At 44.3% G+C, this 576,716-nt stretch overlaps 1 non-coding gene across 1 annotated transcript; it reads left to right on the top strand.

The window, feature by feature from the left end:
• The first annotated feature begins 174,014 nt into the window (after window positions 1–174,014).
• Window positions 174,015–174,089, top strand: Trnas-cga (transfer RNA serine (anticodon CGA)). Its single transcript has one exon. It is a non-coding gene; the product is annotated as a tRNA-Ser (tRNA).
• Window positions 174,090–576,716: the final 402,627 nt, after the last annotated feature.

Below are 576,716 nucleotides of genomic sequence, written 5' to 3'. Positions count from 1 at the left end.
AACTTTATTGACACATTCCTGGGGTCAGATACATCACATGATCACACTGACAGAACCACAGGCACATAGACACAGCCAACAGAGCATGCACAATGTCGGCACTAGTACAGTGTATATCCACCTTTCGCAGCAATGCAGGCTGCTATTCTCCCATGGAGACGATCGTAGAGATGCTGGATGTAGTCCTGTGGAACGGCTTGCCATGCCATTTCCACCTGGCGCCTCAGTTGGACCAGCGTTCGTGCTGGACGTGCAGACCGCGTGAGACGACGCTTCATCCAGTCCCAAACATGCTCAATGGGGGACAGATCCGGAGATCTTGCTGGCCAGGGTAGTTGACTTACACCTTCCAGAGCACGTTGGGTGGCACGGGATACATGCGGACGTGCATTGTCCTGTTGGAACAGCAAGTTCCCTTGCTGGTCTAGGAATGGTAGAACGATGGGTTCGATGACGGTTTGGATGTACCGTGCACTATTCAGTGTCCCCTCGACGATCACCAGTGGTGTACGGCCAGTGTAGGAGATCGCTCCCCACACCATGATGCCGGGTGTTGGCCCTGTGTGCCTCGGTCGTATGCAGTCCTGATTGTGGCGCTCACCTGCACGGCGCCAAACACGCATACGACCATCATTGGCACCAAGGCAGAAGCGACTCTCATCGCTGAAGACGACACGTCTCCATTCGTCCCTCCATTCACGCCTGTCGCGACACCACTGGAGGCGGGCTGCACGATGTTGGGGCGTGAGCGGAAGACGGCCTAACGGTGTGCGGGACCGTAGCCCAGCTTCATGGAGACGGTTGCGAATGGTCCTCGCTGATACCCCAGGAGCAACAGTGTCCCTAATTTGCTGGGAAGTGGCGGTGCGGTCCCCTACGGCACTGCGTAGGATCCTACGGTCTTGGCGTGCATCCGTGCGTCGCTGCGGTCCGGTCCCAGGTCGACGGGCACGTGCACCTTCCGCCGACCACTGGCGACAACATCGATGTACTGTGGAGACCTCACGTCCCACGTGTTGAGCAATTCGGCGGTACGTCCACCCGGCCTCCCGCATGCCCACTATACGCCCTCGTTCAAAGTCCGTCAACTGCACATACGGTTCACGTCCACGCTGTCGCGGCATGCTACCCGTGTTAAAGACTGCGATGGAGCTCCGTATGCCACGGCAAACAGGCTGACACTGGCGGCGGTGGTGCACAAATGCTGCGCAGCTAGCGCCATTCGACGGCCAACACCGCGGTTCCTGGTGTGTCCGCTGTGCCGTGCGTGTGATCACTGCTTGTACAGCCCTCTCGCAGTGTCCGGAGCAAGTATGGTGGGTCTGACACACCGGTGTCAATGTGTTCTTTTTTCCATTTCCAGGAGTATATATATATATATATATATATATATATATATATATATATATATATATATACAGGGTGTTATATATATATATATATATATATATACAGGGTGTTACAAAAAGTTACAGCCAAACTTTAAGGAAACATTCCTCACACTCAAGTAAAGAAAAGATGTTAGCACTATGTAAGCACTATTGATCTGTACCAAAGTGTACAAAGGCCTAATCTGTGGATGACCTACAGTGTTATCTGTATTGACCACATGTAGAAAAGTATATGTAATTGTATTTATGTAGTTTTTGCCAATTCAAAGGTGTACTATGCACAGAAAATTTTGTGTGATATCTGACGTATTGGTTTCCGCATTATGTACCACAAGAAAACTACAAATGGAAGTTATTTCTAAATTTTGTGACGAACTATGTGTACTGGCATAAGCTGTGGCCAGCACACTGTTTGGCAAAGCCGTAGCGCGAAGATCGATAGTAGGCACTGGATCAAGCATGCCTATCACGAGAGGGGCCAGAGACACATGGAAAAGCAACGCGCCACCAACACCCTCTCGACGGCATGTATTTAGGCCACCGCCGCTGACCGGAGGGCCTCAGTAATTCACTGTCTCTGACTCACTAAGTCAAACTTGAGTTTGGCGTCTGTCAGTCCACTCACAGAGCGGGTATAGTTATGGCAGAGTACAACAGTTCATAGAGGGGCCAGCAGTGAGACTAATGTTTGTAATAGCAAGATTATCAATATTGTCTGCAAGAGGACTATTACTGAGGAGTTTGTACCACAGCTCATGAACTCTGTTCAAGTTATGTAGCAGCTATATGTTCATGTAAGTAAAGAACCATATTAATCCATGTGCGCATTTCTGTTGTAAAAAGAGGATACCGACCACCCATAACAACAACCTCTCACTTGCTTCCTATGATGCAAGACTCTATAGGGGCGAAGAGGATAATTCAGTGACAATCGAAGATAGTCAGCTTGGCCGAAGATTTTGCTCAATTCTCCTGTGTTTTGCTTCCAGGGGTGCTCGTGTTCAACTGTTTTTCTCTGCTAAATTGTTGTGTTCTTGAATGTATTCCAGGAGGCGTGCCACAGAACTAATCAAATTTCGCTTTTCAGAGACTTTGCTTGCTTTTTGCAATAACGTACTTGTGTAAATTATGAATTCCCCGCCCCCTCCACCCCCTGCCCCCGCGTCTCAGCCGCAGACGGCCAATGTGATGGATCTAACACAAGCCTTTCTGCTTCAGAACCAGCAAATTATTACCCTCCTGATGACGGTACAACAACTACTGGGTGCACAAGCTGCGTCAGCTGCCCAACCAACCAACCAGCTCAAAAAGTGCCGCCGACCAATATACCAATGTTCCGGCAATTTAAGGATACAGACGCAGAATGGCTCCAGTATCTGACTCAGTTCCGAGCACATTGTCAAGTTCATCGTGTTCAAGGTATTGTCAAGTTACAATGCTTCCTTTTAGTTGCGGGGTCCCTACAAAAACTATTCTCAACCGCGTCTCCCGACGAACTCAGCTATGACCAAGTAATCATTGCATTAACTCAATATTATGACCAGCAATTTCAAGTAGCTGCAGCTAGATATTAGTTCTTTCGCTTGCAGAAAAAGCCGGAACAGAAGTACTGCCAATAGTACACAAAATGAATGGACATGAGTAGGAGGGGCAAATTTAACCCTAGTGATTCGGGTGCCACAGTGGCCGGTAAGTTTGACCAGGCCCGATTTGTCAGGTCGTGTCACCCCTTGTTCACGACCGCCCCAAGCAGCCACAATAACGAGCGCATACTCAGTAGCATGGACACCCACGTAGACAGGTAAAGAGACCTGTGAACTTAGTGAAGTCTTGCCTTAGATGTTTTGCTCGCCATGAAAAACAGGGCTGCCCATCACGTAACGCAGTTTGTTACACGTGTGGAAAAAAAGCTCATGTCCAAGCACTTTGTTTACAACGGCACAAAAATGCCGATTTTGCTTGCTCCCAGAAATAACAGGATTGAGCACATGCAGTGAATGCTGTTTTTTCAAATCCTACAACAGGTTCTGACAAAAGTAAGATTAAGGTTGTGCCTCCTTCACGCCCTAGTGCTGTGCAAGGATGTTATAACAAACTATTTGTCTCATTACGAATTTCTGGCAGTCATGTGAACTTTCAGTTAGATGCAGGAGCTTCAGTAACTTTGATTAATCGTGCCACGTGATAACATTTAGGCTCACCCCGCCTTTCTAAATCTAGCTAGCACCTCACTGCTTACAACAGACAGGAAATTCCAGTGCTGTTACAGTGTAGTTTGCCTGCTACTTAAAAATCTCACACTAGGACAGTGGATTTCACTGTGTTGAAATCAAGAGACAGTGAGAACATTTTCGGTTTAGATGCCTTCGATTTGTTTGGACTTAGCATCCAAGACAGTGTACTTTCAGTATCGGCTTTTGCGCCAAAAGACAGTGTCGCTAGCTTGCTCAAAGAATTTTTTGAACGATTTTCAGAAGGAATGCGAAAAGCTAATAACTTTGTAGCCCATGTTACATTGAAAGACAATGTACAGCCTAAGTTTTTCCAGGTCCGCCCCCTTTCGATTGCTTTAAGAGACAAAGTAGCCAGTGAATTGAAAGAACTGCAAGATAATGGTGTACTTGCTCCCATTCAAGCTAGTCAATTGGCCCGCGCTATTGTTTTGTTGCTAAGCCTTCCGGCCGCATTCGCGTTTGTGTTGACTTCAGGTCTACAGTCAACTAACAGGCACTTACCTGTTACCTCACCCTGAGAAATTCGAGGACAGGCTTGGTGCAGGACATTACTTTCCTTAGGTAGATTTGCTTGAAGCCCACTTGAAAATTCCATTGCATTCAGATTCACAGAAAGCCTTTGTTGTAAATATGCACTGAGCACTGTTAAAGTATTTGCACTTGACATTCGGCAGTGTTTCCGCACCCGCCATTTTTCAACGTTTCTTGGAACAGCAGACTGCAAACGTGCCATTTTGTTCAAACTACCTCGACAATATTGTCGCCTCAGGTCGTACACCAGACGAACACATTGCCAATTTGCGTACTCTTTTCAAGTGTTGTCAGAAGCAGGACTCAAGTGTCTCTTCGAAAGGTATGGCTCTTTTCAAACTGAACTACGGTACTTAGATCATGTGATATATAGTCAGGGTGTGCACTCCCTCCAATCTCATTTTCTTGCAATCTGTGACCTGCCTCTGAACAGCAGTGAGTACTAGGTAAGATGATATACTACATTCGGTTCATACCGAATGCCGCACAGATCGCGGCCGCATTGCATCGCAAACATGTACCTTTTGAGTGGACTAAGGAGTGTCGAAATGCATTTCAGAAACTCAAAAATGCTTTGCTCAGTGACGGATGTTTATTGCATTTTGACCCTACCAAGCTGGTAGTTTTGCAAGTCGATGCTTCTTCCTACGGAATCAGTGCTATGCTTTCGCACAGAATTGGTGCACAAGACAGACCCATTGCTTTTGCCTCAAAGTTGTTAGCTCAAACTCAGTACAGTTATTCTCAAATAGAAAAAGTCTCGCGCTATTGTGTATGGTGTGACCAAATTCTATCATTACTTGTATGGCCGCAAGTTCTTTTCAGTAACAGATCACAAGCCTGTGCAGTCCATGTTTCATCTGTCCAAACCGGTTCCTACACGCACTGCTCAAAAATTGCAACGTTAGGCTTCGTTGCTTTCGCAGTATCAGTATGAAATTGTGTACAGACCTACGCAAAGCATGGCAATGGAGACACCCTATCTCGCCTTCCGATTGGCCCAGATTCTCATTTTGATCCATCTGCTGCATCTCGTTGCCAAATCGATGCACAAGACTATGAATTGCTGGGTTCTTTTCCCTTGCACCACAGAAAAATTGCAGAGGCCACAGAAGCAGACCCAGATATCAAGATTTTGTTGCATTACATTCACACGTCTTGGCCTCATTCCTTGAACAGTATCCAGAATTGAGTTGTGCTCCGATATTTTGCATGTCGGCATAACCCAAATGTTCAAATGTGTGGGAAATCTTATGGGACTTAACTGCTAAGGTCATCAGTCCCTAAGCTTACACACTACTTAACCTAAATCATCCTAAAGACAAACACACACACCCATGCCCGAGGGAGGACTCGAACCTCCGCCGGGACCAGCCGCACAGTCCCTGACTGCAGCGCCCTAGACCGCTCGGCTAATCTCACGTAGCACGTAGGCATAACTTTTCAGTTCAACGGGTTGTGATTCTATTTCCGAATGACAGTGGACAATCGCGTGTGCTTATTCCCAAAGTGTTGCAAATGGATTTGTTGCGACTGCTCCACCAAGAACATTGGGGAATTGTTTGGACTGAACAGTTAGCGCGACAGCAGTGTACTTGGCAAGGAATGGACGCCCATATTAAATAGATGACGTCACAGTGTCGCGAATGAGTGGAAAACCATTTTCAGCTTGGCGTAAGACTCAGTAACCATGGCAAAGAGTGAACGTAGATTTTGCAGGATGATTTTGGAACACTCGGCTCATAATGGTAGACTCTTTTAGCAAGTTCCCATTTGCGGTGCCTATTTCTTCTACTACATCATGTAGCACCATTCAATCATTGTCCTCCATATTGTGCATAGAACGTTTGTCAGAAGTACTTGTGTCAGACAATGGACCATAGTTCATTTTGCGTGATTTTGAACAGTTTTGTGAACAAAATGCCACTTGTCATCTAACAAGGGCTCCGTTTCACCCACAGTCCAACGGAGAAGCAGAACACTTCTTATGCACCTTTAAACAACAGATATCCATGCTTCACACCACCTACACGGGGCAACAAGCGCAACTCATTCTCACCGCCTATCGCTCCCAACCATGAGACGGATCATCACAACTTCTGCATGGCCACTGCCATTGGATGCTGCTACACTTGCTACACCCACTGCGGCATCTAACGCCACCTCTGGTCCGCAGTATCGCTTTGCAGCACGTGATCTTGTTCTTTTCTGTGTTTATGGCAACTGTGGGCACTGGGGGAAAGAGACGTGATCCTGGTACGCATTGGTTCTTTGATGTACTTGGTTGCAGTTCCTGATGATTTGCGGCACTGCCACCAAGACCAAATTCGGCGCTGCCACCAAAACCAAATTCGTACATGTCGATTCTACTGCTTTTCTTTTCCCAGGTTCACGGCTTCACAGGTATGTGCACCCTTCACAGCTCCCATCTGGGCACTCCAAGGGGAGCAGATGGATGACGCGCACTCGTCCCTGCTGACCCAGCTTACCGACCCGCTGTTGCCTCAGGACATGCCCTCAGGCCTGGACACGTGCCCTGGCAGCAGTTTCTCTGGAAGAGATGAGAACCATGCAGATAAGATTTTTTTAGTATGAACCCTGGCATAGATTTGCAGCAGGAATAACCCAGATCTGGCATCTGAGCTAATATTGACTCTATGCCCAGCGGTCTCAGAGTCACTGTTGCTGCCAGACGCGGCATTTCTGCGTGTTAAAGTTTGAATTGTGTATACTTCCCAATCATGCACATATGTGGGTATTTTCTGATATATCGTATACGTGCAATAAGTAAAATTTTGTTATTTGCTGTTCTTCGTGGTGTAAATTAGCTACTCTATGACGCATTCATCCATTCATTCATTCATACCAGAAGGAAGGAGATCCTACAGGAATGTCGGAAGAGTCAAAGTATGCCACATAAAAGAAGAATAGTTGTTAGAAACAACATTATCAATTATTTTTGAAGTGTTGGTTCAGTCTGAATTTAAGGTATACAATTAGTGGGAAAGCAGGCACTTTGATAGTGCCACTGACTTAAATGGGAGACCTGTTTATCCCCTACTGCTGAAATAACAAATACACAACTTATGAAATGTGGGATCCACACACCCTCAGTCTAATTTTTTAGCAGCCATCCCTCTATCACTATCTGTCCCAGCGACACACCAGTAATTTATGTTGAGGTCTGTGGATTTCTGAGAGTATATGATGAGTCAGCACTGAGTCTGCCAACTGTTTTGTGGTATAGAATTTTTGGTGAGCACTGAGAGATGGCAAAGAAGACAAATACAATGGACAGTTGACACCAGCTTAGTTCAGGAAGAGCGTTGCAGGTGACAGCAAAAAATGCGACTCGTAATTATCCTCAAAATAGCGGATTTCTGGGCCCTGCATAAATATTTGAACAAACCCTGAACATTTGTGAAAAATGTGCCCAGCATACAAATATCTAATACATCTGATGACACGAAAGCAAATTGAGACAAATGTAATCGAGACATGTTACCTGTGACTGATCCCAACAAAACACAAAACTGTTTTCGACATAGTTATTACTGGTGACAACACTTGGTGTTTTTTCGGTGATCCTGAAACAAACTATCAGAGTAGCTGGCAAAATATATGAAAGATCCAGAACTTTGTTTCTGAAAATCAGGGCAGATGATGATGATTATTATTTCTTGGATCAGCATGAGTTGTTGACAAAGAATTTATGGCTAGAGGCAGGACAGTAATGTAAATAATGAATTTTAAATGTTGACTGCTCTAATCTGTATTTGCAAAGATCTCAGAATCTCTCGTAAATCTTTTCTTGCTGCAGAGAGACCACCTTCACTGATTTGGCAGCACTTGAAGTCTCGATTTGTAAATAAGAGTGCTGCACTGTACAGAGAGACTGACCGTGCTCTCTGCCCTTGTTTCATGTTCCGGCCACTGCCCACCTTGCTAACTGGCAATGCTGATGTAAGCACTACACTGGGCCTCTGCCATTGCTTTTGACTATCTCTACAAACATGTGTATATCCAGAAAACCATCACTGTCACCTCTTAACATATTACTTGTGACGTTCGCTTTGTGCCACCCATAATGGACACTACAGCAACTAAGTACCCTCACCGGACCTAAACGAACATAAAATTCACTGATTAAAAGTTTCACACGCACGCCTACAGATAAAAGCATCAGACTGATACTACTGGCTATAGTGCCAGGTTCTACACTGTTACTTGCCACAATGACGCTACTGGCTAGAGTGTCAAGAGCTACACGCCACTGCACATCTCCTTCTTGTGTGCTCATCACTATAATACCAGTCCCTCACACAAAAACAAACCTCAACATACACGCAATTCCAAATATTTCTCGCAAACAAACTATTTTCTCTTCCCACAGATAAAAATATTTTTAGGCTTCAATATTGAACTGAAGTGACCCACAAAGTTTTGATTAACCAGTTCAAGACAGTCCTAAATGTAGACTTCTGAGGTCATGGAAGCACAAAAACCTCCAGCTGAGATAAATATAACATCAAATGATTCAAGACTTAGACACCTTTGATTTTGGATGGGTACTGCTTTAATCCACTAACCTATAAACTATACTACATAAAACAAAAGTTATCACATGGATAATTTGTAGGAGTTACCAATAATTCATGTTCACAACTTTCTATTGAATTCGTATTGAATCTCAGTTTCTTATTTAATGATTGATGGTAGCTTGTTAAAGATTTTGATAATAGTAACTTGCACAGAATCCAATTCAAACCATGACCTTGAGGAAAAGTTTAAATGAACCATGATTTTTGTGCTTTTGATTCTGCAAAATCACAGCTCTTCTGAAACTTGTTAATATTAGCAACACCATGGAGTAAAAATACATTTAACTGCTTCTTGCACAAGATACTGCTTAACAAGTTGAAGCGTTACAGGCTGGAGGTGTTGTTCTGACAGCTCTTCAATGTTATATTGAAAACTGAGGGCAGGTAATATCAGTAATGGAGAAATCTCCCAAGAACAAGAATTGGAACATGGAGTACCCCAGAGATCCGTCATGTGACCTCTCCTGTTTCTTATTTATTTCAGTGATACTAGTTGTAGCAACCACTTATTACAGTTTGCTGATGCCATCACTCGTTTTGCCAAAGGAAAACTGCTGGAGAAGCTCTACTACAAGAGATCGGCTCTTTGAAAACATCGATATTGGTTCATCATAAATAAAATCAAAACCATTGAAGAAGAAACATCAAATACGCAGCCTCAGCAACGTTGGACGCCAGTATAATATAGAGGCTGTCAAACTGGTAGGCTTCATGACACAAAAAACTATCAACGAATGAGCACAGTGCATGTGTGCGCCAAGCTGTCCCATGTAACATACTTTCTGATGTGACTAAAGGGTATATAAGGTGACTAAAGGACTATTTCATAGCCATGTTAATTATGGCTTGCTGCTGTGGGGACACCATGAAATTTGCAAGAACGTGTTAATACTGCAATAAAAGGAAGTTGGGATCGTCATATCGAGATAAAGACTGAATCACTGCAAGCCTGTATTCCCGGGTTAGGAATAATGGCCATTTTCAGTCAATACGTGTTTTTATCCCTCATCAATGTAAACGTAGACCAAGGGGCTTTCAGCATAAGGCACGAAATACATAATTATGACAGCCGCAACATGAGGAACATTGAAATACTGAACTGTCGACTGACGGGAACATAAGACATTTCTTCAACAGTTGCTCTAAAAATGTTCAACATACTGCCTCAAGGTGTGCAATGTCTGCCGCCAGGATATTTCTAAATGAAAATTGCGGACGACGTGAAACAGCATCCATTATACTCTACCGGACGATTTTTCAGTAGTGACTGGACAAAATAATATTGTTTTCATCTATTGTATATAACCTTGTTATGCACAATTTTTTTTATAATTATACGAAAAACTGCGTTTTGACACAGTCTATCTAATCATGAGTGATAAATGCATATCTACTTAGCTAATAAATAATAAATTATATGACTTGAATACCAAAATAAATATTTAATATTTTGAGATTAAGTTCAAGGAGTGGGCTCGTGACAAGAAATACAATAAACAAGTTAAGCAACAGACTTGACATCAGAATCGTCAGAAAATTTAATAAGTACCGGTACTGAAATAAATTATGCTACCTTACAATCATTCATTAGTTAAACCACAGAAAAAGATACAATTACATTTGTGATCATTAATTTAGTTTCAGTTTGAGAGCATGTTAGCTGGTTAAATAGCATTTTAATTGTACCAGTAGTGAAATTCATCAAATACAAGACTACCTGTCCAGCACAGTGTCATGTGCAAACATAGGTATGGTGTATTTGCATTGTAAATTGTTTTCCTTGTTCGTAACTATTCACGCTGATAGGTACTGAACTCATCAACGTCAAGTTTCGGTGATGCATTAGGGAATTCAATTTTATGTGACTTCACATTACATATTAGTTCGTCCACCATGCCCCAATTCTAAAGTTCCTAACAAGGATTGTAGCGTCAACATTGTCACCCTGTCCTTTATGAACAGGAAATCTTACAAATATTTGATCTGTTTTGCACTTACCAAGATCAGTAATGTATAGGAAATATTACAGTATCATATAGCAAATTCATAGCAGCGGGTACAGGAACCACTCATGTGTTAAACTGTAACGTGCTATGTTATATACAAAACATGCCAATAGAACAGAAACTGAATGCCAGAGTCCAAACATATCACAAAGATTACATTGATGACCAGACCACGTAACATGCCGAGTTGTCGGTAAAATCAATTTTGTGGCCCCCCAGTTGCAAGCGACGTCAATTCGCGCGATCGCAAGAGGCCACGGAGCGTACATCAAAAGGGTACGCCTGAGCTCACTCGCTTGCCCAGCGCAGAGCTGCCTTTCTAGATATGTTAACTCGTAATTGAATATTTATGTACAAATGAGAATTACACCTAGTACTGCCATCTGCTATTCTGAGTCTTACCGATTACCAGTACAACAACAAAACACGCAACTTGGCAGTATGCTGTAATTTACGATCTATGCTTGATATAAATGGTATAATGGCCTGTTTATATCAGTTAGTCTCTTCTGCTTAACAGTCCGCATTTCATACAAGATGTAGTGCTTCATGCTACCAATAATCAGGAACTTTTTATGTGGCCCCAGGACCGTTGATTGCCACCTCAGGGCTGTTAATGGTTTCGCTTAAAGCAAACCCATCACCGGCCTTCCTCTGAGTATCATTCACTGTGGTCAGTCCAAAGACCTATTCTGGCGCTCCAAATATTCTGTGAGAAAGTACCTGTCTGCTCACACTTTTCAGTTCTATTTCTCTTGAAGCACAAAAATGCTACATTAAATAAAAAAGGGTGGGTGATACTCCAGTTCTATAGACTTAATTATTCCAGACACTACACCGTTACACTGTGTGCAAGTCCGCTAGGTTTCCATCCAGTTCGTAAGTATTACACCACAATGTCTAATCATGGTCGTATAGTCGATCATCTTATAGGCTTATACTGTCATCATCTTCTTTAACTGGTTCATTCGGTTCAGCTGTGGAAATCTTCTGTCTTACTAGCTGGTTCAGACACAAGGCTATGACTGCTACAACTGAATGTATCGTACATCTTATTTTCAACTCTTGGGTCACTGTTCTAAAGGGTGAAGGAAGACGAAGGCTTAATATCTCGTCAGCGACACGGTCTCATTAAGTACAAATGAGAACTGCGTCTTCTATTGCAATTTGCTACTATGGAGTATTATCAATTACTGTTATTACGACAGGAAGACCACAGGCGTACTAATAATTTGTTATGGTTGTACTAGGTGTAAAACCATGAAAAACAAGGCAAGATGATTATCGGCAGCATGAGCGACTACATCTTGCATGAAATGGGGACTGTTAAGAGACCTAGTACTATAAACAAGCCGTTACAGCACAGATCTTAAATTACAGTATGTTACACAGTGTTTAGTTGTAGTACTAGTAATCAGTAATGCTCAAAAATAAAGGAATCCAGTAGAAGATGCAATTCTTGACCGTACATAAATACCGAATTCCAAGTTACCAGGTCTAGAAGCACAGTTCGTCTGTTGCACTGAGTGAGCGAGTGAGTGAGAGCCGACATACCCTCATGACGCGAGCACCGCGGCCTGTGGGCCTCGGTGTGATCTGTCCGTAGATCACAGGTGTGTGGGAAAATTGAAACGATCAGTTGCCGATCGCTCATAATTACCAAGCAATCTCTGCTTCATTTCACTGGGTGCACAGGGAGTAATAACTTTATGTTAGAATGCAAGCCTATAGTCATTGAGGGAATATAGATGCACTATAAAGTGAGACTAACAGTGGATAATGTTAAGAATGAAGACAAATATAAACACATAAATAGGTACTCTTAGGTTTTGAAGTAAAGTCTTTATTATAAAATTACCTTTTTACTAGAATCTATTAGGAAACTGATTAATTTATTTATTTCAAATCCTGTAGTTCATTTGATGGTATGACTCAATTGGATGTAGAATGAGTTAAACAAAAATACATTTCGCAGAAATATTTCAAATATTATTACAAGGTACCATGCATGAAATACATAAGAAATATAAAATAAGAAACCATTCTGTTGGGAATAACAGCGATTTTTCTATGGTGATCCCTTGAAAAGCAGTAGTTTGTTAATTTTCATCTTTGGTCTTAACCACAGAATAAATAGTTTTGATAATCTAGGTTTCTGGCAATATTTTGTATGTGTGGGTGTGAATTTCATTCATTGCTAAGTCAACAATATATTCTTGAATAAATGACTGCCTGCTGGGGCGGCCGAGCGGTTCTAGGCGCTTCAGTCTGGAACCGCGCGACCGCTGCGGTCGCAGGTTCGAATCCTGCCTAGGGCATGGATGTGTGAAATGTCCTTGTGTTAGTTAGGTTTAAGTAGTTCTAAGTTCTAGGCGACTGATGACCTCCGAAGTTAAGTCCCATAGTGCCCAGAGCCATTTCAACCATTTGAATAAATGACTGATTGGAGTCAATATCCAATAAGTTAATGAAATATTCGCATCTAATGAAGTACCATCTGCTCAGAAACTGATAAATCAAGATCACTGATATCAGTGTGGCATAAATTGTTGTTGCTTTTACTTGTTAGTTCCTGAATTTCATGTGTAACCAATGTGGTGATATCGTATTTTTGCTCAGGAAATAAATGAACATTTATTTGATGAATTAGCTGAACGTATTTGTGATGGCTTTGAGTGGGCAATTCTGAAAAGTTGACTGGTGCGGCTAACTACAACAACTGAAAATTTGCGACTGAAATGTACCGTACCTTTAACATGCGGTACTATGGGAAAGAATTGGTGGCACTGATGAAATACCGCAAGATGTACAGAAAGCATTATCAAAAAATTTTTTATAACTGAAAATTGATCTGTATATCAAAACATCGTTGAGCAATGAATACTAAAGAAGTATTGTAAAATTTACAATCAGTATTCGATAACAGTTAATCTAATTATATCTGGCTGATAAGTGGACTTCCAGAAGATTTCTAATCCCTGATTATGCTAATTGAGAATTCTGGTCTCAGTAATTCAAGAATAAATGAAACGTCAATTTGCTTTGGTAAATGAGACTGCAGATTCTGTGCTGGCATCTAGTAAGTGGAGCAGTAAACATCAGAAATCAACATCAATAGTGATGCACAAAATCAGAGAGCTTTCGCTAGTAATACGTGCCGTGTAAACAGTGCCAAGAGTCAGCTCGCCAGCAGTGTCTGACAGTGGGTCATAATCTCAAGATTGTCACGCTCTGCTAGTTTAGATCTCTGGTGTAGATGGAAACCTCCCTCTTGAGAGTTGCTCGCTGTAGCTCTCAGACAAGAAGAAATATATCGGTATTGTCGGGAGAGCTGAGAGTACTCAGAGAGTGCTGAGCAGCTATATTACCTCACAGATTTGTACCATCTCTCATGTTTGTACACTACCACATCTTGCTAATACGCTTGGCATACAGTAATTCCATAATACACTGGCAGAAAACATTAGTACATCCTTTTATAGTTTTCCAATTCACTCAAGATTTATTGTTGCAATAGTGCAGATGGAGTATGTAAAATGATTACATTTATAGATCATAGCACAAACGGTTCTGGGGTACCAGGTATGGACCCATGCTGGAACACCCACATTAGTTTGCAGTGTAGCCTCCACGGACATCGATGCAGGCGCTGACTCTGGTATCGAGTTGATCGTAAAGATGGAGAATACTGTCCTAGGATACTTTACACAGTGCCTGATCGACCTGTTTACGTAGTTCTGTTGTTGGCTGACGAGTTCCACAAGTCGCTTCACATCCCATCATATCTCATATGCGCTCGATTGGGGACAAGTTCGGAGATAATGCTGGACAGAGAAGTTCATGCACAGCTTGAAGAGGGCACATTAAGTCTCATGGGCAGTGTGTGTGGGCAAGCATTATCCTGTTCGATTAACACGTCATTTTCCTGTTGCAAGAATTGCAAAAAATGGTTCAAATGGCTCTGAGCACTATGGGACTCAACTGCTGAGGTCATTAGTCCCCTAGAACTTAGAACTAGTTAAACCTAACTAACCTAAAGACATCACAAACATCCATGCCCGAGGAAGGATTCGAACCCGCGACCGTAGCGGTCTTGCGGCTCCAGACTGCAGCGCCTTTAACCGCACGGCCACTTCGGCCGGCCAAGAATTGCAAAAGGCCATAAGGCCTGGGGCGCGGCTAGTGTGTTTTGGACGAATGCACTCTACGAGACAGTCCTCACCAGGCTTACATCGTATGCACAGACGACCATCATTTGTGTGCCGGCAGAATCTGCTTTCATCGTTGATCACAGTACACCATTCCATCGTCTACGTAATCCTTTGACAGCATCAGTCGAGCCGTGCACGTCGATACTAAGGCGTGACTGGGATATGGGCTACAAGTGTGAGTGCCCATAGTCTGTTAATAATAAGTTCACAACAGTTCGTGTTGATACGTCTGGACCAACAAGCCCTATTATCTATGCCGTAGTAATTGTACGATCTTCCACTGTTGCCATCACAATACGATGATGCTGGTGGTCGTCTATGATGTGTGGATGTCCAGAATCTCATCTATCTGTGTGGCAATGTTCATGTGACCACTGATGCAGCACGTCCTACTTGTGAGGCAGTTCTTCTAAAGGACTATACCACCACTTGGAAGTTCACAAATTGAACCCTATCCAACTCGCTCAGTTGGCTGTAGGAAGCACAAGTGCGTCACTGTGGCATGATTGCCTGCTTGCTTCAGACATTTGCACCACCTGGTGCCTTCTGGCCGTGAGCATTCCCTATTAAAAGGTAGACACAGATGGTGCTCTGGTAGCGATGCCACTACGCTACCCTTTAGCGGATGATGCTGAAACCATCATCAGAACATCTCCTATCCCCTGGTGGCACATGCCGTCATCGCATCGAAATCGGCATTGCCTGTTGAGGTGTACTAATTTTTTTCTGGCAGTATATATTTTGCCACACTCATGCTCCCCTTATACAAAAGTACCCACTAGTCTGCGTCCTTTGAGCCATAATTTGTGGCCGTGGCATATTTCTGAGAATTTCCCCGTTTTTGCTTCTGCATGAACAGCACAATTACCTTCTACGTGAACAGTACAATTTCGAAAGTTCTAGACTTAAACAACACAATGTAGCAAAGAACATATAAGAAAAATCGTAAACATATTACACAGAATTAATAAATTACAAGAAGAAACCCGTCACTGAAGATACTCAACCCAACAGTCATACAAAAATGTGAGTGCGTCTCATTAACGCTGCAACAAATCACTTTATAAACATGTACTGTCACTGTCAGGGCAGTTGAAACTACTCTCGTATAAATGTACACAGTCAAGTAAATGTCAGTGACGTGTCGGCAAGAAAAGTGATGAACAAAGGACGTTCAAAAAGTTTGGCACAGTCGTATCTATTTTTTTTTTTTTTTTTGCAGGAGGAGGATGAAATTTTTTGTCAACATATTTGGAACATTTAGCTGTAAGTTGGTATATAAAAGTAATTTCTTTTATTTACAAGTGAGTCATAATGGACCGTAAAGTGGATGTCAGGTTGCGACAACGGTAGGTGATGGAGTTCCTCCTCAAGACCGGCGATGACTGTGCCACTTCGATTCATAGGAAGTTGCTCCCTGTTTGTAGGGAGGGCACAGTGGATCGCAGCAGTATCCAGCGGTGGCTCAATGTATAGCTAAATATTCCAAGTATGTTCACAAAAAATTTCATTCTCGTCCTTCAAAAAATAATAAAGTTAGAGGCGACTGTGCAAAACTTTTTGAACGCCCTTTGTATAAAGTTTCCAGGAAGTGGACGATGGAGGAACTTGTGCATTTAATTAGTTTGTACAAGTTACGGCCAACATTTTGGAATGTACAGTTACTAGATTACAGTAACTGAGGTAAGAAGCAAAGTTTGTTGGCTAAAATGGCTACAGTTTTTAACACCTCCAGAGTAGAAATTTACCATACATTCAGAATTTCACGAATCAGAAATAGTGGTTTTATAACACACATTAATTAACATACAGTATGAAATAAAATTATAATTGAAAGCAATTGTTTTACAATTCGGAAAACTTCCATTTGTTTTTATTGTGGTCTCGAGTCCAAAGACTTATTTGATTCAGCTCTCCGTGCTGCTCTATCCTTTGCAAGCCTGTTCAACTCCGAATAACTACTGCAAACAACATCCTTCTGAATCTAATTACTGTACACATGTTTCTCTTCCATGAATTGCTACACTCCACACAAATACCTCCAGAACAGACTTCCTACACTCCACACAAATATCTTCAGAAATGATTTGCTAACAGTTAAATCTATGTTCGATGTTAACAAATTTATATTCTTCAGAAATGCTTTTCTTTCCATTGCCAGTATAGATTTTATAGTTTCTCTTTTTCGTCCAGCATCAGTTATTTTACTGAAAAATAACAAAAATCATCTACAACTTTAAGTGTCTCGTTTCCCTCAGAATCGCCCGTTTTAATTTGACTACATTCCATTATCCTTGTTTTGCTTTTGTCAATTTTCATCGTATATCATCCTTTCAAGACACTCACCATTCCATGCAAATGTTCCTCCAAGTGCTTGGCTTTCTCTGACAGAATCACAATGTCAATGGCAAAACCTCGAAGTTTTTGCTTCTACTCCCTGGACTTTAATTCCTACTCCAAATATTTACTTTAGTTTTCTTTAATACTTGTTCAGCGTACAGACTAGCATTGGGGATAGGCTGCAACCCCGTCTCACTCCCTTCTCAACCACTGCTTCCCTTTCATACCAATCGACTCTTATAACTGCATTGTCTGTACAAGTTGTAGATAGCCTCTGACCTCCTGTATTTTACCCTTACTACCTTCAGAATTTCAGAGAGTATTCCAGCCAACACTGTCAAAAGCTTTCTCAAGTCGACGGATACTATAAATGTAAGTTTGCCTTTGCTTCACCTGGCCTTGCGTATTCCTACATTTCTCAGAGTCTAAACTGATCTTACAGCAGTTTTTCCATTCCTCTGTAAGGAATTTGTGTAAATACTTTTGCAAACATAATTTATTAAACTGATATTTCAGTAACATCCACACCTGTCAGCACCTGCTTGCTTTGGAATTGGAGTATTACATTCTTCTTGAAGTCTGAGGTAGTTCACCTGTTTCATACGTCTTTCACACCAGATGCAATAATTTTGTCATGGCTGGTTCTCTCAAGGCTATCAGTAGTTCTGATGGAATATCATCTTCTCCAGGGGTCTTGTTTCAACTTAGGTCTTTTAGTGCTCTGTCAAATTCTTGTTGCAGTATCATATCTCCCATCTCATCTTCGTTTACATCCTCTTCCCTTTCTACAATACCGGCTTGAAGTTCATCTCCCTTGCATAAACGCTTCCACCTTTCAACTTCACCCTTCTTTGCTTAGAATTGGTTTTGCATCTGAGCTCTTGATATTCAAATAGCTGCTTCTCTTTTCTCTGAAGGCCTCCTTAATTTTTCAGTATGCAATATTTGTCTTACCCCCAGTGACATATGCTTCTAAATCCTTACATTTGTCCTCCAGTCATTGCAGCTTAGTCATTTTTCACTTCCTGTCAAGGCTCGTTTTTTAGGCGTTGTGTTATCTTCCACCTGGTTCATTTTGCAGCATTTTTAAATTTTTTTCTTTCGTCAGTTAAATTCAATATCTCCTGCAATATCCAAGGATTTCTACTAGGCCTTGTCGTCTTATTTATATGATCCTCTACTGCCTTCACTATTTCATCCCTCAAAGGTACCAATTCATAGTCTACTTTATATCTTTCCCCAGTTCTAGTCAATCGTTGTGTAGTGCTCCCTCTGAAACTCTCAGCAACCTATTGTCCTTTCAACTTATCCAGGTCCTATCTTCTTATGTGAAATGTATTCATAATTGCAAATACGACAAGGAAATGATGACAATGAAAATCTGTGATGGACCAGAAATTTTTTATTTATTTTATTTATTTACACGTCAAAATCCGTAGGACCAAACTGAGGACGTAATGGAACGGTTCAGTACATGAAATTACAACATAAAGGTAATAACAGATAATAATAAATGTTTATGAACCCGAAAAAAGTCACTCCATAAGTTTAAGTAATCGCAATCAACAACAGAACAAGAATCAGCATAATTTTTCAAGGAATTCCTCGACAAAATAGAAGGAGTGACCCATGAGTAAAGTCTTCAGTTTCGATGTGAAAGTGCGTGGATTACTGCTAAGATTTTTGAATTCGAGTGGTAGCTTTTTGAAAATGGATGCAGCAGTATACTGCACACTTTTTTACACAAGAGTTAAGGAAGTCCGATTCAAATGCAGGTTTGAATTCTGCCGAGTATTAACCGAGTGAAAGCTGTTTCTTCTTGGGAATAAGCTAATATTGTTAACAAGAAATAACAGTAAGGAATATATATACTGAGACGTAAATGTCAAAATACCCAGACTCATGAACAGGGGTCGACAAGTGGTTCGTGAACTTACACCACTTATTGCCTGTACCGCCCGTTTCTAAGTCAAAAATATCCTTTTAGAATGGGAAGAGTTACCCCAAAATATAACACCATACGACATAAGCGAATGAAAATAAGCAAAGTAGACTAATTTTCGTGTCGAACGATCGCTCACTTCTGATACCATTCCAATAGTAAAAATGGCAGTATTAAGTTTTTGAAGAAGACCCTGAACGTGGGCTTTCCATGACAGCTTGATATCAATCTTAACACCTAGGAATTTGAACTGTTCAGTTTCACTAACCATATACCCGTTCTGTGAAATTAAAACGTCAGGTTTTGTTGAGTTATGTGTTAGAAACTGTAAAAACTGAGTCTTACTGTGATTTAGGGTTAGTTTATTTTCTACAAGCCATGAGCTTAGGTCATGTACTGCACTATGTGAAACTGAGCCAGTGTTGCACCCAACATCCTTTACTACCAAGCTAGTGTCATCAGCAAACAGAAATATTTTGGAGTTACCCATAATACTAGAGGGCATATCATTTATATAAATAAGGAACAGGAGTGGCCCCAACACTGACCCCTGGGGCACCCCCACTTGACAGTACCCCACTCATATCCCAGACCACAGCCATTATCAACATTGTTAATATTGACCTTTTGCTGCCTGTTGCTAAAGTAAAATGTAAACCATTTGTGAGCTACTCCTCATATTCCATAACGGTCCAAGTTCTGTAGCAATATTTTGTGATCTACACAAACAAATGCCTTAGTTAAATAAAAAAAATATGCCAAGAGTTCGAAACCTTTTGTTTAGCCCACCCAGTACCTCACAGAGAAAAGAGAATATAGTATTTTCAGTTGTTAAACGACTTCTAAAGCCGAACTGTACATTTGATAGCAAATCGTGTGATATGAAATGATCAATTATCCTTACATAGACAGCCTTTTTAATAACTTTTGCAGACACTGATGGCGTAGAAATATGTCTAAAATTATCTACATTATCCCTTTCCCCCTTTTTATAAAGCGACTTTACTACTGAGTACTTTAATCGCTCAGGAAACTGACCATTGTTAAAGGAAAAATTACAAATATGGCTAAATGCGGATTCTCGCTTTATGCAGCCAGTCGCCTCGTTTTGGCTAGCCATACATGACTCACAGCCACACTCGAACTACCATATGTAGTCATTCTTGCGTTACAGTCTGTACCTGTACACACATTATGTAATTACCATACAGGGTAGTACATTTTAATTGAAAGTCGCTGCCTGGTCTTGGCGGGTAAATATGGTATTGCAGTGCCTGTGTTATTAAGAAGAATGATGCAATGTTTCTTCGGACACACATGCAATTCAAGAACATATGGGAATTACATAATGTGTGTGCAAGCACAGGTTGTGATGCAAGAACGATGACATATGGAAGTTTGGGTCTGGCTGTGAGTTGTGCACAGACAGCCAACATATTTAAGGTGGCCCCTGGAATAAAGTGGAAAATCCGGCATCGAGTCCTGCCCTGGCACAAATTTTCACTGTCATCATTCCCCTATACAGCTGATGGTCATTTGTAGTCGCAACTGGGGACACATTTCGTATATTTTATAATGTCTTTGCTCACTGCAGTGCCTGTGTTCTTCTTATCAACACAAGCACTGCAATATCATGCCCATCTCCTTAATTTCTTAAGTTTTTGCAATTTCCTCTCTTTTAATCTACAGTTCATAACCGATAAACTGTGGTTAGAGTCCTCATATCCCCCTGAATATGTCTTACAATTTAGAATCTGGTTCCAGAGTTTTTATCTTACCATTACATTATCAGTCTGAAACCCTCTGGTGTCTCCTTGTCTCTTCCATGTATAGAACCTTCCTTCATGATTCTTAAACTAAGTATTAGCGATGATTGCTATACGATCTCTTCAAAATTCTATCAAACGACTTTCTCTTTCATTCCTTTCCACCAGTCCATACTCACCTACTATTTGTCCTTCTCTTCCTTTCCCTACTATCGAATTCCAGTCCCCCATCACAACTAAATTTCGTCTCCCTTAAGTAACTGTGTAATTTCTTTTATATCTTCATACATTTCTTCAATCATGTCATCATCTGCAGAGAGAGTTGGCATATAAATATGTGCTACTACTGTGAGTGTGGGCATCATTTCCACCTTGGCTACGATAATGCGTTCACTGTGCTATTCATAGCAGCTTGCCTGTATTTGCATTTTCTTATTCATTCTTAAACCTACTCTTGCAGTATATCACTATTCAATTTTATATTTATAGCCCTGTGTTCACCTGACCAGAAGTCTCGTACCTACTGCCACTGAACTTAATTTTATTACCACTATATCTAACTTCAGCCTATCCATTTCCCTTTTTAAGTTTTCTAACCTTCCTGACCGACTAAGAGCTATAATATTCCATGCTCCGATCCGTAGAATGCCATTTTTGTTTCTACTGAGTAACCCTGCCTGGAAATCCGAATAGGCGATATTTTATCTCTGGAATACTTATCCAAGAAGATGTCATCATCATTTCATCATACAGTAGAGCTGTACACCATCGGGAAAAATTACAGCTGTAGTTTCCCCTTCCTTTCAGCTATTCGCAGTATAAGCACAGCCAGACTTTTTTGGATATCCCCCTAAGGGGAGTTTTTGCGTGGTACACACGGAGCCTCGAGCTATTGCAGCCTATTCTTCCTTTCTGGGCTTCATTTCCTTCACTGTGCCCCTCCCTCCGCATCCTGGCTCCTTCCCTGCTGCCACATCCTTCCTTCCCTAGCAGTTTTTATTTATGTAGTCCTGGCTGTTAGCCTGGTGCCCTCTATTCCTTGCGATTTTGTTCCTGTTGCGTGTTCTTTCATTCTTTTTGAGGTTTTTGGTCCCCCCTTGGGGTTTGATCTCCACTTTTAAATTTTCTGTCTTTAGTGTGGGCTATTTGGGGAAGAACTCCCTCCCCAGCGTCTACAGCATGGATTCCTCTCCCCCCTTCCTTTCCCACCACAGCCCTCCTTCGCCCTACTAGATCACCAGCATGTGTAGCCATTCAATGTGGTGGTGCTGTTATGTATCCATTTGGCTGAGTCTTCTGACAACACAGGGATCACACTACTGATACCTGAGCTGTTCCCCCCTGATAAATGACAATGAGTAGTTGCTTGTCACCCTGGAGAACCAAAACTCCCAAGAACAGCTGCCATTCCAGACGACCATTGCTGTGGTTGGGTGGCACCTATGGGGAGAGCTCCTGGTCGGAGTGGGTGGTATCAAGGCGGCTGCTTGGTGTGTGAAGCATATCAAGCTGCAAAAATATGACCATTCTCAAATGGCCATCTATTCGAGCAGAGCAGATTGTTGAATGCTGTTTCGTACGACCCTGCAGCCTTCTCTTCCCTGCCCCAAATACACTGTTATTTGTGGAGAATATGGAGAACAAGCTTGGAAAAGGGGAGTCACCGAGTAAGATGTGGTCAGGCTCAAAGCTTCTTCTGCTGCCCAACCAGCAGCCCTTTGTGCTTGTATTTGCCTTGGAAACAACTCGTGTCAGCTACCCCTCACCAATACCTGAAGATGGTCCAGGGAGTGGTTTTTCATAGGGACCTCATCTTGCAAACTGATGAGAAACTCCAGTCTAATGTGGAGTGATACCGCATTCATTTTGTTTGATGTGTGCAGAATGGTCATAAAGACAACCACACCAGTACTGGTGGCTTTATTCTGGCTTTCGATGGAGACACCCTCCCAGAGAAGGTCAAGGCCATGTGTTGCAACTGTGAAGTGAAGCCATATATCCCACTACCCATGAGGTGTTTTCAGTGCTTGCATTTTGGGCATATGTTTTCCCACTGTATGGCGGACCCTCTGTGTGGTGACTGTGGCCACCCACTCTATGAGGGAAGCCCCCGTGTTCCAGCACCTAAGCGTATAAACTGACATAGCTACTACTTTCCACGCTCGACAGATTGTCCAGTTTACATGAAAGGAATCAACAAAACTGCAACGACTCCACACAGTGTCGATTTCTTATACTTCTGCCTCTGTTACGTCCTTTCCCCCTTCTATCTCTTCCTTACTCCATTTCTGTCCCCGTCTCATCTCCCCTTCCCATGTGGTTCCCACGTCCTCCCCTCTGGGTGCCACTCTCCCGCCCTGGCTGAAGAAGTGACCCCCCCTTCTTCGGCACCTGCTGGTGATGGGCCCCCCTCTCCAGGACTCCCGCCCCCAGCGTCTCTCAGGCCGGAGGCCTGCTACCAGAACTCACCCTCAGGTTGCACTGTCTGTGCACCCGAGGTCACCCACTCTCTTTAGATTCCAGATCTTGGGGAAGCCTGCTCTCTCTCTATGCCCTGGTCCCTCAGCCTCCAAAAGAGAAGACGAAGAAACGTAAGTTCCAGGACAAGGGCCCCCACGCACTCCCTGGTGCCCCCAGAGGTGTCATCTCCCCCTTCGCAAACTGAGTCTGACATATTATTTATGTATGTCACCCCCTCCTCATAGGTGATGACAACTGACCCTATGACATGACGTGCCCTTGGCTTCTTTGTGTCTAACCTAAACTCTCGCCACACGATAATCCAGCGGAATTGCAACGAATATTGCCGTCACGTATCGGAAATACAACAACTTATTTTCTCAAATTCTGCATTCTGACTTGTTTGTCAAGAAACGCACTTCTGTGATGACCGCTCTCCAATGTTTCGTGGTTATCTGGCGTTAGTTTGGAACTGGGCTGCCCCTGGGATAGCTTCTGGAGGGGTCTGCACTTTGGTTTGCACCAGTCTAATTAATGACTCAATCTTCCTTCGTACCAATCTGGAAGCAATAGTGGTACGAGTGAGAATGACCCCAGGAATCATAATTTGCAGTGTCTACCTCCCTCTAGGTAGACCACTTCCTTATGTTGAACTGCCTACCTTAATACAGCAACTCCCGCCCCTGTATCTCCTCCTCCCTCCCCTGTATCTCCTCCTCAGGGACTTCACATCACTCCATATGGGGGAGTGCCACTTCAACGAGTAGAGGTCTTCTAATTGACAACCTTATTACAGACTTTGATTTGTGTCCTCTCAATGACGGTTCGCCTACCCACTTCAGTGCTGCTCATGGCACCTTTTCTGTTATCGATCTCACAGTCTTCTCCCCTGCTCTCTTGGCTCCCTACAATGGTCATACCATGATGATATTTTTGATAGTGACCACTTTCCGGTGATTCTGTTGATCTCCTGCCACCAGCAGCAGGCCTCCGTGCAGGGCATTCCGAAGAACCAATTGGCCTTTATATACATCTACTGTGCACTTAGACACCTCTCTCTCAGATTGCATTGATGCGGTCATGCAAGACACCTCAGACACTCTTCTCCATACCACTGGCAGTGCTATCCCCCTATCCACACATCACCCTGGCTGTTGATCAGTTCTGTGGTGGACCAAGGACGTGGCAGTCGATATCCAGGACCACTGATGGGTGCTGCAACAATTTAAACGAGACCATTCATGGACGAACCTTCTTGCTTTTAAGCATCTCTGTGCTAAAGCTCGCTACCTTATTAAGCAAAGTACAAAGGAATGCTGGGAGGGCTATGTTTCCTCCCTGGAAATGTACGCCTCATCATCGCTGGTTTTGTCTAACCTCCGTAGCCCTCTGGGCTGCTAGTGACAATCAGTTGTCCTGGGTCTTATCCTACAGTGTGCTCTCTGCACTGATCAGTCGGTACCTCGCAACATACTTTGCGACAACATCGACATCCTCTTATTATCCTGTGGCCTTTCTCAGGAAGAAATGCTAACCTGAACAGACCCCCCCCCCCCACACACACACTGTTTCAGCCCCACAAAGCTGAACCCTATTATGACCGCTTCATTGAATGAGAATTCTTGCAGGCTCTTACCTCTTCACATGACGCGGCCCCAAGCCCCAGATTCCGTCCACGACCACAAGACAATACTTGTACATCGCCCTGAAGCAACATCTACTCATGATCTTCAACCACATGTGGCTCACAGGTGCCTTCCCCTCATAATGGCGAGACGGCCTTAAGCCTGGGAAAAACCCAATATCTCTCGACAACTACCACCCTGTTAGCCTGACCAGCACACTTTCCAAACTGCTTGAGAGGATGGTTAGCTTTTGATTATGTTGAGTACTCGAATCTCAGGACCTTATGTCCTCGTATCAGTGTGGCTTCTGAGAAGGACAATTTACAACTGACTATTTATTCAGATTGGAAACATCAATCTGCCAGGCATTTACTAAACTTTGGCACATTGTTGTGGCCTTCTTTGACCTACATAAGGTATTTGACGCCGCTTGGTGCCATCACATTTTAGTTGCCGTCCATGACTGGAGATTTTGTGGCGCCCTTCCAATTTTTATCCCCCAATTTTCATCTGACTGTCTCTTCTGCAATTTTTATCCCCGAATTTTTATCTGACTGTCTCTTCTGGGTTCGAGTTGACTCTTCATTCAGCATCCCTCGGATTCAGGAGGATGGTATCCCACAGAGTTCTGTGTTAAGTGTCACATACTTCCTCATTGCCATCAATGTGCTTGTAACCTTTGTCAGGCCTCTGGTTACCCCAGCAATTTTTGTACCTGGTTCAGTACCCACTCGGTAGCATCTACTGAATGCCAGCTCTAAGGTATCATTTGATGGGCCTCTGCATGGGCCATTTCCATGGCTTTCAGTTTCCTCCCTCCAAAACGTGGGTTATGCATTCTTGCCATCAACCCACAGTACACCCCGGTCCAGAACTTTATTTAGGCGACCAGCGCCTATATGTTGTAGTACTGACCCATTTCTTGGGCCTTATTTTTGATAAAAAGCTGAAGTGGGTCCACTATACTTGTCACCTTAAGACTACATGCATGCGTAAGCTTAATGATCTCTGCCTCCTGACCCACACATCTTGGGATGCAGACTGTGATACTCTTCTACATCTCTACCACGCCATGGTTTTGTCCAGACTAGATTAAGGTTTTCATGTTTATGGCTTAGCAGCACCTTCCACTCTGAAACTAATTGTTTCTGTTCATCATTAGCAGGTGCACCTGGCTATTGGTGCATTTTGCACTAGTTCCGTCGACATTCTCCTCGTAGAAACAGGGATTTGCCCTCAATAGATATGATGGAGCCAGCTCCTAGCTTCTTATTCATTCACCATCCGACGATTCTTTGTCCATCTCGTGTACCCCATCCTCTTTGCAAATAAGGGATGTCTTTCACCTGATACCCGCCTTGCGTGGTACTGCTGGTTGGAATGTGTCTCGCTTGCCTCTGTCGGGATCACCATCTCCACTCAATGGAAATTGTCCCATATGTTTCTTCCAACCCCCGCCCCCCCCCTTCAACAAACGAGGTGACACAGTGGTTAGCACATTGGAATCGCATTCGGCAGGACGACGGTTCAATCCTGCGTCCAGCCATCCTGATTTAGGTTTTCTGCGATTTTCCTAAATCGCCTCAGGCAAATACTGGGATGGTTCCTTTGAAAGGGCATGGCCGACTTCCTTCCCCATCCTTCCCTATCCGATGTGGCCAATGACCTCACAGTTTGGTCTCTTCCCCCCTAATCAACCCAAACCCAACCCCCACCCCCTCCCTAGGATTGTGCCTTGACCAATGATTAGGACCGACGTATTCCAGGTCCTAAGCTCTCTCTCAACCCAGTGATATTCTGGCGTCTTGTACATTTCACCCTAAAGAATTCCAGGGTGCTACCATCTTCTACCCTGATGGTTGTAAAACGATAGATAAAGTTGAATATACTTTTGTGTCTCCTACTGGCGTTGACCACCATTTACTACCAGTATCATGGAGTGTGTTCACAGCAACGCTGCTAGCCATTAATAACATCCTCCATTTTGTTTCTCAGGTCTCCCTCCAAAGTGTTTTAATATGTACCGATTTGATGAATAGCTTGCAGACTATAGACCAATGCTACTCTCGTCACTTTTTGGCCTCTGCTATCCATGAATTTCTCTCTGCCCTTGGCCGTGCCATCTGGTCCGTTGCCTTCCTCTTGGTTCCTAGTTACTTGGGTATCCCAGGGAATGATTAGCGGACACACATCATGTCCTCTTTGCACAATGGTGGAATGACATCTGGTGCACTACTGCTCTCAGTAAAAATCGCCGCACAATCAAAGAGACTACCGCAGTTTGGTGCTCTTCCTTCGACTCCTCTTGGGAGGAGTCCTCTGTATTATGCCATCCATGCATCAGTCATACTAGGCTCACCCATTGTTTTCTCTTTCATATCGAGCCATCCAAACATTGTTGCTGTGGAGTGAGAGTGACAGCATCCCATATATTCGTGGAGTATCCTCTACTTTTAGCCCTTCGTACTAAGTACAGACATTGTCTTTAAACTCAGCAGACGATTCACATATGGCTGATCTGGTCCTCAGTTTCCTAAGTGAAAGTGGTTTTAATTTCAGTTATAAGGTTTTGCTTTATTCCTGGAGCAGGGGCAGGGATTGTGGTTGGGGCCTCTTTTCATGTTTTCTACGCCTGGGATCCATGACCAGTCCCCCGTGCAAAGACCGCTCTTTTATCACGCTTTTTTTCCAGTTATAAGATTTGCCCTACCCTTTTATGTCTTGTATTGAGTGTGTTTTAACTTCATCGCTTTATATTTTGACCCTTCCGACTGGATCCGCCCACTTTTAGCGGACCCTCTATCTTACACAAATAACTTTTGAATTGCAGGGCTGATGATCTCGCTGTTTAGACCCATAATATCCCTCAATCAATCAATCAATCAATCATTCGCAGCCCGATCAGACTGTCATCCAGATTTGTTGCCTCTCCAGTTAAAGAAAAGACGGCTATCCCTTTTCAGGAACAACATGTTTGTCTGGCACCTCAACAGATACTACTCCGCCTTGGTTGCGCTTACGGCACAGCTATCTGTACCTCTGAGGGACGCAAGCCACCCCACTGAGGGTAAGGTCCATCTATGGTTCTCGGGATTGCCATTTAACTGCAACTAATACAACTGTAGTTACAAGTTTATATGACATAGTATTTACTGATTATGTTATTGAATTTGGCGTTGAAGAACAGACTTTCAAAAATTTACGAGTGGATCCTTAAGTCAATTAAAGTAAAATTGTTTAAATAAATTTTTGTCCAGAGATACTTCATTTATCAGGTGTCAGCCCTATTTGGCTTCTGAATGAGTTCGCGTATCAAGATGAAATCTGGTGTAATGTTATTTCATCGTAATTTGACTTTACCTAATGTTAAAGAGAATAAAAGTACCTGATGCTAGAAATCTTATTGTCACAAGCAGTCTCTCTTTACCACTAACAGATTTATGCATAATAGCAACTAGCTTGTCAATTTTTGGGTCAGTTAAAGAAGTAGTATTTCCACCTCTATTGCTGTTATTCTCTTAAAATTTAGATGTTGTTGTGGATCTTCTACCACAACCACTACAATGAGAGACTTGCATGCTCCACAATCATTCAGTCATCTAATGCACACTCTTATCCAACACGAACATAGTCGCTTAGAATTTTTTATTTATAGCTAAAAGTGTTAACAGTGCAGCTGTAGCCCTATGCTGTTCCATCGTAACTTCTTCCTTCACGCCGGAACTGCGACAGAAAAATCTCGCGGATAGTACTCTCTCAGCTTTCACAGACACTCCCGCCTGCTGTATATAAGCGTTTTTGACATTTGCTCTCGCAAGACTCTCATACGCACACAGAAAGTACTTGCAATTAGCTACCCGACAGTAACTTTCACCAAAAATTTACTCCTAGTGTAAACAATTCCGTGAGTACTATGAGAAAGTACCAAAGTGACTCTTACATGTACCACAGCCCTAGAAAAAAAAATTGGTCATTTACCAAATGAGTGTAGAACTAAGAAGAAACTATATAAATCGTCAAATTCTATGAAAAATCCACAGTGAAAAGTGAAAACAAAAATCCATTAATGACACTAACTGTATCTTCGTGTCACGGTGACGCTTGGTAAGCAGATTCGGGATATAGACGACATAGGATGAATGAGAGACCCTCATTCAACAATTTCGAATTGATCGCAATTACAACAGTTACAGCAGCAGATAACAGGAATCGCAAACATAAATAGGCAAGACTAAGCAGATAACTATTAATGACATTGCATATGTTCCAAAGTCCTTAGATAAAAGTTGCTGTCCGTCAAATGAGAAGCAGTGGGTTTTGCGTATTGTTTGATGAAGTACAGTGCGGTATTATGCAACAAAAATGATGAAAGATGATGTGACGATTTTAAAGACATACCATTTAATTGACGCAAATTCACCAAGGTCAATTGTGAAGGTCCCTGATGTTAAGCTCACTGAAAATTCAAAACACGAATGTGGGAAGAACATCGTGAGCAGAAATCCGGCTGAGAATAATGGTATGGGCCCAGGTACATAGAGCAGTAGGTATGGCATGAGCTCTGTCGGCGGCCTCAGCTAACATACTTAAAAAAGCAGAAACACAATATTCTGATGTTACTAAAATGCAGTTTATCTCCAATTAGCACAAGGCCGCTCTAAGCAGACAATAAATGACAATGTTGATAGGAAAACTGGTCAATCAAATGCAAAACCAGTGTTGTCAGAAATTAGAATCATCATCATAGACAAGAAAAACAAACCCCATACATTTTACTGATGATTTTGCTTGTTTTCCTATTAACCATGAACCACATTAATATAAAAAAGCAATGAGTGGCAATGATTGTGAAAAATGGAAGAAAGTGTTAAATGATGTATATGAGTCATAACTTAAAAACAACATTTGCATTTTGACCAGCTTGCCACATTTGTTTACCAATGAGTTCTCAGTCAAAGAAACGTCAAATGGTGAAATTGAACATTATAAGGCTCATTTTGTTACAATAGGTCATTCCAAAGTGCTACCAGCAACCCCGCCAGCACAATGACTGTGCATAGGAAGTACAAATGAAAGCGGTAAAATGGTCGAGTAGCTCCTTCTAAGCAACAGATTTGTATAGTCAATACTAAGCAACACTTGAGATGGTGTAGAGATGCCAATGGACAGTGAATGACTGGAAACGAGTGATCTGGAGTGATGAATATTGCTGTATCCTGTGGCAGTCCCTGTGCTCACGACTAAAGAAAGTTACCTGCCAGCATGTGTAGTGCCACCAGTGAAGTACAGAAGAGGTGGTGTTACGGTATGGGCCCGTTCATCACACTGAACACAGAATGCGACCAAATTTTGCAACATTGTGTAGTGTGTACAGCAGAGGGACAATTCGGAGACAACGATTGTTTGAATCGACATGGCATTGTCGTAAAGCAGCATCTGTAGGGTAATGGTTTTGGACAATAATAGTCTGAAAATGGAGTGGCTAGCACAGCGTCCCTATCTGAAACCGACGGAACACTTCTGGGATGTTTGCTCTTCATCTCAGCATCTGACACCACCACCTTCTCTAATTATTGATCATGAGGAAGAATGGACTGCCATTCCTCACAAATATTCAGGCCCTCACTGAAACTGTTCCCAGGAGAGTTCAGGTCATCATAAAGGCAAAGCATGGACACACTCCGTATTAATGTCCATTGACGGGTGTCCAGATAATTTGGATCAGACAGTGTACACTTGGACAAATATGCTATCGTGCAGGCAACATTAGCACTCCATATATCTGAATTGAATCAACCAAGACCAACTGTGCTGCTGTGTACAGTCCTTATGACCATATTGTATTGTTTGTACGTGTTTACAGTGGTATGGAGGATCGTGGTGGAGACAGGTGTCTTCTAATGAATTTTAAAACCTCAGTTTGATGTGCATGCACCATCAACTCTTCGTAGTGGGAACTAATGCATATTTTTTTACAAATTATATCTACAATATGCTATGACAAAACTCCAGTAGTTTTAGTATTTTGCTCTTTATGCAACAATTTCTGAAGTTATCTGAGATAAGAATGACAGATCTCCTGTAATGTTAGTGATAGTGTCTAAAAAATTAAAAAATAAATAAATAAGTAAATTCTAAAGTGAAATTATTTTGTATACTACAAATTTCCGCTAAAGGTGATACCATTAACAACCACTTCAACTGTGTAGTTTCTTGAGGCAGCAGCATTCGATGCTCGACAAGTGTAATTTCCAGTATGTTGCATCGCAAGGCTGCTGAAACTGAGGGTGCTCGAATACTCGTCAAAACTCTTCTCAGACACTTCTTGTTCGTAATTTATTGCTACTCCATTTTTTAGCCATTGTATAGCAATCGGGAAGTCCCCTTTGCTCACGACACACATCAGATTCATCCGCATGCCTTGCTGGAGGTCTGGCTTCACTATTATTGGATCTATTTCTGGTGCCTCTGGAAGAAATATGAAAAGGAGGAGTTAATTGTGTAGCTAATATTCACAGCAATTCTTCCGCAGTTGCCACTTCAATTATGTTTATCGTGTGGACAACAACGGATTTATATTTCTATTGCAACTGCATGTTTACTACTCGTATTGCTTTTAACTAAATACTGTTCACCTAATCATATTAGGCTTCATCAATAGTTTTTGTATCTTCTATTCTTTTGTGTGCTTACTGGTTCTTGTGTGATGTGTGAGCACAAGACCGACATGACATAAATTTTAAATTAACTGCATGTCACAATTTTGAGTTTCGTGTGAAATAACCTTGTTTGCTTGTGTGTGGTACTTGACCTTGTTGAAAAAGAATAGAAGATTTAAAAACTACTGTTGGTGATAGCATGAAAAGGGGAAAGATTTTTTTAAAACAAATAATAAATGTTTAGTTGCAAAAGACAGTTAATATCTATTCTTATCTACATAATAAACACATAATATGATTAATAGTGTTTTTTCATTTGAAACAACAGTAACTACTACATTAAATACATATTGCAGTCCTGGTAGGGATGCTTAATGAAGAACATGCTTGACTGTACAATTAGAAATAGTGTAGTGAAGGTGTTCTGTTTGGAAGTATTCCCAAACACAATTTTATTCCCAAGCACAATATATTAACTAGAAATGTTCGCAAAGGTGTCAGTGGGATGCATGTTCACAGTATTATCCGTTATCTACAACTAAACATCTGTATCACACTGTCTTTAGTTGCTTATGTAACCCATTGCTCAAATAAGAGAACGCAATTATGATGTCGATTGTGCAGTTCAAGTAATGTGGTACTTCCATAAATTTACTAAAAATATATTTACTCGCCTAGCATTTTACTGGCCATTTATACGTATGAGGGTTGCCCAGAAAGTAATGGTCAACATTTTTCTTTCAACAATTATTTATTGCACACCAAGAAAACACCATAAAAGAATGATGTTTTATCTAGATACCCTATTTTTCCGCATAATCTCCTTTCCAGTCCTATGGCATACCTCGAGTGAGACACAAGGGCATGTATGCCTTCTTGGCACAAGTCCTTGTTCTGGTCATGAAACCATTTCTTCAGTGTGCGAGGATGACACTATTCCAGTGAATGTAGATATATTTTTTTCTCATGCTCAATTTGGTTTCATCATCTGTTACAATCTGCGATAAAGAGGCCTCCCCCTAAGCTCTGAAGTGTTGCATCACCTCAGAACAAATGTATTAGTTTTTTTAAACTGTTCCTCTGTAAAGCTGTATGGGACCCACCACGCACGCACTCCTCAAGAGCATGGATAACTGCGTCTACAGTTCCTTTGCAATGCCAACAGTCACCCTGCTTGCTGCAGTCATGAGGAGCCACTGAACCGCGTTCTGATAACCTCACCTTATGTCCTCAGCAACCAACTGTACTTCTATTGAGTAGAGATGCTTGATAGGCTTCACACAAACATTTGCGAATATTCCCCACAGTTCCTTTCTCCGAAATAAGAAATTCAATAACAACACAATGCTTGTAGGGTACAACACTTAGAGATGCAATTTTGAAACCTTACTACAGCTACGCTACTTATTGGAGGAAACGGAAATTTTGCATGGGCACATGGGAAAATTGAAACAATTCATATCTATGGGTCCCACATACTTAAGAATTTATTGGCCGACCATCTGATAAATTGGCGTGTGTAAGCTTGTTGGCCGCCCGACCAATCAATTTGTTGTTGTTGTGCTGTTCATTGCATATGAGCGCCTAAAAGCCGATCTGTGCACCACTTCAGCCTCAGAAATTGTGCCGCATGTAGCAGCAATATCGTGCCGGTCACCTGACAAAGGATCCATGTCTTGTCACTGCACTTACGATTACAGGAGGCAGCAAAAACATTGATGACAGTTTCCGGAGAAGTTTAAGGACTGGGGATGTTTGTGGGAAATGTCGTGCAAGTGGTAAAGCAGTGAAAATGCAAGGAATGAAGGACTTGTTTCATTCTTAACGGATCCGTAATGGATTCACTTGTCACACAAGAAACTGTACAAGAAATGTGGGTTGGTCAGGTCTGCAGAAGATTTTAAGGGTGTTGCAGGGTATGTTGTGCTGAAGAGTAATTGTTAAGAAAGAAATTTGATATGTTCGCTATTTGTTAGTTAATTAACACTGAAGTCAGCGAATCAGACTTGTGTGCACAAATTCATGTGGCCCAAAAATACAGTTAGTGTCAGTTGTTCTCATAGCATAGATGACAGTGCACAAGACTGCTCAGCCTTTGGCTCAGGTTCTGTCCTTACTACAGACCCATGTCCATTTTATGTATCCCTCTCTCGTTTGGTTTGAGGAAAGCAAATGAAGACCATGCTTGGCAACACTGTCTTTTTTGGGCAGCACGAATGTGCATGTGCAAAGGCTTGATCGGCTAATTTCAATGCTAATTAACTCAAAAACCGTCCAATGTATCGAATTTTTACTGAAAAATTATTTCTCAACACAACCTACCGAGCAACACCCTTACAGGCTTTTCAGACAGTTCCCGACCATCATGTATATTTTTATGAATAAAAGTCCATCCACTGTATGTATGTCAGTTTTCTATCTGTTACTTTTCGGAAATGAAATTATAAAAACCACAATAGAGAGAGAAGATTTTAGATTACTTTTTCCTACTAATAGAAAAAAAGAGCGAAATAGCGATATATGAACAGTCGATGGACTTTCTTTCATAAAATATACTTGCTTTGTTGTTGGAATTGTTTAAAAAGTCCAGCCTGTCAGCATGTCTTCTGCTATGATGAGCAAAATACAGGACTTTTTTTACAGTTCTGACAGTTGCTACATGTTTTTCTTAAGTACCTTTTGATGTATTTATTATATGATGTATGTCACCATTATTTGCATTCTTTCTTCTTCTAATCTGAAATGAGTTGCTTAAATTGTATAATGAATTATTCTCCTGAAAAATTAGACTGTTCTACAAGATGTGGCAAGTGCTATCGAGCCTGAGTTTTTTTGACAACTGACCCAGTTCTTAACAGCCAAATACCAAAGGTGAGTTCTGTTCTAATTATGAATATTTGGCAGGGGATTTGCAGTTCGGCACTTGCCCTACGATCAAGGGAAGCCTCCCGAGAACCTTAGTTGGCACTGGGCTAATGGAACTAATTGTAATGTGCCACTCAAGGCTTTGTTGGAGAAATTGATTACTTTGTATTTTGGATTAGTTCCTTTTATCTTTGCACGATACTTGAACAGAATCCCTAGTTGTCTTCATCAAATGTTGAGTGCAGATCAGTTGTCGGTTGTGTGGAAACTCACCATATATTTCATTTATATGTGGGCAGTCTGTCTCGGACAAAAATGTGAAGGTCTAGTGCACGTTTGAACAGTTATTTATGTGTGAAACTCGGTAATGTCGAAGAATTTCTCCACATGTGCACTGAAGTTAACTCGTGTGCATTTTTACTCTAGCTTAGAAATATCAACAGTGGGATATTTGAAGACAGTGCTACAGCTGTCAACCACCTTTAAAAATGTGGTGGAGCTCTATGTCAAAACTCGTTTGCACAACTATCTTACACTCTGGTTAGGGAGAAGTTCATATTCTGTACCAGCTAGTGTTCACTGTAATATGATCTTCTTCCTCACTGTAATACATTTTTCCTATTATTTGTTTTGTGAATATCACTGAACTAAAACAGCATATTCCATCATGCTACCGTAACACACGTTACATAGCATTTCAGAAGTGCATTAGGTACAGTAGAAAGCGCTTGCCTGTATATTATTACCAAAAAGCTTAATCAGACTGGTTGTCAACATGCACAAAGTTGGGCAGACAGGCCGAAGAGTACACCAATCGTTGTCTACGAATTGATCTACCATCAAGAAATATCACAGTATATCGACATACCCCTCGTAGGAGGGTGAATGGCACAGTGTTTTTTGAGATTAAAAATTCTAGCAGATAGGGGTAAAATATCGGTGAATAGAAAATGACGCATTTATCTGAATATAACTAACAGAGAATATTAAGAAAAAGTTATGTAATTTATCCCAAAACTGTAGGCTTCTTCCTGCTTATCTCCAACGTCCTTGTCGTAGAAGTTACGTTCCAATAGGTAAATCATAGTCCTTTTCCATTATTGGAACTCCTGTTATTATTCTACAGCTAAATCTGTTTCTTAGGTTGGTTTTCATTCTGTTTATTGCCAGAAACAGAAGCTGACGAGGGACTTACACAAACATGCATCATCATGGCTGATAACTTGGGGGGTATGGGTGTACCATCTGACTGGTTTGACTTAGGGAGAGCATTCCAGAATCCAAACCCTAATAAGTACCAGGTGGCTATAATTAAATGTTCCCTATTTAACACGTTACGTTACGGGAACTAATTACTGTACGAGTACCAAACTTGGTAGCATTAATGTCAAGGTCCTGGGGAACAGAAATAATGCAGTATCAATTCAATTAAAATACTTTTAGTGTGCTGCTACGGTACATCATAGTATTACGTACCATTACCATTACTACTACAGAAGGGGCTCAATATGGTGTCCATCAGTGCCCAGAAGAGTCTGAAAGTGCAGCTTGCATTCTGTACAGCGGAACGAAGCATGTCTGTAGGTATGCTGGCCACCTCTCTTGATTTTCTGCACTTCAGATCAGCATATGTGTGAATGTTTCCGTGGTAAACCCTATCCTTCAGGTAGCCCCATAATCAGAAATCACAGGGAGTGAGATCTGGTGACCGGTCTGGCCAAATTGTGCTGGCATTAGCACACCATGCGGCATACAGGTCACAAGAAGAGTGATTGAGGGCAACGACAGACTAGCTTGAAACGCGACGCCAACGCCCTCTCGGCCACCAGTATTTAGGATGGCTGCTGCGGACCTGAGGGTCAGTCAGTTCGAGCCTGTTACACCTAGTGAGTTTCACCGTGTCACCTAGTCAGAGCCACAGACTTAGCCTCTAGCAGAGAGACAGGCAGCATATAGCAACCTTATAGTGAAGATGGCGGACTTCTACTTCACTGGCAGTGAGGCTAAAGTGGATTATATAGGAGACCTTGTACCACAGCACATGCAAGCTTAAGTTAAGTAGCTCTTTGTTTATGTTAATAAAGAACCCAGTTAGTAATTCCATGCAGTTTGCATTATAGAACGAGGATACCTTCCATCAACCAACATCCTCTCCGTGCTTCCTATGGTACAGCTCTACAGAGACAACAAGCCGACATAAAAGCTGCTAACGAGGATTCCACCCAAACATTTGGAGACAATTGGCTGATAATTCAATTGTTTCCAAATGTGTTTTGGAGAAACAGGTGAACTTCACGAGCCATGTGTGATGGCGCCCCATTTTGCATGAAAACTGTTCGAGTTCAATGCGTCTTTCTCCTGTAGGGCGGGTATGACATGCTGGCAAAGCATATCGCAGTATCGCTGGCCAGTCACACTGCACGTCTTTGGTCCCTTGAGCGCCAACATGTTAAAAAAAGAATGGGCCAATGCTGAATGTAGCTGTGAAGCTACACCATACAGAGGCAGTTCATGTGCAGTGACAGAAGGTGAAGATCAATACACTCGGCAATTCTGTTTGTTCATCTCATCCATCACAGAAAAATGAACTTCGTCTATCCATCGGATGGTCCAGGACCAGCCCTTTTCAAGTTCAATCCTTGTAAGAATGTGCGGAGCGAAGTCAACATGTCATTGTGCATCCAGTGTTGCAAGCTGCTGTATGATATTGATCTTGTGTGGATACCATTTGAGAATGGTTTGAAGCACTTTCCGCACAGCGGATCATGGGACGTTCAACTGTCATGACACAGCACGCACACTGCCTGACGATCGGGAATTATGCACAACATTGTCTGCCATAGCAACGCCGATTTCATCAACCACCTGTGGTGCAACCTGTCGTCAGCTTCTTCCTGGATCGATGCCCAGTTCTCCAGTGCATTCGAACTTCTTGATCATGCTCTACACAGCAGGGGGAGAAAGAGGACCCTTCCCTAATCCTTTCAGCTGGCGACATTCTCGAAGTGCAGCTGCAGCATTAATGTTGTTTTGATCATAGAGCGTCACCAATAATGATCTGCTCCTTTTGTCCAAGCTCATGTTGGCACATCAACAAGTGAACTGCGACTTGTCAGGTGTGTGAGGCTATGAATCACAATGACTGATCACGGCACATGGTGGCCATAGTTAGAACTTGATGGTGGCGCTGTGATGCACTGAAATCATGCACCTGATACTCTGGTACTCTTGTACGATAATATTATATATATATATATATATATATATATATATATATATATATATATATATATATATATATATATATATATATATATATATATAGGGTCAGTCAAAAAGTAATGCCTCCTATTTTTTTTTCTACGTTTAATTGTCAGGAAATTTAAATGCAATTACATAGGTTGAAAACCACAACATTGAGGATCATTTTGTCATTTTTCAATGTAATCTCCGCCCATCTCTACAGTTTTGGTCCATCTTTGAACAAGGGCATGTATCCCAGCACGGTAAAAATCACAGCTCTGCTTCCTAAGCCATTGACGCACGGATGTTTTGACGGCCTCCTCATCTTCAAAATGAATCCCACGATGAGCTTCTTTTAGTGGCCCGAACAGATGGAAGTCTGATGGTGCCAGGTCAGGGCTGTATGGGGGATGAGGCAAAACTTCCCATCCAATTTTGACAATCTCGTCAGAGGTGTGACGACTGGTGTGTGGTCTTGCATTGTCATGCAAAAGAAGAACATCTGCCATTGATTTTGTTGGGCGAACTCGCTGAAGACGTGCTTTAAGTTTTTTGAGGGTTGTGACGTATTGAACAGAATTTATTGTGCATCCCTGCTCCAAAAAATCAACCAGAATCACACCCTCTGTATCCCAGAAAACTGTTGCCATAACTTTCCCTGCCGATCACACAGTTTTGAATTTTTTCTTCCTCGGCGAGCTTGTGTGACGCCACTCCATTGACTGCCTCTTTGATTCGGGTTCAAAAAAATGCACCCATGTTTCGTCCCCGGTCACAATTTTTTTCAGAAACTCATCTCCCTCCAAACGGAAGCGCTGCAAGTGTTGGGAGGCTATTGTTTTCCTTGCCTCTTTATTCTGATCGGTTAACATTCTTGGAACCCACCGTGCACAAACTTTTGAGTACCCCAATTGTTTAATAATCGTGATCACACTGCCTTTACTAAGAGAAATAATGCGACACACTTCATCTGCAGTCACCCGACGGTCACCACGAATGATGTCATCAACTTGCTGAATGTTGTGTGGAGTCACTGCACTCACCGGCCTGCCGCTCCGCTTTTCGTCAGTCAACGGTGTTTGCCCTTCAGCTTCCTTACAACGACGAACCCATCGTCTAACAGTGCTGACATCCACTGTCACAACACCATACACCTTCTTCAGTCTTTCATGAATGCGTATGGGCGTTTCACCTTCTGCATTCAAGAATTCAATCACACAACGCTGTCTCAAACGAACATCGATGTCGGCCATCTTACAAACTTCTGCTGTGCTGCCACCTGTTGACACAGAAAGTTACTACTGCAGTGGATTGCAGAAGAAGGTTTGAGGAATGGCGCCAAATTCAAATTTTTCACTTAACTTAATTTCTTTAAGTAGAAAAAAAATGGGAGGCATTACTTTTTGACCGACCCTCGTATATATATATATATATATATATATATATATATATATATATATATATATATATATATATATATATATATATATATTGTGTCACTCTCCAGCAGTGTGTCATTTGCCACAAGACCTATAAAATGTATTCAGGGCATGATATTGCACAAGAATCTAGAGCGAGAGAGAGAGAGAGAGAGAGAGAGAGAGAGAGAGCGAGAGGGAGAGATTGGTTGGTTGACTGGATTAAAAGAGGGGGGAAAGGGACCAAACTACGAGGTCATCAAACCCTTGTTATGAATAAAACAATGCCACAAGTGTGAGAATGAAATAAACGAGACTGTCAACTCAGAACGGAATGAAAGGAAAATCACAACAACGATGAAGAGCAACAAACATGTAAATGGACAAAAGGGGACAAGAAAACCACAGAAACGCAAGAAACGGGATGAAGAGATTAAAACAACAAAGCAGATTACCATGAGAATAAAAAAAAGGAGAGGCCAGCCACTCTGCAACACATTAAAACCTCCACCCTAGAAGCACTAGGGTGGAGGACACAGAGGGACAAAGGACATATGCTAAAACTTAGATCAAATTATAAAGCCCACCCTCACGAATAAAACCTAAAACTAAATCAGCCGATGAGGTGTTGTCAGATAAAATTAGCGGCAATGAGTCCGGTAACTCAAGATTTCGTCGCTGGGCAGTCAAAGTGGGACAGTGCACCAGCATATGGGCCACTGTCAGCCAGGTGCCACACTGACACTCAGGCGGGTCTTCACGGTGCAGGAGGTAACTGCGGGTCGCCCAAGCATGGCCAATACAGAGCCGGCAGAGGGCAAATGATTCCCTGCGAGAGGCCCGCATGGAAGTCTTCGACTCATTTGTAGTCTCCTTAATGACATGCCGTTTGTTGTGTGCTGATATGCCATTCTGTCCCCCAAAGCCGAAAAACCCTATGGCGTAAGTCAGAACGCAGGTCAGGTTCAGAGATGCCCATCTCCAGAAGCGGTTTCCGCGTAGCCTGTTTGGTCAGCCTGTCAGTAAGTTCGTTGCCTGGGATGCCGATGTGTCCTGGGGTTCAGAAAAACATCACTGCAAGACGGGACTGGTCTAGGGCATAGATGGACTCCTCGATGGACGGTAGCAAAGGATGGCGAGGGTAGCACTGGTCGATAGCTTGTAGGCTGTTCAAGGAGTCAGTACACAGAAGAAACGATTCCCCAGGTCATGAAAGGATATACTGAAGTGCACGAGAGATGGCCACCAGCTCTGCAGTGAATACGCTGCATCCATCAGGCAAGGGATGCTGTTCAAAATGGCCTCTGTGGACGTAGGCGAAGCCAACATCACCATCAGCCATAGAGCCATCTGTGTAAACCACTTCAGAGCCCCCAAACACGTCAAGAATCGAGAGGAAGTGACAGCAGAGAGCGACAGGACTAACTGAGTCCTTAAGGTCATGTGAAAGGTCCAGACGAATCTGCGGCCTAGGTGTACACCATGGAGATGTATGCAGACAGAACTCGATTGGAGGTGGTAAAGGGAAGGACTCCAATTCAGACAAAGGGGATTGTATGCAAACCGCAATCGTTAGCCCTGACCTGGGCCGCCGATGCGGGAGATGAGTTACCGCGGATGGAAAAAGGAGACAGTAATTTGGATGCTCAGGAGAACTACAAATGTGTGAAACGTAACTGGAGAGCAGTTGTGCACATCGGCTCTACAATGGAGGGACCCCGGCCTCCACCAGATCACTGGTCACCAGACTCGTTCTAAAGGCTCCCGTCGCTGGGCGAGCGTCACCGTGGTGCACTGGTTCAAGTACACGCAACGCTGAGGGCGCCGCCGAACCATAAACCAGAATCCCATAGTCAAGGCGGGACTGAACAAGGGCCTTGTAGAGCTGCCGCGGAGTAGAGCGATCTGCACCCCAGTTGCTGTTGCTCAGGCACTGGAGGGCATTGAGGTACTGCCAGCGCTTCCGATTAAGCTGACGAAGGTGAGGTAGCCAAGTGAATCTGGCTTCGAAAACCAGTCCTAAGAATCGATATGTCTCCACAACAGTGAGTGGATCGTCATGAAGGTAAAATTCTGGTTCTGGATGAATGGTACAACGTCGACAGAAGTGCATGGCACACGACTTAGTGGCCGAAAACTGGAAGCCGTGGGCTAGAGCCCATGACTTCCCCTTGTGGATGGCTCCCTGTAGGCGCCGCTCAGCAACACCAGTACTCGTGGAGCAGTGCGAAATGCAGAAGTAGTCTGCATACAGAAAGGGTGAGACAGACGGCCCTACAGCTGCTGCTAGACCGTTAATGTACACTAACATATATTCAATACAGAGCCCTGTATGACCCCATTCTCCTGGATATTGGGGGAACTATGGGAGGAATGAACTTGGATACGGAAAGTATGGAGCGACGGAAATTCTGGATAAAAATCGGGAGCGGGCCTCCTAGACCCCACCCGTATAATGTGGCAAGGATATGATGTCGCCAGGTGGTGTCATATGCCTTGTGTGGATCAAAAAAGACGGCAAGAAGGTGTTGGCGTCTGGAAAAAGGCTGTTCGGATGGCAGAATTGAAGGAAAATGATTATCATTGGTAGAACACCCATGGTGGAAGCCGCTCTGACATGGAGTCAGTAGGCCACGTGACTCCAGGACCCAACCCAACAGCTGACACACCATACATTCCAGCAGCTTACAAAGAACGGTGGTGAGGCACATGGGCCGATAGCTATCCATAGCTATCCACATCAAGCGCATTTTTACCAGGTTTGAGCACCGGAACGATGGTGCTCTCCCGCCATTGCGATGGAAAGACGCTATCGCACCAGATAAGGTTAAAGATGACGAGGAGAAAGCACTTGTAGTCAGACTAGAGATGTTTAATCATCTGACTGTGGATCCGATCTGGCCCAGGAGCTGTGTTGGGGCAATGTGCAAGTGCGCTGAGGAGCTCCAACTCCGTAAATGGGGCGTAATAGGGTTCACTGTGGCATGTAGTGAATGAGAGAACTTTGCTTTCCATCCACCGTTTGTGGGTGTGGAAGGCTGGGGGGTAGTTCTCCAACACAGAGGCTCGAGCATAGTGCTCAGGAAAGTGCTCAGCAATCGAGTTTGCATCGGTACTTAGCACGCCATTGATGGTAACGCCAGGGACACCTGTTGGGGACTGGTACCCAAACAGACGTCTGATCTTTGTCCAGACTTGGGAAGGTGACGTATGGCACCCAATGTTCGACATGTACCTCCCCCAACACTCCTGTTTGCGTCGTTTTATAAGGTGGCGTACACGGGCATGGCTATCATATGCTCTAGGGAAGGGTGCCACTTACGTCGCTGTAGACCAAGCTGACGCTCTGTAATTTCCTCAGAGACTTCCAGCGACCACCAAGGAACTGTCTTTCGCTGGGGGCACCCTAAAGAGCGAGGGATCGCGTTTTCTGCCGCAGAAACGATTGTGGTAGTCACCTGCGCAACCATCACATCGATGTTACCATGTGGGGCAGAGTCAACAATGACATCAGAGGTGAAAGTTTCCCATTCCACTTTGTTTAAAGCCCATCAATTATTGCAGCTAATACATTCAGGGGTACTGCACCATCTGAAGGAAGATATACATTGCAGAGAGTAATTTCCTGTGTAGTCCATATTCTGACAGCCACAGCTTCAAGAGGAATTTGAAGTGGGGTACAGTTTCACTACAAACTGAGTTTAGGACATAAACGCAAACTCCACCTAACACTCGATTATAGTTGCTATGGTTCCTGTAATATCCCTTGTAGCCACCAAGGGTAGGGGTCCGCATGGCCAGGAATAAGGTTTCCTGGAAGGCAATGCAAAAAGCAGGTGTATAGCTTAACATTTGCCATAGCTCAGCCACGCAGAGGAAAAAACCGCCGCAATTCCACTGGAGGATGACATCATCGTGAGACTGGGAAGACATGGAACATTCAATGAGGCAGTTTACGCCTCAGGTTCACCTGCTGGCTCCGACTTTTTGCCTGAGCAGTATACACCCATTGTGTCTGAGGAGGGTCTGGCGAGATCTAGGTCTTCAGCGGACGCCAGAATCTCCACCCTATCCTCAGACGCAGAGCTTTTAGGTAGAGGTGGTGTGGGTGCCATCGGAGGTTTCTTATTCTTGGGGGTCTTATTTTTAGATATCTCGGGCTGTTCCTTGGGTTTTCCTGGCTGGGAGAACTTCACTGAATCAGTCTCTAGGACTGAGGATGAGCGTGAAGCCCTATGATGAGCTACTTTTGGGTTCTTCAGCCACTGGCAGGTGTCATCTTTCCCACTAACAGAAACCTGGGAAGGGTGTGACCCAAGGGACCCCTTCCTAGCGAGAGGGGTCGAAGAAGACTTACGCTTCTCTGGCTCAGATGTGGGGTCTGAAATCCCTGATGGTTGGGGGGTGTTGCTCACGAAGTAGGTGGTGTGGGAGCAACAGGGATGGAAGTGCCCCCTACCATCAATGGGGCAGGTGTAGTCTCCCAGTTCTGAGAGGCGATAGGAATTCGAGGAACTGATGGGGCGACAACTGTTCTCGTAGCGGCGGCGTATGAGGAGGTCATAGCCACAGGATACAAGCGCTCAGATTTCCTCTTCGCCTCAGTGTAGGTCAGACGGTCCAGGTTCTTATATTCCATGATTTTCCCCTCTTTCTGTAAAATGCTGCAGTCTGGCGAGCAAGGTGAATGATGCTCTCTGCAGTTGACAAGGATGGTAGGTGGGGCACATGGAGTATTGGGATGTGATGGACGTCCACAATCTCGACAGGTGGGGCTGGAAGTACAATGGGAAGACATATGGCCAAACTTCCAGCACTTAAAGCACTGTATTAGGGGAGGGATATAAGGCTTGACATCACAGCTGTAGACCATCACCTTGAACTTCTCGAGCAATGTGTCACCCTCGAAGGCCAAGAAGAAGGCACCGGTGGCAACCTGGTTATCCCTCAGACCCCGATGGAAGCGCTGGACGAAATGAGCACTTCACCGCTCTAAATTGGCGCTCGGTTCGTTGTCAAAGTGCAAAAGAAGGTCCCTGTGGAATATAACACCCTGGACCATATTTAAGCTCTTATGGGGCGTGGTGGTAACAGAAACATCCCCCAACTTGCCACAGGCGAGTAATGCCCGTGACTGGGCAGAGGATGCTGTTTTTATCAAAACTGACGCAGAGCGCATTTTGGACAAGCCCTCCACCTCCCCAAACTCGTCCTCCAAATGCTCCACAGAAAACTGAGGCTTCATGGACATGAATGATTGTGCATCAACTCTCGTACATGTGAGGTACCGGGCCGGATAAGCTTCACTGCCTTCCTTAACCTGGCATTCCTCCCATGGTGTGGCCAGGGAGGGGAACGATTTGGGGTCATATTTCTTAGCATTGTAGTTAGACTTTGCCTACTTAGAGACTGCTGGCGGTGGACCACCAGCAAGAGATGACGTACTACGCTTCATGGCATGTCATCCACCCTGATGCCACCCACTCCGACCAGGGAGCCTCGCCACGGGCGCTACCCAGCCACAGCAAAGGCCACCTAGTTGGATGGCCATTGCCAGGAGTCCTGATGCCCAGGGGTGACGGGCATCCACTCCTTGTCATAGATGGGGAGCGATCCCTGTGTTGTCAGGGGGCTACAACCAACAGGGTACATGGCGGCCCCACCACAATGGACTGGCTACCGTGCTGGATATGAGGTGCAAAGAAGTCCATGGTCATCGTCGGCACAGAAAGTTACACTGCATAGTGCATGGTGGAAAACGCATCAAGGAAGGTGTCCTCACCCAAGAGATGGAGAATGAGCGGGACCGCAATACGAGGACGAGAAAGTGAGCTAAAGATCTCAATGCACGATGGACACAATGCACCATGTAAGGCGCCCTCCCCCAATTAGTTCGCTCTTCGGGAAAATTTAGAAAAATGGAGGTCAAACTCGGCAGTGTTCCATCACATAAAGGCCGACACGTGTGAGACTTCTTTTAGTCGCTTCTTACGACAGGCAGGAATACCTCTGGCCTATAGTTAACGCCGCCTCGCAGGGGGTAGAGAGAGAGAGAGAGAGAGATAAAGTAATTTGCGTCGTTTCACTTTTACAGAGTCCTGAAACTCAATCACCGAGGCACTTCAAGCTGCACTGCAAATAAGTAGGACATTCCCCGCTATGAATTCCATATCTATAGGAAGAGATATAAATGGCACCTGCATTTCATCAAAAATAGCTCTGGACTATCTTGCCTAAGGTAAGTGGACAAGGAAGGACCTAACATAGCTTATTCTCTGCTCAGTGCGAAACTTATTATATTCTATTTTGTAAGGCATCACATGATGTACTGTCTCACTAGTAGCACCAGTAAGTGAAACCAGTCCTACAAAAGCATCTTTTGTTCTGCCGCAATGTACATGTTTTGTCGTCTGCGGATCGAGATATGCGGCATATATTAGTTTCGATAAATCTTTATACATTAAAATTCAGTCTGCAGATATTTATGCCCACAAAATTCGAAAAGTTATCGGATGACTGCTTTGAATTTTTGACACAAGGTTGTATGTGAATCGGCACTTGTTTTTATACTATGTATTTTTAAACATATGTCATATACACAAAAAATGTAATATATAGTATATACAGGGGAAACATTCTTACCAAAACTCTCAAGAAGTTCTTGACAGATTTACTTTAAATTTCTACTCGATAGAAAATGCTACGCGCCGTACCATGTTCTGTGTCACATGTTCACATCAGCCAGGCTGTGTCTGTACATTGTGAAAGGCAGCATGAATACGCTACTCCTGAGTCTCCACATCTGGAAAGGTCTCTGCATACACGAAACTTTTGAGATGGCCCCATAACCAGAAATAGCACGGGTTGAGATCTGGTGAATTAGCAGGCCATGCAGCTGGACCCTCTTGCCTGATCTAACAGCGAGGGAAGACACGACTGACATGGGTCCGTACATTAACAGCGAAGTGGGCTGAAGCACCATCATGTAGCAGCCACATAACCTTTTGAATTATCAATGCGATTTCTTCCAGGAGGGGAGGCAAAGTTACCTCCAAGAAGCACCAATAGTTCTGGCTTCTTAAGCGACATTGAACTAAGACTGGTCCCAAATATGGTCACCAATTATCCCAGCCCACACATTCCAGCTGATTGATGCTGGTGATTCACTGTCACCAAACCAGGGGGGTTCTGCATACTGACCCACAGATGTCTTATGAAAGTTGAAGGTACCACCCTGCATAAAGGTGGCCTCATCTGTGAATAGGATGGATGACATAAATCCGGGAATCACGGGTTTCTGGTGAAGAAACCAGTGACAAAGCTGCTCCCGGTGTGGAAAGTCTGTCACCAGTAAGCCCTGCACACATTGTAAGTTATAAGGGTAGTAACAACTGCCATGGAGAATGTTCCACATGGTCCTATGGGTTACCCTGTCCTGGCAGGCCAACTGCCTGGTACTGACACAGCGGACGCCTTCCACAGTGTTAATCACATTTCCTTGAAGTCTGGTGTCCGAACATTTTGGGTACATCCTTATGGTTTCCTGCTTTCTGAAATGACACTGTCTCACACAAACGGAGAAACATTTAATGCTGTGGTTGTTGTCGCTAGGGACAGGTATCCTGTCACAACCTTGCTGCCTGCCACCCATTGCCATCTGCCTTTCTGTAAGTAAACACCACGTTGGCAAGCTCTCGATTCGAATACGGAACCATTGGGTACAATGCTGTATCACATACACTACATGGTGAGTCGGCAAGCTAAGTGAATCGGGCCCAACATAACCAATTACTATGGCAGGACAGGGTGCTAGGGCATAATTTAGAGGAACCATACCACCCTCTTGGAGGAAAACATGCATACTGTTACTGTGGTTGCATCGTACAGCGTATATTACACCACAGTGTCTGTAACAAAGTATGACTGAATAAATGGTCTCGAGCATGGAAACCATGCATTTCCAGACATAAGTTAATTAGACTTTTTTTGGTCTGTATCCGTTCATCAATCATTCCCTAGAGCTTGTACACGGTGGAAAAGAATCACTCTGTGTGTGTGTGTGTGTGTGTATGTTTGTGTGTAGGGAGACATTGTTAACAAATACGTGACTGAGGTACTTCAAATTTTTACATGTTACTCTAATAAAAGTTTGGACGAATGTAGGATGTACACTATGTGATCAAAAGTATCCGGACACCTGGCTGAAAATGACTTACGCGTATGTGGCACCCTCCATCAGTAATGTTGGAATTCACTATGGTTCTGGTCCGCCCTTAGCCTTGGTGACAGCTTCCCCTCTCGCAGGCATGCAGTCAATCAGGTGCTGGAAGGTTTCTTGGGGAATGGCAGCCTATTCTTCACGGAGTGCTGCAATAAGGAGAGGTATCGATGTCGGTCGGTAAGGCCTGGCACGAAGTCGGCGCTCCAAAACATCCCAAAGGTGTTCTATAGGATTCTGGTCAGGACTCCGTGCAGGCCAGTCCATTAAAAGTATGTTATTGTAGTGTAATCACTCCGCCACAGCCTGTGTATTATGAACATGTGCTCGATCGTGTTGAAAGATGCAATCACCATCCTCGAATTGCTCTTCAACAGTGGGAAGCAAGAAGCTGCTTAAAACATCAATGAAAGCCTGTGCTGTGATAGTGCCACGCAAAACAACTAGGGGTGCAAGCCCCTTCATGAAAAACACGACCACACCATAACACCACCGCCTCCAAATTTTACTATTGGCACTACACACACTGGCAGATGACGATAACTGGGCATTCGCCATATCCATACCCTGCCATGGGATCGCCACATTGTGTACCGTGATTCGTCACTCCACACAACGTTTCTCCCCCTTGTCGAATTGTCTAATGCTTACACTCCTTACACCAAGTGAGGCGTCGTTTGGCATTTACCGGCGTGATGTGTGGCTAATGAGCAGCCGCTTGACCATGAAATCCAAGTTTTCTCACCTCCTACCTAAGTGTCATAGTACTTGCAGTGGATTCTGATGGAGTTTGAATTCCTGTGTGATGGTCTGGATAGAGGTCTGCTTATTACACATTACGACCCTCTTCAACTGTCGGCGGTCTCTGTCAGTCAACAGACGAGGTACGCCTGTACGCATTTGTGTTGTACGTGTCCCTGTATGTTTTCACTTCACTATCACATAGGAAACAGTGGACCTAGGAATGTTTAGGAGAGTGGAAATCTCGCGTACAGAAATATGACACAAGTGAAACCCATTGCCCTGACCACATTCAAAGTCCATGAGTTCCGCTGAGCGCCCCATTCTGCTCTCTCACGATGTGTAATGGCTACTGAGGTCGCTAATATGGAGTACCTGGGAGTAGGTGGCAGCATATTGCACCTAATATGAAAAACGTATGTTTCTGGGGGTGTCCGGATACTTTTGATCACATAGTGTACATTTTTAAGTATACTCAATATATAAATAGATATATGTATGTGATGTGTAGTAGTGAAAAGTTAGCAATAATATCTGGAAGATGTTGACCGATTTACTTCAGATTCTAAATGATATTATATTAAACATTCAGATGAATGTAGAATAAAATGAACATATATTCTGTCAAAACTGACGTATATTCTTTCCCACTAAACAGAGCATTCATTTTAACTGAAGACACTGAAATATCTCAAAAACTACACATCACAAAAAAATATTACAATTCCAATTTTTTTGTCTGAGAGGAGGATATCAAATAATATCAAATTTAACCCTCCCTCCGATGCGTCGACGGTGGGGGCCAACTTTGAAATCTTCAATGGGAGCCCTCGCTTTTTATTGTATATTATAATTCTACAACAAATCTTAATACATTTTGTTGGAAACATTTTCTTCGTTCGACACAGATGGTGCTGTAATCATAGGAATAGAAATGGGTAAACAATCGTAATTTGTGGCATGCTACTCAATGGTATTTGAATATTCAATGGCACATGTGGTCCACCTCATGCTGCCAGGGTAGGACAGGCCAGTATTTCATAAATTCTAATTGGGAACCCCATTCGCAATATTGTATTCTTCCAATGTATCGAACAGGGGAATGCTTGACACACCATTGTGGCTGTAGCTTGAGGCGATCGGTACTGTACTTTTCCAATTAGAGTAAGTGTTGGAATGTAGTACCACTATAACTTCAATACACTTAGTGATCCGCTTTTCAAATGACCGAACACATGACAGAAGCATATCTGCAGGAATGTCAGCACACGTGTTTCTGATGCGGTCGACCATGTCTTCATGGCCTATAGGCACTTGCTGGTATACCTTATCTTCTAAATATCCCCACGGAAAGAAATTCGTGATGTCAAATCCGGTGACCTAGTCGGCTAATTAATAGAGCCACCTCTTCTGATCCACCGACAAGTGTAAACACAGTCTAATGTCTCCTGTACTTCAATTGCCTAATGCACTGGGCTGAAACCACATATGTTGTCGAATTTCCAGGGCAACATCCTGCAGTAGGACCCGTAGTTCCTGTTCCAAAAAGTGTGATATTTGCGTCCATTCAACGCACCTTCGATAAAATACGGACCAATGAGTTTGTTCACCATGATGCCACACTACACGTTAACTGACCGAGGACACTGATGGTCAAATTGCTGTAACCAGTGGGGATTGTCTACACTCCAGTAATGCATGTTATGCCAGTTAACACTACCGTGGTTTGTGAATGTAGACTCATCGGAAAATAGTACCTCAGCAAAGAACTTGAGGGTCATTTCCATTTGTTGACGTGCTCATTCACAAAACACCACGCTGCTATTGAAATCGGTGCCATGAAGTTCTTGATGGAGTGACACATTGTATGGGTGATACTTATGACGATGCAGTATTGTGACGGAATAGCGGTGTAATTGCCAGACACTTATCCGTGGGTTGTGGTGCACTGCCAGTAGTACAGCTATTTCATTAGCTTCTTCAGTAACATGTTTGCTTTTTTTTGTTTTTACCAGTCTGTGCGCTGCCATCAGACATAAAGGTGTTCACAACCTTGTGAAGGAACGAATAAGAGCGAGCTTTCTGGTAGATGCTCGGTGTACACAGCAACGGCAGCCTCAGCATTTATCATACATTCTCCATAAGTCAGGATCATTACAGTTTTGCCTCTGTGGTGGCAAATTTCATTATCTATTTGCATATATGTTCTCGAAATGATAGGTGTGCAGGCAATAAACACTGTGCAAGTACTGTAATGTCTAGATCCGCCATATGTTCAATGTCTGGATGCTAGGTGAGCTCCAGTTGTAATGTACTACTGGTTATGATATGTCATAGTTCGCTACACACCCACGGTGGCACATCGAGTAGCTCCGGTTAGATATGCCGGAGGAATAGAATGTTGGAGCTGGGGTTTCCAATTGGAAGTTATGAAGTACTGGCTAGTCATACCCTCGTAGCATATAGGTGGGGTTCCACATGTCATTGAGTATCATGTCATAAATTACGATTGCGTACCCATTCATATTCCTCCAATTACAGCATCATCTGTGACGAAACGAAGAAAATCCTTCGGACAAAAGGTATGTAGATTTTGCCGTAGAATCGTAATCTGCAATAAAATATGGGGGTTCTCATTAAGGATTTCAAAGTTGCCCCCCACTACCCATACAGGGGGTGGAGTGGTGCGCTGAGTGTGCTATCGTTGGATGTCGTCCTCTGAAAAAAAAAATGGAATTATTAGTTTTTTGATCCGATGTGTAGTTTGAGATATTTCAAAGTCCCCAGTTAAAATTAACACCCTGCATATATATTCCATTATAATTTCTATACACAACACTGTAATGTTTTGTTTTATTCCTCCCAGACAGTTTTCACAGAGAACAGGAAAATTGTATTTCTGGTTTATCGGCTTATGATTAGAATACTACTGAGTAATCTGAATTCACAGTAACAATAAAGAGGGCACAATGTGAGAGGGGGAGAGGAGATTGATAAAGCGGTGGAAGCAAATGGGCAGAGTGAGGGAAGGAGGAGTTTTCACAGAGAACAGGAAAACTGTATTTCTGGTTTATCGGCTTATGATTAGAATAATACTGAGTAATCTGGATTCACAGTAACAATAAAGAGGGCTCAATGTGAGAGGGGGGAGAGGAGATTGATAAAGTGGTGGAAGGAAATGGACAGAGTGCAGGAAGAAGGAGACGGACGGAGTGGGCAGTGGGAGTTGGAGAGAGAGGAGGGAGAAGAACAATGACAGAGATGGGGAGGACATGATGGGCTGAAAGAGGTGGAAGGAGGAGGAGATAGTGAAACAGAGGGGAGGAGGAGATTCGATAGAGACAGGGGGCGGGGGTAGAAGGAGATTAGAACGTATACCCAATTCCCATACATACTAGAAATGTGTCCTTTTTCTTTTCTTCCTTTCCATTTAGCCGGCCAGGGTGGCCTAGCGGTTCTAGGCGCTACAGTCTGGAACCGCGCGACCGCTACGGTCGCATGTTCGAATTGTGCCTCGGGCATGGGTGTGCGTGATGTCCTTAGGATAGGTAGGTTTACGTAGTTCTAAGTTCTAGGGGACTGGTGACCTTAGAAGTTAAGTCTCATAGTGCTCAGAGCCATTTGACCCATTTTTTCCATTTACTCAAACTGACACTCAGCAATGGCAGCGCATGGCTGGGTACAGGCAGCAGCTATCAGCTGACATACATTTATTGAGTGTCAAGTTAAATGTTTATCTTTTCACGGAATATATTTATTAAATTTCGCGCATTTTTTTCAGTGCTTCTATTTTTTGTAAGGGTAAATTGACTCAGTCTGTAGCGCAATAGTTGCTCACTAAACAGCCAGCTACATAGCTCATTAATGCATCAGCATCCATTCATGACACATCAGGAGGGTAGCAAGTTGCATATCTAGGATTCAGTCTGCTTTTATAGTTTACTTCTTCATTTAGTCTTGCTAGGATGGTTAGGATGTGTGCATACTGTGTGCAGACGCAGGAGGAGGTGGCCACAGTTCGCGAACAGCTGAATGCATTTTTGGCTACGGTCAGTCACCTTCAGGCTGTTGCCTCAGAGTGTCGTGGTGGCTGAGAAACTGGCGCATCGCATGGCACACCTCTGGTGTCGCTTGTGTTGCCCACAGGCTCTGCTTCCGAGGCACCTCCTAGTGTACCCGACATGGTGGATCCACCCTCACAGAAGGGTGAGTGGCGAGTGATAATGCGTTCGCATCGCTCAAGTAAGAGGGTCAATGTGGATACTGGCTGCCTGGCCTCGCCCATTCACCCTGTGAATGGACAGTGGCCGCTCTTTCAGCAGGGTCTGAGTAGGCACACGAGGCGAAGAGTTTACTGGTTATTGGGAGCTCCAGTGCTAGGCGTATTATAGAGTTCCTTAGGCTGATAACATTCAGGGTTGGAAAGAAAGCCAATGTGCACTCGGTATGTCTGCTGGGGGCCTCATACGAGATGTGGAGGCAGCCTTCCCTGTGACTGTTGAGCATGCAGGATGTAGTCATCTGCAAGTTGTGGTTCACGTCGGCACCACCGACGCCTGTCGTATGGGTTCTCAGGCTATCCTCAGTTCATACAGCAGCTGGCAGAGGAGATGAAGACTGCTGGTCTGACGCATGGGGTGTAAGCAGAGCTCGCAATTTGCAGCACTGTTCCCAGAGTTGATTGGGATCCTTTGGTTTGGAGCCCAGTGGAGTGTCTCAACCAAAAGCTCCGTCGACTCTGTTACGGTCCTGGCTGCTGGTTTCTAGACTTGCGTTATCGTGTGGGGATCTGTAGGACTTCCCTTGGTAGGTCATGGCTGCACTACACGAAGGAAGCAGCTATTCGGGTAGCAGAGTACTTGTGGAGTGCACATGACGGTTTTCTTTGCTAGACGGTAGTTTGAGGTTCGGCGACGAACCCTTGCCTGTCAGTAAGCAGCACGAGAAGTCAGACCACGTTCAGAGGTAAGACACTTCGACTGTCATAATTTTATCAGTCAACGGTCGAAGTATTTGTAACAAAGTTTCCGAATTTATTACCCTCCAAGAAAGTTCTCGCACTCAAATCATTAGTCGGACTGAGAGCTGACGGAAATCCGAAGTGTAAATCTCTGCGATATTTAGTGAGTCATGGAATGTATATCGGAAAGACAGATTAGAGGATACAGGAGGAGGAGTGTTCACTACAGTTGACAAAAATATTGTCTCTATTGAGATAGAAGTTGAATCTGACAGTGAAGTTATCTGGTCACGTATGACAAGTGCAGATGAAACAAAGTTAACCACCCACACAATTCCGCTGTGACCGTTCCAGAGTCATTCAAAGAAAGTCTGCAGTCAGTAGCGCGTAAATACCAAGATTACAGTACTAGTTGGAGGCGATTTTAATCTACCAAGCACAGATTGGAATGACTATGGGTTCAATGGGGAGGGGAGGGGGCGCAACAGACCGCCAGTAGTGCGAAATACTTTTGAACACCTGTTCTGAAAACTGTCTTAAACTGCTAGCTCGGCAGCCCACAAGCAATGGAAATATGTTAGACCTTGTAGCTACGAATAGGCCAGACCTTATCGACAGTGTCAGTATAGAAACGGGGATTAGCGATCATGATGTCATTATAACAACTATGGTTACAACAGTTAATAAAATAGTCAAGAAGGCTAGGAGAGTGTATGTGCTCGATAGAGGACATAAGCAGTCGTTAGCAACTCACTTGGACAGTGGACTGACATCACTTAGTTCCAGTAAGATGGACACTAAGGAATTAGAGCAAAATTTATACAGATTGTAAATCATGGTCTGGGCAGGCATGTGCCTAGTCAGTGGATAAGGGATGGAAAAGACCCACCATGGTTAAATAACAAAATTCATAAGATGCTGAGGAAACAGAGGCTGTTGCACTCATGGTTCAAAAGAGAACGCACAAGTAACGACAAGCAAAGGTTAATAGAGCTTCGTGTATCTATGAAATGATCTATGCGTGATGCGTACAACGACTACCACCGTCATACCTTAGCAAAAGATCTGGCAGAGAACCCGAGAAAATTCTGGTCACATGTAAAATCACAAAGCAGGTCTAAGGCTTCCATTCAGTCCCTTGTTGACCCGTCTGGTGTGGCAGTTGAAGACAGCAAAACAAAAACCGAAGTTTTGAATTTCATGTTCAAGAAATCGTTTGCATGGGAGAATCGTACAAACATACTGACATTTGACCATAAGACAGACTCCCGAATGGATGACATTCTAATAAGCATCCCTGGCGTAAAGAAACACCTGAAAGATTTGAAAGCAAATAAATCACCAGGTTTGGATGGAGTGCCATTTCGGTTTTACAAAGAGTACTCCATGGCACTGGGCCCTTACCTAGCTTGTTTTTATCGTGAATCTCTTGCCCAGCACAAAGTTCCAAGCGACTGGAAAAAAGCACAGCTGACTCCTATACATAAGAAGGTAAGAGAACATACCCACAAAATTACAGACCAATATTCCTAACTTCAGTTTGCTGCAGAATCCTTGAACATATTCTCAGTTCGAATATAATGAACCTCCTCTAGACTGAGAAGCTTATGTCCACGAATCAGCATGGTTTTAGGAAACATCGCTCGTGCGAAACTCAGCTTGCCCTTTTCTCACATGATATACTGCGAACTATGGATGAAAGGCCACAGGCTGGCATCTGACATGCTGCCGCATTGCAGACTGTTAACGAAGGGACGAGCATAAGGTGTAAGTTCACAGACATTTGAGTGGCTCGAAGACTTCTTAAGGAATAGCACCCAGTATGTCGTCCTCGATGGCGAATGTTCATCAGAGACAAGGGTATCATCAGGAGTGCCCCAAGAGAAGTGTGACAGGACAGCTGTTGTTCTCTATATACACAAATGATTTGGTGGATAGGATTGACAGCAATCTGTGGTTGTTTGCTGATGATGCTGTGGTGCTCGGTAAGGTTTTCAAGTTGAGTGACTGTAGGAAGATACAAGATAACTGAGGCAAAATTTCTGCACCAAACTCTAAATGTGGAAAAATGTAAGTTCATGGACATGCGTAGGAAGAGCAAACCTGTAATGTTACGATACAGTGTTCATAGTGCTCTGCCTGACACAGTGATGTCGTTTAAATATCTGGGTATAACGTTTGCAAAGGGATATGAAATGGAAAGAACATGTGCGAACTGTGGTAGGGGATGCGAATGGTTGACTTTGGTCTATTGGGAGAATTTTAGGAAAGTGTGGTTCACATATAAAGGAGGCTGCATATAGGGCATATTCTTGAGTACTGCTCGAGTGTTTGGGATCCGTACCATGTCGGATTGCGGGAGGACACCGAGGCAGTTCTGAGGCAGGCAGCTAGATTTGTTACCAGTAGGTTCAAACAACACATAAGTGTCCCTGGATGGATTCCTTTTGAGAAACACTATTGAGAAAAATTAGAGAACTGGAATTTGAAGCTGACTGCCAAATGATTGTACTGCGGCCACCACACACTGCATATAAGGACCGTGAAGATAAGGCACGAGAAATTCGGGTTCATATAGAAGCATATAGACAGTCGTTTTTTACCTCCCTCTATTTGTGAGTGGAACAGGGGAGGAAATGACTGGTAGTGGTACATGGTACCCTCCACCCCACACCGTACGGTGGCTTATTAAAGTAGATGTCGTAATGTAGAGGGATAAATCATGCTCTATAGCAAAACTTGCAAGCTGAATTTCACTGGTCTTGTCTTTTACCCTTCATTTGCTACTAGGTGATGTGATATTAGTTCCTTTCTTTAAAGTCAGTACCGCAATTAGACTGTTGTTTATTTACAGTGTTACATTTACACTTACACAATCATGAATTCGGCTTAAAAGTGCCATTGTCAAGTGTTTTAAGTGCTATAAATTGCCTAAGAGGGCAGAGCAGGCAATTTACAACACTTAAAACACTTGATAATGACACTTTGAAGTCGAAATCATTATTGTGTAAGTGTAAATGTAACACTGTAAACAAACAAAAGTCTAGTGGCGGTACTGAGTTTAAAGAAATATATTATGACTGTGACCCCGCATTATGAAACAATTATGATATTATTTAAGTTGAGATTACCCTTGCTGGACACGTAGTTGCATTTCACTGTTCTTTCCATTAGCACAGTTTTCAATATCACTTTCACAAAGGTCATCTTTAGATCACAAGCACAAGCACAGCAGTACACATTATAAGGACCTTTCTTTCTGTTTCTGACCCAGCTACGATGCAGTGTTCTTCTTTTCCTATTCGAGATAATGTTTTGTAACATATTCTACCTTTTTGAGTGTTGTCACCACAGATCCTGAACCCGAATACGAACTCATATCTAGAAAACTCATACACAACTAGAGCATTCAAATATTTTGCACAAGCGCATGGTGTCATCAGCAGCAGTTGCCTTTGATGCACCGAGCGAGTTGGCGCAGTGGTTAGCACATTGGACTCGCGTTCGGGAGGACGACGGTTCAAACTCGCGTCCGGACATCCTTATTTAGGTTTCCGTGATTTCCCTAGATCGCTTCAGGCAAATGCTGGGCTGATTTCTTTGAAAGGGCACAGCTGGTTTCCTTCCACATCCGTCCCTCACCCGATGAGACCAATTACCTCGCTGTTTGGCCCCTTAATGCGACAGAAGAAGCAAAACTCACCAGGCAATGTATTAGATCATAGTAGTGGCGCAATGTTGTACAGCTCCAAGTCTTCAGATAGGGATGGCATAATCCGTATCACTTCAGGCGGGGGGGAGGGGGTGGGGCTACCTTCATAGTCTCTGAGAACGAAGTTTTTCTCGACGGCACTTATATGTAAAACATTCTCGGTATTCTTGCCGCGTCAGTTCTGGATAAAATCTCGAGCTTTCGACGATTACCTCCATCGTCATCGTCAGGAGCCGTCTTCACTGCTGCTGTGGTAGCCTAATTTATAGTCCGTGGACGGCTTCTGATTGGTCGGCTTATAATTGGTCGGCGATTACGTACTGCTGTCGCACACGGTGTCACTGTGTGCCCTGGTAGCTTCACCGCTTCCGTTGGAACTTCAACCTTGGAAGGAACGTCTCTGCTGCTTCTCTGCATCAAGCGCTCGTTTCCATGCACAGCTCAGACGTTATCCGCTATCGCGGTTGAAGTTGTTTTGGCTCATTCGTATTTCAACATCCTCATGGAACACATGAACAGCATACATTCGAACATCCAGTTCACTGTCGAGATGGAGAAGGAAGGGATATTGTCTTTCTTAGACGTTTTAGTACGACAGGCGGACGGACGTCTTGGCCACCCTGTATACCGTAAGCTGAAGCATACCGATTTGTACCTGAATGCACAGAGTTTCCATCATCCTGCTCAGAAGGGAGCCGTTTTGAACACGTTGGTATATAGAGCAAAAACTGTTTCTGACGAGGACCACTTAAGGTCCGAGATTAACCGTCTGAAGTACGTGTTCGGAAAGAATGGCTATGGTGCACGCGATATAAAGGCAGCGTTCTCCAAAAAAAGGAAACGTGAAAATGCTGCACACTCACAGGATGAAACACCGATTGCGGTTCTTCCTTTTTGTGGCGCGATATCCAGCAAAATAGGAAGAGTCCTGCGTAGACGAGATATAAGACCGATCTTTCGTCCTCCTAAGAAAATTAAGGAGATGATACGCCCTGTTAAGAGCAATCGCGGCCTCAGGGTCCCTGGAGTTTATAATATACCCTGTGAGTGTGGAAGTAATTTTATAGGTCAGACGATTCGTACCGTTTCCGACCGCTGTGCAGAACAGCAACGCCATATTAACAATAGAGAACTAGAGAAATCTGCAATTGCGGAGCACCGCCTCACGAACAAACATAAAATTTTGTTCGATGAAACAAAAATTCTATCCCATGCCTCCACGTACTGGGATTCTGTTATTAAGGAGGCTGTTGAAATAAGAATGAGCCAAAACAACTTTAACCGCGATAGCGGACACTGTCTGAGCTGTGCATGGAAACGAGCACTTGATGCAGAGAAGCAGCACAGGCATTCGGTCCTAGGTTTACGTTCCAACAGAAGCGCTGGCGCCACCAGCGCACACAGTGACACCGTGTGCGACAGCACTACCTAATCGCCGACCAATCAGAAGCCGTCCACGGGCTATAAATAGGGCTACCACAGCAGCAGTGAAGACAGTCAGCTCCTGACGATGACGATGGAGGTAATCGTCGAAAGCTCGAGATTTTATCCACAGCCGGCCGGTTTGGCCGTGCGGTTAAAGGCGCTTCAGTCTGGAACCGCGTGACCACTACGGTCGCAGGTTCGAATCCTGCCTCAGGCATGGATGTGTGTGATGTCCTTAGGTTAGTTAGGTTTAATTAGTTCTAAGTTCTAGGCGACTAATGACCTCAGAAGTTAAGTCGCATAGTGCTCAGAGCCATTTGAACCATTTTATCCACAACTGATGCAGCAAGAATACCGAGAATGTTTTACGTATTCATAGTCTCTGATGTTATTGATTTAGCATACGTTAAAATTCAGGAGTAAGTAAGAAACACGTATTTTCTTGTTTTGTCAAAAAATTCCTGCTCCGAGATACAGGCCTCCAAAGATGACACTGCAAACACCATTTTGAAGATACAAATTTCGGAAAATTTTTTAAATTTCTGTATCTTTGTAACAGTTCTAGATATTTTGTCAGTTTTTTTTGTTTGTAAGATAATTGCTTTATGATTACAAAGGTATCCTCCATTTGGACATATCTGTCAAAGTTCTTTTACTGTCGCCTTTGAACTCTTTTTAAAATTTACAGAAAAAAATTTTTTTTTCAAAAATGCCAATCCAGAAAAGTTAAATTTTTTTTCTGTTGCTTAGTACCATGTAGTACTATATTCTCTGTAAAGGAGAGCTTCCACTTTTAAGTTGGACCGGTTTTATTTTAAAATATCATTCTTTTAACTTTCAAGGGTAATGTATGTTTTCACTGAATTTGTTTCTTACTGATTTCTTTGTTACAATGTTTATTTCTATTGTCTTTGTTGCAGTTATTTGTTATCACTTTCTTTGTTGCAGTTATTTCTTTTCACTTTCATTGTTGCAGATATTTCTTACACTTTGTTGTAGTTTCTTGTCAGATTCTTTGTCGTGGTTGTTCATTACAGGTTTCTGTATTGTAGTTGTTCAGTGCTAATTTGTTTACTGAAGAGGCTTCTAAGAAATCTGAGACAATCCAGTTGAATATTGTGCATCCTACAGTAAAAAGTAGGTTTTGAACAACGTTCTATCAGTATCAAAGTACATGGTAGACAAATCAAGAAATGTGAGATCTGTAAAAGGAGTCTTTGGAAGACGAGATCTCTATTATGGTCATCCTGTAGAAGCAGCTTAAGTTCAAATAGTGCAGTCATTTATCTAGGAGATAAATGGGACTGTTCTCAGATGAATGCCAACAAAAAAGACATTGTAACTGTAACAGTTGGAGGTCAAAAAGTTGAGAAAGTGAAGAGTACATGACTCGCAGGTTAGAGAAACTTTTGCAATTTATAAGAGCAACTATACAACTTCACATATTGGAAGATTAAAATTTTATGTACTACGACCTAAGTGGGTAGTTCCACACCCACCTAAAGATGTCTGTTTATGTATGTACTGCCCGAATTTTGAACTTTGTGTGGTAATTTTGAAGAACTTACTGAAACACGTGACATATGACACCTTGGTTGGGCGTGTGAAGTCAATAGTAGGCTGTGACGTAAAGCGAGAGGCTTGTTTGTTTCAAGAATGTGGTGACTGCCCTGGAAAGGGAGGACTGTCTTTACAAACACTTGGCATGGAAGATGTAGCATATAACTCTGCAGAAATTACATATGCAACATGGGAGGAAAATAAACTAGTTAAGAAAACTGTTGCCTTTGACAGTTTCATTGATGAACTTGGTAAATGGCCAGTGAAAGCAGTAACACACCAGCATCCGAAGAAATTGCAACAATAACACACTGTAGAAGTGAAAGGGTGTGTACAGGCTGAAGAATTATGTTTGGTGTTTCACTGTGATTTTGCTGAGAACTGGTCTGAAATTCTCCCACAAGAAGTACAAGGGTATCATTTCAGTTTTTACAGGAGAGAAATATTTTCAAAACGAGACCACAAGTTTTACAGTTATAAGTGATGACACAGGACATGAGTGAGCACATGCTTTGCTAGCAATGCGCAAAATTCTTCAACTGCAAACGGGCAGAGAAGACCATCATTATTTCTGATGGTGCTCCTAGTCATTTTAAAAATCGTTACCGGCTGTTTGGATTGGGTAAGTCACTTGTGTCAACTGACTGGGCTTACAGTGCAACTGGTCATAGGAAGGGTTTTGTGATGGTGCAGGAGGCCTGCTTAAGCACCATGCTACAAAATATAATATTTCCAGACCAAATACAGCTGAGATTCAGAATGCTTAGGATTTTACGTGTGTCGTGAAATCTTACACATCCACAGCCCTCATTATTTTGTCCAAAGAGGAAATCGAAGAGCCGGCCGATGTGGCCGAGCTGTTCTAGGCGCTACGTCGCAGGTTCGAATCCTGCCTCGGGCATGGATGTGTGTGACGTCCTTAGGTTAGTATAGGTTTAAGTAGTTCTAAGTTCTTGGGGACTGATGACCTCAGCAGTTAAGTCCCATAGTGCTCAGAGCCATTTGAACCATTTTTGAAATCGAAGAATTCCGTGAGCAGAAAAAAGTAGAATGGTCCAAACAAACTACTCCTGTGAAAGGAATTCAGAAGACACATTTTTGGACTCAAAGTGATTGGCGAACTCATATTTCATACACTTTAAAGAGCTAGAAAGAAGAAATTTCGTTCGTCCAGCCAACACCTCAGAAACAGCAGGATAATATTCAGATTTACAACCTGAGAAGAGAGATGTTTGTGGCGTGTGTGTATGACTGTGAATGGTGGATTGCAGAGATAATAGACACCAGTTGTGAGTTACACGAAATTGTAGTCAACTTTATGCTACCACATGGACCAGCTGCCGGATATACGTTTCCAGCTGAAGGACAACTACAATGCCATGAGTGCTCACTTCCTGTTCACAATGTTTTGAAGACTGTAAATGCTCCAGTTCCTATTGGTTCAACAGGAAGGCATTAGTGTAAATCAAACAAAAATGCTGAAGCAGTGGAACATATTTTTATTTCATTGACTGGCTAATTTAAGTACAAAACAGAGTGCACAGAAGTTGTATAAATTGAAACCTTTAAGTCTTTGGACCTTTCGCATACATTTTAGAACCATTTAAAATGCTTGAAAAATGAGTCTCTTGCTCGTTTTTCAAAACTAATACTATGTTAATTAAGGCTAGGTTTTAATTTTTATGAACCTGTTATGTGATAATTTGGTAATAAAACATGTTTTATGTACAGCAAAAATTTCAGTTGTTTATATAATCTGTTCAACCTAAAAGTGGAATCTCTCGTTTACAGAAAATTTAGAACTATATGGTACTAACCAACAGGAAAAAATCAAAATTTTTTGGATTGGCATTTTTGAAAAGAAAGATTCCATAAATTATAAAAAATATTCAGAACACTACAGTAAAAGAACTTTGACAGATAAGTCCAAATGGAGGATTTCTTTGTAATCATAACTGTTCCAGAGATAGAGCATTTAAAATTTTTTTCCAAAATTTGCATCTTCAGAATGGTATGCGCAGTGTCATCTTTGAAGGGCTGTATCTCCGAGCCGAATTTTTTTTCGGAGAACAAGAACGTGCTCCTTACTTAGTCCTTCATTTTAACATATGTTAAATTCAATAACATCTGTGACTATGAAGGTAAAACTTTCGCCTAGCCTGCCTGAATTGATATGGTCTATGCCAGACAGAAATCTGCTAGTCCAGTAGCTATATAGCTGCTGTTCAGGAAAAAAAGGTTCTATTTTACAACAAAAAAGATAAAAATAAAATGGATTCTATCACTGGCAACCAGGAAATGAAAGCAAACGGCAGCGTTTTGTTTCTTACCCATAACTTCGACGTTAAGCTTGCTCCTGGCGGTGTGTCCGTCGGGATTTGTTGCTATACACACGTAACCGCCTTCATCTACAAATTTTTCTATGTCTTTCACAATCAGCGTTCCGTTTGGAAACACCTGATGTCGATGATGTTCAGGAAGCAGCTTCCCTGCAATGAAGGAAACTTTTAAACATGCATCATATTCGTATTTATATCACAATCCTATTTTATTCTCAACTTGGGAAACAAACTGGAAATCATGGGAATGGTTCACGTTGAAGATAGCCATTTTATGTCCACTAAAGATAGAGCTGAGTTTCTGGGGGTCTCCTCAGCGATCCATTCACTTTAACTTTTTGAATTTTAAAAGACGAAAAAGATGCATTTCACTTATATTACAAGTGGTACAAGAATCATACATCAGTGACATTATCAGCCAAAGCTAGTAATGATATTGGATTTCATCTACATCTAGGGCATTTGTAAATGGTACATTGGTTTTACTTTAAGGTGTCATAGCAGCTAGTCTCACAGACTTTTCGGTACGTAGGTAGAGTATCGATCAGTACAATATTTTTGAAATCGTTCCACACGTGAAATGTTAGGAGCCCGGAAATAAATAATAGTCTTATACGGCCAGATTCTAAAATCAGTTCGAGAAGGCTCTTTTTTTTTATTATGCAGTGATGTCGCTTGTTCACTTACGTATTTGGTGTGGAAGAAGTTAAGGCGACGTGCGCAATTCTATTAGAGTTTGAGATGCGAAATGAATCCTAGTAAGATTACGCAGTAATTTTATATCCAGCGAATAAAACGATCAAGTTGTTTGAGGGTGATTGTTTGAGGGTGACGTTGAAAATGGCAGAGGTAATGAAAGTAAAGAGTAAAGTGGAAATGAAATCATATGTGATATAAATGTAGCATTCGCGTGCAGGCCTGCTTATGTAAATAGTGACCATTGGACAACGGAACAGAAAGAAGATCTCTGGAAGAAAAATGAGTGGTTGATAGATAAAAAAATCATGAAACTGGGGTGCAAGAATTGTAAGAATGTTGGGATGCTGGGGCCAGTAAGAAGTCGACAGGGAATGAATATGCCGCAGCATGCAATAATTTCTGTATCACGCATTGGAGAAAGTACAGCGGACCAGATGACATCTCTTCGAAACGAAATCTTTAATGAGAAACGAAGTTCAGCTCATTAGTCTCCTGCGAATATATTATTTAGAGCAAGTTGTGGCGATAACGGATCAGTGAGTATCACAAAATGTAGTGTATCATCCAAAACTAAATGTCTCGAACCTCGACTGAGCTAGAACGTACCGTGTTCAATTAATGTGCTGCCAATCCTCCGATCCGTCACCCGGAAATTTACCGCGCCCGGAAATTTTGAGTTAACTGGAACCAGCAAACTACTTTTCTCAGTTTGGCAGTACATTCACACAAGCAAGTTATTACCCAAAAACTATAACATTACAAAAATTACACACCGAGAAGATAAATCTAACAATGTTCAATCACTTATATTCTTCACCGGCCACGAACACTATAAGTTCAAATTTATACTGGCGCGACAATCGCCTCCACTCTCTTTCTTCCCACTCCTGACTCTTTGTTGATGCATTCTCTCCCCATCTATCGAAATGATTCTACATCGCTCATACACCTCGCTTCACACAACACGTCCGATTTACAGTTTTAAACAAAATGCGTATCACTACGTTTACATGCGACACATCTTTCGAAAGACGAAAACCGAATTTCAGAAACCGTTTTTCACTGTCGTTTTTACATGTTATGAGGTCTGAAGCGCGTTTGCTAGCCCATTTCAATACGTAATCTGGAAAACAGCTAATCCAGTTTCTGATTCTGTCAACAGAATCGTTATTTCTCTTCTCTTAAATATTACAGATAGACAGCTTTATGCTCAGTCTAATATTTCTGTTTGTGCTTCACTACACAATAAATCCATATTAACCGAATATTCTGAAAATGAGATGTAACCTGAGAACTCAACCACGTTTCAAAACTGGTTGCATTTACATGGGAGCGAAAATCGATTGCGGAACTGGAAAAAAGGCAACCAGAAGCGGATTTCCAGAATCGATTTTGAGTGTTTACATGACCACCCAGAAGAGATTTGGGAAATCGGTTTACGAAATCCGATTTTCGGGAACCCCACGTAAACGGGGTGAATTTCACATTCTTCTGTCCATAGAAAATGAATTCAAATAACATGATAACACAACACCAGAATATTTTAGAATAATGGTAATCACGTTCAAAACTACATTACATAAACAGAAACATAATTATACCAGGAATTAACTTAGCAAAACTCATTTTGAAACAACCTTTTCAATGTGTGATGAAGATACAGCAGGAAAGAAGTAAAAGAAAATAATGTGAAAAGGAAAACAGACTATCTATCAGCCTGTAGTGTTATCTTCACAAAGTGAAAAATCATTGGAATCTGTGAGTGTTAAAGCACTGAAGGATGACAAGCCAATAACAACTAATGTTTTTAGAAACGCCAACAAAGTTGACAAAAGGAACCAAAAGTAGGTGATTTTGAGTCGGAAATTGATGTTCAGGAATCAAAAGGCGTGGACATGAGTCGTATTCTTCGTTCCAGGTTTGCATGTATCAACCCATTGCTGCTGAAATGAAAGAAAGCGTCATCTAAAATATAGCTGAATCTCAAAGCAAAATTTCCTTAATACTTGATGAAAGCCAATTGCCTTCATTTATTTGTATACGTACAATGCTACCTGATACGATGTAACTTAGTAATATATTTCTAGATTTGACTGAAATAGAATGCACGACAGCTGAAGTACATTCAGTGCTGTAATGAATAATTTAAAGTTTTCAGGTTTTCGCCAAGAGTTTTTGGATGAAAATCTCATTTCTTTCTTGGCGTACATATTGTTCCACAAAATTTCGGGAGAACTGCAGGATGTCTGTAACTTCCTGCCACAGTATTTCGGCGCAGAGTCTTCTGGCCGTCTTCAGGTGATACTGGCGCAAACGCACTGAGCTCTGGTATTTAAGGCCTCGCTAGCACACGCGTGGTGGATTCCCTTGCCGGCCATTGTGGCCGAGCGGTTCTAGGCGCTTCAGTCCGGAACCGCGCTGCTGCTACGGTCGCAGGTTCAAATCCTGCCTCGGGGATGGATGTGTGTGATGTTCTTAGGTTAGTTACGTTTAAGTAGTTCTAAGTCTAGGGGACTGATGACCTCAGATCTTAAGTCCCATATTGCTCAGAGCCATTTGAATCGTTTTTAATTCACTTGGCGTTGCGCGTGTGCTACTTTGAGCCCTTTCGATTCCGCTGCGCTGCGTACCCTCCATGGTGAAAACTCGCCGCATTGATATCAATTCGATTGCCTTCCTGCAATTCCATGAAGAGGTGCTTGATCATGTTGAAAGATGCAATTGCCATCCCCGAATTGCTCTTGAACATTGCAAAGCAAGAAGTTCCTTAAAGCGTCACAGCCTATGCTGTGATAGAGCCATGCAAAACAACAAGGGGTGCAAGCCCCTCCATGCAAAACACGACCACACCGTAACACCACCACCTCCGAATTTTACTGTTGGTATTACGCACGCTGGCAGATGACGTTCACCGGGCATTCGCGTTTCCCACACCCTTCCATCAGATCGCCTCATTGTGTACCGTGATTCGTCACTGCAAACAACGTTTTTCCACTGTTAAATCGTCCAATGTTTACGCTCCTTACACCAAGCAAGGTGTCGTTTGGCATTTACCAGCATGATGTGTGGCTTATGGGCAGCTGCTCGACCATGAAATCCAAGTTTTTTCACCTCCCGCCTAACTGTTATAGTACATGCAGTGGATGTTGATGTAGTTTGGAATTCCTGTGTAGTGGTCTGGATAGATGTCTGATTATTACACATTACAACCCTCTCCAACTGTGGGCGGTCTCTGTCAGTCAACAGACGAGGTTGGCCTGTATGCTTTTGTACTGTGCACGTCCCTTTGAGAGGTTGCAGGGCACTTTCACTTCTGATTAGGTGTAACGTCGCTTCATGTTCTTAGGGAAGATGATCTTTATTACGATTTGACTTCATACAATATGATGAAATGGTGGGCAGTAGTCAATGGTCTTACTAAAGTGCTGTAGGGAAGGAATAATGGTAAGCTTTACTTGCGTTCAAAGGAATACGGTGCCGATTTAAATGACTGTTGTAAAAGCGCACGGCGACTGTGGGCTGAGGGAAGCGCGTTTTCTCTGCGGGACCTGGGTGGAAAAATTTCCGGATGGCCGAGTTCCATGGTCTCATTGTGCAGACACGTTGGTTCGCGCTGGTCGGTCGGCATCCGCGTCCACTGCAATGGCCAGTGCATTGCAGACCGGCAGTAAAGCAGAGGATGGATCCTTGTTAGGCAGGAAGCCGGCGAGACACCTGTGAGCGTTCTGCGAAGGTCACTGGCGCCCAGACGTCCAGACTCTGTTACAAAACATATTTGTGAAAGCACGATGCTTTTAGCGGGTTTATGCCCGTTCGTTGGAAACGTCGAAATGGACGCAACAGGGAGAAAACAAGCCTTTTATGGAGGGATGTGGTTCCATCCTGGTCATGTTGTTAACGACAGACACACCGTAAACGCGTGGGAAAGAGGCCGTCAAACTGAATCTTTTTTCCTTTTCTCCCAATTAACCTTAAAGTCTCTGATTGGTCAAATCGGTGTATACAGAGCAAGGGGCACTTTCTGAGCTTTGAATGCTGCACTCCAGCTCGTGATTGGCTTGTGCTAAAGTGGGAGAAGTCTAAGATGTAACTGAGCTTTTGCTACCGAGTTGAGGAGGAAATCAGACAGAAAGAGAAGATCACTCTTGTACTGGCGCTTCGCTAGTAAAGAACTGCAGGTCTCTACCTAAACGGTGAGACTTGTGTTTAGTGAACCACTTAGAGCCTGTGCCAGTCACCTTCTGAACCGTCAGAGGTACTGCTTTTAGCATCACGCACACAACAAGTGATGTGTGGGTGTACTTATTTGTCTTGAGTCGGCCGTCTAAACATTTGACATATTCCGTCACGCATGGTCATGGCACGGAGTCAGATTGGTTTGGCAGACCAGCAAATGGGTCCACCTGTTCATTGGAATCCACCAGGGCGTCAGAGGCTCATAGGGAAGTACCTGCATTCCGAATTAACTGAACGCGAAACCTCGCACTTGCATTTTTCGGGCGCATGCCATTAATAACAAGACTGCAGCCATCCATGACTTTAGTCGCCAAACGCATTATGATGTGTCGCCCTGACCAGCAGGAGGGTAAAGTATTTACTGCTACGGTGTAGGGGTCCAATTTATGTTTCTCAGCACCCTGTTCTTTCGAACCATATTTTATTTTTATTTTTTTGGAGTAGTGGAGTACAGAAAATTGATGGCTCAAAAATGTGTGTGGAACCTTATGGGACTTAACTGCTAAGGTCATCAGTCCCTAAGCTTACACACTACTTAACTTAAATTATCCTAAGGACAAACACACACACCCATGCCCGAGAGAGGACTCGAACCTCCGCCGGGACCAGCCTCACCGTCCAGGACTGCAGTGCCTAAGACCTCTCGGCTAATCCTGCGCGGCTACTTGATGGTGGTGTAGTTTTTGTGCCATAACCCGGATTCACATGTATGAAGTCAGGTAAAGCAATTAGTGTTCTGTTTAGTGTCGTGTGTCGATCCCCAGCTGATCACTTTGTCCAACATAAACCCCATGTTTGTGAAAGCAATTGTCAAATAAAAAATATTTGTGTGACGTTTGCTGTCTTGTGATGTTAAGGATGAATAAATCTATTGTCATTTAGATCACAACTTCTCCCTGTGTCTGATTAACAGTACCTTGCCATTTTTATTAAAGTCCAGATTCTAAAAGAGAGTAGCAAGCTTGCACCTTTACGTTCCTACTTCACCATCACACCGGAAACAGTGGACCTAGGCATGTTTAAGTGAGTGGAAATCTCGTGTGTAGACATATCACACAAGTGACACCCGAGCACCTGGCCACGTTGAAAGTCCGTGAGTTCCGCGGAGCGCCCTATTCTGCTCTCTCACTACTGACTACTGAGGTCGCTGATATGGAGTAACTGGCAGAAGGTGGCAGCACAATGCACCTAATATGAAAAACGTATGTTTTCGGGGGTGACCGGATACTTTTGACCACATAGTGTAGCTGCAGTGAGGAACTTCTTCACGTGCAGTCCTGGAAAAGCACGTGCAGTCCTGCCTGCACTAGGCAGCTCGTTAGGGTGGAAACTACAGGCACACTGTGTGTGTTCTGTTAAAGAAGGACCTGATCTGGAAACCCCATTTTATTCAGGTGTTATCATTGGGGAATTGTGACAGGTGGATGGAATATGGGGAAATTATGCTGCCACGACGTAATGATTGGCTGGATTTGTTCAAGAACATTATCTGAAGAGATGAGGCTGTGTTTCACGTTGGGAGAGTCGTCAGTCGACACAACTGCCATTATTTGGCAGAAACAAATCCAGGAATGTCAACTGACAAAAATCACAATGTTGACCAAAAGTAACATTCTTGTGCAATATGACCGCGGATTATCTCACTGGTCCTTTCATACTACGAGACATCGTGAACAGCTAGCAGTGTTGCCATATGCTGAATAAATATTTGTGGCCACTGATTGCACAGTGGGACAATGATGCGGATATTCTTTTTCAGCAAGACAGAGCACGACATATGCTTGGCTGCGTTATTCGTGGCTGGCTAGACGAACATTTTCAAGGACATTGGCTGGGACGGCGAAGACCCCATGAATGGCCTCTGAGAGTCCCTATCTCACCCCTTGTGACTTCTTCTGGTGGGGCTGAGCCAAAGAAGAGGTGTACCAAACAAACCCACGCACTCTGGACGGGCTATGGAGGATCACAGTTGTCTTCGCAAATATACCTGTGACTTTCCTGCAGAAACCAACTGATGACATTCCTATACGTTTACATCGTTTGATGAACAACACATGAGCATATGTGAAATTATAGTGTAGTACACATATTCTCACGACCCTGAGAACCGACTAAAACTTGTTCCATGTGCAAATATTCAATAATAGAAAAGTTATGGACATTTAAAACTAGGGCGCGACTTCTCACCCATCCTGTATTTGCGTCATTTACAATCTAATCAAAACATTGACAGTTACAAAACAGTTCATTAACGAGGTAATATGGACGACGCATCATTCTGTATGCATTTGAAAATGGCGATAAATGATGAAATAGTCTGTCGTTCATAAACATTAATTATCACATGAAGCTGTTCAGGTGCATTTTTCTAATAATCATTTATTCTAATTCCACTCGCAGGAATTAAAGCTTTCTTCTTAGATTCCTACCTAACCACATACTCGGGAATCTCCTTCGGAAATAAACAGCCAAGTATGCATTTCTTCCTTCGCTCTCTAATCACACGGGAATGTTGAATAACGTCGAATATTGCAGAACACACCTGTATTATCTTCATAAGCGAGTCTCAGATGTGTTAAGAACGCTAAGATGAATAAATATTAAGTATCGAACCTACATCCTTGATCTCTGTATACTAAGACATTAAAGGCATCATACATACGTTAGGTCTTAGTCATTGTCAAATGCATCGGCTGTCATAGCATATCTTGAAGTCTTATATCGTTGACGCGTTACATTTAATGAAAAAGGGGAAGTATTAGTGGCACATTAACAATGCGCCATTGCCTTAAAACGGCATACTGAAAGTTATGTTACAAAACAGCTAACCGAACGAAAATGAGTATGGCTCTTGCCACATCTATTGTCGATATTGCTTGTGGCTTTAAGATATCGTCAAGTTTCCAGAAAGTCTCGTGAGACGAGTGTTAGCTTTCGTAGTGCACAATCTTGGCGGGAATGTCATGTGAAATGGACTGTCTTGGTGGAAAAGTGTAAGTAGGCTGTTTAGGTTTTTATGTTGGTAACGTCACCTAGCGCTCTGTATGAAATTCACTGGCTGTGCTGTGTGCTGTCTGTGGCTGGGTGGCATTGTTAGAATATTCGCCATTGTAGCGTTGGGCAGTTGGCTGTTAACAGCGCGTAGCGTTGCGCAGTTGGAGGTGAGCCGCCAGCAGTGGTGGCTGTGGGGAGAAAAATGGCGGAGTTTTGAGAGCGGATGATCTGGACATGTGTCCATCAGAAACAGTAAATTTGTAAGAATGGATGTCATGAACTGCTATATATACAGTATTATGAGTTTTGAACACTATTAAGGTAAATACATTGTTTGTTCTCTTTCAAAATCTTTCATTTGCTAACTATGCCTATCAGTAGTTAGTGCCTTCAGTAGTTTGAATCCTTTTTTTAGCTGGCAGTAGTGGCGCTCGCTGTATTGCAGTAGTTCGAGTAACGAAGATTTTTGTGAGGTAAGTGATTTGTAAAATGTATAGGTTAATGTTAGTCAAGGCCATTCTCTTGTAGGGATTATTGAAAGTCAGATTACGTTGCGCTAAAAATATTGTGTGTCAGGTTAAGCACAGTCATTCAATAATTTTTCTAAGGGGACGTTTCACATGTCGACCCTTAGCCGAGGATACCTCACTGGAATCTTCTGATTTTTTCTTGTAGTTTGTGTAATTAGTGTAGCTTTTGTTTATTGCAAGCGCGTAATTGTACAGAGCATCTCCTTTGTAGTTGCAGTCTTTCATTGTTGTACAGTAAAACAGTTGTGACATGCATGTAGATTTGCACCAAGTATTTCGCAGCTGCGCTTGCAATTAACGTGATATTATTTACAGTGCTATGTTAATGTGTTTTCTTATTTTTGCTCTTCAAATTGTGCTTTTCTCGTAATCGTGTGAAATACGTGATAATTATGGCGTGTGAAAAACGTAACACTAGGCTCCAAAGTAAACCGAGAAATGACAGTAAAGACGAAAGCAGAGTGTTAGCGCCACCGTGTGATGAATTAACTAATGTTCAAAGTAGTAATTTGGTAATTGTGCATAGGGAAATGGAGCGGGCTGCAAATAATGGTGTAGACAGTGAAAGAATTAGTGAACAGGGAAGTATTATCGATCGATCGGTCGGCAACAGCTCGCCTCAGGAATCCGAAATGACAGGACACCATCTTGCAAATACTGTAGATTCAGGTTTTGCGTCATCACCGTTGCCTCAACTAAGTCAAGACACATATTCTACTTTTCAAAATACGAATATTGCCGGTTCAAATGCACTGCCGAATAGCACCGAGGAACGTGTTTCAGACACCAGTGCACTGTTATTCCAGTTAATGCAACAAATGGGACAAAGGCTACAAAAGTTAGACACAACGCTTGAACAAAATCAGAAACAAATGGGACAAAATCTTCAAAAGTTAGACACAATGGAACAAAATCTTCAAAAGTTATACACAATGGAACAACACCAGAGACAAACACAGCAACGGTTAGACGCAATGGAACAAAATCTTCAGAAGTTAGACACCACGCATGAAGAAACACGTGAAGATTTAACTACTGAGTTACATAAAATCGAATCGAAATGTCAAAAAGTCTGTAATGACGTAAAAACACAAATTTGTGAGCATTTCCAACCTATTTTTTCGCGTCATAAAAATGCATTACAAACTCACGAAGCAGCCATAAAGGAACTGCAAACTATTGTTCATCAAAATCACGACACCTTGCAAGCTAAAATTGACTCAGTTGCATCTACCGATTCGGTTACGCAACTTGCAAAAACTCAGGAAAACTTAAAGCACACAGTAGATACGATTTCAACACAAATGGACACTCTGAAACTTGATTCAGAAAAACACACTAAGGAAATAAGTACACTATCGGAGAAAGTAGCCGAACTTTCGGATCAGTTCACTAAGTTATCTACAAAGGTAGATGATGATCTGAATGACACAAGACCTGTAGCCATCACTGACACAGAAGAGTATGAACAAATTAAGAAATTCAAACAAAATCAGAATCAAATTAATACGCAACTCAAAAGAGAAATCCGGGAAGTACAAGATCAGTTGGCACAAGTAATACAAAAATTACATATTTCAGACGACACTCGCGCTCCAACACGGGAAGAGGGACTTAGATATCCGGAAAAGCCGCAAAATAATAACACAGGGCATTTCGGAAATTATGAAAGAAATTGGCAAGGTGCACCGAAGTTTGAGATGGAACCGCCAACACGACGTAACAATGACCGATATGCGACTCGCCGACACGATGATTTTGACTATAAGCTGTTCATTACTACACGTAAATTCAAAACATTAAGAATTCTGGCAACGACATTCATCCACAAGCGTGGCTCCATCAATTCTCTCATTGTATTCCTCCCAACTGGTCACTGGAGCACAGGTTAGAATTTATGTGTGGCTGCTTAGAGAATGAACCAGCTGTAATAATGCGATCGGTCATTCACGATTGTCACAGTGAAGGAGAATTTTATCATGCCTTCCTCTCAGCATATTGGTCTCAAGCTACATAAGACCGAGTAAAACATAGCATCATAATGATGAAACATTTCGAATTTCCAGTCTTGTGAAATATTTTGAAGACATGTTGCACAAGAATCAGTACCTGTCAAACCCTTACAGCCCCTCAGAACTCATCCGCATTTGCTTAATCAAATTGCCTGAACATTTACGACATATTATTTTGGCAGGAAGTTGCAAAGACGACATTGAAGCATTTTAGGGACACTTACAAGAGTTGGAAATTGACACTGTCAACCGCGGGACACGAAAACAGGAACACAAAAATTACAGGTCACATCCCTTACAATTGTGCGATAAAAGAAATAATAACTGGACACGACAAAGCTATTCTTACAACGCACATCGTGAACAAAACAGACAACACCCATATGACAACCACTGGCAGGGTAATAGTTACAGAGAAAGATCGCATTTCCGTAGTAATGAATATGCCAGAGACAATCATAGAAACAGACAATATGGCAACCAGAACTATTATTATCACGGGAGACAGAATAACTTCAGAAGCAACGGTCCACCGTGCAGTGATAATTGGCTCTGAGCACTATGGGACTTAACATCTATGGTCATCATTCCCCTAGAACTTAGAACTACTTAAACCTAACTAACCTAAGGACAGCACGCAACACCCAGTCATCACGAGGCAGAGAAAATCCCTGACCCCGCCGGGAATCGAACCCGGGAACCCGGGCGTGGGAAGCGAGAACGCTACCGCACGACCACGAGCTGCGGACACAGTGATAATTCAGGGAGAAATTCTCCACCACTTAACCGACAAGAAAGAAACTACAGGAACTACCGACACGACGACAGACGATATAATCATAACGGCAGACCTGAATTTCATCAGAACTGGCGGGATTCAAACAGGGCAGGGCCCTCTTGCCAAGGTGAATTTGTAGAAGTTAGGTCTCCTAATCCCAATAACAACGCACGCCAACAAAGAGATAGCAGACAATGTCTCGCACCGCAGGCAGCCACGTGTGCCAGCTGGCTCAGAGAAAAATAACATAGACGCTAACCTTGAGAAAAATCTGAGCATTCTTTACCGATGTACCATATACCACATGATAATTCCGTTGAAGCTGGAGCTGTGCATAGTAGGAAGAGTAAAGGCTTGCACCACATTTCACATGTAAAACCGTTTATTGAAAGATAATCTGCTTTTCAACTTAGTCTTTGCCATAAAATTTTTCACTTCACGCTACTAGTACACGTTGTCACACTTAGAAACTGTTATTGTGCGACAATGTTTTGAAGTTAACTATCCAGTCTAGAATCTAGGGAATATATTTAGACAGTAATTACCACTGCATTGTGATAGTGAACAGAGGACACAGTGTTACTGTGTGTGTACATTGTTGCTTGTTAGTTACACGATTATGTAACGACTATAAGGCTTACATACTTAGAACATATACTGCTAATGAGATTTTAATGCAACATTTTGGTTTACTTCAAAAGACATTCCTTATTTAAAGTAGTTTCTGTGAGATTAAAGATGACTTAGTATTTGGTTTATTTGACAGCTACACGATTATATTACGACGCTACTAATGTGTGACACAATTTACATTGTTGCTTTTGTGCTGTATCTGCTTTATATGTGCACAGTTTTTCTGAATTCTTTTGGAAAGTAAAACATGTTTTAGTAGTAACTTTTATGGTATAGCTACAATGAGACAGCCTTTTTCGTAGCACAACAATACGTTACAGTGTAGTACTTTCTTGATCACGATACTGTACGTAATAACTACGATATCTATACGCATAGCATTTCGCTTTTGTTTATTACGAGGTAAGTACATTGACTTCCACAGAACTTTGCTTGCAGACGACGATAATTACGACACTTGGCACATTTTTTACCCTTAAGTAATGACAGAGATTGTCTTGCAACAAGACGCACAGTTTAGCGCTACAGTACACGTATTTGAGTGATTGATTTTGTACTTAAAACATTTATGTTTAAAGATTTTTGAATTACAATGATACAAAGGTTTTCCATGTTACATTTCATTCCATTGCTGTAATCTGTAACACCTGAGGGTATAATTACTGTAGTGGACTGACAAGGCAGCCAGTCCACAGTGACTGGTAACCGAAAGGCACGCGTACACACACGCCGACTGGCATTAAGTCTGAAATAGGATACGTGATGAAAGCTATAAAGAAAAGAACGGAGCTTCTCGTATACTTAACTTTAATTCATTGTGGTACATTTCTCTTGATAATACAAGTGAGACTCTCTCCAGATATGGTTAATGCGCCTTGCTAGGTCGTAGTGCTAGTACGTCTCTCGAGACCTGCCGTGTGGTGGCGCTCGGTCTGCGATCCTGACAGTGGCGACACGCGGGTCCGACATGTACTAATGGACCGCGGCCGATTTAAGCTACCACCTAGCAAGTGTGGTGTCTGGCGGTGACACCACAATTACGTTAATCCTCAGGGGGATACACGCTTACTTTGTGACCATGTGTTTGGCAAGCACAAGGAGCCCTAGCTAATATGGTATTTGCTCATACAACTTTACACATCGGTACCATATTTCTCTAACACATAAATTACACAGCTATCCGATCATTTAACTGAGAGAGACAAACACGTTTTTTTTTACTATGTGAGTGACAGATGTTTACGCAATTACACAGTTGGATAAGTTCACTCTTATGAAATTGTATTTTGTCTGTACTTTGTGAACCGTTCATATTTTTTCGGAACCATCGTGATACTTTGAGAGCTTTGAATGATGTATTTGGTATGGGATCATGATTTTTAAAGTACTTTTGAGGTAGATGACACTATTGAAATGAGCAGAGAATTTTTTTTTTAGGTTTTGAAATTACTGAAAGACGATTTTGAGATGTGATTGATATGTTATGATATTATTACGACGACAGTGTGTATTATGCTGTTGAGGTATGTTTATTATGATACGTATTTATTATGATGAAATATCGAAAAAGTGTCAACGAATATGTATATGGGTAATAAGGTAAGGAATAATGAGTAGTGGTTAGTGACTACGATTTGAGAAAAAGGATGTTGGAAACCAAGAATCTTACTTTAAGAGTTATGAAACGTGTGTACATGCGTGAATGTATATCAACACTGCTGTTCCTGAGATTTCGTTTCTACACATTTCTACCGTAATTTTTTGACCTGTGAAATTTTATTGGTATCAAACTGTCACTGTAGCGGAGACCGCTGTCGTAAATGTTTCGTTAAGGAAGGTAAGTGACCTTGTCGTAATGCGTAATGGGCGCCCAGCTGAGCGATAGTCGCCTGAAAAAAGAGAGCCATTAGCTGGGGAAAAAAGGCCATTATCCTCGCTATTGACATTTCTTTGTAGAAAGCACTGCAAATACGGCATGCTCAGACTTGGAAACATATGATTATTCTGTGGAGCATGTACTTTGTGCTACTTACTGAAATGCTTATGAACTGATGGGAAATATTCTTACATCTGCACACCTGATTATGACAAGTGTCTTTCTACGAGAGCTGAGAGAATTTCTACTAACTTATGAAATGCGACATGACTATTGAATGATATTTTTATGCTTTGCTTTAGAAAGTTGCTTATTTGATTTGATATCTGGTTTCCAGCTGTGTTGCAGCATTGGTTTTATAAAATAAAATTAAATGCATTTGCTAATGTGAACACTTTCTGTCAACAGATCTGTTAAATAATAATTTTACGACCCACATTCTTCGAAAAAGGAGCACTTGGAGAGGAAAGAACAATAGGAAGGGACTAAAACAGTAACTACATACATAACTTTATTTTCAAGTACTTGGTAATTTCTTTTGTAGAATAAGTTGTGGTGCACCACTTTAATTACATAGACATTAAGATGTGAATAGACATTTCCCTTGAAACTTCCTGGCAGATTAGAACTGTGTGCACCAACTGAGACTTGAACTCAGGACCTTTGCCTTTCGCGGGCAAGCGCTCTACCATCTTTTTTTTAATTTTATTTTTTTTATTTTTTTTAAAGGAACAGGGATACAGGGATGTTGTGTTTTATTTATTTATTTTCCATAAGGACCACTCTGTTAAAAGGAACATGTAGATCATTTCATGGTATAGTATGTGCATTACATATGGAGCGGTGAGAGAAGCGTGAGGTTCACTATCAGCTGTCAAATGTGCACACCGACTGCACCCGGCACATCCCAACTACGTGGGGGGTCGAGGAAGACTGCCTGAAGATAGTTGGCTAAGGTTTTCCGATAGTGTGACCATCTATGAACCTCATTGTGGGCTTGCTGCAAGAAATACCAAAAGTCGAGTCGCGACTTGGCAGCATCCCCATAGAGGTGCGCGATCGTCCAACCTTTGACCCAGATGATCGACTGTGATTTAGTCGCCGGAAAGTAGTCACTCTCCGGATGTAAGAAGGAAGCAGCTGTAATATGTTGCGGGGTCACACGGAGGTAGCAAGCCACCATCTGTCTTCCTAGGAGCCATACGTCCTCCACCGCGATACAAGTTAAACGGTGATGGTCGTCATCCACTTGGCGACATTTCGGGCATAGTGGAGTGTCCACTAGTCTAATTGCATGGAGTCGTTGGTTGGTGTTGAACTTGCCACACGTGACAGAGAACCACAGTGCCCGAACGAAGGTAGGAAGGAATTTTTGGTGCACATGTCTCCAAATCTTCGGCCAATGCAACTTGGGGTGTTTGAGTTCAATGACATTACGACTTACCCGTCGTAGCAGCCAAACGTAAAAATCCTTCGCGCATGGCGGTCTCGTGCGCGGAAGCTCGTCTCTGATATAACTAAGTTCCACGATAAATGTTGATACATGCGCAAAATGTGGCGTAATGTTGCCCACCGCCGCCGGAGGTGTGAGGGACGCTGGAACTAGGAGATCCAGTAGGCGGGATGTAAGGGAATCACGCCCGCTACGCCATTGCTTGTACATCGTGGCTAGAAGGAGCGCCGTCGCTCGGCAGTGAACATTCGTAAGTCCGAGTCCCTCCTTGTCCGTAGGGAGCGTGAGCGTTGCGTATCGCACCTTGAGGGGCGACCCAATCATCACAAAATAGCCTAGTGCTGATTGAAGTCGACGTCCGAGCGTGAGTGGTAGGGGCAGGATCTGCGAAATATGCACCATTCGAGAAACCACATAAGTGTTCAGATATTCGACTCGCTGCAAAGGATCAAGGCGCCGTAGGAGATGTTGTCTGACCATGGTACGTGTTGTCTGTAAAATACGTCGGTAGTTAACTGCCGCAGTATGTTTTACAGATGAGGTAAAGTCTATGCCAAGATAGCGGAATCGTTGCACATAAGGAAACGGACTGATTTCTTCCGGTGTAAGGCCCCTTCCAACCGGCATTGCTGGCGATTTGTTCATGTTCACTACACTACCCGCCGTCACACTGTGGTCCAACAACAGTTCAAGGACCGTCTTCACCTCTTCCTCAGAACGAACGAGCACCAGGAGGTCGTCCGCATAGGCACGACATTTGAAGGTGTAGCCCCGCAGTTCCATCCCAGAAAGAGAATTTGTTAGCCTCCCAATTAATGGTTCCAACGCTATCGCGAACAGCAGCATCGAAAGAGGGCAGCCCTGGCGAATGGATCGTCGAATTTGAATGGGCCCTGCTATACGCCCATTAACCTGTACCAAGGATTGTGCGCCCCCATAAATCCTTCTACTGAGACCAGTAAAACGGTCTGGAAATCCCATTTGTTCCAGTACAGCGTACAGATAGTTGTGGCGCACCTTATCAAAAGCACTGTCAAAATCAACCGCCACCATCGCCGCTTTAAGCCGGCACTCCTCCGCCAGCGCTATCACATCACGGCATTCGCCAGTAGCTGTTTGCACATTCACCGATCCACCCGGTGTCGTCTGTTCTGGAGAGAGAACGCTACGAAGTAATATACAACATCGGGACGCTAGCAACCGTGCAAAGATCTTATAGTCGGCATTAAGCAGGGTGATGGGGCGATAATGTGTGACCGTAATTCCTGGCTTCGGTTTGTGTACTGGCACCAAGAGGCCTTCCATAAAAGCCGGTGGAATAGGCGCATCGGAATTTAACATCTCGTTGTACATTTCCGTCCATTGCGGTGCCATTTCGTTGCGAAATTCTCGATAAAATTCAGCAGGAAGTCCATCGATGCCTGGGAACCTATTCAACGCACCCTTTGCGATCGCATCATGTACTTCCTCACAGCTAATGGCTTCCAGTAAGGTTCCCGCGGCGTCCACCGTCAGTGTACGGGAGACGTACGTGGCTATACGCTCGAGGTAATCGACAGGGGCTGCTTCTTCCCGATAGATGTGTTGGTAATGGTCGACGAATGCAGAGACAATGTCCGCTTGACGCGTCACTCTTCGGTCTTCGCGGGTAATTAATTCCCGTACCAAAACGCGTCGTCGGTGCTTTCGTTCATTCACGACGTGTTGCATGGAAGGAATCTCGTGCATTATCGTATCGTGACATCTGGCGCGCACCATGGTTCCCTGAAGATGTTTCCGAGCTAAAGCCACTAGTTTAGCTTTTATCCTTTTGCGTTCGATCCAAACGTCCTGTCCCGGCGGACCATCGTCCACGTCGCGCAGCGCTGCAAAATAAAAGTCGGTCGTACGGGGGCGCCATTCTGCTATCTCCCTGCTATATGAGATCAACGTACGGCGAAGCGCCGGTTTAGTACAAGTCAGCCACCAATCAAGCTTCGTCGCATAACTTCCAACCCTTCGCTCGCACATCGTCCATGTCTCAAGGATCCGTTGACGGCATTCAGGATCATGTAGATGTTGAATGTTTAATTTCCACGGGGCCTTACTGTTCCACACCTCTCTACGGGGAAGAAGCACCGTACAAATGTAAGCGCTGTGATCGGAAAATGCCAATGGCCAGCGTTCCGCGTCCTGGACATCAGTTGCATGAGCCCGTGAGATATAAATGCGATCTAACCTGCTCGCCGAATGACTTGTCACATAGGTGTATCCCGGTGCATCTCCATGTCGTAATTCCCACGTGTCACTAAGTACAAGGTCGTTGACAACGATTCGCAACTCTTGGCTGATGTTTGCTTGCGGCCATTGGTCTTTCTGGCTGAGAATACAGTTGAAATCTCCACCAATTATTACACATTCATAACGTCCATGGAAAAGTGGGGCAATGTCTTCTGCATAAAATCGCGCCCTTTCCCGCCGCCGATTGTTTCCCGACGGTGCATAAAGAGTGATGATGCGTGTCCCAAACGTCGTGAAAGCCATTCCCCTGGCCGACGGAAGGTAACACACGTTTTCCACTGGGAAGCCATCTCGCACGTAAACTGCCACCCCACTCCCATTGTGATCTCCATGTTTTGGTAGCCTGCGATGTATGGGAGTGCAGCTATGTGGACTTCCTGCAGCAAAGCAATATCCACATCAGATGCCCAAATCGTTTCCTTCAGTAGGTGTATTTTGGGCGGTGAACGCACGTCATTTATATTTAATGTCGCAATACGGTTCGCATGGCGTTGAATCCCACTCTGTCGAGGCGCAACAACATCTCCCTGCATCGGCGCTGGGGGCTGAGTTAGAAGACGTTCTCTCGCCCCTCTCCCTTCACCGTCAGCAATTATTAGGCCGTCTTCGTGAGTGCCGGCTGCCTCTGTATGACGTCCGGCGCCTCCTCAATATCGTCATACCACATCTTTGCAGGCAGTGATATATTCGTGTCCATAGCCACAGCATCTGCGTCTGGAGAGCCAACTGGTTGTGAGTCCTCTTCAGCATCACCACGTCCCGGTACCTTCAATATGACAGACCGCTGCGGGTCTGATCGAACAGTTTCCATTGCCTCATCCTGTTTCGTAGAGGCCGTTGTGTCGTCTTGGTCCACAGGCACATCGTCGTCGGGGCAAGGGGAGTCATCCCTAGGAGATGTCGTGCGACGACGCCGTTTCCTCCTTTTCGGGGAACGTTGTTTGCGTGATCTTCCGTCCGCGTCCTCAGATTGTAGGGAATCACGGCTGCCCTACAGAAAAGCATCCGTAGGAACTGGAAGTGTTTCGAGTCCCATCGTTGTACTTGGCGGGAGTTCGGTCGAAACTGATGTTGTCACAGAGTGCGTTCCAGACGGAACAGCATCCGTAGTGGCTGGAACTTCTTCGTGTACTATCGGTGTGCTTGGTGGGAGTTCGGTCTCATCTGATGTTGTCGCCGTAGATTGTATGCTCGATGAAGCAGCAGCCTCTGTCATCCCGACGTCTGCTACAAGGTTGCGGAGAGTGCCATCTTGATCTTCCACCGGGGCTGTGTCCTTTCGGTCATCAGCGGACGCAGTGAGAGCTTTGGCATAGGTGATCGGCAGTACTGTCATCGCCGGCGACGGCTCCCGGACATCTGAAGGCAGTTGCGTAATCTACATCTACATCTACATTTATACTCCGCAAGCCACCCAACGGTGTGTGGCGGAGGGCACTTTACGTGCCACTGTCATTACCTCCCTTTCCTGTTCCAGTCGCGTATGGTTCGCGGGAAGAACGACTGTCTGAAAGCCTCCGTGCGCGCTCTAATCTCTCTAATTTTACATTCGTGATCTCCTCGGGAGGTATAAGTAGGTGGAAGCAATATATTCGATACCTCATCCAGAAACGCACCCTCTCGAAACCTGGCGAGCAAGCTACACCGCGATGCAGAGCGCCTCTCTTGCAGAGTCTGCCACTTGAGTTTATTAAACATCTCCGTAACGCTATCACGGTTACCAAATAACCCTGTGATGAAACGCGCCGCTCTTCTTTGGATCTTCTCTATCTCCTCCGTCAACCCGATCTGGTACGGATCCCACACTGATGAGCAATACTTAAGTATAGGTCGAACGAGTGTTTTGTAAGCCACCTCCTTTGTTGATGGACTACATTTTATAAGCACTCTCCCAATGAATCTAAACCTGGTACCCGCCTTACCAACAATTAATTTTATATGATCATTCCACTTCAAATCGTTCCGCACGCATACTCCCAGATATTTTACAGAAGTAACTGCTACCAGTGTTTGTTCCGCTATCATATAATCATACAGTAAAGGATCCTTCTTTCTATGTATTCGCAATACATTACATTTGTCTATGTTAAGGGACAGTTGCCACTCCCTGCACCAAGTGCCTATCTGCTGCAGATCTTCCTGCGTTTCGCTACAATTTTCTAATGCTGCAACTTCTCTGTATACTACAGCATCATGCGCGAAAAGCCGCATGGAACTTCCGACACTATCTACTAGGTCATTTATATATATTGTGAAAAGCAATGGTCCCATAACACTCCCCTGTGGCACGCCAGAGGTTTCTTTAACGTCTGTAGACGTCTCTCCATTGATAACAACATGTTGTGTTCTGTTTGCTAAAAACTCTTCAATCCAGCCACACAGCTGGTCTGATATTCCGTAGGCTCTTACTTTGTTTATCAGGCGACAGTGCGGAACTGTATCGAACGCCTTCCGGAAGTCAAGAAAAATAGCATCTACCTGGGAGCCTGTATCTAATATTTTCTGGGTCTCATTAACAAATAACGCGAGTTGGGTCTCACACGATCGCTGTTTCCGGAATCCATGTTGATTCCTACATAGTAGATTCTGGGTTTCCAAAAACGACCTGATACTCGAACAAAAAACATGTTCTAAAATTCTACAACAGATCGACGTCAGAGATATAGGTCTATAGTTTTGCGCATCTGCTCGACGACCCTTCTTGAAGACTGGGACTACCTGTGCTCTTTTCCAATCATTTGGAACCCTCCGTTCCTCTAGAGACTTGCGGTACACGGCTGTTAGAAGGGGGGCAAGTTCTTTCGCGTACTCTGTGTAGAATCGAATTGGTATCCCGTCAGGTCCAGTGGACTTTCCTCTGTTGAGTGATTCCAGTTGCTTTTCTATTCCTTGGACACTTATTTCGATGTCAGCCATTTTTTCGTTTGTGCGAGGATTTAGAGAAGGAACTGCAGTGCGGTCTTCCTCTGTGAAACAGATTTGGAAAAAGGTGTTTAGTATTTCAGCTTTACGCATGTCATCCTCTGTTTCAATGCCATCATCATCCCGGAGTGTCTGGATATGCTGTTTCGAGCCACTTACTGATTTAACGTAAGACCAGAACTTCCTAGGATTTTCTGTCAAGTCGGTACATAGAATTTAACTTTCGAATTCACTGAACGCTTCTCGCATAGCCCTCCTTACGCTAACTTTGACATCGCTTAGCTTCTGTTTGTCTGAGAGGTTTTGGCTGCGTTTAAACTTGGAGTGAAGCTCTCTTTGCTTTCACAGTAGTTTCCTAACTTCGTTGTTGTACTGTGGGGCGGCGAGTAAGAAGGGGAATAATTATGATTGCTGCATAAATGTTTGTTTGTTGAATCAGCTTCTGGCTGTTAGAATATTGTTAAAGCTGTCTTTCGCCGTTCTCAACACTGGCTCTCTATTTACGTGGTAGCCCCCAGAAAGCGATGTAATAAAACGTGAAGCTTGTAAAGAGAGTTCCTAGTGCCCACTTCATCTGAGAAGAATATTATAGCTGCCGCTTATAACTCTGAAGAATTAGGAGATTGTCCGGGATTTCCAATCAAACACGATTTTTCAAAATAGTTGAGTATATTCTCCAATTCACAAATAAAAAACACAAGTATCCCTACAACCTAACTAACAGAGCAGTTCAGAGTCTAATGCGCTGATGCAACTATAAATGTCCGAAATAAATGTTGAAATGAATGCTCGCCATAATTTGATGAAAATATTTCATCAAACGCCACGCTAAATAATTGGTAGAATGTCTGTCCCGCGAAGGCACGTGAAAATACGACAAATACGCAAACTGAGGCTAGATAGTGAAAATCACTTGAAATGATTTCATGGTTACGCGCATCTCGTGATACCGACGCGGCGCGACTGCCGACACAGATGGCATGTCATTCAGCGTCTGGAGAGAACTGGGGCCTTGCTTCCTCGCGCAGCGCTCTTATATATAAATCCGCGGTGCGGACGGCTAAGGGAACACCTGATCAGATCGGCTGTCCCGACTAGCCGCTGTGCTAGTAACGCACCACTTCAAGTTACATAACAAATTATAGCTTCTCTTGCTGATGGCCGAAGAAGCTCTTAATTTAACTGTGCATTCAGCACGCAGGTGAGTATTGATAATAAAATTTTGACGTGGCTAAGTTAAGTATTGTGGGCGAGAGAATTAATTTAATTGCACTGCACGCAGCAGATGAGCTCTGAACTGTCCCTTTTGAGATCCGCTATTGCTAGAATTTTATAGGTATTCAAAAGAAACTTCACACATCTTCATAGTCATAGCGGACCTCCAACCTATTTAAATCTAAACATCCTAGCCTTAATTACTAACCTACTTAATCTATCTTGCTTCCTTCAGTATTGAGACGAAAACCAGAAAATCGTGAATCTCCACTAAAATCTTAATTTGTGAAATCCAAAGTACTGTTTTTATTAAATCATTATGAAAGATGAATCTAAATATAAATTTTGAAGTCTCTAGCTCTTTTCTGTTGCGCCAATTATTTTTGCAGAAAAACGACCAAATCTCGGAAATGGCTTAAGTTATCGAACTGATATTTAACACACATTAATTTAGTATTATTTCTGACATTCTAGAAAAGTTTTAGGTCATTTGCTTGATTTTTAAGGTATTGCGCAACATTTATGACGTCAGAGCTAGTTACAGCAGACTGGCTGGCACACAATTGAAACTGATGTGAATTTACTACAGCGTGAGTAGGCTGCTTCCCTACATCACCCTCTACTTAAATTTTTTGTTTATGAATGTTAATGAATGGAAAAAAAATTTAATTACAAAAAGGGAAGCAAGAGTACAATTTAACTCCCTATGAAAAACCAAGATTGAAATGTAAACATGTAGAAACATTAAAAGAAAACTGATTACCTACATTAATTATTTAAATTGTGGGCATGTTCACTGCCTTTTAAACAATGTCATTACTCAAAATTTTAAGCAAAGTCAATGAAATATTTTGGCATACATATTGCCTTAGACAAACAAACACAACACATACAAATTGAAAAATTATGAAAATCGTAGATCCATTAAATACATTAAATACATTTTTACATACACAAATCCAAAGAAGATAACATGATACATAAACAGATGATTATCTCTTAGCAGTCTTTTCTAAACCTGAAAGAAAAGTTCACACATAATTTTTACACACGTGGTTGTAGCCGCTTTGGCTGGCGTCCTACACTTCCATTCACAAGGGTAGAGGAGGGGAAGTTGCTATGGTGTGCGTCCTTCTCGATCACTCTAAATTACATGGGGAAAGGGGAGGGGTCACTATGAGTTGTGTCCAAGTCACTCCACGCTTTCACGCAGCTACCAGGCTGCTATTATCTGGTTTGTCCTGTAGAACAAACAAAAAGGGTGCCTCAGACTCTGTTCACTTAATATCTAAGGGTGGGTCACAATGAAATGGGGATATATACATTTAATCCTTCAATATGTTGCTGGAACAAAGTTAACAGAACTTTTTCAGTATTACTTTCGCGGTTACTTCATTGTCATAAAATCGTTAAACAAATGGCTCAAAACGCCTTTAGTCACGTACTAGAGAAAATTTATGCTCCTAAGGCATACAATCATAAATCATATTTAATCTGAATTTATTATTTCTGGGCCGGAACACTGAACCAATGCTCGGTACATTTCTGACAAATCTGTATTTTAAGCACTTAACTGACTCATCTTTGATTACCTTATTCTTAGAGATGATATGAGTATGATTAGTGGTTGTTTTCTCAGCTTCCTTGTACATGTGAGTAACTTTTGGTAATAGTACAGTTGTGAGTGTTCAAAACACACTACGTTTAGTTGTCTACAAAATCCACTTATTGGTCCTCTGCTGTTGTCAGTTCCACATCTGCATTTAGGTACTTACTCACTTTGACGTGTATTTATGCTGAGCTAAAATTATGTTTTACGTCTGCCATTATGTTACTTATTTACTTTGCTAGTGTATATACTTATTTAACACTCACTCTATTAATTTTTAAAGCATAGGATAGCACATTTATTTCATATTCATAGTGTATTGCAGCTGATTAGTTTGCTCACGTGGCAATCCATTTCCACTCGATCGGACGCTGAAACGACAGGTAGTCTCTCTCGACCTACCACTAAAATGCATCAAGTAATTATGGACGTGCGTAATGCTAATTTCCTGAAACCTATAGGACACCATGAGCTGCTCTGTCTCATCTAACATAAGGGTACCTATGGTCGCATTCACGCCTCCAACTCATAACCTCAATACGTGTAGGTGTATCCTGTCACACACTACACCAAAATAATGGCCAGCTCCAACCTTATAAATACTTCAGGGACGTGTTCTTCACGTCTCAACCACAAACACTGCTCAAATCTACTTCACTGCCATTCCTTGCTACACCAGGGGAGTTCATCCTTACAACTTATCTGCATATTTTTCATAACACTACGCAATCTCTTTCACTATTTCTTAATTAGCTCTAATGCATACACTACGTTTCACTACCACTTCAGATCCTGCTTGTACATGAATTTGTACATCTCTTAAAATTATTATTGTGGGACCATTTCCAATAAAACAACACTCTGTACTAACAATATTACCAGGTTATTATACATAATTGTTACTCAAATACACTTTTTTTTAATTACGTCATACTTCTCTATTGTTTGTCACTATTAGGTTTGTCACATCCGGTATTTTTCCTCACTAATCGGTAGATAGAATGGTTACATAATTCATGGCTTGATAGCCATAACAGAAAATTTTGTTTTAAAGAAGAGGTCGAAATTTTTGTAGATAGGAAAGATGAAGAATGAGTGAGACCTGAAATGGAAAGAAGATCTCACACAGCTGGGACTGCACAGCTGCCACACTGTGTAGAGGTTACAGAACAACCTCCTCCCTACAGCATTCATTGGCTGCCTATGAACACGCCACGTCGATCTGAAAATACCTTATGATGCCTTTTTAGAACCTGTCTCAGTTCTTCCTTTTGATCGTCTGAAATCTTATCGATTTCCTGCAATTTAGCTTCTATTTTGTCTAAAATAATTGCTTCTTCTTCTTCTTCTGTGTTTAGCTTACTTGCACTAAGATTAACACCTTCGTCCCAATACATCCTATTTTTCAGAATTCGTATAGGCAGCTCCCAAGTTTCTTCATCAGTTACTACATGTTTATCACTAAAAGGGACTGTAATTACTCCGGTTATTGGCAAGACCATTTTTAACTGGCTTCTTTCAAAGTCAACAACACTCTGATATTTTGACAATAAATCTATGCCAATTAAAACCTCAATACTGAGATTGTTTACAATTAAACATGGATGATCAATTAAATTACCATTAATGTTAAAGGGCAGCAAAACTTCTTGCTTTACTGTTTTTGACACCTTGCCAGTAGCACCAATTATTCTTAGTCCTGATACCCTCATTACTGTAAGCTTGTCTTTACCACGTAATGCATCAAAGAAGGACTGAGATATTGCACTAACCTCACTTCCACTGTCTAAGAGACAACGTACATTGATACCCAACATATTCACTATTATTATAGGGTGGCTTATTCTAGGTTGTACAGGTGGTTCCTCAAATTCATCTAGTAGTTCCTTTTGGATTTGTCTCCAACTAAAGTGATCAACATCTGTCTTCATTACATTTAGGTTACAGTGTGTAGGGGTTTCCTGAATTACATTTTCAGCTGCCTTTTCCAGTCGGTCCATTAATTTCAAATCGAAACACCGCACGACTTCATTACATTTAGTTTGCTGAACATGACCCAAATTACTGTATTCTGAGCGATTCTGCGCCTCCAGACCGGGCATAACATTAGTTACAGCTAAACCACTTTCACCATTATCGTCGGGTTCCTTCTCAAGTGACAACTGGTCACAGCTACTGGGTTAATCGACCCTCAACAGCCTACCCTCTACATTCTCATTTACCTCCTGTCCTAAATCTATTAGTATATTATCAACATCCTGCACAGGCACTTTAGATAAGAGCACATCATCTTCATCGTAAATATAAGCATGAATTTCTTCTGCTTCTTCACCTGACAATTCAGTATTTTGTAGCTCCTCCCTATCGTTACACTGCTGCGCCTTCTCTTTCTCTTCCCACTTAGAAAGCGTCTCTAACACGGTATCTAGCAAATACTGTGAGTGATCTAATATTTCTGTTGTATCCTTAGGTGCTACCGACTCTTCATCTACATGTTCAGTTTGAGTATTCTGATCTGTCTTACCAATTCCCTTAACTACTGGCTTAGGAAACGTAACCGCCTGGTGAGCGCCAGTGTCCTCATAGACGGGAACTAGTTTTCCTGCCTCGGCCTACTGCTGTTTCCTTTATTTTCATTATAGTTGACTGGCACAGCATTACTTTCCGTACTATTGTTTACATGCATATTTCTGGTTGGAACAAAATTATTATCCCTTGGACGCCATTGTTGGTTCTGATAATTATTTCCCCAATTCCTACCTCCCTTAGGATGGCGAACACCTACTGTTCTGATGTTTACATTGCCATTTTGCTCGTTCCTAAAATTACTATTATTGTTATTGGCATTTCTGTTATTACGTGCTTGCTCCTCATTGGCAGCAACACGTTCTACACGTTCCAGATATTCAATGAAACGATCCAGATTGTCTCTAGGGGCGGATATAATTCTAGTTTGCCAGTACCATAGCAGTTTGGCTTCAAGACCTAGTATAATCATTTCCGGCTTTAGCTTTTCCGCCAAATGTGACAAACGTGAGATCCATGACCTAGCAAACTCTTTAATTGATTCCTTGCCTGCATTGAAGCGTTTTCCACTCCAAAATTCTCTCAATACTTCATTTTGCTTATTGCTAGACCAATACTCATTAATGAAAGCTGTTTTAAACTCCGCTAATGTTTTACATTTCAACATAACATCAGCTGACCAACGCATGGCGTCACCTGCTAAATGGCTTTTAATAAATGAGATTTTCTCTCGTTCAGACCAAGTTGGTGGAATCACATCTTCAAAATCGTTCCAGAATTCTAGCGGGTGGATATTTTTATCTGGATCGAACCGCAAGAACTGCCGACACCCGATAAAAGCGGCGTTTGCAGCTACAACTTGTTGTACACTACCATTACCAGAAGTTACTGAAGCTACTTTACTTTCAATGTTAGCAATGTTAGTACTAATATTTTCTACTTTCATTTCCACATTATCTACTCTTTGTACAATATGAGTAGTATCAGTTTTGATTGCATCTATGTCAGCTTGACATATGTTTACCTTTATATTAACATCTTTAAGTCTATCTGAGCACAGTTCAGATTCCGTCTCGATCTTTTCTGTCAACTTGTGCTCCAGCTTCGCATCTTCCATTTGGAAGTCTTTGCGAACCTCAGCAACTTCGGATTTAACTGTTTTATACATTTCAGAAAATTGTTGAGCAACCTTTTTCTTAATATCATCATGATTGTAATCAATTTTACAATTCAAACTATCTAGATCCTCTTTCAACTTATTGCAACCAGCCTTGAAGGTATCATCCATTACCTCCAATCGTTTATTAAAATTAGTTTGACTGGTCACAATCCTGTTATTTACCTCAATTATATCAGATTTTAATTCAGCTGTCATTCTAGCATTACTGGCTGACATTTCTGCATTACTGCTTTTGACCTGTTCACTTATTTCAGACTTTAATTCAGCATTATTGGATTCTAATTTAAGGTCCATTGCCTCAAACCGTTTATTAAAATTAGTTTGACTGGCCACAATCCTGTTATTTACCTCAATTATATCAGATTTTAAATCAGCAGTCATTTGAGCATTACTGGCAGCTATTGCTTGTAATATAACATTTAGATCCACAGCCCCAGCATCTTTGGGTTGCTTACTAGCTGGCTTTTTATCACACTCAGGTGACGAAAAACTAGCTCCAATACCAGAATCATTAAAACCAAATGAAACTTCAGATTGATCAGTTATATCTAACTTCTCCTTCTTAAACTCTACCATCTCTGATGACTGTTTCATTATTAATTCATCAGAGAAACTATCATCCAAAAAATTTACAATTTCTGCTTTCTGCTTTACTACAGGGGTCTCTATTATTGAATCATTGCCCCTTCCCACACTACTGTCAGGAGACAATATTTCATATTTCACCTTAACATTACTACTTCCATGCATATTTACACTTGAACCGTTGTCTGAATTTACAGATCCCTCAACAGACATAGGTTCTAATTTATGTTTAAACTCGGTTTCTTTTGGCGGTTCCATCGCCGACAGTCTTTTAGTGCAGGTTAGTAAAATTTTTAACAACTTTTCACTTAACTTAGTTCCTTCTGCACGACGTTTTCGGCGCGGCGTACCAGGATTACTGAGGCGACGTGGCACGTTGAACTGCAGACGGCACTCCGACGGCTGGTGTGTGTTTGCGCGGCCCGTAGCTGCAGGCTCGGCTCCGGCTGCTGCGACTGACGACGGCGGTACGGCAAAACTGGCTTCTCGCGATGCCGGCAGCACCGCTAGACTCAGTGCCAGCTCCGTCAATCCAGAAGCGTTGTTAATCCAATTGCGTCGTCCACATGCACACGTAACACTTCCACTGTTCTATTACTCAGTTGCGTGTCGCATTTCACTCGCGAATCCGAATAGTTAAAATCACTTTCACTTCAGTATTTCCCGGCCGATGCACCATATGTGGGGCGGCGAGTAAGAAGGGGAATAATTATGATTGCTGCATAAATGTTTGTTTGTTGAATCAGCTTCTGGCTGTTAGAATATTGTTAAAGCTGTCTTTCGCCATTCTCAACACTGGCTCTCTATTTACGTGGTAGCCCCCAGAAAGCGATGTAATAAAACGTGAAGCTTGTAAAGAGAGTTCCTAGTGCCCACTTCACCTGAGAAGAATATTATAGCTGCCGCTTATAACTCTGAAGAATTAGGAGATTGTCCGGGATTTCCAATCAAACACGATTTTTCAAAATAGTTGAGTATATTCTCCAATTCACAAATAAAAAACACAAGTATCCCTACAACCTAACTAACAGAGCAGTTCAGAGTCTAATGCGCTGATGCAACTATAAATGTCCGAAATAAATGTTGAAATGAATGCTCGCCATAATTTGATGAAAATATTTCATCAAACGCCACGCTAAATAATTGGTAGAATGTCTGTCCCGCGAAGGCACGTGAAAATACGACAAATACGCAAACTGAGGCTAGATAATGAAAATCACTTGAAATGATTTCATGGTTACGCGCATCTCGAGTAACTGAATACGGCATCCGAGGCTGTTAGTAGCAGTGATACCGACGCGGCGCGACTGCCGACACAGATGGCGTGTCATTCAGCGTCTGGAGAGAACTGGGGCCTTGCTTCCTCGCGCAGCGCTCTTATATATAAATCCGCAGTGCGGACGGCTAAGGGAATGCCTGATCAAATCGGCTGTCCCGACTAGCCGCTGTGCTAGTAACGCACCACTTCAAGTTACATAACAAATTATAGCTTCTCTTGCTGATGGCCGAAGAAGCTCTTAATTTAACTGTGCATTCAGCACGCAGGTGAGTATTGATAATAAAATTTTGACGTGGCTAAGTTAAGTATTGTGGGCGAGAGAATTAATTTAATTGCACTGCACGCAGCAGATGAGCTCTGAACTGTCCCTTTTGAGATCCGCTATTGCTAGAATTTTATAGGTATTCAAAAGAAACTTCACACATCTTCATAGTCATAGCGGACCTCCAACCTATTTAAATCTAAACATCCTAGCCTTAATTACTAACCTACTTAATCTATCTTGCTTCCTTCAGTATTGAGACGAAAACCAGAAAATCGTGAATCTCCACTAAAATCTTAATTTGTGAAATCCAAAGTACTGTTTTTATTAAATCATTATGAAAGATGAATCTAAATATAAATTTTGAAGTCTCTAGCTCTTTTCTGTTGCGCCAATTATTTTTGCAGAAAAACGACCAAATCTCGGAAATGGCTTAAGTTATCGAACTGATATTTAACACACATTAATTTAGTATTATTTCTGACAGTCTAGAAAAGTTTTAGGTCATTTGCTTGATTTTTAAGGTATTGCGCAACATTTATGACGTCAGAGCTAGTTACAGCAGACTGGCTGGCACACAATTGAAACTGATGTGAATTTACTACAGCGTGAGTAGGCTGCTTCCCTACAATACCATGGTGGGTTTTTCCCGTCCCTCACAGTTTTACTTGGCACGTGCCTGTCTAAAACGCATTTTACGATTGCCTCGAACTTTTTCCATAAACACTCAACATTGTCAGTGTCGGAACAGAAATTTTCGTTTTGATCTGTTAGGTAGTCTGAAATCTGCCTTCTATTACTCTTGCTAAACAGATAAACCTTCCTCCCTTCTTTTATATTCCTATTAACTTCCATATTCAGGGATGCTGCAACGGCCTTATGGTCACTGATTCCCTGTTCTGCACTTACAGAGTTGAAAAGTTCGGGTCTGTTTGTTATCAGTAGGTCCAAGATGTTATCTCCACGAGTCGGTTCTCTGTTTAATTGCTCGAGGTAATTTTCGGATAGTGCACTCAGTATAATGTCACTCGATGTTCTGTCCCTACCACCCGTCCTAAACATCTGAGTGTCCCAGTCTATATCTGGTAAATTGAAATCTCCACCTAAGACTATAACATGCTGAGGAAATTTATGTGAAATGTATTCCAAATTTTCTCTCAGTTGTTCTGCCACTAACGCTGCTGAGTCGGGAGGTCGGTAAAAGGAGCCAATTATTAACCTAGCTCGGTTGTTGAGTATAACCTCCACCTATAATAATTCACAGGAACTATCCACTTCTACTTCACTACAGGATAAACTACTACTAACAGCGACGAACACTCCACCACCGGTTGCATGCAATCTATACTTCCTAAACACCGTCTGTACCTTTGTAAAAACTTCGGCAGAATTTATCTCTGGCTTAAGCCGGCTTTCTGTACCTATAACGATTGCATACAGTTCGACCTGAGGTGTCCCTCCTGGCCACAGCCAGAACATGTACGTGGTTGACCATCGTAAATCACCACCGCCCGACAACCTCCAATTGTCAGATAGGACGGTACATGCTTCTGAAGATCAATAGTGGTCTGTCGCACTCCGTTAAGAACGGCGTACGTGGCGAATTGTGTCCAGCGTTCTGCTGTGTGACCATGTACCGCGCCGTATGGCTTAAAAGCCTCGATAACTTCGTCAGCCGGGAGCTCAAATGGCAGCTCAAAAACACGTATTGTCCGTACACCCAGACCAGCATGTTCTACAGTTACCGTGCCGACATTCCCGTCACTATGGCAAAATCGGAGACCAGCTTTTGTCGCCTGTAGAATTCTCTCACACGCCGCGTCATTTACCATCTTAACATACACCGTGGGACTAACGATGGACAGGTGAATTCCGACAATATCGTTTGGCGCTATCTTGACGTCCTCTCGAATGAATCGTTCCACTGCTAAGGCCTTTGGTCGTTCGTAGTCTTTGCAGAAATAGAATCGTAATGTAGTTTTCCTGTACTTGTTCGCCATGATCGTTGTTACTAGCCCGCGCGCAGACTAAGTCCACAAGTAAACAAACACTCGCACACGCCGCACAGGCGGAAGTATCGGACCTCCGCTTCGCACGGCCGCTAGCGCCGAACTGCAAGTGCTCTACCATCTGAGCTACCGAAGCACGACTGACGCCCGGTCTCACAGCTTTACTTCTGCCAGTATCTCGTCTCCTACCTTCCAAACTTTACAGAAGCTCTACTCCGAACCTGGCAGAACTAGCACTCCTGAAAGAAAGGATATAGCGGAGACATGGCTTAGCCACAGCCTGGGGGATGTTTCCAGAATGAGATTCTTACTCTGCAGCGGAGTGTGCGCTGATATGAAACTTCTGTAAAGTTTGGAAGGTAGGAGAAGAGATACTGGCAGAAGTAAAGCTGTGAGAGCGGGCGTGAGTCGTGCTTCGGTAGCTCAGATGGTAGAGCACTTGCATGCGAAAGGCAAAGGTCCTGAGTTCAAGTCTCGGTCGGTGCACACAGTTTTAATCTGCCAGGAAGTTTCATATCAGCGCACACTCCGCTGCAGAGTGAAAATCTCATTCTGGAGACATTTCCCTTATCTGCATTGTTGTCTTTAGTGTACTATTTTTTCTGCTTGAGCTTTGTCATGTTTAAATATAAGTTATTGCATTTGCTGCTGCTGTTTGCCAGGCATAGTGCTACTGAATTTCACTTTGTATTACTCTGTTAAACCAGTTTTACTAATGATTTATTTTTCTTGTTTGCTCCACAGTGCCTTATATTAGTTGTAATGTTGCATTTGCTTTGCTAATTTAGATATACTGCTGCTTGCTTTGCCAATTTGCATTTTTTTGTCATTCCTGTTTGTGTTAATTGTTTTGTACTGCTGCATTGCCTCGTCCCTTAGTTTATGCATCTGAGCTCAGCAGATTTAAGTTAGCTTAAGAGGGTGTAGGCTATATAAGAGAATGAGTTGTGATGAATTGGAAGAAATGCATTGACAAGGTATAAAAAAAAGTGAAATAAGAGGAAACATATATGGAATGAAGTTTTGGGTTGGACTGCAGTACCAAATGTCACACTGAAAACAAACCCTGACCTCTCCTTTTTTGTCATTCCACTATGTGTCTGTGTACTTTGTGTATTTGTGTTCTTCCTGTCTTTATATGTTTATCTAATAAGATTTTTGTTGTACAATTTTTCTAATACTAAACTACATTTAGTATGATGAGGAATACTGTTATCCCCAAATATAATTTGCATTAATAATATGTTACCTACTTTGTAAAGATGTTTAGACATTATTAATTCTGTTGTGTTTCAATGCTCATGTGTGAAATTAATGTTTCGAAACTATTCTCATTATTTTATTTATTTACTTATGTCATAATTCCTGTAACACTGATGTATATGTTATTTCGATTCTTTTGTAAAGCCCGTATTACTACAAATGTTATCAGCATTATTAAGTTCTTTAATGATGTATTTTGTATCTTTGTTAATGTATTCACATGTTATAAAATTGTAATTGACACCAGTTTATCAAATTAGGTACCTTGTAAACATTAATTTCACTGCACACATTTCTGTTGGTCATAGTATATGCACAATATGTGATAAAAGAGGACTGTTAGTGTTTGCACGTGTGTTAATGATTCAGCAAGGGACTGGATAACAGCATTGCTGGTTCTAAGGATATTTCAAAAAAAATTTTTGTGAGTGCACAAGTGGTGGTTCATGGACTTCTCCACAACACTCTTCGATGGTGATTTTGCACCTGCACAGTCGCAACAGATGGCTGCTGGCCGTCTCTACAAGGACTACAGTGGGTCCGCACCTTTGATGACCCACCAATACCATTATTTCTACAAGGTTAAAAATGGTTAAATGGCTCGGAGCACTATGGGACTCAACATCTGAGGTCATCAGTCCTCTAGAACTTAGAACTACTTAAATTAACTAACCTAAGGACATTACACACATCCATGCCCAAGGCAGGATTCGAACCTGCGACCGTAGCAGTCGCGCGGTTCCGGACTCAAGCGCCTAGAACCGCTCGCCCACCGCGGCTGGTATTTCTACAAGGACTGCAGTGAGTCTGCACCTCTGGTGGCCCACCAATACCGTCATCTCTACAGTGGGTCTTCTCTGTGATGGCCTACCTACCAATATTCTTCAAAACTTCGACTGACTCTGCTGTGTGTTTGCTCTGTTGTGGCCCATTACCTGTCTGCATGTCGAGAGTCAGCACTGTCTTTCCTTTGGAAGGACAACACTAGTTCTTCAAGACTGCATGGAAATCCACTTCTTCCGTGTGCATTTTCTTTTACTGCTCAGACTTTGTGTATAAAATTGTAATTAATACTGTGATGAGTGATCAGGACTGTTTGTATGGACTGTGAGAAAATCTATGTTTTTGACCAACAGTGTATCAGTAAGTGTGTGCATTTGATTTCTTCGTTATTGTAATTATGAAAAATTTTTTCAAATCTGTATTGGCCACTGCTCAAAACAACTTGTAAATTTTTTTGTGGGGAGCATGGGGGCTATGTAAGTAGGCTGTTTAAGTTTTTATGTTGGTAACGTCACCTAGCGCTCTGTATGAAAATCACTGGCTGTGCTGTATGCAGTCTGTGGCTGGGTGGCATTGTTGGAATATTCGCCATTGTAGCGTTGGGCAGTTGGCTGTTAACAGCGCGTAGCGTTGCGCAGTTGGAGGTGAGCCGCCAGCAGTGGTGGCTGTGGGGAGAGAAATGGCGGAGTTTTGAGAGCGGATGATCTGGACGCGTGTCCATCAGAAACAGTACATTTGTAAGAATGGATGTCATGAACTGCTATATATATTATGACTTTTGAACACTATTAAGGTAAATACATTGTTTGTTCTCTATCAAAATCTTTCATTTGCTAATTATGCCTGTCAGTAGTTAGTGCCTTCAGTAGTTTGAATTGGGGGACTGATGACCTTAGCTGTTTAGTCCCCCTTAAACATCCCAACAACCAACCAACCAGTAGTTTGAATCTTTTATTTAGCTCGCAGTATTGGCGCTCCCTGTATTGCAGTAGTTCGAGTAACGAAGATTTTTGTGAGGTAAGTTATTTGTGAAAGGTATAGGTTAATGTTAGTCAGGGCCATTCTTTTGTAGGGATTATTGAAAGTCAGACTGCGTTGCGCTAAAAATATTGTGTGTCAGTTTAAGCACAGTCATTCAATAATTTTTCTAAGTGGACGTTTCAAAAGCTATTGTAAATATAGCTAATGTGTTTTGGTAATACTTCTGAATGCCGAAGGAACTTTTTGATAGTCAGTCAGTATTTGAAAATGTTAGTGAATATAGTTGCTTAAATCTTCAGAAACTTTATTTCATCAAATAATCATTGGAAGCTACCTCAGTAACACAATACTGTCACCATATAATGTAGGGTGAGTCAAAAAGGACTTTTTAACTTTGGAATGATTTAGAAATTTATTGAAATAACCTTCAGAATCTGTAGACGTGCCATTTTGTACGAAACAACCTCAAGTTTCACATAAATGTGTCAAGTATCATTTTGGTTCAGTGTGAGTACTACATGTGATGCAGCAAACATACTACCGTTAATCCGTATCTTCCCACACTCGGTGCAGCAAATCGGGCATAAGATATGCAGCAGCAGCTTAGATTCGACTTTTCATGTCGACTAAAGTGTTTGGTGGTGGAGGAACATACACATGGTCTTTAATGGAACCCCAGAGAAAGATATTAGTTGTGTCAAGTCTGGGGAGAGGAGAGGTAGCCATCAACACGCGGACGACCTGGTGATTTATCACGTCGCAGTGAACAACCCATCTCAACAAAGTTGTTGTGCCAAGTGTAAATTGTAGGCCCGGTTAGAGGTTCTTTCCCTTACTCCGTGCAAAATTAACGTCGAACAGTTGTTGAAAAGTTCGTTTCAAGAAACCAAAACACACAATGAGCACGATCTGCTCCAGTGAAAGTAACCATTTGAACTGTGCAACTAAGTTGGTCCACCTGGTGGCGGAATGGGGCACTGATGCACTACATGAGTAAAACTTGAGGTTGTTTGCTACAAAATGACGCACCACCCCATTCTAAGTTGTTGTTGTTGTTGTTGTTGTGGTCTTCAGTCCAGAGACTGGTTTGATGCAGCTCTACATGCTACCCTGTCCCGTGCAAGCTTCTTCATCTCCAACTAACTACTGCACCCTACATCCTTCTGAATCTGCTTAGCATATTCATCTCTTGGTCTCCCTCTAGGATTTTTACTCTCCATCTCTCACTATCTCTTCTCTATCTCAGCGATCCTGTGAAGCCTCAGAATATGTCCTACCAACCGATCCCTTCTTCTAGTCAAGTTGTGCCACAAATTCCTTTTCTCCCCAGTTCTGTTCAGTACTTCCTCATTAGTTACGTGATCTACCCATCTAATTTTCAACAATCTTCTGTAGCACCACATTTCGAAAGCTTCTATTCTCTTCTTGTCTAAACTATTTATCGTCCATGTTTCACATCCATACATGGCTACACTCCATACAAATACTTTTAGAAAAGACTTCCTGACACTTAAACCTATTGTATTGTATTGTATTGTATGTTAACTGGGGACCTAGAAACGACGGATAGGCTCCGTCCCCGCCACAGCCGCAATGGTCCACAACCCCACGACGACTACCATAGTCAGCTTCACCCCTCCGACGCCCCACACCGAACACAAGGTTATTGTGCGGTTCGGCACCCGGTGGACCCCCCAGGGAACGTCTCACACCAGACGAGTGTAGCCCCTACGTTTGCGTGGTAGAGTAATGGTGGTGTACGCATACGTGGAGAATTTGTTTGCGCAGCAATCGTTGGCATAGTGTAACTTAGGCGGAATAAGGGGAACCAGCCCGCATTCGCCGAGGCCGGTTCACCGGACCTCGACACAAATACGCCGGGCGGATTCGTGCCGGGGACCAGGTGCTCCTTCCCGCCCGGAAAGCCGTGCGTTAGAGCACACGACCAACTGGGCGGGCACACCTAAACGACGACGTTAATAAATTTCTCTCCTTCAGAAACGCCTTTCATGCTATCGCCAGTCTCTATTTTATATCCTCTCTACTTCGACCATCATCTGTTATTTTGCTTCCCAATTAGCAAACCTCATCTACTATTTTAATTGTCTCATTTCCTAATCTAATTCCCTCAGCATCACCTAATTTAATTAGACCACATTTCATTATCTTCGTTTTGCTTTTGTTGATGTTCATTTTATGTCCTCCTTTGAAAACACTGGCCATGCCGTTCAGCTGCTGTTCCAGGTGCTTTGCTGTCTGTGACAGAATTACAATGCCATCGGCAAACCTGAAAATTTTTATTTCTTCTCCATGGATTTTAATTCCTACTACAAATTTTTCTTTAGTTTCATTTACTGCTTTGTAATTTATCTCAATGAGCCCACCCGGTTGGCCGTGCAGTCTAATGCACGGCTTTCCGGGCGGGAAGGAGGACCTGGTTCCCGGCACGAATCCGCCCGGCGGATTTGTGTCTAGGTCCGGTGAACAGGCCAGTCTACAAATGGTTTTTAGGCGGTTTTCCACCTGCCTCGGCGAATGTGGGCTGGTTCCCCTTATTCCGCCTCAGCTACACTATGTCGGCGATTGCTACACAAACAAGTTCTCCACATAGGCGTACACCTCTATTACTCTACCACGCAAACATAGGGGTTACACTTGTCTGGTGTGAGACGTTCCCTGGGAGGTGCACCGGGGGCCGAACCGCACAATAATCCTAGGTTCGGTGTGGGGCGGTGGAGGGGTGAAGTGGACTGCGGTAGTCGTCGTGGGGTTGTGGACCACTGCGGCTGCGGCGGGGACGGAGCCTCTCCGTCGTTTCTAGGTTCCCGGTTCACATACAATACAATACAATATCTCAATGAATTTCTATATCATTCCAAAGTTGCGAGGTCCTTTTCGACTAAGCTGGTATTTCTTCTCATCAGAGACCAGCAGCGTATCCCACAGAAGACAATGAGGCCACCGATGAAATACCAAAATAAATAATATTTTACAACTCTACACGTGGACGGGGAATTCGATGCAACTTACTTTACACAGCGATCGAAGTCTCGTTCGAAGACAGGTCATCGGTCATAAGTATCGACAATCCCATTACAGACTTTACGTTATCAATCGAACAGTCGTCGGCCGTCGGACTAAGTACCCAAAATAGTGAGTGTAGAAGTGTGAGTGCTCGTAAGCTGACCTGCCTTCTGCCAGCGGACCTCGCTGACGGGGTAGCCGGTAACGCGGCAGTGGAAGGCGGCGTCGGTGCGGGCGACGACGCGCCGGTCGGCCATGGGCCGCACGCGCGGCGGGCCCCGCACGTGCAGCGGCGCGGCGTGTCGCGCGACGCCGCCGGCGGAGCTGGCCACGCACTCGTAGACGCCCGCGTCCTCCGGCGCCGCCGCCGCCAGCCGCACGCGGGCCCGCACCGCCGCGCTGCCCGCCTCCACGCTCACCTGCACTCGGGCCCGACGCCCACACGCCGATGTTAGGTAGCCGAAATGTTATGTGTCATCGACGATTTGTTCTGTGTACAGGGAAAGCAGAAGAAACATCTTCCGAGTCTCGACGTGGACGAACCATGTAGCTAATTTTTGGTATTCGATGAACGTGATGCGAACTCTATATTTTCATTTTCATATCTATGCACTCCATATTTTTCAAACAACGTCTTCGACAGACGGTATGTTACGCCACAGAAGTTCTCAGTACGAGCAATGCGATCTTTAGCTGTCAGCAGTCAGTACTGGCTGGTGCTCACTTTCGTTGGTGGGGCCCAGGTAAAAAGTTATCAAACTTTATGACGGAATTGTTCTGAAGTGTTCATTATATAACTTTTATTTGTATCATACTGTTGAAACATATTCTATTGCCGGCCCAAGTGGACGAGCGGTTCTAGGCGCTGCAGGCGTCAACCGCGCGACCGCTACGGTCGCAGGTTCGAATCCTGCCTCGGACATGGATGTGTGTGATGTCCTCAGGTTAGTTAGGTTTCAGTAGTTCTAAGTTCTAGGGGACTGATGACCTCCGCAGTTAAGTCCCATAGTGCTCAGAGGCATTTGAACCATTTGAACAATATTCTAAAGACAGTAAATATCGTAAATATGCAGTTATACACTACTGGCCACTAAAATTGCTGCACCAAGAAGAAATGTAGATGATAAACGGGTATTCATTGGACAATTATATTATACTAGAACTGACATGTGATTACATTTTCACGCAGTTTGGGTGCATAGATCCTGAGAAATCAGTACCCAGAACAACCACCTCTGGCCGTAATAACGGCCTTGATACGCCTGGGCGTTGAGTCAAAAAGAGCATGGATGGCGTGTACAGGTTCGTCTGGTGAATGGTGGCCGAGCAACTGGCTCGTCACAATACGCCAGTCACTACTCTTGATGCCGCGCGGGATTAGCCGTGCGGTCTGAGGCGGTGCTACAAAATGGCTCTGAGCACTATGGGACTCAACTGCTGAGGTCATTAGTCCCCTAGAACTTAGAACTAGTTAAACCTAACTAACCTAAGGACAGCACAAACATCCATGCCCGAGGCAGGATTCGAACCTGCGACCGTAGCGGTCTTGCGGTTCCAGACTGCAGCGCCTTTAACCGCACGGCCACTTCGGCCGGCTGGCGGTGCTACATGCGGTCGTGCATTATCCTGCTGAAATGGAGGGATTCGCAGGGATCGAATGAAGGGTAGACCCACGGGTCGTAACACATCTGAAATGTAACGTCCACTGTTCAAAGTGCCGTCAGTGCGAACAAGAGGTGACCGAGGCGTGTAACCAATGGCACCCCATATCATCAGGCCGGGTGATACGCCAATATGGCGATGACGAATACACGCTTCCAATGTGCGGTCTTCGCGATGTCGCCAAACACGGATGCAACCAAAAATCTCGTTTTGCCATTCGTGCACCCAGGTTCGTCTTTGAGTACACCATTGCAGGCGCTCCTGTCTGTGATGCAGCGTCAAGGGTAACCGCAGCCATGGTCTCCGAGCTGATAGTCCATGCTGCTGCAAACGTCGTCGAACTGTTCGTGCAGATGGTTTTTGTCTTGGAAACCTCCCAATCTGTTGACTCAGGGATCGAGACGTGGCTGCACGATTCGTTACAGCCATGCGGATAAGATGCCTGTCATCTCGACTGCTAGTGATACGAGGCCGTTGGGATCCAGCACGGCTTTCCGTATTACCCTCTTTAACCCACCGATTCCCTATTCTGCTAACAGTCATTGGATCTCGACCAACGCGAGCAGCAATGTTGCGATACGATAATCCGCAATCGCGACAGTCTACAATCCGACCTTTATCAAAGTCGGAAACGTGATGGTACGCATTTCTCCTCCTTACGCGAGACATCACAACAACCTTTCACCAGGCAACGCCGGTCAACTGTTGTTTGTGTATGAGAAATCGGTTGGAAACTTTCCTCATGTCCGTACGTTGTAGGTGTCCCCGAGAAAGGCTAATCATTTGCATATCACAGCATCTTCTTCCTGTCGGTTAAATTTCGAGTTTGTAGCACGTCATCTTCGTGGTGTAGCAATTTTAATGGCCAGTAGCGTAAATATAATCCACGATATACTGTAGCTAATAATAAAATATATACAGATGTCACTAAACCATTTTTTATCTTTTTTTGGTGTGTGTGTGTGTATGTGTGTCTATCTCTCTCTCTCTCTCTCTCTCTCTCTGTGTGTGTGTGTGTGTGTGTGTGTCGCCAGCTCTGCATCTGCTGATGTTCACACCTATTCTAGTTGTGTTTCTTTAGTCTGATTGTGGGGTAAAAAGAAAAATGGTGTAACTGTGGCAGGAAACATGTAACTTCTTCCCCATTGGAAATGCTCCAGACAGCAAATATGTGGACCCTCCTAGCTTTTGCCTTACGGCCGAGGGCAAGTTCTCCGGGAAAACTCTTGGCTGGGAGTGGTTTCACGCGTATTTTACCAAAGTAGCATGTTAACTAATGAGGTCTGTACCCTGGCAGATTACTTACACCGTGGTTATAAACACCTATTCTTCTGACGGGCGAACATATCTGTTATGCTGTTGCTGAAGCTTTGAATTTCACTGATTTCCTTATTATGAATGGAACAAACAGCCAGTGAGTTCGCCCTTTCCTGACCCATATTGTTCCTGAGGAACATTTTAATTCTTTTCAAAGTGCTGAAACTGCACTCTGCTTCTGCTGTTGTAATACGTGTAGTTAGCGCGATCTGTAATGTCTTGTGCACTTCACTAAACGATCCTTTAAAGAAATGTTCCACGAGACAGATGAACAGCTCACGAACCGATGTAATGGCTGTAGTCATATGATTGCGATAAATCACTGACACTTCACTTTTCATTTTATCGTTGCAGATAATGAGACTATGCCTTTATGAATAAGTACTGACTACAGCGGCTGGAAAATGTTTTCTGAAAGAAGCAAACTTCTTTGAATCAATAATTTCTAAGCCTGAATACGTCAGAGTTTTGCAGTTTTCTTTTAGTTGGTTGGTCACAAAGTCACACAGTACTTCTGCATCTGCTGCCAGATTAGGTTCAGTGCTATATTTGGAACGTTTTCTTGTAGAAGGAAAACTTTCATCTCCATAAACTGGAAACCTTTCAATGTTCTCTCTTATTTCAGAAACAGCTGACTCAAAAATGACATAATGCATTGGATATAGGAATGGCATTTGTACTCCTCATCTGAACTTTGTTATACAACAAATCAACATCTTTCATAATCTCGTAGAAAAAATTTAGAAGGAACAAAAATCTGTATCGTGAAATAAATTTCCTAAAGCAAACGCTCCTCTTATTGTAATAACATCCCGAGAATTTTCTTCCTCAATCTTATCAAAACATTCCAATAGGTGTAATTTGGTTTTTTTAACAGTAGTTACTACATGAGCGTGTAAGTTTCATCTATTTGCGAAGAAAAAGCATTCTGAATAACGAAATTCATTTGGTGTGCGTAACAGTGATACTTGGCGTATGCAAAAGTACTCTGTATCAGAGTCTGTACACTACCAATACCGCCGATCATTACTGCGGTGCCGTCGTATGCCTGAGCAATGTGATTATCCCGAATATTGAAAGGTGCCAGATTTCTTTTTAGGATCTCACTAAGTCCACATATTTTCCTGTCACTAACATTTTCAAAGGAAAGGACTCTTTTAACAGTTGCCTTCCCCTTAATATACGGCAGTATAATGACAAACTGACTTTCTGCGCTTAATATATATTGTCTGATCTGCCTACAGAGAAATAAAAGTGATAGCATTGATGTCCTAAAGCAGTTCTTCAATATAAACTAGATACATACAGTCTAAAACTTCATTGTGTATCGTGTCTGACCTATATTCACACATGGAAGTACTAGAACTGCTCAAGTGGTCGTATAACGGTGCTGCGAAGCCTTTCTAGAAGAGATAACAAATCTACAACGTTGCCACATTTTGCTGACTCCCGTTTCTCATTGTGAGCCCATAGTGCTAACTATGAGTTCCACAAAACATTAAGCACTCTGCTACTCTGTTTAATATGTGTTTATTCTTCGTAACTAATTCAAAATGATTCAAATGGCTCTAAGCACCATGGGACATAACATCTGAGGTCATCAGTCCCCTAGACTTAGAACTACTTAAACCTAACTAACCTAAGGACATCACACACATCCATGGCCGAGGCAGGATTCGAACCTGCAACCGTAGCAGCAGCGCGGTTCCGGACTGAAGCGCCTAGAACCGCTCGGCCACAGCGGCCGGCGTAACTAATTCATTATGTTTCTGAATTCACGTTTTATTCGCCAAATCAATCTGAGCAGCAACGTTAATTGTGCCGAACACTTTGTATTTACGGGTATTAACCAGTGTGGCTTCCAACCTTCCTTCTCCACTGAAGACCAACTCCTTAACCTCGTCCACATTCTCTCCCTTCAGCTTAACTCCTGTTGCTCCGCCATTTTTGTTTCCCTCTACCTCCAAAATGCCTATGACCGTGTATGGCATCTCTTTAAACTCCAAACCTACGCCCTGCCTATCAGTTTTGTCCATCTGGTTGTTTCCTTCGTCTCGCGCCGTCCTTCCTATGTCACCCTCCACAACGCCAACTCCCGTATCTTTTATCCCACTGCTGGCGTCCCCCAGGGCTCTGTCCTCTCCCCTCCCCTCTCCTCTATCTCCTGTATATCGCTGATATGCCCAAGCCACCCCCACCTGTCCACCTTCTCCAATATGCTGATGACACCGTCTTCGTGGCTCTCTATCTTACCCTTCAACGGTCCCAAGGCATCCTCCAAACCTACCTTGACCAGTTCACCACTTTGTGTAACCAGTGGTTCCTTCGTATCAACCTCTCCAAAACCCAGGTAATCATCATAGGCCGCAACACCCGCTACTTCCGTCTCCACGATTTCTACCTCACCATTTATGGTTGTCTCATCCAGCTCATCACCACCCTGAGATATCTTGGCCTCACACTCGATCGTCAGCTCACCTGGACCCCTCATCTCTTGACCATCCAGTAGAAAGCCCATTCCTGCCTCTGCCCCCTGAAACTCCTGTCTGGCTGGGCATGGGGATCCTTCTACCATGCTCCACACCTGCAAATCCCTTATCCATCCTATCCTCTGTTATTGCAGCGTTACCTGGATCTCCGCCCCCCCCCCCCCCTCCCGGTTTTACAAGGCCCTCCAACTCCTCGAACGCCATGCGCTCTGCCTTGCCTTCCATATCTGCCTTCCTTCCCCCAAACGACTCCTGTATTACCTCATCTCCTTCCCCCACCTCACCCTCTTCCTCCAACATCTCCGCATCCTTTACACCATCTGCAGGCTTGATCCCCCCACCCCCTAGTTTCCTCGTTCCTCTCCACCCCCAGCCCATTCCTGCGTCTCTATCGCTGTATCACTCCCTCTCTCCACCTCCACACCATCCATCGCCTTCATCAGGAAAATTTCCAGCACCTTTCTCTTCCGGATGTTGAACTTTGCTGTGACATCTACCCTTCCTTGCAACTGTAACCTTGTCTTGTACCCCACCCCTTCCCAGGGCCCCCTTTACCCTCTCCCCTCTCCCCTCCTTCTCCCAGAGCAGGTTTTCCTCGTGCCCTCCCAGAGTCCCTGAATCCTCTCCTCAGCTACTTTCCTCTCCTGTCCCTTCCCTCCCCAGCCCTCCTTTGGCACGCCCCCCACTTCATCCCCCTTTCTCTCTGCCCCTTCTCGCCTCCTATCCTCTTCTCCCCTGTCCGCTTCCCCCTCCCCCCGTCAAATCCTCCCTGGTTTTTATTCATTATCAAGTGTGCTGCGTTTGTGTTGTGTTCAATGCCGTTATACAGTGTCAACTAGTGATGTGGTTTCAATTGTGTGATCGACTTGTATGTAGTCCGTGATTGTTCATGTGCTTTTATACTGTGTCCGCCTTTTATGTTGTTTTTACATTGAGTGTTTTTTATGTGCACATCAAAATTGGCAGCTGTGTTCTTTTAACTTTATGTCGACTTTTAACTGTCCCCCAGTGCATGTCCCCATATTACTGTGTATTTTAACTTCCATCATCTCCATTTCCAGTAATTTTTATGTCCCCCTTTTTCATTCCCCTTTTTATGTCAGAATCCCCCTGTCTGTATTTTATAAAGTCACTTGGCTGAAGAGTGGTGGATTTCAATTTGTTTCTTTATTGTTAATTCATTCCCCTGCCCCACATGGGCAGGGGAATGAAATTACAATAAAGGAAAAAAATGAAGTTCTTTCACTTCCATCGTGCTTGTGTACTCAGCAGACCGAGGAGTTGCACTTGAGCAGCGGAGGTGCACGCATCACTGGTGAAGCTTGCTACCTGTGCTTGGCCAGAAGAAGAGCTGGTAAGATGTACTTGGACTTTCGACGCAAGGACAAAGTGACAAAAGAGTGGAAGACCATCAGAAATCAGGCCACCAGGAGGTTGCTCAATCATCTACAGAGAGAGCTGAAGGTAGCGCTCAATGAGCACAGAAACTATCAATGGCAAAACCACTTCACAGCTCTCAAAGTAGACGATCACACTCTATGGCAAGCAACCAAGCAATTCACAGAAAGGCATGCTAGAATCCTGCCACTGCACGGCGAGCAGGGTCTGGCCTACAGTCATGCTGAAAAGGCCAACGCCCTCGCCGAGAAGCAGTTTCAAGCGGCAGAACCCCAGGGTGAAGAACATGAAGAGGTAGTCCATTGTTAACTGTCTGTCTTCCTCAATGCTGAGGAGGACCCAGAGGACGAACCCCCACTTTTCGCCTCCTAAGACATGGCAAAAGTAATTAGGTCCCTCCCCATAAAAAGGGTTCCAGGACGCAACAGTGTCACCAATCAGTTAGTTAAAAGCCTCCAACACTCGTCGATCACACACCTCCCGAACGTCTTCAACGAGATTACTCGCTCTCGTGAGTTCCCAGCTTGCTGGAAACACCCAGAAGTGGCCGCGATACACAAACCAGGGAAAGACCCTCTATTCCAGCAGCACTACAGGCCAATTAGCTTCTTGCCAATTCCCAGCAAGATCTATGAGCGCCTCCTGCTAATACGCATAGAGGAACATATTATCAGAGAGCAAGTTATGCTAGATTTCCAATTCGGATTCCGGCAGAACCATTCTGCCCCACAACAGATCATGACAGTGGTTGAAGCAGCCACAGAGGGATTCAACCACAGAGGCTACTGCGGGATAGTGTTACTACACATAGCCAAAGCCATCGACTCAGTACGGCATAGAGGGCTACTCCACAAGTTGTACACACAAGGGTTGCCCAGGAGCATAGTTAAGCAGATTAAAAGCTATCTCACTGATAGAACTTTCTCTGTTAAAGCAGAGGACCGATGACCATAGCAGTCTGGTCCCTTTAATCCCTCAAACCATGCATGTTAAAGCAGAAACCGCCACCTCTACCAAAAGGCGTATTCGTACTTGGGTGCCACAGTGATTGGTCCTTTGGCCCGTTTTGTACAGTCTGTACACTGCAGACACACCAACGGCCCCCTGATGCACACCGCACCGTATGCAGATGACACTGCCTACTACACACGTAATGCGAACAAGGACCTGGTCATTCGTAGGCTACAAAGGGTTTTAGATGATGCACAAACTTGGGCCCATCACTGGCAAATCACCATTAACGTTGAAAAGACACACGCTATGCTGATCACCCAGAGGCTTGACAGGCATGGACCTCCTCAATGCCCCCACCCTTCCACTTTCACCTAAACGGAACCCAACTCCACTGGAGCAGAACTGCCAAGTATCTTGGCGTAACCTTGGACTCTCGTCTTAAGTGGAAATCCCACATGGACGAGGTCCACAAGAAGGTCTGTGCCAGAATGTCCATCCTACACCCAGTCCTCAACACAACCAGCTATCTTCCCTACTCTGTAGGAGTGAATGTTTATCAGGCCCTTATACAGCCAGAAATGGGGTATGCGTGCCCTGTCTGGGGATACGCGGCGAAGCAGCACCTGGACAAGCTCCAGAGGCTGCAGAACCGCATCCTCAGGAGAGCACTGCGTCTACCCTGTGATTCCCCACCGACGATCTGCACGCCGCAACTGAAATCCGAGTCCTAAAAGAGCGTTTCCAAGATCTGCAAGGGTTTCTATGAAAGTTCTTCCAGATCACGAAACGTCCTCATCCACTCCACAGGTCGGTATGACATATCCCACGACAAGTGCAAACGCCCAATGACGATCTTCGACGACTAAGTCGAAGAGGAAATCCCTATATCCAATCACTAATCCTCCTCCCTGCCTCATAATGCCAATCATCTCGCCAACCTCAGGCAAGTACCAGACACACACAGAACATTCATCACATTACGCAGACACCCAAAAGTCACAGAAATAATCACACATACAAGTAAACACTTGGAGCAAAAGGCGAAAGGCTACAAACTCCCCTACACACTTCCCCAAAGAGGGGAAAGTATCAGATGAGAGTGAGTGTGCTCGGGCTGTGGCGTGACGCTAAGCAAATTGTCGTGCGTCGTTATTACAACACAGCAAAACTGTCGTGTCCTCGCGTCACAGAATGGGCAGAAACGGGCAGGAGAAGAAGGTAGACACGGAGAAGAAGCCTTCGACACCGCAACCCACCAGGAATGCGGAACAGAAGCGCGACGAACGTCATACGCCTGCCCCCCTCCCCCCCCCCCCCCTCTGTACATTCAGTGCCATAGAGGGTCATGGGCAGAGATGTATGATACTATAGCCAACTGCTGCAGGGAAGAAGTGGGCGTAGAGTACCTGGACTCAGACGCCATCGTCCAGCTGCAGTCAGTGAGTGTGGCAGACTAAGGAGCGCTGTGGCCGCCCACATTGTTGATCCACCTACTGTGGAGAAGACGACCGTGTCGAAACAGCCCGAGAAGCACTCCAAGACTGCCTTGGATCTGTGATGAAAAGACGGTCCAACAGGGGCTGTCATGTGCGGGATTCCGGGGTGCAACTACTTAGCTGCACAACCAGACAAATACGAAAAGACCGCCACTGTGCGTCGTCGTAGTGGAAACTGCGACGGATGGCAGCCAAATCTTCGGGATGAGGAAGCTCTTAGACTTTCCTGTGACCGTCCAAGCTTTCCCCCTAGGCATGGAACCTAAGCCACAGTGCTTCAGGTACCAAGCTGTCGCTGCGGCGGGCCACATGTAGCAAACTAATGTGGCTGCCCGGCTTTCGCCAGCGACGGCTGCGCTGGAGACAAGGCGCAAACCGAGAAGACACGACAACGGCGCCGCAAGCGCCGCCGAACGAAGACGCAACCGCAAGGCGAGAAGAAAGCTCCCACTTCCAACAGGTGGCCGGAATACCGCGCCAGTGAGAGTGGCTCGGGGAGCCGGCCGTCGGCGGTTGCACAGCAGGCGCCGGAAGTGCAGGAGATGCGCGACATGCTGGCCGGCGCGGCGGAGGAGGCGATTGCTGCCTTCACAGCCACCATGGACGTAGATACGGCAGCATTTAAGGCCACCCTGTCTGCAGAGACGGAGGAGGCATGCAGCCAACTGTGGCAATTGCGCACGCAGCTGGCGCACGACATCTGTGCGGACGCCACAGGTGAAGACACCTGCAGCCGCTCCCCTTACGGGGCAGCCGGCGGAAAACCACAGCGTGAAGGACACGCCGAAGAAGAATACGGGTGCCGCCGCAGGAACGCCGAAGACTATCGGTTCCGAGTAGCTCTGCTCCGACGAGTGGGCTACCGGAGCGATCAGGACGCTCAAGGGCTTGGGCTATGTCGTCCGCAATACAGGGAAGACACAACCGCGGTCCACACTGAGCCTGTCAGCGCAGCCAACGAGCGAGGAGTGGTGCCGCTACGCGACCCCACATCTGCCAGCACTTGGCTTCGACGCTCGCCCACCAGACACCGATGGGCGACCTGGGCCTTCCGTCGCGCCACGTCACGACTGACGCAGCGCGGCAGGAGGATCTCACAGCGTAAACCGTAGCACACCGTGCTGCAGCACCGTCACGGACTGATCTCTTATGACGAACATATGGCTTGACACGGTATCCGCTTGCACGATACCCGCTTCTAACTTAACCAATCCTTGCATGACCTATCGCAGTCAGCAAGGCATCTGAAACCGCTCTTACTATCTGACCTAACTATCGCAGAGGCTTTGTTCCCTTGGCGGTTGCCTTGGCACTTTTTTCCCTCTACCCTTCAAACCGCTACCCTTCGTTCGACTTTCGACCCAGTCTATCTCCATGAGCGCGTATAAATGGTTAACATTAACCAGTAACCACATCCTGCGACACCGCACTTTAGTGAAAACTAGCCCTTATGCAGAGATGGCAGTAGACCTTTTGAGTTGGCCTTCATGTCGGTGTGGGCGTGGAGGGGCTGCACCTCTTAAAAAAGAAGTCTGTACTCAGTGATCGCACCTGAAGATGGCGGCCAGACGGTCTGCAGAAAATCGTGTATTGAAGACACTTTCATATCCAGCAGCACACCAGTGAAGAGCATAAACAACATGGTTTATGTTGTGGATTGGCAAGAGGGCCAACCCACTAATGTAAGAGGAAGCCGAAAGGCAAGCGTTTTAGCTCACGCAGGCTGGCGTGATGTCTGGAACAGGACAAGCAAGTTAGACTAGAAAAAAATGATGTAGCTGGTGGAATACTTAACTTTAATCCATTAATGTTGAACGTAGCTCTTGTCTGTACATTCTTTACAATATCAATAGCAACTAATAATGGCGCCTTGCTAGGTTGCAGCAAATGACGTAGCTGAAGGCTATGCTAACTATCGTCTCGGCAAATGAGAGCGTATTTTGTCAGTGAACCATCGCTAGCAAAGTCGGTTGTATAACTGGGGCGAGTGCTAGGAAGTCTCTCTATACCTGCCGTGTGGCGGCGCTCGGTCTGCAATCACTGATAGTGGCGACACGCGGGTCCGACGTATACTAACGGACCGCGGCCGATTTAAAGGCCACCACCTAGCAAGAGTGGTGTCTGGCGGTGACATCACATTCCTCCCTCGCAAATCGGCGTACGGTTGTGTTATAAGGCTTCCGTCCGCCGTGTGGAGGACCCCATGTTGACGTATGTGACGAGGTGGGGAGCCTAACAACAGGCGAGGCTGTGCCACCCGCACCCTGCCATTCGGTCCGAGGGGAGCTAGGAAACGCTTGAAAACCTGCTCCAGGGTGCACGCCAACATGCGGTGTATGCGCCCACAGAGAGACAGGAGGGGCCGAAGGGTCGACCTCCATCAGGCCGGGGCACCCGACGGGCGAAGACGACATATGGTCCGGATCGGGCAAGAGTTCCATGGCGGAGGACAAATGGTCACGGGAAGCGAAAGGCAGCGCGTGACCCAGGGAGGCGCCCGGCGGCTGCAGCGAAGCGTCCACTGCTGGCGTCGCCGGCGGGAGAACAGGCGGCGGCGGCGGCGCGTCGCCATGGGGCAAAATGGAAGGCAGCGGCTGTAACACCTGGGGCTGAGGCGAGCCAGTAGATGGGTCCCCAGGACGCTGACCGGACGGCACCGTCGCTGAATGCAGACGGCGAGCGGCAGATCCCATGCGACGACAGAGGCGCAGCTGGTTGAGATGCCGGCGCACCTCACCAGAGGTCCCCAAAACCAGATACATAGCGCGTCCGAGGCAGCGAAGAATGCGCCCTTCGAGCCAACGCCGTGAACCTCGATAGTGACGATAGTAAACAATGTCGCCTGGAGCAAAACCAGGTGTCTGCCGCTGCACAGGAACCCGATGCGGCGGATGTAGCAAAGACATCAAGGTTCGATGAGGACGACTGTGGAGCAACTCAGCCGGCGAGCGACCATCTCGGGGCTGAGAGCGATACGAGGACAAAAAGAGCAATAACGCGTCCTCCCGAGAATGCGACTCGTTTAACTTCAACATCTGTGACTTGAAAGTCCTGACCAATCGTTCTGCGGCACCATTTGACTGAGGCGAAAACGGCGCGGATGTCAGATGTTGAATACCATTGGCCTTGCAGAATGACTGAAATTCTGCGGACATGAATTGTGGGCCATTGTCGGAAACAATAGTCTGTGGCAGACCTACAATGCAAAAGATAGCAGATAACGCTTGGATGGTGGGAGATGACGTCGTGGAAGACATCCGGACAACAAAAGGAAAATTACTGAATGAATCTACCACAACCAATCATCGAGCATTCCAGAACTGACCAGCAAAATCGGTGTGTAAGCGTTGCCAAGGGGAAGTGGCTGTTGGCTATGCAAAGAATTTCCACGGCGGTGCGGATTCTTGTTCGGCACACGCCATGCAAGAAGAGCACATATTCGTAATCGCGGCATCGATTCCATCACGCAATGCGTGGGGAACATTGCGCGCTCTGAAAAATTTTGGTTGCGCGTTTACTTTCAGTTCCAAATGTGCTTTATAGTTCTTAGCGCAACCAAGGCCTGGTGCAAAAATGTCTGCAAATTCTTCACATAGACGAGAAACACTGTCTGAAGGCACAGTCTGGTTCACTGATAGGACCTGATTTACTATAGACAAGTTAAACAACTGAAATAAATCTAAACCAAACAAGTTCACTGCAGAAGAAGAACGAAGGACGTACAATGACACAAGTTTTGTTTGTCCTTTGTATGTTGCAAGAAGGCTGCACTGTCCTAACACAGGGAGCCCGTGACCTGAATATGTAGTTAGCTTATCATTCACGGCATGCAACGGAGGTGTGCCCAGCTGTTTGTACGTGTCTTCATTGATCAGTGAAACTGCAGCTCCGGTATCGAGTTGGAATGGTATCACTTTGCCGTTAATGTCCAAGTCTACAAAAAGTTTATTGTCCTGAAGTGCAATTATTTACACAGAGTGTAAACGCATATACGGAAAATTGGTGTTTTTCTTAGTAATGTTTTATTCAGTATACACCCACGGCATATCTATTGCACTTTGATGCATATTTTGTATCACACATTTTTGTATTTTGATTGACGTTTGGGTAAAAAATTATTGTTATGAACTATAGGCTTTAGTCACGTAAACTAAACCTCCTGAAGTTACTTAAACTGGGCTCCTTACTTTTTTACATGTAAAGTCTTCCCTTATTAGTGCACACTCTTATTCTCTTGAAATTCTCTTGCTGATTCCAGAAGGGTAATAGACAGGGTTGATCAAAGGAAGTGGAATCTGTTTGAAATGACTGAAACTATTGATGTAGTACAAAACCGGTGAGTTGGAAGAAGGCCAATGAACTCTTATGAGAATGTCCAACGTGAAGTACAGCAACTGGCAGAGAGAAATAACATTGAACACCCTTTCAAAGACGAAACATGTAGGGAAGCAGCCTACTCACGCCTCATAAAATTCTCATCAGTCTTTCCATTGTGTGTCAGCCTAGCTCTGACATCATAAATGTTGCGCAATACTTTAAAAATCAAGTAAATAACCTGAAACGTTTCTCGCTTCATCGGCCATCAGCAAAGGAAGCGATGATTTATTCAATAACTTAAAGTGGTGCATTACTAGCCCAGCGGCTAGTCGGGAGAGCAATTTTGATCAGGCGTTCCCTTAGCCGTCTGCACCGCGGCTTTATATATAAGAACGCTGAGCGAGGAAAGAAGGCCCCAGTTCTCTCCATATGCTGATTAGCGCACCACCTGTGCCGGGAGTCGCGTCGCATTGGTATCATTGCTATAAACAGCCTCGGATGCCATAATAAGTTACTCAGGATACACGTTACCATGAAACCGTTTTCGAGTGAAGTGTTAATTCTGGGATGACTCTAATGATCTATCTTGAGTTTGCGTATTTTGTTTTTACGTGCCGCCGCGGGACAGACATTCTACCATTATTTAGTGTGGCGTTTGATGAATATTATCATCAAATTATGGCGAGCATTCACTTAAACAGTTAATTTGAACAGTTATAATTGCATCAGTGCATTAGACTCTGAACTGCTCTGGTAGTTGGATTGTTTGGATTCATTTTTGGCTGGCCAAAGTGGCCGAGCCGCTCTAGGCGCTACAGTCTGGAAACGCGCGACCGCTACGGTCGCAGGTTCGAATCCTGCCTCGGGCATGGATGTGTGTGATGTCTTTAGGTTAGTTAGGTTTAAGTAGTTCTAAGTTCTAGGGGACTGATGATCTCAGAAGTTAAGTCCCATAGTGCTCAGAGCCATTTGAACCATTTTTGATTCTTTTTTGGTCTGTTACTTTCAGAATATAGTGAACATTATAGACAGAATCGTTTTTGATTACGAATCCCAGACAATCTCCTAATTCCTCAGAGCTATAAGCTGTAGCTATAAGTGTATTTCTCAGATGAAGTTGGCACTAGGAATTCTAATTACAGGCTTCACGTTATGCTAATCACTTTCTGGTTGCCAATATTGTAGTTAGAGAGCCAGTGTTGAGAACAGCAAATAACAGCATTAAATAAATAATAGGAACACTTAAATAAATAATAATTAATTCCACCCGCTGCCCCACATATGGTTAATCGGCCGGGAAATGCATCTTTTCTACATTACATTCTACATTTAAATATTGACAACATAAATTCCACCAGTCGCCCCACAAATGGTGCATCGGCTGGGAAATGCATCTTTTCTACATTACATTCTACATTTAAACAATTAACATTAATCCACCCGCCACCCCACATATGGCGCATCGGCCAGGAAAGAAACTGAGTAAATGTGAAAGTGATTTTTAAATATTCGGGAGTGAAATACGACACGCAACTGAGTAATAGAATAGTGATAGTGTTATGTGTGTATGAGGACGACGCAATTGGATTAACAACGCATCTGGATTGACGGAGCTGGCACTGAGTCTAGCGGCGCTGCTGGCATCGCGAGAAGCCAGTTTCGCCTCACCGCAGTCATCCGCCGGAGCAACCGGAGCCACGCCTGCAGTTGTGGACCATGCAGACACACTGCAGCCGTCGGAGTGCCGTCTGCAGTTCAACGCGCCACGTCGCATCAGTAATCCTAGTACGCCACGCCGGCAACGCCATATGTCATGCAGAAGGAACTAAGTTAAGTGAAAAGCTATTAAAAATTTTTACTAACCTGCACTAAAAGACTGTTGGCAATGGAACTGCCAGAAGAAACCTAGGTTAATCTTAAATCAGAACCTATGTCTGTTAAGGGGACTGTAAATCCAGACAACGATTCAAGTATAAATATGCATGAAAATAGTAATGTTAAAGTGAAATCTGAAGTATTGTCTCCTGACTGTAGTGTGAAAAGGGGCAATGATTCAATAATAGAGAGCCCTGTAGTAAAGCAGAAATCAGGAATTGTTAAGTTATTGGATGATAGTTTATCTGATGAGTTAAAAACGAAACAGTCATCAGAGGTGGTAGAGTTTAAAAAGGAGAAGTTAGATATGACTGATCAATCAGAAGTTTCATTTAGTTTTGATGATTCTGGTGTTGGAGCTAGTTTTTCGTCACCTGAGTGTGATAAAAAACCAGCTAGTGAGCGACCCAAAGATACTGGGGCTATTGATTTAAATGTTATATTACAAGCAATAGCTGCCAATAATGCAAAATTGTCAGCCAGTAATGCTGAGTTAAAGTATGAGATTGTGGCCAGCCAAACTAATTTTAATAAACGGTTTGAGGCAATGGACAATAAATTAGAATCCAATAAAGCTGAATTAAAATATGAGATTGTGGCCAGCCAAACTAATTGTAATAAACGATTCGAGGTAATGGACGATACCTTCAAGGCTGGTTGCAATAAGTTGAAAGAGGATCTGGACAGTTTAAATTATAAAATTGATTACAACCATGAGGATATTAAGAAGAAGGTTGCTCAACAATTTTCTGAAATGTATAAAACAGTAAAATCCGAAGTTGCTGAGGTTTGCAGAGACTTCGAAATGGAAGATGCGAAGCTGGAGCACAAGTTAACAGAAAAGATCGAGGCGGAATCTGAACTGTGCTCAGATAGGTTTAAAGATGTTGATATAAAAGTAAAGATATGTCAAGCAGAAGTAGATGCAATCAAAACTGATACTACTCATATTGTGCAAAGAGTAGATAATGTTGACATGAAAGTAGAAAATATTAGTACTAACATTGCTAACATTGAGAGTAAAGTAGCTTCAGTAACTTCTGGTAATGGTAGTATACAACAAGTTGTAGCTGCAAACGCCGCTTTTATCGGGTGTTGGCAGTTCTTGCGGTTCGATCCAGATAAAAATATCCACCCGCTAGATTTCTGGAACGATTTTGAAGATGTGATTCCACCAACTTAGTCTGAACGAGAGAAAATCTCATTTATTAGAAGCCATTTAGCAGGTGACGCCATGCGTTGGTCAGTTGATGTTATGTTGAAGTGTAAAACATTAGCGGAATTTAAAACAGCTTTCATTAATGAGTATTGGTCTAGTAATAAGCAAAATGAAGTGTTGAGAGAATTTTGGAGTGGAAAACGCTTCAATGTAGGCAAGGAATCTATTAAAGAGTTTGCTAGGTCATGGATCTCACGTTTATCACATTTGGCCGAAAAGCTAAAACCTGAAATGATAATACTAGGTCTTGAAGCCAAACTGTCATGGTATTGGCAAACTAGAATTATATCTGCCCCTAGAGACAATCTGGATCGTTTCATTGAATATTTGGAACGTGTAGAGCGTGTGGCTGCCAATGTGGAGCAAGCACGTAATAACAGAAATGCTAATAACACTAGTAGTAATTTTAAGAACGAGCAGAATGGCAACGTAAACATCAGAACAGTAGGTGTTCGCCATCCTAAGAGAGGTAGGAATTGGAGAAATAATTATCAGAACCAACAATAGCATCCAAATGATAGTAATTTTGTTCCGAACAAAATTATGCAGGTAAACAACAGTGCGGGAAGCAATGTTGTGCCAGTTAACTATAATGTAAATAAAGGAAACAGTAGTAGGCCGAGGCAGGAAAACTAGTTCCCGTCTATGAGGACACTGGCGCTCACCAGGCAGTTACTTTTCCTAAGCCAGTAATTACAGTAATTGGTAAGACAGATCAGAATACTCAAACTGAACATGTGGATGAGGAGTCGGTAGCATCTAAGGCTACAGCAGAAATATTAGATCACTCACAGTATTTGATAGATACCGTGTTAGAGACGCTTTCTAAGTGGGAAGAGAAAGAGAAGGCGCAGCAGTGTAACGGTAGGGAGGAGCTACAAAATACTGAATTGTCAGGTGAAGAAACAGAAGAAATTCATGCTTATATTTACGATGAGGATGATGGGCTCTTATCTAAAGTGCCTGTGCAGGATGTTGATACTGTACTAATAGATTTAGGACAGGAGGTAAGTGAGAATTTAGATGATAGCCTGTTGGGGGTCAATGAATCCAGTAGCTGTGACCAGTTGTCATTTGAGAAGGAACCCGATGATAATAGTGAAAGTGGTTTAGCTGTAACTAGTGTTATGCCCGGTCTGGAGGCGCTGAATCGCTCAGACTACAGTAATTTGGGTCATGTTCAGCAAACTAAATGTAATGAAGTCGTGCGGTGTTTCGATCTAAAATTAATAGACCGACGGGAAAAGGCAGCTGAAAATGTAATTCAGGAAACCCCTACACACTTTGACCTAAATGTAATGAAGACAGATGTCGATCACTTTAGTTGGAGACAAATCAAAAAGGAACTATTGGATGAGTTTGAGGAACCACCTGTACAAACTAGAATAAGCCACCCTATAATAATAGTGAATATGTTGGGTATCAATGTACGTTGTCTTAGACAGTGGAAGTGAGGTGAGTGCGATATCTCAGTCCTTCTTTGATGCATTACCTAGTAAAGACAAGCTTACAGTAATGAGGGTATCAGGACTAAGAATAATTGGTGCTACTGGCAAGGTGTCAAAAACGGTAAAACAAGAAGTTTTGCTGCCCTTTAACATTAATGGTAATTTAATTGATCATCCATGCTTAATTGTAAACAATCTCGGTGTTGAGGTTTTAATTGGCATAGATTTGTTGTCGAAATATCAGAGTGTTGTTGACTTTGAAAGAAGCCAGTTAAAATTGGTCTTGCCAATAACCGGAATAATTACAGTACCTTTCAGTGATACACATGTAGTAACTAATTATGAAACTCGGGAGCTGCCTATACGAGTTCTGAAAAATAGGAGATACTGGGACGAAGGTGTTAATCTTAGTAAAGTAAGCTAAACACAGAGAAAGAAAGGAAGAAGCGTCATGACGCAAAAGCTGTACCCACCAGTTTTGAAATAGGTCAGTTAGTCCTTGTCAGAACCAAGGAAAAATCGAAGAAAATAAATGCAGAAACAAAGAAATTCATGTTCGTATACCAAGGACCTTTTAGGATAATAGGAAAACCACATGCCAATGCATATAGGCTAGAGTACTCTAAGAGTAAAAAGCTATTAGGTCTCAGGAACGTGATCGACCTAAAGAAGTTCATAGGTAGTGAATGAATTCTGTAGGGAGGAGGTTGTTCTGTAACCTCTACACAGTGTGGCAGCTGTGCAGTCCCAGCTGTGTGAGATCTTCTTTCCTTTTCCGGTCTCACACTTTCTTCATCTTTCCTATCCACAAAAATTTCGACCCCTTCTTTCCCATATGAAAATTTTCTGAAACCAATGAATTCTGTAGGGAGGAGTTTGTTCTGTAACCTCTACACAGTGTGTGCAGTCCCAGCTGTGTGAGATCTTCTTTCCATTTCAGGTCTCACTCATTCTTCATCTTTCCTATCTACAAAAAAAAAAAAAAAAAAAAAAAATTCGACCCCTTCTTACCAGTATGAAAATTTTCTGAAACCAATGAATTCTGTAGGAAGGAGGTTGTTTTGTAACCTCTACACAGTGTGGCAGCTGTGCAGTCCCACCTGTGTGAGATCTTCTTTCACATCTCAGATTTCACTCTCACTTCATCTTTTCTATCCGCCTGAAATTTCGAATCCTTCTCTGCAATACAAAAATTTTCCGTCATGGTTATCAAGCCATGAGTTCTGTAACCATTCTATCCACCGATTAGTGAAAGAAAATACCTAATGTAACAAACCTAATAGTGACAAACAATAGAGAAGTATGACGTAATTAAGATACATAAGGTATTTGAGTAACAAGTATGTATAGAACCCTGGTAATATTATAAGTACAAAGTTGTTGTTTTATTGGAAATGGTCCATAATAATATTTTAAAAAGATATACAAATTCGTGTACAAGCAGGATCTGAAGTGGCAGTGAAACCTATTGTATGCTGTAGAGTTAACTAATTAATAGTAAAAGAGATTGCTTAGTGTTATGAAAAAAATGCAGATAAGTTGTAAGAATAAACTCACCTTGTGTAGCAAGGAATGGCAGTGTAATAGAATTGAACAGTGTTTGTGGTTGAGACGTGAAGGACACGTCCCTGAAGTATTTATAAGGTTTGAGCTGGCCATTATTTTGGGGTAGTGTGTGACAGGACACACCTACATGTATTGAGGTTATGAGTTGGAGGCGTGAATGCGACCATAGGTACCATTATGTTAGATGAGACAGAGCAGCTCATGGTGTCCTATAGATTTAAGGAATTTAGCATTACGCTTGGCCATAATTACTTAATGCACTTTAGTTGTAGGTCGAGAGAGACTACCTGTGGTTTCAGCTTCCGATCGAGTGGAAATGGATTGCCACGTGAGCAAACTGATCAGCTGCAATACACTATAGATATGAAATAAATGTGCTATCCTATGCGTTAAATGTTAATAGAGTGAGTGTTAAATAAGTACATACACTAGCAACATATTTGAGTAACATAATGGTAGACGTGAAACATTATTTATAGCTCAGCGTAAATACACATCGATGAAGTAAGTACATAATTGCAGATGTGGAACTGACACAGCAGCAGAAGACCAATAAGTGGATTTAGTAGTCAACTAAACGTAGTGTGTTTTGAACATTCAGAACCGTACTATTACCACAAGTTACTCACATGTACAAAGAAGCTGAGAAGACAACTACTAATCAAATATACTCATACTACCTCTAAGAATAAGGTAATCGAAGATGAGTCAGGTAAGTAAATAAAATACAGATTTGTCAGGAATGTACCGAGCATTGGTTCAGTGTTCCGACCCAGAAATAATAAATTGAAATTAAATAGGATTTATGATTGTATGCCTTGAGCATAAATTTTCTCTAGTACGTGACTAACGGCGTTTTGAGCCATTTGTTTACCGATTTTATGACAGTTAAGTAACCGCGAGAGTAAAATTGAAAAAGTTCTGTTAACTTAGTTCCAGTAACATGTTGAAAGATAAAATGTATATATCCCCATTTCATTGTGACCCATCCTTAGATATTAAGTGAACAGAGTCTGAGGCACCCTTTTTGTTTGTTCTACAGGAAAAACCAGATAATGGCAGCCTGGTAGCTGCGTGAAAGTGTGGAGTGACTAGGACACAACTCACAGTGACCCCTCCTCTTTCCCTATGTAATTTAGACTGAACGTGAAGGACGCACACCATAGCAACTTCCCCTCCTCTACCATTGTGAATGGAAGTGTAGAACGCCAGCCAAAGCGGCTACAACCACATGTGTAAAAATGAAATTGTCATGATTTGTGAAATTTTCTTTCAGGTTTAGAAAAGACTGCTAAGATATAATCATCTTTTTATGTATCATGAATAACTGTGTTATTTTCTTTGAATTTGTGCATGTAAAAATGTATTTAATGGATTTAAGATTTTCATAGTTTTACATATTTTTATGTGTTTGTCTGTCTAAGGCAATATGTATGCCAAAGTGTTTCATTGATTTTGCTTAAATTTTGAGGGATAATGTTGCTTAAGTGGCAGTGAACATGCCAGCAATTTAAATAATTGAAGTAGGTAATCAGTTTTCTTTTAATATTTCTATAGGTTTACATTTCAATTTTAATTTTCATAGGGAGTTAAGCTGTAGTCTTGCTTCCCTGTTTGTAATTAATTTTTTTTCTTTTCTCCATTTATATTAAAAAAAATTAAGTAGATGGTGATGTAGGGAAGCAGCCTACTCACGTGTTATAAAATTATCATCAGTCTTTCCATTGTGTGCCAGCCTAGCTCTGACGTCATAAATGTTGCGCAATACTTTAAAAATCAAGTAAATAACCTGAAACGTTTCTAGCATGTCAGGAGTAATACTAAATCAATATGTGTTGAATATCAGTTCAATAACTTTAACCATTTTCGAAATTTGGACATTTTTCTGTAAAAATTATTGGCGCAACAGAAAAGAGCTAGAGACTTAAAAATTTATATTCAGATTCCTTTTTCATAATAATTTAGTAGAAACAGTATTCTGGATCTCACAAATTAAAATTTTTGTTGAAATTCATGGTTTTCTTGTTTTTGTCTTAGAAATTAAGGAAGCAAGATAGATTACATAGGCGAATAAATAAGGCTAGGATGTTTAAATTTAAGTAGAAGGGAGATCCGCTATAATCATAAAGATGTGAGAAGTTTCATTTGAATAACTATAAAACTTTAGCGATAGCGTATCTCCAAAGGGCAAGTTCACAGCTCGTCTACTGCATGTAGTGTAATTAAATTAATTCTCTCGCCCAACATATTTAACTTAGCTACGTCAGACTTTTATTATGATTACTTACCTATGTGCTGAATGCACATTTAAATTAAGAGCTTCATCGGCCATCAGCAAAGGAAGCGATGATTTATTCAATGACTTAAAGTGGTGCATTACTAGCCCAGCGGCTAGTCGGGAGAGCAATTTTGATCAGGCGTTCCCTTAGCCGTCCGCACCGCGGCTTTATATATAAGAACCCTGCGCGAGGAAAGAAGGCCCCAGTTCTCTCCAGACGCTGATTAGCGCACCATCTTTGCCGGGAGTCGCGTCGCATTGGTATCATGGCTATAAACAGCCTCGGATGCCATAATAAGTTACTCCGGATACGCGTAACCATGAAATCGTTTTCGAGTGAAGTGCTAATTCTGGGATGACTCTAATGATCTATCTTCAGTTTACGTATGTCGTATTTTCACGTGATGCCGTGGGACAGACATTCTACCATTATTTAGTGTGGCGTTTGATGAACATTATCATCAAATTATGGCGAGCATTCACTTAAACAGTTAATTTGAACAGTTATAATTGCATCAGTGCATTAGACTCTGAACTGCTCTGGTAGTTGTGAAAATTTTAGACAGAATCGTTTTTGATTATGAATCCCAGACAATCTCCTAATTCCGCAGAGCTATAAGATGTACCTATAAGTGTATTACTCAGATGAATTGGGCACTAGGAATTCTAATTACAGGCTTCACGTTTTGCTAATCACTTTCTGGTTGCCAATATTGTAGTTAGAGAGCCAGTGTTGAGAACGGCAAACAACAGCATTAAATAAATAACAGGAACACTTAAATAAATAATAATAAATTCCACCCGTCATCCCACATATGGTTAATCGGCCAGGAAATGCATCTTTTCTACATTGCATTCTACATTTAAATATTAACAACATAAATTCCACCAGCCACCCCACAAATGGTGCATCGGCCGGGAAATGCATCTTTTCTACGCTACATTCTACATTTAAACAATTAACATTATCCCACCCGCCGCCCCACAAACTGCTGCTTAAATAGGGAGCGGGGAGGGAGGGATAATTCTTAAACGACACAGAACCAAACTGCCAGAAAAAATGCCACAGTGGTCTTAGGTCTAGGGTTCAGAAAAGAAAACAAACACGAGTTCTATAAAATTCTGGAAGCTGTTATACTATACCCACTTTGAAACTAAATTGTCTTTTCTCTAATTTAATACCTTCTTCTAATTTTGTTTATTGATATTTTGATTATTTGTCAAGGGATCCGATTTTGGCATATATTTGTATCGAACTCACTAAGTGAAATTTTTTAAAAGTATTTTTTCATAATAACTTTGCGTTCATTTCCCATAACTAAAATGTACATGGTATATTACATTATAAAGTAAATATGTCTTGATTTTAAAACACAACTTTAACTATTTTCTATTTTGTAAACAAAAAACGAAATTGGAGTCAGCTTTTAGGCACTTTCCTCTCGAAATATCATTGCTGCTCGTACACTCTCAGAAATTTAGGCTGTAGTCTTAGGTTGCTGCCTAGCCACACCCATGGAAATCGGGACTTAGCCGGAAAAAACCGTAAAATATTGGTAGGAAGTATGAATACAAATATCATTGCTGGTCTGAGAATCTGTGACAAACGCGAAGATTTCACCTGAGACATGGTAATACGATGGTTCTAAGTACACGTCCAAACGCAACGTTCGATACGAAGGAATAAAGTTATTGTTCACGTTAGGATCTCCTGATAACTTTTTCCGTCGACGTGTCGTTAGTTGATATTTGATTATAAGAAGTCCTACCAAGGGTGACATGTTTGAGATAAATCTTCAATGCACCAAAAAAACTATAGGAAGAAAACGAATATAAGCCTGCACGGGGGCGAAACATAGCGCTTTCCGATTGGCCTTCCAGTTGTGACGTTCCGTTGGTCACGTGGTTAGAGCTGGTACAACGTGGTGGGATAGCGCACAATGGTGTGTCGTTTCCGTTCTCGCTGGCGCGTTTGGGGTGCTGCGAAAGAGGGGTACACGTACGGTGGCCAGTGCATCGATTCACGTGATTGATGACAAGGGGCGAGGTGGAGAGGGGGAAACCGCTCCGTCACATCACTGTAACTGTGGGCCAGGAGTGAGGAGGGAGTACAGGGCCATGAACCCTCGGCTTTGGATGAAGGGGATTTGGAAAGAAAAACTGGCTCGTCACTGCAGAATGATACGCTTTGCGTGTGATATAAAACTCGAAAAAAGTATATCACAAAACTTTTGTTGGGGCCGAGCCTATCTGGCCCTTTAGAACGAGCCGGCCCTGTCAGTGGCATTGTCGTCGACAGTCACAGACACACAATACTATACTGGTAACACCGTATATAATATCACTGGTAGTAGTAGGGAACTGGTGGCGCAAGTGCAATTTGGTATCAAATTGACATGGATTAATTATATTGATCAATTAGTCACCCCCGCCCCCAACCACCCCCGCCCCCGACCAAGCCCATCCCCGCCTCCGGATGACGTCACGTGTTTTCTCAGCTGCACGGGTGCCCCAGCCCCCTCCTCCCCCTCCCCCCTCCCCCCCAAACCAACCCTATTGACAGATATTTTGAATTTTGTCAGCAATTTCACATTTGGTGGAAATTTCGAATTTTGGTGGGAATTTCGTATTTTCGTAGGAGTTTCTTTGTTCCAGGGCTGTGCTGATATTTTATTTATTTATCACAATTTTGTCTCGTTAAAATTACACCCGTTCGTTAACAAATGCATATCTTAGTAAGTACGAACTTGATCGGAAATCCACGAACTGTGACGAAACTGGTAAGAGATACGGACTGTGCGCCAAAGTCGGCAGTCGGCGTTAAGAGCTCTTCCTTGTCTTGTTCGATGGTAGCCATGCCCTGGGTTACGAGTAGTTTGTGACATGAGTGTTTCATTATTGATCTAATAGGAATAAAAGTGATATGACGGCATTCTGAATGTTAATTTCGAGTAAATAGATACCCCAAAGTTGATCGACAGCAATTCCAGATATTTAGCTTCCACCGACAGAGACATCCAATGCGCCAATGATGAATCTGCACGGGACGGCATTTACGAGAGCTGCACCGCGCACAGATAGGAGGAAATCCGACGACACGACCCACCAAGGCGGATCAAGGAAGGTCCGACTTACACTTGCAAATTCCGGGTGGAAATGCTGACCAGTTACACTGTACGTCACATATACCACCCTCTACGGACTCGCGGCTAAGCTGAGTAATAACAGTATTAGTTTAGAAGTGAGGGGATCTTACACACTCTTGAGTTCCTATTGGTCCTAAACAAAATTAAGGGTGGAGTCTGAAGCTATATAAAACCTAACCCCCACCACAATCATCATCAGTCTTTGACAGTGCATAGTGTGAGTCGTACACCATGAAACGCTCAGCCAGCAGTGATGCCAATGGCAGTGGTGGTGGGAAACGGCCAAACGTGGGTCAGTTGCCATGTCAATGTTTATAAAAAAAATTATGAGTTCAAATTGTGATAGTTATGAAATTTCGTTGCAAAGTATTCAAAATTTTTCGAGATTGTGATACATTTTCGTAACAAATGGTTATATAAGTTCTTTTTTCTTACTATTACAGGATTCATTTCAGAAATGTTGTTGGAATTAGAGCGCCAGCTGGAGGCTGAAAGTCTCCAGCTGGCGGAAGAGGTTGTGCCAGCGTCGCGTAAGTTCATCTCAAAATTCTGTGTATGATAGTTATATGTTCAGAAAGCGTCTCTTAAAGTGTTCAAATAGTAACAAGTGCTTATAACATTTATACTCTTGCTCTAGCATTAGAGCAGCAGCAACTGGAAACTGAAAGTCCCCATAAAGAGGAAGAGCTTGTGCTAGTACCATGTAAGTACATCTCCAAATTCTGTGTGGTAGTTAACATGTTCAGAAAACAGCTCTTGATGTATTCAGAGCATGACGAGTGTTTATAAAACTTTTAATCTCGCTGTTGCAGTATTAGAGCAGCAGCTCATGGACACTGAGCTGCTGCTGCTGGAGTCTGAAATGCACTAAAAATGTAAGTACAGTTGTAATATATTGCGATTAGAATTTTTTTTATCATATACATGTGTGAGGTATACTCGTATATAAATTCATTGCTGTAGATGTTTCTACTACTCAAGAGGAAAATGGGATTCCTGTAGGGGTATGCGCCGAGAATGATGATCTGAAGTCATCAGTTCCATCTGGTATGAATTTTAGTTATTTATTTAATTTTTCTCGTAGTTATAATTAATATTTCGCTGTAGTCAAATTCAGTACAAACAAATAATCAGTACCTTGTTGTAGGCGACTTCCGTAAGATGGATCGATGGCTTCACAACAACAGCAATTCCGGCGAGGGTGAGATGCTTGAGTGGGAACGTGAGAGGGTGGCTGCTGAAAGACAGTGCAGTCCCTCCCTTCTGGAGGTCGCAATCATCACCTACTACTACTCACGCTCCGACTTCTCGCCTTCGTCGGCAGCGCAAGGTATGTGTACCTCTGCGCACACCCCTTCCCCCTGAAGGCGCCTCATCCCCAGCACCATCAGCCACCAGCTGGACGCAGTCGTCACCTAGCTGTAGTATTAATGATAATGAACCTGTGGCTAGCGGTAGTGCTCTATCCCGTCCTGATAGTGAAGGACAGCAGATTAGCGGCGTCATGACCCCTCTAGAATACTCGGCGGTTGCTAGGGCATTTGAGGGGCATATCTCATTCAATATAATAGATAATCCAGCTGGGGGTATCGTGACCCAGTCAGGTTTGTAGAAGCATGCCCCCCAGTGTTAGAGACGAAGCTCCTGAAAGCACTAGACGGTCCGAGATATATTGCCATTAAATATAATGCACTGTTCTGGTGCGAGTTGGCCCACCCGCCCAAACAGCATGGTGCTGCTGAGGAGAAAACCTTACATTAGATGTGGGATGATAATGGCGTTACATCTCGGATTACATCAATCGCCGAGTGGTATCGTGAAACCACCTTGTGAGCTATACTGGCCAGTTTTTCCGAGATGGAAGTAAGAGGGTTAGCTAAAGCACTCAGCCAGATACTATCCCTCGACATCCATATTCATGTCTGTGATCCGTTAAATGGAGGGTCCAGTTATATCAAACTCCGTGAGGATATTAAGAAGAAGCAGGCTTGCATTAACGTTCAAAATGAAAATGATAACACTTGAAACTTCCTGGCAGATTAAAACTGTGTGCCCGACCGAGACTCTAACTCCGCTGCAGAGTGAAAATCTCATTCTGGATGATAACACTTGTTTTGCATGGTCAATCCTGGCTTGTGAAAGAACAATTAAACAAAGTACAGAGTGCACATCTCTATATGGAATACGTCTTAACATTCGTAGATGTTACAACTTTGATGGTATCGAGTTCCCCGTAAAGATACCAAAATTTGAGGCACAAAATCCCAAAACATCGGTTCATGTTTATGGTCTGAGGAAGAAGCAGAAAAGTAAGCCAGATGAGCGAGACAAGCACACTACAGTTGGATCACTCCATTTTTCGAAATATGCAGGTGACTGTGACTTCATGTAAAAATACTGCTCTTCTCTAAAGGTGATAATCAGCATTACATGTGGATCAAAGACATGTCCTGCCTCCTTTACAGTGAATTGTCGAAACATGAACATAAAAAACACATTTCCTTCAGGTGTCTAGATAACTTTTCAGAAGAAAAGTATTTAAGAAGGCATCTGGAGGACTATGAATCCAAGGAACCGGTACGTGTTGTTATGCCTACAGAAAAAAAGTTCGGCCGGCCGAAGTGGCCGTGCGGTTAAAGGCGCTGCAGTCTGGAACCGCAAGACCGCTACGGTCGCAGGTTCGAATCCTGCCTCGGGCATGGATGTTTGTGATGTCCTTAGGTTAGTTAGGTTTAACTAGTTCTAAGTTCTAGGGGACTAATAACCTCAGCAGTTGAGTCCCATAGTGCTCAGAGCCATTTTGAACCAAAAAAAGTTCATTAAATTCAAGAATGCTCACCACAAGGAATGATGTCCGTTTGTTGTATACGCAGACTACGAATGTCTCCTTACCTCTATTTACCGTTGTGAAGGGAATCCCTTAGCCTCACATACCGCCTTCACGCATAAACATGTAGCGTATGCGGCAGCGTACCAAATTGCATGTTCGTATGATTCAAGTTTAACCGCTATGAATCTTATGTCGGGGATAATCCTGAGCTTTGGTAGCTCACTGTCCTTGAAATACTCCCATGGTGTGTTGATAGGCTTTACAGCACCAATATCACCATGACTGAATCGGAGGAGGAAAAAAAAATACAATGATGCTGTTAGCCGTCATATTTGTTGGCTGTCGTTAGATAGAGAAGCTGAAACTCCACGTAGAAATCATTGTCATCTTATGGGCAAGCACCGCGGCGCAGCTCACAACACGAATCAGTTACTGCGACACACACCGACTTTCTTCCATAACTTAAGTGGGCATGATGCTCACTTTGTAGTTGAACAATTGATTAATTTCGGTTGGGAGGAAACTCAGGTCAGTGTCCTGCCTGAGAGTGTTGAGAAGTATATTTCATTCTCCAAACGAATGACGCCGAAAATTACGCTCCGCTTCCTTTGACACTCCACGTTTCATGCAGGTGCCACTCCAGAAACTTGTTGACACTCTACCTTGGGAGGATATGCATATCACCCAATCTGTTTATCCCGACAAGGAAAAGTTTCAGCCTGTGACTTGAAAAGGAGTTTTTCCTTATGAGTATGTGGATAGTAAGGTGAAACTCGACGAAACCAGGCTACCCGACATTTCGCATTTACCAGTACTCTCACAGGCGATGTCATAACTAGTGCACATTATGAGCATACTGTGAATGTCTGGCGGGAATTCAACATTCCAAATTTGGGTGAATATGCAGGACTATACATGGATACCGCCGTGCGCTTGCTTGCGGATGTTTTTAAAAAGTTCCGGACTATATGTATGGCCACGTACTCTCTGGACCCCGCCGTATATTAGACGGCACCTGTGTTGTCCTGGGACGCAATGCTCCAGAAATCGAGGTGCAATCGAACTTTGACTGATGTCGATATGCTTCTTTTCTTTGAGTGTGGGATCCATGGAGGACTTTGCCAGTGTGTCCATAGACACGCCAAGGCAAATAATCCACGTGTGGCTGCGGGGTTTAATGCATCTCTCGATTCAAGTTATGTTCTATATTTGGATGTGAATAAATTATTCAGGCAAAAATATGGAAGGCGGAATAAAATCGGTAAAATTCCATGAAAACCTGGTATAACCACGAACAACTGATGTGAGATAAGTAAAAATTGGGTTAAATATCACGAAATATGAAAAATTGCGAAAACCTAGTAAAATTACGGATATCGACTGAGAATATATAAAAGTAGAGACAAATGCCATGGAAAGAGTACTGAGCAAAATCAACAAAATTGGAGGAGGAGAGCAGACTGATGCAACATATACACGCCTTAATAGATGGGAGAGAAGGCATTCTGGAGACATAACGTCAAGGCAAAATGCCAACATTATCCCACACATGAGCAATACAGCCAAACATCGAACCATGACTTCTATGTGCAAGAGAAAGGTTACCAGGTGTGCCGGCCGCGGTGGTCTCGCGGTTCTAGGCGCGCAGTCCGGAACCGTGCGTCTGCTACGGTCGCAGGTTCGAATCCTGCCTCGGGCATGGATGTGTGTGATGTACTTAGGTTAGTTAGGTTTAAGTAGTTCTAAGTTCTAGGGGACTGATAACCACAGCAGTTGAGTCCCATAGTGCTCAGAGCCATTTTTGTTACCAGGTGTAGTGGAATAGAGTATGGTCTACCCCACTATCCATTATACCAAATTTATTCAAGATGGTGGATCCAAGATGGCGGTGATAGATATGGCAATGTCGTAATGACATCATGGTGGGAAGTTCAATTTTTGGAGGGAAGATAGGTCAATTGGGCTTTGTCAACTAACCTAACCCCCTCCCATCCCCCTCTATTCACCTTCCCCAGAAAATGGCGGGAAGTTCAAAATCCATCCGTACAATGCAACACAACATGGCTACCTCCAATAACCTAAGTCATCCAACCGCCATTTCTTCCTGGGAATGGGCAGGAAAAGGACTCAGCCTGTGCTAGACAGGATGCACATAAGTCCTTATTTTGCAGGCAGTCTTTATTCACACAATTTGAGGCAGCACCGCCATCCAGTGTGTTCACCATCAGGTCTGGAGTCCAACTGACTTAGTACACAGTACTGCCACCAGAGTGCACCATAGTCCCTCCTGTGACATAATCCAAGATGACTGTTTGTGGGAAAAATGGCGGAAAAAGAACTCAGCCTGTTCTGTCCTGCTGGAGAGAGGAAGGACTGTACTTTATTTATTTTGGAACAGTTTATATAGGGACGGATTGCACGTAGTGTATTTGTTACACTGATAGAAAACACTCAATATGGTGTGCTTGTGGTCTCAGTAAATAGTCTACAGACCTGCAAACTACTCATAAATCACCGAAATAATGAAGTACACTGATGTACCGAACGCAAACAACTTGTAAATTACCGAGATAATGCATAGCACACTCTACAGACTTGCAAACTGCCCGTGGATAACCGAAATAATGCAATTCGCTGATGTGCAGACACGAAAACAACTAGTAAACTGTCAAAATAATGCATGTAAAACGCTGTGCTGACACCCTCGCTAACTATAAACTGTCGAAATAATGCATTGCACAGCCTACAGACCTGCAAACTACTCGTAATCACCGAAATAATACAGTGCACTGATGTACAACATGAAAACAACTGCCAGCCACTGTGACCGAGCGGTTCTAGGCGCTTCAGTCCGGAACCGCGTGACTGCTATGGTCGCAGGTTCGAATCCTGCCTCGGGCATGGATGTGTGTGATGTCCTTAGGTTAATTAGGTTTACGTAGTTCTAGGTCCTAGGGTACTGATGTCATCAGATGTTAAGTCCCATAGTGCTCAGAGCCATTTGAACCATTTTGAACGAAAACAAGTCGTAAACAGTCGAAATGATGTATTCCACAGCCTGCACACGTGCTCACAGTGTAATGCGACATACACGAAAACAACTCGTAAATTGTCAAAGAATAATACATGTGTAAGGCTATGCAAACACGCTCAGAAAGCTTAAACAACCGAAAATAATGCAGTGCATAAACACTCTTTGTACGTAAAATTGCTATAGAACTACGGTCAACCATGACATATCAGCTAACTGCGCCCCAAACATAACTCCAAGGCTCACACGGCAGGCAGTGCACTCACTCTGGTCCCATAAGCGAAACGCCTCTGGCCCGTGTGCGAGTGTTTACCATTGCTATAGAAATCTGTTTCAATGCTTCCCAGGATAGCAAAGGGTGCATTGTTATTAGCGATCCTAATGGGACATGTGAGCTACGTCTAGCTGAACATGTGTGCTTATCTGCCCAGCATGGCTGATACATCACCACAAAATGTTTGTGCAACGACCATGTCCTTTTTACGAAAAGAGACCAGAATAACACCGATTGCATTCCTCCAAATGATCCTAATGAGACATCACATGTTCCCTTCCTGGAAATCGCGATGTCTTGCTGATAACATACATCTCAGAAATGTTAAACTTTCCCACCACTAAAAGCCTTCAACATGTCTGTGCACACTCATGAAAACACCATTAATCATAAAAGCATTCTTGTTGTTTGGAAAGAGACCACTGTCTAAGCACAGATGGGGGCAAATCAGAACAATTACACAAACAGAATTCGAAGCACTATCCTACAGAAGAGAAAATTGGTGGGAATTTAGATATCGTACAGCTACTGGTCTGGGAACGTTCTAATGCCACAATGGCGGATGAGTCACGGCATACCCGCAGAGATGGATGGTCTGCTTCAACTTGTCTTTGAACACTTGCTTTCTCAGAGCATTCCATAGATACCTTGCCTCCCTCTTGTTCGAATTAGATTGTAGACTCTCTTATGCCCCATCATGAATAACGTACTGTGAATGAATGGAGCATTCTGATTGGATCTATCTGAATTTACCATCCAAATTGCTGATGCTGCCAGTGTGGAAACACTGTCCACCTATTTTTTTCTTTCTGCAGACGATACTTTCAGCGGCTAAACTATTACGTACAGATCACCAAATTGCATTGACAATTAAACCCATCAAAGTGGCCTACACATCGTCAAACATGGAAAGACTCTTGCTCAATTACACTGTTCTGCCACTGAGGACGGAAGTTGAATATTAGAGTTGAAACCGATCTCCAATCCGACAATATATCACAGCATACCGTGTAGATGTAGTAAACATACAATTCGTATCTTGTGCCATACAAAATCGCCCCTTTTGCATCCTGCATATAGCTATCGACAGCCAGACACCGAACATATACCGCGAAGACCGACATCATAAGCACATGCACCATAGTTATACTCCTCACTGCACTAGATTTTTCGCACGAGGTCAGGCGATCATCGGCCCCATAACGTATGACCAGGGCGCACTCGGAGGACCGAAGTCACTCTCAGAACTGTTGTACAAAGGCTGGGTCAGACCCCTTGGGCACGAAGACGTCAACGTTTCTGGAATTACAAGAATACATATATTTTCACATGGTTTACCTGAATATTATACCATTTATGCGATAATTCTCGATATCAAGCACATAGTGATATCGCTTGCACAGCAGAACACTTGCACAACATAATTCCGAACATATAGACTCAAAATTATTTCTATAGAAACCCGAAACTTTAGCGAGATGGAGCGTACTGTGAACCACTGAGTAACTAGAAACTGATCCCATCTGTGAAGAGCTTTATGTAAAAACCTGAAAAATAGAGGAATCTGATATTTCCTTTTTAGAATACCGATGTTGGTGATGTAACAGATTCCAAATCATCCCTATAATTTACAAAGTCAACTAAGTTGTTTCTCATGTCTAGAGAACCAACGAACAAGCCTTCCACCTGTATTTCACCTGTTAGATGCACACACTACTGTCGATGTTCCCTCAACTAAACAAAGGCGCAAAATGTGCAGAAGCAGTCAACTGGACAATTTACATGGGAGGGAATAAAGGTCTAGGGCAAACACACATCCATATTGAATCTTCTCAAATTTCCTCGTGAACACGAAAGATGTGCAACACATACTAAGTATTAGTTCGTTATTCGTCCGTCTAGAGGACGACATATTTAAGTCAGCTACATTCCTACATCCCAACAGGCCTCTCCATTCAGATAGATCCTACCATTAGCCGGAAACATGAATCATTCCCGTCACAGGTCACCGGACTTGCACGCTAAGCTCGCATAGACAGAATCGTCCTAGGAAAACCGGCAATATATATATTTTATCCCTGCTCTTACAATTAAATATTACGATCGCGGGACCAATTGTATGACGTTCGACAATGACCGAAGTATCGGAAATACACCCTGCTGATGGCTGTGGCTCTGGATATAGAAATATCTGTACCGTTCTTATGACTTTACATACTCTTCCCTTTGCTGTCACAGTATTCCATGCGTTTATCTGTTTTCTTGTAAGAGGTATTCTCCGTTATTAACGATCTTTTTATATAGGACTGATGTGGGCATATTATAGTTTCTGAACTGCGACTGGATGAGAACAGTGGAAGCTATACATCTCTGGAGAGCTATATTGTGCATGTATCACACAGAGCCACTGTCTTAAGGAAGTAGATTTTTCGTTTTACTGTTTGTTACCATGGTTTATCGTAGAGAAACCTGCAAGAAGGATGTATGTCATGTGCTGGAAATATATGTATTAGCAGCGCTGCATCCCACACGACTGATAGGTCGCAAACTCAAGTGATCTAACATTATAGCCTATTTTAAGAGCACGACCGTCTGGCCTTACAAGTGTATGTGTTTGTGCTCTCTTTTACCAACACCCTCCCGGTATTGATTTCAGACACTAGATGAATACTTTAAAATTGATGGCGTAGTTGATTTACGTAAAATGCTTCGAACTCTATCCTTCTGGAGCTCCATCATACATAAAAATCACCCATTTCTTGTTCTTCTCAACCGTCTGCTATTACATCACAACACTTTCAAATCTGTTACAATAAATCGATAAGGAGTGCTAACCTCCTCGACATGGACGCATCTGGAGAAATCTTGTGCACTTGGACAGGTGAGAACTCGGCAAGGTCCATTCATTCACGAGACGTGGACTGTAGCGGTCTACTACTCGTCAGCTGCTGATTAAATCGGTAATGGTGCTGCAGGGCAAGCTGGTCAAAGACAGTGCGGGGGGGGGGGGGGGGTCGGGTCTTTCAGTCTCTAATTTTATCCTAAGACTGTGAGAATGCTCAGTGACTGTCATCTGCATATAGATAGATCGTAAAGTATGCACTATGCTCGAGGTGCTAGAAATATGTAGAGTGCTGTTTGGTACACTTTTATAATGTACGTGTTCGAGAATTAACAATGAATGCACATACTGCACAGTCACCTCTCTATATTCGTAATGATTCCCGCAAAATAGAGAAGGGGCGTTTTAGCTATGATACTGAAATTGGGAAACATGCTGTCGCATCATTGGTCAGTATTGAAATTACTGTAAAATGGCTAAAATTGTTCACACTATCAACTGTGATACTTATTATTACAGTACATCGATGGTGGCCTTTCCAACCCATCAATCCGCTGGTACACTTTTGGTTACCACATAATGATTGACTGACATCGCTTGTTTGAGTTGGGGAAAGAGTTTTGGTGGAGGGGCAACGCATGTGGGGATGGCTAGCACGGAAACAGTGATCGCATACACGACTGAAATATGAGGAATCAGGCGAAACACAACGCAGAGCCATCAGCAATTCTGTCACGTGACAGATGACTTTAAATGTTGAGGTAATCAATCACCTTCGGACTGTAGTTTGGAAACTCTCCACAACGCAGCCAAACACTTATACTTTCCTTATGTTGTAACTATGTTTTTATTTAAAATCATGCATTGTTTGTGGTGTGTTATGGGAGGAGCAGTAACAACATGATTTACACTATGCTATGTCTAGTTTTCTGCAAGAGGCAATGGATCAGAATGTGTTATTGTCAATTTAGAACATGGCACAAACCTCGAAGTCGTGGCAGAAAAACAAAATGTAAAACAGTGTACAAAGCGTGTCACAGCAAAAATCACTGTTTCAAACAATGACACATGGTCACAGGGAGTGTCTCGTGCGACTTACAGTATAGTCTGTGGGATACGGTCATCCTCCTACAGTACAGGTGATGAGACTTTAAACTGGTCTGTGCAGTGGATCATTACCTGTATATCTAATAGGATCGTCACATGTGCTCGATGCCGGCATGCATGTGGTATTTGTTTGCGATATATGGGAGGAGAGAAATGCGGTAAAAATCTTATCGAGTTCTCTATCTGATGAAGGTAGTGGAGCTTTTATTGTTCGTAATTTTTCTGTGTTGGATGGTATAGAATAACGATGATAGAATGATGGGGTGATAGACGTGAATAGCCCCAGAGCGACGTGGATCTGTAGTACCTGTTTGTAGTTTGAAGAATCACCACAATGCAGTAGCAAGGTCCACATCCTTCCTCCAGTTCCTCTACTGTCTTTTATACAGCCTCATGTTGCAGGAGCAGACTTTTTTTTGGCGCTGACCTTAGACATCACGCACAGTTGGCTTAGCTACAACAACATGTTCCTGTTTCCATCGAATGGTCAGAACACAGTCCTGTCACAGAAACTCAGCTTAGCCTGTTTCTACATGGGTTGCAGAAGGTGGTAGCTATAGTTTTCTTCGACTTCTACTCAGTCCGACTTACATTGGAATGATCACATGTGCAAAGCTGCTGCGATGGTATCACAGACTGTGAGGGGCAGTTCAAGATGCATAGGGACTATCTAAAACCACATTGGAATTTTACTGTAGGAGGTACTGTAGGAGTAAGGTGACTCGTTTCGAGATATGAGAGGCCAGAAATATGATTCAATAATGGCTGTAATCATTAAAGGACTTCTCCATCAGATACAACGCATGTATGTGGTTGAATGGAAAGACTTGATTCCAAATCATAGATATAATTTCTACCGAGAGCATAGCACTAGATATCTGAAAAACTATTGTACATTTCTTATGACCTCAATCAGCACACTATCTTCTACTGTTTTTTATCCTTGTCAATCAACCATGGCCTATAGCTCAGTGGATATATCACAGAACCTCTGACATGGCATGGAGACAGAATGGGTTGCAAATACTGGAGAAATATCTAGCAGCAGCATGAAGGAGTTGTAAATACTGGTTTCATTCCAATCTCCTTAGTTAAATCACTTTCAAAATTCGGTAGTTTTATTACTGCACCTGTAGAACCAAGACCGCTTCTGACAGTAACATACAGTAGTTGCTGCGATCGTGATTTTTTAACATCTGGCGGTTTGTAAGACGGTTACACTTCTCTTTCTAAGACACAGTGGTAGCAATCGCAAGAAAAATTTATCACACATGTCCACCCATAGCTGATTTTCTCTCAGTATTATTTCGTATTTCAGGCAATCAGTTATTGGCCAAGTATTATACTTACAAGGGAACCTCCCCATCGCACCCCCCTCAGATTTAGTTATAAGTTGCACAGTGGATAGACCTTGAAAAACTGAACACAGATCAATCGAGAAAACAGGAAGAAGTTGTGTGGAACTACGAAAAAATAAGCAAAATATACAAACTGAGTAGTCCATGCGCAAGATAGGCAATATCAAGGACAATGTGAGCTCAGGAGCGCCGTGGTCTCGTGGTTAGCGTGAGGAGCTGCGGAATGAGAGGTCCTTGGTTCAATTCTAACCTAGAGTGAGAGGTTTACTTTCTTTATTTTCACAAAGTTATGATCTGTCCGTTCGTACATTGACGTCTCTGTTCACTGTAATAAGTTTAGTGTCTGTGTTTTGCGACCGCACCGCAAAACCGTGCGATTAGTAGACGAAAGGACGTGCCTCTCCAATGGAAACCGAAAACATCTGATCGCAAGGTCATAGGTCAACCGATTTCTAAACAGGAAAACACGTCTGATATATTCTATACGACACTGGTGACGGCATGTGCGTCACATGGCAGGAATACGTTGTCGACCCACCTAACTTGTACACTTGGTGAATGGGTAAAAAGATTCTTGTACCTTGCCCGATTTAGGTTTTCTTGTGGATGTGATAATCACTCCCAAAAAAAGTGATCACATCGGACGGACGGACGAACAGATAATAATTGTCTGAAAATAAAAAATTGAACTTTTCACTCAAGGGAAGACTTGAACCAAGGAACTCTTGTTCTGCAGCTGCTCAAGCTAACCACGGGACCACGGTGCTCCGGAGCTCGCAGTATCCTTGAGTTGCCTATCTTGCCCTTGGACTGCTCAGTTTGTATATTTTGCTTTTTTTTTTCGTAGTTCCACACAACTTCTTCCTGTTTTCTCGATTGATCTGTGTTCAGTTTTTCAACGCCTATCCACTGTGCCAACTTATAACTAAATCTGACAGGGGTGCGATGGGGAGGTTCCCGTGTTAGATATATGGGATGCATGATAGATTTGCCTTGAGCATCTGGCTTGTAAAGTATGTGTGTTCTGAGATGTGTAAAGGAAGTGACTATGTCCAGTCGTAAGGAAGGTATAGATTTCACGTGGAATACTGTGATAGCAAAGGGAGGAGTATGTCAAGTCATATGAATGAATGGTACAGATATTTCATTTCCAGAGCCACAGCCATCAGCAGGGTATATTTCCGATACTTCGCTCATTGTCGAATGTCATACAATTGAGACCGCAATCATGATATTCAATTGTAAGTAGAGGGATAAAATATATATGTTGCCGGTTTTCTTAGGACAATTCTGTCTATGCATGCTTGGCGTGCAACGACGGTGACCTGTGGTAGAAATGATTCACGTCTCCAGCTAATGGTGGGAACTGCCTGAATGGAGAGGCCTGTTGGGATGTAGGAATGTAGCTGACTTAAACATGTCGTCCTCTAGACGGACGAATAACGAACTAATATTTATTATGTGTTGGACATCTTTCGTGTTCATGAGGAAATTTGAGAAGATTCAATATGGATGTGTGTTTGCCGTGGACCTTTATTCCCTCCCATGTAAATTGTCCAGTTGACTGCTTCTGCACATTTTGCGCCTTTTTTAGTTGAGGGAACATCGATTGTGGTGTGTGCATCTAACAGGTGAAATACAGGTGGAAGAGTCGTTTGCTGGTTCTCTAGACATGAGAAACACCTTAGTTGACATTGTAAATTATAGGGATGATTTGGAATCTGTTACATCACCAACATCAGTAATCGCGAATGGAAATATCAGATTGCTCTATTTTGTCGAGTTTTCACATAAAGGTCTTTACAGATGGAATAAGTTTCTAGTTACTCAGTGGTTCACAGTACGCTCCACCTCGCTAAAGTTTCTGGTTTCTAGAGAAATAATTTTGAGTCTGTATGTTCGGAATTATGTTGTGCAAGTGGTACTGCTGTGCTAGCGATATTGCTATGTGCTTGATATCGCGAAGTCTCACGTAAATGGTAAAGTATACAGGCAAACCATGTGAAAATGCATGTGTTCTTGTAATCCCAGTGTCTGGAGATAGGTGTAGAAAACCAAGAAGGTCAGGACTTGAAATGGTGATGTCTTTGTGCCCAGGGGAACCGACCCAGCCTGAGAGTGACTGTGGTCGATAGAGTGTGCTCTGGTCACACTTTGCAGGGGCGGATGACCGCCTGATGTCGTGGGAAAAATCTAGTGCAGCAAGGAGTATACCTATGGTGCATGTGCTTATGCTGTCTGTCTTCGCGGTATATGTATGAGTGTCTGTTGGTCGATAGCTGCATGCATGATGCAAAAGGGATGATTTTGTATGGCACAGGATACGAATTGTATGTGTAATACATCGACATGGTACGCGGTGATATATTGTCGGATTGGAGATCGGTTTCACGCTCTAATATTCAAGCTTCTGTTCTCACTGTCAGAGCAATGTAATTGAGTAAGAGTCTTTCCATATTTGACGATCTATAGGCACTTTGCAGGGTTTACTTGTCAATGCAATATGGTGATCTGTACATAATAGTTTTGCCGCTGAAAGTCCTGTCTGCAGAAAGAAAAAAATAGGTGGACAGTGCTTCCACACTGGCAACATCAACAATTTGGATGGTAAATCAGAAAGATCTAATCAGAATACTCCATTATTAATTCACAGGACATCCTTCATGCTGGGGCATAGGAGTGTCTACAAACTGTTTCAAACAAGATTGAGGGAAGGTATCTATGGAAAGCTCTGAGAAAGCAAGTTTTCAAAGACAAGTTGAAACAGACCATCCGTCTCTGGTGGGGATGCTGTCACTCATCCCTCATTGTGGCATTAGAAAGTCTCCAGAGCAGTAGCTGTAGGATATCTAAAATTCCCACCAATTTTCTCTTCTGTAGGACAGTGCTTCGAATTCTGTTTGTGTAATTGTTCTGATTTGCCCCCACCTGTGCTTAGACAGTGCTCTCTTTCCAAACAACAAGAATGCTTTTATGAGTAACGATGTTTGCACGAGTGTGCACAGACATGATGAAGGCTTTTCATTGTGAGAAAATTGGAACATGTGATATCTCATTAGGACCATTGGGAAGGATGAAATCGTTGTTATTCTCGGCAATTATTGTAAGCAGGTCCTGGTCGCTGGTTAAAGGCGCTACAGTCTGGAACCGCACGACCGCTACGGTCGCAGGTTCGAATCCTGCCTCGGGCATGGATGTGTGTGATGTCCTTAGGTTAGTTAGGTTTAAGTAGTTCTAAGTTCTAGGGGACTTATGACCACAGCAGTTGAGTCCCATAGTTCTCAGAGCCATATGAACCATTTTGAACCTGGTCGCTGCACAAACATTTCGCGGCGATGTGTCAGCCACCCTGGGGAGGTATGCACGTGTGCATGGCTAGATGCAGCTCACAAGTCTTGTTAGAAATGATAGGAAGAAGGCACCCTGTGATATTCTGGGAAGTACTGGAACATATTTCTATAGCATGACCTGTGATGTCAGTATCCACAGGTAGAGAGGTATTGTGCCAACAACAGTAAACACACATGTGTGGGCCAGAGGCGTCACGCACGTGGTACTGCCGTGAGCACACCGCCCGGTGTGCACGCCTTGGAGAACTTTAGGGGGGGCAGTTCGCTGATGCATCGTGGTTGATGATAATACTAAAGCTATTTCACTTGAAAAGAGTGTTTGTGCACTGCATTATTTTCGGCTGTTTAAGCGCTGTGAATGTATTTGCATAGCCTTACACATGTATTATTTTTTGACAATTTATGAGTTGTTTTCGTGTCTGTTGGATTATTTTGTGAGGAGGTGTACAGTCTGTGTAATGCATTATTTCGCCACTTTACGAGTTGTTTTCATGTGTGTGCATCAGTGTACTGATTTATTTCGATGATTTACAAGTAGTTTACGGATCTGTGGGCTGTGCAATGCATTATTTCGACAGTTTATAGTTAGCGAGCGTGTTAGCAGACAGTTTTACATGCATTATTTTGACAGTTTAGTAGTTGTTTTCATGTCTGCACATCAGTGAACTGCATTATTTCTGTGATATACGAGTAGTTTGCAGGTCTGTAGGCTGGGCAATCCGTTATTTCGACAGTTTACAATTAACAAGCGTGTCCACAGAGCGGTTTAGATGCATAATTTGGGTGAACTACGAGTAGTTTGCAGGTCTGTAGGGTGTGCTATGCAGTATTTCAGTAATTTACGAGTTATTTGCGTGTCTGTACATCAGTGTACTTCATTATTTCGGTGATTTACGAGTAGTTTGCAAGTCTGTTGACTATTTACTGAGATCCCAAGCATGCCAGGTTGAGTGTTTTCTATCAGTGTAACAAATAAATTACATAAAATTCGTCCCTGAATAAATATTCCCAAAATAAATAAAGTACAGTCCTTCCTCTCTCCAGCAGTCCAGAACAGGCTCAGTCTTTTTCCCGCCATTTTTCCCACAAACAGCCATCTTGGATTACATCAAGGGAGGGATGACGGCGCCCTCTGGTAGCAGTACTGTGTAGTGGGTTAGTTGAACACCAGACCTCATGATGAACACATTGCATGGCAGTACTGCCTCAAATTGTTTAAATAATAACTGCCTTAAAGTAAAGACTTACGTACATCCTCTCGAGCACAGGCTGATTCCTTCTCCCACCAATTCCTAGGAAGAGGTAGCGGTCAGATGACGTAGTTAGTGGAGGTAGCCCAAGTGACCTATTTTCCCGTCATTTTCTTATGTTACTCGAGGTGGCCATGGTGTGTTGCATTGTCCTGATGGAATTTGAACCTCTCGCCATTTTCTGGTGGTGGTGAGAGGAGGGGGAGGGGAGTGGGTTATGTTAGTGGAGGTAGCCCAACTGACCTGTCTTCCCGCCAAAATTTGAACTTCACGCCTTGATGTCATTATGACGTTGACGTATCTATCGCCGTCATCTTGGATCCGCCATCTTGAATAAATTTGGCAACAGTGGAGAGTGGGTTAGAACATGCCCTGTTGCACTACTAACAGGGGCTGTGGTAAACTGCAGTAACACTGTTACATTTCCTCTGTCTACTGATCATAGTGTTTGTTTCCTCCTAAGATGTCACTGTTTCTTTGTATGCATTTTAGGCTGTTGTGAACGTATCATAATTTCAGGCATGAAATTCGTAAAGAGCAGGTGGCATACATTACTGGAGACCAGTGTAGTGTTTGTGCTACAAAGAATCGATGTTTTGTTGGTCGTGCTGTGTAGTAGTTTTATCACTTTCACTCTGTCACCACAGTTTATCGTGGAGAAACATGCATGGAGAATGTATGTCATGCGCTGAAGATATGTGTCTTACATAGGAATATTAACAAAATTGCATTCCGCACGACTAATCGGTCGGAAGCTGCATCGCTCTAGTGCTGTCGCATTTTTTACATACAGAACCATGTGGCTTTAGTAAAAAATGGTTCAAATGGCTATGAGCACTATGGGACTTAACATCTGTTGTCATCAGTCCCCTAGAACTTAGAACTACTTAAACCTAAGGACATCACACACATCCATGCCCGAGGCAGGATTCGAACCTGCGACCGTAGTAGTCACGCGGTTCCAGACTGAAGCGCTTAAAACCGCACGGCTTTAGTAATTCGTGTATTTATGTTCTCTCTTAGCAATGCCTTATTGGTACTGACCCCAAATACTAGAACAATACTCTAGAATGGATAGTGCAGATGATTTACTTAAAATACTTCAAACTCTGTCTGTCAGGCGTTCCATCATGCATGAAAACCACACGTTTCTTCTTCCTCTTAACCGCCTGTTACATCATCACAACAGTTTCATATCTACTATACACCGATAAGGGGTGCTAACCTCCTCGACATGCATGCATCTGGAGAATCTTGTGCACTTGGATGGGTGCCGTGAGTAAGATTGGTGCCGAACAGCAGTTATGGACTCGGCTTGCTCTGCTCCTTTACGGGACGTGGAATGTAGTGGTCTACTTCCGATCAGCTGCAGATTAAATCGACAACAGTGTTGCAGGGAGGGTTGGTTAAAGAAAATTCGAGGAGATCTTCCAGTTTCTAACTCTATCCTAAGAATGATCCTAATGATGTGTGACTTCCATCCATATAGGGAAAACAGCCATTCGTAACTATAAATTACGCCCTATGATCGAAGTGCTAGAAACATGTAGATTGCTGATTGGTATACTTTTGCATATACGTTCGAGAATTAACAATGAGGGAATGTATTGTACAGTAATCTATCGACATTCGCAATGGTACTCGCAAAGTAGTGAAGGGGCACTTTAGGGAAGATACAGAAATTGGGAAGCATGTCATTGGTTGGCGTTGAAATTACAGAATAAACTTTAAAAATTGCAAAAATTAGTCGCATTATCAACTGTGGTGCTTATTACTGTACATCGGCGATGTCTTTTTCCATAGCATCCGTCCACTGGTATGCTGTTGAATACCAAGTAAGATTGACTGCCGTCACTTGTTTGAGATGGAGAAAGAGTCTTGGGGTACCAACACCTTCTGGGGAAGGCCAGCGCCGAAACAGTGATCCAGTACGTGACTGCAATATGAGGAATCATTCGAAACAGAACGACAAGCCAACTGATACCCCGTCACTCTGAAAGATGAGTTTAAATGTAGAGATCATCAATTCCTTCAGCCAGCTGTGCAGAAACGCCCCACAATCCCGCAAAACTTTTCCACTTTCCTTTTGTTGTGAGTGCCTTTTGTTTCAACCATCTAGTGCGTGTGTTGCAGGAGCAGTAGAAACATAATATACACCATACGATGTCCAGTTTTCTATGAGAGCCAGTGGATCGAAACATGTTAATGTCAGTGTAGAACCTGACAGAGTCCTGGAAGTGCTGGTTGAAAAAACAAAATTTTTGGCTGTGTAAAATCTGTAGTAATACACTGCTTGGACATTTCACAGCAGAAAAAACAGTCTATCAGAAAGCAAAAAAAGGGGCCCTCTCTTGCGCTGATAGTCCTTGGAATATGGCCCTCCTGCAGTACAGGCAATGAAACTTACACTGGTCTGAGCAAGCCACCTGCTCAAGTGGAGCAATACCTTCATATTTAATCGGATCACCACATATTCTCTATGCCAGCACACAGACGCTATTTCTTTTCGATATATCTGAAGAGAGAGCTGCGGTAAAATCTTATCGAGTTCTCTGTCGGATGAAGTTAATGGAAATTTTATAGTTAGTAGTTTTTCTCTGTTGGATAGTACAAAATAACGATGATAGAGAGAATGCTTGGGTGACAGATATGGATGCACCCTGAGGGATGAAGATCCCCTTCGGACTGCAGTATCTGTAAGTAGTTTGGAGAAACACAGCAATGCAGAAGCAACATTCTTGTCCTTCATTTAGTTCCTGTACTGTCTTTTATACTACCTCATGTTGCAGGAGAAAGCTTCGTTTTGGCACTGGCCTTACACATCGTATACCATTGGCGGAGCTTTGACAAAGTGTCCCCATTTCCACCGAGTGGCCAAAAACGACGGTCTTGCCGCATTAACTCAGCTCATCCTGTTTCTCCATGGGGTGCAGAAGGTGGCTCTGCAACTTGTGTTCAGTTTCGACTTAAACTGGGATGATCAGATAGAGGAAGCTACAGGTGGGGTAGAGACTGAGGAACAGTTACAAGATGTCTAAAGCCACGTTGGAGTTTTGCTGTACCAGACGGGTTCGAAAAAGATGACTCGTTTCGATATATGAGAGTGGCATGAATATGATTCGCCAGTGGCTATAATCACTAAAAGACGTCTCTACAGGATCCAACACAAGCATGTGGTTGACTGCATAGGCTTGATTTCAAATAGCAGACAGCATTTCTACCAGAAATCGTAACGCTATCATCAACTCTTGTGTGTGCTTATAGAGCCAAGACCGCTGTTTACGCATGGTGACGGTCACATAGTCGTGATCATGTTTTTAATAGCGCGGTCCTTACGTGAAATGTATGTTGCCAGCAGTAGAGTCCTTCTGTGGTCAGCTTCAAATGTCAGTTCACAATAGCGTTCTTGGAAAAGAACATCGTCTTCTCTCTAGGGATGCCGATTTGAAAACTACCTGGTGAATGTAATCCAACTACTAAAAAAGGAAAATTACTCGGCTGGCAAAGCTACTCTAGTGATCAATTTAATTAATTAGCCTATCAATTTGGTATCAGTGACATGCCACCTGGAGGGTGTAGGTGATGGTTAGGGCACCACGGATGCGATTCTTGACTTGGCGCTTTTTTCGTCACGGCTATATCTTTTAACGATATTCGAATCACTCACCTACTTAGGGATAGACGACCATCATAATAAAGTCAGATGTATTACCAGATTTATAAAGTGATACATAGTATAAAACTTATATTTACAACTTCTCTGTGTTGTCACCTTAAGACAGAGTCTGAAAGTGAGGAGTCATCCTGTGGAACTGTTTAGAACTGCTGTATACATCCAATATGCAGTTGCATTTTTCACAGTGCACCATGTCTGGCAGCAGCGGCAGTTACGAGGAGTCGGTAACTGGGCGTAACAGATGGCTCAGCCTGCGTCGGGTACAAAGAATGTGCCGATCTGTCTGTGTTTGTGCATAGCAGCGAGGGCTCACTTAGTGACTAGTGTGCTGGGTGAGCGCGACAGGGGCGGATGTTTGTTTGTTGCTTGGCAGAAGATTCAAAATGATGAATGTTTGCACTGGACATACTGATAACGTCCAAATTCCTACCACTACTAAGGCGCTCAGTCCGGAACCTCGCGACTGCTACGGTCGCAGGTTCGAATCCTGCCTAGGGCATGGATGTGTGTGATGTCCTTAGGTTGGTTAGGTTTAAGTAGTTCTAAGTTCTAGGGGACTGATGACCACAGATGTTAAGTCCCATAGTGCTCAGAGCCTACCACTACAGCAGGGCTTCACAACATACGTGCTCGCGGAGCAAGCTGTGAGCAGCAAGGCGCGAGCACGGAGCAGCGCGAGCACGCTACCCCCACTACCGGACCAGAGCCGAGAGTGGGGAGAGTCATGTGAGGCACACAACAGCTGCCGCCAGTCAATGTAAATCCGCGGCCACCTGCAGGGATATCACTCACGAATTATTACTGCGACAAATGAAACAAATAAAGGAGAATGTACACGTGCCACATAATTTTATTAGCTTAGTGTATGCCTCTACCATCTGTAGACACTGAAACTAAAGAATTCCACGAAAATCCTATATTTTCAACACTACTTAAAATATCACCTCCGGTTGTAGTGTTCTTCATGGCTACTACATCGAGGAGCTCCTCCCTCACCTGAAGATCTCTATTAACACCTCTAATAAATATGGCAAGCTGTGCTGTTCCAGTGATATCAACACTTTCTTCCAGAGCTAGAGAATACGCCATAAAATCTTTACAGATATTTGCAAGCTGGCTCTGGACGTCGTCTGCCATGTCCTGTATGCGACGCATAATGGTCATGTTAGATAATGGCACAATCCGAAACTGTTCAACTTGAGATGGACACAAATGTTCCGCTGTAACTACCAAACATTCCTTTATTAAATCGCCATCAGTTAAGGGGCGCAGGGATTTTGCTAAAAGCAAAGCAATTTTGTAACCCACTCTGAGAGCTGCCTCAGTTGATTTTTCTTGGTCGTCCAGATCTTCTTTGGTTAGCTTCCTTTTAAGTTTAATAACTTCCTGTGCACGATCTGGTCAATCACATTTTCCACGTCCGTAGTCTTTCGCATGGTACGACATATAATGTCGCTGCAAATTAAATTTCGTAAAAGAATTCAGCGTTTTGTGACATACTAAACATTTTGCAACACCATCTTTTTCTGTAAACAGATACAATTCCCCCAAATGGGGGTTGAACTGCGAAAGCATGGTTGGGGTTACACAACGGCGACTTCACATGATTCTTAACCAGCAAAGTGACTGTTAAGAGCTGATCGTAGTACTTTAAACGTTACACAGTCGGCGCGAATTCAATAGGCACGCTGCGGCCCTATTCAAACGTGCGCGCGCATTACCCCTCCCTCCCCTCCCTCCCCTCCCTCCCCTCCCTCCCTACTCCTCGACCTTGCAGCTGCTCGCGAGCACGTGCCTGAGCAGACGCGAGTACTCGCGCTCAAAACCGGCCGGTTGTTAAGCCCTGCACTACAGTCTTCCCCAGATCGGGAGTGGTGCATTCTGTCATACATGCATGTCCACGACAGTGGCTGGAGCCATGGTTATAGTTTCCTCCGGTCACTGAAATTCGATGCTGGTGGTGTACTAAGGGATGGGCGCGCTGTGTGTTGACGTTTGGGAGGTGAGCATGTGAGAAGTGCGAGTGTTTCAGCGATCTCCGACATCAACCCACAGAAACTACTGTTATGGACTGGGTCATGGTTTAAGTGTGTTGTGTTTAGTGCTTCTCAATGCTTCGCATTGGACTCTGTCTTGCAGTGGAATTTGCTGTTTTTTCTATCCTATCATGCATTAGGCCTTCCTCCTCCTGAATGTAGTGGAGAGGACCAATTAAGGAATTCTACAGTGTTTTAAAAAAGATAATACACTTAGCAGACCTGTAATGGTCAGGAATTCTATAACTGTGACAGTATAAATTCACGTCGATAGTTGAAATTCCATCATTCCTGTGACATATCTTCTGAAGCACCATTTGTGACATCATCAAGATATCATATTCCACACCAGATTTAATAACTCCTGAAGCAGTTCATGAAATGCAACACAAAAAAGTGCGGCAGGAAGGCTGGGGCAGCTTAGAGCCCATGGTGGAACGAAATATACCATGCTAGTTCCTATGTCAACTGCAAAGCCAACTACAGCTTTTTCTCTCTGTGTGTACAACAAACTTATTTTTAAGTGTAACTGGAGTCAGCCTGCTACCAGTATTGTGACATCGTCAATCTGTGTGTGTGTAACGTAGTCACCGTGTCAGCCTTTTAGCCCCTACATCACGATCATGTGACTGGGAAATAATTATGTATTAAATGGTTCAAATGGCTCTGAGCAGTATGGGACTTAACTTTGAGGTCATCAGTCCCCTAGAACTTAGAACTACTTAAACCTAACTAACCTAAGGACATCACACACATCCATGCCCGAGGCAGGATTCGAACCTGCAGCAGTATATGTGCATTGATTCCCCGTTAAGCATTTGCCTTGGAAGGAGTTATCGCATGCGCCGGTATTCTGCAGTGGGTAAATGCTGCTTCATTTGCAGTTTGGTCTGACCACGACCGATGGAAAGTGCAGGTCCAGCAGTGGCAGGCTACAACAAGAGAGAGAGAGAGAGAGAGAGAGAGAGAGAGAGAGAGCACATGTTTCGACAGGAGTTTTCAGGTATCAATATCAAAGGGTGGCCGCCACCTGAGCCTTTTCTCGGGTATTAGAGTGATGTCTGTCCTGTCTGTCGCGGGGTCCGAGTGTCACTCTTGGGCACCGGCGCATGGGATGGCCGCTGATGCAAGCGTCACTTTGCGCGGAGCGACCTACGTGTATGGCGACGCAAGCTGGCGCTGGGTGCGGGATGGCGGGCGGTGCGTGCTTCGCAATCGAAAGTTTTTTAAGATTGTAATTACGTCTGATGGGTGTTTCGTGGTGGTATTCCTTGTGCAATCAGGATATTTGATTACTTCTTTTTGATGTATTTTACGAGACCTACATCTTCCAGGACAGCGTAGAATGATGAGCAAGATATAGCCAACCCGTGCAAATTGAGTTTTTTATAAATAAACAAGATACCATTGCCATGTAATTGAATTTCCTGTCACGAGATCCTTTCTCTCCAGCACAGAGCAACCCATCTCCATGTAGGGAGATGGGGTTGGGAGGTGGAGGATGTACCAGAGGAGGAAGATTTAATTAATTGATCCATTTAATTAATTAGTCAATCAAACTGACGTCAAAAGTGTGCTTGTATCAGCGAGGAGAGTTCTCAGAGGGTTGGGGAGTGAGGAGGGGAAGGGGGGCGGAGGAGGAGGAGGAGGAGGAGGAGGGGGATATGGGGGGTAACAATAAGTTAAGGAGCTGTTTTAATCAGAAGTGGGTCATAATCCTCTTAGCATAACAATAGCTTACGGAGCTGTCAATCAAAAGAGAACGTTTACACCTGAATGTATGCTTGCCCCTGAATGTAGGCAACCTGAACTAACAATTTTCCTGATGCCGTCCTTGTCCTCTCACTCACGATTACCTGAACTTGCCTCAATTTTGCTTGAAGAATGTTATAAGACGTCTATGAAAACCGACAGGACATATAATCTGTAACAAGACTACTGGATGGTGTTTCGAATACCAAGCGTTTCTCCTGTATTTTGTTAGGCACCGTAGTCAGCTGTGTTCTTAGTGAACCCTATCCCATTCCCCAGTGTCTTCCAGCAGCAAGAAAAAATTTGATTTTCTGTATTGATCAAATTTAAACATTTAAAATGCTTTCATAATCACCCCATTAAGTAGTATAATCTTACATTACATGTTAGGCAGAGTAAGACAAGTGCTACAGTTAGAAAACATGTTTATATCTGGAGGTGCCATAACTCATGCAACACAAAATACCCAGACATTATTAGTCCAGTATTTGACAATGATAGCATTTAGGCATTTCCAACAAGCTTTACACATAATTTGAAAACTTTTCAAAACTTTTTCTCACTGATCCCCTCCCCCAAAAAATAATGAAACGAACAAAATTTTCGCTTACTACATTTTCGTTGCCCATAAATAATTTATTACTTCTTTATTACAAATTCTATTCGCAACAAAGTTTGCAAATATATCCAATATATCACCGAATGTACCTGCAAATTTATACTCTCTATCACACATAGTTCAAGAGATACGTGTGAAAAAGGAGATATTCTAAAAACGCAGGCCAATTACCCATGCTATACCCGTACACCTTTGGTTGTGACATTTTTATTTGTCTGTGGGTGAATAATCTGAAAATAAGACAACCAACATATTACTGGCCTTTGCACCTTGAACGATAACTTTTCACACGCTTAACGCCAAATATTTAACAAACGAAGTCATTTGTACAGCACTCAGACGTTTGGTGCTGCTTTATACATGGAAGTTCAGTTCTTTAAAGAAATGGAGCTGTTGGGTCACCAATTACCTGTACTGTAAAATACAGTAGTTTTGTTTCAACTGTTGCCCTATACAGCTCTGAGACATGGAGTGTAAATAAGACAGGGTGCAGCACTTTTAGGCACTGTGGTGGAGGAGAATCGTAAATATTTCATGGACTCGGAGAATGACCAATAAAAAAGTCTTCAACAACACGGAGAGAAAGATCATCATGGAGGACTATCGAGAAGTGGAGGCACTGATAAGTTGCACGTACGAGTACAGAAGCCCGTCCTTTATATGGCCATCAGTCAGTAAATCATTGGCTGAAATCAAGGAAAAGCTCCTGGGTGACTGCCAAAACTTTTAGCAGGAACACCACAGCAAGCAAGGATATCACAGAGGCGGGAGAAATGCCAGCATTTGAAGAAATGATTGGATTCGAGGTTAGAGCTCCCACACGGTCATTCAGAGAGATGGACGACACGGTAATCTCTCGACGGACTACGCTGTAATACCGCGAGATGCGAGACCGACCTACAGAAATGGGACCTGCCTGAGGAGTTGACTTCTTGTAAGTGTTCATCTCCAACCACACGCACCACGAAAGACCTGCAGCACTGAACGCACACGCGGTGGTCATTTTCTGATCAACGAATGTATTGAAAGGGTACAGTACCGCCCGACATTGAAAATAGGTACAACATACTTCATTATTTTTGTCAGAACAACACTTTTTTTTTGTAAAATAACTCAATTTCAATTAATACAGCGAAGCCGGATACCAGTGTGGGAAAGAATGACAATTTATTTATTTAATTGATCACATGTGCACTCCCACAAAATAAATCCCTACATCCAGTTTGGTGAGATCTGTGAAATGAATGAATGTATGGTCGTCTGCCAACCGCAGATAGTGAATGTGGATATATGATCATCTTTGAGTCGATCCTTTGGCCACCTTTGGTGGGTCCAAAGAGATGAAATTTACCTGAGCTTTGAGCGCCTGAAGTGTGGCTGACCAATAAGGTAGCAAGGTGCTTCTCCCACTTCGACAGAGGTGCGAGAGAACCTGAATACGGCCATGCTTCAGCACTCTGCCGCTGGATCTTGTGCTGTTAAGACCTGTTTTAGTTGTGCTCCGTAATGACGAAAGAGTGGAGACATGGTATGCATGTGGAATATTTAAGAGTAGTTTGAATTAATAATTTCTCTATCTCAGGAACTTTTGTGGGGAGAATTAAATGTCAGGCAGGTAATACTAATGGGACTGTAGTAATCTTCAGAAGTGACCAACGGTCACAATGAAACCACGTGTAGCAATAAGTTGAAATACTTCCGTGTGCTTAAGTTAAGCTGAATTACTAGCGTGTGTACAATAAGTTGAAATATTTAAGAAATAGCGTGTGTACCATAAGCTGAAATATTTAAGAAATGGCGTGTGCAGGACTTGAAATTAGAGACGAGTACTTCCACGTGGTGAGTACTGTGTGAGTCTCAATCTGTGTATGAGACAAAGGATAAAGAGAAGTACTCGTTCATGGTATCAGTTGAGGACTCGCGTGTGTGATGAATATGTTCTTAATGTTATTCCGTGTGACGCTAGATTTAAACTCTGAGAGAGAATCAAGGTGAGTCAGCCGTCTATCCAGCAACGCCCCTTGGCTTGCATTGCACTGGAAGACGTGCATATATCTCCAGAGTTCATAGTAGGAAAGTAGAATTACAAAGTGGGGCAGTGTCGTGTGAAACTGGGATCAATATTAATTGAAGTGGGAAAGCCGAAAGTGATAATGTTGTAACCATTCTCTGTGTAGTATTTCATATTGTTGTGTGGTGTATCTCATGTAATTTGGGTATGTGTGGTTTGCATGGGAGAGTAGCAAGGTAGTTTCAAAAGATTAGTGGGTTATGCTTGTTCCTTCGGTACCGCTCGGTCTGGAGGAAAGTTTCGTGATGATGATTGTGAGAGTCGAAGTGTGAGGTATAATAAAAGATCCACCATCCTATCCAGAAAGTGCACTGTAGCGTTAAATAATTACGAGACCATAATATAGAGATTCACTCATGTAAAGCCATGCCCACTGGGCGGAATTTCTCATGTGATATTGTTGTAGATTATAGAATTTGTGTGTTTAGGTTAGAGAATTTATCGGAATAAATAAGATAGTGAAAAGAAAAAGGTTGGTGGACTTTTCCTTCGAATTGTATGTTGTCATAATGTCCCGAATTTATAATGTGTGCGCCATTCATATTCAGTGCGGTGGCCACGTGTTGACAAAAGCCGTTAAATAAAAGACAAAAAGTAAATGTGGTATTGGCAGTGCGTATTGTACAGTCAGAGTTCTGTAAATTACTGATAGTCAGATGTGTGTTTCCGTTGCGTATTACTCATACAGGAGGATAATTAGGAACTAAATAGTAAGATACGAGAGTTCATGTTACTCGATAAATTAAGAATGAATCCACTCGCTTGGCAGACCACTCATCTTGCAGGCCTGACTGCTTGATGCCACAGTATGAGCAAGGCATGTTGGTGCCTCTCATAATTTCGACCCTGCCAGGATTGTTTTCTGCCAGGATATTTTGCCAGGATATTTTGCTGTTAGGATATTTTTGTCAGGATATTTTTTGCTTCCAGGATATTTTGCCAGGATATTTTGCTGTTAGGGTTTGCTGTTAAGATTTTTTTATTTTTTTATGGAATATATTGTGATAGCACTAAGAAGCAATATTTTTTGTTTTGTTTGCAATTTCTTTCTGTATTGGTGAGGATCTTTTATTTTTTTTATGTAATTAATTGCTATATCGTACAAGGCTGGAAGATCGTGGTGTAATTTTTTTTGCGTAATGTCCGTAGTAACTAGGTCGCAGTCTAAAAGTGTAGTCACCATGGAGAATAGCGATTCTGGGGTGAACGTAGCAGTGCAGCAGGAAGTAGCTGTTGACAATGAGTTAATGAGCGAGAACGACAAACACCCAGAAGGGGCTGAATTGTTCAGTGGACCGCTGCTAGGTGATCCTTTGAGCGGCGGGCTCTGTTCACAGTCGGGGGCTTTTCCCGACGACGCGGGCGAGCTGGGACTAGGTCAGGTATGCAGTGAAAGAGCAGCTACCCTTAGCGAGGCTACGGTTTCTCAGGCGAACGAGGTGAGTGCGTCGAAAGTAGCAAATGACAATGTGATACTACAGTTTTTACAGAGGATGGATAGAGATAATAAGGAGAGAGATAGGGAGACTAAGGAGAGAGATAGGTAGAATAAGGAAAGATTTGAAGCAACTAACGAAAGATTAGAGGCGATGGATAGAGGTAATAAGGAGAGAGATAGGGAGACTAAGGAAAGATTGGAAGCAAATAAGGAAAGATTGGAGGCAATGGATAAGGGAAATAAAGAGGCAATGAGGAAGCTACACACAGTTATCGATGAGCGTCTGTCCGCAGTTAATAATCGGTTAGATGAGGGGGAGAAGAATCTGGGTGCAATGAAGCAAGTATGTGATGCCGTGAAAGAAAAAGCCAATAATTTGGAGGTACGAATAAGTGCAATAGAGAGCAATATTACAGAACGTAGGGACGTGTTGCCGGATGAGCGAATCAAAGAGATAGTGGAGGACTTACTTGCAGATAAACAAGGGGCATTAGACACCGTGGAAGCTCGAGTCACCCGGCAGGAAGTGGCGCTAAATAAACACAGGGATGAAGTTGCGGTCAGAATGAATACGATTAGCGCAGATGTAGAAAAGATCAGTATGAGAGGCGAAACAGGCTCTGACAGTACGCAGCGAGAGGTTTATGCCGACCAGGAGGAGATACAATCACTATTACAGTTTAAAGAGGCACAATTAGAAACAAATAGGAAACATAGGGAAGAACTTGCACAGTTGCAATTAGCGTGCAGAAGTGAAGGTGATACACCACCAGGTAGACTGCAGAGGGAGAGTGAGATAAATTCAAAAAACGAAAATAGGCAGAAAGAGGAAGACGAACTCAGAGAGTTGGAAGAACGGTTGTGTCGGATAAAACAGGTGGCAAACCCAACTGGGTATAGTCCAAGGTCGGAAAACATAAATGCGGAAGAAGAATGTAGGAGGCACTTCGTGTCGGTACAAACGTACACTTGTTTTGCGGATCCTGATAATTACCAACATCCATGCCTGTGGCTGTCTCAATTTCAAGATTCATTACCTTCATCGTGGGGACTGCTCTTCAAAACGAAGTTTGTGTATAACCATTTGAGGGACGAGGCTAGAGCGAAAATGCAGGAAGACCTTAAAGACTGTAGTAGCTATTTAAATGAATTCTGGTCGAAAAGTAAGCAGGACCAGCTTAAGCAAAGCATATTGATGATGCCAAATTGTAACGAATGTGGTATAGGGGATTCAGTGTCGTGCTATCAGGAAATGTTCAGACGAAACAGGTATTTGGATGTGACATACGAACCTGGGGAGTGCATTAGGATCTGTATAACGAAGTTTCCAGTGAAATTGTGCAGAGATATAGCGATAGCAGGCAGAGGCCTAGACGATTCTGCGTCATTTCAGCACTTCTTACAGGAACTGGGTAATGAAAGCAATATTGTGAACGGAAACGCGACTCATAGGTCAGTTAGTGTCGAGGATAGGAACGGCAGAAACTATGAGAATGGCAGGAGAGCATGGAATCCTGGCATTTCATTCTTGTCATAATGGATTGAAGGATAGGAGAAACTAATCCAACATATCAGCCCTTAGCATCTTGCCTTAAAACACATGCAGCTGGAACTGAAAATTGTCTATGTAGCAGACATACTCTACTAATATGTAGGAATGTAAATACCATACTTCTGATCAGAGAATAAAACACCAGTAATGGCATCTGTTAGGCTCGTCTCTCAGAGCAAAATTTGCAAATTTTTATTTCGAACACTAAACTAAAAGGACTGGTTCCTCAAAACAAACCAGTTGCTAAAAATGTTATGTAATAATGCCAATAAGTCCAGTTTAATTAGTGTGAATTGACTATTGCAGGTACTTAACACGTAATGTAAAAAGTAAACATTGTGATTTGTATGAAATAGGGTACGTTTATACTGCTGTTACAGGTAACATCAGTAATGTGATCGAAGTTTTTAAATTAGATGCCATCTGATGTATTTTCGTGGTGACAGTTATAATGAAGTGCTGTGTATGGTTGTTCGGAATCTGGTGTTAGGGAAAGAGGCCACTAGCACCTAAGTTTCTAACACTTGGGCTGCCCATTTCTCTCAGCTTGTATAATCTCTGCACACATTTAATTTTCATATAAACTTAGATTCCTAACTAGCAAATTCTTTACTGTGTATAGTGGACCATTCAGAGTGAGGCGGATTGTCCATGAATATGCTGTACTGATTGAGACGATCAAGGGAAAACAATCTCGTGGACTTCATCACATTTCTAACATCAAATTATGGAAAAGTTAAGGATAGATCTACAGTAGGCAATTTATGGTAGATAGTGTAATTATTTGTGGTGTGTAACGTTGTGCAGGGGTAAATCGAACATAAGAATTTTCAGGCGGGATGTCAGGAAGTATGACGGAATAGACTGGTCGAATGAGTCATGAACAGGAGTCGACAGAGTGGTGTATGTACGTATTTTTTGTCATATGAATAAGGATCAAGCAGAAACGATGTGATGATTAATGAGTGGATAAAGATGGTAGATAGAGAAGCGACGTGATAAATAGTAGTGGATAAACGTGATATATAAGTAGAGAAGCGACGTGGAGCAGTGTGATTAATAAAGAGAGATTCGACGTGATGAAACTGTGGTAAATAAAGGTGAGTAGAATTGAATAATGTGGAGATGTCTTAGATGTATGTTATAGAGAGGCCTGTGTATGCTGCAATAGAGATTGATGCCAATGACGAAGGAAGACCAGGACATGATGGAGTAATGGACGGACGGAGAGCCGAAATACGAATGAAGAGATGAGGACAACTGCACAACGTGAAAGGACATAAAGGGAGTATGAGATCCAGATGGTGAACGTTGTGGAATACTGCCGTAAGATGTAATATAAGTGTAGATCTAATTCCTAGCATAACATTTGCGATTTGGCAAAAATAATTTTTGTTGTTGTTGTTGAAGCCTGGTACCAGGATAACTAATCAAAACGGTACCAATAATGTGTACAGTTATTCTGCAGGTTGAATAATTTGTGTATTTTTTGTTCTTAGATGAAATGTCGCAATTCTAATTTGACATATAGCAGGATGAATAATCAGTAAAGTGGATGCAGAGGTAAGCCGATGGAGAGAGGTGCTAGAGTGAAAGGACGAATTCGGAGACTGGAATGCTATCTCCGAAACAGCTTCATGTGTTATGTGGTTGAGTATAAGGGAAGAAAGGTATGGTATGTTGTCGTGAGTGTGGTGGTGTTAAGGTTAGCTGACTTCTAGACCTATTCTGTTAGTGTATTAATGGATTGAATGAGAAGGAAAATGTGGTGAGTGAGAGTCGTAGAGTAGTGTGATCAATGCTACCGATCGGTAACTAAAACATTATTGTGTATTGTTTGATTTGGATGAACCCCGATGGCAGGTCAGGATCTGACATCATGTGGATGGTTCATACATGTCCTAGAAATGTTGTTATATATAATAAAAAGGTAAAATACACTCCTGGAAATTGAAATAAGAACACCGTGAATTCATTGTCCCAGGAAGGGGAAACTTTATTGACACATTCCTGGGGTCAGATACATCACATGATCACACTGACAGAACCACAGGTACATAGACACAGGCAACAGAGCATGCACAATGTCGACACTAGTACAGTGTATATCCACCTTTCGCAGCAATGCAGGCTGCTATTCTCCCATGGAGACGATCGTAGAGATGCTGGATGTAGTCCTGTGGAACGGCTTGCCATGCCATTTCCACCTGGCGCCTCAGTTGGACCAGCGTTCGTGCTGGACGTGCAGACCGCGTGAGACGACGCTTCATCCAGCCCCAAACATGCTCAATGGGGGACAGATCCGGAAATCTTGCTGGCCAGGGTAGTTGACTTACACCTTCTAGAGCACGTTGGGTGGCACGGGATACATGCGGACGTGCATTGTCCTGTTGGAACAGCAAGTTCCCTTGCCGGTCTAGGAATGGTAGAACGATGGGTTCGATGACGGTTTGGATGTACCGTGCACTATTCAGTGTCCCCTCGACGATCACCAGTGGTGTACGGCCAGTGTAGGAGATCGCTCCCCACACCATGATGCCGGGTGTTGGCCCTGTGTGCCTCGGTCGTATGCAGTCCTGATTGTGGCGCTCACCTGCACGGCGCCAAACACGCATACAACCATCATTGGCACCAAGGTAGAAGCGACTCTCATCGCTGAAGACGACACGTCTCCAATCGTCCCTCCATTCACGCCTGTCGCGACACCACTGGAGGTGGGCTGCACGATGTTGGGGCGTGAGCGGAAGACGGCATAACGGTGTGCGGGACTGTAGCCCAGCTTCATGGAGACGGTTGCGAATGGTCCTCGCCGATACCCCAGGAGCAAAAGTGTCCCTAATTTGCTGGGAAGTGGCGGTGCGGTCCCCTACGGCACTGCGTAGGATCCTACAGTCTTGGCGTGCATCTGTGCGTCGCTGCGGTCCGGTCCCAGGTCGACGGGCACGTGCACCTTCCGCCGACCACTGGCGACAACATCGATGTACTGTGGAGACCTCACGCCCCACGTGTTGAGCAATTCGGCGGTACGTCCACCCGGCCTCCCGCATGCCCACTGTACGCCCTCGCTCAAAGTCCGTCAGCTGCACATACGGTTCACGTCCACGCTGTCGCGGCATGCTACCAGTGTTAAAGACTGCGATGGAGCTCCGTATGCCACGGCAAACTGGCTGACACTGACGGCGGCGGTGCACAAATGCTGCGCAGCTAGCGCCATTCGACGGCCAACACCGCGGTTCCTGGTGTGTCCGCTGTGCCGTGCGTGTGGTCATTGCTTGTACAGCCCTCTCGCAGTGTCCGGAGCAAGTATGGTGGGTCTGACACACCGGTGTCATTGTGTTCTTTTTTCCATTTCCAGGAGTGTATATAGAAAGATACTAATTTCAGTCTGTCACAAGCACAAAGGTGCATTGTATGTTGTAGATTTAGAGTCATCAGTTTCTAAAATGTTTATTGTGTTAGGATGTTAAAGTAGTTTACTATTTAATAACATGTAGTAGGTAATTGTGAGCTGTGTAGATTATTCCTTATTTTTTTGTTACAACACTTTCAAGGGGTATTAATTTCAGTCTCTCACAAACACAAAGGTTCATTGTATATTGTAGCTTTAGAATCAACAGTTTCTAATATTTTCATTGTGATAGGATATAGGGTAGCCTACTATTTGATATTGTAATTATGAGCAGTATAGATTGCTTATTATTCCTTGTGTTTTTTTTACACTTTCATGTTTTGTATGAGGGACGACAGGTTCAATCAATAGCCCAAGTCTGGGCTGTATGTAGAAAAGGGATAAATGTTGATGTTGTATGTGTAGAAAACTAATGCGTATGATTTTATGTTTTTAGAACTAACATTCTTTTGTTACCAAGGTATCTAATAGATCATACATGTAATCAATGAGTATTTAAATACTGTAAGACTATCCTTTTGTCTGTAATGCTGCGAGATGCACGGAAGGGTCTGACTGATTGGGTGTCGTAACGCCCATACCGCTAGCGGGCCGAGCTGACGTCGCCATGGCGACGGGCGACAGAGTCGCGGCACTCCCCACTCCACTGCCGGTCGGGGTACACTCCACGCGCCCGCTACAGCAGGTCAACGACCCGGGGCGACACGCACGTACCACTGGCCATTCATAAGTTCTGCCACCCTTACGACTGGGGAAAGTATCCCGCGGAGGCAACAGCAGGTGGCTTCTTCTGCTCAATGGCGCGCCCAGCGGTGCCACGGCAGAATGGACGACGCGCAGCAGAGCCCGGCGGGAATTTGTTACCAGCAACTATTAACTAGTACTGGACTGTGGAGCTGTGAAACAAGATGACTGCTCGTTACATCTCCATAAGGTGGAAAGTGAAGGACTGGTGTTTCCACATTGTGAGTGGTGGAAAAGATTTTGTCCTTAGCAGACAGGACGATTGTTTGTTTTGTCTTGACCACTGAACGGTGGGATCCATAAACTTTTGGCAGTGACTTGTTGAGTGTGCTTTGTGAATTGCATGTGGGACGCTTGGTATTCTTGAAGAGGACAGTTGTCGTTTGGTGACTAATTATTGTATGAACACGCAAGAAACTAGAGTGGGACATTGACATTTGCATCTGTAGTAGGAGACATTTCTTGAATTGGTGCGGGAATAAGTGCTGTTTGTTGGATCTTACGACTTTTAATTACACCATGAACTGAAAGGACAGAACCGTGGGTAATAGTAGTTGTAGGGCCATTTCTGGACGACCAGATTCGTGTGGATGGTACGCTGAGAGTGTCTATGACATTTGTGTTTAATGTGAGATACAGTTTACTGTTCAGTGCGTGTTCAAAATGCCGATTTGAGTGACTTAAAGACTTTCGTCCGGGTAACCATGGGAGAGCTTTGACACCGAGACAGTGTTTCTAGGGAACCTATCAGCAATTTTTTTGACCCCAAGAAAATCACAGAATGAAATGATTCCGTGTGACTTGCAAGATAGGGAATAATGTGTTTGTAATTGTGTAAATGTTTTTTTATATGTTTCATTCCTGAAGGGACAGCAAATGTAGTTGTATTTCATTAACATTTGTGTTTAGAATAGTTAGTGTTTGTTTTTTTGTTTGTTCTGGGTTATCAAGTTCACCTAGCATGTCTATTAGAAATGCTTTAATTATTAGCCAGTGGCGTAATACTAACGTAGTGGCTCTTGTAGCATTGATCAGTAAGGTTGTCACAGGGGACAAGAGTTTGCATTGCACAACAAATATCGGAATTAACTGATGCATTTTGATGTCGTGGACAGTAATGATCTTGTTGGTGTGTTGAATGAAGCCACTTATTTGCATTATCACAGTGGCGATATTTCACATTAAAGTGTAACGAAGGCTAGTCGAAATGCAAGTTCTTGTCGTCTAAATGTGTGACAACAAAGAAATGAGCAGTAGAGTAAGATGCGAGAGCTACTGGTGGATTCAAGCACTTATTGCTAACTATTTATTGCGTGTATTGATATGGAGCCTGAATTCTATGTGCAACTAGTGTACGAAATTGGATTGTTGTAAACTTGTGTGTGTACATTACTCCGGATTGTGAAGAGAACAATAATGGAACAACTGTGTCAATAATTTGGTAAAGTAACAACATTTGGTCGTCAATTTGAGGTCACCAGGGGCTAAGGTCTCCTCCTGGTTATTTTGATGACTTGCTACGTTTGTTCTAATACAGTTATCTTAAAAAAATATTCGGAACTACCCTCGCATTGCAAGGATAGTACCATGCCATTTTTTTCTGCATGGGTAGCCGGTGGTGAAAGGGTACAGTACCGCCCGACATTGAAAATAGGTACAACATACTTCATTATTTTTGTCAGAACAACACATTTTTTTGTAAAATAACTCAATTTCAATTAATACAGCGAAGCCGGATACCAGTGTGGGAAAGAATGACAATTTATTTATTTAATTGATCACATGTGCACTCCCACAAAATAAATCCCTACATCCAGTTTGGTGAGATCTGTGAAATGAATGAATGTATGGTCGTCTGCCAACCGCAGATAGTGAATGTGGATATATGATCATCTTTGAGTCGATCCTTTGGCCACCTTTGGTGGGTCCAAAGAGATGAAATTTACCTGAGCTTTGAGCACCTGAAGTGTGGCTGACCAATAAAGTAGCAAGGTGCTTCTCCCACTTCGACAGAGGTGCGAGAGAACCTGAATACGGCCATGCTTCAGCACTCTGCCGCTGGATCTTGTGCTGTTAAGACCTGTTTTAGTTGTGCTCCGTAATGACGAAAGAGTGGAGACATGGTATGCATGTGGAATATTTAAGAGTAGTTTGAATTAATAATTTCTCTATCTCAGGAACTTTTGTGGGGAGAATTAAATGTCAGGCAGGTAATACTAATGGGACTGTAGTAATCTTCAGAAGTGACCAACGGTCACAATGAAACCACGTGTAGCAATAAGTTGAAATACTTCCGTGTGCTTAAGTTAAGCTGAATTACTAGCGTGTGTACAATAAGTTGAAATATTTAAGAAATAGCGTGTGTACCATAAGCTGAAATATTTAAGAAATGGCGTGTGCAGGACTTGAAATTAGAGACGAGTACTTCCACGTGGTGAGTACTGTGTGAGTCTCAATCTGTGTATGAGACAAAGGATAAAGAGAAGTACTCGTCCATGGTATCAGTTGAGGACTCGCATGTGTGATGAATATGTTCTTAATGTTATTCCGTGTGACGCTAGATTTAAACTCTGAGAGAGAATCAAGGTGAGTCGGCCGTCTATCCAGCAACGCCACTTGGCTTGCATTGCACAGGAAGACGTGCATATATCTCCAGAGTTCATAGTAGGAAAGTAGAATTACAAAGTGGGGCAGTGTCGTGTGAAGCTGGGATCAATATTAATTGAAGTGGGAAAGCTGAAAGTGATAATGTTGTAACCATTCTCTGTGTAGTATTTCATATTGTTGTGTGGTGTATGTCATGTAATTTGGGTATGTGTGGTTTGCATGGGAGAGTAGCAAGGTAGTTTCAAAAGATTAGTGGGTTATGCTTGTTCCTTCGGTACCGCTCGGTCTGGAGGAAAGTTTCGTGATGATGATTGTGAGAGTCGAAGTGTGAGGTATAATAAAAGATCCACCATCCTATCCAGAAAGTGCACTGTAGCGTTAAATAATTACGAGACCATAATATAGAGATTCACTCATGTAAAGCCATGCCCACTGGGCGGAATTTCTCATGTGATACTGTTGTAGGTTATAGAATTTGTGTGTTTAGGTTAGAGAATTTATCGGAATAAATAAGATAGTGAAAAGAAAAAGGTTAGTGGACTTTTCCTTCGAATTGTATGTTGTCATAATGTCCCGAATTTATAATGTGTGCGCCATTCATATTCAGTGCGGTGGCCACGTGTTGACAAAAGCCGTTAAATAAAAGACAAAAAGTAAATGTGGTATTGGCAGTGCGTAGTGTACAGTCAGAGTTCTGTAAATTACTGATAGTCAGATGCGTGTTTCTGTTGCGTATTATTCATACAGGAGGATAAATTAGTAACTAAATAGTAAGATACGAGAGTTCATGTTACTCGATAAATTAAGAATGAATCCACTCGCTTGGCAGACCACTCATCTTGCAGGCCTGACTGCTTGATGCCACAGTATGATTAAGGCATGTGGGTGCCTCTCAGTATAAATTGATGTCGACGATCGATTTCCTTTTGTTGGTTATATAGTTACACAATTTATATTTATTACACGACAAATAAACAGATAAATAAGTAGTAGAAGGATAAACGCCTGGGAACAACACACAAGGGAGATCAAGACTCCAGAACATTAGTCACACGAAAGAAGATTGGGTAACTGACAACGAACTCGGAAATAAAGATACCTGCAAAAGGTAGGGAGAAGTGGAGAACGAGGATTTCTCCTAGCCAATCCACGGACTGAGAACAAAAGAAGAGGGAGAGGAGAAGACGGAGGCCGCTGTGCACGCGGCGCTGACAGCGGTAGTGGGGGTGGCGCGAACGGCAGTTCCACAACTGAAGCCAAATGCAAATCTCACATAACTCGTAAGCTAGGGTAGTTAATCTGTAAATAGTCGTGTTGACAGGTTACGATAGTCTGACGAATAGTTCATCATTGGAGTACCGAAAAAGAATTAGTCGCACCTACAGTGGATAAGGAAAAGAAAAAGAAGTTCGGCTACCCATTGCAACAAGGAAGTGCCATAAAAAAGTTTAAAAAGTTATCATTGCTTACTACAATAGTAACAACGTGAAGCAAAGAACTTGTGCCTCATCGAAATTATGTCAGTCGCATGACAAGTTGTTCACCAATAATTGCCCGAATACAAATTTTCCCTTCTACTTCTTCCACGCCTTTGTTGAAGTAGTGAAACCTTGGAAAGTTCGAAGGTTATGCTGTAAGCAAGGTCCGATTTCTTATAAAACATAAATGAAAACAGGTATTTAAAAGAACTGTTTTTTGTAATTTCTTACATGTTATCTATTTTGCTACTTAGTGTCCGTATTAGTTTAAACATTTGACATAACATTCTACAAGCTTTTAATATCCCTAAGTCATCGACGTCTGTCGCCTGGGATAATAACCAGTTCTTAACTGTTTTTTTTTTTTCACCTTCTCGTCTGTTGCTGACAAGTAAGCAAGTGAACAGCTGAAATCGCTCGGCGCAAAGTCCGGACTGTACGGTGGGTGGACACTGTGTTCCCATTCGAAAGATCTGAACAGATTTTTGGTGTGAATGGCACAACGGGGTCTGGAATTGTCACGGGGCAACAATACTCCAGACTTCCGGAGGTCATGTTGCTTGTTCTGTATTGCACGTGGAAGTTTAACGGCTGCATTTATTGTTGTCCCTTGCTGCATAAACTCGAGTAACGGGATTTCATATCTATCCCAAAACACGAGTGCCATAACCTGGTGTTTTGTGATCGTCTGCTTAGCCTTGACTTTGACTGGTGATGTCGTGTGACGCCATGCCATTGACTGACGTTTAGACTGAGGAACCCACATCTCGTCTCCTGTAACAATGTTATCTACAAATTGATCACTTTCCTTAAAATATTCGTCCAAAAATTCTAGGGAATAAGCAGTTATTTCCATGTGGTGTTTCTCTGTGGGCAGCCTGAGAACGCAACGAGCCCACAATTGGCGAAACTGCAAAATTTCAGATACAGTTTTTCGAAAGTTCTGCTATCCACAATCAGATATTTCAGTGCTAAATTTGAAATTGTAAATCGCCTGTCTTTACGAATCTTTTCGTCCACGGCTTTGACCAAACGTTTTGAGACCCCTGATGGTCGGCCTGATCGCGGCTCGTCACGGACATTGTTCTGCCCATCCTCTAAAGATCTCACTCTCTTCCGCACTTTGCTGTCACTCATCGCACTGGGGCCATAGGCGTCACTTATCTGTCGATGAATTTCTGCTGCTGCAACGTTCATTGCTGTCAAAAACTGAACCACTGACAGCATTTGACAGTGTCCAGGTTGATCAATTGTTTTAAACTTTTTGAATTAATACTGCGACAATACCAATGCAAATGGCTTTGCTTCAAAATCAAAGCATGCCGGGAACTGGTACGCATGAACATTACAATGTTGGCGTCACATTCGACTAGCTACGCCGATTCAGATCTTACTTTCCGAATAACCCTCGAACATGTGGCTATATTTTCCTTCTCCTCCGTAATTCCTTTAAGTCTGCGATTTAAATAGCTAACAGTTCGTTCAACGCTCTCGAGTGCAGTTATAAATGAGATTTATTGTTTCCTCTTAAATTTAATGACATTACACATAATCAAAGGTGCCTAGATACGAACAACTTTCGATGTACTTACGGTGGACGTACATTTGTGCTGGCTTGCTGTATCCCAATATCCCAAAGAGGACGCTCGAAGTGCGCAGATCTGCAGGTGGCAGTCAGTCTGGACCGGCCTGGCCATTAAGAAAGAGCGCATTTCTGCGCGGACGCCGGGACACTTTGTGCGAGCTCCGTCTGTCTGTGAAGCCCTCCAACTGTTCAAATGTGGACTACCCTCGTTCGTCCATCTACGACGGGGCTCGAAACAGCAACTTGCGCGTGTCGCCCCATGCAAAACCATAGCACAAGAGCGGCGCACTGTCAGAAGAGAGTATATTTTCTGAGTGCCGTGCCGATACAGTTCTGTTGTGTCACGGGTAACAGTCGTATCAGAGTGTGTGAATGAAATGGCGACGCATCTCGTAACGTCATACATTTATTGAAGGATAATCCGCCTGCTTAGCTGAGTGATGACGTGCTTGCCTACCATGCAGAGGGGCTGGGTTCGACTCCCGGCCGAGTTGGAGATTTTCTCCGTCTGTGAGTTCTATGTTGTCTCGTCATCACCACCTCATCATCACCGAAGCGCAAGTCGCCCAGTGTGGCGCCACCTGAAATAAAACTTACCACTGGCGGCCGAACTTCCCCGGATGGGGTCTCCTGGCCAAGAGTGCCATACGATCATTTCATTTCATTTTTTTGCTGAAGGATACATGTCAGTACGATTCTCGTGAGCACAACTTATAAACTGCACTCAAATTCACCATGAAATTCTGTTGGAATATTGACAAACTGCAACGTGGCGTCCAGCCACAGGGTAATGTTGCCATTAACCTGAGGCCGCACATACGTGGCTGATGCTGGCTGCAAAGGAAGGCCATTGACATCGATCACAGACGGCAACGTCCAGGCAGTCGAAGAACTGATTCGCAGCACTGGCAGATTTTCCAACGACGAGGACGTTCACGCTGCGGCTCCATTGCGAAGTAGCGGATTTATATCGCCGTGGAATCGAACGATTAATCCCGACTAGGGCTGTTGATGTTTTTAAAAATATCGGGAACCTGATATACTGACATTTAAAAAACATCAATATCGGCTCTGGATTATAAAAAAGAGAATCGATACATCGACGGCAAAAATATCGACGTACAGGCCTATAAAAATATCGGCTGCACATTATAAATATACCGTCGGTTTCAGAGCTGTATGTTTAAGTACTGATTTATTTTCAGATATTCTGTACACCAACAAGCCAGCACGCTGCCTATGCCCCTCACAGCGAGAATTGAAAGGAAAACGGTGCACGTTTATGCTTGGCGATAACCACTTCGCTAACTATGGTAACTGCACGTAAGTGGCACAATGAAAGTTGTACGATAGGTCCTCGCTTGGTAACAGCACACTGTTTCAGGATCCTGTCGCAATTGCAACTACGTTGCCAAGCGAGATGAAGGTGTGTGAAACTGGGTATTATTTGGAAAATGAAGCAAAATTCAGCATGGTACCAAGGGAGATGTAGGTACTCAAAACTCGCCACTGACGACGCATCTCTGAAAGAAAAGTGGTTAACAATTCAGGTGAAAACAAATCGCTCCTTCTCTTGCAAGTTCAGCGGAATCATCTAATACAGTGTTTTTAATAACGAATGCCAGGTACAGAAACTCACATAATTCCTTCCACGCCTGATTGATATAAGAACCCCGTGTAGCACTGTGCGCTGCCCCAGTTGCCACCACCCTGCTCCGCGCAGCCTCTACTATCCTGTGCTACCTCCTCTTGTGTGCGCGCCCCAGCGCCAGATACACTCTTCAGCCAGGGCCGCAAGCAAACACTCCGCCGCCATGGCCAGCAAATTCGCTGCATGGCAGCGTGTTGTCTCGTCCCAAGACGAAGGAGGCTTCGTCGCCAGCACAACGTACGCACAGCCTGGTAATCTGGTAATGACATGTATGAATGCACTCCAGCCGTAGCCCGCCTGTCAATGGTCCATTTGTCTCTGAGTAACTAGTACTAAAATCCCTGGTAACGACACTGACAGGCATTCATCAATACTAGTATCGCCTGTGCTCGAAATCCGACCAGTTGCACCAATGGACCTGATCTCTGATGGCAAAGTCATGTATCTTAAAAGAGTTTGAAATTTAAGGCGCAGAAATGATCCCTGGAAAATGCTGCATTGTAGCTACCTGTACGTGTATTCTTGAAACAATTCTTTGACGTCTCTTTAATTGTTCGATCATTTAATGGGAGTCTTTGATACACTGCGTCGAAAAATTAATTTTGTGTTTACGGCGGCAAATTAACTTTATCCATAGGGCAACACATAGTGAATGCCCTTGTATCGCATGAAGACGTTAAATGATCTGCATTACAAACAGTGCACTGTAAACTCCTCAAACCGCAACTAAAGTTCTCAAAATTACTTGTAATTATGCACATTTAAATGTATCTTTCAGAACGCCAATAGAATTATACCTATTACTTTCTCTATTAAAAATTGTGTCTCTCTAGCTCTTCGTCTGTGAGTCCGACCCGTCAATGTGTTTCTTCGAGGCACAGCCTAAAACAAATATTACTTCCTTCTAATGCGAGACGTTGCAGCTAATCAAAATAAAGATACTGAAAATTAGGAACACTGAAAATTTTGTGGTGACGGCAGCAAATGAACACAGAGTTAGTTCCGTTTACTCTTAGACCAAAGTAAGTGAAAAAAGGACGTTAATAAACAACTTTTGTTGTTCCCGACTGCTTCGTTACTATGTTCGTTTTCCACTGTGTACAACATCAACAACGTAGCGGTTGCGGCACTGTAGTTGTCCCGTGTGCATGTGTTACTGCTAGTGAACTATCTGTAACATTTAAACATGAAGTCCCTAGAATTGAACTCCACTAAACGTTGTGAATTTCATGTGTCGGCCAGCTTGTGTAGCCGAGCGGTTCTAGGCGCTTCAGTCCGCTGCTCGTGGTCGTGCGGTAGCGTTCTCGCTTCCCGCGCCCGGGTTCCCGGGTTCGATTCTCGGCGGGGTCAGGGATTTTCTCTGCCTCGTGATGACTGGGTGTTGTATGATGTCCTTAGGTTAGTTAGGTTTAAGTAGTTCTAGGGAACTGATGACCATAGATGTTAAGTCCCATAGTGCTCAGAGCCATTTGAACCATTTTTTAGGCGCTTCAGCCTGGAACCACGCGACCGCTACGGTTGCAGGTTCGAATCCTGCCTCGGGCATGGATGTGTGTGATGTCCTTAGATTAGTTAGGTTTAAGTAGTTCTAAGTTCTAGGGAACTGATGACCTCAGATGTTAAAGTCCCATAGTGCTCAGAACCATCTGAACCATTTTTTGAACTTTCATGTGTCGTTCCTGCCGTAGCACCTGATCGTTACGCGTGGTAGAAGTTGATAACAATGTCAGAGACAAACGAGAACTTTTCACATGTCTGTATCTACTTCCTTTTACCTCTACTAATGGCTATCTACACGGATTATTTTTTATTTTGTGAAGATCAACGCAAAGTTGGCCTCCCTATATAATTAATTTTAAAAATCGGTACTTTAATTTTACATGCTCAAAACCAATCGCAAAATAATTTAGACAAGATAACTGTATGCTGCGAAAAGTGGCAGGTGACTCTAAATAAGCAAAAGTGTGAGATCACCCACGTGAGTACTAAAAGGAATCCATCAAATAACGGTTACATGATAAGTTCAAATGGCTCTGAGCACTATGCGACCCAACTTCTGAGGTCATCAGTCGCCTAGAACTCAGAACTTCTTAAACCTAACTAACCTAAGGACATCACACACATCCATGCCCATGGCAGGATTCGAACCTGCGAGCGTAGCGGTCGCTCGGTTCCAGACTGTAGCGCCCAGAACATGATAAGTCACACAAATCTAAAGGCTGTAAGTTCAGCTACATACCCAACTATAATGATCATTAAATAAAACGGACACAGTATCATTGTGAATGTCCACGTTGTTATTAATTTATCGACGCAAAAATTGTGTCTTTCACTCTGACCCGTCAGCGTTCTCCTTCTAGGCATACCCCAAAACAAATACAGATCCCGGATTATAAGGGAAGTTGGAAGTTTTAGTTGTTGAAAATGAAGAAATTAAAAATTAGGACTTACTTCAAATTTTCTCGAAATGGCAGAAAGTGACCACTCGGTTATTCTTACAAAAAAGTAGGCCTGCCGGTGTGGCCGAGCGGTTCTACGCGCTACTGTCTGGAACCGCGCGACCGCTACGGTCGCAGGTTCGAATCCTGCCTTGGGCATGGATGTGTGTGATGTCCTTAGGTCAGTTAGGTTTAAGTAGTTCTAAGTTCTAGGAGACTGACGACCTCAAATGTTAAGTCCCCTTTTAAAAGAAAAGTAAGGGAAATAACGACGCCAATATACAACGTATTTTACAGACTTCGTTACTACGATAGGTTGATTTTTACTACTGAAAACAACATCGACCAAGCAGCTGTCGCATTGTAGCTGCCCGGTATGCATGTTTTACTGCAAATGAACCACAGAAACATGAAAGCCTTTAGAATCTGATTTCACGAAATGTTGTTACTTTCGTGTCTCATTTCTATCGTAGCACTTCATGGGTCCGCAGGATAGAGGTTCGTAGCTCTTCCATTTTCGATGTTCAGATATTGGAGATTTTAATGCGTGATAAGACAATGAAACGTTATTGATATGAATGTGAAGCCATCTGCTTCCTTTTCGCACTCTTAACGGCTACACACACATTATTTATTCCTTGTGCACATCTATGGCAAAGAACCTTTCGATTCATACAAACATCAAAATTTTTTGCATCACTCCGGTTCCCATAACTACTGAAGATGGACGTTGACTGTGGAGAGTGCATCACAGACACAGTCCCTTTGACTGTTCAGAGATGTCATTAAACCCGCGCAAAGGTGTAAACAACCATGCATGAGCAGCGCCTATTAGACGGAGAGAGTCCGACACCCGATCAGTTCCAGTCATTCCACCAGGAAGGTGGTACACGGTTCGTGTTGTCTGTAGTTTAGTAGTTCAACCATGCCTCGACGGTCAATACCGCGGTTCGATCGCGTCCGCATTGTTACTTTGTGTCAGGAAGGGCTCTCAACAGGGGAAGTGTCCAGGCGTCTCGGAGTGAACCAAAGCGCTGTTTTTCGGACATGGAGGCGATACAGAGAGACAGGAACTGTCGATGACATGCATCGCTTAGGCTACCAAAGGCCTATTACTGCAGTGGATGACCGCTACCTACGGATTATTTCTCGGAGGAACCCTGACAGCAACGCCACCAGGTTGAATAACGCTTTTCGTGCAACCACAGGACGTCGTGTTACGAATCAAACCGTGCGCAATAGGCCGTATGATGCGCAACTTCACTCCCGACGTCCATGGCGAAGTCCAACTTTGCAACCACGACACCATGCAGTGCGGTACGGATGGACCCAACAACATGCCGAATGTACCGCTCAGGATTGGCATCACGTTCTCTTCACCGATGAGTGTCGCATATGCCTTCAACCAGACAATCGTCGGAGACGTGTTTTGAGGCAACCCCGTCAGGCTGAATGCCTTAGACACACTTTCCAGCAAGTGCAGCAAGGTTGAGGTTCCCTGATGTTTTTGGGTGGCATCATGTGGGGCCGACGTACGTCGCTGGTGGTCATGGAAGGCGCCGTAACGGCTGTACGATACATGAATGCCATCCTCCGACCGATAGTGCAGCCTTATGGGCAGCATACTGGCGAGGCATTCGTCTTCATGGACGACAATTCGCGCCCCCATCGTGCACATCTTGTGAATGACTTCCTTCAGGATAACGACATCGCTCGACTAGAGTTTGTTCTAGCATGGCACTAAAGCCATCACAAAGTTTAGTTCTTTTCCTGCACTCAGCGATCACCAAGCCTGATGAATAATTCCATCGCGTTAGACAGACGTGTGGAAGACAACAATGCAAAAGTTTATCCAAAAATTTAACACGTTTAGGAAATCTTCAAAAAAGAAAAGCTGCCAGTCTATTAATCGAAATTAAAAAATATTTTACGCTCCATTATTTGGCTGGTGCTTTGAGATAAAACAAGGTTTGGTACATGGACATAACAGTGAAAAAATATGGCTTCAGTATGTGTGACTTTGATTAATGCGTGAACCCCATTCAGATATCCCGCCATACTCGCCACGCTTCAACTGCTGTGCAGTCAATTTTTCGTTACATCCGAATTCTTATAAGAAGTGCCGGATAAGTTCTGCTATATGGCTCAAATGGCTCTAAACACTATGGCACTTAACATCTGAGGTCATCAGTGTCCCCCAGAACTACGGAAACCTAACTAGCCTAGGGACATCACACACATCCATGCCCGAGGCAGGATTCGAACCTACGACCATAGCAGCCGCGTGGTTCCCGACTGAAGCGCCTAGAACCACTCGGCCACCGAGGCCTGCAAGCTCTGCTATACCCTGAGCATGTTTGTTACTACTTATATTACAGAATCCTTCTATAATTAACGTAGGACAGTAGAAAACTGTGCTTTATCTGCCACATCTGAAGTTTCGTCAACCATGACGGCTACAAAAGGCACATCCAGAATTTCCCGCTTTGTAGCTGATAAAACAGTATAAGATAATTTTCAATTAGATTAGGAATTCTTTCAATCACAGTAGAGGTTTCTATGTGCTACGCCAAAAGATGATTATACTGTGAAACGTATTCAACAAGTCCACATAATTCCCCTGTTTAACAAAACTTGGAGTTTCATCATGTCACCGAAAGGCCGATCCTGCTTTTTCCAGAAAACACACTGTATTAACAAGCCTTTTAAGCATGTTCCTTTTCCGCCTTACTTTTTATTGCGTAGGTATATTCTGTTTTTAAGCTGGCCGTCAAAAACATTTCTATTCTATTTTCCCCAAAAGCAGCTATAGCTACAGACGATCGCAGATGGTTAACAGACTGTACATGCTCGTTTACCGACTTCAGTAAATTTCCCATATGCGTGAATCAGGTTTTGGTAAAACTAGTATTTCTGCCATTTCCAAACATCAGACAATACCAGCAAATGACCGCATTTAGGCCACCGTCACTGGCTAACCAATCAAATTTGGTAAAATATCACTCTGAAAATGTGCAGTTGCATCATTGGTCTTTTGAACGAAGTTCCGAAGTACTGGTGTTAGCTTTCAAATTTTAATGAGCTTATACTTTTCTGAGAAAGAATCTGCAGAAAAAGGCGTGCAAGCATGCAAACGTGCGCACATTGTGTTGTACAGGTGCCGGATGTCAGTTTATGGGATGGAGTTCCGTGCCTATTGACTTGATCGGGCATACAGGGACGGTAACGCTGTTTCTGGATGACGCTACAGTTGATGTACAATATCTGCTTGATAGGAGACAGATCTGGTGATTGGGCAGGCCAAGGCAGCAAGTCGACACTCTGTAGAGCATGTTGGGTTACAACAGCGGTATGTGGGCGAGTGTTATCCTAGAATGCTGTTTATGAATGGCAGCACAACAGGTCGAAACACCAGACTGACGTACAAATTTGTAGTCAGGGTGTATGGGATAGCTCCTGCTGTCATACGAAATAGCACCCCAAACCATGACTAGAGTGTAGGTACAGCGTGTCTAGCACAGAGACAAGTTGGTTGTAGGTCTTCTACGGGCCACCTACTAAGTAACACAAGTCTATCACACGCACCACGGCAGAACCAACTTTCATCAGAAAACATAACAGATCTTCGCCCTGTCTTCCAAAGAACTCTCGCTTGACACCACTGCAGGACTGAAGTCGCAATTTGCGGTGGTTTGATGTCAGCTGAATGCACGCTACAGGCTTCTGGCTCGGAGCTGTCCTTGTGGTAACCCATATGTAGCAGTTCGTTGTGTCACTGTGGTGCCAGCTACTGTTCAGACTGCTGCTGCAAGATGGATTACGATGCGCCAGAGCCATAAGCCGAACACGATGGTCTTCCCTCTCAGTTGAGCCACGTGGCTGCCAAGAGAGCGGTCTTGTTGCAACCTTACATCCTCGTGACCACCCCTGCCAGCAATCACGTACAGTGGCTACATTCCTGCCAAATCTTTGTGCAGTGTCGCAGAAGGAACATCTAGTTGCTCGTAGCCCTATTACACGACCTCGTTCAAGCTCGGTGAGGTGTTGATAATGGCGTCTTTGTCGCCTTAAAGGCATTCTTGTCTAACATCACCTCACCACGTCCAATCTCAGCGGTAAATAACGCTCATGACCGTTGTAGCGTGTATTTAAAGCAAATCTGATTTGCATCCTCATAATGGCACAACTAGCGCCACTGTTATGCGACTGGCGTGAATGTTGAAAAACTATCTTTCAGATGTAGAACCATGCCTACCAACTTTCGTTTATGTCGCAAAATACCTTCTTGGGATTGTATTACTAGTTAACACCGGTCGCCCTAGCACTTTGACACAATTTCACAGAGCCGGAAAACCACAGACTGAGCAAATCAATACTGTATCATTATTACCACAGTCGGTTGTTCTGTATTATATCATTACCCGAAGATAGGTTAGGTCAGAAAAACGGGCACACGGCGCATTACCAACAGAGTTGCCCACTGCTCAACTACACAAGTTACACGTACACTCGACGGCCCGAAAGCGAGCCAATCCTGAATTCCAATGTGTAGGCCATACCTGACTGTATTTAAGCAACACAGCGTAGCCGTGTCGCAGGTCCTCTAAAGCCTTTACAGTACAGTCGTTTGACTATACAGAATGGGTACCAGAAGAAACTACCAGACAACACTGCTCTTTATGGCAGTCAGTACAGATGTAACCCAACGCCATCATGCAGTAAACATTACAAAACATGTTATTAGAGATGACACAGTACTTAACGCTTGTAAATTAAACTTCATTACAAGAAGTCTCACTGCAGATGCCTTATCACATTCATTAAATGGCATGACGAGTTGTTGAGTGTGATTCGTCGGGTTGGAACCCACTATTAACCAAACAAAGCTTTCGTGTCTGATTGAGACTCGACTAGGAACCAAGAAACGTAAAATATCGAAGTGTTTACCAGTATCAGTTTACAAGGCCCAATGTCCAAACCTGGAAACAAATGACGATACGCTTAGATCTGCTCTGGAAACCCAATAAAGCCTATACTGCCCCTAAGAAATAACCGTGAAAGATATGTAAATAAAGTGCAATGCACAAGTGTGAAACGCCATGAAGTAAAGTTGTGGTGATGGAAGGGGGCGGGGGAAGGGGGGAGGGTAGAATCCAGAAGCTACATGAACTGTTAACTAAACACAATTAGATGTCATATATATTAAATACTTCCACCAACAGCGTTATATTGGAACCTGGAACGACGATAAAAATCACTTTTGCCTGGCAGGTATTCGAACACAGCATCTTTCACTATTATTTATTCTAAGTTTCTGCTACCAGTCACTTTTTATTTTATGCTTAATTTAACATAATGCAACGCGTTTCGAACATGTTCTGTTCATCTTCAGGCGTTTATACATTCATACATACATAGAGATATGTTACATAAAAATAAACAGTCTTAAACTAGATTAATCTAGAACACTTTGTCCATTGTTTTTTACTGTAGCTGTTGCTGTGGCATTTAGGAGGAAGGTCCCGAGTTCGAGTCTCGGTCGGGCACACAGTCTTCATCCGCCAGGAAGTTTCATATCAGCGCACACTCCGCTGCAGAGTGAAAATCTCATTCTGGAAACATCCCCCAGGCTGTGGCTAAGCCATGTCTCCTCAATATCCTTTCTTTCAGGAGTGCTAGTTCTGCAAGGTTCGCAGGAGAGCTTCTGTAAAGTTTGGAAGGTAGGAGACGAGGTACTGGCAGAAGTAAAGCTGTGAGTACCGGGCGTGAGTCGTGCTTCGGTAGCTCAGTTGGTAGAGAACTTGCCCGCGAAAGGCAAAGGTCCCGAGTTCGAGTCTCGGTCGGGCACACAGTTTTCATCGGCCAGGAAGTTGCATATCAGCGCACACTCCGCTGCAGAGTGAAAATCTCATTCTGGAAACATCCCCCAGGCTGTGGCTAAGCCATGTCTCCTCAATATCCTTTCTTTCAGGAGTGCTAGTTCTGCAAGGTTCGCAGGAGAGCTTCTGTAAAGTTTGGAAGGTAGGAGACGAGGTACTGGCAGAAGTAAAGCTGTGAGTACCGGGCGTGAGTCGTGCTTCGGTAGCTCAGTTGGTAGAGCACTTGCCCGCGAAAGGCAAAGGTCCCGAGTTCGAGTCTCGGTCGGGCACACAGTTTTCATCTGCCAGGAAGTTTCATATCAGCGCACACTCCGCTGCAGAGTGAAAATCTCATTCTGGAAACATCCCCCAGGCTGTGGCTAAGCCATGTCTCCGCAATATCCTTTCTTTCAGGAGTGCTAGTTCTGCAAGGTTCGCAGGAGAGCTTCTGTAAAGTTTGGAAGGTAGGAGACGAGGAACTGGCAGAAGTAAAGCTGTGAGTACCGGGCGTGAGTCGTGCTTCGATAGCTCAGTTGGTAGAGCACTTGCCCGCGAAAGGCAAAGGTCCCGAGTTCGAGTCTCGGTCGGGCACACAGTTTTCATCTGCCAGGAAGTTTCAACTGGTTAATGTGCTGCATAGGGTGTGACCACTTCCGGAAGCAATATAGGCTTAACAACGACGGGGCATGCTGTGAACGATGTCATCAATCTCATGTTACGGCTATAATGCCCATTCTTCCTGCAGAGCTGCTCGCAAATCTTGGAGAGTGATTGGTGGACGCAGACATGATGCAGGTATCTCCGTAGTGCATTCCAGACATGCTCTGTGGGATTCAAACAGGAAGAGCGAGCAGACCACGCCATGCGACCAACAATTTCCGTTTCCAGGAAAACATCAACCACCCATTCTCTATGAGGTCTCACACCACACCGCCTCGTAACAATCGCGAATGAGGTCCCAAGATCTTGTCAGGATACCTTACAGCAGTTAACCCGTGCCGAGGCGTTCACTGCCAACAGCATACGAGATCCTCCTCCATATTCGTCTTTTCCACAACATTTGGGTCTCGAAATCGTCTTCCACGTTCCCTACAGATGCGAAAGCTTGGAGAATCATCTAGATCAAATCTGGACTCATGTGTGAAAAGAACATTCGGCCACAGTTTGACCGTCGAGGTAGCATTTTGACGACTCCACTCTAGACGTTCCATTCTGTGATGACACATCAGAGGTACACATATACTAGGTGTCTGACAATAAAGGCCACTCTGCCGAAGCCTTCTGTCACCGTTTGTCCCGATACAAGACGTCTAGTGGATGTTGTGAGGTCAAATGTCAGTTGCCATGCAATACTAAGGCGGTACCATCAGGTCCATACAACCAAATAACACTCCTCTCTCTCTGATATCACACATGGTCGGCCCTGCCCTGGTCTCTAGGACACTGTTTCGCTCTCTATAAATTGTCACCACATCCGAGAACCAACAGAACGATTCACATTCAGCCTTTGGGCCACATGAGTATGTGAATGTGCTGCTTCCATTCTTCTTATGGCCCTCCACAACAGAGATTCAGGTAGGCGTCTTATTTGTGCCATACCACACCCTCTGTGACTGTATACATAGCGACTGCGGATGTGCAATTACCCGGCACACGGTACCCCATTTAAGAGATGCCCTGACGTATTCACTGTAGTGGTTGTCCATTGACCGAAATCCCACCTTCCGTGCTCAACACAATCGTAAGGACATCTGTTGAGAGTTTGTATGATTATACCATGAATTAGACGCATGACGGGGAATTAGCGGTTTGTTGCTTTAATTTTGGACACCAGTGTATTTTCAACATAATTTTGCAGTTCGCTTTGCTCTTCTGAGGAGCATCCCCTTCCACGAATCTGAGAGAAATAGGCTGATTGTCTGCTAAACAGTTGATATATATTAGAAAAAGCAGAAGGTCTACATCACTTCACTTGAAGAATCACACACATCACGTTAGTTTCGCTGGGTGATGTCCTGTCAGTTACTGCAAACTGTGACCTTTCAGACAGGAAATCACGAATCTAGTCGCAAAACTGAGACAATAGTCGATACGAAGGCAATGTTGATGGAAGTCGCTTATGAGGAATGATATCAAAACCCTTTTTGGAAATCTATAAATACCGAATCAATTTGAGAGCCCCTGTATGCAGCCTTACAAAGTACGTCATTCGAATAAAGTGCCGGCTGTGTCCCACAAGAGTGATGCTTTACATATTCGTGATGGTTTGATGTCAATAAGTAATATATTTTGGGGTATTAATAACACTGGAACAAAGTAATTGTTCACATGCCTTGCTACATGTCGGTGTCAATGAAATAGTCCAGTAACTCAGTGGGTTACATTTATTTTGTTTCGTATACATCGCTGTAGTCTATGCATCCTTCCATTCTTCTCATCATACACTACTGGCCATTAAAATTGCTACACCAAGAAGAAATGCAGATGATAAACGGGTATTCATTGGACAAATATATTATACTAGAACTGACATGTGATTACATTTTCACGCAATTTGGATGCATAGATGATGAGAAATCAGTACCCAGAACAACAACCTCTGGCCGTAATAACGGCCTTGATACGCCTGGGCATTGAGTCAAACAGAGCTTGGATGGCGTGTACAGGTACAGCTGCCCACGCAGCTTCAACATGATACCACAGTTCATCAAGAGTAGTAACTGGCATATTGTGACGAGTCAGTAAATCGGCCACCATTGACCAGACGTTTTCAATTGGTGAGAGATCTGGAGAATGTGCTGGCCAGGTCAGCAGTCGAACATTTTCTGTATCTAGAAAGGCCAATACAGGACCTGCCACATGCGGTCGTGCATTATCCTGCTGAAATGTACGGTTTCGCAGGGATCGAATGAAGGGTAGAGGCACGGGTCGTAACATATTTGCAATGTAACGTACACTGCTCAAAGTGCCGTCAATGCGAACAAGAGGTGACCGAGACTTGTAACCAATGGCACCCCATACCATCACGCCGGGTGATACGCCAGTATGGCGGTGACGAATACATGCTTCCAATGTGCGTTCACCGCGATGTCGCCAAACACGGATGCGACCATCCTGATGATGTAAACAGAACCTGGATTCATCCGAAAAAATGTTTTGCCATTCGTGCACCCAGGTTCGTCGTTGAGTACACCATCGCAGGCGCTCCTGTCTGTGATGCAGCGTCAAGGGTAACCGCAGCCATGGCCTCCGAGCTGATAGTCCATGCTGCTGCAAACGTCGTCGAACTGTTCGTGCAGATGGTTATTATCTTGCAAACGTCCCCATCTGTTGACTCAGGGATCGAGACGTGGCTGCACGATCCGTTACAACCATGCGGATAAGATGCCTGTCATCTAGATTGCTAGTGATACGAGGCCGTTGGGATCTAGCACGGTGTTCCGTATTACCCTCCTGAACCCACCGATTCCATATTCTGCTAACATTCATTAGATCTAGGCCAAAGCGAGCAGCAATGTCGCGATACGATAAACCGCAATCGCGATAGGCTACTTTGATAAAGTCGGAAACGTGATGGTACGCATTTCTCCTCCTTACACGAGGCATCACAATAACGTTTCACCAGGCAACTCCGGTAAACTGCTGTTTGTGTATGTGAAATCGGTTGGAAACTTTCCTCATGTCAGCACGTAATAGGTGTCGCCACCGGCGCCAACCTTGTGTGAATGCTCTGAAAAGCTAATCATTTGCATATCACAGCATCTTCTTACTGTCGGATAAATTTCGCGCCTGTAGCACGTCATCTTCGTGGTGTAGCATTTTTAATGGTCAGTAGTGTAAATACTGGAATATTCCTCATGACGTCGTAGAATAAGTACAAAAGCCGCTGCATCGTTGATGCACAAGATGCACTCCTAAACTGTTACCACACTGAAGAATGATATTGCCTGTAGAAACATAATCGTCCTCCTACGACTATTATAGGCTCATGACAACACAGTGGAAGATGTCTGGTGACGCTGGGATAGTTTTGTTACTTGCTGGAATGACAGAGAATTATTTTGCATATTTAACTTGATTTATTCATGGTATACCAATCAAAGATTCTAAATGACTTCCACTTTGGTGCATCATCGACTTATCACAAATATGTCTGCAGACAGGAGAGATTACTTTCACACAGCCACTACAAGTAATCTCGTTGTCTACATTGCGAATTGTATGAATCAGATATCACACGGGCAATGAGGAGGTGACGATCGCTGCAGTTGTTCACGTGCTCCATAAAAATGTCGACGCACTGTAAAGAGTAAGAGGCAATAGCTCTCAGTTTCATACTGGCGCGAGAGTAACAATTTACCTCCTCTGTGATAGAGCTACAAACATCTGTATCGAACTCAGGACAACAGCTTTAGAAATTTTGTCATCATAAGACATCTTGCTACGTTAAGTAACCAGTAGATATAGAGGTAAGAAACATAAAACACTGCAGAATTGCTACTGAAAATACACAAATCATATAATGAAATCATATCACTGAATACTCATTCAGCAACTACTCTCACAGCCACATTGTTTTGTTTATTTTGTAGTCCGGTAAAGCTGCCTGAGTATTGGGAAAGACTACCTGTTTAATTAAGACAGGTATTTCGAATTGCCTCCACTGCTTTAACCCTTTTATTGATCACTAACTGAACACACTGTCACATATGTTAGACTCTACTACGTTTTACACTCAGTTTTCTAATGCATAATTGACGCTTCTCATAACGTCAAGAATGAGAAACATTCAAGTTGTCATGGCGTGAGCTATCCTATAAACTTGAACAAAATAAGCCCATAGTTAAATGCACTTATAGCAACATGCCATACAATGTCTCCACGGAGCATCGCCACACAAAGTTACATAATTTTATACTTCCCAATTCAAGTGCAGGAAAGTCCCTCGGAGATCATAGGTTCTATGCCCAATAAGTCACGATCACTTGGCAGCGCAGTGTGACTATGTTTGGCTAACTACCGGTAGCGTACCCAGCGGCTTTTATCTTACTGTTCCTAGAAGAGCTCCTGGTTTCCAGTAGTCGGTGGCCCAGTACTTTTTTGACTTCTGTTACACCAAGAAATGGATCCGTCAAGTATGGGTATCACAGTAAGTGTAGCAGCGAAGTTTAAGATAACGAGAGTATTTATATGGTGGAAGTTAGGGCTTCCGGTATGCGTTTGCTGATATCACATTCTGATAACAATGCCTCTTTCTAAAGGCGATGCGTCTGAAGTGGTTAATAAACAGAGAAAATGTAGGTATTTACGATATAGTGATTCGTAGGAAACGCATTGGCACACAACGTACCTAAAGTCGCTCTGTTCGTCGACGAGACGCGGGGCGCCGCACACAAAGGCGCTCAGCTTAATGCCGTGTTCCTGGATTCCCGGAAGGCATTCGATATAGATCCGCAATGTCGTTAGTGAAGAAACTGTGAGCTTACCGGGTATTTGAGCAGATTTGTGATAGGATATATGATTTGTTTGCAAATAGAACTCGACACGTCTTTGCCGACGGTACGAAATCGAAACATGTGAAGGTAATTTCGCGAATACGCCAAGGCAGTGGCATAGAGCCGCCACTATTTATAATTTATGTTAATGATCTTGTATATAACGTTGGCGGTTACGTGCGGCTATTCGCAGACGATGACGGTGTCTGTAGGACGGACAGCTGCAGTTCCAGGAGAATGTAGCAGAAATGGTTCAAATGGCTCTGAGCACTATGGGACTTAACATCTGAGGTCATCAGTCCCCTAGAACTTAGAACTACTTAAACCTAACTAACGTAAGGAAATCACACACATCCATGCCCAAGGCAGGATTCGAACCTGCGACCGTAGCGGTCGCGTGGTTCCAGACTGAAGCGCCTAGAACCGCTCGGCCACACCGGCCGGCAGAATGTAGCAGAGTGCGGGAAGACCTGCAAGACGGTCGACGACTGGCGGAGGGACCGGCACTCGACGTGAACAAACGTAACACACTGCGCGTTGGTTATCGCAGAAACGCACTGCAGCTGGATTACCCAGATGGCGACAAACTAGTGCAAATACGTAGCAGTAGCAACGTAAAATGATACGAGGAACTGCAAATGACTGCAAAAACTGTAGACTCCGTCCACAGGCCCTGGCGAACCCAACGGTACCGACCGGCCGCCGTGTCATCCTCAGGCCACAGGCGTTACCGGATGTGATTATGGAGGGGCCGTAAGTCAGTTTCCGAGACAGGACCCGCTACTTCTCAATCAAGTAGCTCCTCAGTTTGCTTCACAAGTGTTGAGTGCACCCCGCTTGCCAACAGCGCTCGGCCGGCCGGATGGTCACCCATCCAAGTGCTGGTCCAGACCGACAACGCTTAACTTTGTTGATCTGACTGGAACCGGTGTTACCTCTGCGGCAAGGCCGTTGTCGCAAATGACTGTATTAACAGGTTATATTGAGAGGTGGCATGAACCCCCTCTCATATTTCTATCTTACGATTTTCCTCTCTAATTGCATGTGGTGAAAAGTCGCTATTCCTTCACATGCGGACTTCCCACGCAGCGTCTCTCGTCACCCAGGTGGTCCGGTGACAGGCGGGCTCTGCTGATCTTGAAAGGGTTAAGCCGATGGGTGTGAGGGAGTCGAGTGAATGCTTTCCAGACGCCGACATTGTCAAAAGACACGCCCACAGGGGCCTGAAGTAACGGCTGGACTAGAGGTTCTGTTACTTCACAGAAACTTAGCGAAAACACTTTCTGGCAGGCTACCAGCGAGGCGTGGGAATGACTTGTGTACCCAGGCAGTTGTGGCGGGAAAATTCCCCGCTTTCTGCAAAATTGTAACTGTGATTGGCTTGCTCAGGGCATAGCTCCATGACGTAGCAAACTCAGCGCAGAAACTGGCGCCAAGAATCTCCATTGGTGGAATGGTAGTGCTCCAGCAATAGAGTGGAATTTTCCGCCGGTTTTCCAGTTCCTGATTGGAACGGTTAACCACGGCCACTGTCGTGGGGGCGGGAATGTTCTGTGTTCGGTTTGTACGGGTGCTCTAGTGGGGAGTCGGCTCTCGCCTTTCGGTCGGAGTAGGTTACAAGACTGAGCTCTCGCTGCTCTGGACCGACTGCCTTCCGTTGGCTGTCAAATATACTTTTATTTAATTGTAACTGTTTGACGAAGTTGCTGAAGTTTCGACTTCAACCTAACTTTCCGAGTACAGTTGGCAATTGAGCGTTCTGCGTACAAGCGGCCTATGTTTTCTGTCTTGAGCAGTTTTGGCTAAAGTTGACTGTATCGGAGTTACAGTGTGACTTCGCTTGTTAAAATCAATCACTGTACCGTCAGTGATTGTGTGGTGAGCCTTCTCCGTCTCCCTCAGAGGCGCATTTGTATTGCTAGGAAGTCTTTAGTCTGGAACAACCAGACCAGGATAATTAGTTTCGGGCTATACTCGCGACATTTCATCACCACCATGGGACATCGAAGCAACCAGCCATCGCCTCCGGTACGCCAGATCGTGTTCTTGCAGTTAAGAAGACAGTTTGGTAATGTGTGTCCGCAGCACTGGAAGATAGGGATTTTCCTAGGTTATAATCAGAGCTAAGCAGAGTGCGCCTGTTCGTCTTTCTCTAACTTTGTTCTGTCTTGGGTGTTCATTGTCTGAATTCTCACTACTGTAGCAGCAATTAATGTTGGGTTGGCTGTGTGTCTCTCTTAAGGCTTGAGTTGCAAGGAATTGGCTCCACATACCACTTCGTCATAAATGTCACAATCTAGTTTAGGGACAACTTCACCTTCACAGCATTTATTTGAGTATCCAATTTGAGCCAATGTGATGTATTGTAAATGTTTCATGTGTTTTTGTTTATTATTTTGAGTTATAATAAATCATATTGTTATTTTGGACAGAACTTTCATTCTGTTAATCGGTAGAGCAACCCTATCATATCTCACTACGTTAATGAAACTTTCCTTTATTTAACTTATTTATGAAATGAAATTATTGCAGGTGCCAAACTCTTTTCTACTCCACTTGCAGGGTCAATTACAGTCAGTTCGCGTTTCTTTTTAATCCATGTGCAACAGCAAAAGTCGGAGTTAGAATAGGGGGGGGGGGGGGGGGCTTAGAGCATCATTTACATATGTAGATTCTAGAATTATTTAGTGTTAAATACACTGCTAGCCCCGGCACATCGCATAAAATGGTGACCCTTAGCCTCTAATTTTTCCTGTGAATCGCTGATAAGCAAGCAGTATTATCAGTAGGAACACTCAAAATTTTTTACTTAATTTTTTGTTGATTAATACCCAAGTTTTTCTGTTAGTTCCGTGTTTAGTTTTTAAGTAGCGGCGCATGATTACAGTTTTTGTTTTCAGTGTATATATTTTTTTGTTCATTGTTTTTTTGTGTTTCGTTGATGTGGTGTCCGTACCACATCGCACTTTGTCGGATTTGTGTGCGGTTTCTGTACCACATCAAATTCTGCTTGTAATTACAGCGTTGGAACAGCGTTGTTGAAATTTTATGTCTATGTGTAAAAATACAGGGAGCAGATTATTTTTATTGTGTATTTTAGATAAATTTTGTTTCTCATGCATGATCACGAGAAGTAAGGCACGACTATTAGTGAGCGAAGCTAAAACAAAAGTGCATACTATAATGGATAAGGGGCACGTTACTGACGGGGATAGGTTCGGAGATGAGATGGGCACATTTTTAGCAGGACAGGACGACAGGGTCATTGATGAGGAAGGTGATTTGGATGCGATCTTAGAGCAACGTCGCGGCCGTGATTATGATAGTGAGGTAGAGGATGAAACAGAGACAGGCACACAGGTCGAGACGCCAGCAGAAGTTTATAATCAAACGAATGAGAGCAGACAGGGGCCAGCTCGGTCACGTCAGAGCTCTAGCGCACAGGTGTCCAGAGTTACATCGCCCAAGTGTGACGAGGATCAAAAAGATGACATAAACCCGATACTGAGCTTCCTACGATCAATGAAAGAAGAAGCTGAAGAACAACGCAAGAAGGAGAAGGAAGAAGCTGAGAAAGAGCGTAAGAAGGAGAAGGAAGAAGCTGACGAACAGCGTAAGAAGGACACTGAGGCAATAATTTCGCATATAGGGGAAATTCGTGGGGAATTACTAACAATAAAGAAAGAATGTGGAGAAGCAAAACAAATGTCAATGGTAGCACAAAAAGTAACAGGCCTAGCCAAAACGGCAGCAAAAGGGGCAATGAAAATCGCAAAAGCAACTTCTCAACTCGCAGGGCGCTTGCGACGTGCGACACAGGCCCACTCAAAATCCCTAGCTGTCTTAAAAACTCAAGGTAATATTGCGGTTACGAACATCACGAAACGAATGAAAGAAGTAGAGAGTCGAATAGCAAAACTAGAGCGAAACGGGCACACGAGCACTGCGCGTTCGAATTCCAATGATGGAGTACACAGAATTGTTTCTCCGAGGAAAAGCCGGCCGTGCTCTAGCCCAGTGACAGAGTGCGGAACAAACAGTGCACACGCCGAAACAGCGAGTAATAGCTCCAATAATTGTAGCCCACTTAGGAGAGTGAATTCGGAGTGCCACATCCACTGTGATACAGAGGTAGCACATCACAGTTGGCAGCAAGATAGATCAGGACACTCAGCAGACCTGCAAGTATCGGAAACGAGTGACAACACCAGTGCGAGGATCGGACAGGATTTTGATCAGAATCACTTCCTGTCGATACTAAAATTCCAGAAGTTCAAAGATAATGGACGGTCGATGCATCCGAAGAGCTGGGTGATACAGTTTACAAATTCATTACCGTCGTCATGGCCAACCCAGGCAAAATTAGAATTCATGTGTGGACACATCGAAGGCCAAGCCGCGGAAAAGATGCGGGGTGTGGCAGCGACGAGTCGGACTTATCAGGAATTTGTTGGTGCATTCCTGCGGACCTACTGGTCAAAGGAAACGCAAGACAGGATTAAAGAGGAAATAATATTTTGTCCTGAACTGGAAGTGTCCGGGCATAGGAGCGCAACCAATTTTTTTGATGATTCACTCAAGAAGAATCAGTTTTTAGATAGTCCATATAGCGACGGAGAAATCATTAAATTTTGCTTTTCCAAATTGCCAGTTAAGTATCAACAGACACTTGTCGGGAAGTGTGGATCTGACATAGAAGCATTCAAGAGTCTATTGCGCGAACTCGAAGTAGTCTTTGATAAACAAGACGCAAAGGACAGGAAGAAGGCACAAAATAACAAATACCACGGGCCAGCAAGGGAAGACGACAACAGATCGCATAATCGCACTGGTCAGTTAGGAAACCAGGGTTACGGAAATCAAGGTTACGCTATTCAATGTTAAGGAAACCAGAGACACGGAAACCAGAACGTCAGGGAACAGGGTCAATCTAGACAAGGAATCTGGGACAGGAGGAATAACGAACGGGAAAGCGACCGTAATTGGAGACAGCGAAACCTAGGACAACAGGAGAACCAGGAGATTGAAACTAGACCCGCAAATTCTAATGCACGTCAGAGCAGGGGTAGTCTGACAAGGGATTGGCGCTAGTCCATAGGACTCCACCACATCTCTCACACAAAGAAGTTCGTGGAATAATAGTAGTTTAAGTGGTGACCATAGTAGAATAGGGAAATATATGAATCTTTCTTCGGGGAACAATAATCGTTGTCTTGTAAAAGAATTAATGGCTGCTAGTCTTTTTTTTTATGTTCGTGACTTCCAATGTTGATGGAGTAGGAGGCACTACCATTCCATGAGCAATGTTTTTGTCCTTTCCTGTCTGGTGTCCATGTTGAGAGATAATGATGAGTGAGGAGATGTCGCATACAAGAACGTGCTCCTAGAAGCGTTCTGGGATGTCGTTATACGCTCCATAACGGCCACAACCAGTTCGTGAGACGTTCATACCAATGCTTGCAGGCATGCGTCAGTGCATTGCAAGATTGTGGTATATTGCGTGATTTCGAGGATGAATATTGGCAGTATAGTTTTGGCAGAGATGCGCCAGCATCGTTGTCTTGCAAGTCGGGGTGAACCTTGCGCCTGACCTCGTTTCGGACTTAGAAATTTTCACCGTCTACTATTTACTCTTAACCTGTATTGCTGGAAAACTCACTTCCGGTACGTGTTATTCTTATGGAGATTAAGCTGCTGATAAGCAATAATTACAGAAAATTAAATTCCGGTTTTTAATTAGCGCCGATAAGGACTTCCGCTTTCTGATGGTTCAATGCAACACGGGGCCTAGTATTACTAGGCCCGTGTTTGCTGGAATATACTATTGTTTTTGATTATTAGGGTAAGTGTTTATAGCCTCAATAGACTAAAAACCTCAAAGTCCTGAGCCGGCCGGTGTGGCCGTGTGGTTAAAGGCGCTTCAGTCTGGAACCGCGTGATCGCTACGGTCGCAGGTTCGAATCCTGCCTCGGGCATGGATATGTGTGATGTCCTTAGGTTAGTTAGGTTTAAGTAGTTCTAAGTTCTAGGGGACTGATGACCACAGAAGTTAAGTCCCATAGTGCTCGGAGCCTCAAAGTCCTGCTCAGACACACAGCCCTAGATGGTAGAAATACGGGCGAAAGACGGAATATTTCTCAATATTACATACGACACCTCTGTGGTACTTAAATTAAATGAGATATTTTCATACAATAAATTTTATATGAAATTTAGTTATCTTGTCCACATTTCATTCTCAACATTGTGGCAGCTAAAATCGACCATACGGAAAGTATTCTCTATGGACTTTTACCTCTGCAAACTCTTCAAAATTTCGTGCAATGGTTTACTATATTTAATGCTGCATAATAACTGCGTTGAACATCGAAACGAAATTAAGTCATTTATGGGGGGAAGGTATCAGTCAAGAACACGTGTAAAAATCAAATTTTGGGCCAAACAGTTTTTGTGAAATCGAATGATAAGTGTGTCAAAGCAGTGGGAACACCATGTGTCTGCACAGGCGAGTAGTGCAGTGATGGCAAAATCGCGCACAGCGCGGAATGCGGGGAGCACGTGTCTGCAGCAGCGAAAGGGTTAATGAAGAGACAAAGCACTAGAAATTTCAAAAAAATTGCATTCACACGAATATAATTCGTGAAGTAATGCACTTCGATATTGTTTTTAAGTAATGAAAATATTAATTACCACACAAGGTTTGAACTCATAACCTTTCATGTAGAAGTATAGTACCTTAACCATTACACTAAAGCAGTTGGTCCGACTCTAGAATGCCATGAGGACTCTAACACGTCACACAAAATACTGACAAACACTGTTGGTATGACTATGAATTACTCACGCTTCGTCGAAGTACAATAGGAAATAAACAATTACCGCTGTTCTTTATTGCGAAAAAGCGGTTCGTGAGATTAATACGAACACCTTTCCTTGCTATCGCCTGAATTAGGAGTCTTATTACTTGTTTGGTTTAATTAATTAATAGAATATGAAGCAATTGGTATAAAGAATGCTTTTTCCAAACTTTCTACAAAAGAAAGTCTGCTATCAAGACATTGCTTTTGTTCTATTACTTTATTTATGACTGAACGTTTATAAAACTGAAGACACTCGTCCATGCTCTGCACTGCAGTCGAGATTTGGCAACGTCGTTCTCTGTTCATTGGCTGACTGTGTTTTCTGACGTCAGATGCGCAGAACGAACCTAAACTCGGCCGCCAACATAAATGACGCGCACTTTAGTGTAGCTCCTCCGATGAACATTCTCGTGCAAGATATCCAGAACCGAAACGGACGGAGCTCGATGTACAGTACACGAGCGATTAATCTTCGTGAGTTCCCGGCGTGATTTTCTCGCGCGTTTCAGCAGTGGCTGTGAAGCAGTGGAGTTCCGCACACTACAGTGGCGACGCTGCCAATTCGCCGCGAGAAAGCGGCGACAGAACTTTGCTCGCCGATGTCCGTGAAGCAGTGGTCGCTGCAGGTGAATGGGAGAGCGCAGACGCTCTCGCAAGCCCAGCAACAGCTGCCGTCGGCCTACCGTGGATACAGCCGGTTTTGGGCGTTAATCGAAGGAGCTGAAAGAATATCCTGAAATACGGGACACATTCCGCAAGGAATATCGTGATACTATTTAGAACAGAGCCGTGTGGTTTCAAGTGTGTGTAAAGTTTAGTGAGGCTTTGCTGCGAAACGGAATAGGGAGAGAGATGATATAGGTAAACATTGCTGTTTAACTATTTTATATCTGTATTTTAGAGGTGGCCTTTTTGCTCCAATTTAAGACTTGACATGTTGCTAATCATCAAATACTTTGCTCCCTGGCAAGAGCCCTTCATTTTCAGTTAACAATAACAGCTTAAAATAAATTCTGTTACCTCAGCCCATTCAATGTAATCAATGCTTTGTTGTACTGCAGCATCAAAACACGTAAGTGAACACATTTCAATAGTGATAGAAATTCAGTTATCTTTCACGTTTGGGAATAAACTGACCCAGTGGTCAGTACAATTATTACCAATTACATATAAATACATTTGTTTTGCCACGGTACTGTGCCAAGGTTGTCTATAAAGTAATCGGCGAAGACATTTCTTCTGCTGCTAAGTGAACTTCCTCCTTGGCTTGATTTGATTTCATTGTCCTGGTCAGGTAGTACACTTTTCAAATTCCCCGGCATTTTTCAGCCAGTTTTCTTGTGTGAACTTTGGTATGCACTTTATATGCAACACAGTGTTGTGTGGCCGATTCTAATGCAGATTAATTGGGGTGCATATCTGGAAAAGATGAACAGTTCGTGTTACAGCTGCTGTTTTACTGTTAATTCATCAAACAATCGTACGTTTATTCGAACAATTAAGACGTTACTCTCATTTTCTCTTAAACCTATAAAAGTGTCACTAAAGCTGCTTTCAGAAACCGTGAGATAACCTTTGGTTGAGTGCAAAAGCTCCTGTTGCGCTTCTTTATGTGTTCATATACGAAATAAACAAGTACTATCTACTTTCTCCTGCCTACGTGCTTACTGATTGGATTCCAATCTGATACTGTTGGGCGATTAACACTGCGATTCCGCTTTGTCTCTAGGCACTCAAATTATTTCTGACGCTGCGATTTAGCTGCGAGCGAGTAAGGCTCTTACTCGCTCATGTGCATCGAGCCTTTAATGTAATCTGCTGCTTATCATCTCAACACATTAGAAATGAGATCGCACATTGAGGGATATCATCGCGCATTAGAGTAAGAAATAAGGAAAGTTGGTTGTCTGAATACCGACTCGGCCTGTTGTCTAGCGCAGCTAAATGCGCCTATTGGTGCACAGAGACAACGCTGGTTATCCTGCTGGTCAAGGTGCAGCAGTGCCATTACGTGTAGAACGTCATGCGGGATCCATTAGCTCTGTAGTCTGTCAAATACTATTTCACAAAAACTATGCATCAAACAATTGTGATTTTTATGTTACATATAAGTTTATTTGTCAGCTTCATTTCGAAGTGCCCACCTCTCTCCAATGGTCATACTTTCTGTAATATTTCCATTTAAGTAAGACACTGCGCGAAATTCGAAAAAAATTGTAATGAAAAATATGGGTCTATATTATTTTCGTTTGATGCATATTACAACATACGTTGCTAGGAATGAAATTTAGCTAAGATGTAGAATTTTTCTTTACACTTGGGAGAACGTCTCTATCTGTCTTCAATCTCGAGAAACTGGAATTTATGTACCGTATTCACATCCGACCGCACTCGTGAGAGAACAAAATATTCTTAACTTACCACATATCTCCCAAACCGTTCGAGATATCGAAACAAGATTTAGGAGAATGATAGCATACGATGAGGAGAATATTCTGTCACATGATTATCATACAAAAATTTCTTATCTACGTCGATACAGCTGACGCTGTAGTTTTTTTTTCAATCCAGTAGTGCAGTCATTAAAAAAGTCATCGATAGCTAGTGAAAAGAGAATTTTATAGTATAAAAATGGATGTGAAATTCCTCCTCTTATGTTACAGCAAAGCTACATAGTGAGATTTTGTGCAAGGTCATTGAACTCTCTGGTCGCCCATTGCTTGCGTAGTAAGACACTTTGTGCCAAGATTCTATCGCAATAGCAATTCTAAGGTGAGTATGTGTAATTTATACTGTGTTTTGGCAAAAAAGCAAAATTAAACCTGTGGACTAGAGAAATGCAGTAGTTCCTCATAACTGATGATGTTTCTTCGAATGAGAAATGGTTAACAACTTCGACAAAAAATTTATATTGTGTTTTGACAAAAAAGCAAAATTAAGCCTGCCGATAAGAGAAATTCAGTCGTTCCTCATAACTGATGATGCTTCTGCAAATGAGCAATGGTTAACAATTCAGTCAAAAATAATCTCGAATTCTGTTGCTATGTTAAGGGAATCTCGTAACCCCATGTCTCTTTAATAATGAACAGATGGGACTGGAACTCACCAAAGGATTTTCTTTTTAACCTCAGTTGTATTAGACATACGAAAAGTTCAGCAAACTTCTACCACGTTTCCGTTCCTAACCTGCAAAAAGTGAGAAAGTGAATCTTCTTATCACATATACCTCTTAACTGGCCAGTGATAGTTACTTTGACGAACAGTTGGCCAGGTTCTCCAAGTTGTCAGTGTGTTCACAGCATCAGAATTATGAAAGGTTTATTGGGTGAGTTCTATTCTGTAGCAAAAAGGCAGCATTGTTTCATTAGAAATAACAAAATTTGGTGCCTGTGTACATGTGAGGAACATTGTTACAAAAACATGATAGTCGATACTTTATGAATTGCTTGAGACTACTTATTAAGGTTAAACTAAATTATAAATAAATATAATAAATGTTTGACACATCAAAACACCATGAAGGAGAAGAAGATCACCACTACACTTTAAATGGCAATAGGCACAAAAGGTGGCGCATTATTTGCTGCGAATTATTTTCATAATCCTCAGATGAAGAACAGGGCGAAAATCCTTTGGTAAGTTTCCACTCGAGTCGTTCACTGTTAAAAATGCGATGGCTTACAGGATTTTGCAAAAATTACAGTAGTTTACTGAGTTATTGTTGTCTAAATCGTCAACATTTTGTCATTTGAAGAAGCATCATCAGTTATGAGTAATAGCTACTTCTCCTGTTGACAGGTTTATTTGTGCTTCTTTTGGCAGACCACAGTATAATTTGGATACTGGCCTTGCGGTAGCTGTTGCGACGTAATTCTTAAACAATGTCATATTAAACAAGTAACTGGCGATCAGAGAGGTCAATAGCTTGCAGAAAAGCTAACTGTTTCGGCTTTCAGTAAAGTAAGACAAGAAAGTTATGGTTATTTTCATATTAGCAAATTCTCTTTTCGAAAGCCGTCAAAGACTCTTAAGGAATTATCGGATTGAAGAAACAAAATAAAAACCATAGCATGTGCTATATGGGTATAGAGAAGAAAGTCCTGTATGTTAACTATATCTCATGATACTTTCTCTTTACATGCTATCACTTGCAAAAAGCTTTTATCGATATGTTCAGCATTTTAGGATGTATCAAGGATGTTATGAACACTCCAGTCTATCATCTATGAGGTCAGAAGTGAATGCGCTACATGAGATGCTTTTTCTTGAGACTGGAGACAAACAGTCTAAAGAAAAATTCAGTATCTTAGATAAATTGCGTTCACAGAAACATATGGTGTAACATATCCCAAACGCAAAACCATAGCAACCCATATCCTTCATTGCAAACTTTTTCGAATTTCGCCCAGCACCTTACTTGAATGGGAATATCACAATAAGTATGACCATTAGCGAGATGATGGGCACTTCACCACGAAGCTGACTTCTACAGCTATAAGTAACGTGAAAATCAATTTTTTTATCGATTACTTGCTGTGCAATCGTTTGAGAGAGACTGCAGAGCGTGCGCCTCGATTCTGTCGGTAGAGTATGTAGCAAACTGGTGCACCAAAAGCTGACAGGCCGGCCAGTATGGCCGTGCGGTTCTAGGCGCTTCAGTTTGGAACCGCGTGATCGCTACGGTCGCAGGTTCGAATCCTGCCTCAGGCATGGATGTGTGTGATGTCCTTATGTTAGTTAGGTTTAAGTAGTTCTAAGTTCTAGGGGACTGATAACCACAGATGTTAAGTCCCATAGCGCTCAGAGCCATTTGAACCATTTTTTTGAAAGCGGACAAAGAATGTCTATTATAATTGCGTAGGGTTCGCTGCCAGAGTCAGTGGACAGAAAAATTTTCTGGGTGTGGTACCGCGCCATAATACATAAAACTACTGCTGCTGGAGAAAAAAACCAACGTTTCGCCCACGGTTGTAGCGGCCTTCTTCTGGGTCTACTGGTCAACAGTAGACCCAGAAGAAAGCCGCTGCAACCGTTACCGAAACGTTGGTTTTTTTTCTCCAGCAGCAGAAGTTTTATACGTCATGACGCGGTACCATACCCAGATAACTTTTTTGTCGAAAGAATGTCTCATTCATTCCAGCTCGCTGGTAAATCCCAAGCCGCGCCAATCGGCGCAGCCACCTCTGTGAGCTGCCTCATTAGATAAGAAGAGGATATCTTCTGCGCTGGGTCACGCCGTCTCGCGCTGGGCCTCCCTGTGTTTGGCATTCACACCCACCTGTACGTGGTCCTCTGAGGTGAGCGGCCGGCTGTCGAACAGCCACGACACGGAGGGCAGCGGAGAGCCGGCCGCCTCGCACTGAGCCGACCAGGCATCGCCGGGGCGCACCACGGCACTGCGGAACGTCGACACGAGCACGGGCGCTGAGTCTGCAACACAGGCCAGGCGCTCCAATGAGTGCGCACCTCGCGGACTCAGCGTCCCACACTTTTCTATTCACTTACACCATTTTAAGGTCACTGTCTGGACATCAGTTCAATTTCCTGAAGCAGTACGACACAATTCTCGAAAAAACAATTTCCGACAGATGAATGTGTAGCATCTAATTCTGGGGTTTGCAGGTCTTTAGCCCTAGTAGAAGTTAACTTTTACTTTTATTCATTAATTTAGGTTTTATGCGATCCACAACGCCTTCAAAAACCGTGCATGAGATTTTCGAATTCTCTCGTTTGATATGTGCAAACTGTTAGTCTTACAGTGAAAATGAACAGCACATTTTTGTAGGAAATTCAGTGTAGCTAAATTTTGTAGTGTCCTCTGTTTTCGATGGGGGCCACTGTTTTCGAATTATTGAAGAAAAAGGAATTTGAAGGCCAAATGGCTCTGAGCACTATGGGACTCAACTTCTGAGGTCATTAGTCCCCTAGAAATTAGAACTAGTTAAACCTAACTAACCTAAGGACATCACACACATCCATGCCCGAGGCAGGATTCGAACCTGCGACCGTAGCGGTCTCGCGGTTCCACACTGCAGCGCCTAGAACCGCACGGCCACTTCGGCCGGCCATTTGAAGGCCACTTTTGTACATTTTTCTTAAACAATTTAAAAACTGGGACCTCTAGCGAAAACATGTACCAGTAAAAAATTGAACTTCATTAAATTTCCTACAAAAAGGATCTTCTCATTTTTTCTGTGGTACTAACAGTTTGTATGTAGTGATCAAGAGAACATTAAAATCTTGCACTTGGTATTTAAAGGTGTTTAAGTTCTATAAAACTCTTGAGTAGGGGCAGCTCAATTTGGTTTTTTGGATTTGGTTGTTTGGGGAAGGAGACCAGACAGCCAGGTCATCGGTCTCATTGGATTAGGGAAGGACGGGGAAGGAAGTCGGCCATTCCCTTTCAAAGTAACCATCCCGGCAGTTGCCTGGAGCGATTTAGGGAAATCACGGAAAACCTAAATCAGGATGGCCGGACACGGGGGCAGCTCAGTCACCCTATATGTATTATCAAATGGGAATGTTAAATGACAAATATTAAATCATATAGCGGAGATGCTGAGTTGCAAATAAGCACAATGAAAAGATTGTCATTAAGTAAGGTCTCAGCCAAAAATGCCTTCATCATGCACACACAAAGTCATGCAAATGTTGCTCACAAACTCATGACCACAGTCCTTGGCGAGCCCAGCTGGCCACAGCAGCCAGAGACTGTATTCATGTTTGTGTGAGTCGTGTTTGCATGTGTGTGTGTGTGTGTGTGTGTGTGTGTGTGTGTGTGTGTGTGTCTGTGTGTCTGTTGTATAATTCTGATGAAGGCTTTTTGGCCAAAAGCTTACTTCCTGACGACCTTTTGTTGCGCCTATCTGCGACTTAGCGTCTCTACTATATGGTGAGTAGCAACTACCCTTTCCTTAAAATGTCATTATTCCGTTGTGGATTTTTCATTGTTTAAATATTAAATCGTAACATTTTAACAGAAATGTTATCTTTCTAACTTGAATTACTAATTATAGGAAAGTGTGAGTAATAAAAGAAAATAAAATGTTGGTACAAAATTGTGAAAGATAAACAGAAAATATGTTTTTTCTAGAGACTGAAAAATATTATTGATTTACATGTTTAACGATTTATTAATTGTTAATTAACTTATCACAGAGTGATAAAAAAGTTGCGCATTGACTGAAGGAGCTCAAAGAGAAGTCGAAATACAACAACTTTGGTGCAGGAGCTGGTGGTCTTTGAAGTAATCGTGAGCCACTGAAAGGTTTGGAATGTCAGGAACAGCAAGGATCATGAACGCACATGCCCCTTATAGTTAATCAAAGATAGGATACTGTTCAGTCAACAATGTTGTACATGACAGATGTTGAAGATGACCACCACATTCTATAACAGCATAACATCTTCATAAAAAATTCTGCCGCCTTCCACTAGTACAGGGCTTAAAAACTGGCCGGTTTTGAAAATGGCTCTGAGCACTATGGGACTCAACTGCTGAGGTCATTAGTCCCCTAGAACTTAGAACTAGTTAAACCTAACTAACCTAAGGACATCACACACATCCATGCCCGAGGCAGGATTCGAACCTGCGACCGTAGCGGTCTCGCGGTTCCAGACTGCAGCGCCAGAACCGCGCGGCCACTTCGGCCGTCTGGCCGGTTTTGAGCGCGAGTACTCGCGTGTGCTCAGGCACGTGCTCGCGAGCAGCTGGAAGGTCGTGGAGTAGGGAGGGAGGGGAGGGAGGGGAAATGCGCGCGCACGTTTGAATAGGGCCGCAGCGTGCCTATTGAATTCGCGCCGACTGTGTAACGTTTAAAGTACTACGATCAGCTCTTAACAGTCACTTCGCTGGTTAAGAATCATGTGAAGTCGCCGTTGTGTAACCCCAACCATGCTTTCGCAGTTCAACCCCCATTGGGAGGAATTGTATCTGTTTACTGAAAAAGATGGTGTTGCAAAATGTTTACTATGTCACAAAACGCTGAATTCTTTTACGAAATTTAATTTGCAGCGACATTATATGTCGTACCACGCGAAAGACTACGGACGTGGGAAAAGTGATTGACCAGATCGCGCACAGGAAGTTATTAAACTTAAAAGGAAGCTATCCGAAGAAGATCTGGACGACGAAGAAAAATCAACTGAGGCAGCTCTCAGAGCGGGTTACAAAATGGCTTTGCTTTTAGCAAAATCCCTGCGCCCCTTAACTGATGGCGATTAAAAAAAGTTTGGAATGTAGGAGACGAGATGCTGGCAGAAGTAAAGCTGTGAGGACCGGGTGTGAGTCGTGCTTCGGTAGCTCAGATGGTAGAGCACTTGCCCGCGGAAGGCAAAGGTCCCGAGTTCGAGTCTCGGTCGGGCACACAGTTTCAATCTGCCAGGAAGTTTCATATCAGCGCACACTCCGCTGCAGAGTGAAAATCTCATTCTGGAAACATCCCCCAGGCTGTGGCTAAGCCATGTCTCCGCAGTATACTTTCTTTCAGGAGTGCTAGTTCTGCAAGGTCGCAGGAGAGCTTCTGTAAAGTTTGGAATGTAGGAGACGAGATACTGGCAGAAGTAAAGCTGTGAGTACCGGCTGTGAGTCGTACTTCGGTAGCTCAGATGGTAGAGCACTTGCCTGCGAAAGGCAAAGGTCCCGAGTTCGAGTCTCGGTCGGGCACACAGTATTAATCTGCCAGGAAGTTTAATAAACGAATGTTTGGTAGTTGCAGCGGAACATTTGTGTCCATCTCAAGTTGAACAGTTTCGGATTGTGCCATTATCTAATATGACCATTATGCGTCGCATACAGGACATGGCAGACGACGTCCAGAGCCAGCTTGCTAATATCTGTAAAGATTTTATGGCGTATTCTCTAGCTCTGGACGAAAGTGTTGATATCACTGGAACAGCGCAGCTTGCCATATTTATTAGAGGTGTTAATAGAGATCTTCAGGTGAAGGAGGAGCTCCTCGATGTAGTAGCCATGAAGAACACTACAACCGGAGGTGATATTTTAAGTAGTGTTGAAGAAAGTGTTGAAAATATAGGATTGTCGTGGAATTCTTTAGTTTCAGTGTCTACAGATGGTAGAGGCATACACTAAGCTAATAAAATTATGTGGCACGTGTACATTCTCCTTTATTTGTTTCATTTGTCGCAGTAATAATTCGTGAGTGATATCCCTGCAGGTGGCCGCGGATTTACATTGACTGGCGGCAGCTGTTGTGTGCCCCACGTGACTCTCCCCACTCTCCGCTCTAGTCCGCTGGTCCGGTAGTGGGGGTAGCGTGCTCGCGCTGCTCCGTGCTCACAGCTTGCTCCGCGAGCACGTATGTTGTGAAGCCCTGCACTAGTACATCAGGCATGGCACGAACCTCGTCAGACGCTGCTTGTCTCCTGCCGACAAACACTTTTACTGTTAAGTACACGGAACTTTTGATATGCGCCCACACAGAAAAAGAAAAAAAAAGAAGCGTCAGATAAAGGGAGCGAACTGGCCATACGTTTGGACTTCCCTGGACCTCTCTTCTGACCCTTCATCTGGGATATGTAGCACCGAGTACGTTATATACTCACACAGAAAATAATCCATCAGCTCCATCCACATCTGACGACAAATGTTACTTGCTAACCTATTACCATTTCTGCCCACAATAATTTTTGCATCTGATGAGGTTTGTGCGATGTCTTGTGTACTTGATAGAGTGAGTATGAATTTTCTATGAATATATTATACCTGTACTAAATGCGCTGTTCGCCAGTTTCAATACTTTCTGTGTGCACAACATTGCTGAGTAAACAATATACTATCTTTTCTGACTGAGACCGTGGATGCATTGACAGTCCTTGTTGCTGACATTGCAGAGCTTTCACTTCGAAGGCCGTAAGGTCCTATTCCAAAGCTGCATTTCGACTGCCTTATCAGCTGCTTCAATTAGTGCGCAACCTTTTGGATCACCCTGTGAAATCATAATTAACAATTATTAAATCGTGTTTTTTAGTTAAAATAACATTTACATTTTCAAGCAGACATAAGAAATGTCTTTCTCTTACGTCAAAAAATGTTATACGTCAATCATATTGTTCAGTTTGTAGAGAAAAATGTTTTACTTAGTACTGGATGTTTCGCATTTCTGCACCAAATTTTAATTTATTTTTAGTACTCACAGTTTCATGTATTTAGTAACTAAAATTAAGAAAGTTAAATTTATGTTAAAATGTGATTCAATATTTGTTGTTTAACAGTTTCATCTTGTAATAAATCTATCATTGCCAAATAATAGGAAAAAAATCTCATAGGTAGAATCGAACGTAAGACGTCCAAACACAAGACTTACATATTAAACATTCAGCTACAAGCTTGTGTTTTAATATTTTGCAAATTTTTCCACTTAATACTGCTCAGAGACCAATTTCCCAAAGGTGATATCTCGACTTTTTTGAGAATTCTGACGTGCTGCTTTAGCAGACTGATCTTTTGGCCCTACCCTTGATACCCTATTACTAAGACGAAGATCAAAGAGGGCATAGCAGTCCATAAGGTATCATTGTAGGTTGATAAACTGTGAACTGTGATAATTTAAAGCAACACAAGTTCGGACTGTTTACATATAAGTTCAAAATGGTTCAAATGGCTCTAAGCACTATGGAACTTAACATCTGAGGTCATCAGTCCCCTACACTTACAAGGGAACTTCCCCATCGCACCCCCCTCAGATTTAGTTATAAGTTGGCACAGTGTATAGGTCTTGAAAAACTGAACTCAGATCAATCGAGAAAACAGGAAGAAGTTGTGTGGAACTATGAAAAAAATAAGCAAAATAAACAAACTGAGTAGTCCGTGCGCAAGATAGTCAATATCAAGGATAAACTCAGCCCAGGAGCGCCGTGGTCCCGTGGTTAGCGTGGGCAACTGCGAACGGAAAGGTCCTTGGTTCAAGGCAGCCCTCGACTGAGAATTTTACTTTCTTTATTTTCGCAAAGTTATGATCTGTCCGTTCGTTCATTGAAGTCTCTGTTCACTGTAATAAGTGTAGTGTCTATGTTTTGCGACCGCACCGCCAAACCGTGCGATTAATAGACGAAAGGACGTGCCTCTCCAATGGGAACCGAAAACATTTGATCGCAAGGTGATAGGTCAACCGATTCCTCCACATGAAAACACGTCTGATATATTCTATACGACACTGGTGACGGCATGTGCGTCACATGACAGGGATATGTTGTCAAAAAATGGTTCAAATGGCTCTGAGCACTATGGGACTTAACATCTTAGGTCATCAGTCCCCTAGAACTTAGAACTACTTAAACCTAAGGACATCACACACATCCATGCCCCAGGCAGGATTCGAACCTGCGACCGTAGCAGTCCCGCGGTTCCGGACTGCAGCGCCTAGAACCGCACGGCCACCGCGCCCGGCGATATGTTGTCGACCCACCTAATTTGTACACTTGGCGAATGGGTAAAAAGATTCTTCTACCTTGCCCGATTTAGGTTTTCTTGTGGATGTGATAATCACTCCCAAAAAAGTGATGAAAACATAAGAGTTTGTCACATAAACAGCAGCAAATGAATGCATCAGTTTCACAGTCGCACAGTTTTCCCTGTGATCTGTCTAAACATGTTTTTAACGTTTTCAAATTTTTCCGTGTATAGACCGTCAAATCCTGCATATGTCCAAGCAAATCTGAACATGTCCTGGAATTTTGGAGAGCGAAGTTGATTATGTGTGTGTGCCTGAACTTTGATAATTGTCTGAAAATAAAAAACTTAAACTTTTAACTCGTGAGAAGACTTGAACCAAGGACCTCTCGTTCCACAGCTGCTCACGCTAACCACGGGACCACGGCGCTCCTGCTGTCGCACTTCCCTTGATGTTGCCTATCTTGCGCATGGACTACTCAGTTTGCATATTTTGCTTATTTTTTTCATAGTTCCACACAACTTCTTCCTGTTTTCTCGATTGATCTGTGTTGAGTTTTTCAAGGCCTATCCACTGTGCCAAGTTACAAGTAAATCTGCGGGGGGTGCGATGGGGAGGTTCCCTTGTTAGAACTACTTAAACCTAACTAACCTAAGGACATCACACACATCCATGCCCGAGGCAGGATTCGAACCTGCGACCGTAGCAGGCGTGCGGTTCCGGACTGAAGCGCCTGGAACCGCTCGTCCACAACGGCCGGCTACATATAAGTATTACACTATATCTAACTTACACATTTGGTTATTAAAGTAAATTGATGAAAAATTGCGTGCAGCAGTTTCAAAAATGCTAACAGACACTTTCTTGAACAGTGAACTAAGAAATGTTAGCAAGCGGCCCACAACCATTACAGACCACGTTATGGAATGCGTCAGAAGTAGTGAACTATATTAACATAATGCAACCTAACAGAGGAGAAACGCTGGTGTTCCATATGACTCGACTATTCCATAATACACAAATGTCCTCTACGTTCAAATCTTTGTAAAGGGAGTTGATCGTGTATCGAGATGATTGATATGTATTATCGATAATGGGGTGCTAGCGTCTGGTGCACTTACATGGCGGTAGCATGTTGTGCCTGGTCACGGATTTATATGTGGCGTGGTCCTGCTAAGATGTGGAGAACTTCTGTGTGAACTGAATTAATGCAGACAATCGGACGACATTGATCAGGGATAAACTGTAAAAGAACTGCTATGTTTAAAGGAATCAACATTTTTGGGCAGTGGAAGAAGTCATCTACCATGCGACATACCCATATGTATACACTAGGCCGATATATCCTTGTTGTTGTGGTCTTCAGTCCTGAGACTGGTTTGATGCAGCTCTCCATGCTACTCTATCCTGTGCAAGCTTCTTCATCTCCCAGTACCTACTGCAACCTACATCCTTCTGAATCTGCTTAGTGTATCCATCTCTTGGTCTCCCTCTACGATTTTTACCCTCCACGCTGCCCTCCAGTGCTAAATTGGTGATCCCTTGATGCCTCAGAACATGTCCTACCAACCGATCCCTTCTTCTTGTCAAGTTGTGCCACAAACTCCTCTTCTCCCCAATCCTATTCAATACTTCCTCATTAGTTATGTGATCTACCCATCTAATCTTCAGCATTATTCTGTAGCACCACATTTCGAAAGCTTCTATTCTCTTCTTGTCCAAACTATTTATCGTCCATGTTTCACTTCCATACATGGCTACAGTCCATATAAATACTTTCAGAAATGACTTCCTGACACTTAAATCTATACTCGATGTTAACAAATTTCTCTTCTTCAGAAACGCTTTCCTTGCCATTGCAAAAAAATGGTTCAAATGGTTCTGAGCACTATGGGACTCAACTGCTGAGGTCATAAGTCCCCTAGAACTTAGAACTACTTAAACCTAACTAACCTAAGGACAACACAAACATCCATGCCCGAGGCAGGATTCGAACCTGCGACCGTAGCGGTCGCGCGGTTCCAGACTGGAGCGCCAGAACCGCTCGGCCACCAGCGGCCGGCTTGCCATTGCCAGTCTACATTCATCCTTATATATCCTTATGTGGGGCATATTTCACACAATGACGTTGAACAAGGCATCCACTATACTCTTCTTGGTACTCGCAGACGTACCTGTATACATATAGCAGGCTGATATACCTTTATGTGGCATCCTGCACACATTGTGAACGAGTCATCCGCTGTGCTCTCGGTAGATGCAAACATGCCTACATAAATTTAGTAGGCTGATAAATCTCTAAGTGAGGCATATTTATGTGACCATGTTGAACAAGTCAACCACTATGCTCTTGGTACAATGAAACGCACCTATATACACTGAAGCGCCAAAGAAACTGGTATAGGCATGCATATTCAGATACAGAGCGATGTAAACAAGCAAAATACCTCGCTGCGGCGATATAAGACAACAAGAACCTGGCGCAGTTGTTAGATCAGTTACTGCTGCTACAACTGCAGGTTATCAAGATTTAAATGAATTTGAGCGAGGTGTTATAGCCGGTGCACGTGCTATGGGACACCACATCCCCGTGGTGGCGACGAAGACGGTATTTCCTAGAGTGAGCATTTCACGCTCGTACCGTGAATATGGGAATGGGGGGAATGGAGGAAAGAAATACAGTAGAAGAAGAATGGGTAGCTCTGAGGGATGAAGTAGTGAAAGCAGTAGACGATCAAGTAGGTAAAAAGACGAGGGCTAAAAGAAATCCTTGGGTAACAGAAGAAATATTGAATTTAATTGATGAAAGGAGAAAATATAAAAATGCAGTAAATGAAGCAGGCAAAAAGGAATACAAACGTCTCAAAAATGAGATCGACAGGAAGTGCAAAATGGCTAAGCAGGGATGGCTAGAGGACAAATGTAAGGATTTGAGGCTTGTCTCACTAGGGGTAAGATAGATACTTCCTACAGGAAAATTAAAGAGACCTCTGAAGAGAAGAGAACCACTTGTATGAATATCAAGAGCTCAGATGGCAACCCAGTTCTAAGCAAAGAAGGGAAGGCAGAAAGGTGGAAGGAGTATATAGAGGGTTTATACAAGGGCGATGTACTTGAGGACAATATTATGGAAATGGAAGAGGATGTAGATGAAGATGAAATGGGAGATAAGATACTGCGTGAAGAGTTTGACAGAGCACTGAAAGACCTGAGTCGAAACAAGGCCCCGGGAGTAGACAACATTCCATTAGAACTACTGATGGCCTTGGGACAGCCAGTCATGACAAAACTCTACCATCTGGTGAGCAAGATGTATGAGACAGGCGAAATACCCTCAGACTTCAAGAAGAATATAATAATTCCAATCCCAAAGAAAGCAGGTGTTGACAGATGTGAAAATTACCGAACTATCAGTTTAATAAGTCACAGCTACAAAATACTAACGAGAATTCTTTACAGACGAATGGAAAAACTGGTAGAAGCGGACCTCGGGGAAGATCAGTTTGGATTCCGTAGAAATGTTGGAACACGTGAGGCAATACTAACCTTACGACTTATCTTAGAAGAAAGATTAAGAAAAGGCAAACCTACGTTTCTAGCATTTGTAGACTTAGAGAAAGCTTTTGACAATGTTAACTGGAATACTCTCTTTCAAATTCTAAAGGTGGCAGGGGTAAAATACATGGTGCGAAATGCTATTTACAATTTGTACAGAAACCAGATGGCAGTTATGGGCATGAAAGGGAAGCAGTGGTTGGGAAAGGAGTGAGACAGGGTTGTAGCCTCTCCCCGATGTTATTCAATCTGTATATTGAGCAAGCAGTAAAGGAAACAAAAGAAAAATTCGGAGTAGGTATTAAAATTCATGGAGAAAAAGTAAAAACTTTGAGGTTCGCCGATGACATTGTAATTCTGTCAGAGACAGCAAAGGACTTGGAAGAGCAGTTGAACGGAATGGACAGTGTCTTGAAAGGAGGATATAAGATGAACATGAACAAAAGCAAAACGAGGATAATGGAATGTAGTCAAATTAAATCGGGCGATGCTGAGGGAATTAGATTACGAAATGAGACACTTAAAGTAGTAAAGGAGTTTTGCTATTTAGGGAGTAAAATAACTGATGATGGTCGAAGTAGAGAGGATATAAAATGTAGACTGGCAATGGCAAGGAAATCGTTTCTGAAGAAGAGAAATTTGTTAACATCGAGTATAGATTTAAGTGTCAGGAAGTCGTTTCTGAAAGTATTTGTATGGAGTGTAGCCATGTATGGAAGTGAAACATGGACGATAACTAGTTTGGACAAGAAGAGAATAGAAGCTTTCGAAATGTGGTGCTACAGAAGAATGCTGAAGATAAGGTGGGTAGATCACGTAACTAATGAGGAGGTATTGAATAGGATTGGGGAGAAGAGTAGTTTGTGGCACAACTTGACTAGAAGAAGGGATCGGTTGGTAGGACATGTTTTGAGGCATCAAGGGATCACAAATTTAGCATTGGAGGGCTGCGTGGAGGGTAAAAATCGTAGAGGGAGACCAAGAGATGAATACACTAAGCAGATTCAGAAGGATGTAGGTTGCAGTAGGTACTGGGAGATGAAGAAGCTTGCACAGGATAGAGTAGTATGGAGAGCTGCATCAAACCAGTCTCAGGACTGAAGACCACAACAACATCCAAGTAATCACAGTGAGACTTCTATACTTCAGATCTTGGACGCTTTTTACCAGGAGCGCAAAGGTATCACACCAGTGGAGATTATCCCTTTCTAAATTCTTGTAACAGATCGTACAGATATGCTAGCATACTAGGCAGCGATAACCTTGTTTTACTTTCCTGCCTTGCTTCTTAATCACATGATTTTATAATATTCCTTGCTTCCTTATTCACTACCCTCTGTCGCTTCTTGCGATCTGAAAACATTGCGGGGGCATATGATACAATCCCCGCGGCCAATGGCTCACCAATTACTGAAGTACGTATTTTTCTTGACAGAAGAAAAACAAAACAAAACTATACAGATATAAATAACAGAAAAGTATAACGTACTAACGAAGAAAGCTGGACCGTTTAAATGGCGAAAATCGAAACACTACCCAAAGGCAATAATATTTAGTACACAGTAAGGCAAAATTTATCCTATGGGCAATACTACCACTGCGCATATGCTCAGTTCCGATGTGAGCATATGGCGGGGCTACTTTACCGCTCCCCGCCTCAGATTTCCCACGGTTCTAGCGAGGCACGCTCGACGCGCGGCGCGAGAAACTGTGCCTCAACCACAACGTCGCGCGACCTGGCGCAGGCGCGTGTCGCGTCCCTGTCGCGTCGCGTCGCAATTTGCGCCGTCCCATTTGAACCTGTGATGTCACAAAAACGCGCGCTGCGCTGCGTCGCGCCACACGCGCTATACGCGTCTCAATTTGCGCCTAGCCTAAGAGACGGGTTTCTGCCTGTGCACAGTGGTGCGTTTGAAGTACCCCACTGCCTGAGAGGATTCTGCAGCTATCTTCACGAAATGTACAGATACCATCGAGAGCCGTGAAATCTACCAGGTCGTGAAGATAGTAGGGAACATGGAAACCTCGATGTTGAAGTGTGGAGCAGCCCAATGTCACTGCCGTTGCAAGTGATCTGCTGTCACTAATCTTTCCTGTATATATGCAATAAGTACACAGACCACCACTCTAGCCACTAGTGTTCACACCAACACTCACCGTCCACGGTGAAAAAGCTGCACTGTCCGCAGCTTGTGGTCGTGCGGTAGCGTTCTCGCTTCCCGCGCCCGGGTTCCCGGGTTCGATTCCCGGCGGGGTCAGGTATTTTCTCTGCCTCGTGATGACTGGGTGTTGTGTGATGTCGTTAGGTTTAAGTAGTTCTAAGTTCTAGGGGACTGATGACCATACATGTTAAGTCACATAGTGCTCAGAGCCATTTGAAACTTTGAAAAAGCTGCACTGATCCGCAAGTGGCGAGCTACCGATTCAGAGCTGCGACAGTTGGTCCGCGCAGTCTGCCATTCAAGCCAGCAGCAGCTGGTGACACTGGCGACCGCAGGGAAGACAGCTGGCGACTCGCAAACAACAGTAGGCGTACGAAAGGCCACTCGGCTGAGTTGAAGCAGGGCAGGCAAAACATGCTGCCGCCGGAGGCTGCAGTGGCGCATGGGATTGGTGCGGGGTGGGCGATGGGTGAAAGCAGCAGCGCGATGACTGACCCCAGTGGACCTGTCTGCACTCCTTCTGATGCACGATCTGATGGAGAAGCTCCCGCAGACAGTTTCTGAGGCGATGAGGATGGCTAAAGAGCCAAAAGAGCTCTCTGATAAGCAGTAGACGGCACCACAAACGCTGAACGTAGTGAGTTGCCTATATATTGTGTGCCAGTTGGGTCCCAATGGTAGCACTTCCAGGATAAACAACGCAGAACAAGTTTAGTCAGTATCTGGGAACATGAATCTCCTCCGTGGAGATTTAATCTACATACAAGGGAAGGTAAATAATAATTCAGTGACCAAAGGCCAAAGGGAACTAAAAAAAATTTAATCCAATTTCATCTGGAATGTTTAGGAGTTAATAACACAAGTAGCCTTCTTAATCAGTAAGTCAATCTCGACGAAGGTAGAAAATGTGGACTCAGTTGGCGTAAGGCTAAATCTGAAGCAGTAAAGTCACTGACCTAAGCTCAGTAGCGGTTAGAAGTTAAACAATGTACGGGGACTGTCTGATGGTGGTTCCTTAGCTAGAGCTCTAATTGATGGAGTACTACTGTGCTCAGCACCTTGCCCAGAGAACTTGAAGGAATGACTGGTCCATTACTCAAGACTGTCGTTACATTCTCTTCCTGGGTATAAAGGAGGTAAAGCAGTGATTACCTTTAGGCATTTACTGGAACAGCAGTGAGTACTACTGTTCATTTATTTCTTCAGCATGTCAGAGTGTTGTCCCATGAGCATTAATGATACAGACTGCGGGGTCATAGTGAGGTGATCTTACAATCTGTTGAGTAAGGCCATGGGCAATTAAAGAAGTCTCTGTCGTCATCTTGGCGATCGAGATGGCGTATGAGTGGGGAGGGAGATTCCTTCGACTTCTCATACATCCTGTCAGCATGTTGTTGGAAGCAGATAAGGATCTCCATTTCTTGTGCCGTATTGTACAGGGGTTGTGCCAGGAACAGTCTAGATGCACTAAAAACCCTGCATTGTCCCACATTCTGTGGCTGCTGGAGAGAGTGAAAGTGTCAGTTAACCATGGTGTCACATGTCTTGTACACATAGCACACGGTGGTCCAAGCATGAACCCAGTCAGTGTAAGCCCATAGTCGACTGGCAGGATGGATAGTTCATACAGATCAGAAGAAAGTCTCTACGCCAAAAAAGGCGACTACACCACACCCAGTAGAGCTCAGCAATGTTTCCAGCGTCAATCCAGCGGTTGATCCAATGATCATGAGTGGATCTTCCGACTGTAAGCAGTTGGACGAACATCCACCATGAGGGAAAATATCCCTGATCGTGATTCACTACCCAGAGGGTTACAAGAAGCCAGAGAACGGGTTGAACCAGAATTTAACGCACCCCTTTATGGTGAAACAAGCCAGTGGCGAGAATCTGAAGCGTAGGCTCACCGCCACAGTGGACTATGTGGAGGCCATGTGCATTATGGACGAAACTGATTTACCTAACTACACCTTCCCCATAGTCCGCTCGAAGCTTATCAAAGCAGCCATCCATGGCATTAGAATGTCCGTCACCAATGAGGAAATCAGAGTACCTGGAAGACATTGTGTTTGTTACTGCCACCATCATGAGGCGCAGCTAGGTGTGATGCAGTGGACTCTGACGGTAATAGTCACACTGCTGAACACTGAGCCACACTAGAAGATCTTCATGGTGACGCACCTTGGCCGCATTGCGGTTACAGCTGAGAAACTCCAAGTTACAAGGGGCTCAAGGCAATGCTACTAGTGCCAGCAGTTTTCTCATGTGCCACTGTACTATGCTGCCACAGCGCATTAAATGCGGCAACGGACATAACAACCGCAAATGACCTCATCCCAAGATCAACGACCAAAGTGTGGCAACTGTGGCGGCTCCTTCATTGCCAAGTATAGGTGGTGCAAACACTAAGAGGATGACAGTCTCCTGATGCGAGGACGTCCACAGCTGCTAGTGGTGAAGAAGAGAGAAACTACTGCCACGAGATGCTAGTCTGTGGCTCCTAAGACCATCTTCGCCAGAAGTATCCCAGTGATCCATTATTCTGGCCCCATCTGGCCCAGTGCTCTGATGTCTGACGCCATCACAGGCAGGCTCTCAGTCGTCATACAGATGGATAATTCCTCCCACACAGTGACAGCGTGCATCTTCCAACACAGACTGTGTCTCTCCATTTGGGCTCCAGTTACACTTTGGTAGATGCAGTGGGCGCCACTGCATTCTGAGACAGAAGCCCCAGATGCTACAACACTGATCGAACCCCTTATGAACCCAGTCTCGGAAATCAGCCATGTCCTCCAGACTCTTCCACAAGTCATCCCCTTAGCTGTTCGAGTGGCATTCAGCTGCTCACACCCAACCCACAAAGGAAACATATCAGCTAATGCTGAGAAACAGAGAACTGGACGAGCTCACCATAGTTACGAAGAACGCTAACTCGGTACCCACATTAACCGAGTTTCGGAACTTTCTATGAGAGCGTGATGTCAACATATAACTGATGACAGAAACCCATCTCAAGCCAGTGATCCGTTTCAACATTGCGAATTACGCCTGTATTGGAACGACATACCCATGGAAGGCAGTGACACAGCTTGCTATGTGAGCTCCTTGCTATAAAGCAACACTGCACCACCACCAGACTTGCAAGCGATGGAAACTACAGCAGTGGATCTTTAGGCACAGTGACATTCCTATCTGTCTTCAGGCCATCTGGAAGACCACTTAATGTCAATGATGCATGAGCACTATTCTGGCAGCAGGGCTGACTGTTTGCGGCAGGCAACTTCAATGCAAAACACGTGACATGGAACTCCCACCTTAAGAACATCCATGGACGCCACCTTTTTCACGATGCAGAACACGGTGGACAATTCATTAGTCCCGAAAAACCCACACATTTCCTGAGAAGTGGCACACAGCCAGACGTACCTAACTTCACTATTGCGAGAGGTTTTTCGCAACTTCACCTCCACCAAAGTGAACCATGAGCAGTCTTCAGACCCTCTCCAAGAGGTCTTCTGGGTTGCTGAAGAGCCTGCACTACAGGGGCATAGTCTCAATCTCAAGAGGACCGACTGGCACAAGTGCAATGGAGCCCCCAGAAGAGTTGAATGCATGGTTCCATTGTCGCCACAGGAAGTTATCGCTATCATCCGTGACTGGAACCGTCGATGCCGACACAAGTTAGTTAGTGAAACCTGACGCCCCATCCTGGAATATGGTGCGCTACTTTCTTCGTTCACAGCCACTCTCCCACCTCTTCAGTCATCGGCTGGCCAAGTCTACAAGCCACAGGACAAAGCGAATGCTCTTGTGGACATACTTGAAGCCAACTTCTGCGCTATTAATGAGCCACAGGATGCCTGACACATACAAATGGTTGAGGGCAGGCTCACCACGTATCTGACTGCAGTGGACGTCGCCAGCATCTACGTAGATGCTCTGCAAATCACATTTAAGTGCCTGGCAGAGGGTTCATCGAACCACCTTCGCAATTCTCTATTGTTCCAATCTCGTATAGCGCGCGGAAAGAATAAACACTTATATCTTTCCGTACGAGCTCTGATTTCCCTTATTTTTATCGTTGTGATCGTTCCTCCCTATGTAGGTCGGTGTCAACAAAATATTTTCGCATTCGGAGAAGAATTCCGTCGCAACGAAAAACGCCTTTCTTTTAATGATTTCCAGCCCAAATCCTGTATCATTTCTGTGACACTCTCTCCCATATTTCGCGACAATACAAAACGTGCTGCCTTTCTTTGAACTTTCTCGATGTACTCCGTTAGTCCTATCTGGTAAGGATCCCACACCGCCCAGCAGTATTCTAAAAGAGGACGGACAAGCGTAGTGTAGGCAGTCTCCTTAGTAGATCTGTTACGTTTTCTAAGTGTCCTGCCAATAAAACGCAGCCTTTGGTTAGCCTTTCCCACAACATTTTCTATGTGTACTTTCCAATTTAAGTTGTTCGTAATTGTAATACCTAGGTACTGAGTTGAATTTACGGCTTTTAGATTAGACTGATTTATCGTGTAATCGAAGTTTAACAAATTCCTTTTATCACTCATGTGGATGACCTCACAATTTTCGTTATTTAGGGTCAACTGCCACTTTTCGCACCATTCAGATATTTTTTCTAAATCGTCTTGCAGTTGTTCTGATCTTCTGATGACTTTATTAGTCGATAAACGACAGCGTCATCTGCAAACAATTGAAGACGGCAGCTCAGATTGTCTCCCATGTCGTTTATATACACTCCTGGAAATGGAAAAAAGAACACATTGACACCGGTGTGTCAGACCCACCATACTTGCTCCGGACACTGCGAGAGGGCTGTACAAGCAATGATCACACGCACGGCACAGGGGACACACCAGGAACCGCGGTGTTGGCCGTCGAATGGCGCTAGCTGCGCAGCATTTGTGCACCGCCGCCGTCAGTGTCAGCCAGTTTGCCGTGGCATACGGAGCTCCATCGCAGTCTTTAACACTGGTAGCATGCCGCGACAGCGTGGACGTGAACCGTATGTGCAGTTGACGGACTTTGAGCGAGGGCGTCTAGTGGGCATGCGGGAGGCCGGGTGGACGTACCGCCGAATTGCTCAACACGTGGGGCGTGAGGTCTCCACAGTACATCGATGTTGTCGCCAGTGGTCGGCGGAAGGTGCACGTGCCCGTCGACCTGGGACCGGACCGCAGCGACGCACGGATGCACGCCAAGACCGTAGGATCCTACGCAGTGCCGTAGGGGACCGCACCGCCACTTCCCAGCAAATTAGGGACACTGTTGCTCCTGGGGTATCGGCGAGGACCATTCGCAACCGTCTCCATGAAGCTGGGCTACGGTCCCGCACACCGTTAGGCCGTCTTCCGCTCACGCCCCAACATCGTGCAGCCCGCCTCCAGTGGTGTCGCGACAGGCGTGAATGGAGGGACGAATGGAGACGTGTCGTCTTCAGCGATGAGAGTCGCTTCTGCCTTGGTGCCAATGATGGTCGTATGCGTGTTTGGCGCCGTGCAGGTGAGCGCCACAATCAGGACTGCATACGACCGAGGCACACAGGGCCAACACCCGGCATCATGGTGTGGGGAGCGATCTCCTACACTGGCCGTACACCACTGGTGATCGTCGAGGGGACACTGAATAGTGCACGGTACATCCAAACCGTCATCGAACCCATCGTTCTACCATTCCTAGACCGGCAAGGGAACTTGCTGTTCCAACCGGACAATGCACGTCCGCATGTATCCCGTGCCACCCAACGTGCTCTAGAAGGTGTAAGTCAACTACCCTGGCCAGCAAGATCTCCGGATCTGTCCCCCATTGAGCATGTTTGGGACTGGATGAAGCGTCGTCTCACGCGGTCTGCACGTCCAGCACGAACGCTGGTCCAACTGAGGCGCCAGGTGGAAATGGCATGGCAAGCCGTTCCACAGGACTACATCCAGCATCTCTACGATCGTCTCCATGGGAGAATAGCAGCCTGCATTGCTGCGAAAGGTGGATGTACACTGTACTAGTGCCGACATTGTGCATGCTCTGTTGCCTGTGTCTATGTGCCTGTGGTTCTGTCAGTGTGATCATGTGATGTATCTGACCCCAGGAATGTGTCAATAAAGATTCCCCTTCCTGGGACAATGAATTCACGGTGTTCTTATTTCAATTTCCAGGAGTGTAGATAAGGAACAGCAATGGGCCTATAACACTACCTTGGGGAATGCCAAAAATCACTTCTGTTTTACTCGATGACTTTCCGTCAATTACTACGAACTGTGACCGCTCTGACAGGAAATCGCAAATCCAGTCATATAAATGAGACGATATTCCATAAGCACGCAATTTCACTACGAGCCGCTTGTGTGGTACAGTGTCAAAAGCCTTCCGGAAATCCAGGAATATGAAATCGATCTGAAATCCCTTGTCAATAGCACTCAGCACTTCATGTGAATAAAGAGCTAGTTGTGTTTCACAGGAACGATGTTTTCTAAACCCATGTTGACTGTGTGTCAATATACAGTTTTCTTCGAGGTAATTCATAATGTTTGAACACAATATATGTTCTAAAATCCTGCTGCATATCGACGTTAACGATATGGGCCTGTAAGTTAGTGGACTACTCCTACTACTTTTCTTGAATATTGGTGCGACCTATGCAACTTTCCAGTCTTTGTGTACGGATCTTTCGTCGAGCGTACGGTTGTATATGATTGTTAAGTATGCAGCTAATGCATCAGCATACTCCGAAAGGAACCTAATTAGTATTCAGTCTGGTCCAGAAGACTTGCTTTTACTAAGTGATTTGAGTTGCTTCACTACTCTGAGGATTTACCTCTACGTTACTCATGTTGGCAGTTGTTCTCGATTCGAATTCTGGACTATTTCCTTCGTCTTCTTTTGTGAAGGCATTTCGGAAGGCTGTGTTTAGTAACTCTGCTTTTGACAGCACTGTCTTCGATAGTATCTCCATTGCTGTCGCGCAGAGAAGGCGTTGATTGTTTCTTGCCGCTAACATACTTCACATACGACCAGAATCTCTTTGGATTTTCTGCCAGGTTTCGAGACAAAGTTTCGTTGTGGAAACTGTTATAGGCATCTCGCATTGAACTCCACGCTAAATTTCGAGCTTCTGTAAAGGATCGCCAATCTTTGGGATTTTGCGTCTGTTTAAATATGGCATGTTTGTTTCGTTGTTTCTGCAGCAGTGTTCTAAACCATTTTGTGTACCAAGGAGGATCAGCTCCATCGTTTGTTAATTTATTTTGTATAAATCTCTCAATTGCTGCCGATACTATTTCTTTGAATTTAAGCCACATCTGGTCTACACTTATATTATTAATTTGGAATGGGTGGAGATTGTCTCTCAGGAAGGCATCAAGTGAATTTTTGTCTGTTGTTTTGAATAGGTATATTTTTCGCTTATTTTTCGAGGATTTGGGGATTACAAAATTCAATATCGCTACGACAACCCTGTGTTCATTAATCCCTGTATCGGTTTTGATGCTTGTTATTAACTCAGGATTATTTGTTGCTAACAGGTCAAGTTTGTTTTCACAACCGTTTACTATTCGCGTGGGCTCATGAACTAACTGCTCGAAATAATTTTCAGAGAATGCGTTTAGCACAATTTCGGATGATATTTTATGCGTACCTCCGGAATTAAACATGTATTTTCGCCAACATATCGAGCGTAAATTAAAGTCACCATCAACTATTATCGTATGAGTCGGGTACGTGTTTGAAATCAAACTCAAGTTTTCTTTGTACCTTTCAGAAACTGTATCATCTGAATTGGGAGGTCGGTAAAAGGATCCAATTATCATTTTATTCCGGTTGCCAACAATGAACTCTGTCCATACTAACTCACAGGAAGTATCTACTTCAATTTCGCAACAAGGTAAACTACTTCTGACAGCAACAAACACACCACCGCCAACCGTGTTAAGCCTATCTTTTCGGAACACCGTTAGGTTCTTCGCAAAAATTTCGGTTGAGCTTATATCCGGCTTTAGCCAGCTTTCAGTGCCTGTAACTATTTGAGCATCAGTGCTTTCTATTAGCGCTTGGAGCTCTGGTACTTTCCCAACAAAGCTACGACAATTTACAACTGTTATATCAATGGTTCCTGATAACCCCATCCCAGCTCTTACTCTGCAAGAAGTTCGCTCCTGTCTTTGACTTATGTTCGTCTCCAAGGCACCAGGAGTTGATGCAGTACCAAGTCACGCCCTGAGGGCGCTGCCGAGGGAGGCTGACGCTGTAGTTGCGAATATGTTCATTCACTTCATCCTCAGCAGGATACATCCTCAAATATGGAAACACACTCTCATTTCTGCAGTTCTGAAGGCCGGCGAAAATAGAGCTGATCGCAAGAGCTATTGGACTATCAGCCTACTTCCCCATTCTGAGCAAGGTTTTCAACGAATCCTCCTGATACAGATCTCTCAGAAAATTACAGATTATATACTTCTATCTCTGGAACAATGTGGGTTCAGAAGACACTCAACCACCCTCCAAGCTCTTCACGTGGTTGAAGAGATCGTGACTGCCTTCAGCTTAGGGATACTGTGGTGCCCTCTTTCTGGAAGTGAAGTGAGTGTCTGATAGCGTTTGTCACCCAGTCCTACTGCACAAAATTTTCGCCTTTTGATTTCATGACCAAAACATTCAGCTGATGGAAAGTTATCTCCAGGGACCTCAGACTTACCCATGATGCTTCAAGTTACTCAGGTGGTTTATGCAAACGCTACCACCCTCATTATGAGAGTTTTATGGCTGCATGTCATCCACTGACGCTTGCATGAAGCGTGTTCTGACCTAGAGGACTGGACACCGAAGTAGAGAATAGGCTTCAATGTGACTAAGAGTCAAGGTTAGCAAACAGTATAGTGGATTACTCCTACTACTTTTCTTGAATATTGGTGCGACCTATGCAACTTTCCAGTCTTTGTGTACGGATCTTTCGTCGAGCGTACGTTTGTATATGATTGTTAAGTATGCAGCTAATGCATCAGCATACTCCGAAAGGAATCTCATTAGTATTCAGTGATGCCACAAATGCATCTTCTCAACGAGCTTATACAATGTACCAATGATGCAAAGTAACTTGGCGTGATCATTGACCCTACGCCCACTTGCACGAGCATATGCATAATGTGTATCACTAGCCATCTGAGGCTCTGCTCTTTTATCCCCATTGTACAAAAATGGTTTAAACGGCTCTGAGCACTATGAGACTTAACATCTGAGGTCATCAGTCCCCTAGAACTTAGGACTACTTAAACCTAACTAACCTAAGGACATCACACACATCCATGCCCGAGGCAGGTTTCGAACCTGCGACCGTAGCGGTCGCGCGGTTCCAGACTGAAGCGCCTAGAACCGCTCGCCGCAGCGGCCGGCCCCATTGTACAGAAGTCGCGTTGAGGTCCATGCTTTTATCAAACAAATCTGTTTTGTAGTACCAGTCTTTGTATGTATCCATTTGCCGGGTCGGCCGCCATTCAGCTTCCTCTTTCTGTTGCCAGGCCATTGTTGGGTGGACGGCTAATGGGGCTACCAGATGGGCAAGTCCCACTGCACAGCGATCAGCCTCCTACTGCGAGGCTGGGGCAGCTACCTCGGCAGTGCAGGTAGATGCATTTGCCCCGTCTGACGTCGCACACACGAATAAACTAACTGCTGTTCCGAGGTTGTGCTCTTGGCTAGTTTTGTAAACTCTCGTCGCCAATTTTGTAAAGACCTCGTCGTTACTGCTGTGGAGGCCGAGTTTGTGGATTCGTGAAACGGCTTCTGGTCCAGTACGCCGCTAAGACGATTTCTCCCTGCATTATTTCACAGCTATGCCCCAGGGTCGGGTAACAGAACAGGAGAACGAACACTCCAACAAATTGGCAACAAAATCACACAAATGAGATAAAAGGTTTACTTATCATTGTGACTAGTTGTGCCGGCCAGAGTCTCCATGCGGTTCTAGGCGCTACAGTCCGGAACCGAGTGACCGCTACAGTCGCAGGTTCGAATCCTGCCTCGGGCATGGATGTGTGTGATGTCCTTAGGTTAGTTAGGTTTAATTAGTTCTAAGTTATAGGCTACTGATGGCCTCTGAAGTTAAGTCGCATAGTGCTCAGAGCCAGCCATTTGACTAGTTGAATAAGGAAGTCTGCTACACTACATGTAATATAACACATAAAAAAGGGCCTTCAACATCGCAGCGCGTCAGCAATCGTTGGTTAATATATTAAAAAACTAAAAACCCGCCTCGACTGCGAAAAAACCCAGGTTTCGGCGTAGATAACTACACCTTCTTCCGAACAATAAAACCCCCCAAGTGCCTAAGAAGACCTTTGTCATTGATTAAAGGAACACCATAGCTATACATTTTCCTTTTACGATGAAGGTGATTTTAGCCCGTTGAACACCTCACGTTTTATCCCTATATCTTTAATACCACGACGTCTGTAGATTACGTCCCCTTAACCCCCCCCCCCCCCCCCCCTAGGCTAACTACTGGCTTTAGGTATAGTTTTTAAGAGTTCCTCCTGTTGTCATAGGTAGCTTCACATATGTTTCTTTCCTAGCATAAGCAACCGTGTGCGGTTATTTTTAGGTTTCATCTCCTATTTAGCTCGTCAATTATTCTATCCATTCCATTTTTTGATATACGTTGATCCACGGTTGGGAATATATGGGCCATTTAGCCCCGACCCATGTATAAACTTTCTCGTATTCGTATGCGCATGCGCATTCAAGTAACTTCCCTTGTCTTGCGCATGTGCATAGGTAGCGGGTCGGGCTTGTAAGTGAGCGACCATTTGTAGCTGCAGTTTATGGCGGGTCATGGCCCATCGAACATAGGCCGGTGTGAGGTGGAGTGTACACAATTAAGTTAAGTAGTGGTTCAAATGGCTCTGAGCACTATGGGACTCAACTGCTGTGGCCATAAGTCCCCTAGAACTTAGAACTACTTAAACCTAACTAACCTAAGGACATCACACACATCCATGCCCGAGGCAGGATTCGAACCTGCGACCGCAGCGGTCGTGCGGTTCCAGACTGTAGCGCCTTCGACCGCTCGGCCACTCCGGCCGGCAGTTAAGTAGTGGTTTTGACTTCGTACATATGTACTGTTTGTGTTTTCCTTTTCTTTTTCGTTTATAAATGTGTAGCTATGGTGTTCTTTTAATCAGTGACAAAGGTCTTCTTAGGCACATGTGGGTTTTATTGTTGTTCTGAAGAAGGTTTAGTTATCTACGCCGAAACCTGGGTTAACACTAGGTGCCTTTTTCGCAATCGAGGCGGGTTTTTAGTTTTTTAATAAATAAAAGAAGGCCCTCAAAGACTAAGTGCAAATAATAGTAGGTAAACTTCTCAGTATATTGTTGTAAATGCAATTCACAACAACTGTCTGTTCACTTCTAAAAGTTCACTAAACGACGTTCCCTGTTTAAGTCAGCCCTGGACGGTGATTAATAACCAAGTGGGCGAGAGCTGCTCTTCCATCTTCCGAGCAGGCTTCTGACCGTTGTCGTCCGATCATTGGCAGATTGTACTCGGCCGGCAATTGGCCAAGGCGAAGTCGATATCTTTATTCTCAGTGCCGCCCATGGCGTTGGCGGAACTCGCGCAAGTGGTGAGTCTCTATGGCACTGGCACCGGCTCGCATCTTTGCGCCTGTGGTGCTTTTGCCCTGGCCGTGTCTTGTTCGGACGCCACAGCACTAGATGCTGTCGCCACATGAGGATGCATCACTAGCTGTTAGTGGGCACATGACGTTGTGTAGGAAAATAGTACCCAAGATCACAGCACTGTGGACATGGAAGCACTCCCAGTATGGCAGCGGACTTGGCAGCAGTCATGTCAGCTGCCAAAAACTTCATGGACAACAAGTCGGCACGTTTTTGTTCAGAACGTTTACCAACATACGAGGCGAACGTGGATCAGTGTTTGGCAACAGATGCTTGTGCCTGTTGCGGTGGACGATGCCTGAAACGTGGCCATCCATGGGACGTGAGTGTGTGGTTTGCTGCAGGAGGGACACAGCACGTGCAATGGGACCACTGAAGCATGCTGGTTATCCAGCCACAGCTGACAGTGCCGGAAGGAGGACAAAAAGATGGCAGAGGCAATCTTATCAAGCAAAGCAAGTAGAGAGAGAGAACATCACAAGTGCTCGAATTCCGCATCATCAGCGGCTGAAGGCCTCTGCTGTGAAGCTCCTAGCAATGTGAGTGTCTGTGAACTGTGGTATTGTTATGTAAATAAATAAACCATTGCAGTACCGAAATTAGTACGAACTGTGGCAGTGCACGTCAGATTATACTCATTGAGAAATTACGGGGGACGTCTCCATTCCACATATATATCTGGATAATAGAATGCTATAATATCAAGTTTCGACAAAACAGGAAAACAGTCTGAACATCAGCTAATATAAAATAATAAGACATCAAACTCGAATGCCATCATGCCGATGGCAGACATCGTTGCCATGTGCTTTGGAATGCACCCACCACATATACAGCAGCCTATTCAGAGAGTTTTGTGATGTACTAATATGAAAAGTATGCACTCTCTTGCCAAATTATGTACAAATTCTTTCGTAATAAATATAAAGTAATATGTACAGCCACTGTTCATTCAGTAATTAAATAACTTCCATTTACCATTCCCATCCTCTCTTCAGTAAGTTTATAACTGCAACTGGTTTAATTTACCACCGAATAACTGAAAATAATGATTCACCGTACCAGTTCCCCTAAATTCTGTTTCATTTCGTAAATCAAGATTGACATATGCTAACTCCAAGAGTGCACTTACAAATTGCCGTCATTAATACAGACCATATATTACTTTCTGTTGAAATCAGATTGCATAAAATTCTTTTTTAAAACTGATCAAAGTTTAGTAAACAGCTGCAAAGTTGATACTGCTATATTACATAAACATTCCAAAAATATAGTTAAAACTATCCTTGCATCATTTATTACATCTCTGCTAGTAAATTTTACAATAATATACTAAATAACGTTTAATGCACTACTCTTAATATGATGGATAAAACTTGGTGTCAAGCATTATGCAATATGCCCACGAACCTACCAATAACCTCTGACTTGCTTTTCATTGGCTAACAACTACAGTCATCGTAGCACACAAACTTGACAGATAATGAACATGTGTTTCATGGGGATACTTTCACATTTGCTTGTAACTTCTTATTGTTTACACGAGTGTTGCCTCGCATGCTCCTGAACTTGTGTGTGTCTGAAAACATTTATCTCTCACTAACCGAGGTAAATATCGATAGGTAACAATTTATCGCCCATAAATTTTGGTTTTCATTTTCGGGTTAACGAAGTGTTCTAAATATTTGAAAAAATACAAGGCCAGTATATTAGTAAATTAATATTAGTGAATTAATTAAATTTTGTTGTTTACTTCACATTTGATATTTATGTATTTTTGTCAACTAACATTTAAATACGAATATTCCAATCCAGACGAGAAATGGTCGTCACCTGCACACCCGGTTGTGGTGCTCTACAACATTTCTCAGAAAAAGGGCATGGTACACCGTTAGGCTCTTCAAAGTGTGGAGGATAGCCATGTGAGCGAAATACAAAATATTATATTCAGCTTAGATGGACCTTGTAGAAATAGTACATCAATGGCAATCGTCTCTTTGTACAGAGTCAAGAGAAAAGGCGCAACCTGTGTGTGTAACGTGAGCAGAGAACGTGCACTCCACTTGCTGATGGAGTGCACTTTCCACGCTGTCGCCAGCTGAGGGTGCTTTGGAGGGGCCGTCATACAATATGCAAGCAGACCACTTCAATAGCGTCAATAGAATTACTGAAGACATGAGAGAGACCGGCTGATTCTGTGTGAATATCCAGATTAAGAGTTGGTGTCGCACGGTTGTAAATTGTAGTTGTGTAACTTTATGGAAGAAAATATAGTGCTTAAACCAGGGTCACTGTCGAAAATAATTTACACAGCTAAAGATAGCAGAAACCCCGCTCTCTTTCAGTGGAGCACTCGCAGTTCGGATAAGAAGTTACCGAGCACGGCAAGAAGTCAGTTTGGAACTGACTAGTCGTGCAGCTCATAACTATTATTACATGCGATCGTCAATCCGTGTAAATACATCGTAGTTCTACCAGCCAAAGAGAAGGCGGAGCTACATCTGGTGTTAAGCACGATGAAGCACAGCAGCACCAGGGAACATGATAAACGTCACTCAGTCATTCGCTACGGTCGCAGGTTCGAATCCTGCCTCGGGCATGGATGTGTGTGATGTCCTTAGGTTAGTTAAGTTTAATTAGTTCCAAGTTCTAGGCGACTGATGACCTCCGAAGTTAAGTCGCATAGTGCTCAGAGCCATTTGGACCATTTGAACTCAGTCATTTCAGGTTTTACAAGCTGGGTCGAGCAAATCCTTTTGTTACAGTTTTCATGTCCAAAACGAACAAAATCAATCATTTAATTGTTCTAGCAAGGTCGCATGATTCGAGTTATCAGATGCAGAGACTCCTTTACAAATATGTGTGATGAGTAGTTGCAAGGCTGTTGCCGGCACTGAAGAGGAAAAGCACGCTGCTGTGCCTTAGACGATGTGCGACATCTGTGATGCGGCTGTTAGCGTATTTACCACAGACTCTGGAGGCTTATCTCGCCGTCGTGATCAGATGTACGTCTTCCGCTACTACGGTCATTAAATTGGTTTTACAAGGAGAGACAACGCCTCTTTTTAAATGCGAGACAACTCTGTGCCGGATTGCACGTAGAACAGACAACACAGATCAGACTACTACATTGGCAATAGAACGGTGATTGTCGTCCTCGTTACTGGTTCTAATACCTTTGGGGCAAAGAGCTGTAGGACAACAATTACAAAGAAGAGAGTACACAATTGCTCAAAATTAATACGTCAGTTTCCACTATTAATTTTAACCAAGCCCCGAAAAGTCGTTTCTTGTACCATTTCATCTCCTGCAAATCACAGGGTGTTACAACAAGAGCGCAAGATTTCAATCCACACCCATATCAGATATAAAAATGGATTTCCTCCTAAATCACTGGACCGATTTCAACAAAACTTGATACGCGTATCATTTACTGTCTGAAAATAATTACGGTTCGGGGAAGAACCACCCACCTTCAAAGAGGTGGAACGGGGGTGAAAATCCAGTGTAGCCCGCGACACGTGAATACTCATACTATACTAATCCAGTTTTTGAGAACCAGAGCACTTAGAGAAATGCAAAAAGCTTTAGAGGTAATTTCAAACCTTTACGAAACTTTTCCTCGCTGTTGACACATGCGAAAACGTGAAAAGAAAATCTTTATCTCTTACTACATTTTGCTGTTCATACAGTAGATGTGCTACATAAAGCATGACGTTTTAATTTATTACTTCTTTACTACTACCTGTACTCGTGACAAATTTTGCAGAAAATGTTCACATGTACTACTGAATGTACCAGAAAAATTATATAACTGTGCAGCTCATATTTCAGGAGATACGACAAAATAAACATTGAGCTGCGTGAAAAGTAACTGTAGGCGAAATTCACTAGATATAGAGATGAATAAAATATGTGTACAATTACATCTGAAGTGTGTTAAATATATGTGATATATATTTTACACGTGCATATGTGGGCAAAGCCACGGATAAAAGAAATCATCATAACCCCTGCAACGATTGGAACGAAATTTGGTACATGTATTAATTACATGTAGAAGTCAGACCCACTAGCCTCGTACTGGAGTGTGTGTGATAACAAGGAGAGGGAAGGGAGGGGGGACTAGGAGGTGGACAGACAGCAGGAGGGAAGGAAGAGGTGGAGGAGACAGGCAAAGATTGTAGGAGGAGGACATGGACAGCGGTAGTGGAGGAGGAAGTGGACAGAGAGAGAAGAAAGGAGGAGACAGAGAGAGCAGGAGGAAGAGACAGGCAGAGAGGTGAAGGAGGAGGAGATGAAATGATAAAGGGAAGGAAGAAATGGGCAGTGATGAGGAAGAGGAGGAGGTGGACAGTGAGAGGGGGGAGAAAGAGTTGGGCACAGAAGGGAAAGGGGAGGAGATAAACGAAAACAGGGGGGAGGAAGAGATGGAGAGAGAAGGAGGTGAGAATAAGATTGAGACAGACAGTGGGAAAGTGGGAGACTGACAAACAAAGGGGGAGGAAGGGACAGACAGAAGGGCAACGAACAGATGGACACAAGTGGGAGAAGCGGATTGACATGGAGAGATGGATGAAAAGCTGGACAGAGAGAGGGGCAGAAGGAGATGGACAGGGAGTGGAGGGTGCAAGTGGTGGACAGAGAGATGGGGTTGTGGAGGTAGGCAGATGGGGAAGGAGGATTGGATTGGATTGTTTGGGAGGAAGAGACCAAACAGCGAGATCGTCGGTCTCATCGGGATTGGGGAAGGACAGGGAGGGAAGTCGACCGTGCCCTTTCAAAGGAACCATCCCGGCATTTGCCTGGAGTGATTTAGGGAAATCACGGAAAACCTAAATCAGGATGGCCGAATGCAGGATTGAACCGTCGTCCTCCCGAATTCGAGTCCAGTGTGCTAACCACTGCGCCACCTCGCCCGGTAGGGAAGGAGGAGATGGACGAATGGGAGACTGGAAAAAATACATACCCCACAACATAGGTTACTCAGCTGGTATATTATAAATGTGTATAAATGTATTACATATGTATGTATGTTCCACATCTCATCTTAAACCGAAGAATCAATGGACGAAAGTTGGTACACATAACAGTTACTGTCTGGAAAGACATACTGTATGGGTAAGAATTATCAGTCTCCTTGTGTGGGGGTTATAATGTGGTGAGAGATGGTGGAAGGAAGAGATGGACAGACAGAGAGGGGGAAGGTGGAGGTGGACACAGATAGGGGGAGGAAGATATGAACAGGGAGATGGGTGGTGGGGGGGGGGGGCGTATGTGCGAGTGAAAAGGGAGGGGAAGTGTAGATGGACAGACAGAAGGGCAGGAGGAGATATGGACAGAGGGTGGCGGATTTGGACAGAGAGAGGGGTGAGGACGAGATGGACGGCGAAGGGAGGGGGCCGGCCGAAGTGGCCGTGCGGTTAAAGGCGCTGCAGTCTGGAACCGCAAGACCGCTACGGTCGCAGGTTCGAATCCTGCCTCGGGCATGGATGTTTGTGATGTCCTTAGGTTAGGTAGGTTTAACTAGTTCTAAGTTCTAGGGGACTAATGACCTCAGCAGTTGAGTCCCATAGTGCTCAGAGCCATTTGAACCATTTGAAGGGAGGGGGGAGGATATGAAGAGAGAGAGGGGGAAGGATGAGATTGGCTAATAGAAGATTGGTATACACAGAAATCGGGGCAACGCCGGATACTCAGCTAGTTTTACTTAGAACGGGTTTTTTTTTCTACCAAAGCGTTATAAGATCTATTGATATACAATGTAGACCTTTGGGAATTTTTCCATAATGGTTTTGCAATAATCTCGTGGTGCTTCGTTGATACGGCGTTCAGTTGCAGCTTTTATTGCTTGGCTGGTCGTGGGTGTAAACCTGAGACTTGAGAAAGACACAGAGAAAAATGTCCATAGCTGTTCAATCGTAAGGTCTCGGCGGACAATTCTGGCTATCAAAATAGGGGATGTCACGACTCTTCGGTGTATGGAGGTTGTTTTTTTGTATTTGCCATATGACTATTTTCACTAATTGTGTAATATACGATATATTGAAGATACAGGGCCTCCTGTTGTGTTTTCAAGGTGATTTTAAATTTTACATAAACTAATTTAAAATTATTATAACAAATTAAGTGTAATGTACTCTGATTTGGATACGTCTGCGGTGTAACATTCTTGGATCGTTGGTTTGTCTTTATATGAGACGACGTATTTTTGTCTGTAATTACCACAGTGCTACCAGCTGGCTGGCTGTAACATGTATGGTGTTGATCTGAAAATCTGACTCTATATTCTATTAATGTACGAACATGTGCTTGTATAATCAGTGCAATATGTACATTGTTTTATGTCACAGTTATTTTATGCTTGACTTACTGATGTATCACTGTTCTGATGTTCATGAAGTATCGTCCTGTGTTATGACAGGTTACAATATGCATTTGACCAAGATTGGGTAAAATGTATGTTAAATTCCATGGTATAGTCCATCTGATCGCAGTGTGCTTGAATATGTTGATTTATGCTTTAAAGGTTTCATGATGGTAACATAGTTTGCTGAAACCAGTCATCAAAATAATTGCTGTACAATAGCGACCTTGGCTGTTTGGAGTCGTACTTCAGTTTTTACAATCTTTTCATATTTGATGAATGTGGAACATTATGTCTGCCGAAAACTGGACACACTTTATGGATGGTAGGAACCAAACTTTGATAATAATGTTTAACAATATGGACATGTGTCGTGGAACATTCCGTGGCCGGCCGGAGTGGCCGAGCGGTTAAAGGCGCTACAGTCTGGAACCGCACGACCGCTACGGTCGCAGGTTCGAATCCTGCCTCGGGCATGGATGTGTGTGATGTCCTTAGGTTAGTTAGGTTTAAGTAGTTCTAAGTTCTAGGGGACTTATGACCACCGCAGTTGAGTCCCATAGTGTTCAGAGCCATTTGAACCATTTGAGCCACATTCCGTGGTATAACTTCTGTGTCCCATCGACCTGTAACAACTATCGACTTATCGAATCATGACAGCCAGAATGGCAAGCCATTGAGACAGTGCTGTCGCCATAGCACGCTTCACTACTACACAGGCCTGCACTCACCGCCCAGACTGATCTCCGCGGTGCCCTGGACCGTCTCCTCGTTGTTGGACACGATGCACTGGTACATGCCCCGGTCCGAGTGCTCCACCTGCACTATGCGCAGCGTCTGCAACAAGCACAGTGACACAAGCTCACAGGCACCAAAAAGTCTTCATACTGTTAAATTTCTGTCGAAACTCACGAGTACTTTCTATTACAACATTTATCTTTAACAGGACGGCAAAAGGCTTATGTGCTGTCTCTCTAAAGCTTACTGTAGATGCCACCGTTGAGGACAAGGTGAAGAACAGATAGTTTGTTTTCCCCTATCCAGACGATCAGACTAATGGCTGAAAGACAAGATCATCTTTGAAGATCTTCAAAAATTCTGACCAACTACAATGTGGTTATTTCCGAAACTAAAACAAATGCAGAAACTGGAAAATAAATCTTTAAGAGTCAAACTTTCAATCAGTAATAAAATAATGGGACAGGTAACAAATTTGATGAACACTGATTGACAAGAAAGTGAAACACTCAAAATTTCAAGGGGGAAACAAAATCAAAACTCACTGGTTTAGGGGGAATTCCATGTCATTTCAACAATTAAAAAGTCGAGTCAAATACATAACTAACTTGGCGGTGTCAACTCACATGTGAACATGACACTGGACACGTCTCTGGACTGGATGGGTGCACTGTTTCGACTGGGATGAGTGTCATAAAGGCATTGGGTCCTCTGCTGTGGCAATCTGGCGGACAGCTGTTAGAACTGGTCCTAGATATTTTGAATACTGGCACGGGGCGAAGTTAATGTCCAAGATGGTCCAACACAGGGCCGTACAGGGACCGATCTGGGGATCTTCCCGGCCGCAGGAGTACCTCACCATCACAGAGACAGTACACAGAGAAGCGTTCCATGTCTGGATGAGCACAGTCCTGTTAATAATCCCACCTGGCTAGGGCCTCACGTCGGGTAGACCGTTCGCCTGGTGCAAGTCTTTCGAGTTGACGCCACTTCGGCGACTTGCGTGTCACAGGAAATGAAATGATGATGATAAGGACAACACAACACCCATTCCCAGAGCAGAGAAAATCTCCGACCCAGTCGGGAATCGAACCCGAGCCGTTAGGTATGACATTACGTCACACTGACCACACAGCTACCAGGGGTGGACACGGGCTCCCCACACATTAGAAGAATGGGACCTCCCCACAGGACGCCGTCATACTTGACAACGACGGTCATCTACAGAAGTGCACAACCACTGAGCACAATGTGACGCCCTTCATCAGCTATCCACACCACCACTGCAAACGAAGCCATTTGTGTCATGGTGTTAATGGCAGCCTACGCATGGGATCGTAATTCGCTTGTCTGGCTAATGCTAGTCTCACAGCAATGGAGTAGTATATGTATGCCATTTCAGGCGCATAGATTTTATACATTAAAAAATCCCTAATATAAACCAAAATTTTAGTTTTGCTGTATCCCCCAGTTAAAAATTTATCGATAACCATGAATTAAATTTCCATTTTACTTAAAAACTAAAAAAACAGATAAATTTTTTTCTTGATGAATTACTTCTACAAAACGTCGTCTATGTATTGTTGAGTGGTACTTAAGTAAATAAATTAGTGAAATCAAAGTGAACTAGAAATGAGAATATAAATGAAAAACTTGGTTTAGTTTAGAGAGTTACATACTCGCAAACAGCGGGCCGAACAGCAGAACAGAAGAGACAATGACCATGAAGTCAGCAAGTTCCACATAAGCGGGCGCTGTCGATTCAGCCGTCAGGGCATCGCCCGACCGGCTCACGTGTTTCTCAGTTGTCGTATGTGAGCAAAGGCCCTCGCCTACATCCCAAGAGCCAATGACCGACGTTGAGAAGATTCTTCGAGAAGCTATTCAACGTGACAGCAGAGGCAATGACCGGCTCACGTGTTTCTCAGTCGTCACATGGGATCAAAAGCCCTCGCCTACATTCCAAGAGCCAATGACCGACGTTAAGAAGATTCTTCGAGGAGCTTCTCAACGTGACAGAAGAGGCAATGACCGTGAAGTCGTTCACCTCCAGTAAACTGAAGTGAATAAATACGCGAGACGCAGTGGGCCAGACAGATGAAGACGGAGACGGAGGCGAAGACGGAGACGGGGACGGAGACGAGACGAGAGACGAAGAAGGAAGAAAAGAAGAGTAGCAGTAGTAGTTTTCAGTCAGTTTCGGTGCTGAAGACCGTCATGCAAGAAGAGTCTGCATCATGCACAGACGAACCAAGTCCGCCGTTGTAATGGAATAGCAAGCAGCAGCCGCGGCGCCAGAAGACAGAAGTTAAAAGGTATTTGAAGTCGGATTTTTACATACCCGGGTGACTCGTGAGGACGGGAAGGAGACGGCCTCACATCAGCAGTCACCTGTGAGCTGGGATGAAGACCTGACAGCCGAAGACTGGCAAGCGGGAGTCCGTGGTTCGAGTCCGCCACACTGGCCTTCCCCCGCCGCGCCGCTCCGCTGGCCGACGCAGAACACAGACGGCCGCTTAGAGAAGAGAAACACTGGGACGCGACACCCAAGGTATCATCCGATGCACGATTTCGCTCGCAATAATTAAACGGGCCACCTCGCGCTGCGCGTCTCCAGTCAACTGGGCGAGACGGCGACACGAGAAACACACCGCTACGCGTAATCAGACGCCGCCGCCACCGCCGCCGCCGCTGCCGCAGCAGAAGACTTCGCAAACGACACAGCTGCCGCTCTCCGAACCAGAACATCCCGTAAGATACAGTTGTACAAATCTTCAATAAAAGTTATCTTATGTAAAAATGATGTTTCATTCGACCTCATACCCGAGCCAAGGAAGAACCCACCCTGCCCACATGTTGTTAAGAGGGAAAAGTTAATTTATTTAATATTTTCACCCTGACAGAATGCTTTAGAATGCTCATCCTGACAATTGACTTGCATCAAAAGAGAAAACCCAGTTACATTTAGTGACAGAAGTGTCACATTTAGTAACACAACTGTTACATTTGGTATCAGAAGCCGTTTTAGTTGTTACATTTGGTGTCAGAGAAAAAACCCTTGGCTCAATATGAGGTGTGAATGACAGTCACTAAAGGTCCACAGTTAGTATTGTTTAATGTGTGAAAGGATAGAGGTTTGCATAGCAGTCAAAATATTTTCTTTATTTAGAAGTGTATTCTCTCTCATAATTTTAAGAGTTTGTCAAAAATATTTAAACATCCTTTTCATTCAGTGTGGTAAGATTGTGTAACTAACAGTTTGTAAGATGATGACACGAAATCGTACAAAGTCAGAGTCAGCACCACAAGCGGTTTCTACTGATGAAGCTATTCAGAGCTTAGTTAATCAAATAGCACAGCTTAAAAGTGATAATAATGCATTATTTAAACAGTTGAGTGAGGTTAGGCAAACCAGTTCAGTCCCTCCCGCCCTAGATTCCTCAGCAGCAGCCTTAGTAACTCCTTTTTCAGGTAAACCTGGCGAGGACATAACAGCCTTTTTTGATGATTTAGTAGCAGCTGCAAAGTTAGGATCATGGTCAGATGAACAGCTCTTACAAATGACAAAGTTAAGATTGACAGGAGAGGCTAAAGCACATGTCATATACCATGAAGAATTACGGAATGCTCCAACATTTGAGGAATTGAAGAAAGGATTGCTTAAACGTTTTCAAAAACAGAACAACTGTAGATTTTATAGGGAAAAATTAAACACTATCACTCAGAGGCAAAACGAGTCTTTAGAAAGCTTTGTAGATAGGATTAGAAAAGTTAATATTAACACCTATTAGTTGACAACTAGTGATGAAGCAAATAAAGTTATTTTACAAGAGGCAGAAAATAGAGCTCTGGATACATTTTTACGTGGGTTACCTCCTGAAACGTCCCGTCGTGTCAGGGCAGAGTTTCCTAAAAATTTAGCGGAAGCTGTATCTGTGGCGACAGCTTTTGAAGAAATTGACATTGCCACCAGATACAAGGAGAAGCGAAATGTATTTTCAGCAGGAGTACGATGTTTTAGGTGCGATCGACAGGGACATATAGCAAAAAACTGCAGACAACCTCAATGCACTAATTGTCAAAGAATAGGTCACACATTCAAGGAATGCAGGTCTAAGAAAGTTTTTGGAAATAGAAACCAGTTAAACTCCAACGGGAATGTCGGAACCGCCGCCAGGCGTTCCCAATAAAATTTCATGCCATTAAGGCGAATGTGAAGGCGGAATGCTGGTTATCTGCTACCATACAGGAAAAAGAGGCAAGGATACTAGTGGATACAGGCGCAAACGTATCAATAGTAAGTAATGAATGTATTGGAGAAAAGAAATATGACCCTCCAAGGTATAGATTGAGTGGAGCAGGAGGAGGTACAGTGAAGTCATTAGGATGTACATCATTGATTTTCTATATTCACGGTGTACAATTTCAAGGAGATGTAGAAGTGGTAACAAAGGTAACTGACGGGTACGACGCGATCCTAGGACTGGATTTCCTGAATAAACATCACGCTAAAATCGACCTCAGACAGCAAACTGTAGAACTTAGCGGAATAGTGTTTCAGCTAGGTGACACCGCTGCAAAGGGCCCGCTGCCGCAAGATTTCCCCAACCGGAAGGCGAAATCAACTATACTGCGTGCAACGTCCTTGAAGGTTGATTCGCGGGATCAGATACCATCTGGCTCAGGAAAACTTTTCTGGATGACAGTTGACCCCGAAGTACCTACAGATACAGTGTGTCTAATAGAGCCTTTAGAGGAAAATGAGGAATTAGATGTATCACATTGTTTTGTACGAAGGAGTGTTGTACGGGTTCAAGACGTTGAAGGAGAAAGAAAAGTACCGGTACATATTGACAATTTCGGAGTGGAGGACAAAGAGTTGCATAAGGGAATATTAGTAGCTACAGTCAGTACTTTTGAAGAAGAAGATTTCATTTGGTCAGATATTAACGATGGTCAGAAACCAGACGCCTATAAAACCGCATTACGCCAGAAGATTGAGCATTTGAAAGGAAATGATAGAGACACGATAGAAGCAGTTTTAGTTGAGTTTCAAGATTTATTTAATGCAGAAGGTCCACTGCCAGCAACAGATATCACACAGCATAGGATCCCAACAGGAAATAGCCCCCCAGTTTATAGGAAGCCTTATAGAGTTCCGCATCACTTACAGCCAGTACTGGATGAATTTATAGAACAGCATCTAAAAGATGGAATTATAGAATATTCTGATTCTCCTTATAATTCAAATATTGTAATTATTCCAAAGAAGTCTCCCGACGGTACGAAACGATATAGATTTTGTTGTGACTACAGACACCTTAACAAACAAACTATCTCAGATGTTTATCCTCCTCCAAACATTACAGATATCATTGACAGTTTGGGTAACAGTAAATACTTTTCAACACTCGATCTACGTAGCGGATATCATCAATTGGAAGTTGCACCTGAAGATAGGCATAAAACAGCATTTTCCACCCCTGGAGGCCATTGGCAATTTAAAAGAATGCCTTTCGGTTTGAAAAATGCACCAGCAGCTTTTCAAAGACTGCTCGATGGAGTATTGCGAGGACTCAAAACTCAGCAATGTTGTGTATATCTAGACGATATTATTGTATTCTCCAAAGACATTAATGAACATGCTGTGCGTCTTCGTAATATTTTCCAGAGACTTAGAAAAGCTAAATTAACATTAAATATGGAAAAATGTAGTTTTGCATTGACAGAGGTTACATACCTAGGGCATGTCATTAGTGAAAAAGGAATTAAAACAGATCCTCGATTAAATTCGGCAGTTAAGGACTTCCCAACACCACAACGCGTTAAGGAGGTACAAAGTTTCATTGGTCTCGCATCGTATTACCGAAAATATGTTCAAAATTTCGCTGAAATTGCCCGACCCTTAACCCAATTATTGAAAAAGGGTGCAAAATTTCATTGGTCTGAAGATTGTGAATCAGCATTTCAAACCCTTAAAGATAAGTTAACACACAGTCCAGTATTAGCTTACCCAGATTATAATAAAGAATTTATTTTATCCTGTGACGCAAGTGGTCATTCAGTAGGAGTTGTTTTGAGTCAGAATATTAATGGCGCGGAACACCCCATAGCCTACGCTTCGAGACAACTAACAACGGCAGAAAGAAATCATTCCACAACGGAGAAAGAATTGTTAAGTGTTATTTATGGTATCAAATACTTTAAATGCTACTTGTATGGTAGGAAATTCAAGGTTATTACAGACCACGCAGCTTTAAAATGGTTGCTTGGATTCAAGGATCCATCTAGTCGTCTCACGCGTTGGGCCCTATGTATTTCCGAAATGGATTTCGAAGTTATCCATAAACCAGGCAAAAAACACACGAATGCGGATTGCCTAAGTCGGAAAATAGCACTTTTGGAAGCAACAGGCCGAGATACTGAGGACTGGAGAAAGGCACAAGATGAGGATACAGAATGCAAAAAATTCGCAACTCAGAAACAATTTTGCTTTGAAGATGGTGTATTATGCCGTAAAACAAAACTTGGACCGCGAATTGTTGTTCCCCTACACCTTAGACAAGAAATAATGGCAGAGGCCCACGATCATATCCTTGCAGGACACGGTGGACAGCGGACAACCGAAAGACGTGTAGCAGAGCGATTTTGGTGGCAAACCAGAAAGCAGGATGTTGCGCAGTACGTTCGTAATTGCATTGCGTGCGCACAACGAGCTGAACTTTCTCGTTCAAAAATACCCTTACAGAGGCTTCCCGAGGCTTCATGTCCATATCAAATCTGCGGAGTGGATCTCTACGGGCCATTTCATAAAACACCGACTGGTAATAAGTATGTCCTTACAATTATAGATCACTTTTCACGCTATCTAGCTATGGTGAGTCTCCCAGATCAGCAAGCAAATACAGTTGCCCAAGCTTTAGTTAACAACTGGATACTTAAATTTGGCGTACCTGAAGCTATTATCACAGATCAGGGATCTAATTTTATGTCTGAACTAATGAAACAGCTATGCCACTTACTAAAAATACGTAAATTACGCACAACTCCGTTGCACCCTCAGTGCAACGGGCGCACAGAAAGAGTTCATCGGACAATTGGCAAGATGCTTAGTTATTATATTAACGAACAACATTCTAATTGGGATACGTATTTACCAATAATCGTGTCGGTATACAACGCCAAAACGCATGAAGCAATTGGCATGTCACCTTATGAAGTGGTCTATGGGAGAAAAATGCCGTCCCCTTTTGATGTAATCAGGCAGAAAAACGGAAAAGTCGGAGAAACAGTAAGAGATTTCAGTCGAATGATGAAGGATGTATGGAAAAAGGTTCAAAAGTCTAATACAAAGGCTTTGGAACGACAGGAAAGATTATGTAATACCCAAGCTAAATATCCAAATTACAAAATCGGTCAGTGGGTTATGCTTTCAACTCCTTACAATGCGAGAGGAAAAACGAAGAAATTTGTAACAAACTACAGAGGTCCTTATCAAATTATTGAGATCACGTCACCAGTCAACGTTAAATTGCAACTGCCCACCCGAACTACTATTGTCCATGCAAGTCGGTTAAAACCTTTTAAGGGCGCTCCAGATGTAATTCCTTCAACAATAGTGTCTGCTTTTCCGAAGGGTGGAGGAAGTTCCCGTAAAGGAAAAAGAGTGGCCACGCCAGCACAACATACAGACATGGCACCATACAATCTTCGATCAAGGGTGCGAATGTCCTAGTTGAATCTTAGTAGACTGTGGACGGTATACAAATGTAAATAATTAATAAATTATAATGGTTTATTTTTTTAAGAAAGAAAAGTTGAACGTAGAAACATGTAGATCTTGTAGTTAACAATGTATTCCTTCATTTCTTTGTTTTTGTTTTTACGAGATTGGTAGGTTCATAACCATATTGTTTGCTCTTTTAAGAAAACGCCATGCAAAGCATTTCCTACATAAAACCTATCCTACCTCAATTACTCCCTTGACAGTTCCCTTCTGAAGTCATTAGATACGTTCATAAACTCACAGCAAGGCAAAATTGATGCCAATGTTATGATGAAACATGTCTTAAAATTAAAAGGTGCACACAAAACTAAAATTATAATGATAGGAACGGGTATATCTGGAACCTTTGTGTTGGTGTTTATGCTTTGTACAGTTTTCTTTTATTTAAGACGAAAAAATAAGCCAAATAATAATATACCACTTCATCAAATCCCTGTTAATTGGATTCCACACTCTTAACTGGTGTACTTCAGTGGTTACTTTTGAGCATTAGTGTATTAATTTTGTTTATTGTACTTCACTCTTTACTAAACAGTCTTATGTTAAAGTAAACAATACTGTAGAATAAATATTCTTGCATTCATATAGGGTTGATTAAACAGGTGTTGCTATGTAACTTTCTAAGTCAATAACCTATTTTTGTTTATTCATTGTCATCAAGGTTTGTTACACTTATTACAACCATTTATGTAAGAACTACGTGATTCATGACCGTACAGTGCTTTTGTAAAGTGATAGAGTATTTTCCACATACTTAATGTGAAGCGTGTGTAATCTTCTAAGTCGAGAGTTTTCATTGCTTGTGCTTTTGCCGTGTGAAGAGTGGAGGAATGTTGAGTAGTAAATTCGAGGGCGAATTTCTCCGAAGGGTGGAGAAATGTTGAGTGGTACTTAAGTAAATAAATTAGTGAAATCAAAGTGAACTAGAAATTAGAATATAAATGAAAAACTTGGTTTAGTTTAGAGAGTTACATACTCGCAAACAGCGGGCCGAACAGCAGAACAGAAGAGACAATGACCATGAAGTCAGCAAGTTCCACATAAGCGGGCGCTGTCGATTCAGCCGTCAGGGCATCGCCCGACCGGCTCACGTGTTTCTCAGTTGTCGTATGTGAGCAAAGGCCCTCGCCTACATCCCAAGAGCCAATGACCGACGTTAAGAAGATTCTTCGAGAAGCTATTCAACGTGACAGCAGAGGCAATGACCGGCTCACGTGTTTCTCAGTCGTCACTTGGGATCAAAAGCCCTCGCCTACATTCCAAGAGCCAATGACCGACGTTAAGAAGATTCTTCGAGGAGCTTCTCAACGTGACAGAGGAGGTAATGACCGTGAAGTCGTTCACCTCCAGTAAACTGAAGTGAATAAATACGCGAGACGCAGTGGGCCAGACAGATGAAGACGGAGACGGAGGCGAAGATGGAGACGGGGACGGAGACGACACGAGAGACGAAGAAGGAAGAAAAGAAGAGTAGCAGTAGTTTTCAGTCAGTTTCGGTGCTGAAGACCGTCATGCAAGAAGAGTCTGCATCATGCACAGACGAACCAAGTCCGCCGCTGTAATGGAATAGCAAGCAGCAGCCGCGGCGCCAGAAGACAGAAGTTAAAAGGTATTTGAAGTCGGATTTTTACATACCCGGGTGACTCGTGAGGACGGGAAGGAGACGGCCTCACATCAGCAGTCACCTGTGAGCTGGGATGAAGACCTGACAGCCGAAGACTGGCAAGCGGGAGTCCGTGGTTCGAGTCCGCCACACTGGCCTTCCCCCGCCGCGCCGCTCCGCTGGCCGACGCAGAACACAGACGGCCGCTTAGAGAAGAGAAACACTGGGACGCGACACCCAAGGTATCATCCGATGCACGATTTCGCTCGCAATAATTAAACGGGCCACCTCGCGCTGCGCGTCTCCTGTCAACTGGGCGAGACGGCGACACGAGAAACACACCGCTACGCGTAATCAGACGCCGCCGCCGCCGCCTCCGCCGCTGCCGCAGCAGAAGACTTCGCAAACGACACAGCTGCCGCTCTCCGAACCAGAACATCCCGTAAGATACAGTTGTACAAATCTTCAATAAAAGTTATCTTATGTAAAAATGATGTTTCATTCGACCTCATACCCGAGCCAAGGAAGAACCCACCCTGCCCACATGTTGTTAAGAGGTAAAAGTTAATTTATTTAATATTTTCACCCTGACAGAATGCTTTAGAATGCTCATCCTGACAACTGACTTGCATCAAAAGAGAAAACCCAGTTACATTTAGTGACAGAAGTGTCACATTTAGTAACACAACTGTCACAGTGTATCCATGAATGAGATTTTCATTTTATTTAAAAAATAAAAAATCTAATAAAATTCGTTCCCTTATAAATAAGTTCTCCCATATCATTTATCTATACCAACAAACGATAACTTGATTTTATTAAAAAGCGTAATACAGTTTTTCTTTATAAATAAGTTGTCCAAGGTCGTGTTTATCTATACCGATAAACGAAATTCTCCTTTATTTTAAAGCATTTAAAAAAACCCAATATTTTTTTTCTTTATAAATAAGTTCTACCAAATGTCGTCCATCTATACAAACGATTGAAAATTTCATTTAAAGACTCAAACGTCCATTTCAACCATAAACATTTTAATTTTTAAAAATCTGAAATTTTTTGTATGTAAATAAAAGCGAAACAAAATGTACACCAAAGCTGAACTATTTCAAAACTTAGAAATCTATTGTAAAGAAAAACGTGTATCAAGCTATTCTGACATAGAGAATTATTTTAAAAAAGTGGTTCTTCAGATGTAACTAGACAAGATGTCTTAGAATTAAATGATTATTTTAACATGGAAGAAACAAAAAAGAGAGAAATAAGATAGAAAATTAAAAGAACTTCGATCAATTTCTAAAACGAAAATTAAGTGAAATATTCCAAACTTAGCAAAGAAAAATTAATGGATCTGATTCTAACTTCTTTCGACAATAATGAGAATATTGATAACGAAGACTAAAAAAAAATCTTTTAAAAAACTTAATGAAACATGTAAAATTAAAAAATTATCCCAATCTAAACAAACAACAATTAATCACAAACATTGACAGATCTGAGGACAACATTAACAATAACGATAATGAATTGAATGAAGAATCTTTATGTGGACTTCGATCAATTTGTAAAATGAGAAATTTGAAAAATTAATCTAAACTTAATAAACACCAATTAATCGATCTGATCAAAACATCTGAGGGTAATATTTATAATGACAAGTATTTTCAAAATATTCTAGTAGATAAATATCAAGAAATTAAACAAAAACTTGGCAGAAAAATTTGCCTGGTTAAAATTATGTAGATGATGATGGTTCTTTTAAGTTCACCTAAAAGCATTAAGAGAAAGACATCAGCATTTATATCTAGGATAATAATTTATAAAATTAATAATGTCGATAATATTACTGAACCACAAGAACCTTTAAACAAATGAAAGAAGTAGTCACTAAATTTAACGATATTTTAAAACGAAATGGCGGATTAGAGCTAATGTGAAATTTTAATGTAATTTTAAAAGACAATATGAAATAGAAGAATTTAGTTTGAAAATAAGTAACGAAGTTTTATTTCAGTTTTATTTAGAACAAATGATTTAGAAGGTTATGATCGAAAATAAATGAATAAACTTAACTAAATTGCAACAAATTCCAAGGAAAAAATCTGGTTGGTCATTATATTATATAAATAGTTTAGAATGAGGTGTTAACAGACACTATCCAATTTCTGGTTCTTCTCATGTCAATTTATCAAAAGAAATTAAAGAGAAAGAAAGCTGTAATAAATTTTAAAGATGAAGATCAAAATCGTTTTCTTTACTCAATATTGGTTTAGGATTAGATACAATTTTTGGAAAAGAAAAAATTCAAATTTTCTGTTAGGTTAACACATATGCCAAAATATGAAAAGAAGTCAAATATTTACATTAGTGTCTTTACACTTATGATGAAAATTTCATTGTAAATATATTCTTTACCATACAGAAAGTAAAAAATAATAACTGGTCAAACTTATTTTAAACCAAAAAGAAAATAAATATCATTATTGACAGATAAAACGTCTATGAATGTTAATTAGTTCACAATCAACTAAAATTAACATCAGATTCACTGTAATGATGGATATTTAAAATAACATTATTCCTTAGCAAAGTTAGACAAGCTCGAAAACGATTGTATAGAACATCAAGAAGTAAAACCACAAGTTCCTGTAGAAGGTGAAAAAATTAAATTTCAAAATTATAAAAATTCATTAAGGGGACATTTTGTAATTTATGCTCATTTTGAATGTCTTTTAAAAGATATTAACACCTGTCAACCAAATCCTGAAAAAGGTTATATTAATAAATATCAAACACAAACACATTTTCATTTAGTTATTGTGTCTAATCTCCTAATGATGTTTATAAAAGAACCTGTAATATATACTGGCAAAGATTCAGCGAAAATTCATTGAAGTGCTAAAACAAGAATCTAGAGAAAATGCTGAAATATGTGATCGTAATCTTCCAATGATAATGACGACAGAACAAATTATAAAAATTCAAAAACTTGTTTTATTTGTGAAAAAGAATTTACTAAATCAGAAAAAAGTAATAGATCATTGTCATTTCACAGAAAAATATCGAGAAGTTGCACATGAAGATTGTAACCTGAACAGCCAAATTATTAAATTTATTACAGTTTATATTCATAATTTAACAAATTATAATGTTCCCTTGTTTATCAAGAATTAGCAATAAATAATCAAGAAGTTAATGCTATTCCAATTGATGAACAGAAATGTATTCCAGTCAGTAAAATGTTGAAGACAGCTTAACATTAAGATTCTAAACATGTTTAAATTTATGGGTTCTAGTATTGATAAATTATCTTCTTATCTTGCAAAAGAACAGTTTAGAGAAACAGCTAATTATTTTACAGGTGAACAATTACATTTAATAATTACAAAAGAGTTTATCCTTACAAATATATGGAATCTGAAGAAAAATTACAAGAAACAAAATTATCTAAAAAAGAAGAGTTCAAGCTGCCATGAAGGTGAAGGGTGGACACATCTTATATTAACGTCCTGTACTAGGTGTCTGGATACTTTTGATCGGATTATGTAGGTGGGAGCTAATGTATGCAGTTTATGTTGGGTATTCTGCCATATTCCATTCCTAGGGTATAAGTAGTGTGACAGGATGTGGCTGTGCTTGTAATGGATATTTCGTGCAGGAGGACTGGACATAATATCCACATTAGAGCAACTTTCAGAATGCAGGTATAGCCTGGGAGGTAAGTGGGGAAGGTCATGACAGAGGTCCACTCGTCCTTACCTGAGGGGTGACCAGCTTGACTCTGCTGGAGGTGCGCAGTGGCCGGCCATCCTTGAGCCAAGAGATGGCCAGCTGAGGATGGCCCTCTGTGGAGCAGTTAAGCTCTGTAGTCTGTCCCACGTCCACCGTCTGTTGCTGCGGCACCACATATGCTGCCAGTGGCGCTGCCACCACACAGAAAGTACATGTATTACACTTATGGGTATCTACACTTTATGCAGTGCTGAAAAGAATTGCTCTCACTCTATGTTCACAGCTAAAAATCCTAAAAAAGGAAACTGTCAAGTGAAATGAAATGCACCAATCATAGTCGAGAACAGAAATACCTAAAGAGAATGGTTGTATAAATCGAAACTCGAGGGTGTGCTGCATTGTATTCCAGCAACAACTGTTTGAAATTCAAAATCTTATCACTACTCCCAAATCCTCAGGTGGCAATTACTTCTTCTCTCCTTGTCTGTCTTTTCATCACCATACTCTCGAATCCCATACGAACTTCAGAATCTGCCAACCCCTTTCCTCTGATCCCCTCCACATATACATGACACATCTTCAGTTTTCAGAACTTCCCAAAAACTTCATGTGAACCTATGAATACACTGTCTGACAAAAAAAGTGAAGCACCCAGAAGACATGGTTGGATGTAAATGTAACTTGGGACACATACACACTAACAGTGGGTATGTAAATGACTATAGTTGCAGTTTTCTGTAGCAGGTAGAACAGCAATCAGTGTGCAATAGCATTGTTAGTGTTTACTATTGTTACCAGCCCTAGTAAGGGTATGTAACGAATGTGATCACAGCCATATTGTTGATAATCACTTTGAAGGATGCAGAGATGCCATTTACCCTTGAGGGACAACTTTACCAGTACCTGACAGTGATAGGTGCCTCGTTGTGGGTCGCCATAAGACCAGCTGCCCAAATAGTGCAATATCTGGATTTATGGGACAATTGAGTGTGACAGTGGTTTCAAATTGGATTACATGGGAATGCGAGGAAAGGTATACTCGTGGTCAAAAGTCAGATCGAAAACATGTCACCACTAAAAGAAAGGATCGCTGTGTTGGTGCACCAAACACATTCTAAACCATTCACATCTGCGACTGGTATTTGGGAACAAATAATAGGGTCCTGCAATATTCTGTGTCATCCTAGTCATCCTATACCGTTGGTCAGAGATTGTAGCATCCAGATTAAAGAATTAGCTGCGTTTGGAATCGTGCGTGACTGGGAAGAACAGACTGCTGACAAATCTCATCGCATTGTGTTCGGCGACGAATCACGGTTCTCCATCGACGGTGCATATGTCGGTGACCTGGTTGGGAGATCCTAGGTTTTGGAGAGGAACAACGCCTTTACTCCTGGTGTCATGGTACAGAAAGTCATCGGGTATTACTTCACGTTATGCCTGGTAATGACTGAAGGAACTCTGAACAACAGTATTTCGGGAGCATCCTGTGTCCTCACATGTTACCACTCGTATGACACAGGCATGGTGTCACATTTCCAAAGGAAAACTCTCGTCCACACATGGCACTACTTTTATGAACAGTCTGCATGATGTAAATTACTTCTGTGACCAGCAGGGTCTCCAAATCTGTCCCCAACAGACAATGTGTGGCACCAGCTCGGACGTCAGCTGCATCCTGGTACCTGTGTCCAGGCTGTCTAGGACCATTTATGGCAGTTTTGCTCCGGGTTGCCTCAGTATAGGATACAACGCCTTTGTGACACACTTCCGAATCGAATCATGCATAATTATACCAATGTCTACAATGTGGTGGCCTATAGCCACTTGCAATGGCAGTAACCTAACTAAATTGAATATATTAATTTTACATATGTAAATCGAACTGTTTCAATATATATAAATTTATAATGAATGGTTTAACATCCCGAAGAATAAACCAAAATTAAAATAAAAAATATTGGTATCTACAGGAATCGCACCAGGGTCTATCAGTTACCAGCCTCAGACCATTCGCCCACAGTGGAGTCATGTTAATTAAGCGTTTAGAGTATGACCTTTTGGATTCAATAATCTGTTAAAATGACTGACTTAAGATTAAATAGTTGTTCAGGACACACTTTTAGAATATGACCTTCTGAATTCCACCTTGATTTACACCTAAATGTCCGTTCCTGGTAGCTGAGTGGTCAGCGCAACGGCACGTCATGCCTAACGGCCCGGGTTCGATTCCCGGTTGGATCGGAAGTTTTCTCCGCTCAGGGACTGGGTGTTGTGTTGTCCTTATCGTCATCCTTTCATCCCCATCGCCACGCAAGTCGCCGAAGTGGCGTCAACTCGAAAGACTTGCACCAGGCGAACGGTCTACCCCTAGCCACACGGCATCATCATCATCATTCACCTACTTCTTGTTTCTACTCTCTTTAAAACAAACTTGGAAAATATGTTACATGCAACTGGTTCCAAAGAAATTCCTCTGTTGTCGTTAAAACCTCGTTTATTGCCTTTCTTATATAGTGGATGTACAGGGTGAGAGTTATTGAACTATATGAAATAAAGTCGGCATAACTTCTGAACGGTTTGCGTTAGGACGTTCAAACTCAGGGTCGACCGCGGAGCATGATGGGAGTTAGTACGTGCATGCTTGGTTTGCCTCAGCGACGAAGCCCACTTTCATTTGCATGGATTCGTCAATAAGTAAAACTGGCGTATTTGGAGGACTGAAAATCCGCATTTCGCGATCGAGAAGTCTCTTCACCCTAAACAGGTGACTATGCTGTATGCTATGTCCAGTCACGGATAATCAGTGCGATATTTCTGGATGGCACGGTGACTACCGAATGATACATGAAGGTTTTGGAAGATTATTTTATCCCCATTATCCAAAGTCACCATGATTTCGACAGGGTGTGGTTCATGCAAGAGGGAGCTCGACCCCATCGAAGCAGGAGAGTGTTTATGTCCTGGAGGAGCACTTTGGGGACCGCATTCTGGCTTTGGGGTAGCCAGAGGTCACTGCCATGGGCCTCGATTGACCGCTGTATTCTCCTGATCTGAACACATGCTACTCCTTTTTCTGAGGCTATATTAAAGAAAAGGTGAAGAGCAGAAACGCCAAATCGATTGCTGAGCTGGTAGCAGCCATTCAGGGGGTCATCGACTGCATCGATTTTCGGACACTTCAGCGGGTCATGTAGAATTTTGCTATTCGTTTGCGCCACTTCATCATCGCCAATGATTGCAGGCATATCGAACATGTCATAACCTAAATCCTAATATCTGCAGTTTACATGCTGAATAAAGTGTGTGCACGCCGTAGTTTGTAACTAATTTACGTTTTCTTTTTTAAACATAGTTCAATAATTGTCACCCTGTATCAAGATCACCTTTCACCATCCCGGCAGCTTTTCTACTTTGCAAGTCTTCTGAAAGATTAGTTTTAGCTAATTTTTTTATATTTGGTAGAGGCCAACAGAGTCTTCCACACTAGCTTTATAATGGTTTAATAACTTTTCAATTTATTTGATAGATATTCTTCTAGATTTTCCAGAGTGCTTGAGTGTTCAAGTTTCTAGATTGGTTTTGAAGAATTAAGAAACTGATCTAAATATTATGCAACTATTTCCAAATTTTAACTGTTACATATGTTAAATCGGTGAGCCTTAAGCCACGTCTCTTTGATATTAAGTTTACATTAGAAGTACTTGTATGTACCTCTTTAAATTTCATTTTCTCCTCAATGGGTCTACAGTGAAAGGGCCTCCTGAGCAAATCATCTACAGGAAACACTTAGTACTAAATTCCCTCATTCCCTCATCTATTCATTTTTTTTTCAGTATAGAGCCATAGTCTTGTGACTTTTTTAGTTATCGTGGAGAGAGCATTACAAAACAAGTTATGTCCATTTCATTTGCATACCAGCACCCATTCTAAGGGCTATAGCGTAATTTTAGTGCTATTTCCGGTTCGCATTTGAAGAAAGATGGCGTAATTTTAGTCCGATTTTCGTCTCGCATTCGAAAAGAAGTGTAATTTTAGTGCGATATTTACATGGTGGTGGAGAACATTAGCACACGATAACAGCCCGCCAGTGTCAATTCGTGCATCCACGCCAGAGATGGTGGAACGTCACACTGGTAAGTGGGCTCATACTGCTAACTTATTTGTAAATTTGAGTCGATTTTATAGAAACTGAATTAACTTCGCCATGCCCTCTCAATACATGAAATTTAGTTGCATATCCTCTTATTCTGGGTGTTTCACTTTTTTTTATCAGTCAGTGTAATCAACTGGCGAGCACTCGTGCTACGAGCATTTTGCTCAGAGAAATTTTAATCCACTTGAAATTTTATCAGTATTGCCCACAAGGTTCTCGTTCGGTCGGTAGTTGGGTTTTGTACGTTCCCTGGCTTGCACAAACTGTTGTTGTTGTGTAAGCAGTCACAAGTCAGTCGGTTGGTCCGATCCTGACCATTCGGCATTTAGCTCATCCGCGAGTCCGGGCGTAAGTATGTATTTCGCTATTCATATTCTTTAAAATGTAATTTTATGTCTCTTGCTCTTTGTTTATTGTGTTTCCTATTATTTACGATGACAAAATATATGTGAAGTGAGTAAACCAACATTATTGTGTATTTTTATAGGTGGATAGGCAAGAAGAAAAAAATTTTACGTGCCTGGAAGAAGATGTGCATAGGAGTATAATCCAAAATCTGCCTTATCTTCTACAGTAAGTTATAAAACGATTTACCAATGAAAGTGAAGTTTCAGACGCTGGAAAACCCACTGGTATATGTCAGAAGTCAGTCCAAGATGAAAATATTGGAAGACAAAAAATGCATGTCTTCATTGTCAAAAAAATTTGTGTAATGAACATACTGTAACATTAAGTGATACTTTGCAAGGCTCAGATACACAGGGTGAAGAAAAATTCGCCCACTCTGACTTCGCAGCGCGCTTCCTTACGTACTGGCAATGCAAAAATGTCTCTCACAGACTTTGTCCTGTGCGTATTTCGGGCAGGAAATGGACGTTAAAGATTGGCAACCTGGTAACACTGTAATCAAGTGTACGGAAACTACCTCTGTCAGCACGTAGTACAGTGCAGTGCAGTTAGTGCTGTGGATAGTGTTGTGGGTTAGCATGCAGGAGGTCGAGGTTTCGATTCTTGATCGAGGTATATTTGCTAAATGTACTATGTGTGGTACGGTATCTGGCGCCTTGATAGTCATTCAGCAGTTACAGTGGGTCTTCTACAAAGCATTTGCAGTTATGTATTACGAACAAAGAAACGGATATACAATCGTTTTCATTGGTCAGATTTAAAAAAAAAAAACCTTTTGCATGTCGTGGCCATGAATTGTTTTGCACCACTGCATGTACTAGATTCGAAACTTGTTTCGTGTTTAGCCTCACCCAACGGTCTCATAGATTAATACCAACTATTATTCTTGCCACGTTCAGGTCCATTGCATTCCGTTAAGTCTCCAGCAGGACTAACAATGTGCTTTGCAAATAACCTCGTGGGACCACTGGGGAAGGATAAACAGACGACGGTTTGGGACCCGGTAGATGTTGTGGCAGGAAACAATTCGCGTCCACGACGTGCAAAAGGCTTCTTAAAAAGCTAACCAATGAAAACGATTTTAGATCCATTTCTGTGTTCATAATGCAGAACAGCAAATGTTTTGTAGAAGACCCAGTGTAATCGCTGTAAGACAATCAGGACACCAGATACCGTACCACGCAGACTACATTGAGCAAGTAAAAGCAAATAAGCCACGACCCAGAATCGAACTCTGAATCTCCTGCATGCTAACCCAAAACTCAATCTACTGCGCCAACTGGGCAGGACTGCTGGCAGCGATAGTTATCGTACACGTGATGACAGTGTCGCCAGATTTCCAATCTTTGACGTCCGTTTACTTCAACAAGAAATTTTGTGAGACATTTTTGTACTGCTAGTACGTGAGGAATCGTACTGCGAAGTCCAAGTGCACGAACTTTTCTTCACCGTGAATGACGAAGATAAAGTGACAAAAGTTGAATAATGAGAAATAGTTGCTTTTTGTAATTTTTTGTTAGTTCTTTAGAAGTCTGGCGATTTTAATTGTCCCGTGATTTTTACCAACAATATAAGTATACCGATTGTTTCGTATTGCAAAATAATATTTTAAATAGTAAAATATGAGTGTTTTATTATAAAAATAACAAAAAACATACTAATTTACACAGTTTAGGTACGTTTCAGGGTGCCTGTTGAGTGTGAGCAAAATGCTCACGGGTTAAGTACATTGCTGTTTTACACAAGGACTTACAGACAATGGCTGCGAGTGGGCACTTATCGAAATGAATGGGGCAAAGTTGAAACTTTCTGCAGGACCAGGACTCCAACCCGTGAGTAGGGGGACTATGTCTGTGCCAGGCCACGCTACATTGTTGCCAAATTTATTCAAGATGGCGGCGATGACGTCATCCAAGATTGCAGCATGTAGACTTGGCAACATCGCATGACGTCATCCAAGATGAAGGCTTTTAGGGGGAAAATAGGCCAAATGTGATACGTCCACTAACCTAAACTCAAGAAAAAATGGCGGGAATTTTGAATTTTTGTGCGGAAACAGCCCAAATGTGCTACGTCCACCAACCTAAGCCTCCAGAAGAAGAAATGGTGGGAAGTTTGAATTTTTGCGGGAAAATACTCCAATTGTGCTACGTCCACTAACCTAAGCCTCCAGAAGGAAAAATGGTGGGAAGTTTGAATTCCAACAAGATAATACATGCAAAGACCGTACTTGTCATTTTATTATTATTGATTATCGTTCATTAACATTAATTATTATTTATTATCATTTATTATTATTTATTATTATTTATTATTATTGACCTGCCTCCACTAGATAATTCACTACAAATTCAAATTCCAACATGATAATGGCTGCAAAACCTTACTGTTGTTTATTGTTATTCATTATTATTTATTAACATTCATTATCATTCATTGTCATTTATTAACATTCATTATCATTTATTATTATTATTATTATTTTTATTATAGGCCTACATCCGTAGAAAATAGCGCCAAATTCAAATTCCAACACGATAACATCTCGAAAACTGTACTTCTATGTGTTATTTTCATTTATTATTTATTCAAGATGTCCGATTTTATCGGCAAGAAAGCCATTTTCCTTACATCCATAACAAAAATCTATCACAAGTTCAAATCCCAACACCATAATTGATCACACATACGAACTTTCTCCCTCACTTATCTTATTTTCACTGTTAGCCAATCATAATCACGTCAAATAATAAACTGCTCTTATAGTAACGTAAGTCACGTCCTTTGATATTGCAGGGGGGAGGGACTGAAGACTTTATTTCAAGCAGTACGGTCATCACTTGTTCTCCAACACAGTCAGCACACACATCTTTGATATCAAGTGCAGTCACCACGACGTCCTCGCTCCAACTGAATTAGTTCAAATCCTCGCCACCCTCTGGCCAGCGAGCGGAGACAGTGCCTATGCCTGTCACCTGAGGCGGCCGGCCACTAGCGCGGGGAGCGAGTCAAGCGATCGCTCCCACATCTTAAACATGTTTTCGCTGGACACGCTGGAACTTGTCGAGTTTGACGTCACAGCAGCCCCTTGTCCGCTCACCACGTGCATTCGTCGCCTCCGCACGTGTCCTGCCAAAATTTCCTGCCTCGGAGCTGAATTACACACCGATCGACCGTTCGCTGCCACACGTTTGGCGCCACGTTCAAACCTGTCAATGCTGACCGCTCACCATCCACCACGTGTCCCTGTGCGAGCGATAACGCAGTGCTACACTTTTGGCGGCAAAGTTTGCTCGACAGCGGAATCCGCCATGACTATATAACAGCACGTTTGGACCGCACTACAACGCCCGCTAATTGACTCACTCTCGAGCGCGCATAATAACTAAACAATCGCTGCGCCGCTGTCCCGCTTACGTCACACAACCTCCATACACGCGACGGACATAGCCTTCTGTAAATACCTGGAAAATGACTCTTTATTTCAGACATTACGCTGATGCAGGTGTGTTCCAACTGACTTCTCCATGCTCACACAGCGAAACTCCAGAGCGCAGCTGACGTACGCGCGGCCGGCAGAGCCCGCTCCTTCGGCAGCTCCCTGGCCGGCTGACGTCAAGCGACCAGCGGTGCCCGCACACCCCCACGGCCAGCGCGCCAGGTAGGCGGCGAGCGGGGCATCAGGGTCCCGCCACCATCGGTCAGCCGCGCTCGTCTCAGAGTCCGACTGCGTAAACATCTCTCCGCAACCGCGAGCGCTTAACGCCGGACACGATGGAACCCGTCGACCGCGTGCCGGACAAAGGATACCGTTGGCGCCAGAGGTTTGATCGACAGTGGAATCCACCATGACAGTACAACAGCACGTTTGCTCGTCGCGAGAATGCTCGCTAATTCACTCTCACCACCCCGCTATATTAAATAATTGAATATACAATTTCATATACGTATGCAAGCGTGTTCAACTCCCTAATTTCAACTACTTTTCGAGGACCAGACCGTCACCTCCTCCTCCTAGAAACCAGCGCCAAGTTTGAAATTTGCCAATAAACGAAGCTCACTTACGCTTCCGCCACCAACCTAAGAAAATTGTTTCAAACTAAGCCACCAGCACTCAATCTGTTCCTACACGTTTCTGGTCAAAGGACTCACCCTGCACTAGGTCCTTGGATGGAGGAACGAATTTACTTTATTTTGGAATAGAGTATATGTATCACACCGATATGTCCCACATCATACAGACCTGCAAAACACTCCTACATAACTCATTTATAACGTTCTAGACACACACTTGCTAATTGTAAACAGGTAAAAATAACTCATAGCACAGCCTACAGAGATGCGAACCACTCGTAAATAATGCAAAACGTCTGCAGCTCGTGGTCTCGCGGTAGTGTTCTCGCTTCCCGAGCATGGGGTCCCGGGTTCGATTCCCGGCGGGGTCAGGGATTTTCTCTGCCTCGTGATGACTGGGTGTTGTGTGATGTCCTTAGGTTAGTTAGGTTTAAGTAGTTCTAAGTTCTGGGGGACTGATGACCAAAGATGTTAAGTCCCATAGTGCTCAGAGCGATTTGAACCATTAATGCAAAACATTTACCCGCAAAAAGCCAAACAATTGCTAATTTTCGGAAATAATTTCAGTGCATAGGCTGATGGAAGGAGGAACGAGTGTACTTTATTTATTTACGATATATCTTTTTGAAACTTTTCGATATGTAACTCTCACATAAGGCAGTTTCTTAACTCCAGTAGTGCACTACACTTTGCAACACAACCACACCCATCAAGATATTCATTCCAATCCAGACCTGTAACTCCTCTACAGATAAATTTCTCCAGTTATTTGTCTACTCACTCACATTCTGACCAGAATGTCGTTATTGCGCAAATAACAGCTCAGACTACGCTGTGCTGCTCAGGAAAGTAAGGAAGGGCCGCACTCTATTTATTTGGAGCCCTTTTATTTAGTCGTGGAGTATATGTGTCACAAAACACCCGCACTGATCCAACTGTAGTCATCTGACACAGGCCACAAAAACGTAAACAACTCCTAATTTCACCACACAATAGCAACCAGATCTTAAATAATGCAGTACATAATATCAGCAGACGAGCTCTGTACTCTTAAACTCTCCAAGTAAAGCACCGCACAATGCACAGACATGCTCGCAAAATAGTGCAAGAGACGCGCCCAAACACCACCAGCTGCCAAACCAACCAAACGTCTCTGCTCGGCCTCCCCCAAACATGACTTCAAACAGTCGCATTCGCACCTATCAGCGGAGAAATTAATATCACCTATGCGCCTTAGATTACGCTCCAAGGCAGGCCACGCGCGCGTGCGGTCGGCGGGGAAGGGGATTCCAAGACTCTCCAGCCAAGTTCAGCTTGCGAGCGCTCATTACAGCCGACACATGTGAAAGCTGCATTGTTCTTCTCATGTATACCGCCGGCGTCTCAGGTCTGGACCTGCCTTCACGTCTATTCTCAGAATAGCTCATAGCTCGTTGACACACTCGATTAATGTGGCCGGGAAAACATTTACTACTCGCATGCAACCGAGATGCTGACGGAAAACCAATCACTCTGATCTGTGCTGCAGGCGCGTGTAATCATTGAGAACACTCTATTTATTTTTTTCGAACAACTTATTTAACCATACAGTTTATCTATCACGCTATCACAAAACACCAATCCCAGATGTGCCCTGGGCCATGTTGCACAGCCAGCAAACTCGCACCCAATCATAATTTCAGTACACACTATAGCAAACTGCTACTAAATAGCCCGCATCTCGTGGTCGTGCGGTAGTGTTATCGCTTCCCACGCCCGGGTTCCCGGGTTCGATTCCCGGCGGGGTCAGGGGTTTTCTCTGCCTCGTGATGGCTGGGTGTTGTGTGCTGTCCTTAGGTTAGTTAGGTTTAAGTAGTTCTAAGTTCTAGGGGACTTATGACCACAGCAGTTGAGTCCCATAGTGCTCAGAGCCATTTTTTGCTACTAAATAATACATCACACAGATGTGTAGATACGCTCAGTACTCGTAAACTAACCTAATAACGCAAAGCAGAGCCTGCAGATCCGCTCGAAAAATAACTCAGCCGACGTGCGCAGGTACCCACACTCTGCACCCTGCCCACAGGATCGTGAAGTCACCCATCCATCTGATTTCAGACCTCGCACAGCCCCTGCTCGGCCTCCGCAAGCGTGAGTAGGCGCGGTCAACGTGCTCGTCAATGGTGAAAGCACACACATACGTCCGTCCAGGACCGCGATCCAGAGCCGCGACCACCGAACGCGGGTGAAAGTCAACTTTATATCAACGTAGCATAATTCCAAAGCGCAGCCTCCATAGGCTAGACACATCATAGCAGCACATGTCTTTACCTCCTATGACACTGTAGCACACTGCACGTTGCTCCTAACACGACATTACACGGCCCTATAACTAAACCTGACTACACATCCCTGCTCTCGCCTCGTCGAGTGACCAGCCATATAAAAACCTTCTCAAAATTATTCTTACTTTACAACGTTTTTTTTTTTTTTAATAAGATCTAATTTACACCTCCCACCGCACCTAACCTCACACCCGTCCCACCATCAACATACGCAAACTTCCTCAACCCTATCTTGACACTCATATATCACCCCACAAACCATTCCCATCAATCAATTTACCATTCTCATCCCCTCTTTTCGAATTACAAACACAGCCTCTATCTAAACACCAATCAACTCATCTTTCTCGCACTTTAAACAGTAAAATTTATTTTACATACACCCAGAAATACCAAAAATAATTAAAGAGTCAAACTTTTATACAGAGCATCAAGCACATACGACAATATTCAAAGCCTGGTCCATATTTACCACCTCCACCTTCAATTAAATATTATTACAATTGCCGCAACATTCCGCCAGCGCTCGTTTTGTACCTATTTTTCGGCTCATAACTGTTGTCACTAGCGGTCGATTATCACTATCTATAGATTGCATAAATTTCCACATAAAAAAAAAACTCGCACGCCGTTTAGAGACTCCTATATCCGAACACATAGCATCATTCAATTATCACTTGCTCTTATCTAATAACTCATCCATCAGGTCTGGGGGCAAGGTCATCCCTTTCTTTCTCTCTTTCACCAGCAGACAGCTTTTTTTTTTTTTTTTTTTTTTTTTTTTTTTTTTTTGCATTGGTAGCTAAACTGCGCCATCAACTTAACATCACCGTTCGCGAAACATATCTTCAAATACGTAAACATACATACTCAATTACACAGCGTGCATGTACTTAGAGATACAGAAAGCAGATCAAGCGCTCTCCGAATGTGGAGGTGACTGGTTACGCCTTGGTTACATTTAGAGACAATTTTAGAACACAGAACGATAACTTATATCGCGGTCGCATGGATGGATCTGACATAAAATCGAAAGAAATGCGAAAACTGATTAGCGCATAGATATAAATTAACATAATATACACCGAAATGCGGTGAAAATGAGAACGTACTTGCTTATCTTCTGGTTCGCAGGGGGGAATTTGTACATGGAGTAAAGTATGCGGGAACAAGAGGAATGCAGGAAAACGATGACGTCGAAGCGAGCCGAATAAGAAAGGCAGTCAATTTTTTCTCGTTGAGTTCGTATTATAGTGTATGTCTACTGAGGTAGCAGTGATAAACGCGAGTTGAATACTGCATTTGATGCTTTTCAGGAGGACAGAGAATCATTCACGTCTAAACTTACTCACATCTGTGTTAAATGATAACAGAGGGTGTACAGGATGATCGATTGAGACAGAACTGCAACTAGGTACTATTCAAACGTTGACTCATTTATTCTAGAGAAGGACAAGTTGCTGAAGGTATTTTTTTTTTCAAGTATTCTATTTGGATGCTTTAGTCGCGTGATGTAGCCAGCGCTCTAGTCGTATGCGGATACGTGTTCGGTATGTGGTTTAAGGCGCTGTCTACTTGCGATTGTTAACGGTGAACCCGTCGGTCATCAGAGGACTTCCTTCTCATGTGTGATGAAAGTTGACACAATCCTCTAAACACACTTTGATTTACGCGATCCCCACCCTGTCGCATGCTTGGTGTAAAATCGAGACTTCAGCGTCATAACTAAGTTAGCTGTGGGTATTTGTGAGGGGCTGTAATCATTGTGTACACACTTACCCGACAGACGGGTGTTTACAGAGTCGGTGACGCGATGACTTGTAATTTTCACATGTTGGACGCTGCTGTTATACGTATCTGTTTGCTTGTAGGATGTACCGGCTGCTAATAACTATCATTTTTTATATAGAGCTGATGGAGTAATAGTGTTATTTCTGACTCGTGATCTGGTGTGATCATTGGGCACTAGACGTGTCCGCAGGGCTATATTGGGCTCGCATCATAGAAAGGAAAAGTTTTAAGATTGGGGTAGAGATAGCTCAGCGTAAGGTGACCGGGGAGATGGATGTATGTCTGACAGGACGGAAAAGTAAGCGATCTAAGGTTATTGCCCGTTTTTAAGTGATGAACGTTCTAGTCTTAGGAGTGTGTGTGTGTTTATGTTCTGTCTCTCTCTCTCTCTCTCTCTCTCTCTCTCTCTCTCTCTCTCTCTCTCTCCTACCGGAACCTTCGATGCACTGATCATGGACTCTAGAACAATACTTTACACATGATAGCTTGGATGATTTGCTTAAAAATCTGTCGAACTACGTTGTGTATAAATATCGCTCCGTTCTTGTTCTTCTTAACTGTATGCTATTAAATTAAGGCACTTTGAGATCTGTTACTATAGATCTATATGGTGTGCTAAGCTCCAAGACTTGGTTACATTTCGAGAAATGTGATGCACTTGGATTGGTTAGGACTAGGAAAGCTCTATTCAGTCAAGAGAGGTGGATTGTAGCCGTATTCGTCTGCTCGGTTGAGGAATAATTGGGTAGCGATGTTGCGGGACAGGTAGGTCAATGCCGAGGTAAGGATGGTTTTTTACCGTAAGAGGACTAGATAGCTCTGTGACCGCCATACGCAGAGAGATTGATCGAGTACTATGCGCGAGGTCTTAGAAATATGTATAGCGTTGTCTGGTATAATTTGATCGTCTTTATGTGTTCGAGAATTAAGTGTGGATGGATGTGCTGAGCAGTCGTCTATGAATGGTCGCAATGATACTTGCAAAGTAGAGGTTGTATGGTTTAGCTATGATACTGAAATTAAGAAAACAAGCTGTCACATAATTGACCAGTGTTGGACTTACTGTAAAATTTTATGCGATATCACCTGTGACGGATAATATTACAGTGGATCGGTGGTGTCTTATCCATCGCATCTGTGCATTGGGTACGACATAATGATTGACTGACAATGCTTGCTTGACTCGGGGGGACATTTTGGTTGACGGACCAAAACTTCCAGGGTTGCTAGCACCGAAAACTGTGATCCTGCACTTGTGTGCAAAAATGACCAATCACTAGAAATGGAATGCAGAGTTATAAACTATTTGGTCACTGCGACATATGAGTTTAAATGTAGAGGTGGTCAATCACTTTCGAGGGAAGTCGCTACAACGTCAGCAGGCTCTTCTATTTCCTTTGTGTTGTGGCTGTCCTTTATTTAAAATCATTCAATGTTATGCTATCGACTATAAGAATATGATTTAGAAGGTGCAAGGTATAGTTTCCTGTGAGAGGCCGTCCATCAGTCCGTGTTAATGTCTGTTTAGAATCAGACAATGACTTCGAAGTCGCGGCAGAAAGACGAAATGCTCGGCAGTGTGCAAAAGCGTGTTAGAAAAAACTGTTTGAACAAGGGCCAGAGGCAGCTTCTCATTCGCTTAGAGTATGGGTGATCAAACTTTAAAGGGGTCTCTGCAGCGTGTGTGTATATTTAATATGATCTTGTTCATACAGGCATCTGTAGTTTGAGGTGTTGGATTTGGTGAGCTGTTAGGAATTCTTGGATGGTTGCACTCTGAGTTAGTCGGGGGGGGGGGGGGGAGTATTGTGAATTCCGTTTGTCCGTGCTGGAGGTGGATCACATTGGTGCCTTGGTGACTTTATCACTGTTTGATGGTAGAGGTTAAAGATGATAGGGTGTTGACGATCTGTTGTACTTATACCTAGTTTGAGGCGTACAGCATTGCGCGCATTTCCGGCGAATGGTCAAAACAAGGTCCTGTTGTAGTAACTGAGATCGTTCTGTTTATAGACAGGTTGCAGAAGGTAATAGATATGTCTTTCTCTGACTTAAGTTGCAGAGATCAGATGGGTGAAGATTAATGCATACTCATCTATGCTTAGAAAGGGAGAATGCTTTTTAATTATTAAGTGAGTTTTGGCAGGAGTCAATATGGTTTTAATATGTGAGTGGAAATTGTGAGCGAAGGGTGAATGACGTCGGGTTCGCTGGCTGGGGGAGACACTGTTTACAAGTCCTGTTGGAGATGCAAGGGGGAGATAGAGATCTGCGCTATTCAGGAATCCATTTGTGCACTGTATGTCGTTAGACAATAGCTGGAGAGCAGGTATAGGGGGAGCCCACTTCAGCATTCTGGTCCTGGGGCTGAGTGGACGTCTGTTTAGATGGACAGCTATGTGGCTTTGACATGCCGGCAGCGGCGCTCGGACACTCACTTTGTAAGGCGCTATGGGATTAGTTTGAGCATTTAGTACTTGTTTCGGTGGTTATTGGATTAAGAACTGTAATATTGAAAGTCGTGTCCTCAGCAGGACCGCTGTGTAATTGAGTAAGTGTGTTTACGTATTTGAATATATGTTTCGCGAATGGTGATGTTAAGTTGATGGCGCAGTTTAGCTACCACTGTAAAAAAAAAATAGCTGTCTGCAGCTGAAAGAAAGAAAGAAAGGGATGACCTTGCCCCCAGACCTGATGGATGAGTTGTTAGATAAGAGCAAGTGATAGTTGAATGATGCTATGTGTTTGGATATAGGAGGCTCTAAACGGCGGGCGAGTTTTTTTTTATGTGGAAATTTATGCAATCTATAGATAGTGATATTCGACCGCTTTGGAAAAAAGTTAAGAGCGGAAAAAAAGGTACAAATCGAGCGCTGGCAGAATGTTGCGGCAATGGTAATAATATTTAATTAAAGGCGGAGGTGGTAAATATGGACCAGGCTTTGAATATTGTCGTATGTGCTTGATGATCTGTATAAAAGTTTGACTCTTTAATTGCGTTTGGTGTTTCTGGGTGTGTGTAAAATTAATTTTACTGTTGAAAGTGCGAGAAAGATGAGTTGATTGGTGTTTAGATAGAGGCTACGTTTGTAATTCGAAAAGAGGGGATGAGAATGGTAAATTGATTGATGGGCATAGTTTGTGGGGTGATATATGAGTGTCAAGATAGGTTTGAGGAGGTTTGCGTATGTTGATAGTGGGACGGGTGTGAGGTTAGGTGCGGTGGGAGGTGTAAATTAGATCTTATATTTAAAAAAAATGTTGTAAAGTAAGAATAATTTTGAGAAAGTTTTTAGATGGCTGGTCACGCTAAGAGGCGAGAGCAGGGATGTGTAGTTATGTTTAGTTAAAGGGCTGTGTAATGTCGTGTGAGGAGCAATGTGCAGTGTGCTACAGTGTCATAGGAGGTAAAGACATGTGCTGCTATGATGTGTCTAGCCTATGGAGGCTGCGCTTTGGAATTATGCTACGTTGATATAAAGTTGACTTTCACCCGCGTTCGGTGGTCGCGGCTCTGGATCGCGGTCCTGGACGGACGTATGTGTGTGCTTTGACCGCTGACGAGCGCGTTCACCGCGCCAACTCACGCTTTCGGAAGCCGAGCAGGGGCTGTGCGAGGTCTGAAATCAGATGGATGGGTGACTTCACGATCATGTGGGCAGGGTGCAGAGTGGGGGTACCTGCGCACGTCTGCTGAGTTATTTTGCGAGCGGATCTGCAGGCTCTGCTATGCGTTATTAGGATAGTTTACGAGTACTGAGCGTATCTACACATCTGTGTGATGTATTATTTAGTAGCAGTTTGCTATAGTGTGTACTGAAATTATGATTGGGTGTGTGTCTGTGGGCTGTGCAACATGGCCCAGGGCACATCTGGGATTGGTGTTTTGTGATAGCGTGATAGATAAACAGTATAGTTAAATAAGTTGTTCGAAAAAAATAAAGAGTGTTATCAATGATTACACGCGCCTGCAGCACAGATCAGAGTGATTGGTTTTCCGTCAGCATCTCGGTAGCATGCGAGTAGTAAATGTTTTCCCGGCCGCGTTAATCGAGTGTGTCAACGAGCTATGAGATATTCTGAGAATAGACGTGAAGGCAGGTCCAGACCTGAGACGCCGGCGGTATACATGAGAAGAACAATGCAGCTTTCACATGTGTCGGCTGTAATGAGCGCTCGCAAGCTGAATTTGACATGAATCGCCTTCCCCGCCAACCGCACGCGCGTGCAGCCTGCCTTGGAGCTTAATCTAAGGCGCATAGGTGATATCAATTTCTCCGCTGATAGGTGCGAATGCGAGTGTGTTGAGGTCATGTTTGGGGGAGGCCGAGCAGAGACGTTTGGTTGGTTTGGCAGCTGGTGGTGTTTGGAGGCGTCTGTTGCACTATTTTGCGAGCATTTCTGTGGACTGTGCGATGCTTTATTTGGAGAGTTTAAGTGTACTGAGCTCGTCTGCTGATATTGTGTATTGCATTATTTAAGAGCTGTTTGATATTGTGTGGTGAAATTAGAAGTTCAAATGGTTCAAATGGCTCTGAGCACTATGGGACTCAACATCTTAGGTCATAAGTCCCCTAGAACTTAGAACTACTTAAACCTAACTAACCTAAGGACATCACACACACCCATGCCCGAGGCAGGATTCGAACCTGCGACCGTAGCAGTCCCGCGGTTCCGGACTGCAGCGCCAGAACCGCTAGACCACCGCGGCCGGCGAAATTAGAAGTTGTTAACGTGTTTGTGGCCTGTGTCAGATGACCACAGTAGGATCAGTGCGGGTGTTTTGTGACAAATATACTCCACGACTAAATAAAAGGGCTCCAAATAAATAGAGTGCAGCCCTTCCTTGCTTCCCCGAGCAGCACAGCGCAGTATGAGATGTTTTTGCGCAATAACGGCAATCTGGGCAGAATGGGAGTGAGTAGACAAATAACTGGACAAATTTATGTGTAGAGGAGTTACAGGTCTGGATTGGAATGAATATCTTGATGGGTGTGGTTGTGTTGCCAAGTGTAGTGCACTACTGGAGTTCAGAAACTGCCTTTGTGAGAGTTACATATCGAAGCCTATGGGAAATAAAAGGTTCAAAAAGATATGTCGTAAATAAATAAAGTACACTCGTTCCTCCTTCCATCAGCCTATGCACTGAAATTATTTCCGAAAATTAGCAGTTGTTTGGCTATTTGGGGGTAATTGTTTTGCATTATTTACGAGCGTTTCGCATGTGTGTAGGCTGTGCTATGAGTTGTTTTAAACTGTTTACAATTAGCAGGCGTGTGTCTAGAACATTATAAATGAGTTATGTAGGAGTGTTTTGCAGGTCTGTATGATGTGGGACATGTCGGTGTGATTCATATACTTCATTCCTAAATAAAGTAAATTCGTTCCTCCATCCATGTACCTAGTGCAGGGTGAGTCCGTATACCAGAAATGTGTAGGAAGAGGTTGAGTGCTGGTGGCTTAGTTTGAAACAATTTTCTTAGGTTGGTGGCGGAAGCGCAAGTGAGCTTTGTTTATTGGCAAATTTCAAACTTGGCGCTGGTTCCTAGGAGGATATGGTGGCGGTCTGGTCATCGAAAAGTAGGGAGTTGAACTACACTCCTGGAAATTGAAATAAGAACACCGTGAATTCATTGTCCCAGGAAGGGGAAACTTTATTGACACATTCCTGGGGTCAGATACATCACATGATCACACTGACAGAACCACAGGCACATAGACACAGGCAACAGAGCATGCACAATGTCGGCACTAGTACAGTGTACATCCACCTTTCGCAGCAATGCAGGCTGCTATTCTCCCATGGAGACGATCGTAGAGATGCTGGATGTAGTCCTGTGGAACGGCTTGCCATGCCATTTCCACCTGGCGCCTCAGTTGGACCAGCGTTCGTGCTGGACGTGCAGACCGCGTGAGACGACGCTTCATCCAGTCCCAAACATGCTCAATGGGGGACAGATCCGGAGATCTTGCTGGCCAGGGTAGTTGACTTACACCTTCTAGAGCACGTTGGGTGGCACGGGATACATGCGGACGTGCATTGTCCGGTTGGAACAGCAAGTTCCCTTGCCGGTCTAGGAATGGTAGAACGATGGGTTCGATGACGGTTTGGATGTACCGTGCACTATTCAGTGTCCCCTCGACGATCACCAGTGGTGTACGGCCAGTGTAGGAGATCGCTCCCCACACCATGATGCCGGGTGTTGGCCCTGTGTGCCTCGGTCGTATGCAGTCCTGATTGTGGCGCTCACCTGCACGGCGCCAAACACGCATACGACCATCATTGGCACCAAGGCAGAAGCGACTCTCATCGCTGAAGACGACACGTCTCCATTCGTCCCTCCATTCACGCCTGTCGCGACACCACTGGAGGCGGGCTGCACGATGTTGGGGCGTGAGCGGAAGACGGCCTAACGGTGTACGGGACCGTAGCCCAGCTTCATGGAGACGGTTGCGAATGGTCCTCGCCGATACCCCAGGAGCAACAGTGTCCCTAATTTGCTGGGAAGTGGCGGTGCGGTCCCCTACGGCACTGCGTAGGATCCTACGGTCTTGGCGTGCATCCGTGCGTCGCTGCGGTCCGGTCCCAGGTCGACGGGCACGTGCACCTTCCGCCGACCACTGGCGACAACATCGATGTACTGTGGAGACCTCACGCCCCACGTGTTGAGCAATTCGGCGGTACGTCCACCCGGCCTCCCGCATGCCCACTATACGCCCTCGCTCAAAGTCCGTCAACTGCACATACGGTTCACGTCCACGCTGTCGCGGCATGCTACCAGTGTTAAAGACTGCGATGGAGCTCCGTATGCCACGGCAAACTGGCTGACACTGACGGCGGCGGTGCACAAATGCTGCGCAGCTAGCGCCATTCGACGGCCAACACCGCGATTCCTGGTGTGTCCACTGTGCCGTGCGTGTGATCATTGCTTGTACAGCCCTCTCGCAGTGTCCGGAGCAAGTATGGTGGGTCTGACACACCGGTGTCAATGTGTTCTTTTTTCCATTTCCAGGAGTGTAGTTTGCATACGTATATGAAATTGTAAATTCATTTATTTAATATAGCGGGGTGGTGAGAGTGAATTAGCGAGCATTCTCGCGACGAGCAAACGTGCTGTTATACTGTCATGGTGGATTCCACTGTCGTTCAAACTCTGGCGCCAAACGTATTCATTGTCCGGAACGCGGTCGACAGGTTCCATCGTGTCAGGCGTTAAGTGCTCGCGGTCGCGGAGAGATGTTTACGCAGTCGGACTCTGAGATGAGCGCGGCTGACGGATTGTGGCGGGACCCTGATGCGCCGCTCGCCGCCTACCTGGCGCGCTGGCCGTGGGGGTGTGCGGGCACCGCTGGTCGCTTGACGTCAGCCGGCCAGGGAGCTGCCGAAGGAGCGGGCTCAGCCGGCCGCGCGTACGTCAGCTGCGCTCTGGAGTTTCGCTGTGTGAGCATGGAGAAGTCAGTTGGAACACACCTGCATCAGCGTAATGTCTGAAATAAAGAGTCATTTTCCAGGTATTTACAGAAGGCTATGTCCGTCGCGTGTATGGAGGTTGTGTGACGTAAGCGGGACAGCGGCGCAGCGATTGTTTAGTTATTATGCGCGCTCGAGAGTGAGTCAATTAGCGGGCGTTGTAGTGCGGTCCAAACGTGCTGTTATATAGTCATGGCGGATTCCGCTGTCGAGCAAACTTTGCCGCCAAAAGTGTAGCACTGCGTTATCGCTCGCACAGGGACACGTGGTGGATGGTGAGCGATCAGCATTGACAGGTTTGAACGTGGCGCCAAACGTGTGACAGCGAACGGTCGACAGTTGTGTAATTCAGCTCCGAGGCAGGAAATTTTGGCAGGACACGTGCGGAGGCGACGAATGCACGTGGTGAGCGGACAAGGGGCTGCTGTGACGTCAAACTCGACAAGTTCCAGCGTATCCAGCGAAAACATGTTTAAGATGTGGGAGCGATCGCTTGACTCGCTCCCCGCGCTAGTGGCCGGCCGCCTCAGGTGACAGGCATAGGCACTGTCTCCGCTCGCTGGCCAGAGGGTGGCGAGGATTTGAACTAATTCAGTTGGAGCGAGGACGTCGTGGTGACCGCACTGCGATATCAAAGATGTGTGTGCTGACTGTGTTGGAGAACAAGTGATGACCGTACTGCTTGAAATAAAGTCTACAGTCCTTTCCCCTCTGCAAAATCAAAGGACGTGACTTACGTTACTATAAGAGCAGTTTATTATTTGTTGCGATTATGATTGGCTAACAGTGAAAAAAGATAAGTGAGGGAGAAAGTTCGAACGTGTGATCAATTATGGTGTTGGGATTTGAACTTGTGATAGATTTTTGTTATGGATGTAAGGAAAATGGCTTTCTTGCCGATGAAATCGGACATCTTGAATAAATAATAAATGATAATAATACATAGAAGTACAGTTTTCGAGATGTTATCGTGTTGGAATTTGAATTTGGCGCAATTTACTAGTGGATGTAGGCCTATAATAATAAATAATAATAATAATAATAATAATAATAATAGATGATTATGAATGTTAATAAATGACAATGAATGATAATGAATGTTAATAAATAATAATGAATAATAATAAACAACAGTAAGGTTTTGCAGCCATTATCGTGTTCGAATTTGAATTTGTAGTGAATTATCTAGTGGAGGCAGGTCAATAATAATAAATAATAATAAATGATAATAAATAATAATGAATGTTAATGAATGATAATCAGTAATAATAAAAAGACAAGAACGGTCTTTGCATGCATTATCCTGTTGTAATTCAAACTTTCCGCCATTTTTCCTTCTGGAAGCTTAGGTTAGTGGACGTAGCACAATTGGACTATTTTCCCGCCAAAATTCAAACTTCCTGCCATTATTTCTTCTGGAGGCTTAGGTTAGTGGACGTAGCACAATTGGGCTATTTTCGTGCCAAAATTCAAAATTCCCGCCATTTTTTCTTGAGGTTAGGTTAGTAGACATAGCACAATTGGACTATTTTCCCGCCAAAAGCCGCCATCTTGGATGACGTCATTCGATGTTGCCAAGTCCACATGCCGCCATCCTGGATGACGTCATCGTCGCCATCTTGAATAAATTTGGCAACAATGCAGCGTGGCCTGGCACAGACTCAGTTCCCCCACTCCCATTGCTCCTGCTTACTAGACAGATGCTCTCGTCACTGTGCCATCTGTACACAGTGCTCATTGCAATGGCAGCGATTGCTCTAGCATGGCTCCCATCCGACCCAAATTCTCAACTTATCCGCACAAAATGTAGGGTCACTTGCCCATTAAACTGACATTACTTGTGCCATTTCGCCCATTCCTGTACTGACTTGGTAGAAAATCGTAAAAATTTTTGGTCTTACGTCAAAGCGGTAGGTGGATCAAAACAAAATGTCCAGAGACTCTGTGACCAAAATGGCAATGAAACACAGGATGACAGACTAAAGGCCGAAATACTAAAGGTCTTTTTCCAAAGCTGTTTCACAGAGGAAGACTGCACTGTAGTTCCTTCTCTAGATCATCGCACAGATGAAAAAATGGTAGATACCGAAATAGGCGACAGAGGGTTAGAGAAATTATTAAACTCGCTCGAAAGAGGAAAGGCCGCTGGACCTGACGGGATACTAGTTCGATTTTACACAGAGTAAGCGAAGGAACATGCCACCCTTCTTGCAGTGGTGTACTGAAGGTCTCTAGAAGATTGGAAAAGGGCACAGGTCATCTCCGTTTTCAAGAAGGGACGTCGAACACATGTGCAGAACTATAGACCTATATCTCTAACGTCGATCAGTTGTAGAATTTTAGAACACATATTATGTTCGAGTATAATGACTTTTCTGGAGACTAGAAATCTACTCTGTAGGAATCAGCATGGGTTTCGAAAAAGACGATCGTTTGAAACCCAGCTCGTGCTATTCGTCCACGAGACTCAGAGGGCCATAGACACGGGTTCCCAGGTAGATGCCGTGTTTCTTGACTTCCGCAAGGCGTTCGATACAGTTCCCCACAGTCGTTTAATGAACAAAGTAAGAGCATATGGACTATCAGACCAATTGTGTGATTGGATTGAAGAGTTCCTTGATAACAGAACGCAGCATGTCATTCTCAATGGAGAGAAGTCTTCCGAAGTAAGAGTAATTTCAGGTGTGCCACAGGGGAGTGTCGTAGGACCGATGCTATTCACAATATACATAAATGACCTTGTTGATAACATCGGAAGTTCACAGAAACTTTTGCGGATGATGCTGTGGTATATCGAGAGATTGTAACAATGGATAATTGTACTGAAATGGAGGAGGATCTGCAACGAATTGACGCATGGTGCAGGTAATGGCAATTGAATCTCAATGTAGACAAGTGTAATGTGCTGCGAATACATAGAAAGAAAGGTCCTTTATCAGTTAGCTACAATATAGAAGGTCAGGAATTGGAGGTAGTTAATTCCATAATTTATCTGGGAGTAGGCATTAGGAGTGATTTAAAATGGAATGATCATATAAAGTTGATCGTCGGTAAAGCAGATGGCAAACTGAGATTCATTGGAAGAATCCTAAGAAAATGCAATCCTAAAACAATGGAAGTAGGTTACAGTACACTTGTTCGCCCACTGCTTGAATATTGCTCGCCTGTGTGGGATCTGTATCAGATAGGGTTGATAGAAGAGATAGAAAAGATCCAACGGAGAGCAGCGCGCTTCGTTACAGGATCATTTAGTAATCGCGAAAGCATTACGGAGATGATGGATAAACTCCAGAGGAAGACTCTGAAGGAGAGACGCTCTGTAGCTCGGTACGGGCTTTTGTTGAAGTTTCGAGAACATACCTTCACCGAGGAATCAAGCAGTATATTGCTCCCTCCTACGTATATCTCGCGAAGAGACCATGAGGAAAAAATCAGGGAGATTAGAGCCCACACAGAGGCATACCGACAATCTTTCTTTCCACGAACAATACGAGACTGGAATAGAAGGGAGAAACGATAGAGGTACTCAAGGTACCCTCCGTCACACAGCGTCGGGTGGCTTGCGGAGTATGAATGTAGATGTAGATTCCCGTAAGAGGTCGAGCCTGGAGTGCATCTGCCTGAAGAGATCATTAGCTGTCTCGCCTTGTTCTTTCGGACATGTCCGAAAGAACACACACAAATTACATATATGTTGCCATTTTAGTTCTTTAGCGTCATCAGTCTAGTTTGAGACGGAGAGGTTGGCACAGGACAAGTAGTCGTGGCGGGCCACGTCAGGCTGCCGAGACGACTGGAACACTAAAGAAAGAAACCAGAAACTCGTGGCGCAGCAGGTGGAGGCGCGGCGCTGCGCAGCGGCCGACTGCACGTCTACTCACTGGTGATGAGCAGCGCGGTGGAAGCGCGCTCGACGCCCACCGAGTTGTTGACTACGCAGACGTAGCGGCCCGAGTCGCGCAGCAGGGCGCCGCCCACGTACAGGCTGCCGCCCACCTGCCGCACGCGGCTCTGGCCCGGCGGCGGCACGGCAGCGCTCCGGCCGCCCACGCTACGGAACCACCTGCACGCAAGAGCAGGCGGGGACTCAGCCCATTGACGTCGTAGGCCACTGCTTCAGACAGCACAGTACTGGAAACTACTTACTGGGATACAAGTAATGCAAACACTACACCAAACAGGTAAGGCGTAAAGCGGTCGCCAGACTGTCGTACACAGGGCGAATCACCTAAAACTTGTAGCACGTATGTTGCGGAAGTGGAAAGTGCTACTGATGTGCGGTTTTCACAAATTGGATTCGCAGTCAGGGGCTCGTACTGTTAAGCAATAAACAGATGGTAATAAAATTTAGAAAGTGCATTTTTTGTAAAAACATACGCTTTTTTAAATGGAACAATTAATACTGATATTGACAAACTAAAAGTACGATACATCAGAATGTCAGTGGTGTTTGTTGCAGGATTCGAGTGCGAGTCATTTACGAGACATTTTGAGAACTTCACACACAGGCATTTGTCAAATACCTTTGGTAGCATACACTAAAGAACACCACAGCTGTATACACTAGCTATGTGGAGTTTGACCAGTAACGAGACAACTGACCATCACAGGTGTTGTTCAAAGTGATCACTGGTATCGGCAATGTACGCTTCCAGTCAGGTATGGAACAACTGCAGCAGACGCACCACCATTTTTGATGTCGGAGCTAGGTGCAGTTGGTATGTCGTTGTAGAAATCGTCTTTCAGCTTTCCCCATAGATAAAAGTTTATAGGCGTCAGATCCACGGAATGGGCCTACCGAGGCACAGGCCCTCTACATGCAATCCATCGATATGGAAACAGTTCGTGAGGACAGGCTGCAGTACTGCGTACACTACAGGCTGCAGAGCCAACGTGTTGGTACCACAGGTTCCTCCTAGTTTGAAAAGTTTCCACACTGACACATGTATGTGCCAGTCAACCTGTATAGTTGCTCGGTACCGTGTTCTTATATTTACTTGCAATGTGCTCGAGTGTTCCTTGAGCGCACTGCGATCTGCTAGTCAGTTTGCGTGTGACAGTCGAAGCAGTAGGTCGTAAATGGACGATAGGATTTAGCAATGCAGAAAAAGCAGCACATGCTCATCATGTATGGAGAGTGTAGTGTCGGCAGACTTGCCAACACTACGCACACTAATTGAAAGAGGCGGCCAAGATGCACGCGCTAACTCACGAAGGATGGAGTGAGGTCTGAAACAGGAGACTTAATGAATGCTATAAAGAAAAGTACATATCTTCTGGACTACTTAACTTTTAATCCTTCCTTTGTATACATCGTTCTTGATGAGACATCTGGAGATTGTGGCGATACAAGTGACTCTTTATATACAAGCTATTTAAGGCTAATGGCGCCTTGCTAAGTCGTAGCCATTAACTTAGCTGAAGGCTATTCTAACTGTCTCTCGGCAAATGAGAGAAATGGCTTCGTCCGTATAGTCGCTAGCAACGTCGTCGTACAACTGGGGCGAGTTCTCGTACGTCTCTCGAGACCTGCCGTGTGGTGGCGCTCGGTCTGCGATCACACAGTGGCGACACGCGGGTCCGACATGTACTAATGGACCGCGGCCGATTTAAGCTACCACCTAGCAAGTGTGGTGTCTGGCAGTGACACCACAGAGAGTATAGGGAGAATGCGGTTCATTCTTGTACAGTTAATGCGGCAAGATACCCCTATAGACGTCAACGATCTCGGCAATTATTTATCAACCTCTTTAACCAGCCAGGTGAATGTGGTAGTATAACATATAGGCAACGTAGTAGAAGGAAGCGAATCACGACACAAGATGGGGAAATAAATGTTCTAGCTGGTGCTGCAGCTGATCCGCAGGTTAGCTCGTTTGGGATCGCACGAGAAACTAGCACGGGTCAAGCGAGGGTCCTACACACTCTCCATCTACATAGGTTACATGCCTATCACATCTCTTTCCATTAGCAGCTGCGTAGAAACGGTTATCAGAATTGTGTTAATTTCTGTACATAGGCATTAAGACAGGATAGTACAGATGAATCATGCATCTTGTTTCGTGATGAAGCAAAATTTACCAGTCGTGCCCAGGTAAACCGCCGAAACATGCACTATTGGTCTGTTGACAATCCCTATTGGCTTCGTCTGGTGGACTGTCAGCATGCATGGAGTGTGAACTTGTGGTGTGGTATAGTGAACCATCAGCTCATAGGCCCATTTTTTATAGACAAGACACTGAACACACACGAGTATCGCAGCCTCTTGACAGACCATCTCCCACTGATCCTAGAAGACGTTCTCTGCAGATTAGGAGGAACGTGTGATACAAGCATGATGGTTGTCCGGCCTGTATCACGAAGTAGTACGCCTTGTCTTCATGAATTATTTGCAAGTTCATCTGTAAACTTTTTTCTGCAGGGAAAGCGGAGCGACGCTGTCTACAAGAACATACCAACTACACCCTATAATACGCAACGATGTGTTACTGCAGCCTGCTCCGACATCTCCGCCGATATGCTAGCATGTGTACAGCAGTCGTTCCATACCACACTGGAGTAGTTCCGTACCAGACTGGAAGGGTGTATTGCCACTACCGGTGGTCATTTTGTACACAACCTGTGACAGTCAATGGTGTTGTTACTGGTCAGAATCAATATAAGTAGTGTAAGCAGTTATGTTGTTTTTTATTGTGTGCTACCGCAGGTATTCTACAAGTGTCGGTGTGGGAATGTTTCAAAATACGATATCTCGTAAACGACTCGCACTAGAATCCTGCAGAAAACACCTTCGGCATTCTAATTTACCCCGCTTTTAGTTTGTTAATACCAACAGGCATTGTTCAGCTTAAAAGTGCAAGTTTGCGCAAAAATACGCCTTCTAAATATTATTACAATCTGTTTATCGGGTAACAATGCAAGCCCCTGACTACGAATCTATTCTGTGAAAACTGCACATCAGCAGCACCACCCATTTCCGCAACATTTGCGGTACAAGTTTTAGTTGATTCGCCCTGCGGACACTGATGAGCTGATGCATTATGGGCACAGCCCACCGTGCGCTTGAATGTTGCCTGGTGGCGTAGTCGGCACAAGACGAAGTAAGGAAAGTATACAGGAGGAGCAGAGGCAAATGGGGCATCATTCCAGCTATGCTACGGGGAAATCAAATTACACATTTGAGTTTGTGAAGGACACACTGCTACAACTGCTACTGCCCAGTGTCTTGGGACGAGCATCTCCGAATGCTGGTCGGCTGTTCGAGTGCTGCTGTCGTGAGCACTTAGAGAAAATGGCTCCTGAATGGTGAAATCACCAGCAGGTGAGAAAGTGCTGGACGTCGACTCCTTTTCGTTCAACATTCTGCTTGTAGGCCTGCCCGCTGTGTAAAGCAGGATAGACAGTGGTGTGGGGCACATCAGCGACAGAATACAATGCTGTTGTAGGAACAAGCATTTCTGAGCCCACAATTCAGCGCTGCCCACAGCAGACGACCCCTATGTGTGCCATATTGACCCAACGAAATAATCAGTTACGATTAGAGTGGGCAGAACGATCATCCAGTGTGAACCATGGATCCACAGGAACGTGGCATATGCTCCGACGAATCACATTTTTTATTCTGCCAGGTGGATGCCGTGTCTGGGACATCTGCTCAACACAGACACCGCGCCACGGTCGTAGACTGACGGGGGCAGCATCATGGGATGGGGAACATACACCTGAGTTCTCAATGGTACTGTCGTTGTCATCTGAGGCACCGTGGTAGCTGTGTGCTACGTCACCATCGTGGCGGACCATCTGTATCCCTTCATGCTTGTTATCTTCCGTGACAGAAATGGTATCTTCCAGCAGTCTAACTGCCCATGTCACAAGGCAAGAATCATGCTACAGTTGTTTCAGTAACACGACTATGAACTCACATTCGTGTCTTGACCTCCAAATTCACCTGATCTGGAACCCATGGAACACATGTGCCATGCTATCAGGTGCCACCTCTGTGCCCACAAATCACTCTCCCGTATTTTACGAGAAGTGCCTGAACTGTGAACGACCACAAATGGTTCAAATGGCTCTAAGCACTATAGGACTTAACATCTGAGGTCATCAGTCCCCTAGACTTAGAACTACTTAAACCTAACTAACCTAAGGTCATCACACTCATCCATGCCCGAGGCAGGATTCGAACCTGCGACCATAGCAGGCGTGCGGATCCGGACTGAAGCGCCTCGGTCACAGCGGCCGGCGAATGACCACAGCGCTGTAGCGGGACTCAGTGCCGTAAGATCCAAATGCATTAAAAATAAATGTGAAATAATGGGTGATCAAAAAGTCAGTATAAATTTGAGAACTGAATAAATCACGGAATAATGTAGATAGAGAGGTACAAATTGACACACATGCTTGGAATGACATGGGGTTTTATTAGAACCAAAAAAAGACAAAAGTTCAAAAAATGTCCAACAGATGGCGCTTCATCTGATCAGAATAGCAATCATTAGAATAACATAGTAAGACAAAGCAAAGATGATGTTCTTCACAGTAAATGCTCAATATATCCACCATCGTTCCTCAACAATAGCTGTAGTCGAGGAATAATGCTGTGAACAGCACTGTAAAGCATGTCCGGAGTTACGGTGAGGCATTGGCGTCGGATGTTGTCTTTCAGCATCCCTAGAGATGTCGGTCGATCACGATACACTTGCAACTTCAGGTAACCCCAAATCCAATAATCGCACGGACTGAGATCTGGGGACCCGGGAGGCCAAGCATGACGAAAGTGGCGGCTGAGCACACGATCATCACCAAACAACACACGCAAGAGATCTTTCACGCGTCTAGCAATATGGGGTGTTTTTTGTGGTTCTAATAAAACCCCATGTCATTCCAAGCATGTGTGTAAATTTTTACCTCTCTATCTACATTATTCCGTGGTTTATTAAGTTTTCAAATTTATACTGACTTTTTGATCACCCGGTATATCTATACTTCCAAAACAATTAACTGGACGGCTTCCTAAGAAACAGTCTGCATTTCTCCCAAAATATGTTAGCATATACTAGACGTGTCTTTAATTCAAAGAAATAGTACGAACAGCAGTTGACAGATTCATAAGGAATATATTAATAAGAGACAAAACTGACCCCTATCGTACACAAAATGGATCAGGACGCTGTTTCAGAAGCAACGAAACATGCATGCCGAATTTAAAAGAACGCAGTATCCCCAAGATTAGCGATGTTTGAAGAAGCTCGAAATTTACCGCGTGGGTCAATGCGATATACTCGTAATAGCTTCCACAACGAAAGTCTATCGAATTCTGGCGGAAAATCCCAAGAGATTATGTTCGTATGTAAAGTACACCAGCGGCAAGACAGTCAATTCGAAACAAGAACATCTGTCTACTTAGGTGTAGATACCCTCGGTATAGCGAAGCAACTCAAATCGCCTAATAAAGGCAAGTCCTTCAGTCCAGATTGTTCACCGTTTAGATTCTTTTCTGAGTATACTGATATAAAATCTCTGTATTAAAGAACCACATGCAACCGCTCGCTCGACGAAAGATCCGTACCCAAAGGCTGGAACGTTGCACAGGTCGCACAAATACTCAGGAATGGACATAGGAGCAGCCTGGTGAATTACAGACCCAAATAACTGACAATAATTTTCAGCATGGTTTTGGAAGATATATTGTGTTAGAACATTATGAATTACCTCGGAGAAAGAATTTTATTGTCACATCGTCACCACGTATTGAGAAAGTAACATTCTTGTGCAACACAACTAGCTCGTTATTCGCACGAATTTAGTGCTATGAGCAGGAAATCTCAGATTCATTCCATATTTATAGATTTCCATGAAGGGTTTTGATATCATTCTAATCAAACTGCGTGCTTATTGAATACCATCTCACTTGTGCAGATGGATTTGAGATTTCCTGCCAGAAACGCCACAGTTCGTAGTAACAGAGAGAAGCTCATGGTGTAAAACGTAAGTGATATCTGGCGTTCCCCAAGGAAATGCTAAGGCCGTCGGCTGTTCTTGGCCTACACAAATGATTTAGAAGACAATCTTAGCAGCCATTAAAGTTGTCAGAAGATCAAAACAAACTGCAAAACGATTTAACCAAGATATCTGTATGGTGTAAAAAGTACCAATTGACCCTAAATAATAGAAAAATTTGTGAGTACTAAAAACATTTCATTAAATATCGGTTACACGATAAATTATGCGAATCTCAAGGCTGTCAACTCAACTAAACACAATTACGAGCACCTTATGTTGGAACGGTCATGTGGATAATATTGTGGGGAAGGCGAACCGCCGGCCGGAGTGGCCGAGCGGTTCTAGGCGCTTCAGTCTAGAACCGCGCGACCGCTACGGTTGCAGGTTCGAATCCGGCCTCGGGCATGGATGTGTGTGATGCCCTTAGGTTAGTTAGGTTTAGTTCTAGGGGACTGATGACCTCAGAAGTTAAGTCCCATAGTACTCAGACCCTTTTGAACCATTTGAAGGCGAACCGCCGCTGTGGCCGAGCGATTCTAGGCGCTTCAGTCTAGAACCGCGCGACCGCTACGGTTGCAGGTTCGAATCCGGCCTCGGGCATGGATGTGTGTGATGCCCTTAGGTTAGTTAGGTTTAGTTCTAGGGGACTGATGACCTCAGAAGTTAAGTCCCATAGTACTCAGACCCTTTTGAACCATTTGAAGGCGAACCGCCGCTGTGGCCGAGCGATTCTAGGCGCTTCAGTCCGGATCCGCGCTGCTACTACACGGTCGCAGGTTCGAATCCTGCCCCAGGCATGGATGTGTGTGATGTCCTTAGGTTAGTTAGGTTTAAGTAGTTCTAAGTCTCGGGGACTGATGACCTCAGATGTTAAGTCCCATAGTGCTTAGGCGAACCAAAGAGTGCGTTTTATTGGCGGAACACATAGAAGATACAATAACTCCACTAAAAAGAATACTACCACGCTGTATGCTATGCTTACCAGGTAAAACTGACGGACGACATCGGATAATTTCAGAGAACTGCAGGTACTTGAGTATTACCACGAAGTAGGGAAGAGAGTGCCACGGATATGATATGCTAGTTCAGATGGTAATCATTAATACAAATATTTTTTTCGTTGCAGCGAGATCTTTTCAAGAAATTTCTATCACCAGTCATCTCATCCAGTTCCGAAAGTATTTCATGGACGCCGGCCTACGTAGGGAGAAATGATCATCGTAATAAAATATGAGAGATGAGAGCTCGCACGAAAGCATTTAGGTATTCATATTTTTCGCGCGCAGCTCCACAGTGGAATGGTAGAGAAATATTGGCTTCTGTCTAGCGTTCTTCAGTCAACGTTCGTCTGATGATTTTACGGACGTTTCGTCAGCACTCTTAGATCGGCCAAGGAGAAAAGGGGACCCACTTGTAATGGCGGGAATATACCGCATGCCATGCGCACGCGGAAAAGTTTATGTCAGAATGACTGGACGATCAACGAACACCAGGACCAAAGAACATAAGCGAAATTGCAGGTTGGGGCAGGGGGAGAAATCGACTGTGGCAGAATGTGAGACCGACCACATAGTAAAATTCGCCGACACGGAAGTTCTGGCTGCAGAGAAGCAATATCACAACTGCTTGTTCAGAGAAGCTACAGAAATACAAAAACACGGGAATAGTTTCATCAAGAAAAAAGAAAGTCTTAAGGTGAGCGAATACTGGCTTCCCGTGCTGCAGCGAACGACCGTTGAAGGTACCAAGAGGAGAACCGCACCGGAAATGACCGCGGAGAAGCTCTCGGACGTTGGCGCGCCACTTACACACAGTCTGCGGCCGCGACTCGGTTCCAGTTCACCACCAGCAATGAAGGATGAAGCTTTGATTGACAGTGGCAGCCACTCGTGCTAGCAAAACGTCAGTAAAATCATCAGACGAACTTCGGCCGAAGAACCCGAGACAGAAGTCAACAGGGAGTTTGTCAACAAGTGGCCACGAAAGCCTTACCAATTTTGTGGTAGAGAATTAGTTTCAAAGTCGTTCGATGACCCACTTAAGTGCGAATGTAGCTCTGGTGTCACATTCGTCTGGAAACCTACCGAGGATATTCTGAATCCACCTCCGCGGCTACAAACTACAGGCTGGTGACGTGGGAGAACTGTGGGACACCTTGGCCCACGTATCTGTGGAAACCTGCCAGGCAATCGTCGACTCCACGCCCTACAGGATCGCTACAATGTGGCGTCCTGAAGGAGGACTAACACGCCGCCAAGCAGGGGGTCAAAATGTTTTGGCTCATCAACTGAAGTCATGTACGACGTTGTCAGGTAGAATCTGTAATTGATGAGCATTAAAGGACTGTGAAGGTACCGTGGAAAAATTGTCAAATTGGCAACGAGTGTGCTACAAGTTTGGATATGCAAATGATAAGCATTGCAACTCCACCGCAGAAAGTGCCTAGGCGTAAAGCTGTCCACGTGGTGTTCTAAACTCAAGGACGAAATAGCTTTCACGAAGTGTGTTGCTATCAAGTAATATAGCTCGATGAAACTTGCACCATACACAGAAAGAATCGCTGTCGGGAAGTTCAAATGGCTCTGAGCACAATGGGACTTAACTTCTGAGGTCATCAGTCCCCTAGAACTTAGAACTACTTATACCTAACTAACCTAAGGACATCACACACATCCATGCCCGAGGCAGGATTCGAACCTGCGACCCTAGCGGTCGCGCGGTTCGACTGTAGCGCCTAGAACCGCTCGGTCACTCTGGCCGGCGAATCGCTGTCATATAGCACAGAAAGTAACTGAAAAAATTGCGCAATGAGACGAAAAGAAATGACTCATTCGAAGAAAATAATTACACAGACATCATGGCGATTTACGATGGTCCCCTGTACAAAAGGCCGGTCATAATTTTTAACAGGGTGTATGACTACCATGGACGGCACTGCATGCACTGCAACGTTCTCCAGCGGTGGCCACAAGGTTGGTAAGGAGTTCTTGTTGTAGGGCGTAACTTCCCTCCACCAGCGCAGTCCACAAATGCTCGACACTCGTTGGTCCATGTGGATGTACTGCAGAACGTCTCCCAGACGCATACCACAAGTGTTCGTTGCGATTTAAGTGGGGCCAACGGGCAGGCCAGTTCATTTGCCAAATATCCGTTCGTTCCAATAGCTCCTCCACCTGTGCTGTTTGATGCGGTCGCACGTTGTAATCCGTAAAAATGAAGTCAGAGCCAAAATGCGCCCTTGAAAATACACTACTGTCCATTAAAATTGCTACACCAAGTAGAAATGCAGATGTTGAACGGGTATCCATTGGACAAATATATTACACTAGAACTGACATGTGATTACATTTTCAGGCAATTTGGGTGCATAGATCCTGAGAAATCAGTACCCAGAACAATCACCTCTGGCCGTAATAACGGCCTTGATACGCCTGGACATTGAGTCAAACAGAGCTTGGATGGAGTGTACAGGTACAGCTGCCCATGCAACTTCGACACGATATCACAGTTCATCTCGCTTCCCGCGCCCGGGTTCCCGGGTTCGCTTCCCGGCGGGGTCAGGGATTTTCTCTGCCTCGTGATGACTGGGTGTTGTGTGATGTCCTTAGGTTAGTTAGGTTTAAGAAGTTCTAGGGGACTGATGCCATAGATGTTAAGTCCCATAGTGCTCAGAGCCATTTGAACCTCAAAGTTTTTATTTCTTCTCTCTGGGCTTTAATTCCTATTCCAAATTTTATCTTTCCTTTACTGCTTGCTCAACATACAGGTTGAATAACATAGTGGATAGGCTACAATCTTATCACACTCCCTTCTCAACCACTGTTTCCCTTTTATACCCCTCGACTCTTTTAACTGCCATCTGGTTTCCGTACAAATTGTAAATAGCCTTTCTCTAGAGAGTATTCTGCTCGTTATTATCAAAAGCTTTCTCTATCTATTCTATCGCTTGCGCCTGTGTCCCGCATTGTGCGCGGGGTTAGCGTGGTTAATTCGGATTTGGCGCCACGCTGGATTAGCCGAGCGGTCTAGGGTGCTACAGTCATGGAGTGTGCGGCTGGTCCCGGCGGAGTTTCGAGTCCTCCCTCGGGCATGGGTGTGTGTGTTTGTCCTTAGGATAATGGATAATTTAGATTAAGAGTAGACTAGAGACTAGATGCTTTGGAAACGTTGTGCTACTGACGAATTTAGGTTATGTTGTGTGTAAGCTTAAGGACTGATGACAGCAGTTAAGTCCCATAAGATTTCACACACATCTGAACATTTTTTTTGGGTTTGGCATGTAAATGTGAAGGGGTGGCCGGATGCCCTTCTTGCCGCCAACCCGTACCCCCAGGACGGAATCAGAGTACCCTATCTGTCTGTGTCTAGTATAAATCATGGAAAAGTGCGGACGTGCTTCAAATGTCTGTGAGTCGTGTAACTGAGGCGGGACGTGGGACCACCCCGGTATTCACCTAGAGGGATGTGGAAAACCGACTAAAAACCACACCCAGGCTGGCTGGCACACCGGCCCTCGACGTTAACCCGGCGGGCGGATTCGATGCGGGGCCGGCGCGCCTACCCGAGTCCAGGAAGCAGCGCATTACCGCTCTCGGCTTACCTGGCAGGATGTCAAAAGCTTTCTCTAAGTCTACAAATGTTATAAAAGTTGGTTTGCATTTCCTTACCCTATCTTCTGTGAGAAGTCATAGGGTTAGTATTACCTAGTGTGTTCCTACAGCCGGCCAGAATGGCCGAGCGGTTCTAGGCGCTACAGTCTGGAACCGCGCGACCTCTACGGTCGCAGGTTCGAATCCTGCCTCGGGCATGGATGTGTGTGATGTCCTTAGGTTAGTTAGATTTAAGTAGTACTAAGTTCTAGGGGACTGATGACCTCAGAAGTTAAGTCCCATAGTGCTCAGAGCCATTTGAACCATTCGTTTACGCTCAATAGCTTGTCATAAGTTTTGCGGAGCAGTCAACATTGTCTATGAGAGAAATTATTACGCAACGGGTTTCTCATTCAGAAATCGAATTTCACTGTTGTTTCTTTTGTGAGAAGATAGTATTATGCTTGATGCAACAAGAAGAAACACCAACCTGCACGAGTCTGAATCTGACAGCGACAGGACAGGGCCTCCTGAGCGCAGCACGGCCCTGCTGGCCACGTGTGGGTAGCACGACTGTCGTGCAAACATACAGTTTGGTGGGGTCAGGAGGGGTTGTAATACACACACCAAATAAGTTTCGCATCACCTCGGTTCCAAGAGTTCCGGAACCTGTACCGAAAATTGGGATAGATATCAACATAAACATCATTTCCGCCATTTTTATTCCTCATGAAAACCACACATTGCATGTTGTACCGTCATACAGCGAGACCTTCAGAGGTGGTGGTCCAGGCTGCTGTACACACCGGTACCTCTAATAGCCAGTTGCACGTCCTCTTGCACTGATGCATGCCTGTATTCTTCGTGGAATACTATCCACTAGTTCATCAAGGCCACTGTTGGTCCTGATTGTCCCATTCCTCAGAGTAGTTGGGGGGTCACGTCGTCCATAAGCATCCCTGTTCAATCTATCTCAGGCATGTTCGATATGGATCATGTCTGGAGAAAATGCTGGTCACTCCAGTCGAGCGATGTCGTTATCCCGAAGGAAGTTACTCACAAGAGGTGCACGATAGGGGCGCGAATTGTCGTCCATGAAGACGAATGTCTAGCCAATATGCTGCCGATATGGTAGCACTGTCGATCGGAGGATGGCATTCACGTATCGTACAGCCGTTACGGAGCCTTCCAGGACCACCAGAGCCGTACATCGGCCCCACATAATGCCACCCGCAAACAGCAGGGAACCTCCACCTTGCTGCACTCGCTGGACAGTGTGTCTAAGGCGTTCAGCCTGACCGGGTTGCCTCCAAACACGTCTCCGACGATTGCTTGGTTGAAGGCATATGCGACACTCATCGGTGAAGAGAACATGATGCCAATCACGAGCAGTCCATTCGGCACGTTGTTGGGCCCACCTGTACTGCACTGCATGGTGTCGTGGCTGCAAAGATGCACCTCGCCATGGACGTCGGGAGTGAAGTTGCGCATCATGCAGCCTATTGCGCACAGTTTGGGTTGTAGCACGACGTCCTGTGGCTGCACGAAAAGCATTATTCAACCTGGTGGCGTTGCTGTCAAGATTCCTCCGAGAAATAACCCGTAGGTAGCGGTCATCCACTGCAGTAATAGGCCTCGGGTAGCTGAGCGATTCATGTCATCGACAGTTCCCGTCTCTCTGTATCGCCTCCATGTCCGAACAACAGCGCTTTGGTTCACTCCGAGGCGCCTGGACACTTCCGTTGTTGAGAGCCCATCCTGACACAAAGTAACAATGTGGACACGATCGAACCGCTGTATTGACCGTCTAGGCATGGTTGAACTACAGACAACACGAGCCGTGTACCTCCTTTCAGTTGTAATTATTGGAACTGATCGGTAGTCGGACCCCCTTCGTCTAATAGGCGTTGCTCATGCATGGTTGTTTACATCTTTGGGCGGGTTTAGTGACATCTCTGAGCAGTCGAAGGGACTGTGTCTGTGATACAATATCCACAGTCAACGTCTATCTTCAGGAGTTCTGGGAACCGGGGTGATGCAAAACATTTTTGATGTGTGTATATTCTATGCATAATGCCGAGTCTCGAAGCTTTCTAACAAGGGAACGTCACTAGATTTACCCCATATTTTAAGAGGACAACAGCACACTTGAAAGACGCCGACAGCAGTAATCGATCCCACGTGTAAAACTTGGTCATAATTCTGCTATTACGCAGTTATAACCTTCTGAAAGTTTCTCTACACCTACATGGTTACTCACACTTAAGTGCCTGGCAGTGGGTTCATCGAACCACCTTCCCTATAATTCTCTAATATTCGATTCTCGAAAAGCGTACGGAAAAAAACCAACGCCTGTATCTTTCCGTGTGAGGTATGATTTCCCTTATTTTATTTTACTGATGCTTTCTCCCCCTATAGGGCGATGTCAACAAAATACACTCCTGGAAATGGAAAAAAGAACACATTGACACCGGTGTGTCAGACCCACCATACTTGCTCCGGACACTGCGAGAGGGCTGTACAAGCAATGATCACACGCACGGCACAGCGGACACACCAGGAACCGCGGTGTTGGCCGTCGAATGGCGCTAGCAGCGCAGCATTTGTGCACCGCCGCCGTCAGTGTCAGCCAGTTTGCCGTGGCATACGGAGCTCCATCGCAGTCTTTAACACTGGTAGCATGCCGCGACAGCGTGGACGTGAACCGTATGTGCAGCTGACGGACTTTGAGCGAGGGCGTATAGTGGGCATGCGGGAGGCCGGGTGGACGTACCGCCGAATTGCTCAACACGTGGGGCGTGAGGTCTCCACAGTACACCGATGTTGTCGCCAGTGGTCGGCGGAAGGTGCACGTGCCCGTCGACCTGGGACCGGACCGCAGCGATGCACGGATGCACGCCAAGACCGTAGGATCCTACGCAGTGCCGTAGGGGACCGCACCGCCACTTCCCAGCAAATTAGGGACACTGTTGCTCCTGGGGTATCGGCGAGGACCATTCGCAACCGTCTCCATGAAGCTGGGCTACGGTCCCGCACACCGTTAGGCCGTCTTCCGCTCACGCCCCAACATCGTGCAGCCCGCCTCCAGTGGTGTCGCGACAGGCGTCAATGGAGGGACGAATGGAGACGTGTCGTCTTCAGCGATGAGAGTCGCTTCTGCCTTGGTGCCAATGATGGTCGTATGCGTGTTTGGCGCCGTGCAGGTGAGCGCCACAATCAGGACTGCATACGACCGAGGCACACAGGGCCAACACCCGGCATCATGGTGTGGGGAGCGATCTCCTACACTGGCCGTACACCACTGGTGATCGTCGAGGGGACACTGAATAGTGCACGGTACATCCAAACCGTCATCGAACCCATCGTTCTACCATTCCTAGACCGGCAAGGGAACTTGCTGTTCCAACAGGACAATGCACGTCCGCATGTATCCCGAGCCACCCAACGTGCTCTAGAAGGTGTAAGTCAACTACCCTGGCCAGCAAGCTCTCCGGATCTGTCCCCCATTGAGCATGTTTGAGACTGGATGAAGCGTCGTCTCACGCGGTCTGCACGTCCAGCACGAACGCTGGTCCAACTGAGGCGCCAGGTGGAAATGGCATGGCAAGCCGTTCCACAGGACTACATCCAGCATCTCTACGATCGTCTCCATGGGAGAATAGCAGCCTGCATTGCTGCGAAAGGTGGATATACACTGTACTAGTGCCGACATTGTGCATGCTCTGTTGCCTGTGTCTATGTGCCTGTGGTTCTGTCAGTGTGATCATGTGATGTATCTGACCCCAGGAATGTGTCAATAAAGTTTCCCCTTCCTGGGACAATGAATTCACGGTGTTCTTATTTCAATTTCCAGGAGTGTATTTTCGCATTCGGAGGAGAAAGTTGGTGATAGAAGTTTGGTGAGGAGATTCCGCAGCAACGGAAAACGCCTTAGTTTTAATTATGTCCACCTCAAATCCTGTCTCATGTTCGTAACGCTCTGTCCCCTGTTTCGAGATAATACAAAAAGTCCTGCCCTTCTTTGAACTTTCTCGATGTACTCCGTCAATCCTATTTGGTAGGGATCCCACACTGCGCAGCAGTGCTCCAAAATGGGACGGACAAGCGTAGTGTTAGGCAGTCTCTTTAGAAGATCTGTTGTATCGTCTAAGTGTTCTGCCAATAAAACGCAGTCTTTGGTTTTCCTGCCCTACAACATTTGTTATGTGATCTTTCCAATTAAAGTTGTTCGTAATTGTATTTAATAGGTACTTTGTTTAATTTATGTCCTTTAAATTTGATTACTTTAACGTGTAACGGATGTTTAGCGGAATCCTTTTACCACTCATGTGGATGACCTCATACATCTTAGGTCATCAGTCGCCTAGAACTTAGAACTGCTTAAACCTAACTAACCTAAGGACGTCACACACATCCATGCCCGAGGCAGGATTCGAACCTGCGACCGTTGCAGTCCCGCGGTTCCGGACTGCAGCGCCTAGAACCGCACGGCCACCGCAGCCGGCTATTATCTCACAAATCGTTTATATAAATAAGTAACAGCTGAGAGCCTATAACACTATCTTGGGGAACTCGATTACTTTCCGTCAATTACTACGAACTGTGATCCCTCTGACAGGTAAACATGATTCCAGTCGCATAACTGAGACGGTATTCCGTAAGCATGCAATTTGATTGTCAGCCGCTCGTGAGTTACTGTGTCAAAAGCCTTCTGGAAATCTAGAAATACAGAATCAATTTGAAATCCCTTGTCGATAGCAGTCAACACTTCGTGTGAGTAAAGAGTTGGTTCTGCTTTTAAACCTTAGAGCGCAGCGGGTATTTGTCACTCGCTCCTCCCCACTGCAGCCGCCCGAATACGAACTACTGTACAGTCGAGTAAATACGAGGTTTGTAAACTACTGTTTGCCCAGTGTTAATGTGCTTTCTTCATTGTGTGGAAGTGCGCGGTTTCTAACTTGCACCTTGCTTCGTTTGCTGTGAACATTTTTGTGTTGCGTTTCACAAATGCAGTGTAAATCAATGAAAAAAATGTTTCATTAAAGAAGTGGTGTAGTGCCACCGCTGTTCAGCTATTAACAACGCTTTTGTGCGGCAATTTTTTTGAATTTTAAAGCTATCACTGTTAAAGTGAAGTGAATTTGTAGACAATATGGGTGATTAAATTGTAAACAGAAAATCATTAAATTCATTTCATATTGATTCTAAAGTTGCTTAGAGTTATTCACTTTTATTTTGAAGTGTATACAGGGTGTACATCTCGCAACGTTCTTTGTTACTCAGTGATCGCGATTGATTGCCACAGTCGCCGGTGGAGGAGATGGAAATAGGTACTGCACAAAAACGCCTTGTCTCCTGTGAATGTGATGCTCTGTTGCCTCGGTGGATATTGGTTTCAGACAAAGGTTTCCATATTCAGTTTATTTTTCTCATGGAACCTTCTAAAATCTCCAGTGTCTTTCAGTGTACTGGAGAAAATGAACTGCACATGGAAACCCATGTCCAAAACCGTCATCCACCAAGGCATCAGGTTATTTCATTCATAGGAAACAAGGTCTCTCTACCGGCGATCGTGACAATCAGTCGCGATCACTGAATAACAAACAACATTGTTAGGAGTTCCGCGTATAGTCTGTCGGTGTACAAAGTTCCTGTTTCTGCAGAAGGGGTGAGCTAGTGGCAGGCGCAATTACCTGTAATTTCAACGCTCTGTAACGTCGTTGGATTACGTTTGTGGACACCGATTCCTACCCTCGACTTGTTCCTCGAGACACCATCTACAACCCTCAAAGTTTGTCGCAACATTTCTGGGACACGCTGTACATAGTTCCAGAATATCAGTACGAGAATACCTTCGAAATAATAATGAAGATATTTGTGTGTGAGGTTGGTTGGTTGATTTGGGGGGAGGAGATCAAACTGCGAGGTCATCGGTCTCATCGGATTAGGGAAGGATGGGGAAGGAAGTCGCCCGTTTCCTTTCAAAGGAACCATCCCGGTATTTGCCTGAAGCGATTTAGGGAAATCACGGAAAACCTAAATCAGGAAGGGCGGATGCGGGATTGAACCGTCGTCCTCCCGAATGTGTGTCCAGTGTGCTAACCACTGCACCACCTCGCTCGATTTGTGTGTGAGGCTGATCTATTATGTGCTTATATTACTTACCATTTTACGCGTAAAATAACCTGCTCTCCAACAAGATTTCAAAGCACATTGGCAAGATCTATCCATCACCCGCCTCGTATTCCCTCGACTTCAACATCCCGCGAATACGTGGCTCTGGTTATTACTACGCTGTACAGTGCTTCTTGCTCGTGCATTAGGCGGCTGCAGCAGCGCGGAGCGAGTGATAAGCAAATGGTGCGCGCAAAAATTTAAAATTGCACTTTTAGAAGGTCGTAACTCAGTCGTATCAGACTTATGGCCTAAATTTTCGTGCAGGATCAAGTGTTAGGGCTGATATCTTGCAAGTATGGTTTGCTATTTTTTTTCTCCTTCTAAATTAGTTGTTTCATCTTGTACGTGGCAAAATTTGCGTCTATCTTGAAGTGTCAACCATCCCAGTTTCTTCAACATCTCTGTGACACTCTCTCATAGGAGATCATCTTTGTATACATTCAATATCCCATGTTTGTTGTATTTGGTATGGACTCCACACATAAAGCACTCGTGATTCAACTATTTCCGTAGTTTTAACGTTAGCTGGCACCAGCAGCTACAAACTTAAAATTTGCACAGTAGGTGTAATTAACTGTAGAAACCCTGCCATGTAAGTCATTCCAAGGCATGTTTTTTAATTTCAAAATTATTAACGGAAATTCAAACGTAGATTAACTGTCCCATTAGATTAACAGAAAGTTTATAATTTTCGGCAACTTGTTTAAGAAGTAAATTAATGAAGCTGTACCACCATTAACTTAGTAACTCTTTCACTCTTAGATACACTACGCTTTGACTAGCCCAGTTTGCAGACGAGAGAACACTTCCAGCCCCCTTAGAAAACCATTTATCTACGCTGCCCAACAGAAATAAAAGACCACTTTTTCGAAACCCCGTAATTATTTCCAGTTGCGACCTCTAAGTTTGAAATTTAGCTTCCTCTCTAACGGTGCAATTGCGTGGCGCGCTGCGACGTCTCCTAGTTAGGCTACGCGGTAAACAGCAAGACGCCGATGCATCCGAAAAAAGTCCAGAGCTCAAAAGTTCGTGTGAGGTGTAAGATGGATTAATGATCTCACATTGGCACAGAATTTTACCACAATTCAGTCCAGCGCCACCGTGGACGTCTCACACATCGCGGATGTCGTCGCACCTCATCTTTCACACATTTTACCCCTTATTTTTACGTCTACGCGACGGAGGTTAGAACCGCAGCGTTCAGCGTTGAAATCATGAGAATTTCTCATGAATGATAGAGGAAAACATTTCAGACACAGAGCCGCTTAGAATCGACACGAAAAGGCCTCGGGGAGTCGCATGAAGGGCATCAGTAAAACCACCCCTTCCCTATTAGGGATGGTTCCCAAATATTTTGCTGTTGAAAACGACAACTCATAGTGCTCTGAACAACAGGACGGCGTTCTAGACAATATCTGACACTGCTAAAACGCCACGAACGCTTCAACATCATGGGCCTGCAACCGAACTGAATGTGAGCGGACCATTTTGCAGTGCAGTGCAGCTGCAATTACTGCTTTGTTGTACAGCGCGGAACCACACCGGACCGTTCGAAACCATCCGATGAAATTGGAACGCGATGCGAAGCAGCAAAGGATGCTTATGCTTTTCAAGACCACCTCTCTGCGTCCTCCTGTGGCGTGATACAGACGGATTCGACCTTGACACATACATGTAAACAGGTAGAATATGGCGATGAGGTCGGCAACGCCTGTACAAGACATTAAGTGTCTGGCGCAGTTGCTACAATGGCAGGTTATCAAGATTAAAGTGAGTATGAACGTGGTGTTACAGTCGGCGCACAAGCGATGGGACACGTCTTCGAGGTAACGATGAAGTGGGGATTTTCCCGTGCGACCATTCCACGAGTGCACCGCGAATATCAGGAATCCGTTAAAACATCAAATCTCCGACATCACTGCACCCGAAAAAGATTCTGCGAGAACGGGACCAACGATGACTGAAGAGAATCATTCAACATGACAGAAGTGGAACCCTTCCTCATATTGCTGCAGATTTCAATTCTGGGCCATCAGCATAAGTCAGCGGGCGAACCATTCAACGAGACATTGTGGTGTCACCGCCAGACACCACACTTGCTAGGTGGTAGCCTTTAAATCGGCCGCGGTCCGTTAGTATACGTCGGACCCGCGTGTCGCCACTATCAGTGATTGCAGACCGAGCGCCGCCACACGGCAGGTCTAGAGAGACTTCCTAGCACTCGCCCCAGTTGTACAGCCGACTTTGCTAGCGATGGTTCACTGACAAATTACGCTCTCATTTGCCGAGACGATAGTTAGCATAGCCTTCAGCTACGTCATTTGCTACGACCTAGCAAGGCGCCATTATTATTTGCTATTTATCTTGTGATGCATGTACCGTCAGACCGATGTTTACCAATTATGGATTAAAGTTAAGTATTCCAGAAGCTACGTACATTTTTTACTAGACTCAACTCCATTAACTGTTCCAGACCTCACGCCAGCCTGCGTGAGCTTAAACGCGTGCCTTTCGGCTATTTCATAGTGGCTTGGCTGTTTTGTCAAGTCACAACAGACATAATCGATATGAGCATTCGGAGCCGAATGCCCACTCGTGTACCGTTGACGACTACCCGATACAGAGCTTTACGCCTCGCCTGGACCCATCAACATCGACATTAGACTGTTGATGGCTGATAAGACGAGTCTCACTTCAAATTATATAGAGCGGATGAACGTGTACGGTTATGGAAACAAACTCATGAATATATGAACCCTGCATGTCAGTTGTGGACTACTCAAGCTGGTGGAGGCTGTGTAATGGTGTGAGGCGTGTGCAGTTGGAGCGATATGGGATCTGTATATGACTCTGACAAGTGACTATTAATGTTCATTGTACATTCCAACGGCAATTCCCGCAGGACAATGCGACACCCCAGAGGTCCAGGGTTGCTACAGAGCGTCTCCAGGAACTCTCTTCTGAGTTTAAACACTTCCGCTGACCACCAAACTCCCAAGACATAAACATTATTGAGCATATTTGGGGTCCGCAGCTCGTGGTCGTGCGGTTGCGTTCTCGCTTCCCGCGCCCGGGTTCCCGGGTTCGATTCCCGGCGGGGTCAGGGATTTTCTCTGCCTCGTGATGACTTGGTGTTGTGTGATGTCCTTAGGTTAGTTAGGTTTAAGTAGTTCTAAGTTCTAGGGGACTGATGACCATAGATGTTAAGTCCCATAGTGCTCAGAGCCAGTTGAACCATTTCAGTATATTTGGGATCCCTTGCAACGTGCCATTCAGAAGAGATCTCCAACCCTTAGCACTCTTACGAACTTAAGGACAGCCCTGCTGAATTCATGGTGTTAATTCCGTCAAGCACTACCTCCGACATTAGTCCAGTCCATGCCACGGTGTGCAGGGCGTTCGCGGGGGCCATACACGATATTAGACAGATGTACAAGTTTCTTTGGCTTTTCAGTGTAGCAGGTGGCCAGGACTCTATCAGGGTTTTGTCTGTGCAGGTACATTTTTATAGTGCTCAATAATTGTGGACATATGGCATTGATAGTACTGCAGAACTGGGTGCCTTATAGGTACACTTTGCCGTTTTATTCATGTATGTGTCACACCCCTACCGTGATCATACCACTGGTGGACGGAAAACAGAGAACTAAAAAAACCACAAGCACCCTTTGCTGCTTTCGATTATTTTCAGATTTCGTCGGATGGTTTAGAACAATCGCTTTTGGTTCCATATTGTACACCAGAGCAAAATTTGCAGTCACACTGCATCACAAAGGGTTTTGGTTACATTCTGTTGGGTCGCTGTCCCATGAGGTCCTTAGGGAAGTTTTGAAGCATCCTTGGGGTGTCAGAGATTGTCAAGAATCTCATCCTGTTGCTCCTCGCTCTGCAAACTGTCACTTTCGACTGCAAAATGTGTGGGAATCAGAGAATCAACACATCAAGGGAGGAGTGGTTTCGTTGGCACCATTCTTGTTACTCACTGAGGCCTTTTCTTGACGGTTCTGAGCGATGGTGTGTGTGAAATGATTTCCTCGGCCACACGGAAGAGAACCTCTTAATTTCATCGCTGGACGTCACTGTTCTCACATCCATTGGGGAGGCATCAAAGCAAGGAGTAAAGTGTGGGTAAGAGGGGGTGCGACGACCTTCACAGCGTGTGACGTGTCCACGGTGCCGTCCCGCAGAATTGGAGTGCAATTCGATGCCAACGTGGGGTCATTAACCCTCCTTACACCTCACGTGAACTACTGAGGTCTGGCCTTTTCGCATGGGTCGAAGCGTCGCCAAGCCCGAGGGCGACTTCACAGGGCGCCACGCCTTTGCAGCATTACAAAGAAGGCTCTAGGCGTCTTTGAGCCACATGTCAAACTTATAGGGGGAATATTTATTGGGGTTCACAAAAGCGATCCTTTAATTGTGTTGCGAAGTATATATTTATGAAAGTAGAGGCATAAACTCATACCAGCTTCTCTGGATGTTCTCAACATACTATGGAAAAGATATGAATCCTGTTTATGGACTCCCATATGAGAAAGACATGTGTAATTTTAGATTAAGCTGGAGACTTTCCTTAGCCTCTAGTCGAGTGAGCCCTATGATAAGAGTAAAAACGAGCGCTCGCTACGTTGTACGCCGCTGGGCATTTATTGAATATGTGGCGGAATTTTCCTGGCGTATTTATTTATATTTTTTCTTTAATTAACATTACCTATATTATCAGAAGTGCGTACATTTGAATATACAGGGTGTAAACGGTATAAGGCGCCAAAATTATACAGATGGCACATCTTGCAATGCTTGACAAAAAAGTCTAGAAACATGTTTGCGTATTTCCTACGGTTGTCCCAGAAAAAAACAGTTCGTCTCAGGATAATGGTTTTGGAAAAGTAGATTGTTGGCCGTGCACGTACGTAAACAATCGGTTCCTGTAATTGCCCGCTGCGCGTATTGGTTCAAATGACTCTCACAAGGGAACCTCCCTATCACGACCCCCCTCAGATTTAGTTATAAGTTGGCACAGTGGATAGGCCTTGAAAAACTAAGCACAGATCAATCGAGAAAACAGGAAGAAGCTGTGTGTAACTATGAAAAAATAAGCAAAATATACGAACTGAGTAGTCCATGTGCAAGATAGGCTACATCAAGGATAGTGTGAGCTCAGGAGAACCGTGGTCCCGTGGTTAGCGTGAGCAGCTGTGGAATGAGAGGTCCTTGGTTCAAGTCTTCCGTCGGGCGAAAAGTTTACTTTCTTTATTTTCGCAAAGTTATGATCTGTCCGTTCGACCATTGACGTCTCTGTTCACTGTAAAAAGTTTAGTGTCTGTGTTTTGCGATCGCACCGCAAAACCGTGCGATTAGTCGACGAAAGGACGTGCCTCTCCAACGGGAACCGAAAACATTTGTCGCAAGGTCATGGGTCAACCGATTCCTCCACAGGAAAACACGTCTGATATAATCTATACGACACTGGTGACGGCATGTGCGTCACATGACAGGAATATGTTTTCGACCCACCTAACTTGTACACTTGGCGAATGGGTAAAAAGATTCTTCTACCTTGCCAGATTTAGGTTTTCTTGTGGATGTGATAATCACTCCAAAAAAGTGATGAAAACATAAGTGTTTGTCACATAAACTGAAAATAAAAAGTTAAAATTTTCATGCGATGGAAGGCTTCAACCAAGGACCTCTCATTCCACAGTTGCTCACGCTAACCACGGGACCACGGTGCTCCTGAGCTCATACTCTTCTTGATGTAGCCTATCTTGCACATGGACTACTCTGTTTGTATATTTTGCTTATTTTTTCGTAGTTCCACACAACTTCTTCCTGTTTTCTCGATTGATCTGTGTTCAGTTTTTCAAGGCCTATCCACTGTGCCTACTTATAACTAAATCTGAGGGGGGTGCGATGGAGAGGTTCCCTTGTGAGCATTATGGGACTTAACATCTATGGTTATCAGTCCTCTAGAACTTAGAACTACTTAAACCTAACTAACCAAAGAACATCACACAACACCCAGTCATCACGAGGCAGAGAAAATCCCTGGCCCCGCCGGGAATCGAACCCGGGAACCCGAGCGCGGGAAGCGAGAACGCTACCGCACGACCACGAGCTGCGGACGCTGCGCGTATCGACATCGCGAGCGTAAATCGTAAACACATAGGCAACTGCAGCCTGAGTGGTTGCGTCATTGTTGGTTGGTTGGTTGGTTTGGGGAAGGAGACCGGACAGTGTGGTCATCGGTCTCATCGGATTAGGGAAGGAAGTCGGCCGTGCCCTTTCAGAGGAACCATCCCGGCATTTGCCTGGAGTGATTTAGGGAAATCACGGAAAACCTAAATCAGGATGGCCGGACGCGGGATTGAACCGTCGTCCTCCCGAATGCGAGTCCAGTGTGCGTCATTGTAATACACCGAGCGACGACAGTAGGCGAGTAACCTGTGCAGATGTTATTGCAACTCTGTTAACTGTTAGGATGGAAAGGAGATTTACTATAGCTGAACTATGCGATATGCATTTCATTTATGGCGAGGCAAAAGGTGTTGCGAGGGCAGCTGTACGAATTTATCGAGAACGCTTCCCACAACGACGACTTCCTGCACGAAAGACATTTGCTGCTGTGCACCATAGGTTTGTGTCATTGTAATTCTCTACTTGTATGCGATTATTATGCATTTACATCTTAATTAAGTACAGTAGTTATCTGCACCTTTGTAAATTTTCGTCCGTATGCGAAACGTATCTTCTGTTCTGATATGCTTCCCGTTTTTGTTACATCATAACAGAATACAACTGACGAGCACGTATTTAATTTCCTTAGATTGAGAGATACTGGCTCTTTGCTGCCCCGCGCAAAATGTAGAAGCCCACAACGCGCCGATCGTGCATTGGAAGCTGAGAAAAGAATTCTGGACCGCATCCAGGAGGATCCTTCTCAGAGTACTAGAAGCATCGCCCGCCACGTGGGTATGTTGCACACTGTCGTTCATCGCACTTGACAAGAGGAGCGTCTGCGGCCTTACCACATTCAACGCGTACAAGCATTGGAAGAACAAGATTTCCCTCCACAACGTGAATTCTCAGAGTGGTTTTAGTTGCACAGTGCGCAGCATGATTTTGTCAACGAAATACTCGTCACAGATGAAGCGTGTTTCACACGCGACAGAATAACTAATTTCCACAACATGCACACGTGGAGTGTACACAATCCTCGCAGGTAGTGGTGGCAATACGATTTTCCATAAATGTGTGGGCGGGTATGCTCGATAATTACATTATTGAGCCCTATGTTTTACCCGCACGTTTGACTGGTAACTATTCCGGAACGTTTCTAGAGGAAACATTGTTACCAACGTTGTTAGAAGACATTCCGTTAGGCATACGTCATAACATGTGGTTCCTCCACGATGGTGCTCCACCTCACATTGGTCACAGAGTACGCAGATTTTTGGATAGTCGATTTCCAGGACGATGGATCGAGCGTTCGAGTCCACGTCGATGGCAGCACGTAGCCCTGATTTAAATCCACTGAATGTTTACTTTAGGGGCCATATGAAGGAACTTGTTTATGCTGAGCCAGTAAATAATGTGGGCGAATTGACGCAGAAGATTTTAGATGCTGCCAATACCATAAAGGCCAATGTGCATGTGTGTGAACGAGTGCGTCGAAACTGGGTTCGCCGTAATGAAGCATGTGTAGAAGCGAATGGTGGTCATTTCGAACATTTATTGTAGTATTGGTGTAAGAGGAAACGAAGTAATGGGTTTTCTTTTCGTTACGATGTTGTTGTACAGAAGGAAAAGATTGTGAATTTAGTATTCGTTATGGCATTGCCGTAAAAAGGTGAAACAGTTGATTGTAATTAACGCACAACTATCCACTTGGTGATTGATTGAATTTGTACTAACGGAAATGCATTGTGTTTGATATTAGCTTGTCATTACTACTACTACCTTCGTTATCGACTTGTTGAGAAACAGACTGGTTGTATTCAATTCACGTAAAGCGAATTACACATTCTTGACAACCCAAAAACCGTTTACATTCCATTTTTCGGTACCATCTAATTATCACACCACGTCGTTGTACACGTCTAATGATTTCAATCCCCTGGTCGGCTCGTTGCCTTTCTCCGACCGCCCCGTCATTGTAGGCAATAAGCTCGGTACGCCGTGTACTGTCGGTTGACTACGTAAACAGAAATGCGTATACTATCTATCCTACGAACATTAGGTTTTAATAATACAAAAATAAAGTACATGATACAAGAAAATGTCATTAGACTTTTTTGTCAAGCACACCGAGATGTACCATCTGTATAATTTTGGCGCCTTATACCGTTTACACCCTGTATATACGTACTAAGCAAAGGAAGGAAAGCTGAAAAGTGTAAGGAATATACACTCCTGGAAATGGAAAAAAGAACGCATTGACACCGGTGTGTCAGACCCACCATACTTGCTCCGGACACTGCGAGAGGGCTGTACAAGCAATGATCACACGCACGGCACAGCGGACACACCAGGAACCGCGGTGTTGGCCGTCGAATGGCGCTAGCTGCGCAGCATTTGTGCACCGCCGCCGTCAGTGGCAGCTAGTTTGCCGTGGCATACGGAGCTCCATCGCAGTCTTTAACACAGGTAGCATGCCGCGACAGCGTGGACGTGAACCGTATGTGCAGTTGACGGACTTTGAGAGAGGGCGTATAGTGGGCATGCGGGAGGCCGGGTGGACGTACCGCCGAATTGCTCAACACGTGGGGCGTGAGGTCTCCACAGTACATCGATGTTGTCGCCAGTGGTCGGCGGAAGGTGCACGTGCCCGTCGACCTGGGACCGGACCGCAGCGACGCACGGATGCACGCCAAGACCGTAGGATCCTACGCAGTGCCGTAGGGGACCGCACCGCCACTTCCCAGCAAATTAGGGACACTGTTGCTCCTGGGGTATCGGCGAGGACCATTCGCAACCGTCTCCATGAAGCTGGGCTACGGTCCCGCACACCGTTAGGCCGTCTTCCGCTCACGCCCCAACATCGTGCAGCCCGCCTCCAGTGGTGTCGCGGCAGGCGTGAATGGAGGGACGAATGGAGACGTGTCGTCTTCAGCGATGAGAGTCGCTTCTGCCTTGGTGCCAATGATGGTCGTATGCGTGTTTGGCGCCGTGCAGGTGAGCCCCACAATCAGGACTGCATACGACCGAGGCACACAGGGCCAACACCCGGCATCATGGTGTGGTGAGCGATCTCCTACACTGGCCGTACACCACTGGTGATCGTCGAGGGGACACTGAATAGTGCACGGTACATCCAAACCGTCATCGAACCCATCGTTCTACCATTCCTAGACCGGCAAGGGAACTTGCTGTTCCAACAGGACAATGCACGTCCGCATGTATCCCGTGCCACCCAACGTGCTCTAGAAGGTGTAAGTCAACTACCCTGGCCAGCAAGATCTCCGGATCTGTCCCCCGTTGAGCATGTTTGGGACTGGATGAAGCGTCGTATCACGCGGTCTGCACGTCCAGCACGAACGCTGGTCCAACTGAGGCGCCAGGTGGAAATGGCATGGCAAGCCGTTCCACAGGACTACATCCAGCATCTCTACGATCGTCTCCATGGGAGAATAGCAGCCTGCATTGCTGCGAAAGGTGGATGTACACTGTACTAGTGCCGACATTGTGCATGCTCTGTTGCCTGTGTCTATGTGCCTGTGGTTCTGTCAGTGTGATCATGTGATGTATCTGACCCCAGGAATGTGTCAATAAAGTTTCCCCTTCCTGGGACAATGAATTCACGGTGTTCTTATTTCAATTTCCTGGAGTGTATAAAGTCGCTATACACGGGAAGTGAACTTGAAGGGGATGTTATGGAAAGGGAAGTGGGTAAACGTGAGATGGGAGATGCGATACTGCGAGAGGAATCTGCAGGGCACTGGAACACCTAAGCCGAAACAAGGGCCTGGAGTAGACGACATTCCCTCAGAATTGCTGATCACTTCGAAAGAGCGAGTCATGACTGAACAATTTGACCTGGTGTGAAAGATACACTGAAGGGCCAAAGAAACTGGTGTAGGTATGCGTATTCAATTACCGACATATGTAAACAGACAGAATACGGCACTGTGATCGGAAAAGCTACATAAAACTATATGCGTCTGGGGCAGGTGTTAGATCGGTTACTGCTGCTACAATGGCAGGTTATCAAGATTGTGGTGTCACCGCCAGACACCACACTTGCTAGGTGGTAGCTTTAAATCGGCCGCGGTCCATTAGTACATGTCGGACCCGCGTGTCGCCACTGGCAGTGATCGTAGACCGAGCGCCACCACACGGCAGGTCTCGAGAGACGGACTAGCACTCGCCCCAGTTGTACGGACGACTTTGCTAGCGACTACACTGACGAAGCCGCGCTCCTTTGCCGAGCGGATAGTTAGAATAGCCTTCAGCTAAGTCCATGGCTACGACCTAGCAAGGCGCCATTAGCCTTACATAGCAATTGATACTTATCGTATAAAGCATGTCTCATCAAGAACGATGTATACAACAAGGATGGATTAAGAGTTAAGTATTCCAGGAGCTACGTACTTTTCTTTATAGCATTCATTACGTATCCTGTTTCAGACCTATCTCTAGCCTGCGTCAGTAACGCGTGCCTTTCGGCTACTTCCAAGTGGCGTGGTTGTCTTACTACGCCACAACAGTTGGCGACGAGTCACTAAAAAGGGTCTTGTTCTTTGTACTTGCTTACATTTCATTGTATCATGGCTTCGCCACAATCTCCGGATGTACCATCCGAATTTTATCGCTTGCAGAATCAGCAGACGCAGGCGTTATTGGATGCCCTTGGACAGCTCGTCCAGGGTCAACGTGCACTGCAAAACGATGCGGCCGCCGCCGCTTCACCGCTCCCGCAGCCACAAAACGCGGTTGCACCCCAGTTTCGTCCGTTTCATGCGGACGAGGAAACCTGGACGGAGTGGTCACGCCAATTTGGATTCCATCTCACCGCCTACAGAATTCAAGGTAATGAGCGGCAGCCGTTTTTCCTTTCGTGTGTAGGTGTGATAGTGAAATTGTTTCCCCGACGCGACGTAGCAACTCTGTCCTACGAAGAAATTTTGTCGGCGTTAGATGCCCATTTCAAAGAAACAGTCAATGTCGTTGCAAAAAGGTATACGTTCTTTCGTACAAAACGTACGGCCGGTCAGACTAATAGGGAGTGGGTTGCAACATTGCAAGGCCTTACAAGGGATTGTGCTTTTGAGTGTGAATGTGGACTCCCTTATTCAAATAAAATGGTACGTGAATCAATTGCACAGAACGTTTCTGATGTTCGTATACGGGAACAGATTTTGAAACTAGTTAATCCCTCCCTTCAACAAGTGATAGACATATTAGATAGGCAAGACACTCTTGACTTTGCACAGGAATCATTTGAAACTTCGCCAGCCATGTCTCACATTAACCGGCCCGCCGGGCGCGCTGCACGGAACGCTAAACAGCCCTCGCGCACGTCCGCGCAGCTGCAGCCTAGCTCTCAAACACGTGTGCCGTGTAAGCATGCCAATGCAGTTCTAAAATCATGCCCGCGGTGTGCAACTAGACATTCGTGTGACAATTGTCCGTCACGCCAAGCTATTTGCTTTTACTGTCATAAGAAAGGACATGTTCAAAGTGTTTGCCAGAAAAAGCTCAGATCAGACAATCACAACCATTCCAGGCCCTTTGCTTCGCGCCGGAATCGAACCACGAATACTCAGGCTCGTGAAACTTCGCCCATGGACATTCATGTAGTTAATTCCACCCCGTCCAGTGCCACTTTCTCTAACAGTGACTGTGTTCGTCCCACACATAGTGTGCGTCGACGTCGCCGGAAATCTCGTCCGGTCGCAAGTACTTCTGTACCAGTATCAGTTCAAATTGCACGAGCAAGTCGCTCTTGTCGTCAGCAGGACAATAAACTTTTTGTAGACTTGGACTTTGAAGGCAAAGTGATCCCATTCCAGCTCGATACCGGAGCTGCAGTTTCATTGATCAATCACGACACGTACAAACAACTGGGCAAACCTCCGTTGCGTGCCGCCAATGTTCAGCCCACTAGTTATTCAGGACAGCATATCCCTGTGTTAGGACAGTGCACTCTTCTTGCCACATACAAGGGACAAACGAAACATGTGTCATTTTACGTTCTTCGTTCTTCTTCTGCAGTGAACTTGTTTGGTTTAGATTTATTTCATTTGTTTAACATGTCTGTAGTAAATCAGGTACTATCAGTGAACGACACTGTGCCTTCCGCCAGTGTTTCTCGTCTTTGTGAAGAATTTGCAGACATTTTTGCACCGGGCCTTGGTTGCGCTAAGAACTATGAAGCACATTTGGAACTGAAAGTAAACGCGCAACCGATATTTTTCAGAGCGCGCAATGTTCCTCACGCATTGCGTGATGAGGTCGCAAGAACATTACACGATTTAGAATCACAAGGTGTAATTGAACGTGTGCAGGCTTCACTCTGGGCCTCACCTGTAGTAATTTTGCCGGTTGCTGAGGATAGAGCATTCGATTCTTCCGAACTTGCTTGTCTGTTCATTGATGCGGAAACCGATAACATGGTCGAATCGTTTCCGATTGATTTTCGTCGTCTAGCTACAGCCACAGCTGCTGACCCTGTCCTTGCTACCGTTCTGCGTTTTGTTGCTACGCAATGGCCCTTGTCAAAGTCACGGATCGAGGATCCGTTGGTTCGCCGATTTTTTGCTCAGAAGGAGAGACTTTTTGTACGACGTGGTGTTTTGCTGTTGCGTTCTGATAATGATCAGTCCGGAGTCGTGGTCCCATGTTCATTACAGTCCTCTGTCTTACGGCTTCTTCACCACCGACATTGGGGTATAGTGCGAACGAAACAACTTGCTCGTCAGCACTGTACTTGGTTCGGAATCGATGCTGCGATTACGGATATGTGATCTTCTTGCATGGCGTGTGCCGAACAACAATCCGCACCGCCGCGGAAATTCTTTGCATGGCCGAAAGCCACTTGCCCTTGGCAACGCTTGCACATCGATTTTGCTGGTCCATTCTGGAATGCTAGATGGTTGGTTGTGGTCGATGCTTCAGTAATTTTCCTTTTGTTGTCAGGATGTCTTCCACGACGTCATCTGCCACCATCCAAGCGTTATCCGCTATTTTTTGCATTAAAGGTCTTCCACAGGCTATTGTTTCCGACAATGGCCCACAATTCATGTCTGCAGAATTTCAGTCATTCTGCAAGGCCAATGGTATTCAACATCTGACATCCGCGCCGTTTTCGCCTCAATCCAACGGTGCCGCTGAACGATTGCTCCGGACTTTCAAGTCACAGATATTAAAGTTGAAAGAGTCGCATTCTCGGGAGGACACGTTATTGCTCTTTTTCTCCTCGTATCGCTCTCAGCCCCGCGATGATCGCTCGCCGGCTGAGTTGCTCCACGGTCATCCTCATCGAACCTTGATGTCTTTGCTGCATCCGCCGCATCGGGTTCCTGAGCAGCGGCAGACTCCTGCTTTTGCTCCAGGCGACGTCGTATTCTATCGCAACTATCGCGGTTCACGGCGTTGGCTCGCAGGGCACATTCTTCGCTGCCTCTGCCGCGCGATGTATTTGGTTTTGGGGGCCTCTGGTGAGGTGCGTCGGCATCTCAATGAGCTGCGCCTCTGTGGACGCCTGGGTTCTGCCGCTCCCCGTCTGATTTCAGCGACGGTGCCGTCCGGTCAGCGCCCTGGGGACCCATCTACTGGCTCGCCTCATCCCCAGGTGTTACCGACGCTTCCTTCCATTTTGCCTCATGGCGACGCGCCGCCGCCGCCGCCTGTTCTCCCGCCGGCGCCGCCCGCAGTGGACGCGTCGCTGGAACCGCATGGCGCCTCCCTGGGTCACGCGCCGCCGATCGCTTCCCGTGTCCAGCCGTCCTCCGCACTGGAACTCTTGCCCGCTCCGGACCAGATTTCGTCTTCGCCCGTCGGGTGCCCCGACCTTATGGAGGTCGACCCTTCGGCCCCTCCTGTCTCTCTACGGGCGCATACTCCGCATGTTGACGTGCACCCTGGACTAGGTTTTCAGGCGTTTCCTAGCTCCCCTCGGACCGAATGGCAGGGTGCGGGTGGCACAGCCTCGCCTGTTGTTAGGCTCCCCACCTCGTCGCATACGTCAACATGGGGTCCTACTCACGGCGGGCGGAAGCCTTATCACACGACCGTCCGCCGATTTGCGGGGGAGGAATGTGGTGTCACCGCCAGACACCACACTTGCTAGGTGGTAGCTTTAAATCGGCCACGGTCCATTAGTACATGTCGGACCCGCGAGTCGCCACTGGCAGTGATCGCAGACCGAGCGCCACCACACGGCAGGTCTCAAGAGACGGACTAGCACTCGCCCCAGTTGTACGGACGACTTTGCTAGCGACTACACTGACGAAGCCGCGCTCCTTTGCCGAGCAGATAGTTAGAATAGACTTCAGCTAAGTCCATGGCTACGACCTAGCAAGGCGCCATTAGCTTTACATAGCAATTGATACTTATCGTATAAAACATGTCTCATCAAGAACGATGTATACAACAAAGATGGATTAAAAGTTAAGTATTCCAGGAGCTAAGTACTTTTCTTTATAGCATTCATTACGTATCCTGTTTCAGACCTATCTCTAGCCTGCGTCAGTAACGCGTGCCTTTCGGCTACTTCCAAGTGGCGTGGTTGTCTTACTACGCCACAACAAAGATTATTTGAGTTTGAAAGTGTTGTTATAGCCGGCGCCTGAGCGATGGGACACAGCATCTCCGAGGTGGCGACGAAGTGGGGATTTTCCCGCAAGACCATTTCACCAGTGTACCGTAATGTGAGGAATCTGGTAAAAGATCAAATCTCCGTCATCATTGCGCCCGAAAAAGTGTATGCCAGAACGGGACCAACGATGACTCAAGAGAATCATTCAACGTGACTGAAGTACAACCCTTCGCAGAATGCTGCAGATTTCAATGCAGGGCCATCACCAAGTGTTAGCGAGCCAACCATTCAACGAAACATCACTGATATGGGCTTTCGGAGCCGAGGACCCACTGGAGTACCATTGATGACTGCACGACAAGAAGCTTGACGCCTCGCCTGGCGCCTCAACACCGACATTGGACTGTTGATGACTGAAAACATCTTGCCTGGTCATGCTCATGATGCTCATGAATACATGAGCCCTGCATATCTGCAGGGGACTGTTCAAAGTTGTGGATGCTCTGTAATGGTGTGCAGTTGGAGTGATATGGGACCCCTGATATGTTTATATACGACTCTGACAGATGACACGCATGTAAGCATCCTGTCTGATCACCTGCATCCATTCATGCCCATTGTGGATTCCGACAGACTTTGGCAATTCTAGCAGGACAATGCGACATCCCACACGTCCAGAATTGCAACAAAATGGCCTCAGGAACACTCTTTTGAGTTTAAACACTTACGCTGGCCACCTTACTCCCCAGACCTTTACATTATTGATCGTATCTGTGATGCCTAGAAATGTCCTGTTGAGAAGAGAGCTCCAACCCCTCGTACTCTTACGGATGTATGGACAGCCCTGCAGGATTAATGTTGTCAGTTCCCTCCAGCACTACTTCCGTCCATAGCACGTCGCGTTGCGGCATTTCTGCCTGCTCGCGGGGTCTCTACACGATATTAGGCACGTGTACCAGTTTCGTTGGCTGTTCAGTGTATATGAGACAGGCGAAACATTCTCAGACCTGAAGAAGAATGTAATAATTTAACCCCAAGGAAAGTAAGTACTGACAGGTGTGAATATTACAGAAGTATAAGTTTAAGAAGTCATTGCTGGAAAATGATGACACGAATGTTTGAGAAGAATATAAATACTGGTATAATATCAGTTTGCATTCCAGAGAAATGTTGGAATACTGACCATTCGATTTACCTTAGAAGATAGTTTAAAGGCAATGTTGACTGGAATGCACCCCTTAAATTTCTGAAGGTAAAAGGGATAAAACACGGGGAGTGGAAGGTTATTTGTTACCTATACAGAAACCAGACTATGGTTACAAGCTTCGAAGGGTATGAGAGGGAAGTACTGCTTCAGAAGGGAGTGAGATAGGGTTGAAGTCTGCCGCCAAAGTTATTCTATCCGGACATTGAGATAGATGGAAGATATTTGGAAGGGGAATTACAGTTCAGGGAGAAGAAATATAAATTTTGAGGTTTACCGATGATATTGTTACTCTGTCAGAGACAGCAAAGGACTTGAGAGTGCAGGTGGACGAAATGTCAGTGTCTTGAAAGGAGGATATAACGCGAACGTTAACAAAATCAAAACAAAGATGATGTAATGTAGTTGTACCAATTCATTAACTCAGGCGGTGCTGAGATAATTCGATTAGGAATTGAGACAATAAAAGTAATAGATGAGTTTTGTTATTTGGGCAGCAAAGTTAATGATGATAGATGAGGTGTAGGATATAAAATATAGAATGGCAATGGCAAGAAAAGCGTTTTCGAAAAAATGTATTTGTTAACATGAAATATAGACTTATATTAAGGAACAAAAGAAAAATAAGAAAGAAAAAGCTAATCATGATATCATATGAGAAAAAAAAGTTATGTAGATAGGGAAATACACTATACACACAGCTAACATGTAGCACATCCTGACTGAAGACCACAAGATCTCGGGAATTTAAAGGAAGTATTTTGAAAGGGGTTTGTGGATGAGATAAGATATACATCATACGCATTATAGTCAAATAGCACACTGAAGATTGCTCAGCCACTGGTGGACTTCTCCAGAGACTTAGTGGGTGTCTTTAATTCCTCCTTTGAAACCGTAAATTGCACTATTTTAAACGGGATCCACAGTCTGAAGTTCACTGCATTCGCAGAAAGGAACGTATGGTATCGTCCAGAGATCGTGGTGCCACACCAGAGAGCGGCTCGCTACGACAGACATCAGGGAGAACTTGCTGCAATCCGCAACAACTAATCGGAGACACTCCAGAAGACACGCCCTCTCTCTCAGCACAGCAGCGCCCTCACGCTGACGTCAATAGAGTGTCGCGCATGCCCAGTTCGAGGGCTCAGCTACAGCAGTGAACACCATCGTGCAGGACAGTGACAGGTGTTTAGGTTCCTGATGAAATATACTTTCGTAAATTTTGTGCTGCAAAACAACAGTTTGCTAATTAGCGCATCAAGTGATGCTTTCAAAGTCAATGACTGTTGTAAACTATCAAGCCATACTGTGCTAAAGAACTCTGTCAAAGTTAAGGATATCTTTTATTCATCTAAGTAAACTAATATTTTATGTGTGCTAGTATGATAAGCCTTCTTCCAGTGCAAGCAACGAAGCCAAAGTTATGGCCAGACGAAGGTAGTTTCGTTTGGTCACAACGGATCCCACGTAGTCATTTGACTCGTTCTGACTCTTATTTTGTTTAATCTCGTGCAGAGTCTTCTTGGCAGGTTAAAGCCAGGAACTTGTTGGTCTCTTCAGAAATGAGGGATCATTTTTGCTGGGTGTTTCTGCGCCAGCCGGCCAGGTGGCCGAGCGGTTCTAGGCGCTCAGTCCGGAACCGAGCGACTGCTACGGTCGCACGTTCGAATCCTGCCTCGGGCATGGACGTGTGTGATGTCCTTAGGTTAGTTAGGTTTAAGTAGTTCTACGTTCTAGGGGACTGATGACCACAGATGTTAAGTCTCACAGTGCTCAGAGCCATTTGAACCATTTTCTGCGCCAGTGTTCATGCCAATCCATTTCCTCCTCAAAACTTGACATCTACATCTACATCCACATACTCACTCCGCAATTTCCTTCTCGTTCCACTCACTAATAGAGCGAGGGTAAAACTACCGTCTTCAGAATGTATTCGTAAGAGCGCAAAATTGTAACAGGACATAGATAATGCTCCACTGAACAATTTGAGGTAGGGAACCTGGGGTCGGAGAAGCCAGCTTAAGGAGATATGGAAGTAAACTTGTTTTGCCTCGTGTAGCATTACTGTTTTCCAGCTTATTTATAACATGAGTACAAGATTACACTTACTGTGCTGTTTACTTACATGTACATTCTTTATTTCCTGCAAGGGAACAAGGAGGACTAGCCGATTACCAGGAAGTCATGATGCAAGTTTTGTTTACTTTTCTTGTCCATATGGTGGCACTGTTATATCCCATGAAAGAACGTGCTATGAATCAACGACAGTCTCATTCACTACTCAGTGCTGTTCAGAGACGTATAATACAATATGATGCAGCAGCACCGGTAAAATATTTCCTGGTCGCTGGATTGGAAAGAAAGGTCATATTCCATGGCCTGCGAGCTCACCTGACCTGAATCCCTTTGATGATTTCCTATGGGGAACCTAAAGGCACTTGTGCTTGCCACCTCGGTGCATACGGAGATGGGAATAGTGGCCAGAATTGAAGGTGTCTGTGATGTGATTCGAAACACACCAGGGATATTTGTCAAGGTGCATCACAATCTTGTTCGCCGTTGTCATGCACTCGTTGAGGTTGATGGTCGTCAGTTTCAACACATTCTTAAGATGCATTACAAACGGTACTTCATTGTGTCAACCATGCTACTGGCAGTTAATTAATATAAATAAAAAGTAATGTGATTTTATTCCTGTTATCTCCTTAAGCTGGCTTCTCCAACCCCAGGTTCCCTACCTGAAATTGCTCAGTGGAGCATCCTCTATATCCTGTTAAATTTTGTGTTAAATTTTGGTACGCCTTTACAGAAACACGCTGCGTATGTTTAATTTCTCTTATCTTTGTGATCCTTGTGCGAAATGTACGTAGACGGAAGTAGAATAGGTTTGCAGGCAGCATGAAATTCTCTAAATTTTCTCAATAGTGCCTAGCAAAAACAACGACGTCTTACACTCCATTTGACTTTACGACATATCTCAGTAATACTTGTTTGATGGTCGAACCAAACGGTAACAAATCTAACAGCACGGCTTTGAATTGCTTCTATGTTTTCACTTAATCCGACTTGGCCAAATCCCAAACACTCGAAAGGTACTCAAGAACGGGTCACACTGATGTTATATAAGCTGCCTCCTTGATAGATGAATCACAATTTTCTAAAATTCTCTCAATAAACCCAAATCGACCACTCGTCTTCCCTACTACCGTTCTTAAATGCTCGTTCCACATCATATCGCTTTGCAACGTTACACTTACACTCCGTGATCAAAAGTATCCGGACACATGGCTGAAAGTGACTTACAAGTTCGTGGCGCCCTTCATCGGTAATGAATTAATGAATGTCTTCATAGTCAGCTCCATACATTCACAGCGGGACACAAAGATATTGAGCATTTTTGGTCGGAATTTAAAGGTATTGCCCAACACGTGCTAGAGAAGTATGTGCCTAGCAAAAATATAGGGGAGGGAAAGGATCCACCTTGGTACAAAAAACATATTAGGAAGTTGTTGAGAAAGCAGAGAATTTTGCACAATCGCTTTGAACATAGTCACTGCCCCGCTGACAAACAGAAATTATGCGAAATGAAAGCAGCTGTCAAAAGGTCAATGATAGATTCTTTTAACGAATTTGAAAGCAGTATTTTATCTGCAGATTCTAAAAATAACCCCAAAAATTTTGCTCATACGTAAAATCTATGAACGCTACAGATAATTCAATACCTTCTCTTGCTGACAGTAGGGGTAAGGTAATGCATGATGATAAACAGAAGGCCAAAATTCTACACCTAGCTTTCAAAAACTCATTTACGGTAGAGGACTGCAGCACCATTCCCCCTTTCAACTATCGAACAAACGTAAGGATGGCTGAAATAGTGGTTATCTGGGCTTGTAAAACAGTTAAGATCCTTAGACGCCAGGAAGGTATCTGGCCCATACGGTATCCCCTGCGATTATATGTTGACTATGCTACAAATATAGCACCATTCTTATCCATCATCTATCAGAGATCATGGAACAGCGGAAAGTTCCACGGGACTGGAAGAAGGCCCAGGTCATAGCAATATATAAAAAGGGTAGAAATCGGATGCACATAATTACCGGCCAATTTCACTGATGTCGATTTGTTGTAGAATCATGGAACATATTTCGTGTTCAGACATAATGACCTTTGTAGACTCTGAGAAGATCATCTGCAGAAAGCAGTACGGTTTTAGGAAACAGAGGTCATGCGAGACACAAAATGGCTCAAATGGCTCTGAGCACTACGGGACTCAACTGCTGTGGTCATAAGTCCCCTTGAACTTAGAACTACTTAAACCTAACTAACCTAAGGACATCACACACACCCATGCCCGAGGCAGGATTCGAACCTGCGATCGTAGCAGCAGCGCGGCTCCGGACTGGAGCGCCTAGAACCGCACGGCCACCGCGGCCGGCTGCGAGACACAGCTGGTCCTGTTTGTGCATGATATACAAGAGGCTCTAGATACCGGCTGCCCGGTTGATGTCATATTCCTCGACTTCCGAAAGGCGTTCGACTCAGTTCCGCACTGTCGCTTGCTTCAAAAAGTGCGCTCTTATGATCTATCCGATGACATATGCGGTTGGATAGAAAGTTTTCTGACAGACAGAGAGCAGTATGTCGTCCTGAATGACGTGACTTTAACAGAAACAAGTAAGATTCGTGACTGGTACATTTAGCCATCGCGAGAACGTTACAAATCTCATTGAAAGTTAGAAGTGGGACACACTTGCAGATAAACGACGCGCTTAAAGCGCTGCAGTCATGGACTGTGTGGCTGGTCCCGACGGAGGTTCGAGTCCTCCCTCGGGCATGGGTGTGTGTGTGTTTGTCCTTAGGATAATTTAGGTTAAGTAGTGTGTAAGCTTTAGGGACTGATGATCCTAGCAGTTAAGTCCGATAAGATTTGACACACATCTGAAGATCTGATTTGACGCGCTTAACGGAAGGGGCTGCTCACTAAATTCCAAAATCCGATCTTCGCCGACGATGTAGAGCTTATATTATTACCACCAACATTCAAATAGCGCAATGACCACCATTCAAAGTTAAGGGAAATTAGAGCTCATACTCAGGCATTCAGACAGTCGTTTTTCCCTCGCGCGATCCGCGAGTGGAACAGATGGGGGGGATAGGACTTTGAAGCGAATTGTGCCCTCCGACACACATCACTTGGTGGCTAGCCGACTATATATGTAGATGTAGGTGGTGGTACTCAGTATGATGTTGGCCCACCCTTAGCCTTTATGATAAAAATCAAATGTTCAAATGTGTGTGAAATACACTCCTGGAAATGGAAAAAAGAACACATTGACACCGGCGTGTCAGACCCACCATACTTGCTCCGGACACTGCGAGAGGGCTGTACAAGCAATGATCACACGCACGGCACAGCGGACACACCAGGAACCGCGGTGTTGGCCGTCGAATGGCGCTGGCTGCGCAGCATTTGTGCACCGCCGCCGTCAGTGTCAGCCAGTTTGCCGTGGCATACGGAGCTCCATCGCAGTCTTTGACACTGGTAGCATGCCGCGACAGCGTGGACGTGAACCGTATGTGCAGTTGACGGACTTTGAGCGAGGGCGTATAGTGGGCATGCGGGAGGCCGGGTGGACGTACCGCCGAATTGCTCAACACGTGGGGCGTGAGGTCTCCACAGTACATCGATGTTGTCGCCAGTGGTCGGCGGAAGGTGCACGTGCCCGTCGACCTGGGACCGGACTGCAGCGACGCACGGATGCACGCCAAGACCGTAGGATCCTACGCAGTGCCGTAGGGGACCGCACCGCCACTTCCCAGCAAATTAGGGACACTGTTGCTCCTGGGGTATCGGCGAGGACCATTCGCAACCGTCTCCATGAAGCTGGGCTACGGTCCCGCACACCGTTAGGCCGTCTTCCGCTCACGCCCCAACATCGTGCAGCCCGCCTCCAGTGGTGTCGCGACAGGCGTCAATGGAGGGACGAATGGAGACGTGTCGTCTTCAGCGATGAGAGTCGCTTCTGCCTTGGTGCCAATGATGGTCGTATGCGTGTTTGGCGCCGTGCAGGTGAGCGCCACAATCAGGACTGCATACGACCGAGGCACACAGGGCCAACACCCGGCATCATGGTGTGGGGAGCGATCTCCTATACTGGCCGTACGCCACTGGTGATCGTCGAGGGGACACTGAATAGTGCACGGTACATCCAAACCGTCATCGAACCCATCGTTCTACCATTCCTAGACCGGCAAGGGAACTTGCTGTTCCAACAGGACAATGCACGTCCGCATGTATCCCGTGCCACCCAACGTGCTCTAGAAGGTGTAAGTCAACTACCCTGGCCAGCAAGATCTCCGGATCTGTCCCCCATTGAGCATGTTTGGGACTGGATGAAGCGTCGTCTCACGCGGTCTGCACGTCCAGCACGAACGCTGGTCCAACTGAGGCGCCAGGTGGAAATGGCATGGCAAGCCGTTCCACAGGACTACATCCAGCATCTCTACGATCGTCTCCATGGGAGAATAGCAGCCTGCATTGCTGCGAAAGGTGGATATACACTGTACTAGTGCCGACATTGTGCATGCTCTGTTGCCTGTGTCTATGTGCCTGTGGTTCTGTCAGTGTGATCATGTGATGTATCTGACCCCAGGAATGTGTCAATAAAGTTTCCCCTTCCTGGGACAATGAATTCACGGTGTTCTTATTTCAATTTCCAGGAGTGTATTATGAGACTTAACTGCTAAGGTCATCAGTCCCTAAGCTTACACACTACTTAACCTAAATTAACCTAAGGACAAACACACACACCCATGCCCGAGGGAGGACTCGAACCTCCGCCGGGACCAGCCACACAGTCCATGACTACAGCGCCCTAGACCGCTCGGCTAATCCGGCGCGGCCCTTGATGATAGCTTCCACTTTCGCAGGCATACGTTCAATCAGGTGCAGGAAGGTTTCTTGGGGAACGGCAGCCAATTCTTCACGGAGTGCCACAGTGAGGAGAGGTATCGATCTCAGTCAGTGATTCCTGGCACGTAGTCAGCGTTCCAAAACATCCCAAAGGTATTCTATAGGATTCAAATCAGGACTTTGTGCAGGCCAGTCCGTTACAGGGATCTTATGGACATGTAACCACTCTGTCACAGGTCGTGCATTATGAACAGGTGCTCGATCGTGTCGAAAGATGTATCGTCATCCCCGAATTGCTATCAAAACATCAATAGAGGCCTGTGCTGTGATAGTGCCACGCAAAACAACAATGGGTGTAAGCCCCTCCATGAAAAACACGACCACATCGTAACACCACCGTCTCAGAAATTTACTGTTGGCACTACACACGCTGGCAGATGACGTTCACCAGGCATTCGCCATACCCACACCCTGCCATCGTATCGCCGCATTATGTACCGCGATTCATCACTCCACACAAGGTTTTTCCACTGTTCAATCGTCCAAGGTTTACGCTCCTTACACCAAGCGAGGCACCGTTTGGCATTTACCGGTGCGATGTGTGCCTTGTGAGCAGCCGCTCGACCATGAAATCCAAGTTTTCTCACCTCCTCCCTAATTGTTGTTGTACTTGCAGTGGATCCTGAAGCAGTTTGGAATTCGTGTGTGATGGCCTGGATAGATGTCTGCCTATTACACATTACGACCCATTTCAACTGTCTGCGGTCTCTGTCAGTCTACAGACGATGCCGGTCTGTACGCTTTTGTGCTGCTCGTGTCCCTTCACATTTCCACTTCACTTTCACATCGGAAACAGTGGACCTAGGGATGTCTAAAAGTGTGCAAATCTAGCGTACAGACGTATCACACAAGTGACACCTAACCTCCTGACCACGTTCGAAGTCCGTGAGTTCCGCCGAGCGCCCCATTCTGCCCTCTCACGATGTCTAATGACTACTCAGATGGCTGATATGGAGCACCTGGCAGTAGGTGGCAGCACAATGCACCTAATGTGAAAAACGTATGTTTTTGGAAGTGTCCGGATACTTTTGATCACACAGTGTAGATATTTAATCGATGCGACTGTGTCAATCAACACGCTGCTAATGCTATATTCGAACATCACAGGGTTGCCTTTCCTACCATCTGCATTAACTTAGATTTTTCCACTTTTAGAACAAGTTATCACACCGACCGGAAATTTTGTCTAATTCAACTTGTATCCTCCTACAGTCACTCAACGACAATACTTTCCCGTACAGCACAGCATAATCAGCAAACAGTTACTGATTGACGCTCACTTTGTCCATCCGATCATTTACGTATGTAGAGAATATGAAAGTTTCTGTCACACTTCCCTGGAGCACTCCTGACGATTTCCTTTTCTCTGAAGAACACCCGCCGTCGAGGACAACGTACTGAGTTCCTTCGAGACACTGTCAAAGCTGGGAATCTATTCCGTACGCTCACAGCTTCGTTAACAGTCTGCAGTGGAGCACCGTGTCAAATGCTTTTCGGAAATTTAGGAATATGAAACTTGCCTGTTGCCCTTCATCCAAAGCTCGAAGAATGTCATGCAAGAGAAGGGCAAGCTAAGTTTCGCATGATCGATGCCTTTTAAATCCGTGGATATTTGTGGACAAAGCTTTTCTTTCTCAAGAAAAAAAAATGGCTCTGAGCACTATGGGACTTAACATCTGAGGCCATTAGTCCCCTAGAAATTAGAACTACTTAAACCTAACTAACCTAAGGACATCATACACATCCAGGCCCGAGGCAGGATTCGAACCTGCGACCGTGTCTCAAGGAAATTTATTGTATTCGGAACCAGAATATGTTCAAGAACTTTGCAGCATATCTATGGTAAGGATACTGGGTACTGCGAGTCCCTTCTCTTATCTACCTTATACACCGATTCACCAGAACATTATGACCACCTACCTAATCGCTGGTATTTTCAACTTTGGCACTGATAACAGCGGCGAAGCGACATGGCATGGAAGCAGTGAGGCCTTGGCAGATTGCTGGAGGGAGCTGGGCCACATCTACACACACAAGTCACCTAATTCCCTTAAATTCCGGGGAGGGGTCGGCGACCACTGATACCACGTTCCGTGTGTTCGATGGCATTCAGCTCTGACGAGCTGGAGGGTCAGAACATTAATTGGAACTCGCCGCTGTGTTCCTCGAACCACTCCATCACAGTCCTGGCCTTGTGACATGGAGCATTATCTTGTTCAAAAACGGCACTGCAGTCGGGAAACTTGATCATCATGAAGGGATGTACGTTGTCTGCAAACCAGTGCGCGACATTCCTTGGGCGTCATGGTGCCTTACACGATCTCCTTTGGGCCCATGAATGCCCACGTGAATGTTCCTCAGAGCATAATGGAGTCGCTGCCAGCTTGTCTCCGTCTCGCAGTGCAAGTGTCAAGGAGCTGCTCCACTGAAAGGCGACGGATTATCGCCATCCTGTAGGTATGATGAAGAAGTTATCAGGATTCATCAGACTATGAAACGCTCTTCCACTGCGCCAACGTCCAGTGACGATGGTCACGTGCCCATTTCAGCCGTAGTCGCGCTGTTAACATTGTCACATGCATGGGACGTCGGCTGCGGAGGCCTATCGTTAGGAGTGTTCGGTGCACTGTGTGTTCAGATGCACTTTGCGCAACATTAAAGTCTGCTGCTTCGGCAGAGATGCGACAGATCACCATCTATCCTACAGTACAGAGCAGACAAGCTTCCGAACCCCACGTTCTGTGAACATTCGTGAACGTTCAACCATTTAGCACCTAGTAGTTGTTTCACCGTCCTTATACCTCGTTCTGTGGATGCTCACGACAGTAGGGCGCGAACATTCGACCAGCTTCGCCGTTTATGAGATCCTCGTTCACAGACTTTGCGTAATAATAATCTGTCCTTCAAATGATTCAAATGGCTCTGAGCACTATCGGACTCAACTGCTGTGGTCATTAGTCCCCTAGAACTTAGAACTACTTAAACCGAACTAACCTAAGTACATCACACACATCCATGCCCGAGGCAGGATTCGAACCTGCGACCGTAGCAGTCGCACGGTTCCGGACTGCGCGCCTAGAACCGCGAGACCACCGCGGCCGGCAATCTGTCCTTCGACGAATTCTCTTATCTCAATGGATTTCCTCATTTGCTGCCCATATATTCGCTGGAGTGATCCCCCATGCGTCTCTGCTGCACTTACATAGTTTTCATAGCGCCTCACGTGGCCGCAACGTTACTAGACGGCATACAACCCCGCAGTGGGCAGTGGTAATAATGTTTTGGCGTATCAGTGTATAACTATCGTTTTGCTATAATCTGATTACCTGGAACGTTGACTGAATTAAAAATGGTGTTGTCGTTTAAGATTGCGAATTGAACTGAAAGTAATATGTCAATCACCAACTTACCCTTCAGCCTTATCGAAGATTTATTAGCCAGGAGAACGCAAAGAAACACCTGTAGCGCGATATTTTTTCATAGTTCACATTAAGAAATATGTAGTCTACGGACATACTGTATGCGCCAACTGTGGAATACCTGGAGAATGTGAGCTAACAACACTTAAGATGTAAGCGGAAGTCACACAAAAATCATACCACTGACGATTAAATGAAGTAAACGAAACGCGTGTAGTAAAGCAAATATGCATTATTTAACCATTAGAAACACGGATTTAAATACTTTTGATAATACTATGTTAATAATTTTCCCGTTAAATCCACCTAGCCGGACAGTGTGGCCGAGTGGTCCTAGGCGCTTCAGTCTGGAACCGCGCGATCGCTACGGTCGCAGGTTCGAATCCTGCCTCGGGCATGGATGTGTGTGATGTCCTTAGGTTAGTTAGGTTTAAGTAGTTCTAAGTTCTAGGGGACTGATGACCTCAGACGTTAAGTCCCATAGTGCTCAGAGCCATTTGAACCAAATCCACCTATATAATATGCCTAAATCGAAAATTTTTCTGAGATACAAGCTTCCCCTTTATTTTTTGAAGTGACCTGAAATACACTAAAAAATTATACCAAGTATCACGATGAAATTATTCTAACGGAAAGGAAATCGGTACATATGATGTACCTGTATAGACAAACGAATGATTGCAATTTAAGGAAAATTGGTATTTATTCAAGACAAAGAGCTTCACAAATTCAGCAAGTCAATAACTCGTTGTTCCACCCCTGGCCCTTATGCAAGCAATTATTCGCCTTCGAGTTGATTGATAAAGTTGTTGGATGTTCTCATGAGGGATATAGTGACAAATTCTGTTCAATTAGTCCGTTAGATAGTTAAAATCAGGAGATGGTTAGAGGGCCCTGCCCATTGTGCTCCAAACGTTCTCAGATGGGGAGAGATCCGGCGACCTTGTTGGCCAAGGTAGGATTTATCCAGCACGAAGACAAGCACTGGAAACTCACGACCCGTGCGGGCGGACATTGTCTTGCTGAAATGTAAGCCCTGGATGGCTTGCCACGAAGGGCAACAAAACGGAGCCGCGCGGGATTAGCCGAGCCGTCTAGGACGCTGTAGTCATGGACTGTGCGGCTGGTCCCGAAGGAGGTCGAGTCCTCCCTCGGGCATGGGTGTGTGTGTTTGTCCTTAGGATAATTTAGGTTAAGTAGTGTGTAAGCTTAGGGACTGATGACTTTAGCAGTTAAGTGCCATAAGATTTCACACACATTTAACATTTAACAAAACGGAGCGTAGAGTATCGTCGACAGTACCGCTGTGCTGTAAGAATGCCGCGGAGGACAACCAAAGCGGTCCTGCTATGAAAGGAAATGCCAACCCAGACCCTCACTTCTGGTTGTCGGGCCGTACGGCGGGCGAAAGTCGGTTGGTATCCCACCACTGTCCGGGGTGTCTCCAGACACGTCGTCGATTGTCACCGTGGCTTAATTCGTATCGGAACTCAACACCGATGACAATTCTACATCACTGAATGACGATGCAAGCCGAATACTTGTCTGGCGGTGGGATACCACCCTGACTGTCAGCCGCCATACGGCGCGACAACCAGAAGTGATGGTCTGGGGTGCCTTTCCCTTTCATAGCAGGACCCTTTGGTTGTCAGCCACGGTACCCTTACAGCACAGCGGTACGTTGACAATATTCAACGCCTCTTTTGTTAACCTTCATGGTAAGCCATCCTGGGGTAACATTTCAGCTAGATAAGACCTGCCTGCACACGACTAGAGTTTCTAGCGCTTGTGTTCATGCTCTCAAACTCTACCTTGGCAGGAAACTTTTTCGTATCTCTCCCTATCTGAGAACATTTGGAGAAAAATGGCCAGCGCTCTCTAACGAGCTCGGGATTTTGACGACCTAACCCGCCAACCCGGCAGAATTTGGCATCATATCCCTTGGGAGGACGGCTAACTACTCTATCAATCAACAGCAAGGCGAACTACTGCTTCCGTAAGGGTCGGAGGAGGACCGACGCGTTGTTGACTTGCTCAATTTGTGAAAATCCTTCTCTTGACTAAATCATCCAATTTTTCTGAAACTGCAGTCATTTGTTTGTCCGTATATGTACATCAAATCTACTGATTTACCGATTTGCGTTCCATTCGGACAATTTGTTCGTCATGCGTGTTCTTTTGTCTTAGAGTCTATATACGTATTTATGTTCACGTTATTTATTTTTAGACGTTAGACGCTGTACATTGAGGTTATAGACAGTTACGGCACCTTCCTGATTTTCTACAACGTATCAGTAGCTCAAATTTCTACTGAAAAATTTATGTTGATGCTGCCCTGCACGTGTTCTTTCTCGTTATTTTGGTTTTAGAACTGCTCTTCTGTTTTCTGCAAGCCGCTTTGAATATGAACACTTTGAATATCAGCGCTTTGCATATCAGCACTAGTTTACTTCAAGTTATGTTTAGAATGTTATTTCCAACTACTAAATAGTATTACCAATTGTGAAATGTGTATGTGTTACCTCTCTCTCTCTCTGTATGTGCGATGTGTGTGTGTGTGTGTGTGTGTGTGTGTTAGAGAGAGAGAGAGAGAGAGAGAGAGCTCTTGTCTATTATACGTATACATTAGGGCAACGAAATGGTCCTATCAGAACCATGAGGCGAGAAAAATCGGACTCTGTTTCCGTATTTGACAGCTAAGTACGAGTATAACAGATCAAAATGTGACGATGTATCAAAAATCCTTGTAGGCAACAAGACTGACGTAGTCGCTATCCAAGAGCCCATTTGGATAGCGAGGCCAAACTGAAGTCAGAGAGAGAACACCGGGACATGAACTATTAGAAGCCACATCATCACATTTATGGGTGTGTGACATATTTACAGTAACATAGACGTCTGTTAAGTGAATACTTGCACCGAAAGCGACATCAATAGTATCTCCATAAACATTGAAAGGCTGTCAGTAACAATGATGTGTGTGAACCTTCTTAAGTTGTCTGAAGAAGTCCTAACAACGCAGTGATTAAAGCGGAGATAAACTTGTAAAATGGTCTGAAGAGAGAAATCTAAGCCTCATATCTGATGCAAAAACAGGAGCACACTCAGAAAAGCATTGCGGAAACGTGGAGTACAATCCCCACCTGTGTTATGTACCAAAAAATACTGTAAATCAATATCTTCACATGTCTAGAAAGGTGCTCGGAGATTTTCCACATGGTCAACACCTATGTGAAACAGGAATACGAATAGCAGTAGTTAGGTACATTGAAAGACCGAAATTTACGGAAAGCAAAAACTGACATTTACAACTGCCGGCAGTACGCTAGACACTGCGATGTGACTGACTCCTTTGTAACACGGAGGGAAAATAAAATTTCAGACATCGTCACTTTTTGTGCTGTCAGTTTTACTTTCTGTTTAACACCGTAAGCTAGTCAGTAGAGTAAAAAGTGGATATGGATCCTCGGATACGTTTTCACACAATTAGCAAACGTAACATCACGAATTCCTTTTGTAATTAGTAGAAGAACGGCCTGCTACAGCTGAGTGGACAGCCCCTTAGACTGTTGCACTACCTCAATAAAGGCCTCGATCGAAAAATTCCCATTAAACGGATATAAATTTCCGTTGGCAAATTCTGCGATGAAATATATGTCCTTTTCGAGACTGTTGAAGCGTTTAATCATCTATGGACTGTAAAAATTTCAGCTGAGGTTCCCAGCGTGCCGCGAAAATTCTCTTCGGAAAATTATCTGGATTTCAGTGTTATGATAACAAAAGGCAGTTCTGTTCCAACGGAAATAAAACAAAAATGATACCCCATTTAGCGAGCAATGAAGACATATCGACAATACTTGCGTTGATTTTGCAAATAGCGTGGTCAGAGCGACATCTCCCCTTCGGTTTGGCTGTCTAAATTGTTTTGTCGAATGGGCTGCGTGTTATTTTTGCTTTTCCGCTGTGACGTCAACAAGGCGCCAAACGAAAAGTCGATCTTTCCTACCAACGAGTGGTGTACGCTAGCCTTGAGCCGGAACACAATGCGAAATTTGATGTGTCGGCAGCGGGGCCAACACCTTGTAGATCGAAGTGGCTGAAAGTGCACGCTAAACTAACGCAGACGGGCGTGAAGTACTGGAACATGAGACTTATTAATGAATAAAAAGAACAGTACGTAGCTGGAATAATATACTTAACTTTATTCTCTTGTTGGAATACATCTCTTGAATAGTAGTAAGCTATAAGCACTGATACAAATGGCGCCTTGCTAGGTAGTAGCTATGGAATAAGCTGAGGGCTATTCTATCAGTCTCTCGGCAAATGAGAGGAAGACTTGGTAGGTCTGGTCGCAAGCTATGTCGTCCGTACAACTGGGGCGAGGTCTAGTCCGTGTCTTCTGACCTGCCATGTGGTGGCGCTAGGTTTGCGATTACACAGTGGCGACACGCGGGTCCGACATGTACTACAGGACCGCGGCCGATTTAAGTTACCACCTAGCAAGTGTGGTGTCTAGCGGTGACACCACAAAATTACTGTTTTTAATTGGTGTCTGCTTCTCTTTTTGTTCACTGGAAATTGATACGATGCGAATTTTGCTCGCCTTAGCGAGGGAAATAATGTGTTACGATTGCGAAGTTATCTGTAATAGCCCAGCAGTGAGCTCTCCTTCGGGTTTTGTGATATGGCCGGTGGGCAGAGAAGTGAGCAGACACATGAAACGGACCTCAGCAAAGCATGGAAACAGGTGTCGAAGCTTCGAGACAACGGAGCTGCACATCTTGCAGAAAAGAGTAGTGAGGACAGATGTTACTCTTCCCGATCAAACGTGTCCGCGCACCTGTCAGTGTGTTTCGCCTTTATGAAGACTTAAGCTCTGATGGGAACGCTTCCTGAACGAGCAAACTGCTCTTAAGCACGCAGTCCTGCTGAGTAACTTTCCTAGCAGCGTCCAGCCTCATTTCCTTCTCTCTCTGGTTTCTGATTGTTGTACACCACACATGTATATTTCTTAACTGGGTCACTGTTTTCCGCCATTACTTTTGTGGCCCGTAATTAGGCCGTAATCACGGCATATGCCTCTTTCCTATAGAGAGGTCTGCAAGGTCCACCCAGTTCATTTTACATAGGTGCAAAATGTCCTTTTTTAATAGAATTTTGCATGTTTTTCGTTTTTTATCCTATAACTATGGCACATTATTGTGCTGCGTCATTAGGTGTGTCCTCACCAATTTAAAATTTACCTGTCTTTCATGATGTAAAATTCGTCTCAGGTCTTATCTTATGTAAGCCTAGATTAGATGAAGATTTTTAATTAGCATGTTTTAAACTGACAGCCTTTAATGTGTCCTTTTAGTGCTATTGCTACTAGCTTTTAATTGGCGTAATAGTTTCTGACAGTGTGGAGTGTAATGTTTGTTACCTCCCTTTTGGTCAGCAGCGAGGTGCTTGTAAATAGGAGTGACACAAAAATGGCTCTGAGCACTATGGGACTTAACATCTGAGGTCATTAGTCCCCTAGAACTCAGAAATACTTAAACCTAACCAACCTAAGGACATCACATACATCCATCCCCGGGGCAGGATTCGAACCTGCGACCGTAGCGGTCACGCGGTTCTGGACTGAAGCGCCTAGAACCGCTCAGCCACAGCGGCCGGCAGGAGTAGCATATACTGTATGTTCTTTTAGCTGATGACTGTGGCTTGTTCCTCGTCGCCACATATAGAGTCCCACTAAATTAAAAATTCGCATGCCACTCGTGTAAAGGGTAAAGTTTGAGTTTTACCGTTTATACATAAATTTTATGTCGCCAGCTTCCACTCAGGTTTACCACACTTGTGTACTACCCTGTTAAACATGTTTCTTTACCACGCATAATGCACTTTTAACGTTTTTCGTGTAACTTTCTATATAATGTTTCTTTTTTTACCACGCGTAATGCACTGTTAACGTTTTTCACGTAACTTCTTATATAACGTTTCTTTTTTTATTTTTGACTTTAAATGTAAATCACGAATTCAAATTGTGAACAGCTGGGCTAGTAACCCCGCGTTCTTCTTACCGTCAACAGATGTCAGTACTTTTGTCACTCTGGTCAACTAGTTTGCTTCCTCTTTCGCGTACGCTATTCCACGCTCTGCGCTCTCTGGTAGCATACTGCGGCTTGTACTCGTCCGCTGCGGCGCTTGGGGTCACAGCACTAAGTGTCCTGGTATTCTTTGCATATTTCTTTACCCAGGCAGTCGTTTGTAGTACGGTCTGGTGTCACTTTGGTATTGGTTCAAATGGCTCTAGGGACTATGGGACTTAACATCTGAGGTCATCAGTCCCCTAGAACTTAGAACTAATTAAACCTAACTAACCTAAGGACATCACACACATCCATGCCCGAGGCAGGATTCGAACCTACGATCGTAGCAGGCGCGCTGCTCCGGACTGAAGCGCCTAGAACCGCTCGGCCACAGCGGCCGGCCTTTGGTATTGACTTAGGCTTTACAGCACCTAGTCCGACAGGTCGTATTTTAAAATTTTTTAAAAATTTTTTATGGGATCTTTTTTTTTAAATTTTATGGGGATTGCTGCGTGTAAAAATTATCTCACGTCTCTTGCTGTTTTAAGGATGACACCTGAAGATGGTCGCATAAGAGCTCGAAACCGGTCGTGTTCTAAATAAATGAGCCTTGGAAATGTACCGGTATTTTCAATTTCTGGTACTTCCAGTGACGTATCTGAATGTCTACGGAGGGAAGGCAGCACATTCTTCCTCAAGAGCCGACACCGAAGATGGTAGTGATGCTGTGAGAAGTCGACTTTCTAAATCATCCCAAAGGTGCTACGTTGAGTCACGTCCGGGTTCTAGTCAATGAAGTCCATTTCAACAATGATACTGTACAGAAATTGTTGCCGCAAAGAAGCTGCTTTATGACTTGGTGAAACTCTTATACAGTCATCGGCTCCAATCTATTCGTCTATTGTTCACAGTATAGCGTGCTGTGAAACGTATTCTGATCTTTCCGAATTTAGCGTTTTCATAAGCGACGACACGGCAACCACGAAAAATAGGCCAATACCGAAACATCAACTCGCAAGTATGTTGCTGGTGGCACTACACACGATGGGAGCTAATGTTCAACAGCCATTTTCCAAACCCAGTCTCTTTCATCACACTTGCCTCTGCGTACAGCCCGATCATTCTTCACTCCAAACCACTCGTTTCTACTCCTCCAGTGTCCAGTGACGTTCGCTCTTTGCGCCACCTCAAGTGTCGCTCAGCATTGACTGTATAAGTGTGTAGCTCACGAAGAGACGCTCGACCGTTGTACCACGTTCTTCTTAACTCCCTACGCACAGTCACTGCGCCAGCTGGACTTCTGGCAGCACTTCGCATTTCAAAAGTGATTCCAACTGCTGATATCACGCGTTTTTTTTTTTTTTCCAATCACCCTCCGAAATGCTCGACAGTCTCTGACCATCAGGTCAAGTCGTCCGTCTGGTTTTAGTTTAGATATGCTTGTTTCCTCATGTTTCCACTTCACAGCCACACCACTAACAGTGGAATTGGCCGGCTTTAGAATGGTTGTAGTGTGTGTGTGATGAATTTGTTACTCAGGTGACATCGAATGACTATTCCACGTTCGTAGTCACTGGGCTCTCCTAACCGACCCATTCTGCTGTTAGCGCTTCTCCACTGACAACATGATAGCCCCCTTCTTTTTTATGCTGCCATGTCCGCCTCTCATGATTATGCCCTGCGTCCATATTTAATTTCGCGAAATTCCCGCGGACTTGGAATCCCTCTGGCCGCAAGAGCGCATGGAGCGTTACTGTCGCCGGTAGAGGGCAGGTCGGAGCAGAAGGTAGTTAAGGGCTGCGGCGACCTGGAGAAAAGGAGAGTGTGACACGGGCGGCGAAGATCGCAAGTGAGGGGGCGTGTTGTTGTGGCGAAGCGTCTGCCGTGGTCTGCTGGCAAGAGCTGTGCCATTGCTCACTGCGCGTTTCGAGGGGCCGACTGTTGATCGCAGCCGTGAACATTGACTGTTAAAAGTTACTTCGGCAGCACGCACAGAATTTGTCGTGTCCTCTGCTATTAAAGATGCAAACAGTTTGCGTCCATTGTGATGCCGGTTTGGAGTCCGGCCTGGCCTTTGCAAGTACTGGATGCGGTGGCGTCTGCTGGATGATACCCGTGGGTTTCCGACTACGAGTAATCTTCGTTACATCCTTCTCTCGGCGCTCTCTAAGCAAGCGATTGTCAATGGGCGCTCGATTTTACGAGAAATCACGGTGAGCATCCCATTAGAGTGCACGTCGCTTGGTGTCGTGTAGTGGCTATTTTGACTCCGAATCCTGGTCGCCCGTTGTTTCATATATACATATGTTACAAAAAGGTACGGCCAAACTTTCAGGGTGCATTCCTCACACACAAAGAAAGAAAATATGTTATGTGGACATGTGTCCGGAAACGCTTACTTTCCATGTTAGAGCTCATTTTATTACTTCTCTTCAAATCACTTTAATCATGGAATGGAAACACACAGCAACAGGACGTACCAGCGTGATTTCCAACACTTTGTTGCAGGAAATGTTCAAAATGTCCTCCGTTAGCGAGAATACTTGCATCCACCCTCCGTCGCATGGAATCCCTGATGCGCCGATGCAGCCCTGGAGAATGGCGTGTTGTATCACAGCCGTCCTCAACAAGAGCACGAAGAGTCTCTACATTTGGTACCGGGGTTGCGTAGACAAGAGCTTTCAAATGCCCCCATAAATGAAAGTCAAGAGGGTTGAGGTCAGGAGAGCGTGGAGGCCATGGACTTGGTCCGCCTCTACCAATCCAGAGGTCACCGAATCTCTTGTTGAGAAGAGTACGAACACTTCGTCTGAAATGTGCAGGAGCTCCGTCGTGTATGAACCACATGTTGTATCGTACTTGTAAAGGCACATGTTCTAGCAGCACAGGTAGAGTATCCCGTATGACATCATGATAACGTGCTCCACTGAGCGTAGGTGGAAGAACATGGGGCCAAATCAAGACATCACCAAAAATGCCTGCCCAAACGTTCAGAAAATCTGTGTTGATGACGTGATTGCACAATTGCGTGCGGATTCTCGTTAGCCCACACATGTTGATGGTGAAAATTTACAATTTGATCACGTTGGAATCAAGCCTCATCCGTAAAGAGAACATTTGCACTGAAATGAGGATTGACACATTGTTGGATGAACCATTCGCAGTAGTATACCCGCGGAGGCCAATCAGCTGCTGATAGTGCCTGCACACGCTGTACATGGTACGGAAACAACTGGTTGTCACGTAGCACTCTCCATACAGTGACGTGGTCAACGTTACCTTGTACAGCAGCAACTTCTCTGACGCTGACATTAGGGTTATCGTCAACTGCACGAAGAATTGCCTCGTCCATTGCAGGTGTCCTCGTCGTTCTAGGTCTTCCCCAATCGCGAGTCATAGGCTGGCATGTTCCGTGCTCCCTAAGGCGCCGATCAACTGCTTCGAACGTCTTCCTGTCGGGACACCTTCTTTCTGGAAATCTGTCTCGATACAAACGTACCGCGCCACGGCTATTGCCCCGTGCTAATCCATACATCAAATGGGCATCTGCCAACTCCGCATTTGTAAAGATTGCACTGACTGTAAAACCACGTCCGTGATGAACACTAACCTGTTGATGCTACGTACTGATGTGCTTGATGCTAGTACTGTAGAGCAATGAGTCGCATGTCAACACAAGCACAGAAGTCAACATTACCTTCCTTCAATTGGGCCAACTGGCGGCGAATCGAGGAAGTACAGTACATACTGACGAAGCTAAAATGAGCTCTAACATGGAAATTAAGCGTTTCCGGACACATGTCCACATAACATCTTTTCTTTATTTGTGTGTGAGGAATGTTTCCTGAAAGTATGGCCGTACCTTTTTGTAACACCATATATATATATATATATATATATATATATATATATATATATATATATATATATATATATATACACTCCTGGAAATGGAAAAAAGAACACATTGACACCGGTGTGTCAGACCCACCATACTTGCTCCGGACACTGCGAGAGGGCTGCACAAGCATTGATCACACGCACGGCACAGCGGACACACCAGGAACCGCGGTGTTGGCCGTCGAATGGCGCTAGCTGCGCAGCATTTGTGCACCGCCGCCGTCAGTGTCAGCCAGTTTGCCGTGGCATACGGAGCTCCATCGCAGTCTTTAACACTGGTAGCATGCCGCGACAGCGTGGACGTGAACCGTATGTGCAGTTGACGGACTTTGAGCGAGGGCGTATAGTGGGCATGCGGGAGGCCGGGTGGACGTACCGCCGAATTGCTCAACACGTGGGGCGTGAGGTCTCCACAGTACACCGATGTTGTCGCCAGTGGTCGGCGGAAGGTGCACGTGCCCGTCGACCTGGGACCGGACCGCAGCGACGCACGGATGCACGCCAACACCGTAGGATCCCACGCAGTGCCGTAGGGGACCGCACCGCGACTTCCCAGCAAATTAGGGACACTGTTGCTCCTGGGGTATCGGCGAGGACCATTCGCAACCGTCTCCATGAAGCTGGGCTACGGTCCCGCACACCGTTAGGCCGTCTTCCGCTCACGCCCCAACATCGTGCAGCCCGCCTCCAGTGGTGTCGCGACAGGCGTGAATGGAGGGACGAATGGAGACGTGTCGTCTTCAGCGATGAGAGTCGCTTCTGCCTTGGTGCCAATGATGGTCGTATGCGTGTTTGGCGCCGTGCAGGTGAGCGCCACAATCAGGACTGCATACGACCGAGGTACACAGGGCCAACACCCGGCATCATGGTGTGGGGAGCGATCTCCTACACTGGCCGTACACCACTGGTGATCGTCGAGGGGACACTGAATAGTGCACGGTACATCCAAACCGTCATCGAACCCATCGTTCTACCATTCCTAGACCGGCAAGGGAACTTGCTGTTCCAATAGGACAATGCACGTCCGCATGTATCCCGTGCCACCCAACGTGCTCTAGAAGGTGTAAGTCAACTACCCTGGCCAGCAAGATCTCCGGATCTGTCCCCCATTGAGCATGTTTGGGACTGGATGAAGCGTCGTCTCACGCGGTCTGCACGTCCAGCACGAACGCTGGTCCAACTGAGGCGCCAGGTGGAAATGGCATGGCAAGCCGTTCCACAGGACTACATCCAGCATCTCTACGATCGTCTCCATGGGAGAATAGCAGCCTGCATTGCTGCGAAAGGTGGATATACACTGTACTAGTGCCGATATTGTGCATGCTCTGTTGCCTGTGTCTATGTGCCTGTGGTTCTGTCAGTGTGATCATGTTATGTATCTGACCCCAGGAATGTGTCAATAAAGTTTCCCCTTCCTGGGACAATGAATTCACGGTGTTCTTATTTCAATTTCCCGGAGTGTATATATATATATATATATATATATATACATATATATATATATATATATATATATATATATATATATATGTGTGTGTGTGTGTGTGTGTGTGTGTGTGCGTGTGTATGTGTTTGTGTGTGTGTTATTTATGAAGGTTTTGCCTGGTACTACTTGAGTTCAGTTATGTTAATGTTTGTGGACTTGTCGCTGTCACTATTCCAAACTGATTTTAGAATCTAAGGGTATAGAATGCAGATGTAATTCTTGTGATTTACGAATTGTATTTTATAGTCAGTGGAAATTTTTTAATCTACACCCATGCTCATAAATTAAGGATAATTGCAGAATGTGGTGCCACACAAAGTGGCACTACACAAAACTGGCGCTAATAGCATAGGCACATACGGAACACACATGACACAAATCTGAAAGTGTACACTATTGGTGATAAGTTGAGAAAACCGTCCCGTTACACATGTTCTACAATACGACACTGTTTCCTGCGCATGTATCCCGACATCAATATGGGATATGATCACCATGCACACGTACACAGGCCGCACAATCGGGTTGGCATACTGTGGATCAGGTGGTCGAGCAGCTGCTGGGGTATAGCCTCCCATTCTTGCGCCAGTGCCTGCCGGAGCTCCTGAAGTGTCGTAGGGGTTTGAAGATGTGCATTGATACGTCGACCGAGAGCATCCCAGGCGTGCTCGATGGGGTTTAGGTCTGGAGAACAGGCAGGCCACGCCATTCGACTAATATCTTCTGTTTCTAGGTACTCCTTCACGATGGCAGTTCGGTGGGGTCATGCACTATCATCCATCAGGAGGAAGGTGGGAACTGAAAAGGCGGATATACTGGTGCAAAATGACGTCCCAATACATCTGACCTGTTACAGTTCCTCTGTCAAAGACATGCAGGGGTGTACGTGCACCGATCAAAATCCCACCCCACACCATCAAACCACGACCTCCATACAGGTCCCTTTAAAGGACATTAAGGTGTTGGTAACTTGTTCCAGGTTCACGCCAGATGAAAACCCGGCGAAAATCACTGTTCAGACTATATCTGGACTCGTCTGTGAACATAACCTCGGACCACTGTTGGAATGACCATGTAATGTGTTCTTGACACCCGGCTTTACGGGCTCTCCTGTGAGCAGGGGTCAGTGAAATGCACCTTGGAGGTCTCCGGGCGAATAAACCATGTCTGTTCAGTCGCCTGTAGACTGTGTGTCAGGAGACAACTGTTCCAGTGGCTGCGGTATGGTCCCGAGCGAGGCTTCCTGCAGTGCTCCGAGGCCGTCTGCAGGCACTGATGGTGAGATACCAGTCTTCTTGTGGTGTTGTACACTGTGGACGTCCCGTACTGTAGCGCCTGGGAACGTTTCCTACCTGCTGGAATCGTTGCCATAATCCTGAGATTACACTTTGTGGCACTCGAAGGGCCCGTGCTACGACCTGCTGTGTTTGACCAGCCTCCAGTCGCCCTAATATTCTACCCCTCATAACGTCATCAATATATGTTCTTTGAGCCATTTTCAACACACAGTCACCAGTATCACGTCTGAAAACGTCTGCACACTTACGAGGTGCATTCAAGTTCTAAGGCCTCCGATTATTTTTCTCCGGACTGGAAAGAGATAGAAACATGCGCATTGTTTTAAAATGAGACCGCGTTCATTGTCAATACGTCCCAGAGATGGCAGCACCGTACGGCAGATGAAATTTTACCGCCAGCGGCGAGAATGAGAACCGTTTTAAATACTTAAAATGGCGACGTTTTCCTTACTTGAACAGCGTGCAGTCATTCGTTTTCTGAATTTGCGTGGTGTGAAACCAATTGAAATTCATCGACAGTTGAAGGAGACATGTGGTGATGGAGTTATGGATGTGTCGAAAGTGCATTCGTGGGTGCGACAGTTTAATGAAGGCAGAACATCGTGTGACAACAAACTGAAACATCCTTGGGCTCGCTCAAGCCGGTCTGACGACATGATCGAGAAAGTGGAGAGAATTGTTTTGGGGGATCGCCGAATGACTGTTGAACAGATCGCCTCCAGAGTTGGCATTTCTGTGGGTTCTATGCACGCAATCCTGCATGACGACCTGAAAATGCGAAAAGTGTCATCCAGGTGGGTGCCACGAATGCTGACAGACGACCACATGGCTGCCCGTGTGGCATGTTGCCAAGCAATGTTGACGCGCAATGACAGCATGAATGGGACTTTCTTTTCGTCGGTTGTGACAATGGATGAGACGTGGATGCCATTTTTCAATCCAGAAACAAAGCGCCAGTCAGCTCAATGGAAGCACACAGATTCACGGCCACCAAAAAAATTTCGAGTAACTGCCAGTGCTGAAAAAATGATGGTGTCCATGTTCTGGGACAGCGAGGGCGTAATTCTCAAATGGCTCAAATGGCTCTGAGCACTATGGGACTCAACTGCTGAGGTCATTAGTCCCCTAGAACTTAGAACTAGTTAAACCTAACTAACCTAAGGACATCACAAACATCCATGCCCGAGGCAGGATTCGAACCTGCGACCGTAGCGGCCTTGCGGTTCCAGACTGCAGCGCCTTTAACCGCACGGCGTAATTCTTACCCATTGCGTTCCAAAGGTCACTACAGTAACAGGTGCATCCTACGAAAATGTTTTGAAGAGCAAATTCCTTCCTGCACTGCAACAAAAACGTTCGGGAAGGGCTGCGCGTGTGCTGTTTCACCAAGACAACATACACACACACACAACGAGCTAACGTTACGCAACAGTTTCTTCGTGATAACAACCTTGAAGTGATTCCTCATGCTCCCTACTCACCTTACCTGGCTCCTAGTGACTTTTGGCTTTTTCCAACAATGAAAGACACTCTCCGTGGCCGCACATTCACCAGCCGTGCTGCTATTGCCTCAGCGATTTTCCAGTGGTCAAAACAGACTCCTAAAGAAGCCTTCGCCGCTGCCATGGAATCATGGCGTCAGCGTTGTGAAAAATGTGTACGTCTGCAGGGCGATCACGTCGAAAAGTAACTCCAGTTTCATCGATTTCGGGTGAGTAGTTAATTAGAAAAAAAATCGGAGGCCTTCGATCTTGAATACACCTCGTACTCTCTGCACCGTACTCTGAGATGCACCAACACACCTCTGCGTATGTGGACTGCTGCCAGCGCCACCGTGCGACGACCGCAGGTCAAATGCACCGCATGGTCATACCCCGAGGTGATTTAAACCCGCAAACAGCCCACCAGAGCGTTGTTTCACCATGTATCAGCACCATCCTTATTTTATGAACATGAGTGTATCTACTTTAATTCTGAGGGATCGCTATAGTTGCCTATTGGCTGGCATCACGAACTCGATCTCTTTACTAAATTGTTTGCATCTACCAAAGAAAAAAAAGTAAAAATAAAAAATTTAAAAAAATTTTAAAAATTAAAAATAAAAAACGGAACATGTTATGCTTCAGTAGTCAAGTCAAAGTTTCCTGGATAACGTTTATACTTTTCTGCATTTGCAGTATGTTTAATTTTTACTATAATTAAAGAGTTGTCTCTGTGTTACAGGATAGGTGATTGTATCTTTTGTTAACTGTGGTCTAGTTAAAGATTCCTGCGTACCATGATTGAAATTTTTAATGAGGGTTTCTAGTACTGTGGCAGCGGCAACCTCCGTTCTATGTTAGTAGAGAAGGAGGAATTATTGCTAATGGCGTTGCCTCTGGCACCGCCTCTATCATCATAAATTTCAACCACATGTGTCAGTCATTTTGGCTACTTCGAAGGCAATAACGTTTTGATAATTACTGGGTGTTGCCAATGGTTGATACTTGTGACATATTCATTTGGTCATATGTTTTGCTGTTTGTAAAGTAAAAGTATTTTTTTACCTCATTTAATATTCTTTACTAAAAGGAAGTGATTTTATGCTGTGGCCGTTTTGAGGTGTTTGCTATCAGTTGTGTTATTGAAATTTAGTCTTTTCACTTCAGGAGGCAATTTGTCAATGTTATTCTTGAATATTTGCTTTTTAAAAATAAATTCATTATTGTTTTTAGGAGAATTAGTAAATTCTTTATGGCTCAGTGCCTTTCCACTCAACACCAGCTCCCTATCGCATTTCAATACGGTCTAATTCGCATTGTACGAGGTGATTCTGTGATGACGTTACGGACGTTGAGGGATGCTGGAGAAGGGAAAATGCATCGCTTTAAGGTAATGGACGGCAGTCCTGAAACGAGCGAGTCAAAAGCTAGGTTACAAGCGAAGGTTGTCGTGATACATCTGACAGTGGACCTCTTCTACTGCAAGGCCTTTGCTATCCATAGTTTGGGAGGAGGTAGTATGTACCAAAACAAGGAAGAAATTGTACGGTGGAAAGAGGTTCTAACAATGTTAATCTTAATCCAGGGGTGGCCAAGAATTTGGCTCACGAGCCGTGACACGGCACACTTGCCACAGCGCTATGTCTTTACTGCGTACTTCCCCCACTGCTACACCATGCGGGAGGAGGGGGAAGAGGGCTACACGGCAAACGCGCCATATTTTGATGGCATTGCTGTAGCACTGCATATGACTTGCTTTCATTGTTGTGTCTAGTTCATACAGCATAGACACAATGAGGTAGCTAGGTGCACGCTAAACTAACGCAGACGGGCTTGAAGTTCTGGAACATGAGACTTATTAATGAATAAGAAGAAAAGTACGTAGCGTTTTAATACTTATCTTTAATTCTCTTGTTGGAATACATCTCTCTTGAATATTAGTACGCTATAAGCACTGATACAAATGGCGCCTTGCTAGGTCGTAGCTATGGACTAAGCTGAAGGCTATTCAATCTGTCTCTCGGCAAATGAGAGGAAGACTTGGTAGGTCTAGTCGCAAGCAATGTCGTCCGTACAACTGGAGGGAGGTCTAGTCCGTGTCTTGTGACCTGCCATGTGGTGGCGCTAGGTTTGCGATTACACAGTGGCGACACGCGGGTCCGACATGTACTACAGGACCGCGGCCGATTTAAGTTACCACCTAGCAAGTGTGGTGTCTAGCGGTGACACCACATTCCTCCCCCGCAAATCGGCGAACGGTCGTGAGATAAGGCTTCCGCCCGCCGTGGGGAGGACCCCATGTTGACGTATGCGATGAGGTGGGGAGCCTAACAACAGGCGAGGCTGTGCCACCCGCACCCGGCCATTCGGTCCGAGGGGAGCTAGGAAACGCCTGCAAACCTAGTCCAGGGTGCACGTCAACATGCGGTGTATGCGCACGTAATGAGACAAGAGGGGCCGAAGGGTCGACCTCCATTGCGTCGGGGAATCCGACGGGCGAAGACGACATCTGGTCCGGAGCGGGCAAGAGGTCCATGGCGGAGGACGGCTGGTCACGGGAAGCGAGCGGCGGCGCGTGACCCTGGGAGGCGCCGGGCGGTTGCAGCGAAGCGTCCACTGCGGGCGGCGCCGGCGGCGGCCGCGGCGGCGGCGCGACGCCATGAGGCAAAATGGAAGGCAGCGTCGGTAACACCTGGGGATGAGGCGAGCCAGTAGATGGGTCCCCAGGGCGCTGACCTGACGGCTCCGTCGCTGAAAGCAGACGGGGAGCGGCAGAACCCAGGCGACGACAGAGGCGCAGCTGATTGAGATGCCGACGCACCTCACCAGAGGCCCCCAAAACCAAATACATCGCGCGGCCGAGGCAGCGAAGAATGCGCCCTGCGAGCCAACGCTGTGAACCGCGATAGTTGCGATAATAGACAACGTCGCCAGGAGCAAAAACCGGAGTCTGCCGCTGCACAGGAACCTGATGCGGCGGATGCAGCAAAGACATCAGGGTGCGATGAGGACGACCATGAAGCAACTCAGCCGGCGAGCGACCATCGCGAGGCTGAGAGCGATATGAAGACAAAAAGAGCAACAAAGCGTCCTCTCGAGAATGCGACTCTTTTAACTTCAACATCTGTGACTTGAAAGTCCGGACCAATCGTTCAGCGGCACCGTTTGACTGAGGCGAAAACGGCGCGGACGTCAGATGTTGAATACCATTGGCCTTGCAGAACGACTGAAATTCTGCGGACATGAATTGTGGGCCATTGTCGGAAACAATAGTCTGCGGAAGACCCTCAATGCAAAAGATAGCAGACAAGGCTTGGATTGTGGCAGAAGACGTCGTGGAAGACATCCGGACAACAAAAGGAAAATTACTGAAAGCATCGACCACAACCAACCATCGAGCATTCCAGAATGGACCAGCAAAATCGATGTGCAAGCGTTGCCAAGGGGAAGTGGCGGTCGGCCATGCAAAGAATTTCCGCGGCGGTGCGGATTGTTGTTCGGCACACGCCACGCAAGAGGAGCACATATTCGTAATCGCAGTATCGATTCCGAACCAAGTACAGTGCTGACGAGCAAGTTGTTTCGTACGCACTATACCCCAATGTCCTTGGTGAAGAAGCTTTAAGACAGAGGACTGTAACGATCGTGGGACCACGACTCGGGATTGATCATTATCAGAACGCAACAACAAAACACCACGTCGTACAAAAAGTCTCTCCTTGTGAACAAAAAAACGGCGAACCAAAGGATCCCCGATCCGTGACTTTGACAAGGGCCATTGCGTAGCAACAAAACGCAAAACAGTAGCAAGGACAGGGTCAGCAGCTGTGGCTGTAGCTACACGACGAAAATCAATCGGAAACGATTCGACCACGTCATCGGTTTCCGAATCAATGAACATGCAAGCAAGTTCGGAAGAATCGAATGCTTTATCCTCAGCAACAGGCAAACGGGACAACGCATCAGCGTTTCCGTGCTGAACAGTGGACCGATACAAGATATCGTAGCGGTACTGCGAGAGAAAAAGTGACCAGCGAATGAATTTCTGCGCTGTACGTGGAGGTACAGGCTTGATCGGATGAAAAAGCGGTGTCAAAGGTTTGTGGTCCGTGATGATTGTAAAGTGACGACCATACAAGAAGTCATGGAACTTGGTAACACCAAACACGAGAGCTAAAGCTTCTTTCTCTATTTGTGAATAATTTCTTTGCGCAGATGAGAGCAATTTTGACGCAAAGGCAATAGGGCGATCATGCGAGCCATCTTTGTGCGCAAGCACAGCACCGATCCCGAATTCCGAAGCATCTACCATCAACAAAAGGGGTTTTCGGGGATCGAATGGCGTAAGGCAAGTAGTTGAAAGTAACGCCGATTTCAACTGGCGAAAGGCGCGTTCGCATTCCGTCGTCCAGACGAACGGAACACCTTTACGGCGTAAGCGATGAAGCGGAGCTGAAATGGAAGAAGCATTGCGCACAAACTTTGCATAATAATTAATTTTACCCAGCACACTCAGTAGCTGTTTCAAATCTTGCGGAGCAGGTAAGTCCTGTATGGCACGGAGGTGCTCTGGACTCGGATGTATACCTTGGGCATTTATGACATGCCCCAGGTAGGGTAAGTCCCGAGCAAAAAACACACACTTGTCCTTCCTCAAGCGAAGACCATTTTGACGCAAGACCTGAAATAATGTTCGGAGATGTTGCAAATGTTCGGCTTCTGTCTTTCCGGAGATCACAATATCGTCCAGATAGTTCGCAGCAGTAGGGACCGACGCACACACAGTTTGTAAATATTGCTGAAACAAAGCAGGGGCGGATGCACACCCGAATGGCAGTCTTTTGAAGCGATACAAGCCAAGATGCGTGTTTACCACCAAGACGCGCTGGGATTCTTCGTCCACAGGTATCTGCAAGTACGCATCTGCTAGGTCCAATTTGGAAAAATATTTTCCCGGGCACAGTTTGTCAAAAAGATCTTCCGGGCGGGGCAAAGGAAAAGTAGCAGTCACAAGTTGTGGATTCACAGTTGCCTTGAAGTCCACACAAAGTCTCAATTTTCCGGAAGGTTTTGGCAAAATTACTAAGGGTGAGGCCCAGAGAGAAGCCTGCACACGTTCAATTACACCTTGAGATTCTAAATCGTGTAATGTTCTGGCGACCTCATCACGCAATGCGTGGGGAACATTGCGTGCTCTGAAAAATTTCGGTTGCGCGTTTTCTTTCAGTTCCAAATGCGCTTCATAGTTCTTAGCGCAACCAAGGCCCGAAGCAAAAATGTCTGCAAATTCTTCACAAAGACTAGAAACACTGGCGGAAGGCACAGTCTGATTCACTGATAGGACCTGATTTACTATAGACAAATTAAACAATTGAAACAAATCTAAACCAAACAAGTTCACTGCAGTAGAAGAACGAAGAACGTAAAATTATACAAGTTTTGTTTGTCCCTTGTATGTTGCAAGAAGGCTGCACTGTCCTAACACAGGGATCTGCTGTCCTGAGTAACTAGTTAACTTAACATTTGCGGCACGCAATGGCGGTTTGCCCAGTTGTTGGTACGTGTCGTGATTGAGCAATGAAACTGCAGCTCCGGTATCGAGCTGGAATGGTATCACTTTGCCTTCAAAGTCTAAGTCCACAAAAAGTTTAGTGTCCTGCTGACGACAAGAGCGACTGTCACGTGCAATTTGAACTGATACAGGTACAGAAGCACTTGCGACTTTACGTGATTTTCGGCGACGTCGACGCACACTTTTGGTGGGACGAACACAGTCACTGTTAGCTAAAGTGTCACTGGACGGGTGGGAATGAACTACATGAATGTCCATGGGTGAAGGTCCACGAGCCTGATTGTCCTGGATTTGATTCCGGCGCGAAGCAAAAGGCCTGGAATTTGTGTGATTGTCTGATCAAAGCTTTTTCTGGCAAACACTTTGAACATGTCCCTTCTTGTGACAGTAAAAACAAATAGCTTGGCGTGACGGGCAATTTTCACGCGAATGTCTCGTAGCACACCGCGGGCATGATTTCATTGCAGTTGCTTGCTTACGCGGCGCACGTGTTTGCGAGCTAGGCTGCCGCTGCTGTGCGGACGGGCGCGAGGGCCGTGTAGCGTCCCGGGCAGCGCTGCCGGCGGGCCGGTTAATGTGACACACTGCTGGCGAAGTTTCAAATGAGTCCTGAGCAAAGTCAAGTGTGTCTTGCCTATCCAATATGTCTATCACTTGTTGAAGGGAGGGATTAACTAGTTTCAAAATCTGTTCCCATATTCGAACATCAGAAACGTTCTGTGCTATCGCATCACGCACCATAGTGTCTGAATAAGGAAGACCACAGTCACATTCAAAGGCACACTCCCTAGTAAGTCCTTGCAAAGTTGCTACCCACTCCCTATTAGTCTGACCGGCCGTACGTTTTGTACGAAAGAACGTATACCGTCGTGCAACTACATTAACTGTTTCTTTGAAATAGGCATCTAAAGCAGACAAAATTTCTTCGTAGGACAGAGTTGCTACGTCGCGTCGGGGAAACAATTTCACTATCACACGGTAGGTAGACACACCGACACAAGAAAGCAAAAACGGCTGCCGCTCTTTACCTTGAATTCTGTATGCTGCTAGGTGAAAGTTGAACTGGCGAGACCACTCTTGCCAGGTCTCTTCGGCCGCCACGTATGGCCGAAAGGGAGGTGCAGCAGCGTTTTGTGGCAGCGGTAGCGAAGAAGCGGCGGCCGCCGCATCGGTTTGCAGCGCACGTTGACCCTGGACGAGCTGTCCAAGGGCTTCCAATAACGCCTGCGTCTGCTGATTCTGCAAGCGAAAAAATTCGGACAGTACATCTGGAGATTGTGGCGAAGCCATGACACAAACGAATTAATACAAACTCTTTTACTCGTCGCCAAATAATGTTGTGTCTAGTTCATACAGCATAGACACAATGAGGTAGCTAGGTGCACGCTAAACTAACGCAGACGGGCTTGAAGTTCTGGAACATGAGACTTATTAATGAATAAGAAGAAAAGTACGTAGCGTTTTAATACTTATCTTTAATTCTCTTGTTGGAATACATCTCTCTTGAATATTAGTACGCTATAAGCACTGATACAAATGGCGCCTTGCTAGGTCGTAGCTATGGACTAAGCTGAAGGCTATTCAATCTGTCTCTCGGCAAATGAGAGGAAGACTTGGTAGGTCTAGTCGCAAGCAATGTCGTCCGTACAACTGGGGGGAGGTCTAGTCCGTGTCTTGTGACCTGCCATGTGGTGGCGCTAGGTTTGCGATTACACAGTGGCGACACGCGGGTCCGACATGTACTACAGGACCGCGGCCGATTTAAGTTACCACCTAGCAAGTGTGGTGTCTAGCGGTGACACCACATTCATGTTTCGTATTTTTCATCTACATAGATTACAAACGAAACACATTTTCAGTGTTATTTATTTTTGGCGCGCTGAAAACGTTAAGTATCATAAATTGGTCTAGTACAAATTGTCGGCATACGGACAGACGGAGTCAGTAAGACAGATATTTGCATTCATGTTGCCACGTAATCGTCCACTCATTTAGTTCCCTAACCGGAAAAAGTCTTTCACACTCCTACGTTGATCGAAATATTTTATCACGTTTGCAGACTCATTATGGAGACGTGGAAACTCTTCCTGAGGAAAACCATGTCCTGCACAGTTTGAAAGCAAAAGGTTTTGTATTTAAGACGGGAATTACACTGCAGATCAATCAGTTTCATTTGCTCGTACACAGGACCTCTTTCCGCTGAAACGGCAGACGATCTCGAAAACGGCCAGAAAACAGATATGAGATTGGCACTGTCCTCAAAATATTAACAAGGCTATCCTCGCAATTCTTCCAAGGGCACAACGAATTCTTCACGCCTAGCGTTTCCTTAAATGGCTAAGGAACTGGGCTATGTTTGTCAGAATCAGGAATCCATTCCGGATGTTCTTATTTTTGTTTCTGCGCTCCTTTTCCTTCATAAATTCTACAACAGCGGGTTTTAAATCTAAAAATCGTTTCAGGGATCCCCCTTGATGCAAACAATCTACTTTGCAGTGATATGTAAAGTCTTTATACTCTTTGGCTATTGTAAAAGGCTGTGAAATAGTGTGTGCGACTTCAAAAATTTAATTTAATTTCTTCACGTGCTCTACGCTTGCAAACAAGCACAAAGTGCTTCTCGGTGTACAGAGAAATGAGCACCGTCTGTCGAGCGTTGCAACTCGTTGCTCTTACATTGCCAAATAAGTCTTTAAATCCTTTCTGCATGGTGTTGTAATGTTGTTTCATAGCAAATTTGCAGAATACGTCGGTCATGCTCTGCATAACAGATACTGAGAATGTTCATCCCTCACTTCTGTCATTCACATTCATTTTTAAAGGCTTGTATGGATAGATCGCTATACTGCCTCTTTTTATGCAAACAATGAACGTCCCCATAGGAAGAAGAAATAGCGAAGGGAAACCACCGTTCTGCCAAAGTCGTACCGACCGAAGAATGCCACACCGGAGTACTACATAAAATATCGAGCTACAGCGGCACTTCGGCTTCCATAAGGCCGCTCCACTCAGGATGCGATCGAGTAGGTGTGTCGGACTGCCCACTCAGCGGGATCAAAGTGTGTCTTGGCTGTCATGGTGCACCTTTCAGAGGCCTTCGACAACCTGTAGTGACCACCTCTCTTCTCTCGTTTAAGGGAGATTGGGTGTCCGCGGCTGCTGTATGGGTGTCTGGATGGCTACTGTGATGGAAGACTTAACCATTTGTTGCCTGACGGTACTTAAAAGTACCAGTAAGTTTTGACTCTCATTATTTTCTCGTGGTGCAGTTCGTGATCTGAGAGCCTGTCGGTACGTAACAGTAACTCTGCTCTACTGTTTCATAGATGTTATTGTGCAATACATATATCTCTCTGGCGGTCAGAGCTTGAAATTGTTTTTCGCGCGCTGCTGTGAAAACAGAAGATTGTATGTGCTTGTTCCATGGTGTTGCCTGAATTTGTGGGTCTAGCGGTTCTAGGCGCGCAGTCCGGAACCGCGCGACCGCTACGGTCGCAGGTTCGAATCCTGCCTTGGGCATGGATGTGTGTGATGTCCTTAGGTTAGTTAGGTTTAAGTAGTTCTAAGTTCTAGGGGACTGATGACCACAGATGTTAAGTCCCATAGTGCTCAGAACCATTTGAACCATTGTTGAACCTGAATTTGTGCGCAATTTATTGAAACTTGCGTTGAAATGGTTCAAATGGCTCTGAGCACTATGGGACTTAACATCTATGGTCATCAGTCCCCTAGAACTTAGAACTACTTAAACCTAACTAACCTAAGGACAGCACACAACACCCAGTCATCACGAGGCAGAGAAAATCCCTGACCCCGCCGACTTGCGTTGAGTTATCCATTGTACGTACTTACCTTCTTTGTTTTTTTTTTTATAATAGTTTGAAGCATTACGTTACAAGTGAATGAGATAAAGTGGAAAATATAAGGCGGACTTATTAGTACCGCCAGGTTGTGCGAACACTTTATTGCAGCAACAATGCGTTACCTCTCACTAGTTGTTCTGTCCACTTTTTCTCACACAGAAATCCGTAAATACATTTGCCTGTGGAACAATTAGAACAAACAGGAAAGATTTGCCAGGGAATTTACCTAAAGAAAAATATCTAAATCAAATCACAGAGAGTCATCTTTAGACCTAACAGTATTTCAATGGAAGGAAAATAAAGTAGTGTATTTTGCGTCAAACTTTCATGGCACTGAACAGAGAGCAGTGACAAGAAAACAGAAAGATGGAACTAGTATGACTATACCATGTCCAGTTATTGTATGTGATTACAATAAAAACATGGGTGGTGTGGATTATGCAGACAGATTACGTTCAGCTTATGGTCTTGACAAGCGATCAAAGAAATGGTGGCAACGTCTCTTCTGGGGAGCAATAGAAATTGCTTTTGTCAATGCTTACGTCATTTTCAATGATCTACATGGGGCACTGCCACTGTTGGAATTCAGGCGTGCTGTGGCACTGCGGCTAATGAATGAACAGCAAGTGCCAAATCTCAAAAAGAGAAACTCTGGTAAAGATGAAATAACTCTCCCAAAGAGAAGGAAGGATAACTTTTCTGTTCCGAAGGATGTACGTCTTAGCAACTGAGGAAACCATTTTGTAGTGTTCAGTTGTAAAAGAGGACGATGCGAAATGTGTGCGAAAAATAAAAATTAAGTCGAGACCACATTCACAATGTAGTACGTGTAAAGTGTATTTGTGCTGCAATGAGAAAAAGAACTGTTTCCTACAATTACATGAGGTATCACTAAATATGTGATATGTATATACTGTCAAAAATGTATAGCAAAGTTACTATATATTGTGAAGTTGCTCTAGAATAAATTTATGCGAAATTTAAAAAAAATTCAGAAATATCCTATTTCTGTTAATTTTCTAATGTAAAAATATTTAACATTTATGTGGAATAAAGTACAAGTTATAAAAATTGTAGCATTTTTCTGTGCATGTTGTGATTCTGTCCATGGAGTCTGACGGTACTTGTGAGTACCAGGAGAGAAAAAAGTTGTGAAAAATAAAATAAAATTTTACAAAAAATCCTACCGTCATTTGAGGCCACAATAGCATAAATTCAGCAAAGAAAATGTTAAAAAGTAAATTTTTTCATACGTCAGGAAACAAAGGGTTAAAAGGATAACCGACTCTGGAGCTGAGGTATCAAGCGAATACCCGGGAATGTTCCCAGCAATCAGTGTGTGGTCCCACTTTCTGGGACCTTAATATGGAAACTGTGCTGATCACTGACCGTGACTTATACATCAGCATGACCAGAGTGAATCCGCCCTGGCATGTGGCGACCACTCGTCGGACCGCCTCAGGAGTGAGTGCTCAGTTCCTACTGGAGGGATTAGGTGAGAGGATCGAATGTTGTGTTGTTTGGCTTCCTCTAGCCGGAGACAGCAGTTGGGAGGTCACGGCATAGTGTTCGTGAACTAATCTCATTATCACAGCGTCTGCGCACTCTAGATCTGTAGCGCAAAAAGTTGTACTTACGTAAATATTTTTGTAATTGACTTTGAGTAGTAGTAGTTGGTAGTACTAGTGTGCTTAGTTCAACATCGTGGTGGACGGCCGTGCGGGGTAGTCGCGTGGTCTTTGGCGCCTTGCACGGTCCTCGCGGCTGCCCCCGTCGGAGGTTCGAGTCCTCCCTTGGGCATGGGTATGTGTGTTGCCCTTAGCATTAGTTGTTTAAGTTAGGTTAAGTAGTGGTCTTGGGGTAGCGTCTTTCGTTCAGAATCAAAACGTCTTCGGTCCTGGGTTCGAATCCTACCAGTGTTTAAATTCTGACTAATAATCAGCATTCGTGGCCGAAGACTTCCGGCATAAGAAGTCACCCTCATTCTGCCAACGGCCTTGTCAAAGAGGGCGGAGGAGCGGACAGAGGTTCAGGCCACTCTCTTGTCCTAGGGATGGGAAACTGCCCTTAAAGACGGAAGAATCAACAAAGATCAACGACATGAGGCTGCAGAAGGTAATGGAAACCACTGAATTAAAGACACGTAACGTGTCTCCACAGGACAAGTGGCCTGTATTGGAAGAAGTGTCATGATGATCTCTCCTTTAGCAAAAGATTCCGGAATTGTCCCTCATTCGGTTCTCCGAGAGGGGACTGCCAAGGGGGAGGTTACCATGAGAATAAGATTGAATAATCAACGAAATGACAACATTCTGCGAGTCGGGTAATCTCAGAAGCTAGAACGTGGTACGGGAACTAGAAAATCTGAAAAGGGAAATGCAAAGGCTTATTCTAGATATAGTAGGTGTCAGTGATGTGAAGTGGAAAGAAGACAAGGATTTCTGGTCAGATGAGTATAGATAATATCAACAGCAGCAGGAAATGGTATAACGGGAGTAGGATTCGTTATGAATAGGAAGGTAGGACAGAGAGTGTGTTACTGTGAACAGTTCAGTGATAAGGTTATCCTTATCAGAATCGACAGCAAACTAACACCGACAAAGATAGTTCAGGTATACATGCCGACGTCGCAAGCTGAAGATGAAGACATATAGAAAGTGTATGAGGATATTGAAAGGGTAATACAGTATGTAAAGGGAGATGAAAATCTAATAGTCATGGGGGACTGGAATGCAGTTGTAGGGGAAGGAGCAGAATAAAGGTTACGGGACAATATTTGTTTTTGACAAGGAATGAGAGAGCAGACAAATGGCTGAAATGGCTCTGAGCACTATGGGACTTAACATCTGAGGTCATCAGTCCCCTAGAACTTAGAACTACTTAAACCTAACTAACCTAAGGACATCACACACATCCATGCCCAAGGCAGGATTTGATTCTGCGACCGTAGCGGTCGCGCGGTTCCAGACTGTAGCGCCTAGAACCGCTCGGCCACCCCGGCCGGCGAGAGAGGAGAAAGATTAATTGAGTTATGTAATAAACTTAAACTAATAATAGCGAATGCTCTGTTCAGGAATCACAAGAGGATGAGGTATACTTGGAAAAGGCCGGGTGATACGGGAAGATTTCAGTTATATTATATCATAGTCAGGCAGAGATTCCGACATCAGATACTGGATTGTAAGACGTGCCCAGGAGCAGATATTGACTCAGATCACAACATAGTAGTGATGGAGAGTAGGCTGAAGCTTAAGATATTAGTCAGGAAGAATCAATACGCAAAGAAGTGGGATACGGAAGTACTAAGGAATGACGAGATACGCTTGAAGTTCGCTAAGGCTACAGATACCGCAATAAGGAATAGCTCAGTGGGCAGTACAGTTGAAGAGTAATGGACATACTTAAAAAGGCCATAACAGAAGGTGGGAAGGAAAGCATAGGTACAAAGAAGATAACTGCGAAGAAGCCATAGGTAACAGAAGAAATACTTGAGATGATTGATGAAAGGAGGAAGTAAAAAAATGTTCCGGGAGGCCCAAGAATACAGAAATACAAGCCGCTGAGGAATGAACTAAACAGGAAGTGCATGGAAGCTGCACGAAAAAAGTGAAGAAATCGAAAAAGAAATGATTGTCGGTAGGACTAACTCAGCATACAGGAAAGTCAAAACAACCTCAGGTGACATAAAAAGCAAGGGTGAAAACATTAAGAGTGCAACGGGAATTCCACTGTTAAATGCGGACGAGAGAGCGGATAGGTGGAAAGAATACACTGAAAGCCTGTATGAGGGGGAAGATTTGGCTGACGTGATAGAAGAAGAAACAGGAGTCGATTTAAAAAAAAATCTTGAGCATTATGGTTAATTTTTTTTACATTATTCATATGTTACAGAGGTGTCACTAACACCGCCATGACAACAGCTTGCTGTGGCATGTGCACCTAGAGCGGAGGTTGTGGGGAAACGTATCAAACACACTCCCTAGCGACGTGCACTGCTGTGTAAAGGCCTGCTCATTGTCACGAGAGAGGTGGTTGGGGCTGCTGGTGCCTGCCCCTGAACCACCACATACTGTCTGGCGTCCGTGGGTTGTTCAGTCAGAGCAACGATCTCCAACCCCTCAGGCTGCGACGGTGAAGGCTCCAATTTCCAGCAGCATCGCCACAGCTGGGGTGCTCCAACAGGAGCTCATCGCCACCACGTCCTCCTACACTGGCTCCGGCTGTTCACCCTCACAGACAACGTGCCTCTGCGTGTACCCCTCACCCCTGAAGGCGACTCCTCCACAGCTGTCTCCTAGCTGTATTAATGGTAATGTACCTGTGTCTAGTGGTAGTGCTCTATCCCATCCTGACAGTGGAGGACATCAGATTAGCGGCGACATGACCCCTCTAGAACACTCGGCGGTTGCTACGCCTTTGAGGGCTTATCGCATTTACTAGAATTGAGAGTCTGGCTGGGGGTATCGCAACCCAGTCAGGTTTCTAGAACAATGCCTACCACTGCTGCAGGGAGGGCTCCTCAAAGCCCTAGATGATCCGAGATATAATGTTATCAAATGTAATACAGTACTCTGCTGCGACTTGACTCACGACGCCCACCCTAACAGAATGGTGCTGCTGATGAGAAAAGTCTGCGCTACATCTGAGGTGATAATAGCGTTATATCTCACAGTACATGAATCGCCGTGTGGTATTGGTGATTGATATACTCGTCCAGTTCACTGAGATGGAAGTAAGAGGGTCAGCTAAAGCACAAACAAATACCACAGCTCGACATCCACATTCGTGTCTGTGATCCGTTAAATGGAGGGTCCAGTTATAGCAAACGTCCTGAAGATATTGAGAAGAAGCAGGCTTGCACTAACATTCAAAATAAAAAGTATAACACTTGTTTTGCCTTGTCAATCCTGGATTGTGAAAGAAAAATGAAACAGAATCCAGAGTGCACGTCTAGATACAGAATAGGTCTTAAGATTCTTGGATGTTGTAGCTTCGATGGAATGGAATTCCCTGAAAAGTTTCAGGACATACCAAAATTTGAGGGACAAAACCCCAGAATATCGGCTCACGTTCGTGGCCTGAACAAGAAGCAGAAAAGCAAACCAGATGAGCCAGACAAGCATAATGTAGTTAGATCACTCCATTTTTCGAAATATGCAAGTGAGCGCGATCTTCACGTAAACATGCCACTATTCTCAGAAGGTTATAAATAGCATTACGTGTGGATCAAAGACACGTCCCGCCCCCTTTACTGTCAATTGTCGAGAAATGAAGATTAAAACACATTTGTTTCAGATGTTTAAATACTTTTTGAGAAGAAAAGTATTTAAAAAAGCTTCTAGAGGACTGTGAATCCAAGGAATTGGTATGTGTTGTTATACTGTTGTTATACCTACAGAAGAAAACGAGTTAAATAAATTAAAAAAATGATCACCACAAGGATGGAAGGGGACCCCTTAGCCTCACATACTGCCTTCACGCTAAAAAATATACTGTACGCGGCAGCGTACCAAATTGCATGTTCTTATGATTCAAGTCTTAACCACTATGAATCATATGTTGGGGATAATCCCTGCCGGCCGCAGTGGCCGAGCGGTTCTAGGCGCTTCAGTCTGGAACCGCGCGACCGCTACAGTCGCAGGCTCGAGTCCTGCCTCAGGCATGGATGTGTGTGATGTCCTTAGGTTAGTTAGGTTTAAGAAGCTCTAAGTTCTGGGGGACTGATGACCTCAGAAGTTAAGTCCCATAGTGCTCAGAGCCATTTGAACCATTTGGATAATCCCGCGGTATGGTTGCTCACTGAGCTTGACAAACTGAAATGGGCTTTACAGTACCAACATCCCCATTACCGAATCGAAGGAGGAACAAAAATTGTACAATGATGTTAACTTTTATACACTATGTGATGAAAAGTATCCGAACACCCTCAAAAACATCCGTTTTTCATCTTAGGTGCATTGCGCTGCCACCTACTGCCAGTTACTCCATATCAGCGATCTCACTATTCATTAGACATCGTGAGAGAGCAGAATGGAACGCTCCGTGGAACTCACGGACTTCGAACGTGTTCAAGTGATTGGGTGACACTTGTGTCATGAGTCTGTACGCGAGATTTCCACACTCTTAAACATCCCTAGATCCACTGTTTCCGATGTGATAGTGAAATGGAAACGTGAAGGGCCACATACAGCACAAAAGCGTACAGACAGACCACATCTGTTGACTGATAGAGACAGCCGACAGTTGAAGAGGGTTGCAATGTGTAATAGGCAGACATCTCTCCAGACCATCACACAGGAATTCTAAACTGCGTCAGGAGGTGAGAAAACTTGGCTTTCATGGTCGAGCGGCTACTCATAAGCCACACATCACGGCGGTAAATGCCAATCGACACCTCGCTTGGTGTAAGGAGCATAAACATTGGACGATTGAACAGTTGAAAAAAAATAATCAAATGTGTATGAATTCCTAAGGGACCAAACTGCTTAGGTTATCGGTCCCTAGACTTACACACGACTTAAACTAACTTATGCTAAGAACAACACACACATCCATGCCCGAGGGAGGACTCGAACCTCCGGCACGAGGCACCGGGCAGTCCGTACATGACTCCTCAAACCACGCTGCCGCTCCGCGCGGCAACAGTGGCAAAACGTTGTGTGGAGTGACGAATCACGGTACATAATGTGGCGGTCCGATGGCAGGATGTGGGTATGGCGAATGCCCGGCGAACGTCATTTGCCAGTGTGTGTAGTGCCAAAAATAAAATCGGAGGCGGTGGTGTTATGGTGTGTGTTGTGTTGGCAGAAGAGCCAACACCGTGTTACTAGTGATTCAAAATAATATCTATTCAGATTAGTAACTGAATATGGCACCTTGATAGATCGTAGCAAATGACGTAGCTGAAGGCTATGCTAAACTGTCGTCCCTGCAAATGAGAGCGTATGTAGTCAGTGAACCATCGCTAGCATAGTCGGCTGTACAACTGGAGCGAGTGCTAGGGAGTCTCTATACCTGCCGTGTGGCGGCGTTCGGTCTGCAATCACTGATAGTGGCGACACGCGGGTCCGACGTATACTAACGGACCGCGGCCAATTTAAAGCTACCACAGTGTGGTCGTGTTTCTCGTGGACGGGGCTTGCAACCCTTGTTGTTTTGCGTGGCACTATGACAGCACAGGCCTACATTGATGCTGTAAGCACCTTCTTGCTTCCCACTGTTGAAGAGCAATTCGGGGATGGCGATTGCATCTTTCAACAAGCTCGAGCACCTGTTCATAATGCAGGTGTCCGGATACTTTTGATAACATAGTGTATTTGTGGGCTGCCATTACATAGAAAAGCTGAAACTCCCCATAGAGATCATCCTCATCTTATGGGGAATTTCCGTGGTGCAGCTCACAACGCATGCAATTTGAAGTATCAGTTACCACGACACATACCCGTTTTGTTCCATAATTTAAGTGGCTTTAACGCTCATTTACTAGTTCAGCAACTGATTAATTTCGGTTGGGAGAAAAATCAGGTCAGTGTCTTGGTTGAGACGGTTGAGAAGTATATTTCATTCTCCAAACGAATGAGGACAAAAATTATGCTCCGCTTCCTTGACACGCTACGTTTTATGCATGCACCACTCCCGAAACTCGTTGGAACTCTGCCTACGGAGGATATGCATATCACCCGATCTGCATAACTTGATGAAGATAACTATCAGTCTGTGACTACGAAAGGATTTTTGTCTTATGAGTTTCTGGATATTAAGGCGAAACTCGATGAAACCAGGCTACCCGACATTTCTGCATTTACCAGCAGTGTCACAAGCGATGCCATAACTAGTGCAGATTATGAGCATGCCATGAATGTCTCTCAGGAATTCAACATTCCAAATTTGGGTGAATATGCAACACTATACATGGACACCGACGTGCACTCACTCGCTTGCAGATGTTTTTGAAAAGTTCCAGAGTGTATGTATGGCCACGTACTCTCTGGGCGCTACCTTTTATTACACTCCACCTGGGTTGTCATGGGACACAATGCACAAGAAAACGAGGCGCAGCATCGAACTTATGACGATGCCGATACGATTATCTTCTTTGAGCGTGGGATCCATGGAGGACTTAGGCAGTCTGTCCATAGACACGTAAAGGCAAATATTCCATGTATGGGCGTGGGGTTCAACGTGGGAGAGCACAAGTTACTCTCTTACCTATTTTTCATAAAGGTTTTGTTACAACGTTACGCAACTTGTACGAGACTCCAGAAAGTTAACAGTCTGAGCAGGCGTTGATGGATCCTGGAAGGGTACTAAATGTATGAGGTACTTTTATGGTTCTTAGTTCGTAGAAACAGTATGTTTGGAAGTTGAAAGTAAGTGGCGGGGAGCCAGTCCCTGAGTAAATCCTGCCGCACAGGCCCACGGCCGTATAGGGCCGACAGAGCACCCCCTAGTCGAGACAGGTCTCCAGCAGGACAATGCCCACTATACCTGCATCGCCGCCAGCCGAAAGCTGGGCTGGGGGCGACGGCCTGAAGGGACGTGTCTACACAGTGGAGTTGTAAACTGGGCATCGTGGGCTGTGTCACGCCTAATAAAAATTTACACGTTTTCGCGTTTGCAAAAGTGTGACCCAGTTCCATTGGCTGCATCGGCTGTAAAGAGAAACTCTGTGTCTGAGAAACGTTTAGAGATAGAATCTTTATTACACCTCATAGCTAGGACTAACTTGCTCCAAGGCACAGGCAATTTAGATAAAGATCTGTAAGACTGTATCTTTTCACTTGTTGCCGTGGGAAGCGACGTGACTTCGGAGTAAAACATCTTCTCCCACAGCGAAAACTTAAAAAAAGTGCGTATTTGTCAGTCCCTTTTTTTTTTCACCCCATAGCTAGGACTAACTTGCTCCAAGATGGGGTGAAGGTGGTGTTTTTCGTGCACTTTGCGAAAAAACGGGAATTGTTTTTATCTGGAGAGGTGCGAGGCACTCTGGTTCTAGATTTTGACTGTAAGCAATTTCTGGTCGAAGTTCTTTCATGTGTGATTGGTACTTGGGGCCTGTCCTAAGACTGACTTCACTTGTGGGTAGTTATAATGGGGCGCCTGTGGTGAAGTTCTTACCAACAATGTGACTTCAAACATCTCGGACTACTCGTTTGCTGAGGGCACACTTATTCGTTTTTTGGTTTACCAGTCTTGACGTTTGGCATCCTTGTGTGCTCTGTCATATAAGTGAGTCAGATTGGTCCTTGGTACGTCCAGCGAACGGGTGTGTCGCACACTGAAATCTACCATGATTTCAGGGCTCTGGTAGAGAGTAAATTGCGATATGTCTGTCAGATCGCTACATCGTGAGATTTTGCATTTCTTCCGTGGCCGCGATCAGTTCACAGGTGCCGCCTTATGTCTCATCTGCGGCACACGTCCCGCCAGCTGCAAGTTACATCACTGCACGAAGCAAACAGGGTAACGTACTGTTGCTCCAGCCTTCCCTGGGCGTACAAATCCCAATCGCCACTTGCTCTCAGCTACACCCATATAGTCTTCCGTAGATGATCAATCGAAGTCTGCTCAGCGTCAGAACAATTCAGATCGCGTCATACACAATTTTAGCTCCAAAGTACTTGACTCACTTTTGCCACCCAGGATCCTTGTCCACTGTGGTCTTAAACCGCCTGTTAGTTGTTTACGATATTCTAACATAATTTATATAACCTTAACTACGTCTCCCTTTGTTTTAGTGAAAATAAATGTTGTCAGTAAACTAAACTTTGCTTACATTCTCAATCAAATCATTGCTATTATATAGTCACCCCAAGTGTTAACTTTCATTGTGTGTGACCATATCAGGATAACTTTCATTGTGCATGACCCTGCCAGGTTCTCAATCAAACATTTTTTTATACAGCCCACCAATGGGTTCACTTTCATTTTGGCGTCCCCTGCCAGGATTACTTTCATTCTGGAGTCCCCTGCCATGATTACCTTTCATTTTGGCGACCCTGCCAGGATCGTCTTTCAAAAGCATCCCAAAATTCAAGTTATATTCTCTATTTGCACGTGAATAACTTATACAGGCAGGCCATGATGCAGCCACTGCCGGTTGGTGGGTTTCAATTGATGCCTGAAAACGATGTAGGGGGATTAGGTGGAAAAATATTGGATCTGGTGGCTGATTCTGATGTGGAGGCAGACCTCATAAATCCTGTTAGTTTGTATGAAATGACAAGCGAGGTGCCTTTATGTCCAGAGCAACAAGTTCCAAGAGGAAGCACTATCCCTAAATCGATGACCACTGTTAAACGCAAGCAGAGGTATGTAATTCATTATCGTAATCTACAGCAGTGTCTCAGCTTAGGGATGGAGATAGGTAGAATCACCTGGGCTATCTGCTTCAGTCAGACCTCCTGGCTGAAGGGGTATGTTGAATTAAATACCGAAAATAGGATGGGTGCGACTAGTGATTTCGAAAAATATTTTTATAAATTGATGATTAATTCCATTTTCGGTAAAACGATACAGAATGTAAGAAATAAACGCCATATTTTGATTAGGACAAATGGAATGAACCGTGGGACGTAAGAAAGTGCATCGACAGACCAAAATTTAAGCAGGTCACTATTTTCAATGAGACTTTCGTTGCTGTGGAGATGTCGGATGTTTCAGTAGAGCTTATGAAACCAGTCTATTTGGGTATGTGTATACTGTATATCTCCAAACTCCAAACTTCCATTACGAGTTCACTAAACCTTTTTTCATAGAACCAAAGTTACTTTATACGGATACAGACAGCTTCATCAATTGGGTGAAGAACTGCAATCCATATGAAGCAATCAGGTGTCGTGGTAATGAATTCGAGACAACGGGATACACAGCCGATAATCGTTGTGGTAATGTTCCTCAGAACAAGAAGGTTATCGGCTTAATGAAAGATGAGGCGGATGGATTGACGATTGGGGAGTCTGTGGGTCTAAGATCCATAATGTATGCATATAGTACAATAGATGGAGCCATCTAGAGGCAAGCTAAGGGTGTGAGATGTGCGGCATTATGTGTCCTCATGGTCGATGACTACTTGCAGTGCCTGAACGGTGGTGTTCGCTGTGGTCTGCCGCAACCTTCGCATTTCATACAGCGAACTAGTACTCGATCACGAGGTCACGAGTTGTACACTTTGCTGCAATCTGAAGTCAGGTGGTGACCTCATGACGATAAAAGAGTTATTTGTGATGACGGGATCGAAACTCTCCTATACGCACACTATTTACTTCAAGCGCCAGAGGGAGTGAGGGACTCAGATGGTGTGAATGGGAGAGAGAGTGAGTGACTGGCTGAGTGAGTGCTTGTGCTGATTAGTATGGCTATTTTATCATAGTGTGTGATGTATGGTGTGCCTGCATGTGTGAGTGCTTCTGTGTGTCTGTTTGTATGCTTGTGAGTGCATTTGGGTGTGGATGTCTGCGTAAATAAGTATGCCTGTGTGTAAATATATTCTGTTTAATTTTTGTTCTCAATAAGCAGCAGAATATCTATGCATGAATATGTAAGCAGCGTGAGCTGAAAAAATTATAAAAATCATACAGAAATGTTAAAAACGTGTAACATAGAAAAACGATTAAAAATTGAACTAAAATCATCAAACAAGTTAAAAAATTGTAAATGAAAAAATAGTTTACCATCTTTCTCGCTTTTACACTTTATGTGCGTGTGTGATTGTGTGAATTCATGCATAATTATATTAGGTTTTAAATTTCAGCTACTGTTAGCTGTCCAGGTCATACTAGTTTTAAGTGTAAGATCCACCCAACACATATCAGTGGAACTGTTTGGGATGAACATTTCAGAGCCATCCGCTTCATTGCATTATTAAAATATATCAACTGCTTGAGGTGGAAAATGTTTAGAGCCACCCAGTTCAACCTATAAATTAAGTCTTCTGTTTGGGTGAAATTTCACTAGTAATAGTATTAGTGGAAGGGAAACCATACTTTTGTGATAGCTGTAATCACTACTGCAACGTACAGTAAAGAAATTCTTATTTGTAATACCGAGCCCTGTGAATGGAAAAAAATTCAAACAATAAAAAGTACTGTGAATTTAAAAGCAGTTTTACTTCGTGTATTGTAAAAACAGAAACATTTGTGATTATAAAGCTGTGTTAGTACTGTGAATATTTATGTCTGAATAAAAAATTGTTATTCTTTACCATATGTCCCTCATTTTATTTCACAAATCCCTACTCTTACAAGTGTATGTAAGGGCTGTGCAAGGTGCACAAGATATTACTTTGAAGCATGATGGCGGAGACGACAAAGTATTTGTAATTATTGCATGAGATTTCGCCTGTCGTGTTGCATGCATAGAATGTGACGTATAAAATTCATTTATTTTCATTAATCCAGCTTAAAAGTAGTTTTATATTTTCATAAGCAGACACTATTTTCACACATCTTCTTCTTCTTCTTGAACTGATAGATAGCAGGGGGACCATAGAATTCCAGGTCTTGAATAGATCCTAACTTGAAGATTCGCTGCATCCATATGATCTTCTCATCGCCTTTGGCGTACATGATGATCTCAGGGTGATCAAATATTCGAAGTGACGTCATCGCTTCTATATAAGCTATACCAGGATCGTCCCAGTAGAGTCCATGAAAGAAATGTGTTAGCCACTTTGCACTCTTCCGTGTTTTAGTACAATTCACATCCTTGAAAGGCCTCGGCGATGCAATTCTTGGTGAGAGTGTCTGTTATACCACCATTTTCTGTGTATTCTAATAGTGCAACATATTTAAGTATGAATTAATTATACTCATCGCCATGCAAACCTTGAATGTTGGCAACGATGTTCACATTGCAAATTGTCAATGTGAAAGGCTCTGGGTATGCCACAGAACTCGGTCGTTTGTATATCACGCTGCTCAGTACCAGTAAGTGAGCAACAGTTAATCACACGGTCGTGTAGAACTAGAGCATAAGCTGCAGTGTGTTCTGGGAAATTTGATGAGGATTCAGGTTTCTTTCGTACATCTATTAGTCCTGATTTAATTATCTCATTCTGTTTATACACTGAAGTGCCAAAGAAACTGGTATAGGCATGCATATTCAAATACAGAAATATGTAAACAGGCAGAATACGGCGCTGCGGTCGGCAACGCCTATATAAGACAAGTGTCTGGTGCAGTTAGACCGGCCACAGCTGCTACAATGGCCAGTTATCAAGACTTAAGAGAGTTTGAACGTGGAGTTACAGTCGCTGCACGAACGATGGGACACAGCATCTCCAATGTAGTGATGAAGTGGGGATTTTCCTGTATGACAATTTTACGAGTATATCTTGAATATTAGGAATCTGACATTGCTATGGCCGGATAAAGATCCTACAAGAACGGGGCCAATGACGACTGAAGAGAATCGTTCAGTGTGATAGAAGTGCAATCCTTACACAAACTGCTGCGGATTTCAGTGCTAGGCCATCAACAAGTGTCAGCGTGCAAACCATTCAACGAAAAATCGTCGTTATGGGCTTTTGGAGCGGAAGACCCACTCATGTACCCTTGAGGACTGCAAGACACAAAGCTTTACATCGTGCATTGTCATTGGACAGTTGTTGACTGGAAACATGTTACATGGTCAGACAACTATCATTTCAAATTGTATTGAGCAGGTGGATGTTTACAGGTACGGAGACACATAACGAAAGTATTGGGACAAAGAGTGTTCTAGTCAACTCTGCATTGTTGCTAGATGGCGGCGATGACGTTATCCGATATGGCATTGTGTAGACTTGGCTACAGCACATGACGTCATCCAATATGGCAGCCATGACGTCATTCAAGATGGCTGATTTTGGAAAGAAAGTGCCATGCCCCCCTCCCCCAGAAAAAATGGCAGGAAGTTCTAATTCCAACAGGATAATGCACCACACCTCTGTTATCTCCACTAAGCAAAGAAAATGGTGGGAAGATATCTCACTTGGGCTTCATCCACTAACCTAAGTCACCCAACCACCACTTCCTCCTATGAAATAGTGCCAAGTTTGAAATCCAACAGGATAATGCATCACACCCCGGTTATCTCTATTAAGCAAAGAAAATGGCGTGAAGATATCTCACTTGGCATACCTCCACTAAGCTAAGTCACCCGACTGCCACTTCATCTTACGAACAAGTGCCAACTTACAATTTTGGCAGGAAGGTAGCTCACTTGGGGTTTCACTGCTGGCGCGAAGGAAAGTACACTTGCACTAACCTCAGTCAGCTCCTCCACCTAAGGATTTTTTGGAAAAATCACTTGTCTTTATTATTTAGCCAATTTCAAACAGGTGTGTTCGCGACTGGGTCTGGATTTCAACTGGCTTAGTTCAGTTCGCCACCAGCAGAGGGCGCTCTCAGGTTGTCAGGTGACGACACAAGTACTGTTATCCAAGATGGCGCCACCAAGAGGTCCAGAGGCCAACTGGCTTAGTTCATATCGTCACCAACAGAGGGCGCTACCGTGAAGTTGGGTCATGACGCAAGTACGGTTATTCAAGGTGGATGCATACATTTTCTTCACCATGTGCTCTAGGACACACAACCACTGCATGGTCCCATTACATAAACCCAGATCGTCTGTTCTACCTCTCTGGCGTCTGTGGCCGCGAGCACATGACTGCTGACATCACTACCTTCAGCCTGCAGGTTCATATCTGTGCCAAAGACACTCTTCTAAAAATGCCCTAATGTAACTGAACACATGTGACACCCACATTGCGCATCTAACGTATCAATTACCTAAGAATTCCAGTTCAGTTTTAATTATATTTCATAAATGAATGTACTATTTATATATTCAATTATCAAATGAGAATTTTAACATATTCCCAATAGGAGCACAACGCTCATTCATTCATCACATAACAGCGACCCCTCCCCCCCACCCCTAGAATGCTACACTCCCATTGGCTACTGCCTTAGTCACGTGATTCTACGTCATAGAACCCCAGATGGTGATCTGCAGGAGGGAAATGTCGCAAAAATGACTCAGACTGCGCTGGGACGCTGGGGAGAGTAAGGTAGGAATGCACTCTATTTATTTTTGAACATTTTATTTATCACACTCGTACAAAAGACATCCTTTGGGTCATATCACACAGTCCACAGACTGTAAACTACTTCTAAATAACGCTCTCCAGACACGCAAACAACTCCTAATTTTCCCAAATAATTTGATTACACACTTGCAGACTCCTACTAACTAATGCAGTACAGGGATGTGTAGACATGCTCAGTACTCGTAAGCTGTCAAAATAACGCATAGCATAGCCTACAGGACCGCTCAACGCAAGCACCCTCTGCCAACCCCTGTCCAGAAGAGCATACAGACACCCGAACCAAACCATACACAGGCCCCTGCTCGGGTCCCGCAAGGATGAGGCGGCCATATCCCTTTTCATACTTGACACAAGAGAAATTCCTATCGCAATACATGTTCACCTAGACACTTGTCCTGTCGTGACAGCCCAGGCACGCGCACGCTGTCACAGTCACGAGCCACTGATGAATGCAGCTGAAAGTTGCCTGCCCATATTTTCGTGTATACACTCACGCTTATATTGAGGTCACTGAACTCCAACATGCACTGACATGAGACACCTCTGAGCAGCAGATGACTTTACCGCCAATAACAGAATAGCACAGGGCGCATTGCTCCTAGCGTGACATGAGACACCCATTTAACGATACTTAACTACCCAGCGTGGCTCTCGCCTCGCAGCGAAACGTCTGCGTGGCGACTCGCTATCTAAAACGTTCTCATTGTTATTCTTAAGCCACATGGCATTGCAAGAAAATAAAATAAGAGCCAAGTAGACCTCTCTGGAGTTGTATAGCGTCCCAGAAATAGTTAACGCTGTCTTGCTACGTGTCTCAGGTTGTGTGCACGGAAATTCTTACCCTAACAGAAACTGTTTACGAAAATAACATCCAATTCAATCGTCCCAGAGCACCTAACGTGATATCCTTCCTACAATCAACATATTCAAACGTCCTCAACACTATATAGAGGCTTATATATCCCAGCACAAACGATGTCAATCAATGGAGTCTTATTATTCGCTCATAACGAATTTACAAGCCGAATTACTGATACCTCCGATATCGAAACACTGTCCGCCATTTTTCCTTCTGCAGACCAGACTCTTAGGGGTTATATTGCACATATTCCCATATTGCGCCGGCCAGAGTGGCCGTGCAGTCCTAGGCGCTACAGACTGGAACCGAACGACCGCTACGGTCGCAGGTTCGAATCCTGCCTCGGGCATGGGTGTGTGTGATGTCCTTAGGTTAGTTAGGTTTAATTAGTTCTAAGTTCTAGGAGACTGATGACCTCAGAAGTTAAGTCGCATAGTGCTCAGAGCCATTTGAACCATTTGAGCCCATATTGCACTGGCAATTAAATCATACGAACTACCATACATATCGTCAAATACGGAAAGACTCTCACTATAGGACACACTGTCATCCTCTCTCGTCAGGCCATAACATTAGCAACAATATCTTTACAATGAAATTTATACACATTATGCACATCGAACACCACATTAACTTTACAATACAATATATACACATTTTACACAAACAGAGCAATTATCTTTTATATGTGTACAGCACCCGAGAAAATTATACTATGCCTACACTCACACAGGCTATATGTCACCATGCTCCCCAGTCCTAGGGAAGCAAAGTCAGCCTTTTCTTTCTTTCTACAGATGTGACATTCAGCGCCACACAAAATCATTCCTTTTACATCAGAACACCCTCAGAGGACAGAAGTCAATGTCTGAACTCTTCTGTAAATTCGAGATCGGTTCCCCTCGGCACAACACGTTACTGTTTCTGCTCCAAACCTCCTCGCTTTTCTACAGACATCTCCTGATTCTGGGATTACAAGAACATACCTATTTTCGCATTGTTCATCATAATATTATACCGGTTTCATCGTACTTCTTGATATCAAACACTAGGCGGCATCCTACCGATCGCTATCGCAACATAATTCTCAAGATATATACTCGAAATTATTTCTCTACAAACTCCAAACTTAAGTGAGGTGCAGAGTGTTGTAAACCACTGAGTAACCAGGAACAAATAGAGGAAACTGTTATTTCCACTTTCGAATATCGATGTCGGTGATGTAATAGATCCCAAACCAGCCCTATAATTTACAAGCCAACTAAGGTCTTTCCCATGTCTAGAGAATACGTAAACGTCTCTTCCACACACCACAATCGATCTTCTCTCACCTAAATAAATGTGCGAAATGTGCAGAAACCGTCCACTGAACTATTTACATGGGACGGAATAACGTTCCAGCGCAAACGCACTATCTTCTCAAATTTCCACTTGATCACGAAAGCCGCCCAACACATACTAAGTATTGGTTCACTATTCGGTCGTCTAGAGGACTGTACAGTTAACTCACATATATTCCTACACTCCAACAGGCGTATGCATTCGGACGGGTGCTGCCGTTAACGGGAAACATGAATCATTACCACCACAAGACATGAATACATGGAATCATTCTAGAAAACCGCTCGCATATATCTTTTATGATTATACCTACAATGAAACGTTACGATTGCGCTCTCAATTGAACGGCATTCGACAATGAGCGAAGTATCTGCAATACACCTTGCTGTCGGCAGTGGCTCTGGAAATGGAAATATCTGTACCTTCCTTACGACTGGACATACTCTTCCCTTTGCTATCACAGTACTCCAAGTCAAATCCATACTCTCCTTACGACTGTACATAGTCATTTCCTTCCCACAAATATATACTTTATAAAACCTGATGCTCAAATGCCAACATATGACGCATCCCTTCCTACTGAGTATAATACTCCGTCAATAACTCATTGCCTACGATACGAAATAATACTGAACGAAAATCAACGATTGGTGTGCATGTCTATTCCATTTTTCTTGCGAGTCCTACCACTGTGTCTTAGAAAGAGAGACATAATCCGCTACATGTTAAAGAAAAAATCGATCGCACCAACTAACGCATGCGGTCGCAGGTTCGAATCCTGCCTCGGGCATGGATGTGTGTAATGTCCTTAGGTTAGTTAGGTTTAAGTAGTTCTAAGTTCTAGGGGACTGATGACCACAGATGTTAAGTCCCATAGTGCTCAGAGCCATTTTTTGAACTAACGCATGTTGCTGCCACAAACAGTCTTGGTTCTACAGGTGTACACAAGTATCCATGTTAAAAGCTATACTCGCTTTACAAATCGAGGTACGACATGACCTCTGAATGAGGTGGTTTTTTTCCGGTGAAATACTGTCACGGTGATCGTTCGAACGTGTATTATCTGTCCACGATGCAACCTCATAAAAAAATCACTGAACTTTGAAAGTGGTTCGGCTAAGGAATGTGATATGTAAGCGGTATTTGCGACGCCCTCACACCGCCCCAACTAGATAATTCTATAGTACCTGTAGCACATCCTGTCTCGATACCATATCAGAGCTTCGGTGATATCGTCTGATTGAGAACGAGCACAATCAGTAGTAGTAGATGATGTGCTGATGAGGTTGTAAGAAGAAAAATGTACACTAGCTGCTCAGATCTCTAGTGTTACATTATCCGTTAGAAATGATGTCAATAATTTCAAATACAGCCTTTCTATTCAAGCACATACCTGCATCTGATCACACCCATAACTGAATCATATTTCTCACACTCCCATATCTCGAAACGAGTCACCTTCCTCGAACCTAGCTGCTTCAGTAAAATTCCAACCTAGTTTTAGCCACCCCTACGCCTCTTGCACCTGATCCCATTTCTACAGCCCCGCGCATGTGATCGTTCCAAAAAAATTCAAATGGTTCAAATGCCTCTGAGCAGTATGGGACTTAACTGCTGATGTCATCAGTCCCCTAGAACTTAGAACTACTTAAAACTAACTAACTTAAGGACATTACACACAACCAGCCCGAGGCAGGATTCGAACCTGCGACCGTAGCGGTCGCGCGGTTCCAGACTGTATCGCCTAGAACCGCTCGGCCACTTCGGTCGGCTGATTGTTCCATTTTAAGTTGGAACTGAGCAGAAGTCGAAGAAAACCATACCCACCACCTTCTGCAACCCGTACTGAAACAGAACGACCTGAGTTAGTGCAACAGGACCGTGTTTTGCCCATTCGACGGAAATGCGCGCAATGTGTTACGTCCCCAAACTATATACAAGTACTACAGATCCACATCCATTCAAATCAATTAGTCCAACATGCTATCATCCTTATTCTCTACCCCCCCCCCCCCCAGACAGAGAAAAATTATAAACTACAGAACTTCCACTAACTTCATCCCATATATAAGTCACGTAGATAACGATGCTGACGCAATTACGCAAAGCTGCGGTGGCGCTCCAGCCTGGAGAAAGAGATATCGCAATGCTCCCCCAGAATACCGCAGCGTGCAGCCATCCACACATTCCTAACCGTTTACCAAGTCCATCACCTCAAACTGCTACTGCTACAGTCACCTATTAAATATACTGGAACAGCAGACGCCACTTTAAAGTTTGATCACCTTTACTCTAGGCGAATGATCGTATGAGACGCTCCCTCTGGTCCTGTTTATTTGCTTCAAACACTGTTTTCTAACACGCCTTTGTACAATGTCAAACATTTCATTTTTTTGTCATGACTTCGATACCTGGGCCAGATTCTAAACTGACATTAAGAAGTTCAGATGGACGGCCTCTCGCAAAAAAATAGATGTTGCACGGTGTAAATCGGATTCTTACGGCGGATAGCATAACACTGGATGATTTTAAATAAAAGACAGTTAGAACATAAGCAAACTGTATTAGTTTTACGGCGTTGGCGTAGGTCACAAAACTACAGTCTGAAGTTGATTCACGAGCTACACATTTAGACTCATCTCTCACACTGACGGAATAGCTGACGACTCTATGTTCCCTGTCGACTGATTCCTCATATTGCACTCATGTACGCGATCACTTCGATTTATGTGATGTATTCCATCCCCCCTATCGCATCTTGTGTGTAAAATCACGTGACTGAGGCAGTAGCCAATAGGAGTGCAGCATTCTAGGGGTGGGATTGATGAATGAATGAGAATTGTGCTCCTATTGGGAATACATGAAAATTCTCATTTGATAATTGAATATACAAATAGTACATTCATTTATGGAATATCATTAAAACTGAATTGGAACTAATTGCTTATGTAACTGATACGTTAGATGCGCGATGTGGGTGTCACATGTACTCAGTTACATTCGTTAGGGTATCTGCAGAAGAGTATCTGAGGCGCACATGTGAACGTGCAGGCTGGAGGTTGTGACATCAGTTGTTGTGCACTCGCGGGTTGCAGACACGAGATAGAAGAGACGATCTGAGTTTACATAATGGGACCGTGCAGTGGTTGTGTGTCCTAGAGAACATGGTGAAGAAAATGCATAACGGTACTTGCGTCATGACCTGACGTCCTGAGAGCGCCCTCTGCTGTTGGCGAACTGAACTAAGCCAGACCCAGTGGCGAACACACCTGATTGAAATTGGTTCAATAATAAAAACAAGTGCTTTTCTCTAACGAATCCTTAGGTGGAGGAGCCGACTGAGGTTAGTACAAGTGTACTTTCTTTCGTACCAGCAGCGAAACCCCAAGTGAGCTATCCTCCTGCCAAAATTGAAAGTTGGCGCCAATTCGTAGGATGAAGTGGCGGTTGGGTGACTTAGCTTAGTGGAGGTAGGCCAAATGAGATATCTTTACGCCATTTTTGTTGCTTAATAGAGATAACTGTCTCATGATGCATTATCCTGTTGGAATTCAAACTTGGCACCAGTTCATAGGAGGAAGTGGCGGTCGGGTGACTTAGGTTAGTGGATGTAGCCCAAGTGAGATATCTTCCTACCATTTTCTTTGCTCAGTAGAGATAACACAGGTGTGGTGCATTATCTTTTTGGACTTTGAACTTCCAACCACTTTTTTGTGGGATGGGGTTCCTGTCAAATTCATCCATCTTGAATGACTTCATTGCCGCGATCTTGGATGACGTCATGCGCTGTCTCCATGTCTACATGATGTCATCTTGGATGAAGTCATCGCCGCCATCTTGGATACATCTGGCAACATGCAGAGTAGACTAGAACACTCTTTGTCCCAATACACATGAATACCTTGCCCTGCATGTCAGCAGTGGACTTTCCAAGCTGATGGAAGCTCTGTAATGGTATGTGCTTTGTGCAGTTGGAGTGATATGGGAGCCCTGATACGTCTAGGTACGACTTTCGCAGGTGACACGTACCTAAGCATCCTGTCTGATCACTTGCATACGTTCATGTACATGGCGTCGGACTTGGGCAATTCCATCACGGCAATGCTACACCCCACATGTCCAGAATTGCTACAGAGTGGCTCCAAGAACAGTCTTCTGAGTTTAAACACTTCCACTACCCGCCAGACCCCCCTCCACCCCCCCCCCCAAGACATGAACATTATTGAACGTATCTGGGATGCCTTGTAATGTGCTGTTTAGAAGAAATTTCCATATCATCGTCCTCTTATGGATTTTAGGACAGCCCTGCACGATACATGGAGTCAATACCCTCTAGCACTACTTCGGACATTAGTCGAGTCGATGCCACGTCCCATGATACTCGCCTTCAGGTGGGCGAACGTAGAGTAGTGATGTATTCCGTACCACTCCATCACGGTCTTGAAATATGTACTGTAAAACTCGCCGCTGTGATCTATTTGAAGGTTGTCTGGGATTCGATTGGTCCCGTCTGCATCAATCCCTCAAACACATGCGCAACATCCTTCCCTGTTTTCTCTTTCATGGATAATGCTTAGGCATATTTAGAATAATTATCAATGAGCATTAAAAGATATTTGAATGCGTTATTCACACGTGAATATTCCCTCATGTCGACAAGATGCGAATGCTACAGGTCATCCAAACCTTTAATCATGACATATCTATGAGGATGTGTTTTGTGTGCTGGTCTGTGCAGTTGTCGAACCACAATCTCCATACTTATTTGATGATACCTCTGTCTCTAATCTCAGAAATCAGTGCAACAACTTCATTCGAATGAGTTGTGTTACCAGCGGCAACTGATGCAAAGAGCAGTCATAGCTGGTCTATTAGCTCACTGGGGGCGTCGTGATGTACATACTGCGGAAGTCGACAGCTAACTCTTTTATGCTGAATGTCAGTACCATCACCAATGCTATTTTTTACACTATCCTTTATAGGTTTTATAATGGATTTCTATTTCACATTGCTTCGGCTTTTTGCGTTCTTATGCAGATCAGTCAAGAGCAATATTTCACGATACATTTCCAGATCTTTGGGCGAATTATTTATAGTTTTTGTGAGTCATAGGAAAATAAGGTTCAGTAGACTGAGTGTTCTTTGAAACCGTTTATCGCCCATCTGTTTTGTTTTTTTCATTTAAAACTACAGGCTATGTGCCCAACATTTATGGTTTTTCACCGCTGACACCGAATTTTTTGTCAATCCTAGGGTCGCTGCGACGATTAATGAAGTCGACAATAGCGTCATCGTCGTCGTTGCGCAATTTCGCTGAGATTTCATCGAGAGATTCAGTAACTGGCGTAAAGATTTCTCGCAGTGTCTGCTCCCGCTTCAAATGCCCTAACCTCAGCAACTGTAACTTCTACTGAATATCCTTCCGTGCCTCGATGACGTTATGCTTATTGGACCTCTCGTTGTATATTAAGCGGACTTCTGTGCAGTGTGAGGTTTTATATACCCGCTCTTCTTCTTCTTATACTGCTCGGTCTTCTCGGTAACACCTACTTTCTCTTTAGTTAAGTCGGCTATTTTCTTTTCAAATGCTTTAACCTGTTCGTACAACGTTCCCTTCTCAATAGCTGCTGTTTCCCTTCCAGTTAAGTCATTCACTTTCTTCTCGATTGAATTAACCCAATCATTCAGTGTACTGTTCAGTCTCAGAAGGATATGACAATTCATCTGTAGTTCCATGAGTATACCTTCTTCTTTACGTTCGAGCCAATGTTTCGTCTATGTATACCCATCCTATGAAACAGAGGTACCAGAACGCGTGTGAATTTATCCATGGCGATGCAAATACTGATGCACTCACCTCTTTGCATGGCTCTATGTATAGGAACTCCTGGAAGTTCCGTCTATACCTGCCATCAGTCAATTTTCTTGTTTTATCAATAATGAGAAACCCATACTATGAGTGATTCTAGCAATCTGCATATATCTTTACAAAATCGTTGAATGACATATCAGTTTCTACATGAGCCGATTAAATGTGTTTTATCTCAGATCGTTCTGTTTCAATGCTATAATTAGGTTTGCATTATCCATCACCAGCTGTTTTGGGATTCTGGAATAATTCTGAGTCAGATAAAATACATCAACAGCCATATGGCGACCAAAACAGAAATATCGCTGAATTTGATCATGGTTTTCCACATGAAAATCATCAAATATGAACACTGTGTTTGGCTTTCCTGTTTCCGGTGGGGGGATATCACTGCGCTCACTGAATGTAGTGTATGTCACACCATCCACACCCTGTAGTATCTCCTGTAATACCTGGTATTTAGGCTGAAACAGTGTTTTTCAAAACACACTACGTACACAAAGCAGACTCCATCAGGATGTGTTAGCAGTTACATGAGAACGCTTATCTTGACGCATTTGGATGGACCTACAGTCATTGCACGTATACTGTCGGGAAGGAGTACGTCATTCTTCTTCTTCCAGTCTTCTTGCACACCCTCACAGCTCTAGTCACTTACAACAAAGTGTTGATGCTTCACCCACCCTGCCATGATACTTGCTACGTCAGGTACTGGCGTGCAATGGGTTTTTATAGAAAATAATGAACACTATGCCCTTCCATGATACCAACTATGTAAGGTACTGGCGTGCAACGGGCTTTATGGGGAATTTAGTTTAAATGACAAATTTTCTACTGTTGCATGTTTGCAGTGAAAATACTGGTGAAAAAAGCTTTAATACTTGCAATATAATGAGAGGTAAGACATAAAAAACACACACATAGTTATATACATTTATATGCAGTAATCATACACAGGATGCACTACATCAACAAATTATCTCTTTATTTACCAGTACAGATATGGAGAATAAAGCTGTCTTGTAAGCACAGAATTCAGCATGTATTTCTCTCAAACGTATTGGGAGTATTTCCAGAATGAGATTTTCACTCTGCAGCGGAGTGTGCGCTGATATGACGAGATACTGGCAGAAGTAAAGCTGTGAGACCGGGCGTGAGTCGTGCTTCGGTAGCTCAGATGGTAGGGCGCTTGTCCGCGAAAGGCAAAGGTCCCGAGTTCGAGTCTCGGTCGGGCACACAGTTTTAATCTGCCAGGAAGTTTCATATCAGCGCACACTCCGCTGCAGAGTGAAAATCTCATTCTGGAAACATCCCCCAGGCTGTGGCTAAGCCATGTCTCCGCAATATCCCTTCTTTCAGGAGTGCTAGTCCTGCAAGGTTCGCAGGAGAGCGTCTGTAAAGTTTGGAAGGTAGGACACGAGATACTGACAGAAGTAAAGCTGTGACACCGGGCGTGAGTCGTGCTTCGGTAGCTCAGATGGTAGAGCGCTTGCCCGCGAAAGGCAAAGGTCCCGAGTTCTAGTCTCGGTCGGGCACACAGTTTTAATCTGCCAGGAAGTTTCTTATTGGGAGTACATTAGTTTTCTCTGGCACCATGATGGCCCACTGTTCAAACTCATCTACAGGCACACTAGTCGTACTTAGATACTCTGCAATGTCTCTATACACAGCTTTAACACAAGGCCACCATCTGTTCAGTCTTTCTGAGACAACACATAGTACGATCTGTAGACCAAAACAGTTTTTAATAGTGGATTGCTGTAGGTAAATAGATGTGTCTCCTGACTTCACATGGCGTGCAAAGTCATTGTACACTGTTGTAATGGATAGAGCTTGAGCAGCACAGTAAATGTCCAGATGACACTCGATGGTGAACTGCTGCTTGATGTCGGCTTTTGCACGACAGAGTTCATCCCATTCCACCTTCGTAAACAGCACTTTAACACTTTTAGATGCGTTCTCGATCTCTGTCACAACACGACATCTCTGTCCGTCGTTGCATTTATACTAGTACGTAAGGGCTTCGAAACACTAGCGGTAAAGCTATACACTGAAGTGGTGTATAGGGCTTAATTGGTGTCTTCTCATCCACTACATCCTCATTTTGTCCAGGCAATATCACTGGAATATTCTGCGATGGCGCGTATAACAGAGTCCATTACCGACCTGCATCATGCAGAGTCCATCACCGACCTGCATCATACTGATTAGCCCCAGTACACTTCAGCGAGTCACTGGCTGTCTGGGGGGTCTGCAACCGACAATAAGAGCTGATTGTCCTGCTCCATCAATCTGATCAGGTGCGCAACAGGATCCCAGGATGTTGCCAATGCTGGAGCCGGCCGCTGTGGCCGAGCGGTTCTAGGCCCTTCAATTCAGAATCGCGCTGCTGCTACGGTCGCAGGTTCGAATCCTGCCTGGGGCACGGTTGTGTGCGATGTCCTTAGGTTAGTTAGGTTTAAGTAGTTCTAAGTCTAGGGGACTGATGACCTCAAATGTTAAGTCCCATAGTACTTACAGTCATCTGAACCATTTGCCGCTGCTGGGGGTCCCGACGGGCTGGGACACGTCGTTGTTGCAGACCTCGACAGGGTAGAGGACGTCACATCCACAGATCAGCTAAGAAGAAAAACGGTTACATACGATGATAGAAGCACAAAGGCTCATCTTCCTCACACGGCAGTAAACACAGACATTAAGGAGGGGTACTTAATCTTCCACGGCTTCTTCCTATTCGGTTGTTGCTGCGGCTGGGCGGTGCTGGACGATCTTGACTGGCGCTTCATGCTGACTGACGGCATGACTGCAACTGAGGCTGCATAGCTGCAGGCACACCTTGTATTCCCAATGTAATCAGATGCTGCGTGTCTATTGGCTACTGCAAATTTCAAACACCTCTGGAGCTATAATTCTATTAGGGGTGTGCACTTGGGCTTTCCTTCCAGGAGGGCCGGGTTCGAGTCCCGAAAAGGGCACCGCCATTATTATTTAATTTCTTAATTAAGTTCAATTCTTCTGTCCTAAGTTACATGAGCAAGAGGATGTTGATTTTGTATATGAGATTGGATTGTGCTTCCAATGACACAAAATTGAATATGAACTCAATTCTCACTGTGAAACTGTAATCTTGTGGTTTCATTTTGCTCAAGGTCAATATACTCATTTTAACTATACGCCTTGCACAGTCATTTCTAGCTAGATCACTTCATCCATGTATGTTTTGCGTAAGTACACGGCACATAGGGTGCCACCGCCTTGTAAAACTGAGGTTAGGAGAATAGTGCCAGACGTGAACTGTGTGGTGTCACCGCCAGACACCACACTTGCTAGGTGGTAGCTTTAAAAAGGCCGCGGTCCACTAGTACATGTCGGACCCGCGTGTCGCCACTGTCAGTGATCGCAGACCGAGCGCCACCACACGGCAGGTCTCGAGAGACGGACTAGCACTCGCCCCAGTTGTACGGACGACGTAGCTAGCGATGCACACTGACGAAGCCTCGCTCATTTGCAGAGCCGATAGTTAGAATAGCCTTCAGGTAAGTCAATGGCTACGACCTAGCAAGGCGCCATTAGCATTACATAGCTTGTATCTAAAGAGTCTCACTTGTATCGTCAAGAGCGATGTACCACAAGGATGGATTAAAGTTAAGTATTCCAGGAGCTACGTACTTTTCTTTATAGCATTCATTACGTATCCTGTTTCAGACCTATCTACTAGCCTGTGTGAGTTAACGCGTGCCTTTCGGCTACTTCCAAGTGGCGTGGTTGTCTTACTACGCCACAACAGTTGGCGACGAGCCAATAGAGTTTGTATTAATTTGCTTGTGTCATGGCTTCGCCACAATCTCCAGATGTACTGTCAGAGTTTTATCGCTTGCAGAATCAGCAGACGCAGGCGTTATTGGATGCCCTTGGACAGCTCGTTCAGGGTCAACGTGGACTGCAAAACGATGCGGCAGCCGCCGATTCACCGCTACCGCAGCCACAACATGATGTTGCACCCCCGTTCCGGCCATTTGACCCGGATATGGAATCCTGGACGGAGTGGTCACGCCAATTTGGATTTCATCTCGCCGCCTACAGAATTCAAGGTAATGAGCGGCTGCCTCACTTATTGTCGTGTGTAGGGGTGCAGACGTACCGTGTGATAGTGAAATTGTTTCCTCAACGTGATGTCGCAACTCTGTCCAACGAAGAAATTTTGTCGGCATTAGATGCCTATTTCAAAGAAACAGTCAATGTCGTTGCAAAAAGGTATACGTTCTTTCGTACTAAACGTACGGCCGGTCAGACTAATAGGGAGTGGGTTGCAACATTGCAAGGCCTTACTAGGGATTGTGCTTTTGAGTGTGAATGTGGACTCCCTTATTCAGATACAATGGTACGTGATGCAATTGCACAGAACGTTTCTGATGTTCGTATATGGGAACAGATTTTGAAACTAGTTAATCCCTCCCTCCAGCAAGTGATAGACATATTGGATAGACAAGACACACTTGACTTTGCTCAGGAATCATTTGAAACTTCGCCAGCCGTGTGACACATTAACCGGCCCTCCGGGCGCGCTGCACGGAGCAATAAACAGCCCTCGCGCCCCTCCGCGCAGCTGCGGCCTAGCTCTCAAACACGTGTGCCGCGTAAGCATGCCAATGCAGTTCTCAAATCACGCCCGCGGTGTGCAACTAGACATTCGCGTGACAATTGCCCGTCACGCCAAGCTATTTGCTTTTACTGTAATAAGTAAGGACATGTTCAAAGTGTTTGCCAGAAAAAGCTCAGATCAGACAATCATGACCATTCCAGGCCCTTTGCTTCGCGCCGGAATCGAACCGAGAATACTCAGGCTCGTGAACCTTCGCCCATGGACATTCATGTAGTTAATTCCACACCGTCCAGTGCCACTTTCTCTAACACTGACTGTGTTCGTCCCACAAAACGTGTGCGTCGACGTCGCCGGAAATCCCGTCAGATCGCAAGTGCTTCTGTACCAGTATCAGTTTCAATTGCACGAGAAAGTCGCTCTTGTCGTCAGCAGGACAATCACGTTTTTGTAGCCTTGGACCTTGAAGGCAAAGTGATACCATTCCAGCTCGATACCGGAGCTGCAGTTTCGTTGATCAATCACGACACGTACAAACAACTGGGAAACCCTCCGTTGCGTGCCGCAAATGTTCAGCTCACTAGTTATTCAGGACAGCATATCCCTGTGTTAGGACGGTGCACTCTTCTTGCAACATACAAGGTACAAACACAACTTGTGTCATTTTACGTTCTTCGTTCTTCTACTGCAGTGAACTTGTTTGTTTAGATTTATTTCAGTTGTTTAACTTGTCAATAGTCAATCAGGTCCTATCAGTGAACCAGACTGTGCCCTCAGCCAGTGTTTCTAGTCTATGTGAAGAATTTGCAGACATTTTTGCACCGGGCCTTGGTTGCACTAAGAACTATAAAGCGCATTTGGCACTGAAAGCAAACGCGCAACCGAAATTTTTCAGAGCGCGCAATGTTCCGCACGCATTGCGTGCTGAGGTCGCACGAATATTACACGATTTAGAATCACAAGGTGTCATTGAACGTGTGCAGGCTTCTCTCAGGGCATCACCCTAAGTGATTTTGCCAAAACCTTCTGGAAAATTGAGACTTTGTGTGGACTTCAAAGCTACAGTGAATCCACAACTAGTGACTGCAACTTTTCCTTTACCCCACCCGGAAGATCTTTTTGACAAACTGTGCCCAGGTACATATTTTTCTAAGTTGGACCTAGCAGATGCGTACTTGCAAATACCGGTGGACGAAGAATCCCAGCGCGTATTGGTGGATAACACGCATCTGGGTTTGTATCGCTTCAAAAGACTGCCATTCGGGTGTGCGTCCGCCCCTGCATTGTTTCAGCAATACCTGCAAACTGTTTGTGCGTCGGTCCCTACTGCTGCAAACTATCTGGACGATATTGTGATCTCCGGAAAGACGGCAGACGAACATTTAGCAAAACTACGAACATTATTTCAGGTATTGCGACAAATTGGTCTTCGCTTGCGGAAGGACAAATGTGTGTTTTTTGCTCGTGACTTACCATATTTGGGACATGTAATCAATGCCCAAGGCATACATCCGAGTCCCGAGCACCTCCGTGCCATACAAGACTTGCCTTCGCCGCAGAAATTGAAGCAGCTACAGAGTGTGCTGGGAAAAATCAACTATTATCATCGCTTTCTGCGCAATGTCTCTTCCATTTCAGCTCCGCTTCATCGCTTACGCCGTAAAGGTGTTCCGTTCGTCTGGACGACGGAATGCGAACGCGCCTTTCGCCAGTTGAAATCGGCGTTGCTTTCTAATACTTGCCTTACGCCATTCGATCCCCAGATACCCCTTTTGTTGACGGTAGATGCATCGGATTTCGGGATCGGTGCTGTGCTTGCGCACAAAGATCGCTCGCTTGATCGCCCTATTGCCTTTGCGTCGAAATTGCTCTCGTCTGCGCAAAGAAATTATTCACAGATTGAGAAAGAAGCTTTGGCTCTCGTATTTGGTGTTACTAAGTTCCATGATTTCTTGTATGGTCGTCACTTTACCATCATCCCCGACCACAAACCTTTGACATCGCTTTTTCATCCGAACAAGCCTGTACCTCCACGTACAGCGCAGAAATTTATTCGCTGGTCTATTTTCCTCTCGCAGTACCGCTACGATATCTTGTATCGGTCCACTGCTAAGCACGGAAACGCCGATGCGTTGTCCCGTTTGACTGTTGCTGAGGATAGAGCATTCGATTCTTCCGAACTTGCTTGCATGTTCATTGATTCGGAAACCGATAACGTGGTCGAATCGTTTCCGATTGACTTTCGTCGTGTGGCTACCGCCACAGCTGCTGACCCTGTCCTTGCTACCGTTTTGCGTATTGTTGCTACGCAATGGCCCGTGTCAAAGTCACGTATCGAGGATCCGTTGGTTAGCCGATTTTTTGCTCACAAGGGGAGACATTTTGTTCGACGTGGTGTTTTGTTGTTGCGTTCTGATAATGATCAGTCCAGGGTCGTGGTCCCACGTTCGTTACAGTCCTCTGTCTTACGGCTTCTCCACCAAGGACATTGGGGTATAGTGAGAACGAAACAACTTGCTCGTCAGCACTGTACTTGGTTCGGAATCGATGCTGCGATTACGAATATGTGCTCTTCTTGCATGGCGTGTGCCGAACAACAATCCGCACCGCCGCGAAAATTCTTTGCATGGCCGAAAGCCACTTCCCCTTGGCAACGCTTGCATATCGATTTTGCTGGTCCGTTCTGGAATGCTCGATGGTTGTCGATGGTTGGTTGTGGTCGATTCTTTCAGTAATTTTCCTTTTGTTGTCCGGATGTCTTCCACGACGTCATCTGCCACCATCCAAGCGTTATCCGCTATATTTTGCATTGAAGGTCTTCCACAGACTATTGTTTCCGACAATGGCCCATAATTCATGTCCGCAGAATTTCAGTCATTCTGCACGGCCAATGGTATTCAACATCTGACATCCGCGCCGTTTTCGCCTCAGTCGAACGGTGCCGCTGAATGATTGGTCCGGACTTTCAAGTCACAGATGTTGAAGTTGAAAGAGTCGCATTCGCGGGAGGACGCGTTATTGCTCTTTTTGTCTTCGTATCGCTCTCAGCCCCGAGATGGTCGCTCGCCGGCTGAGTTGCTCCACGGTCGTCCTCATCAAACCTTGATATCTTTGCTGCATCCGCCGCATCAGGTTCTTGTGCAGTGGCAGACACCTGCTTTTGCTCCATGCGACGTTGTCTATTATCGCAACTATCGCGGTTCACAGCGTTGGCTCGCGGGGCGCATTCTTCGCTGCCTCGGCCGTGCTATGTATTTGGTTTTCAGGGCCTCTGGTGAGGTGCGTCGGCATCTCAATCAGCTGCGCCTCTGTCATCGCACGGGTTCTGCCGCTCCCCGTCTGCTTTCAGCGACGGTGCCCTTCCGGTCAGCACCCTGGGGACCCATCTACTGGCTCGCCTCATCCCCAGGTGTTCCCGACGCTGCCATCCATTTTGCCCCATGGCGACGCGCCGCCGCCGCCGCCGCCGCCGCCGCCTGTTCTCCCGCCGGCGACGCCCGCAGTGGACGCTTCGCTGCAGCCGCACAGCGCCTCCCTGGGTCACGCGCCGCCGGTCGCTTCCCGTGACCAGATGTCCTCCGCCATGGAAGTCTTGCCCGCTCCGGACCAGACGTCGTCTTCGCCCGTCGGGTGCCCCGACCACATGGAGGTCGACCCTTCGGCCCCTCCTGTCTCTCTAAGGGCGCAAACACCGCATGTTGACGTGCACCCTGGACTTGGTTTTCAGGCGTTTCCTAGCTCCCCTCGGACCGAATGGCAGGGTGCGGGTGGCACAGCCTCGCCTGTTGTTAGGCTCCCCACCTCGTCGCATATGTCAACATGGGGTCCTCCCCACGGCGGGCGGAAGCCTTATAACACGACCGTCCGCCGATTTGCGGGGGAGGAATGTGGTGTCACCGCCAGACACCACACTTGCTAGGTGGTAGCTTCAAATCGGCCGCGGTCCATTAGTACATGTCGGACCCGCGTGTCGCCACTGTCAGTGATTGCAGACCGAGCGCCACCACAAGGCAGGTCTCGAGAGACGGACTAGCACTCGCCCCAGTTGTACGGACGACGTAGCTAGCGATGCACACTGACGAAGCCTCGCTCATTTGCAGAGCCGATAGTTAGAATAGCCTTTAGCTAAGTCAATGGCTACGACCTAGCAAGGCGCCATTAACATTACATAGCTTGTATCTAAAGAGTCTCACTTGTATCGTCAAGAGCGATGTACCACAAGGATGGATTAAAGTTAAGTATTCCAGGAGCTACGTACTTTTCTTTATAGCATTCATTACGTATCCTGTTTCAGACCTATCTACTAGCCTGCGTGAGTTAACGCGTGCCTTTCGGCTACTTCCAAGTGGCGTGGTTGTCTTACTACGCCACAACAAACTGAGTTTGATGATCAGCGTAACGTGCCACGAGGCAAGGGTGGAAACAGATAAAACAATGTGGCATAAGCTATTAACATGGTGATATTTTCAGCCACCACATAAGGTAAGGCTACAGTGGCTGCTGTTGGTGGACGTCAGGATACCACATGTGGTAGCACTGCATCTAAGAATTACATTCATTTTATATATCAGCAACGTGGAAGTGTTCCTAGTTATTAGCGTAGAAATGAAGTGACTACTGATGTAATATTGTTCAGTACACTTTCCTCAGCCACCAATAAATATATCTACACTTGTACCCCTAGCACCCAGTACATACACTCAATGTCTACGTCTCTCCAGGATACCTGCCATAGTGCACTCAAGGCACCACATTATTTGGCTGAAAAAAAAAAAAACAAACTGCGTGCAATGTCACCTCGAAATGGATAGTAGTGGTGTTTATTTGAAAATGTGTACATCATATTGATGTGAAGAGGAATTTAGGAGGCTGTTTGATGTGACTATGTAGGTACCTCGACTGCACGATTCCTGGGACTAATCTACAACCCACGACCGACGTGGTAGGAACGGATCGAACATCAGTATGCGAGACTAGAACAAGCAGTAAACGTTCCTGGTGGTTTGGCCCATACTGGGTGAGGCGCTGAATCCACGGTGATGATCACTGGGGTGAAGCCCTACCAGAGCGGCATCCTCCTATAGTGGTGAAAGTAAGATACTTTTGTATTTCGCTGTGTATTCTTAGGTCATTTGATCCTACCGTGCTTCGCTATTACCCGCCTCTGGTCATCGGCATTCCTGTTGCTGGTTCTTTGGATGGTTGTGTTCGGTAGGTGAGGACTCTGGCATTATCTACAGATATTCTTGGCTGGTCTTCAGAGGGGCTAATTGTAGCACCTAGGCCACCAATATATGGACTGGTGTCAGAGCTATCAATGTGTTTTGCATTGTGTTGAGCAAAGTAGATTTGACAGCTTGTCCTACCATTAATGGTACTGCAGATCGCATATGTTATCGCGTCTCTTGACGTCCACTTTCTTAATGGTAGGAGAAGTGGCACACGTGGTGCTTACGCAGAGGCGCCGACTTATAAAAAATACTGGGGAGGCCAATACTGGGGGTCTTGCCGCGGGAAATTTTCTGAATTTAATATGAAAAAAGTGAGTTTTAAAGTATTTTAAGCATTTTAGAGTCATATGATCAACATTAGAACCCCGAAAACTGGACTCTCAATAACTCGACACTCCGGGAAAATCGCCAAGCCTGACATTTTTTGGTTTTGAAAAAAGAAACAAAACATTAAACGCACGGTATTTTCGTAAAAAGCTAATTTAATTTACGGTAATAATCATGCTTATAGAGTATTACAGAGCACTGAATATATGGCTCTGAAAATACTGAAATTATATTTCAATAAATCCTAAACTATCACTAAAAGAATAAAACATAAAATATTGCTGTCGCACGGTAATAGCGCTTTGATTAATAAGTCAAATAACTTATTTAAGCTTACTTTGAATAAGGCTCAGAGTTCATTAAAAAAAACAGTATCTCAAAGTTAATGCTTTAACAGAGTTATTAAAGTTAATGCAGTACGCCTAATACTTTCAATCAAAATGTATGTAAATAGCGGGTTTTAATGGGTCTTAGGCCAATTCCCTAAAATATTTAAGTATTTGAAAATAACTAATACAGTATATAGGAATATACTAATACAGTACCAAACTAGTACTAATATTTCGAAACTGAAAATTTAATATTATGTATGATTTAATTCTCTATTTTATAAAGATTTTTAATACTTCTCTAAATGCCATTATTAAGGCAAGAGTGTCTTTAGAAAGGTGCAAATATCGACCGTCTGACTGGATTACTGAATATGACGTCGTTGATGACTGGTCGGATATCCAATTCATCCAAAAATATCTCGGTGGGTATGAAGAACAGACAAGTTGTTCAACTGTTTCTGTCCCATTGTTGATCGGAGATATGACTTCAGACGTCTAAGGGCGCTAGATGACCGTTCTGCTGTTGCTGTCGTGATTGGAACTACTTGGAGAAGCTAAATTCACTTCACCGCTTCACATAACATTTCTCCAACAGCAAGCTCTTGGGTAATGTACTTTCTTACATCACGCATGTTTTTTAAGACCAGTTGTTTTTTACTAGCGATATCGGCTAACCTATTCAAGTGTAAGCTCAGTCTCTCTATGTCTAGGTCATTTTTGAATAACTCAGTTGATTTTTCCAAATTTGTTTCACCTCTGTTTACTAAAAACAAGCACTCTTGTTCAACTGCAATGACCTGTGTGTGTCCAATTGAAGCAAACCGCTCAGTAATGCAAGATTACACCGTTTCACAAACTTCAATGTAACTAGCTTTGTAGTATTCCTTTGGGGTTTTGAATGTGTGCAGTGAGGTGGCTTCTTTTTTTCATACTTCTTTGGTATACTTAGATTACGAGGGTGCGAAGGATCATCAACTTGTGAAGGTTATTCTTTTAAACACAATTCCCAAAAGTGTTCAAAACTATCACGCCTTCCATTCAATATACAAATAAAGCGCTCATATATTTTTCCAGTTCAGCAACACTTAAATGAGGGCACTGAATTTTTTCATTAACATCCTCGACTGGGTTAATTGCATGGCAATAAAAACGTAAAAAGTAATAAGTCTTTAATTGTAACATTGACTCAAGGTAGCCTGCACATTTGTAACCTGCCTCTGCTTTGTCCTCTGCAGAAAATGTTTCAAAAACCTCTAAAAGTTATACAAAGTTTTTCAATATTCTCAAGATACTAGAAGCTCGCATAGTCCATCGAGTCGGGCAACGGGGCCGTAGATCAGTTTGGTCGTTGGCGCTCTCACAGCGTATGCTTCTGAAAAGCCCCATCCTTTTGTTGGATTCCCTTATGGTGTTTATTAAGTCCTTGGCTAAAGCCATAGTATCCCTCGTAGACGTAAGATGGCGGAGACTGTCTGCAACTGCCAAGTCTAAACTGTGAGCAGTGCAGCGCACATAACGTGCTTTCGGTTGTATATCCAAAACTAACTTTTATTGTCATTTGAACTTCTCTCTGATATTCGAGGCACCATCATATTGCTGTCCTCTTAAGTTATCCATTGGTAAATGAATACGAGCAAAAACGTCTTTTAAAATACTAAACAGAGTTTGTGATTCAGTGTTGGGCATCTCGTATAAGCTAATAAAGTCTTCGTTGATGATTAATGAATCATCGACAGTAGGAATACAAAATGACACTTGTTCGTGAATCGATGAATCACTTGTTTCGTCAAATGGTTCAAATGGCTCTGAGCACTATGGGACTTAACTTCTGAGGTCATCAGTCCCCTAGAACATAGAACTACTTAAACCTAATTAATCTAAGGACATCGCACACATCCATGCCCGAGGCAGGATTCGAACCTGCGACCGTAGCGGTCGCGCGGTTCCAGACTGTAGCGCCTAGAACCGCTCGGCCACCCTGGCCGGCTTGTTTCGTCAACCACAATAGAAAAATGTTCAGTCTTCTTCATTGAAGCCAATACCTTTCTCAACAAACACTCTCCTAGTAGATCAATGATCTCGTTTTGAATATCGTCGGATGTCCACTTATACCCCGAACGCTCTAACCAATCTTTAAACTCAGGCATGTCATTCTTTCGGAGTTACAACAATTGAAAAAAAACTGGAGTTTACAACTTCGTGCCCTCTAATTGCTAGTCTTGTTGGCATCGAAATTGCACGGTAGTAAAAATCGTCTCAAGAGCTAAACGGCCTTTCTTTATATCACTATCTAACTGTTCATTCAATTGGAAGGCCAGACTTCGGTTAGTGATAGAATTTAGTTTCAGAACACCTTCTTTATGCATAAACCTATTTTCATGAAGAGGGAAATTTTCCAAAGCCATTTTCCAGTTAGAAAACTATTTGGAAGTAAATGCATCTTCTTCTTTTGAAGGAAGTTTTAAGAGATTATTAGCATATATTTGCAGCTTTTGCAAAAAACTTTTTCGGTAGATGCTTCATATTCTAGCCATGTGTATTTGATCAACCAAGACTTCTGAAATGATCTTCCCTTACCGGATTGTCCAGGTTTCAGCTGTAAACGGTTCTTGCCTGGAGACGACGAACCAATTGACGACACAATAATTGTTGGAGGTTGACTTTAGAAGGTAACTATCGTCAAACAAGGAAAATAGAAGATTCCAAAATAATTTTGTGATTTTGCAAAGCATAACATAAGTGAAATCCTCACAAAATCTACCCACAAAAGTCTCTTTCAAAGATTTAACACTGATATCACACCTGTCCCAGAAAGAAAAATCGCGTAGCGACACCTTCATTTCACTTTCATCAGCTTATAAATTTCTTTTACAGCTCACAACTTTGTCTCAATCTGAGCAGCCCAAAAATACTGGATATCGAAACCCAGTCACTTGCAATAAAACACAACATATTTAACGACTCCTATTATAGGCTTCTGGGGTTTATAGAGAGGACTTAGTAGAGAATGTTTCCAAACAGTACATATGTCCAGAAATGTACCTGTTGGACATGTGGCTAGAATGGAAAACAATAGAATCACCACGGAAACATTTGAAGGAACTCTCCAGGCAACAAGACCATTGGGCCAACCTCGTACAAGGTGGAAAGATGACATAGAGAAGGACATCATAGCATTAGGAATTTTCGCAGGGTAGAGAGGGGCTGCAAGAAATAGAAGGCGGTGGAAGCAGATCGTTGATACAGCGCGTGGTCTACAGGGCCTGTGGTTTCTTAAATTATTGGGGGGGGGGGCTCCGCCCCCTCAAACAAATTTTTAAGGGGGCGCGGGCCCCCTCAAGCCCCATGGAGTTGGCGCCTGTGTTGACTTACCTGTAGGAGGGCAGCGGAAAGCCCTGGGCGGCACACGGCAGCTCCACGGGCTGTCCGTAGCGGGCCTGCACGTGGATGCGCGAGTCCGTGATACGCGGTGGCACCGAGCTCTGCGATGACGTCACCAGCAGTCTGCAACACGGCGAGGCACAGGTTGTATGCCAAAAGCATAGCAACATCAGCATAATTATAAGCAATCTCAATAAGACCAACCTCAACGTAACCAATTTTTATCATTCTCTCTAATTACACTCTGGGTGAGACGTCCAGTACTAATTAGTAACGTCACTTCATATACGTGAAATCCTCACAGAATCTACCCACAAAAGTCTCTTTCAGAGATTTAACACTGATATCACACCTGTCCCACAAAGAAAAAGCGCGTAGCGACACCCAGATTCAACTTGCATCAGCTTCTAAATTTCTTTTACAGCTCACAACTTTGTCTCAATCTGAGCAGCCCAAAAATGCTGGATATCGAAACCCAATCCTTTGCAATAAAACATAACAAATTTAACGATTCCTGTTATAGGCTTCTGGGGTTTGTAGAGAGGACTTGGTAGATAATATTTCCAATCATTACACATGTCCAGAAATGTAACTGTGGGATACAAAATTAGTTTGGAAGATCAGATCAATTTAAAATCTCCCATTTCACGGTATGCACATAAACTGAGAACATGGTGCCACAGTCAGTCCCTGTTATAATTATTACATCACATATCTCGTTCATCTGACAACAACAACAGATGGGACAAACTGGTACATTCGCAACTAGAATAGTCGACTGTAATATTCCACGGACACGACAAACTCTCAACTTTGAAGAGGATGTCCTTTTTTTTTAAGGTGGAAGAGAACCTGATGACGAGTACTCAAAACATTCCCCATGCATTGGGCTCCTGTAAAGCACACAGGTCAGAGCTCATTGTTTACAATGTGTGTATGCCGTGACGTGGAAAACCTGAAAGTCAACTGACCTTCGAAGTTGTTTACATCAAAACTCATTTCAGGACATGAGTTCCTTATCAAAGCTTTATCTACCCACGTCTCCTCTACAACCGCCAAAAGGGTGTAATAAGAAATCTGAAACACCCTGTATAACTCTATCCCTACCCCTATACGACCATCTGAAGAACTAAAACAAGCCCTCCACTATCATTACTGCTATCCCAATGTAATGCTAGCAACCTACCTAACATACTGGGTGCAAATTACTTATTTCCATGCACCCTATCAATACACCACCCCTTCCAAAAAAACTGCGTATGGTATAATGTAAATGTTGAAGACGTTATGTTTGGCAACTGTCATTCCTTACTTCTCAGAATTTGAACTCTGCTACATCTTTCAACACTTCACCCAAGTACCTTGCATCGTATTACATCTAAATATCATAGGCACATCCTTGCAAAACCATTCACACATCATTTCCTTCCACCAAACACCCTTGCCTAATTCTGTGTCCATACTATGCTGTTGCCCACAGCAGACCCCATTTTACTGAATGTACCACTTGTCATATGCATGGAAATTACCCCTAGACACGCATTTCTCTAGCTTACACCCACAAATTAGCTTTCTGTATCCATACCGCTTTCAACTCCCATCCCACAATACTGTTCCTTCACACCATCAAACCAGTAGCTAGCAATCACGCCCTAGACGATTGCCCCCATTCACTCTTCAACAGTGGCAACATCAAGGCCACATCGACACCAACAGATGTACCACACAAGCCAGTGTTCAGTCCATGGCACATCGTATATCATACGAACGTTGTTTATTTTCTGACCTACTGCATTCACATACTGAGCGACGGAAATACTAGTATCTGTATGCATCAACTAGCACCTCAGTCTAATATTTTCATGACCCTGTGAAACATACATGTGGTGCTACCACAATGGTGAGAGACTCTTCTTCTTTAAACTTACCCAAGAGGGTTTAGGGAGAACTATATCATCTTTCTTTACGAGCCCCAAATACTTCTTTTACACTTCCGTATGGAATATGCAGACATGACTACTTGATAAGCAATCAAAACAACACCAATACGGTTTCATTTACTGATCTTATTTTATCAGAACTCTTCCATCACCTTTCGAGAAAATTAATTCGTCGTGATCGCTCCAATTCATATCGACACTTCTAAATATTTAAACGATGTGATATGCTCTAGGCATTTACTGCTAGTTTTGGTGTCAGATACTAACAGATTCTTTCTCTTTGTTAGAGGCATTATCCTACATTTATCCAATTTGAAAGAGACCTGCCACTCATAACATCAAGCGAAAATTGTTTCCAACTCGTCTCTCGTTTCCTTACGATCTTCTATGATGACAATCTCCTCTACACAACAGTATCATTAGCTAACAATCTTAAAGCGCTGCTTATCCTACCAGATAAATCGTTTATGTACATTGGAAACGTTACACTACGCTTCTTTGAGGCTCACCCTGTATGTTACTTACGTTTCTGTGGAACATTCGCCAACCAGGCTCAGACCTGCAGTGACTGCCTTAGCGTTCACACCTCATGTATCACTCCATTCAGAAAACATCGAGTGAGTTGTTTGTACAATTCCATGACGTATGAGGCTTGTGTAAACCATCCTATTAATCTGACAATCACTGAAAAAACAAGATAACGATGGTGTGTGTTTACAGGCGTATATCTTGAAAAACAGTGTGAGGGTGAACACGGAAGATGCAACATTTACGGACTGTTAGCACTGTAAGAAGAAGCTGTTAGGGAAATCTACACTCCTTTTAGAAATTGTCTGTTGTACAATATGGACTTTTTACTATGTGAGTAGTGAAGACCCAATGTCGAGAACAATGTTTAAAAAGAATAATTTTTTAAATAGGTAGGTGAGTTCCATAGCCAAAGATTTAACATATACGAGGAGAAAAAGAGCAAAAAAGGGGAGATTTTTAACCGGAAAAGAAGGAATTCACAAACATTGGCTGTAATATTTCAGAGCCATTGAGGAGTATAGTAATAGTGGGGAGGTCTATTACATACATTAATGAGGGTTATGTGTACTTGTTATATGCCACACGTAATTTTTGAGTGGCCATAAGAAGAAGCCTTGGACAAATTTTCACTACAGTAAAAATGTATTTAGGAAAAAGGAGCATTACAGTCAGATAGGATGATAGAAACGTAAAGGACAGTTCTGTAGTACTGCGTGATTATACACTATGTGATCAAAAGTACACGGACACCCACAAAAACATACGTTATTCATATCAGATGCATTGTGCTGCCATCTACTGCCAGCTACTCCATATCAGCGACCTCAGTAGTCATTAGACATCGTGAGAGAGCAGAATGAGGCCCTCCGCGGAAGTCACGGACTTTGAGCGTGGTCAGGTGATTGAGTGTGACTTGCATACGTCTGTACGAAAAATTTCCACACTCCTAAACATCCCTAGGTTCACTATTCCTGATGTGATAGTGAAGTGGACACGTGAATGGACAGGAACAGCATAAAAGCGTACAGGCCGACCTCGTCTATTGACTGACAGAGACTGCCGACATTTAAGGAGGGTCGTAATATATAATAGGCAGACAGCAATTCAGACCATCACACAGGAATTCCAAACTGCATCAGGATCCACTGCAAGTATTATGACACTTAGGCGGGAGGTGAGAAAACTTGAATTTCATGGTTGAGCAGCTGCTCGTAAGCCACACATCACGCCGGTAAATGCCAAACGACATCTCGCTTGGTCTAAGGAGCGTAAACGATTGAACAGTGGAAAAAGTTGTGTTGAGTGACGAATCATGGTACACAGTGTGGCGATCCGATGTCAGGGTATGGGTATGACGAATGCTCGGTGAACGTCATTTGCCAGCATGTGTAATGCCAACAATAAAATTCGGAGACGCTGGAGTTATGGTGTGGTCGTGCTTTTCATGGAGGGGGCATTATCACAGCACAGGCCTGATGTTTTAAGAGCAATTCGGGGATGGCGATGCATCTTTCAACACGATCGAGCACCTATTTATAATGCAAGCCTGTGGCGGAGTGGTTACACAACGATGACAACCCTGTAATGGATTGGCCTGCACGGAGTCCTGACCTGAATCCTATAGAACACCTTTGGGATGTTTTGGAACGCCGACTTCGTGCCAGGCCTCACTGACCGACATCGATACCTCTCCTCATTGCCGCACTCTGTGAAGAATGGATTGCAATTCCCCAAGAAACCTTCCAGCACCTGACTGAACGCATGCCTGCAAGAGTGGAAGCTGTCATTAAGGCTAAGGGTGGGTCAACTCCATACTGAATTCCAGCATTACCGATGGAGGGCGCCACGAACTTCTAAGTCATTTTCAGCCAGGTGTCCGGATACTTTTGATCACATAGTGTAATTAAAGTGCAGCTGCTCACGGAGGTCCAGTGTGGAATGTAATTATCGTATGGCAGCGGAAATTGATAGATATTCTAATGCGTTAATGCGGAACCTATTAATGCTGAAAAGAAAATAGTTCAAATGTTGGCCACCAGCTGCAAATCTGGCTCTGTACAGCATCTCGTCAACGTCTCTGGTGCTCGTATTGAACAAACTGTGTAAGCAGCAGTTAATAATATAATCAACCTTACACATTTCTCACATGTTTGACTTTTTCTGCCCACATCCCATTCCTTATCTATTAGGTGTCGAAATATTTCTATATGTCTTTCTTGTTTTTGCAGCGCCAGATATGAACGTGGTGATTGTTGTGTTGGCGGAAGAGCCAACACCGTGTTACTATTGGAGGCCGAAATGCACGCGTTTTAGCTCACGCAGGCTGGCGTGAGGAGGGAAGAACTATACTGACGTGAGGTCTGGAACATGACAAGGAATTAGAATTCAGAAAGCGGACGTAATTAGTTTGATACTTAACTTTAATCCATTAATGATGAACGTCGCTCTTGACAGTACATGATTCACAATATTATCTGTTCAGAATACATTCAGAGTAACTGAATATGGCGCCGTGCTAGGCCGTAGCAAATGACGTAGATGAAGGCTATGCTAAACTGTCCTCTCTGCAAATGAGAGCGTATGTAGTCGGCTGTACAACTGGGGCGAGTCCTAGGGAGTCTCTCTAGACTAGACCTTCCGTGTGGCGGCGCTCGGTCTGCAATCACTGATAGTGGCAACACGCGGTTCCGACGTATACTAACGGACCGCGGCCGATTTAAAGGCTACCACCTAGCAAGTGTGGTGTCTGGCGGTGACACCACAGTGATCAAAATTGGAAATAATTTTTTGCAGTGCAATCGATTCCGCATTAACGCGTTAGAATTTCTAGCAAGTTTTTGTGGCATAATATGACTACAGCGCACACTGGACCTCTGTGAGTAAATTCACTTTAATTATAACCATCCAGTACAGGGTCGAGTTGGCGTCTCGTTACAGTTACTTTCGTAAATTAGAAGAAGAATAATTATTGATTCGACGAAAACACATATCATCAACTACGTACAGGTTAACTGCATTAATGCCAGTGAGTCATGATATAAGCTGGAGTGATACATCATACCACATTGACTACGACTGTCAACAGAAGGATCACTTTTTTCAGTTTATTAGTTTTCAGGACGTACCCATACAGCCATCTCAACAGTGTAATGTCACTTATGACGATACGAACGTGAGGACAAACAACACCCATTCCCCTAGTGGAGAAAGTCTCCGGCCCGGCCGGGAATCGCACTCAGACCTTTCGCTTAGCAATCCGGCACACTGACAGCACAGCCACCGAGGCAAACTAGCATCGCCAGTGAGCAGCGTTAACCTGACGTAACAGGTGTGATGTGCACTACTTCATGGCCCAAGATCTTTGAGATGAGTAGTAGAGGCGGTGCACAACCACCCTCCCCCACGTGTGCTGCAGTTTTACGCTACAGGCGCCCCGACACGGGACGTGTTTCTCATCGCAGAGCGCCCCACACGTTGTGCCGATCGTGGTCGCTGCTCAATCTGAACGGCCTGCTGCACCTCATGGGACACAACGTGCTCCTCGCTGTGCTTTGTTACTGCAGAGCTGCCCAGCGGCACTTGTCGACTGTATCTGGCACGCTAATCACACAGTTTGCTTACGAGAGTGGAAACGCGTCAAACAGTTACGTTAATTCCTTTAGCGATCGTCGAAGAAGAGCAGAGAAAATCACGAAGAAGATTCTGGACTCGTCGATGGCATGAACAGCGAAGTGCTGGTACAGGAACACTACGTATGCTGCACAGCGATCTGAGATACATACTAGTAAAAGTATCCGTTCCAGCAGCGACAGCAGGCTGACAATACTCTGGCAGACATGGGGTTTCGGGAGGCCACTGCTGCTGAATGTGAAGTATGAGTATTGTTAACACCAGTCGTTGCAACTTATTCCTGATAGTCTGAAGCACACAATTTACCAGAATGAAAAATGCTCCTACTGCAGCACATTTAAATCAAAACATCTTGAAATATTCGAGCTTTTTTACTTGTTGGTGTTAGTAACCACATCTTGTTACATAATGCACCATGTCAAATGAAGTAACATGATACAAGATGTCATGTCATATAATATCACACATGCCCTCAAGTCATCCGACAAGGCATTTGTCATGTTGTGCAATATGTCACAACACGTCATAAAAGTTTAGGATGCATGCATCCCTATTCTGGGATGCTTCCTATTATACATTCACCACCACGATCAGGTACTTCCTATTGTAGGTGCATCCCACTCTATAGAAGCACATAAATTTGTGTGCATTTGGTCTTACATCTCTCAACAGGGGGGAGGGTCGACTGCGCTGGGGTAGTAGGGTTAATTCATAAAAACACGCGAGTATGTCAACATGTTTTGATTTAAATATCTTTCAAACCGTCAGATACGTCGGAAAGCTATTTCTTTTCTTTTGTATCCCTAACTCTGTCCAGGAAATTGTTTTGGTGCTACGACAGCAGCATTTTTCATTCTGGCTCCTAACTGTTACTCAACTATAATTTTGATGTTAGACAGCCATAGCTTGGCAACCGATGTAGATTTTTGTTGATTCGGGTGACGACCGATCCGGCATACATTATTTTACTGTCTTTCGATCCATGTTGCTTATATCGTGGCAAGGTACAAAGCGCTCACAAAACATGATGATCGTTAATGACATGTATTTATCTATCTCCTCATAAAATTTGAACCATCCTGCAAGCTTGAAACATAGAAGAAAAATCTCACAGAAAACGTCTTTTTTGGTAAAATCCGAAGGAGATTAGATCACCGAAACTGAATTTTCAATATTATCGTAACAGTATATCTTTTATCTATCTGGTTGACTTGAAACCGTTTCCGCGCATTCAATTGACGTAACAACGAATTTTACACGCAACGTTTAGCACAGTTTAAAATCATCGTATCTCGACAACGGATGAAGTTTATTCAATAAAAAATTTCCTTTTGAATGATTTATTTACCTTCGTGCAAAGCTTGAACCAATACGTACAAGTTTAGCGGCACGCTTCAAAACCCTCCTAGAAAAACGTGTTTTTTGCACGTGAAATCTAAACGAAGGAAGATTTTTCCAAACGGTTAAAACTTGCATTAGACCATGGTCTGATACATCGGTGAACCAAATTTAAACCCTAAGTCTCACTCCAGTCCGGAGTTATTTAAGGATGACTGTTTCACATGTAGGCCTAAAATTCGAACGAAGGTGACTATGCACGTAATATTCGAAAGGTGCACATAGAAACATTGCTATTAGCTGAGCATTAATCTGAGCCCAATTAAAATCTTTTGCGAAAGAAACTGATCGAGTCGCACAATTTGCCTGGGCGCCAGTTCCTGTTCGTCGTTCAAACTTTGCTCAATACTGGAGTGTACTGTAACATAGGTACAGTACGACAAATGTTCAAATGCCTATACAAATGGTTCGTGGTTGGGGCTATACCAAAAACCTGTTACCCCAAGTTGCTTGCTCAAGCCGGCCGAAGTGACCGTGCGGCTCTAGGCGCTGAAGTCCGGAACCGCTAGACGGCTACGGTCGCAGGTTCGAATCCTGCCTCGGGCATGGATGTGTGTGATGTCCTTAGGTTAGCTAGGTTTAACTAGTTCTAAATTCTATGGGACTAATAACCTCAGATGTTGAGTCCCATAGTGCTCAGAGCCATTTGAACCATTTTTTTGCTTGCTCAAATAGGAACCGAGCACCAAGGACCCACAAACCGACATTCTGCGGCGGCTTTTTCTCACATACTTGTCACAGCGCTTCCGCACTACAACGATACTGTGCCGGGCCGAGATTCTGTTTTGGTTGTGAGTGAATCTAATTTCGACTAACAATCAATGATGGTTAGGTAATATATGGCGCAATGCGTGTATTATGGAAAGTCTTAGGATATAATCGAATTTGTGTTACAGCAGTTCTTTTGCTGATGATTTGTAGTTTGAAGATGTTTCAGTGATAGTGTCGCAGTTGATTACTGACGCTCATTATCGAACAGTTTTATTTTAATGTGGCAGTTTGTTCTTTAGAATATTCGGAGAGAAGTGAAACGCTTAGACTTCCCGTCCAGGGTATAGCTTCAACTACATTGCAGTCAGATTATTTTATTTAAGGCCGTCAATGTCATAAACCGTTGCGCGTGATTTTGGAGATTTAATATTATGCCCCCAGTACAGGTGGTCCCACTTGGACCGGAACTAATATTCTTCGAGCATCCAGGATAGGAAGTGTGTAAGCAAACAGACAGATTGTACAAGAACGTTACTTAATCACAACTCACGATAGACAGAGCCCCACACTGGCAACCACAAGCATCTCGCCAGGATAAACGCCACAATACAGTGTCTGTAATAAGTAACACCGGGAGCTGCACCTCATACAAATACACGAAGTTGTCATTTACGCTACAGTTTCAGTAAAACAGCGGTGTATAAGTTACATGATATACATACAATTTGTACAAATGTCTTAAGGCTGTAACTACAGGTGTTATTATTTAAGGTGTAACTGTCCCAGACTGTGCCAAAAAAAGACGCGCTTTTGATATATCACCCATGCCCCGTAGCACTGAAACAGGATATATTCACAGCATGGAATACGAGTAGCTTTTGACTATCAGTACGTAGCTTTCCGTAAAATTATTATAATAAATCTTACTAAAAATGGCTCGTTTTCGAGGTATCTTCAATGTGGCAGTGCTCTGGGGCAGCTTGTATTCGTACCAAATACATTATAATTTAAAAACCACCAAATACGGAGTTCATCTTCATACGATTTGATCCAATATGGCACCTCCTAAGTTCTTCTTGTGACGTGAAACAAATGTCGCATTTCATTGGCTACGTTTCTCTCCAGTAACACCAGAACAGTGTCCTCCATCATGGGAGGGAGAGTTACCAGCAGGAAGTGCAGATATGCCTCGCCTACGAGCAGTTGTGGAAGGACTCTAGCCCCTTGACGAGGTGCCAGTAGTCTCTCATCCGCCCACCACATATACTGGGGCTGAACTAATGCTGATGGTGTGCTGCACCACATCGTTGATTGTCTCCGCAGCACACAAGCGGGTTTTGTGAAGGTTGTCGATACCACCCCTTGTAAAAGTAGCCTAATCTGTGACGGAGATCGTAGCACTATGGTGTACTGCGCGACAAACCAGCCAGAAAATCGTCGTGCAGAGACAAGTCCGTAGATAATGAGTACTGCACCTGATAACAGCTACGGATAGTGGCGGTGTTTCATGTGGCCACCTGGCTTTCCCAACGCTAGTGGGCCACATAATATATTACGGCAAGCGAAAAAGAAAGAAAGAGATGTGGTGAGAGGAATTTATGTGTGTGTGATAAATCCCTCCCCTCGAATATTTCCTTCCATCATATCTCTTCTGCGTTGCCACAGGTGTACTAAGATTGCAGTACACGCGAGGTGCCTAGTTGCTTCCACAGCTCTGCGTGGAATGCATAATTACTGAATGATGTTCACCAGCCTGCAGTCTTCTATAGCTGTTGTCCCCTGTGCAGAAAACAGCACGTGTGTCGTGAATCCGTTATCTTGAGGTTATAAGAAACTGTTAGCGAGGAACAGATTTTTTGTAAATAATTAAATTTTGAACTGGTTTATTTAAACGGGATGCCACTCGCTTTTCAATAACAGAATACGAGGAACTGCACATTTATAGTCCATTTTAGGAATCACAAACAATTTCCAGTCTTCACACTTTCACGGAGAATAAACAAAATAATTAACTAAGTGTCTGCGTTATTACTATTAACCTAGTTCTGATTTAGATGTCCGAAAAATGAGAGATTGCTGATCAAGTTCGTAACCAATAGCGACCACGGCAGACAATATGTCTGTCCTCCGAGACTACTGATCTTGCTCTTACATTTACAAACCACAGATTTGAAATTAAATCTTAACTGATACCGACCGCAGCAGACGACGTGTCAGTCCTCCCAGTCTGCCGATCGACCTATGAACTGAGAGCCGAACGACCTCGCCCGCCATCCGAGTTGGCTGCGATTCAAAGATATACCAAGTGCTTCGTCTGCTTTTCGTTTAGCAGTCGTTCATTATTCTGCTGCAATTAACACTTTTGAAATAACGGAATGATAGCCTGCCACTGAGAGACACTTTCATATCAAATGCAAGTAAATTCACTGTTTAGTTATTCTAATATTAATAACAAGAGTTAATCATTTTGGCGCGCTTCTTCCGAACACAGCAGCCAATCGCAGAGAACGATCACAATTTTGACGGCCTTTCTGACAATACGCGTTCCGAATACTTTATCTGTCACCAGTACCTCATACCGATTTACGTCATCTTCCCACTGCCGCCTTCTCAACTACACTAATAAGAGCTTCTTGTAGCCGAATATGACGGCTGTGAAACCAGAAATATTACAATATGCTGACAGCGCTATCATATTCTGCACTGTTCAGCACTCTGTTCCTCCAGTCCCGTACCAGGTGCCCCCGCTATTCATGGGCAGCCATTCCCGTAAGTGAGCCTGTCTCACACAGATGACGGAACCCTGCTGGAATCAGTTTATGGTTGGACTGCTAATGGGGGTTATGCATTTACCACTGTTCGCCCCTAGTATCTGAGTGGTCAGCGCAATGGAATGTCGTACCTAAAGGTTCGATTTCCGGCTCGGTCGGAGATTTACTCCGCTCAGGGACTGGTTGTTGTGTTGTCCTTATCATCATCATTTCATCCCCATCGACATGCAAGTCGCCGAAGTGGCGTCAACTCGAAAGACTTGCACCAGGCGAACGGTCTACCCGACCTGAGGCTCTAGCCACACGGAATTTCCTTTTACCACTAAAGTCGTGTTGCCGCCCGCCCACTGCCGTTTGTCAGGCTGTATGTAAAGATGATATCGCCTTGTTTCTCGTAGGTACAGCGGGACATTATCTCTCAGCTCTGTTATAAACCACACACTTCCACACTAGTGTCCGGAACAGCAGTAAAGCGGATGCCCACTAGTAATAACAATGCATGTAGGCACTACCATCGTGGAAAACATTGCTACCTTCTTCAATGTGGTGCTAAAAGACTGGTACAGACAAAACATTCCCACTCCCATGCTGAGTTACGTCTCCTCTCATCCATTGAAACCTACACAGTCAAAGGCCTTTCATCTCTATCTTCAAGTGGTCGTAGCTCTGCTAGTTTTCTGGCCTTACGTCAGTACGGTATTTTTCCTCCTAATCGTTTCTTGCGGTTTATTTCCCGTGTGTAGCAGTTCACACGAGCATCTGACAGGCAGGTGGTGGCGGCTGCACCGAAATACTGCAGGCGGCCGTATCTGCCCCAGATCCGTCCTCAGCGGTGGGCAGACAGACAGAATGACCCAGGAGGTGCCCGGCTCCGCCGGTCATCGTCCGAAAGCAGACCACGTGATCGGGCCTGCCGATGAGCCACACGCCAGTCACACAACACGAACGTACGAACCCACAAAGATACCTGATACTTCCATTAACACAAACGGGCATAAGGAATGAGATGATTACAGCAAGTGATAGCAGTATTTGTTCAGGATTCACATAGCATCAAAGTTACTTATTTACTAGGTCAGCCTCACAAACCGTTGTCGGTTTTTGACCTCGCAAATCAGACCTCCTTCGTCTTCCACGGTTCGAGAGGTCTTCCCGAGCTAGTCCATCTTACACGTATAGTCTCCGACCCCGTCAATCCATCTCAGCCGTGGTCTCCCCCTTGGTCGTTGCCTCTGATGCCTTCTTCCACCCCTTGCCTGGAGATGTGGCTTTCTCGCCGCATTTCGTGTCTGTGACACCTCACATGTGGGAGGTCTCAGGCACGGCCTACCGATTCGGCTCAAATTTGGCAGGGCGCTTGTGTACAACGTAAAACGAAGGACTCTAAGATATTTTGGCTCAACACCCTCCCGTTTTTGAGAAAATCACCCCTAAAGGTTGCGACAAACAATCGATTCAAAATTGGCGGAATCTATATGGCTCTAAGCATTGTGGGACTTACCATCTGAGGTCATCAGTCCCTAGACTTAGAACTACTAAAACCTAACTAACCTAAGGACATCACGTACATCCATGCCCGAAGCAGGATTCTAACGTGCGACCGCAGCAGCAGCGTGGTACCGGACTGAAGTGCCTAGAACCGCTCGGCCACAGCGGCCGGCGCGGGATCTATTGATAATTGTAAACAGAGAGTTTTTCATCATAAGGTATGGGGTTCACAAATGCATACTTTTCCAGAAATCGAGGAAAGAAACTTTTACAACTGCCGCTTATGTACCCACATGGTATTCGCTTTTCGCCGAGAACGCCGATAACGCAACAGCCAAGGTAATGCCGGCACGGTAGCTCAGCGTGTTCGATCAGAGGGCTGGCTGTTCTCTGAAACAAAAAACTGAGCGAAACGCTAAACGATGAACTTCAACGGGTGTCTTGAGACATCCGCCGGGACCATATACAACGAACGAAAACGAACAAAATGATCAATTTAACAAAAAGAAAAAGAAAAAGGTAACTGAGTGGGAAGCGGAAAACCCGGGATCGAATAACGAGAAAACATAGCGGATGTTATTCTTCTCCTTTGTATTTTCCATATCCCAAATGATAGGGATAGGAAGGCTAATAAGGTAAGTAAATGAAAAAGGATGGCTCTTCCAGTTACTCTTACGTGTCCTCACTTTTCTTCGAACAACTAGATGGACGGTAGTTGTCGTATAAACATTCGAAACAAATACATTCGCGGCATCAAGAACATCTAATGAATGCAGTCTTTTGACAGCTGCACTGTTCCTTCCAAAGAGTCGGTGGACAACAAACTTGGTGTACATTTAAAAATATGTTTTTTTCGGGAATTAATTTTGGTGCGTAACACGCATACGATATCATTATTTGAAAAATCGGTGCTGAAAGTTGGTTATGAATTATGCTGTGAATAATTATTTCATCCGTGCGGTTGTGCAATTCCCGCTGGGTTTCCAGAAGCACACTACAATTCAGAACCATTGAAATGAAGTTTTGAACCTGGCGATAGAAATAAACATCTCAGGGCTGGCACACAGACGTGCAGTTTGGCGGTATTACGTTTACCGTGCACGTCGGTTGATCCGACAAAACTTGTTATCAGCAACGTACGGTTTACAAACATTCTCAAGGAATGTTCCGTAAATCGCATTTGGCAATTTCCCGGATTTGGAGCAACTACTGTAAACATTTTTCAACGAGTCGGTTAAGCGATTGACCTCTTCTGTAAATTGAGGACCAAATGTAATATTCCTTTCTTGTAAATACAGGAAAACCGTAGGCAATACTTTTCCAGAGGCTGTGATGGCATATTGCGCCGTGTACGAATGTGTTAGTTTTTTCTTACTACCAACTGCGACAAGGGTCCGTTTTTCTCCCTTATGCGATAACGTGCATCGAATGTTCACCCGATACTCGCATCCTGTTTCATTGCAGTTGATCACGTAATCACTATTAAAACCGGTCATAAGTGGTGCCATTTGCGTGCTGCAAAGAGCCGCCACTTTCTGTATATCTTCTATATTTTCTACCTCCTTGTCGGAGATGTATTTAGTGACTTGCCATTGACGCATTTTACAATCCGATTTGAAATTCCTTGACCAAGCTAATGATGCAGCAAACGTAAAATCCTTGTTGGTCGTATATTGAAGAGCTGCACCTGCAGCCCACTCCTGGTGTATTCTCGTTGTTACATTCTCGTTCCGACGGCGATATTCGACAGATCGGTCGTACGTACACTTATTTATCGCCTGGTATTTTTAGTATCTTGTCCCCCCTCTAACGATATCATTTTCCCACAATTTTAGGCCCTTCTTCCTTTTCAAGGCTGTTGTTGCTCCATTCTTTTGCAGTGTGTATAGATTCCAATTTGGATGATTCCTGGCTAGCGCTGTATCCTTTATTTTTACTTCAAGGGGTACAGGGCCGTAGTTCAATCGGTTAGTAACCGGTTAGTAATACTCATCGCGAACAGATGAAACACACATTGCCTGCGATGTGGACATTTCCAAATTGTTACGACCATTTTGCGATTCATTAGTCGTTATATATTCTACTGATTCACCTTCTGCTTCGCCTTCATGGTATAGTTCTTCGGTATCAACAAAAGTCATTTTGTTCGTCAGCTCCCAAAATCGCTCCACGATAGCCGCTCCTATAAATCTGCAACGCCGAGAAACAGAACTGCCTGCTTCGGGTAGTGCATTGATAATACATCTGCCTTGCAACACTTTTATAAACCAAAACATAGCGTCGGTAACTTCCCGCTTGCCGCCGTGTGTGACAGGCTCCCAACTATATATTTCACCGCTGGTTGAAGGGTGTTCATCCTCCATTATTCAGATTATGCAACTGAAAGATATGACACAACAACCACTAACTAGTTACTACGGCATAAACGGAAAAGCTAATTACCACAAACTACATACAGTACAAGTCATATGTTGCTGACGGATGATCACTGTATTCTTTCACAAAACATATTTTATTCGGCGGATTAACGATGAAAAATCATTACATGTATCCTCGCGGTTCGCTGGAGCCTAATGCCGGAAAACAACTCTTTCCGATTGGCTTGTATAAGGTTCGTACTGGACACCCTCACTACTCGAGATTCACTATTATGATATGTTGAAGAGGCAACCGGGACGACATAACTCTCCCCGCGTGCGTTCTGTCCCGTGCCTCGCTGTAAACAAGCGTCCGGCGAGGAATTCGCAGCACTCTTAATCGGAGTTGTCTTCATGTGACAAGGTTTAAAAGTTTAATTCTTTGCTAATTCACGTCGTTTGAGAATTAAGTTTTCGTACCTTATTACTATTATTATTCCGTGTTGAGTTGCGTATCTTATTAACCCTCTTATCCCTACAAATTCTGATACGAAAAACTACAGTTTAAAAAAATGAAAACCGCAGAGTTTTCTCGAGATTCGAGCCCGGGTTCTCCGCTTTCCAGCGAGTTACCTCATGCGTTGCGCTCTCGGCGCTCTCGGCGAAACGCAATTACCATGTGTGTACATAAGCGGCAGTTGTAAACATTTCTTTCCTCGACTACTGGAAAAGAATGCGTTTGCGGACACCATACCCGATGTTGGAAAACGCTCTATTTACAATTATCTATCGATTCCGCCAGTTTGAGTCGATTGCTCATCATAACCTTTGGGGGTGATATTCACAGAAACGGGAGAGAGTTGAGCCAAATTATTTTAGAGTCCTTCGGTTTTCGTTGTACACAAGCGACCTGCCAAATTTGAGCCGAATCAGTTGGCCGTGTCTGAGGCCTTCCCCTTGTCAGTCTCCTGTCTCTAACCACAGCTACTATGTCCTGCGACTTCTACAACTCCTGCAATTTGCGGATTTTTCTTTTTCTCTAGTCGTCTCCATTATTCATTGGCCTAAAAATCTGTCTCAGAAAAGTATTCTCAAATGTGAGGAGTGATCTTTCTATCTTTTGTGTCATAGTCCACGTTTCCGCTCCGTATAGGACGAGAGCTTGTATTACTTCCCTGTATATTCTCATCTTTTTTGGCTCTCCACAGAAGTCGGGACTCCAACAGGTTTCCTAGTGAAAACTTTGACCCGTTTCCTGCCTGGATTCCTACTATTACTTCGTGGTCTATCTCATTTCTTTCACTGAATACTGCCTGAAGATATTTGAACTTTTTACACTTTCAAAGATTTTGCAATCTACATCTAAAGGTCTGTCATTGTCCTCTGTGGTCACAAAAAGGCTACTGGTCTTATCGATATTCATCTACAGGCCTGCTCTCATTGCCTCTTCCGTTAACACCCTTGCCATATGAACCAGATCTTGTTCATTTTGTGCTACTGAAACAACATTATCTGCCTAAGCCAGAATGTTGATTCTTCTGCCCACTTGAATTCCCGTTCTCCAGGCTTGTTACGTTTGTCAGTCCTGTTTCAAAAAACCAGATGAAACAGAAGGGCGGAGAGGCATTTTGTCTCTTGCATACATGCTTGTCTTAATTTTGTTAGTTTACTAGGAACCTCTGCCTTTGCATTTCTTGCCATTTTGCTTGCCTGTTCACACTATCATGCACTTTTTGGAAGTCCACAAAAGGACTGTGCTCATCTCTGCAAAATTTTCGTCTCTTTGATAGCATTTGCCTTATTATACACTGAAGCGCCAAAGAAACAGGTATAGACATGCGTATTCAAATAGAGAGATACGTAAACAGGCAGATGACTGCGCTGCGGTCGGCAGCGCCTATATAATACAAGTGTCTGGTGCAGTTGTTAGATCGGTTACTACCGCTACAATGGCAGGTTATCGAGATTTAGGTGAGTCTGAACGTGGTGTTCATCGCACGAGCGATGGGGCACAGTATCTCCGAGGTAGTGATGAAGTGGTGATTTTCTCATACGGCCATTCCACGAGTGTACTGTGAATATCAGGAATCCGACAAAACATCAGATCTCCGATATCGCTGCAGCAGTCAAAAGATCCTTGAAGAACGAGGCCAACGACGACTGAAGAGAATCGTTCAACGTAACACAAGGGCAACCCTTCCGCAAATTGCTGCAGATTTCAGTGCGGGGCCATCAACCAGTGTCAGCGTGCGAACCATTCAATGAAATATCATCAAAATGGCCTTCCGGAGTCGAAGGATCACTCGTGAATCCTTGATGACTGCACGACACAGAGCTTTACAGCTCGCCTGTGCCCGTCAACACCGACATTGGACTGTTGATGACTGGAAAAAGGTTGCCTGGTGTGACGAGTCTCGTTTCAAATTGTATCGAGCGGATGGACGTGTACTGGTATGGAGACAACCTCATGAATCCATGGACCTTGTATGTCGTCAGGTGACTGTTCAAGATATCGGAGGCTCTGTAATGGTGTAGGGCGTGTGCAGTTCGAGTGACTACTTCTATTAGTCGAGCGCATGCCACGTCCTGTTGCGGCACTTCTGCGTGCTTTTGTGGGGCATACACGATATTAGGCAGGTGTACCAGATTCTTTGGCTCTTCAGTGTATGTAGTTGGTCTATGGTTCATTTTCTCTTTCTAAAATCTACTTGGAATCCAAGTACCTCCTCAACGTATGGAGTTAGCCGCTTCAGCAACAACATGCTCAGGATCTTCTAAGTTGTGCATAGTGAGGCTGCTGCATTCATTGGGTCTTCTTTCTTTAGTATTGGGCAGATGATCGACGGCTTCTATCCTGCTGGGATACGTTGTCTAGTCGAAATTAAACTAATTACTTGCTATAATCTCTCTTTGGCTGATCTCTCTACCCTCCATAAGCCTCTATGCACGTATGCCATCTATTCTAGCAGCTTTTCTATTTTGTCCAGACTAAGCGCCTGCAACTCTCGCTTCCAGCGAAGCAGACCGGTACAGCGGGCCCCGGACCGAGTAGGGCTCAGCCTGGCCGGTCGTCCCGGAAAAACAGACGCTTCCCAGAGAACACCAGGAGGCGTCCACGGCGCCGCAAGAGGTCGCTACAGCCGCGGACCTCTTTCCTTCCGCTCGACACGTGACTGCAAATAGAGCCAGCCATATCCATGCGCCAAGCAGTATTTAGGATGGCGCAGGAGCCTGGAGAGGTCCTCTGTTATGCCAGTCCTGCCTGGATATCTGCCCCCCCCCCCCAAATTCTATGTCCCTCCAGATCCTTGAGCGTCATGCACTCCGCCTCGCCTTCCGTATACGCCTCCCGTCTCCCACGCGGATCCTCTATGATCTCATTCCTTTCCCCCATCTGCTCCTCTTCCTCGGACATATCCGCATCCTCTACACCTCCCGCCGCCTGGAAACCCTCACCCCCTGGTTGTTCCTCTCCTCTCCCATCCCCGCCCCCTGCCACGTCTTCACTGTTTTATCCCTCCTACCCTCCATCTTTACATCCTACATCTCCTTTCCTAAGGTTGCTTCCATCAACTCCCCCTCCCGGATGGTGCCCTCTCTCCCTCCATTTATCCCTCCTATCAACTCTGATCCTCACTCCCCTCCTTTCCTCCGTCCTTTCCCTGGGCTCCCTCTTCCTCGCCCCTTCCATCCTGTGTTTTCTCCCCGCCTACCCTCTCCCTATCTCCTTCCCCCCCCCCCCACCGGAGTCCTTTCGTACTCGCCTCGTCTGCCTTCCCCACTCCCTGCCACGTCTGCTCAGCACCCCCCACCCCTCTTATGGATCCTCATCTTCCATTGGCTCCTTTCCCCCCTCCCCCTTCACTCTTCCTCTCCTTGCCCCCCCTTTTTTTCCGTCATCTGACCAGTTTCCCCCACCTGCTCTCGGGTGTGGTATGTCATATTTGTGCCAACTTTTTAGTGCAATGTTTAAGTGAGTGTTCAGTGTTGTGCGTCTTTCCACAGTGTTGCGAACAGAAATCATGCTGTCGCTGGGTGTGCATTTTTATATCTTTTGCGAACAGAACCCAGACTGTCGCCGTGTTTTTTAATTGTCCGTCTACTATTTTTCTGCTTCCTGTGTATTTTATTAGCATCATCAACCCTGTGTTTTATGTTTGAAGCTCCAGAATTTTCTGCCATTTTCCCTTTAAGTCGCCGATTTTATCGCCAACTGTTATTATTTTTTATTATCTACATCTTTTTACAACAAATTCTGTAGGCTGAAGAGCAGCGTAATAAGCTGCTGCCAGACCGCCCCCTTTAGGGGGAATCGAAACTCAATAAAAAGAAAGAAGAGCCTGGAGAGGCAGTTCACGCCGAGCGAGCCCACTGGTGTCATCGTAGCCGCCGCGTCATCGTCCACCGCCGCCAGCGTACCGGAGCCATCCTCGCAGGGCTTGTACTCTTCCTCGGACTCAGGTGACGGCAACGTGGACTCCGCGCCGCTCTTCACGAGACGCCCGGGGCTTGGTTTGGTGAAGTTGTATAGTTACTACAGACAGTTTATGTTTGGCAGAATCTCTGATTTAGTTATTGGTAGGCTTGGAGGATCAGTCCTACCTCACGAATATTGTTTTGTAAATTTTGAAAAAAATACTTCCGTTTAAACAAAAACGCTATAACTCACTCTCTGAGATTTTCCTATCCGCGGACGGCGGATATTTTACTTTCCTCTTTTCATCATTTTTATGGGTTCTCCTATGTGCTTCTTCTTCTTTTGATGATGCTGTCACATGCTGTTGATGCTGCCATCCACATTCAGGGGAATTTCGAAATAGTTTTTCATTCCTTCATAGCTTTCATTTCATTTGTACTTCATGGCATTTGATCACGTCGATCCTCACATTACACCCTTTTTTGAAGAAGTTGACTGTTCTGCAAAAGTCTCTTGTGTTGTTCGATCCTTTTCTGCCAGTGTTATGTTGCTGTTCATATACCCTCGCTTTTCTGTTCAGATGACTTTCCTTGCTTCTGTAACTGCCTACATGCGTGCCAACCACAGTCTTTCGTCTTCTTCGTATGTTAGCCATGACATTGTAGCCTCTTTTCCCTCCATATCTGAACTTATCGTTAAACTATCCTCTGCTCCTTTTCTCCAGTGGCTTCGGCACTTCATCTGCTGCGCCTTTGACTTCGACATATGAGCTTGGAACATAGCTTGTCTACATCTCCCTCTTCTTTGGGGGCAGCAAATTTATTTTGAGTTTCAGTTGCATGTCCTTCTTTAATATGGTCCTCTTTCAGTAGGTATTGGTTTATTTTCCAGCCTGTACCTCCAGTTTCTGCATTCTATCCTGTCACGAATAGTTGTCAGTACAAGATAATGGCCTGATCCTATTCCTGCACCTCTTTGACATTTTAAGAATAATTTCTGTGTCTCTCAGCCACCAATATTTCGTCTATTTGGCTCTGCATGGTTTGTGTTGGGTGATATCCAGGTTATCTTATGAATATTTTTGCGAGGAAAGTAGGTACTTTTAATCCTTAGGTGTTCTGACGTTGCAAAGTCGGCTAGTCGCATTCCGTTGTTGTTGAAGGAATAATGTAGGCTTTCGGCGCCAATGGAGCGTCTCAGAAAGCCCTTTCATTCTTATCCAGCATTTCTTCCGCTGAGAGCATTGAAGTTCATGATTCTTCGTTTCATTCTGTTGACTACTGCAAAACCAACTCCAATTTTATGTTTACCTCCTCTGTCTCCACTATAGAGATAACTGTACAACTTGTCATTATGCATCCCTGTTCCAGGCCATCTAGTCTCTCATAGTGGCATTATTTCTAGCCTGTATCTATTTAGTTCTTCATGCAGCACCTCCACCGCTCCTGGAGCGTAGAGTGAACTTATATTTCAAGTGCCACATGTCAGTCTGTGATTGTTCCGTGATATTCTTGCTTTAACATTTGATTTCCTGGGGTCGTTTCAATTGTTGTTTCATACCGAACCCGAAATTATTTCTTGGCGTTTGGTAACAAAAATGGTTCAAATGACTCTGAGCACTATGGGACTTAACTTCTGAGGTCATCAATCCCCTAGAACTTACAACTACTTAAACCTAACTGACCTAAGGACATCACACGCATGCATGCCCGAGGCAGGATTCTAACCTGCGACGGTAATGGTCGCGCGGTTCCAGACTGAAGCGCCTAGAACCGCTCGGCCACACTGGCCGGCCGTTTGGTACCAATTGTATTTTTTATGGTGTAGGGGAGTTGGTCCCACGTCCAACCCAAAATATGGAGGACCAGAGTATCCCATTTTGTCGGGATCATCAAATTTGAGCCATCTGGTTTGGGGGCACCTACCAGGAGAGAAGCTACCATCGTCATAGTTCTCACGATCGTTTGACCACGCAAGCCTCACCACCACGACAAGGTAAGGATACCAGCAGGGCATGGGGCATGAAAGAGAGAGAGGAAAGAACCAGATATTTAGAAATTAATAACTTAGCTTTTGTATGGGGTTGGTGCACAACTACTTAGCGTTTTCCTATACGTTTAATAAGCCCAACAGATAATCATAACATTCTTTTTCCGTGTGTTTTTGCTTTTAGGAAGCTCCAATTTTCGAGTACTAATGACAGTGTTACACAGATTTCGTGTTTGTTTTGAATACAGTCCACAGACAGTTAGTGCTTATGTTCATTGTTTCCATCAAGAAGTGCCTAGTAACCACAGTTTAGTCAGCTGTCAGCCGCCTTTCGTGAATTAGTAGTCTAGTTAAAAGTTGATTAACCCTCTACAGTAAATTGTTGATTTCTTAGGATGGATAGGATGTGTGAACGCTGTGTACGGACGCAGGAGGAACTGGCCACTGTTGGCGAACAGCTGAACGTGCTGATGGCCACGGTCAGCCGTCTTCAGGCTGCTGCCTCGGAGTGTAGCGGCAGTGGGGAGTCTGGCGCGTCGCATGGTACACGCCAGGTGTTACATGCTTCACCCACGGTCCCTGCTGTCGAGACATCTTAGGGGGTACCGCGCGCTGTTGGGGCCACCCTCTCCCCAAGGGGAGTGGCGGGTTCAGCGGCGTTCGCGTCGCAGGAGGCGGAGGGTTAATGTGGAGACCGGCCGTGTGGCATCCGCCGATCTGCCTGTGGGTGGACATGTGGCCGCTCCTTCAACAAGGTCCGAGCAGGCACACAGGGGAAGGGGTTTATTAGTGATTGAGAGCTCCAATGTTAGGCTGGTGATGGAGCCTCTTAGGGAAATAGCGGAAAGGTCGGGGAAGAAGGCCAGTGTTCACTCTGTCTGCTTGCCGGTGGGTCTCATCCCAGATGTGGAGGAGTCCATGCCCGCGGCAATAGAGAGCACTGGGTGCACCCGACTACAAATTGTTGCTCATGTCAGCACCAATGACTCTTGCTGTCTGGGCTCAGAGGTGATCCTCGGTTCATACAGGCGGTTGGCGGAGTTGGTGAAGGCGGAAAGCCTCGCTCGCGGAATGAGCTAACTACTTGTAGTATCGTTCCCAGAATAGATCGCGGTCCTCTGGTTTGGAGCCGAGTGGAAGGCTTAAACCAGAGACTCAGACGATTCTGCGGAGATCTGGGGTGCAAATTTCTCGACCTCCGCTATCGCGTGGGGAAATGTAGGGTCCCCCTGAATAGCTCAGGCGTGCAATACACGCAGGAAGCGGCTACAAGGGTAGCGGAGTACGTGTGGAGTGCACATCTGGGATTTTTGGTTAGAGAATTCCCTCCCTAGGCCCGACAAGACGCCTCCTGACACGCGACAAGGTAGCAGTAGGCAAAACGCAACAGGGAAAAACAATATTAATGTGGTGATAGTAAACTGCAGGAGCGTCTATAGAAAGGTCCCAGAACTAAACCCATTAATAAACGGTCAAAATGCCCACATAGTACTAGGGACGGAAAGTTGGCTGAGTCCAGACGTAGACAGTAATGACATTCTAAACTCGGACTCGAATGTATACCGCAGAGACAAGCTGGACACTGAAGGAGGAGGCGTGTTTATAGCGATAAAAAGTGCAATAGTATCTAAGGAAATTGACGGAGATCCGAAACGTGAAATAATTTGGGTGAAGGTCACGGTTAAAGCAGGCTCAGACATGGTAATTGGATGTCTCTATAGGCCCCGTGGCTCAGCAGCTGTTATGGCAGAGCACCTGAAGGAATATTTGGAAAATGCGTATTTCGAGATTTCCCGACCATGTTATATAATTACCAGATACAGACTGGGAGACTCAAACGCTCATAAAGGGTGGCAGGGACAAAGAATCCAGTAAAATATTTTTAAGGCGCATTATCTGAAAACCACCTTGAGCAGTTGGACAGAGAACCGACTCGTGGCAATAACATGTTAGACCTTCTGGTGATAAACAGACCCGAACTAGCGCAGAACAGGGGATCAGCGATCGTACAGCGGTTACTGCAGCGATGATTTCAGCCGTAAATAGAAATATTAAAGAAAGGTAGTAGGATTTTTCTGTTTAGCAAAAGTGACAAAAAGCAGATTTCAGAGTACTTGACGGCTCAACACAAAAGTTTTATTTCAAGTACAGATAGCGTTGAGGATCAGTGGACAAAGTTCAAAACCATCGTACAATTTGCATTAGATGAGTATGTGCCAAACAAGATCGTAAGAGATGGAAAAGAGCCAATGTGGTAAAACAACCGAGTTAGAAAACTGCTATGGAAGCAAAGGGAACTTCACAGCAAACATAAACATAGCCTAAGCCTAGCAGACCAACAAAAATTACACGAAGCGAAATGTAATGTGAGGACGGCTATGCGAGAGGCGTTCAGTAAATTCAAAAGTGAAGTTCTGTGTACTGCCTTGGCACAAAATCCTAAGAAATTTTGGTCTTACGTCAAAGCGGTAGGTGGATCAAAACAAAATGTCCAGACACTCTGTGACCAAAATGGTACTGAAACAGAGGATGAAAGGCTGAAGGCCGAAATACTAAATATCTTTTTCCAAAACTGTTTCACAGAAGAAGACTGCACTGCAGATACTTCTCTAGATTGTGGCACAGATGATAAAATGGTAGATATCGAAATAGATGACAGAGGGATGGAAAAACAATTAAAAATCCTCAAAAGAGGAAAGGCCGCTGGACCTGATGGGAAACCAGTTCGATTTTACACAGAGTACGCAGGGAGCTTCCCCCCCTTCTCGCAGCGGTGTACCGTAGGTCTCTAGAAGAGCGTAGCGTTCCAAAGGATTGGTAAAGGGCGTAGGTCATCCCCGTTTTCAAGAAGGGACGTCGAACAGATGTGCAGAACTCTAATGTCGATCAGTTGTAGAATTTTGGAACACATATTATGTTCGAGTATAATGACTTTTCTGGAGACTAGAAATCTACTCTGAAGGATTCAGCATGGATTTCGAAAAAGATGATCCTGTGAAACCCAGCTCGCGCTATTCGTCCACGAGACTCAGAGGACCATAGACACGGGTTCCCAAGTAGATCCCGTGTTTCTTGACTTCCGCAAGGCATTTGACACAGATCCCCACAGTCCTTTAATGAGCAAAGTAAGAGCATATGGTCTATCAGACCAATTGTGTGATTGGATTGAAGAGTTCCTAGATAACAGAACGCAGCATGTCATTCTCAATGGAGAGAAGTCTTCCGAAGTAAGAGTGATTTCAGGTGTGTCGCAGGGGAGTGTCGTAGGATCGTTGCTATTCACTATACAGGGTGTTACAAAATGGTACGGCCAAACTTTCAGGAAACATTCCTCACACACAAATAAAGAAAAGATGGTATACGGACATGTGTCCGGAAACGATTAATTTTCATGTTAGAGCTCATTTTAGTTTCGTCTGTATGTACTGTACTTCCTCGATTCACCGCCAGTTGGCCCAATTGAAGGAAGGTAATGTTGACTTCTGTGCTTGTGTTGACATGCGACTCATTGCTCTACAGTACTAGCATCAAGCACATCAGTACGTAGCATCAACAGGTTAGTGTTCATCACGAACGAGGTTTTGCAGTCAGTGCAATCTTTACAAATGCGGGATTGGCAGATGCCCATTTGATGTATGGATTAGCACGGGGCAATAGCCGTGGCGCGGTACGTTTGAATCGAGACAGATTTCCAGAACGAAGGTGTCCCGACAGGAAGACGTTCGAAGCAATTGATCGGCGTCTTAGGGAGCACGGAACATTCCAGCCTATGACTCGCGACTGGGGAAGACTTAGAACGACGAGAACACCTGCAATGGACGAGGCAATTCTTCGTGCAGTTGACGATAACCCCAATGTCAGCGTCAGAGAAGTTGCTGCTGTACAAGGTAACGTTGACCACGTCACTGTATGGAGAGTGCTACGTGATAACCAGTTGTTTCCGTACCATGTTCGTGCGGTAGCGTTCTCGCGTCCCACGCCCGGGATCCCGGGTTCGATTCCCGGCGGGGTCGGGGATTTTCTCTGCGTCGTGATGGCTGGGTGTTGTGTGCTGTCCTTAGGTTTGTTAGGTTTAAGTAGTTCTAAGTTATAGGGGACTGATGACCATAGATGTTAAGTCCCATAGTGCTCAGAGCCATTTGAACCATTTGCCGTACCATGTACAGCGTGTGCAGGCACTATCAGCAGCTGATTGGCCTCCACGGTTACACTTCTGCGAATGGTTCATCCAGCAATGTGTCAATCCTCGTTTCAGTGCAAGTGTTCTCTTTACGGGTGAGGCTTCATTCCTACGTGATCAAATAGTAAATTCTCACAGTCAACATGTGTGGGCTGACGAGAAACCGCACGCCATTGTGCAATCACATCATCAACACAGATTTTCTGTGAACGTTTGGGCAGGCATTGTTGGTGATGTCTTGATTGGGCCCCATGTTCTTCCACCTACGCTCAATGGAGCACGTTATCATGAATTCATACGGGATACTCTACCTGTGCTGCTAGAACATGTGCCTTTACAAGTACGACACAACATGTGGTTCATGCGCGATGGAGCTCCTGCACATTTCAGTCGAAGTGTTCGTACGCTTCTCAACAACAGATTCGGTGACCTCTGTATTGGTAGAGGCGGACCAATTCCATGGCCTCCACGCTCTCCTGACCTCAACTATCTTGACTTTCATTTATAGAGGCATTTGGAAACTCGTGTCTACGCAACTCTGGTACCAAATGTAGAGACTCTTCGTGCTCGTATTTTGGACGGCTGTGATACAATACGCCATTCTCCAGGGCTGCATCAGCGCAGCAGGGATTCCATGCGACGGAGGGTCGATGCGTGTATCCTCGCTAACGGAGGCCATTTTGATCATTTCCTGTAACAAAGTGTTTGAAGTCACGCTGGTACGTTCTGTTGCTGTGTGTTTCCATTCCATGATTAATGTGACTTGAAGAGAAGCAATAAAATGAGCTCTAACATGGAAAGTAAGCGTTTCCGGACACATGTGCACATAACATATTTTCTTTCTTTGTGTGTGAGGAATGTTTCCTGAAAGTTCGGCCGTACCTTTTTGTAACACCCTATATATATAAATGACGTTGTGGATAACATCGGAATTCCACTGAGACTTTTCGCGGATGATTATGTAGTATATCGAGATATTGTAACAATGGAAAATTATTCTGAAATACAGGGATCTGCAACGAATTGCCGCTTGGTGCAGGGAATGGTAATTGAATCTCAATGTAGACTAGTGTAAAGTGCTGCGAATACATAGAAAGATAGATCCCTTATCATTTAGCTACAATACAACAGGTCAGCAACTGGAAGCAGTTACTTCCATAAATCACCTGGGAGTAGGCATTAGGAGTGATTTAAAATGGAATTGCCATATAAAATTAATCGTCGGTAAAGCAGATCACAGACTGAGATTCATTGGAAGAATCCTTAGGAAATGCAGTCCAAAAACAAAGCAAGTAGGTTACAGTACACTTGTTCGGCCACTGCTTGAGTACTGCTCACCGGTGTGGGATCCATACTGATGTGTCGGCAGAAGTGCCAACACCGTGTTGTTTGAGGAAGCCGAAATGCACGCTATAAGCTCACGCAGGGTGGCGTGAGGTCTGAAACAGGATACTTAATGAATGCTATAAAGAAAAGTACGTAGCTGCTGGAATACTTAACTTTAATCCACAATTGGTGAACATTGATCTTGTTACTGTACATGCTTCATTAGATACATAGCAAAGGATAAATGGCGCCTTGCTAGGTCGTAGCAATTGACTAAGCTGAAGGCTATGCTAACTATCGTCTCGGCTAATGAGAGCGTAATTCTCAGTGAACCTTTCCTAGCAATGTCGGCTGTACAACTGGGGCGAGTGCTAGTAAGTCTCTCTAGACCTGCCGTGTGGCGGCGCTCGGTCTGCAATTACTGACAGTGGCGACACGCGGGTCCGACGTATACTAATGGACCACGGCCGATTTGAAAGCTACCACCTAGCAAGTGTGGTGTCTGGCGGTGACACCACACGTACCAGATAGGGTTGATAGAAGAGATAGAAAAGATCTAACAGAGAGCAACGCGCTTCGTTACAGGATCACTTAGTAATCGCGAAAGCGTTCTGGAGATGATAGATAAACTCCAGAGGAAGACTCTGCAGAAGAAACGCTCAGTAACTTGATACGGGCTTTTGTTGAAGTTTCGAGAACGTACCTTCTCTGAGGAGTCAAGCAGTATATTGCTCCCTCCTACGTATATCTCGCGAAGAGACTATGAGGATAAAATCAGAGAGATTAGAGCCTACACAGAAGAATACCGACTGTGGTGTCACCGCCAGACAAGACAATTGCTAGGTGGTAGCCTTTAAATCGGCCGCGGACCGTTAGTATACGTCGGACCCGCGTGTCGCCACTTTCAGTGATTGCAGACCGAGCGCCGCCAAACGGCAGGTCTAGAGAGACTTCCTAGCACTCGCCCCAGTTATACAACCGACTTTGCTAGCGATGGTTCACTGACAATATACGCTCTCATTTGCCGAGACGATAGTTAGCATAGCCATCAGCTACGTCATTTGCTACGACCTAGCAAGGCGCCATATTCAGTTACCATTGATATTGTGAACCATGTACCGTCAAGAGCGACGTTCACCATTAATGGATTAAAGTTAAGTATTCCACCAGCTATATCCGTTTTTCTAAATTCTAATTTCCTTGTCCTGTTCCAGACCTCACGCCAGCCTGCGTGAGCTAAAACACGTGCCTTTCGGCCTCCTCTAGTAACACGGTGTTGGCTCTCCTGGCAACCAAAACATTGGCGACGAGTCAACCGCGTTCTTATCGATATTGCCCTGACTTACTTGTGTAATGACTTCGCCACAATCTCCAGATGTACTGTCCGAATTTTATCGCTTACAGAACCAGCAGACGCAGGCCTTACTGGATGCCCTTGGACAGCTCGTCCAGGGTCAACGGGCAATGCAAAATGATGCGGCAGCCGCCGCTCCACCGCTAACGCAGCCACAACACGCTGTTGCACCAACTTTTCGACCTTTTGATGCTGCACTGGAAAGCTGGACGGAGTGGTCACGCCAATTTGGATTCCATCTCGCCGCCTACAGAATTCAATGTAACGAGCGCCAGCCTTTTTTGTTATCATCGGTCGACGTCCCAATGTACCGTGTGACAGTCAAATTATTTCCCCGACGCGACGTAGCAACTCTGTCCTACGACGAAATTTTGTCTGCATTAGATGCATATTTCAAAGAACCAGTCAATGTAGTTCCGAAAAGGTATACCTTCTTTCGTACAAAACGTACGGCAGGTCAGACTAATCGGGAGTGGGTTGCAACCTTGCAAGGCCTTACTAGGGATTGTGCTTTTGAGTGTCAATGTGGACTCCCTTATTCAGATACTATGGTACATGATGCAATAGCACAGAACGTTTCTGATGTTCGTATAAGGGAACAGATTTTGAAACTAGTCAATCCCTCCCTTCAACAAGTGATGGACATATTGGATCGGCAGGACACACTTGAATTTGCTCAGGAATCATTTGAAACTTCACCAGCCGTGTGTCAGGTTAACCGGCCTGCCGGGCGAGCTGCACGGAGCAGTAAACAGCCCTCGCGCCCTGCCACGCCGCTGCCGCCAGGCTCTCAGCCAGCTGTGCCGCGCAGGCAAGCAAATGCAGTGCTAAAATTATACCCGCGGTGTGCTACTAGACATTCGCGTGAGAATTGCCCGTCACGCCAGGCTATTTGCTTTTTATGTAATAAAAAAGAACATGTTCAGAGTGTTTTACAGAAGAAGCTCAGATCAGACACTCACAACCATTCCAGGCCCTTTGCTTCACGCCGAATTCGAACCAAGGATACTCAGGCTGGAGAAACTTCGCCCATGGAAGTTCATGTAATTCATTCCACTCCGCCCAGTGCCACTCTCTCTAACAGTGACTGTGTTTGTCCCACAAATAGTGTGCGTCGACATCGCCGGAAATCCCGTCAAGTCGCAAGTGATTATGTACCTGTGTAAGTTCACGTTGCACGAGACAGTCGCTCTTGTCGTCAGCAGGACAATAAACTTTTTGTAGACTTGGACATTAACGACAAAGTGATGCCATTCCAGCTCGATACCGGAGCTGCCGTTTCACTGATCAATCACTACATGTACAAACAGCTGGGCAACCTCCGTTGCGTGCCGCAAATGTTAAGTTAAATAGTTTTTCAGGTCAAGATATCCCTGTGTTAGGACAGTGCAGCCTTCTTGCAACATACAAAGGACAAACAAAACTTGCGTCATTTTACGTCCTTCGTTCTTCTTCTGCAGTGAACTTGTTTGGTTTCGATTTATTTCAGTTGTTTAACTTGTCTATAGTAAATCAGGTCCTATCAGTGAATCAGACTGTGCCTTCAGACAATGTTTCTCGTCTATGTGAAGAATTTGCAGACATTTTTGCACCAGGCCTTGGTTGCGCTAAGAACTATAAAGCACATTTGGAACTGAAAATAAACGCGCAACCGAAATTTTTCTGAGCGCGCAATGTTCCCCACGGATTGCGTGATGAGGTCGCAAAAACATTACACGATTTGGAATCACAAGGTGTATTTGAACGTGTGCAGGCTTCTCTCTGGGCATCACCCTTAGTAATTTTGCCAAAAGCTTCCGGAAAATTGAGGCTTTGTGTGGACTTCAAGGCAACAGTGAATCCATAACTAATGATTGCAACTTTTCCTTTACCCCGCCCGGAAGATCTGTTTGACAAATTGTGCCCAGGTAAATATTTTTCGAAGTTGGACCTAGCAGATGCGTACTTGCAAATACCGGTGGACGAAGAACCCCAGCGCGTTTTGGTGGGTAACACGCATCTTGGTTTGTATCGATTCAAACGACTGCCATTCAGGTGTGCATCCGCCCCTGCATTCTTTCAGCAATATCTATAAACAGTTTGTGCGTCGGTCCCTACTGCAGCAAATTATCTGGACGACGGAATGCGAACGCGCCTTTTACCAGTTGAAATCGGCGTAGCTTTCCAATACTTGCCTTACGCCATTCGATCCCCAGCCGCCCCTTTTGTTGATGGTTGATGCATCAAATTTCGGGATCGGTGCTGTGCTTGCGCACAAAGATGGATCGCACGATCGCCCTATTGCCTTTGCGTCAAAATTGCTCTCATCTGCGCAAAGCAATTATTCACAGATCGAGAAAGAAGCATTGGCTCTCGTATTTGGTGTTACAAAGTTTCATGATTTCTTGTATGGTCGTCACTTTACCATCACAGACCACAAACCTTTGACATCGCTTTTTCATCCGAACATGCCTGTACCTCCCCGTACAGCCCAGAAATTCATTCGCTGGTCTATTTTCCTCTCGCAGTACCGCTACAATATCTTGTATCGGTCCACTGCTAAGCACGGGAACGACGATGCGTTGTCCCCTTTGCCTCTTGCTGAGGATAGAGCATTCGATTCCTCCGAACTTGCTTGCATGTTCATTGATTCGGGAACCGATGACGTGGTCGAATCGTTTCCGATTGATTTTCGTCGTGTAGCTACAGCCACAGCTGCCGACCCTGTCCTTGCTATCGGTCTGCGTTTTGTTGCTATGCAATGGCACTTGTCAAAGTCACGGATCGGGGATCCGTTGGTTCGCCGATTTTTTGCTCACAAGGAGAGGCTTATTGTTCGACGTGGTGTTTTGCTGTTGCGTTCTGATAATGGTCAGTCCAGGGTCGTGGTCCCACGTTCTTTACAGTCCTCTGTCTTACGGCTTGTCCACCATGGACATTGGGGTATAGTGAGAACGAAACAACTTGCTCGTCAGCACTGTACTTGGTTCGGAATCGATGCCGCGATTACGAATATGTGCTCTTCTTGCATGGTGTGTGCCGAACAACAATCAGCACCACTGCGGAAATTCTTTGCATGGCCACAAGCCACTTTCCCTTGGAAACTCTTACACATCGATTTTGCTGGTCCATACTGCAATGCTCGATGGTTGGTTGTGGTAGATTCATTCAGTAATTTTCCTTTTGTTGTCCGGATGTCTTCCACGACGTCATCTGCCACCATCCAAGCATTATCTGCTATCTTTTGCATTGAAGGTCCTCCACAGAGTATAGTTTCCGACAATGGCCCACAATTCATGTCCGCAGAATTTCAGTCATTCTGCAAAGCCAATGGTATTCAACATCTGACGACTGCGCCGTTTTCGCCAAAGTCAAACGGTGCCTCTGAACGACTGGTCCGGACTTTCAAGTCACAGATGTTGAGAGGATGCTTTATTGCTCTTTTTGTCCTCGTATCGCTCTCAGCCCGGAGATGGTCGCTCGCCGGCTGAGTTGCTCCACGGTCGTCATCATCGAACCTAGATGTCTTCGCTACATCCGCCGCATCAGGTTTCGGTGCAGCGGCAGACACCTGCTTTTGCTCCAGGCGACGTTGTCTACTATCGTCACTACCGAGGTTCACGGCGTTGGCTCGAAGGGCGCATTCTTCGCTGCCTCGGACGCGCTATGTATCTGGTTTTAAGGGCCTCTGGTGAGGTGCGCCGGCATCTCAACCAGCTGCGCCTCTGTCGTCGCATGGGATCTGCCGCTCGCCGTCTGCTTTCAGCGACGGTGCCGTCCGGTCAGCGCCCTGGGGACCCATCTACTGGCTCGCCTCAGCCTTAGGTGTTACCGACGCTGCCTTCCATTTTGCCCCATGGCGACGCGCCGCTGCCGCCGCCGCCTGTTCTCCCGCCGGCGACGCCCGCAGTGGCCGCGTCGCTGCAACGGCCGGGCGCCTCCCTGGGTCACGCACTGCCGATCGCTTCCCGGGACCAGCTGTCCTCCGACATGGAACTCTTGCCCGCTCCGGACCATATGTCGTCTTCGCCCGTCGGGTGCCCCGGGCCGATGGAGGTGGACCCTTCGGCCCCTCCTGTCTCTCTGCGGGCGCATACACCGCATGTTGGCGTTCACCCTGGAGCAGGTTTTCAGGCGTTTCCTAGCTCCCCGCGGTCCGAATGGCAGGGTGCGGGTAGCACAGCCTCGCCTGTTGTTAGGCTCCCCACCTCGTCGCATACGTCAACGTGGGGTCCTCCCCACGGCGGGCGGAAGCCTTATGCCACAACCGTACGCCAATTTGCGGGGGAGGAATGTGGTGTCACCGCCAGACACCACACTTGCTACGTGGTAGCCTTTAAATCGGCCGAGGTCCGTTAGTATACGTCGGACCCATGTGTCGCCACTATCAATGATTGCAGACCGAGCGCCGCCACACGGCAGGTCTAGAGACTTCCTAGCACTCACCCCAGTTGTACAACCGACTTTGCTAGCGATGGTTCACTAACAAAATACGCTCTCATTTGCCGAGACGATAGTTAGCATAGCCTTCAGCTACGTCATTTGCTACGACCTAGCAAGGCGCTATTACCTGTTACTATTGATACTATGAATAATGTACAGTCAAGAGCGACGTTCACCATTAATGGGTTAAAGTTCAGTATTCCACCAGCTACGTCCGTTTTTCTAAATTCTAATTACCTTGTCCTGTTCCAGACCTCACGCCGGCCTGCGTGAGCTAAAACGCGTGCCTTTCGGCCTCCTTCTAGTAACACTGTGTTGGCTCTCCTGCCAACCAAAACACCGACAATCTTTTTTTCCACGAACAATACGAGGCTGGAATAGAAGGGTGAACCGATAGATGTACTCAAGGTACCCTCAGCCACACACCGTCAGGTGGCTTGCGGAGTATGGATGTAGATGTAGATACTTTAGACATCAATAATATATTCTCCTTGACTACCACAGTCAGGGGTAATTTTTAGATTGCGCGAGCGTAGATATCACCTGATTTTGAGACGAAGAACATGTGGAACCATGTTCGGAGCGCATTTCATCCAGCAAGGACGTTCCTCGAAGGCTGTCTCATAGACCGGAAAAGGTGAACATTTGGGGCGCAAGATCAGGTGAATAAGATGAACGCAGAATGGTTTCCCAATCCTTCTACTGCATAGTGTTTTTTGCAGTCTAATGGAATGGGTGTGGGCATTATCGAGGACCAGTGTCACTTCACGCAGGATTCCTAGTACTTGTTCTAGAATTACGTCTGCAAGACGAGTCAGCTGTTCACAGTAAATGTCAGCAATTATGGTTACAAATTGGGAAAGCAATTCGCTGTACACCACATCAAGGCCTCTCCACCAGGTGCGTAACATTACCTTTTCCGGATGCGTATAGGTCTTTGTTCGGGGAAATTGCTGTTTTGTTTGGGCTCAAACATTTATTTCTTTTCACTATGTTAGCATGAAGACTCCCTCGTCGCCAGTAACGATTCAGGATACGAGTGATCGGTATTGTTCAAGAGCCAAATGATGACGAGCAACAGGAAGAACACCTAGGGCCACCCACTGAATGTTATGATTTTGGATTAGAGCAAGCGGTACCCATACCCCGCGTTTTGAACCTTTCCCATTGCATGAATATGTCGCACGACGGTGGAATGATCACAGAACGCCACATTTGCCAGTTATAGAGTACAGTGATGGGGATCATTGGGGATTAATGCGTTTAAACGATCTTCACCATACTCCGAAGTTCATCATGAACGTGGAGAGTCACTAATGTGAAAAACATCCTTCTTAAAACGGGATGATGATGTTTGGTTTGTGGGGCGCCCAACAGCACGGTCATCAGCGCCCGTACAAAGTCCCGATTTTTTTCCCAGTCCAATTATTTTTTTTTAACTGTCCAATCTAGCTACTGTCACGAATGGTGGGCATGATGATGAAGACAACACAAACAGCCAGTCCCCAGACAGAGAAAATCCCCAACTCGGCCGGCAATCATACCTGGGACCCCATGATCCATAAGTAGCAACGCTAGCCACTAGCAACGAGCTGCGGACTCTTAAAACGAGACAACCATTTTCTTGACGTGTCAAATGGAACTATCCCCTTACAGGGCGGAGATATTTGTGGGTGCCGCTGGCCGGTGTGGCTGGGTGGTTCTAGGCACTTCAGTCTGGAACCGCGTGACGCTACGGTCGCAGGTTCGAATCCTGCCTCGGGCATGGATGTGTGTAATGTCCTTAGGTTAGTTAGGTTTAAGTAGTTCTAAGTTCTAGGGGACTGATGACCAGAGATGTTAAGTCTCATAGTGCTCAGAGCTATTTGAACCATTTTGTGGGTGCCTCCGTTGCTGTCATCCCTCTATTGAACTCACCCAGAAGAATATTTCGGAAATGTTGCCACTTCTCCATTTGGCACTCCAATTTGTAGCGTCCACTGCTCCATTCAGCATTTCAAAAGGACAGTACCAAAACTCAAATAACAACAGTGAACTACAAATAAAAATGACAATCGATAAATAAGCCCTTAGCAACCGGAATACCAACACACAAGCTGTGGCGGCAAATGGGTTTTCCACTTCCCTGTTGTGAGTTGTTACGTGTCGCCATTACACATAAAAATAACGAACAGTGTTTCCCGTTTATATTTTGTTTTCTTTTACTTTATTTAAAAAGTATTTGTTACTGATATTAAAACTTACTTACAATGTGAAAACTAACGTTGAAAGTTTACCACACAATAAAGGCGTGAGCAGGAACAAGTCACAATAATGAATGTTTCAGAAATGAAGCAATGTGTTCCGACAACAGTAGTGATCCCACGAGAAAAGAAACTGATTTTTGTAGCAGTTTTCATACAACTGGTGCAGTGTACTACCACAAGACGTCAGGCATAGGCATAGGTACTAAGATGTATTCCCAAAAGCTTTGGGATACTCCTAAGTCGATGATAAATGTGCTTACCAAGGACCACAAATGACAGGTTAATTTTGTGGTAAGTATACTTGCCAAGCCCCTTCCAGAAACTACTTTGGTGGTAACCTTACTTCCCCTAACCATACTTCCCACACCGTTGTTTAGTGGTATATATACTTCCCACAGTCCTGAAGACTATATTTCACAACAAACAGAAACTACAGATGGTGTTACGGACTGTCGCCAGATGCCAGGAGCGTACATAAGTGATAACACACATTCCCTGACGTGGGTTTGAACCGTCGTCCTGCCTAATGCGAGCCTATTATACTAACCACTGTGCTAAGTGCTAAATGAGAGCTCATTGAAGGGCAGGGTGGAGGTGTATTGTGTTTTCTGATGAAAGCTGGATCTGCCTCGGTGGCAGTGATGGATGGTTGCGTGTTGGTTAGGAGGCCAGCTGACGGCCTACAACCAACCTGTCTGAGTACTAGATACACTGGGCCTGTATCCGAAGCTATGGCCTGGAGGCATCCACAAACAGCATTAACGATCCATGTATTGACCGAACAAGTGCAATAGGCATGAAACTACAGCCCACATACTAACATCCGACACATGTACAACACCATCCATGCACGTTAGCATGTTTGCATTCAACATTATGGCGGTTACATTGGTTTATAATGTACCAACATTTCACATTCGCAATGGCTTATCTCGCGCTTATATTAATCTTGCAATTTAATCACTTAAATGTGTTACCTAGACAAATGTAGTCCCGAAATTTCATTACTATACATTAATTAGATTTTTGTCTTGCGAGTGTCTGCCGCTGTGGCCGACCGGTTCTAGGCGCTTCAGTCTGGAACCGCGCGACTGCTACGGTCGCAGGTTCGAATCCTGGCTCGGGCATGGATGTGTGTGATGTCCTTAGGTTAGTTACATTTAAGTAGTTCTAAGGTCTAGGGGACGGATGACCTCAGATGTTGAATCCCATAGTGCTCAGCGCCATTTGAACCGTTTTACTTCTTGCGACTTTTTTCCGTCAGTGTATTTCACATGCTACATGAGCTGTAGAGGTTCAACACCTCGGTGTAGACACTTTATGATAGAGGTATTTTGCTTGATTTAGACTACTCAGTGGTATCTGCCTTCTGTGTGGTGTTAGAGATACCTCATTAAAATGTGTACAGTGTATGTTTGCTTATTTTTTAGTTTATAACGCGCTTTTTTTGTTTTGGTTTTAGGGCGCAAAACTGCTATGGTCATTAGAGCCCGGTCCGTGACTTGGGAAACAGTAAAAAACCGAAAATGGAAACCAGTAGCAATGGGAACGAAACTCAAAAAATTTGAGAAACTAAAAGCAGAAGTAAGGCTTAAAAATCCACTACAGAAAGGGTCTGGTTGTCCCCCCCCCCAAAAAAAAAAAACTTCAAACGACTGACGTCATTTCACTGGCACTAATAAACTCGAGAACGCGATCGGCCCAGCGCGTGTCATCTGCTAAAATGGACGATATATCACGCGACAGCTGTAGACGGGCGCGTAACGGAGTAAAATAAGGGCACTCCATTAAAAGGTGTCTTTCCGTCCACAGCTGAGAGCACTGGGGACAGAGTGGGGGAGGATCACAGCTTAAAAGATGTCGATGGCTAAAAAGACAGTGCCCTATCCGAAGTCTAGTTAAAATTTCCTCCTCCCGACGACGCGTTCGGGAGGAAGAGGTCCAAGCACAAGGAAGAGCTTTCACGTCCCGCAATTTATTATGGGGAAGTGTAGACCAATGTGCGTGCCATAAAAGAACAACACGACGACATAAAACGCTCCGTAGATCGGCGAAGGGAATCGATCGGATAGCTGGCCGAAGAAGAGAGACTGCAGCCTTGGCCGCTATATCGGCCGCCTCATTTCCACAGATACCAACGTGTCCCGGGAGCCAGAGGAACGCCACCGAGACGCTCCCCAGGTGGAGCAAGCGCAGACAGTCCTGAATCCGGTGGACCAGAGGGTGGACAGGGTAGAGAGCTTGGAGACTGAGGAGAGAGCTGAGAGAATCTGAACAGATAACATACTGTATCCGCTGATGGCGGCGGATGTAGTGGACAGCCTGGAGAACAGCGTAAAGCTCCGTAGTATAAACCGAACACTGGTCGGGAAGCCGAAATTGATTTGGGGTGTCGCCCACAATATAGGCACTACCAAACGATGTTTTTGAGCCATCAGTGTAAATATATGTGGCTTCCATCATTTGTGCACATAGAGCAGAAAATGCCCGTCGAAAACTGACAAAGGTCACGGGGCAGGCAGATCCGGGGACGGAGCCAAGGCGGTGCTGTACCCCAAGTTGTCAAGAAGGTTTTAGGAAAGCGGAAGGAAAGAGAATGGAGCAGTTGATGGAAGCGGACTCCCGGTGGTGGTAGGGAGGAGGGGCGTCCTGCATACCCTACATCAAAGGAGGCGTGGAAAAAAATTTCATGGGCTGGATTAGCAGGCATGGAAGACAGATAGCTAGCGTAACGACTCAGAAGGACTGCTCGCCGATTCGACAGCGGAGGTTCAGCAGTCTCAGCATAAAGGCTTTCCACAGGGCTGGTGTAAAAAGCTCCGGACACTAAAAGTAATCCACGGTGGTGGATAGAGTCGAGACGCCGAAGAATAGACGGCCGAGCAGAGGAGTAGACTATGCTTCCATAGTCCAATTTCGAGCGCACTAAGGCGCTATAGAGGCGGAGAAGGACCACTCGGTCCGCTCCCCAGGAGGTACCATTCAGGACACGGAGGGTTTTGAGGGATCGCAGACAGGGAACCGAAAGATAGGAAACATGAGAGGACCAGCACAGTTTTCTGTCAAACATAAGACCCAAGAATTTAGCGACGTCCGAAAACGGAAGGTTGACAGGTCCTAGATGTAAGGAGGGTGGAATAAACTCCTTACGTCGCCAAAAATTAACACAAACGGTCTTACTGGGAGAAAAACGGAAGCCGGTTTCGATGCTCCAAGAGTGGAGGCGATCGAGACGTCCTTGAACACGTCGTTCAAGAAGGCTGGTCCGTTGAGAGCTGTAGTAGATCGCAAAATCGTCCACAAAGAGGGAGCCCGAGACATAAGGAAGGAGACAATCCATTATTGCTTTTATGGCAATGGCAAACAGTACACCACTCAGCACGGAGCCCTGGGGTACCCCGTTTTCTTGGGAGAAAGTACGGCAGAGAGTAGTGTTCACCCGCACTCTAAATGTGCACTCTGCCATAAATTCGCGAAGAAAAAGGGGCAGCCGACCTCGAAAGCCCCAAGAGAACAGTGTGCGGAGGATGCCTGTCCTCCAAAAGGTATCGTATGCTCTCTCCAGATCAAAAAATATTGCTACTGTTTGGCGTTTCCGGAGAAAATTGTTCATGATATAAGTGGATAGAGCAACAAGATGGTCAACTGCAGAACGATGCTTTCGGAATCCGCATTGGGCAGGTGTTAAAAGACTGTGGGACTCCAGCCACCAAGCTTAACGGCAATTCACCATACGCTCCAAAACCTTACATACACTACTCGTGAGAGAAATGGGGCGATAGCTAGAGGGGAGATGTTTGTCCTTTCCATGTTTCGGAACAGGAACGACGATAGCTTCCCGCCATCGTCTGGGAAAAGTACTGTCGGTCGAAATTCGATTATAAAGGCGAAGGAGGTAACGCAGACTATGGGTTGATAAATGCAGGAACATTTGGATGTGGATACCATCCGGTCCTGGGGCGGAGGAGCGAGAAGAAGAGAGTGCATGTTGGAGTTCCCGCATGGAGAAAACAGTATTGTAGTTTTCGCGATTTTGAGAGGAGAAAGCAAGAGGTCGCACTTCCGCTGCACGTTTCTTCGGGAGAAACGCTGGCAGGTAACTTGAAGAGCTCGAAATCTCAGCAAAGTGCTGACCCAATGAGTCAGAAATTGCGACGGGGTCCACTAATGTATCATGCGCGACAGTGAGCCCAGAGACCGGGGAGAAACTAGGCGCGCCTGATAACCGTCGAATCCGACTCCAAACTTCCGAGGAGGAAGTGAAGGTGTTAGATGAGCTAGTAAAGAATTTCCAGCTTGCCTTCTTGCCATCGCGGATGACGCGACGGCATCGCGCTCGGAACTGCTTATAGCGGATACAGTTGGTCAAAGTAGGATGGTGGCGGAAAACGCGAAGAGCACGTCGCCGCTCACGTATTGCGTCACGGCATGCCTCGTTCCACCAAGGAACTGGGGGGCGCCGGGGCAATTCGGAGGTGCGTGGTATTGAACGTTCCGCAGCTGTAAGAATAACGCCGGTAATATGTGTGACCTCAGCGTCGACGCTAGGAAAGTGACGGTCATCGAATGTCGCTAGAGACGAAAAAAGTGTCCAGTCGGCTTGGCCAAACTTCCAGCGTCGCGGGCGCATATATGGCTGTTGAGGCTGCAGTCTAAGGACACATGGAAAGTGGTCACTCGAGTGTGTATCATCAAGGGCGAACCATTCGAAGCGCCGAGCTAGCGGAACACTACCGACCGAAAGGTCCAAATGAGAGAAATTTGTCGTGGAGGCAGACAAAAATGTAGGGTCCCCAGTGTTGAGGCAAACTAGATCCGCTTGGTGGAAGACGTCTAGCAATAGTGAGCCACGCGGACAAGGACGTGGAGATCCCCAAAACGGGTGGTGGGCTTTGAAGTCCCCAACCAGCAAATATGGGGGTGGAACCTGACCAGGAAGATGAAGGAGATCAACTCGTGCCATTGGTGTGGACGATGGAATGTATACAGTACAAAGAGAAAAGGTATATCCAGAAAGGGAAAGACAGATAGCGACAGCTTGGAAGGAAGTGTTTAAGGCGATTGGGTGATAATGGAGAGTATCATGGAGAAGAATCATGAGTTCTCCATGTGCTGGAGTGCCTTCAACAGAGGGGAGATCAAATCGGATGGACTGAAAATGGGGGAGAACAAAGCGGTCATGGGGACGCAGCTTTGTTTCCTGGAGACAGAAGATGACCGGCGAGTAGGATCGTAAGAGGATCGACAATTCATCCCGATTAGCTCGAAGGCCGCGGATATTCCAGTGGATAATGGACATAGGGTGAACAGAAAATGGAAGAATGTGACCAAGGTTGCCGTCAACGCAACGACTGCGCAGAGCTTGCGACCGACAGCATGGAATGGCATTCAGCCGAAGGCAGAAGATCCTGATCCATAGGTGGTTCAGGAGCAGCTCCTGCCACCAGCGATCGGCCGGTTGATTGGCCACCAGCAGTGCTCCTCGGCGACACAGAAGACGGCCGAGGTCGATTACCGCCAGGTGGTGCTATAGATGAGACACGCCTTGGCGGAGAAGGAGAGGAACTGGTTTTCTTACTAGCCTTCTTGGAAACATGATGTTTAGATGAAGGAGGAACCGATGGTTGTGAAGTTGGGGTACATAAAAAATCTTCATGACTATGCTCTTTTTTCGAAGTCTTGGTGCCTGACTTTTGGGCTCGAGATTTAGCAGAACCCGATGAAGGGTGAGCCATAGAGTGGGCAGGAAAAAGTGGTGAGGTTGAACGGGCGATCTTTGCGCTGGCCGATCTGACGACCATGGCACTAAAGGTGAGGTCACAAGTCTGCATGGCCACCTCCTTTGTTGGCCGAGGAGAGGCAAGGACAGTGCTGTATTTTCCTATGTGGGCTGTCGACTGGCGAATAATTTTCGAGCAGCAAAGGTCGACACATTTTCCTTCACTCTGATTTCCTGAATGAGCTTTTCGTCTTTAAAAATGGGGCAATCTCGGGAGAAAGCAGCGTGGTCACCCATACAGTTGATGCAACGAGGGGATGGAGGTGGACAAGCACTCTCATGGGCATCCTTGCCACACGTAACACATTTGGCCGGATTGGAACAGGACTGGCTGGTGTGATTGAACCGCTGACACCGATAGCAACGCATAGGGTTTGGGATGTAAGGGCAAACAGAAATTATCTCATAGCGTGCTTTGATTTTCGATGGGAGTTGAACTTTGTCAAATGTCAAGAAGACAGTATGGGTTGGAATGATGTTCGTGTCAACCCTTTTCATGACTATGAACAGCCGTTACGCCCTGGACAGACAGGTAGTGCTGAATTTCCTCGTCGGACAATCCTTCGAGGGAGCGTGTATAAAGACCCCACGTGATGAATTTAAAGTATGGTACGGTGCGGTTGCACCCAGACAGGGAAGGTGTGTAGCAGTGAAGAACGCAGCAATTTTTGTGCCTGGAGGGCACTGACTGTTTCTAACAACAAGGTGCCATTTCGTAATCTGGAACAAGGCTTTACAGGACCTGCAATTGCGTCGACACCTTTCTGAATAATGAAAGGGTTGACCGTGGAGAAGTCGTGACCTTTGTCAGACCGAGAAACAACAAGGAACTGTGGCAACGATGGAAGAACTGTCTGTGGCTGAGACTCATTGAACTTACGCTTGTGAGCAGACATAGTGGAAGGTGAGGAAACCATTGCGGAAGAATCCCCCATGATTACCGGTGTCTCTGATGGCGCGCTCCTTCCTTGTGGGGGCCCTCTCTGAGGGCACTCCCGCCTTAGGTGATTGTTCACACCTCAGGTCACACATCCCGACAAACGGACGGAGGGACCAATCGGCACTTTCGAAAGGTATCAGCTCGGGTAATCACCCCTCCCTGCGCCTGGCCGTTGTCAGGGGGACATACGTGCCCTACCTGTCTACCTGGGGTGGGGAATTACGCGTTACCCCGTCACGGGCTACGCATGGAAATGCGTGGGTCGGCCTTCAGACACGCACAGGGAGGAAAAAGAGAAAGGGAAAGGAAAGAAGAGAGGTCTCAAACGCCACAGCGGAGAAAAGGGCAAAGAGAAGAGGGAAGGAAAAGAGAAGGACAAAGGAAGGACGAAGACTTGCAAGTGGAGAAAGCAAAGAATTTGTTACAGTTTCGAGCGACCGTCTCCGGACGTAGGCACAAAACATACTCCCAGAGGGGGAGAAAGGGAAGGAAAGAGGCGGAGGTGAGGGTGGGGCGAAGATGGGGGATGGGGGAAGGATGCAGAAAGAGGACAGGCATCCTCTGCACACTGTTCTCTTGGGGCTGTCGAGGTCGGCTGCCCCTCTTTCCTCACGAATTTATGGCAGAGCGCACATTTAGAGCGCGGGTGAACACCACTCTCTCCCGTACTTTCTCCCAAGAAAACGGGGTACCCCAGGGCTCCGTGCTGAGTGTTGTACTGTTTACCATTGCCATAAATCCGATTATGGATTGTCTCCTTCCTGATGTCTCGGGCTCCCTCTTTGTGGACGATTTTGCGATCTACTACAGCTCTCAACAGACCAGCCTTCTTGAACGACTTCTTCAAGGATGTCTCGGTCTCCTCCACTCTTGGAGCATCGAAACCGGCTTCCGTATTTCTCCCAGTACGACCGTTTGTGTTAATTTTTGGCGACGTAAGGAGTTTCTTCCACGCTCCTTACATCTAGGACCCGTCCACCTTCCGTTTTCAGACGTCGATAAATTCTTGGGTCTTATGTTTGACAGAAAACTGTGCTGGTCCTCCCACGTTTCCTCTCTTTCGGCTCGCTGTGTGCGATCCCTCAACATCCTCTATCGCGCCTTAGTGCGCTCGAAATTGGACTATGGAAGGATAGTTTACTCTTCTGCTCGGCCGTCTATTCTTCGGCGTCTCGACTCTATCCACCACCGTGGATTACGTTTAGTGTCTGGAGCTATATACACCAGCCCTGTGGAAAGCCTTTATGCTGAGACCGCTGAACTTCCGCTGTCCAATCGGCGAGCTGTCCTTCTGAGTCGTTATGCTAGCCATCTGTCTTCCATGCCTGCTAATCCGGCCCATGACATTTTTTTTTTCGATGCGTCCTTGGATGTAGGGTATGCAGGACGCCCTTCCTCCCTACCACCACCGGGAGTCCGCTTCCGTCAACTGCTGTGCTGTACCCCAACTGGACGGTAAGACACCTTTTAATTGAGTGCCCCTATTTCACTCCGTTACGCGCCCGTCTACAGCTGTCGCCTGATATATCGTCTATTTTAGCAGATGACACACGCTCGGCCAATCGCGTTCTCGAGTTTAGTGCCAGTGAGATGACGTCAGTTATTTGAAGCTCTTTTTGGGGACAACCAACCCCTTTCTGTAGTGGATTTGTAAGCTTTCATTCTGCTTTTAGGTTCTGCAATTTTTTGAGTTTCGTTCCCATTGCTGCTGCTTTCCATTTTCGTTTTTTAATGTTTCCTAAGTCACAGACCGGGCGCTAATGACCATAGCAGTTTTGCGGCCTAAAACCAAAACAAAACAAAAATTTAGAGATTTTGTTGACAATGAAGGAGCAAAAAATTACAACGATCGACAGATGGGAGTCATTGTTCTGTACATCAGACAGCACTTTATCCTAAATTTGCAGGCATGAAGCATTTGAAGAAATCGGTGGTACGAATAGTAAAATTTCTGAAGGCGGGGGGCGGGCAACGGTTGTTGTGCAGACAGGCCTATTCTCGGAAGACTTCTTCCATCCTGGCTACGTTTCCGCATCTCACAGCCGAAACGCCGCGGTACTGCAGCAGCTGGCGCAGCGCTGGTATCGTACAGTGGCTTTACGGCGTCCTCTGTGGCGGTGCGCCACGTCATTGCTGACCCTCGACGCCGTTATCTGGCGGCTTCCTGCGACAGACGCTGACAGTCGATACAGGCGAGGCTGTGAATGCGCAACCCATTAGGACGCCACACTGCTGGGTCGTGGCTGCACTGCAGCAGCACAGCACATCACGGCATAAAACGTAGCATAGCATATCGTAGTGTGGTGTGGGCACTGGTAGCTGTGTACACACTGCACACTTTACGGCCCTCATAACACGCGCGGTCGTTCCCCACCTCATATTTAACGGGAAGGGGCCGTTGTGTGTGAAGTGACGCTAACAAATTTTTAAGTTAATATGAAATTTTTTCCACGCTGCAAGCATTTGTTTGCACGTTCTTAAATTCGGAAGTATGCTGCTACACCTGCAACCGTGTTGGATAAGTTGATACGAGACTGTTGCCTAAATGCTCATTTATTGTTCGTAGATTTTCTCGGAAGGAATGTATGTGCACAAAATGCTGAGAGGTGGTGATATAGGAAGGCAGTTTGTCGCAGCAGCGTCTATGTTAGTTTTGGCAGAGGCCCTCTCCAATCCTGCGCTGCTGTAACGTAAGCAACTCGGCCAGTTCCGAGATACTTGTAGACGCCAGTATCCAACTCCCGTACTCCACCAATAACAGGTACCCCAGCTAGGATGGCCAAAATATAATTAAAGTGATGCAGATATATCAGTTCTACTGCCCTAAATGGTTGTCTACAGAATTACAGGAGTCATAAATGACGCATTACTTGGTAGAAAGCTAGACATTTGCGTACGTTCTGAAATATACACTGCACAACACAATTAAGGGATTGCTTCTTCGAAACCAAATAATTATTCCCCCGTTGCAATGTATAAGTCTTAAATTTCGCTCAAAGTTGCCATTAAAAATACAGCTTTTCTAATTAAATAAAAACAATTTTAGAAAAATTTAAATGAAATAAAATGGAAAAATATTTATGAGGTTTATATTATTTTAATATTTATATTAGCTATAGTAACATTTGTCTTTTTGTATCTTGAAGTGCAACATGTCTGGCTGGCTGGTTGGTTGGTTGCATTTATGTATGTTACATGTTGTTTTGAGCATGTTCGATGTTTATGTTTAATATGTTTAAATATGTGTAAATATGCTATTTTAAATTGCTTAATTTCTTTAATAGGATATGGATAGAGTTTGTTGGTAATATTATTCTTTTTCTAGACACAAATAGAATAATATTATCGGTTTTCAATAATTCTAATTCTTTAGTATTTATTTCTCTTGGTACTTTCAACAATTGCAAATGGAAAAATGTTTCTCCAAATTTTATAAGGTATTTTTTTCACAGAAATTATGTTACTTGCTTCTTAAAAAATGTCCATACAATTAATAGGCAAACAGTTAAAACTATATGCAGGTAAAACAAAATTTAAAAGTTTTCTCTTTCTTCTTTATAGCTCTCGCAATTTTTGTTTGTATTCCTGTTCATTTTTTGAGTTTTTGTTGCTCCTATAAATATACTTCAATACGTTCTTGTAAATAAGACAACAAATATCTCGTAATGAATCTGTTAATTTTTGCGACATTTCAGCTAATGGAACAGAAGAAGAAAGGAGCTTTCTCAAAATACATACTATTATTTGTTATTAATATTAAACACTCTCTTAATTAATCGAATTCTTGTCCTTTTTGGAAATCTGGATTAATATAGTTATAAATTGTTGCTTGTAATTTTGTAATTCCATTTTTTAGCTAATTTAGAAGCAGAGGTTTCTTTTAATCTTTTGTCTAAATCTAATGAATAATAGTGCTCTTTTCTAAGTTGTTGTTGTTAAATTTCAGATAAGTCTCTGAAAATTGTATCTCCTTAAAAATCAGCTAATTCTATTTTGTAATGAATAGCAATAGCGTTTTTATATTTTTTATAATTTTTATATCTTTGGTAATAAATTAACATGTTTTATTGATTGTATATAACTAATAGATAAGGAATTTTTGTTTTAACTCCGTCTGCCAAATTAAATATAGGAAATCTAGACATTAAAAAAACTGTTAAGACTTCCCCAAGCTTCTTTTGTACGAGAAATTGTCTACTTTACTCTTTTACATCACAATCCTTAAAAATCTGTTATTTCCACAATCATAATGTTATTGCAAAATGGTACTGTGATTGGAATAAATTCTTCTTATTTTTTTTCTCCATTTGCGTATATAATGTCTCCAATATTTGTAACAGGATTATTGTTATTTAATTTTTTTTAATAACTGCAGTCCAAATTTTTCATCAGTTGGCTTTGTTTTATTTCCGAGAAGTTCTGCAACAGAATATTTCTTTTGTTTCTGGCACACATTCTACTTTCAGCTTCCATTTATGTAGAAGAATATTTATTAGATTTCTGTAAATGTGGTTAGAATTAGAAGTTTTTATTACTATTCATAAAAGCAATAGTTTTCAAAAAGTAATTGAAACTAGGTAGTTGAAAGCATAGCACTGTACTAATCTTACCTATATGGAAAAGGGAACATGAGAGAAAAATCCTAAATTCTTTTCTCATAATTTTATACATATTTTACAATAAAATGTATTTTCTTATAATTTTATATGAAGAAAGTGAGTCAGAAATGAAATTTGGGGGTAGTAGGAGAAAATTATAGGTTCAGAGTACATTTTTAAAAGCACACTAATCGAAGAATTTCTATTCTCATAAGAAAGTGAGTATACCTTTAAAGAAACTGAACCCAAACCTACAATTTTATTCTACTGATTTGTTTTAAAATAAATAAAAACAAAAGGAGTGATTTACGATCAAAATAACACTTTATATTCCCTTTAAACTGTCTATTAAGTATGTAATCTGCAGTTTTGTCAAAATACTTAGTTGTCAGCATTGTTATTCGGTCTCCAGATTGCAATAGTGTAGTTAGTTTTATTAAAAACTTCAATTAAAGAAATATGACAAAATTATGGCTCCTACGAAGTATCTATTGTCTAAAATTTCTACAGTGTTGCAGTTATTTGTGTTCGCCTGGGCATACGTCAATTTAAACTTCCTGCTCTTCACTTTTGAAAGAACAGTTTGATTTTTGGAAAAATAATTTGTTTGAAAGGTAATTGATAATAAAAGCCTTAGTAAAAATGTTCTTTAGTAAAACTGAATAAGATTTGGATAATCAGTATTATATAGTGTGGGTGAGCAAGAAAGGTACATGCTCAATGGGTGGTAGTTTTGATGACTCTGAACAAAAAACTCCGAATGAACATGTCTTTTTCTTAATCGTTTTCGGCACATAGATGTATGAAAATCACTGGTGACAGTCCCACGTCCATCTTCACCAGAATTCACATGAAATTACAACAAAAGCGACACTAGCCTAGGTGTTGTTGTCCTTACTGACCATTTCAGTGCACTCACGCAACACCTCACTGAAACGTATCCTGGGCGCTGGAACGACAGCAGCGGGATCATTTCTTGGCCATCGAGGTAACCCCATCTTACATTATTAGATTACTGTTTGGGGGTGGGGGCTTAAGAGCGAAGTCAACAAGCGCAGATTGGAGACAAAGGAGGAACTTCTCGCTCGTATTTTACATGCATGTGCCTAAGTAAAGGACCGAATGAATGAGTGCAGATCAGCAACACAGTACACAAATAACAAAACATCAGATCACAATGTTTCATCTACTATCTCCTGCATTTGTCCTGTTTGAACTGTCTACATGTTTCCTCGGAACCTGTTAAGAACAGGACAAATGTTCATGTGTCGCTTTTTGTACAGAATCTCTATCACCTCTCAAAGGATGAAACCTTTTTCCTGACTCACCCTGTGTTATACTAATCCTGACTCTTTGGTTTCTAAAAATTTGTGGTTTTGTTCAAATGGTTCAAATGGCTCTGAGCACTATGGGACTCAACTGCTGAGGTCATTAGTCCCCTAGAACTTAGAACTAGTTAAACCTAACTAACCTAAGGACATCACAAACATCCATGCCCGAGGCAGGATTCGAACCTGCGACCGTAGCGGTCTTGCGGTTCCAGACTGCAGCGCCTTTAACCGCACGGCCACTTCGGCCGGCTGTGGTTTTGTCAGAATAACATTATTTTCATTAAAAAGTTTCTGCCTCTCGAAAATTCTCGCGGATTTATGCGAGGTCATATTAAATACAGGGCATTCGCGCAAATTTCGAGAGACTGTCCTTGCCACAGACCTGTGAAGGTACTATCTCACTCACTCCTGTGATTAACTTACTACTCGAAAGGCACTATGCCACTCGTCTGTAGACATTTGTCATTTCTCTGAATTGTTTGTAGAAACTGTGTCTTGAGCAGCTTATCTGATTTTAATTAATGACGAAAAATGCGAAGGAAAAATGTGTTTCAGGTATTGAATAATAAATCCGATGTCACACAGCGAGCAGGAAGCAAGAAAGGGAAGTAAAATACGTTTTGTATTTAATTATTTCTCCCCATTCACAATTTAGCAGCAGGAGAATAGTGTTTATTTATACTTAAAATACAGTCATTTTGTTTGATGTTTAAATCTGTTGGATACTCATTGGGGTGGAATATTATAGTTCACACATGCGGTGCTTACAGACTCACATTTCCCAAACTATAAGTTAAAGGGGACCGCTTATAAAACACTAATACGACCTATTCTTCCGTACTGCTCGAGCGTTTGGGATCCCTATCAGGTCGGATTGAGGGAGGAGATAGAAGCAATTCAGAGGCGGGCTGCTAGATTTGTTACTGGTAGGTTTGATCATCACGCGAGTGTTACGGAAATGCTTCAGGAACTCTGGTGGGGGTCTCTGGAGGAAAGGAGGCGTTCTTTTCGTGAATCGCTACTGAGGAAATTTAGAGAACCAGCATTTGAGGCTGAATGCTGTACAATTTTACTGCCGCCAACTTATATTTCGCGGAAAGACCACAAAGATAAGGTAAGAGAGATTAGGGCTCGTACAGAGGCATAAAGACAGTCATTTTTCCCTCGTTCTGGTTGGGAGTGGAACAGGGAGAGAAGATGCTAGTTGTGGTACGAGGTACCCTCCGCCACGCACCATATGGTGAATTGCGGAGTATGTATGTAGATGTAGATGCTGCTTTGTTGTACCTTCTTCCCCTGTTCGTCATTGAAGTGCAAACTTAGAATATTTCAAGGGCTTCAATGATGCGATTCGAGCTCAGCGGAATGGAATAGCCCGTGGCATGTATGTTAAAATGTGATCAACGTGGCTTTGGATACTGTGCTGCTGCACTGCTGGTACACAGAAAAAGACGTAGCTCGTCCACTCGTTGATCTTGGCATGCGTGCTCGCCTTTCCAATCCAGTAAGGGAAGACCTTACAGCAACACAGCAACGTATTTATTGGGAAATACGACTCTGTAAGCACTGCTTGCGTTAGCATACGCTGTTCCAAGCTAACGTTTAGGTCTTCTAGGTCCTTTCTTAGTCCTGTGAAGTTAGTGCTCACGTATTAACAGGCCATCGCTACTTCAGCGACTTTGGAGTCTCAATATTAGATTGCCTTCAGTCATCGATCGCAAACAATAAATGAATTACTTTCTTGGGTCATAAAAGGAAGGACAAATCTCCATATTTTACGAGCACTTTATTCAGTTTTACCCGTTCGTGCTTAATTGCTCCAAATATGAGACTGTAGCTGCTGATCTCTATAGCCTGTCTCACGAGAGGACAGGGCACGAATTTCGTAAACATTGCCGCGAGCAAGATGTGTTTGCGCCAAGCTGCTTCCCAGCCAAACGCTTCATGACGTCAACTACTCATTTTTAAATCAAATAACAGATCTAGGAATCTTACGAATGCCTTAAAGTTTAAAACAGTGTCCCAAAGCCTCACATAAAGTGAAAATTAAAATAGATCGATCACGATTAAAATCACCCCATGTAGTTTTTTGAGCAAAAAAATTAAAAACTGTTCTAGAAGACCATATGTAATTGTCTCAAGGAAAATGTGGGACGAGAAATGGAGGAGAAAATGGCGAGGTCATCCTTAAATAAGGACTAGTTCACAGCACTCCTTGCTGCGGGCAGTATGCTGTTGATAGACGAACAAAGTAACTCATAAAACGCTCGCCGAACTGATATCATTTACAGGGCGATTATAATTAAAGTTAAACTCTTAAAACGCTGTAGAAATAACACCACTGGTCAGAATGACGTCAAATTGCAACGGAATATTAACGGAGAAGGGGGAAAACGTATGGCAGAATAAAAAAGAAATAATGTGAAAATAGATCAATAGATGGCGGTGTATATGTCAGAATACGTAAATGGAAACACCTGTCATGCGCACGACCGATTGAATTTGGTATAAACACGTCGGATACACGGCTTTTCCTTCTGTCGCGTCTGCAACGTTCACCATGACTTGTAAAGCTGTATTACAAGAATGATGACTATGCGCAAGTCGTTCCGCGAAATTTCCGGACACTGAAGGGTTTGAGAAAAGGCGTTGGTCCGATGATTGTCGTGGATCTGGGGAAAATGATTCGGAAATTCGAAAAGACGGGTTCTTTTGGTGTGCAACCTGGTAGAGGGAGAAAACCAACTGATTCGACGTCAGTGGAAGAAGTGGCCACAGCAATGCAGGAGAAGACGAGTGGTGGTGTGTAAACGTGTAGTGCACGGAGAACTGCCCGAACATTTGACATAACCGTGAGCACGGTGCTTAAAATCCTACGAAGCATCCTTCTTTGCTATCGATTCAATATTACCCACGTGCACGAGTTGCTTCCTGTTGACCTACCAGCAAGAGAGACCTTTGCTTCTGCATTTCTTGCTCACATGGAAGTGGACAATGATTGGCCGTGGAAGATTTTGTGTACAGACGAAGCCTACTCCCATCTGACACGATATGTCAATACACAGAACTGTCGAATATGGGGAACGGAAAATCCACACGCAAATCAACCGTTACCACTTCATCCTGAAACGTTCACTGTGCGGTGCGGGTTTACGGCATCATTCATCATAGGGTCATATTTTTTCGAAGATGGTTCAAATGGCTCTGAGCACTATGGGACTCAACTGCTGAGGTCATTAGTCCCCTAGAACTTAGAACTAGTTAAACCTAACTAACCTAAGACATCACAAACATCCATGCCCGAGGCAGGATTCGAACCTGCGACCGTAGCGGCCTTGCGGTTCCAGACTGCAGCGCCTTTAACCGCACGGCCACTTCGGCCGGCTTTTTTCGAAGAGCCAGGTACTACCGGTCCAGTTACCTGTACCGTCACTGGTAAGCGCTATGAGCGTCTTTTGCGCGACCACGTCATTCCAGCTCTCCAACAGCGTGGCTGTGTGGATGGGATCATTTTCATGCAAGATGGCGCAATTCTGGACGTTGCAAATCCAGTTTAGCAGCACCTAAAGCGTCATTTCGGAAATGCTAGAATTATCTGCGCCATTTCCCTACAGCCTGGCGGTCTCGATCACCTGATCTTAATCCATGTGACTTCTGGCTGTGGGGTTATCTGACAGATGTGTTCAGTGTTCCGATTGCAAACTTAGCTGCACTGAAGGCACGCAATGCGCAACACATTCTTAACGTGACCCCTGAAACACTTCGATCAGTTGTGGAACATCTGTTTCTCCATTTCAGCTTGTTGCAGAAAACGGTGGACAGCATATTAAACATGTTTTACGTCAGTCACACGGAAATTAATAATCCGATATTATTTTGATTTATGCTTTTTATGCGGTTTTTGTCCTCAGGACAATTAAAAACCAATTTTTTCCATCCGACGTGATATGACCTTGCCTTGGTCGATGGGCTTACGTAACTAACAGTATCAAACCTGTACACCCATGCACACTGAGTAGTACAGTTTGTTTATCTCAGACGTACACCTTAGGTATTGTTGTATGATTCATTTCTTATTTGTAGTCGACCACTATTAAATTATGGTGCTTACAGTGCCATCTATTGCTACATTTTGTAACTATTTATTTTTATTCTGCCATGCCTTTTCCCCCTTCTACGATAATATTCCGTTGCAATTTGACATCATTCTGACCAGTGGTGTTATTTCTACAGCGGTTTGGAAGTTTAACTTTAATTATAATAACCCCGTATTTGAGAAATGCAATCGGAGATAGCATTCATGTCTCCTATTGCTAAAATGCCGTTCGGCAAGAAATGATTGGAGAAAAAGGGGGAGACGACGACGAAAATTCCATTCATGCAACTGATGGCTTTACAGTATTGAAAAAGATTGATACTAAATGCCGGTTAGGAGGAATGTTTTGTAAATGGCCGCCTCCAGGACGGGATCGTCTGAAACCCGCTGGGCCGCTTATTAAGTGTCAAGATTCTACAGTCCATGCAAGGCGGGAGTTTATCATCTGTTCTAGCATGTTTACTACGCAGCTCAGAAAACCGAGACTACGCTGCTATGGTACGTTCACCCTTCTCCTTCAAATGATTAAATATAATACACTCCTGGAAATGGAAAAAAGAACACATTGACACCGGTGTGTCAGACCCACCATACTTGCTCCGGACACTGCGAGAGGGCTGTACAAGCAATGATCACACGCACGGCACAGCGGACACACCAGGACCCGCGGTGTTGGCCGTCGAATGGCGCTAGCTGCGCAGCATTTGTGCACCGCCGCCGTCAGTGTCAGCCAGTTTGCCGTGGCATACGGAGCTCCATCGCAGTCTTTAACACTGGTAGCATGCCGCGACAGCGTGGACGTGAACCGTATGTGCAGTTGACGGACTTTGAGCGAAGGCGTATAGTGGGCATGCGGGAGGCCGGGTGGACGTACCGCCGAATTGCTCAACACGTGGGGCGTGAGGTCTCCACAGTACATCGATGTTGTCGCCAGTGGTCGGCGGAAGGTGCACGTGCCCGTCGACCTGGGACCGGAGCGCAGCGACGCACGGATGCACGCCAAGACCGTAGGATCCTACGCAGTGCCGTAGGGGACCGCACCGCCACTTCCCAGCAAATTAGGGACACTGTTGCTCCTGGGGTATCGGCGAGGACCATTCGCAACCGTCTCCATGAAGCTGGGCTACGGTCCCGCACACCGTTAGGCCGTCTTCCGCTCACGCCCCAACATCGTGCAGCCCGCCTCCAGTGGTGTCGCGACAGGCGTGAATGGAGGGACGAATGGAGACGTGTCGTCTTCAGCGATGAGAGTCGCTTCTGCCTTGGTGCCAATGATGGTCGTATGCGTGTTTGGCGCCGTGCAGGTGAGCGCCACAATCAGGACTGCATACGGCCGAGGCACACAGGGCCAACACCCGGCATCATGGTGTGGGGAGCGATCTCCTACACTGGCCGTACACCACTGGTGATCGTCGAGGAGACACTGAATAGTGCACGGTACATCCAAACCGTCATCGAACCCATCGTTCTACCATTCCTAGACCGGCAAGGGAACTTGCTGTTCCAACAGGACAATGCACGTCCGCATGTATCCCGTGCCACCCAACGTGCTCTAGAAGGTGTAAGTCAACTACCCTGGCCAGCAAGATCTCCGGATCTGTCCCCCATCGAGCATGTTTGGGACTGGATGAAGCGTCGTCTCACGCGGTCTGCACGTCCAGCACGAACGCTGGTCCAACTGAGGCGCCAGGTGGAAATGGCATGGCAAGCCGTTCCACAGGACTACATCCAGCATCTCTATGATCGTCTCCATGGGAGAATAGCAGCCTGCATTGCTGCGAAAGGTGGATATAGACTGTACTAGTGCCGACATTGTGCATGCTCTGTTGCCTGTGTCTATGTGCCTGTGGTTCTGTCAGTGTGATCATGTGATGTATCTGACCCCAGGAATGTGTCAATAAAGTTTCCCCTTCCTGGGACAATGAATTCACGGTATTCTTATTTCAATTTCCAGGAGTGTACATTTAATGTTAATGTTTACTTTTTGTCAATAACATAACTAAAACACATGTTGATGCCAGTAAATACTAACGTATTTTCGTAAATAACGCAACCAGACGCAAATGCTTTTATTTTGGAGCCAAAATCGGTTTCGGGCATTCATGCCGATCTTCAGACGGCTAACGTTTCTGGTTACATAAATGTTTTCGACGGCAGCATGTCGTCAGCTCCAGTAATGCGCCACAATTTTTGAATTTTTTAGTTCCACCTCTTATGTTATTTCTATGGTAAAAACATGCTAATATACCTGCCTTTATTGTTTCACCTTATACCTAAATAAATGCAACAAAATTAGCACGTTTGTACCATCGAAACAACATAAAAGATGGCACGAAATCTTTAATTCAAAGGCAATGTCCCAACCGATTAACTGACTCACTATCTCATCATGGACCAGGATTGTTCCAAATTCCACTGCTAAAAGGGGGTAAAACAGGATATAAAAGACTCTTAGAAAATATGTGGCCACTATCGCAAGTTTGAAGACAGATCTACGAAAATTGGTATTCGATTTCTCAGTCAGAAATTAAAAATAATATCTTTGAGCCCTTTTGTAAATTCAACCATTAAGGTAGTAAAACATTGGTGTTGTGGTCTTCAGTCCAAAGACTGGTTTGATGCAGCTCTCAAAAAAATGGTTCAAATGGCTCTGAGCACTATGGGACTCAACTGCTGTGGTTATCAGTCCCCTAGAACTTAGAACTACTTAAACCTAACTAACCTAAGGACATCACACACATCCATGCCCGAGGCAGGATTCGAACCTGCGACCGTAGCAGTCACACGGTTCCGGACTGCGCGCCTAGAACCGCGAGACCACCGCGGCCGGCTGATGCAGCTCTCCTTGCTACTCTATCCTGTGCAAGCCTCTTCATCTCCGAATAACAACTGCAACCTATATCCTTCTGAATCTGCTTAATATATTCATCTCTTGGTCTCCGTCTACGATATTTGCCCTCCACCCTTCCCTCCAATACTAAGTTGCTGATCTCTTGATGCCTCAGAACGTGGCCTACCAAACCGATCCCCTCTTCTAATCAAATTGTGCCACAAATTCCTCTCCTCCTCAATTCTATTCAGTACCTCCTCATTGGTTACGTGCTCTTCCCATCTAATTTTCAGCAGTCTTCTGTGGCACCACACTTCGTCCTGACACTTCAATCTATACTCGGTGTTAACAAATTTCTCTTCCTCAGAAACGCTTACCTTGCCATCGCCAGTGTACATCTTACATCCTCTCTGCGTCGACCCTCATCAGTTATTTTGCTGGCCAAACAGCAAAGCTCATATATTATTTTAAGTGTCTCATTTCCTAATCCAATTATCATCAGCATCACCTGATTTAATTTGACTGCATTAAAATAGCCTCGATTTGCTTTTCTTGATGTTCATCTTATAACCTCCTTTCGAGACACTGTCCATTCCGTTCATCCGCTGTTCCAAGTCCTTTTTCTTCTCTGACGGAATTACAACATCTCCGGCAAACCTCAAAGTTTTTATTTCTCTTCCCAGGATTTTATTCCTACTCAAAATTTTTCTTTTGTTTCATTTACTGCTTGCTCAATATACAGATTGAACAACATCGGGGTTAAGCTACAACCCTGTCGCACTCCCTTCTCAACCACTGTTTCCCTTTAGTGCCCCTCGACTCTTATAACTGCCATCTGGTTTTTGTATGAATTCTAAATAGCCTTTCGCTCCCTGTATTTTACCCCCGCCACCTTCAAAGTTTCAAAGAGGGTATTGCAGTCAAGCTTTCTCTAAGTCTACAAATGGTATAAACGTAGGTTTGGCTTTCCTTAACCTATCTTCTAAGATAAGTCATAGGGTCAGTATTGACTCGCGTGTTCCTACATTTCTACGGAACCTAAACTGATCTTCCCGAAGGTCGCCTTGTATCAGTTTTTCCATTTTTTTAAGGAATTCGTGTTGGTATTTTGCCACCGTGACTTGTCCACCGCTTGTGGTCTCGCGGTAGCGTTCTCAGTTCCCGAGCACGGGGTGTCGGGTTGTATTCCCGGCGGGGTCAGGGATTACACCTGCCTCGAGATGACTGGGTGTTGTTGTGTCGTCTTCATCATCACCATTTACCCCCATTACGGTCGGAGAAAGATAACGGCAATCCACCTCCATCAGGACCTTGCCTAGTACGGCGAGTTTTGTCATGGCTGACTCTCCTAAGGCTATCAGTACTTCAAATGGAATGGTGTCTTCTCCTGGGGCCTTGTTTCGACTTAGGTCTTTCAGAGCTCTGTCGAGTTCTTCATGCAGAATCATATCTCCCATCTCATCTACATCTACGTCCTCTTTTATTTCCTTAATATTGCCCTCAAGTATATCGCCCTTGTATAGAGCCACTATACGCTCCATCCACCTCTCTGCCTTTTCTTCTTTGCTTAGGACTGGTTTTCCATCTGCGCTCTGTATAGTCATACAGGTTGTTCTCTTTTCTCCATAAGTCTCTTTAATTTTCCTGTAGGCGGTATCTGTCTTATCTCTAGTGATATATGCTTCTACATCCTTATCCATTTCTCATGTAGCCATTCCTCCTTGCCATGTAGCCATTCCTCCTTGCCATTTTGCACTTCCTTTCGATCTTATTTTTGAGACGTTCGTATTTATTTTCGCCTGCTTCGTTTACTGCGTTTTTTATATTTACTCCTTTCGTCAATTAAAGCCAATATCTCTCGTGTTACCCAAGGTTTTCTTATAGCCCTCGTCTCTTTATCTACTTGGTCCTCTGCTGACCTCACTACTTCAGGTCTCAAAGCTACCCGTTCTCCTTCTACTGTACTCCTTTCGCCTGTTCTTGTCAGTCGTTCCCTATTGTTCCCTCTGGAACGCTCTATAATCTCTGGTTCTTGCAGTGTATCCAGATCCCATCTCCTTAAATTCTTACATTTCTACAGTTTCTTCAGTTTTAATCTACAGGTAATAACCAATAAAATGTGGCCAGTGTCCACATCTGCCCGTGGAAATGTCTTACAATTTAAAACCTGATTCCTAAATCTCCGTTTTGCCAATGTATAATCTATCTGAAACCCTCCGGTGTCTCCAGGTCTCTTCCACGTACACAGCCTCCTTTCATGATTCTTAAACCAAGTGTTTAGGTCAGATTAAATCATGCTCTGTGCAAAATTCCTTACCCAAGTCCATATTCAGCTACTATTTTTCCTTCTCTTCCTTTTCCCACTACCGAATTCCAATACCCCATGACTATTAAATTTTTGTCTCCCTTAGTTATCTGATAATTTCTTTTATTGAATCATACATTTGTTCAATCGCTTCATCATCTGCGGTGCTAGATAGTATATAAACTTGTACTACTGTGGAATGCGTGGGATTCGTGTCTATCTTGGGTACAGTAATATATTCACTGTGCTGTTCGTAGTAGCTTATCCGCCTTCCAATTTTTGTATTCATTAATAAACCTACTCCTGCATTACCCGTATTTGATTTTGTATTTATAAACCTTTATTCACCTGACCACAAGTCCTGTTCCTCCTGCCACAGATCTTCGCTAATTCCTACTATATCTAACTTTAATCTATCCATTTCCGTGTTAAATTTTTGTAACCTAACTTCTCGATTAAGGAATCTGACATTCCCCGCTCCGATCCGTAGAACGCCAGTTTGGTTTATCCTGATAAGGACTTCCTTCTGAGTAGTCACTATTTTACCCTCGGAATATTTTACCCAAGAGGATGCCATCACCATTTTACCATACAGTAGAGCTGCATGCCCTCGGGAAAGATTACGGTTGTAGTTTCCCCTTGATTTCAGCCGTTCGCAGTACAAGCAGAGCAATGCTGTTTTGGTTCATGTTGCAAGGTCAGTTCAATCAATCATCCAGACTGTTGCCCCTGCAACTTCTGAAAAGTCTGCTGCCCCTCTTTAGGAACCACACGTTCATCTATCCTTTCAACAATACCTTTCCATTGCGGTTGCACCTGTGTCGGTGAGGCTCGCAAGCCTCTTCACCAACGGCCAGGTCCATGGTTCGTGTGGGGAGGGGGGGGGAGGAATATTGGGTGAAATAACATCGGAAATAAATCGTTATTGAAGAATTTCAAAAGCATTTTAAGACTACGTCTACGAAAATTCGCGTTTGACTTGTGGGTCTGAAATTTAAAAAAATCATGTTTCAGTGTTTTCGGAAATTCAGCACCATAAGCCGGGCGGGGTAGCCGTGCGGTCTGCGGCGCCTTGTCACGGTCCGCGCGTCTCCCCGCGTCGGAGGTTCGGGTCTTTCCTCGGGCATAGGTGGGTGCGTTGTGCTTAGCGTAAGTTATGGTTCAAATGGCTCTTAGCACTATGGGACTTAACATCCGAGGTCATCAGTCCCCTAGACTTAGAACTACTTAAACCTAACTAACCTAAGGACATCACACACTTGCATGCCCGAGGCATGATTCGAACCTGCGACCAGAGCAGCAGCGCGGTTCCGGACTGAAGCGCCTAGAACCACTCGGACACAAAGGCCGGCTAGCGTAAATTAGTTTAAGTTAGATTAAGCAGTGTGTAAGCTTAGGGACTGATGACCTCACTAGTTTGATCCCATAAGAACTTACCACCAGCACCCTAAGGGAGTGAAATAGGGAATTAAAAGCTGTATAAAATCATTTCACTATGAAGACATTTTCAACGCTAAATCTACAAAAATTGGTATCTGGCTTATCTGTTAGAAATTGAAGAATACATGTTTCACTTTTTTTGGAAATTCACGTCCTTAGGTGGTGAAATCGAGAGTGAAAATTATGAAGACAGTATTTCGTTACATTAAAAAATTTCAGAAACTATTTCTATGAAAATTAGTATTTGACTTTTCTGTTAGATATACAGAAATATGAGTTAGGGGATGAAAATTCCTACGGGAATATGACCGCAAGAACGCAGATGGCAGGATAAACAGAAACCTTGCTCCAGCTACCAGAATCGTTCCTTGGTCCGAAGTACACCCGGGAAAGTTCTTGCTTCTACGGCTTTGATTAGCGTGAAAAGTTTAGAAAATGTTTCACTTTGAGAACAACATAAATATTTGAATCAAGAAAAAAATCTGTTCCAGTGAAGCAGCTGGCGCTAACCTAGGATGTACAAAACCGTTCGCTCATGTACATTAAACCAGACATTGAACCAAATTTGCTGACTTGTCCGTGCAATCTAGTACTATAAATTCCTGGAGTGGACTAACAGGACATTGAGCCGCACGCTACATTATATGCCTGTCAACTCAAGTCAGAGGTAATGTGGAGATACATCAGCAGCCACAAGCGAGAACGACCTGACAAATAAATCGAAATCGGTCTTCGACGTGCAAACCCTTGAAATCTCTTTCAGAATTCATGACGAAGCTTTTTAAGTTATTGAAACGGAAGTAGTCACGTGTGGTCGAGAAATGACTGCCTTGAGTTAAGAGTAATGTTCTATGTCATGAACTTGAAGCTGATTTTTCCATAGGATTAACTTTGTTTCATAGCATCGATCTTGTCCCCCATATCTGTTAGAAAACCATTCTCCCCTTGCGTTAAAAGACTTGATGAAATCAAATAATTGGTGATGTCGCCCATAAAAGATTCTGTCACTGCTCTATTTTCCCTTAACTCACAAGGAAGCCACTGAGTGCGAGATCGCACACAACAATGTGTTAACGCATTCGTATACAATTATGCCGACTGTTAATCTGGATGGTAAATTGGACGGAAAGTTATTTATTGTCTTGCGAAAAGTTGGAGATGCCCTGACCCGTATGACTCTTTATCGTGTGCGTGATCTTGCGAGGACAGAAGGGAATATTTATATCATAGCAAGCGGGATTGGGAAAATGAGAGTATGAGAACTACAAATATGGTACGAGCACTGCTTCTGGCCGAAATCCGGATAAAATAACTTGCTTTTGTTTGATTCCTCGTCTGCATACAAAAAATGTACTCCCTTAGAGGAAACTATACTTTCTGAGAAGTGTGTGACTTCGAAATTCATACGACTTGGTACCAGTGGAAAAAGTCAGCCTCTGTATGTTGGGTTTTTCCGTACTTAAAAAACATATTATCCCACTCTTTGCAGCTACGCCTTAAAGGATAGGCAGTTTCACCGTAATCTCCATGACAGACTATTTCGCATTCGGTTGCATGCCATCACATTCCGTTTGTTCTGATCACCCCGTTACACCGACATGATTCTATATTTATTCTTTAAGAGTAGATATCTAGCTGAACGTCTTGCACGGTTTGTAAGTCCCAAGGACTTCGCTTTCTATCTTGATGGTGCGAACCTCTGTGATCACTGTAGCGTGCCATTTTTCGCCCGGTGTTCATGGTGCAATTTAATGGTTTCGTTTCTAAGATTTCTCGAATGTCGACGATGTCCATTTTTGAAATGTAGCACGTATATCCCATGGATGGTTGACCTATTTTTCTATCGTTCTCCTGATGAACATGGCGAGTCAGTAGCAGCTAATATTTTTCCTGTCATAATTGGCAACACAACAGAATCAAATGAGCCTTACTAAAGACTGAACTTGCGACCTCGTACTCAAGGGGTTCCTTGTCAGTTTTTTCCCTAATCATTTTGTCTTTTGTGCCTGGTGTTGTAACAATGTTCCAGTGAATGTTTTTCCCGCTCATAATACTGAGATGGTGTGTTAAGAAAATGTTAAAATGCGTGTGTATTCCTAAGGGACCAGACTGCTAAGGTCCTCGGTCCCCAGACTTACACACTAATTAAACTAACTTATGCTAAGAACAACACACACACACACACACACACACACACACACACATACACACATGCCCGAAGGAGGACTCGAACCTCCGACGGGACGGGCCTCGCAATCAGTGACATGGAGCCTCTAACCGCGCGGCCACTGCGCGCGGCGGTGTGTTAAGAAATTTGCGTGGCGTTCACAACGCAATTACCGTTCAGCATTGAATGACACGACCTGTCTAATTTCTCTTATTTTGAACAAGTGCGTAGACGCAATGGTGTTCCTAACTCAGAACGTACAACTACACTCCTGGAAATTGAAATAAGAACACCGTGAATTCATTGTCCCAGGAAGGGGAAACTTTATTGACACATTCCTTGGGTCAGATACATCACATGATCACACTGACAGAACCACAGGCACATAGACACAGGCAACAGAGCATGCACAATGTCGGCACTAGTACAGTCTATATCCACCTTTCGCAGCAATGCGGGCTGCTATTCTCCCATGGAGACGGTCGTAGAGATGCTGGATGTAGTCCTGTGGAACGGCTTGCCATGCCATTTCCACCTGGCGCCTCAGTTGGACCAGCGTTCGTGCTGGACGTGCAGACCGCGTGAGACGACGCTTCATCCAGTCCCTAACATGCTCAATGGGGGACAGATCCGGAGATCTTGCTGGCCAGGGTAGTTGACTTACACCTTCTAGAGCACGTTGGGTGGCACGGGATACATGCGGACGTGCACTGTCCTGTTGGATCAGCAAGTTCCCTTGCCGGTCTAGGAATGGTAGAACGATGGGTTCGATGACGGTTTGGATGTACCGTGCACTATTCAGTGTCCCCTCGACGATCACCAGTGGTGTACGGCCAGTGTAGGAGATCACTCCCCACACCATGATGCCGGGTGTTGGCCCTGTGTGCCTCGGTCGTATGCAGTCCTGATTGTGGCGCTCACCTGCACGGCGCCAAACACGCATACGACCATCATTGGCACCAAGGCAGAAGCGACTCTCATCGCTGAAGACGACACGTCTCCATTCGTCCCTCCATTCACGCCTGTCGCGACACCACTGGAGGCGGGCTGCACGATGTTGGGGCGTGAGCGGAAGACGGCCTAACGGTGTGCGGGACCGTAGCCCAGCTTCATGGAGACGGTTGCGAATGGTCCTCGCCGATACCCCAGGAGCAACAGTGTCCCTAATTTGCTGGGAAGTGGCGGTGCGGTCCCCTACGGCACTGCGTAGGATCCTACGGTCTTGGCGTGCATCCGTGCGTCGCTGCGGTCCGGTCCCAGGTCGACGGGCACGTGCACCTTCCGCCGACCACTGGCGACAACATCGATGTACTGTGGAGACCTCACGCCCCACGTGTTGAGCAATTCGGCGGTACGTCCACCCAGCCTCCCGCATGCCCACTATACGCCCTCGCTCCAAGTCCGTCAACTGCACATACGGTTCACGTCCACGGTGTCGCGGCATGCTACCAGTGTTAAAGACTGCGATGGAGCTCCGTATGCCACGGCAAACTGGCTGACACTGACGGCGGCGGTGCACAAATGCTGCGCAGCTAGCGCCATTCGACGGCCAACACCGCGGTTCCTGGTGTGTCCGCTGTGCCGTGCGTGTGATCATTGCTTGTACAGCCCTCTCGCAGTGTCCGGAGCAAGTATGGTGGGTCTGACACACCGGTGTCAATGTGTTCTTTTTTCCATTTCCAGGAGTGTAATTTAACACAGTTGGTATTGCTGGCAAACAGTGACAAACGGACTGCTTGGCTCCAGCGGCGTCCGTTTCTCCCGCCCCTCCGCGCCCCATGCCAGAACTCGCCTTGGCGCTCGCAGCGCCAGGCGCGGCCGGAGCGCTCGCTGTTTGGCCAGGCTGGTCTACACAGCGCCGAGTCACTTTTCTTAAAATACGTAGAATTCAATCAATACTTCTCTTTACTTTAGTGCGGAAATTACCTCTGAAGGTGATGTCAGCGTTTCCTTTGTTTTACAAAGAATAATGAAAGAAATACTGTTCTCAGTTATAGTTTTTAACATGGGCTGCTAATATATATATAACCTCCCGCAAACTCGATCCTCCTCACCCGCTTGTGTCGCCCATCCTCTCCCGCCCCAGCCCGCTGCCGCGCCTGTATTCCCACGTCCCACCCGGTCTCCACCTCTCCACCCTCCTTACCCTCTCCCAAGGTGGCTTCCGCCAGCTCCCTCTCCCTGATGATGCCCTCCTCCCCTGCATCTACCCCTCCTACCAACTTTGATCCTCCCTCCCTCTTCCTGTGTTTGCTCCTTTGAGTACCCTCCCTCCCTTCTCTCCCTCTTCCCTCCCTCCTCCACTCTCCCCACTCCTCCACCGGGCTTCCCCTCCCCTGTCCTTCTCCTCCTCCCCCCATCTCCTCAGCCATTGGCATCCTTGTTCTCCCCACTCCCGCACCTCACCCTTCTTCCCTTCTTGGCAGGTCCCCAGACTCGCACACGCTAAGTGAACATTCGTGCGCCAGATATCATCGCCATCAGTGTCTCGTGTGTGCCATCGTGTTTAGTGTTCAGTGTTCACTGTCACACTCCATCGTTCACCAGTGCCATCGACATCTTCAGTGTTTGTGCTTCGTGTCAACAGTTTGTAGTGTGGATTGTCATCGAGTGTGAACGGCTTCATGTTTTTTATGTTCATGTGTCTACTGTTTTTTCCCCGCCGTTTTCTTCCAACTCATGTTTCTTCTCTGTTTTATCATTGTACTATCTTTGGCTGAAGAGCGGCGTATTGTGCTGCTGCCAGCCTCCCTGTTATACAGGTATTAAAATCACAATAAAGAAAAAGATATATATATATATATATATATATATATATATATATATATATAGTAAGGTCTTCGAGGCCATTCTCTCTCGCCATATTCACCGCCACCTTAACCGGCACCACCTCCTTCCCCTTACCCAATGTGGCTTCCAGCCTCCCTTCTCCGCTGACAACCAGCTCCTTAACCTTACAAATCTTCTTTCCACCCAACTTAACTCCCGTCGCTCCGCTATTTTTGTTTCCCTTGTACTCCAGAACGCCTATGACCGTGTCTGACATTCCGGGCTCCTCTTCAAACTCCAGACCTATGCTCTCCCCATCAACTTCGTCCGTCTCGTTGCTTCCTTCCTCTCCCATCGTCCCTCCTATGTGACTATCCACAATTCCAACTCTCGCACTTTCTATCCCTCTGTCAGCGTGCCCCAAGGCTCTGTCCTTTCCCCTCTCCTCTATCTCCTATACACTGCTGATATGCCCAGACCTCCCCCACCTGTTCATCTTCTCCAGTTTGCTGATGACACCACCTTCCTAGCTCTTTATCCTACACCTTCAACGGTCCCAACGCACACTCCAAACCCACCTTGACCAATTCACCGCTTTGTGCAACCAGTGGTTACTCCGTATAAACCCCTCCAAGACCCAGGCAATCATCATAGGCCGCACCACCAGCTCCTCCCGTCTCCACGATTTCTACCTCACCATTTATGGCCGTCCTATCCACCTCACTCCTACCCTCAAATAACTTGGCCTCACCCTCGACCATCACCTCACCTGGACTCCCCATCTCCTTACCATCCAAAACAAAGCTCACAACAGACTCCGCCTCCTGAAACTCCTGTCCGGCCATACGTGGGGTCTGCATCCTTCCACAATCCTTCACACATACAAATCCTTGATTCACCCCATCCTCTGTTATGCCAGTGTAGCTTGGATTTCCACCCCTCTCCGGTTCTATAAAGCCCTCCAAATCCTCGAACTCCATGAGCTCCGCCTCGCCTTCTGAATCCGCCTTCCGTCCCCCTGGCGCATCCTCTACGACCTCATCCCCTTACCCCATCTTCTCCTTTTCCTTGAACACATCCGCACACTATACATTGTCCGTCGCCTTGATCCCCCTCACCCACTGGTGTCTCCCTTCCTCTCCACCTCCAACCCGTTGCCGTGCCTTTACCGCTGTGTCCCACCCTCCGCCTCCTTTCCCAACGCAACTTCCACCATCTACTCCTCCCGGATGATGAGCTTTGCCCTGACATCTACCCTTCCTACCAACTCTAACCCCATCTTCCTGCCTCCTCCTCAGGGCTCCCTCTCCTCCCCCTCCCTTTTCCTGAGCGGCTTGCCCCTCCTACTCGCCCCCTCTCTTGTGCTCCTTATCAGTGTCTCTGCACTCCCTCCTGCCTTGTCGTCCCTCTTCATCTCCTGCCCCACCAGTCTCCTGCCTCTTCCTGTACCTGCTGACGCCCCTTCTCTCTTCATCCGGCCGCCTCCCCTGCTGCCCCTTGCTCTCCCCTCCTTTTCCATCCTCTCTGACCTCTCCCTCAGCAGGTCCCACCTGGCAGTTCTATACTTCACCGTATGTGCTCCAAGTGGGTTTTAAGTGTGTTGTTCTGGAGTGTATTTAATACTGCGACCGACATTTAACCTGTGCATGTGCATTCAGTGTCTTCTTTGTGTTTTAAGCATCGCCAACTGTGTTTTTTAACTTTATGGTGACTTTTTTAACTGTCCCCCCATGAACGTCTCGCTGTCAGTGTATTTTTACCTCCAGCATCTCCCCTTACTCTGTTTTATGTTCCCCTTTTTTATAGCCTTATATATGTAGCATTTTATTCTTGTTTTAGTTGTCATGTCACTCAGCTGAAGAGCAGCGGATTGTGCCGCCGACAGCCCTCCCCTGCCTATATGGGGCAGGGAAATGAAATCACAATAAAGAAATATATATATATATATATATATATATATATATATATATATATATATATATATATACACTCCTGGAAATGGAGAAAAGAACACATTGACACCGGTGTGTCAGACCCACCATACTTGCTCCGGACACTGCGAGAGGGCTGTACAAGCAATGATCACACGCACGGCACAGCGGACACACCAGGAACCGCGGTGTTGGCCGTCGAATGGCGCTAGCTGCGCAGCATTTGTGCACCGCCGCCGTCAGTGTCAGCCAGTTTGCCGTGGCATACGGAGCTCCATCGCAGTCTTTAACACTGGTAGCATGCCGCGACACCGTGGACGTGAACCGTATGTGCAGTTGACGGACTTTGAGTGAGGGCGTATAGTGGGCATGCGGGAGGCCGGGTGGACGTACCGCCGAATTGCTCAACACGTGGGCCGTGAGGTCTCCACAGTACATCGATGTTGTCGCCAGCGGTCGGCGGAAGGTGCACGTGCCCGTCGACCTGGGACCGGACCGCAGCGACGCACGGATGCACGCCAAGACCGTAGGATCCTACGCAGTGCCGTAGGGGACCGCACCGCCACTTCCCAGCAAATTAAGGACACTGTTGCTCCTGGGGTATCGGCGAGGACCATTCGCAACCGTCTCCATGAAGCTGGGCTACGGTCCCGCACACCGTTAGGCCGTCTTCCGCTCACGCCCCAACATCGTGCAGCCCGCCTCCAGTGGTGTCGCGACAGGCGTGAATGGAGGGACGAATGGAGACGTGTCGTCTTCAGCGATGAGAGTCGCTTCTGCCTTGGTGCCAATGATGGTCGTATGCGTGTTTGGCGCCGTGCAGGTGAGCGCCACAATCAGGACTGCATACGACCGAGGCACACAGGGCCAACACCCGGCATCATGGTGTGGGGAGTAATCTCCTACACTGGCCGTACACCACTGGTGATCTTCGAGGGGACACTGAATAGTGCACGGTACATCCAAACCGTCATCGAACCCATCGTTCTACCATTCCTAGACCGGCAAGGGAACTTGCTGATCCAACAGGACAATACACGTCCGCATGTATCCCGTGCCACCCAACGTGCTCTAGAAGGTGTAAGTCAACTACCCTGGCCAGCAAGATCTCCGGATCTGTCCCCCATTGAGCATGTTTGGGACTGGATGAAGCGTCGTCTCACGCGGTCTGCACGTCCAGCACGAACGCTGGTCCAACTGAGGCGCCAGGTGGAAATGGCATGGCAAGCCGTTCCACAGGACTACATCCAGCATCTCTACGATCGTCTCCATGGGAGAATAGCAGCCTGCATTGCTGCGAAAGGTGGATATAGACTGTACTAGTGCCGACATTGTGCATGCTCTGTTGCCTGTGTCTATGTGCCTGTGGTTCTGTCAGTGTGATCATGTGATGTATCTGGCCCCAGGAATGTGTCAATAAAGTTTCCCCTTCCTGGGACAATGAATTCACGGGGTTCTTATTTCAATTTCCAGGAGTGTATATATACACGAGGTTTCAAAAATTTTTCCAGCTCCAAATGCTGATTGGAAGTGTCTGCAGGCTGATAGGAGGTGCGCCTGTTTAATAAAACATCCACACTCTCATCTCTGTATGACTCATCACCTGCCTCTGGCGGGTCTTCAACGACTCCAAGAGGAAGGAGACGAGTATTTGCCCGAATCAGTGGAATCAGTGGAGTGCTGTGTTGGTTCAGAAACTGGTCTCCTTGTTTGCGCTGACGTAGCTCGTGGTAGGAGTGCCAGAAAACCTAGGGCTTTGGTGGGGATGTTTTGCACGTTTCCAGAGAACGGAGATTAAAGCTTTGCCCTACTGCAAGAATTGCCAGTGTGAAATGATTTTTGTACGGTGACCGTGCTCAGTCTCGTTAATTTGAACCACTGAAATTATCAGCCTAATATTGAATTTTCGTGAGAATCGTTTGGTCCTTCTACCGATCTGATGTTTCCATGTTCATTAGTGCAGGACAGGGTTGAGTAGATAACTTTTATGTTTTTACTTGAAAAATTCGCAGTTTAATGAAGATAAATGTGTGGTTATGGCTTTCCAGAATTTGTGCGCTCTTACGCATTATGCTGTGGGCTCTTTTTTTTGTGAATTTTAATGCTCATTTTTTTGCTCATGCTATTTGCAGTTGATTTTTTTTAAATCAAATATTTTAGATTCGTGACTAAGCCATAATGGAATCAATTATGATTTCACTCATCAGAGACCAGTGGACTGATGTTACGGAAACAGGAAACCGATAGATATTTTTCTAACAAGACGTCCGCTAGGTGCTTCCACACTAAGGTGTTGTCTCGTGCTCTGGTTACTAGATGTCATTTGTCTACATTACTAATCAGCTAAAACGATCACCCAAACACTTTTGCAGTATGTCCTTGAACGGCTGCCAGGATCCACAAGCATTTTATCATCAGTATTTCATATCTATTTAAAATGCTACGATATTTTACTAATAAACAGGTATAATCTTACGTTACATGTTTAACACAAGACACGAATTTTTAAAGTTAGGAACAGTGTACATGTCTTGAGGTAGAGTAACTCACCCAAAGCAGTGTTTGACAATGAGAGAACTTTACACATAAATTCAAATAACCTCAGACATTTTCCTCGCTGTAACCCCCCCTCCCACAGAAAAAAAAAATGATGGGCCTTACTACAGTTTCTCTGTTCATTCAGTAAAACTTCAACATCAGACATGACGTTTTAATTTATTACTTCTTTACTACTAACTATATTCGCAACACATTTTGCAGACAGTATTTACAAATACCACTGAATGTATATGCAAAATTATATCGTTGATATGCGTGAAAAGTTAGCTTTCCTCAAAACGGAGCACAAATTGCCCAGACTATGCACACCTAGTAGATGATCCGAAACTAATAAAACCAACACAAGTAGAGTTGCTGCGCCTTCAACCAAAATGTTTTACATCTTTATCGTCAAATATTTAACATATTAATTCATTTGTAAAGTAATCAGAAGTTTGAAGCTGTTTTTATACGGGAGTCCTATGCTTATAAATAATCGAGGGTACTGGTGTTATCTAACGCAATAATAAAGAAACAGTTTTCATCTACCTAAATACAGAAAAGGCAAGTCTTCAGCGAATGACTGACTAGTCATCGCCCAGCCTGTCCCGCTAAGGATAAAAACTTGACATTTGAAGAGGCTGTTGATCTTATACTGTAGGTGTCACTTAATAAGTAATTTTTCGAAATTACACTCCTAAGTGGGTGAAACAGAGGATGGAAGGTTTGTTTTTAAATATGTAGTTATTAATCCCTTAGTGTCTGAATTAATTTCTGCCAAAATGAAAATAACATTTTATGCTCATTATTGGGATGGTGCACGATTTGTAATGTCTAATGTAAGAAATGTTATACATAATTGATATAATTAGATGTGAGTTAAATTTGCAACAGCGATCATTTGAGAAATAAAAGACTTACAACTCTTCATCAGGAAATATTTTTTTACTGAACTTTCTCACAAGACTTATTGAAAAAAAAGTAATTAATATGTGTTTTAATTATATTTCCTTTAATGTCTACAGCCAGTGCAAGACATTAACGTTGCTTTGCTCATGAAATTGCCTACAACAATTTGATTTCTTGTTTAGGCAAAGGTGAAGCAGGCGTTTTGTGCTCTTAATGACTGTCTGCCCTTTACAGCTGAGTCTTTTGAATCTTTGCCTTTGTGTTAAACAAGGCCAATGACCTACACAACAGTGAGGGCCTACCTCTCTCATTTTCATGTCATGTCTTTACCTTGCTTGCAGAGAGCATCTGCTATTCTGGATTTTAAATCCGGAACATCATTTTGTTTGCGATGGGGAATTCCCAGAGTATCACAGTCTCTTCGATACAGCCACCGACAATTCGCTACTACAAGATCCAGCAAGTGAAAAAACAACCTTAGATAATATTTTCTTGATGTTATGAAAATCCTGTAATATGAAATTAGAGCACCGAGCAAATCTACCCCTCCCATGAATTGTAACAATGCTAGGGCATGATATCTGAGTATGTGCTTTTCGTGTTCTTCCTATTGCTTTAACTGGATGAGCAGATGCAGATGTACTGGTCGGAATCTCACTTATGTTGTTAAACCACTTTAAGTCTCTGGTCTCTATCCCTTCAGCCGTAGCCTCTTTTCCTTCTAAATACCCTTTCCTCGCTTCGTCAGGTTACTATCAGTTGAAAACGTACAAACAAGAAAACTGAGCGAAATATCCAACTGAATAAATCCCCCTTTACATCAATGCAACAAGCAGATTTGCAGATGCAGTTGTCAAGAAACAAGAGATTGCACTGACCGTCTTCAGTAACGTGTGCTAGGTGAAACACAATATTTCCAGTTGCATCTACGTACGGACAACGTGGCACTGAAATAATTTTGGCGGTATAAATCCAAAATTTTGCACCATTCCTTTTGTGTTACGTAAAATAAATGTTTTATAATCCCATTTATCGACAACTTGGGCAAATATGGCTTCAATACAAACTGCCATTTGAAGGGAACCTTCTGCTCATTAACACAAATCATCTGAGTTTGAGGTATAGCTTGAAATTTGGGAGAAATGAGTCAATTGCAGGATTTATTTTGAACAGTCGATCCATGTTTGGCTCTTCAGTGGTAGGCATTTTGTCATTATCATTGAACTGATTGTTTCTCTTGATGTCTTCCCACAAATTACGCGACATAACAACAGCAACAAGGGTCTGTCGAATTGCCACGAAATACTGACATATATAGAACTGTGCCAAGAAACTGCTCGAGTTCATATATTGTTAGTTGTAGTGGCCTTTTTATGTCGTTCTGACCAGAAAATATATTACTCTGTTCAACTACATGCTCTAAAAGCGAGTCATCGAATAAGTAGGGAAAATAATCTATGGGAGCTTTCACGTCATCTGCTTCTTTGTTCCAAACAGATGCAACACTTTCGCTACGAGTAGCTGGCACTGTCTGCCACAGCAGCGGTCTCTTCACTGTACTGTTAGCACTTGCATTTCTGAGAACAGCTCTCTGACCTTAAAAAATGTTTTCAGCCTCAGTCTCAGCACCCGCAACCTGGGCAAAAAGAGGGGGCGGGAGGGGGGGGGGTGCAGTAACGTAAGAAAAAGCTCCAAGCCTTACAGATTGCCTGAAGTGTCTCAATTCTCATCTGTGGATAACGTGCCTTCTACACTGTTTGTATGATATTCATCGCCGCTTTCAATAGTGTAACTTGGCAACTGTCATCACTTTTTTCGGCAGATGGCACACTAATTTTCAAATGTCCGTTTACTTTCCTTATATCATAAACGAACTTCGGATATATTGCTGAAAAAAGCTATGAAGTGGCAACAATTCATTAGAACTTCCGCAGCACCCCAGTAGTGGAGTGTAATCAAACAATATCGCATTGAAACATATTGGCCACACGAATCCATTGATCACCGTTATAAATAAAATTGCAAAACGTAAATCAGAAAAACAATCTGGCATTGAAGCATGCTAGCACTAAAGATAAATGGGAATTACCGTCCTTTCCTCATTTTATTCTGTCTCTTGCATGTACCGATAAATGTGCCAAAGTGCCTGACGATGCAAATTTTGTATAAACAGTATTTTCGTGTTCATTGAAAGTTGTATCTGCTTTACCACATCTAACTATGAATTGCAGCACCTGACAAATATGAGAAAAAGAACATATAATTTCCGGAATGAAATTTACCTCTTTATTTAGCTGTATTTCACGAAACAGTGAACACAGCCTCGGGTCTTTGTTCGCAACACGCACACGATAAATGAAAGTCGTTGTAAATGTAGAATCAATGCTCAGTAGATAACAGCACATACCACACGCACTGGACTCGTTCGTGTAGACTCTGCTTCAATTGGTACTGGTGCTCGAAAACATTTATTCTTCCACAGCTAAGTGTCACGATGGTATGATGCGAATTTTCAACAGTCGGGAGTAAACGGTTAAGGCATTTCTGAAACTAGAACTACGAAAATTGATATCTGCTTTGTAGGTCAGAAATAAAGAAACTCGTTTTTGAAAATTTTTTTAAAAATTTAACTCTTATGGAGGTAAAATAGTGGGTGAAATTTTCTGAAAATAAATCATTATTAAAGAACTATTAAAGAATTTTCAAACCTACACCTATGAAAATTGATATTTGACTTCTCGGTTACAAATAAAAAAATACGTCATTGTTTTTGGTAATTCAACCCTTAAGGGGGTGAAACAGGGGATGAAATACTTCATTATGAAAGCTTTTTTAAATCTAAAGCTACGAAACACCGTATTTGGCTTCTCCGTTACAAACAGGAAAGAAATACGTGTTTCACTATTTTTGGAAATTCAACACCTAAGGGGCTAAAGTAGGGGATTAAAATTTTTCAGAAAATATTTCGGTATATTAAAAAAATTTGAAAGGTAAATGTATGAAAACTGGTATTTAACTTCCCGGATAGCTATAAACAGATATGTGTTTGAATATGAAGGTTTCTATGGAAATATCGCCACAACAACGCAAAATACATGAGTAACAACAACCTTGCAATCCAACTAAAAGAATCGCTTTTTGCTGGGAAGTACATTTGGGAAAGACCAACCCTCCAAGGCTTTAATTATAATAAAAAGGTTTTGAACGTGTTGCAATTAGCGAGTAACGTCAAAATTCGCATAAAGGAGAACAAAACAAAACAGATCGAAATCTGTGCAGACCATACAGTGTATAGCAGCGGACGTTAAGGTAGTATTCGAATATTCTCGTGCGTTGCTGGAGCTGACGGGATGCCGCTGTTGAAACCATTACGTATCTGAAGATGGGCATGAATATCCGAAAGCGATTTTGGCTCCAAAATAAAAGTATCTTAAAAGCATTTGTGATTGGTCACGGTATTCACGAAATTTTCTTAACGGCGGCCGAGTTCACAAGATCCGACACGAAGTAAATAGTATTTAAAACATTTTGTTGTCACCCACCTACATAAGGATACATAATCATCACGATAAAATAAGAGAAATCAGGGCTCACACAGAAAAATTTAAGTGCTCGTTTTTCCCGCGCGCCGTTCGAGAGGTAAATGGTAGAGAGATAGCTTGAAGGTGGTTCATTGAACCCTCTGCCAGGCACTTTATTGTGGATAGCAGAACAATCACGTAGATGTAGATGTAAATGTAAATATTAATTTAATTGATAGATATACGTTGAGTTTCAGCTTAACACTGCAATTCTATAGGATAAAAATAAAGAACGTACGGTAACTCAAAAACTTAGCCGTCAGATACTAAGGCCAGAATCAGCTACAAATAATACCGAAATTGGAAGAGGAGCAACATCGTAATTGGGAAAAGCATAACAGCGAAACTGAAACACGAATAACAGAAGAGTTAAGAAAAGTATAACACTGACATAGGCGAATGAATAACAACGAAACTGAAAAACGATAACACCAGAATTAATAAAACTATAACAACCATGATAGGCAAAAGAATAACAACGAAATTGACATATGAATAACACCAAAATTGACATAGGGTAACACCTAAATTGGCAAAAGAATAATTTCGAAATTGGCAAAGAATAAGATTGAGATTTGCAAAAGAATAACGAGAAAAGAATAGCACAAAATCGGCAAAAAGGAAAACACCCAAGTTGACAACTGACTCCGAAACTGACAACAAAAGAAGAATGAAATTTACAGCAGACTAGCACTGAACTTGAGAAAGGAAAACACCGAAACTGGCGACAAAGAACCAGTGAAACCGGGTCATAAAATCAAGAACTGACGGTACTGGCAGGATGGTGCGAACATTAAGACAAAGTAACAGCACGCACCTGCCGGCTGCGGCGCTGAGCCGAGTCTCCCCGGTGAGCAGGTGCCTGGTCTCGCAGCGGTAGGGCAGCGCGCCGTCGGCCGGGATCACGTGCCGGATGTGCAGCTCTCCAGAGGGGAACACCGAGTACCGGCCGCCTGCTGGCAGAAACCACCAGTAAGGCCACTACAGGGGGCGGGGGGGGGGGGGGAGGGCAGTCCAGAAACTGGAAAACCACCGAAAGAAGATGAGCGAGAGCATACAGAATCAAATCACACTACAGGTGGGGTTCATTTACATATGTAGAAGAGATTCAGATGAGCAGCCGACTTCATTCTTCGGATGCTGACTGTCTTCTAAGCACGTCCGTCCATCTTTTATTGGTACTACTATGTTTTCTATAGGCGGCGAACGTTCGTCAGAGACACGGGTATCGTCAGGAGTGCCCCAGGGAAGTGTGGTAGGACCGCTGTCGTTCTGTGTATACGTAAATGATCTGGAGGACAGGTCGGGCAGCTGTCTGCTGCTGTTTGCTGGTACGTTGGGTACAGGTTGGTGTCACGAGTGGCAGCTAGCGCTAAATGTATAAAAATGTAATTTAATGCGGGTGAGTAGGAGAAAAACACGTAATGTTCGGATACAGCGTTAGTAGTGTCACGCTCGACACGGTCACGTCGCTTAAATATGTGAGCGTAGCGTTGAAAACCGATATGAAATGGTATGAACGTAGGACTGCGGTAGGGAAGCGAATGGCGTTGTCTTACTTTTATCGTATACAATGCCCAATCGCTACTGGTCACGTGCAGAGTTAGTGTGCAGGAAGTCCTTGTTGCAGTTACGTACTGAGGGACTGAGTACTCCCGAGTCGTGCATACATTGTCTCAAGAATTTGTAAGAAACTAGGATGATAAATTGAAGGTATTAGGTCAGATCGTGATTTAGTATTCGGTTTATTCGAGGAAGGTTGTGTGTGATTATTTATTGAGGTCGTAGACGAATCAGCATCGTATTTATTCAAAGATTTGGTAGACAGCACGCTGCTTCATATTGTTACGTTCGGAATCGTGGGTGATAGTATTTATAACTCATGACGCCGCATACTTTTCGCGCACTGTGCTAACGATCATCAGTGTTGCTACTAGGCAAATGCTGCTGAGGGAATGTAATAGGTTGGGTTGTAACAACTTACTTACGTTGTCAACACACACGGCTAGCTCAAAACTACGTCTGGTTTGTTTAAAACTGTGGTAGTTAATGCCCGGTAAATAAATACTGTTGTAGAGAGAGACAAGATACAATCAGCTACGTGGCTGCACTATCGTACTCTATGTTAGGTAAATTTTTTGTTAAACAGTGACATTTCATGCTCTTAATTGTGATCTCAATAATATTTACGGCGGTGAAAACTAGATTTTTACGTCAGCGATTTACTCATATGAAACCCTGAGCCTCATATTATTATTTATTATCTTTGGGTTTATCATGAACACATTTCTGCAAAACAATTTTCTTTTCTAAACAGAAAAATATTTAAAATATCTTTTCTTGCTATCTTGCGGCTGAAGCCCGAAAATCATGTGAGTCATTAATTTCACATAATGGCTGGCAATGCGCCATTGTGATAAGACAATGGCAGGTGACCAATGATAAAAAACGCGAACCCTAGCGATAATTAACTATTGTCCCTTAATTATATTCACATGGAGGTAGAGGTATGAAGTGTGATTAAAAGGACAAATAAATTTTATACATAATTTGTGAAAAAAAAACTTACGTACAATTATCAATATCGTGTGTTCAGAAGCAACCTCGTACAAGAGCCTGTAGTGGTAAGTTCCTGTGGTACCAAACTGCTGAGGTCATCGGTCCCAACCTTACACACTACTTAATCTAACTTAAACTAACGTACGCTAAAGACAACACACACACCCATGCCCGAGGGAGGACTTGAACCTCCGACGGGGACAGCCGCGCGAACTGTTGCAAGGCGCCCTTAGACCGCGCGGCTACCCCGCGCGGCGAGCTTATAATAGAGTGGACAGCTGACACCAGAGTGATCATTTCATTCATCCACAATAATCTAGAAATTCCATGAGGTGATATACACATAGTCTCTGTTACTCTTAGTGTTTGTTACACAGAAATCTGTTTATTATTAATATTTTTATGTTCAAACATTGCGACCACATTTACATACACAAACACACGAAGCTTTATTCGTCATTGACACAGTTCATTTTCGGTTATCGAAACATCCTACTACGCTTTTTAGAAGGCTTTCAAAGATGGTACAGCGCCCCCTGGAAAGTTAAAAGCATCCTTGTCGCACAAGTCCTGCTTTTAAGTTTCCACTCCACAATCTCTTAATAAAGTTTATGCAGGATCAATAAGTTGCAATTAATAATTCGTGTTTTGGGTGAAGGCCATTCAGTATTGTTAGGTGAATATCATTTCGTTACATTTTGTTCCTTACTATTCCTTGACCGATGCCCTTATCTCGTCACTTACTATACTGTGATCAATACAGTTAGTCTGGAATTAAGTTTACAAACTGCCAGGGATTAGAATACTTTGGTTCTCCATTCGGCGAGGCCCAAGAAAAATTCCTGCATGAACCCGGGTGGAAGCCTCCGGACTAATTGTACCTGACTTTAGCAACATGACATTTAAAATCAATCACACACATGAGAATACATTAATTTCCAAAGCTATAGGAATGTATAATTGCGTTTTCACGAAGGATTCGTTAAAATATTTAACTTATTCAGTGCCCCCTGGAACATTATGTAATCCACGTGCATGGTAATGGATAATTATAGGTTGACTGACGAGTCAAAATTTTTCGAATTGTTCTTTGCACAATGTCAATGTATATACCCACTTTAAAAGTTTTCAAGTGTACAAGTCGTTACAATACAATTTGTTTTTCTCGGTTCGTGACACCACTAGTACCATGAAAGAGGCAAGGAAAGTGGGACTAGTTGTCAACGACGAGAAAACCAAATATATGATCATCTCACGCCGACAGGATTTCACTACGACTATCAACATAGATGGAGACAATTTTGAAAGAGTAGAGAAATTTAAGTACCTGGGATCGATTCTGTCTAATAAAAGCGAGGTTGAGAAAGAGATTCAACAGAGAATAATTAATGCTAATCGTGCCTTCTTTAGTCTCAATAACTTATTCAAGTCATGCTTGGTCTCACAAAACAGCAAGATCAAACTTAACATTGCACTGGTAAAACCGGTTCCGTTATATGGCTGCGACACGTGGGCGACTCCACAAACACTTGAAGAGCGCATTTGCTCATTTGGAAGGAAAGTGCCCAGAAAGATCTATGGACCAACATTCAACGTAGAAAACGGAAGGTGGGAAAGGAGCCAAAAAGAGGACTTGTACCAACGTTTTGGGAAAGCTGACGTCGGTAGGACCATCAGAGGACGACGACTCCAGTGGTTGGGACATGACTTAAGAGCTGGAGAATCTATCCCCAACCGAGTGTTCAATGCCCAAATGATGTGAAGACATCAAAGAGGTCGTCCAAGGACTAAGTGAAAAGATAGGGTAATTAGGACGTTGAAGAAGGTAGAACCAACAGCATACCTGGAAGATGCAATGGAGAGAAGAAACTGGAACAACATCTGCGAGAAATACCTGCAACTGTGATCAGGACAATTCTCCTCCCTGTGTCACTGATTGTGTTATTGATCTTTGTATAGTGTGTTATTCTGGTTTGTTCAAATGGTTCAAATGGCTCTGAGCACTATGGGACTTAACAGCTGAGGTCATCAGTGCACTAGAACTTAGAACTACTTAAACCTAACTAACCTAAGGACATCACACACATCCATGCCCGAGGCAGGATTCGAACCTGCGACCGTAGCGGTCACGCTGTTCCAAACTGAAGCGCTTAGAGCCACACGGCCACACCGGCCGGCTATTCTGGTTTTTAATATTTCTATTGCGTTCAGTCACGGGCCTTTATGGCCTGTTATGTACAATAAATAATGATGATGATGAAGTTCGTAATATACAAGATTTACATATTAATAACAAGTTTTCAGTGTGGCGTCGGCATACGGCGTCGATGATCTGGAGGGAATCGCCTGTCCCCGCCAGTGGTTGATCCCGCATGTGCCACTACCGGCCCATACCATATTGGCAGTCGCCGATAACGTTAACGTTCTATGAAGGGTTTAGCTTGATTGTGATTGTAACTAATGGTAAGTAATCAGACTATGATTTCGTAATCGTGTAGTAAGTGAAACAATAACAACAGCAAAGAAAACGTGTTTTGAACTGATGTTCTACTACTACGAAAGTCGCCAGCTTAATTAGGCAATGCGTATCAAGTTTTATGGCAAAGCGGAAAGAAACTTCACCTAAGAAAGTTAACCTCACCTGACACCCTTACCAATCTCTTCTAACACAGTTACTCTCAATACTATACAGCAATTTGCTCTAGCAAACAACACAACAGCTAACCCTTATGCACAACATAGGATGGCCAACAAATGCAGCAGTGCATGCTGTCTCACAATAACATTTACTATTAGCAAAAAATACTATGCAGTATAATGAACAAATGCAAAAAGCCATGTGTACCTACTAACAAACCATGACTGGCAGTAGTATGAACTACTATTATTTTAACTAACCATCACAATGGGAAGACTATTTGAAACAGTACTGATTATGATGTGCTTCAGAAATCTGCACATGAAGGTTCAAAAATGGTTCAAATGGCTCTGAGCACTATGGGACTTAACATCTTGGGTCATCAGTCCCCTAGAACTTAGAACTACTTAAACCTAACTAACCTAAGGACATCACACACATCCATGCCCGAGGCAGGATTCGAACCTGCGACCGCAGCAGTCCCGCGGTTCCGGACTGCAGCGCTAGAACCGCACGACCACCGCGGCCGGCTGCACATGAAGGTACTCTGCACAAATGAACGGTACAGTTATTATTTATAAGAGAAGTGTTGGTGCAGAATAAATGATCGTACTGATAGCTACATTGGCTCAGAAGGAGTCTTTACTTTCACTTATCACTCTAGCTAAGTAGATTATATGGTCCCTTACACTGGTATGGTTTGAAGAACCATTATCAGCTGTAAATAGTAACTGTCAAAATTAAGAATACCTTTAGTAACAACTTTAAGTAGAATGAATAACTAAAAATTAGTTCAACAGTTAACAAGGGACCTAGCAACTAGAGATTCGAAGACTGTGTGTACAGGTGTTGACGTAGAATAATATCTAACAGTATTCAGTAATGGCTTCTCCTTGACCCCGTCAACGAGCTTTTCTCGGCACCATAGGAGAGCTGGCCGGGACGGTGGTGTGAGATATCGCCAGCTGGAATCCCGCCTCCTGCCGCCACAGGGCGGTCGCCGAATAGGCTAGTTAGGACTACGGTTCCCAATTTGGCACATGCCCCTCCTCGGTGCAGACTCGGGATACGCAACTGTGAGTGGTTCGCTGCGCTGGGTACGAGGGAACATAAGGTTTGCCGCACTGCGCTGCCGCCGTTCGCAGTTCGTGTCTGGCCTAGATAGAGTCATTTGATATTATTCGCCACATTCAGCATTTCGGTTGCTATCACATTGGAAGTATACGTTTGTTCATAAGTTTCGTGTTGATGAGTGTCACAGTGCTTTCAATTGTACTGTAAAACCGGAAGGGAGAGAGGGAGAGTTTACATGCCTCCTTCTGAAGAGAGAGATGCTGTAAGGGGAAGAAATCAACAGAGCTGATGACAGCGTATCACGGAGGCCCGAATCTGTACACAAAGTACAATTCTCATGCATTAACGTAAACTGTAACATTAAGGTTCATCTAAGACTATATTAAGTGGCAAAGATCTGCTGCGTTTTAACTTTAACAAATTTCTGATGAAAAGTGTTGTCAGTGGCCTGATATTAAATAAATGACGTATCGATGGTTTTCTTTGCAAAAAGGTTTTTATATAACGGAGCAAACAAAGCCTATTACTGTTTTGATTTGTTGTTAATGTGAAATTCCTATGGCATACATTCCTCATTCGTTTACTTATGTTTAGGAAACAGAGTTGAAACAAGACATGAAATGCATGGAATGCATAGTACAGCGAAATTTTTAATTTACCGGTATTTTATAGCTGTTTCTATACTTATTCTTTCAGCCTGCCATCTTACTACCTATGCAGGCCGTACTGCTCCACGCAAACCCCAGCAAAATAGTGCTATGGAGCTGAGGACACGGGCACTGCTGCCAATGCAACAGCACTTGGCGGTGGAGCTGGGTGGAGTTCTTTTGTCGGCACTTCGGTGTTAGCTTTTATTTAGTTAAGGCAAATACACTTATTTTTTAAGAGAAAAGTACCAGAATTTAGTATAAAGCCAGAACAGAATAAAAGAAGAAAGGAAAAGTAGATATAGATATTCCTTTATCAACACCACCTGGGGAAGGGGACTTGGTATTGATCTTCAAGTTCAGCGTACCCATTTTACTAAATATCCACATGAATATCCCTCTTCAGGAAAACTCGATTTGTTTAGTCCATGTGGATCTAATCTATGTCGGTTTTGTTAGTTGGAGTGTTGTCTGAGTTGATATTTGTTAGGTTACATAACAACTACAACTTGTAAGGCGTCCAGATTTTAACAGACCTTACATGAACTTTATCCATAACGACAGTACGATACAGTATGAGAGCCTCGGAAAATAACATTTACATAATCTCAAGAAAAGGCAATTGCAGTTAAACTCGTGTACCTGAAAACTAACAAAACAATCTGTACGAGTATATAGATAGTGGCGTGAAATAAACAGCTTAAAGCGAAACGCATTTTGGAGACGAACCGAGCAGGTAGCTAATGAAATCGTAAAAGATCCATCAGCAAGAGAACGGCGAGCTTCAGCGCAGAAAGGGGTAAGGTCGGAACAATAAATTATTCCTTTTAGTGTAAATAAGGTGGAGACCGATGGTAAGTGGCTGCACGTCGTTAACAGGGCTAGACGCTGGGGAGATCCCCATTATATACAAGCATTTTGAGATCTAAAATTAAGGCGATCTCTCTCTCTCTCTCTCTCTCTCTCTCTCTCTCTCTCTCTCTTGTCTTGCGGCAGACTGCACAAGTGTGTGGAAATAAGCAGAGGCGTTGAGAGTTTGCTTTATGCGAACTGAGGACGATACGCTTCACATATCGTGGCGACAGACAGAAAAGTGGTAGTTAAATATTCCTGCAGGAATATTTGCAGGCAAAGAACTTGTAAACGTGACTTCAACCCATAGCGAGTGTGCAATAGCCATTATTGCGACTAGGGAAAGATTAATGTTCTACAGAACGCAGGGAAGTTGCGACCGAGTGAAGTAAGTCAAGGCCACAGTAGGGAATTAGCGTTTCAGATCCAGCACAGAGACAACGCCGTTGCAGATGCTGCTTGGTGAAGTACCATCGCGCATTAGGCCACAGTAAATGTTGAGCCTAGATTTTGCTCACTCCAACTTGCATATGCTATGACCATTGAGCATCAAAAGCTAGGAGACTAACCTACCCTCACATTGAGTTCATGAGAGTTTTTCATTGGCTCAAAAAGTAAATTTATTCACCACCAACATGGTGCATTGACCAGCTATGATAACGTAGATTTAAATGAGCTGATGAGGATTTATAGTATTCATTCTTTCCTGTGATAATAAATTTTCAGTTGCAGAGATAATGAGTTTAATAGTCGTCATTTCAACATGTCCAAGAACTAAATTTTTTGTTATTGATTATCAACAGTAATTGAACACGATTGTTGTTTATCACTTGACCCCTGAAAGCAACAGTTGATATATTATATGCAGAATAGAAAAGGGAATAGTTGTATGTCTTTCTAGAATAGACCCCACACTTTCACTTTCATTAATTCATGCTTCTAGGTACTTGACAGCAGCTTTTCTAATTATTTTTGTTACGATTCGCACCTGATATTAACCGTGTTACAGGGCCAAGGTCATATTTATTTAGAATGTCTGTTTGACACCCTGGGCTTCAGAAGACAGTTCACAGGTTTTGTCGATTTGCGCGCTAAGTGGTAAGCTAAGTTTGCACACACTAGTACACTCACTGTGCAGATACAAAGGACAGATGTACGACAAACTACTACTACTACTAGGTTAGTCAGTAAACAGATTCTCCATGGCTTTGGAACAATATGCTGCCCCACGGTAATGTAATTAAGTAATGTACTGTTCCTACATAACTGTAGGATAAATAACAAGCCACCACTAACTTATTATCAATCGTGTAAAAATGTTTTTGTAGAATAAAATTAGAATTTTTTTAGTAGTGGACCCATAATTTTGTATAACTGCATAGTATGTAAAATCTACACTCCTGGAAATGGAAAAAAGAACACATTGACACCGGTGTGTCAGACCCACCATACTTGCTCCGGACACTGCGAGAGGGCTGTACAAGCAATGATCACACGCACGGCACAGCGGACACACCAGGAACCGCGGTGTTGGCCGTCGAATGGCGCTAGCTGCGGAGCATTTGTGCACCGCCGCCGTCAGTGTCAGCCAGTTTGCCGTGGCATACGGAGCTCCATCGCAGTCTTTAACACTGGTAGCATGCCGCGACAGCGTGGACGTGAACCGTATGTGCAGTTGACGGACTTTGAGCGAGGGCGTATAGTGGGCATGCGGGAGGCTGGGTGGACGTACCGCCGAATTGCGCAACACGTGGGGCGTGAGGTCTCCACAGTACATCGATGTTGTCGCCAGTGGTCGGCGGAAGGTGCACGTGCCCGTCGACCTGGGACCGGACCGCAGCGACGCACGGATGCACGCCAAGACCGTAGGATCCTACGCAGTGCCGTAGGGGACCGCACCGCCACTTCCCAGCAAATTAGGGACACTGTTGCTCCTGGGGTATCGGCGAGGACCATTCGCAACCGTCTCCATGAAGCTGGGCTACGGTCCCGCACACCGTTAGGCCGTCTTCCGCTCACGCCCCAACATCGTGCAGCCCGCCTCCAGTGGTGTCGCGACAGGCGTGAATGGAGGGACGAATGGAGACGTGTCGTCTTCAGCGATGAGAGTCGCTTCTGCCTTGGTGCCAATGATGGTCGTATGCGTGTTTGGCGCCGTGCAGGTGAGCGCCACAATCAGGACTGCATACGACCGAGGCACACAGGGCCAACACCCGGCATCATGGTGTGGGGAGCGATCTCCTACACTGGCCGTACACCACTGGTGATCGTCGAGGGGACACTGAATAGTGCACGGTACATCCAAACCGTCATCGAACCCATCGTTCTACCATTCCTAGACCGGCAAGGGAACTTGCTGTTCCAACAGGACAATGCACGTCCGCATGTATCCCGTGCCACCCAACGTGCTCTAGAAGGTGTAAGTCAACTACCCTGGCCAGCAAGATCTCTGGATCTGTCCCCCATTGAGCATGTTTGGGACTGGATGAAGCGTCGTCTCACGCGGTCTGCACGTCCAGCACGAACGCTGGTCCAACTGAGGCGCCAGGTGGAAATGGCATGGCAAGCCGTTCCACAGGACTACATCCAGCATCTCTACGATCGTCTCCATGGGAGAATAGCAGCCTGCATTGCTGCGAAAGGTGGATATACACTGTACTAGTGCCGACATTGTGCATGCTCTGTTGCCTGTGTCTATGTGCCTGTGGTTCTGTCAGTGTGATCATGTGATGTATCTGACCCCAGGAATGTGTCAATAAAGTTTCCGCGTCCTGGGACAATGGATTCACGGTGTTCTTATTTCAATTTCCAGGAGTGTATTACTGCTGTGTATTTACACTGTTTGATTCTGCTTCCTTACTTTATATAAAATTTGTACTACATTCATATTATTACATTTATAATGATGTATTCATTTATATAACTGCTTGACAATGTTGGGCACAGGTTTAATGTAGATTCTAGAACAACCTCTATCCACAAACTATTCTAATTATTCCTACTTTTAATTAGATTCATTCATTATAAGATATAAATTGCGATCTTAGATTGATGTTCACGTGGGAAGCTGTACATGTTTTATGACATGCATATTTTGTGTGTCTATGTTAGGCCAGTGTTGTCACTGTCACCCCTATCATAATCAGGACTGGAGCTACTCGAGTAATCTATGTCGCCCTGTCTTCGTCCTCTGCACCTTCGGTATTGATGAGTCTGTTTGTATATGTCATGTTCTGCTTTTGAGATGTTGTTGGCGATTGTGTTCAACTGCGACCAGGTATCCTGGTTCCTCAGTGAGGTGTACAGTGCTGTTTCCATTATGTCTTCTATATTATTATGTAAGTGCATGTAACTAACGCATTTCAAAAGAAGGTGTTCTGGGAAACCAATATCCCCGCATGTGCGACGATTGCTTTCTGAAAGCAACACGCGCTGCAAGTGCATAGGATAAGGGCCATGTCCAGTCACAAAATGAACCGTGCCTCAGCTGGGATTGACATGGCGGAACCGTGACTGCTCCCTGATATTGGGAAAAAATTAATAGGTTCGACAGCCCTTATCACCCTCGTGCCATTCTTTTTGCCAAGTGTCAACAGGCCAAATTTTTTGTTGGCCCCTGTCTTCAATGTGCTCCCCAGTGATCTGCAACACTCTCTCAGGTCTACCCATCTTGAGCCAGTATGTTGCAGCCTGATATCTGATGGTTATATCGATCGGGTATACTCCAAGCACCATGTACAGCGAATCGACTGATGTGCTGACGAATGCCCCAGATAGTCTGAGTAGCACACTCCTCTGTCCCCACCTAACAGTGATCCTGTCCATGACGAGAGTGAGTCTATGTGCTCAAGTACTAGCTGCAAAGTTCAATACCGACTCGAAAAGTGCAAACTGGTACATTCCTTTGTGTGTGAGTGGGTAGTCTGGATCGTGTCGAATTTAATGTCCCTAGTGTGTGAAGTACACTTTCGACTTTACTGTGATCAGCCGTATGTGTTCGTTGAAGCTATGTCGTTCGTCAATGTGTAGCACAAGATATCTAGCTACTACTTCACGTTTTCTTTTTGTGTTGTTTATTTTAATTGCCAGATGTCTTTGGAGTGAACCTTTAAGCATTATTTACGCTGTTATTTGTGCTGCTATGGATAATTTGTTTAGGTTGCACCATTGTTGTATTGTGTGTAGCATACCACTGGCCTTGTTTTCCAATATTGCTCTTGTGGTGGTTGATATTACAAATAATAGGTCCTGAGCACACCCAACGTTCCTGTCTGAACATTCACCCCTCGATCAACTGTGATATCTCAGAAATTTGGTCCACAGATAGGGCCTTGTGGACATCCTTTCGTACCTCTTTTTACAAACTTGTGGTTCCCCTCTTGCCACTCAGCCACTCAGTTCCTAAAATAGTCTCGAAGAAATCTTGCAAACACTGCTGGCCACCACAGATTATCCAGGAACCAGCAACGTCAATAAGAATCGCTACTGCGCACTTCTGTAATGTCCGCTCTACAATTTGGAGCCGCGCGGGATTAGCCGAGCGGTCTGAGGCGCTGTAGTCATGGACTGTGGGGCTGGTCCCGGCGGAGGTTCGAGTCCTCCCTCGGGCATGGGTGTGTGTGTTTGTCCTTAGGATCAATTAGGTTAAGTAGTGTGTAAGCTTAGGGACTGATGACCTTGGCAGTTAATTCTCACACACATTTGATCATTTTTTAGAACTATTTGGAAAGCCCGAGTAATCGCGTCGTCAATAGATTTTCCCGGTCTAAAGCCAAATTGGTACCGACTAAGGCAGTGGAGTTCCCTGCGAACTTGGGGGCTGTTACATAGAAGCCTCTCATGGACAATAGCCAATGTACACTACTGGCCATTAAAATTGCTATACCAAGAAAAAATGCAGATGATAAACGGGTATTCATTTGACAGATATATTATACTAGAACTGACACGTGATTACGTTCTCACGCAAATTGGGTGCATAGATCCTGAGAAATCAGTACCCAGTACCGTAATAACGGCCTTGATACGCCTGGGCATTGAGTCAAACAGAGCTTGGATGGCGTCTACAGGTACAGCTGCCCATGCAGCTTCAACACAGTACCACAGTTCATCAACAGTAGTGACTGGCATATTGTGACGAGCCAGTCGCTCGGGCACCATTGACCAGACGTTTTCAATTGGTGAGAGATCTGGAGAATGTGCTGGTCAGGGCAACATTCGAACATTTTCTGTATCCCGAAAGGTCCGTACAGGACCTGCAACATGCGGTCGTGCATTATCCTGCTGAAATGTAGCGTTTCGCAGAAATCGAATGAAGGATAGAGCCACGGGTCATAACACATCTGAAATGTAACGTCCACTGTTTAAAGTGCCGTCAATGCGAACAAGAGGTGACCGAGACATGTAACCAATGGCACCCCATACCATCACGCCGGGTGATACGCCAGCATGGTGATGACGAATACACGCTTCCAAGGTGCGCTCACCACGATGTCGCCAAACACGGATGCGACCATCATGATGCTGTAAACAGAACCTGGATTCATCCCAAAAAATGACGTTTTGCCATTCGGGCACCCAGGTTCGTCGTTGAGTACGCCATTGCAGGCGCTCCTGTTTGTGATGCAGCGTCAAGGGAACCGCAGCCATGGTCTCCGGGCTGATAGTCCATGCCACTGCAAACGTCGTCGAACTGCTCGTGCAGATGGTTGTTGTCTTGCAAACGTCCCCATCTGTTGACTCAGGGATCGAGACTTGGCTTCTCGATCCGTTACAGCCATGCGGATAAGATGCCTGTCATCTCGACTGCTAGTGATACGAGGCCGTTGGGATCCAGCACGGCGTTCCGTATTACCCTCCTGAACCCACCGATTCCATGTTCTGTTAACAGTAATTGGATCTCGACCAACGCGAGCAGCAATGTCGCGATACGACAAACCGCAATAGCCATAGGCTACAATCCGACTTTTATCAAAGTGGGAAACGCGATGGTACGCATTTGCCCGCCTTACAGGAGACATCACAACAACGTTTCACCAGGCAACGTCGGTCAACTGCTGTTTGTGTATGAGAAATCGGTTGGAAACTTTCCTCATGTCAGCACGTTGTCGGTGTCGCCACCGGCGCCAACCATGTGTGAATGCTCTGAAAAGCTAATCATTTGCATGTCACAGCGTCTTCTTCCTGTCGGCTAAATTTCGCGTCTGTAGCACGTCATCTTCGTGGTGTAGCAATTTTAATGGCCAGTAGTGTAGTTAAGAAACAAATTGGTTAACACGATTTTGGTTCTGATGAATCCCTATCTGCGGCTTTTTTAAATAATTACTATGTTGGTTGTTTTTCAGACAGAGGCACCCGACCCATCCTCAGGGCATCATTTATTAGATTTGTTAAATACAGGGTTATCTGCAGTGAGACATGACTGTCTCCGGGTGGATACGGTCTGGTCCCAGTAATTTCTTGTTTTTCAAGCCAGCAATTGCTAGCGCGACCTCCTCTTGAGCAAACACGCAGGTGACCGTTTCTGTAGTGTAATCGCTATACACTGTCTTCCTAAGGTATGTTTGTGCTTGTGTATCTGTTCGTGGATCCTCATCAGGGAGGAGTTTGTCGAGCAGATATTGTGCTCTTTGTCTCCATTCCCGTGTCATAGATCCTTCATCCTGCCTTAGCGTAGCCAGGACAAGAGGAGGACTTAACTTTGTCAGTTATAAGTTTGTATGTTATTCCCCATGTGTTCTATTGCAGATGTGTTGTGAAGTGGTGTTCCCAGTGTTCTTGTCTACTCGTGATTAGTACAATTTTGAATGTAGTTTTTGCATCCCTATATTCTTGTATTCGAACCTGTCTGTCCCGAGTGGTAATTGCCTTCTGGTAGAGCCTTCTCTTGTGTCTAATATCGCCGGCCGAAGTGGCCGCGCGGTTCTGGCGCTGCAGTCTGGAACCGCGAGACCGCTATGGTCGCAGGTTCGAATCCTGCCTCGGGCATGGATGTGTGTGATGTCCTTAGGTTAGTTAGGTTTAACTAGTTCTAAGTTCTAGGGGACTAATAACCTTAGCAGTTGAGTCCCATAGTGCTCAGAGCCATTTGAACCATTTTTTTGTGTCTAATATCCTGTCTTAATATACATAGACCGGACCCTCAGGGAGCGTCCGTCTTACAGTGGTTAGTGAAAGTCGGTATGTATTTTCGATGAGCTGTTTGTAATATTTGCTGAAGTCTATATTGCCCTTAGGTCTACACTTTCCTCAACATTTTTCACCAGTTTATCTCTTACATAGTTTTAAATTCCCTCTATACTACAATAAAAAAATCTCAAGCTTATTTACTAGGTGTAATACGCGAATAACACGTTGTTATACATGAAACTCAACGAAAATTTAATCGACAAAGATTGAATGTCAGTTAAGGGCATATGTTAGTTTATTTTATTTACACAATATTCTTCTTAAGAGCCGTCAGGCTCATTTTCTATCCCGTTTCGACAGATATTTGCAATTTCGTTTTTGCAATGTGTAGGTGTATTCAGCCTAAACAAATACTGCTCATCACGTCTTTCATGCGACGCCCAGCGTCTACGGAGAGCAACGGTTTGTTTCCCACTAGAAAAAAAGAAAGAAAAAGAAAAAGAAATTAAAGCGGAATTTTACTTGCTCATTCGATAGAGCAGTCTCAGTTTAGTCTAGTTTGATATTTGTTTCATCGATACGTATTAACAAGGAAAGTAAAACATGGAGAATAACCGGTAGGCTACTACAGCAGCGATAGCATCGCTCTGGGTCCCAAGTGACTGCTACCGCCGTGCAGCAGCGTTGCTCTGCCGCTGCTGGTGTACTGGCTATCCATGTTGTTTTACTCTCCCCGTTAATATATATCGATAAAATAAATGTCGTACTAGACTAAACAGCTGCCGATCTAACGAATGGGCACGTAAAATTCGGCTTTAAAAATCATTTTATTTTAAACAAGAAACAAACCGACACTTGCCAGATAGAATGGGTGCTGCATGAAAGACGTGATGAGCAGAGTTTCTCTGGGCCGGCTACGACTACACACTAAGAAAACGAAATTGCAAATACATGCCGAATCACCAGAGAAAAAGACCCTGACCACTCTTTGTTGGGACACCCGTTATATTTAAATAACTTTTGAGCATTATAGTATGTAGCACGTGACAAATGAGAAAGTCTCGTAGTTTATTACTCAGACACTTTGTGCACATTGTATGCTAAGTTATTAATAATATGTGCAAAGCTTTTTACTTCTACAGATAATTATGATGGACTATGTGTGAGATTTTAAGCACGCTTCTTTAATAAAAACGATAAGTGTACTGTAGAGGACAACGTATAAGCAGCATCGCGTTAGGCAAGCAAGATGGCCGTACCTCCCCTGTGCAGAGCTTTAATCAGTGGAGAGAGTGCTAACGGCTATATTAGGATCAGAAGGAACATCAGACAATAAGTAACACAGAGAGAACCGTTGTGAGAGGTCGCAAAACGCAAGTAACTGAAAGAGAGGAAGCCAGTAACGGAAACCCGGTTTCAGAAGAAGCGGCGTTGTCTGGCTGGTAGAGAAAAGTGAAACAGCAGGATCAGGAGGTCAGTGCGGAGGCTTTATCTCCGAAACACTCGGCTGTTTTCTTTTGTCAGCGCGCAGCCGAGGGCAGGCAGGCCCTGTACTAACATTTGCTTATCGAGGCGCTCCAGCATCCACAGCGAGCGCTCAGATTCCTCTCTCAGACGAACTGCCTGCCGATTCCGCTGGTCTCCGATACATTTCTCTGCGAGAGGTCGTAGGAGGAAGGATACCTCATCCGGCAGTACGCTCTAATCCTACACGAAAATGAACACTGCCTTCTGCCAGACGGAATGTCGGCTGTTGGCGCTCCTGACATAAGACGTGTTAAGGAAAGTACGAGGGTAAGTCAAAAATTATCCCGAATTTTCGTAGAAAACTACATTTACTTCAAAAATACAGTTTGATTTACACACTATTTTTCAATACAGTCTCCCTTCTTTAAAATACACTCGGTCCATCGGTCCACAAGCTTGTGTGTTGCTGTCGAAAAGACTTTTTTTTTTTTTGCGAGCTACTGATGCACCACTCCTTGCATCTCTGTGTCTGAGGAAAAATCGATGACGTCGCAAAGCGTCTTTCAGCAGCCCAAACAAATGAAAATCTGACGTAGTAATACGGTGGTGGGTGTTCCAGCAGCTCGAAACCCAATTTCTGGATGGTTTCAAGGGTGGGGCGAGCCGTACGAGAACGGGTGCTATCGTGCAGGAGCAACACTTTTCCTGAAAAAAGAACTCGTCGTTTGCTGCACATAGCTGGTTTGAATCTGTTAGTCAAAATGCCCTTGTTGATGGCTTTCGCCTTCTCCATGTAATCTTCCATTACAGGCCCTTTTGCGTCCCAGAACGCATTAGCATAACTTTTCCCGCCGATCCTGCACACTTGAATTTTTTCTACACTGGTGATTCGGGGTGCTTCGACTCCATTTTCTGGAGCTACGGTTCTAGCTCATAGTGATGAGCCCGCATTCCACCACATTCTTTCATGAAATCATTCACCTTCTCTGTTGTAACGGTCGAGTAAGCGTTGGCAGAACTCGAGACGTCTGAGTTTGTGATCTTCAGCGAGTTGTCGTGGCACTCATCGCGAACAAACTTTACGGAACCCTAATTCACCATGGAAATGGAACAGGCTGGACCATGACTAAAATTCAACAGAGACGCTACGCCATCGACAGCAGCCCACCTGTTCGTCAAAGCCATCAACTGAGCTTTCTCCATTATGTCGGCCGATGTCGACGTTCACTCGCTCCGTTCGCATGCGTTGCAGTTGTTCGGTCACATTTGAGCTTTTCGGTCCGTTCGAAAACACTTGATTGCGGCAACGTACTTTCCCAGCACTGTGCTAACAACCTTCGATCAATTCCAGCCACTTTCACTCATTCTGACCAAAGAAATCGCCTCACTGCCCTTTGTTCTCGATTCGTGCAAACTGCAGGCGGAGCGGACTTGTTTACGCTGCCACTGCCGGCTCACTTCTGTTGCGATGGTCACGTGAGGCCCAAACCACCACAGTAGTATCAACTGTAAGCACGTATTCGCGGAACGCAGTACGAATACTGCAAAAGTTTCTTTTTATAAGGAGTCCAGAAAATTTTTGACGTACCTTCGTATATATACAGGGTGTGCGAGGAGGAACTTCATATGCTTTCAAAGGTGATTGTGATTCTGAACAAAAACGGTAATATATTCATAACAGTTTTCGAAGAAACTAATGAAAATAGTGGGGAACAGGACAAATGCTGGTGACAGAAAATGACACATTGTGATCTAATATTTTGCTTCATAGTCAACTGCAACACATTTTGCAGCTCCTGTACATAGCTACTGTGATGCTAATCTGAGCTCATTCAGATAGTCTTTTACATGAGCACACGTATCCTCGAGTGTGTTCACTCTGTACTTGTAGACTACACTCTTAAGCCAACCCCATAAACAGTAACCTAATTCAATCAGATCGAGATAATTCTGTGCCCAAGAAATGACTCCACGGCAGCCGATCCGAAGCCCATGATGCGTTTCAGTGAGACGGAATGTACAGGAGCTACATCGTCCTGAAAGTATATAAGACATCGCGTTGCCAAAGGAATATCCTCCAAGTATTCTGGTAACACATTTTTAAGGGAATAAAGATACCGTACTCCAATAAGTCCGTAATCTAAAACAACTGGACCTTTGGGTTGGCCAACTGTAATATTGCACCACACGGTCACTGAGAAACGTCGTTGAAAATTTGTTTCCACAGTAGGGAACAGATCATCAGTTGCCTACAAGTGAGACTTGCGCATGTTATTAATGCCGTTGCTGGTAAAACTTGACTCACTACTGAACAGCCTACGTGGAATACAGCATTCATTGACAGTGGTCCATTGACAGAATTCCTTTCGTTTAGCATCATCTACTACGTAGAGATGTTGCACACTCTGCCGATGATCCGGATACAGGCCCTGCTTATGTACCGTGTGCATCACTCGTGTTTTTGGAATAACAAACTGTGCAGAAATTCTTTTCTTGCTCTTTAGATTGTCTGCGTTCTACAATTTCAAGAATGTTCTAAAATTAACTAACATCTAATCTGAAGAGCCAAAGAAACTGGAAGACCTGCCTAATATCGTGTAGGGCCCCTGCGAGCACGCAGAAGTGCCGCTACACAATGTGATATGGACTCGACTTATGTCTGAAGTAGTGCTGGAAGGAACTGACACCATGAAGCCTGCAGGGTTGCCCATAAATCCCTAAGAGTGCGAGGGGTGGAGATCTCTTCTGAACAGCACGTTGCAAGGCATCCCAGATTTGCTCAGTAATGTTCATGTCTGAGGAATTTGGTGGCCAGCGGAAGCGTTTAAAATCAGAAGAGTGTTCCTGCAGCCACTCTGCAGTAATTCAGGACGTGTGAGGTGTCACATTGTTCAGCTGGAATTGCCCAAGTCCGTCAGAATGCACAATAGACATAAATGGATGCAGGTGATCAAACAGGATGCACTAGGTGATCATAAGTATCCGGACGCCTGGCTGAAAATGACTTACAAGTTCGTGGCGCCCTCAAACGGTAATGCTGTAGTTCAATATGGTGTTGGCCCACCCTTAGCCTTGATTAAAGATTCCGCTCTCGCAGGCATATGTTCAATCACGTGCTGAAAGGCTGGGGAATGGCAGCCCATTCTTCACGGACTGCTGCACTCAGGAAAGGTATCGACGTCTGTTGGTGAGGCCTGGCAGGAAGTCGGCGTTCCAAAACATCCAAAAGGTGTTCTATAGGATTAAGGTCAGGACTCTATGCAGGCCAGTCCATTACATGGATGTTATCATCGTATAACCACTCAGCCACAGGCCGTGCATTATGAACAGGTGTTCGATCGTGATGAAAAATGCAATCACCATCCCCGAATTGCCCTTCAACAGTGGGAAGAAATAAGGTGCTTAAAACATCAATATAGGCCTGTGCTATGGTAGGCAGATATGGACTCTGATCACAATCTATTGGTTATGAACTGTAGGTTAAAACTGAAGAAACTGCAAAAAGGTGGGAACTTAAGGAGATGGGACCTGGATAAACTAAAAGAACCAGAGATTGTACAGAGTTTCAGGGAGAGCATAAGGGAACAATTGACTGGAATGGGGGAAAGAAATACAGTAGAAGAAGAATGGGTAGCTTTGAGGGATGAAATAGTGAAGGCAGCAGAGGATCAAATAGGTTAAAAGACGAGGGCTAGTAGAAACCCTTGGGTAACAGAAGAAATACTGAATTTAATTGATGAAAGAAGAAAATATAAAAATGCAGTAAATGAAGCAGGCAAAAAGGAATACAAACGTCTAAAAATGATATCGACAGGAAGTTCCAAATGGCTAAGCAGGGATGGCTAGAGGACAAATGTAAGGATGTAGAGGCTTATCTCACTAGGGGTAAGATAGATACTGCCTACAGGAAAATTAAAGAGACCTTTGGAGAAAGGAGAACCACTTGCATGAATATCAAGAGCTCAGATGGAAACCCAGTTCTAAGCAAAGAAGGGAAAGCAGAAAGGTGGAAGGAGTATATAGAGGGCCTATACAAGGACGATGTGCTTGAGGACAATATTATGGAAATGGAAGAGGATGTAGATGAAGATGAAATGGGAGATATGATATTGCGTGAAGAGTTTGACAGAGCACTGAAACACCTGAGTCGAAACAAGGCCCCGGGTTGTAGACAACATTCCATTAGAACTACTGACAGCCTTGGGAGAGCCAGTCCTGACGAAACTCTACCATCTGGTGAGCAAGATGTATGAGACAGGGGAAATACCCTCAGACTTCAAGAAGAATATAATAATCCCAATCCCAAAGAAAGCAGGTGTTGACAGATGTGAAAATTACCGAACTATCAGTTTAATAAGTCACAGCTGCAAAATACTAACGCGAATTCTTTACAGACGAATGGAAAAACTGATATAAGTCGACGTCGGGGAAGATCAGTTTGGATTCCGTAGAAATGTTGGAACACGTGAGGCAATACTGACCCTATGAACTATCTTAGAAGAAAGATTTAGGAAAGCAAACCTACGTTTCTAGCATTTGTAGACTTAGAGAAAGCTTTTGACAATGTTGATTGGAATACTCTCTTTCAAATTCTGAAGGTCTTCTTCTTAAGTTGCCAATCCTAAGATTGATTTGCAGCAGCTCTCCATTCAGTGCGATTGTCGGCCAGCCTCTTCAATTCCGTGAAACTTCCGCATCCTAGGTCCTGCATTATCTGGCTTATGTACTTTCTTCTAGGTCTGCCTCTTGCCCTTTTGCCCTCCACAAGGCCTTCCGTTATAGTGTGGAGAAGACTTTCATGTCTCAGAATGTGTCCCATCCATATATCTCTCCTCTTCTTGACCGTCTTCCAAAGAACTGGAACTTCCTCCGCTCTCTGCAGGACTTCTTCATTTGTCATCCTGGCCGTCCATGGAATTTTTAACATCCTTCGCAGACACCACATTTCGAATCCTTCAATCCTTCTTCTTTCGTCCTCTCCAAGTGTCCAGGTTTCGCTGCCGTAGAGAAGCACACTCCCAACAAAGGTCTTTATTAACCGCTTCCTTAACGACAAACTTATCATATTTGATGTGAGGAGTCCTTTCCTTTTATAGAATGCAGTCTTTGCCTGATTTATTCTATTTATTACATCTTTCCTACTACAACCATCTGATGTTATTCTGCTTCCCAAGTAGACAAAGTCTTGTATTTCTTTCAGCTTCTCTCCATTCAGCCTGAAGGTGGCAGGGGTAAAATACAGAGAGCGAAAGGCTATTTACAATTTGTACGGAAAGCAGATGGCAGTTATAAGAGTTTAGGGGTATGAAAAGGAAGCAGTGGTTGGGAAGGGAGTGAGACAGGGTTGCAGCCTATCCCCAATGTTATTCAATCTGTATATTGAGCAAGCAATAAAGGAAACAAAAGAAAAGATCGGAGTAGGTATTAAAATCCATGGAGAAGAAATAAAAACTTTGAGGTTCGCCGATGACATTGTAATTCTGTGAGAGACAGCAAAGGACTTGGAAGAGCAGTTGAACGGAATGGACAGTGTCTTGAAAGGAGGGTATAGGATGAACATCAACAAAAGCAAAACGAGGATAATGGAACGTAGTCGAATTAAGTCGGGTGATGCTGAGGGAATTAGATTAGGAAATGACACACTTAAAGTAGTAAAGGAGTTTTGCTATTTGGGGAGCAAGATAACTGATGATGGTCGAAGTAGAGAAGATATAAAATGTAGACTGGCAATGGCAAAGAAAGCGTTTCTTAAGAAGAGAAATTTGTTAACACCGAGTATTGATTTAAGTGTCAGGAAATCGTTTCTCAAAGTATTTGTATGGAGTGTAGCCATGTATGGAAGTGAAACATGGACGATAAATAGCTTAGACAAGAAAAGAATAGAAGCTTTCGAAATGTGGTGCTACAGAAGAATGCTGAAGATTAGATGGGTTGATCACATAACTAATGATGAGGTATTGAATAGAATTGGGGAGAACAGGAGCTTGTGGCACAACTTGACTAGAAGAAGTGATCGGTTGGTAGGACATGTTCTGAGACATCGAGGGATTACCAATTTAGTACTGGAGGGCAGCGTGGAGGGTAAAAATCATAGAGGGAGACCAAACCAGTCTCCGGACTGAAGACCACAACAACAACAACGTGATACTTTCACCCGAAACAAGGGCCAGCCGGTGTGGCCAAGCGGTTCTAGGAGCTTCGGTCGCTTCTAGGAGCTACGGTCGCAGGTTCGATTCCTGTGTACCGTGATTCGTCACTCCACACAACGTTTTTCGACTGTTCCATTGTCCAATGTTTATGCTCCTTACACCAAGAGAGGCGTCGTTTGGCATTTACCGGCGTGATGTGTGGCTTATGAGCAGCCACTCGACCATGAAATCCAAGTTTTCTCACCTCCTGATGCAGTTCAGAGTTCCTGTGTGATGGTCCGGATAGATGTCTGCCAATTACACGTTACAACCTTGTTCAACTGTCGGCGGCCTCTGTCAGTCAATAGACGAGGTCGGGCTGTTTCTTTTTGTGCTGTATGTGTCCCTTCACGCTTCTACTTCACTATCATATCGGAAACATTAGACCTAGAAGTGTTTAGGTGTGTCGAAATCTCGCGTACAGACGTATGACACAAGTAACAGCCAATCACCTGACCATGTACGAAGTCCATGAGTTCCGCGGAGCGACCCATTCTGCTCTCTCACGTGTCTAATGACTACTAAGGTCGCTGATATGGAGTAACTGGCAGTAGGTTGCCTCACCATGCACCTAATATGAAAAGGGTATGTTTTTGGGGGCATCCGGATATATTTGATCACGTAGTGTACTTTCGTACGTTCCATCTGTAAGAGTCGGATCTAAACGTATCAGGGGTTCTATACCACTCCAACTGCACACTCCTCATACCATTACAGAGCCTCAACGAGCTTGAACAGTCCCTTGCTGACATGCAGGGTCTATGTATTTATGTGGTTGTCTCCATATATACACGTTCATCCGCTCGATACAATTTGAAACGAGACACGTCCGACCAGCGAACATGTTTCGAGTCATCAACAGTGCGTTGTCGGTGTTGACGGGCACTGGGTACACGAGTGACCCTTCGGCTCCAAAAACACATACGTAAGATGTTTTCTTCAATGGTTCGCATGTTGACACTTGTTGATGACCCGCATTGAAGTCTGCAGCAATTTACGGAAGGTTTGCACTTCTGACACGTTGAACCATTCCCTTTAGTCGTCGTCGGTCCCGTTCTTGCACGACCTTTTTCCAGCCGCAGCGATATTGGAGATTTGATGTTTTAGTGGATTCCTGATACGTTACACTCGTGAAATGGGCGTAAGGGAAAAACCCTACGTCATCGCTTCCTCGGAGATGCTGTGCCGCTTCGGTCATGCGCCGACTACAACATCACTTTCAAAGTCACTTAAATCTTGAAAACCTGCCACTTTAGCAACATTAACCGATCTAACAACTGCGCTAGACACTTGTTGTCTTATTCAGGCGTTGCCGAGTTCACCGCCGTATTCTGCCTGTTTACATGTCTCTGTATTTGAATATGCATGCCTACACAAGTTTTCTTTTACATTTTTTTTTTTTTGCGCTTCACTGTATTTAGACTGGCCGTTCAGATACAACACGAATGCTGGGAAGTGTACCACGGTCATGCAATCTGTCAAAACATCAGTCACATTCGCGAACAGTGTCTGGGTAATTCCCCTTGTAAAGCCAATAGGGAAAAATCATAACACCGTACTCTGTATGTGTGAAGACCTGTCTCATTTTCACTGCATTGACTAATACTATTTTGAGTCTACACGTAACAACGCTGTAGCACATTGGTGCAAGCACTCTAGTAATGTGACATGAGGTACGCAACATGACTAGTAGGGCAAAGAAAGAGCAAGCGCAATTTTTTAGTGTGGGTTGCCTACATCAGGGGCAGGTGTGCACTCAGGGGCAAACCTATTGTTCTACTTTCACAGGTCATTAACCTATTGTTGTCCTTTTGTTGACAGATCCTTAACCTATTATTCTGATAAAAGGATCCTTCCTATTGACTGACGGGTCCTTAACGTATTGTTCACCGCCGGCCTCTGGTGGCCGAGCCTTTCTAGGCGCTTCAGTCTGGAACCGCGCGACCGCTGCGGTCGCAGGTTCGCATCCTGCCTCGGGCATGGTTGTGTGTGATGTTCTTAGGTTAGTTAGGTTTAAGTAGTTCTAAGTTCTAGGGGACTGATGACCTGAGTGTTAAGTCCCATAGTGCTCAGAGCCATTCGTATTGTTCACCCACCCTCCCTCAGGAAACCACCTCCCACGCTGCTACAGGTCTGAGTTATTGGAATAGCCCCTCTCACTTTTATCAGTTCGATAGACCACTTAATTAAATTGATCAAAATGGTTCAAATGGCTCTGAGCACTATGGGACTCAACATCTGTGGTCATAAGTCCCCTAGAACTTAGAACTACTTAAACCTAACTAACCTAAGGACATTACACACATCCATGCCCGAGGCAGGATTCGAACCTGCGACCGTAGCGGTCGCGCGGTTCCGGACTGAGCGCCTAGAACCGCTACACCACCGCGGCCGGCTAAATTGATCAATTAATTAACCTCTCCCCCTCTGGTAAACCTCTTCCCCTCCCGACCTCCCTGCCAGAATTTGGAGGGGAAAACACTCAGTTGATCGGTCATTTGGAAAGAATTCGATTGTAGTGTATGGAATTTTATTTAAACAATTTAGACAATGTATAGAATATTGTTCAGTTATTTATGGCAGTGTGTGGAACACAGTCTATTTATTTATTTAAAGAATATGTCCACATATCGATTGCTGTGTATGGAATACTGTTTAAAAAATCTAGGCAATGTGAAGAATATTGTTTTTCAAACAATTTAGGGGATTCAAGGCAGTGTATGAAGTATAGTTCATTTATCTATTTAAAGAATTTTCCAGGAAATCGATCACCACCCCCCTCACCCCCTCCCCTCTCACCCTCTCCTCCTCTACCTGGAAAGTGGCGACTCTGTGGTGGAAAGGAAGTATCTCACAAAGGGAAATCCAAGGGTATATTGTTTTATTACAAAAAAAATCAGTTTGCAGGGATTGGATTTCACATGCTCATCATTCGCTGCTGTTTGGAAAGATGCAGATCTTGTGAGAAGTAATTACATCGATCGCATTTCTTTTTTTTATTCCGATTGCGCAACGAATACCGTCATGAAACACACATCACACGTAATTACACAAAGTTAAAAATCTTTCGATCGTGAAGCACGCACTGCCCGCCGTACCCTGTCCACTGGACCACACAGGGCGCTACCATACATGCTTCCAGCAGGCGGGATGCACAGCCGGAGCCTGAGAAGTGACAACGCGGCCGTCAGCTGCCGGACCACGGGCAGGTGTCAGTTTGGGTCCGCAAGGATGACGCGGAGGTATCCCTTTGATATATGACACCTGAGAAATACCTGTGGAAATACATGTTCGCCTAGGTACAGTTACTGGCGCAATGACACAGAGCTGCAGGTTCACCGCAATAGAAATCTGTTCCAATGCTTCCCAGAATATCTCAGGGTGCATTGTTCCTAGCGATCCTAACACGACATGTGAGCTGCGTCTAGCCATTCACGCATGTTTACCTGCCCAGCGTGGCTGACGCATCGCCGAGAAATGTTAGTGCAGTGATTCAATATCGCAGGCACATCTGAAAGGTTCCCATTGTTGAACTGACATCACATGGCTATGGAAATAATAGCCAAGTCGACCTCTCGGAAATTGTAAAGTGTCATAGAAATAGTTAACGGTCGCTTTTGTAGGAGCTTTCGTCATGTCTCAACTTACCTGCATGGAAATTCTTGTACTAACAAGACCTGTTTACAAAGATAGCCCGAATAACACTGAATGCATTCTTCCTGATGATCCTGACGGGACCGCCCATCTCTAAATGAATTTACCAGTCAAAGTGCTACTTACAGTGTGAGGGCACTGTCCCCTTTTTTTGTTTTTTTTTTTCTTTTTTGCAGATGAGGCTTTCAGCGGCAAAAAACTATTTTGTACAGATCGCCATATTGCACTGACAATTGAAACCTGTAAAAAGTGGTCTACAGATCGTCAAATACATCCCATGTACTCACCTTGCTGCAGTGCAGGGCCGACGGTGGAGATTGCCGCCGTAAACACTGCACATGACTGCAACCGCAGAAGCGCATGTCAGCCAGAGAGATGCCGCCGGCCGTGGACTAGTGTCCACCCCAGGAGGACCTAAGTGGTAGGAGTTCGAACGCTATCAGTACTCCCAGTGCTAACATTCGTCGTATTGAATCTTCTCAAATTTCCGCAGAGTATACACGTAACACACGAGGTCCCGAAGGCAACTGGGTATTTGTTCACTATTCACCCACCCAAGGGCAGCCGCCAGCCAAATCGTCATAAGCTGGAAGCTTTCTCAGACACTCTGAACTGATGAACAAAGGATGGGCTAGCCCCATCTCAGAACAAAGGCGTCCACTGAGATGCTGTTTCTGACCCTGACCTGCTTCCTTGCTGCTACACTTTCTACGGCCATCTCAAGACTCACAGGACTATTGGGAACCAGGCACATCAGCATTTATCAGTGTAATTATACTGGAATAGGATTGCTGCCACAGTAAGACATAGAGTAATGTACTGCAAATGTCTCCTCTTGATAGCCATGGATCTGGAACGAATCTCAATATCCATAGCGCACATAATCTTCGATGTAAAAACAAACTCTCATTTCCCTTACGGCTAACGAAGTGCTGAATCTATACCTCCCTCACGATAGCACAAAAAGTCATTTTCTCTGGACATGCTGGAACATAAGCCACAGTAACGTTACACTGCAACATATATGCATTACAGACAAACAGTGCAGTTATAGTTTGATATGTGTACAGCACCCACAAAAAATATGGCATGTCCACATTCACACCAGCTACGTGCCTCGATTCTTTTCAGTCCTAAGAAAGTATCTGGCCTTTACGTTTTCCAGTCAATGCTTCCGGAAGAAGCTGCATCCTGTCAGGACTCCCTCAAACAATTGCTATAAAACACATGCGTCCGGCACTATGTGATATTCAACAACGCCCCCGCGGTCGAAAGGGTTGGAAGGATACCACCGATAAGGGTTGGTGTACTGTAGTCAGCATCATTGTCGATAATGCGACGAGGAAAACGCGAGGATACGGATGGGGGTTGGCGATGGTGGGACGTTGCTTTACAACCATATTGCCCGTCCTGTTTGTATACTACAGCAGGTCCAGTTGAGCCCTTGTACAGCTATACTGTGCGCCGGCCGGTGTGGCCGAGCGGTTCTAGGCGCTTCAGTCTGGAACCGCTTGACCGCCACGGTCGCAGGTTCGAATCCTGCCTCGGGCATGGGTGTGTGTGATGTCCCTAGGTTAGTTCGGTTTCAGTAGTTCTAAGTTATAGGGGACTGATGACCTCAGATGTTAAGTCCCATAGTGCTCAGAGCCATTTGAACCATTTTTTTTTTCTATATTGTGCAGCAGTTTACGAAATGAATCTACCACCCCTTACGTTGGATATATTCCTCAGTGCGCTGAAGTCACAATTCAACACGTCAAATGTATCCTTCCCTTACGACTAGTCATACGTAATTTTCCTTTTTACGTGAATTGTAGTTTGATTAAGTTCAACAAACGTCTGGTGATATGTCGGAAAATAAGCCACAGTCCCATTACGTTCAAGCAGCAGCATCACATTTCTATCAGTTATATATGTATAAAAGAATTACGATATGACCACACTTGCACCAGCTGGGTGTAGTTTTCGCACTGAAAAAAAAGCCCCCCGCCATCAAATATTTGTCGATATATAAATGATGTAATAACTCTTTTAAAAAAAAGCTCTAGAGTCTTTTTGGGTTATCGATTTCACCGCTTCCACGAAACCTTTTGGTATTTTCGATACTTGTAAATCCAGCCAACACAAAGTGGCGTCTCTTACATAAAAGACCGCGAAGTCGGGGTTTGTGTCAGTGCGATCCATGCGTAGCTTCCACCTCCCAGATCACACAATCTCCCCTGATTAAGAAACCATTGTGAGAGCCAAGTATACAAAAGTACGTTCATTCCATGTTAATTTTCACGGGCGGAGCAGGTGGCTGGAAAACCGCAAAACTGTTATAGTCTGAGCGCATTTTTAAGTTCATGTTGTTAAGCACAGTACTTGTTTAACACTTTGTAGGAGGAGGAGGATCATCGGGAGACGGATCAACTGGCGAAACTGAGTTGGTTACGAAATAACAAAAGAGCCTCTTAGAGCATAAGACAAAGATTTTGTTTGTTACATGTGCGAGAAACGGTGACTTAGTGATATAGCCCTGTTTAGATCCTATAAAGTGTGTGCTGGAGATGAATTTTCAAAAAAGAATATCATGTTATGTAGAAACCTCCTATGTACCTGCATGCAAAGAATGTTTTATTACAAGCATGTAATAGACTTTTGTTTATCTCTTTCAGCGCACTAGCTTTATGTAGCTGAATCATCATTATGAATTAATCGTCCCTCAGTTATTCCACTTCAAGTGTGTGCTGGGTGTCTGTGAGTAAGTTAATGCCGTAGTTCTGAGGAGCGGTAGTGAGAGTAGTGTGCAAAGTATGACCATGCTTTAGCTACCACTATTGAAGGGGGATAGTGTCTGCGCGACTCTGCTTGTCCAACAATAGACCTGTAGCCACACATTAGAAAAACATATTCCATAGCTCTTTCTTCCTTTATACGTTACGACAATTAACCTCAAGAAATACAGATTCAAGGTAAAAGAGAATGTTACTGCTTACAGCGAGTTTGAGCTTTTAAAATCATGAAATGCATCTACTGTGCTCTTGCATATTTATATGAAACTGATAGAGTGTCGTCATCACGTGAACGTTTTTGATTATTACATTTTCCCTAGACAACTTGAACCATTATTACGTGATATACAGGGTGGTCCATTGATCGTGACCAGGCCAAATATCTCACGAAATAAGCGTCAAACGAAAAAATTAGAAAGAACGAAACCTGTCTAGCTTGAAGAGGGAGACCAGATGGCGCAATGGTTGGCCCGCTAGATGGAGCTCCCATAGGTCAAACGGATATCAACTGCTTTTTTTAAAAAATAGGAACCCCCATTTTTTATTACATATTCGTGTAGCACGTAACGAAATATGAATGTTTTAGTTGGACCACTTTTTTCGCTTTGTGATAGATGGCGCTGTAATAGTCACAAACATATGGCTCACAATTTTAGACGAACAGCTGGTAACAGGTAGGTTTTTAAAATTAAAATAAAGAACGTTGGTACGTTTGAACATTTTATTTCGGTTGTTCCAATGTGATACATGTGCCTTTGTGAACTTATCATTTCTGAGAATGCATGCTGCTACAACGTTATTACCTGCAAATACCACATTAACGCAATAAATTCTCAAAATGGTGTCCGTCAACCTCAGTGCATTTGGCAATATGTGTAACGACATTCCTCTCAACAGCGAGTAGTTCGCCTTCCGTAATGTTCGCACATCCATTCACAATGCGCTGACGCATGTCAGGCGTTGTCGGTGGACCACGACAGCAAATATCCTTCAACTTTCCCCACAGAAAGAAATCTGTGGACGTCAGATCCGGTGAACGTGCGGGCCATGATATGGTGCTTCGACGACCAATCCACCTGTCATGAAATATGCTCTTCAATACCGCTTCAACCGCACGCGAGCTATGTGCCGGACATCCATCATGTTGGAAGTACATCGCCATTCTGTCATGCAGTGAAACAACTTGTAGTAACATCGGTAGAACAAATCGTAGGAAATCAGCATACATTGCACCATTTAGATAGCCATCGATAAAATGGGAGCCATTTATCCTTCCTCCCATTAAACCGCCAAGGTCGTTGATGTTCCACTTGTCGCAGCCATCATGGATTTTCCGTTGCCCAAGAGTGCATATTATGCCGGTTTACGTTACCGCTGTTGGTGAATGACGCTTCGTCGCTAAATAGAATGCATGCAAAAAATCTGTCATCGTCCCGTAATTTCTCTTGTTCCCAGTGGCAGAACTGTACACGACGTTCAAAGTCGTCACCCTGCAATTCCTGGTGCATAGAAATATGGTACGGGTGCAATCGATGTTGATGTACCATTATCAACACCGACGTTTTTGATATTCCCGATTCTCGGGCAATTTGTCTGCTACTGATGTGCGGATTAGCCACGACAGCAGCTAAAACACCTACTTGGGCATCATCATTTGTTGCAGGTCGTGGTTGACGTTTCACATGTGGCTGAACACTACTTGTTTCCTTAAATGACGTAACTATCCAGCGAACGGTCCGGACACTTGGATGTTGTCGACCAGGATACCGAGCAGCATACATAAAACACGCCCGATGGGCATTTTGATCACAATAACCATACATCAACACGATATCGACCTTTTCCACAATTGATAAAGGGTCCATTTTAACACGGGTAATGTATCACGAAGCAAATACCGTCCACACTGGTGGAATGTTGCGTGATACCACGTACTTGTACCTTTGTGACTATTACAGCGCCATCTATCATAAAGCGAATGAAGTGGTCCCACTAAAACATTCATATTTCTTTACGTAGTACACGAATATGTTATAAAAAATGGGGGTTCCTATTTTAAAAAACGCAGTTGATATCCGTTTGGCCTATGGCAGCGTCATCTAGTGGGCCAACCATAGCGCCATCTGGTTTCCCCCTTCAAGCTAGACAAGTTTCGTTCTTTTTAGTTTTTTCGTTTGATGCTTATTTCGTGAGATATTTCGCCCGGTCACTATCAATAGACAACCCTGTATATTTTATTTGCCACCTGACGTATGTCAAAGTATGAGCCACGCTTTAAATACTATGTCGGGATTGCGCGATGCCACACTGATGAGTCACCATCAATTAAGGTGTATTGTAATGGGTGTACAGCTGAAAAGATCATTAATAATAATGTCTTTTCTGTAGCCAAGAGAGATGCTATTACTTTTTGAATGACCTATTTTTTTACTTCATGGTTTATATGATGATGAGCGTAGACAGATAATATTTAAAGATATGGCGTACACAGAAGATTCAGGAATGATAGAGAGATTCTAAACAAAAATTGCATCACAGAGGTCTTTAAAGTATGTGAAGTGTGCTAAGACACGGAAGAGTGCAAAGTGGTTAACACATTTCTACCAAGGAATGCACTGGGACGATCCCGACATACGCTATAAAGATATGATGACGTCGCATCAATTATTCACCCACACGGATACCATCATCCATGTGAAGGGGCAGGAGAAGAGCTCATGGATGTGTCGAATCTTTAAGTTTACTGCTATTCAAGACCTGGAATTCTACAGGTGTCCTATCCATCGACCGAAGAAGAAGAAGATGTGTGAAAATAGTGTTACAGTGTCTTCTTATGAAAATGTGAAGGTGTCCTTCTCTCCATCGACCGAAGAAGAAGAAGATGTGTGGAAATAGTGTTGCAGTGTCTTCTTATGAAAATGTGAAGTTACTTTTAAGTTGGATAAGAAATAAATGAATTTTTACCTCTCAACCTCTATGGCTTTTTTTTTTTCAACCCTGTTCCCGCTTTGAAAGTGCACAGTTTTAACCACATGCTATGTCTATGGTTTTCTATAGGCACAGAAGATATAATTTTAGACATGTCTGCTACATATCTTAGGAAGCGGACACCGTTACGTGCCTCCTGCTCCCAAAACCCAATTCGTGCTACACGATAGGCGTATTTCCATGCAACCATTCTGTATATTTTGTTATGTTCCATCTTAGACTTCACCTCCTTAACAGCACTCATCTTCAGTAAAACTAATGTCATTTGAGACCTTTACAGCTTTTACATACTTATACATACGTTATGCAATAGGGGATAGGGTTTTTTGTAAATAACAACAACAAAGACGTATGGTGACTAGTTTTTTCCTTCGTTTATTAAGTTCACAAAAACACAATATAGTATTCTTGAGGTATGAATTGACTCTGCTATTCCAATGCAGAAATACTTTTAACTTACACGCTACAATGGTAACACTTGTAGGAATCTTTTTTTTTTATAAATCTGTGCTAAAAACTAATGTGGAGATAATTTCTTTACTACAACTAAATTCCACAGCCCCAGTAGCATAGCTTTTACAATAATTGTGATGGACTGTGCACGCTTAGAATCTAATATCAACAGTCCCCAATAGCAAAAGTTTTTACAAAAGCAATCTGATGGACTGTGTGCTATATAGATGTACATACACTTAGAAACTATTCTGACTTGGATAGCTAGGGGCAGGTGAAAAACTTAAATAGCTGTTCTATTGACCAGATGCACATTGTATATATATATATATATATATATATATATATATATATATATATATATAATTTTTTTCTATTTTGTCCTTTTTAATAGCCGGCCGCTGGTGGACGAGCGGTTCTGGCGCTACTGTCTGGAACCGCGCGACCGCTACGGTCGCAGGTTCGAATCCTGCCTCGGGCATGGATGTGTGTGTTATCCTTAGGTTAGTTAGGTTTAAGTAGTTCTAAGTTCTAGGGGACTTATGACCTCAGCAGTTGAGTCCCATAGTGCTCAGAGCCATTTGAACCATTTTTTCCTTTTTAATATTGTTTTGTTTCTGCGTGTTTTCTAATTTTTTTCCTTCTTTCACATACATGGTATGCATATTTATACTTTTTCCCTTTCCTTTTATCCTTTCTTTTCCACACATGCTCTCTATATATGTAGATACATGTGTACATAGTACACAAAAATATTTACACGACACACACACACACACACACACACACACACACAAACAAAATTACTTACACTATGATAAAAGGCCCCCCCATGAAACATGGACCTTGCCGTTGGTGGGGAGGATTGCGTGCCTCAGCGATACAGATAGCCGTACCGTAGGTGCAACCACAACGGAGGGGTATCTCTTGAGAGGCCAGACAAACGTGTGGTTCCTGAAGAGGGGCAGCAGCCTTTTCAGTAGTTGCAAGGGCAACAGTCTGGATGATTGACTGATCTGGCCTTGTAACAATAACCAAAACGGCCTTGCTGTGCTGGTACTGCGAACGGCTGAAAGCAGGGGAAACTACGGCCGTAATTTTTCCCGAGGGCATGCAGCTTTACTGTTTGATTAAATGATGATGGCGTCCTCTTGGGTAAAATATTCCGGAGGTAAAATAGTCCCCCATTCGGATCTCCGGGCGGGGACTACTCAAGAGGATGTCGCTATCAGGAGGAAAAAACTGGCGTTCTACGGATCTGAGCGTGGAATGTCAGATCACTTAATGGGGCAGGTAGGTTAGAAAATTTAAAAAGGGAAATGGATAGGTTAAAGTTAGATATAGTGGGAATTAGTGATGTTCGGTGGCAGGAGGAACAAGACTTCTGGTCAGGTGACTGCAGGGTTATAAACACAAAATCAAATAGGGGTAATGCAGGAGTAGGTTTAATACTGAATAGGAAAATAGGAATGCGGGTAAGCTACTACAAACAGCATAGCGAATGAATTATTGTGACCAAGACAGATACGAAGCCCACACCAACTACAGTAGTACAAGTTTATACGCCTACTAGCTCTGCAGATGACGAAGAAATTGAAGAAATGTATGATGAAATAAAAGAAATTATTCAGATAGTGAAGGGTGACGAAAATTTAATAGTCATGGGTGACTGGAATTCGGTAGTAGGAAAAGGGAGAGAACGAAACGTAGTAGGTGAATATGGACTGGGGCTAAGAAATGAAAGAGGAAGCCGCCTGGTAGAATTTTGCACAGAGCACAACCTAATCATAGCTAACACGTGGTTTAAGAATCATGAAAGAGGGTTGTATACATGGAAGAACCCTGGAGATACTAAAAGGTATCAGATAGATTATACACTCCTGGAAATTGAAATAAGAACACCGTGAATTCATTGTCCCAGGAAGAGGAAACTTTATTGACACATTCCTGGGGTCAGATACATCACATGATCACACTGACAGAACCACAGGCACATAGACACAGGCAACAGAGCATGCACAATGTCGGCACTAGTACAGTGTATATCCACCTTTCGCAGCAATGCAGGCTGCTATTCTCCCATGGAGACGATCGTAGAGATGCTGGATGTAGTCCTGTGGAACGGCTTGCCATGCCATTTCCACCTGGCGCCTCAGTTGGACCAGCGTTCGTGCTGGACGTGCAGACCGCGTGAGACGACGCTTCATCCAGTCCCAAACATGCTCAATGGGGGACAGATCCGGAGATCTTGCTGGCCAGGGTAGTTGACTTACACCTTCTAGAGCACGTTGGGTGGCACGGGATACATGCGGACGTGCATTGTCCTGTTGGAACAGCAAGTTCCCTTGCCGGTCTAGGAATGGTAGAATGATGGGTTCGATGACGGTTTGGATGTACCGTGCACTATTCAGTGTCCCCTCGACGATCACCAGTGGTGTACGGCCAGTGTAGGAGATCGCTCCCCACACCATGATGCCGGGTGTTGGCCCTGTGTGCCTCGGTCGTATGCAGTCCTGATTGTGGCGCTCACCTGCACGGCGCCAAACACGCATACGACCATCATTGGCACCAAGACAGAAGCGACTCTCATCGCTGAAGACGACACGTCTCCATTCGTCCCTCCATTCACGCCTGTCGCGACACCACTGGAGGCGGGCTGCACGATGTTGTGGCGTGAGCGGAAGACGGCCTAACGGTGTGCGGGACCGTAGCCCAGTTTCATGGAGACGGTTGCGAATGGTCCTCGCCGATACCCCAGGAGCAACAGTGTCCCTAATTTGCTGGGAAGTGGCGGTGCGGTCCCCTACGGCACTGTGTAGGATCCTACGGTCTTGGTGTGCATCCGTGCGTCGCTGCGGTCCGGTCCCAGGTCGACGGGCACATGCACCTTCCGCCGACCACTGGCGACAACATCGATGTACTGTGGAGACCTCACGCCCCACGTGTTGAGCAATTCGGCGGTACGTCCACCCGGCCTCCCGCATGCCCACTATACGCCCTCGCTCAAAGTCCGTCAACTGCACATACGGTTCACGTCCACGCTGTCGCGGCATGCTACCAGTGTTAAAGACTGCGATGGAGCTCCGTATGCCACGGCAAACTGGCTGACACTGACGGCGGCGGTGCACAAATGCTGCGCAGCTAGCGCCATTCGACGGCCAACACCGCGGTTCCTGGTGTGTCCGCTGTGCCGTGCGTGTGATCATTGCTTGTACAGCCCTCTCGCAGTGTCCGGAGCAAGTATGGTTGGTCTGACACACCAGTTTCAATGTGTTCTTTTTTCCATTTCCAGGAGCGTATAATGGTAAGACAGAGATTTAGGAACCAGGTTTTAAACTGTAAGATATTTCCAGGGTCAGATGTGGACTCTGACCACAATCTACTGGTTATAACCCGTAGATTAAAACTGAAGAAACTGCAAAAAGGTGGGAATTTAAGGAGATGGGACCTGGATAAACTGAAAGAACCAGAGGTTTTACAGAGTTTCAGGGAGAGCATAAGGGAACAATTGACTGGAATGGGGGATAGAAATACAGTAGAAGAAGAATGGGTAGCTTTGAGGGATGAAGTAGTGAAGGCAGCAGAGAATCAAGTAGGTAAAAAGACGAGGGCTAATAGAAAACCTTGGGTAACAGAGGAAATATTGAATTTAATTGATGAAAGAAGAAAATATAAAAATGCAGTAAATGAATCAGGCAAAAAGGAATACAAATGTCTCAAAAATAAGATCAACAGCATGTGCAAATGGCTGAGCAGGGATGGCTAGAGGACAAATGTAAGGATGTAGAGGCTTATCTCACTAGGCGTAAGATAGATACTGCCTACAGGAAAATTAAAGAGACCTTTGGAGATAAGAGAACCACTTGTATGAATATCAAAAGCTCAGATGGAAACCCAGTTCTAAGCAAAGAAGGGAAAGCAGAAAGGTGGAAAGAGTACGTAGAGGGTCTATACAAGGGCGATGTACTTGAGGACAATATTACGGAAATGGAAGAGGATGTAGATGAAGATGAAATGGAAGATACGATACTGCGTGAAGTGTTTGACAGATCACTGAAAGACCTGAGTCGAAACAAGGCCTCGGGAGTATACAACATTCCATTGGAACTACTGACGGCCTTGGGACAGCCAGTCCTGACAAAACTCTGGCATCTGGTGAGCAAGATGTATGAAACAGGCGAAATACCCTCAGACTTCAAGAAGAATATAATAATTCCAATCCCAAAGAAAGCAGGTGTTGACAGATGTGAAAATTACCGAACAATCAGTTTAATAAGCCACAGCTGCAAAATACTAACGCGAATTCTTTACAGACGAATGGAAAAACTAGTAGAAGCCGACCTCGAGGAAGATCAGGTTGGATTCCGTAGAAATACTGGAACACGTGAACACGTGAGGCAATACTGACCTTACGACTTATCTTAGAAGAAAGATTAAGGAAAGGCAAACCTACGTTTCTAACATTTGTAGACTTAGAGAAAGCTTTTGACAATGTTGACTGGAATACTCTTTCAAATTCTAAAGGTGGCAGGGGTAAAATACAGGGAGCGAAAGGCTATTTACAATTTGTACGGAAAGCAGACGGCAGTTACAAGAGTCGATGGGTATGAAAGGGAAACAGTGGTTGGGAAGGGAGTGAGACAGGGTTGTAGCCTCTCCCCGATGTTGTTCAATCTGTATATTGAGCAAGCAGTAAAGGAAACAAAAGAAAAATTCGGAGTAGGTATTAAAATCCATGGAGAAGAAATAAAAACTTTGAGGTTCGCCGATGACATTGTAATTCCGTGAGAGACAGCAAAGGACTTGGAAGAGCAGTTGAATGGAATGGATAGCGTTTCGAAAGGAGGATATAAGATGAACATCAACAAAAGCAAAACGAGGATAATGGAATGTAGTCGAATTAAGTCGGGTGATGCTGAGGGAATTAGATTAGGAAATGACACACTTAAAGTAGTAAATGAGTTTTGCTGTTTGGGGAGAAAAATAACTGATGATGGTCGAAGTAGAGAGGATATAAAATGTAGTCTGGCAATGGCAAGGAAAGCGTTTCTGAAGAAGAGAAATTTGTTAACATCGAGTATAGATTTAAGTGTCAGGAGGTCATTTCTGAAAGTATTTGTATGGAGTGTAGCCATGTATGGAAGTGAAACATGGACGATAAATAGTTTGGACAAGAATAGACTAGAAGCTTTCGAAATGTGGTGCTACAGAAGAATGCTGAAGATTAGATGGGTAGATCACGTAACTAATGAGGAAGTATTGAATAGGATTGGAGAGAAGAGAAGATTATGGCACAACTTGACCAGAAGAAGGGATCGGTTGGTAGGACATGTTCTGAGGCATCAAGGGATCACCAATTTAGTATTGGAGGGCAGCGTGGAGGGTAAAAATCGTAGAGGGAGGGCAAGAGAGGAATACACTAAACAGATTCAGAAGGATGTAGGTTGCAGTAGGTACTGGGAGATGAAGAAGCTTGCACAGGATACAGTAGCGTGGAGAGCTGCATGAAACCAGTCTCAGGACTGAAGACCACAACAACAACATGATAAAAGGGTCATACTACTACTCTGCAGACTCTCTCTCTCTCTCTCTCTCTCTCTCTCTCTCTGTCTCTCTCTGTCTCTCTCTCATTCTCTCTCACTCTCACTCAATCAGAACCCCCTCCCCTTCTCTCGCTACAAGTGAGTAGTGTGAGTATGGGAGAGTTTCAGTCATGTCATCACAAATGACCCTTTTATCGTCATGAGGCGACAGACCGATTTTAGACTGCTGCACGGTGTACGCCTCTCTATCAAATACTGGTCTGTGGTACCATATGTGGTGGCTGTGGTGTAGCACTGCGAACGCCACTGCATAGGCACTGCAAATAGTCTTCAGTAGAGAGGGCTCTCCATGCCATATGACGCACACCCTTAGCCCGCCTCTGGATGGCACCTTCCAATGTGTGATACGCTTGCATTTTTGAGCGTAGACCTACAAACTCCACAATTAGCAAATCCATTCGCGTCGTTTTTCATAAGACCGATAACCTTCTTGTTCTGTGGAATAATACCATTCGGATTATCGGCCTTGTATGAGGATGTGTCATGTTCATTACTGTTGGACAGGTATGTACACCCCACATAAATAGGTTTCGTAAACTCTACTGCAGTTTTCGCCATCGCAACAGCAACTAAGTTCTTATTGAATATGGTGACCTACTTAGAATTTGGTACGGCAATGTATTTTCGTACGTCATTACACTCATCCGATTTGGTTCTAATCAAAATTTCAGGTCATTCCCTCAAATTCTCCATTGTCTTAGCGAAAATTGAATTATTCATTGATTTATAAAAATCTTTATCAAAGTGACACGTCGCAGAAGTTCTCTGTCTCGTATTCAGATCAATATACTCCTTCAAATAGGGGAACTGCTTGAAGGAGATAGCCCGGGTGATTCTAACCAACTCCATACCCAAGCTGAGACACAGCTGCAGATTACGATGATGAATAATGTTTCTCCGCTTATCCCCCAGCTTTGTCATCAGTTTTGGCATGGAGACTCCCGCGGAACTAGTTGCTCTGGACACAGCTGCAAATCGGAGTGCGCATCATGCAAACTAACAGTGTATGTGAGTTCTGCCTCCACCAGATACCTTACATCAGAATCATCTGCCATACCCCCCATGATTTTCCAGCTAATCCCTTGCATTCGTCTTCGGGCACCCATTGAAACTCACCAATTGGTAGTGTTTGCTGCATGGCGTATCCGTATAAGTTACTTACATCCAAGTACATTAACTCGAATCAAGAGATGCATTGAACCTGTCACCCTTCCGCAGGTTATTTTCCTTCATATGCTTATGGACACATTGGCAAAGTCCCCCACGGATCCCTCACTCAAAGAAAAGAAGAATGTCAGCATTGGTCAGTAATTCAATGCTGCACTTCGATTTATTGAGCACTGCGTCCCATGACAACCCAGGCGCCTTGTAATAAAAGGCTGGATCCAGAGAATATGTGGACATGCATAGACTCCGGAATTTCTCGAAAACGTCCGCAAGCAAACACACGACTGTGTCCCAGTAAAGCCGTGCGTAGTCTCCTAAAGTAGAGATGTTGAATTCCCGCCAGACATTCATGGCATGCTCATACTCTGCATCCATGATGGCATCGCCTGTAAGGTTGTTGGACGACACAGTTATGTCGAGTAGCCTGGTTCCATTGAGTTTCGCTATAGTATCCACATGCTCACATGGAAAAACCCCTTTCCTAGTCACAAGTTGAAACTTTTCCTCATCGAGAAAAGCAGCTCGAGTGATATGCATATCCTCCCGTGGTAGAGTTTCGACGAGTTTCTAGAGTGGCGCCTGCATAAAACGTAGCCCATCTAGGAAATGGAGCGAAAATTCTTGGCGTCATACATTTGGAGAATGAGATGCATTTCTCGACATTCTGAGGTAGGACACTGACCTGATTTTTCTCCCAACCAAAATCAGCCAAGTGCTCAGCTAGAAAGTGAGCGTCATACCCGCTTAAATTATGAAAGAAAGTGGGTGTGTGTCGTGGTAGTTGATACTGCAAATTGCACGCGTTGTGAGCTGCGCCACAGAGGTTCCCCATAAGATGACAGTGGTTCCTACGAGGAGTTTCTGCTTATCTGTCTAACCACAGTCCACAAATATGACAATCAACCGCGTTATTAAATGGTTCAAATGGCTCTGAGCACTATGGGACTCAACTGCTGTGGTTATCAGTCCCCTAGAACTTAGAACTACTTAAACCTAACTAACCTAAGGACATCACACACATCCATGCCCGAGGCAGGATTCGAACCTGCGACCGTAGCAGTCGCACGGCTCCGGACTGCGCGCCTAGAATCGCGAGACCACCGCGGCCGGCAACCGCGTTATTATACAAATCCATATTCCCCTTCGATTTGATCATGGGAACATTGTCGCTGTAAAGCTTATCAACCTCCCGTGAAATTTTTTCTCGATTTCAGTGAGCAGCGGAACCTCAGGATTATCCCCGACACACGATTTGTAGTGGTTAAGACTGGAATCATAGGACAATACAATTTGGTACGCTGACGGATATGGTAAGTGTTTTTCTGTAAAAGATGGTATGTCAGGCTGTAGGGTCACCTTCACAGCGGGTCACAGGAGCGAGGAGGCATTGAAAGTTAGAGTTCACTACGAAGGGGGATCACTCCTGGTGGTGAGCATTCTTAAACTTTATGAATTTGTTTTCCTTAGTAGGCATAATAACATGTAAGGCGTCCTTGGAAGTTGCTTACCACTATGATTACTCAGTTGGGCGGAACGGAATCGGGACATGTCTTTGATCCAAACATTGTGATAATTATCACCTTCAGAGAAGAGCAGCAGTTTTACATGTAACTCATCCTCAGCGGTAAATTTTGAGAAATGGAGGGGCCCAATGACAACATGCTTGCCTTGCTCATCTGACTTTTTCTTCTCCAGGCCATAAACATAAACCGATCTTCCTATATTCTGCGTCTCAAATTTACGTATGTCCTGGATCTTGACGGGGAAATCAATACCATCGAAGTTATAACACTTATGCATGTCAAGGTATCTGCCGTACTGAGTTCTGTGTTGCGGATCTTTTGTCTAATTTCTCTCGCATGCCAGGATTGACCTTGCAAAACAAGCATGATCCTTTCTATCTTCGACATTAATACATGCTTGCTTATTAGCTATATTTTTAGGTAGCTTGATACAGCTAGACCCTCCATTTACCAGATCATATACATGTGTATGAATTTCCAGGTGTAGTAATTGACTGAGTGATTTAGCTGACCCTTTAATTTCCATCTTGGAAAACCAGACTAGTATAGCACTCAAGGTGGATTTATGAAACCACTCGGTGATTGACAGGTTCCGCATTATCACGCCATTCCCCCCCACCCCCTTAAGATAATGAAGAGTTGTTTCTTCAACATGAGAATGAACTTGGGGGGAGGGGGGCGGGGCGATAGTTCGATGCCGGCCGAAGTGGCCGTGCGGTTAAAGGCGCTGCAGTCTGGAACCGCAAGACCACTACGGTCGCAGGTTCGAATCCTGCCTCGGGTATGGATGTTTGTGATGTCCTTAGGTTAGTTAGGTTTAAGTAGTTCTAACTTCTAGGGGACTAATGACCTCAGCAGTTGAGTCCCATAGTGCTCAGAGCCATTTGAACCATTTTTTTGATAGTTCGATGGAGAGCATCGCACAGCATTTAATGGCAGGATATTGCTGATCATTGACTACCTTGAGGAGCTCTGTTTCCACGACAGGAAGGCACGCCTTGGAAAACCAACAGGGTAGCGGTACCCTCTTGCCCGGTTCTCGATCCTCGTGTATGAGATTCGCTCCTCAAAGGCGTCTGCAATCACCGAGTACTCTCACTGCAGTATAGTGTCACTGACCTGGTGTCCTTCATTACAAGGATGGGTGAGGAAACTGCCACTAGCCATAGGATCTCCTCTATTACTAATACTATAACTACAACTAGTCGATGGAGTTGGCGAGGTGGACAGGGGCATGTGCTGCACCTCACGTGATCGGCTAGGAAGGGACGGCGGAGGAGGAGGAGGAGACGCTGTGGAATCGGGCCGCTGCGAGTAGCCCGGTTGCTGCAGCCCTGACCCACTAGCGGCTAGCCTGAGGGAGGGCAGCCGATGGACGTCAGAGCGGTGTTGCGGTGGCCGCGGCCAGGGCAGGGTTGGGGGCGCGCCAGCGGGGACGGCGGCAGCGTTGACGGTGGCGGGGGAGGCCGCGGTCGCTTCCCGCGCGGCGACTAGCGGCGCTCTTGCCGGCGAAGTATGCCGCACAGGACCTCGTTTAAATGTTACAGTCTTCGCTGCCCCCGGTACCCGAGCCGAGCCACGGCGTATTGCGGGAATTGTTCCCCTAACGCAAATGCTGCAGAATAATAATAAAAAAGGACGAGCTCTAGTCATCGCCTGCTGTCGCTACTGCTGCAGGGAAAGAAAGAAATTTAATTGCCTGTACACTGTACTATGGAGATGAAAAAAATTAATATATATATACTCAAACAATTCGAACTTCTTAGTCAAATGAAAAAAGAAGCAACGTTTTATCGCTTTCGATCCTCTAAATCATCTACAACCAGTGACAACATATTACGTAAACTATGAAATTTCTCTAGAAAGAAGCTACGTATAAACAACATATACTGCAACAGTACGAAATTCTTAGTGAAATAGTCAAAACGTAACATTTATCGATTTTGGTCCCTCTAAATCATCTACAACAACGTCAGACTCGTTGGTCACAATACATTACATATACAATGAAAGACATGTATAATACTAACGATGATATTGCTGCTGCTACTGCAGCTCATGCCACTGCTGCTGCTACTGCTGCTGCTGCAGCCACTGTTGTTGCTGTTGCTGCTGCTGATGCAGCTGCAACTCCTGGGTGAGGCCCAGAGAGAAGCCTGCACACGTTCAGTTACACCTTGTGATTCTAAATCGTGTAACGTTCTTGCGACCTCATCACGCAATGCGTGAGGAACATTGCGCGCTCTGAAAAATTTCGGCTGCGCGTTTACTTTCAGTTCCAAATGTGCTTTATAGTTCTTAGCGCAACCAAGGCCTGGTGCAAAAATGTCTGCAAATTCTTCACATAGACGAGAAACATTGTCTGAAGCCAAGTGTGTCTTGCCTATCCAATATGTCTATCACTTGCTGAAGGGAGGGATTGACTAGTTTCAAAATCTGTTCCCGTATACGAACATCAGAAACGTTCTGCGCAATTGCATCACGTACCATTGTATCTGAATAAGGGAGGCCACATTCACACTCAAAAGCACAATCCCTAGTAAGGCCTTGCAATGTTGCAACCCATTCCCTATTAGTCTGACCGGCCGTACGTTTTGTACGAAAGAACGTATACCTTTTTGCAACGACATTGACTGTTTCTTTGAAATAGGCATCTAATGCCGACAAAATTTCTTTGTAGGACAGAGTTGCGACGTCGCGTCGGGGAAACAATTTCACTATCACACGGTAGGTGGACACACCTACACAGGCCAATAAAAAAGGCTGCCGCTCGTTACCTTGAATTCTGTAGGCGGCGAGATGAAATCCAAATTGGCGTGACCACTCCGTCCAGGATTCCATTGCCGGGTCAAATGGCCGGAACGGGGGTGCAACAGCATGTTGTGGCTGCGGTAGCGGTGAAGCGGCGGCTGCCGCATCGGTTTGAATTGCACGCTGACCCTGGACGAGCTGTCCAAGGGCATCCAATAACGCCTGCGTCTGCTGATTCTGCAAGCGATAAAATTCGGACAGTACATCTGGAGATTGTGGCGAAGCCATAACACAAATTAGAGCAATACGAACACGAAATCCTCTTTTAAGCCTCGTCGCCAATATATGTGGTGTTAGCAGTTAGCCAACACTACGCACACTACTTGGTTGAGGAGGCCGAATGCACGCGTTAAACTCACGCAGGCTAGAGATAGGTCTGAAACAGGATACGTAATGAATGCTATAAAGAAAAGTACGTAGCTGCTGGAATACTTAACTTTAATCCATCATTGTTGTACATCGCTCTTGACGATACAAGTGAGACTCTGTAGATCATGCAATGTAATACTAATGGCGCCTTGCTAGGTCGTAGCCATTGACTTAGCTGAAGGCTATTCTAACTATCTGCTCTGCAAATGAGCGAGGCTTCGTCAGTGTGCATCGCTAGCTAAATCGTCCGTACAACTGGGGCGAGTGCTAGTCCGTCTCTCGAGACCTGCCGTGTGGTGGCGCTCGGTCTGCGATCACTGACAGTGGCGACAAGCGGGTCCGACATGTACTAATGGACCGCGACCGATTTAAAGCTACCACCTAGCAAGTGTGGTGTCTGGCGGTGACACCACAGGGTGAATAGTTAATTAATACCCATTTGTCTTCAGGACCACGTGTGTCACGTGTATACCCTGCGGAAATTTGAGAAGATTCAGTATGACGAGTGTTAGCACTGGGAGTATTGATAGCACTGGGAGTATTGAACTCCTACCACTTAGGTCCTCCTGGGTGGGCACTAGTCCATGGCCGGCGGCATCTCTCTGGCTGATACACACTTCTGTGGATGTGGTCATGTTTATGGTGGCAGCCTCCTCCGTCGGCGCTGCACTGTGGCATGGTGAGTAAGTGGGATGTATTTGACGATCTGCTGACCACTTTTTTCAGGGCTTCATTGTCAGTGCAATATGGCGCTCTGTAAAAAAATAGTTCTTTTTTCCGCTGAAAATCCCGCCTGCAAAAAAAAAAAAGAAAAGAAAAAAAAAAGGTGGACAGTGCTCACACACTGGCAGCAGCAGCAGTTTGACGGGCAAATTAATTAAGATATGGGCTTTTCCATTAGGATCATCAGGAGGAATGCATTTGGTATTATTCAGGCTAGTTTCGTAAACAGGTCAGGTTAGGACAAGAATTTCCATGCAGACAAGTTGAGACATCACGAACGCTTGTTTCAAAGTGACAATTAACTATTTGTACAACACTTTATAATTTCCATGAGGTTGATTAGGCTCTAATTTACATAGCCATGTGATGTCAGTACAACATTGAGAACCTTTCAGATGCACCTGCAATGGTGAATCACTACACTAACATTTCATGTAGATGCGTCAGTCACGCTGGGCAGGTAAACACGCATGCACGGGTAGACGCACCTCGCATGTCCCGTTAGGATCGCTAGGAACAATGCACCCTGAGCTATTCTGGGAAACATTGCAACAGATTTCTATAGCACTGGACACACAGCTCTGCATCAGCTCACCAAGAACGGTGGCTAGGCGAACATCTACTTCGACATGTATTTCTCAGGTGTCATGTATCAAAGGGATGCCGTCGCCTGATCTTTGTAAACCCAAACTGACATCAGCGCATCGTTTGGCAGTTGACGTCACTTTGCGGGGGCCGCCGGTGCTTCCCGACACCCGGGAGCATGTGTGATAGCATTCTGTGCAGTCCAGTGGAGGGAGGACGGCGGGTGGTGCGATCGAAAGATTTATTACTGTGTGTATTTACGTGTGATGTGTTTCATGACGATATTCCTTGGACAATTGGAATAAAAAAAGAAATGCAAGCGATGTAATTACTTCTCACAGGACTTGCATCTTTCGAAACTGCAGCGAATGATGAGGAAGGGAAATCCAAGCCCTGTAAACTGACTTTTTTATAAAAAAGAAATTTAACCTTGAATTTCCCATTGTGGGATCCTTCCTCTCCACCACAGAGCCGCCAATTTCCAGGTAGAGGAGGGGAGGGTGAGAGAGTGGGAGGATTGTGGGGCAGCGATGGGGTAGCGGGGGTGGTGATCGATTTCCTGAAAAATTCGTTAAAAAAACAAATAAACTATATTCCATACACTGCCTTGAATCCCCTAAACTGTTTAAATAAACCATATACTACACATTGTCTAGATTGTTTAAACAATATTCCATACACAGCACTCAGTTTCCAGACAAATTCTGTAACTAAATAAATAAACTATATTCCATACACTGCTATAAATAACTAAACCACATTCTGTACATTGTCTAAATATTTTAAATAATATTCCATACACTACAATCGAATTTTTTCCAAATGACCGATCAACTGAGTCTTTTTCCAAGCAATTTCTGGGAGGGAGGGTGGGAGGGAAGGGGGTTTTCCTGGGGGGGGGGGAAGGGGATGAATAACAAAAAGTTAAGGACCTGTCAACAAAAAGGATGGATCCTTTTAGCAAAATGGCTCTGAGCACTATGGGACTCAACTGCTGTGGTCATAAGTCCCCTAGAACTTAGAACTACTTAAACCTAACTAACCTAAGGACAGCACACAACACCCAGCCATCACGAGGCAGAGAAAATCCCTGACCCCACCGGGAATCGAACCCGGGAACCCGGGCGTGGGAAGCGAGAACGCTACCGCACGACCACGAGATGCGGGCAATCCTTTTAGCAGAACAATATGTTAAGAACATGTCAGTCAAAGGAGAACAAAAGGTTAATGACCTGTCAATCAAAGGAGAACAACATGTTTGACCTGAGTGCATACCTGCCCCTGATGTAGGCAACCCACACTAACAAAATGTACTTGCTCTCTCTTTGACTTACTACTAACATGTACACGTACAGGACTCGCCGCCCCAGCATGCACAATTGAAGTTTGCGTTGAAATGCTCAGTAAAGACAACACTGCGTAGCCTAAAGTTGCTTTGGCCTTATTCACTTGTGAGTGCTGGCAAAGGACATGTGAGTGATGCCCGTGATTTGCAAACAATTGTATGTCACATACGACTAAGAAAACAGCATATCTTCTTTTGAAGATTTTTGTTCAGAATCACCAATATTATCATCCCTCAACGCATGTACCATTCTTCCTGATTGACACCGTACATGTGGAGCAGAGACAAACAGGAACTATTCAAGTCATGAGACCAGAAAATCCACTGACGCAAGCGACTGTGACAAAGGACGGGTTCTTATGATCGCATGCTTGGGATGAGCATCTCAGAATCTGCAGAACTGATCGTTGTTTGAGTCCTATAGTCATGGTCACGTATGGAATGCTGTTGAATGATGGGGGAATAATGAGTCAGCAATAAGGTATTGGACGTTCGTGCCTTGTCAGAGAAAGTGGACCTGGGGTGCTAGCTGAATCTGTAAGGTATAATGGACGGGACAAGTGTTCCATAACACAACAAATGACCCCTAAATAATCTTTTGATACCACCATGCTGTACTCAGGACTGCAGGAGGCATTGGATCATCGAGTTTGGCCTGTGAATCAATAGAAATGTGTCACCTGGTCTGACAAATCACATTTCTTACTATACCAGGCCAATGGTCATGCCTGGCTAAGCCGCCTGTAGGCGAACGGCTGCTCGAAGCATATATTGCACGATGGACGCAAGATGGAGGGGCAGTACACGCTATGAGGGACATTCATCTGGGCCTCCATGGAACCTGCAGCTGAATCGAAGGTACGATGACAGCAGTGGACTACGTGAATATCTTTTGCACCATGTGCATCCATTCATAGTTGATGTCTTCCATGATGGCAATGGCATCTACTAGCAGGATGACTGCTCCAGTCACGACATTAGAATCATGTTAAAGTGCTTTGATCAGCATGACAGTGGACTCAAATTGATGTCTTGGCAATCAACCAGCCTGCAGTGTTCAGGAACAGTATATGATCTCTGTGTAGGCATCTACATCTACATGACTACTCTGCAATTCACATTTAAGTGCTTGGAAGAGGATTCGTCGAACCACAATCATACTATCTCTCTACCATTCCACTCCTGAACAGCGCGCGGGAAAAACAAACACCTAAACCTTTCTGTTCGATCCCTGATTTCTCTTACTTTATTTTGTTGATCATTCCTACCTATATAGGTTGGGCTCAACAAAATATTTTCGCATTCGGAAGAGAAAGTTGGTGACTGAAATTTCGTAAATAGATCTCGCCGCGACGAAAAACGTCTTTGCTGTAATGACATCCATCCCAATTCGCGTATCATATCTGCCACACTCTCTCCCTTACTACGTGATAGTACAAAACGAACTGCCCTTTTTTGCACCGTTTCGATGTCCTCCGTCAATCCCACCTGGTAAGGATCCCACACCGCGCAGCAATATTCTAACACAGGACGAACGAGTGTAGTGTAAGCTGTCTCTTTAGTGGACTTGTTGCATCTTCTAAGTGTCCTGCCAATGAAATGCAACCTTTGGCTCGCCCTCCCCACAATATTATCTACGTGGTCTTTCCAACGGAAGTTGTTCGTATTTTTAACACCCAGGTACTTAGTTGAATTGACAGCCTCGAGAATTGTACTATCTATCGAGTAATCTAATTCCAACGGATTTCTTTTGGAACTCATGTGGATCACCTCACACTTTTCGTTATTTAGCGTCAACTGCCACCTGACACACCATACAGCAATATTTTCTAAATCGCTTTGCAAATGATACTGGTCTTCGGATGACCTTACTAGACGGTAAATTACAGCATCATCTGCGAACAACCTAAGAGAACTGCTCAGATTGTCACCCAGGTCATTTATGTAGATCAGGAACAGCAGAGGTCCCAGGACGCTTCCCTGGGGAACACCTGATATCACTTCAGTTTTACTCGATGATTTGCCGTCTATTACTACGAACTGCGACCTTCCTGACAGGAAATCACGAACCCAGTCGCACAACTGAGACGATACCCCATAGGCCCGAAGCTTGATTAGAAGTCGCTTGTGAGGAACGGTGTCAAAAGCTTTCCGGAAATCTAGAAATACGGAATCAACTTGAGATCCCCTGTCGATAGCGGCCATTACTTCGTGCGAATAAAGAACGATGTTTTCTGAACTTGACAGAAAATCCTAGGAAGTTCTGGTCTTACGTTAAATCAGTAAGTGGCTCGAAACAGCATATCCAGACACTCCGGGATGATGATGGCATTGAAACAGAGGATGACACGCATAAAGCTGAAATACTTAACACTTTTTCCAAAGCTGTTTCACATAGGAAGACCGCACTGCAGTTCCTTCTCTAAATCCTCGCTCAAACGAAAAAATGGCTGACATCGAAATAAGTGTCCAAGGAATAGAAAAGCAACTGGAATCACTCAACAGATGAAAGTCCACTGTACCTGACGGGATACCAATTCGATTCTACACAGAGTACGCGAAAGAACTTGCCCCCCTTCTAACAGCCGTGTACTGCAAGTGTCTAGAGGAACGGAAGGTTCCAAATGATTGGAAAAGAGCACAGGTAGTCCCAGTCTTCAAGAAGGGTCGTCGAGCAGATGCGCAAAACTATAGACCTATATCTCTGACGTCGACCTGTTGTAGAATTTTAGAACATGTTTTTTGCTCGAGTATCATGTCGTTTTTGGAAACCCAGAATCTACTATGTAGGAATCAACATGGATTCCGGAAACAGCGATCGTGTGAAACCCAACTCGCTTTATTTGTTCATGAGACCCAGAAAATATTAGATACAGGCTCCCAGGTAGGTGCTATTTTTCTTGACTTCCGGAAGGCGTTCGATACAGTTCCGCACTGTCGCCTGATAAACAAAGTAAGAGCCTACGGAATATCAGACCAGCTGTGTGGCTGGATTGAAGAGTTTTTAGCAAACAGAACACAGCATGTTGTTATCAATGGAGAGACGTCTACAGACGTTAAAGTAACCTCTGGCGTGCAACAGGGGAGTGTTATGGGACCATTGCTTTTCACAATATATATAAAAGACCTAGTAGATAGTGTCGGAAGTTCCATGCGGCTTTTCGCGGATGATGCTGTAGTATACAGAGAAGTTGCAGCATTAGAAAATTGTAGCGAAATGCAGGAAGATCTGCAGCGGATAGGCACTTGGTGCAGGGAGTGGCAACTGACCCTTAACATAGACAAATGTAATGTATTGCGAATACATAGAAAGAAGGATCCTTTATTGTATGATTATATGATAGCGGAACAAACACTGGTAGCAGTTACTTCTGTAAAATATCTGGGAGTATGCGTGCGGAACGATTTGAAGTGGAATGATCATATAAAATTAATTGTTGGTAAGGCGGGTACCAGGTTGAGATTCATTGGGAGAGTCCTTAGAAAATGTAGTCCATCAACAAAGGAGGTGGCTTACAAAACACTCGTTCGACCTATACTTGAATATTGCTCATCAGTGAGGGATCCGTACCAGATCGAGTTTGACGGAGGAGACAGAGAAGATCCAAAGAAGAGCGGCGCGTTTCGTCACAGGTTTTTTGGTAACCGTGATAGCGTTACGGAGATGTTTAACAAACTCAAGTGTCAGACTCTGCAAGAGAGGCGCTCTGCATCGCAGTGTAGCTTGCTCGCCAGGTTTCGAAAGGGTGTGTTTCTAGACGAGGTATCGAATATATTGCTTCCCCCTACTTATACATCCAGAGGAGATCACGAATGTAAAATTAGAGAGATTAGAGCGCGCACGGAGGCTTTCAGACAGTCGTTTTTCCCGCGAACCATACGCGACTGGAACAGGAAAGGGAGGTAATGACAGTGGCACGTAAAGTGCCCTCCGCCACACACCGTTGGGTGGCTTGCGGAGTATAACTGTAGATGTAGATGTAGATGAAACCATGCTGATTACGTATCAACAGATCGTTCCCTTCGAGGTGATTCATAATGTTTCAATACAGTATATGCTCCAAAACCCTACTGCAAACCGACGTCAATGATATAGGTCTGCAGTTAGATGGATTACTCCTACTACCCTTCTTAAACAATGGTGCGACCTGCGCAATTTTCCAATCTGTAGGTACCGATCTATCGGTGAGCGAGCGGTTGTATATGAGTGCTAAGTAGGGAGCTATTGTATCAGCGTAGTCTGAATGGAACCTAATCGGTATACAATCTGGACCTGAAGACCTGCCCGTATCAAGCGATTTGAGCTGCTTCGCAACCCCTAAGGTATCTACTTCTAAGAAACTCATGCTAGCAACTGTTCGTGTTTGAAATTCTGGAATATTCCAGTCATCTTCCCTGGTGAAGGAATTTCGGAAAACTGCGTTCAATAACTCCGCTTTAGCGGCACAGTCATCGGTAACAGTACCATCGGCACTGCGCAGCGAAGGTATTGACTGCGTCTTGCCGCTTGTGTACTTGACATACGACCAGAATTTCTTCGGATTTTTTACCAAATTTCGAGACAATGTTTCGTTGTGGAACCTATTAAAGGCATCTCGCATTGAAGTCCGTGCCAAATTTCGCACGTCTGTAAATTTTAGCCAATCTTCGGGATTTCGCGTTCTTCTGAACTTCGCATGCTTTTTCCGTTGCCTCTGCAACAGAGTTCGGACCTGTTTTGTGTACCACGGGGGATCAGTTCCATCTCTTACCAATTTATGAGGTATGAATCTCTCAATTGCTGTTGCTACTATATCTTTGAATTTGAGCCACATCTCGTCTACATTTGCATAGTCAGTTCGGAAGGAATGGAGATTGTCTCTTAGGAAGGCTTCTAGTGACACTTTATCCGCTTTTTTAAATAAAATTATTTTGCGTTTGTTTCTGGTGGATTTGGAAGAAACGGTATTGAGCCTAGCTACAACGACCTTGTGATCACTAATTGTCAGTCATGATGCTCTCTATCAGCTCTGGATTGTTCGTGGCCAAGAGGGCAAGTGTGTTTTCGCAACTATTTACAATTCACGTGGGTTCGTGGACTACCTGCCCGAAATAATTTTCGGAGAAAGCATTTAGGACAATCTCGGAAGATGTTTTCTGCCTACCACCGGTTTTGAATAAGTATTTTTGCAAACGTATCGAGGGAAGTTTGAAGTCCTCACCAACTATAACCGTATGAGTGGGGTATTTATTTGTTACGAGACTCAAATTTTCTCTGAAGTATTCGGCAACTATATCATCGGAGTCTGGGGGTCGGTAGAAGGAGCCAATTATTAACTTAGTTCGGCTGTTAAGTATAACCTCCACCCATACCAATTCGCACGGAGTATCTACTTCGATTTCACTACGAGATAAACCACTACTGACGGACACAAACACTCCACCTCCAATTCTGCCTAATCTATCTTTCCTGAACACCGTCTGAGACTTCGTAAAAATTTCTGCAGAACTTATTTCAGGTTTTAGCCAGCTTTCTGTACCTATAACGATTTCAGCTTCTGTGCTTTCTATTAGCGCTTGAAGCTCAGGGACTTTCCCAGCACAACTACAACAATTTACAACTACAATTCCGACTGCTCCTTGATCCAAGCACGTCCTGTATTTGCCATGCACCCTTTGAGACTGTAGCCCACTCCGTACTTTCCCGAGGCGTTCTAACCTAAAAAACCGCCCAGTCCACGCCACACAACCTCCGCTACCCGTGTAGCCGCTAGCTGAGTGTAGTGAACTCCTGACCAATTCAGCGGAACCCGAAACCCCACCACCCTATGGCGCAAGTCAAGGAATCTGCAGCCAACACGGTCGCAAAACCGTCTGAGCCTCTGATTCAGACCCTCCACCCGGCTCTGCACCAAAGGTCCGCAGTCGGTTCTGTCAACGATGCTGCAGATGGTGAGCTCTGCCTTCATCTCGTAAGCAAGACCGGCAGCCTTCACCAAATCAGATAGCCGCTGGAATCCAGAGAGAATTTCCTCAGATCCAAAGCGACACACGTCATTAGTGCCGACATGTGCCACCACCTGCAGCTGGCTGCACCCTGTGCTCTTCATGGCATCCGGAAGGACCCTTTCCACATCAGGAATGACTCCACCTGGAATGCACACGGAGTGCACACTGGATTTCTTCCCCTCCTTAGCCGCCATATCCCTAAGGGGCCCCATTACGCGCCTAACATTGGAGCTCCCATCTACCAATAAGCCCACCCTCTGTGATTGCCCGGACCTTGAGGACTGAGAATCATCCTCTGAAACAGGGCAGGCAGCTGCATCTGGCTCAGCCAGAGACAGTGCCTGAAACCTGTTTGTCAGACGCACCGGGGAGGCTTTCTGATCAGCCTCCGGAGACGTCTTTCGCTACCTGCCACGCCTTGGAACGACCTCCCAATCAACCACAGGCGAGGGCTCAGCCCCACTGCGGGCAGCAACCGGGGCAACCACAGAGGCAGACCGATCTGGGGACAGACGGGACGAGGTTGGTATCCCCGTGATACCCAAGTCCGGCTCCCCACAGTGGTGCCCATTGGCAACAGCCTCAAGCTGCGCGACCGAAGTCAGCGCCGCTTGCAGCTGTGAGCGAAGGGATGCCAACTCAGCCCTCATCCGAACACAGCAATCACAGTCCCTGTCCATTCTAATCGATGTTGAACAACAGTTACTGAAACACGAGTTAGTGCCTAGATAACACAAGGGAAACACGCAAAGAATGTATTAACTAACCTGTACAAATGCCTAACGACTGCGCTACAATCTGCCTGAATTTACGATTACAGTAACTAAAATTCGAAATCACACTTCCTATACGAAACTCACACGCAATTTAAGTAAGAATCTACGAAGTAAACACTAAAGCGCGATGCTACAACTCTCAAATACTATAATACGCTCGAAATTTATGAATTAAACAATGCAAGTACCCAAAAAGACGCTAAGAAATTAAGAATTAAACTAAGCAACAAATAAGTAAGCTAGGGGTACACGACTTGCTGCTGCAGCTGCTTATCCATCCATCCATCCATCTAGTGCCAAATGTCTACCAACATGCTGTATTGCTTCCTGAAGGTGTACATCAATGTGTGTGTGTGTGTGTGTGTGTGTGTGAGCCGGAATGTAAAAGGCATTTTGGATGAAATTTGCACTTTGGAGACCTTGAAAACGGGAAGGTTGCAGGTGGGTTGCATACATTCAGTAGCAGCCTGTATTCAGCGACAAACTTGTTTGATTTATGACCTTAACCTATTGTTATGTCAACTGATTTACGACCCTCTGGGCGTTAATTTATGACTCCCTGTTAATAATGTGCTATTCTTAGAGTCCCCCCCCCCTCCACACTTCCTCCTCCCACTCCTCCACTCCCAGCACTCTGGGAAATCCTCTTGCTGAAACAAACACACTTTTGATATCAAGTTAATCGATAATTAATTAAATCGATAAATTATATAACCGTCCACTCTGTTGGAAATCCCTCAGACTTCCCCTCACATCCAGCACTCCCCCTCCTCTCCCTCATCTGGAAATTGGTACGAGAAGGACTGTGTTTGTGATGGAGAGGAAGGATCCCATAATACGAAATTGAAGTCCAATTTCAATTACATAGTGGAGGCTATAATGTTTATTAAATAAAATTCATTTTTCAGTGGCGGCATTCTCTTGATCAGGAAATTGCAGACTTGTTTCCTTTGTCTCTCTCAAGAAGGTACTTCCTCTTCATGTGGCTGAACACTTCATGTTTCCTTAAATAACGTAACTATCCGACGAGCGGTCCGGACACTTACATGATGTCGTCCAGGATACCAAGCAGCCTACATAGCACACGCCCGTTGGGCATTATGATCACAATAGCCGTACATCAACACGATATCGACCTTTTCCGCAATTGGTAAACGGTCCATTTTAACAGGGCCAACTATCACAAAGCGAAAAAAGTGGTCCAACTAAAACATTCATATTTCTTTACATACTACACGAATATGTAATAAAAATGGGGGTTTCTATTTAAAAAAAACGCAGTTGATATCTGTTTGACCTATGGCAGCGCCATCTAGCGCGCCAACCATAGCGCCATCTGGTTTCCCCCTTCAAGCTAGACAAGTTTCGTTCTTTGTAATTTTTTCGTTTGACGCTTATTTGGTGAGATATTTGAACCGGTCACGATCAATGGACCTCCCTGTATACTGTAGGAGGACCATATACCAATGACTATCAGTCGCAATGCAGCGTTCCTGTGTACTTCTTTCATAATCATTTTGATACATTGTTTTTCTTCTGCATCACATGCAAGCAGTGTATGACTACAACTTTGTACATCACCATACATCTTGTTTTTCTACCATGTCTTTGAAGTCTGTGACAAGTGCGTGGTATTAACATGTTTCGATCGACCAGCTCCCACAGATAGCCAGAGACTGCATGGTGTAAGTTAAGCTGCTCACACAACACATAGTGTGGCTGAAATAAAGGACAGAGGTGGTGTTTCTTTTTTTAAAAAAAATGTGGAAGACATGACAAAATATATGGAAACTGGAAGAGTTTGTGGCATTGTGCACTGCTTTCAAACAGCTATCTTACCCTACATGTAATCTTATCTTCCACGGTGACAAGGCAGCAGATGTCTCGGTGTCCTGTTTTTGAAGAGACTCAGCGCACTGATTCGTCACATTGGTATTGCATATTGGACACAGGTATGAGTATTGCTGTTTTAGTCTCCCAGATGGTAGTCATACTGATGCCCAAATCTTTGGACACTTCACAGAATGACAGTTACAGTATTGGAATGAGAATACAGGTCTATATCACTAGTATCGGTCAGCACAAGTTTGGAACACTTGATATACTCTTGTGAAAGTAAAATATTGAAGTGTTTTGAATATATTTAACTCAGCTATTTCTGTTCCTTCGAATGTAGTGGGTATAGTTTCTTCCTACTTCTGGTTGGTTCCAAATTAAATCGGAGACCAAGTTGCAGAGAGGGTTGGTGAAAGACAGAGGAATAGTTATGAGATGCATAGAGAGAAGCCATCTATAGTTTGCTCTGGGTCCTTAGCTGATAGGTACAACTAATGGGTAGCTGCTTCCGAAATAGTGGACAGAGTCTGTGACTTTATCCTAAGAATGTGAGAGTACCTTGTGACTCCCATCCACATACCTGTAGAGGTAAATTATTTTAAAATTAAAAATTTAAAAATGTGTGTCGGATAAGGAACGTAGTTTTTGCCTCTCCTCTCTGCTGATCGCTACTTCCTACAATAACAAAGAGTATTTGTGTGATGTGATGTATGTGGTGAAACAGGATTTATGTTACATCCACATGTATATGACTCTTGTAAAGTTATTTGGGTGGTGGTTTAGCAATGATACATAAATTAGGAACCATGCTACAGTATCACTGGCTGATAGCATCATGGGATCGATGTGATGAGACATTTTGTTTGCATGACATCTCGTCAAGAGTGGTCGTTTCAAGCACGAGTAATTGAGTAAAATGTTTTGAAATTGTGCAAAACCGAGAAAAATTACGAAAATTTATGGAAAATACCTAAAAATCGATGAAAATACGACAAAAAATGTGTAAGGTTGAGAATAATTACATTATGGGATCAAAAGTATCCTGACACTTACAAGTCCGTGGCGCCTTCCATCGGTAATGCTGGAATTCGGTATTGAAAAAACTGGTAAACTTGTTCGACACTTTCCTTGTCAACTCCTGTTAACTCAGACACTGCTCTGATTGTCAAACGGCGATATTGTCGAACACGTTTACCGATTTTTTCAATGTTTGCATCAGTTTTTGCTGACAATGGTCTGCCAGTGCGAGTGTCTTCACTGGTGTCTTCGCGGCCATCTTTAAATCGTTTAAACCACTCAAATACTTGTGTTCGCGATAAACAATCATCGCCGTACACTTGTTGTAACATTACAAACGTTTCACTTGCAGATTTTCCGAGTTTGAAACAAAATTTGATGTTAACACGCTGTTCTTTCTGTACACTCAACATTTTCCGACGCACAGACAAAACGTCAACTACTTAAAACAGACGCCACGGGCAGACTGAGTGCAGGAGGCAGATGAAACTCGAGCAGTAGGCGGAGCGAGAGTCACGTGACAGGCCACGCGACTTTCAGCCTCATTGCATTCGTTTTATTGTTTCACCAGTATTAGTCCGGTTTTTTCTAGCCACACCGCGTAATGGATAATTAGTGACGTTCGGTGGCAGGAGGAACAAGACTTTTGATCAGGTGAATACAGGGTTATAAATACAAAATCAAATAGAGGTAATGCAGGAGTAGGTTTAATAATGAATAAAAAATAGGAGTGCGGGTAAACTACTACTACAAACAGCATAGTGAACGCATTATTGTGGCCAAGATAGACACGAAGCCCACGCCTACTACGGTAGTACAAGTTTATATGCCAACTAGCTCTGCAGATGACGAAGAAATTGATGAAATGTATGATGAGATAAAAGAAATTATTCAGATAGTGAAGGGAGACGAAATTTTAATAGTCATGGGTGACTGGAATTCGATAGTAGGGAAAGGAAGAGAAGGAAACGTAGTAGGTGAATATGGATTGAGGATAAGAAATGAAAGAGGAAGCCGCCTGGTAGAATTCTGCACAGAGCATAACTTAATCATAGCTAACACTTGGTTAAGGAATCATGAAAGAAAGTTGTACACGTGGAAGAAGCCTGGAGATACTAGAAGGTAGCTGATAGATTACATAAAGGTAAGACAGAGATTTAGGAACCAGGTTTTAAATTGTAAGACATTTCCAGGGCCAGATATGGACTCTGACCACAATCTATTGGTTATGAACTATTGACTAAAACTGAAGAAACCGCAAAAAGGTGGGAATTTAAGGAGATGGGACCTGGATAAACTGACAAAACCAGAGGTTGTAGAGAGATTCAGGGAGAGCATAAGGGAACAACTGACAGGGATTGGGGAAAGAAATACAGTAGAAGAAGAATGGGTAGCTCTGAGGGATGAAATAGTGAAGGCAGTAGACGATCAAGTAGGTAACAGGACGAGGGCTAGTAGAAATCCTTGGGTAACAGAAGATATATTGATTTTAATTGATGAAAGGTGAAAATATAAAATTGCAGTAAATGAAGCAGGCAAAAACGAATACAAACGTCTAAAAAATGAGATCGATAGGAAGTGCAAAATGGCTAAGCAGGGATGGCTAGAGGACAAATGTAAGGATGTAGAGGCTTATAGATAGATACTGCCTACAGGAAAATTAAAGAGACCGTTGGAGAAAAGAGAACCACTTGTACGAAAAGCTCAGATGGAACCCCACTTCTAAGCAAAGAAGGGAAAGCAGAAAGGTAGAAGGAATATATCGAGGGTCTATACAAGGACGATGTACTTGAGGACAATATTATGGAAATGGAAGAGGATGTAGATGAAGATGAAATGGGAGATATGATACTGCGTGAAGAGTTTGACAGGGCACTGGAAGACCTGAGTCGAAACAAGGCTCCGGGAGTAGACAATATTCCATTAGAATACTAACGGCCTCGATAGAGCCAGTCCTGACGCAACTCTACCGACTGGTGAGCAAGATGTATGAAACAGGCGAAATACCCTCAGACTTCAAGAAGAATATAATAATTCCAATCCCAAAGAAAGCATGTGTTGACGGATGTGAAAATTACCGAACTATCAGTTTAATAAGTCACAGATGCAAAATACTAACGCGAATTCTTTACAGACTAATGGAAAAACTAGTAGAAGCCGACCTAGGGGAAGAACAGTTTGGATTCCGTACAAATATTGGAACACGTGAGGCAATACTGACCCTACGACTTACCTTAGAAGCTAGATTAAAGAAAGGCAAACCTACGTTTCTAGCATTTGTAGACTTAGAGAAAGCTTTTGACAATATTGACTGGAATACTCTCTTTCAAATTCTGAAGGTGGCAGGGGTAAAATAAAGGGAGCGAAAGGCTATTTACAATTAGTATAGAAACCAAATGGCAGTTATAAGAGACGAGGGGTATGAAAGGGGAGCAGTGGTTGGGAAGGGAGTGAGACAGGTTTGTAGCCTCTCCCCGATGTTATTCAATCTGTATATTGAGCAAGCAGTGAAGGAAACAAAAGAAAAGTTCCGAGTAGGTATTAAAATCCATGGAGAAGAAATAAAAACTTTGAGGTTCGCCGATGACATTGTATTTCTGTCAGAGACAGCAAATGACTTGGAAGAGCAGTTGAATGGAATGGATAGTGTCCTGAAAGAGGATATAAGATGAACATCAACAAAAGCAAAACGAGGATAATGGAATGTAGTCGAATTAAGTCGGGTGATGCTGAGGGTATTGCATTAGGAAATGAGACACTTAAAGTAGTAAAGGAGTTTTGATATTTGGGGAGCAAAATAACTGATGATGGTCGAAGTAGAGAGGATATAAAATGTAGACTGGCAATGGGAAGGAAAGCGTTTCTGAAGAAGAGAAATTTGTTAATATCGAGTATAGATTTAAGTGTCAGGAAGTCGTTTCTGAAAGTATTTGTATGGAGTGTAGCCATGTATGGAAGTGAAACATGGACGATAAGTAGTTTGGACAAGAATAGACTAGAAGCTTTCGAAATGTGGTGCTACAGAAGAATGCTGAAGATTAGATGGGTAGATCACGTAACTAATGAGGAGGTATTGAATAGAATTGGGGAGAAGAGGAATTTGTGGCACAACTTGACAAGAAGAAGGGATCGGTTGGTAGGACCTGTTCTAAGGCATCAAGGGATCACAAATTTAGCATTGGAGGGCAGTGTGGATGGAAAAAATTGTAGAGGGAGACCAAGAGATGAATACTCCAAGCAGATTCATAAGGATGTAGGTTGCAGTAGGTACTGGGAGATGAAGAAGCTTGCACAGGATAGAGTAGCATGGAGAGCTGCATCAAACCAGTCTCAGGACTGAAGACCACAACAACAACAACAAAGTACGAGGGGACTAAACTTAACACACTCCTGTACAAGCCACTTCGATCACTCGCCACCTGCTCCAGTGGACCAATATGGCACATTTAATATGCCTGACCTCAACATGCAGGTGGAATTAGTTTTTGATGTATCAGAAGAGAAAGATGTGGTAATATCTTATCAAGTCCTCTACTGGGTGACATTAGCGAAATTTTTATAGTTGGTAGTTTTCGTCTTTGGAGGGTACATATTAACAGAGAGACAGAGAATGTTTGGGTGACAGGCATGAATGCACCCTGAGAGATAAAGATCTCCTTTGGACTGCTGTACCAGTCTGTAGTTCAGAAATGCACCGCAGAGCAGTAGCAAAATGATCATCCTTCTCCCAGTTCCCATTTGATGTAATATCTACTTAATTTTTCTGATAAAAAACACGACTGTAACTGCTTGTCCTGTATTGTCCAATAACACTGTTCTACAAAAAAACCTTTTTTTCTATTTCTGATAAAAAATATTGTGATCCTAGTTGTATTTTGAGTGCTGAATTGAAAACTGTTTTTGGTTTTTTTCTGTCAGGGATAGTTTATGACTAACCGCAATTTTATTTCTCTTTTCAGTTTCTGATGTAGTGCAGCAAACGTGAGGTGAAATTCGACAAACAAATGCACATCTTTATGATGTTATAAGTTCATCACATTAATGGACAGTGGGATCTAACATATAACACAGTAACCTTTGTGCATACACATTAAAGCATTTATTTGACATGAGAAATTACAGAAAATTGACAAACAATGAGCCACTGCATTGTAATGCACATCACTTTTTTCTCTTGTATTGTGAATCTTTCTTCTCTCGAATGATATTCCAGCAATAATCTGCTAACATAGAAGGTACCCACTTCCCTTCATAGCGCCTTTCTATGGTAGAAATGTCTTTATGGAATCTTTCCCCATGTTCATCCGATACGTCACTACAACTCTCTGTGAAGTACCTTCAAAGACATATTGCACCCCAAATCTTGATATGCTTTGATCATATCCTTCACCATTGCTTTGTAGTTAGTAGCTCTTCTTCTTCCAAGGAAGTTTTCCGACACCATCTTGAAACAGTCCCATACGGTGTTTTCTTTATCAGTTAAACATGCTTCAAAATTTGCATCTTTCTGCAGCTCCCTGATTTGTGGGCCCACACATACATCTTCCTTTATTTTTGCAGCTGAAAGATGGGGGCATTTGGTAGCTAGATATGCAAACCCACAGCCTGTTGGATCCATGGCCTTCACGAATTGTTTCATCAGGCGAAGTTTGATGTGAAGTGGTGGAAGTAGTATATATTCAGGAGCTACCAGACTTTCACGTTGTACATTCTTTTCGCCAACTTTCCATCTTCGCCTAGGCCATTTCGTTTTCACGTAGTCAGAATTTCGGTCTTGTTGCATTCCCAGTACCATAGCAATTACCTTGAAATCTGCACACATTTTTCATTTGTGTTCATTGTATTTTAATGAATTTAGCTCCTTTGTACGAATTCGTAATTCTCTTTTGTCAAACTAGCGTAAGCTACTGGAACAGAGGGTATTTTATTTCCGTTGTGGAGCAAAACACCCTTCAGACTTGTTTACGGTGCATCTATGTAAAGTCTCCACTCCTGCGAAATATAAGTGAAGTTCAGCACTTTCATCAGGCCAGCAACGTCTTTGCAAAATGTCAGTGCTTCGTCAGTTGAAAAATAAGAAATAAAGGCATGTTCTCTGTGCCTGAACACACTGATTTTGGTACTTTGGTGCAGTAGATTATACTTTCGTAATCTTGAACCAAGCAGCTGTGCCTTTTGTTTACTTAGTCCTAGAGAACGTACTAAATCATTTAAATCTGCCTGTGTTAACAAATGTGGCGATGACTCACTTGTGCAGTGATATAAAGAATCATCATCTGTGATTTCTTCAGTACTACTTATTTCACTGTCACTCGGAATTTGACCTCGGGCTCTTGACGGTACTGGAAGGTTGTCGGAATGCTGCACTGGCATTCTCGCTGAAGGCAGATCTGGGTAAACAATGTGCCTCCTCGACTTTTTGTTTGTAAAACTCTGAATTTTTGTTAGACATAAATAACAATCAGTAACATGGTCCTTAGGCTCCCTCCACACCTTGGGAACAGCAAACAACGCCACATTCTCTTTACCTTTCCACCACTGAATTAGTTTGCAGTAACATGTAGCACAACAGAAATGTGGTGCCCATTCTTTATCTTGGTCTCCTACCTCTACTCCAAAGTAATGTTTGTATGCTTTCTTTAAGATTGAAGAAATTTTCTTTCTATTTCTGGCAAAAGTGAACTTCCCACAGATGTAGCAGAAGTAGTCCGGCTTATATCAACATCCACGACGACGTGGCATTTGTGCAAATTTAAAAATACCACTCTGGTAATACACCTGTATTAAATTAATAGTAGGGAACTAGAGGAACGCTGATGTGTAAAAACAAGCAGTAGTTTTACCTTCAGCACCAGGCTCAATCAGTTTACACACAGGAACTAAAAGATTCAACAATGCTTGGAAATATGACACACAGTTACGTGTCAGCCAAAACACCCACTCGTTAAGACTGACACAAATTTTGGCTAACACCAATGTTGTAAACTCGATGCACCTGCCCCTAGGAGGCGTGAAGCATTACTGCCGAGGCAGCGACCGGCTGTCGCCGTTCGAGTTAATGAGATGTTTCAGGTGGTCTTAATGACATAGGTGTGGCGGGGGATAACCTAATGATGTCTGATTCTTCCCACCTGCTGTTGCACATGAAATTATCACGTTCGATCACTATTGGATACGGCAACATACCCGTATTTCTCTACAACGTCTCTGTGTATGCCTTAAATTGTGAATATACATATACACTCCTGGAAATTGAAATAAGAACACCGTGAATTCATTGTCCCAGGAAGGGGAAACTTTATTGACACATTCCTGGGGTCAGATACATCACATGATCACACTGACAGAACCACAGGCACATAGACACAGGCAACAGAGCATGCACAATGTCGGCACTAGTACAGTGTATATCCACCTTTCGCAGCAATGCAGGCTGCTATTCTCCCATGGAGACGTTCGTAGAGATGCTGGATGTAGTCCTGTGGAACGGCTTGCCATGCCATTTCCACCTGGCGCCTCAGTTGGACCAGCGTTCGTGCTGGACGTGCAGACCGCGTGAGACGACGCTTCATCCAGTCCCAAACATGCTCAATGGGGGACAGATCCGGAGATCTTGCTGGCCAGGGTAGTTGACTTACACCTTCTAGAGCACGTTGGGTGGCACGGGATACATGCGGACGTGCATTGTCCTGTTGGAACAGCAAGTTCCCTTGCCGGTCTAGGAATGGTAGAACGATGGGTTCGATGACGGTTTGGATGTACCGTGCACTATTCAGTGTCCCCTCGACGCTCACCAGTGGTGTACGGCCAGTGTAGGAGATCGCTCCCCACACCATGATGCCGGGTGTTGGCCCTGTGTGCCTCGGTCGTATGCAGTCCTGATTGTGGCGCTCACCTGCACGGCGCCAAACACGTATACGACCATCATTGGCACCAAGGCAGAAGCGACTCTCATCACTGAAGACGACACGTCTCCATTCGTCCCTCCATTCACGCCTGTCGCGACACCACTGGAGGCGGGCTGCACGATGTTGTGGCGTGAGCGGAAGACGGCCTAACGGTGTGCGGGACCGTAGCCCAGCTTCATGGAGACGGTTGCGAATGGTCCTCGCCGATACCCCAGGAGCAACAGTGTCCCTAATTTGCTGGGAAGTGGCGGTGCGGTCCCCTACGGCACTGCGTAGGATCCTACGGTCTTGGCGTGCATCCGTGCGTCGCTGCGGTCCGGTCCCAGGTCGACGGGCACGTGCACCTTCCGCCGACCACTGGCGACAACATCGATGTACTGTGGAGACCTCACGCCCCACGTGTTGAGCAATTCGGCGGTACGTCCACCCGGCCTCCCGCATGCCCACTATACGCCCTCGCTCAAAGTCCGTCAACTGCACATACGGTTCACGTCCACGCTGTCGCGGCATGCTACCAGTGTTAAAGACTGCGATGGAGCTCCGTATGCCACGGCAAACTGGCTGACACTGACGGCGGCGGTGCACAAATGCTGCTCAGCTAGCGCCATTCGACGGCCAACACCGCGGTTCCTGGTGTGTCCGCTGTGCCGTGCGTGTGATCATTGCTTGTACAGCCCTCTCGCAGTGTATGGAGCAAGTATGGTGGGTCTGACACACCGGTGTCAATGTGTTCTTTTTTCCATTTCCAGGAGTGTAAATACATATTACATAAAAAGTATTCCTGACAACGATATTTTGTTTACATATTTGAATTTCCCATGGTAAAATGGTCTAGAAGCACAAACTTTAATATCAGAAATAGAGCCCATGTCGAACAGTGTAACTGGTGTTGCAGGCGAAAGCTTCATTTGGTCCTGGCCTTACACACTGTACATCATTGGCAGAGCTATGAGAACATGTTCCCCTTTGCACCGAGTGGTCATAACACGGTCCTGTCGCATTAACTCAGTTCAGCCTGTTCCTTCATGGGATGCAGAAGGTGGTAGATATAGCGCTCTCCGCTTTCCGCTCAGTTCTGACTTAAACTAGAACCATCACATAGACAAAGCTGCAGGAAGGGGAGGCAGTTACAAATTGCGGAGGGACTGCCTAAAACCACGCTGAGTTTTGGTGTGTGGGGCCCTTAGGAGGTAGGTTCGAAAAAGGTAACTCGTTTTGAGATATGAAAGCACCGTGAATATGAATCACCAGAGGCTGCAACCATTAAAAGATATCTCCACAGGATCCAACGCAAGTATGTGGCTGAATGGTGATACTTGATCCAAATCGTGCAGAGCATTTCTACCAGAAAGCGCAACACTTTAGATATGAAAAGCCAAAGTATTGGTCATAGTACTTTGAACGTTTCTTACGACTTCAATCTAGTGTTGCATTTTGTAAGTGATTCCTCACGTAGCATACAACTTACTGTATGTGATGGTCCTCAGTCAACCATCATCCTCCCTCGTCTAAAGCCCCTTCGATATATCGCAGAACCACGGTTACACTATATACACGGCATTGAGATAGATGGCGTTACAAACACTGTTTTTATGTAGGATCGGCATGAGGGAGTTGCCAATATCGGCTTAATACCACGTTCCTTAGCCGAATCACTTTCTCAGTTTGGTGAAGATGGTGACTTTTTTCATCACACAATCAAATATTGCTTTGATATTCGACGTGTTTTTCATAGGTGGATGTCTCTTCAGCAACGAGCTGTAGGTCGCAACTTTGCGTGGAGGTATATGATAATCACCACTAACACTTTCACGACGTTCTTCTGAAAATTTTGTTAAAATACTGACAGTAAGGGATTAATTTTCTGGTGGAGGTTCGCAGTCACGAGAACTGTTAACTTCTGTTTGACAGTACTGATACGGCCACGGCCACTAGCACTACAACCTTGAACACTATTAATTGCATTATCGTCTATAAAGTCGTTTTCTTAAACCACTATCCTATCCAGTGTAACTTCAATTGAACAGTCAAACGAATATTCATGTTTCTGAATAATCAGATTCACCAAAAACACTGCAAAAGTGTCATCATTCTGTTCTACACCCGTTCGTATTAGATAATGCCTTCTTAAGTTGGATGTTACAATATTTAAAACATTTTTGATTTCGTTATTTTTGCTGTATATGTACGACAATAGTAACAAACGTGTATTAGAAGCATCATGTACTTGCTGAGGTAACTAAGTGACTGATGTCCACCCCCACTCCCTCCCCCCTCCCTCATCCACGCCGTCGCAGACGCGATTAGATGTATGAGATGCGCCTGTGAACAAATGTTTAAACAAAAACCTCCTGTTAGACCCGAGAGAGGTCCCTCGCCACGGCGCTCCTGCAGCGTCTCATGTGGTGAGCGAGCACCCCAGCTGCGGCAGCCCGAACCCAGCCCTTTGCTGCTGGTGTGAGCGGTGCGGGACCAGCCAAATGACGTACTGCTCTGCCGATCTAATCGTAAGAGTTTACTGGCGGAGTCGGATTAATTCTCTGCTCTGCTACGCTGTCTTTTGCTCTAAATCAGGGTCGCCTGCCTCGCTTTGACCCCGATACTGGGCTGAACATGTCACTATTCCAATGTCAAATCCCTGTAAGCTACCTGACCACTTTCAGGAAAGATTTCGAGAACCGACCGCTGGACTGGAGTGTATTCACCCCGAACATTTTAGTGCACCTCTTCCACTGAGCCACTAGCAACTGCCTAGGACAATCGTAACAACAACAGAGTAGGTTGAAAATTGTTCAAATGGCTCTGAGCACTATGGGACTTTAACCGAGCGGGGTGGCGCAGTGGTTAGACACTGGACTCGCATTCGGGAGGACGACGGTTCAATCCCGCGTCCGGCCATCCTGATTTAGGTTTTCCGTGATTTCCCTGAATCACTCCAGGCAAATGCCGGGATGGTTCCTCTGAAAGGGCACGGCCGACTTCCTTCCCAATCCTTCCCTAATCTGATGAGACCGTTGACCACGCTGTCTGGTCTCCTTCCCCAAACCAACCAACCACTATGGGACTTAACTTCTGAGGTCATCAGTCTCCTAGAACTTAGAACTACCTAAACCTAACTAAGGACATCACACACATCCATGCATGAGGCAGGATTCGAACCTGCGACCGTAGCGGTCTCGCGGTTCCAGACTGCAGCGTCTAGAACCGCTCGGCCACCCCGGCCGGCCAACAGAGTAGAAATACAATTGAAAGTCAACAGTGTGGTGTCGTATGCCATCGACACCACGGCGGGCAGTCCGTGAAGAGAAGCTGGTAGTAAAGCTATTTGCACACGGGGCGATGCAGCTAAAATTAACATGCACGCAGACGGGATATTCCGGGTCACGAGAAACAGCGCCGACGGCACAGGGCACGAGCTGGTTGACGTGATTTAGCTCTCTCCAGTGGCGCTTGTCTGCTTTATTTGGCTCACGAACCATACACTCTGTTAAAAAAAATGGAAGTGCGTAGAATTCCTACGTTAGCTCTATTAAATTAAATATTTCCTTTCTCGACCGTGCGCTAGTCACGTTGTACTGTCTGTGGTGCACATAAATAAAAACTATAATATTAGTGAACATCTAATAAGACAAAAATAAAAGATACTTGTCCACTCAGGAAAGACATCAGCTAATAAAAGTTCGCCAAATCAAAGAAACTCACATATAATAGAGAGAGCACTTATATTTATGTAACATCAAATATTACAGAAATTATCTGTATTAACGTCATACAAAACTTATAGAACTTTTTAGAAAATGCGAATGTGGGGAAAAAACTACAGTGGGACGTGAACCCACATCCCATTTGTCTTCAGTTCCATGTAGCAGTCCCTCAACCAACTACACTATGTTGAAACTCGAGTTAAATTTGCATAGTTTCCTGTACTTTAATCCCATAAATGTTATTGATGTTTAATTATAACAAATCCTAATAAGAACGACACATTTTCGTGAATCTTAAATGGGTCGTTGCCTTGAAAGACTTTACTCTCATAACATGCGAATTGTAACGCGAAGCCGGCCGGGGTGGCCGAACGGTTCTAGGATCTACAGTCTGGAGCCGTGCGACCGCTACGGTCGCAGGATCGAATCCTGCCTCGGGCATGGATGTGTGTGATGTCCTTAGGTTGGTTAGGTTTAAGTAGTTCTAAGTTGTAGGGGACTGATGACCTAAGAAGTTAAGTCCCATAGAGCTCAGAGCCATTTTTTTGTAACGCGAAAATAACTAAATACGAAAATTCCTTAACCAACAATATGACGTTTGCTGTCATATTATTATTACAGATCGTACCAATAATTAACATTCAACATTCTGTTGCTTAGAAAAAGCATATATTTATAGACTATAACGTATAACATAAAACACATCGAATGTGGGCTTCTGCTGAACACGACAAACATACTATGACGTCTTGCTTTCTGCTTGTAACGCAGAAAGACATGAGACATCAGTTTCGAATTTACGCGCAAAAATGTGAACTTTGGTTGGTTGGTTGATGTGGAGGAGGGGACCAAACAGCAGCAGAGGGCTGGGTTCCGGTCGCCGCCGCTGCGGCGCTCGCTGGCCACCTGTGACGCTGCGGGAGCGCCGTGGCGCGGACAAAAGGAACTCTCCAATGTGCGTTTTTGCTTCCTATTCGTTCTACTTTGCGTGGAACATTGGCAAAATATTGTAGAACATATTTTGTGTTTCACATGACGAAGTGAGAAATAGCATGAAGTGGCAACACAACAAATGTACAGCGCCGCATCCCCCTGAACTAACTCAACCGAGGGCTTACGGCTTAAGCACATGAGTGCGCCACCGAACTGCGAGACACACCCTCTGCAGGACGTGCAGCCATCGCCACTAAGTGGCCAACTCGAGAAGACGCTGCACTGACACCAGCCGGTCCGTTTTGTGCCCTTCTGTCACTTCATTTGAAGCCTTACTACTAAGAGGCTGTTGTTGTTGTCATATACGACTAACCTGCCTGACTCACGGAATTCTATCGACTATAACTGATCTCGTTATTTGTTTCCTCTGTTCCAGCAGTCGTTATTTTTTCCTCTGTTCCAGCAGTAACCTGTTCCTTGGCGTAAGTGCCTGAGCCTATACAACATATAGGGAAAGAGTCACGTAAAGACAGCAGTTTCAAATTTACACGCAAACAGGTGAACTTTGGTTGGTTGGTTGATTTGGAGGAGGGGACCAAACAGCAAGGTCATCAGTCACAGTGGATTAGGGAAGGATGGAGAAGGAAGTCAGCCATATCGTTTCAAAGGAATCATCCTTGCATTTGCGTGAAGCTGTTTCGGGAAATCACAGAAAACCTAAATCGGGATGGCCAGATTCAGGTTTGAAGCGCCATCCTCCCGAATGTGAGTCCAGTGTGCTAACTGTTGCACCACCTAGCCCGGTATGAACTTTATGGGCACGAGTTAAAACCAGCCCAGAGTAGTGGGGCTAGGCGTTTCTGCTACAGCTTCCATTGTTGCCAAATTTATCCAAGATGGTTGTAATTTCAAATTTTGTGTGTTCACCTTGGGTTTAGAGACCAACTGTCCTAGTTCATAGTACTACAACTCGAGGCGCTGTTGGTCCTATAACAAGTTATTGTGATCGTTACATAGCTTTGGTTACTGGTAATAACTTGACACCAGTGCCTATGAGTTTAATTTGTACACTACAGCACTGAAGATGATCACTATGTGATTGAAAATCGATTTTGCTGTCAATAAACAATCAAAATTACGGCCAACGTTGACGTTCCTTCTAATTTCACGTATATGGTCGTTGTGCACACAGCACTCTATGGAGTCGCCAATCAATATTCAACAATCCCAAAATAGTTGGTGAGAGATAATGCAGACCTCATTATAGCATTCAAACAAGACAATTCGAAGTTAAAGCACATTTACCAAGTGCATGTAAGCACTGATACGTCATTTCATGAAGTAGGAAAGATATGGGGAGATTGCTGGAATCGCACACAGTAGGGGTTTCGTGTTATTGATAAAACACAAAAACTGAATGGTGGTGGGTATAGGTGTAACTTCCAGGAGTTTCTATCTATAGTGTTACGAATGAGGTGTACATGAGTATACATAATCTGTCTACATGTAGATGAAAAATTTCAGCCTCTCGAACGTAAAGTTAAGGACCTAGAGGCGTATACCCACACCATTCTTAGGGACTGATGAGCCAGTAGTTAAGTGTCTTCAAATACATAAACATCATCAACATCATCCAGACCCTTCTGACGCTGATCAGAAACTTAGATGCTAGGGTTACTCCACTTGAAAAGAACGTAAACGACATAACTGTAAAGGTTGATGGAACTGAAAAGAAAGCACTTGACTTAACTGTAAAGACTGATAGAATTGGGCGAAATGTGTGTAAAGTGCAATCTATGTAGCAGTCTGCTTAGTATATAACAAGGAGTCGATTAATCATAAGGTCATCGCTGGACAAAAGGCAGTTGGAGAGAAGTTACAGCTGATAAGGCTAGGGAAATTAGATCATGAGAATCTGAGAGGAACCTTTAAATCAGCTACAGAATCGTTCAATGAAGTTTCAGCGAAATTACACATCGATCATGAAATTGCTGGTTTCATTAACTGCCTCAGTTATACTAGTATAGACAAAATATATGGTATCAGTGGTTAAAGTAGTACATGTTAGGCACGCAACCTATAACTTTACAAGAAAAAACCATACAGGTAGGTGATAGGGAATTTCAGAGAACAACTGATATAATGAACCTCATTTTCCCACATCCAGCAAAAACTTATTCATCCAAAAATCTGGAAATGTATGGAGAACACTGCAGGTGAGCAATGTACATAGGAAAGCAGTGCGAAATACAAAACTGTTATAAGACCTGTATTAGATGCTCGAAATAGCAGGCCGGCCGAAGTGGCCGTGCGGTTAAAGGCGCTGCAGTCTGGAACCGCAAGACTGCTACGGTCGCAGGTTCGAATCCTGCCTCGGGCATGGATGTTTGTGATGTCCTTAGGTTAGTTAGGTTTAACTAGTTCTAAGTTCTAGGGGACTAATGACCTCAGCAGTTGAGTCCCATAGTGCTCAGAGCCATTTGAACCATTTTTGAAATAGCACTGGTGATGGTATTTACATCCAACATGAGTCAGCAATCGACCCTGGCAGTATATATGCTAAGATGATCCCAATGACTTCGCAGATGCCAAGCCCAGCAGTACCCCTCCTCAAAAGAACTGACACTCTATATGACGACCCAAAATATGACAACAGTTCCGAGCATTGCACGACACACAAAACTAATAACTACCCTACCCTTGCATGATTTGTCACAGATGGTAAGAAAACCGCTACTGCTCTTACTGCCCCACCGGACTACCACAGTGGTTTTTTTTCCCTTGGCGCTTGCTTTGGCATTTTTTCCCCTCTGCCCTTGAGACCGTTACCCTTTGTTCATTTTTTTCAGTATCTATCTCCTCGATGAGAGTAATCCTACACAGATGCACGGATAACAAGACGGCCCCACATCCTGTGAAGTCCTCGATACCGAGGTGACAATAGATCTTTTCAGATGGTCAATTCGTCGTGTGGGTGTGGAGGGCCTCCACCCCTATAAAAAACGAGCCAACAGATCGACTGTGACTGCTCATCACATTATTTACCGCTTGTAATACTACTAATTCGAACGAGGTTGTTTCAATAATTTCTAAGCTTGGAGAAAGAAGTATAACCGAATAAGAATGGAGACAATAGTTGAGAACTAAACAAACAAGTATGTAAACATACTCCCAAAGACATGTTATGGTTAAAGATTTGGATGATTTATGGCAGGCTGATCTTGTAGACATGAGGGAACATGCACACGCCTATAATGGATTGAATATTTTAATGGTGATTGATACATACTATAAATTCGCCTGGGCATTACCTGTAAAAGCAGAAAGTGAGAGGAACATTGCACAAGTGTCTGAGTATTTGTTGCAGCCAGTGGTGAATCGATGTCTGGGCAACCCTCAAATCGGTCGTGGTAGAGGGTTTTGTAATATGTATTTCAAAACCATGATGCAGCAGTACGGAATACATCACTGCTTAACATTCACCCACTTGACGTGAATGTCATGTAACATATGAAGAGAACAATAAAAGATCAAATGTGGATGAGTTTTAATCTTGGGGGCTCATGCAAATGGACAGATATCCACCCAGGTATTATTGCACATTGTGACTGATCCAAACACAACTCAATAAAAATGAAACCAGTTGAGGTTCGTGATTATCGACTAAAGGATACGTTGTACTACCGTATTAAAATTCCAGGTCCTTGTAAATGGAAATTTAATGTGGGTGATTTGGTACATAGTTCAGAACACAAAACCGCATCTTAGAAGTCATACAGTCCAAATTAGTCGAGTGAGATATTAACAGTTTCACAGTACCTTAAAGGATGGCAGTGGACCTCAAATTTCAGGATGCTTTTACACGCAGAGCTCAGAACTACATGTTTTTCTCATAGAATATGTCATAATATGCCAAGGGTATAGATCACTATTAAAGAGCTTGTTTTCCTGCAACAAAAAGTAAATGGAATGACGCCGACGATTTGCTATATAACGGAGTGTACAGAGCACAACGAGTACGGTAGGGGGAGGGGGTTTCTCAGAAACTGTAACCTGATAGCAACGTATGCAGCTAAAAGTGCCCTGAAGCTTAAATTATTGTTTAAAGCACTCTGAGTTCTACCAGTACCCAAGACATCGGGTGGAATTACCCTCTTCCTCGTTCCTGTGCTCGCAGGTCTCTCACCGATGAGTTCACTGATTAGTAGTGTCGCGGTTACTTGCCAGAACAGTCAAGAATGCACAGAATTCACAGGATCAGTCAGAGGAGGCGAGTAGACATAACTGCATGATCGAAGCAACAGCCATCGTAAAAGAACTGTACCTGATACCATACTAAAAAGGACTAGGTCTCTTCTTTATAAAAACCTTAGCCAACCAACCAGACAGACCGCTTACAAATACTGTTCAGGTCTGCTCAAGATTGTTGGGAAAGAATTCAGCATCCCAAGATTCCACGGTGTGTTTATGTGGGACACATTACTGATGACTATGTGGTAATACAAAGAATGTGGAATTGTTAATTGAGATGTTGCTGGAAGACATGGAACCCACTGGGTGGCGTATGTTAAGGAAAATACGAATAACGTCTATTTCGACACATTTGGAGACTTGTAATCACAAGAAGAGCTCAACGGTACTACGCCAACAGAAGACCTGTGTTCCAAAATTTTCATCGCTACCAGAACTTCAAGAGTGGCCCAGCATTCAAACCTGCTTCTATTTGCGGAAGGGTTGCGCTTATGCCACGCTGAACGAGTCTCTTCAGTCGTCATCGGTCCCGTTCTTGACCGAGCGATGTGGCGCAGTGGTTAGCACACTGGACTCACATTCGGGATGACGAGGGTTCAAACCCGCGTCCGGCCATCCTGATTTAAAGTTTTCCGTGATTTCCCTAGATCGCTTCAGGTAAATGCCGGGATGGTTCCTTCGAAAGGGCACGGTCGATTTCCTTCCCCATCCTTCCCTTATCCCAGCTTCTTCTTCGTCTCTATTGACCTCGTTGACGACGGGGCGTTAAAAAACTAATCTCATCCTCCTTCCGTTCTCTCAGGATCTTTTTCCGGCTGCAGCGATGTCGGAGATTTGATGTTTTGCCGGATTCCTGATATTAGCGATACTCTCGTGAAATGACCGTACAGGAAAATCCCTACTTCATCGCTTCCTCAGAGATGCTGTGTCTCGTCCTTCGTGCGCCGGCTATAACACCACGTTCATGCTTACTTAAATCTTGATAACCTGCCATTGCAGCAGCAGGAACCGATCTAACAACAGCGCCTGACACTTTTTGTCTTATATAGGCGTTGCCGACCGCACCGTCGTATTCTGCGTGTTTATATACAGGGTGTTACAAAAAGGTACGGCCAAACTTTCAGGAAACATTCCTCACACACAAAGAAAGAAAATATGTTATGTGGACATGTGTCCGGAAACGCTTACTTTCCATGTTAGAGCTAATTTTATTACTTCTCTTCAAATCACATTAATCATGGAATGGAAACACACAGCAACAGAACGTACCAGCGTGACTTCAAACACTTTGTTACGGGAAATGTTCAAAATGTCCTCCGTTAGCGAGGATCCATGCATCCACCCTTTGCGCATGGATCCGTGATGCGCTGATGCAGCCCTGGAGAATGGCGTATTGTATCACAGCTGTCCACAATACGAGCACGAAGAGTCTCTACATTTGGTACCTGGGTTGCGTAGACAAGAGCTTCCAAATGCCCCCATAAATGAAAGTCAAGAGGGTTGAGGTCAGGAAAGCGTGGAGGCCATGGAATTGGTCCGCCTCTACCAATCCATCGGTCACCGAATCTGTTGTTGAGAAGCGTACGAACACTTCGACTGAAATGTGCAAGAGCTCCATCGTGCATGAACCACATGTTGTGTCGTACTTGTAAAGGCACATGTTCTAGCAGCACAGGTAGAGTATCCCGTATGAAATCATGATAACGTGCTCCATTGTGCGTAGGTGGAAGTACATACTGACGAAACTAAAATGAGCTCTAACATGGAAATTAAGCGTTTCCGGACACATGTCCACATAACATCTTTTCTTTATTTGTGTGTGAGGAATGTTTCCTGAAAGTTTGGCCGCACCTTTTTGTAACACCCTGTATATCTGAATTAGAATACGCATGTCCATACCATTTTCTTTCGCGCTTCAGTGTATATGCTGGTGCATTAAGCTTCCACTCATCAGTTGAGGTTCAGATGCAGTGTCATATAATTTGACTTTCAGAGAAAGACCCTCTGTGTCACGTGCAAATTACTTCCAACTGATTGATCTAAGTTATGGAGAGTGGAGTATTGCGTTGATGGGATTTGAGACGCATTCTGAATGTCACAGAGGCTAACAATTAACTTCATCTGGAAACTAATGGCCGACAAGAAATTGTGCTAATAGAACCTGACGCATACGATACTGATGATTCAAACGAAGTTTTAAAACAGTCTGGAAAAGGAATTGTGCTACATACAAACATCAATACACTTCAATCTGAAATAAATATAGCGAATGCAACGACTGACTTTAACCAGGAAGGTTCAGTAGGACTACTACTATATTACACAAAAAGACAGGTTTTGAAGAAGTATTCTACTAAATTTTATAGATCTGATCAGTCGGTGTATATACTTCCTGTCAGTACAGTTTTCAACATTGCAACAAACCCCTATCTCAACAACAGAGTGATTAATACAATTTATGGATTCTTCCTATCAGTTGGAATTGGGTATAAGATTACGAGACCCCTACCAATGCTGTACACCTCCCAGTAAGAGTCCAGACATTGGACTGTCTGGAGATATGTATTTGTGAGGAAACCTTCATAGTGCTACTTCTAAACTGGAACCATCTGTGACGTCAAAACGTGCAGCGTTATTCACCCCATTTCAGTGGACCTGCCCAACCTTTCGGTGAGAACAAAAATACCACCTTGTCGGGAGACCAGAAGCAGCAGCAGTGACCTTCAACCAGTCCAGGGGTCAGAAAGCAATGACGTAGTTAAGATATGAAACTGACGCGCACAACACACAGAATGACACTTCACCACAGAACTGCAAAGTGATAACACGTGCAAGCTACGAGTTTCTTAAAGCTGTATTTCTGAAACCTGGCAATGACGTCAATTTATATAACTAAAGCAGGAGAATGTGATGAATGTATGATATGTCAGGAATGCTTTTTGCATAAACCTTATGCTTCAACCGTATTTAACAAGAACGATGAAATTAGGATTGTCATCCAACAGCAAGACACTGTAACCCTTCCATCCAACTGTTTGATATATATTATTGGATCACTTACGAATAGTGATGGTACTGCCACAGTGAGCTCGAAGCTTACATGTAATGCTTTAGCGCTCCTGCTTCATGAGATACAGTATGAACTTAACGAGTCGAGATTGTCTGTACGCACAATGCAGGCATAGCATCAGTTTTTAAAATGTAAGTCTCTGCTTCTCCTTCAGATCTGAACAATTTAGAAAATGCTGGATGATTCATAGACGATCCAGTGTGCAGAACAGCCTAAGATTACAGCAGGTTTACTGCATGTATACCTCTAAAACTGCTTATGGGATACTTTGAAGACATGCGGTGACCTATTTTGAATGCTAAATATGAACTTATTCTGGTAGAGAGTGAAACAATTAGCAACCTATACATTCAGGGAGCACCAGAGAAGAACGAGATCATCATGAATAAAATAATATGGAAAATGCCATACATCACTGTATCAGATGAGAAATGTTTGATGCTTTTAAAAATTCTGAATGCAGATGTGTTTCTACCGTTATCTTTTCATTCATGAGAGCTTTTTGAATACCCAGTTCTACCTACTGCAAGCAAACAGACATGGGCTATTAAAATCTCTGCGCAATTGGAGATGCCTAGATTAATTATAATTGCATTCCAGACCAACAAAAGAGGGAATGTAGCAAATTATTTCACCAAATTTGATAATTGTGACTTAACTAATGCCAGAGTATACCCGCATTCTGAATTCTACCCGAATGATAATTTACACTTGCAATGGAATGAAAATGTATACAGTCTAGCACTTGACACGTGTACACGGCTCCGTGTTTCTTACTATGAAGAAAGTCCACTCAGCCCATGAGGATTCAAGGAACTGACACCAATCATCGTAACAGTCTGCTCAAAACAGAACGAGATAATTAAATAGGAAATTATAGATGTGAGAATTGTATTTGAATGTTCAGCAACTTCCGCTGCACCGTATACTCCAGTTCTGCATGACCACGTGATTAACTATTGCCCTCTCATTGGCGTTGTGCAATGAGCTGTATAAATGGACAAGTGCTGAATAAACAAAGCATTTCACAATGGAATTTCAAGGTGTGACCGTCATTGCAGACATTATGTTTTTTCTGGGATGAGGAGCACAGATATATAAGTTAACGCATTCATAGCGTACACAGAAGACGCTGGTATAATAGAGACATTCTCAGCATGATGAAATCTTTCAAGGATGTCAAGTGTTTTAAAAGATTGAGGAGTGCAAAGTGGCTAACATGGAATTCACTGCAATTGACCTGGTATAACCTACAAAGATATGGTGACATTGTTTCCATTATTTGACCACGCAGATACCATCATCGAATTCAAAGGTGATGAGAAGATCTCGTGGATGCATCGAATCTACAAGTTTTCTGCTATTCATGACCTGGAATTCGATGGGTGCCCTGTTCTCCATTGAGTCAAGAAGAAGGTACTGTTTGAAAATTGTGTTGTGTCTGCTTATGAAAATGTAAATTTACTTTTAAGATAGAGCAGAAGTAAATGAATCTTTATCTCATAACCTGCGTGTACTTAATTTCTTTCAAACTTTGTCAGTATGTAACCTTATCCAGGTATCATTTCTGTAGCTCTCCTCAAGCACAGGGCATATTATTCGAATCTAGACACGTTTGCTACACGTCTTTGGCAGAGGACTTGGTCACAGGCCACCTGTTCCCGCAACCCAACACGTGCAGCAAGATAGCTATAGTCCTACGCAACCATTTACACATGATAGTGAATATTTCAATCAGAACGACGGCGTCGCGATGGGGAGCCCATTAGCTCTAATTGTAGCCAGCCATTTTATGGGGCATTCTGAGGACATTTCCTTCGATATGGCTCCTACAAAGCCTAGTTGTTTTTATCGGTACGTCAACGACACCCTCGTTTTATGGCCTCATTGACACGGAAAGCTGGAAGAGTTGCTGGAACACATTAACTTTTACCGCCACATAAAGTTCAAGATGGAAGTTGAGAATGACGCTTTCTACCATTTCTGCACGTTCTTCTGCCTGTCATGAACAAAATAGGTGTCTCCGTCACAGCGTGTACAGCAAGCCCACCCACACGGATCGATGTCTGCGTGCTACCAGCTACCACCACCCAGTACAGAAACGGTCTGACTGAGGACACCGAATTGCTTTCAACGATACTTCTGTTACTAAGCGGACCAACGGCTGAGTGAGGCTCAAATGGCTCTGAGCACTATGGGACTCAACTGCTGAGGTCATTAGTACCCTAGAACTTAGAATTAGTTAAACCTAACTAACCTAAGGACATCACAAACATCCATGCCCGAGGCAGGATTCGAACCTGCGACCGTAGCGGTCTTGCGGTTCCAGACTGCAGCGCCTTTAACCGCACGGCCACTTCGGCCGGCTGGCTGAGTGAGACCTGGGATGCTGTGATGGGGAGATAAAGCGGGCGTGGCGGTCGCGCCACCAAAACGTAGCCACATATCGTGTGGAACTGGGTATCACAGATGCCACTGGCGGCCGTTATATTGTCACATAGAAGAAGGTGTAATTAGATGAATGACGAACACTAACTTCACTTAACGAAGGTTTATTCAGCACTTGCACATACAAGAGCGCAGAGCGAACTGCCTCCGGCCAGAACACATACTATACAGCTACAGAACATTCCAGTACAATGATTCTTGACGTTTGTGGATACTTCTAGAGTGTACTCGAACCGAATATAGAAATTAAACTTGTAAAGTCCACGTGAGTTTTGAAATCACGACCCTACATACAACAGTTTAGTATCATAATCAATACATCACGGTGGTACTCAGTTTTTTTCTGCGACATTGCTCCCTCTTTAGGAAAACAGCGTCTCGGTGTTACGTCGTCCTAGTCCGGGAACGAGTCATCGATCCTTAATACTCCGACTCCCGATGATTGATGCTCGCCCTGGCGGTGATCTTCTTAGAACTTCTATTGCCGCTACGCTCTTCGTCACCTTTCTGCTTGTTGCTTGTCGCTGGAGCTTTTTTTTTACAAAAAATCTTTATTTCCAGAAAAACTTATTAATTATACAATTTAGCCCACTGCCTTATGTGATTAGTGGGCCGAAATAGTGATACAATGGTATAAGTTGCAGCTATTCTATATTTTAGTAACTAGTTTAGTAGGTAAGCTATGAGGAAAATGCAATGGGCAAATTAGTGTGTTAATTTACTACTAAGCAGGTAACCTAACTATAGACTAGTCACTAAGGCCTACAGCGTTACAAATGTGTCAGTTGAAATATAAACCTACTATCGAGCCTTGCTCATTGAGCTAACCCCAATGAGCGTGCCCCTGACACTGGGCAGGCCAAGATGTTGATCGCCGCAGGTTCCTAAGGATAGTGTCTAAAAACTAAGTCCTACAACTAAACTTATCCTAAGGTCGAATCAGGTGCGTTGTCCAGATCTGTAAGGTTGCACCCCACTCCCCCTAAGTCTAGAGGCGCGGCGGATTCCAGACTGAGGAAGTCGGCCTTTCCGTGCCCAGGCGGTTTGGGAATAGGGTACCGGACTCTATCGGTGTTTAGGTAAGTCTCTTACAGGTGCTAGTTTAATTCTCTCAGATACTCCTTTACGACTTTCTGTGATACCGCGTTAGCTAGTTCGTTAATGGTCTGAAAAGTGTCGTGTTGTCTGAGCAGTCTATATATGTCATTGTGCGGTAGTTGGTCGCGTAACACTGAGACCACATCATTGAAAAGGGGGCACTCGTAGACTACATGGTCAGGAGTACTCTCCGGAACACCACAGTCACACGCAGGTGTCACCTTTTTCCCGAATCGACATATGTCGAGTAGGGTCCATGTCCAGTGAGAAACTGAATTAGTCCCCGGGTTGGTTCGAAATATGTCATTCCCATCCTTTCCCTAACATCTGGTAGAAAATCAAAAGTTCTGCGCCCTGTTTCTTCGCCTTCCCACGAATGTTGCCATAGCTGATCCCCTCTGAGCCTGATCTCAACTTTGTTCTCAGTCCTGCTGCCTAGAATTTCCTCTGTTTTCTCCAATTTCCCCTTCTTTGAACAGCACCAAGCGGCATGTTCCCGAATTTTGATATCCAAGGGGCAGAGCCCCATTGTGACTAACAGGGCTCCTCCCGGTGTAGTCCTATATGCCCCCACTGATCTCATAATCATATTTCTCTGCACTCTTCTCACTGTCATGGCGGGCACCACCCTCGTGAGCCTGTGTGCCCAGACTCCCGAGCCGTAACCCGCTATTGAGGTGAGTATGCTATTGTGGTAAAGTTTGATGAGATGTGGTGGGAGATGAAATCGTTTGTGTCCAATGGAGATGAGGTTGTTGAGTACTTGTAGGGCTCTTTGAGTTACGGTTTCGATGTGCCTACCGAAGGACCACCTTTCATCAATGATGATACCGAGATAGCGAGTCTCACGTCGCCGAAGAACTGGCGAGCCCTCTATCCTGACAGTTGGATTGCGAACTAGTTGTCCCTTTAAAAGAAGGTATGTGGACTTGGCTGGTGAAATCTTCATCTTTGTCGCTGGAGCTTAAAATTTTTCCTGGGTGGCAGGATCCTTGAGGGGCTGCATTCGAAGGACGTGGACCGTATCTCTGATTTTTCGTCGTCTTGCGTCGCGGTCGAAATCTTCAGCTTCATAAGTAACATTAGACAACTGTCTTACAACCTTATATTGTCCAAATCAGCGCCTGAGGAGCTTCTCAGAGAGACCAACCTTCCGAACAGGAGTGAAGATCCAGACGAGATCACCAGGCTGGTAGACAACAGGGCGGTGGCTAGCGTCGTACCTTCGATGATCGTTTTCTTGAGTCTGCAGCGTGAGGAGTCGAGCTAACTGCCGAGCTTCCTCAGCTCTGGATAACACCTGGCCTGTAGCATCATTGCCACAGGTATTACTACAACGCGACGCCAACACGTGGTTGTCAGCCTGTCGTCTGCCGAGCACAGTGCACTCTAGCGGGCTGTGCAGCTCGACGGAACTGGAGTGTGCCTCGTTCACTTCTTAGCTAGAGTTCAACCTAGTCAGACTCACTTTCATAATCGGCCCTCAGACAGTTCTGTAACGTTTTCATTGATTCTCTGAGGAGGGCCCATCAGGCTTAGTCCCTGAGAATATGTTATATTAGTTCATGGTATTCCATGTTACGAGACTGTCAGTTCATAGCCGCAGCTGCAGTCCTATAAACTACTGAAGATAAGAAATTTCATTGTACTATGTGTTTTCTGGAATAATAATCCTTCTGTCTAACAGTGTGCCGTACCGCATATTATTGCAACCTGGACTCCTTCAGCTCCTATCAACTCGGCCTCCTACTTATTTGCATTTAGTAACGAGCTGAAAACACCCACGCGTTTTGTGCCTCTAAATAGTGAGACACAATAAATAAAATGGCCCCTTATTTCCTAATTCACTGAACTAGCTGCGATTCTGGTTCTTTGCTTCCGTGTTTGTCCACTTAGTTTCGCTTAGATTGGCGACGTGCTTTCGCCCTGCGGATACTTGCTTGCTCACTTTTCTGGTTTGCCCTCGGTAGTTGCTACCCGCTTCACGGATTTGCTTGCTTCCTGTTTGTTGCACCGTGGCTTCGCAAAGAGAACGACCTTAGCTGCCCGAGCTTTTACGATTTCAGACGCAGCAGATGACGCAGTAGCTCGCAGCGATGCAAGGACTAGTGGCCGTGCAGACTACAGCGGCGCAAGCAAACACGACGCCGCCGCCGGAAACCCCGGCGCCTCCACCAACAACACCAGCACCGCCGTTCCGACGCTTCAACCCTGACACGGAACGTTGGGACGAGTACCGGGCGCAACTTCCAGCACACTACGAGGCCTACAAAATTGCAGGTAATGCGCGGCTGCCTTTCCTTAATGCCCACACTGGTGTGGAACTGTACCGTGTGTTAGTGAACCTCTTCCCCGCCTCCTGCCCGGAAGAACAGTTGTATGACGACGTGCTCCACAAGTTGGACGCACATTACGAGGACAGTGTCAACGTCGTCGCTGCGCGTTATCAGTTTTTTCGCCTGCGGCGTGAACCTGGTCAGACTAACCGCTCGTGGATGGCAGACTTGCAAGGGCTTACGTCCGACTGTGACTTTCAGTGTGCCTGCGGACTGTCCTATGCAGATGTCACGGTCAGAGACGCTATCGCGCAAAATGTGACGGATCATCGCCTCCGGGATCAGATCCTCAAATTTAAGAACCCTACTTTGCAAGAAGTGTTAGATTTTCTGGATCGCCAGGACACGTCGGACAGGGCAAATTCCGCGTTCGATGCAACGCCAGGCGTGTGCGCGGTTAGTGCTTCTCACAACAGGCCCGCGCACTCCGCTTTGTCGCGGCCGGCTCCGCCGCACCGCAAGCAGGCGCGTAAACAACTTGCTAACCGTGCTTCCGCGCCTAGACTCAAATCTTGCACTAAGTGTTTTAGTGCTCATCACCGGGACAAGTGTCCTTCCCGTCGGGCTCAGTGTTTTCTCTGTAACAAAACAGGTCATGTTCAAGCCGTGTGTTCTAAACGGAACTCTCACCCCACACACGTGTCAGGTTCGCGTAATTCGCAGCGTCATCGCCGCAACGGCTGTCGTCGTGGAACTGACTTTGAGCAACCTATGGACGTTAATTCTATTTTTTAACAGGCTTCTACGCCACGTGCGTCTCCCACAAGTCACGTGCCTAGCCATACTTCCTCAGACACTCTCAATCGCACTGAGCACGATGCACGCAACCTGTTTGTGACTCTCCGCATGGCTGGCTGTGCTGTGCGTTTGCTTCGGTTTCTTTATTGAATCACAAGACATATGCATTGCCTGGCTCACTGCCGCTCCGCCGCTCGCTTTCCAAGCCGACTGCTTTCACAGGACAAGAAATTTCGGTTCTCGGTGTGTGTAGTGTACAGGCCACGTACGGTGCCACCACCAGAACAGTGACTTTCCACGTCGTTCAATCGCGTGATGCTACAAACATTTTCGGACTGGATGCATTTGAACTTTTTGGCCTCTCAGTGCAAGACAATGTCCTGTACGTCTCAGCTAGTGACCATAATGACAGTGTTGACTCTCTTTGTGCATCGTTTAGTGAACTTTTCTCCGACGGCTTGGAGTGTGTTTCTAATTACGCTGCGCATGTTGTAGTTAGAGACAATGCTATGCCTGTGTACCGGCGCGCTCGCCCGGTACCGCATGCGCAACGCGACGCAGTAGCTGCGGAACTCCTGCATTTGAAAGACGTTGGGGTCCTAGAACCCGTGTCTGCCTCACGCTGGGCGTCACCGATACTGTGTGTTAAGAAACTTAATGGTCGACTCCGCATTTGTGCAGATTTGTAGTCCACAGTGAATCCCCAGACTGTGGTTGCTACTTTTCCTTTGCAGCGCCCTGAGGACATATTTGATAAGTTGGGTGCAGGAAAGTATTTTCTACTATTGATTTGAGAGACGCGTACTTTCAGTTTCCGCTCGACGACTCGTCGCAGCGCTACTTTGTCATAAACACTCACTTGGGACTGTTCAAGTTTCGCCGACTTCCTTTCGGTTGTGCTTCGGCGCCAGCTATTTTTCAGTCGTATTTGCAGCAATTGTGTGCTACGGTTCCAGGGTGCTCTAATTATCTAGACGATATTGTAGTGTCAGGTCGCACCCCTGAAGAACATTTGCAGAACTTGAAAACTTTGTTTAGTGTCCTTTCACAGGCTGGTCTCAAATGTAACAAGAACAAGTGCAAGTTTTTTCGGACTGAGATAGAATACTTAGGCCATGTGATTAATGGACAGGGTATCCACCCCTTACCGTCGCATCTCCGTGCGACCAGAGACCTGCCGGTGCCTACGAACTTGAAGAAACTCCAATCTGTGTTGGGAAAAATTACTTATTATATTCGCTTCACTCCTAACGCCGCTCAGATTGCAGCGCCTTTGCATCGCCTCCGGCGCAAGAATGTGCCTTTTGTTTGGTCCCCGAACTGTGACGCTGCTTTCCGCCAGCTCAAATCTGCGTTGCTCAGTGATCGAAGTTTGGTTCCTTTTGATCCCTCCCGGCCTGTGGTTTTGGCTGTCGATGCGTCTTCACACGGCATCGGCGCGGTTCTCTCGCACCGCGTACATTCTGTCGATCGCCCGATCGCATTTGCCTCCAAATTGCTCAATTCGGCGCAACAAACCTACTCTCAGATAGAAAAGGAAGCTCTAGCTATTGTCTATGGAGTCGCCTAGTTCCACGATTTTTTTACGGTCGGAAGTTCTATCTGGTTACCGACCACAAGCCTTTGACGTCGTTGTTCCACCCGCCCAAGCCCGTTCCAGCCCGTACGGCGCAGAAATTGCAACGTTGGGTAGTGTTTCTGTCCGACTGCAATTGTGAAATTTTGTACCGGTCTACGGCTCAACATGGCAATGCTGACGCGTTGTCTCGTCTTCCTATTGGTCCGGACGGCGCCTTTGACTTCTTCGAAGTGTCGTGTCTCTACGTTGAGTCGCAAGTCGCAGAGTTTGCCGATGGTTTTCCGGTCGACTTCCGTCGTATTGCTTCCGCGACGGCCGCCGACGCTTCTGTACGCCTCGTTTTGCAGTACATCCGTACGCAATGGCCGCCGTCTGCTTCACAAATTCCTGAGCCCCTGGTTCGGCGTTATTTTGCACAACGCCATAGTTTGTTAGTTCACCGCGGTATTCTATTACTCCGAACGGAAAATGATCAATCGCGTGTCATGGTACCTCGTTCTTTGCGGTCGGAAATTCTCCGCTTCTCCATGTTGCTCACTGGGGTATTGTGCGGACGAAACAGTTCGATCGACGTCACTGCACCTGGATTGGTACTGATCGCGAAATTGAAGATTTGCTCGCTACTTGTCAGTCTTGCGCGGAGCATCAATCAGCTCCCCGCCAACAGTTCTTTGCGTGGCCGACTCCTAATGCGCCTTGGCAGCGTCTCCATGTTGATTTCGCGGGTCCTTTCTGGGACGTCCGCTGGTTGATTGTTATCGATGCTTACAGCAACTTCCTCTTTGTTGTCCCGATGGTTTTCACTACCTCGGCGAGTACCATTCGGACGTTGACGTCGATTTTCTGTCTGGAGGGTCTGCCGGAAGTGCTCGTCTCCGACAACGACCCCCAGTTTGTCTCCAAGGAATTTGAAACATTTTGTGCTGCCAATGGCATTCGCCATCTGACTACCGCGCCGTTCCACCCGCAGTCGAACGGCGAGGCTGAACGGTTCGTCGGAACGTTCGAGTCACAGATGACTAAGTTTCGCACTACGCATTCTCGCGAGCGTGCTCTTTGGACCGTTTTGTCGTCCTACCGCTCCCAGCCACGTGGTACTCACTCCCCAGCTGAACTGCTTCACGGTCGCGCCCACAGGTCGCTTTTGCAGTTACTGTGGCCTCCTTCGCCACTCGCTTCCGCTGCATCGCCTCCTTCCGGCTTCGTGCCTCACACTGTGGTCTTCTACAGAGTTTTTACGGGCAGGCGGAGTTGGAAGTAAGGGCACATCGTTCACTCGCTCGGCTGCGCTCTGTATCTTGTTTCTGGTCCGTCCGGCTCGGTCAAGCGGCACAGGAACCAGCTAGGGTTGTGCCGCCTTGCACTTTCTGCTACCCCTCTTTGTCGGCAGATGCTGACATCTCGCAGTCTCCCTCTGAGCCCGCGCCACTACCGCAGCTGGCGCGCCCACTGCGCGTGCGCCATCACTCTCGGCGCGTGGCCAGCGCGCCCCTCCTGCGCATGGGCTTCAGCCGTCGTTGCTGCCAGCGGCCGCCGCGGTCTCCACGCTGGCCGACGGCTGGACGCCGCCCCGACGCCGCCCACGCCGCCTCCGCCAGCGGCGCTGGATCCACCGCCGGCTGAGGCTTCCGCCTCGCTGGTCACTCTGCCGCACGCCGCAGCCGCGGCGTCGCCTCCGCCGCCAATGGTCGTCGAGCTCTCCCCGTCCCTTTCGGGCCTACCTGGGGGTGGTGTGTGGTCTGAGGACGTTTTTGTACCGGGATTTTCCTCGCTCCCTCGCGTGAATGCGGGACCGCGGGCGGGCAGTCATCCCGGGCAGTCCCTCTGTCCGCCCCCTCAGTTCTGCCGGGTCCCTCCTCCCTACGTCAGAAGCCTTATTCCACAACGCCGCGACGTTTTGAGGGGGAAGGGTGTAGTATCATTGCCACAGATGCTACTACAACGCCGCGCCAACACAAAGTTGGCAGCCCGTCGTGTGCCGAGCACAGCGCACTCGAGCGGACTGTGAAGCTCGACGGAACAGGAGTGTGCCTCGTTCACTTCTTAGCTGGATTTCAACCTAGTCAGACGCACTTTCATAATCGGCCCTCAGCCAGTTCTTTTGGTATTGATTCTCTGAGGAGGGCCCATCAGGCTTAGTCCATGAGAATATGCTGTGTTAGTTATAGCTGCAGCTGCAGTCCTACAACTCCTTCAGCTCCTATCAACTCGGCCTCCTACTTATTTGCAATTACTAACGAGCTGAAAACACCCACGCGTTTTTTGCCTCTAAACAGTGAGACACAATATGGCCGATGTTGTCGTCGTCCACGTCATCAGGATGTAACGGAAACACAGTGTCCATTGTCGTAGTCACCTCACGTCCATGCACAAGGAAAAATGGCGTAAATCCTGTGGCGTTTTGTTTGGCGGTGTTGTAGGCAACAGCACGAAAGGAAGCACCACATCCCAGTTGTTCTTCTCAACATTGACGAACATTGAAAACATGTCGGCCAAGGTCTTATTAAGGTGTTCAGCAAGCCCGTTAGTTTGCGGACGGTGGCAGTTGTCATGTGATGAGTAATGTTGCACAGTCTGTCACAAGATTCAATTGACAAACTTTCCCTCGATCCGTAATTAACAAACTTGGGGCATCGTGTTTTATAACAATATCTTCTACAATGAATTTGGCTACCTCGAATGCTTCGGCTGTTTTCACGGCTTTTGTAATGGCATATTGTGTCAGATGATCAGTGCAAACAATAATCCATCTATTGACATTAGCAGACTTTGGAAATCGTCCGAGGAGGTAAATCCCAACACGCTATAAAGGCGTTTCGGCTGGTGGAATTGGTATGAGTGGTTTCTGAGGAACTGCCTTTCTCCTCTGGCACTCTCGACATTGTGACACATAGTGACGGACACTCCTAAATAAACATGGCCAGAAAAATCTCTTGTGGATCCTATCGTATGTTTTAATAAATCCCAAATGTCCGGCCTCAGGTGTGTCATGGATTTTCTGTAGAACGTCTAAGTGCATGTGTTTAGGAATCACTGGTAGCCACCTCTTTAGAAACGGATCAAAGTTTTTCTTGCAAAGTAATCCATTAACTACCTTAAATTGTCCTTTGACATCCTCTGGCCAGTTCAAGGCTAGCATAATTTGAGATATCTTGGCGTCCTTCTTCTGCTCAACAGAGAGATGCTGGAGTGCGGCGAGACAGTCACTATCTTCATGAAAGTCTTGATGGTCTTGCACAGGGTTTCTTGAGAGACAGTTGGCATCTTAGTGTTTTCTTCCACTTTTGTACACTATGGTAATGTCATGCTCTTGAAGAAGTAGTGCCCACCTAACGAGTCGTCCTCTTGGACCCTGAAGACCTGTCAACCAACAAAGTGAATGAAGGTCTGTAACAACTGTGAATGGCCTTCCACAGAGATACTGTCGAAATCTGCAAATGGCCTAGATCACAGCAAGACATTCTCTCTCTGTAGTTGAGTAGTTTTTCTTGGCTTTTGTAAGTGTCCTAGAAGCATAGGCTACAACTTTCTCTTTTCCATCCGAAATCTGTACCAGAACAGCACCGATCCCACTACCACTGGCATTTGTGAGTAGTTCTGTAGGTGCTCTCTCATCATACAGACCAAGTACAGGTTCAGTCGTCAGAGCTTTTCGCAGCACATCGAAAGAATCTTGTTGAGCACCAACCCAGATAAATTTAGCGTCAGCTTTTAACAACTCTTGGATTGGCCTGTCTTTGCTACAAAAGTCTTTGATAAAACGACGGTAATAAGAACATAATCCGAGGAAGCTTCTCACATCTCTAATACTTTTAGGAATAGATCTCACCTTTTCTGGAACTGGCTGCACACCTTCGTTTGACACAAGGTGTCCTAGTATTTTGATTCCTTTTGCTCCAAAGAGATACTTTGTTGGATTAAGTTTCAGTTCGCCTTGTTGGAGACACTTAAGAACGGCCCTTAGCCTCTTTATATGTTCATCAAATGTCTCTGAGAGCACTATAGTGGCATCTAAATAACAAAGACACATCGCTCACTTCAGGTGATTTAGAAGATTACCCATCATCCGTTCAAAAGTTTCTGGTGCATTACACAAACCAAACGGCATTACCTTAAGCTCATACAGGCCCTCAGGGGTGATGAATGCAGTTTACTCACCATCAGCCTCATCTACTTCGATTTGCCAGTATCCCGAGTATATGTCCATAGTTGAGAAAAAATTCCCCCTTCAGACAATATAGTCTATCATCAATTCGTGGAAGAGGGTAAACGACCTCTTTAGCTATCTTATTAAGCTTCCTGTAATCAACACAAAAGCGCCAACTGCCGTCCTTCATCCTGACGAGGACCACTGGTGACGACCATGGGCTCTTGAAAGGCTGAACGATGTCATTCTTCATCATTTTCCCTACCTCGTCGCGAATTATTCGACGTTCCGTTGCTGACACACGGTTTGCTCTCTGGCTTATTGGTTGATGGTCTCCAGTGCTAATCCGGTGCTTCACCGTCGATTTGTCTAATTTGCTCTTCATCTGTGGATTGAAGTATTCATAGAACTCTTGAAGAATAGCAAGTAGTTTGTTCTGTTGTTCCTTAGTGAGATCTGGTGATAGTCGAATTAGAAGATATTGTCTCGTAGTTGTACCGCTCATTTCGTCCACAGACTCGGCATGGGAGGTTTCTATGACACTCCGCTGTTCTTCAATTAACGGCTCAGCGTTTGCTATGCCATGCACATGCCCTTGGAAGGATCTGCGGTTCTCGAAGACAGTTAACTATCCACAATTCACCGAATCCGTTCTTAAGCGAGACGACAGAGGCTGGGATGACCAGGTTATTCTTCAGTGGTATGCTTCTCTTATATTACACTATAAGATCCATGGGTTGATGCATAGCAGTTACCTTTCTAGCGCTGACTGCAGGAATGATCACTTCATCCAGCACACATAGTCTCCACACACTCGGATGTGCATCTTCCTGTCCACAGTATCTCATCTTGTCTAGCATAATCTTCGAGCGTTCGAGCGACCACAATCTATAATTGATTGGAAAGCTTTCAAAACTCCCATCCAAGAATGACGTCATGATTACACTCTTGTAAGACGATAAATTCTAAGGGCTGCGTATGGCCACTTATACCCACACAAATGATACATCTTCCTGTAGGTTTCACATATTTCCCATTAGCCACCTTCAGCAGCGATGTTTTGTTGTCGAAGTGATGGGACACAGCATCTCCGAGGTAGCGACGACGTGGGGATTTTCCCTACGTCCATTACACGAGTGTATCGTGAAAATCAGGAATCCGGTAAAACATCAAATCTCCGACACTGCTGCGGCCGGAAAAAGATCCTGCAAGAACGGGACCAACGATGACTCAAGAGAATCGTTCGGTGTGACAGAAGTGCAACCCTTCCGCAAATTGCTACAGATTTCACTGCTGGGCCATCAACAAGTGTCGCGTGCGAACCATTCAACGAAACATCGTCGATATGGGCTTTCGGAGCCCAAGGCCCACGCATTGTACCCTCGATGACTCCCCGACACAAAGCTTTACGGCTCGCGTGGGCTCGTCAACACCGACATTGGACTGTTGATGACTGAAAACATCTTTTCTAGTCGGACGAGTTTCGTTTCAAATTGTATTGAGCCGATGGACGTGTAGGGGTATGGAGTCAACCTCAGGAATACATTGACCCTGCATGTTAGCAGAAGACTCTTCAAGCTGTTGGAGGATCTGTAATGGTATGGGGAGTGTGCAGTTGAAGTGATATGGGGCCCCTAGTACGACTCAGACAGGTGGCACTAATGTAAGCATCCTGTCTGATCACCTGCATCCATTCCTGTCCATTGTGCATTCCGACGGACTTTGGCATTTGCGGCAGTACAATGCGACATCCCACACGTCCAGAATTGCTACAGAGTGGCTCCAGGAACATTCTTCTTAGTTTAAACGCTTCCGTTGGCCACCATACTCCCCAGACATGAATATTATTGAGCATATCCGAAGTGCCTTGCAATGTGCTGTCCAGAGATCTCCACTCCTTCGTACTCTTACGGATTCATGGACAGCCCTGCAGGATTAGTGGTGTCAGATCACTACAGCACTACTTCAGACATTAGTCCAGTACATGCCACGTCATGTGGCGGCACCTCTACGTGCTCGCGGGTGCGCTACACGATATTAGGCAGGTGCGCCAGTTTCTTTGGCTCTTCAGTGTATAAATAAAATGCCAAAACTTTACTGACTTAGGGGGTTCGCTTCTAAGCAGCACACCGTCCTGTAGTATTGAAATGAAGGGAAACAGCGGAAAAATGCTCCTGTCAGAGCCCAAGAAAGGTGAGTATGTTACTCTCTAAAAGACTCTGACGGAAAAGTGGGTAACCAGCTGCGTCAATCTTCATTCCATCTTCCTCAGCAAAAGTTTTGGCATGCGAAAACATTCGCGGTTTTTTGTGCTGAAAGAGAGTAGCAGAGAGACAGTGACGTTGGAAGAGACGAGATACATTGCCAGTGGCAGATATAGTGATCGAGGAGGGAGAGAATGTGGATTGTTCAGATCTGTAGTAATTTTCGTTTCACCTTTTCTCCCCAGTGATGTACAACGATGCCTGTGTGGCGACGGGGGCTATTCTCTCTTCGTGTTGACTTCGTCTACGAAGAGCTTCATTTAAAAATGCAAGCCCTCGTCACATCGGAAGAAGGAAATTAGGACGTAGCTCGGAAGTAGCATGAAAACTTGCGACTCCTGCATATTATAACTGTTACTTAAGACTATACTGACACAGTATAATCAGATACGACTTTGTCGCACCAGGTCATAAGACCGACCGACATCGAGACCGGTTAAAAGAAAGAAGTGCGATACAAATATAGTTTTGTTCTTCAATTTTATGTCGACCTAGATATAATCATACCTCCCTATCATATCTTTGCCGCAAGAGTTTTATGTGTAGGTCATTTGAAGAAACTAAACAACTTCTCCCTCCCACCCTCCCCCCCTTCCCCCCCCCCCCTCCTCTACGGTATACTGGCTTGAGCCGTATTAGTGGGCGTCAATACTTGCACCTTTTCTGTGCTTTAAACTCTTGGCCTGTCAGGGTACTGAGGCCTTTATTCGTGGCAAAGTTTGCGTAGCTTACTCCCTGAGAAGGTTTTTTGTTTAATGTACACTCTACAAATTATTACTACGACTATTTACAAAGAAAAATTTTAAAGAATGCGTTAAGAGGTGCATGATTATTGGATTCTAACCGCTGCTATTGCGGCATCGTCCAGCGCGCACCTCAGGTGACCTACACTGCGCGCGCTCTTGAGTTTATTAACGCTGCAGTTAAGTTGAGATCACTATGAGTGTGCTACAATTTCACTGGTTTACCCAGAGTCAATAAAAGTGTTCATCCCATTGCTCCAACGTGGTGTTTTGAGGCCTGTGCATAGTGGAACCATCGATGCTGTGGCTAGGAGGTTCATCATTTACGGTCCAGGCATTTGTTCCTGTCGTAATCGACATGTTTCAGTGGTTGAACTAGACTCACGCTGCCAGCATCCCGATGACACTCGAATGGGTTCAAGGTAAGTCTCAAATAACTTTATTCGTTTCCATAGTCTCTCTATGGGAGAATGTCTTGTCGATACCCGAGTCCACCGAGGATATAAATGTTCGTCACTACCAAGCACTGGCACACTTTCTTCACGGGAACACACGGAATTACAGGTAGCACATTTACAGTTATTAGTTCACATATGCAGTCCTGGAAAACATTTTCAGCTTTACATTGCGTCGTTGATTTTGGATTTCGTCTTTGTTACAATAACCTAAGTATTTAAATTTTACAGTATATTGACACGCCGGGTTGGGTATTTCATACTCCGTACATATTCATTTTCAAATGGCATTTACATTTCTTTACATAAATAGTATACAAAACTTTATATAAACACTGTGCAGAAATTATACACACACGACAGTTAATATTACGTATATCTCATGTGACTGTATGTCATCTTTGAGTTCTTACATTATATTTTAATCACATTTTGCTCTGAGGCATTACCATTTGGAATGCTCATTTGTGAGCAGTCTGTATTTATAGTGTCATTTTACTTCAACATTACACAGGCTGTCGTTTTTTAACTGTCATTTTCCAGTACTGAGAAAATATTTGCATACAACATGATCACATAAAGTTCGTAAGTTTTGAGTTCATACACTGCACCTGACGCTAGCATCCGTCATTACGGATGCGGATCAAGGACAATTTCACAACATGAAATCACGATAAACTTACATAACTACTCTTAGCTACACCCCTGACAAGTTTATTACTATTGGTCTCCTGGCCTACAGGAAATATTACGGACAGAAGAAGCATTCTGTGGTGTCACCGCTAGACACCACACTTGCTAGGTGGTAACTTAAATCGGCCGCGGTCCTGTAGTACATGTCGGACCCGCGTGTCGCCACTGTGTAATCGCAATCCTAGCGCCACCACATGGCAGGTCACAATACACGGACTAGACCTCGCCCCAGTTGTACGGACGACATAGCTTGCGACCAGACCTACCAAGTCTTCCTCTCATTTGCCGAGAGACTGATAGAATAGCCTTCAGCTTATTCAATAGCTACTACCTAGCAAGGCGCCATTTGTATCAGTGCTTATAGCTTACTACTATTCAAGAGATGTATTCCAACAAGAGAATAAAGTTAAGTATATTATTCCAGCTACGTACTGTTCTTCTTATTCATTAATAAGTCTCATATTCCAGAACTTCAAGCCCGTCTGCGTTAGTTTAGCGTGCACTTTCAGCCACTTCGATCTACAAGGTGTTGGCCCAGCTGCCGACACATCACATGGCGATGAGGGAACGTGTTTTTTCTGCTTTGGACTGATTTGTTCTTTTTCCCTTTTTGTGCTCTGATTTGCTTGTGTCATGGCTTCGCCACAATCTCCAGATGTACTGTCCGAATTTTTTCGCTTGCAGAATCAGCAGACGCAGGCGTTATTGGAAGCCCTAGGACAGCTCGTCCAGGGTCAAAGTGCGCTGCAAACCGATGCGGCAGCCGCCGCTTCATCGCTACCGCAGCCACACAACGCTGTCGCACCGCCATTTAGGCCCTTTGAGGCCGAGTGCGAAACCTGGACTGAGTGGGCCAGCCAGTTCCAGTTTCACCTCGCAGCATACAGAATTCAAGGTAAAGAGCGGCAGCCGTTTTTGCTTTCTTGTGTCGGTGTGTCTACCTACCGTGTGATAGTGAAATTGTTTCCCCGACGCGACGTAGCAACTCTGTCCTACGAAGAAATTTTGTCTGCTTTAGATGCCTATTTCAAAGAAACAGTCAATGTAGTTGCAAAACGGTATACGTTCTTTCGTACAAAACGTACGGCCGGTCAGACTAATAGGGAGTGGGTTGCAACTTTGCAAGGACTTACTAGGGAGTGCGCCTTTGAATGTGAATGTGGCCTCCCATATTCAGATACTATGGTGCGTGATGCAATAGCACAGAACGTTTCTGATGTTCGCATACGGGAACAGATTTTGAAACTCGTAAATCCCTCCCTTCAACAAGTGATAGACATATTAGATAGGCAAGACACACTTGACTTTGCTCAGGAATCATTTGAAACTTCGCCAGCAGTGTGTCACATTAATTGGCCCGCCGGGCCCGCTGCACGGGACGCTAAGCGGCCCTCGCGCCCGTCGCAGCCGCGCTCGCAAACACGTGCGCCGCGTAAGCAAGCAACTGCAGTGAAATCATGCCCGCGGTGTGCAACTAGACATTCGCGTGAAAATTGCCCGTCACGCCAAGCTATTTGCTTTTACTGTCAAAAGAAAGGACATGTACAAAGTGTTTGCCAGAAAAAGCTTAGATCAGACAATCGCAATAATTCCAGGCCTTTTGCTTCGCGCCGGAATCGCACCCAGGACAATCAGGCTCGTGGACCTTCGCCCATGGACATTAATGTAGTTCATTCCCACCCGTCCAGTGACACTTTAGCTAACAGTGACTGTGTTCGTCCCACCCAAAGTGTGTGTCGACGTCGCAGGAAATCCCGTAAAGTCGCAAGTGCTTCTGTACCTGTATCAGTTCAATTTGCACGTGACAGTCGCTCTTGTCGTCAGCAGGACAATAAACTTTTTGTGGACTTAGACTTTGAAGGCAAAGTGATCCCATTCCAGCTCGATACCGGAGCTGCAGTTTCATTGCTCAATCACGACACGTACAAACAACTGGGCAAACCGCCATTGCGTGCCGCAAATGTTAAGTTAACTAGTTACTCAGGACAGCCGATCCCTGTGTTAGGACAGTGCAGCCTTATTGCAACATACAAGGGACAAACAAAACTTGTATCATTTTACGTTCTTCGTTCTTCTAGTGCAGTGAACTTGTTTGGCTTAGATTTGTTTCAATTGTTTAATTTGTCTATAGTAAATCAGGTCCTATCAGTGAATCAGACTGTGCCTTCCGCCAGTGTTTCTAGTCTTTGTGAAGAATTTGCAGACATTTTTGCACTGGGCCTTGGTTGCGCTAAGAACTATGCAGCACATTTGGAATTGAAAGACAACGCGCAACCGAAATTTTTCAGAGCGCGCAATGTTCCCCACGCATTGCGTGATGAGGTCGCCAGAACATTACACGATTTAGAATCTCAAGGTGTAATTGAACGTGTGCAGGCTTCTCTCTGGGCCTCACCCTTAGTAATTTTGCCAAAACCTTCTGGAAAATTGAGACTTTGTGTGGACTTCAAGGCCACTGTGAATCCACAACTGGTGACTGCTACTTTTCCTTTGCCCCGCCCGGAAGATCTTTTTGACAAACTGTGCCCGGGAAAATATTTTTCAAAATTGGACCTAGCAGATGCGTACTTGCAGATACCTGTGGACGAAGACTCCCAGCGCGTCTTGGTGGTAAACACGCATCTTGGCTTGTATCGCTTCAAAAGACTGCCATTCGGGTGTGCCTCCGCCCCTGCATTGTTTCAGCAATATTTACAAACTATTTGTGCGTCGGTCCCTACTGCTGCGAACTATCTGGACGATATTGTGATCTCAGGACAGACAGAAGCAGAACATTTGCAAAATCTCCGAACATTATTTCAGGTCTTGCGTCAGAATGGTCTTCGCTTGAGAAAGGACAAATGTGTGTTCTTTGCTCGGGACTTACCCTACCTGGGGCATGTCATAAATGCCCAAGGTATACATCCGAGTCCAGAGCACCTCCGTGCCATACAGGACTTACCTGCTCCGCAGAATTTGAAACAGCTACAGAGTGTGTTGGGTAAAATAAATTATTATCATAAATTTTTGCGCAATGCTTCTTCCATTTCAGCTCCGCTTCATCGCTTACGCCGTAAAGGTGTTCCGTTCGTCTGGACGACGGAATGCGAACGCGCCTTTCGCCAGTTGAAATCGGCGTTACTTTCAAATACTTGCCTTACGCCATTCGATCCCCGAAAACCCCTTTTGTTGATGGTTGATGCATCGGATTTCGGGATCGGTGCTGTGCTTGCGCACAAAGATGGCTCGCATGATCGCCCTATTGCCTTTGCGTCGAAATTGCTCTCATCTGCGCAAAGAAATTATTCACAAATAGAGAAAGAAGCTTTAGCTCTCGTGTTTGGTGTTACCAAGTTCCATGACTTCTTGTATGGTCGTCACTTTACCATCATCACAGACCACAAACCGTTGACATCGCTTTTTCATCCGCACAAGCCTGTACCTCCACGTACAGCGCAGAAATTCATTCGCTGGTCACTTTTTCTCTCGCAGTACCGCTACGATATTTTGTATCGGTCCACTGCTAAGCACGGAAACGCTGATGCGTTGTCCCGTTTGCCTGTTGCTGAGGATAAAGCATTCGATTCTTCCGAACTTGCTTGCATGTTCATTGATTCGGAAGCCGATGACGTGGTCGCATCGTTTCCGATTGATTTTCGTCGTGTAGCTACAGCCACAGCTGCTGACCCTGTCCTTGCTACTGTTTTGCGTTTTGTTGCTACGCAATGGCCCTTGTCAAAGTCACGGATCGCGGATCCTTTGGTTCGCCGTTTTTTTGCTCACAAGGAGAGACTTTTTGTACGACGTGGTGTTTTGTTGTTGCGTTCTGATAATGATCAATCCCGAGTCGTGGTCCCACGTTCGTTGCAGTCCTCTGTCTTAAAGCTTCTTCACCAAGGACATTGGGGTATAGTGCGAACGAAACAGCTTGCTCGTCAGCACTGTACTTGGTTCGGAATCGATGCTGCGATTACGAATATGTGCTCCTCTTGCGTGGCGTGTGCAGAACAACAATCCGCACCGCCGCGGAAATTCTTTGCATGGCCGAAAGCCACTTCCCCTTGGCAACGTTTGCACATCGATTTTGCTGGTCCATTCTGGAATGCTCGATGGTTGGTTGTGGTCGATGCTTTCAGTAATTTTCCTTTTGTTGTCCGGATGTCTTCCACGACGTCTTCTGCCACGATCCAAGCCTTGTCTGCTATCTTTTGCATTGAAGGTCTTCCGCAGACTATTGTTTCCGACAATGGCCCACAATTCCTGTCCGCGGAATTTCAGTCATTCTGCAAGGCCAATGGTATTCAACATCTGACGTCCGCGCCGTTTTCGCCTCAGTCAAACGGTGCCGCTGAACGATTGGTCCGGACTTTCAAGTCACAGATGTTGAAATTGAAAGAATCGCATTCTCGGGAGGACGCTTTGTTACTCTTTTTGTCATCGTATCGCTCTCAGCCCCGCGATGGTCGCTCGCCGGCTGAATTGCTCCATGGTCGATCTCATCGCACCCTGATGTCTTTGCTACATCCGCCGCATCAGGTTCCTGTGCAGCGGCAGGCTCCTGCTTTTGCTCTTGGCGACGTTGTCTATTATCGCAATTATCGCGGTTCCCGGCGTTGGCTCGCAGGGCGCATTCTTCGCTGCCTCGGTCGCGCGATGTATTTGGTTTTGGGGGCCTCTGGTGAGGTGCGTCGGCATCTCAATCAGCTGCGCCTCTGTCGTCGCCTGGGTTCTGCCGCTCCCCGTCTGCTTTCAGCGACGGAGCCGTCAGGTCAGCGCCTTGGGGACCCATCTACTGGCTCGCCTCATCCCCAGGTGTTGCCGACGCTGCCTTCCGTTTTGCCACATGGCGTCGCGCCGCCGCCACCGCAGCCGCCGCCGGCGCCGCCCGCAGCGGACGCTTCGCTGCAGCTGCCTGGCGCCTCACTGGGTCACGCGCCGCCGCTCGCTTCCCGTGCCCAGCTGTCCTCCGCCATGGACCTCTTGCCCGCTCCGGACCAGATGTCGTCTTCGCCCGTCGGGTGCTCCGACCACATGGAGGTCGACCCTTCTGTCTCATTACGTGCGCATACACCTCATGTTGGCGTGCACCCTGGACTAGGTTTGCAGGCGTTTCCTAGCTCCCCTCGGACCGAATGGCCGGGTGCGGGTGGCACAGCCTCGCCTGTTGTTAGGCTCCCCACCTCATCGCATACGTCAACATGGGGTCCTCCCCACGGCGGGCGGAAGCCTTATCTCACGACCGTTCGCCGATTTGCGGGGGAGGAATGTGGTGTCACCGCTAGACACCACACTTGCTAGGTGGTAACTTAAATCGGCCGCGGTCCTGTAGTACATGTCGGACCCGCGTGTCGCCACTGTGTAATCGCAATCCTAGCGCCACCACATGGCAGGTCACAATACACGGACTAGACCTCGCCCCAGTTGTACGGACGACATAGCTTGCGACCAGACCTACCAAGTCTTCCTCTCATTTGCCGAGAGACTGATAGAATAGCCTTCAGCTTATTCCATAGCTACTACCTAGCAAGGCGCCATTTGTATCAGTGCTTATAGCTTACTACTATTCAAGAGATGTATTCCAACAAGAGAATAAAGTTAAGTATATTATTCCAGCTACGTACTGTTCTTCTTATTCATTAATAAGTCTCATATTCCAGAACTTCAAGCCCGTCTGCGTTAGTTTAGCGTGCACTTTCAGCCACTTCGATCTACAAGGTGTTGGCCCAGCTGCCGACACATCACATTCATTTTTATTCTACTACTGCAATCCTTCGTTCATCACTAGAGAACTACTGAATACATGATTTCATGACTATCTACACGTATTAATCCACTTTCTTCGGGTTTACTATCTACTGATACATTCTAGCATTACAGTATTGTGTTATACAAGTGTCATCATCGACTGTAAACAGTGTACTTCAGTGTCGGTAACTTATACTTTCTTTGCTACATGATGTCACTCTTGTGTATTCTGTTGTGCATGAATATGTCTCCATGAGAATTGTACCACTGAACAAGTGGAGAATAATGTTGGGACAACTTGTGTTTGTGTGCAAATGTACTCTAATAACCCTTGCTTGCGACTCTTCTCAGTCACATGGACGTGTAATGCGTGGTCTGACCCCTTTCCACTAGGTAGCACACGATCTAAGTTCGACATTTTTATACATCTGGTATACTGTAGCTTTTTCATACACACATTCACACCATCACACTCACAAATATTTTTATGCATATAATTATTTATTTTCGGTGCAGCCTTTATACTTTGGTACCAGACACGTAACTATTGCATTCCCTATTTCACCCAAGACGTGACTCTGCATCGTTCGCTGGATGTACACTTAAATACTAATTTAGAACTAAGTGCATATTTGCACGCTCGCTACAAATGCATCACACTGTCAATATTCATATGTTCGATTTCTGTCAGTATGCAATTCATTCGTTATCAGTTTATTTTATGAATTGTAAGAGCACACATCTTCGTTCTGCATTTGTCGTTTAGATTCACCTTTTTGCATGCGGAAAGAAAAGTATCGTTGGAGGCAGGGCACAATCCAAGACTTAATTTATGTTCCTTCATTTCTCGTGTAGATATCCCCTTTCATGTAGCGTGTAAATAGCCACTTACATGAATGTAAATAGCTTGTACATAGTATCATAGTGTGTAGCTAGTTTCCTGCTGATAGTTTTTGTTACATCCTCTGTGTATATATATACTGAAATGAGGATTGACACATTGTTGGATGAATCATTCGCAGAAGTGTACCCGTGGAGGCCAATCAGCTGCTGATAGTGCCTGCACACGCTGTACATGGTACGGAAACAACTGGTTCTCCCATAGCACTCTCCATACAGTGACGTGGTCAACGTTACCTTGTACAGCAGCAACTTCTCTGACGCTGACATTAGGGTTATCATCAACTGCACGAAGAATTACCTCGTCCATTGCAGGTGTCCTCGTCGTTCTAGGTCTTCCCCAGTCTCGAGTCATAGGCTGGAATGTTCCGTGCTCCCTTTGCTTCGAACGTCTTCCTGTCGGGACACCTTCGTTCTGGAAATCTGTCTCGATACAAACTTACCGCGCCACGGCTATTGCCCCGTGCTAATCCATACATGAAATGGGTATCTGCCAACTCCGCATTTGTAAACATTGCACTGACTGCAAAACCACGTTCGTGATGAACACTAACCTGTTGATGCTACGTAATGATGTGCTTGATGCTAGTACTGTAGAGCAATGAGTCCCATGTCAACACAAGCACCGAAGTCAACAGTACCTTCCTTCAATTGGGCCAACTGGCGGTGAATCGAGGAAGTACAGTACATACTGACGAAACTAAAATGAGCTCTAACATGGAAATTAAGCTTTTCCGGACACATGTCCACATAACATCTTTTCTTTATTTGTGTGTGAGGAATGTTTCCTGAAAGTTTGGCCGTTTATATATTCCTTAGCTTAGTTCTTCCCAATTTCTTAATCTTAGTTTAGTTCTGTGGTGTTGATGTGTTACTTCCTTATCAGTGAAGGTTATAAGGGTTTCTCTAAGTGTAGATTGCTTGGCGTTTCTTTGCTAAGCTACAATTGTCATCTGGTGGCGATCCATCAGCTTACGCTGTGCTGTGGACATGCATGGAGGTTGTTAACCTTAAAGGTACACATGCGCCGTTCTGTGCCCACTCTATTTCGCTATTACATGCACTGCGTCTCAATCGCATGTCCACTGTGCGTCTAAACAGTACAGTCTCGGATTAAATAAGTTCTTGCATTCAGCAAGGGTAATGCTTTTTGAGCTTTTCTGGCCCATAAACATACAATAAAAAATCTTACAAAACTAAAACTTACATCCGAATAAGACACCACACATGAAATAGGCAAAAATTAAATCGTTCCTTAATGCTAAATGTCGGTTGTAATAATTCATTTAAGTAGGTAATCCCTTACATACACTTGAGACAGGACAAGTTACTCTCTCACCTATTTTTCCTATACGGAAAATTATTAAAGATTTTGTTACAACCTTATGCACCTTGAGCGAGACCCTAGAAAGTTACCAGCCCGAAGAGACATTGATGGAGCCTGGTAGGGCGCTAAAAGCATGACGTATTTTTATGGTTCTTAGTTCGTAGAAACAGTATGTTGGAAGTTGAAAGCAATTGGCGGCGAGCCCATCCCTCAGTAAATCTTGCCTGCCAGGCCCACAGCCATACAGGGCAGACACAGCAGCCCCTAGTCGAGACAGGTCTCCAACAGGACAATGCCGCTATACCAGCATTGGCGCCAGCCGAAGGCTGGGCTGGGGGTGACGGACTGAAGGGACGCGTCTACACAGTGGAGTCATAAACCAGGCATTGTGTGCAGAGTCATGCGTAATAAAAATTCACAAGCTTTCGTCTTCACCGATACTGCAAATAGGCCTGTGACTCACTTCCATCGGCCGCTTTGGTTGTATAAGAAACTCCGGCGTCTGAGAAACGTTTAGAAATAGAATCTTTGTTACACTTCACAGCTGGGACTAACATGCTCCAAGGCACAGACAATTTAGATAAAGATCTTTATGATGGTATCTGTTCACTTGTTGGTGCAGGAAGTGACGCGACTTCGGAGAAAAACATCTTCTCCCTCTGAAAAAACCTAAAAAAGACAGTAATTGACGGTTTCTTTTTTTCCAGAGATGCAGGTTTCTTAACTCTTGCGCTGGTTCTACATGAGTTTCTGCTATCGTGTAGGAGGGGAGATTTAGCGCCTCTTAAGCCCTGTGATTGCCTCAAGATGGGATGAAGGTGGTGTCATCCATGAGCTTTGCGGAATAACGGAAAATTTTGTCTGGAGAGGTGCTAGGCACTCGGGTTCTGGACTTCGGTCAGGAAGAGATCTTCTGGTCGAAGCTCTGGCATGTGTGGCTGGTGCTTGGGACCTGTCCTGAGACTAACTTTATATGCACGTAGTTACACTGGAGAGCCTGTGGTGAAGTTCTTACTGGACCGACAGTGTGAATTCGAACGTCTTGGACTACTCGTTTGCCGAGAGCACACTTATTCGTTTTCCGTTTACCAGTCTTGTCCTCTCTGTCATATAAGTGAACCAAATTGGTCCTTGGTACGACCAGCGAACGGGTGTGTCGCCCACTGAAATCTACCGTTATTTCAGGGCTCTGCTAGAGAGTAAATTGCGATCCGCCTGCCTGATCGCTTGACCGTGAGATTTTGCCTTTCTTTCGTGGCCGCTATCGATTCACAGGTGCCGCCTTACGCCTCGCCTCCGCCGCACACATCTCGCCAGCTGCAAGCTACATCGCTGCACGAAGCAAGCAGGGTAATGTACTGCGGCTCTGGCCTCGTCAGGGTGTACAGATCTCAATCGCCACTTGCTCTCAGCTGCACTCCTGTAGATTATCATTCAAAGTGTGCTCAGCGACAGATCAATTCAGATTGCGTTATTCACATTTTTGGAGCCATAGTACTTGAATCACTTCTGCCACCCAGGATCCTTGTCCAGTGTTCTCTTAACCCAACTGTTAGTTAACTTTCATTGTGGCGTCCCTGGCAAGATCTCGGGTTGATGGCATCTTCTGTGAGAGTCAGATGATGTTGCCTAGTCATTCAATTTGACGTCCCTTGCGCAGAATTGTGAATTAATGGCACCTTCTGTGACCATCATATTGTAGATAGTGTTGCATAGTGAAGTTTGTGTTCCCAAGCTTAAATGTGGTGCACTGGGTAGAACAGGATCGCGTTGCTGGCGCCTAGACACAGTACTAATATTTAATTGTTGTATGTGTGTATTTTCATGCTGTGATTGTGACTTCTGTGTCACTCGATTTTTTGTTTCTGACGGTGAATAGCATTGTGCTGATTTGTTAGGACAGATTGAGATTATAGTTTCTTAGCATAGACAAGCGTGCTAGGAATGTGTAGTGTTTAAATTCGCTCGGGTCAGAATTAGAGTGCATGCTAACAAGAAGCAAGGCACGTTTGCTGCAGAGTAGCGGATGTAATTGTCTTTTGTTAACCATGGATCCACGTCAGATTATTAGCGGTGACCAGGCAGATATTACACACGATTCTCAGGTAAATGCAGTTGCAGATCGGGCAGAAAAGTCGAACGTAGAACCTGCAGAGTATGTCAACATGTCTCAGTCAGGTGAGAGACCGCAGCAGAACAGAATGTTGGTGCTTCTGGTACGAGACACAGCATCAGTGAAACTAGCAGACCAAAACCACGAATGAAACGTCACAGAATGATGGAATCTCGTTCATCTAGTCCGGAAGGTGTTAGCGGTGGATCACAGTTTGAGGCTCTCATGCAATTCATGCAAGAGGCAACAAGGAACAGACAAGAGGCAGATAAAAAGAGACGGGAGGAAGAGGAGAAAAGACACAAATAAGTCATAGAATCCTAGAAGAACTATAGAATGCCAAGAAAACGACAGTAGAAACGCGTGAGGTCGCGGACCAGACGAAGTGCGATACCAAAACAGAGCGATTAGTAGAGCAAATAGCACAAAAGGACGCATCAGTGGACAGAGGACAAGTTAAACTGGCAAGAACTGAGGTGTGTAAGATAAAGAAGGCACTTGCAACTCTCCAAAAGCAAGGCAAAAAATAGTTCAAGAAACGCAGTAAAAAATAAATGAGGCGACGAAGTGAATTGAACAGATAGAAATCAAACAGGCCGAAATCTCTGAAGTTAAAGATCAGCAGGACCGAGTCGCCGCGCAACAAATCGAGTGGGCGAAGAACTTTCGGCAGGCACATTAGCGGGCCGCGCAATTGCAAACACAAACTCGTCCGGTAGAGCGCCAACGAGAGGATCACAGAAGTGATGAAAATGTTTTGCGACCTTCCGAATGCAGCAGGAATATGCTCCTACCGCGGCGAAACGCGTAATAGAACACGCTCCGTCGGTAACACGCAGCATGTCAGAGACCGAGAGGTGGTCAGAAACGTTATTACGTGAATCTGAAAACACGAGGGTATACCATAACAGTGCAAGAGGATCGTTTGGGCACGGATACATGGAATCACGCGCTGCAGACGAGGTGGAAAATTCGTACGGCGGATATGTCGAACCTTTCGACCACAAACTATTCTTGACCATCCAGAATTTTCAAGTCTCGAAGGAGGCAAACAACACTTTACTTCTAAAGACCTGGATGGCACAGTACGATCACGTGCTACCAGAATCTTGGCCACTGAAGTACAAGCTCCAGTTTATCTGTGGTTTCTTAGAAGGGTCGATTGCAGAACATACGCGTGGAGTTGCAGAGAGTTGTCGCTCCTACCAAGAATTTAAGGACGCATTCCTTAGCGCATACTGATCACAAGACACACAGGACAGGATAAAACAGGAGATCATGTTAGGAAAGGACTTAGAAGCGTCAGGATTCCGCAGGCCTGTCAAATTCTTCGAATTCTTGGTCAAGAAGAACCGATTCTTTGATCAACCGTACTGTCGCAATCAGGCACTGCTACGTTAAATTACCATTACGTTACCAACAACTGCTCATCCGTAGATGCAGCGGTTCAATCGAAGCTTTCAAGAGCGCGCACTGCGAACTCGAGTGCGTGAATGAAATTCACAACTAGCGGGAAAGAAGTAGACATAATGACCGTAACTGGCCAGATTCGCCAGAGCGGAATGAGGATGGATGAAATGGGGGAAAACATGGATCGAATCGAAACCAAAATTCAAACTTCAATTGACATAACCAGCCATCATGGGAAAATAGAAGAAGACGAGGAAATTATAATCATAACATCAACAACAACAGCTACCGACGAAACGGAAAATGGAGAGAGCAACAGAACTCGAACCAGGGCCAACTGGATTCTAGGGGCCAACAGCAGAGCTATAGCAGAACATACAACATGTCAGGCCACATCCTGACAGGCACAATAATTTTATTTATTCCTCATATATTTAGCACAAGGCGTACACTACCATCTGATTTGCTAATGGCCAAAATTGGGCTGCAGTATGGAGATAAGGATGGTCGTATTATTACCCAGTTTAGAATTCTATTGATATCTTTCCTCACAGTCTCCTTCTTGGCCCTTGGAATGGGGTAAGACGAAATGAAGAAAGTTTTGTGTGTGTACATCTCCATTTTGTATTTTTATCCTTTGATGATGCCGGAGTGTCCTTCAAAACCATGAGCATAACATATTAAAAGCTCCTGCAGTTCTTCCTCTTGTTTTCCGTAAGACATGCTAAATAACTTATTTTATATAATCATATCCACTACGATACCTTTGCCACAAGAGGACGGCGCAAATAGTTATTTATATGTGTAGATCATTTAGAAAACCTACACACAGAGAAAGAGAGAGGAGGCAGTGATGGTAGGGGAGAGAAAGTGTCAGTACAAGAGAGATAAATGAAGACAGTATCAGTGTGATCCAAAAAGAGAGAACCGTGAGAGATAGTGGCAGTAAAAGAGAAAGGATGGTGATAGAAGCCGTGGCAGCAATAGAGAGGACAGACAGTGGAAATGGGAAATATGGAAGGCTGGAGACCATACATAGGTTTGGGAGTCTGGACACACCGAGACTGGTGAACTTTAACACGTAGATTTAGCGGAGGGGACGAAATTTTAAACATGTGAGAATAGGGGAAAAATATGTTGGATCCCCCAGAATTTTTCAGCTGCTGTCAGTGAGACAGTAACAGTGGGAAAGAAAGACGAAAGAATGCAATGTGAGTGAGAGAGGAGACAGGCAATGGGGTATACTATAAATCAGTCGTAAAAGCGGAGACACTGAGAGAGAGTAACAGTGGCAGTGAGAGGGAGATGGCTGAGTATGATAGCTTCACTTCAAAGAGAGACTGAGTAAAATGATTTAGAATGTTCTGAGTTAAAGCAGCACAATACGTTGGCTTGCCAAGACTTTTGGGGAGGAAGTCGGAATGAGTACTGAGGGAGCTGGTTCCCCACTTTTCTTTTAGATTATGTTAAAGAGGAACAAATTCGCCTTTTTTGTGCTCCACCGGTTAATAATCATAAAACTACACTTTTCGAAGTGACATTGTTTGCACATACATTCTCCTGGTGAGTCATTCAGAGAACAAAACTGATTTCCCTGAGAACTCCAAGTTTTTTTTTTCATTTCTTCGTTCAATTGCGCTATAAGTTCTAATTTATATACAACGTGGCTGATGCTTCGTCTCTAGACGCAGAAAGTAATAAATTCGACGATAAACCTATATTTTCTACACTTCCTAGAGCGCTGCTGAGAATGTTCTTCAGTGCTGCTAGCAAGTCTGGGTGCATTTTCGACTTGAAGTGTACTGTTTATGCATCTGATAAAAATACCTAGCTGCTTGCAAGCAGATTGTGGCCGTCGTCTGGCATATAAGGTATGCGATACATGATTGTCATATTTGATAAGGGCTCTTCACAAAACTGAAGTTTCCTCCAACTCCAAATTGAAATGTGAAGATGTCGATGATGTTCTCACAACGCTGAATGGCCATTGCTGCCTAGCAGCTGGCGCTTCGCCTGTGATACGCGCGTGCGTTTCTGCTCACACCGCAACAGCAGGCCATAGTGCTGACGCTCGAAACCTGCGAGTTGTTAAGCCCCACTTTACGTGATACAATGGCTTTCACTTTGTGTGGTCGTAAGGAAAAAGTTAATTTGCCACTGTTAACACAAAATTTATTTTCCCCACTGTAACAAGAACTCATTTCAAATGATCGCCCTTTCGTGCTCTTTTCCCCATAGAGGTAATGCAATCACTAAAAATCTGCGTAGCGTTAAGATATGAACTAAGAATCTGCATATGCACAAATTTGTTATATAAGAATATTTGACTTTCGTTACATCTAAACACAATTGTTCGAATATCGACCACAGACGATGCTAGTTTCATAAAACACATTGAAAAATGTGTTGCCGACTCAAATTGAGGTATGGGGACGGCATGTATAAAGATGAAGGTGAAGAATACAACGGTTGCGTGCTCTCACCAGAGTCGATGTCGGTGACAATGCGGTCCTTACTGCCTCGCAGCCACGAGGTGACAATGACGTAGTCCCTGACGAATGACGGCACGTGGCAGCGAAGAACCGCAGTGTTGCCAACCATTACGAACTCGTCGTACACCTGCACTTCATAGTACTGCTTCATCACCGCTGCAACAGAAAGGCAACAAGTGAACACTTGTCCTTCATTCATGTGCTGTCATTATCTTCTGCAATGCTATTGGTAAATCACAGACCATTAAAGTGAAATCACAAGTACAAAAATGAATTAACAAACAGAACACAGCACGTTGTTCTTAATGGAGAGACGTCTACAGACGTTAAAGTAACCTCTGGCGTACTACAGGGGAGTGTTATGGGACCATAGCTTTTCACAATATATATAAATGACCTAGCAGATAGTGTGGGAAGTTCCATGCTGCTTTTCGCGGATGATGCTGAAGTATACAGAGAAGTTGCAGTATTAGAAAACTGCACCGAAATGCAGGAAGATCTTCACAGGATAGGCACTTGTTGCAGGGAGTGGCAACTGACTCTTAACATAGACAAATGTAATGTATTGCGAATACATAGAAAGAAGGATCCTTTATTGTATGATTATATGATAGCGGAACAAACACTGGTACCAGTTACTTCTGTAAAATATCTGTCAGTATGCGTACGGAACGATTTGAAGTGGAATGATCATATAAAATTAATTGTTGGTAAGGCGGGTGCCAGGTTGAGATTCATTGGGAGAGTCCTTAGAAAATGTAGTCCATCAACAAAGGAGGTGGCTTACGAAACGCTCGTTCGGCCTATACTTGAGTATTGCTCATCAGTGTCGGATCCGTACCAGGTCGGGTCGACAGAGGAGATAGAGAAGATCCAAAGAAGAGCGGCGCGTTTCGTCACAGGGTTATTTTGTAAGCGTGACAGCGTTATGGAGATGTTTAGCAAACTCAAGTGGCAGACTCTTCAAGAGAGGCGCCCTGCATCGCGGTATAGGTTGCTGTCCAGGTTTAGAGAGGGTGCTTTTCTAGATGAGGTATCGAATATATTGCTTCCCCCAACTTATACCTCCCGAGGAGATCACGAATGTAAAATCAGAAAGATTAGAGCGCGCACGGAGGCTTTCCGGCAGTCGTTCTTCCCGCGAACCATACGCGAGTGGAACAGGAGAGGGAGGTAATGACAGTGGCACTAAAATGCCCTCCGCCACACACCGTATGGTGGCTTGCGGTGTATAAATGTAGAATATAGATGTAGATGTAGATGAAATAACATTTTGACTCAATTATCTTTATAGCTTATGTGTCAGCAGTAGGTCATACATGCAGTGGCAGCCAGTTATCAGGTGCTAAAGCACACTGTAAATTTCACGGTAAAGTTATGCCAACTCTCTTCAAATCCATATCTGAAATCGCACCAAGATTACGCTATTTCTCTTCGAATGCGTGCTGGTCTGTGAGTAAAATGGAGGGAAATATGTCTTGCAGCGCTCTCTCCACGATGACTGGCAACAAATTTCGAGTCCTCAAATGATGTCCCGCCACACTACGATCAATTAAGAGAAGCGGCACAGCTCTCTGTTTTCTACTTCACTTGCTCTCACGTGACGTCATCCCTCCCGGCACTATCAGTTGTGCCTTGCTCACAGCACCGGGTCAGTCTTTATCTTTGAAATTGCGTGTAGTGTTACTGTGCAAGCGTAGAGTATGAAGAGTCTTTAAAAGCACCATTGTTCAAATGGTTCAAATGGCTCTGAGCACTATGGGACTTAACTTCTGAGGTCATCAGTCCCCTAGGACTTAGAACTACTTAAACCTAACTAACCTAAGGACATGACACACATCCATGCCCGAGGCAGGATTCGAACCTGCGACCGTAGCGGTTGCGCGCTTCCAGACTGTAGCGCCTAGAACCACTCGGCCACTCCGGCCGGCAAAAGCACCATTGTAATGACTCCTCTGTGTCGTCTAATGCATAAATTGCTAATTCGTGGATCTGGGATTGATTCCCACAGATACTATTATTCTCCTTTTTATTTTATTTTATTTCTCACAATTTTAATATATTAATTATAAAATTTAAATATGTTCAAAAAGATCAATTTATATACGTACAATTAATAAATTAAATTCAATTATGACTACTACTATTGTAATTCAAAAGGCTACAGGCCACCACATTGTAGTACATTGGTATAATTTTGCACAAGCCGCCAACTCATGCATAAATTTCGTAGCTGTGTAATTTATGATAGGTGGTAGGCCACGTGCTTGTAAGCAGTCCGGTCACATTAATGTGACCAGCACCTATGTTTGACACCAATGCACAGCAGCCACGCACAGGTGGCAGCACTAGCAGTGGAGTGTAACACCATCGGCCATAGGGCTGAACGATGACTGAGATGTGTATGGTCGAACAGACGTTGAACTGTTGAGCAACTGACCGCCCAGATTAAATAAAACGCTACCAACAGTGTGTCCTGAACGATCCATAACCGTTCAGCGAATGTTGCTGCATATGAAACTCCACAGACGGCACATGCTTCATGCACGCATTCTCACTGCTGTTCATTGGCGACTACAGCTGGAATTTGCACGCCAATACCGCAACTGAACGTCCACTGCGAGGCGATAGGCACTGTTTCCAGATGAATCACATTTAATGCTCCACCCGACAGATGGCCGTTGGCATGTATGGCGTGAAACGCCTGAAAGCATAACCCCTGCAACAATAGTCGGAAAGATCGTGGTCAGAGGAGGGAGTATTATAGTCTTTGTAATGTTTTCGTGGCATTCTCTGGGTCACATCATCATTCTGGAAGGCACAATGGACAACAAAAGAGTGCATCTATCCTTGGGGACCATGTACACTCCTACATCCAGTTTGTTTATTGTCGCCCTGTTGGCACCTACCAGCAGGACAATGCAGTGTGTCACACAGCTTTTAATGTACTTGCGAGGTTCAAAGAGCATCAAGATGAGTTCACCGTACTCCTCTGGCCACCAGACTCCTCGCATTCAAACCTAATCGAGAATCTGTGGGGACACTTCCACCTCGATCGGGCTGTTCGCGCAGTAGATCCTCAGTTGCGAAATCTAGCGCAGTTATCCCTGACAACTGGTGTCGGTGTGACCCCACATTCCTATCGGTGCCTTCCAGAACCTCACTGACTCTCTTCCTGGACTTCTCGCAGAAGTCCGCCCTGGAAAAGGTGACTATTAAGGCTTTTGATAGATGGTCAGTTTAATGTAACTGGAGAGTGTAAATTGATGTGTAGAGCGTTTTAAAGTGACTGAAAAATTGCAGAGTATATTTCGATAAGGTGACTAACACATTCCAAGGTGCTCAGTAGTAGCATATTAAGACTAGCAGGTGCATACTAGTACCTATGTCATCGATGTCAAATTCGTCGAGACTTGCTGCGCACCAGTTGCGGAGTAGAACTTTACGGACATTCATTCGACTGGTGTAGTCATTAGCTAATTCTAATATTTACGTCAATAGGCGTTTTATCGCACTATTTCTCTTACAGGAAGAACTAAATGAATTGAAAAATAAATGAGCAATAACTCGACATAACAGAAGTGGCAAGTGTTACTTAGACAGTTTAACTTTGTTGTGGAGCTATTCATATCTGAATCTAGAATTAAAATGTACAAGTCAGGTAACTTCCTCTCAGAGCTGGTGGTCGTCTGTGTGTCTGTGTCACTCTACCCCGCCCAAGGAGCAGGATCGTTGCAGCGCGGAAAAACTATACCAAAATCCGCACTATCGAAGATTGGTGAAGAGACTGCGTGTTCATCCTGAACGTAAATAATTGTTACATTTTGGGCGTAAATAGACGCTGTTGAATCACTCGACTGACTATAAATCACTGGAAACAGCCACAGCCGTAAAATATCTGGCACTCTGGAGTGAGCAAAGCGAAACGACTACAAAAACTGGTCGAAGGACAGGCCGAGATTCACTGGAAGAGTCTTGTATCTCGATACACATTGTTTACCAAACACTCATTCGATAGATTTTGAAGAGAAACGAAGACATCAGCCACAATTGGGCATCGAAATAAATGCAACGGTGACAAGTGAATGGAACTCAAACCCGGATTTTCTGCTATACGCGAACGATCCCTCAACCGCCTTTTCGTTATTTTTCTTTCATTTCTGATCTTATTTTGTTCGGTATTGTTCATTGTATTTGTTCGGGATGGACGTTCTTTGACACCTGTTCATGTCCATCGTTGATCCGTTCACTCAGTTTTCTTATTACCAGCTCTCTGACCGAACACACTGAGCTACCGTACCGGCAACGCCTCGGCTATCTGGACACGCTTTCCGTCCAACCCAAACCTCAACCTGTCGCACGATAGCAGCGTCCTCTCTCCACTAACTACTTCTAACTCCTTTGCTTGCAACTTTTGGCTGAAGCCCACAAGAGTTCGGAGGTAGTATACACCCGCACTGAAGTTACTGTGAGTCGTATATGCTCACAGATATTACTTTATTCAGGGTGATCAGAAACAATATAAATAAATTGTATGGGTATTGCAGGGGAGCTTGTGCTGAGAAATAATTGTTAAGAAAATAATATTGGACGTTGTGCCATTTTAGAGTTATTTAGCACTGAAGTTAGCCAATGAGGTCGTCGCTTGCGCAACATCGAGCAGCCTTCCAGATGCGGTGTCGCCAAACTTATTCTTCGTTTAGCTTCCTCAGACCGATAAACGTAGTTTTCCTTCACCTAGCTTAACCTTATAACTTTCGAGAAGGGCACAGTTTAACTGCTAATGAGCATTTCAACAAGTGCTAACTCACGGACGCACAGATGTCTGTCCATTACCGTATTTTAGCGCGTGCAAGTGAACAAATTTGCGCTCGAAAAGACCGGATCGGCTAATGCTGCGGCAAATGCTGCAAGAAAGGCGATGTGCACGAGGGAGAAGTTAGCTGTGGAAATTTGAGATCGTACTTTAGAACTGTTGGCCATTGTTGGCCATTGAAATTGCAATCCGAGGAAGAGCAAGTGACCTCGCATGACTCTCTTCCGTGCGCCTTGAACTCTGAGAGAGACTTAACAAATCACACTGGCTGCGTACAACTCACTCGGCAGTCCGTGACCAGATAACTTTAGCGGTGGAGATATCCGGAGAATGTGATCGACAGGGGAACACACAAACAACCTCTAAATTGAGGTATATCACGAGAGCACCAGCAACGCGCGCTCTTGCGTTATCTCGTTGAAACGAAACGGTACAGACACTTCGAAGCTAGGGCTCAACAACCAGGCTTAACAAGTCATAAAAGTGACGGCTGCTGCCCAAATTACCGCCCTCGATAATGAACGGTGATCCTGTTGTGTAGCCAAGGACACGCTGTACGATGACACTACCGCGATGGCATTTTTCGTTGTTGTCGGAGCCTCTACACAGGGATACACTCTATGCTGTTCGCAGAAATGGGTCTCGTCTCGACAGACGACGTAGTGCACTCCTCTGTCCATTGTTGTATGAGAGGGCAGCTCTCTCCTGCCGTGATGTCGAGAGAAGCCGCGACCACGCTCGCTGTGCTGACAGGCCGTGCAGGTGCAGACGTCTGTGTCGAGATCGAGAGTATCACGGAACGAGGCTCCCCAAGAACTGACAACGAAGTCAGGAGGACAACGAGATTATACCAGAAATGTTGCACTGCAGAAGAAAGAGCTCCCTGACTAGGCAGACTAAGCAGCAATTTAAAGACAGCCTGCGGCAGGCAAGAACAGAGAGCTGGAACCGATTTGTGAAACAGAATTTACACCTTGACCGACGGGGTACGCCGTATAAAATGATCTGCCAAGAGATAAACTCTCCAACAATGTTATTAACTCCAAATCGAGCAGACAGCAGCATTAAGTAGTTACGGAAGGCCACTCTCATTCCAGATGATACCGCAGAGGAGGAATCTGATTGAAGTAGATAACTGCGGAACAGAAGCAGAGAAGCACTGCCGTGATGAGGGTAGTTTCTCCATTTTTAGAATAGGTAGTGAGAAAAGAAATCCTGAAATGGAAAAGGAATAAATCACCTGACCCTGACGGCATCCCTGCTGAAGTTCTACAAGCTTTCCGCATGCACATAACTTTATACCGTGACAGAAATAAAAATCGCAACTCTAAGGAGTTGTGCGACATAAGTCAAAGGCGATAGCCGTGTTTCTACATCTGAAAGATGATCGCGGTTCGTACAGTATTTCACGCCAGTCGCAGAGGACTGGCGCTGGTAGCCGCACTACGAGGATGCAAATCGGGTTAGATTTAAATACACGCTATAACGGTCGTGAGCGTTAATTACCTTTGAGAATGGACGCGTTGAGTTGATATTAGTTACGAATGCTTTTTACTCGACAAAGAAACCATTATCAACACACCATTGAGTTTGAACGATGTCGTGTGATAGAGCTACGAGAAGCTGGATGTTCCTTCTGCGATTTTACAGAAATGCTTGGGAGGAATGTAGCCAAAGTACATGATTACTGAATTCGGTGACCACGAGAATGTACGCTCTCAAGAAGACCAGGCTCTGGGAGGCCATTTGGATCTACATCTACATCTACATACATACTCCGCAATCCACCACACGGTGCGTGGCGGAGGGTACCTCGTACCACAACTACCATGTTCTCTCCCTGTTGCACTCCCAAACAGACCGAGGGACAAATGACTGCCTATATGTCTCTGTACGAGCCCTAATCTCTCTTACCTTATCTTTGTGGTCTTTCCGCGAAATATAAGTTGGCGGCAGTAAAATTGTACTGCAGTCAGCCTCAGATGCTGGTTCTCTAAATTTCCTCAGTAGCGATTCACGAAAAGAACGCCTCCTTTCCTCCAGTGACTCCCATCCGTGTTCCTGAAGCATTTCCGTAACACTCGCGTGATGATCAAACCTACCAGTAACAAATCTAGCAGCCCGCCTCTGAATTGCTTCTATGTCCTCCCTCAATCCAACCTGATAGGGATCCCAAACGCTCGAGCAGTACTCAAGAATAGGTCGTATTAGTGTTTTATAAGCAGTCTCCTTTATAGATGAACCACATCTTCCCAAAATTCTACCAATGAACCGAAGACGACTATCCGCCTTCCCCACAACTGCCATTACATGCTTGGCCCACTTCATATCGCTCTGCAGTGTTACGCCCAGATATTTAGTCGACGTGACTGTGTCAAGCGCTACACTACTAACGCTCCGTTACGGGATTCTTTTTCCTATTCATCTGCATTAATTTACATTTATCTATATTTATAGTTAGCTGCCATTCTTTATACCAATCACAAATCCTGTCCAAGTCGTCTTGTATCCTCCTACAGTCACTCAACGACGACATCTTCCCGTACTCCACAGCATCATCAGCAAACAGCCGCACATTGCTATCCACCCTATCCAAAAGATCATTTATGTAGATAGAAAACAACAGCGGATCTACCACACTTCCCTGGGGCACTCCAGATGATACCCTCACCTCCGATGAGCACTCACCATCGAGGGCAACGTACAGCGTTCTATCACTACCGAGACGGAAGATCATCATGTTCGGCGTATGGCTCCGGCACATCGTACTGCATCTGCAGCAGCAATTTGAGCGGCAACTGGCACCACAGTGACACAACGGACTGTTACAAATCGACTACTTCAAGGACAGCTCCGCGCTGGTCGCCCTGTAGTGTGTATTCCACTGATCCACCCCACTGCCTTTTGGGACTTCAGTGGTATTAAGCTAGAGCTCATTAGAGAGCAGTGTGGGGGCCTGTTGTATTTCCTGATGAAAACTGGTTCCACTTCGGTGCCAATGATGGCCGCGTGTTGGATACAAAGAGACCAGCTGAGGTCCTGCAACCAACCTGTCCACGTATTAGACACGCTGGACCTACATCTGGAGTTATTGTCCCGTTTGCGATTTCGTGTGGCAACAGGAGCACTCTCGTGGTTATCCTACGCACCCTGACTGCAAATGTATACGTCAATCCGGTCATTCGAATGTTGTGCGACCATTCATGAAAAGCATTCCAAGCGGTGTCTTCCAACTGGATAACTCTCTCCCACATACCGCTGTTGTAACCCAACACGCTCTACAGAGTGTCGACATGTTTCCTTGGCCTGCTCGATCACCAAATCTGTCTCCAATCGAGCACTACTGGACATCACCGGATAACAGTTCAGCGTCTTCCACAAACAAGATGAACCGTCACTGTATTGGCTGACCAAGTGCAATACGCACGGAATTTCAATCCACAAACTGACATTCGGCACCTGCACAATACAATGCATCATTTGCAATTTTGCGCACTTTCACTAATCTGTGATCTTGCAATATTAATCGCTTAAATACGTTACCTAAAAAATGCATTCCCGAAATTAGGTACTGTGCGTTAATTAATGTCTGGCGTTGCGATATGTTTCCGCAAGTGCTTTTATTTCACTTCCACAGAGCGTGTTTTTGCGGAGGAGAGTACCAGATACATGGAAGAAATCAAATGTGATTAACCTGAAAAGGGTTAGGAGTGCGGTGTCGTCCGCCATCCGGTCGGGCGCAGTTAAAACAAGCACCCATCACGCCGCCGTCATCCCTACAGCCGCAACCGAGGCACGGGGCTGCTGCCACAAACGATTACACCGCTCTAAGAAAAGCCGATTCCCACAACAGCACGGCAGCGGCAAGTGTTTTCCGCGGTGACGTGGCGGCTTGCGGAACTGACGTTCCCATCTAGAAGCGGCGGTCGCTAGCGGTAGCCAATGACGGATCGCCGCTGGGGAAACGCCCGGTGTATCTCATTAACTATACTGTGAACCTACACGAAGGAATTCAGAAATTGGATGAAGACATAGCAATTTTTTATTTTCTTTGCGGTGTACTCTTTCAGATATTTCATTATTCATGTTTTCTCATTTCACCATAAACAGATTTCATGACTACCGTTCACGATTGTTCACTATCTTATTAGAAAACTGGTCGCCCCATATCAGAAACTCATTGTTACTTACATAACAGCTTTTAGTATTGCAAATCGCAGTACCTAAACGCAGTTTACTGTAATGATAGTACAGGAGCTGTTATCTGATAGTCATTTGTCTATAACTGAAAATGTCTGACAGTTGATCCTCAATATTTGCTATATTAAGATCATGTATTTTAACCGCTCTCTGAGTGTTGGCTACTGAAACCAATGAAGTAGTATCACAATACTCTAAACTGCCATTAACATTATCATTACCAAGATAGACTTAACGGTAACACTCACACCACAGTCATACAAGTTTGCATGCCTACGTACACCACAGGCGATGGACAGATAGAAACAATGTACCACGAAAGTGATTACTTAGATAGTTAAGCGAGACAAAACTATTAAAATGTGATGAGAGACTGGAATTCGGTAACAGGTATAGGAAGAGAAAAAAATAAGAAACTATAGGCTTGGGGGAAGGGATGAAAGGGGAAGCCACCTGACAGAATTTTTCACAGGGCATAATATAATCATCGCCAACGCTTTTCTTAAGGATAATACTTATTTGGAACAGAGTTTCCTAAGCCAGATTATAAATTGCAAGACATTTCCTAGTGTAGACGCAGACCGACAATAGTTTATTGGTTACACATGCGGCTTACAACTAAAGACACAGTAAACGGTAGCAGATTAAGGAGATGGAACATGAATAAGGTAAGACCCAGAGATTTTCGGTGATCTTAAATGTAGAATAAGGTAAGGACTGAATGAAACAGAGGAAGGAATCTGCTACAGTAAGAATGGATATCTTTGAGAGAAGAAGTGGCGAATGCTGCAGAGGATATAAATGGGGAAAAAGCTACAGTAGAAATCCTTGGATAAAACATGATATATTGAATTTAAGTGACAATAGGGGAAGATATATAAATGCAGCATATAAAGTAGGCCATGGGGAACAGAGACGTCTAAAAATGACGTTGACAGAGAGTCCAAAATCGCAATAGCGATTCTGCACTTCGAAAAAATAGTTGCCGAAATTAAATAAGAAAGAAAATTTCGCTCAAAGGAGAAGCAACTGTCAAGAGTTCATTTGGCAAGTTGGAACTAAGCAAATAAGAGAAGGCTAGAAAGTGGAAGGAATACGTAGAGAGGAGAGGGGGAGCGGCTATACAAATTAACATGAGCACAATGTTAGATTCCCGTGAAATGTATGAACACGAGAGGCAAAACTGATCCTACCACTTAACTAAGTAGACACACTGAGGATGGCAAACCTGCGTTTATAGCATTTGTACATTTAGAGAAAGGTTTTGACAATATTAACACAAAGACACTCTTTGAAGCTCTGGAGGTATCAGCTATAAAACACACGGACACAAGATTATCTACATCTTGTACAGAAACCAAATTGCAGTTCTAAGACTTCAGTAACTTGACAGGGAAGCAGTAATTGAGAAGGCAGAAGCAGAGAGGATATAAAATGCAGACTGTCAATAGCAAGGAAAGCGTTTCTGGAAAAGAAAATTTACTCAAGTCGAACATAAATTTTAATGGTTGATTAGTATTCTATAAAGGTATTTGTGTAGCCTCGTATATAAGTGAAACGTAGTCGATGAATAGTTCTGTCAGGGTGACAATTGACACTATCAAAGCCGGCCGTGGTGGTCTCGCGGTTCTAGGCGCGCAGTCCGGAACCGTGCGACTGCTACGGTCGCAGGTTCGAATCCTGCATCGGGCATGGGTGTGTGTGATGTCCTTAGGTTAGTTAGGTTTAAGTAGTTCTAAGTTCTAGGGGACTGATGACCACAGCAGTTGAGTCCCATAGTGCTCAGAGCCATTTGAGCCATTTGACACTATCAAAACATGGTGATAAAGATGAATGTTGAAGATTAGATACGAAGCTCGTATAACTAAAGAAGACGTACTGAATTAAACAGACGAGGAAGAGTAAAATATGGCACAACTTGCCTAAAATAGGGGTCAGTTGACAGGACATATTATGAGGCATCAAGGAATCGTCAGTTTGGTAATGGAGGCTAAATTGTAAAGATAGATCAAGGCTTGCCAACGGTAAGAAAATTAGAATGGATGTAGGATGCAGTAGTTACGTAGAGATGAAGAGGCCTTCACAGGAGAGACTACTGTGGAGCACTGTATCAGCACACAGATGAATTGTATTTCTTGTTAATGCAGCCCAACAGCAAATAACATCACCTTTCCTTAGGTAGGTCAGTTGCGTATTTATTGCCAGAATATTTGTTTAACATAGCCTCTAGCACTTATAGTTGATATGCATTTGTATATACATCTCTATTACTCTAAACAAACAGCCTTATGTTAAAGAAAAGTTACAACTTGAATACAGTTTTCTTCTGGCTACTGTCAGGAAATGATGAAGTGGAATTACTGTTTTGGCCACTCTGCCATTTGTAACATTTTCCAGTAGACATATATTCCTTCATCAAACAACAGGTAATCACTGGTTACGTGTTTTCCATGGCTTTCTAAAGCACTGGAAGTTCTCAAACTGTGTAGACGTCAGCGGTGGAAGATGTATCGTAATGCAGTACCACATATGCTGCCATATGTTTTTTGTGTAGTGGAGGCTTTTGCGCTGACTTCAAATATCATATGAGCATCCTCAGGCGTATTAAAGGATGCACTAACGTTGTATGAGACTATTTCCAATTGCCGTTTGTGTCGGGGCAAGCAGGTTAATCAAAAAATAAATACGGCATTTTGGCAACCAAATATAGATTCGACAATTGGAGTATAACGCTAAAGGGGTAACTGTGAAACCAGTTATTATGAGTGGTCTTTCATAATTACTTGCAATACAGGGATCAGTGAGACTTTATGGATATTGACGACGATTCACATTATTCACATTTGCTACTTTATGCCAAGGTGTTTGACACAAAGATTCGATCAGAGATATAAAAATCTTTACGTAAAAGAAATCTTTTTATCAGAGGCTATACATCCTGCCTGTAAAGACTGTTTTAGCGATGCTGGAAAAGTAATTGGCAATCTGGTGTTATTAAATGTAATTATAAAGTATTCTAAACGTTGTAAATAAACAAAATGTATTAAGGCAAAACTAAATAATTAATAACATGTTTGCTTACGTGTCCGTCACCATCAGCAAGCACAGAAATTTTAGTTCTGTAAATAACGAACGCCATTTTCTTCCTGTGATGTATTTTATTTGTTCTAGACGCTTTTCGCGTTTTATTTTAAGGCATTTCCAGTGGAATCTTTGCGATATTGGTAGATTATGAAACAGTTCACGTCTCTTTTCAAGTGAATAAGTAATTACTTACAGTTAATCGAGTTTTTGGCTGGCATCTGCGTTTCCTATATCATTTGGTCGCAGGCTGTAGGTCGCACTATAACTCCACTTAAGAGACATAAGCACGTTTTCAACTTACAAACTTTTTTCTTCATAATTTTCATGTTCTTTGCGAATTTGTGAGGAGCACAATTCATCTTCTGTCACTGGCTGCCGATACGTTATCTAAAAATGATTTAAAGTCGTAAATATTGTGTGCTCAATTTAAATCTCTTCTTATTTGCTTTGTTAATGTACATGTTGCCAACCTAACGAAGTGTATATTCTGGAAACTGAGGTCTGTTCGTTCTGTTCACCTTATATCTGTTTACATTTATGTATGTGTGTGTGTAATTAATTAGGATGAGTTGTATGTGAATGTAATATCTATCAGAGCATAGTTGAAAGTTTTAGTGTTCAGCTGATTCGAGGTTTGCTCTAAATATTTTGTGGAACAGTTCATATAAGAGTGAGCAAAAGTGCTTGTATTCTCATAAAAATCATCTGTTGAAATGTTATTCTACTATTTTATCTATTAATGCAAACAGAGAGATTACTCCTACATGAACCCCTCCACAGAAAAATTTAAACCAAAACTCAAATCAGCTGAACACCAAATCAGCTCTGACAACTACTGCGTTCACTTTCAATTCTCTATAATTCGCACTGACTAGCAGCACACACATACGGATACAAGGAGAACAGAAATAAACAGCCGTTACTTTCCAGCATATAATTCGTAGGGCTGGCAACATGTACGTAAACAAAGCAAATAGGAAGGGACATAAAGTGAACACACTGTAGTTATGACTTTAAATCACAATTTTCGGTAAAATGTCTACAGCTAGTGACAGAACGATAATAGTGTTACACACCCATTATCGCAAAGGGCACGAAAATTGTTAAGAACGAAAAGCGAAAGTGAAAATGTGCTTCTGTTCCTTAAGCTAAGTTTTATTCAACCTGAAGCATGTGATCAGGTGAAAGGAAACGTAGATATCCGTCAAAAACTCGATTAACTGTAATTAATCATTTATTTATGTAACAAATAAGATGTGAACTGTTTTACAAACTACAAATATGACATATCAAAACAAAATTGAATCACTCTAGATTCCACCGAAAACGTCTGAAGGGGGGGACTTTGAAGAAAAACACACACTATTTCAAAAATGCACCAAATCCACAGTTTTGGAGATATGGCAATGAAATTTTGTACCACGCTTTACATGAAAGTAACACGTTTACATATAAAATCCTTATATATATATATATATATATATATACATATATATATATATATATATATATATATATATATATATATATATATATTCATGAAATGTGAAGTTTTATTAACAAAATTGTGTATGTTCCTTTACATCAGAAAGTATTCAAAGATTTCTACAGAAATTTCTCTGTTTCATCTCTTTATATGTTGTAAGTTTCTTTCATGAGGTTTTTGGAATAGGACGAATGGGAGAATTTTCATAATTTTTTAACTATAATTCCACAAGTACAATTTGAAATGCATGCAAAATTCCAAACACTTGACCCCATCTCGCAGCTTGCAATCAGAATTACAAAATATTCTCTTGAGACAACGTTTATTAGGTTCACAGAAATATGTGTACAAAATTTCATAATTCTAGCATTCATAGAACCTGAGGAAAGGGTACATAAACTTTAAAAGACAAACTTTTCAGGAAACGCAATTTAAAGTTCAACCTAACTTTTTTCCTTATGTCACTTCTTCAGAAGGCAGCACATTTGTACTCTGGGTTGTCTTTCCCTTCAAGGCTTCTCTTCTGGTTTCTTGTTGTCTTTCTTCTTTCCTTTTGTAGGTTTTCAACTGACTTTTCAGCTGCAGAGACGAGCTGTAACTCTATTTTTGTCAGGACGTCTTGAGGAAAATTTCCTATCTTGAAGCCCTTTCTTTCTAATACCTTCATCCTTCCGACGTTCCCATCATTAAATACAGTTACTGCATCAAAAGTTGCAATTCTCACAACTGTAACAGATGCAAATGTGTTATTAGGACATCGTTTCCATATGAGTGAATTTAGAGACTCATTTGGATTTTGGGTTTTGCCATGAACACACTTTTTGAGAAGTGAGGGGTCGGTCAGAAACCTGTAAGTGGGCTTGACAAGATACAGGATACAATTTGGACGCCTCTCCTTGTGAATGTAGGGGTTGTTATCTCTCTGAGCTTGGCGTGACAGGGAGGCTGCGTCACACTTTTAATTAATTTTCAGGCACTTCGGATGCGATTTCAGCATTGAAACTTTGGGAACTTATTGTACTAACAAATAAAAAATAAATCGAAAATTGAGAAAATTGGTTCAAATGGCTCTGAGCACTATGGGACTTAAATAAAAAATAAATCGAAAATTGACAAAATTGGTTCAAATGGCTCTCAGCACTATGGGACTTAACTTCTGAGGTCATCAGTTCCCTAGAACTTAGAACTACTTAAACCTAACTAACCTAAGGACATCACACACATCCACGCCCGAGGCAGGATTCGAACCTGCGACCTTAGCGGTCACGCGGTTCCAAACTGAAGCGCCTAGAACCGCACGGCCAGAAAATTGACATTTTTGGTCAATTTCATCAACGTCCCCCCTTAAAGTGAAAGGCGTCTCGAACAAATAAAGCACATTGCACCAAGAAAAAACCGTTTGTTAAAATACGAAATAATCAATAGCTATAGATACTAAGCAAATTACATCTTATGACATACCAGCAAATTAGTTTCGGTTTATCTTTTGTGTGTCCATATAGATTATTGTTAATATTAATGTGTTTCATGTTATTATAATTCTCATTCCACATGTTATTAAATGCTTTCACATCTCGATAGATAAATAGATTTTGTATACTTGTCATGCGACGAAATACATGACTCTTTACGAGCTGTCATTTGCAAAAGACCACGTTTCGATTTCTTGAACCGTGTACGAGATTTGGGGCTGATACAACCACATGGTTTACGACGAGCAGGGCGAAGTATCGATCGGGTCGCGAGCGACCCGAGCGCGGTCCGTCTGCCGACATGCTATCCTATATCTCGAGAACGGTGACAGCTGTCGTTCTGTTCTCAACTTTAAAAACAATTTCGATATGTTGACTAAATTTCACATGCAATAATGTGTCACCTAAAATGAACTATACGAAAAACCACGCAATGCGTTTTTGTCTCTGCACACTCAATAAAATTTCGTGTAATGGTTTACATAAAAGTGTGCAGCAAGTAACCACGATGAATAACGAAGAGAAATTCAGTCCTTTATCAAGCGAATATATCAGACTGTAAGGTGCAGAAGAATCAAATTTTTTCGCCAAATAGTTTCCCTGAAATCGGATGATAAGTATTTCATAGCTGCCGCAGCGCACGCGCCAGCGCTTCGGCGGAAGTTCGTATAGCTGGTAGCTATGTACCTGACGTCACGCTCAGCGCGTTCTGTGATTGGCGACACAGACGTGCAGCGCGGCGCGAGGCAGCGGTTCCACATGGGCAAACCGCGATGCATAGCCAAAGGGGACTGAGTACATAGTATTTTGAACAGGAACCCATGTTGGGAAACGTCATCCAACGACCCTATAGAGCGTCAAAGTTATAGTAGCCGGTGCCTGTAAACGTATGTATATACATAATGAGTCCTTAATGATGTTACGAACTTTCAAGGATGAAGGAAAAGAGTAAATGTATGAATCTCAGCTAAGGATCCCTGCACCGGAAACGAAGGAGTTGCAAGGGAAAACCATTCTGATACCTCTGACAGTGGAATATATGCACTTGTACTGTTGTGGCTAAGGTTATAGGGTATGCCACTTTCAGAGGTGGTAGTATGGACCAAAATAAATAAAAATGTCCAGCCAACATTGACTGTAAAATACTTACCTTCAGTGCTATGAGCACTCATTAAATAGAGGAGATGTGTTTCGTACGAGCGAAGACGAAAAAGAGTTAAGGTACTAGGAACACTACGATTACTTACGATAGCCTACGGTAGTTTTACGACTCTACATGTTAGTCATAGTGAACGTCGTTTATTACGGCGCGGAGTGAGAGAAAACGTACTTCTGTCGGTCGGTTGGCACGACAGCGGCACACGAGGCACAGTTTATGGGGCGAAGTGGTGGAGCGGTCTGCTGTCTGGAGGTTGGTCGGTTGGCCAACTTGCCTGTACATCTCCAGTTTGTCGGTCGGCCGGTCGGTCGTTTGGCCCGTTAAGCCAGTAGCTCTGGTCTGGCACAAGGATACCGGAATACACGGTAGGGATCACGAGGTGTACGCACAGTACCAAGCTGCGCCGCTGACATCAGAGTGAACCCAACGAGCTTCAAGTAGCCCACAATTACCACAACGTATTGTCTCTTAATTGCGTTACAAGCGAAAACAGTATGAATTTTTATTACTGACTAGCGATTGAGTAGAGAGTTACGTCGTAATTATCAGTGTATTGAGGGATTTTTCAGCGTAAGTTTTTAAGTACAAAATAACGGTTGCTGTGCGATTGTCAGTTGTACTAACCGGATCATAGAACTAAGTAAGTTAAGAATTAAGTTTCATGCGTTTCCTAAAAACAATGAGACCAAACGAAAATGGATAAATGCTTGTAAACGTGTAGATTGGTTTTCAGTCGAAAATGCTCGTATCTGTCCAATACGTTTTACTGATTAAGATTAGAAAAGTGATTTTAAAAGTGAACTGCTGAATATTTCTTCGAAACGCAAGTTGAAGACTATTGCTGATCCAGCTCTGAATCTACCAAACTCCAGAGCTGATTCAGGGGGTAGTATTGAGCCTAACAAGGAGAGAAATATTCGGCCACAAAAACGAAGAAGAAGATATTTTAGAGGTATATATATTGTCAACTAATGAAGAAATAACTATTCGAAAAAAACGTTAATCGTGAAAAAAAACCCTGCTGTGAATGCGACACTGCGTGCTTACGCCAGGAATTAGAAATACGGAAACAGAAGTAAAACACCTTCTGCAATAGAATGCAGGTTCAGAGGATCGTCTCTCTCAAAGCAGCGTTGAGTTACTGAAAATAAAACATAGTAAGAAAGTGGTTCAGCGCTCTTCTTCACTCTGTCAACAACAAGTGGTTAGGAATGGACGGTGCACAAACTGGTCATCTGAAGGTATTGCAAAGGCTGCGACTTTACGTTGCCGATCTTATAAAGCGTTACCTTTTGTCATGATTTCGGTGTAATGTGTTCCGTAATGACACGCACTTTCGTCAGCCTGAAAGCTATCAATGAGTGGAAGGAACGCGAAGGTAGTAAGCGAAGTGATTATTAACGAAGACGAAAACTGAAAAAAATGAAAAGAAGTTGTAATACACTTCTGGCCATTAAAATTGCTACACCAAGAAGAAATGCATATGATAAATGGGTATTGATTCGAAAAATATATTATACTAGAACTGACAGGTTGTTACATTTTCATGCAGTTTGGGTGCATAGATCCTGAGAAATCAGTATCCAGAACACCACCTCTGGCCGTAATAACGGCCTTGATACGCCTGGGCATTGAGTCAAACAGAGCTTGGATGGCGTGTACAGGTACACCGGCCCATGTAGCTTCAACACGATACCACAGTTCATCAAGAGTACTGACTGGCGCATTGTGACGAGCCAGTTGCTCGGCCACCACTGACTAGACGTTTTCAATTGGTGAGACATCTGGAGAATACGCTGGCCAGGGCAGCACTCGAACATTTTCTGTATCCAGAAAGGCCCCTACAGGACCTGCAACATGCGGTCGTGCTATATCCTGATGAAATGTAGGGTTTCGCAGGGATCGAATGAAGGGTAGAGCCACGGGTCGTAACACATCTGAATTGTTGAAAGGGTACAGTACTGCCTGACATTGAAAATAGGTACAACATACTTCATTATTTTTGTCAGAACAACACATTTTTTTTTGTAAAATAACTCAATTTCAATTAATACAGCGAAGCTAGATACCAGTGTGGGAAGGAATGACAATTTATTTATTTAATTGATTACATGTGCACTCCCACAAAGTAAATCCCTACATCCAGTTTGGTGAGATCTGTGAAATGAATGAATGTATGGTCGTCTGCTAACCGCAGATAGTGAATGTGAATATATGATCATCTTTGAGACGATCCTTTGGCCACCTTTGGTGGGACCAAAGAGATGAAATTTACCTGAGCTTTGAGCGCCTGAAATGTGGCTGACCAATACGGTAGCATGGTCTTCCACCACCTCGACAGAGGTGCGAGATGACCTAAAGAATGGCCATGTTTCAGCACTCTGCCGCTGGATCTTGTGCTGTTAAGACCTTTTTTAGTTGTGCTCCGTAAAGACAAAAGAGTGGAGACATGGTATGCATGTGGAATATTTAAGAGTAGTTTGAAATAATAATTTCTCTATTTCAGGAACTTTTGTGGGGAGAATTAAGTGTCAGGCAGGTAATATTAATGGGATTGTAGTAATCTTCGGAAGTGACCAACGGTCACAATGAAACCAAGTGTAGCAATAAGTTGAAATACTTCCATGTGCTTAAGTTAAGCTGAATTACTAGCGTGTGTACAATAAGTTGAAAAATTTAAGAAATAGCGTGTGTACGATAAGTTGACATTTTAAGAAATGGCGTGTGCAGGACTTGAAATTAGAGACGAGTACTTCCACGTGGTGAGTACTGTGTGAGTCTCAATCTGTGTATGAGACAAAGGATAAAGAGAAGTACTTGTCCATGGTATCAGATGCGGACTCGCGTGTGTGATGAATACGTTCTTAATATTACTTTGCGTGATATGATTCCGTGTGACGCTAGATTCAAACTCTGAGAGAGAAGCAAGGTGAGTCGGCCGTCTATCCAGCAACGCCATTTGGCTTGCATTGCACAGGAAGACGTGCATATATCTCCAGAGTTCATAGTAGGAAAGTAGAATTACGAAGTGGGGCAGTGTCGTGTGAAACTGGGATAAATATTAATTGAAGTGGGAAACCTGAAAGTGATAATGTTGTGACTATTTAGTGTTTTGTATTTCATGTCGTAGTGTGGTGTATGTCATGTAATTTGGGTATGTGTGGTTTGCATGGGAGAGTAGCAAGGTACTTTCAAAAGATTAGTGGGTTATGCTTGTTCCTCCTGTACTGCTCGGTCTGGAGGATAGTTTCGTGATGATGATTGTGAGAGTCGAAGTGTGAGAAATAATAAAAGATCCACCATCCTATCCAGAAAGTGCACTGTAGCGTTAAATATTATACGAGACCATAATATAGAGATTCACCAATGTAAAGCCATGCCCACTGGGCGGAATTTCTCATGTGTTATTGTTGTAGGTTATAGAATTTGTGTGTTTAGGTTAGAGAATGTAGCGTAATAAATAAGATAGTGAAAAGAAAAAGATTGGTGGACTTTTCCTTCGAATTGTATGTTGCCATAATGTCCCGAATTTATAATGTGTGCGCCATTCATATTCAGTGCGGTGGCCACGTGTTGACAAAAGCCGTTAAATAAAAGACAAAAAGAAAATGTGGTATTGCCAGTGCGTAGTGTACAGTCAGAGTTCTGTAAACTACTGATAGTCAGATGCGTGTTTCCGTTGCGTATTAATCATATAGGAGGATAACTTGTAACTTAAGTGTGAGTACTAGAGTTCATGTTACTCGATAAATAAGAATGAATCCACTCGCTTGGCAGACCACTCATCTTGCAAGCCTGACTGCTTGATGCCACAGTATGAGCAAGGCATGTGGGTGCCTCTCATAATTTCGACCCTGCGAGGATATTTTGCTGTTAGGGTTTGCTGTTAAGATTTTTTTTTATTTTTTTATGGAATATATTGTGATAGTGTTAAGAAGTAAAATTTTATCTGTTTGCAATTTCTTTCTGGATTGGTGAGGATCTTTTATTTTTTTATGAAATTAATTGCTATATCGTCGAAGGCTGGAAGATGGTTGTATAATTTTTTTTGCGTAATGTCCGTAGTAACTAGGTCGCAGTCGAAAAGTGTAGTCACCATGGGGAATAGCGATTCTGGGGTGAACGTAGCAGTGCAGCAGGAAGTATGTGTCGACCATGGGCTAATGAGCGGGAACGGCAAACACGCGGAAGGGGCTGAATTGTACAGTGGACCGCTGCTAGGTGATCCTTTGAGCGGCGGGCTTTGTTCACAAACGGGGGCTTTTCCCGACGACGCGGGCGAGCCGGGACTAGGTCAGGTATGCAGTGAAAGTGCAGCTACCCTTAGCGAAGCTAAGGTTTCTCAGGCAAACGAGGTGAGCGCACCGAAAGTAGCAAATGACCGTGTGCTACTGCAGTTTTTACAGAGGATGGATAGAGATAATAAGGAAAGATTGGAAGCGATGAATAAAGATAATAAGGAAAGATTAGAAGCGATGAGTAGAGATACTAAGGAAAGATGGGAAGCAAATAAGGAAAGACTGGAGGCAATGGATAAGGGAAATAAAGAGGCAATGAGGAAGCTACACACAGTTATCGATGAGCGTCTGTCCGCAGTTAATAACACAGCTCTACAAAATAAAATTTTTTTTTCGTTGCCAGGGAAGTTTGAACGAAAATGGGATATTGTTATGATACTCATTCCGAGTATATTTGTACTTTTTCCAAATTGGCTCTGGTTTTTGAGATATAGGTTATTTGTGGAAATGAGAGTTTCATGTGGATAATATCGACTGCAGGGTCCATATATGGTGTAATGTATTTGCTACCTGTTTTTTAATTAGTGATATTGTACTATCTTTATCAAACAATTGTGCTCATGGAGTGCATCTGTGTGGTTGAGGATTACATCATGCAAACATCACACTGTCAGCATGTGTTCAGTCCTGTTGTGCGGTGCGTGTGTTGAAGATATTGAGGGTTGTGCAGATTTGAATTCGGCGGTACTCGACATTCATTTGTTGGCCGAGGTAATCCCCGCAACAGCCGATAGGTAGCGTTCAGTGTAAACAAGAAAAATGGCGATGGTCGAAAGTCACACACATGTGCAGTGCAGCTTCAAGGAGATAGAACCTTTTCATCGTGACGTAGCAAATAAGAGGTGAGTATTCATTTCACACAAAACAATTAATGATGTTTGTTGGATGTGATTGACATGCAAATACAAGAAAGTTCTGCATAATATGTAGTATTTGTGCAATTTTGTTTTAGGAAAACATGAGTTCTTCACGCCGTCTTTGCGTGAACCATCCAGATGAGTTCTGCTACATTTGTGGTGAATACGTTCTTCAAAAGAACAGGAAGAATATCACTCCTTTTGTGAAGGAAGCGTATCTGGCATATTTCGGAATTAAACTTGGAGATCAAGACAAGGCGTGGGCACCCCATAAAGTTTGTAAATGCTGTGTGGAGTGCTTACGGCAGTGGACAAAACGAAAAAGGAAAAGCTTAAACTTCGCAGTGCCTATGGTATGGCGAGAGCAGAAGAACCATACAGATGATTGCTATTTTTGCATTGTTAATGTGAAAGGTTTTAATAGGTTCAAAAAACGAAAGTGGGAATATCCCGATTTGGAGTCAGCAAGAAGACCGGTGGTGCACAGCAACGATGTTCCTGTACCAACCTTCACAACATTACCCACGCTAACATCATCAGATGACGATGTGCACGGCGAGGAATGTACAAGTAGTGGTTCGGAATACGAAGGAAGTGAGACACAGCCCCAGCAGTTCGACCAGAAGGAGCTCAGTGACTTGATACGAGAACTCAATCTTTCAAAGCAAGCATCAGAACTCTTAGCATCCAGGCTTAAGGAAAAGAACTGTCTTCATCCAAGTGTTAAAATAACAGCTTACCGGACGAGAGAAGAAAACCTTCTTCCATACTTCAACCAAGAAGAGGTTATAGTGTATTGCAGCAATATACCTGGCTTTTACTTGAATTGGGGCTGCCGGAATATACACCAGAGGACTGGCGTCTCTTCATAGACAGTTCCACTAGAAGTTTAAAATGTGTTCTCCTACACAATGGCAATCGTTACGCATCTATTCCAATTGCCCACTCAACAAAACTTTGTGAAGCATATGCTAACATCAAGATGGTTCTGCAGAAAATTCAGTATATGCAGCACCAGTGGTTGATTTGTGTTGATTTGAAAATGGTGAACTTCTTGCTTGGACAACAAAGTGGATACACAAAGCACCCATGTTTTATCTGCATGTGGGATAGTAGGGCAAAGCACGAACATTGGAAGCAGAAAACATGGCCTCCAAGGGAACATATGGCTGTTGGTGAAGCAAACATCATTAATGAACCTCTGGTTAGTAGGGACAAGATTGTTCTTCCACCATTACATATTAAGTTAGGACTAATGAAGCAATTCACAAAAGCTTTAGACAGAAATGGTAATTGCTTCACATACATCTGCAATACGTTCCCTGGACTCAGTAGTGAAAAACTTAAGGCAGGAATATTTGATGGTCCTCAAATTCGCAGGCTCATCAACGATACCAATTTTACAAGTGTCATGACTGTCACTGAAGCATCGGCCTGGAACAGTTTTGTCGCTGTTGTAAAATGTTTTTTGGGCAATCATAAAGCTCCCAATTACGAGGAACTGGTCAAAAACATGCTCACTAACTTTCAAAACTTAGGAGCTAACATGAGCATAAAATTGCACTTCCTTCACAGCCACTTGGATCGATTTCCTCGTAATCTAGGTGATTTCAGTGAGGAACAAGGAGAGCGGTTCCATCAAGATATGAAAGGAATAGAGGAAAGATATAAAGGAAGATGGGACAGGCATATGATGGCAGATTATTGCTGGAATCTGCAACGTGACTGTTCTGAACAGTCCTATAAAAGGAAAGCGTGCAGGAAGCGGTACGTCATGGACGGAAAATGATATACTTATAGAGAAACTTTTCAATTATGTTTTATACGTGGACAAATGCCTATCAGGTTTTCATAGAAGCTATTTATAAAGATTATTTTCTTTTTTCATTGTAGTTTGTAGCGCTCGAGTTCAGTATTAGCAATTTTTTCTAATTTTTTGAATAAATCATGCATTATCTCAAAAACTAGAGCCAAACTGCATAAATGGTTGTTATATTCGTCCTCAGCACCACTAACCCATCCTAAAGCCACTCAAATATCCTTGGCAAGAAAATGAGTGTTGACCAGTGTAATCGGTTAGATGAGGGGGAGAAGAATCTGGGTGCAATGAAGCAAGTATGTGATGCCGTGAAAGAAAAAGCCAATAATTTGGAGGTACGAATAAGTGCAATAGAGAGCGATTTTACAGAACTTAGGGACGTGTTGCCGGATGAGCGAATCAAAGAGATAGTGGAGGACTTACTTGCAGATAAACAAGGGGCATTAGACAGCGTGGAGGCTCAAGTCACCCGGCAGAAAGTGGCGCTAAATAAACACAAGGATGAAGTTGCGGAGGTAGTGGTCAGAATGAATACGATTAGCGCAGATGTAGAAAAGATCAGTATGACAGGCGAAACAGGCTCTGACAGTACGCAGCGAGAGGTTTATGCCGACCAGGAGGAGATACAATCACTATTACAGTTTATGCGAGAGGTTTATGCCGACCAGGAGGAGATACAATCACTATTACAGTTTAAAGAGGCACAATTAGAAACAAATAGGAAACATAGGGAAGAACTTGCACAGTTGCAATTAGCGTGCAGAAGTGAAGGTGAAACACCACCAGGTACACTGCAGAGAGAGAGTGAGATAAAATACAGTTTTCTTAAAAAAAAATGTTCGGAACTACCCTCGCATTGCAAGGATAGTACCGTGCCATTTTTTTCTGCATGGGTAGCCGGTGGTGAAAGGGTACAGTACCGCCCGACATTGAAAATAGGTACAACATACTTCATTATTTTTGTCAGAACAACACATTTTTTTTGTAAAATAACTCAATTTCAATTAATACAGCGAAGCCGGATACCAGTGTGGGAAGGAATGACAATTTATTTATTTAATTGATCACATGTGCACTCCCACAAAGTAAATCCCTACATCCAGTTTGGTGAGATCTGTGAAATGAATGAATGTATGGTCGTCTGCTAACCGCAGATAGTGAATGTGAATATATGATCATCTTTGAGACGATCCTTTGGCCACCTTTGGTGGGACCAAAGAGATGAAATTTACCTGAGCTTTGAGCGCCTGAAATGTGGCTGACCAATACGGTAGCATGGTCTTCCACCACCTCGACAGAGGTGCGAGATGACCTAAAGAATGGCCATGTTTCAGCACTCTGCCGCTGGATCTTGTGCTGTTAAGACCTTTTTTAGTTGTGCTCCGTAAAGACAAAAGAGTGGAGACATGGTATGCATGTGGAATATTTAAGAGTAGTTTGAAATAATAATTTCTCTATTTCAGGAACTTTTGTGGGGAGAATTAAGTGTCAGGCAGGTAATATTAATGGGATTGTAGTAATCTTCGGAAGTGACCAACGGTCACAATGAAACCACGTGTAGCAATAAGTTGAAATACTTCCGTGTGCTTAAGTTAAGCTGAATTACTAGCGTGTGTACAATAAGTTGAAAAATTTAAGAAATAGCGTGTGTACGATAAGTTGACATTTTAAGAAATGGCGTGTGCAGGACTTGAAATTAGAGACGAGTACTTCCACGTGGTGAGTACTGTGTGAGTCTCAATCTGTGTATGAGACAAAGGATAAAGAGAAGTACTTGTCCATGGTATCAGATGCGGACTCGCGTGTGTGATGAATACGTTCTTAATATTACTTTGCGTGATATGATTCCGTGTGACGCTAGATTCAAACTCTGAGGGAGAAGCAAGGTGAGTCGGCCGTCTATCCAGCAACGCCATTTGGCTTGCATTGCACAGGTTCAAAATGGTTCAAATGGCTCTGAGCACTATGGGACTCAACATCTTAGGTCATAAGTCCCCTAGAACTTAGAACTACTTAAACCTAACTAACCTAAGGACATCACACACACCCATGCCCGAGGCAGGATTCGAACCTGCGACCGTAGCAGTCCCGCGGTTCCGGTCTGCAGCGCCAGAACCGCTAGACCACCGCGGCCGGCATTGCACAGGAAGACGTGCATATATCTCCAGAGTTCATAGTAGGAAAGTAGAATTACGAAGTGGGGCAGTGTCGTGTGAAACTTGGATGAATATTAATTGAAGTGGGAAACCTGAAAGTGATAATGTTGTGACTATTTAGTGTTTTGTATTTCATGTCGTAGTGTGGTGTATGTCATGTAATTTGGGTATGTGTGGTTTGCATGGGAGAGTAGCAAGGTACTTTCAAAAGATTAGTGGGTTATGCTTGTTCCTTCTGTACTGCTTGGTCTGGAGGATAGTTTCGTGATGATGATTGTGAGAGTCGAAGTGTGAGAAATAATAAAAGATCCACCATCCTATCCAGAAAGTGCACTGTAGCGTTAAATAATTACGAGACCATAATATAGAGATTCACCAATGTAAAGCCATGCCCACTGGGCGGAATTTCTCATGTGTTATTGTTGTAGGTTATAGAATTTGTGTGTTTAGGTTAGAGAATTTATCGGAATAAATAAGATAGTGAAAAGAAAAAGATTGGTGGACTTTTCCTTCGAATTGTATGTTGCCATACTGTCCCGAATTTATAATGTGTGCGCCATTCATATTCAGTGCGGTGGCCACGTGTTGACAAAAGCCGTTAAATAAAAGACAAAAAGAAAATGTGGTATTGCCAGTGCGTAGTGTACAGTCAGACTTCTGTAAACTACTGATAGTCAGATGCGTGTTTCCGTTGCGTATTAATCATATAGGAGGATAACTTGTAACTTAAGTGTGAGTACTAGAGATCATGTTACTCGATAAATAAGAATGAATCCACTCGCTTGGCAGACCACTCTTCTTGCAGGCCTGACTGCTTGATGCCACAGTATGAGCAAGGCATGTGGGTGCCTCTCAATGTAACGTCCACTGTTCAAAGTGCCGTCAATGCGAACAAGAGGTGACCGAGACGTGTAACCAATGGCACCCCATACCATCACGCCAGGTGATATGCCAGTATGGCGATGACGAATACACGCTTCCAATGTGCGTTCACCGCGATGTCGCCAAACACGGATGCGTCCATCATGATGCTGTAAACAGAACCTGCAGTCATTCAAAAAAATGACGTTTTGCCATTCGTGCACCCAGGTTCGTCGTTGAGTACACCATCGCAGGCGCTCCTGTCTGTGATGCAGCGTCAAGGGTAACCGCAGCCAATGGTCTCCCAGCTGATAGTCCATTCTGTTGCAAACGTCGTCGAACTGTTGGTGCAGATGGTTGTTGTCTTGCAAGTGTCCCCATCTGTTGACTCAGGGATCGAGACGTGGCTGCACGATCCGTTACAGTCATGTGGATAAGATGCCTGTCATCTCGACTGCTAGTGATACGAGGCCGTTGGGATCTAGCACGGCGTTCCGTATTACCCTCCTGAACCCACCGATTCAATATTCTGCTAACAGTCATTGGATCTCGACCAACGCGAGCAGAAATGTTGCGTTACGATAAACAACAATCGCGATAGGCTACAATCCGACCATTATCAAAGTCGGAAACGGAAACGCATTTCTCCTCCTTACACGAGGCATCACAACAACGTTTCACCATGCAACGCCGGTCAACTGCTGTTTGTGTATGAGAAATCGGTTGGAAACTTTCCTCATGACAGCACGTTGTAGGTGTCGCCATCGGCGCCAACGTAGTGTGAATGCTCTGAATAGCTAATCATTTGCATATCACAGCATCTTCTTCCTGTCGGTTAAATTTCGCGTCTGTAGCACGTCATCTTCGTGGTGTAGTAATTTTAATGGCCAGTAGTGTATAACCACCCAGGATAGCAAATAATCCTGATGATACAGTTAAAGAGTTTAAAATATCATTACAGGGGATTTCTCCGTATTACGAGTCTATATGGTCTAAGCCTGTGTGAGCCTCTTCCCCCAGGAAAAAGAGTCCTCCGAAGTGGTCAAAGAGATTGTCATTCGGAGGATTTACACTATCATTTCGTCTCGATTGCAACCATACCTGCATATGTGTTAAACAGATGTTTGCCGTGTCTCCACTGTGTGCCGTGTGCCTGTAAGCTTCAGTGTAGTATGGTGTAGCGAGAGGCATCAAGGTGACGTCACAGCTCGCAGCTCGCTTACGTGTGACCCCCACCGTGTATCCTAGCACCCGTGGTCTGGCCTACAGTGGGCGATATCTTCGCTGCTCTACTTCATCTCGCCTGACTCACATGCTCAGTATCATTCACATGGGCTGCACGGCCCGACAAACAGATGCGACTGGATAGCCAATCGGTGACTATACTTTAGGAACAGACGCCAGCAGTCTGGTTATGATCGGCGACAGTGGACAACAGCCTGCCATCATCTTCGAAGGCTGCCGCTCGCCCACCAACTCATCACTTAGAGATTGGACTTCGAACAATTTCTTGGGACTGTTAAATTTGTACCTTTCCTCGCATCGCTTCCAGACGAGAGTTAAGTATTGTAGGCTCACCGGCCAAAACATTATGAGCACTGATAACCACAACATTGGATACTGCCTGGTCGCTTTGCGGGCACGAGACTCTGTGGTGTTGCGTCCGTCTTGCTTCCTTAGGTACATCGATGACAACTTCCTGATATGGCCTCACGGTGAAAATACACTGCAGCAGTTTGTGGATCACATGAACGGTGTACATCCCATCATTAAGTTTACCGTCGGGATGGAGAATGGTGGCAAGCTACCGTTCTTAGATGTCTTAGTTGAGCGGGAGGCAGGAAGCCGGCTGTCATTCAGTGTATAGGAAACCGACACACACTGATCGATATTTGAACGCAGGTAGTTTTCAACACCCTGTGCACAAGAAAGCGGTCCTGAACTCGTTAATACATAGAGCCAAAGTTATTTCTGACAATCATCACCTACGGTCTGAATTGTAGCACTTGTGAGACGTATTCAGGAAAAATGGCTACAGCAAAAGACACATTGCAAACGCTTTCAGGTGTCACAGAAGAAGGACACCTTGTGAATCGGCAGAAGAATCCAAACCGGCTGCTTTCCTGCCATATCTGTGGGGCAACGAACAGCAAGTCAGGAGGTGTACTGCAGAGGTACGGATTGAGACAAGTGTTCCGGCCCGCCCCAAGATACGATATATGTGGCACCCTTTTAAAGGCGACATAGCTCTTCGTGTCCCCGGTGTGTGTGATTTCCCGTGCTAGTGCTGCAGCACCTATAGAGGCCAGATAATTCGCACAGTTGTACAGTGTTGGACCGAGTACAAGAAACATATTAAGCAAATGGAGCTCGACAAGTCGGCCACAGCTGAACATTGCTCAAAAACGGACACAAAATACAGTTTGAGAGCACAAGAGTCTTGGCTCATGCGTCAACATACCGGGACTCCATTATAAAAGAGGCGGCTGAGATCAGAACGAAGAACAAAAATTTCAACAGAGACCAGGGCTACACACTGAGTACGGCGTGGATGAGGTCTTTGGATGTTGAAAGGAAGCAACGGCGGACGCTTAACGCTTGCGGGGAGGCGGGCGTTTCGAGCGTGGTGCCGGCCACTCGCGCCACCTAACGTCACTCGGTCCTGGGGCGGGCTGGAGCTGCTATGAGCTGCTCAACTCACCTTCCTCGAATGCATCGTTTCAGCCCTCTCTGGTTGGTGCCAGCGCCCGTAATAGTAGATATATAAGCGGTAAATAGTGCTAGTCCCCGCGTTGACGGAACTGAATGCCCAACCCGCTCTGGAAACCCGTTCATCCCAAAGGATCTATAACAACCTATGTTCCTGACACGTGAACTGAGTCTGCCTCCTCCATAGATCACCTCCTCATTGAGGGAGCCCTGATTTTTAACTGTCGCTACCCCGTTGACCCCTCCCATTTCCTCCTCAATCGTACCACTGCCAACACTATCTCCTCTACAATAATCACCTCACCTAAAACTGCAAAAACCCCCACACTTGCCCCCACTGTAAAGCCTTCCACTTCCTCAAACAGTGTCCTAATCTCTCCTCTCCTGCTTCCCGCAACGAATCCTGCCCCACCTATTCCTCCAAATGCAAGACCAAACTACCTCCCACCAACCCCATTCTTACCATTCAGGTTCGCCCCATTGATCAACCCATCCACCCGAACAATTCCTTCCACCCAACCCCTACAGCCAAAAACATCATACATTTCCTCACCATCGTCCTCCAGAACATCCACCACTTTCAACGCCCTCACACCCTCCAGCCGATCTCCGTTTCCGCCCACTACATTATATATTTGAACACCTACGCCACTTACTCCCACAACCAGGCCCACTTCACCTTCACCTGCCTCAGCGTCCTCATTTAAGTCTCTCTCCTCCTCCCTTCACTCCCTTTCTCCTCCACACCCTGGCGTGCCAACAGTATTATCTCCCATACCTAAACATTCGACCCCTCCTTGCCAACAAATACCTCTTCATCCGTACCCTGTCCGAGCACCAGGTCGACTACTTCATCCTTAATTAACCCTTCCTCCGACCTCACCATTTTTTCCGCACCTCTCCCTACTTCCTTCACCAACCAGACAATCCCCTTCCCATAGCGCGAGGTGGGTCGGTATTGGCCACCTCAAGCATATCGCTGTCTGGCCACAACTCTTGCTCAATGACCCGACCGAGCACCTAATCCTCAGCGCCTTTTTTCCCTCCCTCACCTTCACCTGTGCGACTATCTATGTCAATCCAGCAGCTCCTCACATCTACTAATTCATCTTCCATGATGACCGCACCTTCTTCACCTATGTGATTGCCGCAGACCTCAACATCAACAGCTGCGAGCGTGCCACGCCTTGGTGGTGGCCTAAGGTCCTTGCTACCCTCCAAGGTTACCTACATCTACATCTACATCTACATCTACGTGGATACTCTGCAAATTACATTTAAGTGCCTGGCAGAGTGTTCATCGAACAATCTTCACAATTCTCTATTATTCCAATCTCGTATAGCACACGGACAGAAAGGACACATATATCTTTCAGTATGGGCTCAGATTTCCATTATTTAATGACGGTGATCGTTTCTCCTTATGGAGGTCGGCATCAACAAAGTATTTTCGCACTCGGAGATGAAAGTTAGTGTTGGGATTTTCTTAAGAAGATTTCTCTGCAATGAAAAACGCCTTTGTTTTAACGATGTTCATCCCAAATCCTGTATCACATCAGCGACTCTCTCCCGCCTATATCGCGATAACACAAAACGTTTGGATTTTTTCGATGTACTCTGTCCCTCCTATCTGGTAAGGATCCCACATGGCACAGCAGTATTCTAAAAGAGGACGAACAAGCTTAGTGTAGGCAGTCTCCTTAGTAAATCTGTTAAATTTTCTAAGTGTGATCCCAGTTAAAAGCAGTCGTTGGTTAGCCGTCCTCACAACATTTTCTGTGTGTTCCTCACAATTTAAGTTGTTCGTAAATATAATTCCTAGGTATTTAATTGAATTTACGACCTTTAGATTTGACTGATTTATAGTGTAACCGAAGTTTAACAGATCCCTTTTAGCAATCATGTGGGTCACCTCACACTTTTCGGTATTTAGGATCAACTGCCAATTTTCGCACCATAAAGATATCATTTCTAAATCGTGTTGCAATTGGTTTTGATTTTCTAATGACTTTACTAGTCGATAAACGACAGCGTCATCTGAAAACAACCTAACATGGCTGCTCAGATTGTCTCCGAAATCGTTTATATAGGTAAGGAACAGCAAAGGGATTAAAACACCGCCTTGGGGAAGGCCAGAAATCACTTCTGTTTTACTCGATGAGTTTCTGTCAGTTACTGCGAATTGTGACCTCTCTGACAGGAAATCACAAATCCAGTCACATAACTGAGACGATATTCCATAAACACGCAATTTCACTACAAGCCGCTTGTGTGGTACAGTGTCAAAAGCCTTCGGGAAATCAAGAAATACGGAATCAGCCTGAGGTCCCTTGCCAGTAGCACTCAACACTTCATGCAAGTAAAGAGCTAGTTGTGTTTCACAAGAATGATGTTTCGTAAATCCATGTTGACTGTGTGACAATAGACCGTTTTCTTCGAGGTAATTCATAATGTTCGAACACAATATATGTTCCAAAATCCTCCTGCATATCGACATTAATGATATGGGCCTGTAATTTAGTGGATTACCTCTACAACCTTTCTTGAATATTGGTGCCACCTGTGCAACTTTCCAGTCTTTTGTACGGATCTTTCTTCGAGCGAACGGGTGTATGTGATTTTAAGTATGGAGGTATTGCATCAGCATACTCTGAAAGGAAACTAATTGATAGACAGTCTGGACCAGAAAACATGCTTTTATTAAATGATGTAAGTTACTTCTCTACTCCGAGGATATCTACTTCTTCGTTACTCATATTGGCAACAGTCCTTGATTAAAATTCTGGAATATTTACTTCGTCTTCTTTTGTGAAGGCATTTCGGAAGGCTGTGTTTAGTAACTCTGCTTTGGCAGCACTGTCTTCGATAGTATCTCCATTGATATCGTGCAGAGAAGGCGCTGTTTGTGTTTTGCCGCTAGCATACTTCAGATACGACCTGCAGAAAAAGCGTTGATTGTGTTTTGCCGCTAGCAAACTTCACATACGACCAGAATCTGTTTGGATTTTCTGACAGGTTACGAGACAAAGTTTCGTTGTGGAAACTATTATAAGCATCTCGCAATGAGTCGGCGCTTAATTTCGATCTTCTGTAAAAGATTGCCGATCTTGGACATTTTGAGTCTGTCTAAATTTGTCGTTTTTTTCTGTTGTTGTTGAAACAGTGTTCTTACCCGTTTTGTCTACCAAGGAGGATCAGCTCCGTCGTTTATTGATTAATTTGGTATAAATCTCTAAATTGCCACGGATACTATTTCTTTGAATACAAGCCACATCTGATCTACACTTATATTCTTAATTTGATAAGATTGGTGATTGTCTCCCAGGAAGGCGTCAAGTGAATTTTTATCTGCTGTTTCGAATAGGTATATTTTTCGTTTATTTTTGGTGGATTTGAGCGTTTATTCGGTCTTGCTACGACAACCCTGTGTTCACTAATCCCTGTATAAATAAGTTTTGATGCTCGTTATTAACTCAGCAACTCAGTAACTTCGTTGCTAAATCGTCAAGTGTGATTTCACAACCGCTTACTATTCGCGTGGGCTCATGAACTAACTGCTCCAAATAATTTTCAGAGACTGCGTTTAGCACAATTTCGGATTTTGTCTTATGCGTACCTCCGGGATTAAACATGTGTTTTCGCCGATATATCGGGGGTAAATTGAAATCACGACCAACAATAACTGTATGAGTTGGATACGTGTTCGAAATTAAACTCAAGTTTTCTTTGGACCTTTCAGCAATGGTAGCACCTGAATTGGGAGATCGGTAAAAGTATCAAATTATAATTTTATTCCAGTTGCCAACGATGACCCCTGCCCATACTAACTCATGGGAACTATCTACTTCAATTTAGCCACGAGATAAACTACTTCTAACCGAAACAGACACGCCACCGCCAACCGTGTTTAGCCTATCCTTTCGGAACACGGTTATGTTCTTCGCAAAAATTTCGGCTGAGCTTATCTCCGCCCTTAGCCAGCTTTCAGTGCCTATAACGATTTGAGGATCAATGCTTTCTATTAGCACTTGGAGCTCTGATACTTTCCCAACACAGCTACGACATTTTACAAACGTTTACCGATGGTTCCTGTATCTATGTTCTTCCTCTGTTCGGCCGGCACTCTCTGTGACTGAAGCAATTTTTTTTGTGGTTTCTCGAGACCCTATAACCTAAAAAACTGCCCAGTCCACGCCACACAGCCCTGTATTTAGCCATATTTGTAATCTTTCCTTTAGAAATGGTAAGTTTCCTGAACGATTAAAGTGCTCAGTAGTAAAGTCGCTGTATAAAAATGGGGAAAGGGATAATGTAGATACTTTTAGACATATTTCTATGCCATCAGTGTTTGTAAAAGTTAACGAAAAGGCTGTGTGTAAAAGGATAATTGATCATTTTATATCACACGATTTGCTATCAAATATACAGTTCGACTTTAGAAGTCGTTTAACAAGTGAAAGTACTATAGTCTCTTTTCTGTGTGACGTGCTGAATGGATTTAACAAAAGGTTTCGAACGCTTGGCGTATTTTTTATTTAACTGAGGCATTTGATTGTGTTGATCACAAAATATTGCTCCAGAAGTTGGACCATTACGGAATGTGGGGAGTAGCTCACAATTGGTTCACCTCTTACTTTAGCATCAGACAGCATAACGTCATTATTCACACTGCTGAGAATGGCTGCGATGTGGGGTCTGAGTGAGGTACAGTCAATTTGGGGGGGGGGGGGCGGGTGAGGGGGGGGGGTTGCTCCAGGGATCAGTGTTGGGGTCACTCCTGTTCCTTATTTATATAAATGATATGCCCTCTAGTATTACAGATAACTCTTAAATATTTCTGTTTGCCGATGACACTAGCTTGGTAGTAAAGAATATTGTGTGGAACATTGGCTCGGTTTCAGATAGTGCAGTTCATGACCCAAGTTCATGGCTTGTAGAAAATAAACTAACGCTAAATCCCAGTAAGACTAAATTTCTACAATTTCTAACACACAACTCAACAAAACCTGAAGTTTTGATTTCGCAGAATGGGCATATGATTAGTGAAACTGAACAGTTCAAATTTATAGGTGTTCAGAAAAATAGTAAGCTGTCGTGGAAATCCCACGTTCAGGATCTTGTTCAAAGACTTAATACTGCCATTTTTATTATTCTAACGGTACCTGAAGGGAATGATCGTTCAACATGAAAATTAGTCTACTTTGCTTATTTTCATTCGCTTATGTCGTATGGTATTATATTTTGGGCTAACTCTTCCCATTCTAAAGGGACATTTTTTACTGAGAAACGGGCGGTTCGGGCAATAAGTGGTGTAAGCTCACGAACCTCTTGTCGACCCCTGGTCATGAGTCTGGGTATTTTGACATTTGCCTCTCAATATATATATTCCTTCTTACTGTCATTTCTTGTTAACAATATTAGCTCATTATCAAGAATAAGCAGCTTTCACTCGGTTAATACTCGGTACAAATCAAACCTCCATTTGGATCGGACTTCCATAACTCTTGTGCAGTATCCTGCTGCATCAATTTTCAATAAGCTACCACTCTAATTCAAAAATCTTAGCAGTAATACACGTACTTTCAAATCGAAACTGGAGAGTTTCCTGATGGGCTACTCCTTCTTTTCTGTCGAGGAGTTCCTTGTAAAATTAAGCTGATGCTTGTTGCATTGTTGATTGCATTTACTTAAACTTATGGACTGACTTTTTTGGGTTCATAAAGATTTAATTTTATCTGTTATTGCTTTTATATTGTAATTTCATGTACTGGAACGTTCCACGACCATGGAGATTTGGTCCTCAATTTGGACCTACGGAACTTGACGTGTAAATAAATAAATAAATGAACAGCCCTTGCTATCCATGTAGCCGCCTCCTGCGTATAGTAGTAGTACATATTCAGCGGAACCTAGTACCCAACCACCCTATGGCGCAATTCGAGAAATCTGCAGCCTACACAGTCGCAGAACCGTCTGAGCCTTTGATTCACACCCTCCACTCGGCTCTGTAGGAACGTGCGCAATCGGTCCTGTCGACTAGGATGCAAATGGTCAGCTCTGCTTTCATTTAGCATGCAAGGCTGGAAGCCTTTACCACTTGTGTTTGCCGCTCAAAACCAGAGATAATCTCTTCTGATACAAAGTGGCGCACATCATTGGTACCGACGAGAGCCACAACCTGCAGTTGGCTGCTCCCTGTGCTCTTTATGGCACTAGAAGGACCCATTCCACGTCTGGAATGACTCCACCCGGTATGCACATGGAGTGCACATTTGCTTTCTTCCCCTTCTTGGCGGCTATGTCCCTAAGGGGCCCCATAACGCGCCTAACGTTGGATCTACCAACTTTCAATAATCCCACCCTCTGTGATTGCCGAGATCTCACAGGCTGAGAGGTTTTCTCTGAAACAGGACAGGTGGCGGTATCTGGCTGAGCATCATTGTCAGCCACAGACAGTACCTGTAACCTGTTTGTCAGACCAGCCGGGGAGGCCTTACGTGCAGCCTCCTGGGAAGTCTTTCGCCGCCTGCTATGCCATGGAGCGACCTCCCACTCGACCACAGGTGAGGGGTGAATCTCAGTGCGAGCTATAACTGGGCTGGCCACCGGTGAGGACCTATCGGAGGACTCAGACATGGTGGACATCCGTTGTATCTCAATGGCCAGCCCACAACAGTCGTGCCCTCCCACTGCGGCTTCAAGTTGTGTAACCAAAGCCATCACAGCCTGGGGCTGAGAGCGAAGTGTCACCAACTTGGCTTACATCCACACACAACAATCAATGTCCCTATCCATGCTAAAAACTGGTAAACTAAACTATCGACATGTGCTGCTGAACTCTATTGTAGAGCCTGACTCAAACGCAGGAACTGTGTCTAATAAATTAGTTTAATAAGCAGAGATTCAAAAACCTAACTACCAAAGCACTCAGGTGAAACTAAATAATTCGCCGCTGATTAGGAACTTCTAATATGACACAAAATCAGTTTGATTTCCGACACAAACGAAAACGCAAGAACTGTGGCTCTTAGATATTAAACTCAATAAAAGTTAGATATTAAAATCAATAAAAGTAAACTATCAGAGTACACAGATAATATTATGTAATTCGCTTCTGGTTAGGAACTCGTAAAAGTCACTAAATCGGATACTTCCTTGTTGCTGCGCCTTTTTCAGCCAGCTGCTGCTGCCTAACTGGCTGACTACCGCCAATAAGTCGTCACTAGCTTTCAAAACAAACAAACAAATGACCTTACCTTGTTACCCTCCCACAGCAAATCCATCCTGAAAGTAACTTCACTCCTTGCTCGTATCACCAAAGACGTCCTAGATTCCATTGGTAGTGGCCACCTCCCAGTCCTTCTCGCCACCTCCTCGGCCTATCGCCAC

This window comes from Schistocerca nitens, chromosome 3, assembly GCF_023898315.1.
Source record: "Schistocerca nitens isolate TAMUIC-IGC-003100 chromosome 3, iqSchNite1.1, whole genome shotgun sequence".
In the NCBI taxonomy this organism is placed as follows: Eukaryota; Metazoa; Arthropoda; class Insecta; order Orthoptera; family Acrididae; genus Schistocerca; species Schistocerca nitens.
The sequence above is the reverse complement of the archived record's forward strand: the minus strand, read 5'-3'. Positions and strand labels throughout refer to the sequence as shown.